At 40.2% G+C, this 576,716-nt stretch overlaps 19 protein-coding genes and 4 long non-coding RNA genes across 69 annotated transcripts in view; 10 read left to right on the top strand and 13 right to left on the bottom strand.

Annotated features, from left to right (window-relative positions):
• The window catches only part of LOC120736544 (beta-mannosyltransferase 2), a 13,834-nt gene extending 1,014 nt beyond the window's left edge, over positions 1-12,820 (bottom strand). Inside the window, exons 1-4 of the mRNA XM_040036768.1 lie at positions 12,212-12,820; positions 10,793-10,903; positions 10,599-10,667; positions 284-379 (exon numbers count right to left, since the gene is read on the bottom strand). Of these exons, the coding sequence (XP_039892702.1) occupies positions 284-379; positions 10,599-10,667; positions 10,793-10,903; positions 12,212-12,253 (318 nt within the window). The 5' untranslated portion in view covers positions 12,254-12,820. The remainder of the gene's footprint in view (positions 1-283; positions 380-10,598; positions 10,668-10,792; positions 10,904-12,211) is intronic.
• Positions 12,821-37,632: 24,812 nt separating this feature from the next.
• ntf3 (neurotrophin 3) lies at positions 37,633-78,594 on the bottom strand. Its single transcript, XM_040036767.1, has 2 exons — positions 78,414-78,594; positions 37,633-40,249 (listed from the first exon to the last, which is right to left on the bottom strand). Exons 1-2 carry the CDS (start codon positions 78,429-78,431, stop codon positions 39,386-39,388), a joined length of 882 nt encoding a protein of 293 aa, XP_039892701.1. The 5' UTR covers positions 78,432-78,594; the 3' UTR covers positions 37,633-39,385.
• A 99,138-nt stretch (positions 78,595-177,732) lies between these two features.
• pfkfb3 (6-phosphofructo-2-kinase/fructose-2,6-biphosphatase 3) lies at positions 177,733-184,572 on the bottom strand. 4 transcript variants are annotated; one of them, XM_040036802.1, is made up of 16 exons: positions 184,326-184,572; positions 182,386-182,514; positions 182,121-182,217; positions 181,956-182,022; positions 181,792-181,866; positions 181,646-181,702; positions 181,410-181,534; positions 181,091-181,298; positions 180,840-180,986; positions 180,639-180,743; positions 180,410-180,539; positions 180,171-180,298; positions 179,864-180,052; positions 179,667-179,689; positions 179,257-179,307; positions 177,733-178,696 (listed from the first exon to the last, which is right to left on the bottom strand). In XM_040036802.1, exons 1-16 carry the CDS (start codon positions 184,393-184,395, stop codon positions 178,690-178,692), a joined length of 1,608 nt encoding a protein of 535 aa, XP_039892736.1. In that variant the 5' UTR covers positions 184,396-184,572; the 3' UTR covers positions 177,733-178,689. The 4 variants fall into 4 exon arrangements, with proteins under 4 accessions (XP_039892736.1, XP_039892738.1, XP_039892740.1 ...); XM_040036804.1 differs by having other exon boundaries at positions 182,386-182,511; XM_040036806.1 differs by lacking the exon at positions 179,257-179,307.
• A 6,986-nt stretch (positions 184,573-191,558) lies between these two features.
• Positions 191,559-208,275, bottom strand: rbm17 (RNA binding motif protein 17). Of its 3 annotated transcripts, none has more exons than XM_040036545.1 (13): positions 208,167-208,275; positions 207,613-207,760; positions 205,996-206,112; positions 204,840-205,006; positions 204,484-204,596; positions 204,170-204,220; positions 202,653-202,788; positions 202,344-202,495; positions 199,901-199,945; positions 196,390-196,466; positions 196,083-196,181; positions 195,932-196,004; positions 191,559-191,849 (listed from the first exon to the last, which is right to left on the bottom strand). In XM_040036545.1, exons 2-13 carry the CDS (start codon positions 207,733-207,735, stop codon positions 191,746-191,748), a joined length of 1,257 nt encoding a protein of 418 aa, XP_039892479.1. In that variant the 5' UTR covers positions 207,736-207,760; positions 208,167-208,275; the 3' UTR covers positions 191,559-191,745. The 3 variants fall into 3 exon arrangements, with proteins under 3 accessions (XP_039892479.1, XP_039892478.1, XP_039892480.1); XM_040036544.1 differs by lacking the exon at positions 208,167-208,275 and adding an exon at positions 207,915-208,160; XM_040036546.1 differs by lacking the exons at positions 199,901-199,945; positions 208,167-208,275 and adding an exon at positions 207,915-208,160.
• Positions 208,276-208,345: 70 nt separating this feature from the next.
• Positions 208,346-221,010, top strand: il15ra (interleukin 15 receptor subunit alpha). Of its 32 annotated transcripts, none has more exons than XM_040036558.1 (8): positions 208,346-208,531; positions 209,083-209,274; positions 211,833-211,883; positions 211,973-212,023; positions 214,341-214,415; positions 219,179-219,250; positions 219,841-219,937; positions 220,040-221,010. In XM_040036558.1, the coding sequence occupies exons 1-8, from the start codon at positions 208,462-208,464 to the stop codon at positions 220,101-220,103; spliced, it is 672 nt and encodes a 223-aa protein (XP_039892492.1). In that variant the 5' UTR covers positions 208,346-208,461; the 3' UTR covers positions 220,104-221,010. The 32 variants fall into 32 exon arrangements, with proteins under 32 accessions (XP_039892492.1, XP_039892490.1, XP_039892491.1 ...); XM_040036556.1 differs by having other exon boundaries at positions 214,335-214,415; XM_040036557.1 differs by having other exon boundaries at positions 211,833-211,886.
• An 8,982-nt stretch (positions 221,011-229,992) lies between these two features.
• Positions 229,993-248,729, bottom strand: fbxo18 (F-box DNA helicase 1). The gene is made up of 21 exons (XM_040036543.1): positions 247,915-248,729; positions 247,491-247,646; positions 246,298-246,914; positions 246,072-246,208; positions 245,582-245,729; positions 245,306-245,487; positions 245,147-245,221; positions 242,284-242,375; positions 241,575-241,743; positions 241,276-241,495; positions 241,079-241,166; positions 240,893-240,988; positions 240,643-240,779; positions 238,867-238,963; positions 238,595-238,761; positions 238,356-238,452; positions 237,198-237,395; positions 234,838-234,963; positions 234,584-234,690; positions 231,033-231,167; positions 229,993-230,948 (listed from the first exon to the last, which is right to left on the bottom strand). The coding sequence occupies exons 1-21, from the start codon at positions 247,931-247,933 to the stop codon at positions 230,784-230,786; spliced, it is 3,228 nt and encodes a 1,075-aa protein (XP_039892477.1). The 5' UTR covers positions 247,934-248,729; the 3' UTR covers positions 229,993-230,783.
• A 117-nt stretch (positions 248,730-248,846) lies between these two features.
• On the bottom strand, positions 248,847-254,275 carry nudt5 (nudix (nucleoside diphosphate linked moiety X)-type motif 5). Of its 2 annotated transcripts, none has more exons than XM_040036585.1 (10): positions 254,193-254,275; positions 253,806-253,875; positions 253,508-253,575; positions 252,508-252,560; positions 252,323-252,430; positions 252,120-252,215; positions 251,868-251,969; positions 249,998-250,006; positions 249,861-249,914; positions 248,847-249,768 (listed from the first exon to the last, which is right to left on the bottom strand). In XM_040036585.1, the coding sequence occupies exons 2-10, from the start codon at positions 253,860-253,862 to the stop codon at positions 249,659-249,661; spliced, it is 657 nt and encodes a 218-aa protein (XP_039892519.1). In that variant the 5' UTR covers positions 253,863-253,875; positions 254,193-254,275; the 3' UTR covers positions 248,847-249,658. The 2 variants fall into 2 exon arrangements, with proteins under 2 accessions (XP_039892519.1, XP_039892518.1); XM_040036584.1 differs by lacking the exon at positions 254,193-254,275 and adding an exon at positions 254,037-254,174.
• Positions 254,276-254,638: 363 nt separating this feature from the next.
• On the top strand, positions 254,639-263,122 carry cdc123 (cell division cycle 123 homolog (S. cerevisiae)). Its single transcript, XM_040036547.1, has 14 exons — positions 254,639-254,657; positions 254,808-254,892; positions 255,136-255,207; positions 255,440-255,503; positions 255,733-255,765; positions 256,113-256,208; positions 257,198-257,304; positions 257,556-257,607; positions 260,217-260,292; positions 260,527-260,649; positions 260,959-260,987; positions 261,086-261,187; positions 261,273-261,410; positions 261,875-263,122. The coding sequence occupies exons 2-14, from the start codon at positions 254,819-254,821 to the stop codon at positions 261,935-261,937; spliced, it is 1,029 nt and encodes a 342-aa protein (XP_039892481.1). The 5' UTR covers positions 254,639-254,657; positions 254,808-254,818; the 3' UTR covers positions 261,938-263,122.
• Positions 263,123-266,024: 2,902 nt separating this feature from the next.
• camk1da (calcium/calmodulin-dependent protein kinase 1Da) lies at positions 266,025-340,164 on the top strand. Of its 2 annotated transcripts, none has more exons than XM_040036653.1 (11): positions 266,025-266,370; positions 301,690-301,821; positions 309,066-309,140; positions 321,998-322,136; positions 322,530-322,656; positions 325,524-325,599; positions 329,648-329,760; positions 330,334-330,412; positions 330,600-330,687; positions 331,224-331,485; positions 332,577-340,164. In XM_040036653.1, the coding sequence occupies exons 1-11, from the start codon at positions 266,270-266,272 to the stop codon at positions 332,699-332,701; spliced, it is 1,317 nt and encodes a 438-aa protein (XP_039892587.1). In that variant the 5' UTR covers positions 266,025-266,269; the 3' UTR covers positions 332,702-340,164. The 2 variants fall into 2 exon arrangements, with proteins under 2 accessions (XP_039892587.1, XP_039892588.1); XM_040036654.1 differs by having other exon boundaries at positions 266,026-268,144.
• A 5,127-nt stretch (positions 340,165-345,291) lies between these two features.
• On the top strand, positions 345,292-354,256 carry LOC120736551. Of its 2 annotated transcripts, none has more exons than XR_005696530.1 (3): positions 345,292-345,338; positions 348,898-349,278; positions 354,094-354,256. It is a non-coding gene; the product is annotated as an uncharacterized LOC120736551 (long non-coding RNA). The 2 variants fall into 2 exon arrangements; XR_005696529.1 differs by lacking the exon at positions 345,292-345,338 and adding an exon at positions 347,503-347,775.
• ccdc3a (coiled-coil domain containing 3a) lies at positions 348,953-361,881 on the bottom strand. The gene is made up of 3 exons (XM_040036772.1): positions 360,794-361,881; positions 359,894-360,071; positions 348,953-349,272 (listed from the first exon to the last, which is right to left on the bottom strand). The coding sequence occupies exons 1-3, from the start codon at positions 361,198-361,200 to the stop codon at positions 348,967-348,969; spliced, it is 891 nt and encodes a 296-aa protein (XP_039892706.1). The 5' UTR covers positions 361,201-361,881; the 3' UTR covers positions 348,953-348,966.
• A 2,372-nt stretch (positions 361,882-364,253) lies between these two features.
• Positions 364,254-376,153, top strand: optn (optineurin). Its single transcript, XM_040036771.1, has 13 exons — positions 364,254-364,386; positions 366,322-366,446; positions 367,835-368,043; positions 368,140-368,283; positions 368,410-368,594; positions 368,787-368,880; positions 369,015-369,130; positions 369,336-369,485; positions 373,293-373,377; positions 373,521-373,667; positions 373,808-373,950; positions 374,227-374,309; positions 375,214-376,153. The coding sequence occupies exons 2-13, from the start codon at positions 366,326-366,328 to the stop codon at positions 375,324-375,326; spliced, it is 1,590 nt and encodes a 529-aa protein (XP_039892705.1). The 5' UTR covers positions 364,254-364,386; positions 366,322-366,325; the 3' UTR covers positions 375,327-376,153.
• A 505-nt stretch (positions 376,154-376,658) lies between these two features.
• mcm10 (minichromosome maintenance 10 replication initiation factor) lies at positions 376,659-386,741 on the top strand. Of its 2 annotated transcripts, none has more exons than XM_040036770.1 (18): positions 376,659-376,850; positions 380,066-380,117; positions 380,201-380,473; positions 380,562-380,777; positions 380,960-381,097; positions 381,204-381,411; positions 381,523-381,688; positions 382,084-382,251; positions 382,846-382,962; positions 383,036-383,238; positions 383,591-383,685; positions 383,975-384,088; positions 384,229-384,699; positions 385,012-385,136; positions 385,884-385,997; positions 386,099-386,244; positions 386,352-386,394; positions 386,486-386,741. In XM_040036770.1, the coding sequence occupies exons 2-18, from the start codon at positions 380,111-380,113 to the stop codon at positions 386,567-386,569; spliced, it is 2,688 nt and encodes an 895-aa protein (XP_039892704.1). In that variant the 5' UTR covers positions 376,659-376,850; positions 380,066-380,110; the 3' UTR covers positions 386,570-386,741. The 2 variants fall into 2 exon arrangements, with proteins under 2 accessions (XP_039892704.1, XP_039892703.1); XM_040036769.1 differs by having other exon boundaries at positions 380,957-381,097.
• On the top strand, positions 376,860-395,855 carry LOC120736549. Its single transcript, XR_005696528.1, has 3 exons — positions 376,860-377,786; positions 391,804-391,811; positions 395,829-395,855. It is a non-coding gene; the product is annotated as an uncharacterized LOC120736549 (long non-coding RNA).
• Positions 387,219-395,857, bottom strand: ucmaa (upper zone of growth plate and cartilage matrix associated a). Its single transcript, XM_040036773.1, has 5 exons — positions 395,650-395,857; positions 393,011-393,070; positions 392,827-392,919; positions 390,394-390,492; positions 387,219-387,716 (listed from the first exon to the last, which is right to left on the bottom strand). The coding sequence occupies exons 1-5, from the start codon at positions 395,705-395,707 to the stop codon at positions 387,628-387,630; spliced, it is 399 nt and encodes a 132-aa protein (XP_039892707.1). The 5' UTR covers positions 395,708-395,857; the 3' UTR covers positions 387,219-387,627.
• Positions 395,858-405,414: 9,557 nt separating this feature from the next.
• Positions 405,415-412,387, bottom strand: phyh (phytanoyl-CoA 2-hydroxylase). The gene is made up of 9 exons (XM_040036876.1): positions 412,223-412,387; positions 411,463-411,518; positions 411,123-411,233; positions 409,467-409,635; positions 408,389-408,470; positions 407,768-407,949; positions 407,534-407,683; positions 407,256-407,390; positions 405,415-406,112 (listed from the first exon to the last, which is right to left on the bottom strand). The coding sequence occupies exons 1-9, from the start codon at positions 412,286-412,288 to the stop codon at positions 406,059-406,061; spliced, it is 1,005 nt and encodes a 334-aa protein (XP_039892810.1). The 5' UTR covers positions 412,289-412,387; the 3' UTR covers positions 405,415-406,058.
• A 961-nt stretch (positions 412,388-413,348) lies between these two features.
• cdk17 (cyclin-dependent kinase 17) lies at positions 413,349-466,781 on the top strand. The gene is made up of 17 exons (XM_040036874.1): positions 413,349-413,657; positions 439,284-439,428; positions 442,685-442,849; positions 452,003-452,136; positions 455,436-455,561; positions 456,945-457,001; positions 457,092-457,206; positions 457,528-457,622; positions 457,760-457,822; positions 458,099-458,222; positions 458,313-458,433; positions 461,296-461,393; positions 461,503-461,608; positions 461,819-461,861; positions 462,753-462,843; positions 462,963-463,040; positions 463,736-466,781. The coding sequence occupies exons 2-17, from the start codon at positions 439,302-439,304 to the stop codon at positions 463,774-463,776; spliced, it is 1,584 nt and encodes a 527-aa protein (XP_039892808.1). The 5' UTR covers positions 413,349-413,657; positions 439,284-439,301; the 3' UTR covers positions 463,777-466,781.
• Positions 418,758-435,733, bottom strand: LOC120736628. The gene is made up of 3 exons (XR_005696555.1): positions 435,384-435,733; positions 434,592-434,596; positions 418,758-418,791 (listed from the first exon to the last, which is right to left on the bottom strand). It is a non-coding gene; the product is annotated as an uncharacterized LOC120736628 (long non-coding RNA).
• A 501-nt stretch (positions 466,782-467,282) lies between the features above and the next one.
• elk3 (ETS transcription factor ELK3) lies at positions 467,283-476,789 on the bottom strand. The gene is made up of 5 exons (XM_040036875.1): positions 476,578-476,789; positions 472,630-472,877; positions 471,808-472,536; positions 470,507-470,629; positions 467,283-468,909 (listed from the first exon to the last, which is right to left on the bottom strand). The coding sequence occupies exons 2-5, from the start codon at positions 472,834-472,836 to the stop codon at positions 468,814-468,816; spliced, it is 1,155 nt and encodes a 384-aa protein (XP_039892809.1). The 5' UTR covers positions 472,837-472,877; positions 476,578-476,789; the 3' UTR covers positions 467,283-468,813.
• Positions 476,790-480,158: 3,369 nt separating this feature from the next.
• On the top strand, positions 480,159-490,150 carry hcfc2 (host cell factor C2). Of its 3 annotated transcripts, none has more exons than XM_040036873.1 (17): positions 480,159-480,408; positions 481,094-481,242; positions 481,331-481,491; positions 481,578-481,780; positions 483,182-483,266; positions 485,126-485,229; positions 485,387-485,620; positions 485,709-485,912; positions 486,144-486,178; positions 486,766-486,868; positions 487,533-487,589; positions 487,675-487,730; positions 487,812-487,955; positions 488,039-488,224; positions 488,314-488,611; positions 488,699-488,771; positions 488,858-490,150. In XM_040036873.1, the coding sequence occupies exons 1-17, from the start codon at positions 480,243-480,245 to the stop codon at positions 488,865-488,867; spliced, it is 2,268 nt and encodes a 755-aa protein (XP_039892807.1). In that variant the 5' UTR covers positions 480,159-480,242; the 3' UTR covers positions 488,868-490,150. The 3 variants fall into 3 exon arrangements, with proteins under 3 accessions (XP_039892807.1, XP_039892806.1, XP_039892805.1); XM_040036872.1 differs by having other exon boundaries at positions 486,763-486,868; XM_040036871.1 differs by having other exon boundaries at positions 480,161-480,408; positions 486,748-486,868.
• A 5,146-nt stretch (positions 490,151-495,296) lies between these two features.
• On the top strand, positions 495,297-505,432 carry cep83 (centrosomal protein 83). 3 transcript variants are annotated; one of them, XM_040036693.1, is made up of 16 exons: positions 495,297-495,422; positions 496,369-496,575; positions 496,759-496,909; positions 497,085-497,177; positions 497,984-498,115; positions 498,220-498,471; positions 498,584-498,715; positions 499,387-499,501; positions 499,744-499,888; positions 500,849-500,998; positions 501,290-501,365; positions 501,487-501,644; positions 502,088-502,217; positions 503,533-503,636; positions 504,107-504,296; positions 504,943-505,432. In XM_040036693.1, exons 2-16 carry the CDS (start codon positions 496,376-496,378, stop codon positions 505,075-505,077), a joined length of 2,163 nt encoding a protein of 720 aa, XP_039892627.1. In that variant the 5' UTR covers positions 495,297-495,422; positions 496,369-496,375; the 3' UTR covers positions 505,078-505,432. The 3 variants fall into 3 exon arrangements, with proteins under 3 accessions (XP_039892627.1, XP_039892628.1, XP_039892629.1); XM_040036694.1 differs by having other exon boundaries at positions 495,413-495,474; XM_040036695.1 differs by lacking the exon at positions 495,297-495,422 and adding an exon at positions 495,524-495,624.
• Positions 505,433-506,315: 883 nt separating this feature from the next.
• On the bottom strand, positions 506,316-550,214 carry plxnc1 (plexin C1). 3 transcript variants are annotated; one of them, XM_040036691.1, is made up of 32 exons: positions 550,137-550,214; positions 548,721-550,002; positions 538,357-538,479; positions 537,147-537,281; positions 536,972-537,072; positions 536,787-536,892; positions 536,543-536,708; positions 536,185-536,287; positions 535,934-536,009; positions 535,438-535,479; positions 535,184-535,317; positions 531,155-531,334; positions 529,882-529,990; positions 529,567-529,737; positions 529,312-529,476; positions 528,308-528,416; positions 528,093-528,191; positions 524,452-524,555; positions 524,298-524,339; positions 524,084-524,208; positions 523,421-523,619; positions 521,073-521,219; positions 518,215-518,383; positions 517,747-517,847; positions 514,032-514,107; positions 513,806-513,840; positions 513,583-513,678; positions 508,636-508,799; positions 508,405-508,552; positions 508,112-508,252; positions 507,956-508,030; positions 506,316-506,693 (listed from the first exon to the last, which is right to left on the bottom strand). In XM_040036691.1, exons 2-32 carry the CDS (start codon positions 549,780-549,782, stop codon positions 506,589-506,591), a joined length of 4,608 nt encoding a protein of 1,535 aa, XP_039892625.1. In that variant the 5' UTR covers positions 549,783-550,002; positions 550,137-550,214; the 3' UTR covers positions 506,316-506,588. The 3 variants fall into 3 exon arrangements, with proteins under 3 accessions (XP_039892625.1, XP_039892626.1, XP_039892624.1); XM_040036692.1 differs by having other exon boundaries at positions 548,721-549,843; positions 550,137-550,155; XM_040036690.1 differs by lacking the exon at positions 550,137-550,214 and having other exon boundaries at positions 548,721-550,114.
• On the bottom strand, positions 540,702-546,836 carry LOC120736509. Its single transcript, XR_005696519.1, has 4 exons — positions 543,353-546,836; positions 542,583-543,000; positions 542,082-542,241; positions 540,702-541,009 (listed from the first exon to the last, which is right to left on the bottom strand). It is a non-coding gene; the product is annotated as an uncharacterized LOC120736509 (long non-coding RNA).
• Positions 550,215-576,716: the final 26,502 nt, after the last annotated feature.

Genomic DNA, 576,716 nt, shown 5'->3' with positions numbered 1-576,716 from the left:
ACTGCTCTGTAACTTGATGACTTCGTCCATGACCGCTCAGTGTCTCATAAACTCCATGTCCTTTATAAAAAAAAAAAAAAAAAAAAAAAAAAGCTTTTCTGTGTTGCTGGAGCAGTGAAACTCTAGAAGCTTTGCGGCTGCTTAGGCTGTTGCTTTGTGGTGTTGAATCTCGTATGGTTAATGTGAATTTCAGCACAGCAACCACATCAAACAACAGCAGGTGCATGATTTTCACATCAACAGCTGGTAATGAGATCTGGATGTGTTTGCCTGTCATCCTCACCCTGAATCTGCGCAGCCTTGCCAGTCTGTCTTGCAGAGTCTTCTCCTGGCTGGAGGTCAGCTCTGCTACATGAGTGCGCCACAGCTGCTCTTTCTCCTGAAAGACCAAAATGCAGTTTTAAGATAGACTATATATAAAAGATGGACACATTTGTCTTAGCTGCTGGTTTTGTGAAATCCCTTCATTCCTTTTGAAATCGGATGTTAAGAACAGGAAGTGGTTCTTACTGGGGAAACCAAGTACATGGAATAATACGGCCCCAACAATAGAGACACTTTGGACACTAATTCCCCCACCTCTCCCCCCTCCATAGAGCCATCACCACCTTCAAACTGTTCACCTACAACACCCCCCTCCTCACCCCACACAAAAGAGGATTTCACACCACCTCCTCCCACCACAACTCTTCATATTCATGAAGCAGATGTGAGGAAGCAGTTTAAGAACCTGAATGCTCGGAAAGCTCCTGGCCCAGACGGCGTGTCTCCTGCCACCCTCAGACACTGTGCAAACGAGCTGGCCCCAGTGTTTTCTGGCATTTTCAACTCCTCACTGCAGGCATGTCATGTGCCTGCCTGCTTCAAGTCCTCTACCATAATCCCTGTCCCCAAGAAACCAAGGATCACTGGACTAAATGACTACAGACCTGTGGCTCTGACATCTGTGGTCATGAAGTCATTTGAGCGCCTAGTTCTCTCCCATCTCAAGACCCTCACGGCCCCCCTCCTGGACCCCCTGCAGTTTGCATACAGAGCCAACAGGTCTGTAGACGACGCCATCAACATGGCCCTACACTTCATCCTGCAGCATCTGGACTCCCCAGGAACCTACGCCAGGATCCTGTTTGTGGACTTCAGCTCTGCCTTCAACACCATCCTTCCAGACCATCTCCGAGGCAAGCTTTCCCAGATGAATGTGCCTGATCCCATCTGCCGGTGGATCACTGACTTCCTGACGGACAGGAAGCAGCATGTGAGGCTGGGAAAGAATGTCTCGGACTCTCGGACCATCAGCACCGGCTCCCCTCAGGGCTGTGTTCTTTCTCCTCTGCTCTTCTCCCTGTACACCAACTGCTGCACCTCCACCCACCAGTCTGTCAAGCTAATCAAGTTTGCAGATGACACCACCGTTATTGGGCTCATCTCGGACGGGGATGAGTCTGCCTACAGGAGGGAGGTTGAATGTCTGGTGTCCTGGTGCAGCCACAACAACCTGGTGCTGAATGCCCAGAAGACAGTGGAGATTATTGTGGACTTCAGGAAGCACACAGCCCCACTCCCCCCCATCATCCTGACTGACACCCCCATCACCTCTGTGGACTCATTCCGCTTCCTGGGTACCACCATCACCCAGGACCTGAAGTGGGAGCCCACCATCACCTCCGTCATCAAGAAAGCCCAGCAGAGGATGTACTTCCTGAGGCAGCTGAAGAAATTCAACCTGCCAACACGGACGATGATGCAGTTCTACACTGCAATCATCGAGTCCATCCTCACCTCCTCCATCACCGTGTGGTACGCTGGAGCCACTATCAGGGACAAACAGAGACTGCAGCGTGTTGTGCGCTCTGCTGAGAAGGTGATTGGCTGCAGACTCCCATCTTTGCAGGACCTGTACACCTCCAGGACATTGCGGCGTGCAGCTCGGATCTCAGCTGACCCTTCTCACCCTGGTCACAGTCTGTTTGACCTGCTACCCTCAGGCAGGAGGCTCCGGTCCATTCGCACCAGAACCTCTCGCCATAAGAACAGTTTCTTCCCCTCTGCTGTTGGACACATGAACAATAACCATATGACTGTCCCCGCCACTAACACATGACCCTACGCTGTGTCACTGCATCATTCCATGTCTGGCACTGATCACCACCTGCACTCATGTATATATCTATCTACGTAGCACTCTTAATTCTTATTCTCATGTATATATCTCATGTATATCTCATGCACATATCTTTCTACGTAGCACTTTTAATTCTTATTCCTACTTTTATTTTTTCATGTCTATTTAAGTGCTATTTATGACACTATGTTTGCACTGAAGCACCGCAGCAATTTCCTAATGTTGTAAACCTGCTCAACATTTGGCAATAAACCCCTTTCTGATTTCTGATTTCTGAATACTGCATGGTAACAAGTTGTCAACTTCATTTTACACTGTGGGCCACATACAAGCTGCTTTGATCTTAAGTGTAACTCTCCATTCTGTCAGTGTAAAGAATCTGAACTGTACCCTGCTTACAAGCAATATTCCATGTAGAGTAGTCCAGCAGCTGGCACTGCCTTTTTATACTCCATTTGTCTTAATCAGCCTGCCATTAGTTTCTATGTGGCTGCTGTTTATGAAAAATGAGTTTAACTACATCCGTAGTTTTCATAATTACAACAGTAACACGTCTGCTGACGGTTAATGTTTCAACCCAAAGCCCCTCTGACTGATCCTCACAATGACACCACACAATCATCAAAACTTGGCAAATTGCTCCCACAAACTTGTCAGTGGAGTTGAGACGGAAAATAATCAACTCAATTTGTCAACTTGTCAGTGATCGCCCGTCTGAGCAAATTTGCACCAAGAGTGCTACCCCATATCCCTCTCCATAATCATTCAAAGGCCTTTAAAGAAAGAATGTCTTGGTTGTTTGTCTGGAAGTGTGTGTGTGTGTGTGTGTGTGTGTGTGTGTGTGTGTGTGTGTGTGTGTGTGTGTGTGTGTGTGTTCGCATTGACTGTGTAACTGCTTTCACCTTCACTCCATATGTGTCAGCGAGTCTTCCTCTTGAAACTGACTGACATTAGAGCAAATGGCTCCCTCGCTCACATCAACTTCCTCTAAACATTACGGCTCCCCAGACCCACACACAGCATGACAGGAACGTTAATTAATGACAGACGCTGTTCATTGAGCGCAACTCGCATCGGCCTTCTCTCTCACACACATGTGTGTAAATTCTACTTAAAAATACACACAAACACACTGCAGGAAATTGGATCCAAGAGATTCAACAAGAGATTCAAATTTGAGGTCAGGAACACACCCGCCAGCAGACCCAGAACTTTTCATCACACACACACAAGCACGCCTACTTAAGGCTCTGCGGTGCAAGCCCAGCAGAATGTATGTCCTGTTATATCACTGTACCAGGGGAACTTTAGCCATCAAAATAATCCTACAGAGCCTCAAAATATTATGGAGGATTAAGTGAGAATGATTGTGTGTGTTTTCTGTTTTTCTGTCTTCTGAACTGTTTTTTCTTAGATTTATTTCCTCTCTGGATGTACTTGCTTATATGAAGAATAACAGGCGGACACGTGGATGTAACCTCCAGGTCTGTGAAGTAAAACTTCCATGGCCCTGCTGCTCACAGGCTTTACAACCTCTTACATACTTTGAGTTTAAGGTCTCAATAACTTTTAAAGTCTCATTCCAATTAAAGTGAAACTTTATAACAGAGCAGGGGTGTTAAACATAAGGGCCAGAATCAGCCTGGCAAACTCTCCAATTTGTTCCACTGGATGGATGGTTTTGGAAAATGTAAAGGCAGGTCTAGATTTTGGATGTTTAACCCTGTAACGACAACTACATCGCATTTGATACATACATAACAAAACAGGAAAAACACCGTTTTTCAGACCTCTACTAAATACATTCACCCTGAAAAAATGAAATAAATTGCAATATACATGTTTAAGCAATAAATTGCCGGCTGTGACTTTTAGTACTAGTAGTAGTAGTAGTAGTAGTAGTACTAGTTTTTAGTTGAATTAACCTTTTAAAGTCTGAACTATGAAATAATAACCAGAAAATTTAGATTTTGGTAAACTTTCTGATAATTTCTTTAATTAAAACGAATTTGCATAAATAAGTTTAAATGTGAGAGTGAGAAAATGTACCATTTTAAGAAAAATATTAGCTCATTTTGAATTAGATGGCAACAACACAGTTTGGAACAGCTTAGACGAGGCCATGTTTATCATTATGCAGCATCCCTCTTCTTTTTACAACAGTCTGTAAAACAGCGGTCCCCAACCCCCGGGCCTCGGACCGGTATTGGTCCGTGAGTCGTTTGGTACCAGGCCGCGAGAGTTGAGGCTCAGGTGTGAAATGTCTGGTTTTCAGGGTTTTTATCGGTTTTCAGCGTTATTTTGTTATCGTTTTTATCGTTAACTCGGTTTTCCTGGGTCTTTTCACGTGTGTTATGAATAAATCTTCTTTTTTTCGGTACCGGTACTAGTTTTATTTTGTTGTATTTATCCGCGACACCTTAAAGGCTGGTCCGTGAAAATATTGTCGGGCATAAACTGGCCTGTGGCGCAAAAAAGGTTGGGGACTGCTACTGTAAAACATTTGGAAACTACAGAGACCAGTTGCTGTATTTTTGAGAGCACAGTGTTGTCCCACTATTGTCTGATGTAGGATTCTAGTTGCTCAATGGTCCCCGTGCTTCATTGCTGTGTTTTCTGCTCCATGATGCGTCAGATGTTTTAAGCTGGTGAAAGGTCCGGACTGCAGACAGGCCAGTTCAGCGCCTGGACTCTACCTCAAAGCCGTGCTGTGTTAATAGCTGCAGTGTGTGGTTTAGTGTTCTCTTGCTGAAATATGAAAGGCCTTCCCTGAAAAGAAAAAAAACATCAACAGGATGGGAGCATGTGTTCTAAAAACTGTTGAACTATTGCTGTTGCTGTTCCAAATGTGCAAGCTGACAGATCTGTATGTACTAATATACCCACATACAATCAGAGATGAAGGCTTTTTAAAATGAAACTCCTCTTTCAAATTTCAAACCATCTAACTACAGAACAGTTTTCCCACTTTGCCTCTGTCCATTTTAAATGAGCTTTAACCTGCGTTTGTGGATGGTGCAGAGAACTGTGTTCACAAACAATGATTTCTGGAAGTGATCCTGGGCCCATGCTGCGATTTCTAAGACAGAAAAAATGCAGTGCTGCCTGAGAGCTTGAAGACCACAAGCATCCAAAATCAACTGTCACTGCCACTGTCTCCAAACCACATCACACCACCATCTTCTAAATTTGCCCATTTACTCTTGCTCCTTCTGTCATAGCTGTCCAGATTCTCCAAATCTTTTAATGACATCAAGTACTGGAGATGATGAAAATTTTATTTTGGGGAACATTATTCTCAAAATCGCCCATCTTTACCTCTGAGAAACCCTGCCTCTCAAAAAGACTATTTTTATACTGAGTCATGTTACTGACCTGTTGCCAATTAACTTTTATTTCCCCCAGCTTTTTTGATATGTATTATTGCGATCAGATTCAAAATTTGCTAATATCTTTTTTCAAAAATGTAATATTTTCTTAGTTTAAACATGTAATGTTTTTTCTTTTGTACTGAGAATAAAGAAATGGATCTAGATTTTCAAATCATTTCATTCTTTTTTTTAAAAAATTGTTTTTAAATTTAGTTACATTTTGTTTTACAAAATGTAACTAAATTTGACATTTTGTCAATTGAGGTCGTAGTTCCTAATTAACCTTCATCTTGGCTCTAGTTAAATGTGTCCTGAAAGCAGTCAAAGTGCAGCTAATGAACACATAGTACAAAGATGTACATAGTATGAAATTTAAAGTTGCTAACTGCAATTCAAAGGCTGGAATCAAGTTTTGATCGCTGCACAGTCCTGTCTGTTTTCTGTGTAATGTTCACTCAAGACTGAGTCACAGCAGCTTTTGTTAGTAATCACTAATAATTTGGAAAAAGTTACAGAAATATGTAAACAAATGTGCATTCTCTCTCTTTCTGTTTTTAGCAGTTTACATGCCCCCCACCCCCCCACCCCCCTTGTGCAGATGACACTAGATGACAGAAGGTCATAATTATTGTATTTCACAGGAAAGTTATATAAGCATTTTAATCTGCACTACATGTGTGAAACACGCCAAAGTTTGGACGTCAACTATAAAAGAACAAATATTTGGAGGAAGGTCACACTTGGTTAACGTTGGTCTGTCATCTCGCAGAAGACTGGAGATGCTATAAGCCATTAAAGAAACTAAATAAAAACGTACTCCCACAGGATGCTGCGGGAACTGAAAGATGAAGAAAGGTGAACTCCATCACTAACAGAACTAACGTGCAGACATTATTTGTATAAAAAACCCAAAGGAATAGCTTTCAACACATATAGGGGGAGTTAACAGTAAATATGAGCTAATAGACTGCATACAGCTATCATTAGTTAATCACTAAGTACTGAGAGTGAGACCCTCACCACACGAAAATCTCCTCTTTTCAATTGAATTCAGTTTTATTTATACAGCGCAAAATCACAACAGTCGCCTCAAGGCGCTTTATATTGTAAGGGGTAAGCTTTGTGTTCAGATAAACTTTAGGTTGACAACTTCGGCGATGAACAAAACATCACTTTTGACAAAGGCTCTCAGCAAATTCCATTGGTTCCAGGAGTTTTCAATGCGTCCTATTGCTAATTAATATTTTAGCTTCTCAATCTAAAAACTAGGAAACTCTGAAGAAGTCAGAAGTCTGTCTATCCAGTTTGCTTCAAAAAGGAAAGATGCCAGACACATGTTGACATGTCTTTGAAGATCAGCTCTGCGTTGTCCGTTAGAATTAGAGATATAAAAGGATGCTGTAGCTGACCTGTTTTTATGCTGCACCCTATGCCTTTTTTCAGGTTGTCAAAGGAATGGGGGGAAGAGGAAAAATGCACATTCCTCAATAGATGGTTCTGAAGGTCAATGTGATAATAATGTTATATAGAACTATAAAATAAGTAAGTTAAAGGGCTGAAGCCTGTTGTAGTTTATAAAACGAAATGTTTTTTCTGTGAGATTTCAGTTGCTTGTTCGGTTTGTCGGACAGCAGAATGCCTCCTAACCATTAAGGATTCTGGCTTATGAAGTGTCACCTGGTAGCAATCAGGATGGTACCTGTCCTATTTAATGTGAAGGACAAGATGTAGATGATCTCCATTTTGCCTCATCTCAGCAGAGAAAACAGCAGCTTTCCTAGGTCTGGTTAATGTACGGCATGATCTGTAACATGAAAAATATGCATGCAGCAATGAACTATGCTAAGGTTTTCAGAATTTTCACTACAGATTCATAATTTGTATGTGTGTGGTGTTTTTTAAGGACTTTTAATGCAGCGCCAAAGTTGAGCAGCACAAAAGAATCTAATGTAGCCAGTAGTACAGTACTACCACTGTAACTGCCTCCATGTCTCTGAACCAAAGGCCTTTGATTTAGGTGATGTCAGATGCTTATGTAAGACTTAAAAAATGTTGCTTGTTCTTGCAATCACTATTCAGTGAGTTTGCCTATAATAGTACATAATTTAGCAAAAACAGGCTCTAAACCAAGAACTTTTTGTCCCAACTTCAGAGAACTAATTTGGAAATGCACAATATTGAAGGCAGACAAGTATGCACTTGTCTGCCTTCACACGCATTCACCAATTTCCTTCGGGGCCAACCTTCAGGATCAATAAAGTTTATTGAATTGAATTTGAACTTGAGTGTCATCCCATTTTTAATACATAGGGTTTAATACCATGTTGGCCCACACTTTGCAGCTATAACAGCTTCAACTCTTCTGGAAAGGCTTTCCACAAGGTTTAGGACTGTGTTTATGGGGATTTTTGACCACTCTTCCAGAATCCCATTTCAGAGGTCAGACCTGGTCTGCAGTCTCTGCTCTATTTCATTCCAAAGGTCTTCTGTCTGGTTGAGGTCAGGACTTTGTGCAGGTCAGTCAAGTTCTTCTTCACCAAAGGTATAATCATCCATGGAGTTTGCTTTGTGCACCAGTGCACAGTCATGTTGGAACAGGAAGGGGCCATCAACAAAACTGCTTCCACAAAGTTGTGAGTCTGGAACTGTCTAAAATGTCTTGGTATGCTAAAGAACTAAGGGGCAGAGCCCAGCTCCTGAAGATAACCTTACACCATAATCCCTCCTTCACTAAATATTACACTTGGCACAATGCAGTCAGTAAAAGTACCGTTTTCCCTACAAGCACCAAACCCAGACTCGTTCTTTGGATTCCCAGGAAAGCATGATTCATCACTCCAGAGAAATGCTTTACACCACTACATCTGACACTTTGCATTTTTCTTGGTGATTCAAGTCCTTTTTCAAGGACTTTCAGTTGTCCGAGACCAGGCTATAAAAATCAGTAAGTCCTGGATGCATCCATCCATCCATTCGCTTCCGCTTATCCTTTTCAGGGTCGCGGGGGGGTGCTGGAGCCAATCCCAGCTGTCATAGGGCAAGAGGCGGGGTACCCCTGGACAGGTCGCCAGTCTGTCGCAGGGCTAACACACAAGGACAGACAACTGTTCATACTCACATTCACTCGCACATTCACACCTAGTGGCAATTTGGATTATCCAATTAACCTATCCCCACAAACTGCATGTCTTTGGACGGTGGGAGGAAGCCGGAGTACCCGGAGAGAACCCACGCAAACACGGGGAGAACATGCAAACTCCACACAGAAAGACCCCGGCCTGATGGTGGAATTGAACTCAGGACCTTCTTGCTGTGCGGCAACAGTGCTAACCACCGTGCCACCGTGCCATATGTCCTGGATGCAGCTGAATTAATTCCTCACGACAAGTTCAATTGTGAGGAATATACAACTGGACTTTTTGCACAGGTGGCATCCTATCACAGTACCAATTCATTTGGAATTCACTGAGCTCCTGAGCGCACCCCATTTTTTCCACAGATGTTTGTAGAAGCAGTCTGCATGCCCAGATGCTTGATTTTATCAACCTGTGGCCATGGAAGCGATTACCTGAATTCGATGACGTGGATGGGTGAGTGAACACTTTTGGCAATATAGCTTAGGTTTAAAAGACACCCATCTATTAAGTTTTTCGTTTGGTTATTTTGGTTGAATTCATTGTAATGCACTCACTTAAATCTCCATGTTGACTTGTCAACATTACAACGGTTTTCTGGTATTCATATGGCTCGATTGACACATTCCAGTGGTGAGCACGTGTGACATTTTATACAGATTAACCCTTGTTTAATGAAGACTGGAGGTCTGTTTGGGTTCAGGTTGCTTTTCTGCATTGGCTGTATGTTTCTCTGTGTTCTCTGTGCATATGTCAGAGGTCATAAGTCACTGAGTCCATGCACATTTGTGTGTACTTTTGATGTGTGGCTCTGGGTTAAGTTAGGGTTCAGCAGAAAGTACATTCCACACTGCTGTGAGAGTGACTGTCTACTCTATCAGGGTAAATGTTGTCATCAGCTTCCTGTCTTTTTATTTTTTCTGCAGAGAAGCAGAAACACTGACAGCAACAGCAAGCCCTCGTCCCCTGTTGACCTTAACACGCTCTTGTCAAAAATTGGGCAACTGCTCAAAGCGTCCACAGCTGTTTAGTGTATGCTGCATTCCAAGTCCATGAGAGTGTTCATCTGTTTTGGCAACTGTTTATGTGTTATGTTGTGTTTTGAATAAATCCGTACTATCAATGCAAAACCACTTTCTTTTGTTTCATACTGCCAAATGTCTATTTCATTCTTCTACTGCGTGTGTGTCTACATGCTCTCCCAAAGCGACTGATAAACCCTGGCAGTCTTGACAGAGGGCCAGAATTGTGTTGCCTAGACTGTTAATTCCAGGAAGTCGATCTGATTTTGCCCTGAGCAACAAAGTGAACCTCAACGGTAGATTAATGCTCATTGATTTGGCGTCACACCACGGCCCGTCTACTTGATAGTTCAGCTCTCTGTTTCCATCAGACTGATTACTACAACCTGGTCTCACGAAAACCTAAGCTTGCCGTCTTAAAATGTGAATAAATGAGTCACCTTCACAGTGTGTGTGCCTCACAAGTGAAGGAAATAAAAAACAAACAAAAAACACTGACTTCACATTTGGTATTTGCTAATAACTTAATAAGGAAGATCATTTTCACACAAAACCCTTGAAAAAGCTGTTTAAAAAGTGTTATGGAAAGCATCCTCCCAGTCAAGAACATTCAATTATTAAACTCTGAAAGGCTAAAACAGTGCCTGGTTTCCAATAAATAGTGCTGATGGCCAGCTTGATCTATCACAGCACCGGTCACATTCAGTTACTATTGCTTGGCTCCTCAGTCCAGCCTGTGTGTGTGTGTGTGTATGTGTGTGTAACAGGCATGTGGTTTCTAAGAAGAAACAAGTACAAGCTGTTGAGCCTAAGCTGCTGTCAGTTAGCGCAACCCTTCATGCTGTGCCAAAGGTTGGAAGTGAAGACTATGTTTGTTTTGCAGATGTATGGACTTGTAGAGTGTGAACCATCCAGTCATGTGTGTATGTGTGTGCACGCGTCTGCTCACCTTCTTGCTCTCCTCTATTTCTCTGAGTCGTTTTTTTTCCTGCTGCTCCTGCTCTAATCGCCTGCGGACCTAAATCACACAGACACACATACATGCACACACACACAGCACACACACACACACAAACACATGGATATACATGAAATTTGTGCACATTTGGGGTGTGATATTTGATTCGGTCACACTTGCCATACCCTCTCTTCTTTCCTGTCCCTCCAGTCGTTCCCTAAAGCCGCCGCTCCTTCTGTCCTTTCCGATGTTCTCAGAAATGCATAGTCCTCCTCTTTACACAAACCTCTCATTGACTAGAACCAGAAAAGTGGCTTTTGTGAGTGTCATGAAACAGCGTCAATGCTGGAACACAGGCAATATGGTGAAGTGGTGAAAAAGTAGTCCCTTGGTGGTGTCTGGATATTTTCAGTATTTCAGTATTCAGTATTTATTTCTTACTAGAGACTCATTGAAGTTACATTTCTATGTGGTATTCATTCTTACACACACCACACTTTATGATTCACATAAAGCTTCTGTTCATAGTTTTATGCCACATATGTTACTGTAAGTGCAACACCCATGACTAGATGCTAATTTCCAGTGATGCACGCTAACAATGCTAAATGTTTTTTGTCTAGAGAACTGGCAAGTAGGTATTTGATTTGGGTAAAATTACCAAATACAAAAATAAATGTATAAAATTTTTAGAAAATTTTTAAAATTCATTTATTTCTGTGTATTTTAATTCACTTTAAGAAGTCATCAGATTTCAGTACATAAGGGTTAACTTACTTGCCTTTGGGAAGAAGCCATAGCATTCAGAGGAAATTTAGGCACAGGGAGAACATGCAAACTACACACACAGAATTGCCATCAATGTTTCAATCCAGGAACCTTCTTGCTGTAATGCCACAGCGTTAACCACTGCCTCACTTTGCTAACATGCTGCCTGAGTCGGGATGCAGCCATTCATTGGTTTTTCTAACATGTTAATTATGACATGTTGTTTTTCTTGTCTGAGATTATTTTTTTTACTTTAACTTTTTTACACCACTACATTTTCTGGAAGGTCTGAATAGCTTGTAACTTTGTGGTGACTGGTGACTGTTTCCCCCTTGGGCATATTGACAGCAAAAGACATATAAACCTGCACTTTACCATGATGCCTGCCTTCCCTGCTTCCTTCATATTCACTGGGTTGAATCCAGGTTTTACAAATGTTCACTTATATAAACTTGAAGCAGTCAAATGTAGGACATTGTCAATATGTAGGACAGCGGGACAAGAGATAAGTGCTGCTTCATAACTAGGTCACCCTTTTACTGGGATCACCAAAAGGTCTCATGAATATAAAAATGACACTAAATGACATCTGCTATGACCTCAGCTGCCTCACAAGATCTCAACCCAAATGACAAATACACATGTGGAACAAATGCACCGAGGAAATGGAAACTGTTTATTGGATTTACTGTGTTTCTTTTCTTGGCTTTTCTCAGAATTGTTCTACTTTATGTTATCTGAGGATAATTATCTATCTGGTTGGTGAAGAATAAATATATGAAGAAACTTTCAACCCTACACCCATGAGTCTTCAATCCCAGCAGCATGTAACTTACCTTTGACATGGGAATGCCTTGAAACCTCTTCTCGTGCGTCATCTTAAACAACAGATCTGCGGCTCATGACACACAGATGTTCACATTTTATTAAGTCTCAGTGATGCTTTTATGTCACACATTTAATTTTCTTTCAAAATCTGTGAAAACTTTGTAGCATTTAGAGTTAAATAGCTAATCAGAAATTAGCTCAACTCACCTGTAGGTCAAGAAGAACTGTGTCCTCTCTTTTTACACACTCTTTCGGGTTCAGTGTGTTTTGAGATCTTTCTCACCCCGCTCTAATTGCCTCCTCTTCTGCTCAATCTTTTAGAATACCCACAGATGTGTCCTTACTCAGCTCAGAGTCCCAACAGAAAGCTGACGATCGGAGTCATGGACGTTTTTGTACAGTAACAGTGCAACACTTAAATGCTGGTCATTTCCACAGTGCCGTGATAGAATTGCCACTATCCTGCTAATAAAAAGTCAGGAAGCCAAGAAGAGCATAATAAATAGGTGACGCTTTTTAAAAATTAAAGTTCGTGGGTCACTGTATCTTAACCACGATGACACACAGTAAGAATTAAGTAAAAAAAAAATTACCCTTGTTTTTTTTTTTTTTTTTAAAAAGGTACAGGCACATTTTAGTCTGTATGCTAATCGAAACAAACCATCATTTAATTTAACTATTTAATAAAAAATATGAATCTTTGTATCCTCAGGTATAGAAAAGTACCATTTTAATATGCCCACATGGGTCAAAAATAATTGTCAGCATTGTAAATATACAGCTTCATTTGTCTTTGCAGCTGGCATTCTGCTGCTGTGTTACCCTCCCCCATCTGGGATGAGTAAAGTTCATGATACTCTGTTATTTTAATTAATAGTATTTTCAGCAGGCTGCTAAAAAGGAGCCTGACAGCCACATTAGCTGCTCCTGTGATGGATATGCAGCACTGAGGCTCTGAGTGTTTCCACTGAACACGTTCTACCACAGTGTTGTTACATTGTTGCTGTATCAATTCAGATCAGGAGATGTGACCAAGAGAAGTCAAAGCTGAGTGAAACTTTTCACAGCAGGGATCACTTCCTTTCCAATTTCTCATTCAGATTCAATGAGACATTGGATTCTGTCTATAAAACACGATAAAGGCATGAATTTCAGTGCAGATATTTTGCATGAAACAGATCGCAGTAGTTTCCTGGACTGAAGAATGAAGCCGATACTGATGCGCCAAAAACTGCATCTCCTAAAACGACCACTTGAGGCTACCTCCAAAGTCATTCTGGGATTAAAATGTTCTCATGAAAAATCTGACACAAATCATTCAACAAGTTTGTGCTTCAGTTTTAACAAGTAAAGTTCTGATATTTTATTATTCTGTTACTTAATAAAATCAAACACAATAACAACAACAAAAATAAACATGGTGTTAATGCTTAAAACTATAAAGTCCAGAAACCGTCTTTTATGTACAGTCTGTGCTGCTATATGAACTTTGAACTTTATTTGCCAGGAACTTTCCACAGATAACAAAACAGTGATATACGAATAATAAAGAACTACAAAAACTTCTTGGTAATAGTTCATTAAACCTCTTTTTAGTTTTCTTTAATAATGTCAAATATTTGAATTTCCCTCAGACAACTCAACTTTGAAATTATTTGTACAGCAGCAGAATACAGTTATAGTCTGGTGTCTATGCATCAGAGTTCATCACTCTTTGGTATATGGTATGGAATTGGGGGTTGCTGAACAAAATCCAGCCAAAGGTGGATGACGAGGTGGCGGAGGGGTTGGAATTGCAGGTAACGATGCAAGGCGACGGTGGAACTGACATGTCAGAGGTAGATATTGGTAAGTGCAGGATAAATTGACCACCAAATTGGGGGGTTACTATGTAACTCACACCAATGGACTATAGGTTTAAAAACAAAAATTTATTTCTGTGGACCACATGAACAGACTCTTTCTCATGCTCCTTTTGCTTGTTGCTTTTTCACTGCTCGTCTTTGAGCTTTCTCTTTACCTCCACTGGTAAGGCTGATGGTCATTCTCCCTAATGCTCGTTCTGCCATAGTTTATGTCCTCTGTCCTCCCCCCTATTGCTGTTTTACAAATATAACTGTAGCTATAAAAAAGCTTTAAACAAGTTGTTGACCCCAGGAACAAAGTCACAGAGAAAAATCACATGGTAAAAGACCTCTTTTTATTGTAGTATGCCTGCATGCGAGTCTGAAACCCGCACAGCCTAAATGAAAGCCATGCATGCTTTGTCCTGTTTAAAACATTTGGTTATAATCAACGATAATTGAAAGGCGATGATCCTTCAGCACTGTAACAGCCTAACAGTTACATGTTAACTGCATTAGTCCTGATCATAATATTGGATGGAATGAGTAAGAAATAACTATGATGACAATAATATCATGGTACAGCTTAGAAACAAGAAACATCTTGAAATCAAACACCAATCACGTAAGAATACAAAACCTCTGGATATTCATCAACTTTCTCCACTGAAATACAGCATAGGAAAATGTGATCCAACTTAAAGTATCAGAGGTGGTTATGCAAATGTCTTTCACACAATCACTATACAGATCATTTGCAATGATTTTTGAGTATTTTGTTTGTGCTCCATCTCATCCCAGACTCACAACAGATGCTTCTCCATACATGGATTCAGTCAGTGTCATTACTGCCCTCTTGGACTCTTTCATGCCACTGTAATCCATTTTTATTAGAACAAGTCTTCACGTTGTCTTTTATGGGCATGTGCGGAAAAACACACAGAACCAAACTTCTGTTTTAGGATTTTTCTCACTTAATAACTATAGGTTACAGAACAGAGTGGGTTACAAAGTGTACTTACTTACCATTTGCACAGGCTGGGTGTGTATATCATTTAAGGAAGAATGCTAAACTCCCACTGGGCCTCTGATTCTAGTTCCCATCCTTTTTTGACCAGTGGCATCAGGCTAACCAAGGTAGCCCAGATGTCTTTCTACTCTGTCACATCCTACAGCTTCTCCCTGAAGGCTCCCAAAATGTCTGAGAATGTCGTTTCAAGAAAAATGAGGCAGTTGTCTGGCAAATGCCTGACGAGGGGATGTTTTTAATTCCAACCGATGAGTTCACTAGTGTGAACACAGACAATGTTCTTAATGAAATGAAATATGTTCAAAATGTATACTCGCTTTCATGAAATTATTTTTATATTTGGTAAATGGCCTGCATTTGTAAAGCACTTTACTAGTCCCTTAGGACCCCAAAGTGCTTTACACAACCAGTCATCCACCCATTCACACACACATTCACACACTGGTGATGGCAAGCTACGTTGTAGCCACAGCCACCCTGGGGCGCACTGACAGAGGCGAGGCTGCCGGACACTGGCGCCACCGGGTCCTCTGACCACCACCAGTAGGCAACGGGTGAAGTGTCCTGCCCAAGGACACAACGACTGAGACTGTCCAAGCCGGGGCTCGAACCGGCAACCTTCTGATTACAAGGCAAACTCCCAACTCTTGAGCCACGATCGCTCCATTTTTTCATATTTGCCTACATGCTTTAATTTAATAACTTCTACATGATTTTAAAAAATCAGTGAGGAAATTTTCTTCACTGCCAAGTGCAAGACTAGCCAGAATTTTGACGTCAAATCTTTAGTTTTGTTGTGTTGTTATTGCTGAAAATTGAACTGAGTTGATGCTCCTTATGCTTCCTTGTTTACGTTTTTTTTCTAAAGCATTAAGTTTGAATTTTATTTTATTTATTTTTTTGTGTGAAGACCAACTATTTTATAGTACTACATGGTGTATCAGCTTTGGCTTCTTTAAACTAACTTGTAACAGGCTTGCGATATCTTAAGCAATAAAATCTAATCGAACCTCAAAACTTATATTGTCACATAAGATAAATAGTTTTCCACACTGTCTTGTAATGGTTGTTTTTTGTAAATGCACAAATTGCTCTTTGACCCTACTAATTTTTTCCAAATTTTCAAGGGCATTATCCAAAGCTCATGACTGCAGCTGAGTGTTGGAACTTAGGCAGATTGGCAGGTAAGTTGAGAGCTTAACTACCTCTTTACCACAACATTGGTATAACACCAATCTGTCAGTCTCTGTCAGCACATGTTCCCCTAGCTTTTGAACACAAACCTGAGACACTTTGACGCTCTTCAAGAAGTAATTGTAGTTTTTATCCACTTTATATTCTTAGTTTACGTCACTGGATGAGGGATGTGCTTGGAAAGAAAAATGCAATACGATGAATATGAATCGACTTTGTTCAGTAGTTCAGTTAGAACTTTCAACTTATAACCCTACAAAGGCACACAAACAAAAATAAAATAAAAATCCCCAGAGTCTAAATATGGTCACATTAGACTCCAATCCTACAACTTCCTCCAAAATTCTCACGAGATTTTAATGTCCTCTTGGTTCTTCAGTGATAGCCATCCATCCATCCACAGCTGCAGATAAATACTGATGGTAAAGTTTTATTAAGCACAGCGGTTAACTGAAATAACCTTCAAGTAATCAAGTTATCAAATTCCTTTACATTAGAAATGTCTTAATGCTTGAGTGAACTTAGATGTGAGTGTGTTGCTGAACTGGAGTGACCCTTCTTAAAAGCTCTTGTCATGAACCATCCTAACATGCTTTATGTCTTAACGCCTGATCCCTCTGTCACTAAGTCGTGCTTTGCAAGAGGCTTAACTTCCTATCTGTATACGTTTGTCCAGCATAGCTCCAGGCCCCAGTGGACTGCGTCTCACCCACAGGATAGTCATTACAGTGCAAGTGAAAGTATGTGCTTGTTTGTGTGAGCCCACAGATGGTGACCACAGGGATATGAATATCCCCTTTTTGCCTTTTTACACATGTACATCAATGTGTGGATACAAACTGACCAGTTGAAACATTGTGTGCCTCACAATGCAAGTCATAGGATGCAAGGATCTTCTTAAGTTCCTTGCATCCCATGCCAAAAGCTAAATTAATTTTGTGGCTATGTATTTGCTATGTGTGTATATTTCTGATTTCAGATCCTGTTATCTTATCCCAGGCAGCATAGTGTTTTGACTGTATGAGATTGTTGTTGGCGTGGCACTGTTTGGACAATCCCCTGACCTCAATCTCTGTCAGGGCAGGATGTGTATGTGGGTGATTTTCTTTGGATGTTGCGTTAACAGGGCTGTGTTGAACATCATCCCAATCCCAGCAGAAAAAACCTATGTTTGAAATAACCATGCATGTATTTGGGCTTATTTTTCCTGCATAAGACATCTCATTACATTCAGTCCAATGGCTCCAATATCTCTACATCATCATCTTCATCTATTTAAAGTATGCAGTTCAACACAAGACTGAGCACACCTGAACATGTTAAATTTGTTTGCCAGCTCAGTGTTTCTTCGGGTTATGATGTTTAGATGTTCAATTCATATTCTGATAGGGTTTTCTCATAAACACCTCCGGCTACAATAAACCAAGTATAATTTAGCTAAAAGGAATTTGGTTTGTGTTGCTAACATGGAGACGCTGCAGATAAATACAGCTCAGAGTTGTCAGGTTATTTGGCAAAACAGTGCTTTGGGCTAATTCATGAGCATGCTAACATACTCATACTGATGAATCTGCCGGGTCAATGATTAGCAGGTATAATATATACTATGTGCACCATTTTAATTTGCCATTTGGCATGCTAACAAGGTATGCTAACAAACAAAAAAAGATTATATTAAGGTGAGGCGATCAAATTTTTTTCAGTTTTTCCCAAGGGTCTGATTTCACTGTCTGTTGCTTAGGGCTTAAGCTTAAGTTGAAGCTTTGTAATGCGCAAACGTTTTAAAATCAAGTCAAGGCTGAGGGTTACTTTACAGGATTTACACACAGTGCAAAAACTTCTGTAGTTTGAGCAGTCACTTGGGAAAGGATCATGCCAAAAAACAATACAAAAAATCTATTTAGATTCAAGAAAAAGAATAGTTGATGCTCACAAAGCAGGAGATGGATAAATAATTTTTTTACAGCTTTTCCAATTATCATCAAGAAATTCAAAGTGAGGCACACAACACAAAACAAGCCTGGCAAAGGTAGGAAGCAAAAGATTTTAAAGCCTGGAAAGAAAACTAGTGGAAGATTTGTCTAAAGACCCCAGAACTCCTGCCAATGATTTAGCCAAGTTGGGAAATGTAGTCTCAAAGAAAGAAGACAATCACTTGAACCCTGCACAGGAATGGACTAGCAAGAAAAACTCCACTTATGCAGGAGAAACACCTTACACATACAGCACAACCTATGCTAAAGATAACTTGGAGAAACATTATGAATACCAGAAGTGCGTCCTAAGGTCAGATGAGATGAGACTAGAGCGCTTTGGCCACAGAGAGGCTACTTATGTTTGGAGACCATCGAAACGACACCATCTCCACAGTGAAACATGGTGGCGGGAGGATTATGCTGTGAGGCTGCTTCAGTGTATCTGGAACTGGGAATCTTGTCAAAGTGGAAGGAATCATAAAGAATTTGAAAGAAACCTCAAGCAGCAGCAAAATGATCTGGGTCATCATGTTGTATACCATGAAAATGGATACACAGCTGACTGGTAGCATCAGAGGAGTGGGTATACCATACATTTTGTGAAATAACTTCATCGATTACTTTTGTGTTCAAATTAAAATAATGTAAGCATCCAAAATAAGATCCAACAAGGATCCTGTTTAGCAGAATTTGGAAAATACTCTTTGAAAATTTCATTTTTACAGGGAGAATTCTCTCCTTATTTCTAACTATGGTAAGTATAATATTTCCGAAATTCAATTGCTGTCATCCTCAAGGTGGTGCCACAAGTCAACAAAGACAACCACAGTTATCCTGTGTTCTACATTTTGATCCTTTCTCCTGTGACACAATTACGCAGAGGATTTCATTATGAAATTTCAACACAATTCATCAAATAGACATTGAGAAAGTTTCAACAAACACATCGCTATTTAGAGCCAGCGTTGACTAGTTAAAACTTCAGCTGTGGCTAAAAACTGGTTGCTCTGGATGATCTATGAGTTGTTTAATAATAACAGTTTATATTTGAACTACTTTGGACCTCCAAATTTTTCCTATTGCCCCTAAAAATGACCCCAACCATCCAAACTAGAGAGTTATAGAGACCTACAGGTCAACATGTAATTAATGTATTTATGGTTTTCAGAAAAAATGTTTGATCAAAATATCAATCTTCCATTCAGTGCTGTAAGATGAATGTATATGAATATACATATTAGTCTAGTTTGTCTGGTAGCGAGACTCAGTGATTAATGACACCATCTCTGCATGAACTGCAGAAAAATGTACGATATTTTTATAGTGATCAATCTGCCCAAAGGAGTGATGTTTCCATTTTTTGTTACTAAGAAATATAAACATGAATATTTTATGACTGAAACTAGGCCAGTCAGAGAGTGAGAAAATGCTACGAGGTATCATTTAGAGTTCCTGGGTCAAGACTTTTCTCGAGCAGGAACTAAAATAACATTATGTCAGTGAGTTATGGGAACAGGAGTACTGTGGAGAAGATATCTGTCTCTTCTCTGAAGCTCAGGGTTCATGTTTCCATCACTGTCTTCCATGAGGCTTTGATGTGGCATGGGAAAAAGACTAATTCTGTAGGACTTGACACAGTGCAAAGTCTTTAAAATAACAAGTACAAAAAGTACTGATTCCACAGAGAGTAAAAAAGAAACATAAACCATTTATAACAAAAAATGAGAAAAGACCCTAATAAAAGCAATTTAGTGTATAGAATGTCATTTGAAATGTCAAAGGATTTAGTTCTATGGCCTTGGGAGATTTTATAAAAACAGGAATGATAGACCTTGAATCCGTTGGGGACATGAAGCAGCATGTGTTACGGAAGTGCCTCTTGATCTATTAGCATGCATTTAACCTCCATTACTGCTGTCAGACACTTTACCCTGTCATGTTTTTTGGAGATTTTTTATTTAGAAAGTTGCGTTTTTTTAATCTGGTCATTGCGTGTAGACTCCATTGCTTTACTTTTCTATTTACAGAGATCAGCCAAAGAACCCGCACTCTTAACAACTGGGAATAAAAGAATCGGTAATGGAGACAACTGCCTGACAACTTTTTTATTTTATTTCATTTATATAAATTCTTATTTGTGAATGAAATGCGGACATTTAAAAGACTTCATCCCTTCTGTGGAGCTTTAATCAGTGATTTTCAAAAGCTCTTGTAGATCTACACATACTTGATCAGACATGGAGGATTTTATATTTTCAAATGCAGCTTCAACCACTTCATATCACAAGCTGTATAAACTTGAGCTCCCAACCAGAGGAAAATAAAAGAGCATAATCTGTATTCTCGGTGGATTTCCAACCAAAATATTCATGCAATAACACATACAAAGATTTCGATGGGTGTGAATCATCCACCAGTGGAAAACAGAAACACACATGGGTTAGGTTTGCTTAACAAAAGACACCACACAGGCAAAAATCCTGTGGGATTAATTTCCTTCTCTGAAAAATGTATAGGCTCATGAGAGGAAAGAGTGGGTGGAGGAGGGGAGACCACATTTTTTAAAATTAATTTCTTTTCTTATCTTAAAGAGTTAAGATAAGAAAAGAAATTTATCTTTAGAAAGATGTTTTGCCACAAGGACTGTAGACATTAATTTCTCACACTGGAGTCAGCTTGGGTGGTGCGACTAATCACTGGTTTTTAGGAGCAAGAGGGTTTTGAATTAGAGTTGCATTAAAAACTGTAACTGTGATGCAAGTATCCTGCTTTAACTTCCAGTCTAAATTTACAGAGAGAAACGATAAAAAGGAAGAATCAGTTTGTTTTTTTAACTGGGGTTAATGCTAGACGAAGGGTTGAGCTGTGTTCAGCTTACCGCATCTTATATCAGTTGCACAAAAGTAGCTGTAAGTAATCTGGGCGCTACAGCTTTAAGCAGCTGCCCACGTTCCTGCGGACGGCAATCACTTTCTGCACGACGATCACTTTTTGGTAGAACACCTGGAGCTAAGGGGGCAAAACAATCGCATGTGTCACGGAGGAGCAGGGAGGACTCGGCGCAGACTGAAATCTCAGAAAAACAGGTTTATTTACACACTCCAGGTGCACTATATACAGGTGAAGGAGAAGGGGGCCAGGGTTCCCAGGGGTGCAGAGAGGGGTCGGGAAAAGCGTCCAGAGTCTCCAAACCAAGCACGAGAAATCTGCATACAGAGAACAAGAGTTAGCACGGAACTTTCACGGACAGAGCTCAAAACTGGCTGAGGCTAAAGTAGCACTGACGAGCGTTACTCAATAGTCCAGCGGCGAGGTGCTCTCAGTCACTGCCTTAAGTAGCGGGAGCAAACAAGGTGAGGAGCCACAGGTGATTGCCTACAGGTGGTGGAGGCCGGGAGCTCACAATGAGCTCCACCCAGGCAGCGAGCAGAGAGAGAGGAGAGAGAGAAAAGACAAAACATAACATGTAGCCACACAGCCGAGCAGGCACGGGGACCATGACAGCATGAGTGCTGCTGTTTGACTGAGGTAGTCGTGGTAAGCCAATCTCATGACCACTTCAAGATGACAAAGCAACAATGTGCCAGTTTTTAAATTGTGTTGATAGGCCACGTAAAACCAGAGTCATGATAAACAATATATACGCGGCGTTTTTTCCTCAATACATTCGGGATGAATGTATTTACTGTCTACGAACAGCGCTAGCAAGCACTCTCTGCTTATGACCAAAATTAAACAAAACAAAACAAAATAAACAAAAAACAGCCCTTTCATGTTGGTGGAAAAATGTACCATGTTAACCAATCAAAAACGATATGGCAACATGACATTTGGTTGTTTAGGAAGAGGGGGAAGTTTTAGGAGTGACACCGGGCGAGAGAGAGAGAGAGAGAAAGAAAGAAAGACAGAAGAAAAAGAGAGAGAGCGAGTTTTGAGATGTGAGAGATTTGTGACGTTTAGCGTGTTTGGAGTGTGTAGTTAATGTGTTGTGGATAGTTTTGTGTTGTGTGTCAGAACAATGAGGCGACTGCTGTCTCCAGGTAGAAACAGGAGCGATACACCTGCTGCTGTCAGACCTGCAGGTATCAGGCTGTGATGTTCTCCTTTATAGTGGACAGAAATTATTTTTTGGGGAGAGTGGCACAAATAATTTGTGTGGCATCTTATTGAATGCAGAACACTTGATTGTTATGTAAATAGTTTAAAAGGTAAATGGCTGCAAATAACTTGACTTAACTTGCAATTAAAATTGACAATTTATATTTGCATTTAAAGTTATGAAATATGATTCATTGTGGTTGTTACAGTAAAAAAATATAACTTTTTTTACTCGGATTTTATGTTTTTTGTCTGATTTTAGATCAATTGTGTTAATACAGTACATCAAAATGAAAACATAACTGTAAATTCAGACATGTGAGGTTGTGCTGAAAAGAATGATACCAAACAAGGCAAAGTAAATAGTTTTTAAAGGTAAAATGTGGAGGGAAAATCAAAAGTAGTTAAAAATGGCCAATTATACCCTGGACCCCAGAGGGTTGAACATTTTTTTAAAGTAACGTAATAGTTACTTTTCAAGTAATTAATTACTTTTAGAATCTTGTAACCCAGTTACTAACTCAGTTACTTTTTTTGAGGAAGTAACTAGTAACTATAATTAATTACTTTTTCAAAGTAACTTGCCCAGCACTGGTGATATCTTTGGAACAAAATACTGAAGCCAGTGCTTACAGTAAGTATGGCGGCCCGGAGAGTTCAATTGCACTGCAACTAAAGAAAACATCCGCAAATAGAAATGCTTCAAAGACATACTAAATGAGCAGAAGTTGAACAAGATGGCAAAATACAAATATAAAAAAAAAAATCTCTGAATGAAAGTGTTTTTGGGAAGATGGAAAAGCTGCAAACATGACAGGAACTAAAACTCAGAAGGGACTGAGACGTAAAAGAACTGGAGGCGTGTTGTGAGGGTGTGTTGGTGTGTTGTGAGGGACAAAAATATGTAAGTAATATGTGTTTTAAATGCATAATTCACATAATACTGTAGATACATGTTTGCTATTAGGTATATACCATTAGGTTTTCACTTCAGCAGCTGTTCCATCACATTATTCTGCCACCCAAAACACTTCTGTTGTGTTTTTTGTGACTTTGCAGCATTTCTGGCTGGTGTGTTCTTAAGTTGCAGTGCATTAAAACTCTCAGAGCCAAAGTACATAGGTGGCAAAAGCTTCAGTTCTAAGAATGGCAACTTGAGCCGTTCATGAAGTAGACTTTACAGATGAAATTATGTGTTTATAGCCTGGAGGAAGAATTGGTTTTAGTCTCAGTAGCAAATTTGCTGCCATCATAACACCTCAGTGTGATGTGAATTTTCTTTAAGTGAAAGTTTGTTATTGTCATGATTTCTTCAGTTACCAAATTAGCAAAGTTAGCTGCTGCTTATCGGTCAGGTCAGATTGCAGGACTGCCTGACTGTTAGTCCCAGTTTTGTGTTTCTGCTCATGTTAAGGTAGCATGCAACATGCTATTTGCAGATGTCTACAGACACCTGATGGAGCTTAAATACATAATAATGTAACAGATAGTCACTAAGTCAACACCAGTGTTGCGGAGTAACGGAATACATGTACTGCCGTTATTTATTTAAAATACAAAATATGAATAATTAATGCTTGGGTCTCAATCTCGCAGCCCATGTCACCTCTATTTGTGGCCCACATAATGACGTGAAGAAATATTTTTAAAAATTATTCAAAAAATGTTTTAATATGAAGCAATAGGCAGAGTGTTACAGGCATAGCCCTAAAGAATGTAGCCTCATGGGCAGTGTAGTCCATGCTGCAGAAAGAATGGATTGCCATACCCGTTATGTGTTTGTGTGCGCCAGGGAGGGAGAAAAAGGAAAGTCAAAAACGAGTATGAGTTGTCACCGAGCAGAAACGGGAGATGGAAGCGTGTAAACACCACTGCAGCCAAAAAGAGTGCCTGACGAGCCCAGTTGTAAGTAAGCTATTAATACTTGACTGTACACTGTGTTTGTGTTTTCCTCCGAAACAATAAGTTCCGAGAACGAGATCGCAGATACAAGCGGCGGAAATGAGCTTCCTCCGAAGGGTGGATGGCCTCTCCCTTAGAGATAGGGTGAGAAGTTCAGCCATCTGGGAGGGGCTCAGAGTAGAGCCACTGCTCCTCCACATCGAAAGGAGCCAGCTGAGGTGGTTCGGACATCTGACAAGGATGCCTCCTGGGCGCCTCCTTGGTGAGGTGTTCCGGGCATGTCCCACCGGGAGGAGGCCCCAGGGCAGACCCAGGACACGCTGGAGAGATTATATCTCTCGGCTGGCCTGAGAACACCTTGGTGTTCCCCCGGATAAGCTGGAGGAGGTGGCTGGGGAGAGGGAGGTCTGGGTTTCTCTGCTTAGGCTGCTGCCCCCACGACATGGCCCCGGACAAAGCGGAAGAAGATGGATGGACAATAAGTTCCGTTGGAGCAGCCTTTCAACGCCTCTCTCTGTCTCTCGCTAGCAAAGTTGACCCAGACAACAAAGTAAAGCTAGTTTTTGGCTACAAGCACGACCCGGAACCTGGTGTATTAGTCAGAGGTCCCTTTACTACGGTTCGGAGCCACAGACCTGTGGCGGAATAGTTTTCTTTACGAGATTGCTGCTTAAAGTGCAGCCTCACCTAATGTCCACCCTACTGTTACTCGTTTTATATTAAGATTTAAAAAGTTGGTATTGATGTGGCGAATAATCTTCAGTAATAGTAATAAATCACACAGCAATAGTAAATTCATGTAGTTGTAAAAAGCATGATAATATATTAAGTAATCCAAAGTATTCAGAATACGTTACTCTCATTGAGTAACGTAACGGAATACGTTACCAAATACATTTTGGGGCATGTATTCTGTAATCTGTAGTGGAATACATTTTAAAAGTAACCTTCCCAACACTGGTCAACACAATCATCCTTCAGCTCAAGAGTCATAATAATAAAAATCATCATATTCTCATTGGCATTCATAGAAATTACAAAATAGGAAAATCAGATGCACTTTGCTTTCTCATGCAGCAAAATACATGTGTTTGTCCACATTTCTATTAGGAAAAAAAAGTGTTCATAGTTCACTTATGTTGTTTTAGTGTCAAGCTGTTGATTGTAGCTCTAATTCGACTTGGCAGTTGAGAATTGCAACACATTGGCAGATATCATAAAGACCAAATGGATTTTATTTATGCGTGTCTGCACCTCCAACATTGTCGCTTTTCATTGCCCATTTGTTCTGTCTGCTCACACACACACACACACACACACACACACACACACACACACACACACACACACACACACACACACACACACACACACACACTCTGAACCAGTGGGTGGTCAGTTCTGCATTTAACTCCAGATGTTCACACCACAGACCAGCTACCCAATATCGCAGGAAATTTTACCTGCCAATCATCTCAGTGAACTGCGCCTTCTCATTTCCTCTCTTATCCCCTGAAGTGTATGTACACACCACTGTGCACTCACCTACTACCATGTACACAGGCCTCCCATTGTCACCCAATTAAATGCCTCCATGTGGGCTGGCTTCTATCAAACACAGCCACTTGATATTTTGTGGTCTAGAATCCTTTAAGACTTTTGATCAAGCCTTTGGCATCACTTCTGTTTTTCTTTTGGTTTCCAATGTCAAAGACTGTCAGCACCACTATCATCTTTGTGGTGTGCTAAAAAAGAGGAAAACAGATTATGGGTAAAGTACTGTCTATACTTCCACTTCATAAAATGCTTCTGTCTTTGTTCAGGGTGATGGCATCAGTTTGCAGATTTTATGATGCCTTTGTGTTCTAACCATTACTTTTTAGGTAAACAAGTCAAAGCGCTACACTTTTAACAGTATCTTTTGCAGGACCTGTGAGTGAATTGTTTGCTTTAAAATTTTGCTAAATTCACTGGATCCCTACCTACATGTTCCTATCCAAAGCTCTTAAACAATCTTAACCCAAATTCCAGCACATTGAGTGGCATATTGCACCATTAATATGCAGTTCAACAATGACTCATATTTAAATGATACTGTAGAACATTCCTATTTTGGTGATAATGTGAGTGGGCCTCCTTGAGGACCATATAAGGCCATTTGTCTTGAAATGCAAGGAGTTTAAAAAACCTAGTATTAGTAGATCCCTCAAAGCCGTTTTATGGAATGCCCCAACTAGCTTTGGGTATGATCTGCTGCTCTGAAGTGCTCTTTAATCCTGAGGTCAAATGGACTGCAACTTAATAAAACACCAGCAAATAGAAAAACCCTACAAAAGCTTATTTAAAATAAAATAAAATAAAATAATAATAATAATAATAATAATAATAATAATGACAAAAATAAAAATGCCGGCTGTTTTAATCGCATAATTCATTTAATATTATAGATAATATTAGCTTGTCACTTCTGTTCTGTCATATTACTGTTTCCATAAAAACACTTCTGTTTTGTGATATATATAATTCAGCTTTTGCTGTGTTTTTCTGATTTCCGTTGTTTTGCTCAGGTTTACAGAGTTTCTCTTGACTAGCCCAGCGACAAAAACACCAACACTGTTTGCATTTTTTTAATGACTGCCAAAAAGAAATATATAATATATTTATTGTGCACATGCTGATAATCATCAGATCTACAGGCCTCGGGCCATGCTGCAGATTCCAGCTAAACCACCTCTGAAAAAGTTCAGTTTCATTTTGTTTGTTTTAAAATGTTTGAGAAGTTGTCAACACTCAAAACTGTTCTTGGCTCTGAAGCAATTTCCTACTTTTTAGCTGTAATGTCTGAGCTCCAGTTGGACTGACAGTTACCAGATCTTGTTGCCACCTGCAAACACCTTCAGGTTCTCACCAGGTGCCAGGATTGAATGAAAACCTCGGAGTAGCTTTTCAGTGCCCAAGTTCAGAATTTTGATTTCACACACCAATCATTGTGGATAGCTTCACCTTGAACACACCTTCCTGCAAATCCTCATCGCCCAACACACACAGGAGTATCAATTCCGGACAGAGAAGAGAAAACCTCTTGTAGTTCAGTAAAAGAATCCTATTTCCTGCTATAATCCACTGCCTTTCTTGTTAGTCAAGCAAGTAAGAAGGATATAAGTTAAAACCCTTACACCCAAGCCAAGTAGGTATAATAATAATATTAATAATAATAATAATAATAATAATAATAATAATAATAAACTTTATTTATAAAGCACACTTAAAAACCAAGGGTATGCCAAGGTGCTTAACAAGTAACATAGAGAATAGAAGGAAGATAATAGAAATAGGACCAAAGCAACTACTAGGTATTCAAGCCGGTAGCTGTCACTGATACATAGGAAAGCAACAGGTACAGAGCAAAGAAGAAATTAAATGAGCATAAAAGTGCATAATATAAAATCATAAAAGAAATATTAACTAGAAGGAAAGGCAAGATTGAATAAGTGGGTTTTTAGTCGTGATTTGAACAGTGCAATGGAATCAGATGCGCGGATGTCGAGAGGAAGGTTATTCCACAGTACCGGGGCAGCCAGAGCAAACGCACGGTCACCCCGGGACTTCAGCTGAGACCTAGGTTGGGTCAGAAGTAGTTGAGTGGCAGATCTAAGTGTTCTAGCAGGAGTATGTGATTTGAGAAGTTCACTAAGATAACTTGGCGCTAATTTATTAATAGTTTTGAATGTAAGGAGTAATATTTTAAATTGAATACGTTACTTTATGGGCAGCCAATGCAAGCTAGCTAGAACAGGAGTAATAGGGCAAAATTTCCTGGTACCAGTCAAGAGGCGGGCTGCTGCATTTTGGATTGTTTGCAGTCTAAGAAGAAGAGAAGAGGGAAGACCGTAGTACAAGGAATTGCAATAATCCAACCTGGAGGTCACAAAAGCGTGAATAAGCTTTTGCTTATTCACGGAACATAATGCCTAGCGCATTTGGTGGAAGCTAGATCTCACTACAGCAGACACTTGCTTATCGAGGTTGAGCGAGCTATCCAGCAGTACACCCAAGTTACTGACATAGTCACAGGAAGAGCTAGCAAAGGAACCCAAGGCAGCACAGAGTTGGGCATCAGGGATTTTACTGGTGAACAATCTCAGTCTTCTTATCATTTAAAACAAGAGAATTACTCAGGAACCATTCTTTGACCTCCCGCATGCATTCTTGAAAGTAGTGCAGGGACACAGCAAGGTCGTCAGTAAGTTCAAAATAGATCTGTATGTCATCGGCGTAACAGTGGAAGGCGATATTGTATTTTTCAAAGATTGCACCTAGAGGGAGCAAATACAATGAGAAGAGAATAGGGCCTAAAACTGATCCTTGAGGCACACCAATTTTTAACTCCGCACAGAGTTAAAAATTTTAAATAAGGTACGGGGGTTATGGTCATTGGCCAGGATGATTTTGGACAAGAAGGACGCTTTGGCCGTTTTAGCAGCACTTTGGAATTTTAAGTCCGTAGCATGTCATGAGAAACCTGAAGTTTATCTTTTTTCCACCTTCTCTCAGCACGCCGACACACGTGATGTAAAGCGCGCGTAGTGTCATTAAGCCAACACTGAGAGTAGGTTCTAGGGCGCTTCATCTTAATGGGGGCAACAGTATCAAGGATTGAAGAAAATAGCGATAACAAGGTATTAGCACAGTCATCAACCGAGTGAAAAGAACAACAGTCGAGAGTGACAGATGCAGAATCCAAGAAAGACATAGAGAAGTTTGACACCGCTTCAACATTAATTACACGTAGCAGCGAAGGGGAGCCGCAGGATGTAGTTCATTAGTGCATAAGCCAGTATCAAATATAACTGGGAAATGATCCTAGATCCCAGCGTCACTTATATCCTTGATACAAATGTCAATCAATCAATCAATCAAGGCTTTATTCACCACGTGCAGGTTGCCCTGCAGTGAAATGAAATAGGACCCCCCCCCGACCTTACACACAAAACACAGACATCACATGGGGATACAGGTTGGAGATCGGTAGCGTTACAGAAAAATAACACTGAAATATACACTACAATGGGAAAGTACAAGAGGAAAAAAAAGAGACCTGCTGGGCTCCTGTCCTCCCAGGAGCCCAGCATGAGAACAGGAAACAAAAAAACTCCTCTGCACAAAAAAGCACATAAATGTCCACAGCACAACATTATGGAACACGTGATAAGCCACAGGGTCGGGTGGGGGGTGAGGAGTAATCCGAAGGAAACACAACACCCATCCTGCCCAGCGCTACCATTCCAGCGCGGGCTCAGACCCGCCATGTTCCCAGGAGGGAACAAGCATCGAAGGCGTTTGGAAAGGGAGGGGGGATGAGTGTGTGCATATCAGTGTATATGTATGTGTGTGCGTGTCCAGAGTTCAGCTGAGACAGAGTCGTTCGCCCAGCTAGGCTAAGTAAACAGTCTTCCAGCCAACCCAGGTGGCCTTGCATGGAATCGGAAGGAACAGACTAAACACGTTATCAGGGTGTTTTTGTTCGGCTCCAGCCTTGTGACCGCACCTGGCGCCGAAAGGGTATCCGCATGAAGTGATGGTGCTTTTTACTTTAGTGCGAACAGCTCATATGAATTTCAAAGCAGTTCTACAGTCCAACATTGGTCTCTCAATCTCCCGTTGGAGAGCTGCGAGCTTCGCCATACTTGCGCTCTGTGATGTTGTCATTCTCGTGCTCAAAGAGCCGATTCTGAGAACTCACGACAGTGTGCCTCCCCGAGATGTCATCCAATTTGCGCTCAGAGATGTTATTCGGAGCGAGCCCTTCCAAGATGTATCCAGTCTGCAGTCAGAGATCTTATTCTGAGTATTCGCGGCAGCCGTAAGCCTTTCCAAGATCTTATCCGTGCTGCACTCAGTGAGCCCATTTTGAGAAACTCACACCTCTTCCCATCGTTCCAATCCCAGCGGGCAGCCTTGTGGGGGTTTGAACAGCCGGTTCCGCTTTCTTAATTCTTCGATAAGTCAGGGCCAAGCCAGCTCCGATCAGCCAGAACCCTGTTACCATGGTTCCAAATAGGTAGATATCTTAAGCACTCACGCTCACCCAAGCCCAAACTTCTCGTTGAGAAAGGGGTGTCAATTGCATTTAGGGACCAGTTGATCAAATCCATAATTCCTCTTTTAGGTTTTAGAGAACAGACTGTGGGAGAGTGTTCCAGGGAAAAGTAATACAAAAAAACACTAGACTAGACAAGGACATAAGAAGCTAAGCAGGGAAGCTAAGGGAGAGGAGGAGAGGAGAAAAGTGTGACTGCCTTCGTCAAGAGCAAGAGCATATGTCCAGACCATATGAGAAAACCAAGTCCAAAATATGTCCTTTAACATGCGTTGGGTCATTAACCCACTGAGCCAGGTTAAACGAGTCCGTTAAAGTAAGGAAGTCTTTAGCAAATGGGTCATCCTTACAGCAAGTGTGTATGTTAAATCACCGACAATGAGAACACAACCATACTTAAAAAGAACGGAGCCTAGGAGATCAGCAACGTCCGTGATAAAATATTTGCTATATTTAGGTGGTCGATAAACCACCACGCAGAGTGTGGTCGTGGATGCAGTCATCTCCAATAATTGGACTTCAAAGCTAGAGTAGGTAGGTGAGAGTAGCTGCCGAACTGCATAAGAATTTTTAAAGACCGAGGCTACGCCGCCAGTAAGCCTTGGTGAGCTAAAAGCGACACAGTCCGATGGAAGAAGTTCGGTAAAAGGGATAAACTCACCAGGACGAATCCAGGTTTCAGTCAGGAATAAAGCATCAATCCCATTAGTGGAGAGGAAGTCATTTAAGAGAAAGGTCTTATTGACCAGCGACCTGACATTAAGCATTGCCATCCGTATCCTAGGGGCTAAGTCGCCACGGGTGGTGCGTCGTAGGACACTTAGGTTGCTTCGGCAAATGCCACGTCGGAAAGATGTTATCCAAACCCGAGCAGGAAAACATGCCACAGGAATGGCAGGGTAGACTTCGTGGTCGGCTGAGCAGATCCAACGGTGGGTGAGCAACTTAGCATCAGAGCACTCCTGGAAAGGAGGGAAAGAAGATAAAATATCCAGGCTGGCATGTGGGTAGCCTGTGGCTCTGGCTTTAAAGTAGACCCTGAGGCAAACGCGACGGCTGCTCCTTCTACCGCGTTTCCTATAGCGTTTCTTGTGTAGATTCGGAATAGGTAGGTGGAGGAAGCCGGTCGGAGGGTCCGGTCGGGGGGTCCGGTCGGGGGGTCCGGTCGGGGCATGGTGGCGTCACCCAGGTTCCAGCATGGATCAGGCCGAGAGGAATGAGAGAGTCTTAGATTTAAAAGTGTTTGCCTGTCGTATGTAATCAGTGCACAGCCATTAGATGAGCATACAACTAAAAGGATAAAAAGATACAATGCCAAGGTCCATAAAGAGCGTAGAGAGGGTAAAAAGCAGCGAAGCAGATATAGCCGAGGACAGCAAGCCACGTGCACCGGCGCCATCTTGGAATAATACTACAGTACTTGCTTTTCTCCAATAAGTGTGGCAATCGCCTGAAATGCTGGTTTTCTTTCTGTGAGAAAAATATCACCGCTTGCAGGGTGGGAAAAAATGCCTGTAAACTTTTATTTATCCTCAGTAGACACAGATGTTACGACTTGCAACAGATACTGCTGAGCGGTTCCTTAGTACTTCCAAATACGTAATCATGTTGGCTACTCTTACAGCTACCTTTGCCAAGTTCACCTACCAATACTATCCTGAGATGTGCGTTGTTGTGACATCACAGATTAGTCAAGTTGGTGATGTACTTATAGCTCTGACTCTAAGGCAAGGAACAAAAGCACCAAGGTGTTGCTGATCGGCTCTACTCTGCAGCCTGACAAGTGGTAAGCTGCTCTTAGAATAGGAGATTACAGCCTCAGATCCCAGCTCTGCATGCATGTACATCTCCTTAAGCCAGCTTTACCTCTCAGTAAAACCCAGTGTCATTAGAAGTCACACATTCTGGCGCTCCTCTTTCCACTTATTTCACCTGCTACTTATTAATAACAAATTACCGAAGGGTGATGGGTAACCGTTGGCAGTCTAACTGCTGGGACTTTTAGTGAACACTTTTGAAGAGAAATGATTTGCAGTGGATGACCTCATGACTTTATTTGGACTAGGTTCACCTGATTAATTCACCAGCGGGCGGCTGAGTGGGCGGAGTCTGCACACCATTTAAAGGTTTTTGAGCTTCTTTGACAGATGCCCCAAACGGTTCAACGGTTGTACAAACCTTCCTTGACTGTATTGCTAATGCAAGAACAACAGTGCAATACTACAGTGTTTACAAATGTAATGACTCAACAAATTGATTTGCCGGATTTTTTTTCCCTAATTTTTACAGACGGTTTTGTTTGGTTGTTTGTTTGTTTTTTAGCTCTGCCACTTTTTGGTTTGTCCACTTTTTTTAAGGATACACTTTGCTCCATGCTAAAATATACCAAGTTTTCTTTTTGTATTTTTAATATATTCAGCTAAAAAAATAGAACAAATGATATGTTTTTAACATCTCTAGTAACAGCATCTCTGTTACTAGAGATGCCCAAAGATACCATTTAAATTGCTTTTTTGTTAAGTTGTCTTTTTTTATCTATACACAACACTGGTTCATCCCTTGAGTGTGGTAATGATAAAAATAAAGACTAGACAGAAAATGAGTAAAAACACAGTCAAAGTGTCCAAATAAAAATGATCAAAAACCTGGAGGACTATTACTCAACAGCACTTTAAAAAAGTACACAAAATTCTTGCGCTTTGGAAGCAAAATACAACACAGTACTGTATTTGTGTTAAGAGTACGGTTGGGTTTAAGCAACCACACGTTTTGTTTTGATGGGGTGAAATAATGATATAGGAAGTAAATTTTCTCAATACTCTAATAACATACATTGTGTGCGGTGTGCAGTGGGCTTTACATAAGCCCACTGCACACCCAGTGTCACCAGAAGTAAACAGTCACACCACCAGTGCTGGAGTTGGCTGCAGAAAACATCTGATAATGACTCAGACAGTTTCAATTTATAACACCAGAAGCCCTTTAGAATCAAATAAAGTTGAGCTGAATGAATGATATTCAGTTGCAGACCATACATGAAATTAATGGATACCATGGCCGTCAGGACTTTCTGAATTTCTGTGCCTTTTGGGCAAAAATCAAGGTCAGTCAAGGTAATTGATAGTAGTGTTTCTTATGTTATCTGTGACTTTTAAAACCTACCAGTACATTTTCCAAGTCATTTATTTCAAATTGACCACATTATGTATAATTAGTTCAAGTAATGATATTAGCCTGTCAATTATTTTTGATGAATGTTCAGCATCAGTACAAGCTCAGTATCACCTATCAATACTTGGAACAAATATCAAATGAAGGAAAAGTTTTGTAGTTTCAGTGTGAAATTCGAAGGGCAGCATTAGTGGGTATTATGTGTATCATAATCCGTCATTTGCCAGTTATGAGAATAGTGACAGCAAGTGCAATATTAATCCACTAATATAATATATATATTTATTTCAGTTAACTTTAGAGAACACCAGAACTTGTGGGCTCCTGTCTCTCTTTTATCATTTCTTCAGCATGTTTATAGTGCTGGTCTTCATGTCTTGCTGTTTGGTTGTCTTTTGACTGTTTCCTGTTTTATTTTGATATCTGTTTTTCTCAAGTTACTTTTTTTTGGTTTTTATTTCCTGTCTTTGTCTTCACACCTAGTTGATTTTCTGCCCTGCTCTCTTTTGGAGTTTTGGAATACGCTGTGCACTATACAGTGGGGCAAAAAAGTATTTAGTCAGCCACCGATTGTGCAAGTTCCCCCACCTAAAATGATGACAGAGGTCAGTAATTTGCACCAGAGGTACACTTCAACTGTGAGAGACAGAATGTGAAAAAAAAATCCATGAATTCACATGGTAGGATTTGTAAAGAATTTATTCGTAAATCAGGGTGGAAAATAAGTATTTGGTCAATAACAAAAATACAACTCAATACTTTGTAACATAACCTTTGTTGGCAATAACAGAGGTCAAACGTTTACTATAGGTCTTTACCAGGTTTGCACACACAGTAGCTGGTATTTTGGCCCATTCCTCCATGCAGATCTTTTCGAGAGCAGTGATGTTTTGGGGCTGTCGCCGAGCAACACGGACTTTCAACTCCCGCCACAGATTTTCTATGGGGTTGAGGTCTGGAGACTGGCTAGGCCACTCCAGGACTTTCAAATGCTTCTTACGGAGCCATTCCTTTGTTGCCCGGGCGGTGTGTTTTGGATCATTGTCATGTTGGAAGACCCAGCCTCGTTTCATCTTCAAAGTTCTCACTGATGGAAGGAGGTTTTGGCTCAAAATCTCACGATACATGGCCCCATTCATTCTGTCCTTAACACGGATCAGTCGTCCTGTCCCCTTGGCAGAAAAACAGCCCCATAGCATGATGTTTCCACCCCCATGCTTCACACTAGGTATGGTGTTCTTGGGATGCAACTCAGTATTCTTCGTCCTCCAAACACGACGAGTTGAGTTTATACCAAAAAGTTCTACTTTGGTTTCATCTGACCACATGACATTCTCCCAATCCTCTGCTGTATCATCCATGTGCTCTCTGGCAAACTTCAGACGGGCCTGGACATGCACTGGCTTCAGCAGCGGAACACGTCTGGCACTGCGGGATTTGATTCCCTGCACACTTCCCTGCACACTACGCCGTGCCGTAGTGTGTTACTGATGGTGACCTTTGTTACTTTGGTCCCAGCTCTCTGCAGGTCATTCACCAGGTCCCCCCGTGTGGTTCTGGGATCTTTGCTCACCGTTCTCATGATCATTTTGACCCCACGGGATGAGATCTTGCGTGGAGCCCCAGATCGAGGGAGATTATCAGTGGTCTTGTATGTCTTCCATTTTCTGATGATTGCTCCCACAGTTGATTTTTTCATACCAAGCTGCTTGCCTATTGTAGATTCACTCTTCCCAGTCTGGTGCAGGTCTACAATACTTTTCCTGGTGTCCTTCGAAAGCTCTTTGGTCTTGGCCATGGCGGAGGTTGGAGTCTGACTGTTTGAGGCTGTGGACAGGTGTCTTTTATACAGATGATGAGTTCAAACAGGTGCCATTCATACAGGTAACGAGTGGGGGACAGAAAAGCGTCTTACAGAAGACGTTACAGGTCTGTGAGAGCCAGAGATTTTCCATGTTTGAGGTGACCAAATACTTATTTTCCACCCTAATTTACGAATAAATTCTTTACAAATCCTACCATGTGGATTCATGGATTTTTTTTTCACATTCTGTCTCTCACAGTTGAAGTGTACCTCTGGTGCAAATTACTGACCTCTGTCATCATTTTAAGTGGGGGAACTTGCACAATCGGTGGCTGACTAAATACTTTTTTGCCCCACTGTATATGCAGCATTATCAGTTACCACCCTTTTTGTTTTGTTATATGGAGTCTGCTTAATCATTTTATTCATCACAACATTAAAAGAAATGTTGCTTATCGTCTTTGTGTTTCTTTCTTTCTGCTTGTGGGCATGTTTTTGTATTGGTATCTCTTACATTTTTGTACCACTCATTTCTCTTTCCTTACCATTAAAGTGCAATTGCATCTTCAGCAAAAGGCTCTTACACTTTAATTATGTTTCAAACATCAGATTGTAATATTACATGTCCCACAGAAAAACCTTTAAAAACAAAATGTATGCAGCATCTAGTTTTTAGCCTAGCATCAACAGCTGTGACCCTTTAGCTGTTGGATTGCTTCATTACAGAATTTTTTACTCTAGAAAATGAGTCCAAGCCACAGGTAATGTACAGGATGGGCCATTTATATGGATACACCGTAATAAAATGGGAATGGTTGGTGATATTAAAGTCTTGTTTGTGGCACATTATTATATGTGAGGGGGCAAACTCCTCAAGATGGGTGGTGACCATGGTGGCCATTTAGAAGTCGGCCATCTTGGATTCAACTTTTGTTTTTTCAATAGGAAGAGGGCCATGTGACACATCAAACTTATTGGTAATGTCACAAGAAAAACAATGGTGTGCTTGGTTTCAACGTAACATAATAAATAGCCCACCCTGTACTCTCACAGTGTATGCTGCCTGAGGTGGAATCTCTTTCTTATCATCTGAATCATTATGATTTCACATTATGATACACAACATACTTTTAGCTTTAGTATACACGTTCCTGTCTGCAGTGACCGCACAAGAATTTGATAATGACTGAGTCACATTTTTGACAATCACGTCTGTTTCTGTAGCGTTGCTTGATTTGATTTTTTCATGCCCTTGTTTTGGTGCCATTCTGTCTGTACTGATCTCCTGTTTATTATTTTCAGCATCAAGGCTGCAGATTGTTTGTATCAACTGTTCCTATAATTACCCTATGTTTAGTCTAAGGAAATAATGACTTAAAATATTTTGATCTTAAGTTTTTGCCCCTTAATACAGCCTCTGCAATGACTGTTTTTCCAGCCTCTGAATACTATAGATGATATCATATGGTGATAAGTATCAGATAATTTTATCCTGCATTTGTCATATCATTACCATTTCATGCATTGGGACACTTAAGTTGATTCTTTAGATATTTGGACCTGCATCTTTTTTTGTTTCAGTTCTTTAACAAATAATTTTGACTACCTTATAAATTTTGTTCTGCAATTTGAGTAAAACGGCTTAAAGTAAACAGATACATTTTTTTAAACTTTTAATGTCCATATTGTTAAAATCTGAACATTGACCCCACCAGATGAAGCTTTGATACCTTTGTTCTCTCTCTCTGCTGCAAAGGAAATGTAAAACATGTCATTAGTGAAAGCAATAACCATTGATTAAACCTTTACTAAACCCCTTTCTTTCCCCCTCTCTCGACATTAGTCTGTCTTGTGTGCACTGATTTGTGTCTAATTACACAAAATGCATATTTTTCAGTTTGGAGGGATTGGTCAGTCATTTTGCAGTTTAGATACACAGACACCAAAATTTGTGTCATACATGTCAGATCATTTTAACATATCCTTTGTATCATTTTTAATCAAATGCTTAAAAAACAACAACAACAACAACAACAACAAAACGTTTAGGCATTACCAATAACTTGGTTAGAATCTGGCATTAAAAACAAATTCGTTGAGGTTAGTTAGGTTAGAACTAAAAAAAAAAAAGATCTGTTTTTGGATAAAATAATTGTTTTTTTGTTCTTTTTCATACAATTTAATTTAAATTTATATATTAAAATTGCTGATCGTTTTGAAATTCGAGTCATTTCAAGTTACTGTAGTAGAGTAAAATATCCATTGAACTGGAAAATTTGCAAAATAGCTCTGATATAAAGACAAGGATAGTAAAAATCTATAGGCTTGCTTTTATTAAGACAATACAAAAGCTAACCATACATGTGTTTTAGGTTCCAGTTTGTGACACTCAATAGCTAACTTAAGACAATCATCCTTAAAGTGTGTCCTAAAAATATGTTGTAATTTTTCTTTTAAAAAAAGGCTGAATAATTGTCTGTAACAGTGGTTCACCATAGTTTCAGCTGTACTCAACAATGTTACTCAATGTAACAATCTGATAAAGATCCAGGGGAGCCGTAACTGGTTTGGCGACACAGACATTTCCATTTACTGGAATCAATCCATTGTTGGTTTTGTCGTTGTAACAAAACATTTTTTTAAAATGTGAAAAATACAAATGCTCTATCTTCAATCATTAGTGAATAAACATAACAGTCTGTTTAGTCTGAACTTCAGTTTTCTGACTCTCATGTAAGTGTAAAAGATGACAAAATAAAGACTTTTGCCACGTTTTATTTCTTTTCTGGCTTCTCTTCTTAAGAGGGTGTTCTTCCTCCCCACAATCACCAAACTCATAGAGTTTCTCTTAATATTGCAGGGTTATGTTATGAGATGATTGGCATTATAAGGTGAACTGAATAACTATAACACTGAATCTTTTTATTTTTATCAAATTTTAGAGACATTACATATAATGCATAAATGCTAATAAATAAACTCAATTTCCCCCCTAAATTGAAGTAATTAAGGAAATGTTTATTTGGATAATTATAGACTCTTATTAGCTCTGTGGGTTTACAAACTAACAGTTTGGAATTGGCTGCATTTGTTGTAAAGAGGTAAATAATGGTATAAGTCAGAAAAACTGGAAGCGTTTCATATTAGCATTTAAATAATGAAAATGTTCCAACTTTAAGAAATATACATTTTTATTAAAAGGAAGAAACAAAAACAGCTCAAGATACCAGTTGAGATTAAAAATTGGTGAACAAAGCCAAGGTGGTCTGTGAATCTTGAATCTCCAGTCACTGCCAGCAGGTTCCACAAGAAGTTTTTTTTATTGGTCAAAATTGTCTCCCATATGAAAGAATGGGCTTGCTGTGCATTACATCATAAAAGTAGTGTCAATTGTGAATGCAGTGTACATGTCTATGATCACAAATGTCAAATCGGTCAGAATTTGGGCTCCATATTGGTCAGTAGGTCCCTGCTGTTCTGTCATTTTTTTAGGTTCACTCACCAAACCATTTGCAGCAAATGCTGTCTGTGAGTTACCACGTCCTATTGCTCAGCTCTGGAGCCACACTGGTCAAGGCACACATAAAGTCTTACTGTGAAGCACCTTTGCAGCCCATCTCAGTATTACAGTCTCTGAATGAGTTCCTAGATTGTTTTGTTCCTTTTTATAAACATTTTATCCTTTTGAAGAAGACTTATTTCAATAAATAACACAAATATAGTCATAGATCATATATAGATAGATAAACATGTATAAACTACATGCATTTTTTATAATTTAAATAATTTATATATACAGTTCTCTCTCACACACTTATTGCCTCCCTCCCCACACCCCCACCCATCCCCTTAAGTGAGTTCCTCAGTGCTGCACCAGCGTTTGGATTTAGAGCAGCACATTAATGTTGAAATATCATTTAAATGGACCTAAGATTCTTCAGTAGAAGCATCACTTTATAACAGATTTTTGCTGGTCACCGACATGACACATAATCCTGTGATGGGAAGCACTGTGAGCAGGAAATAAAATCCTATACAGGAAGTAGAATTCCCAACAAGTCTCTTACGTCCTGCGACGTTTCTTTGACAATGCACAGACACAGGAAGTGTTTATGCGTATCCACCTCCAGCTCACTTGATCTTGAAACTGTGTCAGTGCTCGAACATACGACTGCGCCGTCTTGCACTGTGAGTTCCAGTTCTTGTCGTCAATGCCCCTGCAGCCATCCTTGACAGGCTTGGAGGTCCGACAGTGTGTCTCATAAAAGAACTGTCTGATGTCTTTTGTGGCACTGGTTTTAAACTTGGCCAGAACAGTCACGCGCTGTCCCTTGATGTCGTATGCTAACGTTTTATTCATCACCCAGTCGCTCACACTGTCACAAACAGAATATTCCCCCCGGTAGCTCTTGTGCTCAGTGTGACGCTTCTTTCGTGTCTTGTTTCCTGCTGCCCCTAAGACCGGTACACTGCTCACAAAATTATCAGAAAGGTACAATGGTGGTGGCTGCAGTGGAGGCCGGTCGCTCAGTAGCACTCGCGGCGAGTTATAGCGCTTGTGTTGCCTAAGGATGTCCAAGTTCAACAGCATCACCGGCTGATCCATCAGAAAATCATCACTGTGACGCGTTTCTAGCCACTCCTCTGCATCTCCTTTGTCCTCCAAAGGAAAGTTTTCAATCTTGACGGGAGGCAGAGTGTCCCGCGGCTCAGTGTCTCTGCTTTTCCCCTGCTCGCTCTGGTTCCCTCTGGTCTTCCCCCTTGTTAGGTCAGCCTGAAGTAGCTGGATTATGAGAGAGTTTAAAGGGTCTGGACTTGGCTGCTGCTGCTGTTGACTGCTACCCATGTTGGTTGCCTGAATACCATAGAGGTACACGAGGACCATCACATACAGCAGGATGGACATCACTAGATTCACCTGTAAGATCTGCAATGACAGAAAAAGAAGAAGAAGATACTATAAATGAAAGTTCTGTCCTCCTAAAACTCAGGACTTGATTGATTTGAAGTTTTATTCCTTTTCAGAGTGAAAAGATAGTCAAACAAAAATATATCCCACATAGCAAAATTGGTGTGGCCCGGATCTGGCCCACACAATGTGCTTACACATGGCCCACATACCACAAAGAATGATGGCCCTTTGGTGGCCCAGATCTGGTTTGCCAGAGGTGGCCCACACATGGGCCAGCACAAAGCCAGTTGCAGACACACTGTTGGCCCTGCGCTGGCCCAGAACAGTTTCAGCTCTGGCCCCAGATGTCAGCCTAATGTGTACCTTAAACAAGCCATGTAATAACAACATAATAGTGCAAAAGTAACATGACAAAACTCTGTTCAGACAGTGAATCTCACATAGCACTTTTCTACTCTAGCAGATTACTCAAAGTGCTCTATACAGCATGCCACATTCACCCAATCACACACTTTCTTTAAACTGAGTGCTTCCTAACTACATTCATACAGAGTGGAGGAGCCAGGGATCAAACCACTAGCCTTCTGATCAGTAGGTGACCTGCTCAACCTCCTGAGCTAGAGCCACCCAGTGGTAACCACGAGTAAACCCTCACTAGGTTTTGGATAAAGTGTAAACTCACAAATCTGTCAAACCTGCATTTGAAACATTGGCTAGCATAGCAGTATAGTATTGCAAATTGGCATTTGGGTTTTCTAACTAAAATGGGAAAATAGGAACATAAATATTGCCATCATTGCCAGACCTGGCCCACATCTGGTTGACATACACCCTGCCATGACACCAGTCAGTCAGAAGTGCCAGCTTGATGCCGGATCCAGGCCAGACCTGTTTTCTATGAGCCTGGGCCACATAAATCAAACCACAATCGGGGCAGATGTGGCATGTCATCACATAAACAGTGCCACCTACGCCAGGCCTGGCCCATCTGGATGACATACCACTTACCATGCCACAAGTCAGCCAACAGTGTCAGCTTGACACCAGATCCAGGCCAGACTTGTCTGCTATAAGGGTTATCACTAATGTTTACCTGCGTTTAAAACTTGGGTTAGAAATCATAATAAAAGCTTTTCCACAAAGCTTGTCAAGTTATACCCTACAGCTAACGACAACCTCTTTCCTATTTATACAGAGCCAGTTTTGCCATGATGCCTTTTGAAAACCAATTCACACTTTGACAGGTTTAAGACCTGAATACTATGTAACACTAGCAAATTGACTGGTTCTTATATAATGCTTTTCTACTCGAGCACTCACGGTGCTTTCTACGATGTCTCATTAACCCATGCACTTTTTTCCAAATCTGAGTTCTGCTTTTTAAAATTCACATTATGGTGAACACATTGGCAATAACTAAGGTTTCAGTATGTTGTCCAAGGATACTTTGGCATGTAGATTGGAGCAGTCAAGGATTGAAGCACTGACCTTCTTAACAGATGACCTGCTCTACCTCATGAACCTCAGCCATTAAGAGAAGGACAAAATCTTTAAAAACCACTGCTGGGGGCTATTCCTAGCTCCAAATGGGCAGGGGTTATAAAAGTCTCCATGGACAACATGCACCAAGGGAAAGGGTGTGTAGTTTTCTTTGGGGGAATGTTAGGACTTCAGACTAATGTTAACTAGTTAAAAATGTTTCTGAAAACTTGAACATTTCAACAGTGTAAATAACAGCCAGTGTGCATGTATGTACGTGTCTCTGACTGAGCACATTACGGGAAATAACACGCCGCAGCATGTATAACATGTTTTTTTAGAAGACCCATAATTGTCCTTTGACATAAAAAATGCCTGTAACATTCATTTGCATAATAAAAACCTCACTCCCATACATGCATTCATGGTTGTGTCCCCAAAAAGTGTCTTTGTCCTTTATACACACATTAAACTAATGATAACGATCATGTAAAGAAAACATGAAACTATCAGTTGCTTTGCAGAAATGTAGAATAAAATCTAGTTTAGATGTTATTTGGTGGAGAGGCAGTTTTGTAATTGGATGGTTAACATTTTACCAGGAGAGAACACGCTGCTGCTTATTAAACAGTCTTGCATCACTGTCATATACTAACGAGCGATGACTAATTACAGAGATCCTTAAGGTCAAATTGTTTAGCATTATACTTAATTATGGGTTAGGCCTATGTGACAGAGGGCTTGGCTGTAAGAAACAAGTGAACTTAGTCATGATGTTGCCTTTCATTGTCAAAGTATAAAAAGACATCTCTTGAAGTCTTGAAGTCTTGAAGACTTCATCTCTTGAAGTCTTTCTTTATTAACTACGACTGTGGACTATATATTTTTAAAATTTGTGTGTAAATTTATGCATTTGCACCAAAAGCAGATTTTTCATCACCACATGACTTTCTCTACAAACAAAGCTGAAAGACCCTTACACGTATTAATAAAGTTCCTCATATGAACAGCGCTCTACTACAGCCACAGTCGTTAGCAGTTGGGCAAAATTTAAGCTAACACGTTTCAGCTTTTCATTTCCCCAGCTCTGCTTTGTAAAGTCATGGATCCATCAAACTTAAAAACAACAACAACAACAAAAAACTTTTAAAGAGAGAATTTAAAATTTAACATTTTCCGAAAAGTCATATTTTGGAATGACCATAAATACCAAAGTTGTGTGTAGTGAGTGGCTGAAGAAAGAGCAATTAAACTAACTTGCTGCATGCTCATCAGCTACAGTGTGATTGTGAGAATGCGATTAATATCTTTAAGATTAAGCAAAACTTTGAAGGACATGTCTAGATATTTCTTTATATATGCAAGTGCTGCCGAAAGGACACAAGCATGTTCACTAAGCCATCAGCTAATATTGCAATGTCTTAGAGGGAGAGGAGAAGAGGAAAAGGAAAGAATAGAGAGTAATTAACTGACAGGTGGACCCAAACAAAAAGAGTTGACATGTTCTCATCAGCAGTATTTTGCCCAGTTCATGTAGCTGTTGGAAGGTGGGGAGGAAGACGCACAGCAATGTCACCTTGTAATCACTGGCTCAGAAAAGACAAGCACGTGGACTGACACACACATTTCTTTGTTCTTACTACATCGCAGTTGTTTGCAGGCCCATTCAAAAGTATCACTGCAATGCTGCTGCAAACTCACACACAGATGACAGTCATGTGGGGACAAAGATGATCATATTTGTTTTTAACAGCAAACACTTTTTGTTAGAGCTTCATCACAATATTCCTGTGTCCCCGGAACATATCTGAAATGCTCATTAATGACTTAAGTGGAGTCTTTATTCAAAGAAACCTTTAGCTCTTGCACAGCCTTGAGCTATGGCTCCAAAATAGAACATGTATATTTCTAAGAAGCTGTTCAGCCTTTTCCCATCAGTCTCCCACTTCCTAATGCTGTAGCAAACTGAAACAGCTAAAACGACGATCATTACAAGAAAATTATTATTTCCATCTGTAGTAATTTATGTTAGTGGTATGGCTCTGTTTACAGCAGCATGAAAAGGAGAAGCTGGGGGTGATGTGGGTTGTATGGTGGCTTGCAGATCCAGAGCTTGCAAAGACCCCCCCCCCCCCCCCCCAAAAGATAACACCATTTAATAACACATCTGGATACTCTATACAGTAATATTTGCTGGCATCCTTTTTTAAAAATGAAACTGATTATACAAGTCAAAACCACAGCAATTTGGTATTTGACATCACTTCCTTAAAATGACATTCACTTAACCTTTGAGTTTTTCTTCCACTTTTCATTAGACCAAAACTCTGTGTGACTGGCCTGTAAACACTTGTGCATAAAAAAAATAAAAATGAATGTGAGAAATTAATCTTACCCCTGCTCTCATAATGACTACCATAAAAGCCCTGACTCTAGTAAATGAGGCTGCTTTAATGAGGTGCTGTCAGTGAGTGACCACTTTTGCAGCTGCTGGACTGATATGGAGACTGTGTGTCTGCTCTGTGCTCCTCTATATCTTTTTGCACAGTGTAAGAACAAATGAATATAGAAGACCGTTATGAGAAAACTTTGCCTGTCCTCACAGCTACAAGATTGTACCATTAGTTGAGTACTTGGGTTTGTGGTGAGGGTTATATGTATTGTTACATAGTGGCTCTGGTCACAGAATCTTAAGTCAGTAAATAGAACCAGGCTGACAAATGTTAATGCTCCCCGAAAATAATATCCAATAATATCTATTGGTCCGCAGCCACAGACTGTGCAGATGCAAGTCCATCTGTGACTCTGTTGACAAACTCTGATAATGAATAAAATCCTGTCTGTTATATTGTCTTTTACTCCACATATGAATTCTGAGGTCATTTGCCCTGTTTTTGGTGAAATACAGGTTTTGTGTTTGCATTGACTCAGGTTGTGTCATTTATTATATGACTCACCTTTCCGTGTTTCACTGTCAATGCGACTCACAGATTCTGAATTAATCCACCAGTGTGTTCAGGCAAGGTTAGACCCTTTAAAACCCCACACTATAGTCCATGTGTAATGGGACCTAAGTCCTGCACAAGCCACCAAAAACAGAACCAGGACTCAAACTGTGGACACAGCTGCTGCTGCTTGCTAATTCACTGCACCACCTCAAATGTAAAACAAAAATCTCACAAAGAAAACCTCATAAGACACAATAGAAGTGTTTTGGGGAAACAATAACATACCGGACAAGCTGCAGACGTGACAAGCTAACACTAAACAGTATTATATGACGCATTTGAATTTTCAGGGTAACTGTACTTTCACGTCCTCGTATAGATTACCGAAAACATTGGTGCCTGTCTGTTTTCACAGAGGACAGGAAATTGATATATGTTGGCATGTGACATAGGACCGATGTAGTGACCGGAATGATGAGCGAGTTAAGGAGTGTATGAAAAACTCAAATAGGCCATCAACTTTGGTTACTAGTTTAGAATAGCCTACGTGTGACGTGATGACGAATTGTCCCATAGAGTTTTGAGAACGGGTTAATGCCAATTTCCACTCAGTTTTTCTTTATTGTATCAAAGCACTACTGCTCATATATTGCAGTTTGACCAAACTGAAGGTTTTCTTGTGAATTAAATTTTTTGCCCGAGTTGCTAAGAAGGTGAGGAACTAGGGATGCAATCATTCAGCTGGCGGGCATAATCGCCAAACTATTGACTCACTGTGAGCTGGTTACCACCAAGTTACTGCACTGTGTACATGCTCTAAATTATTAACGAAGCATGTTAGGACAAGAAGAAATAGCTAAGCCCTCGGGGGAAGTTTCTGAGGAACCCTCACATTCATCTACATGTCACCAGAGCTTCTGTGTCACTGTGACAAAGCCATCGCTCATTACCAGTCTGTTTTAGGGTGAGACTATCATGAGGATCTTTTTGTAAACTTGCAGTTTTTCTTAGCCCAATCTTCACCCCTTAAACAAGAATCGCTTCTACGTAGCATGTTTACAAGAAATTCTCCGTGTGCCTTTGAGCACTGTACTTCACACTCAAATGGATAATTGCTCAACGAAAATACATTTTTCATGTGACATTCAGATGGTACTGTGCCCTGAATATAGTCAGAGAACTGGTTAAAACAGGAATGCAGGATTTTGGGGCCTTGTTGCCCTGCACAACCACAAAAACCCCATGTGATTCACATTAATTTAAAATGAATATTGGCTAAATGTTCTTTTGTCTGTGAACAAGGCCACTTATCCTAAATAAATATTCTAGGATAATGCTTGAGCCAAAAATCAGTCTCAGTGATAAATGGAACCATAAAATAAATTAATGTGTTTTTAAAAAACTGCTTTAGACACAAACAAAATGGAAAAACAGGATATTGCTTTTGGTGCTGGATTATTTTGTCTAAAAGTTCATGATCAAAATATATTATAAAAGGCATTAAACTTCGGTTTGCAGACAGTTTCAGAATCCAACAAACATGATACAGCTGGCTTTATTTCGATTGGTTCCTCTTTCTAAAGATGGACAAAGGAAGTGCTCATAGTTGTTAGGCCAGTCTGTGCAGTAGTTCTTTCCAAATGTCCTTTTAAAGCTTTTATAATCACAGTATGCCAAGTCAGCAGGGTCTGAATTGAGGCAGGATAAACTCATGAGGCCAATGTCACAGTTACTGAACGGATGTTGATCAAGTACGGTTTAAAATCTGAGTTTGTTCTGAGTAAATTAACAAATGATTATCAGCTTGTTTTGTATTTAGTTGTCATAACCTCTAGGCTGCGAAGTAAGAAAGGGTGTAACAAATGAGAAGAAATGAAACAAAACACAAAGTACACAGTAGACGTCTAACAGCTCGAGAATTGTTTAGTCATCATGGAGATTTGTGATTTTATACGCAGTACATACAGTATCCCTATATGCAAAAGTAGCTAGCAGACCTGACATTAACAGCAGACATGTGTAATTCAAGGTTAAAAATGAACACCACAGACAAAAAGACAACATACCAGAGAAAGTTCGCTGGTCTATAGAAGGTAAGATCTTAGATTTAAGGATTCTTACAGAAGGAATTCAAAACATTTTCTATTGACATTGTTGGAGAAAGAGTATATGTTGGACACCCTGTGAAGAACTTCGGCCTATCTTTCAGCCTGTTTAATTGCTGTCTCACCCTTTTATTTACACAGCTCATGACCATAACTGAGTGCCTGAGCAGTAAATTGTTAGATTAGCCTTAAGATCCCCTATTATACTACAGTCCCTCTTAACAGAAATGACGCCAATTTATCCATCTAAACAGGCTGGATAAAGGGGCATCATTTCAGATGCTACATCAGTTCAAGCAAATCTTGAACTCTTTCACCTGAAGAAGCAACTTACCCTTTGCATTCAGAGCGGCTCGCTCTCGTGTGAGCCAAGTACATCATCAGCATACTACAGAATACCAGTGCTTTATTCCACAAGCTTTTTATTCTGCTTCTTGCGGTCATTGACACGCAAGTCAAAGTTTTGACAGGTAAGAGCCTGATGAAGACAAATCTACAAATGTGAGCTTTAACGTCCTTTAAAGAAAAATGGGGTGGGGTTGTGGGTTTAAAGTATGTGAAATGACAGATTTTTTTTAAAAGATTTATTGATTTTGGAGAAAGCCAAAAAATGTGAGTAGTTTTTTATGTGTATCAGATAGAATGATTTATTATTCTTCCCTGACTGCCAAGTAGATATGCAGTTGATAGTGAGTTCTCTATAGGTTCTCTGTCGTATGAGGTATTAGTGTGAGTATTAGTTGCCCTCACACATACAGTATTGTACAAAAGTCAGCCACCCTTCTACTGAGAGCATTTCTGATGAGGCTTTAGTGATAGACAAGCTGAAGAGTCACATGTTCTGTGTCAGGTCGGTCCTGAATCTTTTCCTATTTCTTAAGGATGCGACTTTCAGATTCTGGTCATTTGGTGCCATTTTCCTGAAAAGCTTAAGGACAGACTGCATACCATGCTGAGACATGTACTGTGTTCTTTGGGAGCAGCTTTTATGGTGCAAAACATTATTTTATATCTGTATAACTGTATAACAAAATAAAGTTGAACTTTTGCTTTCAATGAAATTAGAATATTTTGGGACTCTTGCCCTTGTATTGCAGTGGCTATGTAGGTTGCTGGTTTGATTCTAGCCAGAGAAACAAATTCCCTGGGGTTGCATCAGGAAGGGTTTCTGATGTGAAATAAAACAGGCGGTGCTACTTTGCAACAAATGAGCTGTTAAAAGTAGCTTTTAGAGCGACTATAAGTTTAGTACCAGGATTGTGTGATTGATGTCGCTTCCTACCATGTTGTATGAGGTTTCTGTTTGCTATCTAAATACCTATGTCTTCTCTCTTTATAGCAGTGATAGAAGAATATAATGACCTGTTACACACACAGAAATCACAAGACATCATTTATATCACAAGACTTATACAAACAAATAATTCAGAAACTTTTCAAGAAAAAAACCTTAACAATTATACAAGACGTCTGTAGGGACTTCATATCCAAATCTACAGAAAATTAGAAAATTAGATTTATCTGAATAAATCTGAGTAGGTGGATTTTAACCACTTCATGGTTAAAGGAGACCTTAGCGCAAGTGGAAAACATCCTTGCATTATAAAAACAAAATAAATTAATCATAAAATGATTTAGTACATTGTGACAAAAAGAAATATGCTGCTTAGCTTGGCAATATTAAAAAGAGTAAGCATTCAAGGAAGAAAACAGCGGCAGGTGATCACAGAACTGTTTCTATGGTAAGGAAAAGGTTTTTTTAGCAAACATAGCCAAGTGACAAACATTCACTTTAGCAAGGAATTTTAGACGAGCAAGAAATATCGTAAATGATCTATACCTAATGTAAAAGTTTTGGCACTTTAAGCCCATAGATTGATGTGTCTGAAATATCTAAGCTAATCATTCCCGTAGAAAACACAGTGAGTGAAATTGCCAAGAACTTTGTTTCACCTGCTCTTCACGCTCACTGAAGCTGTTAATCTGGAACAAGCCTGTGTTGAAACAGGAAGATGCTGCACACAGAAAAACATGCTTATATGTTCATGCACAAACTTTAGAAATCTTGACAGGTACATGAGATTTTGCAAAAGATGCATGATTGCAGACAGTCTGACAGTGCAAAGGCAAAAGCCCATGGCTTTTGAAATTGTCACACCTTTGATTCAGACAGCCTCAGGCTGGCAGCATCTTAGTAAGACCACACACAGGTTTCGTGTGTTGATGTGTGACTGTGTCGCAATGGTTGTGATGGGTAATAGACTCTCATAAATATGGCGTTTTGTTGCATCAGGCAATGATAATTCTTGCCCGGTGCTTTGTATTATTGCAGATGCTTGATGAATCAGATAAGAAACTTGCCATCAGGGACGTACAGTTGCATAATTTCAGTGACACGATAAAAACCAGGCAAAACACAAATTTTTAATATTTGCCTAGATTAATGCAAAATCTTACCCTATCGTCTCCTTAATAAGTGGGCCAACCTGAACAAAACATTGCACAAACATCACACATACAGCCATTATTAACGTCTATATGTTTTATGAATCCAAATGTTTTATGTTCATTTCATCATCCCCTTGTTAATGAAATGTTACATTCTGTGTTTAGATTGTCTCACGTGTTACCTTCACCTACATGTCCTGTAACTTAATGTTCACCAACATTTTTATCTGCTACTGAATTTTGCTCAGCTCAACACTGACTGTGAATTATGGCAGCACTTCCTTTTTGGCCTGGACAAAAGTCTGAGGGCTGGAAGAATTCAGTGCACACAGAAGCGGACTGTGATTGTGCATACAAGGTGGTCTGTTCAGCTTTTGTTTTTGAGTGTGGAAACAACACACGGAGTGAAGAGCAAAGATAAAGCTCCAGTGCTACTCTCTCACTTCTAATATTGAATTTGAAGAGTTTTTATCAGCTTGTTTTCAGATTTCAGATTTCTCTTTTTTTCCATTTTGATTTTCTAATGAAAGGTTTTGCAAAACAAGTACAACAGTCAAAAAGTGTCACCAGTTATCTTAATACATGCATCTAAAGTGTCCATGCACCTCTTTGTTGCTCACTGGCCTGTGAAGCCTGTTTATGTGCACCTCCTCTATCCAAGTCTACTGTTTGCCAGTAATTGTGCCAAGTTAACCACAGACATAAATACACTGCGTGTGTGTGTACACGATCGTCCAACACAAAACTGTCAGTGTGTTTGTCTTCTCCATGGTCTCTAGTATGTGTTCATTGGTGTTTCGTGTGTGTGTGTGTGGTTACATTGAGGTTCATGAAGGACATGGACCGTGACGAACTGCAAATTTATTTAATGAAACACAAAACTTACCTCACTGCTGGAAAAGACTGAAAACTAATACTCTGTAATGAAACACAGCCTTTGAAAAGCATTTACACATATAAACCACATCCCTGAACATTTATTGTGATTATTGTGACATGAGGTCTGAAAACACTACAAACTAAATATAATACAGTTATCTTCACCTAAGCTACTGATGCTACTGTTACAGAGATCGCAATATGTCTAATTCACACAAAAAATAAAGCTAGAATTGTCCCAACAGAAGGATGAGCAAAGAGAGAGACGGAAAAATTAAAGATGCCATTTAGCTTCTTTTAGCGTGCTGTTTTGGCTTCCCAGCCCAGAAACTTCACTCTAATGTGCCTTTTCCCAACAATAGAAACCGAGCAAATACATTAAAAGCAAATAATTTAAACTAATCTAAAAATAAGAGCATCAAAATGCACCAAGATCAGTAAAATCTAACACAATCTTTAACAAATTCTGAATCAGGTTTTTAAGACAACCAGAGGACCTGTATACGAGAGGCCTTTCTTTTCATTTCCACTGCTTCACATTCATTCCTGTGAGCACAGGTCCCACCTGTGTTTTCCAGGAACTGTTTCTGACAGTTTGGTCATGAGTAGCCTGCTGGAGGTCATTTTGCAGGGCAGTGCTCCTTCTGTGGAGAAGCTACCAGGAGGAGATACTCCCCTTGTGACATCTGTTCCCAGTTTGTATTAAAATGACAGCATGTGTGATTAACAAGGGAGCAGCTACCAGTCCTGCTGATGGGATGACTTCCATGCCCAGGTAATGTCCAGTGTCCTGGTATCTCTTCAACACTCTTGAGGCTGTGCTCAGAGGCATAGTATATATTGATATGCCATGTCAGAGGAACCAATACAAACACTAGCTAAGGACACTAGCAAAAATCAATCTGAATGGATGAGGAGAGAGTGGTGGTGTGAGGTCACTACCTTTCCAGTGCACCTGTTGCCACTTTCATCAAAGCAGGAGAAACAGATTCACAGTGGTTTATGCTTCCAAATTAGACAGTCTGGGATCCCTGGAGTTTGAATTTCCATTATACTGTGATGATCACACGTTCCCTTCATTTTTTGAAATAGTGTATGTATGTGGATGTGTGCTTATGTGCCCAAAAAAGCACAAGACGAGTTGTCTACCTGTCCCATGTCCCAGGATTCCGGAAAATAGGACAGAAAAGGAAAGTAGGGCGCAAAGACTGATTTCAAAATGACAGCAAGGAGCTCAAAGGGTCATCGCATATTGTCATTTTCAATACAAACTGGGAGCGGGAGTAGCAAGGGGAGCGACTGAAAAATGATCATGGCTGAGCAGTGATAGGAGGCTAAGGCAGAGTTGTGGGAGAAGATTAAGGATTTTTGAGAAGATGTGGTGAAAAGGACACTGCACTGAGAGGCACTCCACTGTGTAACCTCCGAACTGAAGGGTGATCTGCTTAGTGATCGGCTGACACTGATGCTTAAGAAGGAATGCCTGAACTGTTTTAAAATGCTACCAGAGGACAGAAAATCATAAACCCATAAACATTTGCATATTGGGTCAAATTTAACTTCGCACACAACAAAAGACCAAAAGCATTTCACATGCATATTTTGAGGCATGACAGCAGATATTTTTCTGACAGTAATTTACTCTCTTATGGTTTTATTTTCCACTTTCAGTCAACTTTCAAGCATTTAAGACTGAAACGTTTTTTCTCCAGGCAGAATGGAATACAAGAGAAAATATCAGTCACGCACTGTACTTTCAGCCTCTTATGAAGCTTGATTTAATTGGCCGTTTGAATACTTTTGCCTGTATAGACTCGACTATCTTGCTATAGATCCATCGACTGATCCACTCAAGTGATTAAACTTGTGCTTTGGCTGACAGGCTAAAAATGTAAGGACGCCAGCTTTAAACTAATTAGTGATTAACTGCTGTTTGTGGAGAAGTAACAGGGTAGCAAAGAAAAGCTCTTTACTGAGAGTCGTAGAGTAAAATGAGGACCTGGGGAAACACCAATGTCCTGACCAGAACCTCCAATCAGGGTTTTTGCACCTATGTCACACATAAAACCAGCATGGTGTTTAGTATCCTCACACCTAATTAATGCCAAATTATATTTGATGTCCTTTCTCACTGCATTTTCAGGTGGATGCAATGCCTCTATGTGCTCAGTTGTTCTTTAGTTTCTGTTACACAACAAATGCTGTCAACAAAGCAACTAGATTACTAAAAGGACCTACAACTGTGTTATTTGTGAAGTAGAGCTATATGCATTGCACAGCGGCTCAGCCAACTTCTGCCGTTACTGTTTTTGTTGTGTGTGGTTTGTTCTTATGAATATTTTTCTTTTATTAAAATTTTATCCGTATGAAGGTGCTTACAGCCAGCTGCTTGCAACATCAAACGGCTCACAAACGGATGCATTATTTTTGCAAAATGTAGTGGAAAGTAGAATTATTTATCATGACAGTAAGTACTGGATGCTAGACATAACTGATTTGTTAAAGGTATAAATGTTCTATTAAATTCGACCTCTTCTATTTTAACACATTTTCTGTCTAAACCTTTGCTTCCCGTGAACCTTATAACCGGAATGAATAAGCAGAAGAATATGGATGGATGGATACACTTTTGCAAATATACTGTGGATGATCAAATTAAGCATATAATAAAAAAACATGAGAATGAGAACTGTATGTACCCCTCTGAGCCAAAAGTCCCATATTCAGATACTTTCTTCTTCTCTTTGCTCTGTGTAATGTCAGTGAGAATGGAGTCTGCCAATCTAAAGCACACAGCGCTGCAAGCTCAGATGTCCCACCCACTTACTGTTCAAACCTATTGTTTAGAAGTGGCAGCCAATCAAAATAAAGCTGGCTGAAAGACAAAGAACCAGGAAGGAAAAAGCAGCTTATTTGAGATAGTGGATGAACCACTGTAAGGGGAAGCACTGAAGCCCAGTATTTGTCACGGGAGTGGAACGGACTCAGGCGCAGACTGAGGTAGCACAGTTCAACGACACTTTATTAATCACACTGGTGCACTATATACACGTGAAGGGGGGGGGGGGAAACACCAGGGTCCCGGGGATCAATAGGCTGGGGAGACACACTTCTTCGCACTCGCTCTGCTCCTCGTCCAAACAGTCTCCACACAAGCAGCTCACTCTCCTACTCACGGGGTCCAAGGGTCACAAAAGGGCTGATCCAGGTAAACGAGAGTTATTCAATATTCCAGCGACGAATAGCTCAGAGCCCCAGCCTTAAGAGCCAGAGAACTGCAATTCGCTCGAGATCAGCTGCAGGTGCGTGGGCCAAGGGCAGGAGCCCAATCAGAGCTCCGCCCAGGCAGACAGGTAGGAGAGAGAGAGAGTGAGAGAAAAACAACAAACACTTGTGGCCACACTGGGCTGGCCGGGGAGGCACAGGGACCATGACAGTATTAGAGAAAGATTATTTTGAACTGTGACAATGTTACTCTATTGAAGTCCAAGAATAAAAACTACGGTGCTGGAAATGAGCGATATAGTTCATTGTATAAGTGTGTAAATCCAAAAATACAGTCAGACGGACTAAAGGAGCACAACTGTAGACATTCTAAAAATATCTTATTGAGCCACTGATAAGTTAAGGCCCTGCATGCTAGTGAGGAAAGCAAAAAGCCATTCGACCAACAGTACAAAAGCAGCAGTAGGATTTGTTGGATTTACACTTTTTCTACACAACTCAATAGGAAAACTACAGCGGCAGACCGCAGAGCTAATGAAATACAAGGAACATCATTCTTCCACTTCACACAGGTACTGAGCGAGCCAATAGTTGAGAAAGCAAGACATGAGCAGTCCCTTTGCATCACGAAGTAATTTTCTTGGTGCAGTTACACTTGATATAAACACACCTGAACTAGCTGCAGAAGTGCACGAACAAAAGTTAGTAAAATAAAACCAGAAATAAGCTTAACCTTAGGCTAACCAGTTAGTCCTGCCTACTTGTCGTCAGATCTAAGAATAGGTTCTAACAGTAATGCAAACATCACTACCTGAAGTTGTCTGAATTCAACTTTAGCTTCTTGGAACTTTGATGTAAACAGCTTCAGCTTCTTTATGCAGAAAAATGAAATGAGTCAAAAGGGATAACTATCATTTTTCCACATTAGTGCTGTATTGTCCCAAGTCCATTTTGATTATCATTGCAAACTGTTAGCTAAGATAAACCCCCTTAATGCATTTAGTAGAACTTTTTCACCTTTGGGGCTCCAATCAGAACCAGTTAGAAACCTGTAGTCACCGTGGAGACCCCAGTGAGGTCAGGGACACTTATTGATGGGACTTAGTGGAGCAGTGTGCCAAACCAGCAAATCCTCTAGAGGGATTTTCACCCAGCAATGTCTGAGCCCTAATGCTGTCCAATTGACTCCAGATGTTGCAGGACACATACACACACACACACACACACACACACACACACACACACACAGACACACACAGACACACACACACAGAGTGGCAGAGGCATCCAGTCCAGTCTGCCGCTCAACTTCCATTCAAGTGTTCATTCATCTCTGCGTTCATCAGCGTAGCGTAGTGTGGACATGGAGGGGGATGAGAAAATCCCATTCCCATTTGTTACATAGGTGCAGATATGCTATGAAAAGCTCTGTGTAATCACTGAGCTATTTATGACAAAAGGCTCAAAGAGTAATCTGGAGCTCCGAAAGCCTAAGCAAAAAAAGTTTAAATAAAACACGAATAACGTGTGGAATGTTTGGTAGAATGTTCCAACTAATACACCAGGACTTTTATTTTAAAAACTCATATTCCCTACCATCTGGCCTGCTAGCATGGCAAAAGTAAGGAAAATGCTAAACAGCCAGAGAAACAGCAAGTGGAGTAGTGATAAGAGAATACCTGAAATGTCCCACAATTTTCAAGCATTACCCGTGATACGCTAAAAGCTGTGGTTCAAGCCTGTGATGATCAAGGCTTGGGGGTTTTGTTATATTCCAAAACTGATCGCAAAACAAGATCTTGAAAAATAGATTTCCAACTCAGCCATTTGATAACAGAAAACAGAAAGACGTGTTAAGGTCGCGCCAGGATCTCTGGTGTCGACGTATCTGAGCAAAAATGTATTTCCTGAAATGTAAATATATTTAAATAGTTTCTATCTTTTTTATTTGGGCTTTTTTTAAAACTTCCTATATTGTCATAATTCTCAGTACATTCTACCTGTGCAAACAAAGCAAATTTAAGATCCCACACTCATTTATGCTGTGAGGATCTGTCTTTGCCCTTTATGTTATGCCACCTCCCACCTCGCTCTCTTTCAAGCCTCTGAGCTGTTATGGTAAGTGCAGGGAAGGGCAGAATTCCAATCATAACAGTGAATTACCCTTTGAATGTTTTGTTGCCATGAGCCAGGTGAGTCATCCGCATTCACAATGATTATCTCTTAAGAATACTAGTTTGTGCCCATGCGTGGATGCAAAAGCAAGCGACGCGGCCGCTGTAGAGTCCATGGCTCTGCTGTAGCATGTACTTGTGTGTGTTCAAGAGAGGGAAAGTGATGTCAGTGTGTGTGTGTGTGTGGTTATAAAAGCTCTGTGTGAAAGAGAGGGAGTGGAAAGCTTCAAAGCATTTTGAGGTCAAAGTGTTGTGTGTTTAGGAAAGTCTGCTGTCTGCGCACACACAGGTCGGGTGTGAATTCTAACTCAGAGTACATGTACGTACACATGTACATACCTTCAGGTAGGCATTCCTTTACCTTTCAGAGGAAAAAACAAGCTTGAACACACACCTCGAGAAAATAAACCACAGACAGGAGAAAGACGGACTATTGCTCATGATTTTCTAACCACACAGCAATGTAGTAAACTGTTTGTTGTGGATTTTGCACTTATTCATACAATAAAGGCACAAAACAGAGTAGTTTCAGTGCTTGCAGCTTGCCTTGGGGGCCAAAAATGACATGACAGCTGCTGGAGCACATGCTTTGCGAGCATGTGCTCTGGTGTTCTTTACGCTTGTTGTGCACCTTCCAATTTCGGTAACCTGCTGCAGCATGGCCAGGCTCCAGGCACAAGTGTGCGAACGGGTCAGTGTTTGCAAACATGAGATTCCCATGCGGCACTGAGGGAGGCTGCTGTTACCCTTGAAAGAGATAAGATTTTCCACAGAAAACCCCACTAGTGTTTTATTTTCATGTTATGATTTCTCGCAGTGCTGACATTTCCATTTCAGCACCGCAGTGATGTTTACATCTGAGCTAAATCACTCATTGCCTAGGAGTGCACGAATGCACCTCAACTGCCAGTGTAAATGGTTACAGGTCTGTTACAACATCACAGTCCCGACCGTCAAGCATAACCTTGACGTTAAGAGGTAGTGGCCGAGGTAGGTAGAACTGCAACATGTTTAGAAAAAATACTTTTAATTTTCTTTATATTAATTTTTAGGCTTAAAAGAGATCTTTGGGTCTTGAATAGCTTGCTTATCTTACACTAAGACTTGGTGCAACTCCTCAGTTCACTGCCTGTCTGAAACAGCACACTCTCCTCTCCTTAAGCAAACTAAAGGAGAGGAGAAAGGGCCATATGATGGATATCAGCTTTCACCGGCATACAGAGTGAAGAGTAGAAAAAAGTGATCCTGAGCTTTTCTGGGGATTACTCAGACTTACACTGAAAGTCTTATTTAAAACTTTTGTCATGTTTAATATGAGCATCCACTATTGTAACTGTGTGTTATATATAACAGAAAATAAGGGCAAACATAGTATTTCCTTTGACTTCTCCTGCTCTTTTTCCATTGTTTGGGCAGGTTTGTAAAAGAGATTGTGGTTTAGGTCAATAAATATTAACCTTATTTTTCAAAGCTTGACTTTCTGAGCGTGCCAATGAATTCGTCATAACTCAGAGGACAATCGTGCTGCATCTGTGATATATACAATTTGCATGCATGATGCATGGGAATAGATCTCAAAACAAGATCTCAACCATTTGACGCAGAAGACAGAAAGGCGGGTCAAAGTTACTGTGGGATCTCTGGTTTGGACGTATCTAAGCAAAAATGTGTTTCCTGAAATGTAAATATATCTAAACAGTTTGTGTCTTTTTCTTTTTTGTTGGCTATATTTTTTCCCACTTTCTGTTCAAAAAGTGTCAAGAAGAAAACAGCTAGAACTGTTTCTGAAATTGTCATGATTAGATGTTGATAGCAATAAAAGCCGAAAAAAGATTGGCTGTGACTCTACCAACACAGGCGACTGCATGGAGACTGTGGGGCAAGGAAACCCTACTAGTCTTTGGTCTTAGATTTTTTTCACAGCCAAGCTATAAATGTAATTTAATATGTAAATTATACTTTCATTGTTTTTTAAATTCTCTTGTTAGAACTGCTGGATGAACAGCAGACATCCTGGAAAACCCGTCATTGCTGGGCTGTCTGTCAGCAAGTCAATGCATTGGCTGAAATCTGCAATAAAGTATTCAAGCTGATGACAGATTGTTCCCCTGGATGAGCACATAAGTGCCAGAGTGACCTGGTTACAAATTAAAAAAAGGAAAATCACCCAAGAAACACCTAAAACCATTAGAGAGTACACATGAGTTTCACTGCTGTACTTAGAGAAAATGACACAAATGAAAGTGGTTGGCTGAATCTATCTGTTGTGGTGAAGCGACAGTGGAGCAGAGAAGTGAAGGTGTCAGTTTACTGGTCAATCAGCATTTCTCATCCTCACCTATGGCCACGAGGTCTGGGTAGTGACCGAAAGAATGAGGTCATGGATGGAATGACAGAAATGAGTTCCTTCAAAAGGTGGCTGGACTCGTCCTTAGAGATAGGGTGAGGAGCTCGGGCATTTAAGAGGTGCTCAGAGTAGAGCCACTGCTCCTCCACAGCAAAAGAATCCAGTTGAGGTTTTGCTTGGTGGTTGGACACCTCCTAGGTAAGGTTTTTTGGGGGGTATGGAAGGAGGCCCAGGCAGAGATCCAGGATTCACTGGAAAGATTATATATGTTGGCTGACTTGGCATCCCCCCAGATGAGCTGGAAGAGGTAGGCAGATGTGCCGGCCACAAACCAAACCCAGATAAGTGTTAGGATGTATTGAAAGTTTTAAACTTTAAAAGTGCTCCTGTGGCTACTTCTTCAGCTGCACATCTTATTTGTGATTTAGCTAGATTGTTCAGCACTGATTTATTATTGCACTTCCAGAAAGTTGCAGGGTTGTAGGACATTAATGTGAAAATGTAGGCACTTAGACGACCTGCTATTTAGTCCTAAGTGTGGCGAGATCCCACAATCCCCAAAATGCAAATCCCTGTCATCTTTTATTATGTCCATCAGGTGAACCTACAGGTCTTTTAAATCCTGTCTAGTTTGTAACAGCGAGCTTTAAATAGGTAAACCTGTAAAACTGATGATGTCCTGTTAGAGCCCTGCCAAGTGAAGCATTAAGACTGCATTAAATGTCAGATAAATGTGAGTGGAGCACTGAAACAGAATGTTACTATGCACTCCCAGAATGAGAGTTTCACCATTACACAGTGCTGTGTAACTAAAGTATGCTTCGGTTTATCAGAGCTTTCAAACTTAAAAATAAAGATTGAGAGCAGCTGTTGGAGTGTTTGGGTAGCAAAGCAAACCTGCAAACTCCTCACCCTCAGTGGTACGTTTGCCCCTCCCTACCCCATTGAATAAACGAGTGCTGCAGTGTTGACAGTTTAGTCCTTGTGTGAAAGAGAGAGGAACAAATGGAACGAGAGAGCCTCTAGCCATCTCTTTTTTTTACACAACAGGCCATGCAGACACAACAGGGATGGTCAGAGTTGGATTTCTGTGGTTTACCCAAAGAGTAAAGGAAGGAAAAATCCTCTTCTACCTTGATGTGGTTTTTCATTGTGTCTTACATCTGACAAAGTCCACTTTGGCTGGAATTACACACAGCCAAACGCACTCACGGACTGAGCAGTGTTTCTGGTCTCTTCTACACCTGACCTATTTTTTAAAAATCAATTTTCTGCTTTTTTTCCTTTTGCCTCTTGAGCACTTTGTGACACATTTGTTTGTTGAAAGGACTCCAGAGTTACATTTAAGTAGATTTCATATCCAACACTTACCTAAATCCGCAGCTTCTCCGCATGCCTGGCATCAAGCCGCAGGAGAAGAGTGAACAAAGACTGAGCACAGGAGTAGCCTGACAGCTGAGAACTGTGTGATACTGTATGTGTATGCGGTAGATTGATAGTCAGGAAACTGCAGAGTGAGAGAATAGTAAGAGAGCGAGAGCAGTAATAGTTTACCAATCCAAATCAGATGTAGAGATCAAGGGAGCTAATCCAGTGTCAAGCCTAATAGAATCACACAGGAATAGACTGAACGGCTCAACGGTGGCTTAGACCTGGCTTCTTTGTGTGCGTGAGAGTGCATGTGTCAGTGTATAATGGAAGTATTCCCTGGATTAATGGTTGGCAAGAGAGACTACCAGCAAAACAGGTTAAATGTGCAGCTATGTGCATACGGTTCCTAACAATGACAAGCGAACCGTATGAGTGGCAGATGAGTTGTTTTGTTGATCAAACCTGTGTATAAAAGACATGGCCGCTGTGACATCACCCTCAAGTTAGTGAAGTACCATCTCAGAGCTTCAAGCTGAGTATTTTGGGTGTTCCCATTATAGCTTTTTTTTTTTTAACAAACGTAACAAGCAAGAGGGCGGCTCAGACTGAGAAACCGAAGAATCAACACAATCAAGTATATAATGGGTATAATTGTCGGCAGCAACTGATGATGCGGTGATCCTGATATTTGTAAGCAAGAAAAGGGAGAAACTGAGGTCCTGAATTCTTCCAGTTGTCGCAAGAAGGCAGCAGCAGGGAGAATTTCATCCAGGAGTTGAAGCTGTATCCCAGCCAAGTGAGCCTGAGCAGCCTCTAGCTGTGTGTCCGACATAAAATACAATTATTTTACTATTTTCATATCATTATTCAGAACCAGTGTGTGTTTTGAGCTACAAGCGCAATTGTCAAACTCAGTGGTCCGATTGGTCAGATCTGTTTATTTGCATTTGCGAAAAATCTTGATCCAAAAATAAATAAAATGCTACAAAATTATGTGGTCGCTGTAAACCCCTGCATTAAGATAGATCTCTAATGCACTAAATATTTGTACGAATTTTACGAGTCTGGTGTGTAAACTAGAAACTGAAAGCTTTGTCCACTTTTCAATATACAGTTTATACCCAAACCACAAGCCATTTTTGTTAATGTTTGTTGTCATTTAGATGTAGGAGTGCACAGATTGCACAGCTGACTGCCAACAAGCTGTAATGGTTGTAAGATTATCTTGGTTAGATCAAGAAGTCTGTCTACTGGCTGCTGATTGAGACTGATGAGTTCAACCTCTCTCCTCTCCATCTCTTGTGACCCCACGGTCTGCAATTTCCTAATCTCCATCTTTTAACATCACTGTGATTTCCTGATTTCTTGCATCTTATCCGAGTCTAACTGGAAGCAAGTCTTGCCTTTTTAATGTCTCTGGGTCAGAGTAAGAACATCTATATGAAAGGTGTGGCAGAGCCACGGGTTTCATTTCACTGGTCACCAAGATGAAAAAACAACTGCATGATTTCCTTTAAAATAAGGCTTTTAAAGATTTATAGTACGGTGGCCCCTAGAGACAAAGCACGTACAAACTCCAAAACACATGCAAAATCCAAAACACTTACAAACTCCAAAACACATGCAAGCTCCAAAACACTTACAAACTCCAAAACACATGCAAAATACAAAACACGTACAAAATCCAAAACACATGCAAAATCCAAAACACGTACAAAATCCAAAACACGTGCAAAATCCAAAACACATGCAAACTCCAAAGCACTTACAAAATCCAAAACACATACAAACTCCAAAACACGTGCAAAATCCAAAACACGTACAAAATCCAAAACACGTGCAAAATCCAAAACACGTGCAAACTCCAAAACACGTACAAAATCCAAAACACATACAAAATCCAAAACACGTGCAAACTCCAAAACACTTACAAAATCCAAAACACGTGCAAAATCCAAAACACGTACAAAATCCAAAACACATGCAAAATCCAAAACACGTACAAAATACAAAACACGTGCAAAATACAAAACACGTACAAAATACAAAACACGTACAAAATACAAAACACGTGCAAAATACAAAACACGTACAAAATACAAAACACGTGCAAACCCCAAAACACGCGCAAACTCCAAAACACATGCAAATTCCAAAACACAACGGAAGTGCTCCAGGACGCTAGGGGCAGTGTTGAGCTTTTGTTACCTAGTAACTACACAAGACAGGAAGTACCAATGACCGGATTTGGGGTCTGCAGCCTTAAAGGCCGCATTTTAAGGCCGATTATGTCATAGCGACACGACGAAGACTGTCCCAATTCAAAGGCTGCTCGAAATGCGGCCCTCAAATGCGTCCTTAATTTCCCTGAATTTTAAGGATGGGTCGGTGTAGCCTTCATGGCCCAACATATCCCAGACTTCATAGCGCGGCGGTGGTGTGGATAATTTTGCCGAAAAAAAACGGCGGAAGCGGAGCGGACGAAGAGTAAACTTTCAGAAGTAAGTACTGAATATTATGTCACTTATTTATGCGCAAATGTTTTTATAATGAAGAACATTAAAACATTACTGTTGGCAACATGTCGGGAAAGTTATGTGACATTAGCGACGTTTGTACTAACTTGGTTTTAAAGCCTTTACTTCAAAATATTCGCCGTTCAATAGCTGACTTTAATCTTACAGAGAATGTGATGATTTTATGCGTAATTAAAGTCAGTCATGTCAGTCAGCTGACGGTTCACTCGTTAAGCTGAAAGAAAGATGCTTTAATCACAGGAGTCACACATGTGTCCACTGTACCATCTGGGAACTCTTCTTGTTTAGCACTCGTAATGACACAAACACTAAATCCTCCTTCTCTGGTGCTGTTTTGTAGCAGTGTGTACACCTGAGACTGTCACCTGTCTGTCTGTCCTGCACTCTCTCTCTGTTTCTTTCTCTCTGATTGTGGAATAAAAGTATGAACATGTATTTATAAGTCACACTTGTGTTTGAATCCTGCAGCTTATCACACATTTGATTTCTATGTGTGACACGTGCAAGTGTCCAGAGTGAGGACAGACTGAGGGACCCACTGCTGCACATCATCTGTGAGGCTTTGCACCCCTGATGATCCACCAGGACAATCTCAGCAGTATGTGAGGAAGAGGAGGAGGAAGAGCCAGCAGCGGCTGACAGATGGAGAGAATAGACAGACTGTTCCCTGTTTGTGAAGGACTGCTAGAAAAGTTTAAAATAACTAATTGCCTGTCCTGAATCAGTCTTATTAGGTAATGTTCAAATAATTTTTATCATTCCCGTGTTTTCAGTGTGGGAGAAAGTACTCAGGGCATTCAGGTTACACACTATGAAAGGCAGCAACAAGTTTAATGTTCAGAAACCTAAAGTATGTATCAGCAGCAGAATGGAACTAAAAATAAATGTTTGTTTCAGTTCTATGAAGCTTTGAGTATTTTGGATTAGTAGCACTGCTGTGTTTGTTGCATCATATTGCTGTAATTGTTTATATGCTTTATATATTCTGAGGTAAGTTGATCTATAGTGTTACATCATATTCTATAAGGATGTTATGTGTTTGTATACTTTCTGCCCAGTTTGACCCATTTAGCAGAAGTCAGCCTGTTTAAGGCTCTGATATCTATTCTGTATGACTTAAAGCAGTTATGACATGGTCTGATTTTCTCACCCAATAAAGGAATATTTAATACATCAGTCTACTCTTTATTTTATCAGAAACGGTTATCACAGCTTGTACATTTTCTTTTTACACATGTATGTAAGCATTGAGCCAAATTTAGTAATGCCAACATACTGAAGGAACAACATTTGTCTCTTATATATGATACACCTATATATGCACTGTCAATATACATTTTGAACCAGCTGCAGATGTCAGAGTAACAACTGACTGACCCCCACATAAAGTGCGTTACAGTAGTCTACAGGGGAAGAAATAAAAGCATGGATCACGGTTTCAAAGTGCTGCCTAGAAAGAAAAGATTTCACTCTTGCCAGTCGCCTTAAATGATAAAAATGGATTGGTCCAACTTAAAACCTTGGGCAGTAACAACAGGTTTAAAATATACCTCCAGGGGTTCCAAATGAAAAGAAGAGGACTCACAGGGGCCACTGGGTCCAAACACCAACAAATCTGTTTTCTTTTCATTCAAATTTAAAAAGTTTAGAGCCAACCAAGCTTTAATGTCATCTAGGCATGTCAAGAGAGGTTTTATTCAGATGCCATCCTTCGGCTTCAGTGGCAAATAAATTTGGCAGTCATTCCTATATACTTGTCTTTGAGTGAAGATTTAAGGTGGTAAGACATGTAAATAACTGCAACTTGAATCTGTACTGAAGCTCAGTATTTGACACAGAGTTCATGTTCACTGCTGTAATAGCTAATAATGACTAATATAATAACCATAATATTGGCCATATTATATTTACATTACCAAAGTGATATGACTTTAGTCTTATGAACAACATTAGCTAATTGTTATTTACTAGCTAATCTTAAATGACTGTTCAGTACAGAAATGAAGCCCAAAAATCATGTTTTACTGTCCTGTGGTCTCAGCCTCAGATACTTATCAAATCACACAAAGCTCTTGTAGAAACAAACAAACAAATGAAAAAAATATGTTCTCCTTCATTTCTGTCAAAAAAAGTTGTATGACACGTTTCCAGCTGTTAGTATCATGGTTGCTAGGCAACCTGGGAAGCGCGACGGAGACTAGAGCCCATGTGTTTGCAACAAACTTGCCGTTTATTTTGCAAATCGAGCTCAACACTGCCCCTAGCGTCCTGGAGCACTTCCGTTGTGATTTGGAGTTTGCATGTGTTTTGGATTTTGTACGTGTTTTGGAGTTTGCATGTGTTTTGGATTTTGCATGTGTTTTGGATTTTGTATGTGTTTTGGAGTTTGCATGTGTTTTGGATTTTGTACGTGTTTTGGAGTTTGCACGTGTTTTGTATTTTGTACGTGTTTTGTATTTTGCATGTGTTTTGTATTTTGTACGTGTTTTGGATTTTGCATGTGTTTTGAATTTTGTACGTGTTTTGGAGTTTGCACGTGTTTTGGATTTTGTACGTGTTTTGGAGTTTGCACGTGTTTTGGATTTTGTACGTGTTTTGGATTTTGTATGTGTTTTGGATTTTGTATGTGTTTTGGAGTTTGCATGTGTTTTGGATTTTGCATGTGTTTTGGATTTTGCACGTGTTTTGGATTTTGCATGTGTTTTGGATTTTGTAGATGTTTTGTATTTTGTACCTGTCTTGGTGTTTGCACGTGTTTTGTATTTTGCGTGTGTTTTGTATTTTGTACCTGTTTTGGATTTTGTACCTGTCTCGGTGTTTGCACGTGTCTTGGATTTTGTACGTGTTTTGGATTTTGTATGTGTTTTGGAGTTTGTACGTGTTTTGGAGTTTGCATGTGTTTTGGATTTTGTACGTGTTGAGGAGTTTGTGCGTGCTATTTGGAATTTGTAAGTGTTTTGGAGTTTATACATGCTTTGTCTCTAGGGGCCACCGTATTATAGCACTAAAGCTTTACTTAGAGCATAATCCAGACTACCAACACAATCAACATATTTGATTCATTCCCTCCTTTGTACTGAACAAATGTAATGATAATTCATGTCAAGAATAGAGTAATCCAAGAAAAATAGTAACCTTTGCTTCTAGTCTACCTGCTGTGAAAGTCCATTGTGGACTTCTCTCAGTGTGATTGGATTACTAGTTGTCTGTTCGGCCAACCGTGTCTTCAGTGGCCTTCATGTCTCTGCCTTTTTTATATGTCTGCAATTGTATCTGAAAAGCTGTCTCGTGTGTCAAGCACTTTGGCTGATATCACGTCATCTTGGAATTCCTCAAACAAAAGGACTTGTCCTGATCTGCAAAAGTGCAAGTTTTGTGATGCCTCTATGGTTTTTCTTCAGTTCGTGTAAGATGGGCAATTGGAGTTTTGGCATCGTTGCACTACAGGATGTCTCAGCCTGCTCAAGCACGCAGACTCATCTGATATGCCAGTTTGAACCCTAATCGAAAGCAGACGTGTCCTCTTCTTTGCCCTAAATTGGTCTGGGACTTGCCCTGGAACAAGCAGCAGTTACAGGTGTAATTGGCACTTTTGTGTTAGTTTGTGATTTATAGCCTGCTAGACACTGAAGATGATGGCAAGTTATCATTATTGTTATTTAGGGCCCTCCAACAGACAATATTTGGGCCAAGGCTTCCTGTTCAATTTTGGATGATCGTTAAGTGTTTTGAGATGCCAAATGCAAGTGCATTCCCTCTTTTGCTCCTTAATCTATGTCTACTGTTTTCTTATTTTTACATATGGCTGTCGATTGAGCTTGATGCCTTCAACCTCTCTCTGTTCTGTCTCTTCTGGTCATACTGTGATTTTCTAATTCCCATCTTTTTGTCCGCTTGTTTCAAAGACGTAAAAGGCACAACTATCAGTCTTTAACTTTAAGTGACATCACAGTTTTAAAATCATCTCCTTTTTTCCTCCTTTTCACCATGTGAGTCGGATTAGTGTTGTCAAGTCAGATTATGATTTGCATCTATACTTCTCTCCCTTTTGTGTAATTATCATTAAGTAGCTCTCAAACCATGATAAATTGGACAGACGACAATCAGATAAGTCATTAAGGCAGTGTGTCACATTCGGCGCACATGATCAGCCTTCCTCTTGGTGAGCTGTTCTAAATTTCTTCAAGCATGCCAGCAAAATCAACAACAAACTGACAAAAGCCATGGTGAGTTTAGTCACAATAGAACCTGCTTTGCTGTTTTGTTCTCGCAGGCACTATTTGTCATCTGACTTGAGATCCAAATAGGAGTGTTTTGCTGGCTGTGTGTCCCGTGGTTAAAGGAAAATTGGCAGGAGTTAAAGCCAGACTGATAACTAAATTGATAACTGTGTTTCACAGTCATTAGTTTTTGCCCTATTTCTTTGAAAGACCAATGCAGGCTTGTGTGAATGCGTTTATTGATTTGTTAGACGTGATCCAAGGCTATGTAACTTCTGAGCAAATAAATGCCACAGATGACACATCTCTCTCAGACTCACTAGTTTTGTGTACAGATTACAGAGTTCTGATTAAACTTTGGTAAATGTAAAGTTAAGGGTTTGAATGCTGTCATTAGAGGTCATCGTAAGTATAGTCATTCATCATGTGTTTGTTCCACCCTGGGTGCTGGTGCTTATTCTGCTGTCAGGCACTTTGAACACAAGCATTCCTAAACCCCTTTACAAAAAACAGAAAAAATCATTTTATTTGTATTCCAAGAGGTTACAGTTTCCAACAAAGTAATATTGGCTCAAAGGATTTGAAATGTTAAAGACACATGCCTAACTATTCTTGCCTAAATAAGACTGCCGTTGTTCTTGGACAGCAGAAACCACCACATACTGAATTATTAACTATTAACCTCCTGTCAGTATTTTGGCTGTGGATTTGGTGTGGTTTGGCAAACTAACCGGACTGTAGAATTTCTAATTGCTCATCGCGTTATTTTCTTTCTTTATTTTTGAATTCTTTCATTCTGCCAAAAAAAATTGTGCTGAATGAAAAGTGCTGATGAGCTGAAACCTGACACACAACCTGAACACCACTAAGAATGGGAAAGCAGTTGCTTAAATGTGGTTTAGGGAAAAAAAAGTCACATTTACATGCAATGTAAACGTATTCTGCAAACCATGTGGTTTTTGGTGAATGTGAAAAAAATTCTAACCTTGGTCTCCTCAACCTGTTTGTATTCCCAAGTCACCACATATGGATGCTTCTTCAGGACTCCTGAGTGTCACATTGCAACACACTTTGTAACCCGTTAGGATAATTTTTCAATATAGCGGTATTCTGATAGCACCAATAGGAGTAGATAAACATTTGAAACAGATGCCTTGAGCAGTCAAAAGTACTCTCTTGGTGCCATTACCGCTTCGGGACTGTTATCAGTGCTTACTGAGGATGTGTAAGTGAAATGTATTTTTACATAAATCAAACCACATAATTTAATTCAGAAACCTAACTAAGAGCAACAGAAAAGATGAAGTAAAGCAAAACAGAAAAATGAATGTTTAAAAAACAAACTTCTGACAGTGACTTTGCTGTGAATGTTTCTTTAAAACAGAATCATTATCCGTTGGTGTCCAATTACGATATGACCAGAACACCAAACAACACCTTGTGCCAATGGCATTTGATAAAATGATAGTGTTTGATGCTCTGGATATATAACACACACTCACACTACCCACTGAAATATTCAGCTCGGTAGGAAAATTCATTGACAACAACAGTAATAACTTATTTTTAGAAATGTTACAGTGGAAAATTTCATCATTTGCTTGTTCCAGTTAATTGTTTTAACACAAAACATTTCAAACACTATATATATATATATATATATATATTTTATTTTTTTTTTTTTAAAACTATCAGATTTATGTAAAATAAGAGTAAGCCTTACTCATTTTTCTCTTCTCTCTTGGTCTGAGCTGATTGAATTTTGCATGCTGCCAAATCTAACACATTCTACCTTGTGGTTCTGTCACATTAGTTATCACATTCCAAATGCAAATAACTGAGATAAACTATTTTTGTAAGCACAATGGTAATACTGTACCAGGGGGAAAACACTGCTGCTGCCAACTGATTTTTGGTGTGATTCTTGCAAGAGGAAACCACTGGGGCAGAAAGATGAAGCCAGTGTAGAAGTGCCAAAAAGACAAACAAGCTGCATTTCCTTCAGAGATTACGGGAACCTGGTTTCAAAAGTGAGTTACTCACCATTTATTTGCATTAATTCTCAGCTTAGCAGTGTTAGAAAGCACGTTTACCGCATGGTCTTTGTGTGTGTGTGCGTGCATTTCACCCATGATGTTTATGGATGGAGCTTGCAAAAACCAGGCTTGGCTCATGTTAATCAGTGCTGGGATCATTGTTCAAAAAAAGTACTGTATTACACATTAGTAATGAGGCACATTAGTTAATTACTCTCCAGAGAAAATAATTTGTTACACTACTGGTTACACTGTTTTCTTGTTGTTCTGTACATTGGCCCAAAACGCAGTATCTCATAATAACCAGTTAACAATATAACCCTGGGGCTACAATCCCACAAACCAACACGAATCCCTATCCTAATAAGGACACACATATGATCTTTCTTTTAGTTTTTACATATGAACAAGAACTTGATGACACAAGGCAAAGATGAAAACCAGCCCAAACAGAGTCTGCAAGCCTGACCACTGATCACTGCCTTTGTTACCTCTTCAGTTTAAGACTCACGCTTGTCTTTGGGCTAGATTAGCATTAGCATCCTGTCTGTACAGGTCTCAGCAAAGAGTTGAAGTTGCGTTAGCGGTATAATGACGCTGTTTCTGTCCTGGACACACTTTGCATTTGCCATCTGCTCTTAACCTAATGTGTAATAAAAAATAAATGCAATGTCTATATCTCATCTCTAGATGTGTTACTTTGTAACGTGTTACACCCAACAGTGGTGTTTAAATGACAACTCCTGTCAAATATGGTCACATGCAAAAAGCATAGTGCCACTAATTGTACATGTTACTGACATTAAGAAAAATAGTTTGAGAGTCATATAAAGACCTTTACACTCAGGGAAAACACTATGACAAATGACTGTTTTTTATCATTTGAAAGATTTGAGTCATTTGAATATCCCATGAAGCTTTAATTTGCCTTCACACATCTATTGACTGTTGGGTTGCAGCACACCACATCACTTGCAACATGTTTCTCGAGGAAGTTAGGCATTGCCTAACCTCTGTTTTATCATTAGTTTTGCAATGCTTATTAGATGCAGGCAAATTAACCACTATTGTCCTTCCACATGCTTGCAGCAAGAAGTCATGATATTAGATACCAAATGATATACGGTATATCAGCTGAGCTGTCTTTCCCTTTGGTTTTACTAAACCCAAAAACTGAAATGAGTAAGTGCAACGCCTTTAATGTGTTTATCTTTCATTATCCAGACATAACTCAGACTGTTCATGTTTAAATGTGAAAAAAGGAATAGTATTGCAGAATCAGTTCAGGTCATGTTGTGTTTCAGATCTTAAACTGAAACAAGTGAAAAGTGAAGTAGCTTGTAAAATCACTAAATGGTCTCGGAATAGAAATACAAGTGAGATTAAAGGCCTCAAATACTTGCAGCAGATATAGTGCAGATTACAGATTAAGCATCCAGTCAGTCTTGAAAAGGAACACAGGACCAGTGTTGGGAAGGTTACTTTTAAAATGTATTCCACTGCTGATTACAGAATACATGACCCAAAATGTATTTTGTAACGTATTCCGTTACTTTACTCAATGAGAGTAACGTATTTTGAATACTTTGGATTACTTAATATATTATCATGCTTTTTACAACTACATGAATGTACTATTGCTGTGTGATTTATTACTATTACTAAAGGTTACTTGCCATACCAACACCAACTAGATGTTTAAATTTTAATATAAATGAGTAACAGTAGTGTGGACATTAGGTAAGGCTTCACTTTTTGCAGCGATCTCCTATAGAAAACTATCCCGCACATATATAAAGGGACCTCTGGCTAATACGTCGGGTTCGTGTCGGGCTCATAGCCGAAAACTAGCTTTACTTTGTTGTCTGGGTCAACTTTTCTAGTGAGAGACAGAGACAGGGATTGAAAGGCTGCTTCAACGGAACTTTTTGTTTCGGAGGAAAACACAAACACAGTGTACAGTCGAGTCTTAATAGCTCACTTACAACTGGGCTCATCAGGCACTCTTTTTGGCTGCAGTGGTTATTATTATATTTACATGCTTCCACCTCCTGTTTCTGTTACATGTATTCTGTTACTCCCCAACACTGCACAGGACTCTCAGGAAATAAACTTACTGTCAGGCAAACCACCAGGCAAAGCACAGACGAAGAGTAAGTCACCTTTATAGCATGCAAAGCCTGTGCAACTAGTACTAGAATTATGACTACATTGGACCATAAGAGGCCAGCCATCAGTGGAAGTAATACGGTGGAAGACAAGGGTATGGAAGCTGGTTTCATTCTGATTTAATACACACTGCACCATGGTTCCAAGCTCCGTATATTTCATAAATATGTAATGCAGATTTTTGAAGAATAGTCCAATTGTAGCATCCTTGTCTAGTGATAGTGTTAGCGTGCATTGCTCTCATGTTTCCAACTGCCACATAAACACATCATTCAAACAGCCTTTCCAGTGCATTACCACCCCACATTTATACAAGCCTCCTTTCACTTAAAGTGTTCTTTGATTATTGTTACTTCACTCAGATGTTTGAATGATGGATTTAATGCTACACAAATATGAACCTACTGACCAGTTATACTGGGGAGTCAAACATAATATGTGTGGTAAACCCAAGTCATAAATCCAAGCTTCTTCTTCTCGCTCATTCATCATAACTCAGTCAAATCTTGACACACAGACAGGAAACACATCGCATTCAGTGTGAGTTATAGTTTGCATCAAAAATGCACTTCACTTGGAAATCACAGAAACAAAACATAGTTCAGTACTTGGCTGAGAATGATTATGCTTTTGTTTTTTCTTCCCTATCAAGTAATCAAATCATAGTTGCCTGTACATTCAGGAGTACCCTGTAAACAGGAACTTGAATTGCTAATTTAGCATACAGTCAGAAATGTATCCACAGGGTGTGTTTGCCCCCAATGTCACTAATGCAACAGAGAGATCAGTAAAATCAGTCCTTTATTCCTGAGTGATAAAAGCATGGATAGGCCAACAATGGAATCCAGGGACGGCTGAAGAATGCTGAAAAATGAAGCCACTGTGGAAGTGGTAAAAACTCCAGTTCCTCTTGAGCCACTTGAGACAGTATTCATTTTCAGCCTCTATGAACAGCTTCACTTTAAATCTGAGGAAGTTGGATGTTTTTAAGTCATCCACCTAGATTACTGAGTTAGAGGTGTGGCCAAACTGATTATGGGAGTCCTGTCACAGGCAGCTGGAAGCCAGGCCAACGTCTGCTAGGCCTCAGATATTGAATTAGACCTCTTCACTAATTGTACGTAGTGTTGATACCTTCAGGAGCATTTTAATGGGTTATTTGACTAACATTATGGCTTACTGTTTTGGTATAGACCACCCCAGAATTCTGTGCATAAATTTTGCTGACTTAATTTCTACCTTTTTGTTAGTCTGTTACTTAGTTTTAGCTTAAATGTGACAAAACCCATATTATGTCATACACTAATGATGGCTACCTAGAATTTAAAAAAAAAGAAAGAAAGATGGCAAAGTTGGGATTAGTATTATGTTTGGTTTAGAATTAAACCATATGAGGGGACATGTATAGGGAACTGAGTTTGTGTACAATGACTATGAGTCTGTGTTAAAAACACCAGGCAGCAGGTTTCTCCCCGAGGCCACCTGAACAACTGCCAGCTCAAATATCAAAGGTGGCCACATCAGTCCTCACAGACGTCACCTATAGGCATTTCATTCTATACGGAGAAAAAGAAGATTGCGCATCATCTTAGACACATTGGACATGTGTGCTTTTTTTTTTTTCATTTTTTCAATGAAACATTAAAGTTGAGTGGGATCCCACTGCTGCTAAAAAGTAGAGAAAAACACAAAACTCTTCCTCCAAGGGAGTCATTTTTCATGGAAGTGATGTTAAGAAATGAAAGACAACATAATCTGTAGTAAAAGCAGCACCTCCATGTCATGTCTTGGCAAATCAAATAATGACTGTTAATTTAGCAGATGTGAGAAGCACCATAGATTACGCATGGGCCACTTGGGTGCTATAAATCTCTGCTGAAACTGACAGATTGGAAGAGAATGTGACCTGACTTTGCCTGCAGTTTTATAGTTTTAGCGGGGAAACCATAATCATCTTAATGGTGAAAGACCCCAGATCTTAATCTGATATAACAACTAAATGAAATCAGGTTGCAAATTGGATTAGTGTGACCAAAAATAATGAAAACGTGTACATGATCTTTTTAGACACCATCTGACCGTCAGACTCCTTTTGACGAAGGGAATAGTCGAGTAGCTAAATACAAAAGATTTGGAATATAGCATAGAATTGTTATTTTTAGTTTAGTTCATTTTTTTAGTCTTATTTATTTATTTTGACCCTGTGAGATAAACAACACAGACAAATGGTTTCATAAAACAATCTGGCATTTAAAAAAAGTCACTGGTTAACTAATGGTTGTGTTTTGTAGCCAGGCTTGTCTGTGTTTGCCCCTCAATCCGACCCCTGCATCCCCTATTGAGTACTTTTACTACAGATGCCGATATATCTGTGCTCCTGGTAAATCTAAGATATTCAGCAGAGCATATCTCCACATGATATGAATTTTTACTTGAAAAGCTCATAATCTTTTCTGTTTAATAAGGAACACTAAAAGTTAAACAAAAATTTAAAAAATATGGATGCAAATGTTACCTCTCAGTGCTGACTAAGGTGACCTGATGTCCCTCTTTATGTGGGACTATACGGCCTTTTGCCCCTGTCCCACAAACTGAGTCGATGTCCCACATTTTGACTGGCTCTGTGTGATGTGCGTCTGCACAGTTTAGTTCTATTTTTATTTCTAAGTCAGATAAGAAAATTTCAGACTACCTCCCAGCATTAGTAACAGGCCCCACATTGTTCCACAGAAACAGTTTTTGGCCCACATTTGTTTTTTGGGGATCTAGTCACCCTGGTGCTGGCATTGACCTCCAGAGAGGAGCTAAGCTATATTAGCTAAGATTGTGTATCAGATTTATGTCTCAAATTTGCATAGCCAGAAATAAATAAACAAGTTAAATAATTCGCCTTGCAAGTCCAACGGGAAGCAGTCGTTGTGATTAGTTACCTACTTCCCATAAATGTTCTGTGTGCAAGGTCAGATTAGGAGCGTTAGGAGATGTTTGAAAGGATTTCATTTAGTGCTTTCAGTCAGCCACAGTCTCTAAATTTAGTGACAAAAAACTGAGGTATTTAGGTACTTCTGCTACTGTTTTAACTCCATTAAATAGATATTAATTTGTTCTGGAAAAACTGACATTTTGAAAGGTCATAAGACAGCAAAGCCGAATACTGGCTCTCTTATGTTTAGCCAGGCAGGTTTTATGTATATACATAAATAACCACTTAAAAAGCTTTTTATGGGAATTCATCACAGAGTTTCCCTCTTAATTTGGAATAGTGTGAGTGGAAAGAAAAATGTCTGGGAAGGAGACGTAAAGAGTGAAGAATGAAGGACATAACGATCTAGACAGTGGAGGTGAGGGAGATAAAGAAAATTGTTGAGACAGGGAGGAAGATTACCGTCTCAAAACTAACAGAAAGAAGACAGCTGGACTGTCATATGACTGCACTGCAAGGAAGGCCAAGCCTCACCTTGAAACCTCATGATCTCTATCTACTCTGACTCTCTGGGAATTGTGGGAATTACCGTTAAAGAAAATGAAGGAAAAAAATAGACAAGCAAACAGAACTGTGCTAATGAGGATTTCCATTTAGAGCCTTTTATATCACAGCAAGACTCAAGGTTACAGGTCAAAGTAATGAACGTCTTAAATGAATTGTGGAGGATGTATACGTGCATGCGTCTGCAACTCCCCTGCTTTGTGTCGTTTCTGTTCTACAGAGCAGAGCTGCCTAATCCCCATCCTTACAGTATGTTTTGCTCTAACTAGTCATAAAAATGTGCAGCGTAAACACTCTGCTAAATGTGTAAACCATGTCAGAGCAGGCGAGGCTGAGAATCTGTGACCATAGGATGAAAGAATCAGCTTGGTCCACACCAAAGACCAAGGGAAGACAGGAGGGAAATTAAAGATCGTGGTAAACCCACTAATACTTTGCTTTCCTCACCCTTTTGGTATTAAGACTGCTCTTGATTCATTTGCTTGACATTTAGGCTTTAACTGCATGTTGATGGGTCTTCGCTGACCAGAAATCTTTTAAGAAAAGTGCTTGAAGTCTCGAGTACTTGACTTTAATTACAAAACACTCAAAAAGCATCTCAAACCCAGAAACATAGTCGAGGGCTTTTGGGGATGTCGGCATTATAGATGGACCTCTGGGACCAGAAAAGTTACTACTGGTCCTTGTGAAGGTGACATTTCTTCACTTTCACTTCTCCAAGTATTTTATGGAATAGTAATGCTAGATTGAACATGTTCTGCCAACTTTCTGTTTAATCCAAGTCCATAATACTGCATTAAAGTTTCAATGGTTGACCAAAAATGTAGAAAAGATGATTACAGAACACGATGTAATGAAAATAAATGAGAAATTAAATTCATAATTTCTGAATATTTTTCATTTGTTTTAATTTGCAGATTCTTGTTGCATCTTTTTTTATTTTGAAAGTTTAATTTACAAACAGTAACAGGCTCAAACAGACCAAACAGAACCTTTTCAGGTGTTTTTTTTTAGTACAGAACTGGAAACTGGAAAAAACGGTCAGAAACCTGAGCAAGGACTTTGCATGATTTTTTGTGACTTTATTTGTTGTTTCAACTATCGGATTTAGGGGTCTGCCTTATTTGGAATTTATCTCAATTAATAATTAACTTGTAAAATGCAGTTGCTGAACAGCTCCATAAGGTGGTGCCATTTTCCTATTTGCTGCCCAAACAAGAGTTTTTAGTTGTACACAGACACTGACGTAGCGTGTCGTAATGGCCTCCTATTGTGTGGTAGAAGTTGAGTACTGGAGAACAAAGCGCTAGTGTAGAAATCTCCGTTTCCATAATCCCAATAAGTTCTAAGATAGTCAGCTGTCCCATGCTAGATAAGCTAGCCGACTTTTGCTAGTTTTTCCACAGGCACCATCGCATATTACAGGCTTTGTACCCTCATGATTTAATTGTTTAATTGTTTTTCCTCCTCAGTGTGGGAGGTTGTGCTGCACACATAAATGCCTTTGTGAATATATTGGTAATTAGCACATTTTCCAATGCTAGATATCAGAAAAGTGGCGTATCCGAGTACAGAAGCAGATACCTGTTGATATTCCTTTTTGGTCATCTATGTCCCACTAGTGGGACCCACAGTTTAAAAACCACTGCTTTAAACTAACTAACTTCAGAACAAGAATATTTGAACATCAAGGCATTTTGGCTTCTGTGCTCTCAGCCAGAGCACTCAGCTCACATGTGAACGTACTGAAGAGAAACATGATGAATATAATGATTTTTTTTTCCTGCTGCCCATCACCCTTTGTGGATTTTGCATGGACCTTAAGCTGAGTATGAGCAGTAGGCCTATCCTGAAAGAATACCCTCATCACTGTTAGTTAATAATAACTGAATTAAAACAAGTTTATTTCAGGAAAATATACCAAATGAGCACACCATACATGTTTTTAAATAATTTGTTTTTTAGCCAAAGTATGTTAATAGCACAGGACTTGTCGGTAGTGATTTCTGCATAACTCTAAATGAATTTGAAATTTGTTACAGCCACAAAAAGCTGAGATTGGGATCCAAGATTGATTCTCTGGGTTTGTCCCACTAAAAATATCCCAACACTGATTCTGTAAAAGCCTGCTTGCATTTAAAAGATAATGTACTACTTTCATTTCCATGGTAAAAGTTGTTAACCCTCTCAAGGCAGGCGTTGTCGATTTGCAAGAGTTAAAAACTAACAACCCCACATACATATTTTATGAGTTTTTTTTACTCAGAAGTACCACTGCAGGACTTGGTTGTGCATTAGCAACAAAAAGTTTAATTTGAGCCTGAGAGGGTTGCATTTTTTGATATATACATTTTCGCTTTATCCTTCCCTCATACATCTGTTGGATTTTTTGTTTTCTGTGATCTAATAAAACTAATTTGCCATTTTTGGAAAGATTTAATTGTACAGTTTCTGGATATGTGGAAAAATTGTCAGTTGTAAAGTGAATTATACATAATGCTGCAGCACGAGGAGAGGTGAAAAAACATCACATGTTGAGGGGAATAGATTTCCAGAAGAGGAAGGGGGTTCGGGGACACTACAGCTTCTGGTCAGTCCATCTGGAAATGTCACAAAACATCTGTGATGGGATAACACTGGTGACCCACCCAGACTGCCTTTTCCTGGCTGATGCTCCAATCCAACTCCATTGGTCAACAAGAGACCAGTTAAACAGAACGAGTGATTGCATCTGTTTCTTTATTTAAGTTATCTGGTGAGGAAAAATGTACTAAGCACACTTTTTGGTGTTGTATAGTTACAGTCGCACATTTTTACACCTCCAAACTTCTTGGCACGATCTCTGCCATTTTCACTCTGCACATTCGTTAAAGTTGATTTTATGCCTCATTACGTTTGTTTCTGTTGAAATAAGCTCGCTCTGATTTTGATCTTTGGTTGTTGTGTTTTTGGCGGCAGTCCTTTGATAGCTGCGCATTCATAATTCCCCGACATTTTTCTCAAGCTACTCTTGGAATTTAAACCAAGGTAATTTAAAAGAAAAACTGCCACAAGAAATGAAAGTAGAACAAAAACTATACAAACAAGTTATGAGATGAGATGCATAAACAAGAGAAAAAAGTTAAACTGTCCACAATAAAATTATAGTGTTTTTAACCATATCTACTGTACTTCATGTTCTTACACTGAGCACCGCCCCTACGCTGTTCACAACCCTAACTCCTTATTTTTTCTCCATTCTTCCTGCAGTAAAGCACAAAATGAACGCTGTTAAACTGCAGCTGCATGGCATGCCCGCACGCAACAGCTCACAGCTGGAGCAGCAGCTTCTCTCAGGATTCCTGGGAGGCCATCATTGACTCAAGTGCCCATAAAGTTACGGAATTGAGCCGGTGTCTCCCTCTCTCGCCTCCTTCCATGTGTCCTAATTTCCCCGTCCTGCAGTGTGTCTGGATGTCAGGAAAGGCTCAAATCCGCCACCGCAACAGCTGCTCCGGCGGCCTCTTGGCGTGCATACACACTTCGACGCACGCACGTACTCAGAAAAGTGTAGGAGAAGCAGCAGCAGGGACTCATCCACCAAAAAGGCTGAATACGCCCACAGATGCGCGCCATTACACAAAGCTGCCCAGACCACAGATCCTACAATACACACGCCTCATCGGGCCATCGTGTTAGTCCACGCACCCGCTAACAGCATCAGTATTTCTGGGAGGATTATGCGACTCATTTAACACCTGCCAACAGTGAAATCTGAAGTCTGAGGTGGTTTGATGGAAGGGAACAAGGTTATACAATGTACCCACGTGCACCTATTCCAACCCCAATTCAAATATTTTAAGTATGTTTTCACATTCATTTTAAACGAGTTGGGAATGTTTCTTGCATGCGCATTTTTAACAAAATACTAATTTACAGTACTCAAGTTTAGTACGTAAGAAGATTCTGGAGAGGGTATCTTTGCGCCCGGAGAGCTCTCACTTTTTCTTTTCTTTTTTTTTCTTCTTAGGTCTAACAGGTTTTAGTCTGCATGCGTATACAAACAACGGGCACGCACACACACGGAAAGAGCAACAAGCAAAGAGGGAGAGCAGTGCGCACAGGCCACCTTTATTGTAGGAGTCATCCGTGACACATCAACTTTCACAGCCACTAACCGCGATCTGAGGAGCAATTAGCGCGTGGGTAATCCAGAGGCACATCGTTCTCGTGCGCATTCGGCCAGATCCGCTGGTAAAACGCCCGCGTGTGACTAAACAACAGGAGTTCCAAACATTTGTATGCGTAAACCAACTTTGTAAATAGCCAACCTTCAAGTCTACCTGTTCCAAACTCCGAGGAAAACGTGCAACATACGTTACTTTGTCCATTCTGGGTAGTTTCCCTTTTTACTTGGTTTTACTGACCAAAGCTTAAAGTTAGAAGATGAAATAGTCGGTGAACACAAAATAACACAGTTTTTTTTTTTTAAACTAAATACGAAATCTTCAGCACATATTTAGACGCGATTCTCTACCAAATTCAGGATTTCTGAAACTTTTTAAAGCCATTTGTACAAGTTGTAAACCCAGCAGCTCTAGAGCCGTTTACCCAATCCACTTCATAAGAAATCATCTGAGTCTGTTACCATCGTTTAAATAATGTTGAGCAAGTCGCACACTTTGGCTTATACCTGGTGTCAAAGAACCAAAGAGTTTTGCAGCGACAAAAATACTCCACTAAGTTCCCAGTTAAATGAAATCAGTTGTTCCTACCGTAATAAAGGTAACCATAGCATCGGCGGGTTAGTATCCAACAGAGTCGACATGAAGGTGATTAATTTTTACACTGAATCCTTCGGCGAAAACTTCCCACTTTGTGAGGGCTGCCGCTTGTCTGTGCGCCACACTAGTTCTGTGTGGACAAGATCAGGGTGTGCGTAATGCTCTCTCTCTCTCTCTCACACACACACACACACACACACTCGCTCTCGCTCTCTCTCTCTCTCTCTCTCTCTCTCTCTCTCGACAACATAATCTACGCCGCTCTTTCTGTTACAGGACAGATGGCTCTTGGCGCATGCAGCAGGAAAGAGCAAAGACCTGCATGCATGCATGCGGCCACTGTCTGTCAGCGAAGCAAGCCTACTGACATGAATTAGGACACAGAATTAGGAGCGTGTGAGTGTGTGCGTGCCGCGCGTGTGATTAATGCTCTCTTTCAGTTTGTCTGTATGTAGTTCTGGCTTTTATTGGTCAAATTCTTCAAAGCCTAAAACTAAGATTAAACTGCAGTCTGAGTAACAGTACAAGTTTTAGACAGAAAATTTCATTCAGATTGTTTTATAGTCTATACAAACTGGTAAATCATTGTAATTTGGGCAACATTAGTGTGTCAAACTTTTATTTGCAAGTTCCTAAAAAATCTGACTCAGCTTCTTGTAAGAGTCAGTTTCAAGCACTTTATTTAATTCTAAAACACATCAGACTTTGCCAAAGAGGACAAAGTCCTGTTAGTCCTCACAGGAGAATTATTGTTGGCTGCCTGTCCAAGGTGTACCCCGCTTTTCATCCTGTGGCAGCTGGGATAGGCTTCTGACACCATGGATAACGATATCAGGACACAATGCTTAATCTTGAAATTCAGGTGTTTTCAGTACCACTGCCACAGATTTATGAAATAAATCACCAGAGCTGCCAGTTTAGCTTACTGGCTTAGCATCACTCATATGTCCTGTGGCTAAAATGCAGTTTGAAGTTGACCTGTGGGCCTTCGCTGTGTGTTCTCCTGCTCTTTCTCCCCCTCTTTTCTCCACTGCTGACCTATCAAATAAAGGCAACAAGCCTATAAGTAAATCTAAAAAAAGAAATCACCAAACATCTAGCCATGCAGTCTGCCTTTACAAACATTTCTAAAGAAACAAATGGGCCATTCTACAGAGCTCACTGAATTTGAGCGTGGTACAGCATTAGCATGCCAGCTCTATAACAAGTCAGTTTACAAAATTTCTTCCCTCGTAGATATAGAATGATCAACTGTAAGTGCTATTATTTCAAAGTGGAACCTTTTGGAACCACGGGTGCTCACCCATGAAGTGGCGGACCACTAACTTTAATTGTTATGTTGTACAGCACTTTGGTCAACGCCCTATTGTTATTAAATGTGCTTTATAAATGAATAAAATGAAATGAAATACCAAGTTACAGAGTGCTGTAGCACACACACCAAACCGCCAAACATCAATTCAAAAACTGTGTGCCAGGAGCTTCATTGATGGCACTGCTGAACAGCTGCTGTAGGTGTGATGTGTTGGTGGCCCAGTAGTTTTGTTCATAAACTGCACATATTATTGTTATATCATTGTCATGTTTACCTTGAGTGAACACGGTATAATATTATCAGTATAATATGATAACTTTCAGCATTTTTGCTATGCATTTGTAGAGATCAGCATAATGTAAATAAAAAATAATTCTTAAATGAGGAATATAATAAAACTCAGAGTTGGATTAGGCCTTGGCTATCTCCTAGCTTCAGTGTCTGTAGGATAAGGCATTCTACTTAAAGGCTTGTTGTAGTTTCTGTGTCCACCAGTCTACTACAAAGTTACTCAAACTTGCACCTGCATAGATTCAACCTCATTCGACAAGATGCTACCCTGCATTGCCAGCAATGACACCAAAGGATCTCAGTGGATGTTTGACTGTAACCAAATAGGCTGTAGACTACACTATTACTTTGTAATTTAATTCAACCAACCATTGACAATGCCCTGCCCCACCCAGTAACCGGTGCTATACCTGTTTTGCTCTCCATTTTGGCAAAGAAGGATAATATCGCTCAAGATTATTTTAACCCCAGAACAGATAAATTATCTTCAGCTTTAGCCAGCAAGCTAACTAAGCGTAATTTTGTCTTCAAGGAGTTTGTGTACATCATCCTCATCCTAAGGGACCAGACCAATAACATCGGGTTGTTTAGGAAATAATAATAACACATTAAAAAAAACTAGGAGATGAATAGAAATGAATAAATAGAGATACATTACAGCATATTTAGTTATGGCGGCATCGCCACGTCACAGCAAAAAGGTCCATGGTTTTCAATCCAGTCTGAGGCCTTTCTGTAGCTTACAGGTTCTCTCCGGGTACTCCAACTTTATTCCACCACACTGTTAAAAAAAAACATCTTAAAAAAACGGTAATATTCCAGCAGCTGGGGCGCCAAAATACGACCGTAAAATAACAGAAAATAACTGTCCCATAAAAATACGGTTATTTTCAGTAATGACAATAGAGTTTGTTGCGCTAATTTGACATGGCATTCTGCCTTTTCCAAGTGCTTTTAGACATTAAATTAGGAACATTTTAACGTGATCAAACAATGAAATTACCTATAAACAAGGTCAATGAATGTGGCAATATGAATCATAATACGTATATGTACAGAAATATACAGTTAACAGTTGGTTTAAATAATAATGGATTACATGCCCTGGGACAGACTGACAGAGGTGAGGCTGCCATATCGCACCATCGGCCCCTCTGGCCATCACCAGTAGGCGGTAGGTGAAGAGTCTTAACCACGGACACAATACCAAGAGTGTCCGAGCCGGGGCTCGAACCAGCAACCTTCTGATCACAAGGGGAACTGCCAACTCTTGAGCCACGAACGCCCTAAATAGCAGTGATAATAATACTTATGTGATGTAACACAAGCTTATAGGAATCATGTTATATACTTTTCCATAGCATTACATTTGAATTCAACAGTTCAATCTTTCAAATAACGGACAGATATTTGTGAAATCATGATACATTTGTGAATGTATTTTAACAATCTAAATATGCATATGTACAGATTTAATAATCATGAAAATTATTTTATTACATTACAGTGATTTAACGTTAATCACAGTCTGTTTACGTAACTTTAATGATATTCTAGAAGAACAGAACAAAACTGTAAAATGCAGAGTAGAATATTTTTATATTAGGATTTTCCTACAGTACAGCCATACTCGCTACCTTGTGGTTGTTAGTTCACAATCATTGGCCGATGCTTAGCGTCATGTTATTATGTGTCCCAACATCCAATGGCATGTCACATTGTTTTCATGGCCACACCCTCACCCCAGGTGCAGAGGCCTATTTCTGTTCAGGAATGTTGTGAATACTTTGAGATTTATATTAATTGCAATTCCTACCTCTACATTTATTTTTTAAAATATATAATTAGCACAGCGTGGCCGTGCAATGTTTTATATGTTTTTTTTTTAGTTTTCATTCCTATTAATTATATTTTCACTTGTTACCTCTGAATTATTGAATCAGACCTAGATGACATGAAATTTTCAGCAAAATTATGATTCAAATACTCCTTTAATTATTGATTATTCTCATTAATTTTCGATCATTTTATATATTTTTCCATAGTGTTACATTTGAATTTAACAGATCATTCTCTCACATAACAGACAAATATTTGTGAAATTATGATACATTTCTGAATGTATTTTTCAATCTAAATATGCATATGTACAAAAAAATATATTTAAAAACAAGTAAATTGTGTTTTACTATATTTACAGTGATGTTATGTTACCTTTGACATGTAAAATCACAGTCTACTTATATAAATTTATTGATATTCTAGAAAGACAGTACAAAACTGTAAAATATACAGTAAGATACTTTGACATTACTATTTTTTGGAACAGTGCATCCAAAGACATGGATTGGGTTAGGATAATTGGTGTAAGTGTGTGTTTTAGTGGTTATCTTTGTGTTAGCCCTGCTGAGCTGTACAGAGAGTGCATAGAGCATCTCTTGACTTGCGACAGCTGGGATAAGTTTCAGCCTACCTGTGACCCTGATCAACAAAACACTTCCAACTTCCACTCATTGAATATTTTCTCTTTTTTGGACTATGTGTAAACTCTAGAGTTGGTTGGTGAGTGTACATCCAAGTTATTTTTTAGATATTTACATCAAAATGTTCAAAAGGCACCATTGCACTTTGTTGTCTGCTGTCTGATAACAAAAAAAAAGTCTTCCTTAGATAGTTAGATAGTTTGTTTTTTGTTTTTTTGTTTTTTGTTTTTTTTGTTAATTTATGTTGTAATTTATGTTAGGTCAGTCTGTCTTGTCTCTGCTAGCCAGCTAACTAGGCCTCTTAGCTAGTTTAGTGTTTTCTGTTAATTTATGTTGTAAATTTATGTTGCATGTAGCACCTTGGTTCCTGGAGGAACGTTGTTTCGTCTCACTGTGTACTGTTAAACTGTATATGGTTGAAGTGACAATAAAGCCAACTTGACTTGACTTGACTTGATTGATTGAGAGGTCCAGTTCCAGGAAACAGCTAGCATATCCACCTGTCACTCAAAGCAGCAGTAGGTCTATTGTTAAGACTTAAGAATGACTGAGTTACATCAAAATGTGTACAGTTGTTTTGCTGAGAAAAAACAGAAATGATAAATAGCAAAGCCATTTTTGTACCGCTTCATAAACCTGTTTATTTTCCTATAAATTGGGGTGTTTTAACATAAGATTTGGGGGGAATTAAGTCATTTGTGGAGTTAGCCTCTAGTGTCCACCTAAGGAAATGCACATTTTCAGACTTACACTTAAACTTCATTTTTCAGCCCTGGAGTTTGACCCTTGATTGATGTTTTATGTCACACAACAACATTTTTGTTGACGATATTAGGGAAAAATAGGTCTCTACTTATTTTAAGTTAAAACAATTACATGTCAGCAAAATTAAAGATTTTATAACACAATTGAGAGCTGTAGCAAAATTATGACTATACTGTGTGTGTGTGAGTTTTTCCTTTGTATGACTAAGCACTAGTCATACATCACAAGAAGTCCCTTTTGTTCAGCATCATCACTGTAAAGCAGTCTGTAAATTTTTAATCAGAACGGTGGCAACACACATCTCCTGCAGGTCCCACAGGCCCCCCACGTGACATGAAAACTGTGTAATAATTATCCTGGACGGCAGTGAAATCATCAAATATGCACAAAGTTGGGTGATTTGGAAGAGTGACATGGATGGAGAGGCAGAGAAGTAGAAAAGGAGTCAGTAGAGAAAAGAGAGGCTGATGAAAAAGAGGAAAAGCACGAGTGAGAACAGGAGGTGAGATGAAGAAAGGGTTGAGTGAAAGTAGAATCTATTGAAGAGGAATTATGTGAAAGTGGAGGAGAAGTAGATGAGGCACAGAGTGAAAAGTAACCTTGAGATATTTTCAGAAATGTCTCTCAGACATTTTTCTGTGATGTCGTAAAAGATCTTCATCTGACCTGCTCGAATTATCCACTATTGCAGCAGGAGAGGAAGTTTCCATCCTCTCCTCTGTGTTAATGTTAGTTCACATTTGCTCATTATTATTATTATTATTAATGTTGTAATATTATTTCGTTATTGCTCCAACAACAATTCAATTTATTTATTTCAATTCAATTTTATTTATCACAAATCACAACAACAGTAGCTTCAAGGGACTTTATATTGTAAGGTAGACACTTTATGAAGGGAGCACTCTTTAATCAAAGCATCAATTAAACTTGGGGGTCAATTAAGCAGCAGTATCAGTTTCAAGTTCCAAGGAGAAGAAACAACACAGTTTTCATCCAGGTCATGGAACACTGGACCAGCTCTTTACCTCTTTGTGGACTTGGAGAAGGCAGTAGACCTTGTCCCTTGGAGTATCTATGAGAGGTACTTCAAGGTGTCTGGTTCTTATGCAACCATTGCAAGAGCTTGCTTCGCATTGCCAACAATAACTCGGACTTGTTCCAGTGAGTTTTGGATTCGGCCATGGCTGCCCTTTCTCACCAATTCTGACCATAATTTTTATGGACAGAATTTTTAGGCATATCAATTTGGCACAAATCTTCCACTTGGGTGGTCTCAGAATTGCGTCTCTGTTTTTCACAGATGATGTGGTTCTGTTGGCTTCACTAGGTGATAGCCTCCAGCTTGCACTGGAATATTTCATAGCCAAATTTCAAGCAGTGGGAATGAGAATCAGCATCTCAGCCAGGAAAGGGTGGCATGCAATACATTGTCTTTTATATTTTTTTTTTGTTATTTTTGGGAGAACAGCTGTTACAAGTCACTCCCTAGCTTTGTTGTTTCATCATGGATAGTTTCCAGAACAGTTTTCTATTTGTGGATGTGAATGTAGTACTGGTGGTGAGAAACGAGTGGGACAGTTTGTAAAAATTCTTAAATTTGTAGTTGAAAAAAAAAACAGACATGCTAGTCGTTCACCCAGTGGGCATCCTCCAAGCTTGGAAAATATCCCCTTTCAACAGAAAACTGCTATAAACTGCTGCATAATAAACCGCAATGATGATGCTTCACAAAAAAGTCTAGCTGGTGTGACACAATTCAATTCAATTTTATTTATATAGCACCAAATCACAACAGTCGCCTCAAGGCGCTTTATATTGTACAGTAGATCGTACAATAATACATACAGAGAAAACCCAACAATCATATGACCCCCTATGAGCAGCACTTTGGCGACAGTGGGAAGGAAAAACTCCCTTTTAACAGAAAGAAACCTCCGGCAGAACCAGGCTCAGGGAGGGGCGGGGCCATCTGCTGTGACCGGTTGGGGTCAGAGAAGGAAAATAGGATGAAAGACATGCTGTGGAAGAGAGACAGAGATTAATAACAGGTAGGATTCAACGCAGAGAGGTCTATTAACACATGTTGAGTGAGAAAGGTGACTGACCAGGAAAAACTCAATGCATCATGGGAATCCCCCGGCAGCCTACATTTATTGCAGCATAACTAAGGGAGGATTCAGGGTCACCTGGTCCAGCCCTAACTATATGCTTTAGCAAAAAGGAAAGTTTCAGCCTAATCTTAAAAGTAGAGATAGTGTCTCCTGAATCCAAACTGGAAGCTGGTTCCATAATGTGCAAAACAGAGTGAGTGAAGTGAAGGTAAGCAACGTTTTTCCGATGTCTTGTCAATGAGAAAGCTACATTAAGGTTACCAAATCCCTCTGAGAGAGGTGAACCGTAGTGATAAGTGACTGAAAAATGACCTCTTCCCAATGAGAACCTACCACTAGCCACATAGTGGCTATACATTGCTGCATCGGTTTCTGTCAGTGTTTGTATGGATAGCATATAGGCATATATGGGAATGATATTTGGGGATTCTAAACATCATGTTACTTTGGACCCCTGACTTCACTTTTACAATTCACATCTGCCAATTCAGTTTAATTCAGTTTTATTTATATGGCTCCAAATCGCCAACACTGGTTGCCTCAAGGTGCTTTTTATTGTGAGGTAAAGACCCTAGAATAATACAAAGAAAAAGATTATGTTAAATACATTAAAATGGGATTGAACAGAGCAAATAACAAAAACTTGCAGTTTGCAATTTGTTTTACAGCCTTACAAAAGAAAACAAAATTAATGTATATAAAATACAATACTGTTCTATTAAAAGTAAACACTACCCCAGAGTGAGCGGCCTTGTGTAAGGTTTGCACTCTTGGAGTGCTTCTTGTTTATAATGGAGCAACAAGCTATGCCAGAGGCTGCGGTTTGGGGAAGGCCTCATTGAGGATTGGCAATAGCTCCTGGGCCTGGTAGATCCCCCTGAAGCCTTTGAGAGAGGTTGGATACGGTCCAAGAGGACCTCCTGTGTCCCAATCCTAACCTCTTTTCCTTGACCACAAGAACATAATCCATACTCATGTAAGTTAATTTCTACAGTGAAATTCCTTCAGGGAGCATACATTTACAGTACTTCCGGTGGAAATTAGAGTCTGGGTGCTTTTCTTGCTGTCCCTGCTTTGCTTTTGTTTTGTCTGTCCTTAAGATTGTTTGAAACTCCCCATACATAAATATGACTTGTATTAACCTGACTGGAATCCAGATATTAGTTGTGAAGCTGCTACATGGAGGGTGAAACACAATCCTGTTTTGGGATCCCCGTCAGTCTTATCTGACAGGCTTATTCCGGACACAATCATGAGCAATGTCCTAAATTACATGATCTTGATTAGTTTTTTTGCACAGTTAATTCTCCAAGAAAGCCTGTGCGTTTGTTTTTGTTTGGAGTGTGCTAGGGCATCAGCGAACAGTCCTGATCACCAATAGCAAACACTTCTCCTGTTGAAAAATATCAACAACAGGTAATTGATGGGACAGTGGTTTCATCACAGCCTTCTGGGTAACATGCCACCCTTTGCTTCATGGAAAATTAAACAGCAGTGCTGATGAATGCATTTATGGAAAGGGATGAATTCAGCACATGCAAGCTTATTTAAACAAAATAGGATGACAAACACGCACATAATTAACACAGACAGATGTCTGCAGGCGGACAGGGAAAACACAACATGAAAACGCATGAGGATGGAGAGCTGAAAGTAGTGTAAGGAGCGAGTTTGGGATAGGATGGAGGAAGAAAGCTAAATGACAGAAAGGAGGCAGTAAGGAAATTGAGCACAGAATGGAGAGAAGAGGTAAGGTGGAAAGGGAGCGAGGGCACTGAAGAGAAGGTGAAGAGAGTTACTGTAATACTGAGTTCTACAGCTTCCCAGACATGTAGACAAATAAAACAGCAGAAGAAGACAGTGATGGCTTTAGGTTACCGTCACAAAATGTGTGTGTATACTAATCTTCATAAAACCTGTGGCTTTGACAAAGTGGAACACTTTGAACACAGACTCCACACTGAGTGTATTTGTGTTGACATAATGTCTCTGCTGATTGTGGTCTTGAGAGACAAGTGAAAAGAATGCATGTTTAGTGTGTAAGGTTGTGCAGTTTACAAAGAGCATACCTCCATTATTTCCTGTAAAATACATGCTATTAAGGACTATAAAAAGTAATATGTGTATGTGTTCATGGAAAATAACAGCAGAGAATCAAATTTGACCCAGCTCTGGCTTTAATGTTTGTCTTTATGAAGACAGGTTATAGATGGCTAGATAGTGAAGGCACACAACAACCTGTGCTTGTTTTGGTTTGGGGGTTTTTTGTTTGTTTTTTTGATTGAGTGCCATTTAGACTGTACAGGTCAGCGCGGACCTCAATGGATATGCCTCTTCAAACCATAACTGAGCCAACAATTAAACCTGTCATGCTAAACAAGGCAGCACAACGTTCTCCACTGCTTCTGCAGACCCTTTCACGTCTGTCACGTGGGCTCAGAGGGAACCTGGCAATTTTGATATTCTATGGCAAATGCCAAACAGGCTCCATGGTGCAAGGCAGTAAGCACAAGGCCCACCAGAGGATGTTGGTCTTTTTTGGTCACAGACATTCACACCAGTGACCTGCTGGAGGTAATTTTGTACCTCTGGCAGTGCTCATGCTGTTTTCTCCTCGCACAAAACAGCAGGTACCAGTCCTGCTGATGAGTTAAGGACCTTCTACAGCCCCGTCAAGCTCTGCTAGAGTAACTGCATGTCTCCTGGAGTCTAATCCATGCTCTTGAGACTGTGCTGGGAGACACAGCAAACCTACCAGTATTGACACTGACCTTAGCAGAATGCAACACTTGTGAGAAAACACTCAGAAAAGATGATGAGGGGAAAAAAGTCAGCATCCTCCACCTGTAAAACCATTCCTGTTTTGGGGGTTGTCTCTGCTGCTTCTCCTACTGCACCTGTTGTTAATTTGATTTACACCACAGCAGCAGAAACTGATTAAAATCCTCCCCTGATACATAACTGACCAGATCAATATGCTAAAATGATAAATGATTTGATGCTATACTCTGATTAAACAGTTTCTCTGTAATTTATATGAGCATACCATAAAAATCTTGAACATTGCAAGGTTGGGGGTGTCAGTGAATCAATTTCAATGCATTTTTTGTGTGACAGAACAGCGATTAGTACTATTCAGTATACACTACACTCACTGTGGTGCCATTTGGTTTGGAGGTTCCGTGTCTCGTTATGGCTCTAAGGACAAGTCCAGCTGTTGAAAAAGAGAGTACAGATGACTAGATCTGGGTCAGAAATGTCAGATGGCACACATCAAAGTGACTTTGCGCGGTCCTCAGTACCCGATCTGCAGTAGTTTCACCTGCAGGGGCTATGCAAACAGCAGTTTTGATTGCTCATACCCTTCTTCTACACCTTTCCAAAGTAGAGTGTGTGAGGCTCAACAAGCCTCTTGTTAATACTTGACATAGATTATGGAATTAACTGTCTTAGGTAAATTTTATACTGTTGGAGCTTTAGATAGCATAAATTATGAGTAATTGTAAAGTGTCACAATGAATATCAATGTACTGATCACATGACTATGAGTGCCGGTGTATATTCGTTGTATTTGATTCCTCTTCATTACTACTCTTCATTACAGGGTGGGCCATTTATATGGATACACCGTAATAAAATGGGAATGGTTGGTGATATTAAAGTCCTGTTTGTGGCACATTAGTATATGTGAGGGAGCAAACTCCTCAAGATGGGTGGTGACCATTTAGAAGTCGGCCATCTTGGATACAACTTTTATTTTTTCAACAGGAAGAGGGCCATGTGACACATCAAACTTATTGGTAATGTCACAAGAAAAACAATGGTGTGCTTGGTTTCAACATAACTTTATTCTTTCATGAGTTATTTTCTCTTTGTTCACAGCCATTGACATGTCGAAGAGGTTAACACGTGAGGAGCGGATCAAAATTGTGTTGATATCTGGTGAACGCAGTAACCGGGTCACTGCAGCAGATTTCAATGCAAGACACCCTACGAGACCACCCATCTCCCATGCTACAGTTAGCAAACTGCTTGCTAAGTTTTGTGAAAATGGTTCAGTGTTGAATTTGCCAAAATGTGGACGCAAGAAAACTGTCACTAATGAAGAAACATCAGTGGCTGTCCTGTTCATTCAGCAAGAGCCCACAGCGCAGCACTCGCCGCATGTCACTGGAGACTGGCATTAGTCCAACATCCCTTCGGCGGTATTTGCTACTCACAAATGGCACCCTTACAAACTCCAGCTTCTGCACCATCTCAACGAAAACTAAAATTGGAACAGGACCCTCAGTTCACGCAGAAGATTTTGTTCAGTGATGAGGCAAACTTTTATGTGAATGGTGAAGTTAACAAACAAAACCACCACTATTGGTCTGACACTAGCCCACATTGGATGGATCCCTCCAAGACTGTTGGAACAACAAAAGTGATGGTTTGGTGTGGTATATGGGGTACAACGATAGTGGGTCCATTCTTCATCAATGGAAATCTCAAGGCCACTGGATATTTGAAATTACTACATGATGATGTGTTTCCCTCTTTATGCACTGAAGCTGGCACATTCCCAGCAAGATGGTGCACCACCACATTATGGGTGCGAGATGTGCAGCACCTGAAACTACGGATACTGGATGCCTGTGCTGGCCTTTCTCTTGCTGTGTTGCTATCAGCAGACGCGTTACTGTAATCCGATTACTTTTTTCAAGTAACGAGTAAAGTAAGGGATTACTATTGCAAAAACGGTAATTATATTACCGTTACTTTCCCTTAGGAACGCTGCATTATTTTTATTTTTTTAACCGTGATTTTTTTGCGAGAATGTCTCATAACACAACAGTGACGTAAGCAAGTGCGCCGTTTGTGACAACAGCTGTCTGCAGATCAACAGTGGATAATATATCGAGTGCGGGAGAGAGTATGAGCGTACAGCGTTTAAAGCGTGGAAGTACTGACCTTATTTTGAGTTTGATTCCATAAAAAGTGACAAAAACATTAGCGTCCATTGTGCGTGGGAAGAAAACTTCTTTTTACAGCGAAACCCCCCCCCCCCCTAAACTTCCAAGCAAGCACCGAGTGCGCAATGACATAATGGAAAATTCACAGAGAAACTCGCGGATTCGTCCACTGACCGCTGCGGCACACCTGCACCAGGGTAAACCTCCGCCTACCCTACTCCTGCTTTACAGGTGAAAATAGAGCAACAGGACCGCTAGTCTTTGATTTTATTTATTTTCTGCTGTGTTTTACTTGCATCTATTTGAAAGAGTGAGTGTAAACACACACACAAAAAAAATTATGTGCTGGAATGTGCAGAAAATAGGTTTAAATAAATTTCTTCCAGTCAGAGAATGTTGCATATAATTAAATTTTTGCTTGATGCATAAAGTTAAAAGATTAAAACTAATAAAACAAGTTTTAAAAAGGGACCTTTCCATTTGATTACATTTTGTATGATGGATTATGTAGAAAAAGTAGAATTGGGCTGAAAGATCTATCGCTTTATCACCTACTCAGGTTGTAAATCGTGTTTTTAAAACGTAACTAAGTAACTAAGTAATTAATTACTTTTGAAAATAAGTAATCAGTAAAGTAACGGGATTACTTTTTTGGGGAAGTAATCAGTAATTAGTTACTGATTACTTTTTTCAAGTAACTTGACCAACACTGGCTATCAGTGTGTGAAGAGTGGGAGAAGAGGGTTGCATTGACAGTCCAACACAATGGGCAGCACATTGAACACATTTTTATAAGTGGTCAGAAACTTGTAAATAACTCATGAAAGAATAAAGTTACGTTGAAACCAAGCACATCATTGTTTTTCTTGTGACATTACCAATAAGTTTGATGTGTCACATGGCCCTCTTCCTATTGAAAAAACAAAAGTTGTATCCAAGATGGCCGACTTCTAAATGGCCACCATGGTCACCACCCATCTTGAGGAGTTTGCCCCCTCACATATACTAATGTGCCACAAACAAGACTTTAATATCACCAACCATTCCCATTTTATTACGGTGGATCTATATAAATGGCCCACCCTGTACTTATTATGGCAGATGGCAGGGATTCTTTATGAAGGTTACTGTAAAATGCATTACTGTCCTCTCTTCTCAGATTGTTGCACAACTGTGCAGAGATAGAAGAAAGCTTTACCTTTAAAGCTTGCTGCACCCTCCTTCTTGGTTCAGCTTCATGTTTTAGTTTCATTTTTAAAGTTGCTATGGTGCTGTTTACTGACTGTGATGTCAGTGAGTAAGCGGTTTGAATTTGCCACCCTTTATGTCAATACATCAGAAGTCTTTGGTGTGGTAAAGGAAATATGGACAAGAAAATATTTATTTAACTTTATTTTTTTCACACCATTCTAAACACAATAATTTCAATTTTTTAAATTAACAATTATGGGAAGGGCAGGCTATGACTGGAGTGTGGCCTCGCACGTCACCAAATGAGTCAAGATGGGTGAAAACCTCTTTGGTCTGAACAGTAGTGTTCATAGCACATGAATGATGTACTCCATAAGGAAAAAGTCAAAGACTGGGAAGTCTAAGGGTTTAAAATAAAGACAGTAGGTACTTTGGAGCTTAAAGAGGAAGCAGCAAAATAACTGAGCAAGACATGTTTGCTTAGCCAAACCAAGATGAGTGGAAGTGAAGGCTTCCTTGATAAGGAATGTATTTAAAGGTTTAGAGCAGATAAGATGTTAAAGGTTTCAGTCCCTTTGCAGACCGTTTGTACAACAAGGAAATACTACTCTGTCAAGCTAAAAGTAAGGACCAGTAGCACTGTTCTTTGGGATAGTGTTGATTTCAAGTCCAAGCTCATTAACGCTGTAGAATTACACAGTTTTTGGAGGGGTTTAGAGCTTCAGGCAGAGAAGATGAGGTAAGCGACTTGCAGTTGGCGTGTACTGCACTTTGCTCACAAGCAAACTGCAATTAAAAGTTATTGGTGAGATTCCAATTTGTCATGCCTGCAGGGGTTAGCTGAGGAATTCAGGGTATACAATTAAGTTGTGTTTTTTGTTGTCAGAATATTGAACTGTGGATTTTGGTTTGCTGCGTTCACACTGAAAGATTGAAAGATATCTGTTGCATTTATTAACTTGTATGATCACCAAATGACACACGGCTGCAAGCCAAATGGGAAATTCAGGAAGGCTGTACAAGGTTCCCCAATGAGTAGAATAAGCACAACAAGCATAACTGGCAGCATGCTCAGCCAGAAGGTTCCACACATGGAAAGCACATGCTAACTATGTTTGTCCTGCTGTGCTACCCAAAGATATCAGCAAATGAACCACTTCTTAAATTCTTCTGGGAAGATTACTAAACCTTTGGGAATCAAGAGCACTGGGAGGTAGAAGCGATTGGATGGCACTGAATACCACCTGATGAAGTTAGCCAATAGAACAGAAAGCAGGGCATGGAGCTAAGGACCTGCCTTTTGTTCACTCATGCCATTTCCACCTTAATCCAAATACAAGACAGAGGCACTGAAATTTAGTTTGAGATGCTCACAGCATTTAAAGATATTCATTTGTTTTTACAGAAATATAAAAAGAAAATCTTGGGAAATACACTTGCACCATAAAAGCACACATAAAAAATACTTATATAACAATAAATAAGTATATAAGAATCTAAATATATGTACCACAAATTTACCTTTCATATTAATTCACCTTTACATCATCATGGTCTGCCGTTTTTTTTTTCCATCTTTAGTAATTGTAGACTTAACAACTTGAAAATCCAAACTTATAAAGCTTTAGTTTTTTAGTTCTTAAAGAAATACCATGATGATGATAATACGAGCAGAACACAACATCTTGCTCTGAGAGAGACAGAAGCAGGCAAAGTAAAGTGAATGAGGAATGTGAACACCAAGGAAGAAGAAGGAATTGTCAGGGGTTCCAGACGACAGAGGCAGAAGGTGAGACAAAAACTAAAGTAAATAAAGCTGAGAAGAAAACAACAGTGATAATAGAGTTTAATGCTTAATGTCGCAATATAAAGTTCCTAATGCTCCTGTTACCACTGGGAATACCTTGGACTTTACCTCCCACATCAGCTTCAATTGTTCCTTCAGCTCCTGGCACTTCTCAGTTTTGTCTTGCTCCCTTTTCCAGATGTTTCTGTCTACTGGGATTGCCACATCTGTCAGAACTGTGGTCTTCTGCCCCTTGTCAGCCACCACAGTGTCTTGTTAGTTTGCCTGCACCTGCTTGTCTGTTTGGAACTTGAGGTCCCACAGGACCTTACCCCTGTCTTCTCAACCACCATTGGCGGTGGTTGAAAAGCCACTCCCATATAGAGTTGGGAACTTCAAATCCATATGTGGCACACATGTTCCTGTACACTATTAAAGCCACTTAGATGGGCCCAGTGTTGCCAACTTAGCGACTTTGTCGCTATATTTAGCGAGTTTTCAGACCCCCTTAGCGACTTTTTTTCTAAAAAGCGACTAGCGACAAATCTGGCAACTTTTCTGGTGTTATTGGAGACTTATTTATGACGATTTTTTGACGTGAAAGCGCGTATCGCTTTTACTCTCAACAAGCAGCGGTGCTGCCGTGGGCACCTCGCCCATTCCAAAGTGCTCACGGGCGGAGGATAGTCCTCTTTCATATTTGATAAAATAATCAGCGTTGCTGCTTTACCAGGTGCAAAAATTAAGTTTAACATCCAGGCAACCATGAAAACAGAATTTATTACATTTAACAGAGTTAGAAGTTAGCAGGAAGTTAGCTTGCTAGTTTCCACCTAAACATGATAGACCATGTTCTGACAGAGATATTTCTGAAAAAAATTAAAAAGTCTGCTATCACTTCCAACATAAAGGAAAACAGAAAACTAAACAGTAGTGATATTTGTAGGGTTGCTGAAGTTGGACTAGCTGGTATATAATGATGTGCTACGTGATCGCTAGCGGCACAGCTATGTTAGCATAACAAATACAGTGAAGCTGGAGGATTAATGCTAACTTGTTTCCACTCGATAAAAGTTAACGTGAGGGTTCCCAATGCTTGTAAACGGACCAAACTTTAGTCAGGAGAACAACTGAGATAATCCATCCACAATACGAGGTTAGTCATTAATATACTGCAACAACATGGGAATAGAGCAGCTGTGAGAGAATTTAACATTAATGAATCAATGGTACGTAAGTGGAGGAAGCAAGAAGAATGAGTTGAATAAAGTCTGACTTATCTGAGTGTTTTGTTTCACTTAATGCGCCTTATAATCCGGTGCACATTATGGTCCAAAAAATACGGTAGGTGGTGGAAACTAGGCGGAATCTGTGCATTGGCCAAAACCTCTATTTTTTTTTTTTTTGTTAACAACTATATACAGCTATATAGCGGTACAGTTGGACATTTTAACATGGGAGTCTATGGGAATCTAGTCTATTTAGTATTGGCCACTGACCTCAAATGGCCTCAAATTAAGGAGTATTTAAAATGTTTCTAGGTTTCAGCTCATGCCAGCTTTCAAATGACAGATGATTGTGAAAATACTTAAATAATCCCGTTGGTTTATTATGCTTCCTAGGCCCTACCTTAGATTTGCATATAAGGACAGCTGGTTTGTACCGCTTGAGTCACTAACAGCTGTTAGACTGTAATGACTGTAATGACAGTTGAAATGAAATCCAAAGAATGTCATAAGGAAGGAATGTTAAAGGTAGAGGAGTAATGTGAGGAAACAATGTCATATACAATGGAGCCAATAAATATTAAACAAAAGCAGCAGGGTCTTTTACATATTTTAAGTGAATCTGAAAGTAATTAATACAGATTTTTTTAGTCAGATTTTAGTCTGAATAGTCAGATTTTTTTCTGGAATTAAAAGTTTGACTGGAGTTTAGTAAGATCCCCAGTAGCTGCAGTAATGCAGCAGCTATTTGTCCTGGGGTCATAAATGTTATTGTTATGAGTGTGTAAATAGAAATAAAAATGAGTATGTTTAGAAATGTTGAAAATCCCAAGGATCATTTTGACAGAAACGTTATATTTTATCAGAGGGCTAATAATTTTGTCCTCATCTGTGTATATTATATTTCTCCTAAAATATTTTTTTAAACAGTTATAACATAAAACATTAGGACAGATCCTCTGTTGTGCAATGCCGTTATTAAAGTCTCCATCAATAATAAATAATTGTATTGTCCAAAGTTTAGTTTTATGTAGTAACAGATGTTGTTGTAGAAATAGCTGCTTAAGTAGCTAAGCTAAGATATCTAAAAGAAATGTAACTTCAATGCAATGCAAATGTAGTGCAAAACTTAAACCACTCTTTGGTAAAAAAAATATATATATAATGCTATAATGCAGTGAGCATGTGGTATGTAATTTGAATAAACTTTGAACAAACAAACAAATAACTTTTTTTTAGCCCACTTGTTATGCAAAAGTGGGATATGCTAACAAACACTCTACAAAGAAGCCCAGTTATGCAAGGTTAGCTGTTAACCTTTTATCTAGAACTGCTCATTGACTACAGCCCCACCATCGCCACAGATTCATCAAGCTTTTTTAGAAATGTGTAAGAATCTGACTGTGCTTTTAGCTGGTTTAATCAGGCCTTTCATAACTGGGAAATGAACAACTTATAATATTTATTTATGTTTGAAATACACTGTGACTGTATGAATACAAAAAAAAACCTCTGCAAATGAACAAGGCACTATAAATGTTTCATAGAAGTTTCTCCAGTTATATAGAATTATGTCACACTAGTCATCCTGTATGTGCAAATGTAAAACAGGGCATTGCTAAAAGGCATCGGTGCTGAACAAACCTTCCCTGAGTAAATACAGGTTAATTTAATGCAATATAGATATGCAAATACACACACGCACATATAGAGTACACAAAGAGTGAACCAGAAAGCAAAGGAAAGGCTACTTTTGTCCTGAAAACCTCTATAAACGACAAAATGCAACTGTATATATATTGTGGTGGGCTGGGTGGGCTGGGTGGGTGTGCACGTCTGCGTATTGGTAATCAGGTGAAACTGAATACAAGCATTTGACATACTTGATTCTTATTAAGCATGGCCTTCTGCAAACTGAAATCCTGCCAAAGGTGTTCCCCTGCCTTTCACCTATAGTTCATACTGGGAGAGGCTCCAACAGGAATAACCAGAGACTAAATGAGTGAGCAAGCAGTTCCAATGTATTTGAATTTGAGTTTGAATTTCTGCCAGTAACTCTATCAATCTGATCAAAAGTTTTAAAGTGAATTTTTTCACAGTTATATGAGAACATATCTCCACAGTTGTTAAAAATAAAAATTAAATGATCCGTTTAACACGTTATTGACATTAAAAAAAAATCTTAAAAAATTAAAATCTAAATAGGCTGCAAAGTTCAAATACATATGTTTTATTATATCCCACTGAAACACCTCATATCCCGAAGAATGCCTGTAACTGTGAATAAAAAATAAAAATTCAACATACCCTCAAACACAAATTCATAAATTCTTAGTATGTGAGGTGGAAAAAGCTGAGTTCAAAGTCATTTTTTCAAACCCTCATGTTACTTTGCAATTATGCAAATAAACAAGATGATCCAGACCAGTGTCAGAGGAGTGTTTTTTTCCCTTGTACAATAGGAAAAGACATGTTCAGTGCTGAAGCTAATCTGCAATTCAGAAGCAACAAAAGATGAACAAAAAGGGAAGATCATTCTCCTTGCTCCGCCTCTCTTTTTGTCCAGTCAGACAAGTTTGTTTAAGACACTCTTTGCAAAGGAAAAAAACAAAACTTTGCTTCTTAGTAAGATCTGTTTATCAACCTCAAAATAGTTTTTGGTGTGCACAGACACCTTGAAACCCAGGAAGAACCATTAACCACAGGAATTTTTTCCTTGGATAAATTTTACCTTCTAGTCACAGAAGAGACCTGGTAGAGTTCACAAAAGATGTTTCAAAAAGGCTGGACCAGGGACAACAAGACGAAAATGTGCTCCAAAACATCTCCCAACAAATACTTATGTTTTTGTTGTTGTTGTTGTTTTTGTTAGCCAATTAATTTCAGAGTAACAGAGTCCAGGCCTTCTAGTCCCGAACAGCCACCAGCTGTTCATATTTATGTTTGTCATATTATGAGGAGGCCCTGGGTCCAGAGGCGGGATACTGGTCGCCGATCTGTCACAGGCTCCACTGGAATAAATAAAAGGTTTTGGTAGCACTTTATAAAATGTTACGCTATTAAGCAGTGTAAGGTATTAGCAAGTGCATAATTAATAATGTACATAGCTTCACTCCTTTTTAATATGTCATTTATAAATACTGATATGTTTATCTACCCGTTACTGTTATACCATGTAGAGCTATCACTGCTACTACTGCTACTGGCAAGTAACAATCATAATCATAATTACAGTAATAATCATAGTCACAATAGCATATATGTATTTATAAATGGCATACAAAGGAGGAGTAACGCTATATAAATGATGAATTAAGTACTTGCTAATACCTTATTAATACCTTAACAATGCTTAATAGTGTGGTGTTATTATAAAATGCTACCAAGTTGTCTGACTACAATGAGAAAATAAACCAAATTTCATAATGATATTAAAAGTAACTCAGTTCAGTCTGAGAGGAAGTAGCTGGACAATATTTACATCTTCATTTACCTTTTCCTTTTTTTGTAGAACTGGATGTCATCAGTGGTTGTTGATGTTAACATGTTTATTGAATCATGCTGCATTGCAGAAAATGTAAAGATCATACCTCTGACAGTTGATATACGTTCCTCTTTTACCCCATGAGAAAGGGAAAAAATACAAATTGTTTAGTCCAATAAACACTCAGTAAGCAATCGCAAAGATGGTGCGAGGGTGAATGACATAATAAATTCTATTCGTTTAGTGACGGAATCGTCCAGTTGTTGTGAATTTCATCCAGATTAACTCTTGTCAAACATTTCTTCTGTATGTAATTACGGGCTGGATGTTTGGGTCACATAGGCCCAGATGTTTGTGTGTTTGTGTGTTTATACTGTAACAGCCAAGAACAGAGTTTTGTGCTCTGCACAACCTGATTTTTCAAGTTTGTGTAGGTGTTTTGCTTCCTGTGCTGTGGAAAACATCTTGCACTTACAGACATACAGTAGATGTTCTGTGTCAGTCAGCATCTGTAACCAGTTAACAAGCTAAAACAGACCATTTTTGATGGATAGACTGAGCCTGTTGGATTGTTGTGGAATTGGATGGTGGTGGATGGAAAAGAGCTACGATGAGATGAAGCCACTGAGTGTGTGTTAGTTAAAATGTTGTTCGAGTTCACACTCGTGCCTCATGGGACAAATGCATGATCAACACCACTTAAAAAGGTAATAAAAGCCCACTTAGTCTACAATTAAGTGTTAGAGACAGTCTGCTAGCAACTTGTAATAGTAGTATTACTTAGAACAACTACTGAAAGCCATTTAGCCAACATTCAAAGCTAAACTTATCAGCTGGTTTCAGTAGCATGCTGTCTGGGTGAACTTTGAACAACCAGTTCTGTGACTTACCTCACACGCTGTATTGTGTGTCTTTCCAAACAATAAGCACAGAAATAGTAGCAAGAAACAGCCACGATTTCCACCGAGGGAAGAAATTGCTTGCTTTTTTCCCCCCTTTTTTTGTAGCAGTTTACAGATTATTTGCCCCCAGCCCTCTTCTCCTGTTACTGCATTCTTCTGTGTGCATGTATGTGACAGTGATCCTTAGCCTGGAGCTGAATGGGACAGGAGGAGTTGACGTGCAGGAGAGAATAAAGAAGATAACAGGAAGAAGCTGGTTAGAGAACCTTGGATTAAGCAAGTAGGGAAAACAGAATAAGAGATGGGAGGCGGGGGGGTTCAAAATGTCATGTAACGCAAAAAGAAAAGATTATCATTAAAAGAGGAAAGGAACAAAAAACAGGTGAGAAAAGGAAAGAGTGGAGGATAATGAATTTTAGTGGTGCGTGGGTCAGATTTCTGCTAGTTTCAAGGGTCATTGCTTACGTGTGTGTTCACATGAAACAAGCAGACAAAACAGTCAGCTATAAATAAGAAACTGAGGAAACCAGCCACGCAAATGTCTAACAAGCCAAACTGGGCAGAAAGGAACAAGATGAAGAACAATTAAGATGAAGACTTAAAAGGACCTTCGGGTTTATGGTTTGAATTTATAAACACATTCATCTAATTAGAGGCAGAAAAAGAGATTAATAAAAGAAAAAAGTACAATAATGAAATGCATATATAATGTGACCCAGCTGCTCTGTTTTACGTTTTCCCAGTGAGAAGGTTGTGACTTTTCCCCGGGGGCCTCTCAATTCCTTGGCTCACTAGTTGGCTCAGTCTCATGTTTACACTCTTCAAACACACTCTGCCTTTATCTCTCTATCTCAGCCTTTCTTTTTTTACTTAACTACACATACTCTCCCTTACATGAGCAACATTTACTCTGTGACTAAAAACACTAGCTTGCTAACACTTGGGATCTCATCAAAGGCTGAGAATGTATTCATTTGCTCTTGTTTGCATGTCTATCATGTAGCGACCTTATACAGGAAGGTGCACACAAAGCCAGAACTGGAACACAGTGTTCAAGCACACAGTGGCACTCTTTAATTTTTTTTTTTTTTTTTAACTGTATAGCTTTTTGTTTCAAGCTACATACAAAAGCATCAATGGGCACCTACTCATATGACCCTCTCACAGGGATCTTCCTTTCCCATGGGGGTTTTGTGGCTTTCAGATCAGCATATTTGTACAGAGCACTCTCTCTTGGGCATTGTGCACACTCATCATCAAAACTTCTGGTTCAAAAAATGTAAACCTACATTATGAAATGATTCCTGAACTTCCTAGAAGTACGTAATCGCTGTGGTCATGTGTTACAGTTAGACATTATACAAACTATAACCACTTTTATTGGGTTTTTTAAATATATTTTTTGGTCCTTTAAATTTTTTTAATCCTTGGCTTTATTGGATATAAACAGCAATGATCAACAGGAAAGCAGAGGGAAAGCCACAGGCTGGCCACTTTCAGCCATGCGACATATTGCCTGTTAATCCGACTGAGCTAAATCGGCACCTGACTTTTATTGTTTTTATGTGCTATTTTGGACCCTACATTTATGTGAAGGAAACGTACAGTAGTACATCATTTCTCCTTTAGTGGGAAACACAAAGGGCTGCACTTTGAGAACACTGAATGGAAATCACAAACTGATTTCCAAAGAGCGTTTAGCTGAAACCTTGGCATATCTTGGCATAATGTGCAATGTGTCCTTTAAAAATGAAGGAAACTGGACAAGTAAAGGACAAAAAAAGACATGGCCAACCTAAAACACTATTAACAGGAGATTAACAGTTCCTGAAAGACACATTTGGAAAAACAGACTTTAAATATCACTTGACAGATGCATCTGGTCCTTCAGTTTGATCCATCTACTGTTTGCTGAAGTCTAATTTCTGATGAGAAAATTTTGTCACAAATCAATTCTTAAAGAAGAGAAATGGGGAGAAAAGACAGAGGTATGCCAAATTACACAAGAACTGGACTAAGAATCACTGGCAACAGGGCTTATTGAGTGAGGAACCAATATTTAGCATAAGGAACCAAAAGAAGATTTTCAAAGTTGTCAGGATAGGCGTGGAGGCTCTGTCAGAGTTTGGGGCTGCATAGTTTGGGGTTGGGGATCTTGTTAAAACTAAAATGGAGTTCTGAATTAAGAAAATGGAAAATGTCTTATTAGATTTTTAAGCATGGCAGTGACCTCAAACACACTGCCAGGGCATTAAAAGGATACCTGGATAGAAGAACACACAATGCCTCCCCAGAGCTTGGACCTCAAAATTACTGAAGCAGTGCAGGATCATCTTACAGAGAACAGGACAAAAGACCAACATCCAAAGAAGAACTATCCAGCATCCCACAAGAACCCTGGAGAACTATTCCTGAAGACTGCTTAAAGAAATAACAAGAAACACTGTTCAGAGGTCTGTACTAAAAAGCAACATACAAAGGATATCTCTCCGTTATCTTGTTTCACTTACTGTAACACTGGCAATCAGAACAAGCGGTTACACAAAGCTGGTGAGCAAATTAACCAAGGGTTTCTCCTGGTCGTTCACTAAGGGGTGACATTGGCCAATCACAATTATGGATATGATTATTGGCAGCAGAGAAGCTGATTTTGAAACTTAAAAATAACCATAAAATAAAAGATACAAAAGTAATTCTCACAAATGAGTCCATTGTTAAAGTCTTTGCACTGGCTTCTGGTTAGGTTTAGATATCAGTTTAAAATCATGACTCTTACTTTTACGGCCTTACACATCTGTTTAAAGACACATTTGGATAATGTTTTTGTGTATTATGATGTTTCTGTGTGAGGTATTTTTAATATCCTTGTAAAACACTTTGTGACAGATTCTCGTCTTAAAAAGTGCTATTTATAAAGTGCTGTATAGTCATTTTTACTTACTTACTACTTGCTTACAATCTCTCTCCTTTCACTTCAGACTGCGATATCATAAAACGCCTCACCTGTCAATTATTATGTGCACGTATCCTTTACATTATTCCCATCTTGTGGCCACAGTCAGCTATTGTCGCTGAAAGCTGCGCTTATTTCATCTCATAGAAAACAGTAGTCGTTTCTGCTTCTGAGGCCGTGTCCATCTCCACTTAACAATGACAAGAGTGGCAAGCTGCCACTGGCCGGCTTTCCCTGTTCTGAGATCAGTTACTAGCCACGCTTTGTATGGACACATAGCTAGCATTAGCAAGTAAATGAGCTTCAGTGATTTAGCACCACAGCACAAGTGTTTTGGTGTTTGTTGTTTTGTTTTGTTTGTTTAGAGAAGATGGAGCGTGAAAAAGTTATTAATAACTCCTTCAGTACATTAGCAAGACTTTTCTATAGTGGAGAGGGGACGGCAGTCAAATAAAACAGGCTAACTGAGCAATTATAGGCTCACAGCTAGTGTTGGTGTGTTGAGTGGGGCCAGTGGAGGTGCCAGAGTGGTTATGTCAGTGGTGGGATCCGGGGTTGCTCTGTGAATTTCACATTCCTGTTTTTAAAGTAAAATATATTGCTGTAGAAAGAAGTTTTCTTCCCATACAGAGTGTACAACGCACGCTAATGTTTTTGTCACTTTTTATGGAATCAAACTCACAGTAATGTCAACACTTCCAGGACGGAACCCCAGCTGTGAAACGGATTAGAGCAGGACCACCCGGAGCCTAGAAGCTGGTGGTGGAGATGATGGTGGCTCGAATGGAGCTTGTGTGATGAGAGGTGGAGATGGGTTGCACAAAGGCACCTGCGAAGGAGAAAGACAGAAACACAGTGAGATTTATAGTACGCGGCATGAATGCTGATTGGCCTGGAGAAGGCAGGAAGAAGGTGATTGGACTAGACCAGTGATGTCACAAACAGCCTGACAGCATGGGAAAGTGGAAGTGATAAAGCTCAGATTTAGCCAGCAGCACCTGGGAGTGGACAGATGTGAGACCTTTCTTACTGAACTTACACATAAGCTTCATTAATGAGGTTTAGCCAATTTGGAGCCTGGAAAGAAAAAAACCAGCAAGAGTGCATACCGTGTAGGTAACAGACTTATCAATATTACAGTTCTATCATTAAGACGCGGGAGAATCTGATAGATTATACTCAATTATTTGATACGATGCATGTTTAAGTGACAGTTTTATTTAGCTCAGCTTATTAAGATCAAAGTGGGCTGTATCTGGCCCACAGTACAAAATGAGTTTGACATCCCTGCTTCAGACCATCCTGCTATCTGCACACAGAGGTCTGAGGGATCCTTCAGTAATGGTGACACTACGAAACTAACTTGTTCCAGATGTGAGCCTAACTTGGAGGTTAGGTTCAAAGTGTAAGAGACCATGCTGCTGTACTGTAAGATGTGTGCCACCTCTATAGTACAGAAAACCCAGGGCTAATCTGAAATTACCTGGATAAAATAAATGAATAATAAATGAATAATAAATATTGACTTTCAAGCTTGAGATAGCAATAAATTACCACACCTATTTCCCATTATCCTAGCAACTCAATAACAGTTGTTCCAATTATTGCTATAGCGATGTTAAATTTCCGTAGAGGTCTACGTCAGGCTGTGGCTTGGGTCACTTTTATCAGCACAGAGTGGGCTATAGCACAGGCTTATCAATCAGGCACCAGCCATAGCTGGTTCCCTTAAGACTGACACTATAATCCATAGTTTTCAGTTATGAGAGGTGTGTTCACATGCTGTTGCCATACTCTATACCAACTGGCAGCTGTAAATAAACCTTGATAAATAGCACAGTAACTATCTGGTTAAACTTGAAGACATTCAATAGATTGCTGGTGGTCAAAGGACCATAGCACTTTTTTTGTCCTCTGGGCAGGCATGTCCCAGTAGCTCTGATGTTATGTGAAAGTAATAAATTGCAGTGAATAAAAAGTAACAGTAACTGTATTTCCACAGTCAAATCAACCCATAAAACCTTCACCCCCTAGAAGTAGCTCTGAGTATTGCACCTTATGAATGGTGGCTATCTTGATCCAATAGTTCTCTTTTTGTTCCTTTTATTAAACTTTTATTTTCTTATAAAGTAGTACGCTTAAGTTTAAGCTATACCAGTAGAGCAGCTTGCTAACATTTATGTGTGGGACCTGTAGCCAAATAGAAAAGAAGACAGTTGGAGGAAGGGAGAAGGAAGAGGGCACAGTAAAAAGAGGAGTAATTCAAAGCCACAGGTTTAGTTTACCAGTCATGGCAGCCAGACGGCAGGAAAGCTGCTGCATTAGATCACTCTGCCAGATAGGAGACGGAGAGAGTTTTTTCTTTTTTTTTTTAATTATTCGTGTGTGTGTGTGTGTGTGTGTGTGTGTGTGTGTGTGTGTGTGTGTGTGTGTGTGTGTGTGTGTGTGTGTGTGAGAGAGAGAGAGAGAGTGTGTGTGAGAGTGTACAAGAGTGCTACAGAGTTGTTGGGTTAGATTGCCCAGTCAGATAAGTTTGCAGTTCCCATATGGGAGTAGGGAGGTAACAGGTAACACTAGAATAAGTGGTCCTCCTGGAATAAATAAAGGCCTCTCTTCAATAAAAAGGGAAGGGAAAATGGGAAGGCAATTGAAACATTTACAGAGCCAAGGTGATCTGATGTGGGAGCTTGTATCAGCTGTAAACATGAGAAAAAACAATCTTAGACATAGAGCCACAATCAATATTTGTGTTCTGTTTTGCCAGGTCATAGCTGACATGAGTAATTTAAGTTTCCAGGTAGTCTGAGCAGGGACAAAGTGATCACACATACTGCCCATCATAGAAAAAGAAGCAGTGTGTGAGATGAGGCTCTGGAGTTTGAGAGTTTAGAAGGATGTTTTAGTCAACACAGACATACAAAATGATTTCCTCAAACTTTGCCCTGTTGATTTACATAATTATTATTTGCTAGAAGTGTATTCATTATTAAACTAGCTCTATCTCCTTTCTTCATTAATTTAGTTTCAACTATTGTGAAGGAGAAAATTTGGTAGGGCTCCATTCCAAGAAGCAACTCCAAGCATAAAATAAGACTGAGTTCATTAACCCTAAGATCAGCAACTGAGTTTTAGGTTCCACAACAGTTGATCACCTCCAATGCCGTTACTCACCATGGCAATGGGTAAATAAAGAGCAGTCTCCATTTTAATCCAGTGGACCTAACACCTAACATGATATTTACCTTAAAGAAAGAGGGAAGAGTCATTTTAATCACTTTGGGCCATTCTGTCATCATCATACACTGAACAGAAATGTAAACGCAACACTTTTGTTTTTGCTCCCATTTTTCATGAGCTGAACACAAAGATCTGAAACATTTTCTACATGCACAAAGAACCCATTACTCTCAAATACTCTTCACAAATCTGTCTAAATCTATGTTAGTAAACACTTCTCCTTTGCCGAGATAATCCATCCCACCTCACAGGTGTGGCATGTCAAGGTGCTGATTAGACAGCATGAATATTGCACAGGTGTGCCTTAGACTGCCCACAATAAAAGGCCACTCTCAAATGTGCAGTTTGATCACACAGCACAATGCTACAGATGTCCGCTACCATAAGCCGTCTCCAAAGGCGATTCAGAGAATTTAGCAGTACATTCAATCGGCCTCACAATCACAGACCACATGTAACAACACCAGCCCAGGACCTGGTGTGGTCAGTCATCATAACCTACTTGAGTAGTCAAATGCTCAAATTTGATGGCGTCTGGCACGTTGGAGACGCAGACATCGTGTGGGTGAGCGGTTTGCTGACGTCAGCGTTGTGGATCGAGTGGCCCATGGTGGCGGTGGGGTTCTGGTATGGGCAGGCGTATGTTATGGACAATGAACACAGATGGATTTTATTCGTGGCATTTTTGAATGCACAGAGATACCGTGACAAGATCCTGAGGCCCATTGTTGTGCCATTCATCCACAACCGTCACCTCATGTTGCAGCATGATAATGCATATTGCAAGGATCTGTATACAGTTCCTGGAAGCTGAAAACATCCCAGTTCTTGCATGGCCAGCATACTCACCGGACATGTCACCCATTGAGCATGTCTGGGATGCTCTGGTTTAGCGTATATGACAGTGTGTTCCAGTTCCTGCCAATATTCAGCAACTTCGCACAGCTATTGAACAGGAGTGGACCAACATTCCCCCACAATCAACAACCTGATCAACTCTATGTGACGAAGACGCGTTGCACTGCATTAGGCAAATGGTGACCATACCATACTGACGCCCCCTCCCCAAACAGCAATATTTATGCAGTCTAATCAGCACGTTGACATGCCACACCTGTGAGGTGGGATTATCTCAGCAAAGGAGAAGTGTGTTTACTAACACAGATTTAGACAGATTTGTGAACAATATTTGAGAGTAATGGGTCCTGTAGAAAATGTTTCAGATCTTTGAGTTCAGCTCATGAAAAATGGGAGCAAAAACAAGAGTGCTGCATTGACATACAGATTATTTATATATTCTTCATATCTGTGGTCATCATTCACCGAACTTGAATTTTCATTAAATAAAGCTGGAATCCTCATTTTGCATTTGATTTTCTTTGATAGCAACTTTATGAATGAGCAAATGGAAATGGAGTGTCAGTAAGCTCGTTCAGATGCAGCAGGAGAGGAGTCTCTAACCCCGGTGACTGAATCAGAGTTTAAGTTAACTCTGCAACAGAATTTCCCCCTCTTCTTAGGGTTAACAAACTCAGCGATGCTGCTTCCTGTTACAGCGCCCAGGACAGTGCTGGCGACAATCAGCAAGACTGGAGGCTCTCTAATGACTTTACACCACACGTTTTTGAAAAAATGTCAGAGCAGCCTTAAAACCACTTGAGAGGGGCTGAAAGCATTCTTTGGCAAATCTGTGTACAAGGTATGTCTCCAGGATCCAGGTCTACTGGGTGGCACAGATAAGGGTGCTAGTTATAGCTAATTCAATGTGTCAAGACAGCTTCTTTGAGACTAAGCAATCCATCAAAGTAACAAACAATCGGGATATCTGTGATGAGCAGAAAAAGAATGATACCCTCTGGAAGGTGAGACCTCTACCTTAAACAGATTGCAACAAGGCTCCCTCAATGTGGCAAGACTGTATGCCTGTGTAGATGAGGAAATGATTCCCAGTACATGCCACTCTCCTGTACAGCAGGGTGTGCCAGGGAAACCAAATCTTGCTCGCTAGTCCCAATGATTTACAAGGACTAGATTCACTGACCACCAGCTGGGAAATTGAGGAAATTCAGTTGCTCGGATGTCACAGTCTTTTCCAAGAGGAACCTGGAATACTGGATATGCTTTAAACAAAAGGTCTCCTGGGAAAAGGGACCAGTATAAAAAACAGAATCCCTCTATTGTGCGATACACCAAGATGGCAGATGATGTCAAATTGCAAAAACAAGAAGCTTTCAGCAGGTTTTAGTATTTTGACACTAAGCTAAAAAATACTCCCCAGCTAAAGGGTGGTCGAGGTCAACAAGGTGACCAGTAATTTTGAAGTGATGCGCACAGAGTACACTGAAAAACAGAGCCCAATGATGATGTCAAAAAATATGGGGCACTTCATTTGTCATACGATCATGGAGACAACACACATCGCAGTGAATGAGAGCTTATGACATGTCAAAGACACACAAAATGCTTCCTGCCATACAATGCATGATCAATAGTTAATGTCATGTGTAACTACAAATGAAGCTTCAGGTGTCCTGTAGGTGTGCAGAATGCAGTTTAATCAAAAAGCTCCCCTAAGAGATCTTATTTGTTAAGTATTACTTTGATGCTAAGCTTTAGTTCCTCTTGCTGTATGCCTAGGATGATATATAGCACTCTCTTCCCTCCTATTCTTGCCAGACCATTTGTTTATGTTCTGTGTTTGTTCCGCATGTTTCCCTAGCTGCCAGTGGTTAGTGGTTTTGATTCCTGTTTATGTGAAATTTACCTCAGTCAATAAATAACTTACCCCCTCTTTTTAAACATTGTCTGCTTCCATGTCCGGCATTTCAGCCTTCTCTCCACCACATATTAACTTATAAGCAATCAAAGGATGCGTGACATTATTAAAGAGCACAATTAGATTGAAATTTAGATTAACTGTTAGTGGGAAAGAGAAATGATGTACTAATTGACTACTCGAGTTCATGCAGGTGACACAAAGTGAACAAGGAAAATCAGACCCTAAAAAGTTAACATGGTGCAGATGTCACCTCTATTCCGTTGAGGCATTTCACCGATTTGTCCCACACAGGGCGGCACTTCAGTTAACATATGGATCACAGCTTGTGTAACATTGCAAACACATTGTTGACTGGAAGAAGAAAGTAACAACAACTGAGAAAAAGCTATGGAGATCAAAGCTGGTCATTTTTATTAGACACACATAAAATTCATGTTTAATTTTTTTATTAATATAAAAGTTTTTACATTTAAAAACAAATGAAAAAATGAAGTTCTAATGTTCTCATGTATGGAAACAGTTTCCCTGTTTATGATGGTTATGTTGGAAAATAATGTACTGCACCTGCAAACTGTCACTTGGTTTCAGTTTACTGAACTATCAAATTTAATACTTCAGAACAAAGTCACAGGTTTGTTCAGGTGACTGTTTGACAGGCTGATGTTAGGCTGATAACAGAAAGCAAAACCCTGATCTGTTGCTTCATACAACATGCAGAAACTGCACCAACACTGACAGGCAAGAAAGGTATGCCTTCGTAACCAATACATTAGTCAGACAGCACTATGACTTTTGTTTTTCTGAGATGTGAGCCAAGCCGCAACTTGAGTTCTAAATACTTTTTCCTTATGAGGTTATGCAATGAAAGTTCATAAGAGAGGCCCGAGTAAATATGTAAATGGTAAATGGCCTGCATTTGTATAGCGCTTTTCTAGTCCCTTAGGACCCCAAAGCGCTTCACACTACATTCAGTCTTTCACACACACATTCACACACTGGTGATGGCAGCTACACTGTAGCCACAGCTGCCCTGGGGCGCACTGACAGAGGCGAGGCTGCCGGACACTGGCGCCACCGGGCCCTCTGTCATGTAACTAATAAAATTATTAATTTTGGACTCTGTGACTTTGTGCTTAGCAGCCATGACAATTTCTGGATAACCATCAGTACATAAAGAAAACTGCCATAAAGAGTGATTCTTACTGCATGGCTTTTCAGTCCAGACTGAAATACACCAGCGTTGGCTTTCCAACACAAATCTGTGATGCATTCATGGTCCTCAAATGTTGGAAGCTCATTTCATAAGGATGACATTGTGGCTTTGGGTAAATTATCTCAACAACTATTGGATGGATTTCCAAGGAATCTACTGTGAACACAAGTTTCATTGGTTTAATTAGATTTCGTGATAAGTTGGAGCACTTGTTTCGTGAGGGGGTGACTCCCACTATACTAATGACAGCATAATGTAGTCCTAAAGAAAAACTGTAGAGATTGTGTTCTCTGGAAATACATCAAAGAAGAAAAGTAGTCTTGTTTCTACAAAGAGATCACTATTGAATTTCCTGTAATTTTATATTGCTTAGACACAGACTAAATTCCAGTCACCTTTACTATATTGTGAAAGTTGAGAGTCATATCTCAAATTACTGTTACTGACAGAAAAGAATTTCCAAAATACAATAGTCAAAATTCACTAGCAGTGTATTATATTTGTTGTTAATGTTGTTGGTGGTTTCAAGAACAGGCATGTCTTTTCAACAAAGCATCGCCAGTGTCTACTGCAACTAAAATTGCAGTATTCAGAATTATATGTATACACAGAGTGTTTAATCCTGTTTTTCACAGTTAATTCAGTTTTATTTATATATGCCAAATCATAACGACAGTTGTTCAAGGTGATTTAAATTGTAAAGGCCCTACAATAATAAAGAGAAAATTTCAAAAATCAGATGACCCCGTATGAGCGAGTACTTGGTGAAAGTGGGAACAAAAAACTCCCTTTAAACAGAACGAAACCTCCAGCAGGACCAGGCTTAGGTTAGGGGTGAGGGGAGTAAGACAGGACACTCTGTGGAAGAGAGCCAGAGATTAATAATAATTAATGACTGAATGCAGAGTACAGATCTGTAGAGAGCGAGAAGAGGTGAGGGATGAAGACAAATGCAGTCCATCATGGGAAGCATAGGCCGATTGTAATGTAACTAAGGGAGGATTCAGGGTCACCTGATCCAACCATAACTGTAAGATTTATCAAAAAGTGTATTTGTACAGCTGTCTGTTCCATCAGTGTAGTGGCTGTCATCTCATACTTAATATAAATGCAGAGCTGCAACCTGAAAAATATGTTTTGGTTTACTTTTGCCAGTTTTGCATTGGACTCCTAACACTCGCATAACGCGAGTGACAAACACTCAACACAGTAGCTGACAGTAGCTTCAGTGCTGACCATTTAATACACGCACAAACACAGATTCATTTTGATTGTGTCATAGAAGAACAGGTCTGTCTTACATGCAGGCAGTAGGCTCTGTTGGATTGTTTTGTTGTTTTAAAAATAATTATTAATGCTGTATTTTTCATTTTAACATTAGTAGCATTTTTTTAAAGCAGCTGTAGCTGGGTTGATAGGGCTGCGTGATTCAAGCAGAGTCCTGCTTGCAACTAAAAGGAAGAGAACTATAAAATTGTTCCGTTGGTCTGTAACGGCATTAACTGCATAAGGCATACTTTCACACAAAGGGTCAGATTAAGCAACAGGCTATAAAGCACTTGCTGAGAACAGGAGAAATATACAATAGAAAGGAAAAGGGTGTAGTCTGTGGAGAATTAAATGGGAATTTAGAGTGACAAAACAGTAGGCAATCAACAGCAGAGGTAAATGCAGACAGGAAGGGTGTAATGTACAAGGTTAAATTATGTTGTGTAGCCATGGCCCTTGAGGACAGACAGGAAGGGATATATTAAAATTTCCTCTCCCAACAACCTGAGAAAATGTTTCATTTCTTTGAGTAGTAAACAGTAAAGTTTAAGGAATAATTTGAAAAATCTCAATATCACCAATTTGTTCTGGCCATGTCAACAAAAACTGGCCTTGTGGTCTTCATCAGAATATGAGACAAAAAAGAGCTAATGTCATTTATATAAAGCAGGTGATTGGCTTAAAGAGTCACATAGTGATTCACAGTAATTCACCTCCTAATCTCATGGAAAAACACATTCCCCTTCTTTCGTGCTTCATCTGAAGATAAGCAAAACACTTAAAGTGACAGCAATCCCAAATCCATCCCTGCACAAGCTGATTCTTGTGCCAGTTAAGCAATCCAGCTATCACTAGCTATCTGGGATCTGTTGCATTACCCTCAGCAGAGGTGTGTTAGTGGGATGAATGGTGTTAGAAAAGGCCAATTACATGGAAAGCCAGCATTAGACTTTAGAACTACAATTGGCCCTATTACACATCTTGGAAACAAAGGGCAACCACAATGGAAATATGGCACCAGTAACAACAACAGTGAGCTTTTAAGTCACAGACATGTTTGAACCTGGGCTCATTTTGATCTGTCCTACACGCATAACATTTAATTTATATTTCAATCATTTGATTGACAAAATCATACATGTCAAAAAATGGTCCTAGAAAACAGAAAAAAGGGAAAAATAAAGAACCGCCAACACTGACCTCAAGGAAAAAGGATGAAAGTAATGAGCTCATGTCAGCTTAATAACTATGTCATTTCCACCTTCTACACGTTCACAGGAGTAGCAGGCTTCCTCTGGGGGTATAGGAGGGTCACAAGTCGGAGCCAGCACCTAGAGTGTGTTAGCATTGAGACCATGTACATGATACAAAGTATCAACATGTGGCACCAGGAACGTTCTTTAGGTATACTTTGAATTTGAAATGGCCAATCATGGTCAGTAGGTTTTGTTTGATACATAATACATCAATACATCAAATGGATGACTAGCTAGCTAAAGAGCCACTTCAGCTAGACATATACATGTGTGGATTATATTAGAATTAACTTTATTATGGATTTCCACTTTGATATGCTCAGGGTACATGCAGGAATTATGGGGAGCTGTAGCTCACAGGTGTACACACGGGGACTCACACACACAAACTACACCCTTTTTGGCTCCTACCTCAAAGCACACTGTGCGCTGTCGATCTTACGTGCTGCACAACTTTCTAACAACGTTTATAAGCGCTACAGTGACTCAGTATCGCATCTTTTGGAACAAAGTGCCATTAACAGGCTCGCACTACCTGGTTTACCTACTAATGCTAAAAGATATTTCTATAACCTAATTATTAAGTGATATGAAATGTAAGAAATAAATCTCGGTTTGCATGTATGCTTAGCTCTTGTTTTATTTGCTTAGTTTGGCAGGATGCCATGCAGGTCTTACTTGGAATCAATGAGATTTATCGCTGCATGTCATTACCCTGGCCCGTACCAAAGAAAAATGAAAGTGCAAGTTGCTTAAACAACAGCATTCGTTTAGTTGCATGAATCTCTCCTTTGTTATTTTATAGGAGCTCTAGAATCGGCTTTTGAGTAATGCCATCCACACACAGTCAAAGAGTTGTTTTCCAACTTTGTAGAGTTCTTCAGAGGGTCTGAACTTTTAATTTCATCTGACAATGTTGGTACTGTTGTTTGGTTTCTTCAAGGCTTAACAAGCATTTAACCACCTGGTTGACTCGTGTCCTTAACCACTCTGTACTTATGTAATGAAGTGAGAAAAACAGGAAATGGAAGTGAAAAAATTACATCTAGTGGAAACGAGCAAAAATGTATAAGTTTAGAGTGGAAGCTAGTTAGCACACCATCTACTTTTGGTCCTTTATCTCAGGTTTGTTTAAATAACATAAACAATGGGTCCTTTTTTCCCTCCAAGCATCCCACATAGCCATAGCTGTTCTTGCATACAAATCTGTAATAAAGATTACAACCAGCAAGAAGTTAATGCAGGTTAATGCAAGTCAAGTTAATTGCCTTTGTTTGCATACTACATTTTCAATTTTTAGGACTTCTGTTGAACTATAAGAACCATGAAGATAAATGGCTGCTAAAAAACTTATTCTAAACCAGGATGTCATTTGATCACTACAGAGATAGAGGGTGCAATTATTTCGAGTCAGACCTTAAGAGATCTAAAACAAAAAGACGCTGTCTTACATGCTGATGTTGCCCAAAAGGGCAGTGAGGATCAGGCCTTTAATTCAGTCTATTAATCTGTTGAAATTAAAATTAAAGACAGAAGAAGAAGAAAACAAGGCAGTCATTGACACCAGCACATTAGGTCATAGAAGTTAATAGAGGACACTTTGAATTTCAAGATCCAGTTCTTTTATCGGCCACATGAATCGAAAAGCTAAATTTGAAATTTTTTTAAAAATCAAGGGGGTTCTGGAGTATAAAGAGATGCAATAAAAATAACTTTTATTAGAGAGCTAAAATGTGGGAAAACACATGGAGAAATGGAGTTATGGTCTGAGCACGTGTAGTGGCCTGTAGAACTGTTTTACTCCTCCTTGCTGATGAACAGATGATAGTTGCTGCTGAAGGCCTATAGGTTTTTGGACAATGGCATATTTTTCTGTATTTGACCTCCATACGCATCTACATTGAATTTTAAATCAAACATCCAGACTTTCAGGTGTAATTCAAGGGCTTTTACAGAAGTACAGCATTAAGTATTCCTTTTCAAACTCCTTAAAATGAAGCTGAAAGCCTACACCTCATTCATATCTTGGTTCACATCCACTATGAATGTGTATCATATTTTTCTTTCACTAGTAAATTTTCATTAAAGCAAAATTGAATATGCAGCTATTTCATTTCTGTGCACAAATTGGTGAATGAAGCCCAGTGGACCAAAATACAAAGAAACCCTTGTAACAAATGTTAACATAAGGGAGCTGCTTTAAGGGTCTCGAGAAGCATTTGCTACACAATATCAAACATTTAGTTATGTCAGTAAGCCACTGACCTGAGGTGTTATTATGTAACAGGGCTAAGCAATTAGGTATTAATATTCTGTATATTAATATTCTGTTAATTTTGGACATTTGAAGAATAAAATAACACTCCCAAACAGTAGAAATAAAGTAAAAGGCTTCAGTAATGTGTGTGTGTGTGGATGTGTATGCGCCAGCCTGTCTGCACCTGTCAACCTGTTTAGCAAGTTCTAGCAAAAGATTCAAATAAGACTAATTGCACATTTGACATCTTAATAAAGTTACATCCTGTTCTCTGGATCCAGGGTGGTTTACTGCTTCTGCTATTGTTAACAATGCCAAGAACAGTCACTTAAACACTTTAAACATGAAAGGCGACGGTTTTATAGCTTTTAAAGATTTTCAGAATTATGTGACATTTTTGTGTTGTACATTATTGTTACTTACATTGTAAGTTTTTGAATAAATTCTCATTTATACATTATACATATACAATTATTCAATTATTCAATTCATTTCATAGACTGTGTCCAGTAATTCAACAAAACCTATCCAAGTTTTGTTCCAGCACCGTACTGTAGTAGTAGCAGTTGTGGCAGTGGAGTACACCCAAGGTCATATTTTAATTGTCGATTAAGTGCGTGAGCGTGTGTGTGTGTGTGTGTGTGTGTGTGTGTGTGTGAGAGAGAGAGAGAGAGAGAGAGAGAGAGAGAGAGAGAGAGAGAGGAATTCCTTTAGTACACAATGCACCTGGTGACTAAGCTAAAAAGCATTTTTGCTATGCTTTCATCAAGCCAGCATGTTTTCTTTATGGATCATTATCTGTCATTTAGTTTTTTCTGCAGTGACTTTGCTACTGATAATATCTAGTCCTCTCCTGAGTTTATTTTCTTTGCACTTACTGTCTCTAGTTGCCTTTGATGACACAAGAAGTTGCTCCCCCCTCCCCCTTTTCCATAATTATCTTCATATTCTGCACTGTTGTCCTTGCCTGTGTCGAGTGTTTTTGTGTCAGATACATTTTCAAGTTTTATTTACTCTGAGAAAGTTTTCCACCACCGCCCAGTTTCTCACGCAGAGTTACCCCCACAACACCAAACACGACAGTCTAACCTGGGCGTGAGCAACACGTAAGCAAAGCGTATTAACGTCTTATGTAAAAAACACAATCCGCAACCGTCCATACAGGTTAAATTTTCAAAATGTGCATTCAAGAGAATCATGCAAATAGAAATGCAAAGATTTTATGGAGCATCTTCCAGAGGTTTAGCAGTTATATGCAGGAAATTATCCATGTACTGTAAATTTAGTTAAGACTATGGTTTGCTTTACATTAGAGTCAGCCTCAAGTCAGCCTCTTACTTAAGGCTGTAGGACAGGAGTCAACGTTATTATTTATCACAACTTCATCATTTTAATAATCCTCTGAGGTCTCAGTTTTCATAGTTGATAAACCTAAACTTTATATATTGGAAAAAGGCAACACAGACAACTTTTGGGGTTTTTTTTATTTTTGGGGGGGAAAATACTAAGACTTTGGAAAAGTGAATACAAACAAAATTTACACATTCTGATTACGCAGGGTTACGGTTCGGGCTACTACTAACTTAAATTTTAGAGGGTTCATCATAGCAGTAAAAAGTCAATGAAGAAAAATCCTCTAATGGCAAAATAGAAATTGATTTATTTACATAACTGGTATTGGTAAGCAAATGATAAAGAACAATAACTCTTTATTGCCCCTGAACAGTCATACCTAGTACAGCAGTAAAATGAAATGAGAGGGGCAGTAAACCCGCTGCGTCTGTGTGCGCCGCCAACTTAAAGCTGATGTGAATAAATGATGGTAAAGTGGATGTCCTGTTGTCTTTTTTTCTGTTCTATCACCTCTCATTGCTCATTGATTACAACCTCCTGACCACAGCAACTATATGTCAAATGCCAAGAATCCAATCAGTCAGCATCATATCACAGGCTATGATTCATGTAACACAGGATGGAGATTTCACGAAATTAAAGCAGTTTGCACTGGGTGAACTTCAGGCCAAATTCCCTGCAATGTAAACTATAAGAAGGAATATGCAGGAATATAGTGTTGGTAAGGTCTTGGCTGACATGATTACTGGGATGTGCAGCCAAGCTTGACGACATATGGCAATAGGGCTTGACGGAGTACTCTAAACAAAGGACAGAAAATGCATTTGTATCTTGTATTTTATAGATTTATATATAATAGACGACCCCTGTATTTGAAATGCAAACAATGCAATGTACACAAGACTTTTACATACTTCTACAAACATGACCTTTGCTCATAGAAAGCGTCGAATTGTTGAGGTTTGTTGTAACATAAAGCACATTAAAGCGAATGCTGTTGTAATTTGGTGCTATTTAAATAGAACTGAAGTAGAATTCATTTAATTCTGCTTCACTGAATTTACATGCAGATTTTTTCCCTGGTTGAGCTTTTAAGACATCCAATTAAAATCACTCCATTGCCTACTGACTAACTGCCCTTGAATAAAAACACAACATGGGAATGGAATGACATCATCCTCATGGGATTTAGACAGGGAAAGCAATTTTCTTTTATTTTGTTTGGAATTGGAGCTGGACAGCAGTTTTTTGCCATCCTTTAATTTATAATTGTCTTCTTGAATCGCAGCTTCAAATACAGCTTTATCCTTAAACATCCCATTTTGTCATTGCTATCAGTATGTAACAATAAAATATCCTTGGCCTTAACTCTTGACTGGAGATGAACTCTATTTTAAATTACTGATAGATTTGCTGAAAAATTCCATTAACTGATACACATCTGAATGTCAGCTATTTACTGATTGGCAAAGTGAATGGAGCTTGAGGTGATGGGAGGGATGCTGAGATAGAGATGCAGGTTCAAGAAGCAGAAAGAGATCATCATTGAGTCATTGACCTTGGGCCCCACCAACCCACATGTTCACACACCCATTCACAGCTGCAACGCTGGTCCTTATTGGTGGACAAGGATGAGGTATCATGCATTGTTTCCTTCTTGTTGATAAAATAAGAATCATTTATTTCCGATAGCTTTAGCCAAGGAATTGGCTAGGAAAGTTAAATTTAATGTAGCAGGCTCACAATATTACAGCCTCATTTGTGAAAATACAACATTATGGAGCAAAAGTTTATTATGTTAATGTATTTCCCCACATGACTGATTTGTATCGAACCATTACACATGAACTCTCCAAAGAGACACAATGAAAATACACACATGCAGCATGTCTATTCATACATCCCCACAGGTATAGAAAAACGTCAGCTGCCTTACAAAACTATTGGGCCACATTCCTGCCAAAATGCATTTTTCCTAATCTGTGTTACTTTATTTGTCAGAAGTCTGTATTTTCTTGTTCTTTATTGCAATTTAATGACCAAAAATTGCATTATATACCTGGATAAACCCAAAGTAGCACAGCTGCTTAAACTAAACTTAAACTGCATCATTAACGTGGTGAATTTCCTTTGGCTCTGGCTAAAACCAAAAATACCTCTTTGCAGGAAAATCCTATAAAACAATCAGACCAAACCTTGCCACCCATGTATGCATACATCCACAAAAATGTGTTTCTCTGGCTCATTGAGAACTATACGCTGTGGCTCAGTTTGGTTATTGTTATCTTGTCATTTCAATCTATAAACCAGAAGGAGCAGAGTGTTTCTTTGGTGCAGCTGAACGCTTTGTCAACTGCTGATGAGGCAGAAACACTTAAAAAAACACATGTGAGCAGCTTACTTCCCAGACATATGTAGTTAATGGCCAAAAACTCGAAGGGTAAGTTGAGAAATAAAGTCACCCTGTTGCAGCCGCCTACGAACAGACATATGCGAAGACTTAATCTGCTACATAAACATCAAACTGAATTAGCCATAGCTAATTCTTCTTACTGGAAAACATTTCTCCGTGGGAAGGGATATGCACGCACATTTGTATTTGGAGAGCGATCAGAAAACGACATGACTAAGTCTTATGTGTCACATACATTTTCTTAGGTCACAACAGCTTTCAAATGTTCAGTTTCCACTTGGAAATCATTACATTTCAACTGAATCCCTGTGAACCCAAACTAGTAAAACATGCATATTCTTTAATTTGGGCTTTTTTAAATATTAGCAGAAAATCTTGAAGCTGCTGACACTTGCAGGATCAGCCAATGGCCAAAACCTTATTAGCTACTGAATAACCAGGTTGTTCATTATTACTGTATAGTAGAAATCCTACAGCCTTATTTTAGGAATTTCTCTTTCAAACATTTTTCACTGCATGAGAAGGAAGCATATGTTTTCTTAGTCACGGACTGGCTTCAGTAAAATACTAAGATTGGGTTTTTGCTGATGCATTTGCACCTGCAGGAAGTTAATTTCCCAGGCAAAGACAGCTGACAACAAGCGTATAACCAAAAAGGAAAAAAAGAGAAAGGAAATATTAACCACATTTCCAAAGGGAGCTATATTTGCTCTGTATTCGTCAGACTTCATCATTTCAGATGAGTACTGAATATCCTCACTGGGATTTGTGCTTACATTCCAGTGGTGGAACTGCAACACTTATTTCTAGCCAGACACTTTTCTCTTGAACTAAACTTGAGCAATAAAATCTTCAATCTACCACATTTAATATCAGATTTTATTGCTCTCAAGTTTTGGCAACACTGTGCTATTTGTCAGCTGTTTTCTTGGGTCAGTGCTGTTTGTAGATGCAGCCTTTGTAGATAAATGTATGTTCACCTTCTGCCCATAATAAGCAGTAGCATTTTTGGTTTGTCTCCAGAAAAGAAATGGTTTTGGACGTTGCACTAAATGGTTTGATAATTGGCTGTTTCTGCGCCATAATGAAACGGTTTGGCTCATGATGTTCAGTAAAGCTCGCCTGCCATCATAAAGTGGGAATTGATGGGGCCTACACTGAAGATTTTATTGTGTTTCATTACATTCAGCAAAAAGAGGGACAGACAACAACTGAGAAGTTAAAAGTGATGCGTCCTGGCAGAGAAACCAATAAGAAAAGTACATTTTAAATATGCTTCACCAGCAGCAACATCAGTCAGTAAATGATCATTTGAAGGGAGATCGTAAAAGTTAAAACCAGCCAATGAAAATGAAAGAAACAGTACCCTAAGGTAAACCTGTAGATCATAAAACTTGGGTCTGTTTTATATTAGTTTGCTTTTTATAAGCAGCAGCTACTGTGTATCCACAGTCTTTATTTTTAAGAGCATAAAAGCTGTTCTTGGCACTTAAAAATGGCACACTCAGCAGAAAGAGGAGTATGGAAGAACTGATGTGTGATTATTGATATTAGACCAAGACTGTGGTCTTCAATTCCCTGTACAGCCAAAATCCACCAATAAAGAAACCTCTAAATAAGCATTAGGTGTGTAGCTACAGCCTGATGTAGCTGACAAAAGCAAAAAAACACACCATGAAGTGGCAGCAAAGTCTTTTCTATTATTGTAAGGTTACTGTATAACATAGAGAGAGATTTGGCTCGATATAAATAAAAGTGAATTGAATTTAACTGAACTTTTTCATAGACAAGAAAACTGAAATAGGCCTCCAGCACTTCAATAAAGACTAAACTATTACAGTTTTGTACAATCCAAGATTGTTTAGCTGAGTAAGAATTGTGTAGAACTTACTTTCTTAAACATTTTAATGTTCAATCCATTTTACAGATCACATATGAGACCAAACTGGACATGCTGGTCTGTAATATAAAAAATACTACTTCAAACGCTCAGTTTTTCACAGTAATGTATAGATACTTGTGAAAATGTTATTTTTCATGACTGCATGTGTTCAGAACAGATAACAGGCATGATAACATCAACTAAAGTATTGATATTTTACTGTTTTGGTTGATAAAATTCATTTATTCATTTTAGGACCATATGCCTAATACTCCATGAAGTGATTTTTGATCATTGAACATCAGTGCACCTGTGTATGTCTTTAGAGCAATTATTGTATTGTTATCTGTATAACTGCAAAAATCATCAACTTACCGTAAATTATTAATTTTGAAATGAAACGCCATTCCCCATAACTAAAGATGTTGTCAGGTGATCAAATATCTATTTAAGTTGTCATTACTACAGTGTTTCTCATAGCTTTCATCTCTTTTGCTTGTACAGCATAATCCTGTGTCTGTGCCTTTTGTTTGTTAGGCTTAATAACCGCTCCATTAACTTTTAAAAGCATCTGCAAGGGCTATAAAAATAAAGACTTTATTATAATTTAGTCCGGAAAGTGGAACCACTCCCAAGGGCAAAAGTTCGACGTCTTAGACTTAGACAGCTGCTGAATAAAGACGAGGGAGTGGTGCTAAATGGACCAAAGTAATCCATCTTCTTGCTGCACTTGACCAAACAATACTATCTGACTTACATTAAGTATTAATAAACAAGTAACCACATTGTTTCCTTTTTCAGATGACCAGGTTGGCTGCTGTTCCACCTGGCAACAATAGCAATTGAGTAATCTCTGTCCAACAAACATACATGCACACACATAACAGCAAACACACACACGTGCGCGCACACGCACACAAACACACACATATACACACAAAACAAATAATAAAGGGTGAATATGGGGTCAGTCCACCTCATAATGTGTCTGCCTCCTGTAACACTGTTCTTTTTATTACCCAGAAATCAGATTATACCTAATAATCTGTGCTAGGATGTTCACAGCTGGAAGTATTTCTAAATGTTGTCCAGAATGCAAAAAAACAAAAACCAGGCGATGCAGAGTAACACATTGGCAGCTGGGAAAGCAGTGTGACACAAGCAGACACAAACGGACTATCAAATAAAACAGGATGCAACCAAAACACAAGATGAAGCACAGAGACGAATACAACAGAACAATGACAAAGCTAAACTGAAACAAGTAATCCCACGCTGTAAACTGTAACTAAAACTAGTACTAACAATCAAAATGATATAAATGAATTAAAATTACTTAGAAAACAAATGCAGAACTGTAAAAACTCAGCACCACAGTTTACTTCACCTGAGGCCTGTAGTGTCAGGCAAGTTCAACGTACAGGACAAGTGCTCACATGAAGCTGGTTATCATGTCTGTAGCACATTTTACGATGGCTTTTACTGTAACATAATCCCTTTTTAATTCAAATGCAGAGGAATGTTTCCTTTTAAAAACTGTTTGTCAATCATCATTTATTTATTTGGATTTATTTTATGCAACTTATTTTTATGAAATCATACATTTTATAAGTCAGACAACTCTGAAATTAGTGGCCCCAGTGTGTCTCTTTCACCCTCATCCTGCACTACACATACACGGGCTCTCAGTGAGGGAGGCCCGTTATTAGAATCACTGTTATTCTATTTTCTGATTTATTATACTGGTAAACTTAAACATATTTATTTTTATTTATTTTATTCATATTCAAAACACCAGTATTGGGAAACCCTAACCATAACACTAGGGGAACCAAGAGGGAAACAAGGGGGAAACACCAAGAAAACAACTTCACCAAGTCACATACCTACACACACACACACACTTAGCCACTCCCACACCACTTGCTGACCCGACTACTTACCTCCTCTCTAGCTAGTCATCGTGACACATTGACCCACTGAACCAGGGTCTCACTGACTAGGGTCCATCTGACTCAGACTCACACTACACCAAACAAAACACACAGCAGGCACGTTGTCCAGGGAGGACCATCCGACCGTGACACCGGGTCACTCGACACCAGTTACAGTTATTGAAAACTGTATTAACAGTAGAGCAGCTGATTTTACAACAGAAGATCAAATATGGACACAGGAGTGTGTGTAAGAGGAAAAGCACTGTAGCATTAAAAGCGTGTTCTTTAAGCACTTTGGTCAATAAGACTTGAAAAATTCACTATGTTAATAAAGCTGAGTATATCTGAAGGCACGAAGGAAAAGTACCAAACAGCTGCTGATTGTGTGAGTTATAAACTTATCAATAGCACAACTCTATCATTTAAACACAGAAGAATTTGATGGATTAGTATTGAGTATTACATTGATTGACTGATTCATTGTTTGAAAGTCAATTTTTGTTTTTATTCTCTACTCTTCTACAGCATTGGTTTAACCTCTGTGCAATAACCTATGAATTGATATGAAACAAGAGCGGGATGAACTACTATTTCATTGACGTTATTGTTTTTACTGTAGACAAATGTGCTGCTGTAAAGTTGGATATTTACAGCATAAGAAACTACAGGGACTGACTACACTTTTATAGCCAGCCTTAAGTGGCTATACAAACTACTGTAGTTTTGGAATTTGCACGTTAGTCCCAGAGGTATTTAATTTATCCAGATCCATTTTCATTAAACAAATACTAATAATCCTAATATAATATTTTACTGTATTTTGACCTCAATTTTTTTGTATAATATTACATTTTTTGCACCCATAAAAAGGGGAGATCAGAATAGTACATTGCAATACTTTCAATAGAGCTAGTTGTGTGATGTAAGTTTGCATCAGCCTAGTCACTGATGTCAATTCTCAGCTCATCTCAGTGGGATTTTGGAGCTGATGGTTTGACCGGGTGCTGCTTTCTGCTGACATTTTACCCCTCAGTCCAGGAGGACAAAAATCGGATCCAGGCCAACGTTAGAGCTGGAATGATGAAAAGCAGACGTTTCTCAGATCTGGGGTTTAGCTATCCAAAAGCATCTCAGACTTTTTCCACCATATGTCTGCTCTTCTGCTGTTATCTTAAATCCCATTTGAACATTGTGCATAATTTATGCACCCATACAAGGAACTGAATGAATGCTCAAAGAATTTTTGTCCCAAGTAAAACAGCCACCATTTAAAAATTACTGACTATAAAACATCAGCATTAAAAACATTCAAACAAATTAAGGCATTAGTTCATGAAAAGGAATGGATTTTATATTCAGCTGCAAAAATAATGAATGTCTTTATTTATAAGGGTGCTCTGATTAGCAGAAAGAAGAAAAATAACGATGTTTTCAGCCTCACAAAGATCATAGTGACATCACTAAGCTGAGGCAGTGAACTGCCAGAAAAGACCATGTGCTTGTTGTTTAACTTACGTTATGCATGTGAATGTGAAGACTAAACAGTACTTTTCATTTCTGACCACCATGCTTGCTTCTGCCGTCTTTCAAGATTTGTTTTTTTTTTTGTTTGTTTTTTCACTCACACACACAAATGTTAGGCAATACCAAAAACAGATTTTGGGGTCAGTAAATTAAAAGCAGAATATTAGTCATTTAATCTCCATTGTCATCGCCCCTTTCTTTTGTCCCTTTCTTTTGCTTTTTGGTTATTTTGATATGCAGTTGCTCGCACAAACTATAAATGTTCAAGGGTGACCTGAGCAAAATTTGTAAAGTTGCTACATAAAATGATCTCAGTAAAGTTATGTGTACAAGGGAAAGAGTTTGAACATCATCTTCACCCAGTTTGTGCCCTGCAGGTAAACCACACCTTTGCGAACTCTATCCCCTAGCATGAATGCTAACCCTTCCTGGCCCTCTGAGCGTGCAAACAAACTTGCCTCAAATCCCTCAGACTTTTACAGAAGCGCAAGCAGAAATGATAAACCCCCTCTTACTCTGCTATTTAACCATTTACAGTTTCATAACTATGTGCTGCCAGTTTTTTTTTCTTTGCTATATGCAGGATGTCTTTATTTATTTGTTTGTTTATTTATTTATTTATTTTTAAGTCATTTGGACGTGGCTCTGCTGGTGTATTTTGGATTATTGACCTGCTGCATAACTTGAGCTTGAGCTTCAATGCATGAACTGATGGCTAGACATTCTTCTTCATCATTTTCTGGTAGAAAAGAAACATGGCTCCATCAATTAGAGCAAGTTGTCCAGGTCCTGAAAGCAGTAAGGCAACCCCAGAACACCACACTACCACCACCATGTTGCTCTCTTCCTCAGTATGTCTTTTTTCCTGTCTTCTTCCCTTCTCCCCTGCCCTGAGCCTAGTTCTGCTGGAGGTTTCTTCCTGTTAAAAGACTGTTTTTCCTTACCATTGTCACCAAAGCAGTCGCTCATAGGGGATCATATGATTGTTGGTGTTTTCCTTAGTTTTCTTTGTATTGCTGTAGAGTCTTTACCTTAAAGTGCCTTGAAGCAACTGTTATTGTGATTGGTTATTGCACTATAGGCCAACTTTTTGTTCCAGTCCTGCCCTGCTGTCATGCTACCCATATTTCCAGAATCATTATAATTCACACAACTTTTGCAACTCCACTCTGCTCTCTGCTTCTCTCTGTCTTGTTTGCACTTGTCTGTAGTTTTAACATTAAATCTTTCACCCAAGTATCTTCCATAGCAGAAACCTCTCTCATTCTCTGTGCAATTTCCTCCTCTACCTCTTTATGTTCCCAGGCGGTGACCCTTCCTCCTCTTCCACATCCCTGATTCAGAACAAGAAGGGCTGTAACCCCAGTCATACACACACACACACACACAGTGTAACTTCAGTGCAGCCACTCAGGATCAATTACTGAATTAGCATCTCAGACTGGAGGAGCAGGAACAGAATGGAAGAGAGTTTTTTGTGATTCTTAATTCTTTCCCTTCCACTATCATTTCCCTCATGACTTCCTTTTCATTGTCTATTTTATTCTTTAATGTATAGTGTCACATGCTATAGAAGCTGTGTTGTGCTCTGTGTGTGTTGGGTGTGTGTGTGGGTGTGTGTGTGGGGGGGGGGTGCTCAGGCACAATGGATTGTAGGAAAAAAGGTAAGGAGAACGCAGCACTGAAAATCTTAGAAATATGGTATCTAACCAGATTCTTACTCTGGATGGCATTACCTTGGCCTCCAGTAACACTGTGAGGAACCTTAGAGTCATTTTTTACCAGGACATGTCCTTCAACGCACATATTAAACAAGTATGTAGGACTGTTTTTTTCCACTTGCGCAACATCTCTAAAAGTAGAAATATCCTGTCTCAGAGTGACGCTGAAAAACTAATTCCTGCATTTATTACTTCCAGGCTGGACTACTGTAATTCATTATTATCAGGATGTCCTAAAAACTCCCTGAAAAGCCTTCAGCTAATCCAAAATGCTGCAGCAAGAGTGCTGACAGGGACTAGAAAGAGAGAGCATATTTCTCCTGTTTTGGCTTACCTTCATTGGCTTCCTGTTAAATCCAGAATTGAATTCAAAATCCTGCTCCTCACATACAAGGTCTTAAATAATCAGGCCCCATCTTATCTTAATGACCTTGTAGTACCATATCACCCTATTAGAGCACTTCGCTCTCGCACTGCAGGCCTACTTGTTGTTCCTAGAGTATTTAAAAGTAGAATGGGAGGCAGAGCCTTCAGTTTTCAGGCCCCTCTTCTGTGGAACCAGCTTCCAGTTTGGATTCAGGAGACAGACACTATCTCTACTTTTAAGATTAGGCTTAAAACTTTCCTTTTTGCTAAAGCATGTATTTAGGGCTGGATCAGGTGACCCTGGATCAGTTATGCTGCAATAGGTGTAGGCTACTGGGGGATTCCAATGATGCATTGAGTATTTCCTTGTCAGTCACCTTTCTCACTCAACATGTGTTAATAGACCTCTCTGCATTGAATCATACCTGTTATTAACCTCTCTGCATTGAATCACATCATGTCTTTATCCTGTTTTCCTTCTCTGACCCCAACCAGTCACACCAGATGGCCCCGCCCCTCCCTGAGCCTGGTTCTGCCGGAGGTTTCTTCCTGTTAAAAGGGAGTTTTTCCTTCCCACTGTCGCCAAAGTGCTTGCTCATAGGGGGTCATATGATTGTTGGGTTTTTCTCTGAATGTATTATTGTAGGGTCTACCTTACAATATAAAGCGCCTTGAGGCGACTGTTGTTGTGATTTGGTGCTATATAAATAAAATTGAACGGAATTGAATTGAATTGAATTGAATTGAATTGAATTGAATTGAATTGAATTGAATTGAAAGCAAGTTACGGTTCAGTATCTTTACACATTTAGGGTGTAGACCCATTAGGTGATCGTTGTGTGTAAAATTTGAATAATAGCGTAGGAGGAGTAGAAATGTAAAGTAGTAGAATGGACAAACAAGAGAAGCCTCACGATTGCATAACCTCATCGATCCTTCAGCTGGATGATAATAATGATTGTTTTACTGAGTTCATTAAAGAGTTTAAAGGCTTGAAGGTGCTTCACTGAATGTCTTCAAATATATACACACATAATCACACAAGTTCTGGTTCAGCTATCGGGATTTGAGAATGTGTGTTATCTATTTAAAACATCAGAGTAAGGCTATCTTTCAACTATCTTTCAACAAAAATGCAGTGACTATCATGGGGAGATTTCACTGCATCTTTTATGACTGCTTTGAGTTATCTGTCTGATGTGTAGATCATGTGCTGTATATCTGTTTTTGAGTTCTGAGTATGTGTTTATCTTCTTTTTTCTACTTAAGAATGCACTGACTTGCAGGAAAACTAGAAACCATAAATTGAGTATTGCATTTGGGATAGCAGGAGGTGTTGATTCCTAGCATGCAGAGACACATACACTTATACCCCACTCTGAATACGCGTAAGCAGCATGCTAAAAGGAGTTGGCAAAGCAGCAAAGAGGCCAGGTTTTGACAAGTCTCTCACAGTCCCTCACACGATCTTTTCTTCCTACCTCTTACACTCTACCCATCCATCTCTCCCTCTGTCATCCCCTCCTCTATTTTCAGACGTCTTTCTCCTCCCATCTCCTTTCGTCCTAGACATGTCGGCAGCATTTTTTTTCCTTCCCAAGGACGAGGACACACAACATGAATTATTTCCATGGCCCTGTCCTGTATGGAGAGGCATGAGGGAAAGATTTAGGACAGCAGAGTCACTCCACATTCTCCATCTCACAGCAGGAAATGTGTCTTTTCGGTTAGCAGCTGATGGAATTAAAAAAGGTCTTAACGCATAATGCATATTCTCAGCTCACATGCCTCGCAGCTTAAAGGACGCTATTGTGATAATGGTTTTCAAATTGCTTTTTAAAGACAACTGATTTTCAGTTGACCACAGATGGAGGCAGACACATCACAATCTCATTTTTTTATTCATGTAACCTTCTCTTTCAGCATTGTCAATTAAAAGAAAGAGAAAAATACTCAATAGAGTTGCAATGTAAAAGCTGTCAACTTTACTGTCATGGTCAGTGACCTCTAGGGGCTCTCTTCATGTGTAGATAGAGCTCTTTCTCCTCCATTGTTTCAGGTTTTCCTTATTCCCGCAGCTGAGATGTGTTGCAGCTCATCAGCCATCTGAACATGTCATGCCTTTTGTTCTCTGGGCCTTGATCTGCATTGATCCTGCCTGTGACTGTACAACCTTGTGCAGCTTGGTATGACTTCTAAGTGGCTAAATGTGTACATTTACAAAGGCAAGTGTATCGGGTCACAGTGGAAGCTGGTGGGGGTTCCCTGTCATTTTTGTTCCAGCACTTTTTCTAATATTTTGTGGTTAGACAGACCGCTCAACAATTCTACTGTTTTTCTTGTAGCTAGCACTCCTTTTAAGCTAGAAGGGGATATTTTATTTGTTTTGGCCTTGGAGAGCCCAAAGCTTAAAGCTTCCCTGTGTTTATTTTTGTCTTGCAATTGGTTGGTTTTCCTCAATGGTAAAATAAATACTACTTCTACTGACATTAACTATCTGGTGGTAAATAGTTTTTTTTCTTTGCTACACCCAGTGCCAGATAACGTCTTTGCTGCTTAGGGGGTTATAACACTTGCATATCTGTTTTTTCCCAAAGAAATCTTGGAAGAAATCTCCATCTGTTTTCATTGGTTTTCAAGAATCTCCTCCTAAGACAGCTGAGGAATAACTTTTTATGGCTGATTAACATTTTTAGGTATTTTTCTACTTCCTTAGGTTAGGGAAATGCTATTGGCATCATAATGTTTCCTAAACTCTTAACATTGTCTAACATTCACTCTCTTTTTAGCTTTGGTGTTGTCTTACACAAGCCAGAAACTGAGACTTTTCACCCTAAAAATAAAAGCTGATCCTTTTGACAATTGTTGGTTTAAGTTACTTTAAGTTTCATAACTACTGAGTGGTTACTGAGCCAGTGTTTTGCTTGCAAACTGCATGCACATTGCTAGCAACCAAAAAAATTTGTGCCACACCCTCATTGTGTATGATTTCACCTAGCCATAACCAGAAGCATCCACCTCCAAATTGATCAGTTAATATTTTTCGCTAGTGACCAGATACTGCCAGAGTGTTGCCAAGTAAGCCACAATATTAGTCGGATAACATTCCCCCAAGAGTGCACACAGCCCTTTTCCTCTAGTTCCAGCTCGGCTGAACTCTGGTTTTCAAGTTTTCCATTAGGTGGGGTTCCAAGCAATGTTCCCTCTAATTTTTCATGTGTCTGAGCGAACACACAAACTCCCTGAGCGGACACTTGGACCACTGTGAGCAACATTAGACATGTGCACTGTGGTCACGCCAGCATCGAATCCATCCAGGTTACATGGTTTATTAAAATAATCAAATTACAGCATTTATGTTAGACTACTTTTAATTAACTGCTTTAGCCCACTTACAATGAAAAAATATTGTTCATGACCTGTGTAGTATATTAACACTATTGGAAGTAAAATTAACTTGAACTCCAATTTTGAAAACACAACTTTCTTTTTTTTTTATAAAGTTGACTTGTATTATGAGTATGAGTCTGTGGTCTGGGAGAGAGTCTGTAACTCTCTGTCTGCAAAATACCGTATATAATGACTAATGTATCGCTGCTGTAACACCTGTAACATTCAGCAGTCGCCTCATTGTTCTGGCACACACAACAAAACTATTGACTACACTACACACTAACTACACAAGATTTGCGCTAAACGTCGCAAATCTCTCACATCTCAAAACACTCCTAAAACTTCCCCCTTCCTAAACAACTGTTGTCATATCATTTTTTGATTGGTCGACATGGTACATTTTTCCACCAATAGGAAAGGGTGGGGTTTTTTGGCGTTGTTTTTGCTCACAGGCTTTCGAGCGCTTTCCTTATAAAACGCAGTTTTTACCGTTTCTTCCCACAGTAAATATAAACAACGATAGTATTCAGGAAGAAAACCAAACATTGCATATATTTTTATCATAACTCTGGTTTTACGTGGCCTATCAACACAATTTAAAAACTGGTATAAAGTCCACACTTTTCCCGTCAATTGTTCCGTCTGTCCTGCTCACATCTCCAATGGTTGTACACGTTGTCATTAACGTGGCTTCACTCCACATCAGCCACGCCGCTTTGCTAGCTAAAACAGCGGTGTCTGCACATAAGGACGCTGTCATAGCCTGTCAACCACGTTGATTAGCTGCATATATATGAATGTGAATCGCATCATTGGCTGGACTATGGGATAAGGTGGCATTGTTCTAATCCCATATGGGAGCAGCCAGTCACTTACTGACTAACAGTGCAAAACAGAATTGTTAAAGTATTAATTTTAATTTCAATTCAGGTTAGATTTTTTTTGTGCGCAACGCAGATCTTCTGTGCACAGAGACCGTGCCAGCAGTGCGCAATTGCGCACGCGCGCAGCTTAGAGGTTCCAAGTGATCTGAAAATGTGACATCAATAGACTGCATGCCACTGAGTGGTGTCACTCGACAAGTCAGAGCATCTTGTTCATGAAAATCAAAACCACCATTTTTGAAAGCTGGCAATGAGGTAAATGGCTGGACCAAAAAAAAAAAAAAAAAAGCAAATGGTAAATCAACAGATTCTTTAAAAGTGCTTTGTACAACATTACTCATTCATACAAGAGCTTTTTCAATGCAGAACTACTTTCTATCTACCATTTAGACAAATTCATACTCTGGTCGATGCATCAGAGAGCAGCTTGGGCTTAGTAGCTGCCCAAGGATATTAGGCATCCAGACTGGAGCAGCCAGGGATGAACCACCAACCTTGTGATTAGCAGATGACCTGGACTTCTTGCCACATTGCTATAAGAACCCCATGCACATTATGTGGTACTTGACTGTAATGGAAAACATCCAAAACTAAGTTGAGCCAAGCTGAGTAGATACTAGTGGAAAAGGGCTAATAGTGAAGAACAGTCCATTCCAAAAATGTATCTGTCATTATGATTCATTTTGATGATGAATACAGAAATGCACATTCTACATACTACAGTTTAAAAGTCCCCTGAGTGGACCATCAAGACTGAAGAGTGAACGAAGCGGGGGAAGAAAGGGAAGTGACAGCATGTGAGGGCAGGGACATAATGAAGGAAGAGGAAGATGATGGAGAGGCGTTGAGGCAGCTGGCAGACAGCAATGTCAAAACTCTGTCTGATGGAGAAATGATGAATAGAGAGAGAGAACTACAGTGATTATGGCTCCCACTTCGTAGAATTGGAGGGTTTTTTTTATATACATTAAGTTTTACACGTTCATCTTTCAACTCTTTCTCAATCAGCTGTGTGAAAGTGGCTACATTTCTCTGTTTCAAGTCCCATGAGTTTTTGGTTTCACTAAAAATATCTGCTTCTCCTGGTGTGAGCAGTTAAGCTTTCATGATTAAATAAATCTGCTTGTTTTTCATCATCAAACCAAGTGCTTTTGCACGCCACATGATGACAGAGAGACAATTTGATTTGAAGACAAATGCCAAAACATAATTTTCCTTTACGGTAAGAATATGGCAACAAGAAAAACTTTTTGCGACAGACAGACTCTTGATTGGGCCATCAAGGGGACTGCACAAAAGTTCTGCTCTTTGACATGATTTCAGATAGGTATTAGGTTTTTGACCTTTCAGGGCAGAACAAACATTAGCTTAGATCCCTGAAGGAATTGTTATTGCTGCTGTGTGTTTTTTGTTTCTTCAAAGTAAAAAGAAGGGCTGGAACTAAATATTGGCTGATCCTTTCCAACATCACTATCATAAAATCTTACTTTTATTATAAAGTGTGTTAAAAGTCGGGGAACAATCCAGCTTTGTTTAAGGTAAAAAATAGAGTAAGGCCACCCTAGCATAAAACAGTCAGCTAAAGATGATGGAGGCTGTTTAAAAAGGGAGGAGGGAAATGAGTTTACACACACTGAATATGACCATAATTCTAAAAACTGGGCTGATCGATAAAGAATTTCAATGAGTCAGATAAGGATCAGGAAGTTCACATTAATGTCTGAAAGCCACAAGAACACTAACTTGACATGTTACGATCCCTCCACTGCTTCCCATCCAGAAACTTCCAGCACTTTCAACACTATTACCACTCGTGTTAGCAGCCAAACATTGTTGGGGCTACTGTGGTCCAGAACTGGAACCTGATCCTTTTTGCGGTAGCTGCTGAGAATTTTGCTCTCATGTGTAACCTATAAATCTGCCGTTTCTTTTAATAGTCATCTAGTGGTCTGTGGCAGTACTTTTAATTAATCAAAACTATTGAATGAATTGTTTCATTTACATTAATCTCTAGAATGCACACATAATATTCACTTCAACTTGCACATAATAATATTCTGTAAAGCATACATAAGACAGAAGGCTCCAAGGGAAAAGCTTTATTGGAGAAAATGGCAAACTCACTCCCAGGAGAGGCATACTACATTTAGGAATAAGTTATGTCACCAACAGCTAAAATTAGTCTTCTCACTGTTGAAGAAAATCATTTGGAATCCACAAAAACATGACTTTGATACAAAAAGTATATATATATATATATATATATATATATATATATATATATATATATATATATATATATATATATATATATATGCTAAAAAATTGTAGTATACACACATACAGTTTTTTTTCTTTCCAAGTCAAATCTTGAAGCTCTGTCAGTTTATTTGGATGCGGTCACCCTGCCCCTGCCAGTTGTGAGTATCAAAACTTTGACACATGGGAAAATCAATGATGTGCCTGGGAATAGCTCTTAAATTCTTTCCCATGTAGATGGGATGGAGTTCTTCTGCAGTTTCTAAGCAAATGCCAATGGAGCACTGATTTCTGTGTGCAACAGTGCCAAGCTTGCTGCTGTTGTGCTATCAGTGAAATACAAAGATTCGGACCACTTTTTTCATTTGAAAAGAAAAATTAAGTTGCTGCCAGCTTGGTTTCAGTTTTGTGCCCAGTTTGTTTTTGGTTTTTTTGGATTGTCAGTAAGGGCTGTTTTTGTTTTTTGTCTTGCCTGCCTTCTTTATCTCACACTTTGCTTTGGTTTTCACATTCAAAACAGTACATCATTTCCATAGTGAACTCAGCAGAGAGAGATGAAGAAGGGCTACATAATTAATCAAATTTTAATCTTGATTACGATTTTGGCTTCCCATAATTATAGATCGTGATCAAGCACTCACTAATCTCCATGGGCCAGTCACACCTGTTCCCTGCACTGCACAGCTTTAACAAGTAACACTAAATTATAAGACAGATCCATCCATCCATCCATCTTCATCCGCTTTATCCGGGGCCGGGTCGCGGGGGCAGCAGCCTAAGCAAAGAGGCCCAGACCTCCCTCTCCCCAGCCACCTCCTCCAGCTTATCCGGGGGAATACCAAGGCGTTCCCAGGCCAGCCGAGAGATATAATCTCTCCAGCGACAGACAGACAGATATACAACCAAATTCAAATGTTTGGCACATCAGAAAGTAAACAGTAAAAGTGACTTTAACCAAGAAGAAATCATATTTAAAGAGTGTTGCAAAGTTGTATCTGCACCGCAAAGCAACTTAACTTTTTCAAACACCTGAAAACACACCGAAAATTGTGTTCCTGTGCCTGAGCTGGAACCCAGATGTTAAGGTGTACCCAAGTTTTTAAGCCACAGAAGCCTTAGGAAATTAGGAAAACAGCTGCCACATTCGCTGCATGTAACCCTGGCCCAGCCAGCACAACCATCCTTGGCCATGCTTGGACTGCTTGACTGGTATTTCTCATTTGCTTTACTTTTTCTCTGTGACTCTCTTGATTACCGTCACCTGTGTATTACCCCAGCTGTGTCCTGTCTGTTCTTCGACTTTGGTTTTTACTGCCAGTAAAGGCTCTATTAGGTTTTTTACCTCACCTGCTTCTGGGTGAACAATTAAGTTTACTCCTCATGTTTACAGCTTCTTTTTTGGGGGGGGGGGGGGGGGGATTTTCCAGCTGTTTGGTTAATTATACATGTCAGAATACCACAATATAATACCTTAGTAACTGTATTTCTACATATAATATATAATAATATAATATTTCTAAAATACATGCAACATATTGTTACCCTCTGTGTATTTGTGATACAGTGTTTAAGTCGTACATTATCTAAACTTGCTCCCAATTTTGTAAGGAAAATACTTATTTTTCCATTTTTTGTACTTTGTCCAATAATAATAGAAGACTAAATCATTACAGAGGCAACATGCATTTCCATCAGGCCTCACAAAACTTTTTGGTTTGTTTTATTTTTGTATTTTTCCTTTTTTTGGAAAACAATGTACAATATATATATATATATATATATATATATACACAGTGTATCAGCATGGTTGCACAAGTTTTTTTAAAGTTTTTTGAAAGTGAAAGTAGAAAGCATTCTTTCATCACCTCATGCTAAACTGATGCATCACATTTAGCATGAATATTAGCAGTAAAATATTTGAAGCTAACTTTTTATTAGCCTTTTTTTTTCATTATAATATCCAAAGGCAGCACAAGGGTTGGGCCTATTTTCTCATTCCAGCTCTCCAGAACCACACTTTACATTTGGCACTGTCATTAAAACACAATTACAAAATGAAGCCAAATTTAGACACCATATTTGAGAGAGGAGTAATATAATCTTACAGTAAGATCTTTCTCCAAAATCAGTTTTCTTTATTTAGATAGAGGGAAAGAGAGACAAACTAGTGATATCACAACTGGAACTCAGTCCCTGGCCAGTGGGAGAAAATGTGTGTCTCAGTCCACATGGTTGGATACTGGATGCTTTTCGACCAAACTCCAAATCCATGTTACAGTAATAGTCTAACCTCAGATCTTTAAGTTCTTGCCTGTTTTCCTTACTCTTCCGAGCACGAAGAACAAAGACCTTCACAACCACTATTACAACGGTATCATTATACAAACTCACAAAAGTAAACTCTCTAAATTCCCCTAAATACCAGCACATACAATATTCAGTTTGTCACGATAGAAGATCCGGTGACTTCAAGCTTCCTAAAATTGCATGCAAACCACTTAACAGCACTTCTGAGGAGTTTTTGTGAAGCTCTTTTGTGTTGTGTCAAAATTAGTTTGGTCTTAAATTGCTGATACCAAATGTCTCATTGTTCTTTGACATCTTAGCAATAAAAGAAGCCTAAGATTTTATTTTTCAGAGCCTCTAGCTAGTCCAGTTCCTGTTATGTAATCAAAACTTCAATAGTGAATCTCTTTCATGCACGCGTATAGAGCGAAGCAGTGTGCTTAACTGAATCAGAATGAAATGTCTTTCCCTGCAGAGGTGCTCTAAGGTTCACTTCATAACTGCACAACATTCAAAATTTGCTATTTCTTATGATTACATTTTTTAAGTTGGAATGTTGTTTAAAATGGAAATAAAACTAAAATTTAATGTCTTATAAACCTCATAAACCCATATGTTATTCATAGTACAACATAAAAAACACATCAAATATTAGTTCATTTTGAATTTAATGGCAACAGCATGTCTCAAAGTTAAGATGGGAACAACCAAAAGCTGAAAAAGGAAGTGGTACTAAAACAAAACAGCTGAGGGAATATTTTGCAGCTAATTTGCTTAATTGGAATAAAAGATGATCATTTGATTGGTTATAAAAAGACCATTTTAGAGAGACAGAGTTTCTCAAAAGTAAACACGGCTCTGCTCAGATTCAATTTGCAAAAATGCCACAAAAAAAAAACATAAAACCAAAGAATCCAAATGGTGGAACAATTTAAGAAAAATGTTCTCCATCATAATATTGTGAAGACTTTTAACATCTCATTATCTACATTACATTAGACCATCAAATGATTCGGAGAACTGGCAAAATCTCTGTGCACACGGGACAAAGTCAAAAATCATTATTGGATCCCCATGATCCTGAGTAAGAGATGACTGCATTAAAATCAGGCATTATTCTGCATCACTGCCTGTAGATTTGGCAAATTGCAGTTGTGTAAAGACAGCATCAATGTTTAATGGTATATATAGACTTTAGAGCAGCATATGCTCCCATGCAGATTGTCTTTTTCATGGAAGGCCTGAAATAGCAACCTGGCTGTGTGTTAAAAGCATCCGGGTGCTGAACCTCCAGAATTTCATCAACTGAAATCATTTGGTTATGAGATGAAAAATATGAAAAAGAAGTCCCAGGACCGTTGACTACCCTATTTCAGACCAGAATGGACCCACAATCTCCCCCAAAATCAATTCCTAGACGTGTACAGACTGTTGTTAAAAGTAATGTTGACATCAAATTCTATGTTACCCCTGTTTCCTCTTTTACCTCTTTATTTCATGACAAATTATGTTCATAAATGCTTTGGAGATTATTCCGAATGCTGAACATGCATTTGGTATACCATGTATGTGGAAATGTACAGTCTGGTACATTTCTAAAAATGAATGAATGCAGTAGTCAGTTTAGCAACGCTATTAGTTCCTAATGGTTAAAGAAAACAGCTTCACCAAGATAAGAACACTAGAGTGTCGTTTTCTACAACCAGGAGACATCTTTACAGCAGGATGCAAACTACTGGTCACGTTCAAGAACAAGAAGGCCAGCTTAGCTATTAAACATCTAAAAGAGCCTGCCCATATCTGGAAGAAATTGTTTGGAAAGATGAAACTCTGCTCAGATTCAGTAAAATGCTGCAAAACTGATCAGACAGTGCTTCACACTTAAAATGGATAATGAACCAAAGCATACCGCAAAAGCAACCCTAGAGCTTGTCAAGGCGATGAAGTAGGATGTACTTCAGTGGTCAGGTCCAACCCAAAAGAGCATGCTTACTGAAAGCAAATCTGAGCACAGAAAGGCCCACAAACAAGCAGCAACTGAAGGTAGCAAAGTAAAGTAATAAAGCAGTAGAGGCCTGGCTGAGCATCTCAAGGGGTGAAATGTACCATTTGGTAAAGGCCATGGGTTTTAGACTTCAAGCAGTAATTGAATGCAAAAATGTTCATCTAAGTACTAAAATGAATACTTACATTTAAAATCGGGTTAGCTTGCTCAGGTACCTCAGCGTCTGAAATTTAGAGATTATGTGTAAAAATGCATTTATGTTGTTCCTGCATCATCATAATAATGTTGGCTCAGGATCAACATTGCAACTGGCCAGTCATGTTGTGATATCATAGCCATAGTCAGTTGTCAGGACCACTGATCAGCAACCACATCAAAGATCACTGATCAAAGACCATGTGTACCATTCACAGAGAGTTGGGGAATGGCTGCAATCGCAGCAATTTAGTTATTGTGCAAGTTTACTGTTTATAAGTTTGGGGAAACCTGCAGTCAGCTGAGACTGAAGAAGTCACTTGGATGAGTGACAAAATGTTTCGCCCACTGGAAACGTTACGTCCAGATGAACAAAATCCACCTTTTGGAATTGATCCAGTATAACAAATATATTATCAAGTCAGGCTTGTTGCTAGCCAAATTTAGGTTACTCGTGTTAGTTTGTTAGTGGTAGTTTTTAATATCATTCACTAACTTCTTGGCTAATGCCAACTGAATAATCATTCATGATTGGTCAGTTTCGGTGTTGATCCTGTTTGGCAAGCAAATATTGGCCCAGCATTTTTATAATGATGTAGGAATAACACAGAAACATCAGATCATGCTTTATAAATGGTTTGTCCAATACTTTTACTGAACCTCTTGAACAAAAGCTGAAAGTCTGCACTCCAATCACATATTGATTAGATGATTTTAAAATCCAATATGGTGGTGTACAGAGGCAAAATTACGTGAAGTATCATTGTTGAAATACTTATTGACCTAACTGTACATAAAAGCTTAACTGTGTTCAAAGATGGATATAAACAACAGACAAGTATACTGTTGATCTGCTACAATAAGACTCTGTTTTTGACCATTAGTGAACCTCGTGAGGAGCAACCCGGTTTGACCGCAGGTGTCAAAACAGAATTTCATAACAGTCACAACTGAACTGTAGTCTAAGAAGCAACAGTGTTTGTAGACATCACACGAGGCCTTTAAGTCTGTGGCATAATGGATTAAAAAAAGACTACTGTAATGTTATGTAATCTCGATCACCTTCTTCAAAGAAGGCATATACAGTAGTTTAGTTTAAAAAACAGACACCCCTTAGTCAGTGAGATCATCAGAAAATTAAGTGACCTGCGTTCACTTCTTGTGTTCAGGCCTCGCTTTGTCTTTTTCAGCTGAATGCTACACATTGTCAAACCCTAAAAACTGATTAATGCTCAAAAGCTAAACATCCATCTAAGTATCACATGAACACAAAAGTGTTGTTTCATGTGTCGTATCTGTGCTTCATGAACTAACGTAAATTATATTGATGTATGTGGAAGGTTTGCCTGGCTATAATGCACCAAGTGTTACACAATCAAAGTTGCAATTAGAAGTGTCTTTCAGAAACACGCGAAGGCCATAGCACTGTCCTTAGGCTGCGGACACACCAAAAGCCCATTTACATTACCTTGGCATTAAAAATCAGTCATAAAAATAAAGAAAAAACATTAAAACAGAGACCAGAAAAAATTCTGGTCTGGAAATACCAGTGCAATCAAATTATTTGACATGAGGCTTGGCAGAGAATCTTTTTGGTGAGTGAAGGGAAACACTAAAAGAAAGATTCATGTATGTTCTCATTCATATAGGGATTTCTATCAGTGTGTGGGACTGTAGCCTAAGTTCACAATGGAAGCAACTTGCAACAAGGTGGCAACCAGAGACCACAGGAAGTCAGAAACTCAGGCAAAATCACCGCTGTCAGCACGAGGTAGCAGTTTCCCGACATCAACTTTTCTCAACCTTGCGGTGAGAAAATGAAGTGACTATCAGCCACTGATGGTCACTTGACTATCAGTGGCATAGGATTCCACTGTTAGACATATGACCTGCAAGTAAATACACCATTACCAAGACAACTGAAGCATGAAATCTATGCAAGCCACCAATCAGCTTCAAAGCAGTGCATCATGTGTGAATCACTTCCACTGTGCAGCTTAAGGGCAGATAGAATGGACAGTGATAATTCTACCACAGTGTACTTGAACTCATGTCATGGAGTAACGCAAAAGTAATGTGATGAGTAGTACAATGCATTACTTTCTCTGGAAAGCAAATTATTAAAAGTAATAAGTAATAAAAGACATTACTTTTGTTTAAGTAACAAAACCCAACATCGTCTCATCCAAAGATGTTCACGTTTGGCTCTAATAACCAACATATCAGGAACTTAAAAGTGATTTTACTGTGGATATCTTTATTTACAGTCTATAATCCTTATCACATACAAAACCAAACGAAGGAAAGAAAGAAAATGTACTAATAGCATTGATTATCTTTATTTCAGAGTAAAATCTGGAATGCCCTGAAATTGCAAGCAGCTGCCAGGAAGAACTCATACTACGTCTTAAAGTTGTTGCTTTTGACCTGTTTCCCTGATATCTGTGTAATCTCTGTAGCAAAGATGATCCTCCATTCCCCTCACGTGACTGTGTTTTACAGCAAGCAGGTGTTTTCACTGAATGTCAGAATGTTTTCGTTATTTTTTAACAAGACCTAAGTACACTCAACTCTTCCAGTTCATCTCTTCATTTATGATAGCTAGGAGCAGATGCAGTTCTGGATGAAGATCCGTCATAGCAGATACCAAACAGGCCTCCGGTCCAAACACCAAAAGTCATTTAACATGATTTTTTGTCTGATGTCATTTACTGGGGGTTGTCTATGTAATCCTTTGTGGTGACAATGACATAAAAGCTCGAATAATCTGGGAAATATGCTTTATGTTTCAAAAAATGTCTAATCTAAGGAGATCTTGCCATCTGTCATTACCTGTCAAATCTTTTGCCCACAAGGCTTTCATTGTATTATCTTTGCCGGCATCTGACAAGCATAAAATTAAAATTTCATGGACTGTCTCACCACCAGAGGAAAACAAATCCAGTGCCAGTGATAGCAACTTTAGTACAAAACAGAGCTAAGATTATGAAGTAATGATGGTTTTTTTCTTTCATTGTAAGAATCGTGATTTTTACACTGAAAGAAATGTCTTAACATTTTGGGAGAAAGAAACAGAGACTGCGAGGGAGACACTGTCCCATAATGGCTCTCATCATCCCACTCTTAACATGCATGACGTATATGCATGACGCTTACACACTAATCCACCAGAGACTGTTGCTCTAACAACATGGACAGATTATACACACAGATGCAGACACACATGTGCTCACTTCACAAACACACACAAACACGCTATCAGTCAAAGGTTTGGACACACCTTCTAATTTAATGTTTTTTTCTTTATTTCTTTGCAGCTTTTTACATTGTAAATTCTCACTGAAGGCATCAAAACTATGAATGAACACATAGAATTATGTAGTAAACAGAAAAGTGTGAAATAACTCAAAACATGTTTTATATTTTAGAGTCTTCAAAATAGCCCTTTGATTACTGCTTTGCACACTCTTGGCATTCTCTCGATGACCTCGATGATCATGAGGTCATCACCTGAAATGGTTTTGCAACACTCTTGAAAGAGTTCCCAGAGTTGCTGAGCACTTGTTGGCCCTTTTGCCTTCACTCTGTGGTCCATCTCATCCCAAACCACCTCGACTGGGTTTAGGTCAGGTGACTGTGGAGGCCAGGCCATCTGGTACAGAACTCCATCACTCTCCTTCTTGGTCAAATAACCCTTATACAGCCTGGAGGTGTGTTTTGGGGTCATTGTCCTGTTGGAAAATAAATGATGGTCCAACTAAACTCAAGCCGGATGAGATGGCACATCGCTGCAGGATCCTGTGGAAGCCATGCTTGTTCAGTGTGCCTTCAATTTTGAATAAATCCCCAGCAGTGTCACCAGCAAACCATCCCCACACTCCATGCTTCACAGTGGGAACCATGCATGTAGAGACCATCCGTTCACCACACAAAGACAATGGCAGGTGGAACCAAAGATCTCAAATTTGAACTCATCAGACCAAAGAACCAATTTCCACCAGTCTAAACAAATCTCTTCTGCTTGTTGCTTTTCCTTAGTTGTGGTTTCTTAGCAGCTATTTGACCATAAAGGCATGATTTGTGCTGTCTCCTCTGAACAGTTGATGTAGAGATGTGTCTGCTACTGGAACCCTTATTTCTGAGGCGGAGTCATCAGCTGTGTACCAACCTGACTTCTGCGCAACACAGCCCCATTAAAAAGACAAGAAATTCTCCAAATGAACCCTGTCAACAAAGCAAAGGGTTGCTACTTTGAGGAATCTAAAATATCAGACATATTTTTGAGTTTTTTAACATTTTTTCTTTGCTACATAATTCCCATAATTCCATATATCTTGCTTTATATATTTGATGTCTTCAATATGTATCTACAATGTAGAAAGTGGCAAAAATAAAGAAAAACATTAAATGAGAGTGTGCGTTCAAACTTTTGACTGGTAAAGGAACTGTTCTCACAGCTAGAGATTGACAAGATACAACACAAATGCTACAGCAAAGGGGAACCAGAACGACAGGTGGGGGGGGGGATATCATCATCACTTCATCCAAGATTGTCCTTTAGTACCCAGTGGCCTGAGGATAGAGGCTCCTATTCAGCCTCTCTGTTTTTGCCCGGATGGTGTGGAACCTTCTGCCTGATTGCAGAAGTTGGAACAGTTAATTGCTGGGGTGGGACGGGTCCTTCAGTATCTGAGCTGCTCTGGACCAAAATTTCCTGGTGTAGATGTCCTGTAGGGAGGGAAGGTTTGTGGTCAGATCCATAAATGCAGTTGCCTTGTTGCTGTGGCTGCAAAACAAGCCCAAATCGTCACCCCTGCACCCCCATACTTGACAGTTAGAATGAGTTGTGCTGCGATGCACTATGGCCAGACATCTCTACACTAGTCTTGTCTGTCCATAGGACGTGGTTTTAGAAGTCGAGTGGTTCATTCAGACCCAACTTTGCAAAATTTGTTCTGCTGCCATGACTTTCTCTTAGCAACTCTTAAAAACAAGCTGTACTTGTTCAGTCTTTTCCTACATATGCGCTCATGAATTTCAGCTTTTAATATAGTTACAGAGGGCTTTAGAGTCTGAGATGCAGCTCCTGGGGTTTTTTGCAATTTTTTGGAGCATTGCCTGACGTTGAGGTGATTGTGCTGTTCAGGCAAGAAGATTGGGAACTGTCTTCCACCTGTGACTAATCTTTCTCACTGTACAATGATGGACTTCAAACTATTTGTCAATGGCCATATAATCCTTCCTTTGATGGGCAGAGACAAATACTTCTCTTAGACAACTGCTGAATTCTTTCCTCCTTGGCATTGTGTTAACCTGATTGGTTTAGACCACAAACTGACACGAGTCCTTTTTCATGTTTATAAGGCCAGTCATGTCTCAATTTCACAAGAGCCTTGTGAAACATGCATAACTTCTTAGTATTATTATTTGCATGTTCTGCCAGTGTTACATGCAAATGCAACACAATTTAAATGCTGACTTGGAAATTCTGAATATCCCAAACAAGATATGTATAAATAAAACTTTCTCTTAACTGACATGACAGTCATACATTACAGTCTAGTTTTCATTCAACTGTGTCACATGGGGTTGAAGTGATATCTGTTTTTTCTCCCCTCTGGGTAAATAGAGACATAATCCAAAGGTTATAATCTAGCAGAGAGGTGGCACAGCAGGCCAGTAATCCTCCTATAGCATCATCAGGGAAGCCCCAGCCATCAGCGTCACCACACACAGCCCCCTCTTATCCCTAATTGGAGTAACAGGGGCTCTCACTACTCTGAAGTAAAATTTAAAAAACTGGGAAGGGGAAAACTATTACAAGACAAAACAGGGGAGGTTAAGTGGGTGTGGGTGGGTTTCACATCAGATCTCTTTGAAAATTGACATGCAGAGTATGAGGCCTTTTCATCCACTGAACAACGGACGTCCATTCATAAAGTGGTCTGCACGTCACAGCAATATCCTCTAGCATTTGTCTTAGTGGAAGCCTCCCGAGGATGACGTCAAAGCGTCTGGACCATAAGGACTGTTGTTCCCTATGATTAAAATAATGATAGATGGTGATACAAAAGGAGTTTGTAGTATTAAATATGAACTATAAAGAAATTAGAATGCACAAAAGTCTCACCAACAATATATGAAACAGCAAAAGTAGTTGCTGAAGTTTTTAAGTCACCAGTCTTTATAATTAACCATAACCCATTTTGGGCAATTATTTTACATTTTGCCTGAAAAGGGGTACATTCTCAATGCTTCTCCTTTTCACAAGGTCTATTAGCGGAGAAAAGTCCACCAAATTCCGCTTGATAAACTCCCCATCAGAGAGTTTACTGGGTTTTTTAAATGTAAATGTGACAAATCATAAAGCTGCTCTTGATCGCTCCATGGATGGATGTGTAACCCTAAATAAAAAGCCTGCGCTGCTTTTTGCAGCTTTGCTAGCAAAGGTTGAGTTCTTGTATTTCTCTACATGTTCAGTCTTACAATGGCAATTTGAATTGTAATACTTAAACACAGTAATCTGCTCCCTAGCACATGGCTTAACCTCTGATTCCAGTAAAAAAGAAGCTTAGACATCCACTTCTTGCTATTTTCATTGGCATTCAGTGTGTGCTGAAAATTTGGGGCTAGCAAATTCACATCTCATGAACATCATTGAAAGTGAAGCTGCATTCTAAAATAAAATTTAAAAAATACTAAAAAAAAAATAGCTTATAGTTAATTACAATCGGTAAGCTTAACCCCACTACCATAGTCCTTGTAACCCTACACCTAACCACTATCACATTCTAACTCCCAACCCTAACCCTGACACTAACTCCCCCTTTTTTAATTTATTTCCTGCAGGACATCAACATGTTTTTTATTTTTTGTATGTTTTTTATTGTTGTTTTGGTGTGTTTTGGTTTGTTTGGGGGTTTTTTCACATTGCAAAATTATGACATCATAAAAATGTGATTGGTCCCTTGCAGTGTTAAACCTGGACCGACATTAGTTGATCCAGGACAATCATCCAGATCTGGCATAACCTTACCATGTAGCAAAAAGGAGTGGTTGAACTAAAATCCATTTTCACAATATCCTTTTGATCATTTTGTACAGTACTACAACAACAATAAGATCTATGTCCCATGCTTTCCTGGATTTGAAACCTGATTTAACATGGAATTTACGCCTATGGTTGTTATTAGAAATCAAGAAAAAGTTCATTCACTTTTCATACCAGTAGATAAATGCTGGTATTGTGTGAAATTTATAATCTGTTGTATTTGTTTCAGTTTTGGCAACCCAGTTGTAGATCAACAACAGTCATTCACAGATTTTGTTTGATCAATGGGCACACACCTGATACCTTGTGCAAAGAGTAAGCAAGGTAAGATAGCATAAATTACTGCTGTTCTGTTATGTTCTATATATACTTTGTACAACACAATGTGGAAAGGAGTCCAGATAAAATGAAATCATAGTTAAAAAAAATGTCCTGCCAAAAGTAGCCTCTTCTGGCGTTATTTGGAGGAAAGCAACTGATTAAGTCAGACACTTTTGATTCACAGGCCATGTGACAGGCTAATTAGATGTTTTTGGATACAAGACATTTCACTGTGAACCTGGGCAGCAGCATTAACATCCACGACTGAAGAACTGGCACTATAGACTAGAGATGGCATGATACCACTTTTTTATGTCCGATACCGATACCGATATCATAAATTTGGATATCTGCCGATACCGATATGAATCCTATATAGTGTGTTTTTTAAATCAATAAAACGTTTTTTTAATATCTTGCTGCATTTTGTATAAGTTTATACTCAAGTTTAAATAAATAACAACACTAAAGCTATTCTGTTATACCTGTATGTAAAAAATACACTGCACCCAAAATATTTCATAGTTCAGCAACACTGATCAATCTAATAAACTTAAACCTACTCCATCCTCCCTATTCTGGTATTTTAAAGAGTACTTAGCAGAAATATAAAGCAACCTAACTAATAGGGTTGCAAAATCCCAGCAAAACAAAATAGGGAACCACCCTCCACCTCATGATGCTTAATCGATGTAATCAAATTTAATTTGATGCAGGGGGGAAAATGCACAGAAATAAATTATTTTTCAAGAATAATTAAATAGATTCAACATCTTTCTTCAACAGAATTGCAGAATTCACAGATGGTACTTTCCCAAAGGAAAAAGTACTACAGCTTACTAGGGTATATTAGACTTAACAGTTACTATATACAGTAATGGACTTCTATACATTTTACATCAGATTAAAACTTTGGGTGTAAGAGTCAGATAATTAATTATTAAAAGCTAGACATTTTAAATGAGACTAAGAAAGAAAAGTATGTCTTTGTGCCCCTTTTTCCCTGTTAATGCCCTATCGGCCCCCCTGGCTAAACTTTGCTAGATCCGCCCCTGCACAGTTACCAGCTGTCAGCTACGTAGAAAAAGATCCTGGTGTAGAAAGTAATATTAAATAAATTCTAACAACAGCTTATCAAGCTTAAACGTGCTGCTGTTGTTCAGCCACTGGTTTCCTCTTTCTGGAGCGAAGTGGGCCAAAAACAAACAAGAGAGACCTCACAACAGAAAAGCCGATCAGCTGATCATTAAGCAGTTTCACGATTGAAGTAGCAGCAGGAGAGGGAGAGAGAGAGGCAGTCGCTCCATATATCTGTTGTTAAGCTTAACATGGGAACGCTTTATAAACATTCAGAGATGAACTTACACACTTGCTTTACTTCTGTCTGGGATAACTTCCTCGGAGATGAAATGCTGGTGAGGCTACAAATACACACAGCCGCTCTATCACGTGATGCATACTGCTGCAAAGTGCTACGGTTATGAGCCGAGTTACGCAGTGTAGCAAGTTTTGTGAGGTGCTTTTTTGATATTTAATGGATCGGATTACATTTTTTATTTCTCACCGATATCCGATCCAGTAATTTGGGTCAGTATCAGACCGATACCGATACGTAATATCGGATCGGTACATCTCTAATATAGACAGCATAGAAGATTGGTCTGAAAAGTCAACCTGACACAAAAACTGTGAACACTTTCGTAATGACTTTTTAGGGTCAATCTCCCATATCAGGTCATACTCAATAGACAATATAGCCAACTGGTCATAATATGTTTCAAAAAGGAGTTCAGGGTTTGCTCACTGAGCATGGCCTTTTACAGTTCACACCTGGCGCTCTCTTGGCACATTGTATTTCACCAAGATAGTGAACAGTGACGCAGGAACCAGTGGGTGACATTGTAGCATGTCACTACATCCATCTTTTGACTGCCAAACAGCTTACTCTCTATTAAAAAAGGAAAAAATGGACTAATTACTATGACAAATGGTAAATGGTAAATGGCCTGTATTTGTATAGCGCTTTACTAGTCCCTAAGGACCCCAAAGCACTTTACACAACCAGTCATCCACCCATTCACACACACATTCACACACTGTTAATTAATTACTATGACAAGTCATATTATTATTTGCTTTGATGTTTTATAGATATACCTTGACTTTATCAGTGTAACTTAACTGTGGTAACTCTGGAAATAAAGATGATTCCTAGGTATGCAACGCTTCCACATAAATATTAATACATGCTGGTACAGCCATAAATACAAAACCGATTCTGTTATGTAACTCATCTGTTCTGGACTGCCCCTGCTTCGGGATATGATGCCTGAATTAGTGTGAAAATGATGACAGCTAAAACTGGTCCAGACTAGATGTTTTGCTTGACGTCCAGGCAGGCGCCGTGGTTATATGCAGAGGTTTGTACAAAACTAAATTTGTTACATAACAAAGGTTGTCTTTCTCTTTCTTTTTCCAAAGCTTCTTTGTAATTCAGATTGAAACTTGGTGGTTATATCGGCTGATCAGCAAGTCTCATTTATTTATTTATTCATGGCAGGACTCTCCAAACTGCTTTTAGGTATAGTGAATATTACAACGATACCCTTTGGGAAATGGGGACAAGTTGGCAAAAGAAGGTTCCCTTTGTTCGAGGGGATTTCCAAGTTACTGTAATCCTTTCACTGATAAGCTAACACAAGTGAAATATGAGTAAACTTCAGTTATATAGAACTTTATGCATATAAAACTTTATATCCTTATTAAAAGGGGATTCTTTGAGAACATTTCAAATCTTAAATGTGAACTATATGTCATGAGGTTGCGACACCCTGAGCAAAGGCATCCCCGGGTTAAATGATTGAATCTCTGGCCGCACCAGCAAACTACCAGGTCTTTGACAATCCTGTCTCCTTTCCTGAGTTCTGATGCTGTTGTTCATTCTTCTGTTGATCCACACCAAGATCACTTTAAGTTGCAATATTATGCACTGGAAATACCTGTGGCACCTGGTTCTCGCTGCAGGAGGCAGTCCTATTAAAAATTAAAGGATCACTGGGAAAATTCCACAACCAGCAAATAATTTCATTCAAATGGAAGGAAACTGTGACCGCAGTCTGAATTGCTTTTTGAGAGATGTCAGTGAGCATGTTAGTAGCGCTCCTGTTGTTTCACTTTTGCACTTTCATCATTTTAGTGACGCAACTTTTTTTTCATTTTTAGGATACATGGACATTGCAACAACACATGTCCCTATGACAGTGCTCATGTTGGTCACTTTATTTAACTCAAGGTCACTTTAAATCACTCGTGCTGTAAACTGTAAAGCTGCTACATTGGCCATTTTAAACCACTTCAAGGTCACTTTATATCTCAATTGTAAATTGTACATGTTAGACTGTTATTAACCCTTTTCTGTGTATATTTACTCCCCTTACCTTAGTCTCAAATTGTGTCACGGGTTGCCGGGGCAAACCATGTGAATTTAACAAAGGACCCAAGATGCGGATATGCAGTGAAGTGAGAGGGCTTTATTGACACAAAACTCGAGTGATAAAAAACAAAAGGAGAGTGTGGCGAGAAACCGAACTTAGACATAAACTACACTGGGAAAACTAAAACCTAAACACCAAACCTGAACACGAGAGAAAGCGGGCAGCCTTGTGGGGGTTTGAACTAGAGATGGACCGATCCGATATTACGTATCGGTATCGGTCCGATACTGACCTAAATTACTGGATCGGATATCGGAGAAAAATAAAAAATGTAATCCGATCCATTAAATATCACGAAAGCACCTCACAAAACTTGCAACACGCCGTAACTCACCTCAGAACGTTAGCACGTCGGAGCAGTATGCATCACGTGATAGAGCGGCTGTGGCATGCGGGACCTGTTGGTGGTCTGGATAGCATTTGGAGCTTCGCTAGCAACCCGGCATTTCATCTCCGACAAAGTTATCCCAAGAGAAGTAAAGCAAGTGTGTAAGTCCATCTCTGAATGTTTGTAAAGCATTCCTGCGTTAAGCTTAACAAGCGATATATGGAGCGACTGCCTCTTCTTGCTGCTACTTCAATCATGAAACTGCTTAATGATCAGCTGATCGGCTTTTCTGTCGCGAGTCCGTCTCTCTTGTTTGCTTTTGGCCCACTTTGCACCAGAAAGAGGAAACCAGCGGCTAAACAACAGCAGCACGTTTAAGCTTGATCAGCTGTTGTTAGAATTTAATTAATATTACTTTCTACTCGAGGATCTTTTTCTACGCAGCTGACAGCTGGTAACTGTGCAGGGGCGGATCTAGCAAAGTTTAGCCAGGGGGGCCGATAGGGCATGAACAGGGAAAGAGGGCACAAAGACATACTTTTCTTTCTTATTCTCATTTAAAATGTCTAGCTTTTAATAAATAATTATCTGACACCCAAAATTTTAATTTGATGTAAAATGAATAGAAGTCAATTACTGTATATAGTAACTATTAAGTCTAATATACCCTAGTAAGCTATAGTACTTTTTCCTTTGGGAAGGTACCATCTGTGCAGTCTGCAATTTTGTTGAAGAAAGATGTTGAATCTATTTAATATTTCTTGAAAAATAATTGATTTCTGTGCATTTTTTTTCACACTGCATCAAATTAAGGTTGATTACGTCGATTAAGCATCATGAGGTGGAGCGTGAGGGGTGGTTCCCTATTTTTTATTTATTTATTTTTGTTATTGCTGGGAGTTGGAACCCTATTAGTTAGGTTGCTTAATATTTATGCTAAGTACTCTTTAAAATACCAGAATAGGGAGGATGGTGTAGGTTTAAGTTTATTAGATTGATCAGTATTGCTGAACTATGAAATATTTTTTTTTGCATACAGGTATAACAGAATAGCTTTAGTGTAGTTGTTGTTTTAAACTTGAGTATGAACTTATACAAAATGCAGCAAGATATTTAAAAAAACAGTTTTGTTGATTAAGAAACACTATATCGGATTCATATCGGTATCGGCAGATATCCAAATTTATGATATCGGTATCGGTATCGGACATAAAAAAGTGGTATCGTGCCATCTCTAGTTTGAACAGTCGGTTCCGCTTTCTTAATTCTTCGATAAGTCAGGGCCAAGCCAGCTCCGATCAGCAAGAACCCTGTTACCATGGTTCCGAATAGGTAGATATCTTCAGCACTCAGGCTCACCCAAGCCCAAACTTCTCGTTGAGAAAGGGGTGTCAATTGCATTTAGGGACCAGTTGATCCAACCCATAATTCCTCTTTTAGGTTTTAGAGAATAGACTGTGAGAGAATGTTCCAGGGAAAAGTAATACAAAAAACAAGAGACTAGACAAGGACATAAGAGGCTAAGCAGGGAAGCTAAGGGAGAGGAGGAGAGGAGAAAAGTGCGACCGCCTTCGTCAAGATCAAGAGCAGAATGTTCTGGTCAAGCTCTTGAATTAAGGCTTAAGTCTACACTTGGGTGGTTTTATTTTCAAATCTATGCTGGTGGCATACGTATTAAAAAAGTCAAAGTGAAATTTGGGTATTGAAATTGTAATTGTTGCTGGAGAAAACCCAAGATTTACATCTTACAATCTACAGGGCTCAGTTAACATGTTACAAATCAAAGTTTGCAAGAGCATATTTAGGAAAATATTCAATAAGTATGACTTGTTTGGAAGGGAACTTACAAACCTGCACCTGAGCAAAATGCAAGACTTCTAGAATAATGTTCTTTGGGCATACAAGACCAATGGAGATGTTTGCCACAATGCACGGCACAACATTTGCCGAAACATGGTGCACACCATATCAGCACAAACACCCCATGACAAATTGTCAAGCATGCAGTCATTGAGTCGTCCATGAACTCATCTGTGTAGCAAAGTGATCTACAGTCAAATACAAAACCATCTGTTCAATAGCTTAAGTTTAGCCCAAATTAAGTCATGCAACAGGAAAATGATTCCAAGCACAACTGCAAATGTACAAGAGAATGGTTGAAAAGAGTCAAGACATTGCAATGGCCCAGTTCAGACTTCAACCCGCTTAAAATGAATTGATTGAAATGCTATGGTAGGTCCTTAAGAGTACTGTTCATATACAAAAGATTATAGCTTCAAGTTATTGCTGCTAAAGGTGGTTTTACAAGCTAATCATAGCTAAAGAAGAAAGGAATCAAGATATTTTAATGTTCCAGCCAAACTCCGTACCTCAACCTCAGTCCCATCACAGGACCTTAAGAGAGCTTTGTATACAACCTTGGCTACAAACCTCAATGAACTGAAGCAACTTTGTAAGTGTAATTGTTTGTTACAATAATTACACTTAACTTTTGCAACAGCAGTGTTTGTATTAAGCATTTGATACAGAATTTAATCCCGAAACACATTAATTAATCCCTAAAATGCAACGGAAAGATTTCTAGTACTGATAATGACATTTATTTTGACATATTAAAGGATAGAGCCATGTGGCAAGGCCAGTATGCTTTCTGTTGCCTGTAGTGCACAATGCCAGTGTCTTTTTTCCCATAAGAATCATCTGATGTGGACCCACTGAAGCTGAAGCTTCGTGATCTAAACAGTAATTTGTCCCAGTTTGTATATCATGTGAACACAACAGCCTTCGACCTCTCTGATGCAAGTCACATAAACTAACCAGAAAGGTGGCGACCTTCTTTGACCCTTTGTCCATTTATGGAGTTATTTCTTTATTTAAATTCTGCCATGTTCATATTTCACAATGTTGATATTTCTGACAAGCTGTATTTAGTGCTGCACAATGCTTAAGGCCTATGTTTTTAATGGAAAATCTCTCTTCTTTTTTTTTTTGGTTCAGTTGTACACACATAAAAGAAATTCAAAGGATATAGATACATTTTCCCCAATTTTTTGTTTTACTCCCTGTCCTTGAAACTGATGTAAATGGAAGGGTTTGGAGCTACTCCTCCAGCTATTTCTGCTGGAAGTTGTTCAACTATTTCTGAGTGATTACTACCAAACGGCAACATAGTAGGAAGCTGCAGGCTCGGAGCCAAAGGCAATACATCTGTCATAAGCTCATTCTACCACTTTTTCCTTATGTACAGCAGTACATGAGGAAAAGTACTCTCCCAGGTCATGCTGCATTTTACTTTAGTAGGCCTCACACCAACTAGGAGTTTTCCCTTCTAGTATTTGGGAGAAGGGAAAGGAAATTACAAAGTCATCATCATTAGAATATTTTCAAATCCCTCTGGGTCAAACCAAGTTTATTTTGGGTTGTTAAATACTGTGACACATTGCAAGATTAAACTGTGCCTAGAAAAGTCGTGTTGAGTAAAAAACATGCAAGTAATACTATTTTACTGTCATGTGGTGTTTTAATCAACCACAGCACCAAAACTGGTGACATTATAAAACATACTTTTAAAGTCATGTAGCAAAGAAAATGTTTCGTAAAGAAAATGTATTTTGTCTATCTCTTTTCAGGCTAAACTTAGTTTGAGTCAGATAAACGAAAAGGTTACACAATGCAGGCTCAGAATATAATGTTCCATAAATCAGAATATTACAAAGACAACATATCAAATGTTTCTGATGCTTGTCTTTTACTTTTCATTCTTTCACTTCAATTCAGTTTTATTTATACAGCACAAAATCACAAAAACAGTCACCTCAAGGCACTTTCTTTTGTAAGGTAGACCCTACAATCATACATACAGAGAAAAAAACAACAATCATATGACTCCTGTGTGAAAGCATTTTGGCTACAGTGGGAAAGAAAAACTCCCTTTTAACAAGAAGAACCCTTTGGCAGAACCAGGCTCAGGGAGGCGCGGCCATCTGCCGCGACCGGTTGTATTGAGAGAAGGAAGACAGCCCTGTAAAGCATTTCAGAAGTAGAGGAGACAACTTCATATAACTTTGTAAACTATATCTTTTTCCTTTCCTGTTTATGGATTTCACTCGTGCAAAAGTTCATTAACAATATAAATGTTTTCAGTGGATGGCACATCTGAAATTCTGTAGGCTAGATTAGCACCAAGGGAGTCTTCCTCTTGCAAATAAGCAAGTTGTTTCCAGAGTCTTGGGTGGGGATGGTGGAGATGAGTGTTGGGGTGGTTTAAGGGGAGGTTTACACAATGTAGTGACACCGTTATGATGTATGGTTTGGAGAAGGTGCCGCCTACAAAAAAACAGAAATGGAAAATGGCAGCGCTGAAGATAAAGAAAAAGTTTTGGTTGGGAGTGACCAGGAGGGAGAGGACTGTCTCCACACCAGCTCAACCTGAGCCCTCCCTTTGATATACTTATCTTTTTAAAGTGGCAAGCATGAGATTGTTTGGACCTGTACAAAAGAGGGATAATGCATATAGTGGGCAAAGGATGTTAAAGATGGAGCTGCCAGGCTTGAGGAAAAGAAGACCTCGGAGGATGCTCATGGATGTAGAGATGAAGGACATTCAGTGGGTTGGTGTGACAGAGGAGGATGTAGGCAGATGATCCATTGTGGAAACCCCTAAAGGCAGCAGACAGAATATAAATGGGACCTTCGTGGCAAGTTACTCATGCCACATAACTTAAGATACCCCAATACCATCACAGTGAAATGGGGTACCATTTTAAGATTCTATATTAATGATGATAATGGCTAGGGCTTTTATTTGAGATTGGGTCTTCCACTTCCAAAGTTGGCAGACGTTTTGTGTGGGTTCACAAAAAGAAATGTCTTTTTTGAGAATAGGATGTAGAGCAAGGAAATTATCAAATGGCAAGGAAATCCATTTGATAATAATCAAAGAAATTACAGAAACTTTGTTGAAGGTATTACCACTGATGGACTTCTGTGGTCGGAAGGACAGAAAAACCTCAGAGGAAAGCATTTCTCTACAATTTACACAAGCTAAAGGAATGAGTACACAAATAAGCTGGTGATGAAAAGCATCAGTCATACAACCTTCACAGGCAAACACCAGATATCCGTTCTTTATACTGAAGAACGGATATCTGGTGTTTGGTTAGCATGCTTCGGCTTGCCAGGCTCTCTCAGAAGGTAACAAAATCCACCTCTCAGCACCTCGAAAGCTCACGGATTAAAATGTCACATGCGATTTCTGAAATCAACTAAAAACCTTATTGTGAAAATGACAATTCATGGTATCACAAAACTGTAACTGGGACTATTTCTTGGCAAGGTGCAGCATCTTACCAGGATCTGCTGCCTTTGGAAAGAATCGTGCAGAGCCAGTATATATACTAAGCTAAGCTGAGCAATCTCTAGCTGTAATTTAAATTATTAATAGTGTTGTGGTTTGCACATTTGTCTAACAAGGAAAAGCTTCCCAGTCCTGTCCTGGTAGGAAACACAAATCTCTTGAGGGTTTGCATCAAGAAAGGCATCGACCATAAAAATCTTCCAAATCCAGCATGCAGAGCTGTAGAGACCCCTTGTGAATAAGGGAGCAGTTGGACGTAGCTTTTAATAATAATTAAAAAACTGAAATAAAATGAAAACACAAGACATTTCTGTGTGCAGTGATAGGTTGATGGCCATCCATAAAGCAGCGCTAGAAACCTCAATGGATCCTGACATGAAAGTCCACCATAACAGTAACATTTGCAATCAGATTTTACTGATGCGTTTGGTATAGTATATGAGCATGAACTCTGTTAAAAGGCCATCCACTATGCCAAGTAGAAGTCAGAAATCTAGAAAGAAGAAGGATGTATTAGGTTCATTTGGGGAAGGACGTGGCTCCTTAAAAACTTAAAAATAGTTTAATCATTAAAGCACTGATGTCACTGCTGGGAGAGGAAGCCAGCCCTTTTACAAGGCGTGTCAGTTAAGTAAGCTGTTTGTAGAGTGCACCGTATGGTGTAATTTAAGCACTCCTAATAATATTCCAAGTAAGCTTGTGACAGAGGTCAGTCCAACTTGAGTCTAACTTTATTATATGAAATGCACAAGCACACAGATACGGTACATATAACTACTTCAGAGCATATTTTAATTTAAGGTGCAATCAAAGATCACTTTGTCTTCAGCTGGATTCATATTAAGAAATTCTAACTTTAAAAACAAAGCAGTGTGATCAAAACGTTGCGTTCTGACTCAGTGAAGTTCCTTCTTGAACCATATTTGGGAATGAAAAGTGAAATTCCATGTTTCTAAAGCAAGATTTATCGGACCGCCAGGATCTCAATCTCTGACCACTGCCTGATTCACAAAGCAGAGAACTTATCTATCCCCTCCTGTGAACGGTGGGCACACGAGAGGGTGTTGGCTTTCCTTTCAAAGCAAAATATATTTGCACACATCTCCTTTTACTAATGATCTTTGGTGTTTTAACCTGTTTACTGTTGCTTGCTGATAGTATTTATTTCAACACACTGTAAACAACAAACTTATTGCTCTGGCATTAGCAGACTTACAGTTTGTGGAGTTTAAATAGCCACAACATAACTAAGTTTACAACAGTATTTTACAGTTTTGAGTTTTTGAACTTGATTGTAACATTGTCAGCTGCAGTCTTAGGATTGCTTAATGAATCACCGTTATATTCAAATGTATTTTTTATCATTTTTATATGTTATATATTACCATACCATGTTATTTTGCAAACCAGGCTGAGAGACACTTCTGTGTATGGACTGCAATTGCTGCCTAGCATAAAAACGAATGTAACTAGATGTTTTTCAGCTGTCTATTTGTTGTATTACTCAAACATGCATTTTCAAATGTATAAACATCTGTACCTCTTATATTTTCAACATTAAGTTAGTAACATTTCTGAATTACTAAACGAATTCAGTTGTTTGCCTTACATTTTTGTGTTTTTCTGCAGCATATTTTTCCTTACTTAAATCTATTTTACATATATTATACACACTGAGTTGCTCACATGGTAGCAACTCCGTGCATTAAGGCACACAGACGCAGTCAAGATGACCTGCTAAACTTTAAAGTGAGCAAATAAAATAGTAAATAGTAAAAAAAAAATAGTAAATAGTAAAAATAGTCGTTGACGCCCAATGGGCTGGTCCGAGTATTTCAGAGACTGCTGATCTATTGGGATTTTCCAACTCAGCCATCTCTAAGGTTTATAGAGAATAGTCTAAAAAGGAACACATCCAGTAAGTAGCAGTTCTCTGGGTGAAAGGCAAAAGTAAGTCAAATAACCAAAGAATTTGGCATAAACAAGATGGAAGCATGGATTCATCCTCCTTTATATATAATAAAACACCTAAATAAAAATGTTATTTTTATTTACATCTTTTTCCATTTAATTTCCAAACTTAGTCCAAACTACAGCTGCTGAAATGGTGCAAAGCCAAATTATACATATATGGCTGGATATTTTCATAACATTTTTGGTATGCTATGGCAGGCTACATAAATGTTTAGGGTAAACCATACATGAGATCTCATTGCTTACCCTTGGCTGAAATGCTAAAAAGTGAGGTTAGTGGTATTACTTGCTTACCTTCCTGCTCCTCACATACAAGGTCTTAAATAATCAGGCCCCATCTTATCTTAATGACCTTGTAGTACCATATCACCCTATTAGAGCGCTTCGCTCTCGCACTGCAGGCCTACTTGTTGTTCCTAGAGTATTTAAAAGTAGAATGGGAGGCAGAGCCTTCAGTTTTCAGGCCCCTCTTCTGTGGAACCAGCTTCCAGTTTGGATTCGGGAGACAGACACTATCTCTACTTTTAAGATTAGGCTTAAAACTTTCCTTTTTGCTAAAGCATATAGTTAGGGCTGGACCAGGTGACCCTGAATCCTCCCTTAGTTATGCTGCAATAGACGTAGGCTGCCGGGGGATTCCCATGATGCATTGAGTTTTTCCTTTCCAGTCACCTTTCTCACTCACTATGTATTAATAGACCTCTCTGCATTGAATCATATCTGTTATTAACCTCTGTCTCTCTTCCACAGCATGTCTTTATCCTGTCTTCCTTCTCTCACCCCAACCGGTCGCAGCAGATGGCCGCCCCTCCCTGAGCCTGGTTCTGCCGGAGGTTTCTTCCTGTTAAAAGGGAGTTTTTCCTTCCCACTGTCGCCAAAGTGCTTGCTCATAGGGGGTCATATGATTGTTGGGTTTTTCTCTGTATCTATGAAGCGCCTTGAGGCAACTTTTGTTGTGATTTGGCGCTATATAAATAAAATTGAATTGAATTGAATTGAATTACCTTCTGCTCATCCAGCAGGTGGCATGCTTGCAGAGTTAGCTAAGTTCAGTTCACATGAAACCTAAGGACATTCATAGTGTATTTGACTTATTTGAATGCAGTTTCCATGAAAGTGTTATGTATGTATGTGTGTATATGTATGTATGTGTGTATATATGTATACACACACACACACACACACACACATATATATATATACACACACACACACCTACACACACATATGTGTGTAGGTGTGTGTGTGTGTTTAATAATTAATAATTAGTCATTAGTAGGTCAGAACTGTAGTAGTTCAGGCTTTGTGTAATTTGCATGTTCTCCTTCTACATGGGTTTCTTCTTTGTACTCTGGCCTCCTCCAACAGTACAAAGACATGCATGCTAGGTCAGCTGGGGATTCAAAACTGCCTGTAGGTGGAAATGGAAGTGTGTGAATATCACTTCATTATATTCTGGAACATGCATGCACCTATATAAGCTAAATCACAGTCACTGTGGAGGTAATTCTAGCTGCTTTCTCTTAGTTTACATGTAGCTTTACCTAATTTGTCCAGCAGGAGGCAGAGCTGTGACCAACTTAATTATGTTATAGTGTAGTTTTTCTCCAGTAATATTAAGAATATTCGCTTTAACAACCGCGGGCAATGTCTTTATGGAAGAATAATGTGATTTTTATTTTTTTATTTTTTTGGGGGGGGGGGGGGGGATTATTTTATGTATTTATTTTTTGCATTAGCTTATAAACAGTCGGGATCACAATAATTTTTACTCTTTTTGAATTTTCTATTTACAGGTAATATTGACTGAACTTGTGTTTAAATGAATCATTATAATAACTTCCATGTAGATGACACAGAAATAACTGTAGTTTAAAAAAAATAGCTAAAATGCTAAAAAAAAAAATAATAATAATAATAATAATAATAATAATAATAATAATAAAAATTTTAAAAAGCATCTGTCTAAACATACAGATAAGGAAATCACTGTTTAGGGGAATTAAAGCATTAAAACCTAGCCTTTTATTTCAGATTACCTGTAAATAATTTTACTTATTGCTTTTGACTTTTTGAACAATCTAATTCTATCAAAAACATCTGCACAATGGTGCCATAGAAGCTAATCAGTTTAGTTATTGTTGTTTTTCATTTCCTTTGACTCACGACTTGAGTCAAAGCTTCCTTGGAACACTTGCAGGATGCTCTGGTTACGTCTAAACTCTGAGCTCAGAAAACTGTGTGTTAATCCACTGACAAGTAACAATCATTACTCATATCCTCAGTCCTTTTCTTTGTCCACTTCTAAGCTCAGGTTCTCTTCCACTTCTCTTAACTTATGGTGTACCACAAGGTTCTTTATTAGGGCCTATATTGGTTTGGATATTTCTGTTATATATGTTTAAAACCTCAGTTTTTTTCTTGCTTTTATCATTTAAGAAATATGGTCAAGTTGAGTTCCATAGTGTCAAGATCTGAATTAAAATGATTGTAATTCATTGTTCATTTGTCCCAACAAAGCTTCCTTGGAACATTTGCTGAGGAACACTGACTAAGCTTTGTATGTACTCACTCACTGTTACTAATTCAGTTGCAGTGAAGAGTGCCCATGAACTTCAGAGTCCATTTAAAGATTCTGGTTTTGACTTTTATACCTCTGCGTGGATAAACTAATGTATACATGAGTGAATTTATACATCCATACATTGCCAACAGGTCGCTGGTGTCATGTGATCAGAACCTGTTCAGCATACAAGGCTGGAAACTAAAGGAGACATCTGTGGATGTGTTATTACTTGAAATAGTGTTATCTTGTAATAGTCAAGTAGGAGATAAAAGTGATCTTGTTGTCACTCTTTATGGACAGCACCCAGGGGATATTTGATCCCCTGGGTGCACAGTTCAACAGCAAAAACTGTAGATGACACAGAAATAACTGTAGTTTAAAAAAAATAGCTAAAATACAAAAAATAATAATAATAATAATAATAATAATAATGTAAAAAAGCATCTGTCTTTACATACAATATATTATGCTTTGACCAAAAAAAATGTCCCAAACAAGGAAACGATTTACCTACAGTCCTCAAACCTAAAGTGAAAGAGCCAGGGTTCCTGTTTCACTGTAATTAATTAACCACTCACAATCACATTGCACAGCTTAATGCAGTCCTCTAATGCAGCGAACCAATAATCCTATTAGTCAGCACATTTCCTGTCCGACTTTTTATAATTCTGTCTGCTGCCAGTCACCTTGTTGCCAAGCTCTTGTGCAGCCACAGGAAATGCAGCATTGCCAGGATGTTTCCTCATTTCCAGATGAGGCCACAGTCATAAAACCTGTCTCCTTACACAAACATAATTCTAAGACTCTTTCACTTTTCATATTTGATGCGGATTACTACAAGTTCTGAATCTAATTCTCATTTTCAGCTGTTAATTTAGATATTAATTTTAAAAATAATGGGCTCCAGTGAACTTTCTCAGCTTGTAACGTCCAATCTAATAGCAGAGAAAAACAGAACCAGAAAAACTGCTCTTGGAAACCAGTTTGTTTAATTTGCTAAAATCAAAAACTCAGAACAAAATGTAAGTAGCATCGTGCTCTGATTGTACTTAATCTACTTAGAATCAGTACAATCGTAAAAGATTTAAGTATCAGAAGCGCTATAATACATTATTTGCAGTAAAGCTTTCGGGAGCGGCCTCCATTGGCTCATTTTACAGTGATTCTGCAGTTTTTCCTCTAGAGGGCGCGCTTTCCCTTCATATGAATAGTATTTTACTGGGAAATTCAAGAGAAACACTTGATTTCCCTTCCTGTCACAAGACTGCCTATCTCACTCATTTGTGTGGTCAGTGAAAGTGAGTCATGATGGGAATCATTCCAAAACGTGTGTGTGTGTGTGTGTGTGTGTGTGTGTGTGTGTGTGTGTGTGTGTGTGTGTGTGTGTGTGTGTGTGTTATTTGATTTTAATCCACCACCAGCATGAGTTCAAAGCGATTGTGAGTTCAGATTAGATGGCATTATGAATTTAAGAGGACACACTGATCTCGACACAGACAGACTACAAGACAGTCAGACATACAGATTAACCGTGACCGCACACACACACACATAAATGACTGGGGACACAGATAGTATGTGCTACTTAAATTACCATGTAGTTTAATCTACTCATACAGTGTAGTGTTTTTTGTTTGATGCCTATCCTATATTTCAGTCCATCTTCATTTCAATATACTTTAATAAGGATTTCTATATTTATCGAGAAGCATAGATTTATATTTAACAATATCATCTAGCCCAAATTATACCTACAAAATATAGACCTGCAAGAAGTTAAAGGAAGAACCTAGACCTCTGACCAGATCAGGTAGATGGTTGAGATCTGTAATGAGGGGCATTTTGCTGGCATGTTTTGGATCCAGATGTCTCCTTATAAAAATAGTCATTTGTTAATCTTTATCTTATTAGCAAATATTTGTATTATGATGGAAACGATATCTTCCAAGGTGCCACCGACTGCCCTGAGGGCAGGCAGAGAAGGGATTAGCTACTGAATGGTTTGGATATGATACAATGTTAAATGCTATGGCGTGCACAGTCGTCAGACTTTTACCCAGAAATGACAGTGATGGGAGATTATGGCCAACATGTTAGACAGCCCTCTTCACGTGCTTAGTCAAACCACTAAATCAGGGGATGGAAAAATCAACCTTTCCAGAAACATGAAGCTGTTTGGGCTGCACGTGCTTGCCCAACACATTATTAGTAACCTGTAATTTGCTTTGTTTTTTAACTGTGTAAACTCTTTATACTGCAGCATAACACTTTTTGTTAACAGTTAAGATTTAAGACATTTTCACTCTCTTGCCAAAAGTTAGAAGAAACCTATACCACAATAATAATTATTATTATAATAATACAATAATGTTTATACCTTTAAGTGTGCAGCTAGAGCTAGCGTCCAATTGCGAAGCATTTCAAATGTCATTTATGGAGTTTGGCATAAAGGTCAGGTCTATTTTATTTACATTATGCATGTCATAAGTATATCATGCAACACCTGAACTTTGTTTAGGGGTTAAAAAACTGTTAAAGCTACTTTAAAAACTATAAAACAAGCCAGGAGCCAGTTAGCCAGGTTAGCTATCTCTCGTGTAAGCATTAGTCATAAGCTAAGAGGAGCCACTGGCTGTAACTAAATATTTAGGCTACTATGTTCATATATATGTAATAAGCAATTTACTTTTTCAAAGAATTACTCCTGTTACAGCTCAAATCCTCACTGTATAACCAACAGGTCTCAATTAGCATGTCTAGCTTAGCTAACAAAATATAGTTAGGAAAGCATTTACATTGTGGTAGGAGCATCGTATTCAACATTTTGAATTTGTGGTGTGAAAAGACAAGAACAACATGTCAGAGAAACAGAAGTGTGCCCAGGTGATGTGTGTCAGTCAGCAACCATGATGACACATAAAACACGATGACAGCAGTGTTACAGGTGCATCACAGCAAGGCTAGCATTTAGGTCAGCTGCTCTGAGGGAAATTCACAAGCCTTTTGCTCATCATGTGGTTATGATTCTATCACTATGCAACTGGAAAATATCAATACATTCAGATACAGAGGCAACAAATATATACACTTGCACTTGCTGCTAATTTTTTATAGGTAAAAGTACTCCAATAATTTACCTTGATTTACCAAACTGAAATAGAAATGATTGCTGGTTATATTCACATTAGACATAAACACTGGTCAGCAAGCATGTGTATGAACCCGTTTGCTGGTCATTCAACACACCAGCTGTGCAATCACTTCATATTTCACACTGACTATAATGGACCAAATTATAAAGAGAAATAGCACAGGTTTAGAGTAAATGACAGCTTCCAAGACTTGTTTTATCTTCATAATTCATACTTGTGTAATTCTGAAAACAGCAAAAAAAAAGTGAAGTAAAACCATTGCGGTGCATTATCCAGTCAACCATGTGACACCAAGCAAAGCAGATGATACACTGAAATTACCAAATTGACCATCATTATTATCATTATTATTATTTAGAATTATGTGTACATTTCCATTAGCCTTAGATTGCATTCTCCTTGGTGATGTTTTGGGTTGTCAAGAGCATTTCATGCATCTGTTGTCTGCAATTTGAGGCTTTTTCATCTTATGTAACATAACATCGAAGTCGACTTTGTGTTCATTTGAGACACTGTAGTACAGCCTGCTAATACCTGACCTTCAGCAGCTCTGATATTAAGAATTACATCAGTTTTACATTTTATCACAATTGACTATTGTTACTATTTCTAACTACTGGATTGAAGTCTCGGGACAGAAACTGTCTTTCTGGCAAAACTTCAAATAATGCTGTGTCGTTGACCGCACCTCAGCCAGTTATGTAGGAAATCAAGGTGTTGCCTTTGACAAGTGACATTCAGAAACCTTGCACATGTCATCATGTTTATCCCAGGTATGTACCTGTGGGCAGAGAAGAAACTGGATCTTTGAGATGCAGTATCACCATCGATATTCTCAGACTGCACAAAGAACAATTGAGTTCAAGAGCAGATCATATATGTTAATACAGTATTCTTCTTAGAATTTTGCAATGCTTGCAACAAAAAAAACTTACTTTTTTAGTTTTAAGTCAGTGTACTAATTTTTAACTTTGTTAAGTAGATCAAGACTTGAAACCAAATGTTTAGTTTACATGTTGGTCTGTGCTATGTTTGATGTACTTAATTCCCCATATAGGGATCAAGGTTATCTTAGTGGACCATGTAACCTGACTGTTAAGAGGATATTCAGCAGCTAAGAGCGTATACTGTCATGATATGTTCCTTAATAGAGATGCTCTTGTTTCTCCAAGAATTATGCACGTCTTGTCAATTAAAGGATGAAAAAACACTTGAAACATGAGACACAACGAAAAAGTTTGCTTTTCTCTAAAATATCAGGTCAGGGTTACCAGCCATGATGACTTTGAGCCCACAGGGTTAACTGAATAGAGGATAAATCAGAAGATAGATTTGTAAAGAAATGGATGTGTTTGTATCATTAAAGACAATTAGAACTGTCCTCCAGGTGAGGACAGAGGATCAGGGAGTTTTAGTTTCCTGGACTTAATCCACCTGCTATGACGCTGAGGGAGTCGGGCATCTACCCACAGCTTAACAAATGTTGCAGCTCCTGTTAGCATTAGGTCATTTGGTTGTTGGCCAGTCTTTTGAATTGATTTTAACAATTTAATTTGTTTTTTACTTTTATCTATAGACCCATTGTAGGTAACTGAAGAAAGTGACAGTGGACCTTTGACCACCCTGAGGTTATATTGCTACTACTACTAAAATCAACATCATTGGTGATGACCCCTAACCAGACCCTAACAATAATACTGGGCAATCACAATATGTAACTTCTGTTTTTAATAAAAATTGGTTTCCATAATCTTGGAAATGACAGAAGAATGACTAAAAGTATTAAGGTCAGGGGTAAGGTTAGGGTGACCAGCAATGATTGCTTGGCCTTCGGAGGGTTAAAACATGCGTACAAAGGATGTGAGCGTTATACATTAGCATGTGCTTATAGGATATGTTTTTAGAGTTTTGACATTATCAAAAGCACTTGAACACATAGATAGGCTGGACAATGGGAAAAATGTTTTACCTTTCATACATGATTGCAAAATCAATTGAACTCAACTCGAAACCACTCATATCTGACACCTCATATTTCCTCAACAAGAAAAGCGATAACTGGCTGTACACACTACGAGGTTACTGAGGGTGAGCCGAAATTTCTATAGCCTTTACGTTTGTGGAAGGGAATTGTTCAACACTGGAAACAATGAAACTAAAAATATCCAAACCGGTTGCAAAACGTACTGCACAGTGACAATCATCACTTATTTCAGCATCATCAAAGGAACTTGATTCCTCAATACAGCACAGCATTCCTGTGAATGCCTCCTCAAATATAACAATATATCGTTCCCAAGCACAATGCAATTTTGCAATGAATCTGACTAATTTGAAGATTTTTAGTGCTCTGACGCAAAGAGCCTAGCAAACTGGAGGTCAGGTTAGGTATCACGTATTGTGGTGTCAAGTATGAGCGATGAAACTGAACAAATCATGGAGTGTTTGAGACACACAGTTCTCACAGTAATGCCTTCCTGACCTTGATGCTCAGACTCAGACGTTTCCCATTATCAGACTTTATTCTAAATGCTTTCTAAATATCATGCGCACACACACACACCAGTGGATGCATCAGGGACTATTTGGGGTTTCCTATTTTACCCAAGGACACTTCAAACAAGTGACCTTCCATCTGCTACACAGTCTCCTACGTTCTGAGCCACAGCCAGCCTAGATGCAAACATTTAGAATACAGTTCTTGTAAATTTAGGGAGTAATCTAATTTCTTTTCAAAATAACCTATGTTTGTTTCTACTTCCTTTAAAACTGCCATCCATTACTTCCTTTTTCTACTGTATCCTATTATGTACCATTAAGAGCTGGTATATATTTTTAGATACTAAAACTGACTCCCTAAGTTTAGGCGAATTAGATGGTAAATGTAGGGAAACTGCATAAGTCACAGGCTGAATTATGAAGTGCTACTGTGTTTCGAAACTGTTGAAACTCTGGCAAACGCTTAAGAATCACCTTATCTCATATTAGCTTTTTACACTAGTTCTCCTCAGTGATTAGTCAATGTGTGCAAAAAGGACATGAAAGGTAACCGAAAAAGTCTGTGTTTTTTTGCTTTTACTTTCTATATTGTTGTAAACTATTTATGCAATCCCAGTTCTATGAATTACAGAAGACAAGTTTCTGGCATGCAAGGATGCGTAACTTGTATTTTCTTTATAAGAAAAGGAGACTTTCAAGTTGGTTCCATTTTTAGTAGGTGCTATAGTAAATTGTGAAAGTGGCATATTTCTAATTTTGAAATATTTCCTTTGACCTGTTCTTAACCAGGAAATAGCTGAAGAAATGGCTGTAAAATCTTTGCACAAGAACTTGACCTGTATGAAGGCTATCCTTTTTTTCTAAAAAAAAAAAAAAAAAAAACAAAGCTATCTAGTTTTTTAAAAAGTACTGTAAGTGCTTGGAAACTTTATTTATTTATTCGGTATCAAACCTGTAGCGGTTTTGGGCTCTAAAAATTTTTATTTTAATTATTCAGGTTTATTTATTTGCTTGTCATTCTGGAGTAGGAGTACCTCTGATGCCCTTGTCACTCAATAAGCCTGAAGAAATGGTATTTCAACAACTTTCCAAAAAAATATACATGTATTACACTCAAGACCATAAGAGTTAAAGGTACCTTTTGTTATTACCTGGTATAAATCTTAATAAACCTTCACCATTAGAGGGCAGTGTTTTAACAGAAAATTTTAATGAATTTGTAAGAACATCCCAGGTCCGCATCTCCTTGTCACCTGGGACAGTTTTGTGTGGATACTGCATGTCCTCCCACAGTCAATGCTCTGAGACCCCCTCAGTTTAGCTGTATCATGGTAATCACATGCTGTGTTTATATTTTTTCTGAAACACATCCCAACAAAATGCTAACTCAGTATTTTAACTGTCAGAGGTATCAGATATTTAAGACTTTTGATTCAAGGCTAACACTGCAGCTTACTTAACAATTAATTTTACGAGTCTACAAAAAGCATTGTAAATCCAGCTTTATGCTTATCGTCCACTCCCCACAAGCCACCTCAAGTTATGAAAACCTACTCCGATGTTCACTCTTGGTTTGTTCCTGTTTTTATCTGCTCCTGTTTTACTTTCCTTTGGGTTTTTTTGTAACTGTGTATCTACAGATGCTACTCCCGTTGTTACCTGTCCTATTTATTACTGACTCACCCTACCAAGATAATGTCAGTGTTTCTTCTTATTCACTATCGTTCTTATTTTTCACTCAAACTGGCAGACTATTGGTGTGTTTCACATTAAGTCAGAAGACGGAATTTCCCAGTTGGAATTTTGATCCATTTTCACTGTTAAGTAGGATTTCCTACTCAGAAAGTTGGAGCAGCTCCACCAACCCCGGGTTAGCAATCCAAGATGGCAGCAATGAATGTGATAAAACTGTAAAACGTTTAATCTGTCCTGCTACTGTTGAATATTTGTGACTCTCCAAAGAAGCCATACGCAGAGCATTTACATGCAAGAAAGTGTAAAAAGAATTGCACTGGGAATGGCTCGGGCTTCCCTGTCTTATACTTATGTGTCGCAGCAGTGTTAGTGAAGTAACCCCTCAACTTAAGATACTCTCAGCATAAACATCCTCCGCACTTACATAAGGTCATTAACTAAAATCCTGAAGTGTAAACAGCGTGTTGCTGTTGGTACACAAAACAAGCAGGTGGCACAATTGGCTCCCTGACCATGGGACTTGTGACATAAGGCATCTCACTGCTCTCATTGTGTTCACTTTCCTCTGTTATTTGTTTGTATATGTAATGCAGTTTCGTTTGTTGTTGAACCCATTATGCTTTGAAAATGTGACCTAAACACAGTTCATAATCATAACAGTTGTTCTCACTTCCACTGTAATTTTCCTACACTATCTGGTTCGTCATGTAATTCGTGGACTTGGCCTGACTCTGTGCTTTGTTACAAGTTTGTCCACATATACACAGACCCAAACATGAACACAATAGCTGTGGGCCGAGCAGAATGAATGAGCTCTTAGTGTACTGAGGATACGTCACCTTGTCCGGCTGGGTCATAGAGGCAAATCCAATTCATTCCAGTACTTTTCCTCTCACTAAGTACACAGTGAGTCCTGTCTAAACATAAGCTGCTGCCCAGTTTATTCTACATACTCAAGCTGGACAATCTGAGGGTCCTTAGTGATGAAATGGTACTTTTCTGTGTTTCTTGAAATAATTACATCACCACCATTTATGACCAATGTCAACTGCAATATCTTTGTTTTGCCCTAAGAGATAGTATCATTGCACACACACATTCACTGTTTGTGCGGACATATTTTATAATGATAATAAAGTAAAATAAAGATTGTGAAAAGGTTATCAAAGGTCATATTTTTTTTTTTTTTTTTTTTTAAAAACCTTGTTTAAATATTCACTGGCACACACTGGAATGTTTGCCATTGTGATATCAACTGTACTTTTAGCTATGCAAACATTTTCTAGACACCAAAATAATCTCACACCTCACTGAATGCTTTGACCAAACTATGCCCAAGCAGCTGTGGATTTCTCGCTCTAAGCCCAAGTACTGAACTACTTGATTCTGCTCCAATATTAGTTTAAAAACAGCTGACTTGGCTTACAGGAGCCAAGTGTCCATGCCATATGTCTATATATCCAAACAGATTAAATTAAAAAAATATATATATTTTTTTTTTAAATATGTTGTCATTTTGCGCAGAGGTTTCCATAAAAAGAGGAAGGATATGTCATCCTTTTTCACCAGAATCTGAACTGTCACTTTTCTGCATTAAAATTTAAAAAAGAAAATTGAAATCATGTTTGTTTTTTTATCATTTTAGTCACTTGGAACTGGTGACATATCTCCATTTAAACTATGTGTATGACTATTGGACAGTCAGATAGAGCAGCGGTTCCCAACCCCGGGGTCACAGTCCGTGAGTCGTTTGGTACTGGGCCACGAGAGGCTCAGGTGTGAAATTTATGGTTTTCATTGTTTTTATCATTAGCTCAGTTTCCCTGGGGTTTTTCCCATGTTGTAGTTGTGTGTCTTATTTTGAAAGAAATATTTACCATAGTAACCAGAGAGCATTAAGGGGCAGAGAGGAGGATGTTACTCTCAATGCTGTTTCAGGAGGATTCTGCTAATAAAGTTACACAATTACACAATGAATTCGCGTTTATTTGTGTTTATTATTATATTTACAAAATACCACAGTTTTTGTCTGGGTCGTATCATTTTATTTTGTATTTTCAGACCGGTCCGTGATAATATTGTCTGACATTAAACCAGTCAGTGAAAAAAAAAAGGTTGCGATACAGAACAGAAGGAAGACCTGAATGAGCGCTTAGCGTTAGAGATACAACGTAACAAAGTTGTTGTTAAGCACTTTGTGATCTTTATCTAGAAAGGTGCTATATTTTAAAAAAAAGATTTACTTTTAGATTAATACAGAGATTGAAGGAATTCTGAAGAAATTAGCAGTGCTATAAAATAGCGATGAATGTGCTTAGTCAGTGCTTCTTTACATTACTGCCAAACCACAAAACATGTTCACACATGCATGCCTCTTTGTATTGAGCTGGTCTCAGCAGTCTAATTAAAATTATTTTTGTTCATGCAGCTTCGCAAATTATATTAGTAGTCTTGTTATTCACAGCTGAGTTTTGCAACCGGAGTGTTTGCAAAGCTTTTGCAAGCACTTGAACTGAGAAACAAGTAGCAGGTTCCCAACCTAAAGTCCAGCGTTTTATTAACCAGTCCATTCACCCCAACCTCCTTTCTATGCTCTGTGAATAAATGCCCCCAACTTTTTACAAATTTGTGTTGTAATAATAAAACAATCATTATATTTCTAATGGGTTTGTTTTGTTTTAATGTTGAGTTTACAGCTAGTTCCTCTGTTATCAGTACTGCTTTAAACAGATTTACTGTATAATATCTATCGGATTCCACAACAGTCGGGATCTTGATCAATTGTAAATAAAAACAGAATGCAATGATTTGGAATTATCATAAAACTGTATGTGGTGTAAAATTAACATAGAAACTATAATGAATGTTTAAACTGTGAAAACATACCATTTTGAGAAAAATATAAGCTTATTTTAAATTTCTTGACAGCAACACATCCCAAAGGGTTTGCGTCCAGGTCATGTTTACCACTGTGTAAGCATCCCCTCTTCTTTTAGCAACATTATGTACATGTCTGGGAACAGAGGACACCAGCTGTTGGGAAAGGAATGTTGTCCTGTTCTTGTCTGATACAGGAATCTAGCTGTTTAACAGCAGGCCATTTCAGCATTTCTACAATTAAACTTTGTTGTTTTAATAGCTTAGTAGTAAAAATATTTATAAATAGTTTACCAAATTTTAGAATTGTCTTGTTGAAATATGCAAGACGTTCCCTAAAAATATATTGTCTGGATGGGAGCAGACAAGTTGCTCTAAAACCTGTGTATACCTTTCAGCACTGATGATGTCATTCCAAATGTGCATTAAAACATCCCCACACCATGACAGAGGCAAGTTTTTGAGCTGAGTGCTTTACACCTTGACTCAACTTTTCAGGAATGAGTCAGTATAAAGGTCCTCTGCAGGTTTAACGTAGCACATTTGTTCCTTTTTCCCCTCGGCATCCAAATGATAATCATGACTGGGAGACTCTAATTATTATGAACGCTTATATATTTGTATACACCTAATAACATATAAATACAAGAAAAATAAATATTTACGGTTCTCTTTGGAGAAAGAACATCAGCATAATTAAATTTAATGGATTAAGGACCATGGAAATTTTTAGATAACATTTAAAATTAACATAATGACAGAATATACTAATTCCATGTTTTGGCGGTATATGTGTAAACACATCCACAGACTGTTCACGGTGTGTAAGTATTTTGTGGACTGATTTGGGAGGAGTATGATTAAATTCTGAATAAATTCTGAATACTTCTGAATATGACTAAAACCAGATGTGTGGTGGAAGAGTACAAGTACCTGGGTATCTGCATCAACAAGAGGCTGAACATGAAGACCAACACAGAGGCTGTATACAGTAAGTGGATGAGCAGACTCTGTTACTTAAGGATGTAGAGATTCTTCAATATTTATTATTATTAGTAGTAGTAGTAGTAGTAGTAGCATGGGATAGATTAATCAATGCATAAATAAAGTATTTCTCATTGGTAGTTTACACATTTGTCTAACAAGTGAAAGCTCCCCTATTTGATCTCAGGAGGAGATTTTAATGCATTTAGGTCATGAAGGGCATGCAGCATAAACTTCTGCCAACTCAAACATGTGGAGCTACTCACAGCGGTGAGACTTTATAATCATCAGGCTTAACTTTTATTACATTTTTGAAGCTGTTGTTTTTTGGTTTTTTGCTATTTTCACTGCCTTTGGCATTGTAAACCTAATAAACATAATCCTCTGTGTTTACGTGTGATTTCTTTACAATTTTCACACTTAGAATTACTGCCAACAAAAACGTTTCTGAATGACCTCACAATACTTTGCTAGGAAATGGACAGTATTGTTTCTAGGCATCGGGCTGTTCTCACTGTGTCACTGTTTGACTGGAGCTCCAGCATTAGTTTGTAATTTGAAAACTTAGGGTGAAGGCACAGTAATGCATACATAGCCAGACAAAGTGTCTACAGTGATCAGTCGGACTAATGAACTCAAGATGTCTCAACCTCAGAATCTTGGCAATGTTACATCAGCAGCTCCACCCTGTGATATTAAAATAAGCCAGTTAGTTTATTTCTGCTGCTAAGCAATGACTATGAGAATGTGCATGTTGGCGCTTTCTTTTCTTCCTCTCCTTGACCAAATAAGTGGTTTGGTCAACCTGTTGGTGTCGAACTATGTAATGCTCAAGTGCTGCTTTGACTTCCCATAAGTGACATTACCCCGCCTTGCTTTTCTCTCTCTCTTTCCTGAGACTACGTGAGCCTCAGCACATCACTCTCTAGCATCCAATATTAATGTAGAGTGGAAAGGAGAAAGAGGTGGGGGAGGATGCGGAGATAAACTCAGATGAATGTGACCTCGTTTACCTCACCAAGTACTCATCCTTAAAACTTTTCCCCTGATTGCTTTTTTCCTTCACACCTTGCCCCTCCTCCTTTTCACACCATCTTTTCTCTCCTCTGTTTTCCCCTTTGTTTGCTTTTTCTCTCCATTTCAGGCTTCACCATCTGGGTTCTCCTAACTCTTTCCCTCTGCTTTTTCTGATAGTTTTCTTTATCACTCATCCCACTTTCTACTGTCTATCCTAATGCTGTCATGTCTGCACACCTGGATGATCCTTTTACTCATCAAATTGCGAGCCATTAACTTAGATGACATTTACATAGATCCGGTACACTGATATGAGGAAGTAATCTTCTGTTGTCTAATAATGTCAGAAGAACTCTTGGGTGATAAAGCCTGTTCAGTATCACTTCCTTATTCCGGCTTTCTTTTTCATTAAAGCAACTCAAGTGTTTGCATTCAGAGTGTACTGTAAATACTTTTTGATCAGGTTTAGTTCAATTTAGTTTTATTTATATAGTATTAAATCCCAACAGCAGTCGCCTCAAGGTGCTTGAAGTTAAATACTCCAAAAATAATACAGAGAATATCCAAACAATCAGATAACTTCCCATGAGCAGTCATTTGTTGGCAGTGGGAAGTAGAAACTCCCTTTTAACAGGAAGAAACCTCCAGCAGAACAAAGCTCACAAATCAGTAATCAGTATGTAAAGATGAAATCGGAACTCAGTTGTGTGCTTTTTGGTTTCATATGTAGCTATTTTTGACTTAGTTTGTTTAAAAAATGTACATTTTCATTTTCTGTTATAATCAGTCAGACGTCAACTTCTCTATATTTAAATCCCTGTTTGCACAATTATGCTCTTCATTCTGTGAAAACAACATCCTGATTTCGTTTCCAGTCAGGTATGCTTGCTGCATCCCACCACTCTCACTGTACTTCCTGTTGTTGATGTACACTAGTTAATATAGGCATTATGACAGAAACAAAAACAACTTCCTAATGTGTATTTCTGACTAGTGTATCCTTCTGCAGAACCTTCACTATATTGTTACATTATAAGTCATCAATTCAAAGAAACCTCAAAAAACACAAGTCAAGCCAAGTCAATTTATTTAAAAAAAAAAAAAAACAGCAGGTGATGGCCAAAGTCCTGCATAATTAAACAAAGAAATCAGCAATTAAAAAATAAAAACATCAATGTGTTTAAATGTCAAGGAATAAAACAGAGTTTTCAAACAGGTCTTGAAGATGTTTAGTGTTAGTGAGGTCCTAACTGTCCGGAGCAAGCTGTTCCAAAGTTTAGGGGCAACTAAACTAAAGGCCTCTGTGACCTCCTTAATGGAATAATCTGCTCAATTCTCAGTTCAGTTCAGTTTAATTCAATTGTATTTATATGGTTCCAAAAAGACCAAAAATACAGTCGTAGAAATGTTTGTATTTAAACCTACCTAATAAATATTACCCTCTCATTTTTTACCTTTTTTTTCTAAAAGTAGAGATCAACTTACAGTGGTGTACCGGTCATGACCACCATCAACATACTGATTTTCTATTACTGTTTGCCTTACTGGGAGCTCCCACTAAACAATGTCTCGTCAGGGCCTGCTTTTCTTTACATTCATTGACATAATTCCATCTTTACCCAATTTAATCATCCCAGCTCAGGGTCTAACTTAAACCATATCTCTGACCTTATGGTTATGGTTTTCTAATCAAAGCGTGGTCATTGAGGTATATAATAGAATAAAAGATACATGAAATTTTTGAAAACCAAAATAATAATCCTGAGACCCTTAGTAGTTTGGAGATCAAATTCACCTTCTTGTTCAGAAAGAAACACAAATAATGAAATAATGCAACATAGAGAATAGAGTGTCATCCACATTTACTGGAAACAAAAGTAAATTGAGGATGTGCAGTGTAGGGTAAGTCTTACATTAAAGATTGTCTTACACTGTGTGACAAAAGTGTGACAAAACAACTTTTTTTTAAAAACTGGTGACTTAAAACAAAACCAAAATTCATTTTTGCCATGTTTTATGTTACTGGAAATGAAAAGAGAACATTTGTTGAGTAATAGAAGTTAGCGTAAGTATTCTAAAAGCATTGAATATGGTTGGGGGGGAAAGGTGCTGCTTTTGTGTCACATTGTATCTACCAGTGCCATGTGACACAGACGAAACATTAGGATGACTCACTACAGTAAAAAAAATATTTTGTGAGGCCGATGCAACTTTGCAGAGCAGCACGTAAAAGGACTATTATTCCACCATCAGTGTAATCAGGGATAACACATGCTCTATTTAATCTACTCAGCTCCATTCAAGGCCTGCTGAAAGACTTATCCTCTCCATTCAGTGCAAAATCTCCCTGTCAATGGCTTCTCCACAAAGAGAGAGGGATGAGTTTTCACTCCCCTGCACAAATAATGCAGGTAATGCATTCTTTACTGGACAGAAACAGAAAACACAAATTCAACTTTAGCCTGAGGGTGAGTGTGTATGATAAAATACTGGCTAATTCTTACCATTAAACAGATATCTGTGTTAATACACATCAAACTATCAACTAATAAAACGTGATTTAGACCTCTGTGGGAAATCTTACGTCGTAAGTGGAAACTGAACCCTACACCACAAGCTTCCACGCCATTCAAGCCATTGTGGGCTGCATTGACCTGACATATAGTTACATTTCTCAGGAGGTCCACATCAGGTTACATAGAAGGTTACAGCGTAGGGTTAAAAGAGTTTCCATTTACGAGATAAGTTAAGCTGAAGCATAATTCACGCTTAAGCATCCCTGTACCTTTCTGCAAGGACTTTTATATAATAATGGATTGCATTTATCCATTTATCCAACCCCCTGAACCACGGTCGACCAACGTCTTCTGTTCTTCATAAAAAGTGGTGTGTTTATTTGTTTGTTGAAGCCTTAGTATTCTAAAAACTTAGTTTGGCCCATTTAGAGGTAAAGAGTGGCAGGGTCTGTGGAGCACAGGGCCAGAGTTTGTTGTAAGATGCATTTTGCTGGTAGAGCCGGTAAACTTCCACTCTCAAGCCCAACCAAATCCCAAATGCTGATGTACCCCCACAAGAATTTGATTGCTGATGACCAGCAGTCATAAAAGCATAAAAGTGTATTTACTGACAGTGTTGCAATGCACGCACAAAGGTATGTGTCTGCGCTGTCAAATGACAGAAGAAATTTTTCCACCTCTTAAACATCAGTGCTGTAATCTTATTTTAAAAAGGTTCTGGTTTGATCTCAAATATGTTTATGAGAGGAGCAGCAAGAGGAGATACGGCTAAGGTCCAATAGTCAAGTAGTCAGTCTATGTAGTAGTCCAGTAATAATATACAGTACTATGAGAAAGATTTGAACCACTTTTTGCTTTTTTGCCTCCAAGAGGCAAAGAGACTTTGTTGTGTCTGTTAAACTGAAGGACTTCCAGAAACTCTTGAGAACTATTCCAGAAGGCTACTTGCAAAAATGGCTTGTCCTAGAGAAAACAGACTGTGTTTAAGAATCAAGGTGGCCATAACACAGACTGACATTTAAGCTGATTAGAGCTTAAACTGTTTTGTCTTATATACTTTTTTTCCATGTATGTTTAACATATTTCATTTACATTTACATTCTTTGCGAAATATAAAGAAACAAAGGATGATTTTTCACTGTATTGAATATAACAGTACATTAAACCAGGAAATATTGAACATATGAGAATACAAAAAGGTTATTCATGTCTCACTTTTTTTAATTAGTTGGTTTTAATTGGTTGTCCAATAGTTGCAAACAGACAGCCATGCAATATTTAGTGTTTACACCATTTATGTAAATCTACATGGAAATTTTATTCCTGTGGTATCATTTGCTTCATCAAGAGCTTATTTGCCTCTGGACGTCACAGTGCATAATCGCCCCTCTGTCTTTCCAGTGTAAAGAGTGAAGTCCATTACTTCAGAAGTATGAGCTTAGTTTTTAGAAAATCTGCAGGGTGTGAGTATGATCCCAGATTAATATGTGCAAAATAGCAAACAAAAACCTCCACCGGGTAATAAAAAACAACATTGAAGGGACGTCTTGAAGAGATGTTTGCAGAGAATCACCTATCATGTCTTAAATGTCTTAATTTAATTAAGAGAATCGTATTTCCCCATAAATAATAATGAAGTGTGTTTGCACTGTTTCTGCCATTAAACATTTTAGGAAAGCTTGCTTGCACTCGGGGCATGTTCAACAATTTTAAACACTTTCAGATTACTTTTAGTGACCTAGCTTAGACTTTTGAATCACAGTCATTACTTCACACCATTAAAAACCTTTTTTTTCCCCATAACTTTCAGCTATTCACTAGTCAACTACACAAAATCTTTCCATATACTTGGCTGCAGAAGCAGAAGCAACCCCTGGCTGTAAATCACTGCACTTTTGAGTCTACCTTGGTCATCGAGTTCATACAATGTGTGTGTCTCTGTGATTCTGCATGCACACTCTGTATGAAACAAGATTACTTTGGGCTCAAGTGGGACAGGGACACATGAGTAAGAACTAAGCAGGACAAGCTGCTGAGTCATGGGTAAGACAGAGTGAGACATGATGCCCGGTCACCTGATGATGATGAATCAGTCTGTAACAGAGAGTGTTAAAAAATGTCACCTGTCCTCTTTTTATGCTAATCTCAACTGTCCACATTCAAGTAAGATAATGAGTTTTGAGTAGATTGCTCAGCCTTGATCAACTAGGCCAGTCGGTATTACTGCCTTTGTAACCTGGCTGATTGGGATCACACACAATCCTTCGTCAGCGCAGCATTAGACGGCTATTTGTGGAGCTGCTAGCTTAGTTCAGACTGTTAATAACAAGTCCACATACCATTCAGATGCCTGACACAGCAACTCCTCTCTCCCACAGAGATTACAGACAACACACATGTAAACACACACACTGGGCTAACCATGACTACCAGTGGCAAGCCACATGCAAGTTTGCTTCAGTCTGTGCTTGCCAAACGCAACACATAGTTAGACTCCAGAGCCTTGTCATTAAATTCACATCTCAGTCAAGCACGAGGCAATAACATGGGGAGGGGGGGGGGGGTCAATTAATATAATAAAATGTGAGCAAACGGGATGCAAAATGCTGATTAGTACTAAGGAGAAAACTTGAATAGGTAAAGTGTACCAATGTGAGCGACAACAACATGCAAAGATACAATGCAAAGTAGGTTTTAGAGTTTCACTGCCTGTGAGTGCTGAGGAAGCCGGTCAGTGTGTGTGTGTGTTTGAGAGGGAGGCGGAGCACCAAGTGGTGTACCTGACAGCAGTCACATAGCCACTCTGCCCACAGGATGACCAAACAGAGCCAAAACACTTGGTCTGCCCATGATTCAGACATGGGGAAATACCACATCCAGCTGGCAAATATAGTGTGTGCGACACAGTGGCAGGAGAGAGGCAAATATAGGAAGGGAGAAGCATCTAGTATGACAAATGTTTAGCTCATATTAAAGTGAATTTTAGTAACTTATCAAGCGCATCAAGGCTAAAACAATAATCCAAACTACTGACATGTGTTTCTGATTTTAAGCTGTTGGTAACTCATCAAGTCTCATGAGCTCATAAGTGGTAAACAGAAAATGTGGAAATTTGCAATATACTGTGGTGATTTTTGCACATTTTGCACACATTTTGAATGAAGTCCTTTTTCAACTGTATGCCTTTGCTTAGCAGCAGCTAAGCCAGAATTTTCCATCCGCCAGGAGCACATTTAGATATCAGGAGGCAATAAAACTCTCGAGTCATTTACTTATGGAAACTAGTTGGAAAAGACGGACCTCAAACCAACTCCTACTTTGCGTATCTCAATGGAGATATTGTGTCATCTGCACAAATAAATATTTTTGTACATAAACCCAACTTATTAACTGAATAATAAGGATCTATGGTGATGATGCAAAGGTAGTGATCGAAGAATAATTTCCAGAAAACATCCGTGCAGTTCTAATATCCCTGCGGCCATAAAAATTAAAATCATTTTAAACAATGCTTCACAATAGTGATGGCTAAGAAATGCTCTGAAGGACTCTGGTAACAGCCTAATTAAGCTTTTTGACGACTGGCCCTTAAACTGAGGTGAATCATTAGCATACAGGCTTAGATCAAAGGTCACAGATCCATTCATGTGCTGAACAAGTAGCACTTCTAACGAAGGGTGTCTACTGCAGATGGTTATTTACCATTCTAACCAGCAGTCTGACGACTGTCTTGTCATAGAAAATAAAATGAACAATTTGTACTTCACTTTATAAAAAAATGCTCTAATGTATGAGGTCTCATTTATGCCAATAAAATACTTCTATTCTATTGTCTACTGTCTACTTCGCTTGGGACAAAACTATGTCAACAACCAATGTTTTGTCAGTTGTCCTGACAAAAAATTTGTCTGTGCAAATTCAGCTTTTAGCTTCAGTCATTGTTGAGCTGTTTCCTGTCGTCGGCCTGAGCCTTTCTGTGTCCTCATGTGTCGTTTTTCTGTATTGTTATGAATGCTGTCCCCAGGGGCCCTTTGTGCTCTTCTTTAGGGCGTTCTGATGAGTGGTTTAAATGTGTTGCTGTCTTCTTCCTTTGGTTTGGCTGGCGTTGTTAAGCAAGTAGTTGGATTTGAATTTTGCTTGACTGTTTCCTTACAGAATAAGTCTTCAAGGAACCCAGAATAGCTGCATAAAGATCAAGTGAAATCAGCCAATAGTTTCAGCATGCATTATATTGAACAACAATGTAATTTATATTAAATAAATTATATTTATTTCTAATCAACTTAGTTATATCCTGTTTTAAAATGTATTGTATGACTGTGTGTATAATCAGTTATAACTAATGCCCAATTGTCCAAATGTAAACTACTATACAAAAAATTAAACTTGTTTATGGTTAAAGCAACACAGAATGCAAAAAGGTGGTACAAATAGAGCTCAAAGTTGAATGAATAAAAGCATGTTTAGCTAAAAGTTTCAATAACAGAAACAACATGCACAACATGAGTGCACATAATTTTGGTACATGTGAACCTCCATATATCAACATGTTGATGTTTAGCAGTGTAATATGATGACTACTGTGAAGCTGTGGTGTTGTCCATTATGGATAATCCTGACCACCCTCTGCACCATTTACTCCACAGGCAGTGGAGAACCTTCTCTAACAGACCGATCCAGCTCTGCTGACACAAGGACAGTTACTCTGTACAAATGCAACATTTACCATGATAACAGTTCATCACAACACTTTACACACAGCAAGGAAGTTTTGTTGTGCTGCATTGACCACCTAATGTCAGTGAATACTTATTCTGATCTTCACTCAAGTCATCTTAATTCCTGTTTTTGCCTTGCCTATATTGATACATTACTTAGTATGTGTATTTAATTTTCAGATTTACTTTGTTGCTTTTGTTTAATCCAGATATTTTTCTCGTATTGTGCTATATGGCACTCTAGTTAGTTATGTCAAGTATACATTTACCTCATCTGTGCTATAGTGTAGCTTTCAGCATGCCAACTCTTGCAGCAAAGCCATTACGCTGGCAGAAATAACTCACGTCATGCTAGCACTGCACTCTGCATTTGTACCATGCCTTCTGTAATTTGTGGCTATAATGTAGCTTGCCATCACCAGTGTATGAGTGTGTGTGGATGACAGGTTGTGTAAAGCGCTTTGGGGTCCTTAGGGACTAGAAAAGCACTATACAAATACAGGCCATTTACCATTTGTCAAGCAACAAGATTTGCACTATTAACTCAACCTTCTTTTAAAAAGAGAAAAAGTGTCAGGCTTATCAGTGCTAGTCATAGCTACTTCCTGAGTCCATTTTAGGCTGATAAGCAGCTTGTAACTCTGTGCAACTCCGTGACTCATGTGAATAGGTGAGACAGCCAGAACATGCAATGTCATGTGCACATTAGCTCCATAAAAGGAACCAGAGTAGCCTGAGTATTATTGGATATGGGCCAATGAAAACAAACAGGGTTTTTCCCCCATGAAGTGAATTTAATGGTTCAACAAAAGGGAGAAAAAAAAAAGAAAAAAAAAAAGAAAAGAAAAAATGCACAAAATCTAATAATGTACAGTTTTATCAAAACAGAGTGTCTTTCCCTCTGAATACTTATTCACAACTACTTAAAAATAAATAATATAACAAAACACTTACAAAAAGAAAACATTTCAAGTATCTCAAGCAAGCCTGATACAGCAGTTTTCTGCACAGGCGTCACACTTTCCATTCAGTCACAACACAGTATTACAAAGAGTTACACACATTTTCATCAAGTCTCCCCACAAGGGTTCCAAGTCATCTCCCATACAATGTCACTTACACCATATGTATATGCAAGTACCATATGTACACTAAGATTTACAGAGCTATTATTAACAGCACGCATTTTAACAAAAATATAGGTGCTTAACTTTGTGCGTAGCAGACAATGAGAGCAAAAAGAAAATAAACTTGAAGTAACGTTTCCCATCAGAGACATCTCTAATGATCAGCGTGCACTGTGGCACTGAAACTAAATGGAGAAATTAAATATTGAGATGACATGTAGAGTTCATGGGTGAAATGTGGCGCCTCTCAAGTAACGAGTCTGGAGAAAAATGGCGAGAAGCAGCATTAGGCTTGCAAAACAAGCACTACAGGCACTCTACGGCAAAGATCACCTCCATCATTACTGTGCAGTAACATGAAAAACAAACTGACGAACAGAAGCAAAATGTTTCGCCACTGTGCAAAATATTGCTCATTGTGTAGTGTCAACATACAAACCAATCAATTACATAACTTTAAAAAAAAGAAAAACATGAGTACGTGAAAATACAGTGTACAACTACTACAAAGTTGACAATGTAAACTAAAGACAAAAAAAAAAAAAAAAAAAAAAAAAAAAGTTCTCTGCATAACAGTCTTTGGTCTCTCCAAAGCAATAAACCACAATAAATTGGTTTCCATCAGAGATGCAAAAGTTCTATAAAATATTTTTCAAAAAACAGATTCAATCACAGAAAAAAGGAAAAAAATTGAGACATCAATTAAATACAATAACTGTGTTTTGAACAGTAAGACGTGCAGCAACTTGTGTCCTGGGCTTTAAGGAGGAGAAAAGAAGTCGATTTTGGAGGAGAACAATTTTACTTTGATGATGTTGCACCGACTCTTCAATGATCCACATGTCGGTAATGTTTCACTGGCAGGGCTGCAGGATGTCATGGCAACCAGGTGAGCTCATCAAGTTCTGCAAACAAAACAGAAGTTTAGATTCACTTTGTACTGCGGCAGCTGTGCACTACATAGCTACTATACAGATCCATAACAACACAAAAGGCAGTAGTCTTACGCAAAGAGTGGCCTAAGATAGTGTAATGTCTTAACCACACGTTACGTCATGCATGTTTTCTCAGCCCTAATCTGCTCTTTGATATTTTTAGGTGCTGTGAAAACTTGCGTCGAGTTTGCCACTGTGCAAATAGGTGGCTGTGGCTGCATCGCTTTAATCCTTGGGTGATTATGACAACATGCACACAAATGCACACACCCTGCACCGTCATTCATGCTTTTCCACTGCACCAGCAAATCCTATCCTCATGCCACCAGTGAAGTGTACTGCTGTTGCATACTCAATTATACAATTAAGTTTGTTTACAGATGATTTCGAACATGGCTCCGCTCAGCAAATAAAAACACAGAATTTAAGCCAACTCATCCTACTTTGCTGTGGTTGGCAGATTTAAGTAATGCACTGATGTGGCTGCTAGAAGAACTGAAGAAACTGCATAGCCTTTAAAGTGTGTTTACCTTTGAAAGACTAAGAGCGAAACCACCTTTAGATAGTGGAGGATGGTGCACCTTTAAGCAGCACAAGACAGGCCGAGAATAGACCAAAACACACAAAGACAAGAACAGGACAGTCAGCATGAGGATCAGGAGTGTAGTAGTGATGAAAACAGATTGGAATGACAGGAATGCTAAACAAAAACGTGGGAGTTCCCCATGAACTAAGAACTTTCCTTTTCCCGTTGCTTCCACAGGCAGGATTTTGTAATGAATCGTCATTTCCCATTACTCAAGTTTAGATTAGAGTTATTATTAATACATTGTTTTTCCTGTAAAACAGTCGAGTACTGTGGAAGTCCGGAAAAAGAAATGTCATTGAATACGACACAGCACACAGTAGAAGAGGCTGACAGAATATCCTGAATACTTACAGGCAAACTTTGCCCAGCCAGTGCTGAAAGGTGTGGAAAAGGAGGAGAGGGCAGAGGAAAAAAAGAAAAAGGACGAGAAGTAGTGTGAGTGAACGCATGCAGAAAGCTGTCAGGAAGGAAACTCATCTGACTCGTCACTTCCTGAATACTGTTCAGCTGGATATCCAGTATCATTTTAAAGGTTTTGATAATCCCACCTGTCCAGGGAGAGTGAGGGGTATGTGTGATGGGCTGCAGAGGGCCAGCGCAGAAACAGAGGGGGGCAACTCCTGGATTGGGGCCTCGTCCAGGTCGTCGATGCGAGGTTTCTTAATGTTGGACTCTGGGCTGGTAAGGGGAGTCACGCTGTTCCTCCTGATCAAGGTGCCAGGACCTCTCTTAACCTCCTGCAGGGAACCAAAACAAACACATGCGTGGAGTTTCATGAATAAGGACAATGAACAGCAGCTGCTCAGACACAGGAAGTGACAATGACTCCAGCTCTCAGAAATGAGCTCCCATTACCTCTGGTCGCTCCCTGTGGGTGTTTACTGCCTCCACATTCAGGGAGATTGACTCCACTTTGCATCCATAAGCAACTGGGGTGAGTTTGAGCACCGTGTGGAGGGGACACTTCAGGTAGGGCATTTCATCTGGAATAACAAATGGCAAGGAAAATATAAATAAAGATTAAAAACGCATGCGAGGACACATTTGGATTTGACCTTGAACCCAGGCGGGTTTGTGGGATTTGGAGTACCCACCTGCACTCTTATCCAAGAAGTAGGCCAGCAAGCAGCGCATGACGGCCTGGTGGCAAATAACCAACACGTTCTCTTGCCTCTCCAGCTCCATGATGACTGGCTCGACCCGCTGCACAAGGTCCTGGTAGGACTGCAGAGGTAGAAGGGGAAGGAGGGGGGGGGTTAAAAAACAATTTGCTTTATATTTTATGAGGTAAAGTGTCAATGCACCAAACGGCTGCTCGTGTACCTCTCCAGCAGGGTAGCGGTAATAATATTTATCTTCATCTCTCAGTGCAAACTCCTCAGGGAATTTCTCCTTCACTTCATCGTACGTCATCTCCTCACAGACTCCCTAAAAGAACACACCGCGCACGTAGTCAGCTTAGACATGATGTGCAATTAGCAATGTGTAATACAACCTAAAAATACATCTTTGAGTGACACTCACTGCATCAATCTCATTAAGAGCCTTCCACTGCTCGTACGGGACTCCGAGGTGCTCGGCAGTCTGGATGCTGCGACACAGCTGGCTCGTCCAGACCTTCAGGTCCTTCAGCTGCTGCTCCTCCACAAATCGAGCCAGGGCGGATGAAAACTACAGCAGGCAAAGCAGTAGTCATATTATCACCTGGTGTTCATTATGCAAGGTTTAAAAAGTATCAGCTGATCAACTGGAAGCTCTTATGCTCTCTTTTGTACCTGTTTGCCATGAGGAGAGAGGCCAGCGTCACCCCCCACCCTTCCCTTCAGATTGTCTGTGCTCTCCCCGTGCCGACACAAGTAGATGGTTCGGGGCTGGACGTGGATGTTCATCAAGTAGTAAACGATCTTGCTCTGAATGTGATCCTGGATGCGGTTGACGAGAAAACGGCGACCCACATCGATTACCTTGATGAAGGAGAGATCCCTGGGAGAAGACAGGATGCAAATGATTCATCTGAAGGTTTGCAATGACGCGACATAACCAGCAAGAAAAATCTAAGCTGAGAATCAAATTTTAATTTTTTTTTTTTTTTACCTGTCGTATTGATCTGGGTCCAGAGGCTGGTAGCTCTTTTTGTAGCATTCAATCCTTTTCTGGAAATCCAGCATGGCTTCAGTCTTGTTACAGTCCCGGTAGTCCGGGCAGGACACCTTCACTTCCTGCGTAGGAAGGAAAACTGTCAGACAGCGAACAACATGCCTGATGCCAGAGATTTGTGAGCATTGTGTAAAAACAGCACAGTAATGTCTGAGGTTATATTTGTGACTCACCATGATGTTCGACGCAATGACGCTGGGATCATCGCACACAGACTCGATGAAGAAGATCTAAACAGAAAAGTGAGACTTTGTTTAGAAAGGTGCTCCACATCACTGATTCAGTACTTTGGTACTCTGATAACGTTAGCAGCATGTACCTTAAAATCATTCTCTTCCCCAAACTTGAGGATCATGTCTCGCCTTTCTCTTGTTGTGTTGGTAGCGTCAAAGACCTACAAAAAAAGAGAAAGGTTTAAGAAAAGCTTCACCACAGGATAAGATTGTTACAGAAACAAGTTATTTGAGAAAATGGAAAACTCACCGCTACTTGGCCACCTTCGTCCTTCAAATAGGACCTGACATCTCTCAAGGCTGCTAAGGCACACTGCCTGAAAAGCAATGATAAGAAACGTTTGTCTTCTTTTTTTTTAAATAAACAAAATATGTTTTTATTTGGGGTGTTTGTGTAACATGAGGGGAGACTTACTGCCTGATTTTCACGGCACACTCATTGTCAGGCTTGAAGAAATCATAAGAGCTGTAGTTCTTGACTGCTTCTCTGCGGTACTCGCCTACATTGAAGACTGCAACACACACACGAGGAAGACAAACAAGTGTGAACACAATGTCCTGGAATTGGAAACACGAGCTGATGCCGTTTACTTCCAGGACCACAGTGTTACTGTGAAACTGATAAGCTACTGAACAAATAGGAACTGTGTACAAATGTGTGTTGCCGTCTGTAAGCATACCTTTGGTGGGCATGCCGATCCAGTTGAGGTAGCGGGTGAGTTTCCTGGACATGTACGTCTTGCCCCTAGCCGGCAGACCCACCATGACAATGACGGTGGGTGGGTTGGCGAAGTGGGGAGCACCACCTGCTGTAGAGACATTGTGAGATATCACAATTGCGCTTGTTTGCAAAATGTAAAACATGTTTTGTGTGTTTAACTTCAATTATTCTAGGGGTCTTTTTGGTCCTCTGGGTCCCATCTCTTTAAGGCAAGCCTCTCTTTAAGCCAACAATATGCTGATTGGCTGCTCATCGTAAACAACATTTGATGAACAAGTGGCTGGGGCTTCTGTGGTCACAGATGACCATAACAGACATATACCCTTATGTGACATTAGGCAGAGCCAAGACTTTTTTTAAGTCAGTTTTTTGCTCCAGTGATTAGCTGAACATATACCAATCTCATTATTTGAAACTTCGACAGTATGCAATGCTTTTAATTACAGGTCCATTATTTTGACTAGCATCAATGAAACACTGACTTTAATTGACTGCTGTGCAAACTAAGGTTTGTATCCAGTTGCATAAATAACGGGTTTTGAATTATTCTTTCAAGTCACCAACCTATAATCTCCATTTCCCGCTGGCGGGCTCACGTTCAGCTTCAACCTCACTGCACATCTGACCCACTTCTGTTAGCCTTCACGAGCCAGGACAATTCGTGTTCACATGACCAGATATACAGTAAGCCCCCCACCCCCAGAGGCTTACGGGAGATTTTACAGGGCTTGCTTCGTGTCACGCCTGCTCCCTCTCTGTCCGTGCAGCATCAGCCATTCATCTTCAAATAGGCCCATGCATCCCCACAGCACTGCTACTCTTGTTTCCACAACACAAGTGCTTAAACGGAAAGACGGATCAAATTTTAAGGAGATGCTCAGACATCAGAGTCAGCCTTCCCTGTGTTGAACCTCCATCTTTCACAACTGATCACCAATAGTTTTAGGTCTTATGACAAAAAGGTTCAGTTGGATAAATTTGCAGGTTTATCTCTGGATCAGACTTAAAACAAAGCTTAAGCCAAACTCCCAGCACTGACAGACAATTGGTGAACCATGTGCAAAATCCTATCAATAATCAGTCAGAAGCAGAATGAAGTAACCAGTGCATTCATGTGTATTGGAAGTGGGGTAAAAATACTGTTATGTTGATTTTTTCTAAACTTACTAATAAGAAATGCGCAAATAATTGTGACAGCACACAAAATATTAAAAACACAAAAAAAAAAAAAAAAAAAAAACCCCCACCACACACACACCACACACACACCACACACACACACACCACATTCGCTTTACTTCTATCAAATAGGTCATTTCCTTTAGCATTTAATTCCGTTTTAAATGATCCAGAAGCAAGAAAGCAACGGTTTCGAGTCACCGCCCCATTCACGGGCATTTGCCGATTGACCAACCAGAAAACTGAACCAGCATCGTTCGCAGGTTGCGCGGGGGAGGGGAACGCACTATTAACCATGGCAACAGGAGATTTGTCAGGCCGGAGAGAGGTCGTGACGTGTTGCACGTGCTGCGCGAGACCACCAATCAATGAATGAATGATGCCGGTTTTTCGACTTGGCGATTTAGAAGACCGGCGTACGCGGCAGGTGCAGTGCATCACCCAAAGACTCAAGAATATTCGACCAAAACTGCAATTCAGTCACAAAAGTAACACTACGGGGTTGTTTTACAGCAATGCAGCGACCTGGTGACGTGATAAGCACTCATACGGCAATACCCACCCAGCACCACACTCACATGTCGTCAGAAAAAAACAGAAAGAACTAGCTTGATTAGCGTACGTTAATACGCGAAAATACATTGAAAATACCAGTTATCGTTACATTTAAGTAACTACTGAGGTACCCACGAGCAAAGAATAATATCTGCAGTGTTTTACCTCTCCGCCTGTCATCCTTTGTGGGAACCCAGATCTTTTGGATCCTGTTCTGGGTGAGCTCTCTGGGCATTCCTTTGGGCCTTATGAACTGCACAGCACACAGGAGAACTAAGACGCTTAAATCCCGTCGATAAAAAGACTTCGAAGAGCCGGAGGCGATGTAAAACTAGAGCGTAGTTCTTCCGTTCAGTGTGTTCAGCGTACTGACCGGTGCAGAGCCGGGTTTAATCTACCGGCCTGTGCCACACATCCGCTATTTAACTCCGCCCGCGCGGCCGGCAGACAACGTGACTTGGGACGCGCGCGCGCAAGCACATACGTTCACACATATTACACGCGCACACAAGCTGCGCCACAGCGCCACTCTGTGTTGTTCCTTAGAATAGCACTTAATACGTAACCCTTTTTTCATTATCGACATTGTGTGCAATAGTTCTTAAACCGACTGCAATCCACGGTATATTACTCATTTCATTCTATTTTTAGCAGCGGCGCCAGCGGCGGGTATAACTGATATCTGATATATTTTAATTAAAGCTCCATGTGGTTCTCTAAGACTGATTTTCAAATATTCCTGAAGCTTTCTGCTGTAGGTTTATTTTTAAAATATTTTTTACCATTTCAAAATGCAGCATTGCCATTAATTTCCATTTTGTCTAGGTCTAACGTGTAGTATGAATGTATAACATTAACAATTTTTCTGTGTATTTCTGTGTATTCATAATATTTTCGAATATTATTGTTTTTAGATTTTTTTTAGGATAATTCTGATAAAGTTTTTATAAAAGGGGGCTATTTATGCGTTTTATTTTATTTATTTATTTTTATTTTATCAAAGAACGATTCGAAATTGATACGATTTCATGTATGAAACCTCCACGTCCGCGGTCTTTGTGGTCAAGATGATTTGCACCCCCCCCCCCACGTTCTCCACGTCCACTCGCAACCCCCAACAAAATCTAAGCTACTTTGTTCAGTCTAAAGATGTGTGAAACCAACCCCAGAAGAGACGTGCAGAGCCTCACATCACCTCTCTCCCCTTCCTCGTTCTGGGCCGTCCCACTGAGTCACAATGGGTATCATTAGACATACACTGGTGTGGATTTAACTTTTTCAAAAATGCCCGCATTAGCCAAGCACGCTTTCATCTTATAGCGCAATAAAGACATTCGAAGGGAAATGACGTGGAAAGGCAGAAATGACAGACAAATGATACTGAAAGAAGCTCAGGTTTGGTTAACAGCTGAAGAACCTGGAGAGGTTTAATGACATATATACAATGACATACATACATACATATATATATATATATATATATATATATATATGTATGTATGTATGTATTATTTGAAAGGTTTTAAACACTTGCTCTAAAAATGTCACTTTGTTAATTTTAAACGTTTAAACGTGTTTTTTTTTACATTCAGTTATCCTTTCCCAACAGACTGAGCAAATACAACTGACTTTGTTTTGCAGTTGGCTTTGTAACTTAAGCCTGAGCACTATAACAACAGTCTGCAAAAGGGAGAGCTCAGAAAAGCTGAGCAGACAGACAAACTAATACATTACTCTCCAACTATAAAATATCAACAGGCATTCTATGAGCCCATTACTGACTTTATAATGGCTTTTTAAAAATGTATTGACGTGTGTGAGATCTTTCTAAAGAAAAAAAAAAGTGCCACATAGTAACATCAAAAAAATATGGGACAATCTGAAACTTCTTCATTGCCTAAGTTGGGACTCCTTCTGACCTCCTTTCAACCTTTTTCCCAAACCAACCATGATTCTCTACATCGTGTCCTGTTTACCGAATGAATCAGAGTGACAAACTCTTTCCTCTTGGACAAACAGTGGACACAATAGTTGTGGAATTTACATCCATTGTAAATATTCATACCACGCACACTTCCCCCCCTCCAACATCGAAGCGGATTAAGAGTTAAACAAGGTCAGGTTGTGAACTTTACCTGGAGGGTTGAGATATGTTCGGAGTCTGCAGTGAAAGGGTTCAGCTGAAATGACTGTGAAAAAAAAACATATTTTCCCCAGAAAAAGAAATCAGGACACATATAAATGTTTGTAGACACAGTTCTGGAATTTTAGATAATAATATTATCACACTCCTTCCACCAACTGTAACACTGGAGGGTTTTTGTTTTCTTTTTCTTTTTTTTGGTCACAGCCACATTAGTCCTAATTAAAGGGGCTGACTGTGCTTTTTCTTATTTTATGTCTTATTAAATATGTATACTGTTCTAACTATGGTCTGATTAGTGCTGATCTCATTTCTAAATAATAAGTAATTAAGTAAGGGATTACTTAAGTAGTTAAGTAATCCCTGTGATCTAAACAATATAAATGCTCCATATCTACAACCCATATTCTGAAAACATAGGGATGATGTAAAATGTGAATAAAAATGGAATACAATGATTTGCAAATCCCATAAACCTTCAAATTTTATTCACAACAGAACATAAATAAAGTTATTCGATTAAACTGTAAAGGTCCACAATTTTAAGAAAAATATTGTTGCACTTTGAACTGGTTTATATTTTCAATTTCATGATGCACCAAATAGTTTCAATAGGTGGAAGGTGTGGACTTCAGACGGGCCAGTTCAACACCCAGTCTTCTACTACGAAGTCATGCTGTTGTAACAGCCGTAGGGTGCAGTTTAGCATTGTGTGCAAATATGCAAAGCCTTTTCTGAAAAATATGCCATCTGTATGGTAGCATATGTTGCTCTAAAACCTGCATATACCTTTCAGCATTGATGGTTCCTTTCCAGTTACGCAAGCTGCCAGTTGGTCAGGCAATGATGCATTGCCATACCTTCAAGAGAAGCAGGTTTTTGTACTGAGCACCAATAACAAGCCATTGTTATTGGTGTACTGAGCACCAATAACAATGCCTCCTCTCTGGCATCCATGTTTTCCAAAAGTAAATTAAACCAAACCAGAGAAGAGTTTTACACTTTCCTCAGTCCATTTTAAATTAGCTTCATCCAAGAGAATATGCTGGCATCTGGATCGTATTTACATATGGGTTCTTCTTTGCATGATAGAGCATTAACCTGAATTCATGGATGGAACAGAAAATCTATGTTCACAGACACTGATTTCTGTAAGTGAGGGCCCAAAGTTCACAAACATCCTCTATTAATTTGTTCCTTCATTCGTCCCTTGTGCACAGATTTCTCCAGATTCTCAGAATCTTTTTATATTATATACTGTAGGTACTGAGATAATCAGTCTTCACATTTTTACATTGAGAATTATTACTCTGATTATTGTTTCACAATTTTCTTTTCTCTAAGGTGTTACAATAAAGTTTAACTTCCAAGGATTTCTAAATAAAGCATTTATAAAGTTTAGCAGTTAGATGTTAGCAGGAAATTAGCTAGTTAGTTCCCACCTAAAGATGACACACTATGTTCCGATTGAAGAATTTCTAAAAGTTGTAAAATGCACAGCTCTGCTATAACTTTCTATCATATCATCATAAAGCAGAACTAAACCTCCAGCCAGGAAAGCATCTGACATAATCCATCCACATCACAAGGTTAGTCGTTAATATGTTGCCGCATGATTTTGATTACTTGATATGAAAAAGTCCTGATCCTAAGTAAGATCCTGAAATCTTCTGAAGTGCCCATGGGCTGCAGTGTACACTGTGAGATTTTAAAGATTTCCTAATTTGCTGGTGTGCAAATAAAACACTGAAGAGACCAAGAATGAGGCTGGTTTCTATCCAATTAAACAAGACACAAACATCCTAAAAAGATGACAACCTCAATTACTGCAATAGAAGCTTGGACCTGGAAACTGGGCTGATATGTCATCACCTAACAAGTGGATAAGCATAGAAGCCCCACCCACCTGCTGTTTATTAAATGTTTTGTTTGCATGAGCTAGCCAATCGGACGAAAGCTAGCTTAAAACATGAATTAAGGGGCGAATTAGAAGGGGAATAGCATATGGTAAAAATGGTCAGCAATAAAGAGTTGGAAATGAGCAAAAAAGTGTTGAGATAAGAAAACTGCTGATGACTGAGCAAAACCCTAAATATATATATTTAAGACTGCTGTTGCTTCATATAATATGCAGGAACAGTGACAGTGATGCAGACTGTATTTTGTCTCAGGAGAGTAAACTGCTTGTCTGTCTTGGAATGAGCTCCCATAAAAATAGCTGTTAATCCAAATGGGGCCAAGGCTGTATAGGCATCTGGTAATTAAAGCATTATTTTGAAGGGAAACTCTTGATTAAGTCTTTTATTTGACTGACATCTTTCTACACACAAAGGGATTTCTGCTTTGTTATCAAGTTTTACACGGAGGACTAATCTGATCTTGAACTGATGAACAGAAGGACAAAGTGATTACAGTTAAACGTTTAAGAAAATAATCACAGTCTCGAAAGTAAACATGTAGTGTTGAGCTTTTTGAGGTGTCATACTGATAAAATTTACAGACATGTATTTAAAAGTAATTACTGGATCATTTGCAGTACTTCGCTTTGTGTATTCAATTTGCCCCTAAGTAAGCACTCAGTTGGGAGGAAAAAACTCCCTCTTTAATGTGAAGAACACACAGACAGAAAGGTGAGAGAGGACCAGGGAGACAAAGGAAATGAGCAACAATATAACGATAAACACTTAGCTTGTTGATGTGTGTGTGTGTGTGTGTGTGTGCGTGCGTGCGTGCGTGCGTGCGTGCGTGCATGGGTGTGTGTCTGTGTGGGTGGGAATGCATGGAATGAAGGGGAGGAGAGGTGATCAGTCCATCATTTGAGGTCACGGGAGCCTAACTAAGGGACATGTCTGTGAAGGTTCTCAGTCATCCAGGTCATCGTAGTCAAAGCAGCTTGCAAAGAAAAGCGTCTGGACTTCTTTAAGTTGCTTGAAGACGTTTCACCTCTCATCAGAGAAGCTTCTTCAGTTCTAAGGTCAAATGATGGGGAGTCCCAGATTTAAACCCAGTGGGAGTATCACTATCACCCACAGAGGGACAAAAGGACCCCCTGATGATCCTCTAATCGCCTGAGCCAAGGTGTGAAAATGGGTGCGGGTCCCAATCAGCCAGAGTTTCGGGTGAGCTCATTGTGAAACCTGGCCCCACCTTATGAATTCACATGATAAGGTGGGGCCAGGTTTCACAATTGTGAACTGCGATTGTACTCTTTTTGTTGTATGTACAGTTTCGCATTTTCCTTGCAACATATAAAGAAACGAGGGTTGGCTCAATATCTTTGGACAGTACTAACCTTTCTTTAATATTCCGAAATACAACTTGTGTGGGAAAAATGTAACAGCCACCTCACTAGGACATCATCACTACATCACTACAGGCTAAATGTATTACATTTCTGGATTATGACATCAAACTGTGCCCCCTAACACACAGTGTAAGGTCAGGATTGTAATGACCTCTCTGCGGGCTATTTTGTAAAGCTATGGAAGTCACCTGGAACCAGTCTTCAATGAACAAACAATTTATTATGACATGATTTAGTTTAGTTTAAAAACTATTCAGAAACCTTGCTTAACTGTCTCTAATGTGAAAGACACATACCGGATTTTAACCAACAGCCAACATGTAAATAGTAATGTACTCGGGGTAACTTCCTGACAAGTGCTGCACAACACTGTTGAAGATCAGCCTGAGAATGCTGCAGGAGGCGACCTGATGTTGGGGAGCATACCACACATGGGATATGATTCACATGCAAGGCGCTTTACGTCATTTACACTGGAGTGGCTGACAGGAAAGAGACAACTTACAGCAAGTGGCCTATGGTGGAATCAAACTGAGGCCAGTGCAATAAATATTCAAGCTCAGTACATGGTGTGCGAGTGTGCGCTCCACTACAGGAACTACTGTGAGCAAACACCGTGGCCACCCCCCCTCAAGTTGCACTGTTGACACATTCGTTAGTTTCATAGACCAAACAGCACTCTGCTGTGCATGCTCAGGACACGCGCTCAACATCAAGCCCTGCTCCTGGTTTGCACTCTGACACAAACACACTGCACACACTCAGTAAAACACTGAATAATCAACTTAACATTTTGTTGTTTAATTTAATGCTCTCTTAGCTGGGCTTATTTCATAATCAAAATGATCAACAAGAGCAGTCGATCAAACATTTGATTTTATTCCTCAGCTTTTACCCATTAACTCCCATCACTTCAACCTTTGACCACTGCAACCCTAAATGAATGGAATTATTAAATCTTTTAAATGGGTCTCGCTTCTTGTTTCTGTTTCTCTGTCCAACCTGTTTCCCTGATCTGATTTAAACCTTCTCCAGTGGGATCCTTCCTGACGTTTTTCACGGGAACCTCCAGGGCCCTTCTGGCGCACTTACATAAGTTCTGAATGAGGCTGGGGTTGCGTTCACTGTCCCAGTCCCCTTCCTATAATCTGGCAAGGCTAAATCAAGACAGTCTCTGCCTGGGGATGTGTTAACACTAGCGAGGAACCTGCGTTATGTCAGACAAACTTCAGACAGGGAAAGTAGGCTTCCTGGAGATACAACATATGATTGGAGTGGGTTTCTAGAGTTTAACCTCTCGTTATATTAGTGTTCATATTTTGACACTTAAGAACACAACGACAGTCAACATGAAGAATGAGCTTTGTTGTCTTAACTAATGAAGATCTAAAACCAGAAACAGAAAACTTTCTATGTAAAAATGACAAAACCATCAACTGGACCAAGGCCAGGAAGATCGTGAAGGACCTCAGCCATCCCAACAACAGACTGTTCTCTCTGTTGAGGTCAGGAAAGCGATTCCGCTCCCTGAAGACCAACACAGAGAGACTGAGGAGGAGCTTCTTCCCGCAGGCGATACGGTCTCTCAATCACACCACCACACAGTACTGACCCACACATACAGTTCTTACACACACACTGGACTTTCTGGACTTTGTTTTTGCACAACACTGGTCACTATATTCTTCATTTCCGGTTAATACTTGTACAGCTGCTGTTATTGTGTATATATTTATTTAGATTTAGATTTCTTCATACATTCTTATATAGTTCTATATTGTGTATTGTGTATTTTGTTGTACAGTTATTTTATTTTCAACTTTAATTTATATATTTTATCTTATTCTTCCCAGTTAAATTTACCCTTCATTCTAATTTGTGTTGTACAGTTATTTCATTTTTAACCTTAATTTATATTTTATTCCTTCCTAGTTAAATTTACCCTTATGTGTTATATCCTTTATTCTTTTTACATAAAAGGTTTTTTGTTTTTAAACACAGGACAAACAAGCCAATATACTACAGACATGTATCACTACACAGACTGCTGTTCAGGAAATATAAAAAAGGTTTATGTACATGTGGGGAGATGATGTGAGCTCCTTGTGTGGTGGTTCTTGTAGTTTCCCAGGGTGAATTCAAACCTGCTCGCCGAGGTCCAAAACCCGAAACTTGTCTAGATTGTAGAAGCAGGCCTTGACAACTCGCCCACCGAAATATCGTCCGTTCAGATCCACAACAGCTGCAAAAGAGAGGAACAATTAATGTCAGAACCTGGGAAAACAAAGTAGAGTCATATGCAAAAAGAACAAAATCCACCACATTTTGGGACATTATGTTTCAGTCCACCTGACACTGGCAGGTTGCACCTTGCATCATCCAGGAACTTATTGATGCTTCCGAGCTAGGAGGAAATCCCCCAAGGACACCCATGATCTCATTAGGAGCATGTTGTGATATCAGTAATGCATACATGCATGTGGGGCTTACCGAGTACCATTTTGAGTTGCTGCAATGAAATTTCAGCCCAATGGACCAACCTCCTTCATTTTCACATACAAATGTTGATCTTTTTCCATCTCCATGAAACAAACGTGGCATCTTTTCACTCCTAACATTTTACCCAGTCCACATCAGTATAGATACCCAACAACTCAGCTGCATGCTGATTTTTTTTTTAACAATATGGCTGTTAAAAAGTTGTACAGTTGAGGCTGCACCCTATTCTGATATTTACTGGGTAAGCATGTGGCCTTCAATTAAAAACACTGATCAAAACAGGCCCATCAAAGACATCAGAACACAGATGCTGTGGAGCATCTGGCACAAATCTGGAAACCTTGTGTTTCTTTGAAGCAGATCCCTACTAACATGAGAATGTTGTATCACTTACGCACAGGAAGAACAAAACACAACAAACTAAAACAAAGTCACTATTGTCTCAATATGTTTTATGGTAGATTTATTCTCTGTGACCTCCAAAGATCAGTTCATCTCTCTTTTTTAAAAAATAAATTATTACACTGTTTATGAAAAACAGCCGGCTCATGCTGGTAGTTCCCAGCAAACAACACTCAAGAAGAGGAAAAAAAAAGAAAACTTTTTTTGCCTCTCGTACGTCTGCATTCTAGGAAAATAGGAAATTTTATGTCAGGGTTATTTCCCAGGACCGTCTCCTAAAGATGAACCACTGAGGTAATGATCCTTTAAAAAGGACGCGTCTTATCTGACTGTGTGAGAGAGGACAGGATTCAGCATTAGTCACTGAGGCATGTGTGTCCCAAGCATGATAATGGATCTTGAAGGACGCCGGAGATCACTTCAGTTGGTAGACAGCCATAAAGCGTGTGCATATGCACAAAACAACGTGTGTTATGACTACAGCAGCTAAGGGGAACATCTTGATTTGTATGGAAACAGATGGTTAGTGTACAATTGTGCATCTTTTCAAAGATGAATTTAGACCATTTTTTAAACGTGCTTTCTTCACAAGGGTTAGAGAGCAATTATTTGATGTTATGGGTGCGGTTAGGTTTGCGGATGATTTACAAAAGTTGTGCTGTTTTCTAAACGCAGGCGCACTCTGTTCATTTCAATGTGACACGCACAATCTGCCAAGAGCTGTGGGTAATTTACTAACAGGACAAGCATATCAATATAAATCAGTTGTACATGTAGGCCTACAGTGGCAGTCATGAGCTGGTTAGAATGGAAACAGGCTTTAGTAATTGCTTCGATGTTGACAGTACCACCATAACGGTTCTACGCTGAGAAAGAGACAGAAAAACACCTATTGCCAAAGTGCATGCAGCTGAATTTGTGTAACCCATGACAAAAAAAAAAAAAAAAAAAAAAACCCAGTCATGTGTTAGAGGATCACGAGATCATGGTGAAAACCTTTTATGACCCTGAAATCAAAATGCTTTAATTTCAGTGTAATAAAACTTAAAAAAAAATTAAAAGACACATTTTTTCCTTAATAAAGATTTATTAACATAAATGCATCAGACCAACATCCATATCCAAGGCCTGAATATACTAAGGACAGGGTCCAAATTCAACATAGTCATTCTCCCTGTTCTTGCCATTCGTCAGCTGTTTCGCTTTGACCCTCCGTGCAGGCTGTGAAATAGCCACAGAAGCCGCAGTTTACAGGAACCAGAAACCGAGAATTGAAGAATTGCAATAAGTTTTGCTGCCGCTGGCACTGCGTGACTCTTTTAGTTTCCAGGTCATTTCGGAGTTCACTAAACAAATTTAGAATTAGGTGGCTTTGTAATCCATCCATTTTTAACCACATCCTCATCTGGAATTCCACATAAATTAATAAGCGCACTTCTAGCGCACCCTTAACTTACTGCGATGTCTCCTCTACACAGCAATAACCGATGTGCAAAAAACTGTTATTAGATATACATCTTATGCATAGCAAAACTTAAATATTCCCCTCACTAAATTTTGTGCCCTGAGAAAGGAACTCCGAGAAACGCCTATGCAACAGGGCCAATTGCAAAAATCTGAGTTTCCACCTCTCATGTGCAATACTGTCACTGTGCTCTTTCTGTAAATGCCAAGCAGAAAGTGCTAAATGTCCAACAACAGATCTAAATTCATCATTATAAATCTTTACAACTTCTCAGAAAAATGACAAACTGTTCCTTTAACTATTGTCATTTACTATCTGTAATCTAATGAAGGTAATGAACAACTTTCTGTTTGAGGACAATGTGCAATCGCCAGGCTCTGTAACCTTTCCATCACCTCATACTCACGTCAGCAGTGAAGACAACCGACAGGATTATTTAGCTGGTTTCTATGTAGCCATTAAACCTTTCAAAGAATAGCCGGGAAAATTTAACCTCAAACTTTATCTTCTTGGGTAGTATTGCATTCCTTCAAGCGTGAACACTGCTGTGATGTACTGTTGTGTTGCCACTGCTTAAAAAACAAAACACAAAAAAAACCTAACAACAACAACTCTGCATGTCTGATTAGTAGTGTTCTAGCAGAATACAGTACGTTTCAGTATTTGAGAGGCTTTAGCCGACAGTCTGACCTTGGAATCCTGTCACCCAAAACTGCTTCTTACTACTTTTGAGTCACTGTCACGCTCACCCTGTCTCAACACTGAAGACAGCATCGATCGCTTTAACGGGGAAGTTGGCGTTTGCTTTTTGTGCACATTCAAGATGAGCGATAAAAATCACAGCGAGCGGTCAAGATCAGAACAGGGCTTAAAGGGAGCCATCAAAGGGTGTTTCACAACCGCACTGTTTGGTCTGTTTAAATCAAATGTAGACAGATTGCAGTCAGATTGGCAACATGCTTGATGTCTCAATTGGTGGATTCAAGTCTTAGTTGCACATGATGACCAGAGGTGCACAAAGATGCAACCTTGGAGGGGAGATAAAAATGTGGATGTTATGGGCAGACTGGTATATCTTAACTGCACTTTGAACAACTCCAGCCATATCCAAAGCAACTACAAATGGAATTCATGAGCAAAAACAAGCTAAATCACCTCTACTAGAAGAAACTAACTTAAATGAACCAGGTGCTAGATGCTACACTCGCAGTTCTCTTCCCTGTAGGGGAATCATAACTAACATGAGGATAAACATGACCCATTTTCACACAGTGACAGAAGAAAATCAGGTTTAACTGGGTTCCAGCATATTATTTACAGCTACCGTGACGGACACTAAATACAACAATCATCTCCGGCCTATGAGTGCGAGAACATGCCCTCAGACTTCACTTTCCGGATGCTTCGTCATCACCTCCAGAAACAGATCACTTAGTGTGAGACTTTTAATTTGATTCTTTATGACAGGTTTTAGTGTCGTTCTTTGAGAACCTGCCCTGCTTTCTGAGAGCTGTGATATAAGCGCGGTTCTGCCGGTGCCACAGGGAGACGCCTGGGTTGCTGGGTCACAAATGATGTAACACCGCAGGGAATGGGAGTCTCACCTTGTTTCTGATCTGGGCCAACTCATTTAGAATGGGACACATTTTCACCCACATTATTAGAGCAGTTATGCAATGATTCCTCCCCCCCCCCCCAAAAAAAAGAGAAAGAAAAAGGAAAAGTGCGATGCTGTTACATGAAGTAATTTAGGAAACAGTCGCCTACATATGCAGACTGAAAACCATTGTTTAAATGAAAATGGAAATGTCTGAGGCAATCACTTTCATTATGAACAAGTGCACAGCGAGGAAGTTCCTCAAGTTCCTGTGACGCTTGAAGGCAACATGGTCTGATGCAAATATCTCATGAGTTGAGGCCTATTCCAGGGATGGCACTTAAAAGAAGTGAATACTGACCTTTGATGGCCGACTCCACCCTCTCAAACTCCAGAAATATTCTGACGGCTTCATCATCTGGCACCTCTGCAATCTGACAGTGGAAAGAATCTTCACGCTTCTGTTTTGATGACTTTACGTAAATCGAGTTTTATAAATCACTTCATCTCACCTCAAAAATGACACATTTAACTACTTTGCCGTATTTTTCGCATTCCTCTTTCGTCTCTCCCTCCAAGTCCTCGTCCACCTCTCCTCGCCCCACCATGTTCTACGAAGGGAAACGACACATGTAACCAAGCTGCACGGGACATCAGACTAGTCATAATCTCATATTAAAACTGCAGTCTTTCCATCACCCCAGTGTTCTGTGTTGAAATAATAACATGTGCCACTTATAACCCACTGATCATGTTTCTAATGCTATAGTAGCCAAACCTAGAAAGGGGGAATTTAACAGCACACAGGGATACACGTACCCTCAGCAGGACCACCTTGGTCGGGTTTTTCAGGATCTCAGTGAGCGGGTTCGCGTCAGACTTCTTGGAGGAGTCAGCTGATTGGAAGAAAACAGAGGTGATCATAATTTTTTCCTTATCAGAATATTTACAGGCAGCAGGTATGCTGGATGGAGCAACAGAAGGTGTCGGACGATAAGTGGATTTGTGCGGGTTTGTTCAAAACTTGGGAGCTTGATTCAACACAGATGATAAATGAAACAATTCAGCAGTTTGTTTTGCGTCAGCTGGTCTGATATCTGCTTCATCTGACATCCAGTTGGCTTTTACTGTGCTGCTGAGAAACCACTCTGGGTCATTCAAGTAATAAAACTGTTAAGATTTCTGGAAAGTGACCAAGTTGCCAGTCTCACTCAAATACTGAAATGTATAAAACAAAACAGAGCTGAAGTTTTCCTGCTCATCTTTATATTTTTCCGTTTAGATATTAAGTTAAACAACTAAAAAAAAAAAATGCAATTTCCACAATATTTTTTCCACATTTCGGAAATCTAAATGACGATCTGACAAAAGTATTGATATTAATAATAATAATAATAATAATAATAATAATAATAATAATAAGGGGTTAAAAGGTGCGTTTAAGCTGCTAGCACATTTGAGAATATAAGAGACTATCAGAGTAGCTATGTTCTTATTTGACACTCATTTAACTGGACAATAAACAACACTGATAACAGAGCTCAAGTTATTCAACAGGCAAAGGTATTTCAATTCAACAGAAAAGGTAAACATGGATGGAGCGATATCCAATTGTGCCCTCTAGTGGTTAAACAGAAACACTGACATGTTTAATGACAGGGAGGAGTCGGCCTCTTATTACAAATCGGCTATTTCATTTTTAATCTATGCTTGCTATATATGGCTATAAGCAATAAATTGCAAAAAAACCCAAAAAACAAAAAAAACAAAAACCCTCATGTATACGAATTGATGTTAATTGTTTTTTTTTTTTTTTGTTTTTTTTTAATTTGTCTGAATTTTCCATAAATGCTCCAATTTTTAAAAAAAGAAAAAAATAGGCGGGGATTTTAAGGCAATTATGTGAATGCGCAGGCTTTACTGAGTTAAGTCATAATGGAATACACTGCAGATTTGACTTGTCATAAATGATTGTCCAGGGGTTAGGAGAACAGGTCAAAGAGTGAAAACTGCACAGAAGCCAAACATTTGATGAAAAGCTGTTGAGAGGGGAAAATAAGGGAGACTTGAAGCTTGTTCGCGTTGGCAGCAAAGAACATGCTGTACAGGCAAAACTCTGCACCCTGCTACATGCTGTACAGGCAAAACTCTGCACCCTGCTATATATAAGAAGCACAGACCAAATTCAAAGCAGGAAAGACTTAACCTCCTAAGACCTGAACCCTTCCACAGCAAGCATTTTTAATTTCTCTTTGATATTTGGGCTGATTGGGGCCCGATGAACGTAAAAACAAAGAATTACCACATTTTTTTTACCAGATTTTTGTCTTTAAGAAAAATAAGAGCCACATATGAGGATATTCGTTTAAAATTTTGATAGAACAGTAGCAGTACAATGTCCTTGTAAGTGGATATCAGGCCCTTGTAGAGCAAAATTGAGTATTTTGGTCTAAATAACCCAAAATGTGATGTCCACATATGTGGACGCCAGGTCCTAGGAGGTTAAAATAAATTTTCAAATTGAGGCCAGGTTGCAGCTTCAGCCTGGGCAGCATCACAGCATTATAGCACAGCAGAGCATGTGTGTTGCAGATTGCAGTACATACCAAGACTACAGTATTGTTTGGTCGAATCGCATTTACAAAAGTTACAAAAAGGTGATCGAGGCCAAATTGATAAATAGAAGATAATTAGGGGACTCATAGTACGTTTATAAACAGCATAATGTATTGCCATGCATATATGATTTTTAAGTCAACCAGCTGTGGAATCTACTACAACACTTAGTATCCAGACAGTGTCTACCGCAGATTACGTGAATAATGAAAAACTGGTATGGAAGACGATATAGTAAAAGAGGATTTTATAACTTAATTTTTTATGACATTGGCTTATTTACATTAGCCTTATGGTTTACCTACAGTAGCACCTGGCAAAAATAACAAGCTGGAAAGAAAGTGCTTTAGTAGGCTGGAGGAATTCACATGGCTTGAAAGCCCTTAGCATAAAAGTTCAATTATACAGTTATTTATCCAGCATTAAAGTTTTGATATAGACCCTAAATACAGTAAACTTGACTTCAGATGTACATGGAAATATGAATATTCAAGATATGATAAATTAGATACTAATGTCATTAAATTAAAATAATAAGATCATTTTGAAGGTGTTACAGGTGCACAAACTCAATCACTTTTTGCCCACTGGTAGGTGGCTGCCAGGCAACATAATAATATTCCCATTATCTGATACAGACAAGAAGCTTCAGGGGACTAAGATATGAGCCAAGTTTGGGTTACTCAACTCCTGATTATCAGATCGAGTTTGTAAGCAAACAAGCAGACAGAGATTTGGTGTTATATACTGTTGATGCTGTATCGAGGTTGTCATATTATAGTGCACTGCATAATGACGCCACCAGAGGGCAGTCTCTACATGTGAAACACTGAGTGGAGCTAAGTGAGCTGTGAACAGGGTCATAGACAGAGTGCAAACAAAACTCCTGCTGATAAAAGTGACCCAGACAAAATGGATACAGCTGTGTGCAGTAGGGCTGCACGATTTTGCTCTCGGTTGTTTTTTCCCTGCCAGCTGGCTTCTGTATCACGTGGTATAAGGCTCCGCCCTTGTCATTTGTTTTCATGCAGATTATGTCCCGGATCAAAATGCGGTACAATCGTCATCTTTTTTTTTTCTTTTTTTAAATCGTTGTCATTTGGAAATGAGATCGCACATATGTATGAATTGAGATCGCGATTTTCTAACGATTAATTGTGCAGCCCTAGTGTGCAGTATTACCCTTGAGAACAGATACACACTTTATCTCCATTTAGCGCACTTTTAGCTACTGCCTGGTATCAAATGTGGCAACAAACTCACATCAATAAGCTATGGAAGAATGTAGGTGTCCCAAAGTGCAAATGTCCAGCAGTGGAAGCACTAGCAGCCTTCTTTCTTTGTAGGTCAAAGTCCACACGTCTATATTAAATGTGGTTATGCAAGGTTCCAATAAAGTAAGTTAGCTTTGAAATAATCCTCATCTACTTTACAAGCTTATAATACCCCCAGATACCATATGTGATAAGTCAGGAAGATACGAAGGTATCAATAACTGGATGTGTCCAAGCTGACAGCTGTTTTAACACAAATATGCTGCGTAGAGAACATGGATGCAGAGATTCATGCTAATACAATGAATCTGTGACACGCGCATAGAGTAACTGTGTGACAGTATGCATGTATATAAAAGTCATGCAAACACAAACTTTAAAGATGATCCGTGTGGCACATTCTGCAATATGAAAGGGAGAAAATGGGAGTGGAGGCCAACCTGCAGAGCCTGAAGTCTCAGTGGCACCTGATTGGCTGGAGCCTGCTGCTCACGCACACACACACACACACACACACACACACACAGAAACACACACACGCACACAAAAAATGAAAAGACATGCATGTAAAGGTCACTGTAAAACATCTAACTGATATTGAAATGGAATCTTGCTGTGGTCACACCCAAAACAAAAGTATGTGAAAACAGTGGACGGCTAAATAATCCACATGCTCACACAGACCAGGACAGGCTTGAGACAATACAGGCAAAAGCAGCTTTTGATGCAGCTGACAGATACAGAAAATCACGTTAAAGCAGACAGGGTGAAAAGGAACACAGAAAGGTGGGGTGGGGCAGAAACATCAGAACACGAGCGGTAGGGCTGGGCGATGTGGATCTTGAGAGGTAGGCTGAGAGTAGCGTGCTACTGGAGCACAATGTGAAGAAATAAAAAAAATTAAATAAAAAAAAAAAAAAAAAAAAAAAAAATTTAAAATCCAGTTGAGCTAATCTAGTTTAAAAGGGTCATAAAAGAGTATTTTATGAACAGAAGCCAATAAACCAAAACCAAAACTGTAAAATTGATGGAGACCTATATATTTATTTATTTATATTAAATTATATGGCGCCAAATCACATCAACAGTCACTTCAAGCAGCTTGATATTGTAAGGCAGTGATACTCAAGGTTTGGCTGGGGACCCTGAGTGGGCTATGAAGGTACTGCAGGTGGCCCACAGCAATCACAGAAATTCAGTTTGAAGTTATAAACATTTACAGTTACATATTTATATAAAATGATTCATTTCTATAAAAAAGGGAATTAAAACTGGTAATAGGAAGTGATTAGTTTGTGATATTACTCACTACTCTGACTATTTAGGGCAGAATAGTGAGTAATGTTGCTCTTGCACTGGAACTTGGGGCCCAGTGGTAGGTGGGTCACACAGTGGCTCAGCACTTAGCATATGACTGCAATACGTTTTAGCCATTTAGAGCAAAAAAAGCCTGTGTTGCTTATGTTTTTGTTTGGGGTTTTTTAAACAGAATTTTTAGGAAATGAATTGCTTTCTCTTGTAACTTGACTTTTCTTTTAAGATTTGGCCCATGGCATTTTCTGGTATTTAAGTGGGCCGCAACCCTCTTGAATTAAATGACTTTTGTAAGGAAAAGACCCGACAATAACACAGAGAAAACCCAACAATCAGACGACCCCCTATTAGTAAGCACTTGGTGACAATGGGAAGGAAAAATTCCCCTTTAACAGGAAGAAACCTCTGGCATAACCAGGCTCAGGGTGGGGCAGCCATCTGCCATGACCCCACAGCCACACCAGGCACACATGTGCCTGTCGTAAATGCTGTTAGGAGTCTTACAAGCACCTAACTGGCACGGTTGGATGGCACAAAGCTACAAGCACGAAGCCAAAGCTTTGGGTCCGACCTCTGGCTTTTCACTCCTGCATGTTTAGGGTTGAGACCCACACGCTGCATGCTTCAGGTAACACTGTCATTATAATAAACAGAGGTACAGTGAACTTAACATTGAGTAATGGAGGGAGAAGAATCCTTACTAGACACGTAAGGATGATTATTACAAGCAGCAGAAATCATTTTACAGTGAGCTGATGGGTTTGCAGTATTTCAGGGTTTTAGTTCTGTTTTTACTCAGAGATTGGTCCATCATGGGAACATTAACACACACACACACACACACACACAAAACCCAACTAAACTGTAATGTGCCTATTTACACAAGTGGCACAGAAACTTTATTAACACAGATACAGTCATGACCTGACTGCAAATGATGATTTGTGTTTTCCTACAAGGTCTTTTTGTACGTGCCAATTTTACCCACACTTAGTAAGTTCAAGTGTAAACTGACTCACTAAGTCAACTCTTGAAGCATCATGAAAGAAAACATTAGCTTATTGCTTTGCTTTCTAACCAGAGTCTCACTGGTAGGAAATGCTTCATTTCTTAACGAGGCTTTTAGAGTGAAACATTTGCAGGAATTTGTATAAAAACCTAAACTGACAGTCTGACACATGATTACAAATTAATATACATTTCTTAATTTGTATATTTAGTTAAGACGTAATGCCGTTTTTAACAAATGGCAGTCTTATGTTTAAAATAATGACAGTAGTTCAGCTAAGTGCAGTTTAGTTTTGGTTTTCACTGTGAGAGTGAGCATAGAATTCAAAGAAATGAGAGAGTGGGGGGGGCAGGGGAGAGAGCCGTAAACATCTATATGACTGCACAAACATTTATGTGACACAAGGATCAAATTATAACTCGATCAACCAACTTCTCTGATCTAACCTGCTAATGTACCGTTTAAAAACAAAACAAATACAAAAGGCATCGCCCAGCCCTAAGCTAAAGATGGAAAGGACAAAAAAAAAAAAAAAAAAAAAGCACAAAGGTCGCTCTTACGTTTTTCTGCTGCGTCACCTATGATGATCTTTCCACCTCTCTTACTGGTCTTTTCCACGGACAGCGCCGTGCTGAGGCCTTGCTCGTGCTTCCCGAGGCCCTGGCCTTCTTTGAAGCCATATTTCTGCATAATCTTATGGGCCACTGTGCCTCTGCAGGTGAAGGAGAATTAATGAAACATGAAACATACAGTACATATAAACATGATATACAACTGATTAACTGTAGTACTTAACTTGAAGTACTTTTTATTCAAGCAGAAATAAATGAACTATATAAATCTACTTGTTGTGTAATATAAGCACCCACCCCATGTTAGCAAGGAAGGAGCTGGTCGGTCCGGGTGGTGAGCGGGGCCGGTCTGAGTCTTCATACATAGGTGGAGGGATGGCCGCCTTTGAGCCTCTGGCAGGACGGCCCTCATCTTCATAGGAAAATGAAGAGCCTGAGATCACACACACAAACAGAAAATGGCTGATGATTTATAATGCAGTAACAAAGGGCTCAACTGCAATGTCAACATGCATTCAAAGTAAACTTTAGGTATATAAAGGTGACCTATTATGGTCATTTGAAGCGCCACATCTTTATTTGGAGCTGCATGATTCACAGTTAGATGGGGGTTGGTAAATACAGCTATATTCATCCTGTCTGAAACCATGTTTTAGTTCCTCTTCCTTTAACTTGTAACACCACCATCATTCCATTTCCTCGACAGGCCGCCCTGTAGTAACCTGAGACAAACATACACGATATTGCCAAAGGCATTCACTTAACAACCGCTGACCCCGCTCTCTGACTTTACATGACCTGCTGCTTCATGTCTGAGTTGTTGTCATTTTCAATCGTTTCTACTTTGTTATAATACTACTAACAGATGACTGTGGAAGATTTAGCAGTGAAGAAATTTCATGACTAGACTTGTTGCTATCCTATCACAGTACCACACTGGAATTCACTAAGCTCCTGAGAGCAATCCACTCATCCACAAACATTTGTAGAAGCAGTCTGAATGCCTACATGCTTGATTTTATCCACTTTGGCCGTGAGTGAGTGGGTGAGGAAGCACTTTCGGAAATACAGTATATATGATATCCACTTTTCCACTATGGTGCTAGGAGCAGAAAGAAATGAGCATTCAGAAGTCTGAAAAGCTAAATTTTTAGCTTGAAATGAGCATTCAGAAGTCTGAAAAGCTAAATTTTTAGCTTGAAATGAGCATTCAGAAGTCTGAAAGCTAAATTTTTGTACTGTGTTAAAGTTAAAAAAAACTTAAAATGCAGTGTGGCAGTACACACTGGCTGCCTTGTGTCCCGTTCTCTGTCGAGATGATCCCACACTGCTTCAATAAGGTTGAGGTTTAGGCTTTGAGGAGGCCAATTCATGAGTGATGGTGTTCCAGCATATCCAGGTGTGCCTTTATCTATCCAGTAAAAACATACCTTTATCTACCAATGCGTGTAAACACACTATTAATGTGTGCTATCATGCTGAAAAACAAAGCCACTCCCAATCAGATACTTCTCAGATGGTATTGCACAGTGGAGCAAAGCTCAAACCTGACAATCCTGACTTTACCAGCCCATCGGTTTTCACAAGATCCCAAAATCTGTGTGTCACGTTCTGTGTCCATGACACAGAAAGAAAATTCAGATATATTTTAAATGAAATTCTACTAAAAATATTCAAGCTCATAAGCCCCATTTTCCCTAAAAATCCTAACCCTGCAGGAGAAAATAACCCTACAGTTTCTCTTCATTATTCTGCAGTGAGCCAGTTGTATGCTGCTACTAAGATAAATATCCCCTCAGACTTATCAGACTTACCATCTCTGTCCACAAGGGAAGATGGAGGGGCAATGGCTGCTCCACCCATGCCTGAAACAGAGACAAAAACAGATCAAACAATCAGGCAAGTGGGTTTTACTTTTTGTTTTACTTTCAAAATAACTTCAGCGATCAATTTATGATAAGAAAACAAAGACAAGTAATCTCTGGGAGGGGCACAAACCATCTAGGGTGTCAACTGATTTGAAATCACGAGACGCTAAATGTCCAAACAATGTGGATAAGGATCAGATCACAGATTATTTTACTTGCAAATCAGAGTCAAAACATCATTCGGTGTTTCAAGAACTCACTCCTTTTCCTCCTCTCCTTTTCGTACTCCTCCTCCTCATCCGAGTCTTCCTCTGCTGCCGGGAAACGAGAGAAACCACTGGGAGCTCCACTTTCGTGTCTGTCTTTCCTTTTCCTGCAGACACAACGCCCACATTCAGGATTTAGTTGTCTGCTTCATTCAGTTCATTTCTAAATCAAAGTAAAGATCCTCCAAATTCCTGAAAACTAATAAATAAAAATCTATTTTAATCATTTTAAATGTGGAAGAATAGAAAGCTTCAAGTATTTTATTTCATCTAGTTTGTCAATCTTTAGCTTGTATAATACATCGCCTACTGAGGAGAATTTAAAACAAAAGAAAAGAAAACAGCCATACTTTTCCCTCTCTTCAATTTCCTTCTGCCGCTCCTGCTCCCTCTGTCGCTGCCGTTCTTCTCTGTGTCGCTTCACCACCTTCTCGTAGTCATTGGGGAACATGGGGTCATACTCGTCTGCTAAGGGGATCAGCACATCACTAGCAGAGAAGGCACTGGGGACTGCATCCTAAAGCAAGAACCAGCAACATATGAGTGAGATAAATGAGTTCCTTTACAATTTTTACACTGGACACTGTTATATTCTCCCTCTGCATCTTTGGCAAAGATCCAACTGAATTAAATTTTTAAAAAAAATTAAAAACAGCAAAATACAGACAACATTAAAGAACTGGTTGACAACATTACGCTATAGAATACTATATGTAATACTAAAGATAAAGCTGGATTTATGGCACACGAGGGGTGGATGAAAGCAGGGGAAATGTGGTTTTTATACATGTTTACGCATATTAGACTGGTGATGTGATTCTTCAATTATCTTTATACCTGCAAAGCAAAGAGCAGTTGTTTTTAACTAAAGAAATAAAACTTATTTCATTCCACCTTGCTCATCTCTACTGCAGCGCTGCCTCACTGTCACCCAGAAAGGGGCGACTGCAGCGCCACATACACTCATCACCGAACCATGACGACAGCCGTGTAAATCTGTTTCTTCCTGTCTCATGTAGAAACTGAGAATAAGCTTGAATTTAGTATCTGACCAGTGTCCAATAAAGAAGCAGTGGCTGCTGCTTATCAAACAAACCAGCAGATTTATTTTAAAAACAACATTCAGTCTCGACTTGATTTGGAAACAGTTTTATTTGTAGTTCAGCAAATCTCATCATATCCGAGGAAGCATTGACTAAAAGAATCCTTGTAAAGCTTTCCAAAGGTTGCTGGTGTTACTCTACTAATATGCAACCTGTCTCAAAGCGAGCCTTTGCTTTTAACATTCAGCCTGCAAGCCACGATCAGAGAGAATGTGAACACATAGCAGCATCAGACACGATCACCACCAGCTTTGTCGTTATAAAAGACCGGGTCTAACAGATATTTAAGACTCAAGTAATGCTGCACAAACAGCATAATTTGTCCAGGTGTTTTTCAATATTTCCATACTGACCAACCCACTGGTCTTGAGTACCCATCCATAACAAACACTGTGAGCCGTACCTTGAGGCCAGCCGCAACATGTGGAGGAGCGTCTGTGATCTGTCGCTCATCACTGGAACTTCCTCTCTTAAGATCAATGACAGGCGCCAAGACGGTGGTCTGCTTCATCCGCTGGGTCTACAGAAAAGAGAAAAAAAAAAAAAAAAAAAAGCATAAACAAAACAACCAATTAACCTTGTTCTTCTTCTGATCAGTGACTGTAGAAATACATCAAACAGAAAACCATTTGCTCCACACTGGCATGACAGACAGTTGCTGCGGATATGTTGGCTGCACATCCCAAACATGCTCTACTGAATTGTAATCTGGTGACTGCAGAGACCATTCGAGCACAGGGATCTCATTATCACATTCAAGACACCAGTCTGGGATTATCTGAGCTTTGTGACATGGGATGCTATCTGCAGGAAGCAGCCATCAGAACATGGGCACACAGTGGTCATGATTGGATGGACATGGTCAGCAACAATACTCAGAAAGGAAGTAGCATTAAAAAGAAAAAAACCTCAGTTTGTATAAACAAGCCCAAATTATGGCAAGAAAACTGCTGTATATAGACAAGTTCATTCAGAGATGCTTTTTGGCATACTCATTTGTGGTTTACTCATAGTGGTTATTTGAGTTAATGTCGCCCAGGGCTGCAATGATTCATCAAGTAAATCAAATATTTCAATTTAAAAAAAGTTTTTAAACACAAATTTTTTGCTTTGATGCTTCGTTTAACATACGACTCTGTAGCGTGCCATTATCACCATGGAAATGCAAGCATTTCACCCACATTTACATGTAAAAACAAACCTACAATAGAAACTTATTTAGGAGCAGCATGTAAATAATAGGTTTGACCAAATTAAGTCCACACAGCCGCCAGTTTTCAACAAAAGCACTGATAACACAACGGCAGCAGTGATGATGACGCTGGTTTAAGATTGAGCCATATTCTTTTTACACATACACAGATTGCAAAGAGCAAAAAGGCAGAGCCGTTACCGAGACGGTAAGCTCAGGCTGAGTGAAAGAAAACTTGTTTCAGGTGTCCAAAACATCAGCGTGCTTCCTGTGATCAACATTAAAACCTTTACTGGGAAAAAGTGAGTGGGAGTCCTTCATCAAAGCACCTGATCAACAAACTCCAAAGTGATGAAAAGTGAGCTTTGTAGCTGCTCCATCCACGGCCATTTGTTTATTTAAAAAAAAAAAGTCCTGTAAAGCTGCAGAAGTTTTATTAAAATCTGCAGAACTATTAACTTAGTCTGATACTGTGTTTAAATCATACAGCTTAATGAAGGCTGACGGCAACCGCTCAGTTTTACATAGAAGGGAAGAATGAGGCAAACACCGGTGAGTCTAGACTGGGATGTACTAGACCAGATTTAATTCAAAACATTCATAACATTTTTCAGACCAAATGTAAAATAATATAAAATATTTTGTTAATTAAATTACATTAATATTTAACAATATAAAAAAAGAGCTTTTTTCACAAGCTAATAAAATGTACACATGTACACACATAAGCACTAGTATCATCATTTCTGACCATCTTATAAACAAAAGTGTACGTTAAGCTTGATTGAATGACAGCCCACTATAATACATGTGTAGTACTGCACGCACCTTGGCCTGTGTCAGAGCCGCCTTCTTCACCTTCAGCTGGGACTGTAGCAGCTTGAAGTTCTTGGACCAGCCTTCGGTCTTAGTGTCACTGGCACCCACACCGAGGTCATCATAGAGCGACATTGCTGTCCGTCAGTGCTCCTGTTGCCTTCGGACACACAAACACGTTTCACTTCTCAATATTTATCGAGCCTACGGTATCATCATTCAGTCCTTCACTGCTTGGAAAAGCAAAAAATTAAAAAAAAAAAATTAAATCGGTTATAACGTGCAACAGCTAAATCACAAATCTCCGCTATAACCTTTTGTGATTCCGTCGTTTGATACTGAAGCAAATTTCCCAGGAGAAACTGGGAAACGTTAGCTAGCTAACGAAAGCTAAGGCTAGTGTTGCTAATGTCTGCTCCTTATGAAATGTGTCAAGAAAAGACCCAACATTCGTTCCACTGTCTCTATACCTACCACTATTAAATAGAATTTAAAATTAATTACAAGTCAGTTCATATTAATCTACTTTTTTTCTTTAAAAAGGCTAACCAGCACATTTGATATACCTCCTCACTGCTCGTAACGGAAGCCGGAGCGCAAAAACAAAAACCAAGAGCCAACATTTGCCGGGATTTTACGGTCTTGCGCCATCTGGCGCCCGGATGACTCATTTGAAACCAGCGATTTCTGCAGAAATATGCCCTGTTGTTAAAATGGGCGGATCACACACAGCACAAGGGGAGTGTCATGATATAAAGCGAAAGTGTGAACGAAAAGAAATACCGCGGCGACAGCGACGATGGTCTTTACCGGCCTGGTTTTATTTAGTGAACATGTTTTAAGTCACTACCGAGGTGTCCGATGGCTCTGGTTTCACTGGCTTTCCCCGTCTGCGTTATGATAGTATGTTGGTCTCAATTATCCAGCAGCGGTAAGTGCAAACAAATTTCAACTCGACCGAGTACGCTCCAGAAAGTGCTTTAAACTGCGCATGCCGCAATTTGTTTTGTTTATAGTTTATCGCTTATTTAATCAGTGGTTAAATTTGATCACCTTCAAAGACAAGTCGTTCAAATAGAAGGCATAAACTCGCACACGTCAGCGTTTTACGGTGAGATATGTCGGAGGGGGATAATTGCTTATTGAAGACATACCTGCGGCTTGATTTGTGTTTTGTTTGTTATTTTTGGTAAATCATTGTTTCTCGCCGTCTCCGTATCGTAAATCTTCATAGTGAAACCTAAATGCTGAAAGTCGCAAGTCGTTATGAATCCTGCTACGTTTTTGACTTAGAAGCGGGGTTGACCTGATGTGTATGTGATGGTGTAAAAGTTTTTATTGACGACATCAGGTTACCATTAGTACATTGCTAGAAGTTAGAATTATGGAACTTACGTACACCATTCGCCAAAAAAAATACTGGTTATTTATTTTTAATCGTATAGTTTTATTTAAAAAAAATTATCATTATTATTTTTACAGATAACAGCTGTCCATGTCCAGAAATTCCAAAGTTGAATTTAACAAACCTCCCACAACAAGGCTGCTACAAAATAGATGACCATTTTCGCTACAAATGTATGGATGGTTACCTGAGAAAAGCGGGAACCTCAAATTTAATCAAATGCGAAAATCCTGGAGCACAGTGGAGCAAACCATCGCTGGTGTGTATACGTAAGTATTATTTGCTGGTACATTTCTTAACACCAAAGATGAAAACATCTCTCTATCTACACACATGTAAACCGGTACATTGTTACGAGGTCCCAAACACAGCTGAATGGTTCAAAGAGGCTTCTCTTCTCTTGAAGTTCCAAGCTGAGGTCATTTGGAAACAGCGGTACTGCGGCTTGTTGCTTTTCTTTTTCCCTTTTAGTTTAAAAAGTTCCACTTGGTTAACTTTCAAGTATTCACATTAGATTTGGCCTGGGGGGGAGGATGATTACAAATCCAGTATCCATGAACCCATATTTGTTATAACTCTAGATTCTTGGATTACAGCTAATGGTTGCTAATAGTGCTGACAGTCTGAATTTTGAGTGCTCAGAAGTAGTAGTACTGGTATTATCATAACATGAATCCATTATCACTTTGAAAAATGGGAGCTGTTATGTTCAGTCATTACCCCAGGGGATGACTGAATTGCTAGGTAACCCTGAAAGTCTTCTCTGGATGAATGGGTGGAGAGGGTTTATAGAAGGCCAGCCCCTACATGCGTTCCCTGGAGGAACTTAAAATATTAATACAGAGCATAGGCTGGTGCCTGGTATCTGTGGCACAACCGAAGGATGTCTGATTATCGGTGGATTATTTAGTCTCTGGCTGAATAAAAGTCACACTAGCCTCTGTTTACTGATAAAACCTCAACAGTACTGACAGCCCCGTGTGTCAAGATGGTTCGGTTCAAACCAGCCGACTAAACCATCCCACGCTCTGTAGTACACTGGCACGCCCTCCCTTCCGATTTATCAAATGTAGAGTCATACTAGAACTGTTGACGTCAGGTGTCTGGCTGGAAGTCTGAAATTTACAAGAGATAAGAGAATGCAATGGTTCCTTTTCGGGTGCAGTGGAAAGCCACCCACATGTGGTTTGTTTTTGTGTTGTCACAGCTGATAACTGTGAGCAGTTTCCTTTTTAGACTCTAGCTTGGCGCAAAGGTGACATTATCTACTGTAAAAGGAAATGAGTGAATATTTCGCATGCACCTGTTTCTACACACCACAAACATTTATTCACCTGCTAGGAAACAGATTTGATGAAAGATTGTCTATAGACTCAAAACATTGGATGGAAGGAGCACTTTTAAGGTTTCATGAAAGAAGGACATGAGAAAGGGAGAGCAGAGGAAGGACATTTAGTAATTTAGGGGATCCAGAGGATTAGTAAGGAGGAAGTGAGTGCAGTGGACTTTTTGAGACACTGTGTAACACAATTAGACAATGCTTAAGGAATGAAGAAGTGCACTGGTGCTGATATCTATTTTTACAAGAACGGCAGTGATGTGCAGTTATAGTGGGGATAAAATGTCACTTTCCCTGGGTCTTGTACCCAGACTTATGTTTTATGGGTTTGATTTTTTTTATTTTTATTTTTATTTTTTTATTAATTCTGTTTATCATGCATGTGGAGATGAGTATCTGATGCTTTTCAGTCTCTATTTTTGCCTTTAGTTCTTTATTCTGTTTCTCCAGTTTTGTCTCATGGTCATCCTTCTGCAAGTATGCATGGCTGAGTCTTTGTCATTTCCAGTTTTTACTCTGGTGGTCTGTCTCTTGTGCTTTGTATTTTTGACTTTCCTAGTTGCCTTCTTGCTGATTATACTCACAATGTGTACCACTCTTAGCCTCATTAGCTGTCCACGTTTCCTGCTGTCATCCCACAAGGCTTTGTAGAAAGAGCACTATAGATACACTGTTTTCTTGGAGAGTGCTGATGAAGTATATAAAAAGTCAAAAGAAGTTGTACTGTCTCTAATCTAATGAAAGCATAAGGTTGGTGCTTCATGAGGAAGTCAGGAGTGGCAGAGGGAAAATCTGAGGGTGATGCAGCAACAAATGAGGTCATTGTGGAGATGGGGTTACATCAGGGACCAGCTCTTGGGTGCTTCTTGTTTGCTGTGATGATGACGAGTGAGGTCAGACATGAGTCTGTGTGGACTAGAATGTTCACATCGCGATCTTTAGTGGGAGCAGGAAGCAGGTTTAAGAGAGCCTGGAGAAGTAAAGGAAGGAAAGTCAGTAGAACCAAGACACGGTACATGTATGTAAATGAGAGGGAGATTGTTGGAAAGCTGAGTATGCAAAGAGGGAATGTAGATGCCTTTTTAAATGTCTATTGTCAACCATCCAAAACAACGAACATTGCGCAAGAGAGGAGAAGAAAATGCAGGCAAAGTGGAACAGACGGAGACCAGTATCGGGGTGATTTGTGACAGACGGGAGATGTGCAGAGCAGTGCATCATGGGAATGCAGTGAAGTGAAGAACTTTAATGCAAAGTAAAAGGGATTTGACTGTCTACCTGTAGAACACCCTGAACATGGGGAATAGTTGGATCTTAGTCAAGTCTACGATACTTTCAGCCAGAATGCAGTGATAATAGATTTATAATCTATAATAGATCTCTGATCCATACAGTACTTTCTTTTTTTTTTTTTAAGCTTTCCCACTTTAATTTTTTTTTTTTTTTTTTTTTTAAATGCATCTCTTGTATTTCTTTGTCATGTTTCAGCTGACCCAAGGATAACCACAACACAACCACCAAAAGCAACAAGTACAACAACAACAACAACAACAGGTAAGCGTCCGTCTAAGGAAAATGGTGTTTGCCATACTTTGCTGACATGTGTGCTTAATGATGGTTTGGTTTTGCAGAGAGTCACACTGATATTTCCTCTTACTCCGTCAGTACTTCCGCTATCAGTAAGTTCTCTATTTGCATGATTGTGACGATCAAAAACCGTGACCTATAACCACTACTAATAAACTAAAAGGAAACTAAATGTCTCAACGGTGTGACAGTAATACTAATATTAGAGCCATGTATAGTGTCTGTGTATATATTACACTCATTTTACTTTTATCACCCATTTTACAACTTCTTATGGAACAAAAACAAACCCCAGTACCTGCAGCCATCAGGCTTCTTAATTCTCATACAAATGGCAGATGAACTCAGACACATGAATTTCCTTTTAGTTTAACCCTCTCGAGGCAGGCGTTGCCGATTTGCAACAGTTAAAACTAACAACCTGATTACCCCACATACATATTTTATGAGAGTGTGTGTTTTTTTTTTTTTTTTTTTTTTTTTTTGTTTTTTTTTACTCAGAAGTACCACTGCAGGACTTGGTTGTGCATTAGCAACAAAAAGTTTAATTTGAGCCTGAGAGGGTTAAGTTATTATTCTTATTGATATATTGCAGTGTTAGAGGTTGGAATGTTCAAACTAGTAGATGTAACATGGGCTATTTAAGTGTACAGTGAGCAAATGGTCCTAAAAGACTACATTTGAACTGGGTAATTTGGGTGAAATTACTCTCAAAGTAATCCAGGAGGTGTTGCAGTGCAGCTACTATTAAAGGAAATGGTTCACTGTAGTGAAACCTCAAGTCCTACAGCAACACACAAAGATTTGATCTGTAGCAAATCTACTTTGAATGACATCAAGAAATTTAGTTTTATTTCTTCATTTATGATTTTTAGCATCATGGAAATGAAGAGCATCTGTTCTTGTCAAATCAAAATGTATCCAGTAACAGAAACTTCTGGTAGTGTTCCCATGTTTAGTTCCTTTAATCATTATAGTTCAACACAGCTCACCTAAGCAACCAGACAATCTTGATATCATAATCACCGCTTCAAGAACTAACTTTTGAAAATTATGGGACTTGGTTTGGGCCCTTACTAACAGTAAAGTAAAAACGCCCCAGCTCCTATGAGTCATTCATTTCACAGCAGTTGTCATGCTCAGATTAACTGTAAATGATCAGTGGGGCAGTTTACATTTCTGCTGTGTACATCTGTGGCTGTGAACCCCCACCCCTCCCCTTATTTGTTATTTGCATATTTGTCATGCTTGCATGTTTCAGATCATCACACTAAGTGTTAGACAAACTTAACCCTGGAAAGCCAGTTTTGTTTGTTTTTTTTGTTTTTTTCCCCCTTGATTTCTTAAAAATCATTGTCAGAGTGCACTTGAGCTTCATGGCATGAAATTCCTGGACATTCTCCTACAGGAGTTTCTGACTGAGAGAAGAATTGTTTCAGTCAATTATGGCAAGTTGTTCAAATTCTGAAGGAGCAAAGTAGACAGGGATCATTGCACTACCATTTGACTGTTGGTATGATGTTCTTTTCATGAAGTGCTTTGTTAGCTGTATTCCAGATGTAATGAAATCCAAACCTCAACCCTTTGTGTCATCAGTCCATTGACTATTTACTCAAACAAAAAACTTACTTTTTTTTTTTTCGTTGTTGGTACTGAATCATGAACACTGACATTAACGGAGGCAAGTGTGGCCTGCATTTTCTTTCTTTTTTTTCTTTCTTTTTTTTTTGGTAAATGTTGGGGCTTTTTGTAGTTTTGTCTCCTGGATGAGCAGCCAGTGGGCTCTTGGGGGTAATTTTGGTAGGCTCACCACTCCATGATGGTTTCTTTAGGGTTGGCATGATGTGTTGCTTTTTGACATGTACTTCACTTTGTCAGACAGGATCTGCTTGAGTGATTTCTTTAACAGATATGACCGTAATCATGCCCAGGTGTGTTTAGTGAAATTTAACTCAAGCTTTCCAAAAACTGTGGTTAGTCATAGGTAACTTGTTTAGTCATTCATGACTAAGTGATAGTCATGAATGAGTGAAGACAAGAAGCTACTTGTAATGTGACAAGTGTAAATGTACACAGCTCACTCCTTTTGTGCTTGGGCTGCTGCCCCTGCAACCTGGCCCTGGATAAGTGGAAGAAAATGGACTGATAGATAACATTAAATCCTGCATGTATTTTTCAGCTATTGTAATATACGTGGCATGTTGAAGCTAACTAATGTAAAATCAAACTCAGTATAACACTCCATGCATGCTTGAAGATAGTTATGGGGTTTTAGTTTGGGATAATGGAACAAATGCATGTTTCATAATAAAGAGATAATTCGTGCTACAACTAATCTTAGCAGTGTGAGATGTGGTCAGGGTTTTTATAGTATTAATAGAGGTGGGGTTTTTTTCTTCTCAGCAACAGCTTCTACTGCCCAGATGATGCAGAATTCAAGCACAGTGCTTGAACAAGGAACCAGTACACAGACAACCACCCACGGTAAAGAACTTAAATTCATACGTACTTTCTCAGTTAGCTTCTGCTGAGCTGTTGCTTTCAAGTGTGCCAGGTGAAATGTTGCTACCGACGCCCAAAGTCATGACTAACCTCATCCCCCAGACTGCTTATAGGGACTCTTGTGTTCAGTGGCTCTGTCTCATACTTGCTGTCAAACATGGTGGTACAGAGAGGTGATGATTTGGGCTTGTTTCCTAGTGATTTATTTGACCATGAGCCCCACTATATACTAAAGTATTCTACAGTCAAATATGAGGCCATTTGTCTCACAGCTAAAGCTCTGTTCAAATGGAGTCAGGGCAGTGATCCCAGGCATAGCTGCTGAGGTCTGTAATGACCCAGACCTCAGCCTGACTGAAAGGCTGTGGCACAACTTGAGAATACTATGAATAAACAAATGGTGGCAAACCCGAATGAAATAAAGCAACATTGTAAAGAAGAGTGGGGCAAACTTCCTCAAGGATGCGAGTCTGATTGTTTCAAGTTATTGCTGCTAAAGATGGTTCTACAAGCTACTAAATTATGGGGTTTATTTGGTCTTTCCCCACTGTACTCTCCTTCAAGCCTTTTGACACCTTTATCACTAAAATGGGCACCCTCTACAATATAAATATATTTTTGTCATTTAATCGGCTCTGCTTGAGACCAAGAGGGACATGAGAAGGGACCGTTCAGATATGAGATGCTTTTCTAGCACCTAATGGCTCACCAGACGTTGAATGTAAAACAAACTGCTTCTGAGCCAGAAGTAGCCCTTCAGAATCTAATCTGCTTTGTTTTATCTGTGACCACATGATGTCAAAGTAAGATGGTTACGCCAAGGAACTGTACTGGTTCTTGAACTCATAGTGTGTGTGTGTGTGTGTGTGTGTGTGTGTGTGTGTGTGTGTGTGTGTGTGTGTGTGTGGTCATTCTAAATTGCCCATATATGTGAACCTGTGTGCGAATGGTTGTTTGCCTCTGTGCCTAAGCGGAAGAGAATGGATAGGCTTCAAATTACACTTACTTAGTGCAATTATTCTAACCTGTCAGTGCCTGCAGTGCTTAATTTAAAGACTTCTGAGGGAATGTGCTTTTCTTTAACTGCTTCAGTGTTTTGTTTTGTTTTTTTTTTTTATAAGACTGAAGGAAATTCAAAAAGATTAATTTGTAATCCAACCTTAGAGATTTCCCTCAGCGGTGGAACGTTGTGTTGAATGAATAATTCTGTGGAGTGTGCACCACACATCATATTACAAGACCGCCAGTGTCCATGGAAGGTCTGGCACGAGGAATTTCATTCAAAGTTGTCATAACAATGAGGTGTGTGTGTGTGTGTGTGTGTGTGTGTCAAACTGTGCACACTTATAGGACCGTCATCATATATAAACATCCTGTAGTCTTCACTGCCTAAACCCTCAATTTGCAAGTATGAATAATACAGGCCAGTAATCAAACACAAACGTTGTGTGATCTTGAAGATACAAACTGGACGCTTTAGTAATCCATGCAGTGTGGACATGTTTCGTTAGAACTACTGAAAGCTAACGAAATCTGTCTGACTCAAAGTGTCAATGTGGTTAAAAAAAATGTGGTAAAATAATCTGGCGTCTTCAATGCTACGCTTGCCACATTGATGCTAAAATTTCAATAGAAACTGTTGACAAATTTCTTTGAAACTACTTTTAGTAATTCAATCACCTATGGAAATAAATCAGCTGTTCCAAGTCCAGATCATGTAAATGGACTGGTTCTTATATAGTGCTTTTCTACTAATCTGAGCACTCAATGCGCTTTACACAACTTGTGCATTCACACAAGCACATTTTTCTAAGTGCTTTATAGCTCTCTCTCACACACACACACACACACACACACACACACACACACACACACACACACACACACACACACTCCGATGGATGCATCGGAGAGCAATTTGGGGTTAGTATCTTGCCCAAGGATAGGTGAAAGCAGATGGGTTTAGGCACTCACAGCTATGCAAGGAATTGGTTAAAATCTCAAATTTAAAAAAAAAAAAAAAAAAAAATTGCCTTGTAGCAGAAACTATTTTCTACATTAGTGACATAAGGGACGTCTAGGGATGGGCACTTAATGGAATGTGTACTGTAAATATGATGTGAAAAGGGAACTGAAGTAGTTTTTGAGGTTTTACATCAACATCTTTAAGAGAATCTACAATGTTGTGATACACAATCATTAGCATTAACAGCACACGTTTGTTTTTATGGTTGGGTGTTGAATAGCACAGTGCTGTTCAAAAGGTTGTTAGCCTTTAGAACTTTGGGTCTTCCTTCCCTGTCATGCTAAAGCCAGGACACGGCACACAAAGTCTGAAACCCAGATTTGTTTCATAACAAACAGCAGCTATATACAGGTCAAACCTCAAAAGCAGTTCCAGTTAAACCTTAACCACAAATGGTGACAGGTGAAAGAGAGCTGTACACTGGAAAGAGTAACTGGTTAAATGGGTGCAGGCCGTGTAACTAAACTCTAAGCAAACAGCAGGTCGGGGGAGACAAAGATTGTGCATCTCTAGTTGCTGTACTTCCAAAGGAAAGGTTTTATGAAAATAATTTAGGAGGAACTGAAACCGAAACTGGGCAGGTACCATCTAAGGTTTTAATACCAAGGTCAAAGTCTTAGGCAGAGGTGAATAAGCCTTTCTCTGCACTCGAAACTGGATTTTAAAAAGTGAATCGTACAATACCTGGGCTGCAGGACTTTGATGCCCTCAGCATATAAAATCATGTAATGGATGATATTTTTGCTAATGCTGGTTCACAGGATATTATCAAAGTGCTTGAGAAATAAGTCTGGGCTTCTGAAGCCATCTTTGAAACTTCTCTGGGCTATACAAAGACGATATCTAAATGAATTTACTTCAATAATTTTTTGTGATCACAGGCTCAAGTTTCAAAACTAGGGCTTCATTAACATAAAATGTAAAAAAATATCATACTTTGACATAAATGTGTGTGGGGTTTTTTTTTTTTTTAAAAAGCAGTACAGAATTAGATTTCAACTTTATTGTCATTGCACAGGTACAGGGCAACGAAATGCAGTTTGCATCCATCCAGAAGTGCTTTAGTGATATAGATATATTACAATATATATTAGCAATAATATAGATATGTGAGTATATTACAGAAATGGGTCTATTATGATTGTCAGGGACCAAGCAGTAAAGCATAAAGGACACAGGTGGTTTTAATTCAAAGGGGTTTTATTGACCCAAAAATATGAAAACCTATTTAACAAAGCCAAAACTTAAACAGGCAGACCAATAAGAGGTCAACTCAATAGACTAAACTCAAGATAATAATTAAAACCTCAAACAAACATATGGTAAACTGACCTGCTGAAATGACACACAGGGGGACTTAAATACTGGTTTAGCTAAACCAAATGACACACACGGGGGAAAACAAGATGGCTGCCATATAACCAACTAATACAAAACATTTAAACAAACATGAAACACCCCCCAGGCAATGAAGCATGTGGTGCAATCCAATTAGGCTGTCAGTAGTACTTCAGGTCTCCCAGCCCTTTGCCACACCTCTTGCCAGACAGGAGGAGACACCAACCCCCAGGTAACTCAAACAAAGAAAGATGTATTAATATAACATAAAACAGAACTTTGACCTTGCAAGGTTAACATGTGTGCACGCCATATAAACATTGGAAGGTGTGATGGAAAAATGAATACATTTAATAAAGAAACGATATTGAACAATAAATAGAATATTTTAAAGTAGTGACTGTAAATTAAACTAAAGTGAATCAACGGGTGGTGAGGTGTGGAGCTTACCATGTGTGGCATGCCATCACAATGATACAGATGATACAGATATATTACCAAAACAACAGCTGAAGCTGCTAATGTGCCGTCTCTTCCATTGAGTCCAGACAGCTGTCATTGCAGTATTTATATAAGCAGTTATTTAAAGGGGACCTATACTATTCTTTATCATAAATGCTGTAACACTAGTTAATTATCATATTAAACACAGTAATTTCTGAGAGCTAATAGTCCGATTGCTGTTCAAGTACTAAGACTCTTTGCAAAAAGCCAAACAAAAATGACAACAAAAATCATTTGACTTTGAAATGGTGACACAGCCATTTCCATGTAACCATTTACTCTGTTAAAAATGTATGAAGAAATACTAGTGTTAAGTGAGGCTTTCCAAAGGGAAAAACACTGTTGCATTGGGAGCTCCCCCTGCTGGGCAGATGCAGTAACTGTCCACACCTGAATCTGCAGATTACCAAAAGAATGAAACTCAGGAGAATCAATTGTGATGAACCAAGGATTGTTTGTTTGAGAAATGTCAGCAGACTTTCAAAGAGTTATCAAAGTAAAGACATATATTGAACTGGTTAGCTGTTACAGAAGGATGTGTATGTTTGGATTTCAGCTGATAAGCCTGTGAAATAAAGCATAGGTTATATAAGCCATAAATGCAATAGGGTTTGTGTGGTTTGCGTGTTTAAATTTATTTAAACACAAGCACTGCCACCCAACCTTACCCCACCTTGTGGTAATTTACTAAGTGGTACATAAAGCATAACCTTTTGATATCTGCTTTTCCCCCAGCATTTCACAAAGCCGCATGTACATGCATAAGAAACTTTTTTTTTTTTTTTTTTTCTTTCCCCAGGCATGACACTGATTACGTCTTTTTACCTTTACAATTGCACTAATTTGTATAAATTGTATTTATTTTGTACTGGAAAAGCAGAACCTGTGATGGAGACAACAGGACAGACTGACGCAATGAAGAACGCCACTCATTCTGCGCTTGAAATTGGTAAGCTTCAACGGCGTTATCATTTCTTATCTGAGATGATCTCATTTAATACACTGATCAGCCATAACATATTTTAGAACCACTAGCAGGTGGTGTGAATAACACTGATTATCTCTTCATCACTGCACTTGTTATGTGGCATATATTAGTGAGCAAGTAGGAACATCAAGCATCTGTGGGATGTGTGGATCAAACTTTAATCCACGCAGGCCCCACTGTGATACATCCAAAGGAAGTCTAGTAAAGTAAGGACTGCTTTGGTAGCAAAAGGAAGCAGGTGGTCATAATGGTCTGCGAGTGTCTGTGTATTATTTGTAAGTCAGTGATGCAACTTCTCGATGGACAAGCAGGGAGTCCCTTGAGGCTAAACGCTGTTTGTGAAGCAAGACGTTTTAGAAATGCTGAAGGCCACAGAGCAGACTCGCAGTGTAGATTCCCTCATTGATGTTTAGGACGGTACATTCTCTGAGATTGTTTGAAAACACTTAACTCACAAAGCAGACTTGGAATTGTTGTATTTAATGAGATGCAGTCATGTTATACCTCTTTTCAGTGAAGAAACTGAATCAGAGCACATTAAACATTTGCAGATGCTGCAGCAGACGCTGCAACAACCACAGCAGCAACGGTCATCACTGTTTTACTGGTGATTCTCTGTACTGCAGGGATAGTCTTACTGTATCAAAGGTAAAAACAAAATGACTTTTTGGATTGTCTTTCTATATACTCATTGTTTTGCAGTTGGCTGGTTATAATCCATTTCAATCCTGATTGTCCTTTTTGTCTCAGGAGGCGAAGGGAGCACACCCCAGTGAACCAAGACCCAGAGGAGCTGTGCACACTGAATGCATGAGTCCTGGCCCACCTGCAGTGGACCAGTAAAAGACACTGACTTTGTTGCGGTTGCAGAGAGCTGCAGCAGTGTTTTACCAAAAGCAACATCCCACTACAGTGAAGAATAGACTCTTACCTCCACGTAGGACTGGTTGTCATCAGTGCCTGATAACCCATTTGAACTTCTGTGGACGTCATCCCAAAGAATCACAGCCATGTTAATATGGCAGTGCAAGAGGCTCAATCTGTAACTTTCATCTTAACAGCTTTCTAGCTTCACATTACCAAAAAACAACTCTGTAGGAACTTTATCGTTCACATCCCTCTGGGTCAACCATTGCTCTGGTGCTATGGTGGGAAGTGTTTGATTTCTATTTCTTTTATTTATTATTCAGATCTCATGAAAATACTAAAACTGATAATGAGTTACTCAGACTAAATGTTGTCTCTAGCCAGGCATTGATGCAATGTATTGCTTTGTCACAGAGATTAACTCTTGTACAAAAACAATAATTATATAATACTTTCCTATCTTCAGTATCAATCAGGCTAGATGGACACAAGCAGACCAAATTATTTGTTCAATTTTCTGCAGAGTATTATTTCGGCCAGTAACAACATGTCTTTTGGAGCTGCTACGCTTTCTGCTCAAACACTCAGTAATTTGTGTGGGTCCTTATTTATACCTGGCAAATGGCTTTTAGCCCCTTAGCTAACAAAGTGGCCAGTGATCGTTTCTCTATGCCTGTTAAGTCAGGCAAGTCTGATTTGTCTGACTTGAGTACATCAAGTTTTACTTGGGTATGGAGATTGATCTTAAAGGAGAAGCTAAATTATTTATTACATGTTACTGTGAATGGAAAAAGGAAATGCAGTAAGATATGAACTACAGTAGGGAGATCACATTTTGCCACTTTTTTTTTTTTTTTTTTTTTTTTTAAATATATGTGTATATATACACTCTGGTTTTTAAATTCTGCATTGATGAATCATGTAATCAAGGCTTTTAATTGTTTAATAAAGTATTTATTGATGGATTAGTAGTTGTATTCTCTGGTAACATATCAAATATTTTATCAACATAGAAGTAATTATAAAGTCATTAGAAAGTGATTTACAGCTTTATTTCATGGACTGACTTTCCTGGTCTTCCATATACTGTGCTTACCCTCCTTGTGAAGGGCGTTCATGAGCATCATGTGGTAGTCAATGCAGTCTTCCCTTGTGTAGATAAGCTACACAAGGGAAGACTGCAGTGCCCACTGGACCTTGTTGACCAGTGGTTGCTTGTACTTGAAGTATAATCCTCGGACTAGTTAGTGTTAAAGTAATTTACATACTGCAATATTCTAATATTTCAAGTATTTTATTTTCTGGGCTGTTTTTGGTTTGTTTTTGTTTGGGTTTTTTTGTGTGCACAGACGCCACTGTGCACACACTGCTGCAGTTGGCATATTATCATATCATGCATAAAAAGCGCAAGGTCACAAATGTAAGACTTTGCATCAGCATTAAAACAAACTGTGTGAACTGACACAAAATCCTCTCAAGTTTTGATCAAATGTATGCATTCTAGAACTAAATATATGACCAAAGTGCATGAGATATTCTTCTGTGCCAGACAATCACTGATGAAGGCAACAAGCCGAAATGCGTTAGTCAATTATTAAAGTTGTTAATCTTCCCTTAAGTGTTGCTGGAGTTCCTGCATTGTGAATTCTTTCATCCTCTCCATGCACCTTGGAAGTAGGTGAAGTTGTGCCAGAAATTTTTGCAATCATTGTCTATTTCCCAGAATGCTCCAAACTGCAATACCGCATTCTTTCAAGAGCAGTAATTTTCTGCTTCGCTGTTGCTGACCGCTTATTTTTACCTGCTCAGTTGGCGTTACAGCCAAAATTAATGACTAACCGCATCCTTTCCAACATGCTTATGAACTCACCTCTTCGTCCTCTTCAAGACCAAGAGAAGAGAACTGGAACATTCATCATCAGATGACCTTTCAGAGCTGAACAACCATATCGAGGACAGATAAACATGGGTAGTTAAGGAAGTCATCAAAGCAGTTTAACAAAACGCTGACAATTAACAGTTAGTAGCATCCAGAAATAATTCATCTTTCTGCCTTAAAAGCACCACAGATGAAACACAAACACCTATAAAAGGAATTTCAAGGGCATCCCATAGACCAAATATGCCCTGCTAATGAGTCTAAGCTATGAATGGTGTGTATTCTTTAGAAAAGCAGTGTGAAGTCAAAGTGAAGCCTCACCTTGAGCTAGCTAGCTGAGCTATATCTTGTTTTTAGATTTTAGCTCTTAAGTCTCTAAAGAAAGGCATGTATCTGAGGTTTCACATGTTTATCTAACACACTGCTCTAATAACAGAGTTAACACTGCCACAGAGCCTTGCTGCTAATTTGTGGTCATTTACTGACACCATAGACTGTGGGGGATTTTCCGGCAGAAAACGAGATAGTGAGAAGAACATCTGTGCACTCCAGTGTGATCTAAATGGTCAAAGTCTTTCTTGTAACTCAATCTTGGCCACAGTGCTTTACCAAAGGTAAAGACAAACTTATTTTCACTTTGATCTTAATCTCTTCATCATTATTGTTTATTCTTGTTTGCCACATTTCTAAGTATCGTGAGTTTTAGTTCCTCGTTTCCTTGTATCAGTTTACGGTTATTTTCATGAATATTCTGCGTTAAGCTTATTTTGTATAGTCTGTTGTTGTTGTTTTCTTATTCTTTCCATTAGTTTTCTCTGTGACAGGTTTGCATGTTTCAGTCTGTCATCCCTGATTTGTTCACATTGTGTTCCCCAGCCTCATCACATTTTGTATTTATTTTCTCTCTCTCTCCCTTGTCCTTTGTTGAGTTGCCCAACATACTTGTGTGCCTTCATAGTGTTTCCGCTCCTTGAGTTAGCTGTATATGTATTACTTGTGGCTTCTGGTTATTTGTTTCCCCTAGCGTTCCTTCCTGCTTTCGGACCATGTAAGCCTTTGCACTATTTAGCATTAAATACCCCCCCTCCCAGATTTTTTTTAGACTAGGACACGCTGCAGGCACAGCACAGAATCCCACTGAGTTTCATTATAGTCTTTGATGTTTACGCTGAAGCACTTGAAAGATTCACAAAGCCATCATGTCTGATAAAATGCCATATTATATGTATTATTTTCTGTGGAGAAAATGAGAATGAGAAGAGTACGTGGGTAGAAATTGATGTTCAGTATTTTCTCTTATTAGCAGGACCTTCTAAAGCAGCAACGCTGGCATCCATCTCTGTCATTGTTTTACTGGTGATTCTCTGCTCTTTGGGCATCATCGCCTTAATGTATCAAAGGTATAAGAAAATGTTTGGATAACAGCAAGCTTGCATGAATTTTGTCATGCACCCATCACGTTACAGTTAATTGTTTTTTAATCAATCTCATTGCCATTTCTCCCTTTTGTAACTCAGGAAGTCAAAAAAGCACATCCCAGTGCAGACGCCAGATGAAGTAAAACCCATGAATCCTGGCCCATCTGAATTGGACTTGTAGATACTGTAGTACCCTGTGGCTTTCCCACTGACTCTTACCCTCACATAGAACTGGACTCTGGTCAGATGGTGTTTGTCACAGCCTAATAACTTCCAACAACACCATTCCCAAATCATCAGGGCTATCTTGCTATTATTTTAGTTGTTTATATAGCCTAAGAAGCTTAATAAAAAATAAATAAATAAATAAAGACTACTCAGTTGTTTCTGTCCTAGCAGCAGTTTGCTTCTTTTATGTAATAAAAATAAACATAATTAACTCTGTTAAGGCATAATTTTTGTTTTTTTCTTCTTCTTCTGTTTCAACTTATAGTGAAGTTGTTTTACTTAATTCAGCCGCTAAATTGGAGCATTCTTACTTGAGAATGATTAAGTGGTATTTTAGTGTTTTATCTTCACTACCACCTTGTTAAAGGTACTTCATTCAATTGTTTTTACAAACTAAACTTTCCTGTATCAGATTAAAAGCCCAGAGTTTTAGTAAACAGCATCACTTCAGTTGTTATTGTAGTGTGTATTGTGATACATGGAATTAGTAAAGGAGAGAAAGAGTATGAAGATCTTCATCCTGGCAGAGATGAAGACAATCAGATATTCAAGAAAAGGAGATCTGCTAGAAGGACAGCTGTATGGGTATACAGAGGTGTTAAACCACCAAGAGAGAACTGAAAAAGGATTTTTGAAATCAGTGACGTTTTGACAGTAATGAATTCAAAAGCATGGGCCTTCTTCACAGTGTGTATGCACAAAACTATGCAAGAAGGAAATTGTCAGTATTTAATTACCTGGGTTTGTTTATGCTCTGCAAACAGACTTGGAATGGGGCCAGAATCCTCTCACTCATGATGAAATAAAGTAAAAACTGTTTTGTTTTCGAAAACCATTGTTTTCGTGCCTTATGCACAGAAATTCTCCCTTTTTGTTTGTTTGTTTTAGCCGTTAATGCTGCTGTCTTAAAACATTGTTCTCCACAATACACCTCGAGCTAAATATATTTCTGTTTCCACCCATTTAACCGGCACGCCCAATGCTTTAGAGCATAGGTGGGGAAACTCCAGGCCTCAAGGGCTGGTATCCTGTAGGTTTTAGATGTGTCCTTGATCCAGCACAGCTGATTTAAATGGCTAAATGACCTCCTCAACATGTCTTGAAGTTCTCCAGAGGCCTGGTAATCAACTAATCATGTGATTGAGGTGTGTTGACCCAGGGTGATATCTAAGACCTGCAGGACACCGGCCCTCAAAGCCTGGAGTTGCCCAGCCCTGCTTAAGAATAATTCTGAATGAACAATGAACCGTGGTAAGAAATTGTCCGATGCGCACGTTGCAATATGTAATTCTGCCTGTGAACCCAGCTGATACCTTAGTTCAATCCAGCTTACGTTTTATGTCAACCTTTCGCTTTACATGAATAGGCTACAAGCCCCTTTATCTTTACATCTTTATCTTTACAAGCCCCTTTATATTTATCTTCTGTCCCGTGTAGAGGACACTAGGTCTTCCTTGATAACAGAATGATGTGATATGATTATGCTGTTTTGATTTTTGTGTGGATTTCTTTTTAAATGTATTTTCATTTCATGAGCACTACAACAGTTAGATGAACACATTTGAATGCTGAAACGTTTTTTAAGCAAATAACTTCCCATAGTGAAGCCTTTTGATTCAAAAAAGAAGTTGAGAGCTCAGAGGGAGACATCCTAGCGTCAGAGTAGCCTGGGGGAAAGTGGCTGAAGTGTATTATGGATAGTAAGAATTATTTAAGCTGGAATTTGAAGTTGTGGGAACAAAAACATCAGGTCAGACTTCTCCAAAGGCAGCTGTCCATCCCCTGAATTTCCTCAAAGCAGTTTAAATGGGGATCCAAAAGACGCTTGCTTCCAAACTGGGAGCGCTTTTAGCCTCACGTGTATAGAAGATAATGCGAGGAGAGCAGGGATCTCAAGTCTCAGATGCAAGGAAAGTAAAGGCGGTCCAAAATGGACCAAGTACCTGCTCCAGTGTATACATAAGCCTTATTTATTTATATAGTCACAAGATCAAAAATATCCTGATTCTGGTTAGCAAGAAAAACGACCTTAACGACTATGAACGAACATATTTCCACACTATTTATTCTCAAGCTAGTTAAACACTAGATGGGCCTTGGATTTATAACCCTTGATTTATAAGTAGCCCAGGAGAGGTGCTATGGCATCTATTAGAGAAAATATTTTTGTCCCCTCCAAATAATTAATATGTATCAACATTACCAAAACTAAAACTTAAATGAAAATGTATCTAACCACAGTCTGTGGTTAGATACAAAAAAGTTTGTTTAAAGAGACCATAGAAGATGGTAGATGCACATTTATTAAACAGTAGCTATATCACAGTTCACACGTCTTTGTCTATGGGAATAACTAATAGCCATGAATAGAATAGGTAATAGTCATATTGGGGGACCCTCCAATGAAGTCTGTGTTTATATAGACTGAGATCCACTAGCTTAAGCTTTAATTGTTACAGATTTGGCAGCAGTATTTGTACATGTAGAAGTGCTGGTACCGGAGCAGTAGAAACACTAAATTTATTAAAGAAAGAGTTCATAGCAGTTGTATTAAACAGTGTAAAATAATGCAAAATATCTCATGTACTTTCAGCTTTTATCACATTAATTCTAAATGTGCAGCAAAGTGCATGAAAGTCTTTTATACCCCACCACCGCTGTCCATGTAAGAGTGCAGAATCAATATCCCAGTATGCTCCAAACCACAGAGACAACCAGGCTTGGAGCGATATTAACACACTTCCATCTGTTATGTGATGCAGAGCAGAAGCATTTTACCATCACAGAGTCAACAACGCCTGGTAAAGCGTTGAGGTAGTAAACATTCATAATGAGTGAAGTTTTCAGAGTAAAACAAGCACACCTGGGCTGAGACATTAGTTTAACCAAACTTGAGGTTTAATCTGAAGTTCTGTTAAGTTTCAATACCAAAATAAGCTAAATTTGTCCCCCTGCTCAGTAAAACTGAGATTAGTCATTTTTTAAATTTGTTCTTTCATATTTCCTTTGCCTGTCTGTGTGTGGAGCGCTCCTTCTATTTTGTGATTTGTTTATATCTTGATGCTTCTTACAGATAGAAACGCTCCATGTCCAGAAATTCCTCAAAGGAATTTCATTAAACCACAAATAGATTGATTCAAAATCGCTAGCAATTACAAGGGATTCCACAAGAAAGTGTGGGAGTTCAAAGTTCAGTAAATGCATGCAAATTGAAGGTGTTCAGCAGTGTAACAGGTATAGGTTCGAGTGTAGGCCTATAGGGGAGACCGGGGATAGTTGTAACGTGGGTCAGTTCTAACACTTCCAATTTCTCCAATCAGGGCTAAGTTTCAAATGATGTGACTCATCCTGTGCATGCCCAATTCAGTTCTGCTATCACATGTGAAAAATCAGCACATTTTGTCAAACACAGACAATTTAACATGAAAAAAAGTAATTTGTATGCCAAAAAGTAAGTTTTTCTACTTTATTTCAATTTCTAATAGCATTATTTGCTTTTCAGTTAAACTCATCAAACTTAAATGATGGTATTTGTATGTCTATGGGGATATATTCTGTGTAGGTCTTTAGTGCTAATGTTTTAGCCGTTGGCTGTAATGTTAGCTAGTTCATGGCTATAGGAGTCTGGGTCAGTTGTAACAATAACGCAGATGTTACAACTTACCACACTATTACTTTAACTTATATTAAACAAGTTGGGGCAACGACATCAGCAGAGAGAGGTTCACTGGTCGCTTTTGTATATGCGGTTAATGCCATTGACAACACAATTCCTCCACTGTTTGTGTTCCCACACATACATTATGCAGACCACTGTGTCAGAGATGAACCAGTAGGAAGTACTGGTAGTGGAAATAAATCAGGATGGGTGCAAGAAACAGATTTCCTCATCTTTCTGAAGCACTTTGCAAACCACACCAAGGTAAGCCATGATAAAAAGTAATGGAATTGCGATGCTGGTGAACAACTACATTTTTTCAGCTTCATTGTTATGTTCAAAATTGGTGCAAGAATTGTAGGTTACAATGCCCACTGAGCCAATGAGGCCAAACTCAAGGAAGACCAACCAAAATTAATGAAATATTCAGTTGCAGAAAATTCCATAATTTGTCTTTTTTGGGGGGTTGGAATATGTTCAAAAGCTAGATTTCTGCATTCTGTCACACACACACACACACACACACACACACACACACACACACACACACAGAGAGAGAGAGAGAGAGAGCTACATAAATGGATGTAAGTGCATTCATGTGTTGAATAAACAAAGATTACATGTTAATGTTTTGTTAGTACCCTTATTTCATTGTGTTACATTTTACCCCAGGATATGTTACAACTAACCCAGACTATGGGGTTAATTGTAACATTTCACTCTTCGTGTTTGAGACCATACCATGCAATGGGTAATTGTGCTGCAGAGAAAATAGCTGCACTATTTAATAGCAGAGACATGTAAATACTTTGCATTACATTTTGAATCCACTACCTCAAAAGAGCTTCAATTTACAGACAGAAATGTCAAAAATGTTACAACTATCCCCGGTCTCCCCAACGTAATCCTTGGGACGAGATCGAAGTGATGTCTCTCTCTTCAGCTAGCATAATGCAACATGAGCATGACATCCAAATACCTACTAATGAGGTGATGAGATAAGAACAGCTTGTACATCATGTAGTCAAGCTTTTATCATTGGCAGCCTCTGTGAAAGCAATGGTCTCCAGATCCAAATCAGATTGGCTTGATATTAATCAATTGCACATCTGAAGACACTGAAAATGGAAGTTTTGTCTTGACAGATCTCAAGAATTGCGCAAAGGAAGTTTAACCAAGTTTAATGATGACATTCCTTTGGGTCAAGCATGCCTCTGGTGCTGTAGCATCTGCCCTTTTACAAACTGGGATGAACTTGGTTACACTTTTTTTTCACATATACGAGGAGCAGAGCTGTTACTTCCGCTATTAGCAGACACGGGGCTGTTACCGTGACGGTACCGAAACCAGATCAAACTGGTATGTTGCCTCTGGGCAAACTCTGGCTTGTGCATAAACATATCTGTGAGTTACACTGATGAAGTCATCAAGCGATGGAATTTCATCCTGCTGAGCTGCATATCTTTAAGAAACATTTGTTCAAACAGCCAGCAGTTGGTTTCTTTATTGAACCAGCCAAATATGTTTATCCCCACTGATACCCAGTCAAGAAACAGAACGGCATCCTTTGATTTATTTAGCACATAATTAATCTGAAATGTACCAGACTTTTACATCTAGTAAGTGTCTGGGCTTCTCAAGGTTTTCTTGTCTTTTGTTCTTGCCTTCTCTCACTTCCCTTTTTCCCTTGCTCTAAGGTGGAGGTGATCAGCCTACACTCCTGTTCCTCATCATGTCATGACCTAAAAGCATTTAGGGACAGCTTGTTTAAATTGAGGCTCTCTGATGATAGCTGAAATCTGTGGTGTGTTAAAGTCCTTCTCCTTAGAAAATTCTTCTCGTCAGCTGAAGAGCTCTCTCCTTGTGGATATTATAGGTCATCAGCTAATCAGTAGGTTGGTGGTTTGATCCCTGTGGTCCAGTCTGCATGCCAATCCGTGATTCTGCATAATGAGGCCCTATAAGTGCATTTGAAGCAAAACTTTTTGTAGCCTTAGGATGTTAATTATATTTTTTTAATGTACTTTTGCTTCTTATATCTGCTATATTTTTTCAGCCAACTATAGGTGTTTCTTTGCATGCAATATGTCTGCAAGGGTACTGATTTCCTGTGTTAAAACCACCAAGATAGATTATAGATTATAGAGATAATTTCAGTTTGCTCAGCGGCACGCCAAAGTTTTCTGTATAAAGGTAAAAAAAAAAAACAAGGCAAAACATGTTTGTGGCACCACCTGCTCTTCTTCCTGAGAAAATCTAAAGATCGAAATTGAAAGTCTCCTCTTTGTGTGTGTGTGTGTGTGTATATATATATATATATATATATATATATATCTTTAGTATCACGGAAAATGTTAATATTACAGCAGGTGTTTCCATTTGTAACTGTGACCTTTATATGATGGCAACTAAAAAAGTTGTTTGTGCGGTGCTTCAGGTTGATATCCAAATCATGACTAAATATGTACCATTACTTTGGGCGTAAGTACTAGATGTTTAAATGAGGGCTGTCCGACTAAACCAGGGTCATTTAAGTGTCATGTTTTGTCATTTAAATGTTTATGTAGGACTTATTTTGGTGCAATATGAATGGATCCTGAGGTCTTTGTCAGTACGTAAAAGCCGTGCAAGTCCAAAATCTATGCCTTCCTTCCTTCACATTTTCCAAAGCTTTCCAGTGGGCCATGTTGGGAGTCTTTGGCGGGCTGAATCTGGCCCCCAAAGCCTCATGTTTGACAAGTTGTGTTAAATGTATTGAGTGTGAGCTTACAGCTTTCTTTTTCTGCAAATAAGATCACTGCAGTCTCGTATCTCACAACAAACTTCAGACTGTGGCAGCAGGAAGTGGACACTGATAACACCACTTCCACAGTAACTTCACTTGAAATATGTCAACATTTTGCCGTCATTAAGTAACATTTGCTCTTCCTGTCTGTCTTGTTGTTTTCCATAACTCAAGGAACTTGTACAGCTTTTCAGTTAAGACTAGTGGATGCAAACACATTTGTTCTGTCACCCCACCAGCCATCTGGAAGTTGTTTAACTTCAAAGTTTAAAAAGTAAACTTGATGAAGCAATACAGACACTGAAGTTTCCTGTTATAATTATCGGTCATTGCTTTTGAACACAAACCAGATGGGCTTGTAAAGCAAAACAAAATGAGATTACAAACAAGGACCATTCTTACAAACTGCAAAAAGTTACAAATTATTCTGTAGTATAACTTTTTTTAATAGTCACACAAGGTTGGAGGCTCTACTCTCCAATTCAAAAATCACACAAATTATACAAAAAGTATAAAAATAATCACAACAGACAAAATACTTTTTCAGTAGTCGGTCTGTTTAACTAAACATTAACCCCAGTTGTCTGTGTCCTGCTTTGAGCGTTTCGATCTATTTTCCCGACCGGACCGTATCACTGTAGCTCCTTAAAGACGAGCAGTTAGAAAAAAAGCTCCAGGAAAAATGCATGATGGACCGGCAGGTCGAGTCTTTGTGGGATTTCGGCCATTGAGAGCACGTCTTCGGTCATGAGGAAGGCGATGGGCCCGACGCGGGTCCACACACACTTCTCACACAGCGGCCCGCCTTGAGACAACCCATCGGTCTGCAGGAGGGCAAAAGTAGAAACAAGAATTAAATAATATTCTTATATTATAATATTATCCTTTACATCAAAGAAGGGTCTTACACATCGCATCTGCTGTCGGCACATGATGAAGGCTGAGCCTGGGGTGATGCAGTTGGGACAGTTTGCGATGGAGCATGGGAGAGGCTGGTCGCTCTTCAGTAGGGAACTGGGCATCTCTGACCTAAAAAAGTACTCCTAGAGATAACAGTGAGAAATGGCAGACAGTTTCATTTATATGGATAAAACCGCCTGGAATACAAGGAGCAGGACATTTGATAGACAGTCTGGGAGCGCACACGCTAAAAACCAAACCCATGAGCCAAATCCAGCCCACCCGTGTCACCCAGCTGTTGCTGTGATGTGCACTGACACTCGTAAAGCATAAACCATGTCAAACTACATGTGGCACAACTTTTAGCTTTTGAGTTTCACAAGGCTGAACATGAAAAGAATCGTCTATGTACAAGAACAAAACGAATAGATGCCCATAGTAACAGTAGCTGGTCTTAGTGACTCAGCTATAAGGTGGCTGTTCTGAATAGTTTTACATTTGGCTGGAGTCAGCGTCACTGCTGGCAGCATGATATGATACCTAGAACCTACAGAGGTTGCACAAGTAGTCTCACATCATTATCTTTCATTGCCAAAAGGTTTGCAGTGTCTCCCAGCACAGTCTAAGAGAATGGAGAAGATTCCAGCAGACAGGCAGTTACTTCAGTCTCAGACCAATCTAAAACAGACTTTGTGAGGGTGGCCTAAGGACCCAACATCCTTTACTGGGCCCTGCATTCACTGCCTGGCATTGGTATTTGTCATATGATATCAGAATTGGCAGTTCTACCACTGATGCCCTGTGTGATAACAACAGGTTCACCCTGAGCACATGTAACGGACGTGAAAGGGTCTGGAGAAGCCATGGAGAGCATTATGCTGCCTGTAACATTGTTCAGTATGACCAGTTTGGTAGTGGATCAGTGATGGTCTGGGAAGCATATCCATCGAGGGACACACAGACCTCTACAGGTTAGGCAAAAGCACCCCGACTCCCATTAGGTATCGAGATGAAGTTCTTGGTGAGACCCTACGGTGGTGCAGTGGGTGCAGTTCGTCCTCCAGATGAACACTGAAATTACCATGGTAACAACACTCCATGAAAAAGAAACAATACAGGGCTCATAAGTTTTGGTAATAATTTATAGACAGAGAAGTGAAAGCCACTTGAGAAAACACAGGAAGTATAAAAGCAGAGCAAACATGATCAGCTATTTTTGTTTCTTCTTGCTTCAGGGAGATTCCTTCACTGTTTAAAGCTGCTATCGTATCAAAATCTGTTTCCTTAACCATCACACGTATATATAAAATCCTTAAACCATCTAGGAGGAGACAGAGGGTAAATTGTAAACGTAAACTGCACTTGCGATGGCAGCATTAACTTCATTGCTGTTGTGTTACCAAAGTTTCAAACTCTGTGTGCACTTTTTGTTTTTTCAAAAGAAAAAAAAAAAAAAACTGAGGTGAAGGTGTCATTACCACATACCCGTCTCCAAACAGAATCCAACAACCACCCAAGAAGCAAAAAGAAAAGAGAACAACAGCAGACTATTATGGCCATGCAATTTGCCCACCACTCCTTTTAGAGTGTGCGTTCTAGACTGTTTGGCTTTCTGCAAAAACTGATCTCACTGACTCGGCTCCCAACATCTGTACACTGACTGGGCTGCATTTACAATGGGAAAACTTTATCGTGGAGTTCAGGCAACAGTCTATGTTTACAAAAGATAATCAAAGCTTGATAAAACCTCCCTAAACAGAAAACGTTTTAGTTTAGCTGTACTGGAAATATAAGGGGCTGAAAATCAAAGTCCTTTGAGTCACTGGAAATGCTAATTAACAAATACAGTGCTTTCAAAATACATCAGATCAATGAGAAAAAAAAAATCATACTGGATATCTATACTGACATGGGAACAAAATAACAAAAGGATGTCACATCATTTGATGGAAATGAAAATGATCATCCCACAGAGGGATGAATTTAAAGACACCCTGAAAATCAAAGTGAAGAAAATGATGCTGCAGGCTGTTTCAATTTGCACCACCAAACCAGCCACGTTTGATGATGAAGCACAGTGTTCTCCATGGCTTCTCCACACCCTTTCACGCTTGTAACAACCCTCCTAGAAATCTCCTCCATGCTCTTCAGACTGTGCTGGGAGACACAGCAAACCTTCTGGCAAAGACATGCATTGATGTCCCATCTGAAAGAGTTGGACTACCTGTGCAACCTCTGTAGGGCCCAGGTACCTCCTCATGCTGACCCTAGCTTAGCTAAATGCTAAACTAGTGGAGAAACAGTCAGAAAAAAAAGATGAGGAAAAACTTTCAGTGTCCAGCAAGTCATGTCTTTTTTTCCTCTGACAAAAGGGAAACACTGAGCACCTTATATTATATTTTGTATTGAGGAAAGGGTGATTAGTGTTTGTATATACTGTCAAACAGTGATCACTGTCAAGAAGTGGTATTAAAAAAAGATTTTTTTTTTTTTAATTGTTGGCACAGCTGCCTGTTATAGCAGTCGCTGTTCTACTTCATTGCTTTTTTTTTGCTTTTTCCTTCTTTTTTTTATTTTCACACTGAAAGTTCTGCTGCCTGGAATAAATCCTGTAATCAGCTTGGGTCGTCTTCCAGATCCTGAAAGGAGTGACCCATCCGAATATCTTGTACTTACGTACAGATTTTAAGAAATCGCTCAGAAAGACATGACCAAATTTTGTAAATCTACAATTCTCCATTTAATTTTCCCAATTCTTGTTTTTGGAAGTCATTAAAAATATCTGCTGTGTAATCATTCCACCTTGGAAAAAGAATAGTTCAAAGAAATCCCCCCAAAAAGACCCACATAATTATGACAGTCATGCCCATGATGAGTGTATGGAAACTTCCAGCACAACTGTATTTGTTTCATGGAGCTGGAGCTGCATTTAAACTTCCCCAACCACATTCTGTACCTGGCTTTGGGGTTTTTCAGTCCGGAAGGCAGCAGAGGGATTGATACATTTTTGGACTGAAAGTCATGCAAACCTGGTCATGTTACTGCAAAGAAATACTTCTTTATCCTGAATACTGCCACGTGTAAAATGTGCTGAAAAGTAATTTTTGGAGGAAATTCTGTCTTTGAATCATAATGGAAAACACATGGATCCAAACCACCCTCAGTGCCACTTACTGGAAATTACAGGACACACAGTAAGGGAGAAGCAGCATTGCAGTAATCTGAAACTAGGAAGTCAACGACACTGTGTGGCTTCAAGCGTCAATAGGCGAAAGGATTGACAACGTGAAGCTGGGCGGGTCCCGAGTTGAGAGCAAGGGGCAGCTTTTTTTCGTTCTTTAGATTTTCTCATTTCTTCATTCTTTTAAATGTGCTCCAGGTTGTGTTTAATGCTGTAACTGCTGTGACAGTCATTTCTCAAGGTTTGGTTTAAATGAAGTGCATCTATTCTCATGACCGTGTTGTTTTGATGCCATTATGAGGTTTACATGTGAAGGCGTTACTGAAACTGCACAGCAATAGGATAAGAAGTGAGATGCACAGTGTGAGAGTTTCGTACCCCAGCCATTGTGATGATGCGCCGGATGTTTTTTGTGATGATGAGAGTCGTTTTGGCACGAGTGACAGCCACGTACAGCAGGTTCCACTCATCGTCAGGAATTTTAGCTGTGTGTCGGGGGGAGAAACAACAACAGTTAAACAACATTCCCGCTTTCAGGTAGAAATTATCCTCCTTACTAGACGTGCTTCATGCCACTCATGATAAAAAAGGTCCAAGAAAAAAAAAACAACAAGCCAAAAAACATAACATACCAAATGAGAATTCAGGACTGTGGCGCAGGTTGTGCTTAGAACAGGGAACCTTGACAAAGTCATCAGTGACCATCACAGTGTCAAACTCCAGACCTTTAGACTTATGGACAGTTCCAACTATGAAGTCTGGAAGGAGAGCCAGAACACAGAGTGGAAAAACAACACTCATTAAAAGAAAGACTCCATCCTCCAGACAATTAAAGTCATCTATCTAATCCTGAAAGAAAAAAGAGAGACAAAAGAAAAGATGTTCCAGCTCATGTGAACATCTCCATAACAATAAAATAAATAGTCTATAGTTGCTGATGGTGAGGTTTGAGAGACAAAGACTGTCACTGAGTAAGAAGACGACGAGTCCCCTGCTTTTTTTCCCTCTTGCTTCACTTCCTGGTGCTTGTTTCAATTTCAACAAATCAGCATCAAATTAAATAAAAAATTATTAAACACATAGAAAATTATTGAGTGTCGGCAGTGGTTATAGTGATGGCTGTCATCCACGTCATTTAAGCCCCTGGCATGACGCATGAAGTCATCACGAGAAGATTTATAGACATCACTATAAGGTTAATGTGAATGAGTCAGCAAAGGGATTTGGAATCATCTTCAAATTATTTAGAACAAATCCACTGTATTTTACTGTGATGGAGTCTGTACTGACCACCCCAACACAACAAACCAGGGTAGAAGAAGATTTTATTGGATGCAGATTCATATTTCAGGAGCTTTCACATGTACATGTAGTTAAAGAAAGGAACTGTGCAGAACTGACCCAAATCAAAGGTGCAGCAGGACAAAATAAGAGCCGGGAGTCAGTTTGCCAGTTTAAAAAAAAAAAAAGAAAAAGAAAAAGAAAAACATGAAAGGATCCATCCTGCCTTCTGTCAACCATTCAGGCTGTGTCTTGATTCATGCTCAGTCATCCAGATAAGTAAATCCCAAAGAAGATTCTGTTCTTCTGGACGTAGCGCTCTCAGTGCGAGAAACGTTTCTTCACTCATCCAAGTGACTGCAACTGTACTTTTTATAAGATTGGGGAAACCCGCAGTGAGCTGAGACTGAAGAAGTCACTTGGATGAGTGACAAAACGTTTCTCGCACTGAAAACGCTACGTCCAGATGAATAGAAGAAACTTTTGTGCATTGAGGCTGTGGGTACTGGTAGTGTAGTGATATAGCGAGGATTTTCTTGACACACCTTGGGGTCCATTATTAACAACTGAGCATTGTTTAAACATGACAACCACACGAAAGAAGTCCCAATGTACCCATGAGAAAACGGGTACATTGTGTCCTCCAAATCTGAGGTCATAGTCCTCAGCCGGAAAAGGGTGCAGCGCCCACTCCAGGTTAGGGACGAGTTTCTGCCCCAAGTGGAGGAGTTTAAATATCTCAGGGTCTTGTTCACGAATGATGGAAGAAGAGAGCGGGAGTTCGACAGACGGATTGGTGCTGCAGCTGCAGTGATGCTGTACCGGTCCATCATGGTGAAGAAAGAGCTGAGTGTAAAAGCGAAGCTCTCAATTTACTGGTCGATCTACGTCACTAACAGGAGATTCACATCATGTATGTGCAGCTGACAAATCTGAAGCAAGTCTGTGATTATGTTATGTCATCATGAACCACAAACTGAAGTGGAACTGGAAGCAGAGCTTTCAAATGGACAACAAACACAAGCAAATTCAAGAATAGCTAAAAATGAAGTAATGGATGTTTATGCTCCACCAAAGTAAAAAAAAAAAAAAAAAAAAAAAAAAAAAAAAAAAAAAAAAAAAAAAAGTTTGAATTCCCCAGAAATGCTGTACAAACATTTGAATCTGGCTGCATGCAAAAATCTGAAGGGGATTTTTATCAGTGTGGTTAAAATAGCACCATGTAGAAAGCAGAAGTTGTCTTTTTTCCTCCCACGACACGATATTCCTCACTATTGTACAGTTACATCGTATCCTACTACGTTCTAAACGGAAATACAAAATCCAGTTTTTGAGTGAATGTAAAACCTAAAGAAACAAGCAAGAATCAGGAAAAAAACTGAGCTGCCGTTTCTTCATTTTTCAGCAAACACAAAATTATTTTAACTTCTAAAATCAATCCCGCTTTTGATACCCAAAAAGAAATTTTCCATCCTTATTTGAGGAAAGGAATAAGTGTTTCTATCTTGGCCAGGTCTCCCTTGAAAAAGAGTTTTTAATCTCAATGAGATCTTCCTGGTTAAATAAAGGTTAAAAAAAATAAATAAATTAAATTCTTTTTAGTAACTGAAGTCACTTTATTAAGTTATTATTTTTCCAGGCTTCTTTGTGGATAATGCTGTGTGTGTGTGTGTGTGTGTGTGTGTGTGTGTGTGTGTGTGTGTGTGTGTACCTGCATTGCATAAATCGTTTTCAGAACAGGCCTTCAGTCTTGACACCAGCTCGGGGATTCGTTTCCGATACTTTTCCACGATGGTCACCTTTGCTTGAAGTTCATTATCTTCTGTTTGTTCAACATAATTTTTGAAAGCAAAGAAGGGATTCTCACTTCGACGAGAGGCGAACGAGCGGATCAGGGGGTCCCTGATGTCTGAAAGCAGAGAAAGTTCAACATTAGTGTCCGAAGTTTGAGTTCTTTGAAACGCTGCTTTTCTTTTTTTTTTTACTTCATTTGTAAAACTAGAGCAATAACACAGCACAGAACAACGGAAATAAAGAGATTATTAAATATGTCCTGATCGTGGTTAAAAGAAGGAGTATGAATAAGGTTGATTATCACTGCAGGGTTATGGACTTGAGGACTTCGTGGACATCTTTAATATTTGGATCATGATCAGAGGAAAGATGTTACCTCATGGATCTTTGAATACCTGAACTTCCAAAACACATTTGGGAACTTTTCAAGAGTTTTTTAAACAAACAGTAAATGAAAGTGCTTGAGAACCGGACTCCCCACCAAATCTTTTGAACTGAACAAAACTTCTCAGATGAGAAGTGAAACGTCTTTGGAAACCTAAAAAATGAATCCCATTACCTTCAAGTTAAGCGCCTGACCTGGATGACTGAACCTACACAAACAAAGCTGTTGAAAGCACTAAAAGCCTAATATAAACCTTTTACCTAAAGGAAATAAATTATAATTACAGAATAAAAACTTTCTTTTCATGGGCCAGAGATACACTTTGTTATTTACTTTTTTTTTTCTTCCCCTAAACAAAGCAACAATATGATTATTAGGATTTTGAAAGTTGCTGCTAAACAGCCACCTTCAGTCCCCACAATCTAACAGTGGCTGGTAAGATATGTTCGGCTCTGGTATCAATGGCAAGCTATAGAGCCACTCCAATCAGAAGATGGAGCAGATGGTGTAAAAAGTGCAGAACAGGGAGCATCATTGCTCAATGCAGTTTGAAAGAGAGCAGATGGATTAAAACATGCATACAATTTATTTATTTGGCAAAGCAAATATACCACAAATATACTCCTGTCACAATATTCTCATGCTATGGGAAATACTATATTCCATTGCTGTGTATCATTTTATTCTTACAGTGAGGTCTTCGTTCTCCTTCTTGGAGCTGCTGCCCTGTTTGCTGCAGCAGGTGCCATACATCCATGATACGGTCCAGCCCGATGTTCTTTATATCCTGAGGGAAAATATCAATATCACATACTGATTTCTAAACGTTACATACATTGATAACAAACAATAAAGTCTTCATTTTTGATCAAATTTAACCCGCAACGTAACTCATCCCTTCGTATAATTATATGTGGATACACACTCACGCCGATGAAGTGGAGCCTGCAGCTGGGATTTGCATCTGTAAGTCGAACGGCTTCACTAAACACGCCGAAATTGCACCTAGATAAGATAGCTGTCTTCCCTCGGCTTTGGCATGCACCTGCCCCCACAGCCTCAACGACTCTGTCTGCAGCATTGTCACACACCCCGCCTACAGAATAAATAAAACAGTCAAAATCAATTATGCTCAAGTCTTTAAAAAACTGAAACTGGTTCTGAAAAACCACATATTTTTTCATTTTTAGGAAGAGTTTACCCTTCTGGTTTCCTCCGACAAGAATTTTCTGAACTCCCTTGCAAACTTTGAGGATGGTGGCACCCACATAGGCGATCTCAGCACCAAATCGAAAGCTCTGGACAACATAAATGGCATGAAGGTTTAATAATAGGAGCAAAAAGATTATACATGCTTGATCCTTTTTTTTTTTTTTATAAAGACATTTAGAATTTACAGTTGAATAGCAGGGGAAAGTATAACTGCAAACTTTATAACATGCTTCAATACAATTTTATTTATACAGCACCAAATCACAACAACAGTCACCATTTGAAGGTAAAGACCCTACAATAACACAGAGAAAACCCCAATAATCATACGACATGAGCAAGTACTTGGCGACAGTGGGAAGGAAAAACTCCCTTTTAACAAGAAGAAACCTCTGGCAGAACCAGGCTCGGGGAGGGGCGGCCATCTGCTGTGACCGATTTATTTAGGGTGAGAGGAGGAAAAGATGCACACGAGGCAGTTGTCTTCCTGCTTGCAGGCGTCAGTCAGCTACTTGACACACGCCAACATAAGCAGGTTAAGTGAAGATAACATGCTACTTGAAACTGATAGCAGTTTTTCCTAGTGACATCATAACTCCTGCAGGAATATTTGGAAGAATCAGCCAAAGTGAAGCTGCAATCTCCCACGTTTAAGCTGAATGAGTGAGATGGTCACATGTCCTTTAATCTTCTTCAACTGCAACCTGATGTGCATTGTAACTGCTGATGTGCATGACTATGAGCTACTAGCTAATATTAGCTACTACTAGATTTAAGGTTTTAACTTTTCCTTGGAACTCCAAACTGACTGACAACATGCCAAAGGAAACTGCCGGTGTGGTCGCACTGTGCTAAAATGGAAAACGGATGGCCAAAAAGCTGAGTTTAAGCTTTGTTTACATGTCACCAGACTGTATCTGATGTCTCCTCTTTCATATAAACAGATGCCAAATGCAACAGTTCAACTCTTCTGGGACAGCTTTCTACAAGATGTAGGAGTGTGTTTATGGGAACAAAAACATTCTTTTTGATGATTATTCCAAAAGCACATTTGAGGTCCAGACTGTTCCTGCAAAGTTGGGAGCATGAAGTTGTGCAACATGTTTTGGTATGCTGAAGCGTTAAGGGTACCTTTCAGTAGAACTAAGGGGCCAATGCAGTGGTGGTGCTCTACACCACCACTGCATCCAACGCTTTGCATTCCGCTTGATGATGCAAGGCTTGCATGCAGCTGCTCAGGCATGAAGCTCTATACCCACCGCTCTTGAGCTAATCTGAAGCTTACATGAACTTTGGACGTCTGCGGCGATTGATTTTTCAGAAAGCCTCTGCACACTATGGGCCTCGGCACCTGCTGACCTCGTTCTGTGATTTTATGCGGCCTACAATCTCATGGCTGTGTCGCTGTCATTCTCAATCGTTTCCCCTTTGTTATAATATCACTAACATCTGACTGTGGAATATTTAGTAGCGAGGAGCATGTGGCATCTATCACGGTACCACACTGGAATTCACTGAGCTCTTGAGAGCGATTCTATCACCAATGTTTATAGAAGCAGTCTGCATGCCTGGGTGATTTTATCCACCTGTGGTCATGGAAGTGACTGGAACACCTGAATTCAATGATGTAGATGGGTGAGTGAATACTTTTGGCAGTATAGTGTATCTTTCTTCTTTTGCTGTATTTGTCAACTTTGACACATGTGATGCTAAATAACATTTTCTGTCCACGTTTACCTCGGTGTGTTTGGGTAGTTGTGTGTACCTGGGTGAGGTAATAGATGTGGGTGTGTTCAACAACATTCAAGGCATTAACAGCTCCTCTGAAGGTGTAGATCTGCTGATGAGGATCGCCAACCAGGATTTTCCCACAGCTCTGAGACAGCAGCACATCCATGATGGCTGAAACAAAACAAACAACAGTCAGTGGACAACATGAAAGCATAAAAGCTGAGCTAAATCATCAAGGATTTGCTTTTCTGCAAACATGTGAGCCTGTGGGAGTATTTCAGTACCGGGAGTGCAGTCCTGGGCTTCATCAATGAAAAGAGCATTGTATGCACCCGACAAGCAAGGCTTTGGGTCTTGGAGCTGCCATAACTTTAGGTAACCTGGGAATGAAATGTTCCAGTGATCCTCCATCATTTCTTTACACAACGTAGTAAACATAATTATATTTCTTCATTTCACAGTTGGCGTACCATCGTGGGTCATGTAATAGGCATCTTTTGACTTCTCATTCAGATCCTTCATTTTTTTCCAGATTCTCTGTGCATCACGAACGACCAACTGAAACAAGGATTTCATGATAACACAAAACACACTTTAGATGTAGTTTCATAATAATTTACTTCATAGGTACAGCGCCGATCTTTTATATACTTTAAAACGTTTATACCAGTTTTTCATCATGATCTATATCCTTGCGGAAGTTGTTTTTAGTCACACGAGAGTTGGGAACATGTCTTATAGTGATGGTTTCATCTGTAGAAGCCATAAAGGCATTGAGGGTTGTCATAACCACTTTGGCCTTGGTGAAGCCACCGCGGCCTTTGGGCAGAACAGAACTGATGGCGAAAGCCTTCATGTTAAAGGTCAGCTTGTCACGGAATTTGTATCTGAAAGGGAGAGAAGAGAGCACGATAGTATTAAAACGAAGGCCTGCCATCACGAGCATCTGAGAACTCCGATTCTCACCTCTTCCCTACGTCATTATAGGCCAACGAGTGGACGGTCTTGCAGTCCACGTTCCTGGGGAAGCGGCGGCGTGCCTCCGAAGCCACAGAATTGTTGAAGGCCACATAAAGGAAGCGAAGGTCCGGCCGCTGCTCAGCGTACTTCACTAGTGTGGTAGTCTTCCCAGTACCTGTGTCACACAGCACTGACCTTTAATGAAGCTACGACACAAAGACCCGTCATCTGCAAATGTAGCCTACATCACACAAGCTGCACTGATGACAAAAGATTCATATTTTACATCTATGTTCCCTACGGGCTGACTGCATCTTTATACCACTGTCTGCTGCAGAACCTTAAAGAGAACGGAGGTAAAATGGCTCATTTCAGGCTAAAAGGCTTCATGTAATCATGTAACGCTCCTCCAGGGCAATCCCACAGCTATAACATAAAGAAATGAGCGTATAAAAATGAGCATATTAGACCCATTTTACCAAGGTGTTATAAAGGAGAAAGAGCGCCCCCTGGTGATGTATCAAATCCTATAGCATTAAACTTATTTAGTGCAGAGGGTACATGCAATGGGAACGAATGGGAAAAGTTAATAAAAATGGACATTGCAGTGTTGTTCTTCCATAAACATTCAATCCACTGGCCAGTGACACATACTCTGGCTGGCCTAAAAGATTCATGTAAGGGCACTGTCTCCAATTCCACTTCTTTACTGTACCTGCAAATGCTATTATCTTAACCACGTGGTCATCCTGGATATTGTGGCTGAGGATCTGCTGCTGTTCTTGCGTGAGGTGGATCTGGGGCCGCCTAGCAGAGACACCAGAAACAAACAAAAAAAAAGTGCTAAAACTCCTCAAGCATCAGTCCAGCTCTAATTATTTAAATGTCTGCTGAATATTACATATACAAGTTCAGAAAAAAAGAAAATCACACTGGCTGTTAGTTTATTATGTGAATAAGCAAAAATCAATCCGAAAAAAATGGTCTCCAGTGAATTAGTTTGGCCTGCAGTTTGAATCCCTCTTAAGACAGTTAAACAAACATCATGAGCTGAAACATGATTAGATCCAGAAAAAAAAGGACTGAACCTCCATCAAGGAAGGTTTAAGCAACTTGCAAGTAATTATGACGGTATAAGGGGAGGAGGACTCGCTCTTTATGTAAACAACCGCTGGTGTTCCTCTAGTCACGTTAAGGTGAGGACAGCTGTGCGTAATAAACACACTGAACTGTTAGCAATCGGTCTTCGACCGTATTATCTACCGTGAGAGTTTTCCCTCGTCATAATTATCATTGTTTACTCCCCTGGGCAGGGCTGATCACAACCTTGTCCACCTCCAGCCCTTTTACAAACCTATCATCCCGAGGCAACCTGCAGTCACAAAAATTGTTATAAGATGGACAAGGAAGACAGAAGAGACTCTGCAGGGCTGCTTTGAGGCAACGGACTGGGATGTTCTCTGTAATGCTCATGGGGACAATTTTGACAATCTGACTGGCTGTGTTACAGACTATAGCAACTTCTGTGCGGAAAATGCGGTTCCCAAAAAAAACATTCATTGCTTCCCCAACAATAAACCTTGTTACCCAAGGTAACATCAAAGCTACGCTAAACAAGAAAAAGAGATTTTTCAGAAACTGTGACAAAGAACAGTTGAAATGTGTGCAGAAGGAGCTTAAAGCCAAGACTGCTGAGGGAAACAAGTCCCTCAGAAGAAAGCTGGAAAGCAAACTCCAAGAAAACAATACCAGGGAGGTGTGGAAGGGAATGTGGGCCATTACTGGCCTGAGACAAAAGAGGTGTGTGGATGGATGGGGATGTTGAATGTGCAATCAACCTAAATCTGCACTTCAATAGGTTTGACTGCCCTGCATCTCCTGTCCCCACACCCAGCTCTTCCCATCTTCTTCATTTTCCTCCCCCCCCCTCCTGCTCCCTCAGCCTGTCTCTCTTTGTCCCTCTCAGCAGATGACATCAAAAGGGAACTGTGCATACTCCACTCCAGCAAATCTGCTGGCCTTGATAGTGTCTGTTCCAGGGCCCTCAGGTGCTGTGCTGCTCAGCTGTCTAGAGCTCTACATCAGATCTTTAACATGAGTCTGAAACTGCAGAGGGTCCCATCACTCTGGAAGACATCCTGCCTGGTTCCTGTCCCCAAAAAGATCAACCCGTCGATCCCCAGTGACTACAAGCCAGTGGCTCTGACCTCACACGTCATGAAGACGCTGGAGACTCACCTGCATCTGCTGGTGGAGCCTTGGCTGAACTCCTTAAAGTTTGCTTATCAACCCCGTATCGCCATGGAGGACGCCATCACCTACCTGCTGGACCAGGCTTATTCTCATCTGGACATTGTTGAGAGCATTGTGAGGGTCATGTTCTTCGAATGCTTTTAACATGATCAGTCCATCAATGCTGGGCAATAAGCTCAAGAAAATGCAGGTGGATGCATCAACGGTAGCTTGGATTACGGACTATTTAACAAATTGACCACAGCATGTCTGGCTGAAGAGCTGCCACTCGGATAACATCCTAAGCAGCATGCTCCTCCTCCCACCCCTGTAACCATCAGAGGGGCTGTTGTGGAGGTAGTTGAGGACTACCGGTACCTGGGGGTACACACTGACTGTAAACTGGACGGTCCAAGAACACAGAAGCTGTCTTCAAGAAAGGCCAGAGCTGGCTTTTCCTACTGATGCAGCTTAGGTCCTTTAATGTTTGTAGGAAAATATTTACCAAGTTCTATCACTCTGTGGTAGAGAATGTTGTGTTCTTTGCAGCTTTGTGCTGCGGCAGTGGGGTGAAGACAGCTGATGGCAACAGGCTGAACAACCTGGTTAAAAAGGCTGGTTCTGTCCTGGGTGTCAGACTGGAGAACCCGATGGACGTGTCTGAGAGGAGAATGCTAGAAAAGTGTCTCAGTATCATGGACAACCCTTCTACGCCTCCATGATGGGCCATCGGAGCACACGTAGAAAAAAACTCATCGCCTCTGAATGCAGAACTGACCACCACAGGAAATCCTTCCTGCCGGTGGCAATAAGACTGTACAACTCTTCTTTCATCGGTAGATGATTTTCTAGGATTAATATGATTGTATTTTGTTCTCACTCAGATTGTGCAATATTATTCATCTCTATGTTACTGAATGTTTGTTTCATCCCCCCATCATATGCTGCTACTCTCTTTTTATTCATTGCACTAACATTATGTCACTTGTTATAATTACTTGTATCGATAGTTATGTTATTTTATTTTATCTGCACTCATTTTTTCTCTTGTAGCATTGAGCATGTTTGCGACAAAAGAATTTCCCTCGGGATAAACAAAATTCTTCTTATCTTAATCGGTTAATGGGCTTCACCTAATGAGAGTTTACCAGAGCTGACTGAAACTGCTGAGAATTATAGGATCAGTTGGAATAAATTCTTGCAACAACAAGAGAAACGCTTCAAATCACATACAGAAAGAAAGCTTGCTGAGCCGCTCTTATTCAGTCTTCTCAAAGTATTGAATAAAATATCGATATTTAGCGTCCCTGTATCGGTATTACAGAACTAACATATTTTGACCTCACCTGCTCTGTGGAGAGCTGACAGGGAAGGGGCCATTCTCCATCAGGTGGAGGACATAGTAAATGTTGTAATGCAACCTGAGCAGGCAGAAAAAAGAAAAACAAACAGTGTGACGAATGATGAGAACAGAAATCCGGATTGCTACTCGTTATTCATCTTACCTGTTACTGACAGTGACTTTGTTCCTTTCTAAAGCGAGCAGCATCATGGCCATGTGGCAGAGGTACTCTGTGATGGCCGAGTGTGACATGCAGCCCGTGAGCAGAGACACCAAGGCCTGCACATCACCAACACCCTCACTCAGGATCAGTATGACAGCCATGGCTGCATACGGGTTAGGACCCTGGAAATCAGATCCATTGTGGACACACTTTAAAACTCAGATTGTCTCTATATGATCACATGGCATTTTTTATGTATTAATGAGTGAGTCATACAGTAATTCCAAGGTTAAAGTGCTTCTGAACATCAGAAATACGCAGTCTGATGGAGGCCTCAGCTTGAGGGAAAAGGCGATGTTTCTTTACACGCTCCAGAACGTCATCTGGCCTCAAGCGCTCTCCAACCTTATGCTGAGCCATTAAACTGATAATAAAGACAACACACACAAACACACAGAGTGACATTTTAAAAATGAGAAATTGATATCAAATTCCAGTCACACACACAATGTGAGATCAGCTTATTTACACTTTTTTTTTTTTTTTACACAGCGAGGGTGGCCACAGCAACTCGTATACAGGAGAGACTTGCATCACTTCCCAAACCAACCTTCCCAGTCAGATCAGAAACAGTCATATTGGAATCATATTAACCAGAAATACATGAATAATTTTCTGCAGTTCTAGGCGAGACTTCATGTGGTGGACATTTTACAAGAACTTCAACTGTTTTGTAAGTTTTCTTATTAAAGAAAGAGTAACTTACACAACTAGCTTTCGTATGCTGTGCTCTGAAGGTGCTGGCCCTGTTATACCGCTGTTCCTCAGAATGGAGCAGATCTCCATCTCTGTATGCCTCTCTCGCATCATGTAGCGATAGTATTGTTTCTTGAAAGGCACAAACTGTGAAGAGAAGCACATCCAACATGACTTTGACATTTCGCTCCACGTGCTCATTTTCATTTTGCGATTGTTGTTTGGTGTCATCTTACCGTGCTGTCCTGGACGATGTTCCTCCAGCGATGGCAAACGAGCCTGACATTGAGGTACAGGTCCTGGGCAGGTAGGAGGCACAGCACCTCTCTCAGCACCTCCTCTGGAAGGTCGTCCATGCAGCCCTGGGGTTTCAGCAAGCCGCTTCTGCTGCCCAGGAGCCCAAAGTGGGCATCGGGAAGGGCCTCCACCTCCTCTTCTTCATTATCAATGTCACACTGGTCAAATTCATCATCATTCCCAAACATCTCAGCCGTCATTCCCTCCAGATAATCCACCTGCTGCTCTTCCTTCACCTTAGACTGCGGCATCATCTCAACAGCCAACAGGCTGGCATCGTCAATCTCCTCCTCCTCCTCGCCTGCCCCAGGCTCTGGCATCATCACAGCAGCTAAAAGACTGTCATCGATCTCCTCCTCTGTTACCCTGAGCTGTGGTGCCAAAGGTACAGCCAACAGGCTGATATCGTCATCCTCCTCTTCTTCTGCAGCTCTTGGCTCTTCCTTGGAGGTGGAAGGCAGGGAGGATTTGTGCGGACTGGAGCTGAGGACTCTCGCCACAGAAAAAAATTCATTGATACCCTTTTGTCTCCCAGAAGGACTTCCTGTGGCAGGTGCTAAGAGAAAAAGGACAAAGATTTATAATCTGATTCCTTCGACTTTTTGTCAAAAGGCAAAAAATACATCCATAAATCATTGGTTTAGTTTAGTAAGGTTGTCTGTTGTGTTCTTTCATTTGTCACTGAGCTGCTAAGTGTTGATTTATCAAATTCTAAGGTCTTTGCCGATCTCTGATAGTTTTATTGGTGGTTTTCAGCCTTACTTGCTCCAACATATCTTTGGGTCTCATATTTAAAATTGCATTAAATTTACAGTTAAATGTAGTGCACTTCAATCACAGCTTGACTGCTTGGTTTACAGTCCACTACAAAAACTGTGTCTTCCTCCTAAAGACATGACACAAAGAAGCTGGGGTGTCTGTAGCTCACGTGGTAGAGCAGGTCATCTGTTAAGCAGTCAGCACTTAACAGTTATTGATTGGGTGAATTAATTAGTTGTATAAAGTACTTTGAGTGCTCATATAGAGTTGAAAAGTGCTATATAAGAACCAGTCCATTTAACATTTACCAAGTCACATGCTCAGTGTTCCTTTTCTCACACCACACTGTAATAAAAGCTTTACACCACATTACCAAACTTTGGCCGCTTAGTGGGTGTCCTGGGGTAAAGCCCCCGGTTCGGATCACGGTTGCCCATCCTCTGGTTAAAGGTGTGAGGCCGGGTGAGGACTGCTCTTTGTCCCAGTCCATCACAGTCTTCTGCATTCAGGTGCCTCCTCTTGGCCTTTCCTAGGAAACCACACAACATCCAGACGTGGCAGAACAATTCAAATCACAGTACTGGGATTATCCTGCATGCAGGGTAAGCCTTTCCTTAGATTTCAGCCTACAATTGTTTGCTAACTAGTTTACCATTAAAGATTATATTCAGTTTTGTGGGATAAAACAAGGCAACAAGTCTAAAAAATCTCGTTAAAACTTTATTTTTCGTATACGTGCATTTCAAAAGTAGTACATGAGTACATACAGTGTACTTAGCTTTAAATCCTGAACTTACCTTTAACAGACACCTCCATTTTCTGCTGCTACACCTACAATCTTTCAGTAACAAAGCCCCATAATTTCACGTAAAGAAGTCTTTACACACGAACAGCCTCCGAAAATACACCCGAACCGTCCAAGCTAACGTCCACAAACGATCACTGCTAGCCCGTGTGTGCCTGCTAACATTAGCAGTACTTCTCCCAGAAGTACTGCTAATGCAAAAACTACTTTAAAAACGCGACTGCTCCTAAATGTAAGCGGACTAATTTAACGTTAACAGGGATTCATTGGAGAAAACGTGCATGTATGTTTTTGTTTTCGAGGAAAGCTTCTGAAGTTGCAGGTCTGGTGTAATTGGTCGGTTTGTTCTTCTTTGAATCTCAAACCAACTTGAAAGGCGCATCATCGCCACCTACTGGAAAGCTGAAATTCGCATTTTGCGACATCGAGCGAAGTTCCAGTTTTTCAATGGCTTGATCCAGATGCCACAAAGTTTTTGCAAAAGTGAGCAAGAACGATTAATGTAATCAATTTAAAAACTGATTAAATAAAATATAAAAGATTATCCTCTTATTTAAATGACAAACTAATTTGATTAGTAGACCCTTAACATAACAGACAGAACTCTGTTTGGCTTACAGGGTTCATTTACACATTCCCTGATCTTATTTGAAATGGCAGCCATGTTTCTTATGAGCATTTAACAACTGTAACAGCAAAAAAATTAAAAAAAATAATAATTAAAAAAAATGCATCATAATAGTTCGATGTTGATTAAAGTGAGCACTCTAAGCATTTGCCTTCAAATCATTTGTTCCACAAATTTCTTCACCAAAGCATTAAAAAGTAAATTTTAAAAAACCAAACAAACAACCATGTAGTTTCCATATCTTTGTTTGTTAAAGTGTAAAATTTAAAACAGAAGCACATATTCCAGAACAAGTGGGGGGAATATGTTTATTCATGGGTCAGTAATTTCTAAGTGCTAGGGTAAATACAGTACCAATCTCCAGGTAATTGCACCGCATCAATGTTTGAGGCACAGCAGTCACTGAAATCAATAGAGTTCATTTGCTGTACATTACAGAGACGTTACGCTCTTAAAATGTTAATATATCTGCTAATTATGTTACCGTTATCACTTTGTGACAGTTTTTGTGACCATTGGCTCCTTTCCATTCTGAAATGACCAAAGGAGACATGAGCTGGAATTATTCAACTTAGTGAAGTCTGTTTTTTCCCCACAAAGCGCAAACAGCCAGCTTTTAAACGGGTAATTAGTTTGAGGTGGATTTTTCTCTCATTAAGTCAAACAGTATGTAAGCACATGTAAAGGAATGTTTTCAAATCAGTAAATACAACCTACAAGAACCTGTGTTAAGTCAAGCTATCTTATAAAAACTTGGAAACTACTATTTGTCAGGCTTAAAGCCCAACCATGAGTTATGGTGGAATCTTCACACCAAGAGCAAAAACTGGTCAAGCACATGTAGTGTAAACAGGGCTTCTTCATAGGTTTGCTTTCTCACAGCTTTGAATTCCTCCTCTGACTTCAAGTTTTCAGTTTTGAGTATGATTTTAAACACATAGCTCTATTAGTCCCAAAAGCACAAATATTTTGATTTCACAATTTGAAATAAAAAAAAAATCCTAATTTTTAAAAACACACGTCCAAATTTTGTGCTCTATGCAGAAGCCCCGTGTAACAAAAAAGAGACTATTTCTTCCTGTCAATCCTCATCTTCAGCAGGTTGCCTTCACTGCTTCAGCACAGGCAGCTCTCTTGGCTTAAAGAAGGCCTGAGCCATCCCCATGGCGAAGATGTACACCCTAGCATCCACCATTATTTTTTCCTTCTGCAACAAATCTGTGGGGTAAAATGAGGGAAGCTCATATTAGGCTTTAATTCTTACAGTCTGAATGCTTGCACAAACTTTAGTGTGTGAAAAAAAGTCGCACCGTCTATTTTGGTCTGGAACTCGTCAAGCGGTAAAAGAATAACTTCGACAAATTCTGGAAGGAGAAGACCAATGAAATGGTCACATGGGCCTTTATGTCTGAGGGCTACTTAAAAAGGAAACTGAAACATGACTCACCTCCATCATCTGTTGGGTGGGGGGGGGGGGGGGGGGGAACAACACAAGAGAACAAGATTAACATAATCATATTGGTTTTTTAAGAAGCATAAAAAAAGGGAAGACTGAGTTTCTCTTCATGTTTTAGGAGGTTTAACACGTGAACGCTGCATAACAGTGGGACAATCTGATAGGGACAGTTCATGTTTGAGTACAGATGTTTATGACAAAGGTAAAACTCACAGGAGACAGCAGATGCAATTAGTCTTGGTATTGTATCGGATCAATAGCACGACAGGATTGATACTTTGTTTCTAAATTGCCAATTGAACTGCAGAGGATGTCAAAACCAACTGAGACTTTCGAGCCATTACACTAACCCAGACTGCTGCAGTAGGCTTCAGCATTAGATCAGCTGCTCAAGCAGGTGAGCTACAGTGACATGAAGTCACGAAGGTATTGTTAATTTTTAACAGAAAGATCACAAAAACTTCAATTTACAGATTGGAAAAATGATGAACCAACTACTCATTTTGGCCTAACTTTAATTAACACAACCAAAACCTCTAAATTACCATTTCATCCATTTGTGAATGAATTGTTAAGAAAAAAGAAAAAGGGGCACAGGCTTGTTAAGGCAGATACTTTGTGTGTGCTTCAATAAACTACACTACCATAACCTCTTGTTACTCCCAGCAATGTAAAAGCCTGCATGAGAAAAGTGAAGATCCAACTACCAAATGAATTCTAGAAGCTGTCCAAGGAGCTCATTACAGTAACGCATTTAAGCACCAAAACTAATTAAGAGTAAGCTAATATTCTCCTACTCTGACAGAAATCATGTTACAGGAGCAATAGTACAAATAAAAACTTCTTTGTCCCACACACCGTCAAACTGTTTAACTCTTCTCTGGAGGGGAGGGGAAAGGGAAGGACAAAGGAGGGTGGGGAAAACCAAACTAGTGTTTGCAAACAATCACTGAAGAAGAACTAATCACTGTGCAATAGACTGGCAATAGTTGAAATGTGCAATAGACATTTGGCTGCTACATCTCATAAATGAGTATATTTCATTGCCTATTTATATATGTTGTATTTATATTTGTATATATGCTAATATTATATTCTCTCATTCACCTTTACTTTATATTATATTCTATTTCTTTACTATGCAAATTTCTGTTGGCGTTCTGCTACTGGAAACTGAATTTCCTGGAGGAACCTACCCAAGGGATTAATAAAGTTCTATCCAGGTAAATCATAACATTTTGGTACAGATTAGGAGGCCTATTTCTTTTTTTGTTAACAGTACTACACAGTACTGTGTAGTTTCATCTACAACAACTTGAAGTCTCATGACATCTATGTTTTATCATCTGAGGAAAGAAACAATGTGACTAACACAAGAAAAACGAGCAAACATACTTATTAATTCCTGACAGTCTTGTAGTTCGGAGTTCAGCAACGTTACATCCTCTTCAAGACAGTTTCAGAAACGCTGACTAACAGCTTCAAAAACAGCAGCGTTTACTGACAGAAAACTTCAACATATCCTCAAATTTTCACCTCACTACAGCTGCCTGACAGAAGTGAGCTTCACCGACTCATGACCTGTATCAGACTCCTTTCACAAAGTTTTACATCCTCCTCCAGAGTAAATAGATGTGGAAGCTCTTCACGCAGCATATAAACAGCTAAGGTGAACAGTGGACTGCTGGCCTATACAGACAGCAATAGCACCGGCTTCAGATTACTGCACAGGAATTCTGCTTGTAAGTGAATCTAAGAAAAGTGATGAAGGCAACATGGCCAACTGAATTATGTCCTAAACAAGTTAGAGTAAAAATGAATGATGATGGTGAAAAAACTGAGTTGTGAAATGTTTTCTCACCCAGCTTCTGTGTTGGGTTGATATTCTCCACATCGTCACCATTGATGTTGACCAGGATAGTCTGAATGGTGCAGTTAGACAGACCAGGGTCCAGACAGGTTGCTGCAAGCACAGCAATAATGTTAGCCAAAACAAACTTATCAGTCTACTTAAAAACCTTATCGCTCTTATTGGAATTTTCAAAGATAAAATGTGTATGGAAACTTCATCCTGCCGATCCCTGAATTTCTGCAGTATGGTGTGTAATAGTACCTGGAGTGACTCCTACTACTTCTCCTGTGTAACCAGTTTCCTCCTTCAGTTCCCTCAGTGCAGCCGCCTCAGCAGTTTCCCCCTCATCGATCAATCCTAAACAACAGAAAAATAACAAAGTGCCAACTTGGAGATGATTAAGCACTTTTCATTACCCTGGAACATACTCCATCATCGAGCACATCATGAGTGAAAAAACTGACCTGCAGGAAACTCCAGAGTGCAGCATCCCAGAGGAGGGCGGAACTGCTTCACCATCACTACGCAGTCCTTATGCAGCGTCCGTTTCAGCAGAGCGATTATTCCCACACCTGGAGGAAATATGTGTTAGCCTTCAATAACTCTGGCAAAAGCTGAACAACCAGAAAATGAAAGAAGATACGCTCACCATCTGCTTCGGTGTTGGCCCGCCTCGTTGTCCGTTTCACAGTCTCCCAGGTTCTGGAGGTTTAAAACAGGTAATCAAAGTAGTTTAAGGGTGGACCTGTTGTGCTGTTCTACCATCCTTCCTTCCTCTTCCAGTTAAGCTAACTTTCTTCTGCCCATCAAAATCAACATTTTTGAACAGTTGGTGGGTGGGGCTCCTGAGAGGAAACATCCACATAACCATCTACTGACATCGTATAGAGACGAGCAGAAAAAAACCTCTCTGAAACTGAGTGTTTCAGACAGGTTTGTACGTCGCTAAGAGTAAAAATGAATGATGATGGTGAAAAAAAAAACTGAATTATGTGTCTACGTCGCTGGGTAGCAGTCTAAGCAGAGATGCTCAGACTTCCTTCTTCCTAGCCACCTCTTCCAAGTCTTCCATTGGAAAGAGTTTTTCCCCAATCCATCTGAGAGACATAACCTCCGCAGCAAATCCTAGGTCTACCCTGGGGTCTCCTCCAAGTAAGACATACCTTGCCTAGAAGGGACCCAGGCACTATCTTAGATGCTCAAACCACTTCAGACGACTCCTTTGTGGAGAGGCAGCGGTTCTACCCCGAGCCCCTTCTCGCCCTCAGCTCAGCCACCACTCGGAGGATGCTTATTTCCAGAGTGTGGATTCGCGATCTCATTCTTTCCATTGCTACCCATAGATCATGACCATTGGTGGGGGCTTTCACATTTGGCTCTCTCTTCACCTCAACAGACCAGCAATGTGTTCTGTGTTATTCTTTCAAGCTACTCCATTTTATTTAAGCTATTATATTACACATTAAATTTATTGTTTTGTCTGGATAAACACCAAAATTTCCCAAATTTCTAAATTAAATAAAGATCTTTTTGTCACTGCACATACACTCATTATTTTAAACTCAGGCTATGTTTTATATTACTATCCACTATTTATCAGTGTTAATTAATCTCACTGAGAATATGGAAACCCACAGACAGGACAATACCTGGTGTTTCCAGCGGGGTCCACATATGTAGTCTTTTCCAGCTTCACCCATTTCCCTGCCGCAATAAGCTAGAAAACAAACAAACACATACACACAGCTCATCACATGCCTACTGTTCAGTAAACTAACATGGAAGCTCCACATTGAAACTTTATTACTTTAAACTGTATAACACAATTTTTATATTACACAAGTGAAGCCAATTTATAGCCAATGCACTATTATAGCAATTTTATACTGCTAGCGTCGACGTTTTTTTTCTGAACGCCCTCATTCACAAACATTTAAACACACACACCTCTTCTTTCACAATGTGAGGAGCTGCAGTGTCTTTGGGTTCTTCGTGGTTGCTCATTGTTACTGTCCGACTGAAAATGAAAGAAAGACGAGTCAGAAAGCCTGACCTGGGCAGGAAAATACAGCAGTTGTATCGACCCGTGCTTAAACGCTGAAGAGACGTTTCAGATCATGAGCTACTCAATTAGCTGCCAGAGCCAGGCAACTGCAAGACCGTTCAATTTCCCCCTACCTTTCCGCATTTAGCTTTCCTTCCCTGTGTTTCTTTGTTTATTTAACGGCGGGTATCTGCTTTACCCTTCACAGTACTACAAACTGCCAGAGCTCGAGTATTTCAAACTTTTAACAATCCGGTAAATTTGTAAAGAAAACACTCAAATTAACTCACGTGAACTCCCTTTCGTGTGTGACTAGTTGTAGAGAGTAGAGAAACGATGATGAGTCACTCTGCTGCCACTTCCTGATACAACAAACGTCACAATAATGGGAAGAACCGAGAAACTTAAATCTATTTCAATAAACAGTTTCAATGTTAACATTTTTAATGAAATGTTTACAATACAAATCCAGCAATTACTTAATTCTAGTTTTAATGATCGGCTTTGTTTGCAGTAAAAAAAAAAGACATTTCACGGAAAATACACCTATATATGAATCCGGTTAATTCTTTGAAATAAATAACTTTTTTTTTTTTTTTACGTTTACAATTGTAGTTTAAGGCATCCACAGTGAGGTCTTCTTTTTAATAAACGATCTCCGTCAGCACACTGCACGCCTACATGTGCACCATGAAAATGATTCCCTGAGCGAAAACTTATGGCACGATTTTTAATTGTACCAACAGCTAACTAATGTATTTATTTTCACCGTTTTCTGAGTAAAATTAAAATCATTAAAATCGATTCATAACTGTGAAGCTTTTGTGTAATTTCAAGCCAGAATTTTAATGTGTTTCTAAAAGAGATTCGGAAGTTATTTACTGATGGACTCGTTTCCTTTACAGGATATTGCAGCATGAAGAAGGAGCAAGTTGTCAACTGTCAGTTTTCGGTTTGGTATCCGATATTTAAGAAACATACGATTAAAAGGTAAACTGCTAACGTTTGTAGAGCAAGTCCACTGAACGTTTTTATAATTGTTGCTGTAAAATAAAGGGCAGCTAGCCGGCTGCTAACGTTAGCCGACAGACAAAAAGCAGACAGCTGCCCTTTCTGTCTTCGTGAGTGTAAATAGTAAACAGTGCACCCTTCTTCTACTTCTGTGCTTTTATTTCATATATTTTGTTGTTTTCTGTGTATTGTATACGTGATGTGGTTCGTCTTTTTTTCCAGTCTGATTCTTCCACTGCCTCAGAATGTAATAGACTATTTACTGGACGATGGGACACTGGTAGTCTCTGGAAGGTATCAGACTACGCACACACACACACACACACACACACACACACACACACACACACACACACACACACACACACACACACACAGACGGTTATGTTTCCTATGTGAAATTTCACAAACGTGTTCTGTCGTGGAAATCATGATTTAAACGTAATTGGGCGTTCTGACAGTTGCTCACAGATCACATGCTGTCTCTTCTGATTTTACACTTTTCCTCATTCTCTCTTCCCTCAAGTGACCACAACACACAGCAGACACAAACTAACAACAGCGACTCAGATGCAGAGGAAGACATTCAGGTAAGCTGGAGCCTTTTTTCAAGGTTGGAAGAACGTCACAGAGATCATAAATGGATCGCACTGTCACTATCGCACTGAATATGACCTAAATAAGTGTGAAACAAATTTAAAACCTTAAATGGGACATATTAAGCTTTTACGTCTTTGGTGTCACATATGTGCTGTTACAGTGGTGGATGCTCATGTGAAGCATGGCCGATCATGTTTCTAACTCTCTCCTCCCTTCTAGTGGTCAGACGATGAAACAACTACAACAGTCACTGTAAGTGTCCTTAATGGGTCCAAGTGCGCCTCATTTATTTGTTATGTATTCATTATTATATATTTACAGTTAAACCAAAGACAGTCAATTCGGATGATTACGTAAAACCATTTTGCTAAAAAATAGCCGAGTATCAGTTTGTAGTTTACATTACTTCCATGTATATGTTTCTTCATATGTGTGCTGTTATGTTAATGTAGATATAAGCATTTAAGCTAAAGAGGTGAACTCATTCTTCTTTAAATCAGGTTGCATCTATGTAATAAATGTGCATGACCTCACCTTTAAGCTTGTACTATCATTTTGCTTGGTGGGAATAACAGCCTGAAATGTCATGTTTCTGCCAGGCTCCTGAGTTTCCAGAGTTCACCTCTAAAGTGCTGGAGGCCATAAACAGCCTGGGTGGGCGTGTATTCCCTAAACTCAATTGGAGCGCACCACGGGTAAAAACACTGCTTTCCTCTGCTTCAGATTGAAGAGTGTTAGCATGACCAACATCTGTTTGTCACTAAATGCCTCATGAATTATTCATTAAGGATGAGGGCATATAGTCCTGCCAGGTTTTTCTGATGTTAGTGTGACGAAACCATAATAAGTCATGTTTCCCACCTTTGATGTGACCTATAACCTTTACAGTTCAAGTGCAAACCAAATAAATCCAAGTGCAACAAGCTAGTTGCATAAGTGGGCACACCCTTAAGCTAATACTAGTGAAGCACTTTTTGATATAATCAAAACATTCAGTCTATCAGCATGGCAAAACTTGACTTTGCAACATTTTTCCACCATTCCTTGCAAAACCTCTCCAGATCTGTCAGATTGTAAGGCCGTCTCCTTTGCACAATCCTCTTAACATCTCCCCTCAGATTTTCTGTTTTGATTTGATTTTTCTGTTTGATCTGAAATCCAGCTTTGCCATTCGAATTTACATTTTATTTGAATTTACGTTTAGGCTCTCTGTCATGTCATACTGAAGGTTTTAGGCTAAAAGTGACTGGTATTTGGGAATGTTCACAATTCCCTTCACCTTGACTAATGCAAAGCAACCTCAAATCATGATTATGCCACCACCATGCTTTACCTTGGTTTTGCACCAAACATGCCTTTGGAATTGTGTGTGTAGTCTTATCATACTGTAACACATTTTCCCACATGCTTTTGGGAGACATGATGTATTTTTTGCAAACTGTAACCTGGCTTGGATGTTTTTCTTTCTAAGAAAAGGCTTTTTTATTGCCATCCTACCTCATAGTCGAGACACATGGAGAATCTGGGAGATTGTAACATGTAGGACTCTTGGCAGCCTCATTTTCAAATGATTTATTGTGGTCTCATTTTTTAACAGCACAGCATGTTGTCATTTTAACAGCTGAATGCACACGTTTTATATCCAGTGTAACTTAACGTGTGTGTTTGTTTCCCCTCCCTACAGGATGCGAACTGGATTGCTCTGAACAGCTCCCTGCAGTGTCGCAGCCTCAGTGATATATTTCTGCTCTTCAAAAGTTCCGACTTCATCACGCATGACCTCACGCAGCCGTAAGTCCCGTTGCCTAACAACAACATCACAATCGTAAACAACTGGGCTCGTTTAAAGAAAGAAAAAAGGAAAAACACCTGGTGTGGTGTGCGCAGGCCCATTTGAACTGGCAGTGTTGGCTGGAAAATTTGCTGGGCTGTAGATTTACCTCTCGCTGCTTCACACTCCATGACAAACATTCAGTGCGGGGAAAGTGAAAAGTAAATTTTTAAGGTTTTTATTATTACTTTTTTGTCATTTCTATGTTCAGATTCCTTCAATGCAGCGACCAGGACTCCCCAGACCCAGTCATCAACTATGAGGTATATACTTTCTTTTTCCCACCATAAAGAAGAATAGTCTTCAAATGTGTTTTTGTGTCATTACCCTGAGGCTTAATTTACTCTTGCTTTACACATGTTCACAAAATATAATACAACATAAATCTGGAACAACAAAAAAGTAGATCAGATTAGACTCTCTGGCAGCAACAACCATTCAAAGTCTTTTTAATCACCTTACTTAGTTTGAATATCAACAGGCCACCTTGTCTATGTCTACATGCCTAAATGTATTTCTGTCATGTGATTGGCTGATTAGATCATTCTTTTAATGAGCAGCTGAACAGATGCAAATATTGAAGGTGCTGTTGAGTGTTTAGCTTCTTGTTTAAAAGGACTGATAGAACAAAAAACCCCTCTGGCTTCTGCTGGTTGCCAACCCCGCGTCGTTATGGAAATAACTGAAATTACTCGAGCACTTAAATCAGCTCACAGTGGCTCTCATCGCTGTTAAAAGATTGCCAAAGTATGGCCCGAGGGTCAGTGGCAGCTGTTAGTAGCATATGGTGAGGATGATGGGTGAAACAGTGTAATACTGCTGTCCCACTGTAATACAGAGCTCAGAGCAAGACCAAGAGAGCGTTTCTGTTCAGTTGTAGCTCTTCTATTTGAGCCGTCACAGCAGAGTAAATCCCTCTGACAATAACAAATATAGCTGGAGTCAAGAAATGCCACCTCTCTTTATGATTAAGAAGAATAAAACCTAGAAAAAACTAAAAGTAAAACCCTTTTCTGAGCTGTCACTTTATGAACACAAACTACAAATGTGTCTTTTTATGGCGCCTCAGTCACTCGCTGGCTCCCAAAGTTGGCATTTTCAGAACCCAACAGAAAAATGCAAAGATTAAAATTTAAGACTTATTCAAAAAACTGGAGACAAACAGTTTCACAAAAAACTTCACCATTTACACTCCTCAACATTTTCAGAAAAAGAAATCATGTTTGATTAGTCTCTTTGCATTGTGACAGCACCTGTTATTATAACCCCGAGCTTATTTTGGTTTTGCAGATTATGAGGGAGCGCTGGCTCTGACTAAAAAGCCTGAGGACTTTCCAGACTCATACAGCAGCCACTTCTAAAACATACCCTGATCTCTATGATCTGTTTGACTCCAAATACAACAATAATTTCTTAAAAACAAACATTGTATTCAGTAACTAGCTGAGACTGAAAACTCACCAGAAAAGCGATGACTGGGTCATAAGTCAAGAGAGGTCATTTTCTTACAGGCTTGTTTTTCGTGACCTGGTGAGTCATCCTGTGTTGGCCATTAGGCTGTTTGCATATGAAATAAGATTAGTTAATAATTGTCAGCCAACCGCTACATCAAAAAACAGACACCCACAAACATGAGAGCAACAAGTGGCGACCTTTTCTGACTTCCCCTAATAAGTTTTGACACCTCAGTTTATATCAATAAAGATGAAGTTTGTCAACTATTAGATTGGGTATTAGGTTTTTCCCGAGGGTAGTCCAGATAAGCTATACAGGCAAAGATCACCAGTCACATCCAGTCATTTAGTTCTGGAAGGAGACCTGAAATACAACAGAAACATGTCAGTTCAAAAGAGAGAAACAAGGTTTATCCTTAATACGTGACTAAGGAGGGAAAGAGTTGAAGTAAACAACAGATAAAGAGTCAATTTAAGAAAAAAAAGAAAAAAGAATTGCCTTAAATTCTTTCTGTTCTGCATGAGCTGTTTTATTTATCAGTTTAACTGACAGAGGAGAAAAATGAGTGTTTATAGCTGGTGTGCTTACACAAAGGGAGCCTGTACTTCCTACCAGCATTTATTAGCACAAACTTGGAGTTCAGTCATGTGAAGGATTGGTTAAAATCCTGCCAGCCAGCAAAAATACAAAAGTGTCGGGGAGGTCGATCCCATGATTTTTCCTGCCATTCAACTAAAACTTAAAAACTTGACTACTACAGGTGTTAGAGGTGGACTCTATAGAAGCACGCTGGGGAAAAAGAAAAAAAAAGACATTGCAGCAGAACCGAAATCCTGGAGTCTCCAAGGAAACGGAGATGCTGATTGATTGCTTTACAATCACGGCCACATTTATGAGCCAAGTAAACGCACTTTCAGTGTGTTTGTACAAAGTAACCTGTGTAATGTCATTGCTGTGTACAGTAATATTCACATCCCTTTGTTGTTTATATGCATTGCTCAATGGAATTGCATGCACATAACAGGACTGGGTAAAAAAATACTGTAGTGCAACTAAATAAGATCAAATAAAACAGGTAGAGAGGTTTGATCTGCAAAGGATCCTGCACCTACCATCGTTTCTTCAGTTTTTTGTTTGTTTTTTTTGAATGACACCATTTCACAAGCCTGTCCAGTCCTGGTTTAAAATGTCAGACTTGCATGTGAGTAAGCTAAGAATAATGGTGTCATCTGAAAACTTCATTACATATTGATTCAGTTGGGAGTAATTTGCATGCAGAGCACTAACACATTCTTTGGGTTTCCTTGTATTATCAACAAATCTGCTGCCGTATTTAAGTATTTCTATTGGCTTACTAGCGCCAGTGTCTCCTCTTTAATGGTTGTCTCACACTCTAACACTTGTCTTCTTTCTTCAGCTGGTACTGAGGAAGTGGAGTGAGCTGATTCCTGGCGGAGAGTTTCGCTGCTTTGTCAAAGAAAACAAACTGATCGGTAAAAACTGTCCCTCCTCTTCTTTTACACGAGTGTTGCCCATAAATATCTGCACTGCGTTTGATCACGTTAGCCACCGAGTGGCTACAAATGGACATAAAGAGAGTACGCTTCATGCGTGAGACGGGAATTATTTTTAAAAATTCTCTGTACAGTTATTCAGGAGGCTAATTTAGAACCAATTATAAAATGTAATCTAAAGTGTGCTGACGATGTGTCTGTGCGATCTCCCAGCTATCTCCCCGAGAGACTACACGCAGTATTACCAGCACATCCTGAAGCAGGAGGAGCAGATAAGCCAGGCCATTCAGGACTTCTTCAGCCAGCACATCCAGTACAACTTCCTGGATGAAGACTGTGAGCATCAGCCTGCTTTTATTTTTCCCTGTACATGTAAATTTTAATGCAATATTTTCAGTTTTGTAAGTTCTCCTCAGACAGAAACAGACTTTTTGTGGAGTAATGAAAGTCATTAAATATGTACTGTTAAAAATGGGGTCATTTAGGCAGGACGGAAATGAAAGCGAAGACTGATGACATTTCACTTAATTGTGATTTTAATGTTTAATGTGAGGTGGTAATAAAAGTTTGCTTTTTGAAGTTGTGCGAGACAGTAGTGTGAATGTTAAATGATTACTCATTCAGATGTTTTTTTCTGCTTTACAGTTGTGTTTGATGTTTACAGAGACAGCCAGGTAACTCGATACTGAATGTTTTTCTTGATAAATCAAAAAAAACCCAACACACACTTTGTGAGCTGCATTTACTGTATGTGTCTTCGTGTGTGTCGCAGGGGAGGGTGTGGCTCATCGACCTGAACCCATTCGGAGAGGTGACTGACTCGCTGCTGTTCACCTGGGGCGAGCTGACGTCTGGAGAGGTCGCAGAGCAGCAGGTCAGTCATTGTATACTGTATGTCCCGTATTGCAACACACTCTGGAGTTTTAATGAATGCTCAGTGTGTCTGTGGACCTGTGCAGGAAGGCCCGGCGTTCCGCTACACCACCAGCGAGGTGACGGTGCAACCCAGCCCCTGTCTGAGCTACAGAATTCCACGGGACTTTGTCGACCTCTCCACAGGAGAGGATGCATACAAACTTATCGACTTCCTCAAGCTGGTAGGTCCTGGAAAGTTGTGTTCATGCATGACGACGTGTTCGTCATGCATGAACACAAACGTTGTTTGCCATTCAGGCGTTGAAACAAAAGACATAGTGAGTGCATTTTCAGCTGCAGCTGCAGCAGAAAAAACTCAACTTCTTGCACCAGCATGTAGCCCAGGTTCTCTAAAGTTTGACCACTGACTGACCACCATTGTACTAGCAGCTGCGACCTTTAGAGAGCATCCCATCAGTAACCACTGGACATGCTGAGCTCATCTGGTGCTGACTCCGTTACTGCGATCTTCCCCTAAACGTAATCATATGATGTGGAGAGTTTTTGATTAGCATTACCATAAAAAACGTACAAGAAAAGTACTAATTTCTAATGTTATACTCAACTCAAATACTACACTAGTGTAAAATGACAGGTGACTGCAGTGAAGGGTTAAACTCTCCTCTCCTTCTTCTCCTGTTCGCAGAAGAAAAGCCAACAGGAAGAGTCTGAGGAGGAGGAGGAAGAGCAGGAGAACGCGCCACAGTGACATCAGCGTCATCGGCTCTCCATATAAAATCTGCATGAAGTGACTCTTCACCCTCTCTTCTGTTTCAGCACCAATTCCTTCTACTTTTTTCTTCTTTTTTTTTTAAATCTCAGAATGGTACGCGGTGTACCCGGGATTTCCTAAATAGCTCCTTCACATTACTCGAATGGAGCATGTTAAATTAGCAGATCGTGTTACCCGTTCCTTGGGGACTCATTTCCTTCGACACTGCCTAGCGCCTTATTGCCGATCTTAATAGAGGCCTCTGCCGTGTCCAGGGGTTGGTTATTTCACTTTTTGTGGGGGACTGTGTTACTGTAAAATGATGTATTCATTAACAATGTAAAGAATGTTTGCTTTTATACTTTGAGCCTGTGGAGTACTCTGTGTATCTGTATCACATCTCAAAAACAGTCTCTCTTGGTTTGAAATCAATTTGATACACACACACACACAGTGTCAGTTTGTTTCTTTACCTATGGGGCTGACAGACTTCTCTATTTAACACTAAAGCCCTTCATCACTGAGTCACCTTTAATTTTCTTGCCAGAAATCCCAGCTCCTCCATCTTTCCCTGCCAATTTCCTCTGAGCAGTTTTGACACAGTCATTGCTCCCAGCGCTCATTTGGACTCCTGTTATTTCTTTTTTTTCTCTCCCCTCATCACGCATCAATGTAGACTGTTGCTCCAAAGAACACCATTAAACTTCTTTGTCGTGTATTGACTCGGCTGTCAGTCTGGTGGGTGCTGTAAACCAGCACATTAGAAATTGATTGCACTGTTACGCAACAGCTCTCATTACCCCGAGAGCTAAATGAGCTGCGCATGCACGACACAGGGCAGTACTTTTGTTTCTTTTCCTTTTTTCCCCCTTTTCCTCTTCACTGGATTGATGGAGCAATTATGGGGAGATGAAAGAGTGGGTGTCAGAGGTACAGCTCGCCAGGTAAACCGCTGTGGACGAGCAGCAACAGTGTGCATGACACAAATATTGTGAATACGCCTCACCACTTGTCATCATTATGAAACTGAAACGTGTATGTAAACATCCAGTTTGACCTGCAAATAAGGACGAGCTTGTCTGCTGAAATGTGACAAAGGGTATTTGCTGCTGGGGGGAGGGGGCAAATCACAAAATCTGATCGTGATCATAAAGACTAAATAAAGGGTAAATACAAAGCTTAGCTAATGATGAACTCCAGTCTGTGATTAAAAATATAGATGTACACACACACACACACACACACACAATCGCACTGATGCCAGTTCATTAAGTGCATCAAGCTAAAAAAAATACAGATACGATAGGCCTGCAGTTACACTCTCTGTTCACATTATTAGGTACACTTGTTCAACTGTTTAAAGTATATGTCTATGAGCCAATCATATGGCAGTAATAAGGGCTGATAAGAAGGCAACAATAGCTCAATTAACCACTTGTATGCAAGGTATGCAGAAGAGTGTCTCTGAGTATACAACACACTGAACCTTGAAGCAGCAGAAGACCACACCAGGTGTCACTCTTGTCAGCTAAGAACAGGAAGCTGAGGCTACAGTTCATACAGGCTAAGTAATACTCGTCAGCAGAAGATTGGAAAATGTTGCCTGGTCTGATGAATCTCTATTTCTGCTGGGTGTGATCGCCTCGGTTGCTACCTTTATTCTGCCGTCAATTTTGATCCTCAGCATCTCTCCTTGCAAGTGGTTGGGCATCATGTGCTTCAGTTAGACTGATGTCCTTTACCAGGGCTGCCTCATCATATCCATGCTGCTCATGCTAAATGCTGTGCAGTAACCTCTGGAGCTCCAGCTTCAGTCATATCTGTGTTCTATTTGTGTTATAGCACTGAGCTGCCAAGTGCTTCTCAGTCATTGTGGATGTTTGTTTTCTGCTATTCTATAGTTCCCATGTGTTGCATATATATCCGCTGTCATTGAGTCAGCTGCCAGTTCATTGAGTCCATGTATGCCTTGTTTCAGACATCTTTTCAGTTTGTCGTTGTTCCTCAACAGCTGACTTCCAGGCTAGTATAGTGTTTTGTGGATACTCTTACGGAATGCATTCCCTGACCAGGATTGAAACCCTGACCTATTGTTCCAAAGACAGTAATGTTTAGTACCGCAAAATCCAGCTTCTTTGGTTGGCACCTAAGCAAATGTGTCAACCCCAGCTCCTTAATATGGTAGATCGTGACTGCATTTCAGTATAACATCAGCTGCTAAAGAAATCCTTTCATCCATCCACACATTACATCAAGTCAGATGTCAGGTAGGATGGAAGCTGTACTGAGGGTGTGGGCTGGGAGTGGATCGTTTAATACAAGCCATTTCAGAGTGTGAAATCGTTGGAGGGTTTGACATTAGAGGAAATATGTATATCAGCATCTCAGCCAGGCAAATGATTTCTGTACGTGCGCACATGTCTGCATTTAAAATGTCAGTGTTCAAGCTGCAGGCAGTAAGTGGGCCCCATTCGTCTTCCTTGACCTTCATCTTCTTTTTTAACCATGGCTCTAACACCCACCTCGGATCCTCCCTCCCTTTGCAGCCGGGTAATCATCTTTCACCGGGGGAGGTCAGATTTGCTGACTCAGAGAAAAAGACTAGGATGAGGGGGGAGAAGCGTGGGGGAGAGGAGTTTTCCTCGGATGCTGCTGAGGAAGAGCTGCAGTAGTTTGCAGCCGGAATACTCATGAGCAGCTGAAGCTGCAACACATTGTCCTCCACCCCCCTCTTTCTCTATCTCTCTCTGTCTCCTTATAGTGCAAACATAACCTAGTGTGTGTGCGCGCGTGTATGTGCGCGTGTGTTGTGGGCAGTAACGCGGCCTGAGCTGACCTCAGCCCCTGCAGCTGTCAGAGCCCGGGGATCACCGCTCTTTCCGTCTGCAATCCAGGTGTTATGAGGACCACTGTAACTTACGTGAGCACGCTGCTGCAGCTGGGCTCCCCGCTGATCCCTGGGCGCCCCGCTGAGCCACATGGACGCCTTTAGGGATCCCACATGGTGATGAATACATGATAGCTGTTGTCATAATGCTGGCGCATTGCGAATTTGCTGCTCAAAAGAAGTAGCAGGATGCAAGGAGCAGCATTCCACCGGCTCTCTTTAATGTCATAACACTCACTGCCAGAGTATGACTTGGACGCAGTTGTTAAATAAACAATCACAATCATAGAAGCAAAGAGGTGGATTTGAACACACTAGATATTTTGTGCAACAGTGGGAACCCCCCTCCTGGTCCCCCGACATGTTTTGATTAGGGGGGGGGGGGGGGGGGGTGTCACCAATTAAAGGCGTTTATTAAAGACGTTTATCGAATTGCAGGTGGAAGCAGATTAGCCGCCAAGTTAGAGATGCTTGACAAACGCGATGCCGGAAGTTGTGAGGTTCTGTCTTCAAAATAAAACAATTTTTTTGGGGGAAAAAAATTGAGTGGCGTGAAATAAATCACTCCAGATAGCATATATGTGAAACTGTTTGATAAAACATCTATCAAGAGTGAGACGTGAATAACCAGTTTGGTGAAAGTGAAGTATGAGTTTCCATTTTATTTGACTTTAAACCCAGAAAATAGGTTATTTAAATTATTGGTTAATTTCTTATCCAGTGAATGAAAAAAAAACAAAAACAAAACGTCATTGGATAAGAAAATAAAAAATCTGGAAGAGTGTTTTTTTAGACTAATTAATTTATTTACTACTTCCCGCCCCCATTGGTGAAAGTCCAGAAAATTAGTCTACTCGATTTATTTTATTGTGTTTTACAGGGTTTTTTTTCACCTTTTTTTTCTTTGTACATACCATAAGCTAATGAAGTCTGATAGCGTCAGCAAATGATTTCCCCCGTTCTTAGATCCTATGCTTTGAGTTTACTGTTAGCCTAGGGATTCTGGGGCTGATTGAAGACTGTATAATAGCTGTGGCAGTTGCAAGGAAAAATATTATTAATAATATTATTCCAGCTAAATTTTGGCTTGTCAAGTAACATGCTCTTATTTTGAAAGACCGTGGCGGAGGCTCTTTTGTCTTTCGTCTACGTTTACGCAGCCACTATCCAGACGGGAGGAGGAGGCAGGAGGGGAGCGGGTAAAGGGAGAGAGAGTGAGAGAGAGAAAGAGGAGGAGGAAGCGGGGACACGGTAACCTGCAGGAGGACTCACATGGTCCTGCAGCAGCGGATCCCAGACCATCAGGACTCTCAAACCCCTAACACTCTAGCCCACGTCTTCTTCCCCAACACCACCCCTCCTCCTGTAGTCTTATTTTATTTTCGCATCCTTGCTCCCGCAGCCCAGTGTTGGGGTCGGACTTGGGCCGGCAAAGCAGCGCCATGGCTCGGGAGAACGGAGACACCACCGGCAGAGGGGAAACGTGGAAAAAACAAGTCGACGACATTAAGAAGATTTTTGATTTTAAAGAAGTCCTCGGCACGTGAGTACACACGGTTTTTGTCTGAGTTCACCTCGTTGGTCTGAGTGATAGTCCAGTAATATCCATTCGGGCTTGTGTCTGTCTACAAACGGGGCTGCTGGGAGAGTTTACGGTGACCTTACTGCGCTCGGGGGCAGCGTTCAAATGGACTTGAAATGTGCATGAGTGCTGACTCTTGGACCGCTTTCTACATTCTTCTTCTGTGTTGCTATTACTGTAGTATTCTTGCGGATGCTTGTCGGAGCTCTGTGGTTGCTCAGCGGGGGGCTTTAATCACGTCAGTGGATTTCGTGCTGTGGCATCGCTGTGTAATAAAGCACCGAGTACTATTAATAATGACTTTATAGCAGCTGAATATTCCGCTTACACAAGATGTTCAGCTGTTTCAGTTTGTTGGGGATTACTTTTAGCTAGCGTGATAACTGTTTACACCAAATATTGAGAACTTTTAGCTAGCTTCACAATTCACAAATGTTATCTTTTCAGTCGTTTATATACCCACTTCGGCCTCTCGTCGTTAGTTCTGCCTGTCGACATATATTTTTAATCAGTGACATTACACACATAAATGATTGTAGTGGTTTTAAATCAGGGCTTTGTGTTATCAGCACATCAAGTGTAGTATTTTCGTAATGTTTTGAAAGAGGCTTGCAGGGCTTTTGAGAGCTTTTTGAGTAGCTGTAATCAATGTTGTTGCGCTCATCTTTGGCATCACATTGTCAGATTCCCATGGAAATGACTGTACACGTATTTCATTTATTCCATAACAAAACATGCAGAGACTTGAGGATTGTGTTAGAGCTGACAAAATCATTTGTAAAAAGGGTGTTTTTTATGCTATGGGTGGCTTTTTACTGGTATGGCATGGGTGCACTTGTCATTTTAAATATTATTAATATTGGCTGATGTTGGCCCTGTCTGTTGATTTATCTGCTAAATACCTATACAGTCATCAGCCACTTTCTTAAGTACACATCTCTAATAATGAACGGGTAGAACCCCTGCTTCGCCTTCAGAACTACCTTAATTCTTAGTGGCAGAGATTCAACAAGGTGTTGGAAACATTCCTTACAGATTTTTGTCCATATTGACTTGACAGCATCAGACAGTAGACAACCTTTAGCAACATCCAGGAACAGGATCCAGGATCCAGGAACAACACCAATATGGGGATGTCAGATACACCTGATGAGTCATGTTCAAGAAACCAGTTTGAGAGGATTTGTGCTTTATGACATGGCACATTACCCACTAGTAGATTGGTTTAACGTGATCATAAAGGGGTGGACATGGTCAACGGCAATACTCGGACAGGCTGTGGCATATAAACAATGCTCACTTCCTACTGAGGTTCCCAAGAAAATATCCCCTACACCATTACACCACCGCCAGCAGGCTGAACTGTTGATAGACTCATCAGAGCAGGCCATGTTTTCCATACTCGTGTCAACCAGTCTTGGTGAGCCTGTGTGAACTGTAGCCTGACTTTCCCGTTCCTAGTTGTCAGGACAGGTACTTGGCAGGGTCTTTGTGTTGTGCATTGAGAGATACTTATTTGAGTTACCGTTGTCTTCCTATCAGCTCAAAGCAGCCTGGACATTGTCCTCTAACCTCAGGCATCAACCAGGGATTTCCATCCTGAGAACGCCCGCTCACCACATCTTTTTTCTCTTTTTCAGTCCATTCTCTGTAAACCTTAGAGTGCGTTGTGTGGGAAAATCCCAGAAAATCAGCAGTTTCTGGAATACTCAAGACTAGCCCGTCTGGTTTGGCAGTAAGTGGTGGCTACTCGCCTTACTAAGGCACTTTGTGTTGGTTTTTCCTTGAATTTTGTGCATACAGATGTCTCTGATTTCCCTGCAAAGTAAGTACAGTAGTTATTGCTGTTGAATGGATTTACATTCGTTTAGTGTCTCCTTCTCTATTCTTGTTTGTTTTCCTGGTGGCTTTTCTGTTGTATGGGATGTTTACATAGGGGCTTCTACAGTGACTTAGGATTGCTGCGTTGTTTAAAGGTGACCTTAAGCTGTAGCCGTGAAGGGGATTTTCTTGTGGATGACAGCGAGGCTTTAACAGACTGCAGGAATTTCATTCCCCTGGCAGCTGCAGCAACAGCAGTATCACCAATGCACTCGCAAGCTTTTTTCTACTTCAAATTAGACTCCTTCACACTTCCTCTCCTTGCTCCCTCTCCTCCTCATTTAAACAGCAACAGAAACACAGGTCCACGCCTCCCAAATCTCTTGACAGCCAGTCCCTGCGAGCATCTGTCTGCCCTCTCTGGTTTCCTGCTGCGAGCAGTGAGCTGCGCCTGTTTGGACGGCAGCCTGGAGGGAGACAAACAGGGCGGACACAGATTGGGATTAACAGCAGACAGATTAGAAGAACTTCCCCTGAATAGGAAGGAAGTTCCGTCACATTGTGTAATGATGCTAGACCGCTAGCTTGTCTGGTCTGCTTCTGCGCCACAACAGCCACAAATTTTGGACCCGACATTAAACACAGAGACAGACACACACAGAAACGCACAAACTCAGGATGCAGGCTGGTACAGGATTCAGTGATCCGAGTCGGCCATGTTGCAGCCACACATTAACCAGGGCTGCTGCTGACGGATCTTTGAACCTGATGCATCAGCAGAAAGGGGAATACAAATGTGTCTGTGTGTGTGGGATGAGGGAGTAATTTGTTAGGAGAGAAGGAAGAAGAAGAGGAAGATGAGAGGTGACTGGATGTGAAACAGATCCGTTTTGAGTGATGAAGCTGGGAGATCAGGGAAGAAAGCAGCAGACTGGAACAGCTCACAAAAAAATTCCTGTATTCCTGAGTGTGTTTGCTCATTGAGTTTCCAGGGTAACTTTTTTCTTCGGTACCAGCACTGTGTTCGGGTGTAGCAGCACGTTTATTTATTTAGTTATTTTTTGAGGAGGGCAGTTGAAAAAGGACTAGTCAGACTGTTGCTGCAGTGTTGAATGTGCTCTGCGTCAGCGTTTTGGAGCTGCATCTGCACCGACAGGATTTGATGTCACAGACCTGACACCGTCTCCTCATGCTGGATCATCCTTGATTCTTTTTGGGATAGTGTGTTTGTGTGCACTTAAACACCTCTTCTGTTCTGGGTCTTAATACCAATGTGTGACATATATTTGTGTCCCCTAACACTGGATAAACCTCAGAAGGATTAGCTTACGCTGGCAGCTGTGTGTGCGTTCGTGTTTATGTGTGTGTTTTGAGTCATGTACATAAAGCTCTCCTTGGTGTCTTATTACCCTCTCCTGGTGTGCATGCTCTGTGCATCCCTGTCGCTCTCTGCTCAATAATTCAGCACTAACAGCAGTGTGTTCTTTGTGTGTACACGTGTGTGAGAGCCTCAGGTAGGCTGCAGCTCTCAGCAGGAGGGATGATGATGAAGACGAACGGGACAAACTTTAAGCATCCGGGGTCTGTGGTCATATCCAGAGTTCCAAATATAATCTTCCCCACCCTGCGCCCTGAACCGTTTTTCCATTTCATAAATAAATGCGATAATGACACAATTGAGAGCGACAAATGCGAACTGAGTAGAAAACGCTAAGGCTTGCAAACCAACAAACAGGAAAACTAGCTGTGATTTTATTGCTATATCGATCTAGTGCTTTGATATCTTTAATATAAATGTTAGTGTAGGGATGGCTTGTGAGCCAGAAGTACCTGAGGTTGGTAATATGCATAAACTGTAGGTTCCAGATCTGAAAAGTAAGGCTACATGCAGGTTAAAGTGCCTTAAACCAGTCTTCTTTTTTATGGTTTGCAGGGTACTACTCCAATGGTTTCAAAAGTACCTCTAGTTCTATATAAGTCTATGGGAAGACATCATTAGGCCCCCATTCTTCTTCTTTTGCTCCCTTTAGGGGTCACTGGGACTCACCTTATCTCTTACCTCAGAAAAGACTCACCATGCAATTCCGGATCTCTCCAGCACCTCAACTGGCTCCCTCCTCCCTTGGAGGAGGAGTCTGTCCTAGTCCTCCTTCTGTCCTCCCAGAAGGAGGACTAGGACAGATCCAGGATATGTTTAGAGATTCCACCTCTCATCTGGCTTGGAAGCACCTAGGTGTCCTGCTGCCAGAGGCAAAGGAGATGGCTGGGAAGAGAGAGGTCTTCTTTGATTAGACATCTATCCACACAACCCAGACGTACATGAATAAATGGAGGAGATTAGAAGAGAATGATTTACTAAGTTGAGTTTTCAGTGATGCAGCTGGACAGATCGATGCAGAGAGCCAGACAACCATTCACGCTCACATTCACACCTAAGGTCAATTTAGAATCCCTGTTTAACCCAACTCCACTAACTGCATGTCTTTGGACTGTGGGAGGAAGCCGGAGTACCTGAAGAGAACAGGACGTGTTTGCGTGCAAACTTGCTGTGAGTCAACAGCGCTTACCACCACATCACTGTGCCTTAGGCATACTCACAAACTAAAACAATAAAACAAACAGTGATTAACTTGGCCAAAAAGCCAATATATTCATCCAATCCTCCAGCATTTGTAAGGCAGTCAAATCTGAATACTGCTGCCCTCAACAACAGCATGTGCTTACCTGTGATGCTACTCTGCTACATGTGCTGCAGAGTGCAATCTACAAACAGTGAAGCTGCTCTGACTTAGAGACTGTGACAGCATCATCCATAAGCATTTTTCAGTAATGTGTTCAGTTAAAAAAGAAAAGTTCATATCTGCACATGTTGAACAACAAATACATGAAGATAGTCTAACAATACATTTTGTTGAGGTCTGCAAAAGTGTCACTGAGTACAGTGTATGCCAAACCTTTCATTAGCGCTGTGCTTTGTGTGTGTGTAAAACAGAGACTGAAAGTAAAGTGGTGGCCGTGATGGTGATGCATTGTGGGAACTTGACTGTCCCATCTAGGGCACGCTGCCCTTAATTGATGCTCTACTTCCCTGCGGTTGGCACCGTTCTCTACACTGTTTCTGGGACTTCACAATCCACCCTCCCTTCATCTCTCCAACCTTTGAGATCTCTCTATAGCTCCTCTTTATGTCTGCAGCTCTACTTTGCTTATCTCGATTGTGTAGCTTTGCTGTGCCAACATACACGATGTCGATTTGAAAGTTTCTTTTCTTCTTGTTATAAATAGCAGCTTAAAAATAGAACAAAAGATGATTGTTTGCTATGTGACAACTTCATTAGTGGACTGCAAGCCCACGCTTTTAACAGTGCGTGTATGCAAACATGCTTTTGTGTGTGTTTGTGTGTATGTGTGTGGGGGGTGTAGGTAGGTAACTTTGTACATATGTACGTGCACGTTGATTTTTTTTTTTCACAATCAGTTTGAGGCTTGAAAACTCACAGTGTGTCACCAGGCTTATCTGTGCATCTGTTCCATTTTCTTTATTTCTGCCGTTGAGTCATTTTCTCAGGCTGGTAAACTGTGATTGGTTGTTAGTTGTTTATAATCCTGTAGTGTTTTGTTTAGTGTTTTGTTTAGTTTTTTGTTGTATGGGATCCATGTGTTTTCCAGACCAGACCCAGCTGTGCGTCTGTTAGGGTTGCAGAGATGCTCAGACCTCCTTCTCCTTGGACATGATTTGTCCAGGTGTACCGGAGGGACATCAATATAGATAGTAGAGCAGGGCGATATGACCAAAAGTATTTATCAAGATATACATTTGAATATTTGCGATAACGATATAACTGACGATATAATTGACACTAGACAAAATACTTTACTACTCCACAACTTTATTAGTGCAAAAAACCCCATCAATGTATTTTCATTTAAACGACAAGGCAGCTGTTTTTTTTATGTGCATTAAAGTTATTAAATATTTAACAGTGCAAATGCAAATTCCTCCGCTGACAGTTTAACCAAAACGGCAATTTCCAGTGGAAACTGGCCGACATATCCTCAGCATAACCATGTATAATAGTCCACAAACTTTAAAAAGAGGTTATACACACACAATATGGTACATTATGTTGAAGCACAGTACGTATCACTCCGCGAGGCTCCTGCCTACGATAGCCGTAATGCTCCGACAACTCCATCAAGCGGTGCGGCTTCGTAGCTTAGCAAAGTCGTACTAATAACAATCTGACAGATTTTGAGTGCCGTGCACATAACAATCGTTTCGAGGTCAGTAACACAACCAGGAGTTTCATACATAAGGCACACGGGTTTTATAAGGGGCTCTGTCGATTTTCAGAAAAATTCAAAGGATTGATTTTAAGTGTGCCGTATTTTCCAAAAAAACACGGTAATAACGACGGCCCACTAGGCATGCCTCTACCAAAAATAGTGCTTTGTTGTGGATCTGATGGACGAAGAGCTAAACCAGTTCCACACCACTGAAGTTGCAGCATTTTTACAAACCAATTCTGGTTCTTTCCAGTTTCATTCAACGATCCACTTTCGCTCTTCTCTTCGTTTTACCCATATTCTATCGCGATTTCATTTTCCTATCGTTGCCCAAAATTACACCGGTATTACCGTGAACGGTATGATATAGCCCAGCCTTAGTTGGGGGGGTGATAAATACATTTTACAGGGTTTATTTATCGGATAAAATACGTTAAATGTCACTGTTATTATTTGGCCGGCCCGGAAACAGCGGGGGTGTCCAAATTCAGAGGCTGCTTCCACCTGAGGACCCGGCCTTCGTCGTCTAAAGAAAGACAGGTAGTACGTCACAGGCTCTGTCAGTGGAGTGAAACTCTGCCGTCTGCTCCTTGCTATCTAAAATATAACCGGGCACTGATGTAAACTCTCCTGTTTAATCATTTTCTGTTTGACGTTTATTCAGCTGTGTGAAAACCCCAGAGGAACCCTCCAGAGGGATTAATAAAGTTTAATTTAATCTAATCTAATAACTTTAATCTCAGCCAAACTGATTTAGTCACAAACAAATAAAACACTGAAAAAGCCAAACAATAACATTTTTAAGTTATCAAAGTGACTTATATATCATGTTTAACCCGAGTAGTGAAAGACCGCGGGGGTTTGAAGACGATGTGTTGGCTCAGATGTTTGAAGTTCACACAGCTACATTCTCACCTGAAAATATGTTAAAAGTTTTTTTGTGACCCAGAAAGAGAAATAAGAGTGATATTAAAACTAAGTAGCTGCCGCCATTGTTAGAGACTGGAATTGGCTGGGCCGCGCTATGAATTCTGTGATATGGTTTTTCAATTTTGTTGTCCGGGTGGAAAATCTGGAAAAATTCGGGAGAATTGTGGCTCCGGGAGATTTTCGGGAGGGTTGGCATGTATGGTTGTGGCAACATCACTAACCTTGTCAAACACCTCAGAGTAAATCATATCACAGAATATGACGAGCGTATGCTGAGGCGAACTGAAGAGGAGGACAGGGACAGGTGCTGCTAGGGCGAGACAGACGTCTCTCACGGAGTCCTTTAGTGCTGCAGGCAGGCAAAGTGTTCAAATAGCGCACAACTTCAGTTTTTTTATTTCTATATGATGAACCCTGCATTATTAAGTTGAAAATGTCTGATAAACAGTTTATTTTGAAAAGTCTCAACAGGATCTTGAGCTTTATTGTGAAAGGTTTATGTGGAACATAAACAAGCAGACACGCGATGGTGTTACCATCGTTGTTGCTAACCATAACGCATAAAAACAGGCGCTTGTCCGTCCGTAGTGTGGTTATATAAAATATAAGAGAAAGAGAGAACTTTAAGAAATTAATATAGCCACTACTGTGACCATCAAAACGATGAAAAAATATTGCTGTAAACAGTTTATTTTGCGACACCACGAAACAAACGATAGCGTAAAATGAAACGATAGATGTTTTTATATCGTCATCCGATATATATCGTTATATCGAACAGCCCTAACCCTGAATATTACTTGGTATGAGATCGGAAAGGAAATCAGTGGTATCGCACATCACTAGCACTCATGCGATTGTTTGGCCCCCTTGGCTCCAGGTGTTGTGCTAGACAGTGATCGTGATTACCGTCCACGGGAGCACACGTAGCTGCTTAAAGCTGTAGTGTCCAGATTACTTACGTAGTCAGCTACTTCCGTGCAACTGATATAAGATGCGGTAAGCTGAACACAGCTTCAACCGTCTGTTTGTTGAAAAATAGTAACGGACCGCATTTTCTTGTTAGTAACTGTAACGGCGTTGTAACGATAGGAATAGTAATTAGTTAGATTACTAGTTACTGAAAAAAGTAACGCCGTTACTTGTAACGCTGTTATTCCCATCACTGTTTAGCACCCCCATTATTTCAGCCCGAATACAACTTTTTATTCATTTACTTATTTGAAATGGTTGTTGCTCAGATGGGAACACTTCGGAAAGCTGCCACTTCTCTGGCTTCCTCCTCAGGTCTCAGACACAATTATTTAAGTTTCTCTAGTCGCACTTTCTCCGCCTTAGCAATGCAAGCTTTGCTCTCTGCTTCACGTCCAGGTAAGTGTGTTTCCTTATACAGATAAAAGTCTGATTCACTAAAATGTCAGTCAATCAATTTATTAATAAGCACATTTAAAAACAACACAGGTTGACCAAAGTGCTGTACATAGTAAAAAGGTAAAAAGTAGAGCAAACGCACACAAAGAACAAAACAAAAACGGAGTCACAATTAAAAGCCAGTTAGTAAAGATGTGTTTTCAGACGGATTTTAAAGATGTCGAGTGTTGGAGAGATCCTAATTTGAAGAGGTTCCAAAGTTTGGGCACAGCAATCGCAAAGGCTCGGTCTCCTCTGTGTTTCAGTCTGCTTCTAGGAACAATTAGAAGCAACTCATCAGCTGACCTGGGAGTTCTAATTGGAGTATTTTTATTGAAATTTCAGAGTGGTCTGACAGAGCTAATCCGTTTAGAGACTTAAAAACAAGCAATAAAATCTTAAAATCAATTCTATAACATACTGGAAGCCAGTGTAAACAAGCCCAGACTGGGGAAATATGGTCGTGTTTACGAGTGCCTGTCAAGAGTCAAGGCTGCAGCATTCTGAACTAGCTGAAGACGAGAGAGCAGAGCCTGGTCTAAAGACTATTACAGTAGTCAAGCCTGGATGAAATGAATGCATGAATCACTTTGTTGAAGTCAGCAGATGACAAAATGTTTTTCATTCTTGCAAGGGCCCTGAGCTGGAAGAAGCTGGCTTTTATAATTGAATTTATTTGTTTCTCAAATGAAAAACTGCAATTTTCCAGAAGGCCAAGTCACCCCTAAAAGAAAAACGAGGGTCAGAAGGTCCAAACAGTACAATCTCAGTTTTTTGAACATTCAAAAAATGTAATGCAAACCATGATTTAATGTCATCGAGGCAGTCAAGCAAAATTTTTAGGGAATCCATAGAATTCTTTTTAAGTGTAAAAGTAGATTTGAGAATTATCGGCATAACAGTGACATGAGATTCCATATTTTCTGAAAATATATCCTAATAGGAGCATGTAAAGGGAAAGAAGTAGTGAACCAAGGATAGATCCTTGAGGGACCCCACATGTAAGGGGGGGGGGGGGGGGGGGGTGGATGCGGGTGAAGATAAACTTCTGTCAGTGCAGTTCCTTCATAGCCACACAGCTCTCCAGTCTTCACAAGATAATCCCATGATCCACTCAGATCTAAAAGCACTAAAGTGGCAGAGTCAGCAATTAATAAAAGATCATTAAAAACCTTTAAGAGCAGGTTAAGAACCTTTCCACGCACATATTTGTAAACATGGCCGAACATACTCGAGTGATGTTTAATGATGTTCCGAGAGGCCAACGAAAAACAGTAACACTGCTCATGCTGCTGCAAGTCTACCGACCCCCAGCACTCCTTGTCCTCCTTGATCACGACAACAAGGGTGCTGGGGGTCATCCCCAACTGCTAATCTCATCACAACAAGCATTTGTGCCCCAGCAGGCTGTATCCCTGATTTCCCTCTCGAACAGCAGATGTTGTTGTCAGAACTCTTTAGGATTGCGCAACAGGTCTGAAACCAAATCCCCCAGTCAGGAAAAACAAAGCGAAAGATTATCGTCCAGTTCTCGACGCCACCTGCGTTAATTTTGTCCGACTGTCATCTCCGTACATCTCATGTTGAATATCATGCAGAGGGAAGGGTTTAGTTTTTTTCTTGTTGAAGAAAGTGTATTCAGTGCAGCATCTTTGAGGGCTGCCATTTAATTAATATAATATTAATTAACATTTAATTAATGAATTAATTAATAAGTAATGGGGAAACATGATTTTGTTTTCCATAAGTGGGAAAAATGGAGTCACAGTAAAATATAAAAAAAAAGTTTCTGCTGCGTAACGCCAAGCCTCAAATTTATCTGACATTTTATTTTTTAATGTACGACAAATGGTAGTGCGTGCCGTAAATGAGAGAGTAATAGAGTGAAGAAATGAAAGGTTACAATAAAGAATGGTTTTTAATGTCAAACCTTCAGCTGGTAAAGCAAAAACATGTATTACAGCACAGAAATTGGCTGTTCCTACAAATCCTCTGATGTTCCTACATGAACTTCCCCGCACTGTTCATCTATTTGAATAGGTGGCTGTATTTAGACATGAGCAGCAAGACACCAGTGTGCACACAGCTGTTCACCAGAGCAGTGTCACAACAGCACAGGGACAACAGGCTTTCAAGCTCGGGGCCATTATAAGCTGGATGCGGTTGCTGGGAGGCTTGAAATAGAGCGCTGATCCGATAATGGACTAAAGTTTATGATCATTAATACTCAGAGGTCTGAAACACGTGTCAATCTGTGCAGACAGATAGGTGTCCCCCCTCCACACCCATGCAAACATGCATACACACACATGGACACACCAGCAGTTTTGCCTCAAATGCATTTAGTGATGAGGAGTCTCGACAGCTGGCGAGCGGAAAAGCTACAAGGCTGTAGCTCAAATTTAGCAGCGCTGAGATGTCAAACTGATTTCAGCTATTCAGTGCTAATTCCTGTGGAAATGTTCAACTCATTCATAACAAACCAGAACAAACACCGGCAACATTTAGGTCAGTAATGACAGGATTCTCAAGTGCTGTGTACAAATCAACAACAAAACTGTTAACGGGACTTTAAATCCAGCGTTTTAGGCTGGGAACCCTCACAGTGACACCACCATGTTAATGCCAGGTTAATTGCTGGGATCCGGCAGAACTATTTTAAAAAAAATATATTAAAAATAAATAAATTGTAAAAATGAATCTTTCTTTCAACCCAGATTTCCTTTTGTTCTCCAGTGAGCTCCTTTGGAAGCTTTTTAAACTCAAATCTGATTTATTCATGGGGGTGGCTCAGCAGTGCAGTGTTAGCACTGTCGCCTCACAGCAAGAAGGTGGGCCAGATGGGACTTTTCTGTTTGGAGTTTACAGGTCTCCCCGAGCCTTTGTTGGCTCTCTTCAAATAATCTGCCTTCCTCCCACAAGGCAACTTCTACCTGTGATAGTTAGGATGGGAACTCGTTTTACAATTTATAGATATAAATTAGTTAGAGTTAGTTATATTCCATTTATAATAAAATAGTCTATAATCATAGCATCTTTAATGAGCCTCTTATATGGAGTTTGACTCATACATGGTGGAGACGAAGACAAAGGGAGTTCTCAAACATTTTATTTAATAATGGAAAAGGGCAAGTCTTTTCTTAATTGTAAAGACCAAGGAAAGGGTGGTTGGTTTTAAGAGGAAACCATCATCCCAGCCCACCATGACATCATGACTATGAAAGGCGGAAGAGGAAGTAGTTCCTTTGAATGTAGACAATCCGAATGTTATAGTTTCTTTCCACTGTGTTCCTGTTAATGATAAACTACAAATTTACTCTAAATTACTAAAATATCGATATTTTAATGTGAGAATCTATTCTAGAACATAAATGATTGGTATCGGAGGAATTGATATTTCAGAATCGATCCGCACATCACAAGATGAGTGCTGCTGTTTGACTGAGGAAGAATAAAGTAGTCGTGGTAAGCCAATCACATGACCACTTAAAGAGAAAGCAACAAGGTGATATATACCAGTTTGTAAATTGTGTTGATAGGCCACGTAAAACCATGATAAACAATATATACGTGGCGTTTTTTCCTCAATAGTTTCGTCACGTTTACTGTCTAAGGACAGCGCAGCGACCCCCCCCCCCGGGGGGTTGACGGATTAGGAGTGACAGCAAGAGAGAGAGAGAGACAGCAGAAAAAGAGAGAGAGAGTTTTGAGATGTGAGAGATTTGTGATGTTTAGCGTGTTTGGAGTGTGTAGTTAGTGTGTAGTGTTGTGGATAATTTTGTGTTGTGTGTCAGAACAATGAGGCGACTGCTGTCTCCAGGTAGAAACAGGAGTGATACACCTGCTGCTGTCAGACCTGCAGGTATCAGGCTGTGATGTTTCCTTTATAGTGGACAGAAATTATTTTTTTTGGAGTGGAACTAATAATTTGTGTGGCATCTTATCTTATCTTATCAACTACAATAAAAAGCAAACCTAAAATTTTGAAGAAAAAAAAACAAAACTAAATGAAATGATTTTGTAAACTTGGAAAACTAACTAAAATAAAGGAAAAAATACATAAGAGATATCCGTAGTTATAGTTTATGTTAGTTTGGTAAGTTCTTGTTACAGCTTGCTTGATGAGGCATTGATGGACGTGTTTATTATGACTCGGGATGTCTGCAAGACTGTGAGTCACTGCTTTCAACAAGTTCTGTGTTTTTATTGTAACACCTGTACTAATTTCCTAAATCTTGCCTCTGACACATTTGACACAATTTTAAGTCCAGACTCCAGATTGTCCAGCCCAGTTGGGATAATGCCACAAAAGACAAAATAATGTAAGGAATACAGGAATATGTTTAAATTAAATGGCCAACAACTTTACACTGGATGGATAGTCATTAATTTATTTCATATAAATATTTGTATTCATTCAGAACCTCAAGATTAAGCAGTAACACCTTAATATCAAAGAGGAAAAATACGCAAATATCTAATATTATATGTGTAAGACATGCTGTATATGTAACATTTAGGTACATGTTACACTGAGGTGCAGTAATTAGTCCTCTTGGGTACATTCATGTTTGTACCTGTAGGGGCCGCTGTTTCTGAGAATGTTGCTCTGGTGGTCAAATGAGAAAGATGTGTTGAATCTTAGCAGTGGCAATGAGGCTTTTAGCAAAATAATGGACTAAACATGTAATGAACAAGAATATTTTCAGTAGCTAGTTAAATAAAAACAATGTCCTTGCAGAATTGTTTCATGCTGGAGGAAATTAGACCTTCTGACCTCAGCATGTCTTTAAAACCCTTGCAGGCTGCTAGCTAAGAAGCCTACACCATGTATGAGTCAAACTGAACTAGTCTCAAAGACCTGACAGTGAAACGAAATGCCATCATTCAGATTTGAAATGCTTCTGTGATTCACTCTGTCACTGAAACACAGCAGATGCAGTTTCCTGGATAAGTCAAAATGAAGTGCCTGTCAGTAAATGTCATGGTTACTCTCAGAGGAATGCTTTGATTGCTTTGTGCTGTTTTCTCTGTTGTAGTTTCACTTCAGGCTTCCATACCTGGCCTGTGTTTCCTGTTAGTGCCACTCAGAGGTAGCTGCCGCTTCTATAGAGCTGCCAAGCGGTCCCAGTTGGCAAACCATACTATTAATTAGCTTAAGAGTCACACTGTTCCGTAGTACACGCCTGGGCTTCAGTTCAATGCTTAATTCATTTTCATCTTCTCCCATAATTCCTTGCATTGCCGCAGAAGCACGTGATGGCCGAATGCAGTGAACGCCATAGCTTTCTGTCCAGTTCCCATCACACAAAGCTGCGTGGTGCTTTTTTGAGTTGGATATCCACTAAGTAGATCACAGAGGGCCACTGAAGACTTTTATTCTTATGAAAGTGTTCCAAGCCATCCATTTTCTTAACCCCTTTTCCAGGTTAGGATTGAACCTATCCCAGATGACACTTCAGTAGTAAACGCTGATGTCTGTGATACCCACTGCTCTGACCAGGGTGGCAGCCTCTACCTGAACAGAAATCAAGTCAGAAAGCAACTTAGCATATTTCCCCTGAAGGCTTTATTGCTTCCATTAGAGCCAGGAAAAAAAAAAATGAAATGCTAGAGCGGAGGAGGAGGAGGGGAAGGAAGAAGAGATAAGAAATGAGGAAATGAGGAATTGTAATGAAAAGCAATGAGGGAGGGGAATCGAAGCAAGTAGAAGCCTAAGGGGGTGGCCTCAGGGGCTCTGAGCGTTGTCCTCTTTCACTGCCAAAGAATAAGTAAGCTGGAGGTGATTTTTTTTCCCTGTCACCCTTTCACTCCTTCTACCATCTGCCAGTACTAGGAACAGAGCTTTTGATTTGAAAGTACAGCACTTGTCTTCCTGTTTTATTTTGCACAGCGATTCAGATCGGCCTTCCAGTCCAGCTCAGTGGCTCATTATGCAGAACACAGAGTAGAAGCTAATGGAATCTTCACATTCACGATTGCCATCACAGTCTTAATTAATTAATGGTAAACTGCAGCGGCGTTAAAGGTTCGTCCCAGAAGCACCTGACAGGATGCAGTGCTTCGAATGCATAATAAAATGATCAATCAGGCTGTGTGCGCCAGTGCCTTTGTCCTCTACACAAACATAAAGATCTGTGCTTTCCCTTATCTCTGGTCTGCTGCTGTGGTAGCACTGAGCAGGAGAATAGATTGCCCTGCTAGGATTGATTTTTTTAGGGCAGGAGGAGGGAAACTCCAAAAGAGGTCTGTTTCATTCAGTTCAGTGATGCACTCATGCGTAGTAATGTGTTGGGTTTTTTTCCGACCCTGGAAATCACCAGAGGATACCTTTGAATCATATTAGCAGACGGCTATTGAAATCTTGTCTCTGGAATCAAGACTGAGCTTAATGGCAGCCATCAGTCCAATCCTAAGGAGTAGATGAAAGTACTCGTCAGCTCCACATGTCATCACAGGAGTGTAATACAAGCTTAACAGGGAAGTTGTGCACAAGATACTACTGCTTTTGCTGCTTGTTGCTTCTGTAAGGACATACACACACATCCAGGCCAACAAAAGATTAGTTGTTGTGCTGAAACAAGCCAACAATAAAAGAAGAGAACCAACAGGTCCAACAGGCAAGGCTTCAGGTTTGGTATTGTTCCACTGTAATTGTGCATAATATACCAGGATATTTATATCTTAGAGCAATTTTTGTTATAATTTGTAATATAAGGTGTAATTTAATTAGTTACTGTTCTTACTATCTTCAAACAACTTCAGAATTTTGATTTTGATGATTCTTTTCTTGCACTGAGATTTTGGCAATTTAAATTCTGACCAAGAAGCACAGTAGCACGCACAGCATTTTGTTTTGAAAGCATATTTCCACAAATGCAGGTGATACCATTAAGCTTTTTCACCAGCTGAAGCATTGCCAGTGCCTTGGAGCACTCACGAGTCCCAGACACTTTCACCCCTATTGTGCACTACTACAGAAATTGAAACGACACAGTGATATCACGAATGCAACATCCTACTGTGTTGTAAAAGGCACAATGCCAGTAAGCACAGTTGAAAATGTCTGATTTAAGCGGCTGATTAAAGTAATTGACCCTCGTTACCCACTCCCTAGACATAAACATTTCCCTCAGTTACCCCCAGCTACCCAACAGCTTCGGCTTACTTCACTATCACATCGCATTTGAGTTCAATTTGCACATATGATCCATATAGAAAAGTCGACCCATATCCATATTTTGTATACATTTGAAGGTTTCTCTAATTTTCTTTTTTAGATTAGATAAAATAAAACTTTATTAATCCCCCTGGTGGGTTCCTCCTTGGTTTTTACACAGCTGAATAAACATCAAACAGAAAACTTATTAAACAGAAGTGTGAGACGGTCGAGAATTTACGCCAGTGTCTTGTTATATTTTAGATAGCAAGGAGCAGACGGCCGAGTTTATTAAACTCCACCGAGATAGCGGTGACGCTAATCAGAAGGCTAGACCGTCCAATTTCCTCAGCCGTTTACTTCCGGCCTACCCGACCTTCTGAGGACCCGGCCCACGTAGACCGCGAAGGCCGGGTCCTCAGGAGGATGCAGCCCATGAATTTGGACACGACCATGGATTCACTTAACTGGACCTCTTAACTTTGTTTATGGTGTTCGAGTATTTTAATGCTGTTAGCTGACAAACAGCATAGCTTGTTGTGTAGTTAATTGCAGTAGCAGTCTGTGTGTTTTTGTGAGTGAAACCTTAGTGCTAGCTAGCACTAATTAGCTTGTGTTTGTGTTTCTGCTGATGGAGCTCGCTAGTGGTACTGAAAACTTTCCACCCTTTTTTTGTTTTTTTGTTTTAATACAGTCATTAAATATTAAAAAAAAACACAATATCTTAATTTTTGCAGTTCTAAAATTAGGGCTTCAGTCCAAGTCCACAAACTGTCCATCTTTCATATACAGTTAAGTGCTTTTTATTGCTTATTTCTTCCACAGCTTTCTTTGGTTTACATGTTTAACTTATATAAAAGTAATCTCTACCTGTGAACATAATACACTTGAAACTGTGCAGTTTATCCTGGAATGCTCGTATTAGCTGCTCGAAAGCATTTCATAGCAGTTAAAATACATTTATATGGGATTAATTGTAATCAATGGACGGGCCATTCTGAATTTTGTAGATAGTTTGTTTTTTCTTAACAACTTACTTGCTTCTCAACTCTTATTTCACCATAATAACCTTTCAAAACTTTATATATAGCAATTAGATGGCTCAGATTCGTTATAACATAACAAGATGTACCCAAATAATATTTGGCAGGCATGCAGTAGTGTTGCTGTGGTAACACTTAGCCGTTGCCCATCAGATTGTAAAAGATCGCTGCCATTAATGGAAGCAGCACCGCAGGAGCTTTGCTGCTGGCCAGAACACACTCTATCTTCTGGACAGGTAATTTAGGGCAGACCATAGGTGCACACACGCACGCATACACACGCACACACACACACACACAACACAAGAAAATAACACACAAAAGCACAAACACAGAAGGGGCAGACTCACTCTGATATACATGACTCAGGTCTTGAAAACACATTGTGCTAACAAAATGTCAGCATATCACACACACCAAATTTTAATCCTGTGGAATTTCTGTGGAAAACATAAAACATACCAAAACTAATACGCATACCCACACACACACATATTTAAATATTATTAAATGACTCACATACACATTGTGTTTTGGTAAGCGTTACACTTTACAGTGACACACACATACAGTACACACACACAGTCATCTTCACCTTGGAGGCTTTTTCTGTATTATAGCAGACCTATTTTCAGTCCCACTACTGTACGCAGATAAATGTGTGTGTGTGTGTGCATATGTGTGTGTATCTGTGGCCGTTTATCTTGCTCGACTTGGGCCAGTTGCATTCATGTCGTCCTTGAGCAGAACACAATGTTGAATCTTGAAGTCTTAAAATGTCTCAAACTTCGAGAGAGAGAGAGAGATGTTGTGCAACAGCTGAGGCAAGCACAAGCCTTTATAGGTTTGAGTCCTTTATCTGAAAGCCACTTTGGGCCTGGGCTTACATGTACATTAAATGCAGTCAGCCCTCTTAAACCGATGCGTGCTTTAAAAACCCACTGGGATGCAAACAGTATCGCAAGTGATGCCCACAGCAGTTCAAACTAATCAAAGAAAATATTTGGATATTACCCCAATCAGTCTGGGAAAATGCTGTTTGTCTCTCACATTAGAGTGCTGTGAATGCAGATCTGTATTCTCATCATCTCGATGTAAACTAGACCAAAGGGGAGTGTTCAGATGCTTAAATATGTATGAATGAATCAGTGTGTTAACGTGCAGTTGAAGCTTCAGTAAGTCCGAATTTGAAAAGAGATCGCCCTTCTCCCACAGCTCTTCCCCGACTCTTCCCACCGGACGAACAACCAATGCAGAAATGTCAAAAGCTTCTCAAAGTGGCTACTTGACTTCCAGTTAAAATCCCTAACTTGGATTAAGAAGAATGTTCACAGTTATGGAACTCATCCGCTGGGATACTGGGCTGTGGGATGTGGCCACTTTAATTGACAGGTGCGCCAAAACAGGAAGCAAGGATTGTAAAAAAAATGTTATATTTAAAAAAAACACCCACACACCTTAACTTACTCCAATTCTTTATAACATCAACCATCTTTCTGTAACTCCTACTGTTAATGAATAAAAATTCTCAGTGTAAAGCTGAAGATATAAAAAGAGATGGTGCTAAAAATATTCGACATAAGTTTTAATTTATTAAAACAGCATCATTTGTGTTCAGCTGATAATATTATGGTTTGTTATATTTTTAAGTCACTGTATTGCCTGCTAGCTAGTAATCTGATTTACTGATTAGCTTACAAAACACGCATTTAACTTACTGGGAAAATTGTAATACACCTCTGCTGGTTGTGGAACTGGGCCTACAAATTGAGAATATAGGGTATATATACACACAAATATACATACATACATTATGATCATTATAATTGAAGAACTCAGGATCGTGCTCAGCAAACCTGCTGTCCTATAAAAACAAATGTTTTCTTTCTTCTATGCACAGTCTATCTTGCATATGCATTAAAAAAGATTCTTTACTCAGCATTTGAATTCGGAGTAAAGCAACTACCACATCTACTTAAGTAGATTTGCACTTTATACTACTTAACACAGCACCACTTAGTCTCGTTGGCTCAGTGTATCATAATCCTGGGGCAGGAATTGTCCATGAAAATTCACTTAAAGGTGCCCATTTTTGTTAACAAATAGGTTAAAGCACTAGGTTAAAATCTGGTTTCTGCACTGACCTGTTTTAATCATTATGGAAACTCTTTTTTTCCATTGTGAATTGGCAATGGAAGTAACGCAAGCTACGTCCCTGCTGTAAAACATCCATTTCTCGGTCATGTCCTCTACACTAAGCATGCTTCTAATCGGCTTTCACATAGACATAATGCCATTCCCCTCTTCCCCCCATGTTTCCTGTCTGTTTGTCAGCGACATCCTCCAATTAAGGCTAAATGAGAGGATTAATACCACTCAGCCTGCCGTTGTTAGCTTCATTTATTACAGAGACTGGAAAGGTACCAAAGGTAACCGATTCAACCTGGCAGCACCTTAAAACCAAACAGATGTCTCCTGCTTCACTCATCGAGCCTGCATCATTCTGGGCTGACATCATTTTTAGGTTGCATCATCCGGGAAGACTTCAGGCCTAATAAAGGGCCGGCATTTCATGCATTTCACTGATGTGACAGTTCATTCCACTGACTGCAACCCGGAGGCCACCCTGAGCAACCCTCTGCTACTGATTACACTCTTCTTGTTGTGCTCGTGTGGGTAACTTGGGCGTTTGTAAAGTTAGCAGTGATTTACAATCTGTCGAACAGAGCCAGAATAAAGTTCACACAGTAACTGTTATGCTGGAGCGCAATCATGTTGACACCTGTTCTGCAGCGTGTGACTGTGTCTGGGTGTGACGGCAGTATAGTTTGTGTGCTTGTAATATAATACGGCAGAGCTGCTCAAGAAGTGAATACATAGTTTATTCAGATTGAAAAAAACAAGTATGAGCATGTGCGTGTTAGTAATGGCAACTGTGCTGCCTATTATTGTTGACATAAAAGGAGCACCTTTAAATATTTACGGTAGGCTTGTTGATAGTGATGCCATCATTAAATATCACACAAACGTAGGTAACCATTGGTGACAAAGACTGACTTGTTAATGACTGTGTTACATTTCTATAAAACTAGACAGCCACTGAGAAGGCATTGTTTCCTTTTTGTAATAACATTTTCATTCATAGTCTCCTTTACTATAAATGCACTTTTTAAGCTTTTTATTCAGGTAAAGCTCACTTTTACACTTCCAAATGCCACAATGTTGTCTGCAGAGGTTCCATTGTTTCATGATACAATGTACACAATGTATAATATGTGCACATATTAGAGACCTGTCCATTTGTTTAGAACTGTTGCGTTAATTAAGAAATCGTTTAGAGCGTAGTTAGATTAGATAACATAAGTCTAGGCGGTGACAGAGAGACTCCTGGGAGAACTAATCCTCCTCTATTAAACTCAAACAAGGTACATTCAGTGAATTGTCAGGCCGTGATGTACACCTGTCTGAACATGGTTGGATATCACTAGCCACCCACACACTTGGTAAATCATGTAATCACAATGAACTGTGACTGAAAGAGTGACTTCAGCTTAGGATAAATGAGATATAATAATAGTGTAGCATCTATACAGTGATGTTTCCTCACAGTGTGTAATAGATCAACTCTAACCCTAAGCATAGTCTGTATAGAAAAGATTTAACCATGTTGATGCCACCCGGTGGTTTGCCCGTTCTTGGTGTTTTGCTGGAGCCAGAAGTGAACGTGTTTTTTTAGGGTGGAGTTATCAGCTTGCACTTGGTTAGCAAGTAACGTATACGTAGGGCTAAGGGAGCAATTTGAGAAGATTTAGTGTTGTATTCACTGATTGTGGTGCTATCCTCCCACTATTACGAAGAAGCACACACAAAACAGCAGATCTGAGAAAGGGAGGCGGTACAGAGGAGAGAAAGACAGAGACTCTGGGGAATACATTTTCATTTCCAACATGAAGACATAGTACATGTACTGAATATATACCAGCTGGAGCGCTCCTCATCATGACCTCATTTACCCTACTTTAATTAGTGGACATAAGCAGACATCGGCTGCACAGTTAAAATGGTTTTATATCATAATATGTTCTTGTTGTTGGTGCTTGGTTCATTTTTAATTGCTGCAAGGAAAACTGCTTTTATATGGTTAAAAATGGATAATGAAACTGGTAGGCTAGATACATTACCAAGCTTATGGTTGTGTGATAAAACAATAAAATACATATCTGGACCAGGGAGTCCATAAATAGCTTCTCAGTCTTATTATTCATCATATACCTCGGTGAGGTAATGCCTGGCAGCTACAGACCTGTTTTCTGTAGCCACCTGTCACTCAAATCAGCCGCACCCTTAATCTCACATAACTTAAGTCCTTAATACAGTTAAATCAGTGATGAGTCATATTGAAATTTTTGGGGTTGTCACGAAAGGGACAACTGAAAATGTCCTTTTCTCTGATGCAGTGAGCATCAAAACTGTTTATTCTACCAGGTTTTAAACATGATGTTCTAAAGCTGGACACCTATACAGCAATATAAAATCAATTGTCTTTTGCTGATAAAAAAAAACAAAACATTAAAATGTAGGTCTTGTCTTTGTACTCATATCCCAGTCTATGGACTGGGTTAAAGTTGGGACATTTTTACAAAATGTAAGGTTGTATTAGTATGCACTCAGATACAAATGTTGGTGTGAATTACTTATGCTCCAATATGACCATTAAGGTGTGATTATATATATGTGAACACAGTATGCTTTGTAGTTTTGTATTTATAGTGTGCTGTGCTTTATGCAGTTGTGCATTGTGGACAATAATACAACACGCTGTATTGTACTGGATTGATGTCAAACTGTCCCTTTTACATAAATCAATAAATAAAAAAATGCCCATTTTTTATCTTTAGCCCTTCCTGGCGTTGCAATTTTTTCAATGTCCTCTCTCTCTGTCTCTCGCTCTCTCTGTCCCTCCATATGTCTCGCGCTCAGCATGCACTGACTGCGAGGCTCTGCTGTTCTGCTAGCAGTGTTTGTGTTGCCGTCACTGCAGTCAGCCTTGTACCTTTTTTTTTTGCCACATGGACGCTTTTGTGGGCATTTTATTTTTGATTTGCATGTTTTTATCAAAGACTGTCAAGTAATTCTGAAATGTTATCTTTAGGAATGATCACATTATAGGCAACAATAAAAACCAAAGCCACGGTCTTACATGTTTACAATATACCAGTAATTGCCGATAGTCCTTGCATCCAACCGTTAACACCATGACACACCCGACACACAACTACGCCCAGCATTATAAAGTTGATATGAAAACATAACAGAAGCTGAACAGAGGACTGTCCCTCTCATCTACTTGTAAACTTGTTCCTTGTAGCGAACATAAACAGGGTATTCCACTTCCACATGTCTTATTGGATTATCTAAAGTCCGCACACTTCCTCGCGCACGAGTCTCAAAGCTGTTTCCATGGTGATTAATGTAAACATAATGGGAGTGTCCTGACATCCCAGTAGTGGTCCAGGCTGTTTCCATGGTAAATCCATGTCTCAGTAGCTGAGTTAGAGAGCGCTTGTTCATTACTGTTTGTCTGTGTCTCTTTCCTGTGCAGTCCTTCCACATTTCCACTGAATTACACACATACACATCTTATACTAGTGTGTTGGTCTCTTCAATAAATTCATTTAATTAAGTTTTGTATCATGGATGTCATAATCAAACACTAACAGAATCAGCTTGTTAATAATATTCATGGATGTTATTCTGTTCATATTGGGGGGTGGGGGGTCATTAAGCAATAAAAGTTACTATAAAGTACATGTAGAATAGATTAACCGATGAACCGCTGTGAGCACTGACAGCATGTTGCATGGTGATGACTGTGATACTCATCTTCTTTGATCTCTGTGCAGGCTTGTAAAGTCTTGCATGTCAGAGGGGGTGACATGGATCTGATTAAAATCTTGGCCCCGTACTGTGTCAGATTATACTCTTTCACATTTTAGATCCGTTTTGTTCAAAGTGTAAAAGAAAGAAACATGAAAGCAGAGACATATCAGCAGCTCATCTGGTTCTAAGCAGAAACCAGGGGTAAAAAAGCAGTTTCATGTACATGTTTCTGAATGCAATGAGGGAAAGTGATATTATTTTTGCTGTAGTTTGGTGGAAATCTTCATTGTTTTGCAGCAGATAGTTTCATTTCACATCACGTATTCCTTTGTCCAAATCAGCAAACATCAATTTAATTTGTTGGCTGAGCGCTTGTGCTAGCAGTTTGATACAACTGTATAGACAAAGAGCATCCCAGGGACATATATTTAAACTAAATACAGTTGCCAAGTTGGCCAACACTCAAGTCTTCAGCTTCATCTCAGCAGCGTGCACATTTCCTGAGGGCAAGATGATTCAGATAAGTGCTTTTTATGCCTGGTAACCTTACCAGCTGCACATTTTGTAGTTAAAGTACCGCTAGCTTTCAAAACTAAAATGTACCACACCAAGTAGACCTCTTCCAAATGGAGAGTTTTGTTGTGTTATGCTAAATATTATTGAATTCAGGTGAGTAACGCTGGACTGGGTAGACTGATTTATTTGGTATTATGGCATTTAACAGCAGTTTCTCAGTTAAACTCCCAGCAGTCCAATGAGAGCCACAGGCGGACCGACAATTAGCCAATTAGAAAATGTGTGGACCTACTAATGTTGTGAGTTAATGTTGAGCATTGTTACACTGCGCTCTGCAACAGGGTAGTTTAAACGACTTGTTTGTTTGTTTTTGGCACACTCATGACATGGCTACTACACAGCAAATGGAGAAACACAATGAATATTTTGTATTTCACTTTGCTCCATTCTTAAGACCCAGAGATTCATACAAATAACATAGGAAAGCCGAATTACCACTCAGCAGGAGCAGAAATCTCCATTTTGGCTTCCAGTTAATCCTGCTCTGGAGATATCAATGATGCCATAAACCGGCTGAACCAGTGAGAAAAACGGGCTAGAGCAAAACTGGCCGGAGAGTGGCAAGACTCCAGACTCCACCCCACACGGTTAGAGAAGATCTGCTCAACCCATCCTGGCTCAGAGGCTCAGAAAAACACAAAGCAGTGGTGTGCTATGACAACTGATCTGTTTTCATTAGCTGCTTGCTATAGATGCTGAGCTGAAGTAACCTCACAGGGTTCGTGTGTTCCTGTGAATGTTGTCCTAATGTTTGTCCTACAGAGTGTTGGATGCATGATCCATCTGTTGGTGGTGGAGTAGAGTGAATTATTCACACCCAAATTGACAGTGGGTTGGATTTACCCTGTCGGGGCAACTTCTTGTATCTAAGGATGGATTTTGGTCTTAATTGCGCAGAAGACTGTACAGGCATTTTCTTTCAGTGCGCTCTCTGTCTCTTGTCTTCATCTTCTTCTGTCAGAGCCACAGTGAGAATACAGACTATAATTGGCACTTAATTGCTGCCGTGGCAACAGTGCTATTTAAGCCTACGTGCTCTGCAACAAAGCCATATAGCGCGCACACACAAAACACAGGGAGGAAGACACATGGAAGGAGGTTCCTCAGCTCTCTTTCACTCCGAGTGTTTATGTCTTTAACATATGGTGACTAGCTAGGCTAGAGAAGTTTTGCTGAAAAAGCAAAAACAGGGGGTCTGTTGTATCCACCTGACTTGTTTTTCTGCTCCATTTCATTTAGACAACAGTCATAATAAAATCCTCATCTATCACACACTACCTCCCGTTGCCATAGTGACTCAGATCAGCAGCCTTCTGCCTGTGGGTCAGAACCCCACACAAGGTCTTCTGATAAATTTGGTGGGATATTGCATGATGAAATGTTTGCACACTGTAATGCTGAAGTTACAGTTCTTTGTCTCGTTTGAATTTAAAACATAAAATAACTGATCAGCTAAGTTATATTGTGTAACTGTTAACGTCCAGTTTTTTTCCCTTTTGTATTGTTTATTGTATTTTTTATGCTCTCCTGTCTATAGTAATGGCACAAGCATATCAAAAATTAAAATATTGTTTCTGTTAGGCCAGAGGAGCAAAGCAGAAAAAATGTGTCCACGTCTTTTGGGAAATTTCTGGTTGAAACTGCTTCAGGCTTCGTGAGGTCTTTTTATTCCATTATTCATGCTGAGACCTGATAGTCTGAGACAGAAGGTACACCATTACCAGTAAATGACAAATTGAACAGAGGACAACAGCAATATTAAAAAACTAAATAAATGAATAATCATCTGTGATGTAATTCCTTTGTCAATATTGTTGTAAAAAGAGTGATTTTAAATGTTCACATAAACTATCAATAGAAAAAAGTTAAATGTTGAATTAATTTCTGTTAAATTTCAAAACATATTGGGACATAGATGGTAAATGTACTGATTATTATATAGCACGTTTCTACTCTCCTAGAGTACTCAAAGCGCTGTATACAACATGCCATAGTCACACCCGTTCTCACAAGCACTGACTCTAAACTGAGTGCTTTTCTAACTACATTCAAAGACATTCACTGATGCATCTGATGGATGCATCGGAGAGCAACTTGGGGTTAGATTCTTGCCCAAGGATACTTGGCATGCAGACTGGAGGAGCCAGGGATCAAACCACCAACCTTCCGACCTGCTCTACCTCCTGAGCTACAACATATACGTATACAGCATAAAAACAGTTTAATCTGTTCTTAAAGCTATGGATAATATTCTAATGACAGTTTCCACCTAAGATGCTTCCAATTAATTAAATAGACAGTTACATTAGTTTAACATGACAAACCCTTGATCAGGAGACATAACTTACTGGAGGGTTATGTCTGGAAAGGCATCTGTTGTTGAGAACCCTGTGAAGAAGAAAAGAAAGATAAAAGCAGATGAAAGATGTTCTGAAATTGTCAAGTAAAGAACTACATTCCACAGTTTAATTCAGTTCTGTTTGATTTTCATAGCACCAAATCACCTCGGCCACCTCGAGTTGACAATTAGTCAACTCGAGGTGTAAAGTGTAAGTTAAAGACTGTACAATAATACAGAGAAAAGCCCAGCAATCAGGTGGTCCTCTATGAACAAGCACTTGGCGACAGTGGGAAGGAAAAACTCCCTTTTAAGAGAAAGAAACCTCCGGCAGAACCAAACTCAGGTTGGGACATCCATCTGGCACCAGCAGTCGAGGATGAGGCCGATACAAAGGAAGTGTCTCACTTTACGCTGACAGACACTTTACTTTTATACTTTTCAAGCTACTGTAGCAGATATAGCAGCTGTTTAAAAAGCAAGTAGTTGGGGCCTTTGTTGTTACATGTTGTTAGGGTGTTGTTAGGCACATCATCAAATTCATCTCTGAGGTGATTTCTCCAGATTCCGGATAAAGACTTTGCTCAGTGTGGAGCCCCCGGCTGCATTCACAGCCAGCATGTTTTTGTCTGAGCACTGCAGATGCTATCTGAACTAGCTGTGAATGCAACTAAAAGCAACGCCAAGATTCTAAGAAGCAACAGAAAATAACAGAACGAGATTATTTTTGATGCTACAACCATTGCCAAAATGAACATCCGCCAAATATCTGCTAACCCTGCTGAACGTCTCTTCTACCTTCCGGAATGGTTTGACTGTGTCAGAGTTTGACACATAACAAAACCTTTCACAGCAGACATATTTGGCGTTAAATAAATTTTATGCTGAAGACTTGCATTTGCATTAAGGCTTGCATGGTTTTTTGCTCCTAGGGCTGAAGGGCCAATAAGTTTAGTCTATGGTGAGTCATTACACTACTCCACCTAGAATATTAGTCAGAATTTACTACACAAAATGAACACGTAATGAGTCTTCACTCAAGTTGTGCTCAAGCTCAAAGACAAGTAATACCTTATTGCTAATCAATGCAGTTCTGAAACAAAAGGCATTATATTCATTTGGATCAGCAAAGTATCCAGCTAGACCTGCTATATTTATTGACCTGCCAGTCCCTTTGAGCGGTGAGCCAAAATACAGTGATATACAAACTTTCCCTTCCTTTGGATTGAAGTACTTCTGCCTAAATTAATGAAATACGACAAAACAAAGCCAACTGTCACTGTGTCAAACCCAAAGTGAGATCACATCCTGTTGTTGCCCCTTCCCCATCCTCTTTCTCCTGGTTCATTGAACCTGCATAAACAGTGACAAAATCATGAGGTGGAATCCCAGTGAGCCAAAGCGACTTTGCCGGCTGGCCAGCAGTGAATTTTACTTCAGGTGAAATATTTGTCCTGAACAGACAAATGGCTTCTTTCCCAAACTCCACCAGTCCAGACGTCCTATGTGCCAACCACATTTTATCGACCAGTTTCTCCTATTGTCTAATCTTTTTTATCCACTCTGGGTTTCCTTCTTTTTCTCATTTGCATGTCATGAGCTTCCTCTATGTGGTAATCTTTTTTTTTTCTTTTTTTTTTGAATGGCCACCAAGACAGTGAGACATAATTCAAGCAGATTACTTTGTATTCAAACCACATGCAAATAATGGTGCATGCGTTTGTGCTCTGCCGGTGATGACGTTAGTTTCGTGCCGTATAATTGTCCTTGTCCATGCTCTGTCATTATCAGGCCTTCTGTTATGTGTGTGTGTATTAGTCAATTCAGAGGCAACCACTTCTGCTTTGATTAAACTGCTAATTATTGATCGGGCAAGCACCGACCTCCAGAGCTGACATTATCCTGCTCTGTGTGTGTGTGTGTGTGTGTGTGTGTGTGTGTGTGTGTGTGTGTGTGTGTGTGAGAGAGAGAGAGAGAGAGAGAGAGAGAGAGACACACACACACACACACAGACACAGTAAGAGAGTATGAATGAGAGCTTACAGCTTCTTTCCCAGCTGCTTTTTGTTGTAACACTTCCTCTCATTCAGCTCCACTTGTAATTTCTTGGATAAATGTTTATTGAGCCTGTGGGTTTCATTTTGACAAACAGGACTGCTCATATTCAGGAGCATTTCGACTTCAGATAGAAGAAGAATAAAATCTGTAAAACTGAGATTGTATTCCAGAGATACAGCATTGGTATAATAATATAATGAGGGAAGAGAAGCTTTGGAGCGATGAGGACTTGAGATGAGTGCAGGCAGAGGAGATATTGTCATGAGAAGAAGTTTGTGTTTTCCCCTAATCTCCGAGGGATGTGTTGACAGTTTTCACAAATGAATTCATTGTCATTAATTATCATTAGTGACATCTTAGATTGTCAGAGTTGTTGCAAGTCTGCTGTACCTTACCTTGTTGAGAATCATGCCAAATGAACCACAAAAAAAGCTGAGCTGTGTTTATTTTATCAAATGCGGAGTTTATAACCACAATTCCAAGAAGTTAAAATGGTTTGTGAAATGTAAATAAAAAAGCATCCCAACTTTTTTGGATTTGGTGTTGTAGTTTTTTTTGGCTGGGGGGACAAAAACCCATTGGGTTGCAAAGTCTGGTTTTTGGAGCTTTGACTTTTTGATACTTGACCAGACTAGTAAGGATGAGATCCGACTTAAAGCCCACAAATGCTGACTAATATTTGCACACCCGACTTTAACCAATTTACAAAAGGGACACCATGTTGTATTCAGTAAGTCTTGAAACTTGAGACCATAAACTCATCAGTGTGGGGCAGCTGGGGGCCATTTTATGTCTTTTTGGAGCCACAAAAGTCACCCCCTACTGGTGATTAGAAAGAATGCAGGTCCAAGGAATTTGCACATTGGATTTGCTTTTCAACCTCTGTAGCTACACCCATTTTTATACCTTCTGAGTAAAGAGCAGACAGTTAGTTAGAACATGGGAAATGTTAAATGACTGAAGTTAGCAAAAACAACCTCCAGTCCCTCTGTGACCTGTAGTGATTCTACAGGGTAACTGAAAAGAATTTGGTTAACTTAGCCTTTTGCTTTGATCATGTCATCCATTTGTTTCACTGTCCCCTCCCTATCTGTGTAAATGTCATACGTTTTCAGTGGAGCTGGGTCAGCTCACTTTCCCAGACTGACTTTCTGTGTCTATAAGTGACCAATATGGCATTACACCCATAAACACACCAGTACAGCAAACTTTTGCAGTGGACGTGGAAGGATTTCCTCAACAAAACATTGGAAACACAATCTAGGACATCCAATTGGTTCACAAGCTATAATGAGCCAACCATTCTTCTGAACATGCTGAACATTATACCTGTAAAGCAGCTACAATGATGAGCATCACCATTATCAGCACATTCTCTGTTTCACTCAAACCCCAACCTGGTGTTGCTGGTTCATTGGAATCTGATCAGGTTTCTCTTGTAATAATAGTTTTCTTTCTATGTGCATTATTGTTTTCATAATAGCTGAGAGAACAGCCTTAAAGAGACTGAAACCCAGACCTAATGTTTGCCAGTGCTGTTTCAGACATTTGAAACCATCGAAATTTTCCAACCCCGCTGCGGGACCTGGAAATAGTGTCCCCAACACCAAAAAGAAAGACACCAGTGGAAATCTGAGATCTGTTTATAGCAGTTTTACTAGGTGCTTTTAGCAAAACATGGATGAATGTGATGACTGAACAACTTTAGATCAGTGTATTTTCAGCCTGACACTGACAAACACTGATGGCTCCTGTCAGTTTAAATGAGACACTCTTTCACCTTGTCAGCTTGTCCTAGCAGCCCCCCCCCCCCACACACACACACACACACGCACACATCTATCATACACTCTGTGTGTGTGGGTTGAGGTGCACATGTGTGCACGTGAGACAGACTGTTTCCCTGTTGGATATGTGATCTAGTGGAGAAACATACCCATGCACACACCATTGCTGCCAATACATTTCCCGCTCAGTGCACTGAAGGAAGCAGGGGAGCTCGACTGACACAATTACACAAGTTCCTGCAGGAGGAAATGCAATCATTGTTGCCGCAGGTAACAGCAAACTGGGGACTACCTGCTAGTCAAGCCCTGGGATAAACAGATGTACAAACACAGCCCATCGTGTGAGCTCAGCTGCCAGATGTTAGACAGGTTCCCCTTCCTCCAGTCAATGAACCCCACATATCCCTTAGTGTGTGTTTGAATGAATTTAGAGTTGACGAAATGTGAAGTGGACCATGCTGATTTCCTGCGGTTGTTGGTAGTGGTGTGTGTGGAACTGCATGGAACTACAGTGATGAGGTCCATTCTGCCTCCAGTCACATTTTCAGCTCTCTCTTCTGACCTTTCTCCTGCAGTTCAGCTTAATTTTGATTTTGCAAAATAATCATCAAGAACAAATACAGCATGCACATGTGTTTCTGCCTGTAAAAACAAAATGTGATCATTCAACTGTTCACGTTAGTGTAGTAGGTTATCGGTTGCCATGAAAGTATTGATGGGTTATCAGTTTGGTTGATCTAGAAAGTGAGAGGCATAGTAGGAATAAAGATTAGGCTTTTCTGGCTTAGCTAGAAAAGTTTGATTTAGAGAACAAATTTGCCACGGAGTGATAATAAAATGACATAGTCTGTATATGAAAGAAGGCCACAGTGTTACCCATTGTTCATGAACTACCATTTTAAAACCTTAAATTTAGGAGTCTTGTTTCTTCAACCAAGACATGACCAGATTTGGATCACAGAGTAGGAGTTGTTAGCTAGCTAAACAACCATGCTGGATGATTTACTATTATATAAAACGGGATCCTTACTCAAATGTATCAAATGGTTTGCATTCTCAAGAAATATGGCCGGGTTGTGATAAGGTTTATTTTTTATAATAATTTTATTTCATGATCATTTCAGTGTTTAATGTAATAAATACATAAATAAAGTTATAGAACTGTAGACTACAAAACTAAAACAATGAGAAAAGAGCAGTTTTGGGTGGTAGATCTCTGTTTCCATGACATATACAGTGGGGCAAAAAAGTATTTAGTCAGCCACCGATTGTGCAAGTTCCCCCACCTAAAATGATGACAGAGGTCAGTAATTTGCACCAGAGGTACACTTCAACTGTGAGAGACAGAATGTGAAAAAAAAATCCATGAATCCACATGGTAGGATTTGTAAAGAATTTATTCGTAAATCAGGGTGGAAAATAAATATTTGGTCAATAACAAAAATACAACTCAATACTTTGTAACATAACCTTTGTTGGCAATAACAGAGGTCAAACGTTTACTATAGGTCTTTACCAGGTTTGCACACACAGTAGCTGGTATTTTGGCCCATTCCTCCATGCAGATCTTCTCGAGAGCAGTGATGTTTTGGGGCTGTCGCCGAGCAACACGGACTTTCAACTCCCGCCACAGATTTTCTATGGGGTTGAGGTCTGGAGACTGGCTAGGCCACTCCAGGACTTTCAAATGCTTCTTACGGAGCCACTCCTTTGTTGCCCGGGCGGTGTGTTTTGGATCATTGTCATGTTGGAAGACCCAGCCTCGTTTCATCTTCAAAGTTCTCACTGATGGAAGGAGGTTTTGGCTCAAAATCTCACGATACATGGCCCCATTCATTCTGTCCTTAACATGGATCAGTCGTCATGTCCCCTTGGCAGAAAAACAGCCCCATAGCATGATGTTTCCACCCCCATGCTTCACAGTAGGTATGGTGTTCTTGGGATGCAACTCAGTATTCTTCTTCCTCCAAACACGACGAGTTAAGTTTATACCAAAAAGTTCTACTTTGGTTTCATCTGACCACATGACATTCTCCCAATCCTCTGCTGTATCATCCATGTGCTCTCTGGCAAACTTCAGACGGGCCTGGACATGCACTGGCTTCAGCAGCGGAACACGTCTGGCACTGCGGGATTTGATTCCCTGCCGTTGTAGTGTGTTACTGATGGTGACCTTTGTTACTTTGGTCCCAGCTCTCTGCAGGTCATTCACCAGGTCCCCCCGTGTGGTTCTGGGATCTTTGCTCACCGTTCTCATGATCATTTTGACCCCACGGGATGAGATCTTGCGTGGAGCCCCAGATCGAGGGAGATTATCAGTGGTCTTGTATGTCTTCCATTTTCTGATGATTGCTCCCACAGTTGATTTTTTCACACCAAGCTGCTTGCCTATTGTAGATTCACTCTTCCCAGTCTGGTGCAGGTCTACAATACTTTTCCTGGTGTCCTTCGAAAGCTCTTTGGTCTTGGCCATGGCGGCGTTTGGAGTCTGACTGTTTGAGGCTGTGGACAGGTGTCTTTTATACAGATGATGAGTTCAAACAGGTGCCATTCATACAGGTAACGAGTGGGGGAGAGAAAAGCTTCTTACAGAAGACGTTACAGGTCTGTGAGAGCCAGAGATTTTCCTTGTTTGAGGTGACCAAATATTTATTTTCCACCCTAATTTACGAATAAATTCTTTACAAATCCTACCATGTGAATTCATGGATTTTTTTTTCACATTCTGTCTCTCACAGTTGAAGTGTACCTCTGGTGCAAATTACTGACCTCTGTCATCATTTTAAGTGGGGGAACTTGCACAATCGGTGGCTGACTAAATACTTTTTTGCCCCACTGTAAGTGTCCCCTTAATGACACAATCCTCTGATTCATTGTTACTATAAAAATGTTGAATACACAAGCTTTAATGGTTGGTAGCATTAGAAAGATTATCAGTGTGAGAGAAAATTAAAGCCAACAATTATCATAGAATGGGAGCACCTGGCTTGTTTAGTTGAAAGTCCCGTATCATTTTACAACCTATAGTCTTGATGCGGCTAATGCGCTCTTGTTTATTTGTGATTTTGATATTAGCCATTATTATGGGATTATAACAAAGGAATGTTAAGTGCAGGTTAAGGCTCTTACTCAAACAAGCCTGGCAGTGCGTGAGAGTGGCCTTAACAGTGTATATATACGTGTCTCTTTGTGGTTTTATGCTGCACTGGATGTTCATTCATGTATAGCTCTCTTTGAGGGTTGTGGATGAAAGGCTCTAAGCACTTCTGACTGAATGAAGCAACAATACAAACATCACGGCCTGCTTGTTTTTGTCTGGCTTTGACGTCACCGAAACCCACAATCGCCATTATCAGTGCAAGCAGGTCTCTCTTTTGTTCACATAGTCAACTGAGAATCGGTAGTCAGACAGATCATCATTTTTTATCACTGGGGCAACCAGAGGCATGATCAGTTGTTGCAGTAAAATATGTTCGAAGCATGAGATGACAGACAGAAAGGATGAGATAAGGGAGAGAGAGGAGGAGGAAGTACAAGTGAGAAGAAACATGATTCCCACTGAGAGGCATGAGAAAAAAACACCAAGCCCCAGCGACTGCAGGAAAGATGGTGACAAACCGTTTTTCTCTGCACTCAAGTTTGTGGCTGATGGACAGCTTGTTGAATGCGCTTCGGGGAGCCCAAGGGATTTCTGTATGTTGCCACAAACATATTGATGCAGAAGGAAGTCCGTTCACAACATCCTCTTGCACTCTCAGTGATGCTTAAAACCCAGAAATACTCAGCAAAATACATATGGATTAAAAAACGGGGATGCTGTAATAACGGTTTAATGTGGTGTTTGACGGTATGAAAACAAACCCAAGGTGGAAGTAATTTTTTAGCCATTGTAAAGATGAAGAAAAAAATGCTTTTATTGTGAAAAGCCTCTTGAAAGCGCTGAGTTTTGATCCATGTAAACTTAAAAGCCCTTTAACATCAGCAAATTTGTGTAAATATTTTGTTCATTAATGCAGCCGTTTACATATTTAGTTTAGAATGGGTCCTTTATTGAATTCCACACGTCTGCTGCCGCAGCCGTGACACTTGCTCAGATTTGGAGTTTAATTTTTCGCTGTAGAAAGAAGTTTCAGTGTACAGTGGACGCTAACGTTTTTGTCACTTTTTAAGGAATCAAACTCAAAGTAATGTCAGCACTTCCAAGCTTTTATCGCTGCATGGCCGTACTCTGTCCCGCACTCCATATTAGCCATTGTTGATCAACACACATTTGTTGCTGCCACGGACGTCGCACACTCGTACGTCAGTGTCATGAGACACTCTCACAAACAAAATCACGGTTTAGTAACGCAGCACGCTTACGGGAAAGTAACAGTAATCTAATTACTTTTTTTGCAGTAGTAATCTCTTACTTTACTCATTACTTGAAAAAAGTAATCAGATTACAGTAAAGCATTACTTGTAACGCGTTACTGCCCATCTCTGATCATATTTACAAACAGAACGAGATCAGTCAGATTGCAACTCCCTGAGTAGGGCAAATGATATATGATATATTACTCGATAGGATTTCTTGAAGAATTTTTTCAAGGTAAACTGTAAAACTGTGATTGCTCACCTGTCCAAGTTTGAGAAAAATACACATTGCAATCTACTCTTTCATTACTTTGTCATGAGTGCTCCTTCCTCAGTGTCAGGGCTAATTAGTAGTTAGGAATAAGTAATGAAGTCATGTTGTAAACTGCAGCAAAATAACTCAATAACAGCTTCTTTTGATACTTTGTCAAGGGCGCGAAAGGCTACACAGGGTCCTTTTTTTCATCAAGGAGGGGCTTTGAGGGGCCTTGCAGGGTTTCCGAAGCTTCATCTTACTTGGCACCTGATTTTTTTGGGCAGCATGAAAGCATTAGATGGAACGTCGCCAACAAGCCAATGTTATATAAATTTAGGGCCTTGGATGCAAAGTTTTGCTAAGGATTCGATTTCGGAAGGGTAAAAGAAGTTGTGACTAGGGACATGTGGAATTAAAAGTTCAGATAAATAGCACGGATCATAAAGTGCCTTAAGAGAGCTTATCCTCCTAAATTCAATACAGCTGCGCTTTTAGAAGACTTCATAAAGTTCGGATTTGTGTCAGCTGCAGGTAGTCAGAATGTTGGACAGTAAGAGGAGGAGGTTAGAGATGAGATAAAGACATGCATTCTTATCTCTTCTCTCCCCTTGTTTACTCTAATGCGCCGGTGAAGCTGAGGGCAGATTGACTCAGGAGTCAACACCCGGTTCAGGCAGATTAACTCGCAATAAGCTCATCTTCATTCATCACGCTGCTCGTCTTCGTGACGCACGCACACATGCACAAATGCCCACTTACACACACACACACACACTCGTTCAAGGACTGGAAGATGGATCTGGATTGAATCCTCCAATTGGCTAATTCCAGTTTCATGACTATTACTGAGGATCGTCTGTGTGTATGAAATGAGACACAAAACTTTGAAATTATTTTTCGTTCGCTCTGAGCTAATAAAAAAATAAAATGCCAGTGCTCTCACGTTACACTTGGCAGATCCAATCTCATTGTAATTTTCCGCCTGTTAATATCAGACTTTACCTGCTGCACATGGAATCTTAAAGGAAAACTAGCTGAATTCACTTATTTTTTAATCTTTTTTGCTTTTTTGTAAAGTACTGTTTTTATTGGATGGACACACAGTTTGCTCATTATTATATAAAATAAAGCAGACAGAAGATTCCAAAATTGATTTCAAGCGGAAGTGCTAACTGGAGTATATTTTTGATAAACATTAAAACTTTGTACTCAAATACGTAATCTATGTTTTTTCATGCTTGTCTTTGTAAGAGATACATAAAAAATATTCAGATACATTTTGTCTGACACTGAAATTATTGAGCTTTTTTTCAGTCTTTTATATATATTTAAATGTACAAGTCTGCTCGTGACTCACATGAGTTTGCATGTGTTCACAGAGGGGCGTTTTCAGAGGTGGTCTTGGCCCAGGAGAAGCTGACCAGCCGTATGTTTGCAGTGAAATGCATCCCTAAGAAGGCTCTGAAGGGGAAGGAGAGCAGCATCGAGAATGAGATTGCCGTGCTGAGGAAGTGAGTGCTGTGACACGAGAACACAAACATAAGTCTACTAATTCCTGGTTACCGGGGCAACTGTGCATCTCTGATGCATCATACCCCATCAAGCCCCCCCCCCAGGTCACGATCCACAGCCTGCCTACCCTAATACAAACAATATTCAGGACTGAAAATTCTGTCAGTGTAGCAGCTGCAAAACATTAACATCAAGAGTTAGGCTAAGAACACTGTTTGTTATACGGCGTTTCTTGTTGGTGTTTAAAGTACATGTTAGATTCAACTTTACTCTGTTACACAAGAGCCGAACAAACACTTTTGTGCTTAAGTAACAGAATTTAGAATTTTGCTTAAAGGTCTGAATGGACAGCAAAGTCATTTAAGTAGCAAGTCTCTGCAGTCAGCAGGAACATTGTCTCTGCACAGATACTTGAGCAGTTATTTTGAAGTCATCAAATTGGTTTAAAATCACTTGAAATCTTTGCTGACTTTGCCCCAAAATAAGGTTTCAGTATTTTTATATTTTTCCCCCATGCCAGTTATACAAATACACACAAAATGACGTGATAATGACGTTTTCAATCACTGATACAATATTATCACAATACTTCACTCACAAAATTATATTATTATGAATTTTGCATTATACTTAGTATTGCGGTAACATATATTAAATAAAGTTATTTCTACCAACCCGTTACTAAAAGACGCCATAAATGTTGACATAAGGCAAAGTCAGTCTGCAATTGAGTGGGGTCAAGTTGCCAATTGCATCCAGTCTGTTTCTGATATGACAGCAATTAATTAAAATAAATTGTTGAAAAACATATGTGTATGTGCATGGACAGAAATTTTCATTTTACTATTACCTTGCACTCAGCAGCCTTCCTGTTCTATCATCATCATCATCATCATCATCATCATCATCATCATTTATTTATATAGCACTTTAAAAACACACCTGGTAGACCAAAGTGCTGTACAATATAAATATAATAATAGATAGCAGAAACCAGACATAGCAATAAAATTAATAAAAATGTCAGTTACCCACAGAGTTAAAAGCCAGGGAATAAAAATAGGTTTTTAATAAGGACTTAAAAACTGGCACTGATGAAGCCTGTCTAATATGGAGAGGAAGGTTATTCCAAAGCATCGGCGCTGCAACAGAGAACGCTCGGTCTCCTCTAAGTTTCAGTCGTGACTTTGGGACTGAAAGCAACAACTGCTCAGCTGACTGAAGAGAATGAATGGGGACATGGGGCTTCAACAAGTCAGACAAATAAACAGGTGCCAGACCATTTAGAGATTTAAAAACCAATAAAAGGACTTTAAAACGGATCCTAAATTCAATTGGAAGCCAATGTAGAGAGGCCAAAATCGGAGTGATGTGGTCAAATTTCCTTCTGCCAGTTAAAAATCGTGCCGCAGCATTTTGCACTAGCTGCAAGCGTGACAAAGTGCCTTGCCCAACCCCTGTTAAAAGAGAATTGCAATAATCTAAACGTGAAGTAATAAAGGCACGAATAACACTTTCCAAGTCACTCTTGAAAAGAAAGGGCTTAACCTTTGTTAAACGTCTGAGGTGATAGAATGCTGATTTTACCACCCCGTTTACGTGGTCATCAAAGGTAAGTGAAGATGACCAGCTGTATGTTTGCGATCGAACTCTTTAGTTGGGAAGTCAAAGCTGCAAGATCAACATCTGGAGCGTGAGAAAAACGATTTGGGCCAAATAAGATCGCTTCTGTGTTCCAATCATTAGAATTTAAAAAGTTTTTTGCCATCTATGCTTTAACATCACTAAGGCAGTCAAGCAGAGGTTGACTTGGGAGACTATCAGAATGACTAAAAGGTAAATAAAGCTGGCAGTCATCTGCATATAGATGGAATGACACTTTATGTTTTCGGAAAATCGCGCCAAGAGGCAAAAGGTACAGTGAAAACAATAATGGCCCAAGATGTCTGTGAAGGTTCTCAGTCATCCCCTATGTAGCCGGTGTATCAGAGAAACTCAGGAGAGTTTAAAGGATAAAGTTCACTCTTTCGAGGATGCCAACGTTCACATTTTGGACAGAGAGGACAGATTTACGTCCACTGTGAGCGACCATCTTTGAACAGAGGCGGTGGTTTACAACACCAACTGTCTGCCATCTATAATCCAGTTTTGAGATCCCTTCCCAGACGCCTTAACGCCCACTCACATCCTGGGCCATCTGACTTCAGGAAATCACATGATAAGGTGGGGCCAGGTTTCACAAGGAGCTCACCCTGGTTGATTGTGACCCACACCCGCTTTCACACCTTGGCTCATGTGATTAGGTAGAGGATCATCAGGGGGTCCTTTGTCCCTCTTTGGGGGGAAACTCCCACTGGGTTTAAATCTGGGGTCTCTCAGTGACTCTCCACCATTTGACCCTTAGAACTGAAGAAGCTGCTCGGATGAGAGGTGAAACGTCTTCAAGCAACTCAAAGAAATCCAGATGCTTTTCTTTACAAGCTCCTTAGACCAATAATGGCCCGAGAATAGGTCCCTGTGGCACACCCCAGAGCAGAGGGGCCACAGAGGATGAAGCCCAACTTAACACAAAAGGTCCTATTTGAAAGATAGGACTTTAACCACAAAAGTGCCGAACCAGAAATTCCCACACAGTGCTGTAAGCGGGAGATCAGCAAATCGTGATCCACTGTTTCGAATGCAGCGGTCATGTCCAACAGGACCAGCACTGCATATTTACCACGGTCTGTCGCTATCAGAATGTCATTCATAACTTTTACGAGGGCTGTCTCCGTACCGTGAAATGGCTTATAGCTGGACTGAAAGATTTCTGACAATTGAGAGTCATTCAAATAGTCCATCAACTGAGTATAAACATTCCTTTCCAGAATCTTACTAAGAAAGGGAAGCTTAGAGATGGGTCTAAAATTTGATATGACTGAACTGTCTAAGCCTGGTTTCTTAAGTAAATGTATGACTGCATGCTTAAACTCCTTAGGTACTTGACCAGACAAAAGACTAGTATTAATAATAGTTCTATAGGAATATACCCAGAATACAACCAGTTGGCAGCCGTGGCCCTTTGAGCTCTGTTCATTGAAGACTTATTCAGACTCATTGCAGCTTGTTAGAGTATAGAAGTGCTTTATAAGAACCAGTCCATTTACTGTTGGAGTATAAAAGTGCTATAAAACAACCAGACCATTTATTATTAGAGTAAAAAGCACTATATAAAAACCAATCCATTTACCATTTATGGGAATTAGTTATACATGCACTGACCTCAGTGTTTAAAACTTACTGAGCATTCACTACAACAGTATATGTCAGAAAATGAGGAAAAGCTCAAAAAGAAATTTGTGCTTCCCATTGCAAACTGTCAAAATAATCATTTCAAATGACATGGTTCTTTCAGCTGCTCACTTATTTCCCTAAGGGGTTGCTACAGAAGATGGATCCACATGTTGATTTAATACAGATCTTATAACGGATCCCCTTCCTAAAGCAACCCTCCTCGTCTGGGCTTGACACCAACACTAAGAGCATGCTGGTTTGTGACCGCCTTCGGCTGGCTTTGTTTCACCGCCTGGTCTCAAATCACAGATCTTACACATTAAAGGTGAATGTTTTTAAGCACTACATCACAGAGACACCAAAGTTATCATTTCAAATAATCAAGAAAGAGAAGTCTTCGTCTGTTTCACCCTACAGACAAACAAGTGATCTCACAGTTACACAGAAAAATCAAAGTGCTGCAGCAATTATTATGCCATTAAATGCAATAACTTTGGTAATTTGGTTTCACTGTTAACATTAGAGAAAATGCAAATTGGATCCACGAGGGAGAGAGCAGACATCCATTTAGACAAATGAGTGTAATTTCAGTGCATGTTAGAGAGCATCAGTGAGCAGATTCTGTCTCAAGCAGTCTTGTGCAGGGCAGAGACACCAATTTAGCTTTGGAGGGAAATCTGCTGGATCAGGTTATGGCAAGTTTCAGAGATTTTGGTGGCAGCAGACAGTGGAAAGAACTGTAAATCTGACCCCAAGCGCTAACAAAAGCATCATCTTGTTTCGTCAAATACTTATCTTCAGTAGCACAACTTTTCTTGCAAGCACCTCAGCGCATGCTGAAACACTTCTGTGTTCTGGGTGAGCTTAGGCAAAATATGTCATTCACAGCAGCTTCTTTGAGTCCCACCTCTGATTTTTTCCAGAGAAAACCACATGCACCATTTTACCTGCCATCAGACAGCTCTTGTCAACAAGAAGTGAAGTCGTCACGTTCCACCAGACTTCTTACTGTAGATCAACTGGTAAATGAACAGCTTTGCATATGCATCACAGACGACACACCAATCCATCTGTCATATTCGTGTCTCACATTTCAGTCTCCCCTAATTCATGAAAAAGACACTGAGCTACCTAAAGTCTTCCACTTGTGACAGCAGCTTATTGCTGCCATAGAGTTGGCACTCCACCCTTTTCCAGCTGAGAACTATGGTCTCGGACTCGGAAGGTGCCAATTCTCATTCTCTCGCTTCACACACTTTGGCGAGCAGCCACAGTACGAGCTGTATGTCTGATGAAGCGAACAGAATCACATCATCTACAAACAGCAAAGATGAGATCCTGAGACCACACTTGGCTATATCTAGAAATTCTGCCCATTGAAAGTTGTGAACATGAACAGAATCAATAACAAGCACCAGCAGAGTCCACCACCCACAGGGGAGGGGATCCATCAATATGAACCAAGCTCTCACTGGACCACATAGCCCATAGCAATGAGCCACGTACCCCATACTCCTGCTCAACAAGATCCCGTGAAGGATGTAGTCAAATGCCTTCTCCAAGCCCGTGCTGATCTGGACAAAAAGCACAGATGCAATTATCTACTTAATTTTGTTTTAATCTTGTTTTTAAAAATATATTGATATATTTTAAAATATGTACAGATCTCACATCTGAAGGTGTCTTTTAACATCTGAATGAGCAATCTGGTCACCTGTCTCACTATCTTACTAACTCTGTTTTATAATCTGCTGTAAGATTCCTATATTTGCCTCTGATGCACGTCGTGCTTTTTGCAGAAGAGAGATCAATTTCTTAGTGTCTATGTGCTAGGGGTAGGGCACAATGCTTTGAAACTCACACTGCAGCAAACACAAAGACACAAGCATGCAAACCTTGCTGTTCGTGACATTGCCAGAGAAAAATTAATTAATTAACGATCAAATGTTGAGTCTTTTGCACGTGTGGCAAACGTGGCTCTCACATCACCGTTGCGGGGATGTCGGCATGAAGGCGTGAGGAAGTGTTAATGTCGAAGAGGCCTGTGTATGAATGACACAATCCCGTTATTTACCCAGTCTATGTGCAGCAGTAACAGGAGATACATGCAGGAGAAATCCATGAATGAGAACAACTAACTGCCACACCAGGCATTTAATGCAAAAAGAGGGTTTTTCTGAATGCACTCCGGATCTGCTCTGCCATTACACTCAGGCTTTTCCTGTCAGCCGTTCATTATCCTTGACAGGGCACACACACACACACACACACACGCTCACACACACATTACCCCTTTTCAACCAGTACTTGTATGAGCATGAGTATGAGTCACGTCTCAGCTCTGTGATTCATACCTGCTGCCGCTGCGATCATACGCTCTTTAATAGGTGTTAGATGTTTACCTGCACACCTGCTGTGTGTGCCTCTGTGTGTATATGCCTGAGTTAGGCCAGGGGGGATTACCTCTGTTTACTGTGCAAAAGATGATTAACCTGCAACCACGCACACAAAATTAGTCGTGTTTCCACTAGGCACGGCATATTAGGATAACAAACAGACAGCTACACACTGACAAACACACACACACAAACACGCACACACACACACGGAAGAAGGGAAACACCCCATCATGCTGCTGTAACCATGGAGAAATCAGCAGAGAAGCAAAAAAAATGAGCAGAAATTGTGATGGGAAAGTGTGAAGAGGTTTTGGTTGAAATAGATTGTTGGTTCGATTTCTGTGAAAAGTTTGTGCTGGCATCAGAGTAAAATAACTTTTTCTTGATTTTTGCAATTACAAAAGGATCTAAATTCAAGGTACAATTGCTATTTATTTTTCTGGAGTTGTGTACACCACAGTCTTCACTGGTTGCTGTGAGTATGGATGAGGCAGAGAAAACATGGTAGCTGCCTTGGATTAGTTAGGATTGTGATAAACATGCACACTGTATAAAGTTAAATATAAATTGTTTAATGCCCTATAATTCAGTGTGATTCTTGTTGGTTTAATACCTTTTCAGTAAATCTCTTCAGTAAGGTCCAACCAAACCCCCTTTGCCTTCAGCTGTATTTTTTTCTGTACCTTAGTTAGTTAGTTAGTGGCAAATCGCTACTCAAGGCACCTCAAGGCACTTTATTTTGTAAGGTAAAGACCTTAAAGTAATACAAACAAAACCCCAACAATTTGACAACCTCCTGTGAGAAGGCACTTGGCAACAGTGGGAAGGAAAAACTCCCTTTTAACAGGAAAAAGCAGCCACCTGCTGTAGCCGGTTGTGGATGAGGGGAGGGAGACAGGGCAAGCAACGAAATGAAGTAATTCCAGTTTTTAATACTTACAGCCAACTACATTTCAGAAGAAGACAAGAAAACACTTCGTGTTGAATGACTACAGGCCTTTGTTGGGATTGTAATATATAGAATTATGGCAGTACAAAGGGTAAAAGTGGGTCTAACCCTGTACTATTAAGATGTAACTAATGGTTACCAGCATGTGTATGTTCATATTCTTTACAAATTACACAACATATATACACAATATATATTATTTATTATAGTATTTTGCAAGGATGTCCAAAATCATATTAATATATGAAAAATAAGTTTCAACAAGTGTTTAACATGACTAAAAACTGAAATTTCTATAATCAGTACTGAGAAATCAGGAACTTTACTGTCATTTAACTGCCTGTCTATGACTTTATTACTTTGCGATAGTATAGATGGGCATGTGGGAGGCTCATTAAAACTCATTGTTTAATTCAATCAGTAGCTTCAGAGCAGCTAAGAAATGGATCGTGAGGTGACACTTTTTTGTTGGTTGAGACATAAAGTGTTAACAATGTACAAGAATATTAAGGTGTACAAAAGACAGTTGGAGCATTAGTCTGGACTGTGACTGTGGCAGAAACTTTAAAAAAACAGATTTAAAAAACAAATCTTTACTGATTGCTTTGTCTTTGTTTTGCAGGATCAAGCATGAGAACATTGTGGCACTGGAAGACATCTACGAGAGCCCCGACCACCTCTACTTGATTATGCAGCTGTGAGTCAATGTTCTTTTTCTTCTTCTGTTGTCGTCATTGTGTTTAGGACATTGTGTTCGACAATGTGACTGATGGGAACAGAGACCCCCAAATCACCCACATCTCCCTGGAAGACCATTTCATTTAGTGACTGCAAGCTCTGCTCTGTCACATAATGGGACTCGTCAGCCTGTAAAAGCTGTTGTGTAATATATTTGTGGGTGTGTTTGTGGGGACGGGGTTGGGGTTTGTTATTTAATATTGTATTAGTAGGGTAGAAATTAAAAAAAGAAGACATATTATTTCTTTAAGACAAAGCTGGTGCTACAAAAGTAATATCAAATTATAGAGGGCATAAGCCGTCCTATTGTGAAATTTTAGCCTACAAATGAGTACATTTTAAATATTAGTTATAGTTTATATGTTAAATCTTTCTCGAGTGGGTCAGATTTTATTCTGGCAGATATTTTGGTTTTCTTATAGCGAGGGACAAGAATACAAATTCTTTGTTGTTCTGTTTTTGATTTTTATTAATAATAATTTAATGTTTCAGATGTCGGAGTGCGTATTTCTTATTTGCTTCTGACTTACATTGTTGCTAATTTACAGAGTGTTTTCAAATTCTCACACTTTACCTCTCGTTCTTCTGTCCACCCACCCATCACATAGACACACAAAAAACACACAAAGCCCACCAGTCCTCCCACATGCACGCACACACAGACACACGTACTCAAAGCCCACCACACCGCTACGAGGCTTCTATTACATCATCTGATGTACATCTCTGCTTTGATGGTCAGCACTAGAGGAAAGGGTTCACCCACAGGTGTCCCACTAACCTCCTCTTCAAGGTTAGAGCTGCTTACATAAGGAGTTGGTCTGGAAGTTTGGCATTCGAGCTGGAAACAAATCAGTCAAGTTCAGGTGGAAGTCAGAGCCGTGGTTTACACAACAGTGGCGTGTTTATTGCCGATGCCAGTGGATTATCTGCTCCCCTACCGCATGTGTTTGGGTGGTTGTGTTTCTGTGCCAACTCGCGGCAATACAGGAAACGATTTTGAGGTCTTTAACTTATGAATAAGCTCATAAGTTAAAGCTAATATTTAACCTACCTATGACAGCTGGCAGATAATCCACTCACTTATTTGGTGGTAAGCCATTGTGTTTATGACATTTTGCACCCTGTTGGAATTCTTGGATAAAAAAGGCTCTCAAGGTGTTGATCCAGCCCGTTCTCACTCCCGAGGCGTAATATACTGACGATTTCTCAAGTCCCGAGGCGTTTCTAAGGAATGCAAAAGGTGACCTTCCACGCTCTTATGCTACGCGCTGGGTGATGGATGACATCCAGTAGAATGACACTCCCACGGTAATACACGTTCCAGCCATGTATTCCAGCCCTAACCATAACCTTATCCCCAGCCTTAACCACCACTTTAATGACGTTAGATAGTGTTTTTCAAAGCGATTTAAGTAAAACGAACTTACATGTGTAGATTCATTCCAAATGGTTCTCATGTTTCCTCATTTGTGATGGTTCTCACGTGTTGGGAACCCGGAAGCGCAATATACCGACAATTTGTCACCTAGTGTAAAATGTTATGCTTTGGGAGTGAGACCATGTTGGTTGATCACAGTTGTTAGAAGATGCAAATGTACCTCTATCAGCTTTCTCACAGTCAAAAAAAGTATTTTTTTCAGTTAAACTTTAAAGATTTGAGCATGAATGAGGTTATTTTGGCTGGACGATAAGCCTGGTTTTAAAAGAAAGAAACGTTAATATGTAGATTAAAGAAGAATTTGCATTCAATTCTGTCAAAGCCTCGTAGTATACTACAGATCCTATTACTGTGGACGACTGATAAATTGTCAGCAGTTTTACCAACTCTTTAATATGGGGCTAGGTGAACTTGGTGAGGTTACTGTGACATAGTTAAGTCAGACCTGATCTAGTAATGGAAGTTTGAACTGACATCAACGATATTTAATGGTATTTATGTTCAGCAGCAGGCAGAGTTGTATATACAACCTTGGCATTTTCCATCCAGGTCAAAAGCATTTGTATGAGAATAATCCTGCACAGCAGCTATAGACGCTCATTATTAACCATCACATCCACATACTTTACTGCATATAACTCACTGTGTCATAGCAACTTGGGATGCAATTATTAATGCTAAGGGAGTAGTATGATATTTATTTATTACCCTGTACTGCTCTTGTTACCCTTAAACAGACTAATTCTAATACAGGTTCATTTTAAGAGCTGTCCCTTTTTAAAATAGCCTCGACTTACTAAGCTGCTTACAAATGGAATAAGCTCCAAAAAGTATGAAACTACCAGCCCTTTTTAAAGTAAAACAGTTTTAGGTTTGCAGATCCTTCATTTGCAGATCATTTATCTGTCAAGTTTGTCCCAAACCTTTTCTCCTTGAAAAAAGATCTCAATCTTAATGGCTTTTTGCAATCTTATTTAAAAAAAAATGTTTTAAGAAATGCAATATTACATGTCTAAAAACAGATGTTAGAGACGTTGAAATGCAATATTGATATTATCATTACTAGCAAAACGCTGCCCTGGGGAACAAAATTCCTTTGTGGATACAAATTTTGGTGACTGCTACACACACACACACACACACACACGCAAACATCCATCCATTCGCTTCCGCTTATCCTTTTCAGGGTCGCGGGGGGCGCTGGAGCCTATCCCAGGTGTCATAGGGCGAGAGGCGGGGTACGCTCTGGACAGGTCGCCAGTCTGTCACAGAGCCAACACACAGGGACAGACAACCATTCGCACTCACATTCATTCACATTCACACGCAAACATATAGATTGTTAAATAGTTCCATGCAATCATTATAGTTAGATTAATATTACCAGTAGTAGTAATAATAATTGTGCCAGCTAAAGCATTAAATCGCCATAAAGTCAGCACTCACTTAGTAATATTAGATTATGAAGTGTTTCAAATTAGCTAAATTAAGCTAGTCTACGAGCTAAAAAATGTAGAAGCAGAAACTTTACTTGTAGTGTACTAAGCAAAGATTCCTGTCAACATTGCTGTAAAATTTGTAAATTTGTTATCTACATTTGCTTAGTTACTTTTCCAAGGTTGTACCTAATCTCTAGGTCCTAGCTAGCTAAGATGCCAATGTGTTGATGGCAAGATAAATGGATGACTTTCCAGACATAACAAACACAGATTAACTACGTCTGGGCAGCGCTTTTTTTCTCCTCACTCCATTCTGATGACAAATTAAGAAACACAGTTTCCTTAAGCTTTTACGTCACTTAAAATCCTTCTGTTGGCCAGACTCCAGTCAAAGGTCTTAACTGTGGTTAAGCTGTTAACCTACAATCTTAACATTTTGATTAAATCTCCTGTTGTCATGGATAAACCAGTTAACAGAGCTGACTGCTGTTTGGTAAAGAAGCAAGTTATTATCGCTGAGTGCTCTCACTTGATCTAGCAGTGACTGTGGTTAAAGTTAAGGTTAAGAATCAAAGGCAAGATTTTTTTTCTACTTTGACTAACATAGGTTTCAAAATTCAGTAGTTCATTAACCAAAAGACGTTGGCTGTACCTGCTGTTTTATTTCTTTGAGAAAAAGAACAGTAACAAGAAAGACCGGTCTCTGATATCTCCCTCTAACCCTCCATCCCTTTTCCTCTCCTCTTTCACACCATCTGCCCTCTGCTTTTTTTTTTATTTCATTGCTTTCCTTCTCTTTATATCTTCCTCCTGCTCACTATTTTTCCAGGTACAATCTGCTTGAACACAGGTCAGCTTCAAACATGGTTAAATGCTTAACCCTCTTTGAATATATAACAAATTGGGCATATGGGTAACTTACATATTAATTTGCAAACAATATGCACATGTTTTATACTATTGCAAGGGGTAGCACAGTGGCATGGTGGTTCTCAGAGCTAAAATTGCCTGAGATAACCATAGTTTGGATAGAAACAAAATGTGCCCAAAGTGATAATTTGTACATGTGCTGAACTAATTATTTCAGTGTGTCAGTTGTAGTTATGATGCCCAGATGTATTATGAATTTGTCATAATATAAAAGGCAATGTGAAAGGATCAAAAGCTAGAGTAGCTCAGAATCCTTTTTGATCTAGCATCAGCATTGCACGCTGTCCTTCTCCAAGCAAAACACAGAACTGCAGCTTCATCTCTGCATCTATTTTAACCCTGTGCAGCTGTGTCCAACTGTTCTTGTAAATGGTGACTGAAAAGCTGCGTTTTCCCAGAGCACCAACTCAACAGTGCTTCTGCAAAGTGAAGCTTGGCAATAGCTGCATTTCTACTGATCATTACAGTACTAATTAACCTCATTTGTATTCAGTGGTGTGCTGGTTTTCTTATTCAGTAATCAGAAACCACATTTAAAAACAAGGATTTTTGCAGATTTCTCATGTAATTGCAGTATGGCAGATCAATGCAGTCTGACAGAATTTCCTTCATTCCTGTTCATCATAGCTTGTCTTACGTAACCTTGACCGCAGGGAGGCAATCAGACCATGCTGCTATGAAAATCGATGCAACCGAGTGCAATGTGGGCTTTGTATTGATGCTGTTTGTGCTGTGAATTGCATATCAGTAAAAAATAAATAAATAAAAGAACTGGCTTTCAATGAATCCAAACAAAGTAGCACCTGGGATTCTTAATACAGTTTTCTATATTCCTTTGGAATAGTATCATCTTTTTCAGTTTCTTCTATTGAGCTTGTGGGAAGCTTGTGATCAGCAGGACTCAACAGAAGCAGACAACTTTTTTGTCAGTATTCAAAATTTTAAGCCTTTGTTTGTTGTGGCTTGTCCACTGACAGTTGGGTTGTTGGCTGTATTTCACTTCTTCAGTTCATTTGTACAGTTTGGATGTGTTCAGATGAGACTGAAGCAACATTAGAACATGGCTCTTGGTCTTGTTACAAGATAATACACTGAGGACTGATTGGGGGGTGACAAACAGGAGAAATGAGGTAAAGACGAACGTAATTAACAGAAACCGAGAGCAATTAGGGAATCTGGAGTACTGACAGGAAGCAAAACTAACACAGCAAACAACAGAAAACTAACCTCTAATGTAAAACAGAAACAGTAACCAAAAAACCTAACAAGAAGTCAGGGAACAATGAGGGAGCAATATTTATCACTAGAATAAAGAAAATGCAGGGACCTTAGAAACCTTGCAAAGGGACTTAAAATATGTGTCTAAGCCTCAAACTACCCAAAACTAAAAATCAAAACACCACAAACCTGAAAACCAGAAAAGCCTCAAATAGAGGACTATTTAAAAAACCCCAAAATAGTACAAAGGCTGTGATACCTGTGAGTCGAAAGCTGAGGCTTCAGACAACACTAAATCCTCAGGCTTTTTTCTACTCTAAGTAAGATGTCACTGACAGAGGATATCTTTAATATAGTCATCTCAGGTTCACAGCGACTGAGGGGCAGTTACTGAGAAGAAAGTTGGATTAAAGGGAGGGGAAAGGGAACTAAAATAACTTGTTTCAGACAGAGGATTAACTCAGGGGCTGCACCAAGTCCCGGTGTGAGATAAGTAAGGATTAGTTGACCTGTGAGTCATGCAAAGCTGCTCGATTAAAGAATAAAAATCTGGAGTTGGAAAAGAGCAGAATAGCTTTCCGTTCAGTCGGGGCTCTTCCAAAAGTCTTGAAACATTGCAATTAGTCCTGAGTTGACCACCATATTGGGTTTTTTCTGGTCTTTTCTTCGGTTGTATTGTTGCGCAGAAAATGTGTTTCCAAAGTTAAATTACAAGTCAGCTATAATTAGCAATTTAAAAAGTTGATGTTAAAGACCCAACTTGATCCATTTATAGAAGCATTTGCCTGATTAGAGCTCTTCTATGTTCTACAGTATGCACCTTTAAAAGAGTGCCCTACATGATACTCTTCTCTCTCTACTTACACTTCTTATACACTAGCTTCACCTAAAGACCTAATCAGATTAGTTATTTGGGTCTTTAGGGTCTTTAAAGGATTTAATTCAGTTTTATTTACACAGCACCAAATCACAACAGTCACTTAAAGGTGCTTTACATTGTAAGGTAAAGATCCTACAATAATGCAGAAAAAAACATATACTGTTCATATATATATATATATATATATATATATATATATATATATATATATATATAAAAACCACCCAGCACGCCCCTGCGGGCGGTTTATCCTTCAAGCTCGGGTCCTCTACGGGCCCTCAAGCCTGGGAGCTTGAGGGTCCTGCAGTATCTTAGCTGTTCCCAGGACTGCGCTCTTCTGGACAGAGATCTCCGATGTTATTCCCGGGATCTGCTGGAGCCACTCGCCTAGCTTGGGAGTCACCGCACCTAGTGCTCCGATTACCACGGGGACCACCGTTACCTTCACCCTCCACATCCTCTCGAGCTCTTCTCTGAGCCCTTGGTATTTCTCCAGCTTCTCGTGTTCCTTCTTCCTGATATTGCTGTCATTCGGAACCGCTACATCGATCACTACGGCCGTCTTCTTCTGTTTGTCTACCACCACTATGTCCGGTTGGTTAGCCACCACCATTTTGTCCGTCTGTATCTGGAAGTCCCACAGGATCTTAGCTCGGTCATTCTCCACCACCCTTGGGGGCATCTCCCATTTTGACCTCGGGACTTCCAGGTTATACTCGGCACAGATGTTTCTGTACACTATGCCGGCCACTTGGTTATGGCGTTCCACGTATGCCTTGGCTGCTAGCATCTTGCACCCTGCTGTTATGTGCTGGATTGTCTCTGGGGCATCTTTACACAGCCTGCACCTGGGGTCTTGCCTGGTGTGATAGACCCCAGCCTCTATGGATCTTGTACTCAGAGCTTGTTCTTGTGCTGCCATGATTAGTGCCTCTGTGCTGTCTTTCAGTCCAGCTTTGTCCAGCCACTGGTAGGATTTCTGGATATCAGCCACCTCCTCTATCTGCCGGTGGTACATACCGTGCAGGGGCCTGTCCTTCCATGATGGTTCCTCGTCTCCCTCCTCTTTCTTGGGTTTCTGCTGCCTGAGGTATTCACTGAGCACTCGGTCAGTTGGGGCCATCAACACGTACGCCCTGCCCGTGATCAGGTACCCTGCTGGGGTAATAGGCTGGCCAAAGGAGGAGATAGAAGCCACTGACATAAAGACAAGAAAGCTCCTTACCATGCATGGAGGGTTTCACCCCAAGTCCAGCACCCTGAGGCTGTACGCTAAGCGGAAGGAAGGGGGCCGGGGACTGGTGAGTGTCAGCACCACAGTCCAGGATGAGACAACGAACATCCAAGAATAAATAAATATATATATATATATATATATATATATATATATATATATATATATATATATATATATATATATATATTCACGTGTGTGTGTGCGTGTGTGTTCTCTGAACAAGAAACAGAAACATTTTCTCCTAAAGCCTGAATAAATGCCACAATAAGACCTTATTTTTGTGCTGTTGCTTAATAGCTGTCTTGCTGTGTTAATCAGGTTGTGTTTGCACAGATATGGAGTATAATCTAATTAGGGTAATTGTTGTGTTTGCATGATATTTTAGACAATTAATCTCAGTTAAGTGTTCACGTGAAAAAACAAGCTTGAGATCAAAGAAAGCAGAGTGGAGGTGTAAATGCAGGAGTGGGGTTTTCCTCCCTACATTTCAGCTAATGAGGCAGCGGTCAGATCTCTGTCTCTCTGCTGTGACGAGCAGAAAATGAGGCTTGCCGTCGTCAGCGATGCACAGCCATCGTCCGGTGAGAGTAATAGCACTGCCTGCTTGTAAACACATCAGCTGACAGAGGAGAGATGAATGAGGCACAGTGACATGACAAGCGGGCTGACTGTTGCAACATTTACTTTTCAAAAATGTTCTTGCATCGTAAGCAAGGATGTCATGATTCCACCCTACAGCCCTACACTACATTGCAGTGCGCCAGCCCAGTGTGGCAGAGGTGTGGCTAATGCACACCAATATGAGGCTGGGTTAAAAAAAAATACATTATAGGTGACCTTGTTAAAGGTGGCTATAGTCATAGCCAGTCGTAGTCACTCCTTTTAAACACAGGGATCTCTCCATCATTACACCATGACAGCTTAGGTATCCTGTGGAGTTTTCCTCAGAAGAAACCTAATATCACCGAACAGGACGTGGCAGGCTGCCAAGAGAAGGCAATGAAGCTTCTTCCACGGAATTCAATTTTCTGCACATACTAAGGATCGTACAGTGTGTTAAATGAATTTATTTATCAAGACAGTCTTATATATTGACAGTCTTAATTTGCCCTAAAACCAGCTTTTCAGATGAAACTCACTGCTTGTTTTTTTAAAATAAAGGAATTCTATAATTTATTGTCCAGGCTATGCAAGTACATGTTAACAAAGTTAGAGCACAACTGTGACACATTGCAGACAAGGTGAGGTGAAAGCTATTTAACCTGTTTGATGCACTTGTCTGGCAAACCAGGCAGGCAAAGATATCAGTGGGGTTACATATCATTACTTGGAACTCCGAGCATCAGTCAGAACTTTAAGAATAAAATGAGAGCGAAAAACAGGATGCATTGATTTGCAGATGGGCCCGTGCATCAGCGTCCAGCATGCCTGCTCAATAATTCATTGAAACAAAACGAAGTGTGGGTTCTTTTGTTCTTTTTGTAGTCACAGCAGTGTTGCTGTGTGTAATTGTGGCTTGACATCATCAAACATCACACAGATGGATGCAGATAGATTAGATGGATGCCATCTCTAAATGGATGTGAAGACACAAAATTAAGATAAAAAGTATGTCATTTTAGATTATTTGCTGTTAAGGATTACAGAGCTCCTAGGAACCACTCGTTCAATCTTGTTATGTCTCATAATATTTTGTTTGTAATAACAGGGAAATTTGATTAGAGGGGGTTGTATAATATCAAGTAGCTATATAATTGTGTGTCTTCCCCAAATAAAGGTAAAGTACTTTTCAGCTGCTCCCTTATTTCCCAAGGGGTCATCACAGCAGATGGATCTGCATGATTTACTCCGGATGCCCTTCCTGATACAATCTTCCCATTCGTCCAGGCTTGGGACTGGCACTAGGAGTACACCAGCTTGTGGACCCCTCATGCTGGGTGTTTTGTCTCATCCCGGTCTTTACTAGCTAATAAAATGGCCAGAATATCATCATTAGATATAAACCGGACTTAGTGAGCAGACTTAGGTAACTGTGTGCACGTTTAAAAGGTGTTTTGGGTTGAATAAGATATGACACATAGGTCTATTAGAGATGAGAGAGAATGCTAATACTCATATATGGGTGGTGAGTACATAGCATAAGGTCATCTAAATTTTTTAAGATTGTCTTACCTTCTACAGAGATAAATAGGAGCTCAGCTGGGTTACCAAGGTGGGGCAGTACAGGTGAAGAGCGGGCAGGCAGGTTTTGAGCTGGTGAGTTCCTTCCTTTACAAGATTCACCGGCTCAATGCAATGGAGCGATGCTCGTGTCATCCACAGGCAAGAGTGACTTGAGCAGACAGATTTTCAAGGCAGATTCCAGGCACGAATAACTTTGAGACAAGGAATTAACCGTGGGAGTTTGTCACCGTAGCAGCGATGACTTTCTGGCGAAGAACGGTGCACTTTTTTGCCCAGATATATTCTTCGTTTGGGATGTAGTTTGGGAGGTAGAGCAGGTGATCTACTAATCAGAAGGTTGGTGGTTTGGAGGTTTCCCTGGCTGCTCCAGTCTATATTGAAAACGCCTTGGGCAAGATACTGAATGTGAATGTAAATGTCAGATAGAAAGCTCTTAGGCATAGACAAATATAACGTAAGAACCAGTCTATTTACCATTGCTTCATACCTGAAACTGACCAGTTTGGTCAGAACTCCTGCACGCTGGGCTGATGTGGTCAGCCAAGTCCAACCAGCAACTTCACCTGAGAGTGAAGAGTTAACCACCTGAGAGAAAGTTAACCAAACCCAGCCCAACCTACCAAATTATGACAATTCCACATGCATCCTTTGTACTCTTGATTAGAGAAGGCTGTCACCATACCATTGGCACCAGGATCATAGTGGACCACTGGAATGGCATCATCACATCCTCTGCTGCCCTTCTCCTCTTACTAGAGTTCTTATAAAGGCTCCAGCCAGAGATATTAGGTGCTGTCATGGTACAATTAATTTCTTTGGTCACAATGACACAAAAACCTTGTACCAAAAGAATGTTCAAAAAAATTTCCAAGCTGGTTAGGCCCCTGCAGTTTCTTTCCGTTTTCACAACACTGTGGCTTCCATATGGAGGAATCCAGACTGCTGACAGGATTAACATCTTGTCATATGTAGGTGAATACTCACAGGCAGTCAGGATTAACATTAAGCTCATTTCTAATTTTTTAAAGCTCAAATAAAACAGGAAGTTAAAAAAGCAAGCCAACAGCTAACACAGAGACAGAGACTGAGGCACGGAACATGGGGAACATATTTCTCTCCTGTCCTGGGAGAGTACTCAGCAAATGCCATGCTGATTCACATTATGGAGTAGTACTCTATGATTCTGCTTTTAGCTGCTGATCACATTTCTTTACTGTGGAATTAAAGTCATGTAAAATCATTTGTAGCTATCATCAAAGACATAAATTCTTGCCTGAAATGAAAAAACAGGGTGATACTTTGAGCGTTTTTAGACTTGGCCATTATGTGTGTGTTTAACAAGTCTTCCCCTGCTGACAGTGACGGATGTCGGGGGGCTGTGCCCTGGGTGGGGACACCTGCTTTAGTGGAGCCATGGTCACATGAGGCTGGGAGTATGATGCTTAAAGCTGATAATCAAACAGATTGTCTCTTTTTGTTGTTGTTGATTTTTTAGGTGAAATAGTGTAGGCTAAACCCATATCCAGCACAGCGTGGAGCATTGTTGACATCGGGATCTTTGATCTCCCGCATTTTGCAATGATATATCAAATGAGAAATGATGAATGCGGGTAATTTGGCAGACATTATTCTGGTGTTTGTGTGTCTTAGGATCTGTGTTGTGTCTATGATATTGCACGTGTTTGTGTTTTGATTTTGGTCTGTTTGTGCTCGCCTTTCACTGCATTTCTGCATTTCCTTTTCACTGTGTGTGCTTATATGCATGTGTGCACATGTGTGTATTGTGTATGTGTGTATATGGTCCTGCCCTTGTATCTGTACGTGTGTGACTGTGCACTTGTGTTGTGTTCTTGTGTGGGAGCTCCTGTCTGATTGCCATGGTCTTCTTACGCAAACACTTATGCAACAATGCAGCCTGGTGGCTGATCTCCGTTGTATCGTGTGTGTGTGTGTGTGTGTGTGTGTGTGTGTGTATTCAGCCCTTTTTTGTCATGCCCAGGCATTGCTCTCTCTAAAACTGAACAAGTCGCTGTCCTCTTTGAGGAGAGAAAAATTGGTTTAGTGGTTCTTTTAGATTTTTTTTTTATGTCGTCAGTGTGAACTGTATGCTCGAATCTGATCTGTGTGTGTGTGGACATGTTTGCCCTTGTGAATCCACATGTGTCCTTTCTGTCATATGTACACATTCCTGGCCATGGGTGTGTTTCTATATATGAAGGGTATATTTATTTTTGTCATTTTTATTCGTGTGTAAATCAAAGCATACTGTATAAGGTGTTCTACTTCTATCATGTTTTTGTGCTCATTCTTTATATTAATACTATTAATGTATTCTATTACTGCTAATGTTGCTGGGGCAATTAAGATGGTCCTCTCCAGCAGGGGGAGCTATGTGTCTGTTAACTAAGTGGAGGGCTGTTCTCACCCGCATAAACTGCATGTTGTGTATACCTGGACAAGTTGTTTCATGTGCTCTCGAGTCATAAAAGTTAACACTAACTGTTGAAAGAATTTGCCCGGGGTGGAGAAATTTGCCTTTTACTTCCTAAATGTTTTTCTTGGGTCACAAATGAGTTTTTTTTTCTCCGACTGCTGACAGTGTGAGCTGCATTGCAAATATTTCAGAACCTTTTGATCACTTTGATGGGAGACGGGTTTTTTTCCTCACTGAATACTTACACACTGTCTTCTGTCCTTCTCTTATAATCTTTTCTCAAAATTGAGCTGCCCTATATTCATGGAATCTGATGTGCCGCTCACATTTTGGGACAAGAAAAACAAATGAAGTGGAATTATCCTTTCTGTAAGATTGAGGCTCATCTTTAATCATCTACTACTGCAGTAATATCGCACGTCACAAACGCACAAATTCACACACATCGGTCCTTTTTGTCTCCTCTTGCTCTTACGTCTTTCCCCCCACTGCTCCACTGTGACATTTTAACTTAAGCTTTTTCTTTGGCTTCTGCTGCAGTGAAAGGAAAAGAAAGTAGGATAAAGATTAAAGAATATTCTTGAAATATTATAAAACTCTGAGAGCTGCAGTGCAATCGTGGAGAAGTTAGAAAATATTTAAGTCAGTGGTGAATGTGTATGAAGGAAGAAATGAAAGGATTCACTGTATTTAAAGGATGCTTTGCCAACTTTTAGCACATCTTCAAAAGAAATGTGTATATATTACAATTATGAAGCTGCAGGGAATATCAGTGTGTGTGTGTGTGTGTGTGTGTGTGTGTGTGTGTGTGTGTGTGTGTGTGTGTGTGTGTGTGTGTGTGTGTGTCCGTGTGTGTGTGTGTGTCCGTGTGTGTGAGCTGGCACATGGCTCACCTTTTCCACAAACTCTTGGCTGGGAAGCTGTACTGCTCATAAATTACCAAAAATATCAACCCAGCAAATCCCCCCAGCCTGCTACCAGATACTGCTGTGTGTGTGTTTGTGTGTGTAAGGTCTTCTTCTTCCCACATGCACCCTTTGTCCCGTCCTGCAGGGTGTCTGGCGGCGAGCTGTTCGACCGAATCGTGGAAAAAGGATTCTACACGGAGAAAGACGCAAGCACGCTGATCCGGCAAGTCCTGGACGCCGTTAACTACCTGCACAGGATGGGAATCGTGCACCGAGACCTGAAGGTAACACACTCAAACACACACACACATTCCCTGCTTCTTCACTGAAGTCTTACCCCACATACACACAAACACTCACTCTCCCATTCCACACTTTAAATCCACACAAGTGCTTCATTCTCACTTGACAGCCCTTGATTTACTGCTGCAATAAGGGCAGCAGCTCGACACATGCAGTGCATTGTGGGTGAGTGTAGTGTGTGTCAGCTGTTTGAAGGAATGGATTGGTCAGAGTGACCTCCATTAACTGTGTAAAATGAGCAATAAGGTTGTCTGTCTATTAACTGCCTGAGACATTAAACAAAGTGACAGTGTTTGTAATCCAAAATTCTTCCTTTCTTTCTTTCTTTCTTTCTTTCTTTCTTTCTTTCTTTCTTTCTTTCTTTCTTTCTTCAGCCAGAGAACCTGTTGTATTTTAATCCTCAAGACGAGTCCAAGATTATGATCAGTGACTTTGGTCTTTCAAAGATGGAGGGCAGCGGTGACGTCATGTCAACTGCCTGTGGCACGCCAGGATATGTGGGTAAGCCGGTCGCACCGTCACCGCCTGTCCTCAATGTTCTTATTTCTTTCCTCTTAAAATCACAGTTTATCCCCTCTGTTAGTGCTGTTACTGTTTTTGGTCGTTAAAAGACATACAAGAAAATAACCAGTGTTAGCTAACAGTAGCCAGAACCAAACAAAGAGATCTTTATTTGTTTTTGGAGATAAAAAAATCTATTGTGGTTTCGTCTGACAACTGTGAGCTAACACTAGCTTACCTGTTTACACAGATAAATTGCAACTTGTCTAAAGTCGCAAAATGCTGTAATGAGAGATGAAGGTCCGGTTCATCCAGACCTTCAAATCACTTCTGGCATTACACACTAATGACTGCACACAAAAAAGGAGAAAAACAGTTTTTCAAGAAACCCCCCCCCCAAAACTATCCGTACCCCATGATTCAGTGGCTTGTGGAAGCATCTTTAGCAGCAATAACTTGAAGTAATTGTCTTTTGTGTGACTTTTATCTGTCTCTCACATAATTGTGGAGGAATTTATGTCCCATTTTCTTTATAAAGTTGCGTCATTTCAGTGAAGTTTATAGGCATTCATTTATGCATGGCTCTATTTAGGTCCCATCACAGCATTTCAATCAGGTTGAGGTCTGGACTTTGAGCCACTGCTACACCTTGATTCTGTTCTTTTTCAGCCATTCTGTTGCAGATTTGCTGCTGTGCTTGGGATCATCGTCCTGTTTCATGACTTCATTTTTCTTGGACAGATGGCCTCACATTTGACTCATGAATCCTTTGATAAACAGAGTAGTTTATGGTCGACACAATAGCTGTCAAGGTCCTGTGGCTGCCAAACAAGCCCAAATCATTACTCATCCACCACCCTGCTTGAGAGTTGGTATGACGCGTTCGTGCCATATTTGGTTTTCTCTCAACCTGGCAATGTGTCATGTTCAAAGATCCTCACTTTGGTGTGGACATTGTTCCACAGTCTGGTTTGTTCAAATGGAACCTTACGTACCGAACATGTGCTGCCATTTTTCAAGAGAAGAGGCTGTTTCCTGACAAGTCATTCTTGTTCATTCGTTTTCTAAATGCCCTGTTAGGCCTGTAGAGTCTAAGATGTAGCTCTTTGGGTTCGTTCGACCCTCTCCGAGCATTACAAAGTTTGACCTAGTTCGACTAGTTGGACTTAGCTGTTTCTGTAATGATTCCTGTGAGCCAACAAACACGTGATAAATTAAATGAGCACATGTTGTTCCCATCTGACGCCGTTTACACTTCCTGCATCATCTCTTTTCTTCCCATTTCATCTGGAGCGATGCGTGTTTGTGCTCTTCACACACCCCAGTCATGCTTATCACTCTGAGACAGACAGTCATGCTCTGTATCATATTATATCTCATTTTTGTGTGAATCTCTGTGTGCAGTGTGCTTAATCTGCTTGTGTGTGAGCATTTCTTTGACTGCATTCTATAGAAGGTTCGGTGACACACATTTGCATGTTGCAAAAGTCGTATAAGTCGCACAAACAGATCATTTCCCACTATTCACACAGAAAGGTACATAAATGTTGAATCGTTTTTGTTGCAGGGCAGCTTTACTAAATCCAGCTGTGTGTCTGTTTAGGTTCTCAATCGTCCGTGTCATGGTGGACTAAAGTGCTTGAGTCGAAGCCACTCGCAGAACTGGAGTGGCCTTTTAGATGAGTTGGGAAATATCTTCAAGAACCTGAAAGAACTCCAGCTGTCTTTGGCTCAAGCGCTTCAAAGCACCCAGCTGTTCTTCAGGGTTTTTTTGGTGTACTATCTTTAAAGAGTCAGTTCACATTCTCACCCAGTCAGCAAAAAATTTGCATCGTTTTACTTTGAAAGGTCAGAACTTTGCATCAATTCCTCTCATCCGTGAGAGGAACTCCTGCAGTTTTTCCACTCAAGGTGCTTTGTGTGAAAATACAATCAAAGAAGGTGACAATTTACAACTGCGTCTGAATGAAAGACTCAGTTTTCGTTGTTATTTTTTCATTTTCTCATTATGATAACTTTCAACTGTCAAATTTGCTTCTTCCAGCAAAAAGAAAAGTCACGCTTGGAAATAGGACATGGCCAAAGACCCACTACGGGGTTAATTCAGTGATTGGCTATTAAGAAGTTACACATTATGATTGTACCCTGATACCGACTCTGGACTTAGTGAGCTGCAGACACGGTGATCTCAGTGGGTAAAAATGCTCCAGTTCTGCATCCAGAAAACCCAGAACAGACACACACACAATGAGTCAGATTAGACTAATAAACAAATGTAAGCACTCAGATTCAGCACAAGTGTGCAAAGTTTATATTTTGACTCAGATATGACTGGTGTTCCTTCTGTGTGTATGTGTGTGAGCATGCCAAATCTATTTCGAGAGCCTTGTGTGTGTATATGTGAGGTGATATTACGGCGACCTCGCTGTCATCAGTAATTTGCTCTGTCCAGGGCCTTCGGTAATGAGCTGCAGAGAAAGGTCAGGCCTGGAAAGCCTCCCTTACCGACACCAGCAGCAGAGAAAATGGGTCTGAAGCTAACTAGAAGAGCTAGTTGGAGCTAGTTGTACCATGTATTTCTGCACCTATGAGAATCTGTACCTCCTGCAGAATATTTCCCACCGTGCACCGAACTGGCATGTGATTTTAATTTCAACAGACATGAGGTGTCTGCATATTTTCTCTGTACTCAGTCTCATTAAACAGCCCCTTTTTCATATAAAAATCACACCGCAGTTGTTACTGGACCTCAAGCTGAAAAAGTAAAAACGCACTGTAGTTAGGTTTACCACCAAACTGAGGTAGTTTCAAAGCCGTTTTTTTCTCTAACCCCGCTGTGTCTGCTTGTTTCTCCCTCTCTCTATCAGCTCCAGAGGTTCTCGCCCAGAAGCCGTATAGTAAAGCGGTCGACTGCTGGTCCATTGGAGTGATCGCCTACATCTTGTAAGTACCAATTAAACTTCTTTATATTCCACTGTACAGGAAGCAGTTTCCATCAATCACCATGACTGACATCACCAGAAAGCACATAAGCTCCATTAGCACCGGGTCATGGTCACGGTGGGAAATCTGAATTCTTGATGCCTTATTTATCATTAAGGTTGTGATAATCGTGTTCATTGCCAGAAATGCGGCCAAGTCAATCAGCTAAATACATTCACAGGTTTGCCTTGCATTGAGTCACATGACTGCTAACCATTAGCTTGTCCGTTGTATACACGTAACGCTGTAGGGTGAATTAATTTTTTTTTTTTTGAAAAACCAATTAGGAAATTGTTAACTAAAGTCATAAAACCAGTAAGAAGTAGGGTTGTTTTCTCATAGATTTCAATACAATGAGACCAGAGAAGTTGTCGCCCCTAGAGGCCATGCAGGCTTTGAAATAACTGAAATAACCCGTGTCTAGACACAGGTATGAAGCAGTTTTAGGTTATTGTAATCGTGTTTAATTAGTGTGTTATTTACACCTTTGGTTTTCCTCCTGTGACATATTTTTACCAAATCTTCCATCAAACATTATATCAAATCTCTGAGTAGCTATTAAAGTCATTTTACAAGTTCCCTTGGATGTAATCTTTGTAATTAAATAGAATGAAGGTCTTTATAACAGCACAACAAAACAGCCATTTTCATACTAGTAGTTTTCTAATCATCAGCTGGGCTATGGAGACCTGGCTCGGCCATGTATGAATCACAAAATTGAAAACACCTTAACTGGAAAATCTGTTTGTAAACACGCATTCCATTCACATCACATTTACGCTCATTAAGCGGATCTCCATCTAGCCTTTGTCACCCTTCTCCTTCACGTAGTCATGAGTAACTGCTCTGCAGTGAATACAAAAGCCAGGCACACACAGTGACTCACTTTACCTTAGCCCCTGCACACACACAAAACCACTGTGTCAGTTGTAATGTTTTCCGACTACAAACACACAACCCTGGCTAGTTTGTGAATCTTTGTCATGTACTATCAGCTGCTCCCAGACACTGGAGATCTGCTGCATGGCCTTGTAAGGACTTGAGGCTTTGGACGAGATTTCATTTTCTTGTTTTTCACCAGTGTTGGTGAACAATGGAAACCATGTTTGTGTGCTCAGACTGCAATCTTGTTGTTGAGAACGCCACTGTTGGAGTTATTTTAAGGTGTATGTTGCCTCTGCATCTTCATTTATGTTTAACACCTGAGGAGCAATCAGAGAGCTCACAGTGGTTGAGAGGAAAGCAGGCGCAAACAAACTCACGTGACTCTCTCGCGCTGACTTTTTCTCTGTCTTTCTCACGTTTTACGCTGTACTTTGTGGTGAGTAGTGCAGTAAAAGCTTTTGCTAGTAAAAAGCATTTGGTGGATTTGACAGCACAGTAGAAATGGCTGTGCGTGTGTATGTCCGTGTGTTGCTGTGTGCGTGCAGGGTAAAAGAAAGAGCAACTCCCTGCTGGCAATTAGCACAATTAGCGTTGGGATTCAGACCTTGTTAGGTTTTAACTGCTGCTCAGGTGGAAAGATCACATCAGGTAATCAACCATGATAATCAGCCAGGATCCCGAGTGCAAGTGTATTTGTGTGTGTGTGTGTGTGTTCGATGGAGTGGAGGGTCAGCCGAGTAACATGACAAGTGAGTCTTTAAGCAAATGAGAAAGCAAAAAAAACAAAGCAGAAAGCCCTTTTCCCCTCACGGCAGGCAGAGTCCTCCTTCCTCTCTGCCCGGTGCGTTTCCCTTTTATTCTTTCTTTCCGGTGTGTATTGATGGAGAACGGCATTTTAATGAGTTTTTATGAAAATCTCCTGGTGCATCCAGAACCTCGGTAATGAGGTGTTTTGGGCTGAGCGGCAGCTCTGCTGTTGCTCCGCTTTGTGTCGTTATGGAAAATCAAACTTGGACTTAAGTTCATTTGTGCTCATCAGCACCAAGAACCAGTAATCTCATGTTAATGCGATTAAGGCGATACAGCCAACTACCACTGCTACTACGCAGTCACAGTAATACACTGCTCTGAGCTCAAGTCCAGATGTGACAACAATACTGCGACACCACCTACTATTAATTCAAGTTTGCAAGTTTAGCAGGGGTACTGGAGGGTAGCAGAGTAACTGGAGTACTTAAATCTTGACTGCAAATTGTTCTTTGTTACCAGTGTTAAAGCGACCACTGCAAGCCACAACCTGCCTTCACAGATGCATTCTGAAGTGCGGACATTCCTCCTTTTAGATAGTACCTCGGATTTCCTACAGCCAGACTCATAGTCATGACAGTCAGCAATAATCTTTTACTAAGTTTTATAGGATGTATATTTGCTATCTTCACCACATATTTGATCTTTTTCTAAACCTAACCCAGTACTTCACAAAATTGTTTTTAGCTCCAAAGCCTAAACAGGAATTTTGTTTTGATCTGATAATGTATTTCAAAAAGTGTGGTACACAACTGAGGCAAGCTATCTTGTCATTTCTTTAAGCAGCCTTCGGGAATAGTTCTCCAGGCTTCCTGAAGGACATTCAAAGCTCTTCTTTGGATGTTTACTGCCTTTTGTTCTGTTCTCTGTTGAGACGATCCCTCACTGCCTCAGTAATGTTGAGATCTGGGCTCTGGTAGGCCACTGTGTGTTTTTCTCTCCAGGTCTGCATTGGCAGTGGGTTTGGGATCATTGTCATACTAAACAATGAAGCCACTGCCAATCAGACTCTGACTTTTCTATGTTCATAATTTCATCAGTTGTCACAACAACACTGGCTGAAATTCTGCCCGGAACCACGACAGAACCGTGTTTTGCAGATGTCAGTAGACACTCACTCTTGTACATATTGATGGTGATTTAAACTTAAAATTTCAAATTCCTATTCATCAGTCCATAAGATCTGTTACCACAGATTTTTAGTCTAGTCTTGTGTAATTTGGTATACCAAAGCCTGGCTGTCAAAGGCTTATTGATAGCACCCTTCCACTGAGATTATTCCTGAAGAATCTTCAGTGAACAGCAGATGATCACCTGCTGTGGCTAGTTTTTTTAAGCCTGCCACATCTTCTATTGTCCCCCACTTTTTCAGCTCCCTTGGATTTTCTTTTAAAGAACACACTGAACATCATGCTGCGATATACCAGGTTTTCAGCTAAATAGCTGTTTGAGAATCACCTTGTTAGTGCAACAATACAGGTTTATACCTGCCGTTGTCTTTGGTATTCTTCATAGATTCATCTGGGAACAAGTGATGTGTTTGTGCAGCAGGCTGCTAGTAACAAAGTGCATTAAGATACAATTTAAAATGGGCTCTTTGCCAGTTTGTTGTCTGTGTAGAAACAACACTGGTTCATCCCTTGGGTTATGTGCTTTATTATGCTTCAGTGATTCAGAGGTCAGCATTAAGTGACTTAACAAAAAAAAAAAGAATCCTCTGAAGATCATTGGATACAACAACTGAACTGAAAATGGGTGAAAAAACAGCCAGTGTAGAAAGGAAAATTTTGATTTTTTTAAATTACAAGAAAGTCTGGTTTCTTGGAAGCAACATACAGAAAAATGAAGGGTGGGTGGATTTTTAAGTCAAATTGTGGTCTCTGCCATGAGTAGCAAAATCCTTACAGGCTATAAATCTCTAAATAAGGAGTTTTTTACCTTTTAAAAATTAAATATATTCATTTCATATTCAGGGATCCTGAAAAGAGAAAAAGAAAACCTGTCAAATTCATGTCTAGAAACACAAATCTGCCTGTGGCACTACACTGTTGCCTACATGTGAGGCATTTAGGGGACATATGTAAATTGTAGCTACAAAGATTAATCTGGGTTACAGTATTACCTTACAGACACAGATCTAGTCTGTCTCTTACATACACATGTGTTTGCATTTAACACTATGTGTCCTAAGCAAGGCAGTCATATCAAAAGGGTGACAATGAGTAAAGGGACTGTGTAGTAATCAGTGAAATCATTTATTAATGAAAATAAGTGACTGTTAAAGATTCGACCAAAAGAATAAATATCTCGTCTGCAGGTTGTGTGGTTATCCTCCATTCTACGACGAAAACGACTCCAAGCTGTTCGAGCAGATCCTGAAAGCTGACTATGAGTTTGATGCACCGTACTGGGATGACATATCAGACTCAGGTGAGGCCTCCTCTTCCTCCTCCTCCCTCCACCATCTGTCCTTCCGCCTCCTCGGTCCATCATGTGGCACATATGGCCCACACACCACCTTTCCATCATAGTCGCTGATTTAATCTGCATGGAATGAAAATATGTGAGAGTAAGTGTGCGATGTGTGGTTTCATCCATTACCAGCACAGTTACGGGCATAGACTGGAAATAAAACCAGCGTTCTATTGGCTGGAAGTCTATTTCAGTCACCAGTCTATTGTGGTAGTGGATAAAATTGCATTTATGGGCTGTCAAGAAAAGCTTTGTGTTTTCAGAAGTGTCAAGTTTCCTCAGAGCAAATAGAAATCACTCCTGCACATTGCTAGTAATATAGAATTAACTTGGCTGATACAGTAAAAACCAGATGGTACACACAGCCCACGTTCTCAGTAGAAACCAAACAGTGCAACATCTGACATCTGAAAACATCTTTCCCCGATCAAAATGTCAAAGACTTTCAGTGTCGCAAAATGTTTTGTGAGCGGGTTTTAACGTAATAAAAAACAATGTGGTGTTTATATGTTTGGTTTGTTTTTCTCCCAGCCAAGGATTTCATCAGCAGACTGATGGAAAAAGACCCAGGCAAGCGTTTCACTTGTGAACAGGCGCTCAGACACCCCTGGTGAGAAACACACATGCACACACACACACACACACACACACACACACACACACACACACACACACACACACACACACACACACACAACAGCATCACAAAAATCCATCAAATCAATATTGATATTGATGTACATTCAGAAGTATTGACTAAGAAATTGTGTTTTTGTGTCGTTATATATATATCTCAGGATCGCTGGGGATACGGCTCTCTGCAAGAACATCCATGAGTCAGTCAGCCGGCAGATCAGAAAGAACTTTGCCAAGAGCAAATGGAGGGTAAATTTTGTTTACTGCAGTTTATTCTCTGTGGTTTTGGCTCTACTGCAATAGACTACATTACCCTATTACAGCTCCACAGCCAACTGTTTTTAGAAGGTGAATCACTCAGCAATAAAAACCTGGCTTGTCTCGTGGGTAAGATAGCTGTTGAGAGGTCTCAACAGCTATTTACCCCTAAAGAAGTCAGAAGAAATAAGAACAAACTTCAGATTTCAAACAATTCCCATGTTCCACAAATGAAAATGATTTACTAGGTCATTTTAACACAATATATTTTACCATAACATTACCAGGTTATTGAACTCTGCCGTCATAATAAGGTATGGCTCAAGAGTTTATGGTCTCAGTCATTAGTTTGAACTCTGTTTAAATACGGCTAGATGTTAATTTTTTGAACAATAGTTCCCATTAGTGTACAGAAGGATGATAAAGCAGGGTATATTTTAGTGCAGACCTAAGTTGTGATGGCTCAGCGTGCATTGTCCCAAGGTTTCGTGATCAGATTTTTCCTTTTATTTCTATGCTCTTCACAGCAAGCGTTCAATGCCACTGCCGTGGTTCGGCACATGAGGCGGCTGCAGCTTGGCAGCAGCATGGGGAGCAGCATTGATGCGTCCAACCCACCGACTAGGCCGAGTCAGACGCAGAAGTCAGCCCAAAGCCAGAGCCAGGCGGGCCAGAACCAGCCGGCTCAAAGCCAAAATACCGGCCAGACGGCGCAGAGCCAGAGCACCAGCTCTGTCGCCAACAAGATCTCTTCCATCGATAACAACATAGCAGCTCCCCACAAGGATTGTGAGTATGATTCAGTGGTGTCAGTGGCATCAGAAAGTTAAGAGAACATATGTGAGCTGTTCATAGGAGTATGTAACAGTGAATGAGCAAAATTTTAGGGCACAGTGTGGGAGCGCAGTGCCTTGCAGTGTCTTCAGGATTTGGGACATTATGAATTCCAGAAAAAGTGCATTTACCTGATCATACTGAATAGGTGTTCCACTTCTTTGGTTTAACAAACTCCTGGGTTGCTTTGGCTGTATGTTTGTGTTCACTGACCTTCTGTATTATGAAACACTGCCCAATCAATTTGAGCATGAGTATGTCACTGAACACCTCAGAATTCATTCATCTACTTCTGTCCTGTGTCACATCATCAATAAACACTATTGTCTCAGTGTCACTGGTAGCCATGCACGCCCAAACCATCACAATGGTTCTGCTTTATAGATGATGTGGCATGCTTTGGATCATGAGCTGTTCCACGCCTTGTTCATACTTTTTTCTTGTCCAAATATATATGGACCTAACTGTATTTCTATAAAACACTGCTTTTCATTATAAAAGTCAAATGTGCTGTTTGAAAATATAAACAGCAAGATTTCTGGTTTTTTAGAGGGGTAGCCCTGACAATGGAGAGGAAATGATGTTAATGTAAGTACGGTACAGATTTACACTTAATACCTCATCTCAAAGATGGAGCAGTGCGGTTTATTGGTGTAGCTCTAGTTACATCTTTGAGATAGACACACCTCATGAATGGATTGGATTTTAGTGCAAGAGAAATGAACAGTGGTAAACCTTGTTCAGCGAAGATTGAGTTAGTAGACGGCAGGGCTTGTAATACAATTCTGAACAATAAAATTTACACTAAATTACATGAGCTAAGGGCCAGAACAGCGTTACATTTATTACCTACGTTATTTTGTATTTTTCCTCAACATATTTAGCTGTACAGTGCAAAAGCTGTTTCATGTCTTCACTTCTTTATCAAAGTGAAACTAATTTTATCTTAGTGATCCAGTCACTAGTGAGAAATGCAAGCCTGTGGTTTCAAGGAGGGATTTCAGTATTACAAGCAGCTGATGCAGCTTCTCATTCCCTTCTTTCAGGTGTCACTGCACCAGTCACACCCTGCAGCCTGGCATCTGCAGCCTCTTCTCCTGCCACGGGGACGGAGCTGAACCGGCCACACCCATCTGCGGTCCCCGCCCCGGTTCTCACGGAAACCAAGTGACGCCAGGTCCCGCGGGGAACCAGCTGGGAGGCCACGGCGCTGTGAAGCAGGGAGAGCGGGAAAGAAAGAGAGATCGAGGACGACCAGTGAGGAAGACGATCGCCCTCTTCTTTGTCCCTCCCTCTCTTCGCTTTACTGCCTCTCGGATAGGCCCCCCAGCCAGTACCCCGCCCTGCTCGTGGGAGAGCAGAGGACTTTACCGCCACCCCACCGATTCAAGCCACCATTGTCATACTGCACACCCACCAGGATGTCAGCGTAAAACTCGTCCTGCCACAGCCACAGCACACCCACGGTCTCACACTGGGGATGTTCACACAGTTGGCTTTGATCATTACCTGATAAAAGGGTGTCCACTGCTCCACCTGTGAGCTGCAGTTGGTGGTTCACGGTGGAGCTGCTGGTGTCATACAAGTTCAACCTTCCCATTCAATCTGATCTTTCCCGCATCAATTTATTTAGTTTTTTTTCCGACTTAGGTTTGACTGTTGGCAAACGGATTGTTTTACTTTTATTAACTGCTGTTAAATTTAAAGACGCTATGTGTAACAAACATATCATTGTCAAATTGATATTGCTACCTTGGCATAATTAGTGTAACCAAATGAGACAATACCCAAGATGAACCACATGTAGTTCCTCTTTATTAATAGCTGTTGTTGTGTTAGGATCTAAATTAGAACCCAATTCCCATCATCGCCAGATGCTTGGTCTAAAAACAGCAAATCTCACTTCCTGTTAATCAAACACATCTCCCTGCCAATCTGACCTGGTAATTGTGGAACACAGAAAACAGACGGTCATTGTTTTTTTTAAACACAAATGATGCAGATGTAGCAAATTCATGTTGACAGTGGTTTATCCGTGTAAAAATGCCACACATAGCACCTTTAAGACATTTGTGTGTCCTTATGGGCTTGGTTCTCTGTTTGTTTGTTCGTGCTTTAAGAAGTGCTTTAAAAGTACCATATGACTGTTGAGATGTGGAAACATGAGTAAGCGCTTTATCTATTTTGCACAGAAAGGATCAGACATAGATTAGCTGCCATTCACATGTGTTTATCAGAGTGAGTAGAGATTGTAAACCTTTATTGATTGGATGTCAGAGCATTATACAACTTGTTTATTGTCTGAAAGATTCTGATTTGTTTATTATTTTCTTACTTTATTAAAACTTTTATAATAATTGCCCTTTAAGGGACACACATAATGGTTATTATGAAACATGGAATAAGTTTAGGATAGAATTAGAACACATAGAGATAAGTATTTACTGGAAAACACGTCCAGGTAAAAAAGTCAGAAACTAAAGATGGATTGTCATTAGACTTCCCAAGGAGCTACAGGCAGCGCAGCATAGTTACTAAAAGAAAGGCCTGGTGGGTCCTCAGAGACACAATCCAGAATGGAGAAGCTGTAGCCTGCCGTCGTTCTTTATGTCTCTACCGAAGCCATGATCTCACCTTCTTTATTTGTCAAGCTGCACCCAGTCCAGAAGTGCTCAGGGAAAACTGCAGCTGCACTGTGCGCTGGTGAACACCAGTTTCCTGATTTAGTCTTTTTATTTTTGGGGTTTGTCACAGTCCGGCCGTTCCAGCCAGCATTGCAGTTAATGATCCAGGCTTCAGGACGTTAGCTGTGTCCTTACTGTAGTGTTGTGTTGGTGCGCGACTTCAGCATTGATAATTTAGACCTGGACTTCTATTGACCATATACATACGTGGGCTCACTGCAGGCAACAGCAGGGCATCGATGCTTACTTTTGAAGCTTTTTTTGAAGCATTTTCAAGAAACGTCACGAAATGTAATTAAAGACTGAAAGCAGCGATTCACCAACCATTTAAACTTTTTGACGCTGGCTGATACCTGCAGCACTTTTCAAAGAAGTTGGGACAGGGGCATATTTCCTAATCACCACTTATTTCAATTGTTTTGAAAAACCTGGAGGCCGATTGCTGTAGTTTTAAAAGAAAAAATGTTTATCCCACTATTCTTTGATATTGGATTTCAGCTGCTCCGCAATGTTTCTGATAGCTTTCAGAAGCATTTCTGAACACATGCAGTGATTTCCATTAAAGAAAAGCAGCAGCAGTAAGTTGCAACTAACCTGTCCTATGGTGGCAGTTGATGATCTCTATGGACGGTTTATGCTTGTCAGTGTAGCCCTAAAACATGTGCAAGTGTCCCCAGGTTAGGCTTTACCACCTTTTAAGAGATTACAGGGCTGTACTGATGTCACTGGTGATGCGTGCAACACCCAAGTCCAGGTTTTTTAGGCATTAATCTACTTTTCCAGTCGTTATTTCTGCCCCAACTCTTTCAAACTTTTTGCTGTTTTCAAATATATAATGATATATAATATTACTTCATGTTTTCTTTATGCTATTTTCAATTCAGTGCGGAGGTTAGGACATGGTAAATCAATGCATTCTCTTCGTTATTTACATTCTACATGTTGTCCCAACTTTTTTGGAAACAGGGCTCTAAATAAATGCACAGATCCATGACTCAGTCAGTATTTTTGACTACTAACCCGACTTTTGTTTTCTTCACCTAATGGAACTCTTGAACATGGCTAATGGCCTTTCCTGTCCCAGAACGCAGAGCTGTACAATGTAGGGTGCTCACTCACACATATCAGATTGTCATGTCTTTATTCGATGCAATTGTACCGATCCCTTTATTGAATTGTAGCCAAAGACTATTGCTTGGTAATGAAGACAATTTGGTTCATTCTGCAGTGCTTGACAAATTAGAACAAAACTAGCCAGATTTGAAGTTGTTCAAGATGGAAACTAAGGGCTTAATTATAGCTGCAAAATAACCTAAAGAGAACGTTTTGTGACCTTTTATCTTTTCAAAATCTGTTGCCATTTACATTATTTTTATTGCCTGAATTGTCTTGCTAAAAAACTGTGTTCATAGTGCTTGTCTCGATATGTGGCAGTATGAGGTGGGTGTGAGGCCACATTCGGATAAAATTTGGGTTAAGGTGAAAATGACAGTAAATCTACACTCACCGAAGTTTTCTCGAATTCATTTTTGGTTCACTGCACAGTTCTGTGTGTTAGACTCCATCTACCATCTAGATTATCATCCCTTTTGCCCTCACTGAAAGGATAAGGAGTAATGTTTCTAAAGTATTTCTGCATTTTTCCTATCGTCAGCTAATGACAAAGTCACACTAGGGTAAAAGTGGCTGAAGATTGCAGCATGTCCAAAATTACTGTGGCGATGTAGAACGATATTATGATCTTGCTTCCTTTGAAATGGTTGCTTCGAACACTGGGACCAGTCTGCAACCACTCGCAGTCAGCTGCCCCCTTCAAAGCAACTTTGGTGTGTCAGGAAGGCAATAAAATGGCAATAAGACCAAGTCAGTCTGCTATCAGTTTGTGATGGAATGGAAACAAGTTGGTAATTACATGCTGTCTGTTTGTGATAACACTCATTAACTTTGATAAATTGGTTAAAATTGCTAATTTGTTGCCATCTTCATACACAGAAATTCATCAGAACCTCATAGATTTGAAACAGACTCAGAAATGACTCTATAAGTAATGACTTAGTTGCTGCATGATGGCAATTTATTCCAAAAATGGCATAGGTGCTTGGCAACCTTGCTTTTATATTGGAATATAACCAGACTACAACCAGTTGAGACGAGTCCTCTTGCAGATGAGTTGCACTCACTAGCACACTGACTGAGATTGATTGCAGTGTGTTGGCAATTTGTCTGTTTTTAAAATGTGTTAATTTACACACCAATTATTTCTAAATTCTGCCATTCAGAGTCTGTGTTTGGAGACTGGTTGCTTTCGTCACTAAAAGCAGAAAACTTGAAAATGCAAGTTCCAGGTCATCATCATATTTTTCTCTAGCATAGACTAAGCCATAATCCCACAAAAAGTCCAAAACCAGCATTGTGTTTAATGTATCTTACCTAGTTTACAAAGTTCTTGCCCCATCTGAAGCTCTGACCCCAGAGTCCTTCCTTCTGTTGGTTTTTCAAAAATAAGATGTGGGTCCAAGTATGTGAGTGTGATGAAGCAAAATTTCCAGCCTAATCCAGCAGTGTGTCTGAGGTGATGTGTTTCTAATAGGTTTCGGCCAAAACATTATGCACAAAAAACGCCTGTTTTTGTAGGTGCGCTCGTTATTGGCTTTGCTTGAAGGTTGTTCAGGGGAAGAAAAATGTCATTTATAATCTTTTGAAGGATGACAACATAGAAATCCATCAGCTATAATACACAATGTAAAGTCGCAGAAAGACCATAAACTACTGATTATGTATTTTAGGTTAAAGTTCAGTTAGTCACATTATGGGATGTGGGCCCACCCCATATTGGAGAAATAAAAAGTCAGTATATGATTTAGCTTTTCATTCTGTCTGTGGCAGTGGGATATTTGACATTTTAAATACCCTTTTAATGGATAGAAGACTGCGAAAACCACTAATCATGCTGCAGTTCTTGTTTATAAAACTACAGTCTCCGCAGAATGTACTGTTTTTCAAGCTCTATAGGATAAATTGTAAAACTTGCATAATATACGGTGACACTACTGATGCATGCACTTCTCGGTGTCATGAAGACTATTCATTGGCTGAAAACACTTCTGTTACTTTATGCACAATGCTGTAGCAACCAAGCAAGTCTGAAGTTCGATGAGTATGAATATTTAAGGCAGCGTGGGTCAGGGCAGTCAAAAAAGAAACAAACTTCTAATGTTTGAACTGCTGCACACATGCCTGCGCACAGATAGTTGAGATTTCTGAAGGTTTGCATTTATTCCGACACATTTTTCTGAGAGGAAACTAATCCGACTCTGACGTCAATGTATACCGAAGGGAACTTTCTACCGTGTAAGGGCTTTATTCCAATGACCACCTTAATCTTATTCTTCACTGTTATCGCGTCTATTTACCCATTGATTGCTATGCATTTTTTAAAAACATTTGAAGTGTGTTGTCAATGTTTTTTATTTCTGGAAAGCATGATCAGGAAACAAAGGAAAACATCAGCAGCTCTATTTAAATCTATTCAAGACCATTTCACTCATTTAACTATTATTATTAAATTTGAATGAGCTACATTAGGGATTTAAGAGGTTGTTCAAAGAGGTTAATGAATTAGGAATACCGTTCATTAAATGTGAAGTCGTACACTTTAGCTTGGACGTGTGGGCTTCTGAATGTGCTGTGAGGCAGGCAGAGGGTTCAGGTTCATGCTCCTCTGTGGTTTTATGTCTGCTGTTTTTGTTTTTCCATTTTAAAGATGCTACTGTAAATAGATTGTGAATACTGATGATCATTTTCAAGGTAATATTTACGAATGTTTTGCTGTACAGGCATGTCTGAGTGAGTGAATGAATGAGTGAGTTTGCAAGGGAAGTTGATTGTATCCTCTATGGAATGTTTTAATGTAAAAAAAAAATGTAACAAAAAAAAGCAGCTTCAAGTCTCCTTTACTTCCCGAATTTGCGGTTAGCTTTCAGAAACTGTCTGGCAGCACGCGACTGCTATCAGCAGAGCTGCACAGCGCAGTTTAATGCCATCAGTGTTCCACCATCACTTCAGTGTCAGTCCAACTAAAAAGGTGAACTCATCGTTTACTGAACTCAGGCTTACGTTTTTGTTTTTTTGCCATTCTAAAGGGAGAAATCCAAAGCTGTGACCGACTCAGAAACACACTGTTACGGACGTTCGCTCTCTCCACTTTAAACTCACCATCCTTTGACTTTTCTTTCTTTCTTTTTTTATGAAGAAAAAAAACTGCACCTTCATGAAAAAACACAAGCATGTTGAAAAAAAGTGCTTCAAGATTTCAACTTTACCATGAGTGTTTGCATAATCTTATATGCCCTTGTATGATGTTCGTATCTCTGTATTATGTGAAGACGTACACAGGTTGAGATGACCGGGTCCACAAGAGCCAAGCAGAGTATTTGTTCTAACTGGCAAAATTTACCCCTGGAATTACTTACTATTATTATCACTATTATTATTTGCTGGATTAACTATGTTTATTACTATGAAAGTTGCTTTAATTCTGCTAATTAGAATGACTGTGTTGTCATGTGACTGGAAGAAAATGCATTTATATTGCCCTTTTTTCAGGTTTTTATTATGCAAATTGAAAATACACTAAATAGTGGTTGTGTCACTGAATTTATACTTAAAGCTGGTTTTAGTTGTATGGAAGTGAAATGTATTCAGAAGATGAGCAAGATGACTTAAAATCTCAAAAAGAGCCTTTCATTGCTTGAAAACTAGATTTTATGGAAGCAGTAGTTGGTCATAAGCTGAGTTTCATCTAGTTTTTTTTTTGTTTAGGTTTAAAGTTTGCAGTGCATTGTGGGGCAAGTAGTTTCTAATAGATGTCGTCAAAAGCATGCCAGCTGACCTTTTTTTAACACGCGGAAGTGTTTGGTGTGTAAGGAGTTTCTGAAAAATCAATGAAGAAAATTAATAGTAAATTTAGGAATTAGGGATTACTATTAAGCGCCGTTCAAGAAAAGTGCAAGTGAATGCATTTGCACTTATGTGCAATTGTGTTTGGGCATAGAGTTCTCATCTAAGGCATCTAAAAACTGAATCAAAAGTGCAAATATAAAGAACTTTTAGTTTTATGATTTTAAAATGTACTATGTTACCTTACCATATGTGCGTTAGCTTTTTATTTAGTTTGGCTAAGTTGATAACGTATATTGTGTAGCTAAATTCTCTGATACTTTCCTTACTTATTTGTATGTCATAAATGCAAAGGCTAGAGAGTTTAAAATATATATATAGCTACTGACTGTGTGTTGTATGTAGACTAATTAGCGGGGGTGGTTTTACCTAGCTAAAGTCTATACAATTGTTCAGTAGTAGTAGCATTATGTTGAAACTTACAAGGAACTACAAGCATGTATTTGAATTGTTACCAACTATTTCAGTGTCCTCTTAGACTGAAAAAGTTGTTAGACTTTGTTAGCATTAGTAAATGCATTAGCTAGCTTTGGTTTAGCTGATGCTAAAAACACTCCACCACCTCTAACCTGAACAGCTAACTGACCAGTTGAGAGAATCTCTCTCGCTAAGATTTCTTTGTAGGACTAAAACTCTACACATGCTGCTCTTTGGCCCCTGGTGTCTCCCTGTAGGTGTCCTTGTCCAGAGCCTGCTAATTTAGCTGGCTGTATTTACTCTCTGCATGTAACCACAACAAACTCTCATCCTGTGCACTGTCGTTACGTCGACGATGCTCTCACCTATCGGAGCGGCCACTGCCTGCCGCACGTAAATGTGGTGTGATAATGATGATTTCGATGATGATGATTTTCTGTTGATGGGGCTTGTATATCAGATGCCTTTGACAATCATGTGCACATATCAGAGTTACCATAACAACACAGGCCAGAGCGACTGATTGTGTTTTGTTTGTCTTTTCTCCTGGAATAAATCCTGAATGATCGTAAAATGACTCTCTACTCTCATTTACTCTTTTTCTCTGTCTGTTTGTGTGCATACTCGACAAAATGAGACTGACTTATTAGCACTACACAGTGTCAGAATGACAACTACATTCCTGCAAATGTAAACACTTTCGACTGTGTGTTATCTCTCAATATTTAAACACTCACATACTCAAGAATCCATGAATCTGGAACTAGAGCAAACACTCTTTACTACAGTCTGACTGCATGTAATGTATATGCTGTACAGCAGATGGCTTACACACAGAGGACAGATCTTGCAAACACTAAAGGCACACCTTGCCTTTCAACAGATGTAACTGTCCAGCATAAAAGTGAACACTCTACTTGAACACGTTCTCCTTTGATTTACACTCCAGTTATCACTACTTATTGGATGTCCTCATGTGTCATTGCAACTAAGGGTTCAATAAAAGTGCAGAAAAAACTTTGGAAATACAACATATCACTCTGTATTTTTGTAGTAGTGATAGTTTTCACTACTACGGGCAGCACGGTGGCACGGTGATTAGCACTGTTGCTGCACAGCAAGACGGTCCTGAGTTCAATTCCACCATCAGGCCAGTGTCTTTCTGTGTGGAGTTTGCATGTTCTCTGCGTGGGTTCCCTCCGGGTACTCCAGCTTCCTCCCACCGTCCAAAGACATGCAGTTTGTGGGGATAGGTTAATTGATTAATCCAAATTGCCCACAGGTGTGAGTGTGAGCGCAAATGGTTGTCTGTCTCTGTGTGTTAGCCCTGTGACAGACTGGCGATCTGTCCAGGGCGTACCCCGCCTCTCGCCCTATGACAGCTGGGATAGGCTCCAGCGCGACCCTGAAAAGGATAAGCGGAAGTTTTCAGTGACAGAAGTTTATAAACCTTTCAGCAGCCCAGCATCACAACAAATTCATTGTTAAAATGCGCTGATCAGGTTTTGGTTAAAATAAGAATTTTGTCTGAGTTAACAGCTATGGGATTGATTGTTATGAACTGCTGTACAGATATATATCATCACCAGTCAATGAATCCTGCTCATTTGTGGGAGCCTCTGACTTTTCATTTAGTCCAGTCATGTCATTTGATATGCTGTGTGTCAACTACGTGACTCTGGTGTTCAGGTGTAATTTCACTTTTTGTATTATTTAGCTGCTAAGTCTTGGTGAAGTTAACGTCATGCTTACAATGCATATCTTTTGCCTCTAGTATCATATTAAACGAACATTTTAAACATATAACATTAGTGGCAATTCTAATGCTGTTATTGTAAGCTGGAGAGCATCTACGTCCCCATTGTCCTTTATCCCTCATTAACCATCAGAGAGCAACTTGGGGTTAGTGTTTTGCCCAAGGATATTTGGGAGCGGCCAGGGATTGAAGACCAATCTGCCAATTAGTAGATGACCTGCTCCACATCCTGAGTACAGCCACCCCATCCACCCAAAAACCCTACAATAATATAGGGAAAGCACCAAGAATCAGATGACACCCCCCTGCAATTGAGCAACTTTTGCAACAGTGAGAAGGAAAAAGTCCATTTTAACAGGAAGAAAATACCAACAGAACCAGGCTCAGGGAGGAGCGGCCGTCTGCTGTGACCTGTTGAGGGTGAGGGAGAGGAAATGCTGAGTGGTGTATAAACACATAGTGAGTGAAAATAAGTAAGAAGAGAGGCAGAGAGTTCCACAGAAGAGAGCCTCCAGTTCTACTTCTAAATACCGGTTGGGGAGAGAGAAGGGAGACTGGATGAAAGACATGCTGTGGAAGAGAGCCAGAGATAATAATAACAATAATAATAATAATAACAAGTATGATTCAATGCAGAGAGGTCTATTAACAGCATGCTGTAATCTCTAATAAAATATTATGGTTAACAGTATCAACTGCTACATTGAGGAGAAGCAGGACAAGCACATAGATGAGCCCACTGTCAGAGTCCTTCTGCTGAAATGAACTCAGAAGGATCAATAGAAAAAAAGGAGTCTAAAAAAAAAGAATAGTACTAAAGGTAGCTGTAGAAAATGTTACATCTGTGAGGGTATTATTAATAATTATTTGCCTAATGGTAAAAAAAAAAAAAAAAAATTGTAAATAAATTCATGAAGTCATTACTGGTAGTTGTTTCTACCTAATGGGACAATGATCCCATTGCGGTTCATTGCAAAGTATCCATTGTTTTCAAGGTCCTATATTCCTAAGGTTCTGCCCCAATGTCCTATGTGCCCATTGTCCTGTGTTTCCAGGTTCCCATCCCTATTGTTTCTCTGTTTTTGAGGTTCTATGTACCCAATGTCCTATTCCAGAAATGTATGTTCCCAGGATCACATCCCAAGGTCCCATGGTTCTGTGTTTATAAGTTTCTATCTTCCCATTATCCGTTGTTTTAAAAGAACTTTCTCAGTGTCCCTGCTATCCTATATTACCAGGATTCTATCCCAATGTTTTATGTTTTGAGAGCCATGTCCCATGGTCTCTTGGTCCTATTCCAATTCCAACGCAATGTTGCAAAGGTCCCATGATATTCTCATCACCCTAACCCCACAACCACGAACTCTGGAAACACAGATTAAGCTACCGTTGACTTTCTTCCATGTTTAAATTTTACTCCATACTGGTTCCAAAAACAGCTTAAAAGAGATCACCAATGAAAGCTGCAGGATACTCTCAGCCTTTGTACCCATTCAGGATTACAGTTAATCAGCTAACATGAAAAAAGAAATCTCTCTTTGAAAGTTTATTTTTTCTTTTTTTTCTTATCAACTGAAGTAAGTGGTTAAGACGACGTTGACTTTACCGCACTGAGCGGCATCAGCCTGAATGTGCTCATCAAAGATAAGCTGTATTAATATTAGTTCTTTATTAGCAGAGTTTGGCCTGTTGGAGCTTCCTGTGGTTCAGGTCGTCACACTTCCTTTACTTTCCCCTCCATCTCAGTTGGAGACATTCCTCCCAACTGTCTTTGTATCATGGCTGAATACAGAGGAACGAATGTGCTAACTTATTCAAAATCAGTTTTCCGTCTGACACACAGTCCAAAGCACTGAGACGACAATTGTGAAAATCAAAGTATTTTACATCACTTTGCAGCACTTTACAACAACATATGCACATATTCATACATGGAGACATACAAATGGGAAAGCTGCCAATTGAATTTGTGCTTAATCAAAACTGCTCTTCATTTTTACACTCGCACGCTGAAGACATTTCTCGCTGAAATTGGCTGCCAAGCTAACTTGAAAAACACTTAGGGCTCTGTAAGTGTGTTTGTGCTCTGAGTCACTGATCTCTGTGCTTCTTAAACTGATTTCTCCTCATCTATAATTCAGCACTTCTCTCCCCCCTCCTCGCCACTTCTCTGTAAGGCATCCTCTTCTTCATCACATTTCTCACTGCAGGGTTTTCTCCTCTCCTCTTGGCTCGCTGCTTGTTTTGTTCTTTGCTGAGCGGCAAATCGTGCTTATTCTATAAAGCTAATGACAGGCAGATCGTCTGAAACGAAGAGATAGCACTGTCGCAGGAAATGGAGGCGGGATTGTGGCGTGTTGTGTGCAAAGATCATCTGTGTCATTTGGGTTGACAGCTCTGGATGCAAACAGCAGGGGGGGGAAGTCATATATTTTCCTTTTACTGCCCCTAACAACCAAACAAAGTTGAAAATCATATTGCACCACCATAGTTACACCAGAGATGATTCTAAAAGGTCTTTTATGATAATAGAAAAAGATTTTGGGTTTCAGTAAAGATATTTTCTAGCATTCTCTCCACATTTTTATATTGAGAAACATTATTCTCAAATAGTTCCACAAATTGTCGTTGCAAGTTTTTCCAGATTGGTGAATCTCAGCCCATCTTCATTTCTCAGAAACTCTGCCTCCCTAAGATGTTCTTTTATATCCAATCATGTTACTGACCTGTTGCCGTTTAACCTAAATTCTGTTCCTTCAGCTTTTCTTTGTAGCGTCACTCATTTTCCCAGCCTTTTGTTGGCCCGTCCCAATTTTTTGAGACATGTTGCTGCCATCAAATTCAAAATGACCTCATTTTTAAAAATCTTTGTCAGTTTAAACCAGTCAGTTTTCTAGGTTCTATCATTAATGAAATGTGTGTTATGAGATTTGATAAAGATTGCACCCTGTTTTTTATCTACATTTTACACAGCAATCCAACTTTTGTGGAATTGTGGTTGTACACAGAGAGGGGCATTTTAATTTCTTGCATGATGAGGTAGATAAGTCCCTAACTCCCACCTCAACAGCCTACTCATGATTTGACATATTGCAAAAGAGACATTGATTCCCTCTTTGAAAAAGACTCTGCAGATGAAAAAAGATATGCCATTAAAAGAAGCCTTCAAAAATAGTTTTCCCCTTCAATTCAATTCAATTCAATTCAATTTTATTTATATAGCACCAAATCACAGCAACAGTCGCCTCAAGGCGCTTTATATTGTAAGGTAGACCCTACAATAATACATACAGAGAAAAACCCAACAATCAAATGACCACCTATGAGCAGCACTTTGGCGACAGTGACAAGGAAAAACTCCCTTTTAACAGGAAGAAACCTCCGGCAGAACCAGGCCGTCTGCTGCGATCGGTTGGGGAGAGAGAAGGAAGACTGGATGAAAGACATGCTGTGGAAGAGAGACAGAGATAATAATAACAATAATAATAATAATAACAAGTATGATTCAATGCAGAGAGGTCTATTAACATATAGTGAGTGAGAAAGGTGACTGAAGAAGAAAAACTCAATGCATCATGGGAATCCCCCAGCAGCCTACTGTTAGGGTGCTGGGTCGTTGACCCAGAGTTTAGAGTTTTCATTATTATTGTACTTTGGTTTTTGCCTTTATTTATCATTTCTAGTCTTTTGGTTTCTTTGTCAGAGTTGTGCCTTCTGGTTTCTCTTCTGTTCCATAGTTGCTGAATCCCTGTGACAAGTCTGCGTCTCTGTGTTATGTTTCCTGTTTTACTTTGAAAGTCCGTGTCTCATGTTAATGCGTCTGGTTTTGCTTACTTTGTCTCGTCAGCCCTGATTTGTCCCAGCTGTGTTTCCCTCCTGTCTCTCATTCCCTGATTGCTCCTCTGTATATTTAAGCCCCGTGTTTCTTTCTGTCCATGTTGTGGGCTCCCTTATCCACCATCATATATGCTGTGTGTGCGCTGTCTGCCTGTGTAAGTTATTTGGATTCTTAGTTTTCTTCTGTGTAAGATCAGCATTTGAGTTTACGTTTGTCTACGGATTCTGCACTTTGGGTCCTTTTCCTGCCTGCACGCAGCCATTTCATAACACCTACGCCTATTGCAGCATAACTAACGGAGGATTCACCTACAAACCAGCAAAAGTTTTGCTTTTTTTTTTTTTTTTTTTTTTTTTTTTTAAACATATCAGAGAAAGCACAGGTCACGTATGTCGACAGTGACATTTAAAGGGAACAACGCCACTTTAATTCCACTCATCACAAGCCAAAATATGTGCTGTAAAACAATTTAAACATTTTTTAAAAATTTCTTCTTTTTTTTTTAATCCTGTAAAATGATTAATTGTATGCAAGTTTTGGTAGCTAAAACCTGACCACTGTTGCAAGATGTTTAAGAATAAGCAAACACCACTGTCACAATATTTCAAAGAGATTTGGATCTGGCCTTTAACAACATTATTCTGTAACCTTCTGTCCTTCCTTTTGAGCCATTTCTTCTTCGTTGTGCTTGTTCAAAAGTCCAGTCAGATGGACTTTCTCATCATTTTCAAGCACAATTTGATAAAATGTAGAATTCCTAGTTGCACTTTTGACTGCTAGAACATTTCTACCACCATTCCTTTGAGTTGGCACGAGGTTTTAATAAAATGCTCTGCTGCAAGCACATCAAGTGCCATTCTGTCAATAGAGTTGTTACCATTACAAGTCTTGGCTATCTTATCTTTTCTGGATGCTTTAGGGTTGCTGTAATGGTCTTGTTACTTGAGTCTCCTGTGAAGTTACTGGTGACTTCAGGTTTATAATCTGTGTGTGTGTGTGTGTGTGTGTGTGTGTGTGTGTGTGTGTGTGTGTGTGTTTCCATTCTGTTCCTATCATCAGTCTCATTTCTGTTGTATTTTGTGTTTCAAAGTTAGTCTTATGCTCCTGTGTAGTTGTATCTCACTTCCATTACTCCTGCTCATCCCAAACAGCTGATGGCCTCTCTTTCTAGAGCCTGGTTCTGCTTGGTTCTATTTGTCCTGTTAAAAGGGAGTTTTTCCTTCCCACTATCGCCAAGTGCTTGCACATTGTTTTTCATCTGATTTGGGGGTCTTCTCTCGCTTATTGTCGGGTCTTTACCTCACAATATACCGTTGTGATTTGGTGCTATATGATTTGAACTGAAACAATACACACAGCAGACTATGACATAGGGTTAAGGTTGACTGCATTTTGTTTACTTGTGTTGTCTTTGGCTAATATTTAAATGTGTTTGATGATATAAAACATTTAAGTGTGACAAACATACAAAATAATCGGAAATGAGGAAGGGGGCAACACTTTCACACATCACTGTATGTATTTGGATACAGCATTTCCTCTTGATACATGCTTTCTTCCTGGAGGGATACAATATTCCAGCAAAATGTTCAAATATTTTAACATTTTTCACAAACAACAGCTTTCCCATGAAATCAAACCGCGGTCACTTTAAATGGCTACTTCATCTACCTAAGAGTCTCTCGGCAGGATGTATAAAAAAGGAGCGTTTTCCTTTTCTAAGCTTGTTCCCCCCCAGGATCTCATCAATCGTTACACTGCAGGTGATAAACTCCTGCCTTATTCTTCACCTCATCATCACGAAGCTTTTCATCAAGACAGACACAGTGAATCAGTTTTTTGGTGAAAAAGATCTCCCCTGCGTCTGCATCCCATTCTGGCTTGCCCCTCAATATGTCCTGCTTTAGTGATTTGTTTTCCTTCCAGTCGGTGAGGTCTCGTGATGCGATGGCCTCCCTCCAGAGGAATATTTCAGCAAGATCCTGCTGCTCAGAACACTGCTGCCCACACAAACACATTCCAGTCACTTGATGGACCAGACACGCACACACATATACAGTGTCTCCTCTACCCTTAACCTCTCTTTACACTCTGTGTGTCACTGCAGAGCTTAACTGGCACACAGTTTGTGTGTGCTTGCTCATGCTGGGATTTGTTGTTTGTACTCTAGTGACCTAGATTTTTTTTTTTTTTTTTTTTTTTTTCTCCTCTCCTTCAAACTTCCACTCCGAAGTTCATCAAACTAAAATTTTATATACAGAAAAATCATTCATACAAAAATATTCACAAGCTAGCTGTGTATACAGACTTTAACTTGCATTAAAAATAAATGAGCCTTCTCTCAGAAATCCAAGAATTGTTTCATCATCGCATTACTGATATTGGACGAGCTGTACCTTATTGCGTCACTCAGCCGTGATCATATATTTTTGATCTTTGTGTCGGTTAGTTCATTTTTCCGGGCGTCAACTCTAATTTTTCATTTCAGTGTAATTGTTCTCATCAGCATCACTGGCAGCTGCGTGTAGAAGCAACAAGGAGCTATTTTCAAGCAGCAGCTTTGAAAATGTGCTGTATGCATACCTATGCAGGTGAAAACAGCACGCACACAAAGTTTTGGGACTCTAAGTTGTTTTTTAATGTCCGCTTTCTCTCTATAGTCTATTTGTAGTCATTGTAGTATTGATCAATGAACTTTGAGCATGCTTTGAATGCCAAAGTGCTTCTCGAAACCATCAGCTGTCATCTTATGGGGACTGACCTCAAACCCAATTGGTATCCAAATATGTAGTTCTTTACTTTTTGCTTTGTTTTTAAAATTGCTCTCCCAATTTCAAAAGTTTACCTGACTTCAAAATGATCCTAATGTTTTCATTATGATCAGAAAATATGTAAGTAACTGTTACCACATTTAGAGAATATATTATTGCCCTCCATGAATCGGCTGAAGCCTATCTCAGCTACCATAGCTGAGCCTGGACAGGATGTCAGTGTAATGCAGGGCTTTCATTAATTGATTGGTTGATCAAATGGTAAAGAACTTGTATTTGACTATTAATTTACATGCATCCTTTTATATGTACTATTCAGTATTTGGCATTTGCAAATGCAGATCTTATAACCGAGAAACTGTGAGGCCAAAATCCTTGTTATAGACTTTATTGTAAAGCTGACACCTCCTATAGCTTGTGAAACTTTGCCTATCTGGAATTCTGGCATGAAACTTAAAAGCAACTGAACTCTATCCCTTAATGGTTCCCTGGTGCAGGTTTTTTCCACTGAGGTAAAAGTGGTGCCTTGTGAAAATCATAACTGTGTTTTAATTAACAGCTGAAAAGCAAAGAGAACTAATTGTCCTTCACATCTCAATAAGCTCCCACTGTGGCTGTTACTATTGCTCACAGCTTCTCTTAGTGTCAGAGCAGAGCAAGACAACATCTTGAGATGAGCACAGCTCTGCCACTTAATCCACTCATGAAGGCAGCAGAGCTGAACAACCAAAGAAGGAATCAGTGGGAAAAGAAAAATGTTTGATTCTCATTCAGAAAACTGTTTATTTTTATCAGATAAGTGGGAATCACGCTTATCCACAGTTTATTAGAGGAGTTCCAGGTAGAAAGAAAAGGGATAGCAGTTTATTTACAAGACAACTGTGAAGAGTATTGCTTTTAAAGTGTTTTTACTCATAAGTGACACTTCTCCGTCCCTTGCAGAGAGACCGCCCAGCAGTCTCTCCAGATCTATAACCACTCTGCAGTCCAGGTGAGTGGCACTTATACGATTTAAAGTTGCATCCTGTGACGTATCGCTGCACTTGTGTAACCCCCGAGTGGAGGCTCCTTCTGTGTTATAGTGTTGAGGTGATGTCCCGCCATTCTCTCTGGGGCTTTTAGCCTCTGTTGCAGCTCCTGTGCCTGCTGCTCAGCCTTGCGTGCAGCTTTGCGGGCGTTCCTCAAGGAACGCTTCACCTTGCGAACTCGCTCCTTCAGCTGCCGGTTCCTCCTTTCCGCTGCAGCCAACCGCTCCTGCAACTTCCGGCCTCGTTCCTCCTCCTCAAACAGTGCAGCCTGCACCGAGGAGCACAGCAGCTGGGGGTAAGGAGGAAAGAGAGTGATGTTAGTTAGCATACGTGAAGGCTTGTTGTCTTAAGTGTCTGACAAACTGTTGTAGACTTCCAGCTGCTATCTCGTCAGTTAGATGTGTAGAGTGGGAGCTCTACATGTCGTGTGTGTGTGTGTGTGTGTGTGTGTGTGTGTGTGTGTGTGTGTGTGTGTGTGTGTGTGTGTGTGTGTGTGTGTGTGTGTGTGTGTGTGTGTGTGTGTGTGTGTTTTCTCTCCTGTGCATGTTGTTTATCCTGTAACAAGCCTAACATGGTAAGCAGGAAGTCTTATTTACTTTTCTATAGGCTTCTACTCCCATTTCAAAAACGCATGTGTGTTTGGGTACCTGTGTAATATAAATGTACTATTGACCTCTCATCCCTATGCAAGGGTCACATGTTTTGATGTTTCTGGGACCCTAATGTTGCACGTTCTTGATGGAAGAGAGCTGACCTGAACCGACAGGGTTCACAAAGGTGACAGCTGTTGACGTCCCAGTGGGAATGTATGGTTTGGTTTCCTCTGTTTATGGGCGCACTTTATCACAAGTAACATATACAAACTCAAAAATATTGTGAACTAAAGGGTATGTACTGTACATTCACTATTTGTCTCACTCTGCATACATACTCAGATGACCACAGTAGAGGTTAAGGCCAAGCCCCTGTTCTTTTAGCTTGCTGTTTTGTACTGTGGTACCAAGGATCGCAAAAATGGACACTCGTATGGTTTTGGCATATAATGCAGTTTGTTTTAGTGCCATTTGTTTTGGAAAACAATTGCTGAAAAATTGTCTTAAACTATGTTAAAGAAATACTGAGAAGACATTACTGTTGTGTCTGTTAGCTAAAACTGGAGGGACTTTAGCTTAGTGCTTAGCTTAGACTAAAGACTACAAACTGAAGAAGCCTCTTAGTGTAAGCCTCCTCAGAAATGGTATTAGTGGGAGGGTGGTCATGTTTACCAAGGTGTAGCATTCCCTCTTCTTTTAACAATGGTCCATAAAAGTCTGGGAACAGAGAAGACCAGTTATTGGACCTTTGGGTCTATTTGTATTTACATTTTATATGGCATACTACCTTTCTTGGAATTAGTTTTGCAATACAATACACCCAAATAAAACAAAAAAAAAACCCTTTACATTAAACTTCATTTTAAAGTTTAAATAGTTCATACTGAGACTGATGAAGATAATCTCACGAGGATAATGTTACCCGGCCATATGGTGATACTGCACTGTATGCACAGACTACAAGATCATGTTGTTTGTAGTACAAGCAAGCAATAAAATTCTATTTACCTTTTTATCAGCTTAAAGGTAGAAACCCATGTAAATAAAACCAAATCCCTCTGCATGGATACAATCTACTAGGGAGAGAAAATATTTCATGCATTTGTTCCTATTCAGTAAGACTGAAGTCAAATTCATATTTTTTTTTTTTTTTTTTTTTTTTTAACAGTTTGAAGCCTTGCCTTTTCAGTTCTCTTAGGAAATTTCACAGTGGGATGCATCAAGCACACACGGACACACAAACGCACACCAACTGTCAAAACATCCGGGTCACACCTGCCTGCTGTTTAGCATCATCTGTATAAACAGTATTTAGAGGACATGTGACGACAACTGAATGCACAAAGGTCCACAGTGAAGAAAGACAGAACACAGAAACATTCAGGTTCTTCAGTATCCAAAAGTCAGTAAAGGGAGGCAAGAAACTATGGGGATGTCGTCTTAGTTTGTTCAAAACTCTATTTATTTAACAATTAACATTTACAGCAACTGTGGTCTAAAATGACTACAATGACTGATCGCCCTATGTTGCAGTTTCCTTCAGGTCGGGTCACATGTGACCCTTCAGGTCCTTGAAACCTTTCAGTCTGTTCTGATTCAGTCAGACATTTTGGCTCATCGGTGCAGGTACCACATCTTAACAGTGATGTCATAATGAAACATTGCCTGACTGGAAATAACATGAAGTCAGAGATTTCTTAACATGGTGGATATATTTTGGTAGTTCGGTTTATAATTATCTTATGTGTCGTTATTAGAACGCATCCATGCAAGCTTTTGTAAACTTCAATGAACAGATCAGAAGATTTTTTTTTTTTTTAAATCTGTGTGAGAGCTTACTTGACTGAAGGACACACTGGTGTTTGTCATTAGATTCTGATCGATCCCGTCTCGGTGTTAGAGATCTTTTGTCATGAGTAATTAGTGCTGCCGGGCTGCAAAACACTAATGGACTTACCCTGCTTCTGTCTGATGCTGAAGGTATGCAATAAACTCTGAAGAAAGACTTCTGCAAATAGCTGAAAGCAACAAAGTAGTTCTTACTCTGATCACAGTCATCACTGAAAAGTCTGACCTGTCAGTGACTCTGTCTTCATCGCAATAATGAGATAGATAGATAGATAGATATATATATATATATATAAATATAATATATATATAATAAAAATTTTTTTTTTTTTTTTTTTGTGAAGCTGCGTTTGCTGAACATTCTGTCTGTAACATATTTGCAACAGTGAAGCAGGTGAAGGTGTTTGGTAACTCTGGATAAAGAATTTGAAAAAAATGTGGTGCTCAGACTTTGTCCTGTGTTTAACATGTATAGCTGTAGGTTTTGGGGGTTTATAACTCATAACTGCTGCAAATGTAGGAAGGTCAGAGAAATTAAATCAGCCATGCAAACCTCATGACAGCAAGTTTAATGTCACTGCAATACTTTGCACTGTGACACCACAGGCCATCCAGTCCAGTTCTATCAATACTAAACTTGCTTTTAGAACATTTTACTCTGGAGCAAACTTGAGGAATTTATGTAAATTGATTTTTTTTTTTTTTTTTTTTTTTTTTTCTTTTTTTTTACTCATTTGTTTGAGTAAAAGAAAAAGACACAATGTCAAATATGGAAGAAAAAGAAGCAAAAGTGGAAAAGAAAACACAAAAAACCCCAAAGGCTATAATCATGTTTGAAAGAATTTAGAGGTGTTTTTGTTTGCGCCCAGCTTGACCTGACTCCTCATTCATTTCTGCAGACTTTTTGATTTCTCTCCCTAACTTTATGTAGAATCTCAGCAGGAGTCCACACAATTACACAGACAACACACATGGCCAGACACCTTTACACACAGTTGGTGGCTTTAGAGCTCCACTGCTGGCGTTAAAGAGCCAAGCCAGGGTTTCTCCTCTCCTTGTGCAGATTTTATATTGTCTGTGCGTGCGTGGGAAGGGAAGGCTAGAAAATGGAAAGAAAAAGTGATGAAGAGACAAAAGGAACAAAGAAGAGACGGAGAGCAGAAAAGAAATAAAGGTGGAGAAGAGGTGCTCCATAGGGTGGCATTTCTCCTCTGTTTCTGCACTTTTCTCCTTTATTTCTGAAAAACACAGTCTGATAATGTATTTTTTATGAGCTTTAGTGTCTAACTCTTGAGTGAAACAGGCACTCCCTTTTACCCCTCTGTAAGCACGTACATAAAATGTTAATGAGAGTCAGGAAACTTGTTAAAGGGGTTTGCATGAAGGTTCAAAATTCTGCCTTCCCTTACCGTGGGTACAATCAACCAGTTCTGTATGCATACACAGTAAAAATGTGCTGTATATGGAAGTGATTAGGAAGTGTTCGAGCCATCTGCCTGCCTTCTTGTGACCTATCAAAGAACTCATATGATATGTATGTATTATATCTGTATTAGACCCACAGGAGTGTCTGACCTTGCTTGTGGTAAAAGCAGCTCTGAGCACTACTGATAAGATGAGCCTTTGAACAAAAGCTAATTGAAGGTTTTGGCAGGAAAAGTGCAGTGAAGGAAGTCTCCTGTCTATCCTTCTGGCGGAGCATCTGGTTCTCACAAAGCTGAAATCAGAAGCAAACCTCCTCCCAGCTCTGATTTTAGGGATTTTTTTTTTTTTTTGTCTTTAAATGCAGCTGAAGGATGAAAGCACTGAGTGATGCAAGAAGGGAAGCTAACTTTAGTTAATAAAAGTATTAATAGGCTCTGTCCTTGGCTGTTAGATTAAAGAAGGATAAAAAGAGAAAGAAGAGAGATTTCTTTCCCCATTTTTTACGTCTCCATATACATTCCCAAACAAAACACCTGTTTTGTCCTGCCTTGCCTAAAGGTTATTGTAGAGGAGCACGTGAATCCTCCTCTACAATAACAGCACCTTTAATCCCTTTTTGCCTGAACTATGACCCCTTAATTCAGAGGCTAGATCCTGTAGTTTAAACCAGAACAGAAACAGAAAAGAAGGCACTACAACACCACACTTTGCAGCCCTTTAACAGTTAAATTCTTGCTCTTAAATAATGCTGTGGCTAAATTAGCTGTGAGATTATTTAAAGCTGAAGAGGTAAATCGGCTGTGAATGCTGCAGGCAGTAGAGAAAAAGTCAGCCAGGAATAAGGCACAACATCCTTCAGAGTGTTAAGATGATGATAACGAGTGCAATAAATGGATACAAGTGTATGAAAAAGATCCACGCAATGCTCCACGGTCCACCAGATGTATTAAATGATTCTAATAGAGACACTGTCTGTAAATCGCACTGACTTTAAAGGGGATCTATTGTGCTTATTTTCATCTCCATTATTTCCAAATCATGCAAGGAAAACAAAACCCACACCCAAAACACTGAGACAGGAAAAAAAATCAGTTATGATATGAATGAAGACTTGAAGCGAATGAGCACATCAAGTGCATATCAGTGTTACCTTTGCCAAAGAGTGAAGTGTCACCATAAATTGTGTTTTAATTGATCATCTTTATCCCTTCAAGAAGCATCCTGAAGGATGTTTTTTCTTCCAGGGTGTGATGTTGCCTTCATCCACAGGGCACCAGGTTTGCTGTGCTCTTCATCATCATTAAAACACCAAAGTGAGGGCCTCTTCTTTGGTGTGTCACAAAAACTATTCAGCAACCACTCAGCTGTACCTTTTCAAAATAAAAGCAAAGACGTGTCGTAAATTTGTCTCCAGCTGCCGTGTCCTGTCTTGTTTGAGGTGCGAGCTTGAATCAGTCAGAGCAGATGTGATAATGAATGTCTGAATCCCAGCAGCAAAGCTCCCATCACAAGCTTCAGCCTATCTCTGGTCCGAGGTCAGCGTGATATGTTGCTTTATGCTGATACAGATCAAAGCTGCAGACTGACACGCTTTCAAGCTGGTGGTGTCAAAGTCGTGGATCTCTGCTATTTGATCTTTGACCCCAGGGTGCACGGACAGTACCCGATATGCCTGAGGTGCAACCTGGAAGGACCTCGACTCATCAGTTTGCTTTGATCTACAACAGGTTGGGACGTGATTACGTCGGGCCAATCACATATTAAAACTTTATTAACAGTACAATTGATTCTTTTGTGTTGGTGCATGTGGGCATTTTTGTTATCCTTCTGAGAACCAATCCATTTTGTGTGGGTATTTGTGTGTTCAGCTCTGCGCAGTGCCAGAGGGTAGTTTGACTGATCTTTCTTTCCCACATTCCTGTCAACGGACTCACAACTCAGCTCATTATTAGGTGTCCACACACACAAACCAAGACCTCCCTCTGCTCGTACACATAGTTCAGCTACAGCGGTTGATTCATTGCCAGTTTCTGACTCAAACATTACCGAAACTACAACACCCTAATATTGTTAGTTGCTCCACTTCCAGTTCCAGTTCCCTGCACACTGCTGTTTGTCTGGACCCTTAATCTGTTATCACCATGGTAACAACATGGTTTTGAGTTTATTTACATTTTCTGCAAACCCCCACAAAAAGTTGGCCTATTTGAAACAGGGGACTGACTAGGCTCATTCTTCTAAGAAGCTCTTTTTTTAAATAGCTCCTTTCATTTTAAGGTCAACAGCTCTTTAAGCAAACTTGCTTCTGATTGGCTGCCCCTTGTAAATAGAAGAATCGTGTGAGTGGTGCTCCTGTGTTTGCGTCCAATCAAAGTTGACTATATGTACTCTCAATGACATCATGCATAGCCAAGTCTAGAAAAAAAACTGTTGGGAATGGAGCCCTTAGAGCCATCTGAGGCCTGTGATTTTGGGAATTAGCTACTATTTATACAGTGACATAATTTTCAAACCTTTAGCTATGTTCAAAACAAGCATTCAAAATATCAAACAAAAACACATGACATAAAAGTTGCAACATTTGAGTTACATGTCAGTGAGTTAAATAAGTATTTAATCCTTAGATAACCATGACTTACTACTTGGTGGAGAAGCCCTTGCTGGCAAGCACAGCAGTAAGATGTTTCCTGTAGCTAGTCAGGTCAGGTTTGCACACATCTCAGGAGGTATCTTGGACCACTCCTCTTTACAGAAACTCTCCAACCCTTTAGATTTCTTGGCAGTTGCTTAGTAACTCGAAGCTTCAAGTCCTTCCACAGATTTTTTTAGAGGACTGAGGTCTGGAGACTGGCTAGGCTACTTCATGACCTTAGTGTGCGAAGATGCACATTAAGGTCTTGAAGTGGCCTAGCCAGTTTAGCCACTCCTTTGTAGCTTTGTCAGTATGTTTCGGGTCATTTTAATGCCTGAAGACCCATCCATGACCCATTTTCAGTGTTCTGTCTGAGCGAAGGAGATTTCTCATCCAAGATTTTGGTACATGGTCCTGTCCATTTTCCCTTAATATATGTTAAGCCATCATGTACCGTTAGCAGAAAAACAGCACCAATGCATGATTTCCGCTTCCATGCATGACTGTGGGGATGGTGTTTTTGGGTGATAATCAGCATTTTTTCTACAAACATGGCAGGTGAAGCAAGAGAGCTTGAGTTTGGTTTCAATGACATCTTCTCACAGCTCTTTGCTCTTGCTTACAGTGGTGGAGAGGTTGGAATGGAAGAAAGTGATTCTTTGGACAGGTGTACTTTATACAAATAACAAGCTGATATCGGTGTCATTAATTGGTTGTTTGAAATCCCACCCATGGGAGTCAGATGTCTAGCTGGGTTGCTGGGGATCAAATACTTATTTCACTGTGACTCATATTCAATGTGTGTGTGTGTGTGGGGGGGGTTGTTTTGTTTTTAATTCTACGTTTTGGCAAATTGATATCTTTATAAGAACAAACATTACGCCTGGCATGGCCTATAGTACGGTTTGGGAAAGCTTAAAAGCATTCTTACGGGGCCATATTATATCATACTGTTCATATACTAGAAAACAGAAACAGAAACGTCTTTCTGAATTGATACACCTTATTTCGCAATTGGATGAGCAACACTCTACAACCCCCTCTCCAGATTTGTATAAACAAAGACTAACGTTACAGACTGAATTTAATTTAATCTCAACCCAGCAGTCAGAGTCTATGATTCTTAAATCTAGAGGAAGATGGTATGAGCACGGAGAAAAAGCATCTAAAATTTTAGCACATCAGCTTCGTAAATCAGAAGCAACTCGTATAATCCCTGAAATTAGGACTGAATCTGGACATGTCACCACTACACCACAAAAAATACATGAGAGTTTCAAAATATTCTATTCCAGTCTCTATGATTCTGAATCTTTAAACACGCCTGGACTGTTTGAGGCTTTTTTTGATGGAATGACAGTTCCGACTTTAACCTCGGCATTCAGGGACCAATTGGAGGAGCAAATTACGGTGGAAGAAATTAAATTGGCGATTAGCTCAATGCAGAATGGCAAATCCCTGGGTCCGGATGGGTATCCGGTTGAATTTTACAAGACCTTTAAAGACAGTTTATCACCTTTATTACGAGACATGTTCATTGAGTCATTGGTTTCAAAATGTCTTCCCCTAACGCTTCGACAAGCGACCATCTCACTCCTATTGAAGCCAAATAAGGATCCATTAGAGTGTTCATCATATCGTCCTATATCACTCTTAAATGTAGATTTAAAAATACTGTCAAAAACACTTGCTCTCAGGCTAGAGCAATACCTACCATTGTTAATTTCTCCAGATCAGACAGGTTTCGTGAAGGGTAGGCATGGTTTTTTCAACCTGCGCAGGTTTTTAAACATATTACACACCAAGTCAACTACAACCCCTGAAATTGCCTTATTACTCGATGCTGAGAAGGCATTTGACCGGGTGGAGTGGGATTATCTGTTTTATACTCTGCATAAATTTGGATTTGGCCCTAATTTCATTTCATGGATTCAGTTACTTTACTCCTCACCTATGGCACGTGTTAGCACAAATTCGTTATTCTCTTCTTATTTCCCACTTCTCCGCGGTACGAGACAAGGTTGTCCCTTATCCCCTCTACTTTTTGCATTATCAATTGAACCACTGGCGATTAAACTGCGAGCTGACAGTTGCATTAAGGGCATCTTCAGAGGTGACCAGGAGCACAAAATATCCTTATATGCTGACGACCTCCTGCTGTATATGTCAGAGCCTTTATGCTCTCTTCCCCGTGCTCTTGCCATTTTTGAATGTTTTGGTAATATTTCAGGTTACAAGTTGAACCTGCATAAAAGTGAACTTCTCTGTGTCAACTCTCTAGCCAGAAAGATTTCATTTTCAGATTTTCAATTTAACGTTAAATCAGGGTATGTAACCTATCTGGGGGTTAAGGTTACCCACTCATACAAAGATCTTTATGAAAGAAACTTTGTCCCGCTGCTTAAAAATACTGAGACAGATCTTCAGAGATGGAACAATTTACCACTGTCATTAATTGGCCGCATCAATTCTATCAAAATGAACATACTACCCAAGTTCCTTTATTTATTTCAATGTATCCCATGCTACTTACCCAATAAGTATTTTATAACACTGAATAAGCATATCTCTGCATTTATTTGGAATGGCAAAAGTCCACGAATTCGTAAAGATTTCATGCAGAGGACTAGGCCAATGGGTGGATTAGCCTTGCCAAACTTTCAGTCTTATTATTGGGCAGCAAATATTCGTAATATGCTGTACTGGATGAGTAATGTTACTACAGAGACTCCAGCTTGGCTCCAAATTGAGTCATCCAATTGTGGCAAAATTTGCCTATCAGCTTTGTTGAGTTCAGCTCTCCCATTAGAACTATACACCTATAAACGTAACCCTTTGTTGTATGACTCGCTCAGAATCTGGGTGCAATGTAGGAAAAGGTTGGGGTTACACTTAATGTCAATTAATGCACCTATCTGCTCAAATCATATGTTCCCACCCTCCATGATGGACTCTGCCTTTAAAATATGGGAAAGTAATGGCCTTAGAAATATCAAAGACCTTTTTGTAGATGGGATTTTTGCCTCATTCACGCAGCTCCTGAAGCAGTTTAATGTTCCTCGGCAACATTTTTTCCGCTATTTACAAATTCGTCACTTTGTAAAGAGTCGATTTCCTTCATTTCCGGAACTACCTGAGGAAACTTCTTTGGATAAAATTATTAATATAAACGTTCATAAGAGAGGGGCGATTAAAGAAATCTATGCTATACTATTAGATCTTCAATCTCTCTTCATCCTTAAAGCACAGTGGGAGAAAGACCTTGGGATGACTATAACAGATGAGCTCTGGCAATCTTTTCTCCAGAGGGTACACTCTTCTTCGATATGTGCCAGGCATGGGCTCCTTCAATTTAAGGTCCTACACCGATTACATATCTCCAAGGAAAAGTTAGCCAAGTTCTATCCAGGAGCTGACCCTCTGTGTAACAGATGTAAAGCAGAAACAGGTTCGCTCCTTCATACCTTTTGGACATGCCCCAATCTTCATACCTATTGGGTGTCTATATTTAACACTCTGTCAGAGATGTATAATGTTAAATATGATCCTTCTGCTCTAACGGCTATCTTTGGGGTGATACCTCAAGACATCACTTTGCCAAAATGCTATTCGAATTCTATTGCCTTTGCTTCACTTATCGCAAGGCGCCTTATACTTTTAAGATGGAAGCAGGAAGCTCCTCCCACACATGAACAGTGGCTTGCGGAGCTCATGAGGTTTTTATATTTAGAAAAGATGAGATATACACTGGCAGGTTCAACCACCAAATTTCTTAAGGCATGGCAGCCATTCCTGATGTACATGGAAACATTTAAAATGACCACCTTATCATGACCGGATGCCATATCTCTATATCACTATCATAGTTAACTGTACGCTGAATGTCCCTTATACATTTTATTTTTATATTTGTTTGTTGTTGTTTGTTTGTTTTTTGTTGTTTTGTAGGGGTTTCTTTGGTTGGTTTGTTTGTTTTTTCCTTCTCTATTTCTGTTATCTTTTGGGGTATTGTAAATACTGAACAGCAAACTACTGTATGTTCAATGTTTTGTTGTTAACATGCTGCTGTGACTGAAAATAAAATTTATAAAAAAAAAAATTCTACGTTTTGGTTTGGTTTGGTTTTTGTTTGTTTGTTTTTTGTGGGGGGGGGATATATAAAAGGCAATAAAAATACAAATTCAATAAAACACATTTGCTCCCTGATGATCCCATGGATTATTTGTTATCTCTGTGACAACAAGATAGTTTTGTGTTTGTTTGCAGTGTCAGCAAAACCCCACCAACATTTCTAAGAAGATAATGAAGCTTTTTATTATAGATTGCAATGGTCAGTTTAATCATAGACATTTGGTTTCTCTTCTTCATGTACAACACTTTAACAGGCTAACTATGACTAAGTGATGCCTTACCCTGCTGTCTTCCTGCATGTCCCACTCGGGGCTGAAAGTCTGAAATGGTTGGCTCCCCTGAGTGCAGTTGGAGAACTGAAACAGACTGGAAAACGTGCGTCTGTTCTCAATCGTGTCAGCAAAGATGGCATCTTGGAAGTTGACCCCATGAGGTCGGATACTGTAGTTCTCATCCATCCTACAGAGGAGATGAAGGGGACAACTGTAAGCAGCACATTTGAATCTGCATTTAAAAAGAATGCACTCTGCTCCTTTCCAGTATATTTTTGTTCTTGGATTGTACCGGAGAAGCTTTGCATGATTCACAAATTAAAATAATGAGTATTTATGTTAGAAATGTATTAGAAATAGCATTCTGAACCCTGGCTATTTGGTTCTGAGGAATTATTTGCAAATCTACTGATCTTGTTATTTTAAACTTTGGCCATTTTCAATATGAACATCCACCAATGTATTGTATACTATAAGAAAATAACTAGTAGGTCTGCTTTAACAGCCAGAATAGAGAACAGAAATACATCATGATGTCATAATCTGTTTGGCTGATAAACTGATCATTTGCTAATAACTCCAATTTATAGCTGATAGGTGTACAGTAATAAAAAGTCTTGATGAAGGCCAAAGCCAAAAGTGGCAGTCCTGCAAAGTGGTATTTACTCATTTGTTTTACTACTTTGATTATTTACATACAAACAGTGTTAATTTAAAGGTGCTCTTTCATTTATGTGGCAACAATAATAGATTTGACAAATTCAGGTAAAGCTGAAATAGTTTTTAATTATGGGTTATTTTTTGGTTTGGTTTGGTTTCATTTTTTTTGCAAAAAAAAAAAAAATAGAACCAAAAAAATATATCAAATTAATTTTCTGAAATAAAAAGTGACCGTTTTTTCTACCTCACCTGAGGAAAAAGAAATAGGAGTAGTTCTCCATCACGGTGTGGGACTGACAGGACAGGTAACCAAGCCCGGTCAGGTTGAGCCTGGATCCAGAGGGTACCTCCAGCATGCTGCCCCAGGCTTGGTCACACAGCAACTCCACCTCTGCAGAGTACAGCAGCCCTTCCTCTGCGCCCTCGTACCCGTATCCGAACCCGAAGGGCAAGGAGTTGTACAGACTGCCCACTCCAACGCCCACCGGCTCCCGGTGGATTGCCAGGACCCGGGCATACAAGATGATCTCCGCAAGTTCCGCCCGGCAGCCCTCGCTCAGCGGCCGCCATTCCGAGGGGAGCTGGCAGCCACGCGTAAAGGTGTCCAGATGCGCAAAAACGCAGAGCGTTGCGAGGAGGATAGTCGTGGGAAACATCCCGAAAAGCCTACAAAATCTTATCTGGCACCTCCTAAAGTCTGCGTTGATGAGTCTTTCCTTTTTCCTAAGTGTTTCCAGGAGACTCAGCCAAGTGGCCGAAAGTAAACAAATCTGGTTGATTTTGCAAAAGTTATGCACATGTGTTTACCTCAACCACTTGATGATGCTAAATCACAATGAAAATAATTTTTCAGACAGAGTTTTTGAGCATTAACACAAACTCAAGCTAACTTCAATCGTCTGAAGACTTTTGGAAAGAATAACGTCGGATTAATATGAATGTGCAAAGACTAACCGCTCCAACCTGCAGCTCTGTCCGTTCTCCTCCTTGGAGGAGGCGAGGTTTAAACAGAGCGATGGTGATGCCTTCAAGGACTCGTGCGCTGCTTTGATATTTAGAGTTTCAATGAGGGGTGGTCGATGCGTTGAAGTGGTATTTTGCCTGATGAAAAGGTGATGAACCTGAGGTTTTGAACCTGTTGACCTCAGACATAATATTATAACCCACATGATGTATAAAACTCTTTCGATCAAAAAGATTATTAATTCAAATATACTCCAGGTTCTTCACAAAACGCGTCGCTTTATGAAACGAATACTTCCTTGAGGAATCGACTTCTTCTGTTCGGCATGTGAAGGCGTTAAACGTGATTATAAAGGGACAATCACTGTGGTGGGAGATGGTATCACAGGAGCCAGGTTTTGGCTGGAGGAAGTTCCATGGGAGATAAATCAAAGCATCTGAGAAGAATTTGAATGGGTCCAAAGGGGGGTGCTGCTGAAGTTTCCACTGGGTTCCAGGGTACCTCGAATTTGTTTTACAACACACTGGGGGTACAGTGGGTCTTTTTGGTTATTCAAGCGCTATTCTGGGAACTTAGTGTGTCATGTTGTGTGAGTCCCAACATTCTTTCTGATAGACCTTTAATACAAATCTTTGATTTTGGCTACCTATTGTGGGTCAGTGGGGTCCAGTGGCTCCTGGACAAGGATCACTGGGAGTTTTGAAGCACTTAAGGGAAATCCCGAGGGAGACAATATTTCTGTGGTGAAAATCCTCCAGGGATTCTCTCTCTCTTTTTTCTTCTTCTTCTTCTTTTTTTTTTTTACCTGAGATAAGGGATGCACCAGGACTCTATAATGTGATTACATTTCACAATACCTAAAATATTTTATTAAGGATAGCCCACATAAGATCATAGTAAAGATTAATAATCACTTTCAGTTCCTCAACTATAACCACTTTAACAGTCTTCCATACAGTTCTAAGCTCAACCTCCAGTAAGTACAGTGACCATCTCTGATTGCTTTAAACCAGGGGTAGGCAACTCCAGGCCTCAAGTGCAGGTTTTAGACATCACCCTGTGTCAACACACCTAAATCAAATCATTAGTTCATTCCCAGGCCTCTGGAGAACTTCAAGACATGTTGAGGAGGTAATTTAGCCATTTGAATCAGCTGTGTTGGATCAAGGACACTCGAAAACCTGCAGGACACCGGCACTCGAGGTCTGGAGTTGCCTACCCCTGCTTTAAACTAACCTGAACATAAACATCAGTAGATTGCTCTTGAATAAGACTGCCATCTAGTGGAAAGTAAGTATAACTGTATATATAAACGTATAGCTGTAGCTGCACAAACAAGAGCAGAAATGGTGTTTCTCGGACATTCCATTGTATTTTACTACAGTAGCCTCTGAGTGTTCTATGCTACAGTATTGACAGATATCCCATCGGAATCAGTTACACTGTCGTCGCCATTTATCATTCAAAGCTGACATCAGAGGGAATCTCCAGTCCTTCCTTTCCTGTTTGCAAGTGTAAGGTGACTCCTGAGGGGGAATTCCCGCTAACAGCTGATGGTCTAGCCCCGCCCCCACACATGTCAGCCTCTTGCCGATGTGTAAAAAATGCGGACCCGTGCCGCGCAGGCGCTGCTTACGCGCAGGCGCTCTTTGTTCTCAGATCGGTCCTCTGCCCCGTGACGTCACTACGAGGAAATGAAAACCGTCCGTAAACTCCGCACAAGTGAACTCGGTGTCGAGTTGTCGAAAATTAGACCGACTTAGACCGACTGTGGCTTTCAAAATAAAAGCAAAGCGTTCTTGAAGAATGAATTAAGATTGCCCTAAAAACAAATATCAAAAGCTAAGGACTTCAGAAAGAACAAATAATCACTGTAGTCTTTTAATATGATAAATAGAAGTGAAAATAGCTACACACAATACAGTTTAATGAATATAGTAATGAAATTAAATAAGGCTAATGAAATAAGCCTTATTAAATTCCAGTGCAAGATGATGGTTTTCTTCTGATGAATTTAATTTTATAAAGACATTATTTATTTTTAGGTGGAGGAATTTCAATTTCAGCAGATGTTGCAGTGCTTGTAGCAATTGCGGATTTGTTTGTTTTGTTTGTTGTTTTGTTTCTTTGATTTTGTCTTGCGGTTTAGCGGATTCATCTACTGCTTATTAAAATAAACTTCAGATGAATTGTTGAATTAAGTCTTTACTGTTTGAAACCCCCATTAGTGGAAAATGTTATTTTTATATTATTTTAAACTGATAACTACACTGTCACTATAATTGCTCTATAGTTGTTATTTGTCACAAATCAAAACAAAGCTCTTGATCAAAAGAGTCACTGCATATGCACACAAAGTCAATTTCCAGTCAAAATCCTGGCCTTTCAATGATTTATTTTTGCAAGAAAGCAAACCAAGAACTAGGCATATATGCATGCTGGTACCAATTTACTGAGATAATCATAGATTCTAAAAAAAAAATTTAATCCATAAAAATAACCAATAAATTAGTTAAAAATACCTAAAAACAAAATAAACTAAATAGCAAGCATAATAATTCAACAAAACGTAATAATAATAATAATAACAATGAGCTCTTACACGATTATCACTGATAACGCAAAACGCAGAAAGTTAATTTATTCGATATAAATCAACAAACATAAAAATGCATTGTTTATCAGTACTGCGCCAGTTAATGAGTTTACTTTGAAAGGAACAACCGGAAGCAAAGATCGTTTTTTCTGTATCGTCACTCAACGCCCCTGCTAACTAGAAGAGCAATATTACTCGACATACACAGCCACCTTTGCGATACTGCCTATGTATTGTCAGCGCGAACAGGCAGGCTGTGTTTAGTTCTCGAGTTGCCAGCAGGTGAGTTAAAACCTTTAAACTCGGTTGACGTTTGGTGTGACGCAGTTTGGTTGAGGTTAAAGCTCGTCCGTGTTCGTTTTAAGTTACTGGTAACTTTTTATTGTTTACCAAAAGTCGCACTTAGGATAGGCCTATTCCAAGAAAGTGAAAGTAAAACAATACTGAAAGAAGGCCAAAACAAATATAACTATTTTTGGCCGAACTTAGTGTCCTCCAAGCTAGTATTACACGATTATTTTGAACTAGCATGTGAGATTTCCGACTCGTACTTGTAAATTGGCGATCGACGGTGATATCCGCTGTTAAGAGCTTCTAAATGTGATATTACATCTTATTTAGGCCATTATGTAGTATACCATAGCGTTAGGGCGAAAGGACAACACAGTGTCTCTGTTATTGAAATCAAATTGCCATATCATGTGACTCTTGATGGGATAATTCCACTCGGCATGCTCCTTCTCGGCTCCCGAAGCACTGAGTCACTTAGTGATGTCAGCAGACATTTTTTTTAAACATGTCTTACTGGCAACAACAAGCCAAATGAAATTAAACACAAACGTATTCGCAGTTAAAAATGCCGCATTTTTTCATTTTTTATTTTTGGTAAACATTAAAATTAGCTGTTAAATTTACAAAAAAAAAAAAAAAAAAGATCAACGTTAGTATTTAAGTCAATTTCTTCTTGTGATTGTGATTATTTGAAACCATAAATCCCGAATGTATTAATTATTTTTAAATTAACTTATAGTGCGTAATATATAACATGGGATCATTTTGATTTTATATTATCTGATAAATGTTCCACGAATGCAGCATTAAAGCCACTATATGTAGAACTGGAAGTGTGAGCTTCAGTGCCCCCTAGTGGGAACAGCAAACACCAACACTTACCATACAGTCATCTTATTTTTAAAAAAGTGCACCCTTTTTAATTTTATACATCTAAACATTATATCAGAACATAACAAAGAAAATCATCAGGTCCTCATCAGGTTCTAAAATGATTTAAATACAGCCTCATATGAAAAACAGTGTGTGATGTATTACACTGTGTTTAGAGTTATTAATTTAGCTTTAGTTATTCACCTAAAATTAAACCAAAATACCAAAAAAGTTTGTGAAGAATCACTTTGTTGCAGAAGAATTTTGACCCAGTCACCTTTACAATGTTGCTGCAGTTCTTTGACATTTGCAGGTATTTATTCATACGCATCTCTCTGAAAGAACCTCTGCACCATTTCAACAAGGTTAAGGTCTGGACTTTGAGTATAACTATATATATATTATTATCAGTATAACTAATTCTTTACTTTTTAAGTCGTTCTGTTGTAGATGTGCTTCTGTGCTTGGGATCATTGTCCTGTTTCATGACCAGAGTTTTAGCCACGCTTTAGCTGTCAGACAGACAGCCTCACATTTGACTCTACAATATTTTGGCATATAGAGAGAACCCAAATCATCACCCATCCACCACCGTGCTTGATAGTTGCTTTTAGGTGTGTGTGCTGATATGCTGGTGTTTCGGTCACACCAAATTTAGTGTTGTACATTATGGCCAGACATCTTCACTTTGGTCTTGTCTATCCAAAGACAATATACCAGCTAGTAACTGCTGGATAAGGGAAGTACGTGCGCCCCGGAGTAAACCTTTCTCATGTTCCAAGTGAGCAAAGCGACTACCAGTGAGGGTAAAGAATAATATTTATTGACGTATGACCTGGTAGTTTATGCTACTCAGGCAACCAGAGCCAGGAATGTCAGGAAGCAACCACCCTCCAAAGCAATGTGTATAGTGACTGTGCTTTCTTTTTCACATGACTGTAACTGTTTGGCTTTGTTCTCAACCTTCTCTTGATGACTTATTTGTTGCCAGTGTTTCCGATTGTTTAATATACAAATAATATACAAAACATGACAAAACGTCCTTCCTCTCAGCATCATGGCGTCTGGAGGCCCCGTGATGAACGGCGACATCTCTCGCTCTGCCAATCAGCCCGGCACACTGGAGGAAACCCTGCAGCAGATGAACATCCTCATTCAGGAGAACAGAGACCTGAAAGGTGAGAGCAGGGATGACCAAGGATAGAGCAGTTAGGGAGAGGACAAATAGTGAAAAATTGGTGATAGTTGGAATAGGGCTGCTCGATTATGGCAAAAATGATAATCATGATTATTTTCACTGAAATTGAGATCTCGATTATTTGACGATATTTATTTAACCCTTTAAGACCTACCATAGAACCAAGTCCACCAGAGCTTATATTATTTTTTTACATGTTGTAGTGCCATTTGTGGGAGCATTTCAAGTTGCTATACAACTGTTATAGCCCATATTTTAATAATATGTATGCATTAAGTCCATAGTAACTACATTAATTGCAAAAAAGTGCAATAAACTACAAGAAAATTGAAAATCGTTTTTGTTTTTTTACATATATTTCTACTTGGAGAAATTTAAGAGGTTTATCCCTCAAAACTTTAAATACAAAAAAGTTGCAAAAATAGTTTACAACAACAGGAAATTTATTTTGAGTGTCTTCATAGTTTTATTTTGGAGATACAGCAATTTTTATATACACTGCAGGAAAAACAAAAAAACAATCCTATGATGCAAATTTGCAAAGAAAACAGCATGTGCATCAAAATAAACTATTTCCAGCAGTGCAATTTGAATTCTAAGCATCCCAGAAACTATTCAGAAAAGTCAAACATGACCAGTATAGGTTTTTAAGGCCTACAAGTAAAAAACTACATTTCCGCGAAAATGACATCACTTCCGGTTTCGGCCAGGAAATGGCGGACATGTGATAGTTCGCGCTGACGACTTTTTCAATGTGGGAAGTGTTATGAACAGCTGATCAGATCGGCAAAGCGTGTTTCTGGAATATTATGTTTTTGTTCCTGCAAGCGCTTTTTATGCAATTTTTGCAAAGCTATATGTGGAAGGAAACCGTGACCGAGGACAAGCTGATGGCATAAGATGTAAGTACAACTCCTCCGGTTTCATATGCAAAACAAATTATTGCGCTAGCTTACTCGGTTCAGGTTCTACAGGGATTTAAAAATAGTTACACAAAATGACTTTAAAAAATAATATAAAATAGTGTACAACACCACTGAAGTTTTTTTTACCTCTTTTCAACCAACGGCAGTCACTCTCCTCTTCAAATAACTTCTGCTTAGCTTTCTGAGCTTCCCTCGGGTCCTCTTAATCAGCGGTTGCCAACCTTTTTTGCGCCACGGACCGGTTTATGCCCGACAATATTTTCACGGACCGGCCTTTAAGGTGTCGCGGATAAATGAGGGAGGGGCTAATAATCGGCTCAGTCATTTTTAATGATCGTTGAAAGCCTAGATCGTAATCGTGATTAAAATTCGATTAATTGAGCAGCCCTAAGTTGGAATGAGTGAGTTTGTAACACGCGCATTTATTTTAATTCTCTCTCAGAGGCTCTCCGTCAGACCAACCTGACGATGAAAGAGCGCTTTGAAGGTTTGTCTGCGTGGCGGGAAAAACAGAAGGAAGAGCGGGACTTCCTGGAGAGCCGGCTCGAGGAGGCCCGTGGCCGCATGGAAGCACTTACCCTCCAAAACCAGGAGCTGAGCAGGAGGCTGGAGGACACCGGGAAGACCGGAGGAGCTGTGGGAGGAATGCAGGTGAAGCTGATAATATTGCGCATATATTGCACTGCAGATTTATGGACACTTTAGTCATTTCTGCATTTATGCTATGTAATGTCATCGTCCAATCAGATTGCAGAGCTGGAGGCCCTGCGTGCTCAGGTTGCTCGGCTGCAGGCAGAGAAGAATGACCTGGTGGCCTTGAACTCTGAGCTACAGCTCAAGGCAGAGCACGATTCTCAGGATGATTCGTTTATTGAGATCATCAAAGTGTCGGTGAGGACGGATGAATAGCACAGATCATCATCAAACACTCGTTTTTTTTTTAATATTCAGCCTGATTTTGGTGAAATGACAAACAGGAGGAGAAGCTTGGTGTCTTAGTATTGTTTTTCCTCCCAGGATGGAGGTATCGATGGCGTGAACGAGGCATTGGGAGCAGAGTGCAGCAGACGCCAGGATGCGAGCATGACAGCGTCACGCATGGACAATGAGGAGGTGACGGTTAGCCAGCTGCTGCAGTCCCTGAGGAATGAGGCGGAGAAAAGCGAGAGGCTGCAAGGCGAGCTGCAGGCCTGCACGGCCAGGTACGAGACAGCAACAAACGTTTCTCAGCTGTGAAAGTGCTTTAAATGTTTTTATTCTGAAAATGAAGCAACAGATTTGTAGCAGTCTGCTTATGTCTTTGCTCTATTAAAAAAAATCCCAGTCACGTTTCTGTTTCCAGAATATGTTATGGATAATCCATTTATTATTTAGTTTCACCTATTATCCAACAGAATTCGAAAGCTAGAAGAAAAAAAGTCCAGTGTAGAGGAATTCACCCAGACACCTGAGCCAGAGACCAAAGAGGATTCTGCGAAAAAAGATAAGGTTTGTTCCTTTTTTCATTTTTTTTATATATCACAGTAGATCTGTCGTGCTGAAAGCTGCATTATTGGTTAAATCCTTTCCCTTCCTGCGTCGAGTTTGTGACTTTTCGTGTGCGACTGTTGCAAATATTTCAGGCGGCCTCTGAGGTGGAGAATCTGAAGGCTCAGATGATGACACTCTACAAAGAGCTGCAGCAGGCTCAGAGCAAACTGGATGAAGCAGAAGGCATGAAGAAGAACCTGCAGGACAGGTTTGGGCCACACAAACACACTTGCAAATGATTATTTTAACCCTGGAGAACCCATGGGGTCAAATTTGACCCCATGGGTTCTCCAGGGTTAAACTTAAAAACAGAAAAGTGCAGAAAGATAACACCACCTAAACTAAATGCTATACCTCGTTTAACTGATGTTCTGTGTTATTTGATTTCTGTCTTATTTTTTTGGGGGTTGAAGATGTCGGGAGGTGGAGCAGGATGTGGCAACCCTGAAGGCCCAATTGCTGGAGAAACAGGCCGTTCAAACGGAGAATGACCGACTGAAGCTCCAGCTGAACAGCATGCAGGCCCAGAGCCTGATGGAGCAGAGGAAGACTGCAGAAGAGAAGTCAGAGAAAACACAAGCATACATACACATTAACTGATTGTGTGAGAGTGCAGAATCAGAATCAGAATCAGAATACTTTATTGATCCCTGGGGGAAATTATTTTTTGTTACAGTGCTCCATTATAAACCAACATTAAGACAAGACAGACAATACACTAACTAAGAATAGTACAATATATACATATATATACATACTAGGGGTGCAACGATATTCGTATCGATATTGAACCGTTCGATACAGTGCTTTCGGTTCGGTACGCATATGTATCGAACAATACAACATTTGTAATTTATTTTATCAACTTTCCTTCTGACGATGCTGTCTGTGTTGAGCGCTCAGTGAATCTGCGTTCGACTACTCCGCCTAGGCTGCACTGTCGAGCGCAGATCCACTGAGCGCTCAACACAGACAGCATAGTCAGAAGGAAGAGCGCAGGGCAAGCTAGCAAGACAGAAGTTAAGCTCTCCTTGCAAGATGGACCTCCCCCACTCTCATTCAGATCTGGCGTTTGGAATTATTTTGGTTTTCATGTGACGTATGACCCTGAAGGTAAGCGAGTCATGGACTAAAGTAAAACAGTATGTTGGATGTGCCATGCAATGCTCAATTACATGGGTGGGAACTAGTGTGTTAGCGCAGTTAGCTCGTTAACGTGTTGGCTGTCTAGCCCCATGCATGGGGCGATCGGCGGTAGCTCGTTAACGGAGATTTGCCGTGTTGTGGCGTTAAGGTCATTTCAACGAGATTAACCTGAAAGCACTAGTGGGAACACAACGAATATGACTGCACATTTACGCCGACATCATCCTAGTGCAAAGACAAAAACAACAAGCATGCTACTAACTTTAGCCGAGTCATTTAGACAGCTGTTAGCACATGATTCTCCTTATGCTGCTGAGAATATAGCCCAGAAGAAGCGGATAGTATAGCTTTTATTTTGGAAAGAGACATTTCTCTGTAATAAACTCTCTTTTCCAAAGATGAGTGATTCCTCAATCAGATACAGGGCTCGCAATATCGCTAGCCCGACGTCCTGGAGCTAGCGATTTTTTCAGTCGGGCTACCAAAATCTATCTCTTCCCTGCCCATCGGGCTATTGTAGGAAGGAAAAATATATGTCAATGCTTTTGCATTCTTTCAGAAATGTAGCTGGGTAATTATGTCATTGGCATCGGTGAGCCACTGTCAATATGTGACATATTGAAATCGCGTTTGAATTTGCGCTTGTTTTTTTGCTTTCACTTTGCAATCGTGCGAACTGTGTATAGAGAGTGACAGCACTGATCTGTGAGTGATGATAATTTGTGCACCAATTCCTCTGACATCGTCTTATTAATCGTTAGCTTACTATGCAAACATGACAAGTGAAATCTCCCGCAGCAAGCTTAAACATGTGAGAGGTTGATCGCGCAGAGAATCGCTGAGCTTATGTGAGTGTGTGTGTAAAACCAGCAGCATATATATTTTAGTTCTGCTGAGCCAAATAAGACAGGTCAGGGTGAAGAAGTGACAGCCAAAGAAAAGCTTACCACAAAACGGAGAAGTTATGACAAATCAGACTATAAGGCAAAAAGAAAGTGCAGCTTTATGGTTTCATGGACAAAAGAATTTCTGTGGCTGCAATATGACGAGCTAAATAACCAGGGCTGCACATAAGTGGTCCGCAGGTGCGCATTCGCTGTCAAAATAAAAAACACGCACAAGGGTTAGGGTTAAATTTAAAAACTGTACCTTTGAGTTAAAATATATATTTATAATTTTAATAAATGACAAATTAAAAAGGCATGAACATTTTTTTTGTATCGAAAAAATATCGAACCGTGACACCAAAGTATCGAACCGAACCGAACCGTGAATTTTGTGTATTGTTGCACCCCTAATACATACATACATACTAGGGCTGCCACAAACGATTATTTTGATAGTCGACTAGTCACCGATTATTTATGCGATTAGTCGACTAATCAGATCATCATCCACTGGACGTAAAACTACAGCTTATTGCACCAGCAGCATCTGCTCTTATATAACTATCATTAGCTTACAGCTTTAAGCTTTTAAGGTGCTAACTAAAAATAAAGACAAGATGATAGTTTATTCAATTTTAATGAAACTTGCAGATTGTTTCGGTAAAGTTTAATAAACTCCTTGCTATCTAAAATATAACAGGACACCGGAGTATATTCTCCAGCATCTCACACTTCTGATAATCAGCTGTCTGCTTTACGTTTATTCAGCTGTGTAAAAACTATAACTTTAATCTCAGCCAAACCGATTTACTCAGGAACAAATAAAATACTAAAAAAAAAAAAAAAAAAAAAAAAAAAAAAAGCCAAACAACAACATTTTTAATTTATCTAAGTGACTCATATATATTTAACCTGAGTCGCGAAAGACGGCGGTGGGTTTGAAAACAATTTTCCGGGAGTCCGGTGTTCTCACGGCGCTAGTTACCTAGCCCCCGGCTAGCTATCGAGCTAGTGGGTAACAGACGTCTCCGAAAACGTCGAAGCGCTTTTGAAAATATGTGGTGTCCTGATAAACTGAGCCGATATTTGAGGTTTACACAGCTACATTCTCGCCTGAAAATATGTTAAACGTTTATTTTGTGACCCAGAAAGAATAATAAGAGTAATATTAAAACTAACTAGCTACCGCCATTGTTGGAAACTAAGCTGGGCCGCGCTATGAATTCTGGGACACAGCTGCTTCTTCTTCTTCGGGGTTTAACGGCAGCTGGCATCCTTGTACATGCAGTGCTGCCATCTTCTGTTTCAGTCCGTTATTACACTCTTAAATCCTGCTACTTCTGCGTCTTTTGCGATCTTACAAAGCTTCAAACGACACGTCGACTATTAAATCAGTCGTCGACGATTTTGATAGTCGACGTAATCGTGACTAGTCGACAAATCGTGGCAGCCCTAATACATACATAAGTCACTCATAAATAAATAGCTGAAAAAGAAACATGTGTAGTTATAGCAGCAAACAGTGTGTTAAGTGGATGCGTTGTACAGGGAGATGGCCACAGGCAGGAAAGATTTCCTGTGTCGTTCAGTGGTGCTTTTCGGTAATCTCAGTCTCTCACTGAACGAGCTCCTGTGACTGACCAGTATGTCATGGAGTGGGTGGGAGGTATTATCCAACATTGTCTTTATCTTGGACAGCATCCGCCTCTCCGACACCACCTTGAGGGAGTCCAGCTCCATCCCCACAACATTACTGGCCTTACGGATTAGTTTATTAAGTCTGTTGGCATCTGCGACCCTCAGCCTGCTCCCCCAGCATGCAACAGCATAGAGGATCACACTGGCCACAACAGACTCATAGAAAATCCTCAGCATTTTCCGGCATATGTTGAAGGACCTCAGTCGCCTCAAAAAATAGAGACGACTCTGGCCCTTCCTGTAGAGTGCTGTGGTGTTTTTAGCCCAGTCCAGTTTATTGTCAATGTGTACTCCAAGGTATTTATAGTCCTCCACAATGTCAACACTGACCCCCTGGATTGAAACAGGGGTCAAGTGTTTCCTGGTCTTCCTGAAGTCCACAATCAGTTCCTTGGTCTTTGCCACGTTGAGCTGCAGATGATTCTGCTCACACCACGTGACAAAGGAGTCAACCACAGCCCGGTACTCTGTCTCATCATCCCTGCTGATGCATCCAACCATCGCAGAGTCATTGGATGAAACGGCATATTGTGACACTGATTTTTATCGGGTTGTGTTACTGTACTTTGACTACATAGAGCTTTGTAAAGCGATCGGGTCACGTCACACAAATCGCTAAACACAATTTATTAAACACAGGAACAACCTGGCGCAGCTGAAGGACGCCTACACCAAACTGTTTGAGGACTACACTGAGCTCAAAGACGAGAAACAGAGAAAAGAGGTAACTTTATGTTGTGTTGTGTGTATCGTACTGATTTTCACAAACGTGATGCAGTAAAAAATAAATAAATATTGATGGTATTTAAAAAAAAAAAAAAAAATCAGAGATAACTGGCACCTTTACCATCCTGTTTGGTTCTGCAGTCTCATCTGGCGGAGGAGCTGCTGCAGCAGCGGCTGACAGCAGCTGAAGAAGCTCTCGCTATTAAGCAGAAAAAGATCGATGAGATGAAGCAGGACATGTTCCAAAAGGAGAAGGAGCTGGAGACCATATCTGTTTTCCAGGCTCAGGTCAGTGGTTCTTTACTTGTGAGTACTTGAAATATATAATCTAGCATTAAACCCAACAATCAGAAGGCCTCAGCACAACAGGATTGCCTCCACTTTTAATGGTAGTCATCGTGTTTTTGTTTTTTCTGTACTTTCTGCAGGCAGAGATCTACTCCTCCGACTTCCACGCAGAAAGAGCAGCGAGGGAGAAACTCCACGAAGAAAAGGAGCGTCTGGCTGCTCAGCTGGAGTATGTGAAGAAGCAGAACACCCAGCTGCAAGACGAGATGGACTCAATGGGCAGGTGTGCATTCAGAGAGAGGACTGACCTGGTCACGATTTGAGCTTCTTCAGACTAAATGTGTTAATTTCTATTCTTCTTGTGGAGAAAAACTCCTCGTGATTTAATAAAGGATTGAAATTTAAAAGTGGAGTCTGCAGCTCGACTAACTTACAAATTAACAAAGGTTTTGCTGTATAATTCTGCCAAACCCATTTCTATTTGCATGACATGACCACAGAAACAAACTGAGTATAATGTCGTGATTCGGCTCATCTGAAGCTTTTTCTTTGTGTGCAGGCGCTCACTGAACGAGATGCAGAGGAGACATTTGTCACAAGGTGGAAACCCACATGGAGGTGGACCATCTTTAGTTGGAAGAGGTACAGTATGTTATAATTTAACCTCTCACACAAACCTTATTCCTGGCTTTCTCTTATATAGCTTATACCGGACTCCCCTCTGACATTTTGATTATTTGGATGTTATTACTGGCTAGAAATACAATTACTCTAATTTACCATCTATCTCTTTTATACCAAAAAGATATAGATGGTCTTTTGAATCACATGCCACTATATTTGGATGGAAATATGAGGTGATTAGCCAGCTTGGTTTTTACGGTGATGTTGTGTGATGTTATTTGAATGGTGTTTTTGGCTAGTGCAAAAGCAGTTTAATATAAAATGTAGGCTACTTGCCAAAAATGAAGAAAAAAACCAAAACAAAAGTCAAATTCTTTGGGTGTCTTTCATTACAACTGTTCGCCAGACAAGGGAATCCCAGAGTAGCCAGACCCTAATACATTCCCTGCTTAATCTTCTTATAAGTTATATAATGAGCATTACATAATTAGGTGCAACTAAGACTTGAATCTACCAAACGAGACAATGAAGTCATTAAGAAAATATACAATCAGACCTGGTTTTTTTTTTTTTTTAACCATAGCTGCCCTTTACTGGATGTTACAGGGAATACACCGACTTTTCATTAATTTTTATTTCCATTGTTTTTGCCTCAGCTCTTGTTTCTTTTTTTTTTTGGGGTACTTTTACTGCTGACAGGAACTGCACAAGATTTTTCTCCGCACAAGTAATGACTTTGCGATTAAGGAACGTTACCTGACCTTTTGCAAAATGATAGTTAGATGCAGCAAAAATCATTCAGTATAGCCAAGACATTTGACTGAATGACCTTTGTGGTGTAATCAGTCTGTCAGAAAATACAAGTGGAACTGGAACAGCCATCCAGCAGGCTAGAGTTGTGATCGGTGTCTCTCACTTTCAGGTACTGACTGGCAGCATCAGGGGAATATCCCTGAGCACGCGTGTCCCAAGTGTAATGAGATCCTTCCAGACCTGGACTCCCTGCAGATCCACATCATGGACTGCATCAACTAGACGTGCGTCACAGCATATAAGCATTCACGGCAACAGCGGCTGCATCATCACCTAATCGGAGTCTTCCTCTGCTTTGTCCTGTACCTCTTCACTCCAAGAGATCCCATATGGGATTAATAAAATTTATTCTCGGGTGGGAACACTTTGCTTTTGGAAGAAGCCAAACTGTGATGTTTGGAAAGGCATGTAAAAAGAGTATGTTGACTGTATTTTGTTGTACATTTAAAAGTTGCTCACAAACACTCAGAACAGTATAGAAAACATTCTACAGAACACCACCTATCATGCGGTATGCTGTCCGTCACATTGTTGGATTTTTTTTTTTTTGTAGCTGTGTTGTCTGAAGCAAGCTGAAAATTTTCAGGGGCAAAACAAGTTCAGAGCAAACAAAACAGAAGCTGCATAGACCTTTTGGTAAGATTTTAGTTAAGCACTGACCACTGGTCATAAATATATTAATAAATCAACCAAAGTTGAGCCTTTAAAAGCTGCATCTGTTTACAAGTATTTGGTTGCTGAAGGCTTTCTATATTTTTGAAGGATTCTTTTTCAAATTAAAATGAAATTGCTTCTATATTTTTCCTCACTAAGGATATTTTAGTTCATAATTTGGTGTTTGGTGGTAAAAGCAGCATTCACCATGTAGGCACTTTATGAAAGATATATATTTTATTTTGACTTTGCATATTGTACCTGATAATCAGAATATAATGTATTTAACCTGATCAATTTGTCACTAAAGTGCAGGTAGAATCTGTACTCTGTAGACTGTAAAGACCTTCCTGATTCAAGTTCGGTGAAAGAAAATAAAAGCGTTTGCAAATGTGTTTGCTTTTACTCATCCCTGATGTCACTCTTCATATATTATAAAAATGAAACAAACATTTTAGTTAAATACGATGAAATAAGCCAGAGCTAATGCTGTTATACAAGCACTTCGCATATTACATTACCTTCCTGTTTAAAGATACCCTTTAGGGCTTTTCACATCTTAATCACAGTCGACTGTAAGTATTAAAAATGTTTCAATATTGACATGACTTCATATGTTTTAAAGTCCCGTGAAATTACATTTTAGGCGACTGGGGTTTCCCTGTATAAATAATACAACAAAATCTACTTCAGTAGTAGCTTATGTTGTTTTTGTGTTTTTTACTTCTAGCTCATATTAATATCTAATCAAAGAAATTACTATCTGAGCAACCACCCATTATTCTCTTTTTGTTTTTTTCTTTTTTTAAATCAGGCAAGATTTTGGGCACCTACCAGCACTCCGACAACACAACGGGGTCCTTCGTTTAGCGCCAGTTTGGATTTTCTCCCTCGCCCGGCCTGTGTGTTGTGAATTACAATGAGGTTTATTGTGTCGTTTTTATTAAATATAACCGAATGACTTGTACATCGCCACGAAAGGCTTTACTTAGGACAGTAGGCATTATTTTCGAGAGGTTGAATGTGGTCGTAACATCCGGTAAGGTGGTTTTCGGGGTGCTTGAGTGAAGGAAGACGCAAAGTTGCAAAAAGGTAAACTGTTTGTCTCATTATCTTTGACTTGGTCATAAATGAATGGAAGCTGTTTGTTTGTGTATATATACATATGCAGAATTATAGTTTTATATTCACTTGGGAAAGCGGCTGTCCATATCTTCAAACATTTATGCTCTTAGTTACTTTTTACCGGTGCAACCACTTAGTCGTTTCATTTTACATTGTAACTTATCTCCACTTTAGGCTGAACCTAGATTTTAATACTTTGGACATCTTTTCGTTTTCACATAGAATCAGTGTTAAAGCTGTTAGCGTCTTTAAAAAAACTGGGACAGGATTTTAATTGTGCTCAGTAGCTCACAGTGTTGCATTGTTCTATACTGTGCAGTAAAGTGTAATACACAATTAATTGATTTAATGTATGTAGAGGGTTAGTTACTGTTAAGTTACTGCTGCTAAAAGTGATTCTACAAGCTATTAAATTGTGCTTTGTGCTTAGTTTTTGCACAGCACTGCATAGAGTCCTGTGAAAACTGTTTTTCATATCACTGTAGTTTCAATTATTACTTGCATCGTGAAGAGATTGCTCCAACCTCTGCCGGAAAATCTGGAATTCTTTTTTATGCTAATGTGTCCCCAGCAAGGAGGTAACAGGGTGATATCTCATCAGTGCAGGAAATTGTGTTGGATGTAAAATTATCTTGCCAAGAGCTGGACAAGCTGTGCATCTACACTAGCAGTCAAAGGTTTGGACACACCGTCTCGTTTAAGGTTTTTTCTTTATTTTCGTGACTATATACATTGTAGATTCTTGCTGAAGGCATCAAAACTATGAATGAACACATGGAATTATGTAGTAAACAAAAATGTGTGAAATAATTGTGACAGACTGGCGACCTGTCCAGGTTGTATACCGCCTCTTGCCCTATGACAGCTGGAATAGGCCCCAGCGCCCCCTGCGACCTTGAAAAGGTGTGAAATAACTCAAAACATGTTTTATATTTTAGATTCTTCAAAATACCTGCCCTTTGCTTTGATTACTGATTTGCACACTCTTGGCATTCTCTTGATTAGCTTCATTTTTGAAATGGTTTTCCATTTCGGGTGATTACCTGAAATGGAAAACTCTTGAAGGACTTCCCAGAGATGCTTAGCACTTGTTGGCCCTTTTGCCTTCACTCTGTGGTCCATCTCATCCCAAACCACATTGACTGGGTTTAGGTCAGGTGACTGTGGAGGCCAGGCCATCTGGTACAGAACTCCATCACTCTCCTTCTTGGTCAAATAGCCCTTATACAGCCTGGAGGTGTGTTTGGGGTCATTGTGCTGTTGAAAAATAAATGATGGTCCAACTAAACCCAAGCCAGATGGGATGGCATGTTGCTGCAGGATCCTGTGGTAGCCATGCTTGTTCAGTGTGCCTTCAGTTTTGAATAAATCCCCAGCAATGTCACCAGTAGGGATGGGTATCGTTTAGGTTTTATCCGATACCGGTGCCAAATCGGTACTTTTGAAACGGTGCCGGTGCTTAAACGGTGCTCAAACCGGTGCTTAAAGAATGGAGAACACAAAATTGGTCCAAAAACCTCTCATGTTCAGCTGGTTTTTTGTAAAAAGATAACAATGTTAGCCTTTTCTGCAGCTATGGGGCATATATGGTATCACTCTTGGCTGGAAGCAGTGCTTAATCAATGGAAAAAACACAAACTTTGTCCAAAACCTCTCATGTTTAACTGTTTTCCACTTTTTCTTTGGTCATTTTAGCCTTTTTGGCCAGGGTGAAGGGAGTATCTGCCATCAAACAAGAAGACAGCCGCATGTAGCTATGATGATGTTTGCTAGTTCACCTTACATGCATTAATGTAATAACGTGGTTAGCCTACTCAACGTAAATTACACACGAACAACATTAAGCTACTCATGCAGAGAAGAACGGCTGCTGCCGTCATCATTTCTGCTACACTGGCAGGGCTAGGGGCCAGGACTCTCCTCTTCGGGGTTTTTGGGGGATATTGCTAACTCCGGGTCCGATAACAGGCAACCCACGCACAGTAGATGTGCTCGTTGTGAGGTCTCGCAGCAAGCTATCATACGGCGCATTTCTGGGCTTTTAAAAAAAACGCTATGCGTCGCCAGGTGTTTCATCGGATTTGAGGTGTTACCTCCTTTGACAGTATCACAGTATCAGCTTAAAGCACTTGTTGCAGGCTGCTGAGTTTGCATCTTTTGCTGTGAAGTACAGCCAGACTTTTGACCGCTTCGCCTTGGGCATTTTTAATCTGTAGCTCTGCTCTAAAAGAACGTACGTACCTGCACCCGCCTACTATCCTCAGAAACGTAAAATGATTGGCTAGAAGTGTATCACAGCTCAGGAAAAAAAAGCACCGAAATAAAGCACCGAAATGTGCGCTGCTTTTCGGTCTGGTTACTACCGTTTATGTCAGAACCGGTGCCACACCGGTACCCATCCCTAGTCACCAGCAAACTCTTCCCACACCATCACACCTCCTCCTTCATGCTTCATGGTGGGAACCATGCATGTAGAGACCATTTACCTTTTCTGTGTCACACAAAGACACGGCAGGTGGAACCAAAGTTCTCAAATTTGAACTCCTCAGACCAAAGCACAGATTTCCACCGATCTAAACAAATCTCTTCTGCTTGTTGCTTTTCCTTAGTTGTGGTTTCTTAGCAGCTATTTATATTTGATGTCTTCAGTTTAAATCTACAATGTAGAAAGTAGTAAAAATAAAGAAAAACCATTAAATGAGAAGCTGTTTTCAAAGTTTTGAGAGAGATAATATATTGGGATAAGCTCACAAAGCCTCTTGTTAAGTCTAAATTCTATATTACTGTATACATAACACAAGCATTATGAAAGATGCAGCATTCGGTTAACTTTAGAAGTTTGTAACCTTGAGAAAGAGGGTCGAAGACAGCATCTAACTTGGAGCATGACACGGCTTGTTTAACTTTGTCTTGTAAAGTCTGTAATCTCTCAGGTGGTCAGCTGGACACCTTGGATACATGAGAAACACGGCTGCTGGAGTGTGTTATCACACTTTCCTGTGTGCTGCTGTGTGGTCTGAACAGTTTCACAATTCAGTCAACCATTTAAAGAATGTGTTTTCTTGAATGTTTTTTTTCTTTGTGGAAATTACAGCCCACATCTGGGTTTTTACTGTTTTTGTTTTCTGCGGTTCTTTCTTGAGGTTCTGCCAAAGTAATTCCACATATTTGCCTTTCTGTAGGTGACCAGGTGATTTGACATCAACGACACAGTGTAATTCCTTAAAATGGAGAGTAAGTGTCTGATTTAAAGCTCACGAGAATACTGCTTTATCAGTGGGTTAAGACACAAATGAGTGCATGTGCATTTCACTCAGGTGAGGATGATCTGGATATTCTGACTGCGCTGCTGGCTGAGAGCGAGGGTATTGGCGAAGAACAAGAAAGCCAGGAGCAGGCGGACGATCTGGACGGGCTGTTTGATGAGGAAAATGACGAGGAGTACAAAGAGGGCGTCGAGGAGGAAGAGCACAATGTGGACGAGATGTTGGAGCTCTTTGGAGATGTGGATGACATCAAACAAGAGGAGAAGGACAAAGAATCAGAGGGTGACCGTGAGAACCTGAACAAGTCGAAAGAGGATTTACAAGGTTTGTTGATGTACAGTGGAGTTTAGTGGAGCTACATGCTGAGCCTGTGTTGTCAGCTTAATTTTGTTATGCATTTTTTCTTCTTCAGAGGAGTTGAGGCGGATGAAGGAGCAGATGGAGAGGTTGCAGCAGCAGCTGGAGGCCAGCCAGAAAGTCTCAGTCCCGTCAGCCTCTTCTGCCAAGACTTCAGGAAAAAACTCACCAAGTGTCACACCAGTGAGACCCAAACCTGCACCTACCCAGCAACCGACCTCCAAACTGAGCCAGGCCAGACCAGCCACTAACACACAGAAGACACCAGTAGGTAAAGAAAACAGTGATGCCAACTCCCTCTGTACTGCTCAAGCACATTGTACTGTGTCTAACCTTCTCTCTGTGCGACTGCAGTAAAGCAGTTTTTCTTGTGTATAGTTTTGTTATAGCTATAACCCACCTCATGTTTCATGAATGCTTTCTTCTTCTTTTTTTCTTCCATCCTTCCAGCAGCGTCTTCATCCACTCCAGCAAGAGCAGGAAGCCTCAAGCTCCAGGAGTCCTCTGAGTTTTCTTCTCAGCTCAGCTTTGCTGACTCATTTAAAAGCAAACCCAGAGTGGCTCACCAACCTAAACCCAGCACATCACCGGGTAAAACTCCAGTTTTTCCTTAAACAAAGTGATTGTGTCGTCACACACATTAGAGTGATGCACGTATGTTCTGTGTCTGAGTTTTTCTTGGCTGTGCTCCCCTCAGAAAGCAGAGGACCACTGGTAGAGATAAAAATCGGCAGCTCCTTCAAGCCCGTAGAGAGCATCAGCACAGCCCCTGATGCTCTGCGCTCACCTTCAGCGTCCCATAGCAGACCTGCAGCAGCTGCGTCAGCAGTGCAGCCTAAAGCTCCTTCTTATCCATCTCTTCCCAAAGACGTGGCTCTTGAGAAATATTCAGGACTGCGGCTCAGGTCAGAGCACTGAAGTGATGACAAGTTGTCAGTTGAATTAGGTTTTCTTGTTTTGTTGTTTCCCATTCCTGTGTTTTTAAGTCTTTGGCTCGGTTCTGTTTGTCTCCTCAGAAAACCACGTGTTTCTTCTAGCGAGATGGACCGTAAGATGGCTGACCGCCGTCTGATTCGACTGTCACAGTTACCGGAGCGTATGGCTCGGGAGAAGCTGGAAGACAGCGACTGGGTGACGTTTGCTGTGCTGGTCAATAAAGCCACGCCTCAAAGCAACAGCAGTGTAAGTCAGACCTTGTGGACTTTGTTTGTGCAGCATCAGTGACAGTTTCATAGAAAAATATACAAAAGAAATGAATAAAAACTCTTTGTAAAAGAGTAGTTAAGGATGAGTTTTTCTGGTTTTAATCCAGCCTTTAGGGATGACTTTGAACAGAAGTAGGATTGTTCTGCATGTACAGGAGGCAAAGAATTTTTGGTGTTTAATATATTTAAGTTGGAGTTAATTAAACCAAACTATTTCAGTATTGCTTGCATGATGCTAGGATTTGTTTTATTTATTTATTTTTCCCTGTGGGAGTCAAAAACCTTCGTGGTAGCACTAAGAAGATATTTCTATGCGGATGATAAATACATTTATCCTGTAATATTCCTGATTGAGCACTTTCTTCTCTGCAGGGCAAAACCTTTAGCATCTGGAAACTCAATGACCTCCATAACCTGGAAGTGTTTGTGTCTCTGTTTCTGTTTGGTGAAGTTCACAAAGAGCACTGGAAGACTGAGACGGGCACAGTAGTCGGACTCCTCAACCCAAACCCCATGAAGCAGAAAGAAGGATATGACGGGGTGAGCAGAAAGTCTGAAATGAATCTAATGTCGAGTCTGAGGAAAAATTATTTTCTCATTCTCAGTGATTTTGTACTTTAAAATCAGCTTCCAGTAGGAAAGACAGTCTGATATGTTGAATATTGGACACACTTGAGGCCTCCACTTAAATGTTTCTTGAGGGTCTGAGGCTCAAACCTTTTTCTTGCCTTTATGCCTTTAAATTAACATTTACACCTAATGATAAACAGATCCTCAGTCCATCTATTAATGGCACTGTGATATAAAGGTTTGACAATGTTACATTTTACTGCAAAATGTAACTCATATGTCTAAACTTTATCTCATTGGATAAAACAGATACGGGCAAAGTCTAACTTTGAGGATACAATTTGCAATTGAAAAAAGGTGACAAAAGGCAATAATGCACAATAGTCTGCACATTGCATTATTAAAGTATCGTGATTGAAATGATGGTATCGTATCATGGGCTGTCTGGTGAGTCCCACCTCCAGTAGCTAACACCCATCACGTACGTCTGTAGTGTCTGTAGTTTTTTGTACTGTAAGCTGATTTCCTTCCCAGAATATAAAACCTTGTGTGGAATGTGTGCAGGTGAGCCTGACGGTGGATCACCCACAGAAGGTGCTGCTGATGGGTGAAGCTCAGGACTACGGTATCTGCAAGGGTGTGAAGAGGAACGGAGAGCCATGCTCGCAGATAGTTAACATGGTTAGTCTGTTCTAGCGTGTTTTCTGTACCTAAATGATTATCCTGTTGCCTTAAACTTCCACCTCCTCCACAGTATGAGTGCCCATACTGCCAGTATCATGTCAAGGCCCAGTATAAGAAGATGAGCTCAAAAAGGGCCGAGCTGCAGTCGTCGTTTTCCGGAAGGGCGCCCAGTAAAGTCATGGGGAAGGGGAAGGCAGGTGGCCTGAGAGAGCGGATTTGTCAGGACGGTTTCTACTACGGCGGCGTGTCCTCTGCTGCCTGTGCCGCCTCACTGTGAGTGTGTTTTTTCCTATTGCTAAAGTTCAGGTCAGTCAGACTGTAAGAGGAAGCTCTTTCTACTTTCCCTTTACATCTACAATATAGCAAATGAAGAACAATGCAGTAAAATCAATAAAAACTTGACTCAGCTGTTTCTGTTAGTATCCTCTGCAGCAGTTAGTCATGCAGGCTGTGGTCATAGCCCTGTCCAACACAGATTCTGGCTTTAACTGGATTTTCAAATCAATAGTGTGTGCTGAAGTCAGTTTGCACAAGTTAACTGCCACCCTTACAAAACCAGGAACACAGTGTGGGACTGAAAGCATCCAAGCTGCTGCATTTTCAGTAACAAGCCTGTGTGTTGCAGGACCGCGTCCAAACCAAACAAACCCACCCAGAAAACTCTGGACAAACTGTTTGTGAGAGGCTCGGCTCAGCTCGTCAGTCAAGCCAAGAGGCTCGGTAAGGACTGCTAGATTCTCTCACACTCACAGATTTGAATCATTCCTCATGGAAGTTGATGTTTACAAGCCTGATGTCGTAGGTGACAGATATATAGAATTGCATAGGAGTATTTTTTGCTTCAAACCCTTTTTTCCTTACCCTGACTTTCAGATCTAAAAATTGTTTTGTCCTTTGATTAAAATACTGATGTAGTTTTCAATCCTGTCGGTAATTTTAGGAGAGATCGATGAACAAAGGCAGAAGGGAGTTCCCTATTTCAACTGTTTTTGCTTGTGTGTGTTTGTAGCCATGCAGTCTGGTGAAGTTGCAGGTTGCTCAGATGAATTTAAGAGCCTGATGTCAGTGCCAACACCTGGAGCTTTGCAGCTGAAGAAGCATCTCACGCAGGGCAGCCAGTCAGGTACACAACCTGCAAATCTTTTGCACTTTTTGGCAAGCTAGGTTATATTAAAGACGCGTTTGATTACAGTGTTGTGAACTCAGTCATCTGTCTCACACACACACACACACCAACGAAAAAATCTTATTTGGCATCCTCAGTTTCCAAAGAAACATCGGGAGCTCCTCTTCAGTCCATCTCGGCCTCAGACCTGCTGAAGCAGCAGAAACGGAAGCAGCGGGAGCTCCTGGAGAGCCGGCGGAAAAGGGTGGAAGAAGTTCAGAGAAGGTCGCTGCAGAACTCGGGCGGTGCGACAGGCCAAGATTGTTTAATGTCACCAAAAGCTGCTTCTGAAGTCCCCACGGCCTCCCAAAGCCCGGCGGCGCCCCACACTCCGACCCTGGGCCGAGGCTTCTCCAAGGGAGATGATATCCTCTTCTTTGATACCAGCCCCCCTCCAGTTCCTTCTCCCAGCACCCTCAACCTATCAGCTGCCAAGCTGGCTGCTCTGAAGAAGCTAAGGGCTAAAGACACAGGGCTGGTGAAGGAAGACCCCAACGCTGTGAAGAGGAAGAGGAGTGACAGCAGTGAAATCAATGCCCGAGTAGAGCGGAATCGCACCTCACCCAGTGGTACGCATTTCAGTTTTTTCCAATGTAATTCATACATCTAGATAGCTATCCTCTTTTTTTTTTTTTCTTTTTTTTTAACTTGCTTGTAAAGTTTTAAATTAAAGATAACAATAAATTGTTATTTTAGCAGTACGGTACCTCACAGGATGGCAGGATATTGTTGCCTCTGTACCTTGACTGCATAATGTTATCTTTTTGTTGTTTTTGTTGTTTGTTGTGCTGCCACAGATTCTTGGGAACACAGGTCTTTATCTTTTTATGCTGAAGTAAACTTACTGTTGCCTGTTTTATGGTTCTTTTCTTTGTCTGAAGCCTCAGCTAATGAGGAGGAGGAGCCGGTGCAGAAAAAGAAGCGAGAACAACTCGACTATGTCCAGTCAGAGGAGTTTCAGAAGATCCTGAAAGCCAAATCTCGCCACGGGATTATACTTCAAGCGGTATGACCAGTGACATTTGATGATGCATAGATGCATATGAAAAACCAAATTTAGTGCAAATTTATAAGTTTGCTGACTTACAAAGAATTGAACTTCCTCTAATTTTTATGGTAGTTTCATTTTAATGGGAAGAATCAGAACCAAAATGCCAGAAAAAAACATGTTAGTTATAGTTATAAGGTCATGGAGTGGCCTCAGCCAGTCTCCAGACTGCAGTCCTGTAGAAAACCTGTGGAGGGAGCTGAAGCTTTGAGAGTTTCTGTAAAGAGGAGTGGGCTAAAATCCCTCCTGAGATGTGTGCAAACCTGGTGACCAAGTACGACAAATGTCTTACTGGTGTAAGAGTCATGTTTTGCTTGGGGATTAAATTCATATTTCTCTTAATGACTAAGGCATAAATATGTATGTGATATGGTTGGTTGATAGTGTCTCTCTTCATTAAAATTAATCAAATATAATTCGATTCACTTTTGTTTATACAGTGCCAAATCACAGCAACAATCACCTCAAGACACTTTATATTGTAAGGTAGACCCTACAGTAATACATATAGAGAACAACACCCCCCCCCCCCCCCCCATCCCCCATCCCCCCCCATCCCCCATCCCCCATGAGCGTGCGGCCAGTTAAAAATTAGAAGGTTAATTTCTTTGGAAATGAGCAAGCTTACAAATTCAGCATGGTATCCAATAACCTTTTTTTGCCCCATTGTATATTTCTTAATGAATAGCTCTCTTTCTCTTTCAGGCGGAGTACCAGCTACAAGAGCGCTACTTCAATGTTCTGGTGAAGAAGGAGCAGATGGAGGAGAAGATGAGGAACATCAGAGAGATGAAGTGTCGGGCTGTCACCTGTAAAAAGGTACTGAGCCAGAAGTTGAATTCACCGCTGACCCAGGTGTGGTGTGGTTGTCTATCAGAAGTCACTGAAGTAAACCGTTGTTACTCTTCTGCTGGTTCCAGTGTAGTTACACCTACTTCAAGCCGGCGGATCGTTGTGTAGAGGAGAACCATGATCTGCGGTGGCACGAGGCAATGAAACGCTTCTTTAAATGTCCTTGTGGACAGAGAGCCATTGCTCTGGACAGACTGCCACACAAACACTGCAGGTAAGACAGTGGCTTTCCGACAAGGCCTGGCAGAAACACTGAAATGATGTGTACACTGTAGTGGGACTGTGGGACTCGCCAACTCATTAGTCATTTTGCCTTTTCAGCAACTGCGGTCTGTTTAAATGGGAACGAGATGGGATGTTGAAGGTAAGCTGTCACAGATTACCAATTTAAAAGTTTAAAGCACCATTTGATTGAAACAAAGTAGACTGATCACACACTTGACGTTTCGTTGCAGGAGAAAACTGGCCCCAAGCTTGGTGGAGAGCTCCTCCTGCCTCGAGGAGAGGAGCATGCCAAATTCCTCAACAGCATGAAGTGATTTATTATTGAGGGAGCAACCTATAGACTTTTATGTTTGTAATTTAAGGTTTTACCAGGCTTTCATTAGTATCAGGTCTGTTTTTAAATTTTGACATTATGTAGCTCTTGAGTGTCTGTGGTGATACCAGATGTGCTGCAAATTGGCTGATTAAAGCTGATTAAAGATTTTATATGTACAGACTGTTTTTCCCTACAAGAGAAGAATTTTGGGGGGATTTATGTGCTCACCTATATTGGCACAGAAACACCCTCTAACACGCTCCATATGTTGGTGCCAGGCGGAGCCAGGTGGCACTTACTCAATTCTTTGAGCCAATCCACATGGCTTTAAAGGTCTGAGGTGGAATCACAGTATAGAGATAAAATAAGCTTTTCTGGGGTTGAAGCTGTGTGATTAGCAAGTGCAGAGTGCCATGCCACATCATTGTGAGGCTTTTATTTTTGCTCGCTATCCCGTCGCTGCTTGTTCCCCCCCCCCCTTCTTTCTCTTCACTGAGCACTTTGTGTCTAATATTTCCACTCTGGAATGTGGGCTCCATTTCAGGCTGATGATTTCTGCAGCTCACCTCATCTTTTATTCCAAACCGCCTACCTCCCTTTAAGTAAAACTCAAAATACCAGACAGTGGAAGTGTGAGGAAAAGCACATCATTGGAAATTCATCTTTATTTGTCATTATGACTTGGATATGAAGGACAGTTTGTTGGAAAAATTAAGCTACAACTCTTATCTGGCAAAACCATTTGTGTATAAAAGGTTGGTTCCTTGCCGCTAATACAGCACATCAGGCTGAAACGACATTATATAGCTTCAATGTACAAAAGCATGCAAAATTTCTGCCCAACAATACAAAAGTTGATCTTTACAGTTTAACAATGAAGACATATATTGCACTCTTTAAGTTGTATACAGAAATAAGGTTGAGAAAAAGGTGTAGATTAAAGTGGGACAAATACAGAAACGACTTGCACTCAGAGTCGGGCTGTCACCTTCAGTACGGGGTAAAGGTTGTGGCAGTGAGAGCTGCTGTTGCCCAGCTCTCTGTGATTGAGGATGCTTAGTGGAACCAGTAGTAGCGAGGAGAGAGACCATCGTAATGAAACTCACGCAACTGCTCATTTGTCTCTCTTGACCTCTCATTAACCTCTGTAGATGGAAAAAGAAAGAAAATCATAATTAAGGCAATGCAAAGAGGCAAGCATATAACAAACTATATGTAAAATATGTTGAAAGCCACTGTGACAGCACAGTATTCATAATCACGTTGTATTCCTGCTCTACTGTAGTTTATAAAATCAAAAATGATGCTAAGTTTGAAACTAGTGATTGACACCATAAAACAATAGGGAACATTGTAGCCTGGCATGGGTGTTGTGGAAGGAAAAGACTGATGAAAGGAATACACAACCACTGGAGCAAGAAAATCAGATGCAACAGGTCTGTAGAATTTAGACTGCAAACTGTTGCGGAACATGGATCTCCTCTCTGAGTCCCAACTCTGACGGAGGGTTCTTCCTATATCATGCTATATAAATGAAACCAAATTGGATTGTTGTCAGGAGAGATATGTAACAGTCATTTGTAAAAGACGATGGCGGCAGAGTCATGGTTTGTGGCTGCATTTTACATGGGGGAACACAATCAATCATAACTGGCCTTCCCAAAGCTCAGACCTTGATAATGAAGCAGTGTGGGATAATCTTGACAGCAAATGGAACAAGAGGCAGCCAACATCCAAAAAACAGAGCTTTGGAAGATCTTTTAAGATGCCTGGAGAACTATTTCCGAAGACTACTATAAGATGTTACAGGAAAGCTGGCAAAGAGAGTTCAGGCTAAACTAAAGAATAAAGGTGGTCACATTAAATATTGATTTTTAAGCCTGTTAGAATTGTTAGACAAACTGTTTTTACCTTCTATAAAGCGCATTTCCTTTTACATGTTCAATAATTTGTTACACCTGTTTCCTATTTTGTGAGGTGGCTCAAGACTTATCAGAGTACTGTACAAACTTTTTCCAACATACAATTTTAATGCTGTACTTTAATCCTCACTCTTACTCCTCATTTTATTTTTGTACTGGCGGGAAGCAGTTCATCAAACAAAACAGATGAGTAGATGCTATCAGGTGGAGGTGACTGTAGTGGGTCATATAAAGAGGTTCTTTCAATCTATCCACTGTCTATTAGCATATACAAAAAGAACTGAAATATTCCATACATAGCCTGAAACGTGACTCTAAAGTATAATGCTTTTCATTATTAGCAGTGCCTTAAATTCTTAGCTAGCTAGGCTAGTGTTAGCAAAGCTGAGTTTTTACAGACCCTATTTACAATGAGGACAAATACTGGTGACTGCTATGCCTTAGCCTCCTAGTAGATGCGCCTATGGTATGAATTTTAAAATTCCTACATTGCTTTTTTTCCCAGTTACCACATTCCCAAGATTTTCAGAAAACCTGACCTCTTAAACTCAGCTGAGATTTTTAGTATGCTAGGTGCACCTATGGTATCAATTTGAAGCTCCGATGATGGCTTGCTCTCAAGTTATTGCATTAACAAATTTGGGAGTAGACACTGCCCACCCACGATGACTACAACAATACGCTATCAGCTTAATATGGGTGAGGGGTAAAAAACATTTATGCTACCTCTAAGTTGCATTCCTGAGTTAGGCAATTGATTCTTCTTAACTATAATCTCAACTACTTTCAGAAGCTAACAATAAATCTATCAAAAAGTGAAATTTTATGAAACCCTTGCCGCGAAAAGTAAATCACACTAACTTGATAATAATAACATAATTAACTATAGCTCATCTTTTGCACAGTATAGAGAATTTGTTGGCCCCATAGCAAAGCAATGTATGTGCTCACTTCAGAGTAATTCAGGTATTATTCAAAGTTTGGTATCGCAATATTTCTTCCATTCTTTATGGTTCACCAACTTGATTTTAAATGCAGCATAAAGTGATAAAAATGGACCGAGACATGAAAATACGAATTCTGTGTTGGCATTTGGTTGAGACCTTGTTTATCTTTAGAACTTGTTGACCCAAACCATGCAAACACCGTCTCTCACAAATAAAACCCAGTCCCATCTTTATGGTTAGCAGTTCTTAGTTTAGAAACTGTGAATGCAGTTATATCACAAGTGACAGACGACCACAGGGAAGATTGTCAGCTTGGGATCAACCACAAATAGACACTTTGATTTGGTGTGGAGTCTCAGGCACTGTGCTGTGGTTCAACGGCTCGTGGGTGCCAGAAGATCCAAACTTAATCTTTGTCCCTCAGTGTGGTCTCGACTGAGGCCTCTCATGGTGACTAACATTCAAGTAATTGTCAGTTTCCTGTAAGAGTGAGCTCAAGTTGGCTGTTGCAATATCGCCTATCTTTTCTGTTATAGTGCTTCATTAGGGGTCTCAAAGCAGATTGATGTTTCCATTACTATTTCTGTTAAATCAGTGACAATGATTCATGATTATTTGTTCTTGCATTTTTTTTACTTGAGGTGTTTTGATGATTTCACCTTCAGCACACAGAAACAATGACTTTAAGTAAGCATTTGGTATTTAATTGAAAATTCCTTTCCTGTTTTCATTAGCGCTATAAACAGGATAATAGGAAAATGTTTTCCCCTGCTGTGTATTTCCTAATTTGATGTGTTGTTGTGCAATCTCAGCAAAATGTAGACTTGAGGGAACATATCTAATAGTAGGAGTCATAGAATCACCAGATGCCGTAACGTAATTTTTGTTTCATGGTGTTAAATCGGAGCGCACAGGAACCTGCTTTAAAGAAACCAGGAGAATTCAGGTCTTACCGTCTCGGTCCTCCTCAACATAGTTCTCATATTCGTTCCTTTGTTCCTCATTGTACTCCCTCCTGCGCTCATCGGCTGCCATTTTCACCCTCTGCTCAGCTGTTGGTGATGGAAAGAGTTATTTGCTCACAAAATAGTCAAAATAGAAGGTTGTATTTTTTCACATGTTCAAAACTGTTTTAGTAGTTTTTACTTCCATGGTCTGATTCTACTGTAACCTTTCTTTTTTATTCATTTTTGATTAATCATTTTATTCCATTATTTACCTTCTAATTGGGATAAACATCTAAAATATTGTGTGAACATTATCCCAGGTACAGGTACAGCGTAGGCTCTTTATGGATTAGATAAGACTTCTAATCCATACATAGTGCCTGCAGGTCAACCGTAGCTGCAGTGTGGGAAATAATTATATTTGATGCCTTGCTGAATTTGTATTTGAAGTTTTCTCACTTAAGAAGAAATGAAGAGACTTTTTTAGTAGTTCCATTTTAATGGAGAGACACCGATAGGCTGCTGCTTGCCCATTTGCCAAATAGACCACAATCAGTCAATCAATTACACCTGTCCACAGAATCAATTCCTTCTCCACCAACATGTGCAAGACCAAAAAGTTGTTAAGGGACATGGACCTGCAAAAGGCTGCAATGGGCTACAAGACCATCAGCAAAAAGCTTGATGAAAAGGTGACAACTGTTTGTGCGATTATTTGGAGATGGATGAAATATAAATGGCCATCAGTCACTCTTGGTCTGGAGCTCCATGCAAAATCCTACATTGGGTGAAGATGATCATTAGAAAGTTTGTGGATCAGCGTAAAACTATATGGGGGAGCTTCCAAAAGATCTGAAGGCAGTTGGGACCAGTCACAAAAAACACCATTGGTAACACACTACACCATAATGGACTGAAATCTTGCAGTGCGCCCAGCTCAAGAAGGTACAGATAAAGGCCTTTGTTAAGTTTGCCAGTGAACATCTAAATTTTTCAGAGAAAGTTTTGGGAAAAGTGCTGTGGTCAGATGAAACCAAAATCGAGCTCTTTGGCATTAGCTCCACCTGCCATATCTGTGAGAGGGAAAATGCTGAGTATGACCTAAAGTCAAGCACGGAGGTGGATTATTATGCTTTGGGGGTTTTCTGCTAAGACTACATGACACTGCATTGAGGTGCCAATGGATGGGGCCATGTACAGTAAAATCTTGGATAAGAGTCTTCTTCCCTCAGCCAGAAAAATGAACATGGGTCATGGCTGGATATTCCAGCATAATAAACATAAAAAACATATCGCTAAGACAACAAAGTCTAATGTCCTCTTGTATTCTCTAACAGATTTAAAAATGGAAAAACAAAAATGGGGAAAGGGAAAAGAATAGTAGAATGCTACAGACAGCTGCTCTGGTCATAGTAGGTTAAGCAGTCATCCGACATCTGTTGGAAATATTATACGTAAAACAATCAATTTTTGCCTTTTAAGTAATTTTGAGCACAGAGACTTCTTCCTTTCAATAAAATCTGTCCTCTGTAATTGGTTGTTGTGCATCCACCTTTACTTTTCTCTCCAAAGAAAAGTCCTTTACACACACACACATAGCTGATTAGGGTTCAAATTGACTAACCTGGCAAGTAACAATATCAACCTTTTTTCCAAGAAAAGGTTGTTTGTCTGTTACTGCTACGATGGGTGGGAAAAAGTGTCATGAAAAACAGCCTGTCTCTGGAGGTCTGCCCAGAGACATGCATACTTCTCTGATAGTTTTTTCCAGTATAAAACATATAAATCAACAAAGAAAAACTTCTGGGTTGGACTGATGGTTTCAGAGCTTTTGTGCAAGTGAATGTGTTTCTGTTTAGTTAGTTTTAAGGTGTGTGAATGATGTTTATTGTACTAATTCTCAGAATGAAAGAATGGGCTTACTGTACCAAGAAACTTAGAGAATGAGCCTGCTCCAGAGTACCCTGTGACTCCTTCTGCAGCCTCCAGTTTGTGTGTGTGTCTGTGAGAGACCTAGATTTGAAAGATGCTTCTGCATGGAACACCTGCCTGAGTTTGTATCACTCTCTTTAAGTGTCCCAGCTTGCAGCCAAAACAAACTGTGTCATCTCCGATCCCAACCACAAACGAATAAGCCAACAGTCACACAAAGAATATCTATGGAACGCGCCATAATTGAGTGTGGCCACATCAGCGACTCAAGCAGGGCCAAGGAGAACTAAACCACATGTAGCACTGAATATAAATCAACACACTCCCCACTCCCAGACCACACCAGCCAAACAGCGCAAAGGCAGTCAATTCTTCAGCTTTTCAGAAATAGCCATTCTTCCTCCAAAATGACTACAAAACAACATGCAGACAGCCCTAAACAATTTCCTCTTGGTGGCTAGCCTTTGTTTTAAAGTGGATGTGTAAAATATATGGTGTGCAGCATACCTAGGAACTCGTAGTATCGGACTGAGCGCCGATTGCGGCGTTTGAAAAAGTTGGAGGCGTCTGACTCGGGCATAAAAACCTGCTGTGCAGCACCTAAAGGTCAGAGGTCATAAGTTCACAGCTGCATGAGCAGAAATGTAAAGAATAATTTACTGGAAGTAGCTTGAAGGATAAAAAGTCATACCTTTAGCATCTGATGCTTTTGAGTCATCCCGTACTGCTGCACCTTCCACCAGGCTGAAAACTAAAGGTGAGGGGAAAATATTTTATCTCATATATATATATATATATATATATATTAGGGGTGCAACGATATTCGTATTGATATTGAACCGTTCGATACAGTGCTTTCGGTTCGGTACGCATATGTATCGAACAATACAACATTTGTAATTTATTTTATCAACTTTCCTTCTGACGATGCTGTCTGTGTTGAGCGCTCAGTGAATCTGTGTTCGACTACTCCGCCTAGGCTGCACTGTCGAGCGCAGATCCACTGAGCGCTCAACACAGACAGCATAGTCAGAAGGAAGAGCGCAGGGCAAGCTAGCGAGACAGAAGTTAAGCTCTCCTTGCAAGATGGACCTCCCCCACTCTCATTCAGATCTGGCGTTTGGAATTATTTTGGTTTTCATGTGACGTATGACTCTGAAGGTAAGCGAGTCATGGACTAAAGTAAAACAGTATGTTGGATGTGCCATGCAATGCTCAATTACATTGGTGTGAACTAGTGTGTTAGCGCAGTTAGCTCGTTAACGTGTTTGCCGTCTAGCCCCATGCACGGAGCGATCGGCGGTAGCTCGTTAACGGAGATTTGCCGTGTTGTGGGGTTAAGGTCATTTCAACGAGATTAACCTGAAAGCACTAGTGGGAACACAACGAATATGACTGCACATTTACGCCGACATCATCCTAGTGCAAAGACAAGTGGAAGCAGACAAAAAAAAGCAAGCATGCTACTAACTTTAGCCGAGTCATTTAGACAGCTGTTAGCACATGATTCTCCTTATGCTGCTGAGAATATAGCCCAGAAGAAGCGGATAGTATAGCTTTTATTTTGGAAAGAGACATTTCTCTGTAATAAACTCTCTTTTCCAAAGATGAGTGATTCCTCAATCAGATACAGGGCTTGCAATATCGCTAGCCCGACGTCCCGGAGCTAGCGATTTTTTTCAGTCGGGCTACCAAAATCTATCTCTTCCCTGCCCGTCGGGCTATTGTAGGAAAAATATATGTCAATGCTTTTGCATTCTTTCAGAAATGTAGCTGGGTAATTATGTCATTGGCATCGGTGAGCCACTGTCAATATGTGACATATTGAAGTCGCGTTTGAATTTGCGCTTGTTTTTTTGCTTTCACTTTGCAATCGTGCGAACTGTGTATAGAGAGCAACAGCACTGATCTGTGAGTGATGATAATTTGTGCACCAATTCCTCTGACATCGTCTTATTAATCGTTAGCTTACTATGCAAACATGACAAGTGAAATCTCCCCCAGCAAGCTTAAACATGTGAGAGGTTGATCGCGCAGAGAATCGCTGAGCTTATGTGAGTGAGCGTGTAAAAGCATTTCAGTTCTGCTGAGCCAAATAAGACAGGTCAGGGTGAAGAAGTGACAGCCAAAGAAAAGCTTACCACAAAACGGAGAAGTTATGACAAATCAGACTATAAGGCAAAAAGAAAGTGCAGCTTTATGGTTTCATGGACAAAAGAATTTCTGTGGCTGCAATATGATGAGCTAAATAACCAGGGCTGCACATAAGTGGTCCGCAGGTGCGCATTCGCTGTCAAAATAAAAAACACGCACAAGGGTTAGGGTTAAATTTAAAAACTGTACTTTTGAGTTAAAATATATATTTATAATTTTAATAAATGACAAATTAAAAAGGCATGAACATTTTTTTTGTATCGAAAAAATATCGAACCGTGACACCAAAGTATCGAACCGAACCGAACCGTGAATTTTGTGTATCGTTGCACCCCTAATATATATATATATATATATATATATGCTTTACACATATATATGCTTTACACACACACACACACATACATATATATATATATATATATATATATATATATATATATATATATATATATATATATATATATTCACTTCATGTGGAAGAGCTTTTCATTCTCTAAGTCTTTAACTGCAAATCTTTAAATACAGCTTCAAATACAGCCCCTCCACTGTGAGTATTCCTTGAACAAAAGCTTACTGGTGGATAGCCGTGGGCACAAAACTAACGACGGATCTGACATGTAAAAAATACAGATGTTTCCATGAGGCAGTTTTGTGCAGCACTGAGTGTAAAAAAAACAAACTATGTAGATTTTGAATCAAAATTCCATTTCACAAATTTGTCATGTCTTCCTCTGTGCTGTAGTTTAGTGTAGCTTGCTTCAGATTAGATCAGTTTCTTATTATACGCATCTAAGCCACACCACATTTTTCAGTGATTGGTCTCATAAAAATCATGCCTCACTGTGTCCTCAGCTATCACAAAGGGGCCAAATGGAAGAAAACTCTTTTTTTTTTTTTTTACCTTGGGTGCCAAACCTAAGCATTTAACCATACATACTTGCCTGTCCCAACTGAGAAAATATTAAAAAATAAAAAATAAATAGAAATAAAAATACATTAAAAATATATATTTTTAATATTTTAAAATTGTTCCCCAGTCAACCCAACACAATGCATCAGTGCTTTGTACCCTCAAAGCTACTCTTGTTTTTTCTACCCTGAAGATGTTGAATCCAAAAGTTACTCTTCCACTCCCCCCACTCTTTTCCCCACCTACCAAGACAAGGTACTCACAGGTAATGACAAAGAGGGTGGTGAGAACAGACAAGACAAAGACTCGAGCCCAGGACATCTTGAAGGTAAAAGGCAGAAGCTCCACTGGACTTCACAGCACACCTAACAGAGTTCAAGTGAGTGAGGATAGAAGGATGAAGCAGGGAATGGTGGAAGATGAGAGAGAGGTGTGGAGGGAGGAAGCGAGTGGGAGGAGAAAGGAGGAGGTGAAGCTTTACAGAGGGAGGGAAGATGCTGGAATTTCAGTTCCCCAGGGGAGGAGATGACGGAGAAAGCAAGGAGGGAAAGAGGAGAGATAAACTAAAAAGAAGAGAACAGCTAAATAGAAATCAAGATTAAAAAATACTTTTAATACAAAATTAAAATTAAAATCATAATCCTTTTTTGATGTGACCATCCTTTGCATTTAAAACTGAACTAAACTCCTCATACCATTTTCAAAGGTTTTTTTAATGTAGTTGGCAGGCAGTGTTGTTGTCATTTTTGCACATTAAAGTACAGATCTGCTGCAGGAGGCAACTTTCCCCTCACTGAAGACAGTTATTTAAGACACGTCAGCCTGCTGGAACCAATCACAAGCCTTCCTGATGGACAACAGTGCAAGTTTCTGAAGTGCCTGAAAGTTTTTTGCCCTGCACATAATGCATATTCAGTCCTTGCATTTTGTGGGTAAATCCGTCCATGAAGCCAGATAACACACACCAATTAGTTAAACTGCAGGAATGTCTTAAAGACATAAAGACCTGGATGGCCGCTAACTTTCTGCTTCTTAATTCAGATAAAACTGAGGTTATTGCACTCGGCCCTGAAAATCTTAGAAATATGGTATCTAACCAGATTCTTACCCTGGATGACATTATCTTGGCCTCCAGTAACGCTGTGAGGAACCTTGGAGTCATTTTTGACCAGGACATGTCCTTCAACGCACATATTAAACAAATATGTAAGACTGCTTTCTTCCATTTGCGCAACATCTCTAAAATTAGAAATATCCTGTCTCAGAGTGACGCTGAAAAACTAGTTCATGCATTTATTACTTCCAGGCTGGACGACTGTAATTCATTATTATCAGGATGTCCAAAAAACTCACTGAAAAGCCTTCAGCTAATCCAAAATGCTGCAGCAAGAGTCCTGACAGGGACTAGAAAGAGAGAGCATATTTCTCCTGTTTTGGCTTCCCTTCATTGGCTTCCTGTTAAATCCAGAATTGAATTCAAAATCCTGCTCCTCACATACAAGGTCTTAAATAATCAGGCCCCATCTTATCTTAATGACCTTGTAGTACCATATCACCCTATTAGAGCGCTTCGCTCTCGCTCTGCAGGCCTACTTGTTGTTCCTAGAGTATTTAAAAGTAGAATGGGAGGCAGAGCCTTCAGTTTTCAGGCCCCTCTTCTGTGGAACCAGCTTCCAGTTTGGATTCAGGAGACAGACACTATCTCTACTTTCAAGATTAGGCTTAAAACTTTCCTTTTTGCTAAAGCATATAGTTAGGGCTGGACCAGGTGACCCTGAATCCTCCCTTAGTTATGCTGCAATAGACGTAGGCTGCCGGGGGATTCCCATGATGCATTGAGTTTTTCCTTTCCAGTCACCTTTCTCACTCACTATGTATTAATAGACCTCTCTGCATTGAATCATATCTGTTATTAACCTCTGTCTCTCTTCCACAGCATGTCTTTCATCCTGTTTTCCTTCTCTCACCCCAACCAGTCGCAGCAGATGGCCCCGCCCCTCCCTGAGCCTGGTTCTGCCGGAGGTTTCTTCCTGTTAAAAGGGAGTTTTTCCTTCCCACTGTCGCCAAAGTGCTTGATCATAGGGGGTCATATGATTGTTGGCTTTTTCTCTGTATCTATGAAGCGCCTTGAGGCGACGTTTGTTGTGATTTGGCGCTATATAAATAAAATTGAATTGAATTGAATCTCTGAATTAAATTATGAAACCTACTTCTGTTTTGCCCACTTTGCGTTGTTTGCAGCACATACTGATTTTCCGATCTCACAAAGGAGCTAGTAACTGCTAACTTTGTGGCTAACTTTGGGCTTTTAATTTCTGCAGCTAACTGCCTGCTGTGGTTAGAAACAAGGTTGATGGCAGCAGGAAGGCTAAACTGCCCCAGAGCTGCAGAAATCAAAAAGATGCTAAACTGTTGCATACATCAGTAGAACCTCTGGTGTTGGTGATCAATGTGTGTAGATTTGGCAAACAACTACTTTCACATTAGGAAAAAAAACAATCATCTGACTCAGTGTAAATCTAATACCACTGATTAAAGTGTGTGAATGGAATCCTCATCACTTCACAGTTTTCAAAGAGGGAGTTGGGATGGAACATAACCCGAGGAAAAGCCAGAGAAAACCAGCTACTTTTGTGACTGCTGGAAGATGTTAAATAATAAAACTGGGAGCCAGAAACACAAGCTTTGTTCCATAGGAATATCCCTTACCTTAAACAGCTTCATGCTTTGAGCCACAACTGAGCCCAATCAAGGCCTTATTTTAGATTCATTGGAGCCCTAACATTCGTGAACGTGGGAATCAAAACTCTTCCTGCAAGTCAGTTGCCCTTTGTTTCTCTAGGTGGATGAGTTCATACAGCCTCTGCTTTTCCTACAGATAACTGTGTTTGTAGTTTAAGGAGCTTGTAGCAAAAGGTAAATACTGAAATTTTCTATAAATCATATGAAATAAAGCATAATAGACTTTTTTAAAATGGCACTTTTATAACTGTTGTCTTAACAAACCACCCACTGCACATTTTTCTCTTTCTATGTACTGCAGAGGAATGGTTTATTTCAGGAGCTTCATTCAGGTTTCAGAATGCATCACAGTACAGAAACAGCCTTAGTGAAGGTTACAAATGATCTTCTTATAGCCTTTGATAGTCGAGTCATCTCTGTGCTTGTCCTGCTAGGGCCAATACTGCTGACCATAATGTTTTATTACAGTGATTAGAGCATGCTGTAGGTATGTGCTGCAGTGGTTTGAATCATATACAGTGGGGCAAAAAAGTATTTAGTCAGCCACTGATTGTGCAAGTTCCCCCACTTAAAATGATGACAGAGGTCAGTAATTTGCACCAGAGGTACACTTCAACTGTGAGAGACAGAATGTGAAAAAAAATATCCATGAATTCACATGGTAGGATTTGTAAAGAATTTATTCGTAAATCAGGGTGGAAAATAAGTATTTGGTCACCTCAAACAAGGAAAATCTCTGGCTCTCACAGACCTGTAACGTCTTCTGTAAGAAGCTTTTCTGTCCCCCACTCGTTACCTGTATGAATGGCACCTGTTTGAACTCATCATCTGTATAAAAGACACCTGTCCACAGCCTCAAACAGTCAGACTCCAAACTCCGCCATGGCCAAGACCAAAGAGCTTTCGAAGGACACCAGGAAAAGTATTGTAGACCTGCACCAGACTGGGAAGAGTGAATCTACAATAGGCAAGCAGCTTGGTGTGAAAAAATCAACTGTGGGAGCAATCATCAGAAAATGGAAGACATACAAGACCACTGGTAATCTCCCTCGATCTGGGGCTCCATGCAAGATCTCATCCCGTGGGGTCAAAATGATCATGAGAACGGTGAGCAAAGATCCCAGAACCACACGGGGGGACCTGGTGAATGACCTGCAGAGAGCTGGGACCAAAGTAACAAAGGTCACCATCAGTAACACACTACAACGGCAGGGAATCAAATCCCGCAGTGCCAGACGTGTTCCGCTGCTGAAGCCAGTGCATGTCCAGGCCCGTCTGAAGTTTGCCAGAGAGCACATGGATGATACAGCAGAGGATTGGGAGAATGTCATGTGGTCAGATGAAACCAAAGTAGAACTTTTTGGTATAAACTCAACTCGTCGTGTTTGGAGGAAGAAGAATACTTAGTTGCATCCCAAGAACACCATACCTACTGTGAAGCATGGGGGTGGAAACATCATGCTATGGGGCTGTTTTTCTGCCAAGGGGGCAAGACGACTGATCCGTGTTAAGGACAGAATGAATGGGGCCATGTATCGTGAGATTTTGAGCCAAAACCTCCTTCCATCAGTGAGAACTTTGAAGATGAAACGAGGCTGGGTCTTCCAACATGACAATGATCCAAAACACACCGCCCGGGCAACAAAGGAGTGGCTCCATAAGAAGCATTTGAAAGTCCTGGAGTGGCCTAGCCAGTCTCCAGACCTCAACCCCATAGAAAATCTGTGGCGGGAGTTGAAAGTCCGTGTTGCTCGGCGACAGCCCCAGAACATCACTGCTCTCGAGAAGATCTGCATGGAGGAATGGGCCAAAATACCAGCTACTGTGTGTGCAAACCTGGTAAAGACCTATAGTAAACGTTTGACCTCTGTTATTGCCAACAAAGGTTATGTTACAAAGTATTGAGTTGTATTTTTGTTATTGACCAAATACTTATTTTCCACCCTGATTTACGAATAAATTCTTTACAAATCCTACCATGTGGATTCATGGATTTTTTTTTTTCACATTCTGTCTCTCACAGTTGAAGTGTACCTCTGGTGCAAATTACTGACCTCTGTCATCATTTTAAGTGGGGGAACTTGCACAATCGGTGGCTGACTAAATACTTTTTTGCCCCACTGTATATCTAATAGACTCCAATTTGTTCATGTAAATGGACACACTAAGGTTAATTATGGAGTTCCACAGGGTTCAGTGCTAGAACCAATTCTGTTTACATTATACATGCTTCCCTTAGACAGTATCATCAGAAGGTATAGCATACATTTTCACTGCTATGCAGATGACACCCAACTTTATCTTTCCATGAAGCCAGATAACACACACCAATTAGTTAAACTGCAGAAATGTCTTAAAGACATAAAGACCTGGAAAATTTGGTTCTCTAGTAACACTGTGAGGAATCTTTGAGTTGTTTTTGACCAGAAGGTCTTAAATAATCATGCCCCATCTTATCTTACAGACCTCATAGTACCGTATCACCCAAATAGAGCACTTTGCTCTCATACTGCTGGCTTACTTGTAGTAAGCCGGGCTACTGAAGCTACTGAAAAGTAGAATGAGAGGCAGAATCTTTCAGTCCCCTCTTCTGTGGAACCAGCTCTTAGTTTAGATTCAGGAGACAGACAGCCTCTTTACTTTAAAACTGTGGTAAAAACTTATCGTTAGAGCTGGATCAGGTGACCCTGAATCCCCTCTTAGTTATGCTGCAAAAGGCTTAACCACTGTTTCCCTCCCCACTCTCACCAAGTAATAACCAAGGGGGTTATCTGATTGCTAAGGTTTTCTCTATATTATTGTAGGTCCTTTACGTTACAATATAAAGCTGATTGAAGTGACTGCTGTTGTGATTTGGCGCTATATAAACAGAAACAGAAACTCTGCCTCTATAAAATGTTCCTTTTATACCCATCATGACTATCCCATTTTAAATATTTGTTTTTTGTGTACTACTGTGAATAAAATATGGGTTTATGAGATCCACAAGTCATTGCATTCTGTTTTTACATCTCATCCCAACTTTTTTGGAATTGTGGTTATATAAAACATGGCCAAATAAAAAAGCTCAGGGTTCACCCTGCTTAATGCTCCTTTTTCCTATTTTTTTTGGCTCTGTATGATGTCAACAAAAACAAATATCTCTAATATGCTCGCCTCAGGTACATGAATCTGGCGGCAAAACATGTGAGCGTACTGCAACAGGGTCAAAGAATGAACATGTGGAGATAGAAATGAGAATAATAGTTCCTCTTTAAATTTTGAGTTGCAATTTAAATTTGTCTCTGCAGATTTTACCCTGGAGTGTTTGTGATCTGAAATTTCCTTTGAAGGAAACTCAACAGTCCTACTCAGAAAACATTAAACAGAAAATGAGCCAGAAGTCAGAACCTGTTTGCAAGACACACATAGTTACAGATGCATACGCAGCATGTGTGTGCATGTGTAAATATGGGTTATATATATGCATATGCATATACCAGTGATGGGATTTCCAGCTCTTTTTAGAGAACCGGCTCTTTTGGCTCGGCTCACTAAAAAGAGCCGGCTCTTTCGGCTCCCAACCGGCTCTTCAGGTTGTTTTGTTGCTTTAATTAATATATTATTAACAACAATAAAAAAAATTATGCACAAAAGGAATTACTAATGTAAAAAAACTCGTGGTTTTATTTATATATGTTTATATATAAATATATACGGTGGCCCCAAGAGACAAAGGAAGTACAAACTCCAAAACACATTTCTAGTGTTAACTGAACTTCCTTAACAGAGCTACCTAGATCACTTAAATTACATAATTGAAAGCATATGTGTATTGTTTGTGTATTTATACACAAGCACTCATATATATTCAAATAATAAAAAAAATGTTCATTTACCTGTTACTACCACACACCAAATCCGGTCGTTGGTACTTCCTGGCTTGTGTAACCACTAGGTAACAAAAGCTCAACACTGCGCCTAGCATCCTGGAGCACTTCTGTTGTGTTTTGTATGTGTTTTGGAGTTTTTACGTGTTTTGGAGTTTGTACGTTCTTTGTTGCTAGGGGCCACCGTAAATATACTTTTATTTATTCACTCCACATAAAATGTAATAAATAAATCATATAATACAAAAACCAACTATTTACATTTCAACTTTTAACTATTTAAATTTTCAGCTTTTTCCTTTTAAACAAATTTAAAGTGAAACAACACAAAACACTGCAAACCACAACACAATTAAATATAAATTAAAATATGAAAACAAAAAGAAGATGCACATTCTCTGTCACATGGACCTGCATGAATAAACTTTCTGAATCCTTTATCATCTGTAACTGAAAATAGTTGTGGATGATAACTATACCTTTCTAATGTGACGTTGTTGTCCCTGGCTCTCTTTCTCTCTCTCTTTCCCTTCTGCTCTGTTCTTGTGCTACTGGGAGTGTAACTACCGCCCCTCCCCCCTCATCCCAGCGTAAAGCACAAGGCTCGCGTGCGGAGTGAAAAAGTGCGAGAGAGAGGGTGAGAGAAAGGGGGAAAGAAAAAACCGGATGCAATGATTGCAAAGTGCTTATGCTGGTATGGTTTAAGTGTCCTCTTTTGCATTTTCCTCCGCATGACAACATGTACTTATGTAACATATATATTTTTCTAGGCTTGCTTTTAGTGACCATGACGGTCTCAAAGTTCAGCTCGACTTTCATGCTTTTGAACAAAGGCTTTGTTGAAATGTAACCACTTCGACTCACTCTTAGCAGTGCTGCTTTTAAAAACAACTAATTAATTTTTCCAGTCATATGACTGCCACTATCATCAAGTGCCAGCCACTTTGACTTTAATTCAATGTTAAACAGAGAAGTTCATCAGTGTTTTACAACTCTGTTTCCTCCCATTTTCACAGTTCCTCCCATTTTCACAGTTCCTCCCATTTTCAAAGTTATAACTTTCAGATCTGGCCTCACAAAACCTTTTTCTTTCTTCCAGTGGAGGGCAAGCAGTTACTAATTATCTTGCACTGCTTTTCATCCAACTATATCAGGTTCAAATGCTGATGCTCACATTTGTGGTGTGCTGCCTAACTCCACAACAGATAGGCCTCAACAACAAAGTGACATAGTTCTTGAGCAGCTTGTTTACCAGACCTGTTTGGCTATACGTAACTCTTCATGTTAAATCTTCAAAGCAAATCACACTCTCCTAGGTACAACCAGAAGGTTGCAGGTAAGAATCTGGTGACCGTGATATATTTTTCCTTGATGCCTTGTGTTTTGGAGCCATTCTGTTTTCAGGTATCAGTGTCATTGCTTGACCTCCACATTTCACACAGGATCTCCAAAAGCTAGTACGACTTGGAGCCTCTCACTATGTGGAGACTTTACTAAAGCCATGTCACTGTCTTTCGCTGCTTATGAATATTGTGTAACTAGAAGGTCATACAGATTCAGGCAAATTAGTCTGAATTAGCCTCACCGCTGGACAAAACAGCAACTGCGATAACAGGAACATAAAAAGAAGCACTTATCTAATTCAGGGTGGGTTGGAGCCTATCACAGTTATCATAGGGCAAAGGGTGGGATACGCCCTAGACAGGTCGCCAGTATAAGTGCACAGACACTAGGGTTGCCAACCGTCCCTTAAAAAACGGAATCGTCCCGTATTTAGAAACAAAAGCACACGTCCCGTATTGAGCTAATAAGGGACGCACTTAATACAGTGAGAATCAAAAGTAGTCTATAAATGTTAATGGAATTAACGCTTTGTTGGAAAACATAATTCCCAGCCCCTCTCCTGCTTTGTGACCAATGAGCTGACAGCACACTTATGACAATTCGAGTATGACAATTCAGATTACCGCTCATCTCATTGGTCGAGGAAAGGTCGCTTACGGAGAAAATACCGGAAGACAACAGATGACCACAACAAGAAGCATGGCCAACAGGGAAACAAACGCCGACACTGCGGTGCAAGTCTCGGATGACAGTACACCTAAAGCTGGGCAGACACTGTGCGATTTTTTTCAGTCACGTTATTCAGCTCCTGCTCAAACTGCACGATTGACTCGCAGGGGTTAGAAGTTGCAGGTCACGATGCAGGGTCTCACACTATACCGCCCGATGCTCTGATGCGACCTGAGTGCTCACACTGTGCCTCCATAAAATGAAGGTTATAACAGAAAATCTGTCGCTCCCTCTCTCTCTCTGTCTTTCACTCATGGGAACAAGTGGGTTTACAAACAGGAGCAGCTGATTAGCATTAGAAAAGCTGAAATAATACCTCAACTGAAGCCAATTGTACTAAATGCACTATATGTGCACTGTTACAAGAATGTTTTTCGTTCTATTGCTTTCTATTAATTTATATAATTTTAAGTTAAGCAGGACAGAGTTCTTTTAAAGAAAGATTTACTTATATTCTCAAAAGTTAAGCATGACAGGCTTCTGTTTAAGAAAGAGACCTGTTTTACTGTGTTAATGTTGTCATTTTGACCTAAAAATAAATGGCTAAATGATCATTTGTTTCCCATATGGTCATATCACAAAGAATATGCATCTGCTTAAATCAAATTCAAGTCAAATGGTTAAAAAATAATTTCACACACAAAAAAAAGAGCTACAAAATTCACCACACTGGGAAGGGTGAACTGAGTTGCCCGGCCCTGGCCACGAGGTGTCCCTTATTTATTTTTCAGGGAGTTGGCAACCCTAACAGACACAATAACACCCACAGAAATTTAAAATCAATTAACCTAACAAGCATTTATCTGGACTGTGAGAGGAAGCCAGAGTACCAGGAGACAACACACACAGGAACAGGGAGAACTTGCAAGCTCCACACAGACAGGCCTCAGTCAGCCTGATCTGCAGTCAAATCCAGGACCTTCTTGCTGTGAGGGGACTCTACCAGCCACTGCACCACCAGAGCGTTGGCACCACTGTGCTGCTCTGGGAATGTTGTATTCAAATAAATTATATTCGTTCTTCAGATGCAAAATGCCTCTCAGCAATAGAAACATGTCTCACATTGTGCCACGCCAACACACCCTCTGTGCCACATTTAGGTTTGCTGGATCTGGTCACCTTGCTCGGAGCAAACAAGTTAGGGACTATCAGATAAAAACAAACCACCTCAAATGACTCTCCTCTTGAATTCGAGTTAAGTTTCTTGTGCGCTCAACAGAGAAAGTTCTATTTTGTAGGAGTGAGTGGATGATTACCGTCTGGTTTAATCCAGTCACTGGAACTTAAATTATTACAAACCCCAAACTTTCTGTGTATGAAACTCAAAACCACAGTCTGTTTATATAGCAGTCAATTCTGAGTTTTATTGCTAATATTAGCAAAATACACTACATTTGTGCACAGACACAATAACACCCACATGAAGATCAAAAACTCCTGTTGAAAGATTAAAAATTCCATTAAAGATGCAAAAATAAACATTCTCATTAATTTACAAGGCAGAATGCCGCAAGATTAAGGCCTCTGTTAGTGTCAATTCACAAGTGCAACATCACTTAAACACTTTCATTAATCTTTCTTTCCACTTAATCCCTTTTTGAACTTCACACTCTGTCACTCGTAACACACTCGGTTTTCTTTATGCAAAAATCAATTATTATTTAGAATCCTCATTTGTGTAATTAATGTCTTCTTTTTTTCCCACTTGGCTAAACAACTTTACAGATGGATTTTAGAAGGATCTCTGTGCAGTAAAACACTGTTAAATGTTGAATTATATGCAGACTAATCCAGTGCATTTAGGTGAAAGAAAATCAGTGACTGTTTTCGCATAAATTAGATAAGAGTGGTTTGAAGCCCTTGCAGAGCCCTCGGCAGAAAAACCCAAAAACTTTGCTGCAGTGATCCAAAGCCTGTTGCTTCTCATTCAGCCGCTGTGCTGAGATGGCGAAGTTTGAGCTCAGTTTCATCACCCCGCAGCAGCGTCTTCACATCGAAATCCTCTCTCCCTGCACCAGACGACCCCGAATTGCCCAGGTGTCCTGTGAGAGAGACGGATTTGAAGGAGAGGTTAGCCACAAAAACAAACCCCTTTTATTTTCCTCTGTTTTAATGTTATTCTAATAGCAAATTTTGGAGTTTACAGGAACAGAAATTCCTTTAGCTTTTCATCAGACATCAGCTGCTCATTATGAACCAGCTCATAATAATAGCAATCTTATTTAAGCCGTGTTTGAAAGGTTTAGCAGATGGTGGTTACATGTAAGCCAGGTTTGATGTTTTTTATCTTTGTGTTTACATACAGTAAAACCAATGTGTTGTATTCTGTCTGACTCTGTTGCCAACTTCCTGAAATGTCTGTCAGGTGTTTTGTTCATATAATGGGAAGAATGTGACTTTAATTCAATTTCAGCAGGAAAGTTTCTACACAGTCTTTATTCTCAGGTTGTTTTCTCGTTTAGGGCAATTACATCCACTAAGCCACACTTCATTCTAAAGATGCATTAAGTGAGTATCATGCTGCGCTCAGTTTCTGTTTTATATATATATAATGACACGTCAGGTTGCACGCTTTCCTGGCACACATGCTAAGCAGAGGCTGACCTCGAGGTAAATGTAGCCCATAACAGGATCTTATAACGGGGGCTTGTAAACGATAACGAGACAGACCAGGGATGTTGTTACCTAACGATGCCACTGTAATTTTAACTTTTTTATAAATAGATTAAAATCATTAAGTTAAGACGTTTGAATAAAGCTCAGGCGATCATTACGTGCATATGTACAAACATTGATGATATGTGGCAGACTACAAAAAGGCTGATTACAAATATGAAATGTTGATTTCAAAAGATTTTGTTTTGAAGGAGCCTTGCATGGACTACATGACCACAGCACCTGCTTCCTGCCCTGGGCATCACATGTAATTGACAACCTGTGTCTGACTTTGTTTCCAGTTCCTTGTTATGGTTTAACTTTGTTATTACTCCCTCTTTCATTGCCCAGAGCTTTAACGTGGACACTTTCTGGGATTGTGAGCTATCAGTGCTTAAAGCTAGTGATAAATCAATTGTAAACGTATTTATGTGATTAAAAATATAAGGAAAAGCATAAGAGGCTCCTTTTAATCAAAAAGTAATAATGGAAAGAATAAGATAAATGAAGCTTGGATGTACGTGTCTGACCTTGAAAGTGAGTTCATCACCAACAGCGTGCCTCCTCACTATGATCTCCTTCACCTCTTTCTCTATGTTTTCCTGTGTGGTTCCTTTCACGTCAATGTAATAGCAATCACCGCTGGCATAGTGGCAGGAGATGGCCTGTGAAAACACACACACACACAGATATCACACCTCATTACTCGTATGCAAAAAGAAATACCACAAATAATCATGTGGTTGTATGGAGCTAATTTGCATTAGAAAATATCAGGATCTCAGGTGGACTCTGGGTAATGCAGTACCTTGCGGAAGCCCTGTGTCTGGTTCATGCCAGATCCGTGGATGAGCAGTGGGTGGAAGAAGACTGTGTCACCCTTTTCCATTTCTAGGTGCACCCTGGGGTGCTCCGGGTCATAGTCTCGGACTCCATGGTACATCTTGTTCACCCCGCCCTGAGGACACATGCAATTATTTAAACACTCTGTGTGTGTACATCCCAGCAGGCATGACTGTAGCTGTTACAGTGTTGTGTGTACCTCCCACTCAGGATAGTCATGTTCCTGCAGCGTGCCCTTGTGTGATCCTGGCAGGACGACCAGGCAGCCGTTCTGTCTGTTCACAGTCTCCATAGCTGTCCACGCACAGACGATCCGATCGACTGGTCGAAAGGGAAAGTAATGCAGATCCTGATGCATCGGGTGACGGGACGTCTTCTTACCTGGAATGACAGAAGACACGTTAGACATTACGATACCAAAGTCGTTTTCATTTTATTTTCTTCACACAAATCACACCTTAAAGATACTCTATGTTATGTTTGAGCTTAAGAATTGTATTTGATGCTTCAGATAGATAAAGAACTGGCCATTCAGAGGGAAGATTACTAACACAGTCTAAAAAGAAAAGCTAATAACAATCAAGCACACATCAAGAGTGTTGATGTAATTATGATCACTGCCACAAGAGGGAGCCAAAACTAAGGGACACGTCCAGTTATTACATTGGTTATTATTTATCTGCACAATACTTGTCATAAAAAGAGTCAGGTACCTAAAAATACTGAATTTAAGAGTAAACCCAAGAAGTATGCAGCATCCAAATAAGTATTAAGTATTTGTGACTTTGTGGGCCAAACATTTTAGTGAGAATTGAAATACCTGCATCAGGAGGTTTGTTGATCAGCATTGTGTGCATTGCCATGATGTTCGGTCCAATGAAACACTCAACATACTTCAGGATCTGATAAAGAAAAGTAAAAATTTTTGTTCTGATAGTCTTCAGGCTTGACTTATTTCATTGTTTATCAAAAGAAACAAATTCAATGCCTATTCATTTTTTGTTTGTGAAAAACATTTAGACATTCCAGATTAATGATTGAAGTCCATGTAATGTTTTCTGCCTTATCACCTGTGTGATTACTGATAGCACCTCTGTGAGGCACCAAACCCTTTTTATCAGAATTAATTTGGCAATTAACACAGAAAAAACAACCATCCTTTGACAAAACAGTCAGATAAGTCAAACTTTATCCAACTTCTTGCTTCCCCCACTTCCGTACCATTGATTCATTAATGTTGAACTCTCTGGCAGCTGCTCTATTCCCATGTTGTTGCAGTATATTAATGACTAATCTCGTATTGTGGATGGATTATCTCAGTTGTTTTCCTGACTGAAGTTTGGTCCATTTAGAGCATCCTGCCATGCGATTACATTTGTCCCTAACCATCAGGAACCTTCACGTTAACTTTTATCGAGTGGAAAAAAACTTAGCGTCCATCCTCCAGTTTCACTGGTTATGTTATGCTAACATAGCTGTGTCACTACAAATGTCACTGCTGTTTAGTTTTCTGTCTTCATTTATGTTGGAAGTGATAGCAGAGCTGTACGTTTAAATTTTTTCAGAAATCTCTCAGTCAGAACATGCTATATCATGTTTAGGTAACTAGCGAAACTAGCGAGCTAACTTCCGCTAAATTCTAACTCTGTTAAATTCAATAAATTCTGCTTTCATGGATGCCTCATTCTCCGTTGCCGCCATGCTTTTTCGGCCATGTGCATATGAAAACAAAAGCACTGCGCATGCGCGTTTTACCCATATTCTATCGCAATATTTTATTTTCTTATTGTTGCATAACATTGTACCAGTATTACTGTAAACGGTATAATATGGCCCAGCCCTACGAAAAACCCTACTGCTGTGTGTATTGTCTTTGTTTGTATGTGGCGTTCCAGTACCTTTGGTAGAGAGCAGTACCGGAACAGCTCAGGATCCTCCTGAAAGTCCTGCACTTTTGAGATAGCTCTCTGATCTGGGACAAACTCGGACTTTGCTATAGCCACGTCCCTCATCACCACCAGACCGGGAACCTTTATTTCCTGTCGACAGATCCGTTCAAACTCCCTCCTGAAGGAGGCACCAAAACACACACACACAACAGTCAGGACGGAAACATGTCTCACAGATGTTCTATTGGGTTTAGGTAAGGTGAGTATGGGGGTCAGTCAATGGCATCAACTACTACATCCTCCAGGAACTGACTGTGCACTCTCACCACATGAAGCTGTGCACTGTCATTCACCAGGACAAACCCAGGACTTGCTGCACCAATGTAGGGTCTGAGACTGAGTCCAAGGATTTCAAGGATGCTGTTGCCAAGCTTGTAGGTCTGTGTCCCTTCATGGATTTGCCTCCAAAGACTATTACTGACTCACCACCAAACCGGTCATGCTAAACAATGTTACAGGCAGCGTAATGTTCTTCACGGATTCGCCAGAGCCTTTCACGTCTGTCACATGTGCTCAGAGTGAACCTGCTCTCCTCTGTGAAAAAAAAGGGTGCCAGTGGTGGACCTGACAATTCTGGTATCTTATGACAAATGCCAAGCAGTGAGCAGTGAGTGCAGGGCCCACTAGAGGACATTGGTCCGCCCTCATAAAGTCACATTTCTGATGCTTTAGTCAGAGACATTCACACCAGTAAACAGCTGGAGGTCATTTTGTGGCTCTGGGAGTGCTCAACCTGTTCTTCCTTGCAGACAATGAGCAGATACTGGTCCTGCTGATGGGTTAAGGACCTTCTACAGCCCTGTCCAGCTCTCCTAGAGTAACTGTCTGTCTGTTGAAATCTCTACCATGATCTTGAGACTGTACTGGACTGCAAAACTTCAGGCAATGGCATGTATTGATGTTCCATCTTGGAGGAGTTAAACTACCTATGCAAGATCTGTAGGGTCTCCCCTCATGCTACCAGTAGTGACACTGACCCTAGCCAAATGCAAAACTAGTGTAATAAAAACAGTCAGATGAGCAGGTAAAATGTCACTGACCTCCAGCTGTAAAACTGTGCCTGTTTTGGGGGTTGTCTCACTGTTGCTCCTCTAGTACACCTGTTGTTAATTTCATTAACACCAAAACAGCTGAAATGGAATAACAACCCCTCTGCTAATTAAATGACCAGATCAATATCCCATAAGTTTAACTGACTTGATTCTACACTCTGATTAAAGTGTTCCTTAAACAGTCACTGTAAAATTGGTAGATTTTCCTATGGCCAAACTTTCACATACTGAGTACAGTGCATGTATGAATAATCTCTAAGAGATAAAACGATCAGCCTTTGAACCGCTGTAAATATTTAGTTTTCCTGCTTATGAAAGATCAGATATCCTTGTCTACCTTCTGTGCGAGGGCCAGCCAAGAAGAAAGCTAGCTCAAAGGGGATGAAAGCTAAAACTGATTGAAATGATGGGGGATCTGCCAAAGGCTGGCATAAAATAAATAATCAATATTTTGAACTGTAACCTATTCAAGTAAAATAATTATTTTATGTGTTTGTGCTTTTTAAAAAGTACTTATTTCATTTATTATTTATTGCCAAGTGTCTGATGTTACCTGAACCTGTCGATGTCCTGCTTGGACACCAGATTTCTGATGAGAAGGAAGCCATTTTCCTCATAGAAGAGCCGCTGTTCCGGGGTCAGCAGGTCATTATCCAAAGTATACCTGCCAAATTGAAAAAAATTAAAAAAAATTAAAAATAAAAAAGCTTGCCTTGCCTTTTGAGCCAATGGCACTGTAGTTACCACTTGCTATTACACATGGAGAGCAGAAAAGTGGGACACTGTGGACCTGATCAATAGAAGAAACTGTGGGAAAGGTGAACGATAAACATGAATGATTGCTGAGTGCATAAAAACCTTTAGCCCGAGGCGGAGCTTAGGTGTGTCCTTACCTCAGTCTCTGTGGGTGACCGTAGCTGACGGTTTGAGCAGACGTGGGTGCAGCTCTCTTCAGCAAATCAGTCAAGGATAACAAAAACAAAAAGAAAAAAACAAACCAAACAAACCAAAAACACGGGGGAAATGTCTGCTATACAGCAGCGAGAGATTATGATTTATAGATTTCAGATCATTTCCAAGATTTTACAGTGAAACATTCTGCCTTTCTGCCAAAATATGTGAAAATGTCTTTTATGTGAAAATCTGCATTTCTGCTGCATATTAAAACCAGGGAAACCGACAACACTTTTTAAAAAAAACAAATCACATGTATAAATTTGTAACTAGCTTATCTTTAAGTTGACCTATCTACAGATAGACCTAACAGATTACACCTATTATTTAACAGGTTGATATAGAAAATAATCCAATAACAGTAGTTTCCGAGCCCTAAGTAACAGTTTATAAATGTCTCCAGCTAGCTAGCATTAAAAACGTTTATTGCAAATGATATGCAGTCCAAACAAACACACTTGTAGAGAAACAACGGCGAACACGAAAATAACGAAAATAACTAGCGGTGTTAACAGCGCAAGAATAGTTACAGGCATTCAGCTCCTGTCCTGTCCTTATGTCAGTATTCTCCGGGAGGCCTGCAGTCCACAGCGGGTTCCCAGTAGCGGAGTATCAGTGTTATCGGGCGCTCACTGCTTCGCTATAAGCTAAGAGCCTCCAACGAGCCGATTTATCGCAAATACGAATTAAAAAAGATACAATCCCCGCAGGATGTCTGTCAAGATGGTTGATAATGACTCGGAGTCTCTCCAGAGGACGAGACATTTTCTGTCAAGTAGCAGTGCTTCGTGTCCTCTGTAAAAGTAGTGGAGAAGTGGGTTGTTGTACTTTACGTAACTCCGCTGACTGGGGCAAAGGCTAGCATGATGACACGCTCTGTGAATGTGCTGTTATGCAAAACACCTACAGTCGTTTATGAATCCGTTAAAACACAGCCCAGTCATTATCACAACGCCGTAACAAGTTTAATAGAATCAAAAATACTTCAATGATTTGTAAGGGAAATTATATTTCCCCTCCTGTGACTAGATGAACGGATCCTTTAAAAATAACAGGAATATCGCAAAAATGCTAATGGTGTAAACGGGTAAAGAAAAATGAAAACTCTATTGTAGAGTTCAAGCATTTTTATCCCTTTAGCAAACCTTTTCAGCTGTTAGTGAACGTTATTTATTGCAAACAACGGGATTTCATAAGGATTATTTCCAGCATCACTAGTAATTAAAGTTTTATCCAGCAGGGGGCGCCACACAACAATAATTATTCCCATCAGCTTTATAATTTATGCTAATTTCGAAGCTGTTGAAACCCTGAGCGCTATTTAACCATTCCATCATTGTTGGCATCTTCAACAAACACAGACTATTTTGTAATAGAAGTTGAATCGATGAAATAATCGATCTACTCGTTTAAAGACTGAAATGGACAGTGTTGCATTGTTATAGTGATGAGTTACAAATGAAAAGGAACGGTATACTAACAAAACCTGCAGCTGTTTCTTATTTTATCTATTTCCCAACTTTGACAAACTATACTGTACTTAACTTCTAGTTTTACCTACGAGCTAACAAACAAAAAGGCACACAAAATAGCACTTAGAATGTATAATATGCAGTATGTACGTATGTATAGTTTTTGGTGTATGCGTCTATCTAGACGTTTTTCTTTATGTTTTTCAAGTCTATGATGTGGAAGATGTCTGTACAAAAAAAACAGCTTTTAGTTTGCACACTGACCAGATAGACGTCACAGTGGCTTTTATTTTGGAAATTGCAATAGAACAGACCTTTGTTTTGAAATGTCAGCGGAAGTGCCATTATCGTAATCTACCTTACATGCTCGCACCCCTCCCGTCTCCCCACTCGATATCCTCCAGCCTCTTTAAACTGTCTCCGCTGCCGAAACAGACGACTTTTTCGGGTTTCGGTCTGTGTCTGTTCGCCCGCACACTCGCACACCTTTCTGCTTGTTTCGGAGGATATTTCTTTCTCTGGCGGAGCGTGTGGAGCACAAACCGAGCACAGACGGAGCTGTGTTTCAGGCTACTTCAGTGGGCGGGTAAAGCGGAGGAGGGCATCCGGGCCTGGCAGCTCCGGAGGGTCGGCTTGAAAACGACGGAATTCACCATTTTCAGGTAAATTCGTTGATGGGTCACTTTCAGGTAACGCTTAATGAACAAGCAGGAGGCTAGGCTTCGCCCGGCGACAAAAGACGAAGTCTGAATGGTGGCCATTGGAAATGGCAAAACAGAGGAAACGGCAGCTGGAGAATAATACAGCCAGACTCTTACTGTAATTCATATATTACTGTTTACCCAGCGCCTTTATCCAGCACGGTTATACGTGTTGTTTTTGCGCCTCAAACACTGTCCAAGCGTAAAATATCTTATTTCACGGTATGTTTGTTTACATAACGTGGCTCAGGCATCGGCAGCCAGAATGTCACCAGCGATAGAAAGCGAACTGTAGATTAAAGGATGAAATAATGCATCCTCGAAATCGCCCTAAATCCCAATGAAAACAGTATGGATCATTGCAGGTATAATGCAAGACCTGTTCACAACATATTCATGTCACCCCAAACCTGCTCACAATACACTGTAGCTATACAATGAGGCTTCCCTTTAAAGGAGTAGAGGTGCATTTACCATCAACCGGCCTTTGACTTCATATAAGTGTGAAAGAAATGGCTTCTCTGCTACAGTCAGCGCCTTTACTTCAGCTTGTGCCACGTTTTTGCTGATGTGAAAGCACTGTGGAGCAAAGTTGGAATACAAACATTATGAAACTGAGTTAAATCCCTTACAATAACCTCCAAAGAACTCTTGACTTTTACCAAACTGTGGTTGTTCCTGTCAAGTTATTTGAATACAGTTGAGACACGTTGCTGAAAGTGGAAGATAAGAGACATGCCCTTGAAAATAAGTATTATGGACTGACTGTGTTTAAGCAGACACAAGCTCAAGGGTATTTTAATCTAATGCACCAGGAACACACTGCCCTGCTGTTACCCTGAAAACAGTGACCTGATCTTAGGTACACTATTGTCCTAGAGTTTTGCCTTTTTTCTTCTTCTCCCAAATCGAATACAAAAGCATAAAAAACAAGCAATTACACAACTAGAAATCCAGCATAAATCATTTCAGTTATTATCACCATTTAATAATATTAGAGCTCTGCCTATATGAAAGTTTAAAATTTCTGATTATGAAATTAGAAAGAAAGTTTGCATTGTTGAAAGGGAAATAGCTCTGCAGTATTGAGCGCTTCTCACCCATCTTTGCCGGGAAATGCCTGTGATGCTTTTAGGCTCTTTTCTATTTCCCGTTTGACCTGCATTCAATTCCAGTGTCCTTCATCTGGAACAACTAGCTGTTCAATTATGTGTATTTGCGAATCTGCATGTGTGCGTTTTGACCCACATTCAGATCTGGGCTGCTGGCTGTGGGAACGATACACCCTGAGAGAACGACATTAATTACCCCGACAGCTCCCACTCCATGCCTGTAGGCCCGTATAGCAGTGCACATATCGATCAGTCTCTGCATTGTGCCACGATTGTGGGAGGTGTGTGTGTATGTGTGTGCACACCCACTCTATGTTTCTCTCTTTTGCTCCTGGGACTGACACATGAGGATGTATATTATAATGATCTGTCTTCTAGAAGAATGTGGGATGTGTCAGTGGCTTCGGTCTGAGAAATCAAAGTGTCTTGTGAAGGACTTGTGAAGCAGGTGTCAGCGATTAGTTTGGAACTTCCTGTCAGAGCGAGTAAGTGACGAATTGGATCTGAGTACTAACTTTGGTGTAGAAGCAAGTATGAGATTGTTAGAACAAAAGGTTTTTGTTTTGTTTTTTTTCTTTTACCATTCAGAGTGACACTGGGCTGTGATTTTAATTTTTCTGTGTCATATTAAAATCAGACAATGTGACTTTGCAGGTGGTTTCCCACATCTCAGAAAAAAATCCTAATGAGATCATCGGGGGATATCCAGTCTTAGCTTAGACAAAAAACTGAAAGGACCGAAAAAGACATGTTTGTGTCATTGAAAACATTACCTTAGTATGGGGTAAACAGCTGTCTCCCTGGTGAACAGCTGTACAGCTATCTGTATCTGCTATCTGCAATTTTAACTTGAATCAGTTAGTTTTTGCCTGCATCACTGCCTTAAGGTGGCTTATGTTATGGAGCTCTATATTTTTATTCCACCAGGGTAGCTTTGAGTGATTTACAGGTCAGGACAGTCCTTACTTTTTTTATACTGTGCCTTGATGCAGCACTTAGGATACATCCTTTCTGAACCAAAACATTTTTTTTAAATTCTCCATTGCGTTAAGCCAGCTTTTTTTTTCTGATTGGCTGCCACATTTAAACAGAAGGTTTGAACAGTAGGTGAGTGGGGCTTCTGTCCTTACGGCTAGATGTGACCATATTAGGGACCTGCTGACCATTAACATAGAGCAGGGGTCCCCAATCCCAGTCCATGAGGGCCGGTGTCTCTGCAGGTTTTAGATCTCACCCTGGGTCAACACACCTGAATCACATGATTATTTCATTACCAGGCCTCTGGAGATCTTCAAAACACGTTGAGAAGGTAATTTATCCATTTAAATCAGCTGTGATGGATCAAGGACACATCTAAAACCTGCAGGGACACCGGCCCTCGTGGACTGGGATTGGGGACCCCTGACATAGAGTTAAAAATCTGAATGTCTGAAACACAGCAGTGGGAGCAGTCTGTAGCCGTACAGGGATAAATTATACATACACTGACCTTAATATTTTAGATTTCTGAAATCTGTAATCTGAGCAGGAACTGCTGTAAGAGTATAAACATAACAGGAAATAAGGAAAAGGTCAGTAGATCCACTGTAACTGCCACAAAGTATTTAGGAAAATATGTTATATTCCATCACATTTTAACTTAGCTGCTGCAGTGATGTAGATGATAATGGCAAGAAAATCATCAGAAAAGTGTTTTGTTTGTTTTTTTTTCTTCTTTTTACTCGTTGGTTTTTCACAAAACACCTAAATGTTTTGTAGGAAGAAGTGAATTAGCGAATGGTGGCTTATAATAATGGTGGCAATATCCCAACATGCTTTGTAGCCAAGCAGACTGCACTTCCAAAACACTGTTGCTATTGACAACCAGTCGAATAGCTTTCTCTCTCCCTCGTCAAAGGAGCTTGTAAAGAAAAGCGTCTGGACTTCTTTAAGTTGCTTGAAGACGTTTCACCTCTCATCCGAGAAGCTTCTTCAGTTCTAAGGTCAAATGGCAGTGAGTCCCAGATTTAAACCCAGTGGGGGTATCCCCCCCAAAGAGGGACAAAAGGACCCCCTGATGATCCTCTAATCACCTGAGCAAAGGTGTGAAAGCGGGTGTGGGTCCCAATCAGCCAGAGTTTCGGGTGAGCTCATTGTGAAACCTGGCCCCACCTTATCATGTGATTTCCTGTGGTCAGATGGCCCAGGATGTGTGTGGGCGTTAAGGCGTCTGGGGAGGGAACTCAAAACTGGATTATAGATGGCAGAGAGTTGGTGTCGTAAACCACCGCCTCTGTTCAAAGATGGTCGCTCACAGTGGACATAGATGGCTTCTTTCACTCCTCTTTCAAACCATCTGTCCTCTCTGTCCAAAATGTGAACATTGGCATCCTCGAAAGAGTGACCTGTGTCCTTTAGATGCAGATGGACTGCTGAGTCTTGTCCTGTGGAGGTGGCTCTTCTGTGTTGTGCCATGCGCTTGTGAAGTGGCTATTTGGTCTCTCCGATGTAGAGGTCTGGGCATTCCTCGCTGCACTGTACCGCATACACCACGTTGTTAAGTCTGTGTTTTGGCGTTTTGTCTTTCGAGTGAACCAGTTTTTGTCTGAGCGTGTTGCTGGGTCTGAAGTACACCGGGATGTCGTGCTTGGAGAAAACTCTGAGTTTTTCTGATACACCGGCTACATAGGGGATGACAATGCTGTTGTGTCTGTCTTTCTTATCCTCCCTCGCTGGTGTCTGATCTTCTTTTCTGTGCATCTTTGCTAACTTTATAAACGCCCAATTAGGATAACCGCACATTTTGAGTGCTTCCTTTACATGTGTGTGTTCCTTCTTTTTCCCCTCACGCTTAGAGGGAACATGTTCTGCCCGGTGGTGTAGGGTCCTAATTACTCCAAGTTTGTGTTCCAGAGGGTGATGGGAGTCAAAGAGGAAGTACTGGTCCGTGTGTGTGGGCTTCCGGTAAACTTCGATGTTGAGGTTGCCGTTCTCTTCAATGTGCACCGCGCAGGTGATTAGAGGATCATCAGGGGGTCCTTTTGTCCCTCTTTGGGGGGATACCCCCACTGGTTTTAAATCTGGGACTCTCTGCCATTTGACCTTAGAACTGAAGAAGCTTCTCGGATGAGAGGTGAAACGTCTTCAAGCAACTTAAAGAAGTCCAGACGCTTTTCTTTGCAAGCTCCTTTGACTACGATGACCTGGATGACTGAGAACCTTCACAGACATCTTCTCTCTCCCTCCTTCTACCTCTTGTTTATATAACTCCAACTTGTGCCATATTTTCCAATCAGATAGGTGTTTTTGTGTGTGTGTGTTTCTGTTTCCACACCTCTTTCTTGACTCTTTGTGCTTTTTAGAATGTTTCTCCCTTCATCTTTGAAAAATGTTTGGTGTGTGTGTGTGTGTGTGTGTGTGTGTACGCGTGCGCGTGCATGCTGTTTCTGTTTAATTCATGATTTTTCAACTCTGGTGTTTGCTTGTGCTTTTTCATCCTTGTTCTGTGTGTGTGCTGAATTTATTAACCCAATAAGCTTTTCTTCCAGCACTGCGTAGCTTATTGTTGTGCAGAATTTGACAAAAACTAAGAGGTGGACTAGCTAACAACCAGGGGGAATGAAAGGGAGGCTGTTACTGTGCTGCTACAGGGTGGGCATGATGTAGGTGAAGTGGTAATTTCTGGGTTCTTTGGGGGACTGACAAAATTGTAGGGCTTTCAAATGAATACAGTTAGTGTGGGCTGGGTGCAGCGCAACTACACACACACACACACACACACACACACACACACACACACACACACACACACACACACACTCTCTCATTCACGCACTCACTCGTAGCCACATGAAGACACACAGATGAGAAAGTTATGTGAGCCATGCAAGGAATGTGAATTGGGAGTTGACTGTCTCTTTTACACACACACACACACACACACACACACACACACACACACACACACACACACACACACACACACACACACACACACACAGCTTCTTTCAAGCTTCAAAAAGTGAAAAATTAGGTCATATCATCAAGCATTTCTGTCAGCCCTACTGCTGTGTGTGGGTGTGTGCGCTGTCATCTTGTATGAATTTATTTGGCTGTTAGAGGTCTTGTAGGATGTATGTGTGTTGGTGTTAAATGGATTGAGCAGGTGTGTTACTTCTCTTTATTCTCTTCTGAATAACAATTTTCATACATTGTCTTTTCACATAAACAAATTTAGTCTTCTATTATTGCTGTATTCTGTAGCATTATGGAGCCCTGTCCAGTTTTCCCCCATGGAAGTCTTTTAATTACACTTCTCTGTGCGATTGCTTGTGTACCCAGGGTTGAGTTGAGTGAAATTGACTCATAATCTGGAGTTTAAGCATTGTTAGAACCACAGCATCCCCCCAGCGAGCTAGAGATCAGTCAGTGCAGCTGTTTGATTTGTCGCTTCCCTACCGAAATGGTGTCCAGGCTAGCAGTTGACATCTGCTATTTTGAGCTGTAAGCTTGATTTAGACTTCTGCGGGACATTTACATCCTACCTTATGCAGTAACCAGAAACTCCTTTTCGGTTCAAATGGGGGTCCGGTAGAGCAGGGCGATATGACCAAAAATATTTATCACGATATACATTTGAAAATTTGCGATAACAATATAACTGATGATATAATTGACACTAGACAAAATACTTTACAACTCCACAACTTTATTAATACAAAAAAAATCAATGTATTTTCACTTAAACAAGCAGCTGTTTTTATGTGCATTAAAGTAGAGCTGGGCGATATAAGATTTTTTCATATCACGATATGTTTTTTTCATTTCAGGCGATAACAATATATATCACGATATCAGCCAAATAACTATATTTGTAAGATTTAAATGTGCCGTTGCTCACAAGTAAAATGTGAAATAATCAGCAGCTTGTTTTTATTTAAATATTTATTTCCCATAATAAGTTCAACAGGGTAGATGTACTTAAGGAACATGAGACTTTTTCAGATAAATAAAGGCAAATATTGCAAACTACACAAAAGGCAGCCGCTAAAGCGTTTAAATTTCAAAATAGAACAAACGAAACAGACTAAACTGTCGATTCCACTTAGAAACAAAATATTAATTCTAAAAATAAATCTTAGTTTGTTTTACAGAAGAACAGACAAAACTGACTAACTTTTGTCAATATCAAATAAACTGAGAACTAAAAGGAAATTCTCAATCTCTCCTTGTTGTATAGCTTAGCTTTTCAAACAGTTACTTTAGTCTGACAAAAGCCGAATGACGAATTAGCGCTTCCAGTCAGAGACTGAGGCTACGTCCACACGTACACGGGTATTTTTGAAAACTGAGATTTTCCGTTTTCGTTTTAAAAAATAATCCCGTCCACACATAAAGGCAGAAATGAAGGAAAACGCTGCTATGAACATGCCAAAGCAGCAGGTGGCGCTAGATTCCTAACAGTGCAGAAATGTTGGCCAATCAGAAGTCTAGAAGCCTCGGTGGGAAAAAGTAAACAAAGCTGAAGCAGAACAGAGTCGTATGTGTGGACGGACAGTAACTGTGTGTATATGTAAGCATTTAAACACTGCAGAGTACAATTAACAGTAACAGTCTTGTAGAAATTCATTTCACCGAAACAATAACGTGACGCATGCACCAGTTTATTGTATTTCCAGACTTACTTTCGGCACAATTTACAGTGCACGCTACTCTGTTTTTTGTCAGACTTGAAATAGCCGAAATACCTTCACACTACGGAACTTCTATGGCTCTTCCGTTCGACAATCTCTCCGGCATTGGAACCATCATCTGTTTTCTCTTCGGTCACGCTCGGTTGATTTTTCTAGTCGGCGCACTCATTTCCTCCATTACGCGCTGGCTGCTTCCCAAACAAACACACGTGCGGCTTGGCACTTGTGCTGTATGTAACAAGTCACGCGACGTGACGCTGCGGCTGTGATTGGTTCGGCTCTGCGGTACTTAATTTGGATTGGCTGACCTTTTTTTTTTTTTTGTAAGAGGACAAGAGCGGCGAGGTCTATCGCGATAGCTTAATTTCTCTATCGAGTAAAAGTTATATCGCGATACATATCGTTATCATTCTATCGCCCAGCTCTACATTAAAGTTATATAAAAATTTAACCGTGCAAATTCCTTGCCGACAGTTTAAATGGCATTTCCAGTGGAAATTGGCCGACATATCCTCAGCATAACCATGTATAATATCCACAAAACGTAAAAAGAGGTTATATACACACAATACGGTAATATTATGTTGAAGCACAGTACGTATCACTCCGCGAGGCTCCTCCCTACGATAGCCGTAATGCGGGATTATAAGGGACTCTGTCGATTTTCAGAAAAATCAAAGGATTGATTTTAAGTGTGCCGTATTTTCCAAAAAACACGGCAATAATGACGGCCCGCTAGCATGCACTACCAAAAATAGTGCTTTGTTGTGTATCTGATGGACGAAAGCTAAACCAGTTCCACACCACTGAAGTCGCAGCATTTTTAAAAACCAATTCTGGTTCATCCGTTTCATTCAACGATCCGCTTTCGCCCTTCTCATTCTCCGCCATGCTTTTTCCGCCATGTGCGTATGAAAACGAAGGCGATGCGCATGTGCGTTTTACCCATATTCTATCGCGATATTTCATTTTCTTATCGTTGCCCAACATTATACCGGTATTACCGTGAACGGTATGAATGGCCCAGCCCTAGGGTCCGGTTATGGCGTAAGTTACGGCATAGATCTGAAGCACAAGTATAATTTACATGTTACGCCTTACCTGACAATCCTTTGTCCCCCACTAACTCTTTTTCTCGTTGATTGTTTTTTTTTCATTGGAATTATAATGTCATCTAAAAGATCTCTATCCATCCATTTTCCATTTTCACTGCTTCGTCACAGGGACAGGCACCCTTGGATATGTTGACCAAAATAAACGTGGTTAGGATTTCTGCTGTAATCGAGCAGGCTCACTGCTTCGTCACAGGGACAGGCCCCAGAGCACTGCACTCAGGTGATGATCTAAAAAGGCTACAAGATGAAGAGGTGGGATTCAGACTACTTCCAACATCTCCCAGTTGCTCTCTGTTGATATAATGGCGCTGTAGCTCAGTAGTCATATTGTATACCATCAGTAAAGCAGATGGATTTGTGTTTCTAGGTTGAAACATAAAGACATTTAGCTGTTCCGCTTGTCAAGATTTTTGGAATGCAACGTTGTACGAGTAGCTGATTTGTGCCCAGAGAAAAGTGGCACAGTGTTGATGCCAATTAGTCAGCTGGAGTTGATGTTCTGCTGTTTAGTTCATCCCGTCCTACACAACTCTCACCATCTGCCTACTTTTCACAAACAATTCTCCCAACATTTCACATAATCACAACAATGACACGACAGTCGACATTAATCACCATCGGTAACGATTCTCCTTCTTGAGCATCAAACCCGTGAGCTCTTTGAATTTCAAGGTTGTGTAACTGTGTTCTCATTGCCCTCTTTTTAGCCGGCTGCCTACTTTAACTTTAAATTCCACTCTCATTCTAAAATTGAGTTTCCCTTTTAATCGTGAGCAGGAATCTCTAATTATCCCGCTTTCTTCCCGTCGGGTTAATCATTGCCTCCCAGATAGGCGTTATCTGCAATCAATGCCAGCAAAGTGCACCGAAAGTTCACAGGAAACAGACACAGAAATTGGACCATAGTTGCTTATGAAACCTAGAGCGTAAATACTCAGGCCATGATGCTTTTTAATTTAGCCACTTTTAACGATTCTTCTGTGACATGTTGCTGAAAGGAGTCAAGTTTCGCCGTACTCCTCTTCCTATTTCTGGAGCTGTTCTCTGCATTAGCATGAGCAAGTGTCCCCTTCATCTTTATTTGAGAGGTCAGATGGCTGTGGATGCTGATAATCTTATGTAATCACACTAAAGAAACACTCCACGATGAGTAGTAAAACACAGAAGCTTTTACTGACAGCAGTGGTGTGTACTACAAAAGAAGTTTGACATAGCTTGGCTTTCTTTGTATTATCTAGCCTGAAGAAACCTAAAATCCCAGTCTGAGATAACGGATACAACTTTCCACAATCAGGCTGTGCGTGGGCTCAATAAAAGGGGCTGTTTTAATGCGTCATTAGATGTACTTCTCTGTAGAAAATGGACCATCTGCAGAATAACTACTGAAATGTGGCACTTAAGGGCAATTCACACTCTGACACTGAAAACTGGTTTTAGGCTCAACAAACCCATTGATCTTGCTTTGCAGTGCAACCTTCAGGTCTCAGAGAAGTACATCACAGCTGTGAGCACCGGGTATTAAGGGCACAAGATAAAGTCAGAAAACAGACATCCACCATGAATTTGGCAGAGTTGCATCGAGGCAAGAAATAGAAAATTTGTTCCATCATGTTTCCTGATTGCTGGCAGCAGGGAAAGAAAATGAGGAGTAGCAGGTCTTTGGTCTTCAACATTATGTGTTAGGGTAGAAGACATGCAGAGTTATTTTCTGAAAACTGAAGCAGTTATTAGGTACAGAGGGGTGGCAGAAAGAAACGAAAAGCGGATCTGGTTTCTGCAAATGAGTGCATGTCCAAATCTAATCACTGCAGTAGACTCGGATGTGGAGTCTGAAATCTTTAGGAAACGCCGCCATAAATTAGTTTCCTTACCATCTCTAGGTACAGTAAATACTGAGCTATCTCCTGCATATAATGTTGGTAAGAGGCTATAGGGGCTTTACAGCAAGGCACAGTAACATGCTTGACTCTTATAACAGAGTGCCACAGAACCTGTGGGAAACCACAGTGTTGTTTTTACAGTTCTTATATGTTAGCTTTTGGCAGAGATGTATGTACCATCCAGCTGTAACATATGACAAGTTTCTAAAAATGTCAGGATCTAGGCATTAAAGATATTGCATATGAAAGTCACACACAAAAAAGATGATTTAATGATGTATTGTCTAGTTTTGATCTCCAGCAACCACAAATTTCAACCATGCTTGGGGCACTGCTGCGACAGAAGTTGACATAAAAAATTCTTTAGCCTGCAAATGTGCATTTTAATCAATTTATGGAGAATTTTGCATCTCTGGCTGCCTGGTGAATTTTGTAAGTAACATGCACCTCAGGCAGGGAACACCTGTTTCCAAAGGCCTTGGGGTAATGAACGTGGTTCTAGAAACTGTGTGTGGGGGGGGGATGCGTGACAGAAACCCATACAAAAGACAGAGGAGGAAGAGGAGGAGCAGATGGAAGTAGGGAGGATTAGAGTTCTGTTTTACACATATGAAACGCAACCTCAAAGCTGTCAGCAGTTAAGCAGTGTTTTTGTATTTTGTCATCAGATGTGGGTCACTCTAGCTGCTGTTGCATTTATGCAACTGTGAAATGAATTTAAAAGCTTTAAAATGTGGCTATATTTTGCTTGTTTTTAAACTCTGTGGGACACTGACTGACAGTGCCCAACACTGGTCTGTGACTCATTGGTCAGATAAAGCACTGTTGTTGCATTATCATTACTATGTGCAAATATATAGCACATATATTTATTTTTGTGGCAGAATAAATCATCATTGGGAAGAATTTTTTTTTGTGTGTTTGTGTGTTGTTGTATTTTTATTTTTTTTTTTTGTATTTCTTTAGTTCTGTTTTTGTTTTGTGTGAGTGCTTGCATGTAATCTTAACATCGTATAATTCCCTGTCTTTTCTCTGCTGGAATGTGCCATCTGTTTGGACCAACCAAACATCCACACGGGAAAATACACATTCTTGAGTGTTGCGTTCATCCAGCTGTGTGTGTGCGTGCATGCATGCATGCATGCCAGTTAGACCGGAAGCTTCTTGTTAACCCTGGTTAATCTGGTGAACGTTAAGACGGATGAGCATCACATAGCAGGAGGAATAACAGTAGGACCAAGAAGAAGGAAGGTGTTGTTTTAAAACACATTGTTATTGTGTAGTTTGAAGTGTCAGCGTAGTAGCCGGAGGAGCAAATTGAAAAAGAGAATTGACAGCAGGTGGTTAGTGTCTTTTTAGTTTTTGGAAATACAAACTGATACTTTTTTTTTTTTTTTTTTTGCTGCCTTAAAAAGATCTCCAAGAGTTGAGAGTGAAAGACATGGGGCAAAGCAGGACTGACTCAAACCCGGACCAGCCGCGTCCGGGTTTGAGTCCGTCCAGGTCACCTGCTCATTGAGCTAAACCAGTTTTCTCAACAGTACATCAATACATAAGTGAGCTTAAAATGTCTGTTTATGGCTTCCTGTTGTACTGTGTAGCAGGCCATAGAAAGCAGAATTTAAACAAAATTTAAAGCTGTGGTTGGCTTTGGAGCACACTTCTACAAGTCAGTAGTAACAAGTAGAGCAGGGCGATATGACCAAAAATATTTATCACGATATACATTTGAAAATTTGCGATAACAATATAACTGACGATATAATTGACACTAGACAAAATACTTTACAACTCCACAACTTTGATGGGGTTTTTTGCACTAATAATGTATTTTCACTTAAACAAGCAGCTGTTTTTTTTATGTGCATTAAAGTTATATAAAAATGTAACAGTGCAAATGCAAATTCCTTGTTGACAGTTTAACCAAAAGACATTTCCAGTGGAAACTGGCCGACATATCCTCAGTATAACCATGTATAATATCCACAAAACTTAAAAAGAGGTTATACACACAATACGGTCGTACTAAAGTCGTACTAAAACATTTGACAGATTTTCAAGTGCTGTGTACATAAAATCGTTTCGAGGTCAGTAAACACAACCAGAATTCATACATAAGGCACATGGGATTATAAGAGGCACTGTAGATTTTCAGAATTGGATTGATTTGAAGTGTGCCGTATTTTCCAAAAAACACGGCAATAACGACGGTCCGCTAGCATGCTCTACCAAAAATAGTGCTTTGTTGTGTATCTGACGGACAAAAGCTAAACCAGTTCCACACCAGTGAAGTTGCAGCAATTTTACAAACTAATTCTGGTTTATCCGTTTCATTCAACAATCCACTTTCGCTCTTCTCATTCTGCGTCACCGCCATGTGCGTATGTAAACAAAGGCACTGCGCATGCGCGTTTACCCATATTCTATCGCGATATTTCATTTTCCTATTGTTGCCCAAAATTACACCGGTATTACCGTGAACGGTATGATATAGCCCAGCCCTAGCAACAAGTCACCTATTTATGCAAGTACATGCAACAATGAGCTAAACGAGGCCACACAAACATCATTCATGGGAAATAAAACTACTAGTTGCAGATTGCACTAGATGACAATCACGCTCACTACACAAACAAAACAGAGATTGTGTGTGTGAGTGGAAGAGGACACAGAGAGCAGCAACACTTACTGAGACAGCACCAGGTGCCTGTTTGTTTGTTTTTTGTGAACTCAGGAGCAATGTGGGAAACCAGTAGCTGTATTAGGCACCAGCTAATTCTCTGTCATGTAAAGTCGTGTAATAACAGTTGAAAAAATGTGGGTTGCTAGTCATAGAATCTACCCATGAGACGAATGTTTTTTTTTGGGAATCCTTACATTTTGGTTGATTGTCCATGAAGATAATGAAAATACAGATTGCATTTGTGGTGGAAGCGGGGCTACAGGGGAGTTTGCATCTGACTTTATTTTGCTTTGCTATTTGAAGAAGTGCCACCCAAACTTCTGAAACCCGTAGTGATCTCTGGCTTTTCATAATTCTTCTGTTTGTACATTCCCGCTGATCTCAGGATTTCTCACACATTTGTCTGTATGATACTGTAAGGCAGCATCAGAAAATAGCTTCTAGGTGCAAGGCACTATACACACTACAAAAAAAAAAATCACAAAACTGACATACAGTTTTCGTGACCTTCTTTATGCAAGGCTGTAAACATTTTTAATGCCCTTTTGTTGGACATTTTAACATCTAAGTGCACACTGACAAATTCTTTGGAGTCAGCCTCCCTGTGAAAAACAGTTGTTTAATACAGTAACAAAAAGAGCTGAGTGATTAAATTCATGTTCATTACTATGATGTACATCATCATAGTACATCTGGTAATTGCATTCCTTTTATATGAAAACATTGATGAGTCCAACTTTAAACAAAAAAAAAATACTCTAGAAAATGTGGTTCATTTTCAAGCCATGCTCCACTCTGCTTACGTCAGTGTTCGTGTTTGTGTTGAATTGTATACAGTTACCTAGATTGCACTAGAGCAGTCTACGTGCTGCTGATGGCTCTGCCGCCTACCGAGAGAGAGAGTATGTGTGTGTGTTTGTGGACTGATTACAGTGCTGGTGTGAACAACTGATAAGAGGATAATCTATCCTGCACGCGATCGCCGCTTTGTAATTGGAAGACGGATAAGGTGTATTGCCTTTGGTGTGACCTCAGGCTTACCGGCCTCCCTGCACAGACGTACATACACATGCAGTGTGTTTGTTTCTTTGAAGCTCACCCTCCTCTTGTTGCAAACAGATGACACTGGAGTGTCTGGGCGTGCAGTCAAATCGTGAGTGTGTGCGTCTGTGCATGGATGTGTGTGTCTCTGTCAGCTGAGTTCCTTGTATGTTTTGTGGCCTGTGGGCTTTGTGTTTTTTGTTTTTTTTTGTGTGTCATGTGGCAAAAAGAGCTATGGGGTAATGGTGCTCTATGTGCTGTGTTAACATATGTTTGTTTGTGTGTGTATTCAGCTGACAGACCCTGCGGCATTTTTTTTTTCTTCACCTAAAATTAACTCCAACGCACTCTTCCTCTCAATCTTTATCTTCATTCTTTCCATCTCCCCCATTATGCCTCAAGATCTGCGTTCTTCTTCTTCCTCTCTTCCTTGTTCTTTCTCTCTCCTTTCAGGATCACATTTTGTTTATGTCTCTCTGTCATAGATTATCACTTAGTTGTTTCCATTAATGGAAGCAATTAAGCGTGGACTGTTTTGATACAGTAGGTAGACACTAGAAGCATAAACCAAACTGAGATATTTGTCAGGTACACTTTCACATCCATTTAACTGATATGATCACATTTGATCATTTTATATGAACTGATTTACTCTTCTTGGGCGAAAAAACAATACAGTATTTTTTTTTTTTTGTTTCTACACTTAAAATTTTAAATTTGTTAATGTAAATCTTAGTGGCCTACATGTAACTCTTTCTCGAGGATAGCCCATGCCAGAAGGGATATGTAATCACACCTGTTAGTAGGATTGTCATGATGTTAGAATTTCAAACTTGATACCGATACCCAGGAAAATACTTTATCACTGTTGATACCGTGGGAAAAATTTTGACCCCATCAAAGTTCATCGTCTTGTCTACATCTCCCAACAGCCTCTCTTACTCTCTCATCCAATCCTCACACTGCTCCGCCTTAGTCTGCAGCTCTTCAGCCTTGAAATCAATCTAATTCTGCTGCCCTGCTCCAGATTTCACTCTTTATATGCTCAGATTAGTTCTCCACACTCTGGACTCTCTGCTCTGTTCAGGTTAGACTGTAGCTGAAGGTCATAATGAAGATCACTTAGTAAATTGAAGCTTCATCTTCGGGCTTAATCCTGTCTCACTTGGATTACTGATGATGTCAAAGCTATGTGAATGCCATGCTTCATCCTACGCTGCACTATACACAAGACCTTGATAACCACAGTGTTTAAATTGAGGGCTGGGCAGTGGGGAACAGAAATTATAGCTCAGTATTTTTAGATTGAATGGCCTTACACAATACAAAAATGACATGTGAGATATGAAAATCACTTTGTTTAAGCATGCTGGTCAAAAGCAGTTGGTGTCTCAGTCAGGAGCAGCTGCACTGTCAGGAAAATTTGTAAAAACCATCTGATGTTTAAAATAAGCATATCCTGTTTTTGCTCATTTTGGGGCAGTTTTATATCTTTGCAGTACGATTCTGAGCGGTAAGTTACTTACAGTACAGGGCTGCAGGTAAGACCCCAAGCAGACAGGAGCAAAATAGATTAGAGCCACCTAAAAGAATCAATGCTGGTTTAAGTGTACACTATATTTAGAACATCTTTATCACTTTATGTAGCGTCAGACAGCTTTTTCCAACAAAGAAGTAAAGCTGTTAGATACCTCCAGACCCCAGTGACAAAAAAGTCACTTTATCTCATAAAACACAGCAGTTTTCTGCTACTGCTTCCTCTGTTATTAGTTAGGTGGTGTTATTGTGTGGCTTTGGTATTTTAATTGGTTAGTTGACTTAACCAAAGCCACACAACTGTGCAAAAGTGAAAACCTACAATTTCTTCAAGGTCTCCTATTTTTTTATTAACAACGTCTGGTGGATTTGAAAAGAGCAACACTTAGAATTTTAACATTAATTTAGCTTCTAACTCCAAACTTTGAGCTGTTCCTCATTGTTGCCCCAGAGCTGCGTCTCCCAGGTTGCTGCAGGAAATCTTTGAAAGAAAATTTAAGTTTAAGGAAAATGTTGATCTGTCTGTGCCAAAACATGTGAAGACTTTATTGCAACATCAAACTTCCGTTTATATGTGCAAACTTTTCTAATTATCAGTTGAGAAACTGTGCTAAGGTGGACCTGAGAGGTCAAATACACTGCAACTTAAGAAAACATCTGCACATAGAAAAAGTGTTGCAAAAGCACCCAAAAAGTTGAATACAACAAAATGGAAGTAGGGAAAAAAAAGCAAATCTCAAAACACAAATAAGGTTTTATTGGGGAGACGATAACATGTTCGTGTTCAGGTTAGTTTAAAGCAGGGGTAGGCAACTCCAGGCCTCAACTGCCGGTATCCTGGGATTTTAGATGTGTCCTTGACACAACGCAGCTGATTTAAATTGCTAAATGACCTCCTCAACATGTCTTGAAGTTCTCCAGAGGCCTGGTAAAGAACTAATCATTTGATTCAGGTGTGTTGACACAGGGAGATATCTAAAACCTGCAGAACACCAGAACTCGAGGCCCAGAGTTGCCTACCCCTGCTATAGATACATATTCACTGTTAGCACTTTACTGTTAGCTTCACACATTTTTTTTGTTTTTGTTTTGTTCTATTGAGAAAACCCCTTATGAGCAAGCACTTGGTGACAGTGGGAAGAAAAAACTCCTTTTTAACAGGAAGAAACCTTTGACAGAACTTGACTCAAAGAGGAGCAGCCATCTGCCCCAACCTCATTTGTGAAGGTTGGGGCTGAACTGAAATTGTGCTGAACTGAAATTGTACACAGCATCCTCTTAGCATATACATTTTGCGACTGAGAGCCTGTGGACATGCTTCTGTTCCTCTGTATATTATTTTAGAGATGGAAGCAGAAACATGGTTATAGACTCTCGTTACATCACATTTTATCTAAATTGGAGCATTTTCAGTCACAATGTATAGTACAACTCACTTAACACGTGGCACAACAGATTACAGATCGCTTCGATTTGCTGCTGCAAGAAGTTCTTTCTTCTTTTTCCGATCATACTACATTCTTCCTGTTACTCAGCACTCTGAAGTGCTGTGATGGTGCATTAACATTAGCATTGCAAATGACCATGTGGGTGATTCTGGTGTCAACTAGAAAAGCTAACTTCAATCTCACTTCACTTTTTATCCCCACCGAAACCGTTCTCACTTGTTCCTGTTTTCCTCCTACATCTCTTCATCACCCAAAGGCATGCTTTCACTCATGCTCATTGGTCATTTCCCATTCATTAACATTGCAAGCTTTTGTGCACTTGCAGACACACACATACAGGGTTATTTCAGCTCAGCCCTCTGGGTCAGTCATGCTGAAGCTCCTTTTTTCAGTTTTTAGACAAACAAAACAAAGGGTCTTTCAGTGAAAAGCGCCCACTGCACTGGGCAATAGCACTGATGCTCTGTGTGTGTGTGTGTGTGTGTGTGTGTGTGTGTGTGTGTGTGTGTGTGTGTGTGTTTTCTTATAGGCTCACAAACACATACTTGTGACGGTACTCAGTAGGCTTTAGATAAAATGCGTGCTTGAAAGCTGATGACAGTGCTAATAGTTTTGCAGTGACACTATGCTTGCAGATCAGAATAATTTTTCTTTAAGTAATTTTCTTTGGTGTTTAAAAGCCTCCAAAACAAAGATTGGCAGATTTCAAAGTGGTTTTAGTGAGATGTAGGGATTCATCCACCCTGTTGGCTTTAGGGAAGGGACATCCTTTCATCTGTTTGAAGTCTTTGTCCTCGTGCACATCGTGTAAGACAGATGGTGGTACTTTGATTGTAACGTATACCAGCAGTGTGAGGGGAAACTCCCTGGTGTCTGTGTGCGCCCTGCTGTGATCTGATGATATGAGTGGTGTAAGGAAGCTCGAGGCAGACATACGCATCTTTTATCCTAAGTGGTAAATGAAGGAAAATGAAAAGTCAGCACCTGCGCGAGGTTGGATTTCGCCTTCGAGCTTTGTTTTGGGCGATTTGTATTTTGTTTTCCATATAAACTTGTCCGACTATGGCGCTTGTCACCATCTCATTCAAAGAGCTGTGACTTCCACCATCTGTAGGCAGCGAGCAGCCTGCAAATGTGGGAGGAATGGAGCAGAGAGCCAGATAGATGTCACTCGACAATTGAATTATTACACAATCTGCAAATAAAGGAAATGTTGTGAAACAGATGCGGTGTTAGATAATGTGAACGGTTTGGATGACGGCAACGTTAAACTTACGTGTCACATCAAAGATTACAGGCCACTTTGATCAACGCTATACATAAAAGGAGAAAAGCAAAGACTGACTAAATGTGTAATACTTGGGCTTCTCTATGTTCCTAGCTTTAAAACCTAAGCTACAAGACACTTTTTTTTTACATGTAGAAAACTAAAGAAATCTTCCACAATTGATATGTACTGTATTTTCTATCAAATGTCATTCACTGTGAGCACAAAGCTTTGTGGTGCCTTGCCTGTGCCTGCTTTTGGCAACGACTCTAAGCCTGTTTTCTGTGGAAATGCAGGAAACTGGTTCTAATTTAGGCACCAGCATCGACACCACAGTAGTGGAGGTAAAAGAGGAGTATTTGTATTTGTTAGGGATCATTTTTAGTAAGTGTGTACACCAAAAAAATTCAGGCTACATATTTGACCTTCAAAAGCTCTTAAGTAGCTATAATTATTATTGTAACAGCTAAAGTTCATATAAAGCTAAATTAAACAGAAACATGTATAATTATCCAGCCAGCCAAATTTTAGTGGTTAACATAATCCCAAATTTTTACAAATATTTAAAAATAAACATCCCGTCCTCTAAAATGTCCCAAATAGATGGCATCATCTGGACAATGGATTAAATATGAATAGTTTGCTTACTGACTGCTTTGTCTGGTTCTGTCTAGCAAGTGTAGGAATGTTTAATCATTTAGTTTATTCACCATATGCATTTCTAATTTTGAACACATGCATTTTTGGGATTTAAAAAACAAAAATAAAAGGTAAAATCTGAACGTTTTGGTTTTGTAATGGGAGATTTTGCTGTTTTAGACCATTTACATCAGTACCAAGTTATTACTGTGTCCCATTGAGACTTTCTGTTTTGTAAGAATGGCCTAGTCAAAAGGCAGTTCGTCACACAAACCCAAAAGCTCACACAATGACTCGATAATCCTTGAGGGATGAACCACAAATAAAACTTAATCATTAATAAGCAGATCAGTGTGGCATGTAACATCACTTTCCCGTTTGGGTCCCGTTCAGTCCTGGCTCCTTTATGCCCGCTCTCCAAAAAGAAACTGATGATTTTATCTATTTTAAAAGCAGTTGTGATTCTCATATGAGAGGCTCTATTTTGAGAAACTGCTTTAACAATATTAGCTGTTGTTTTTCCCTTTGAGAAGAAGCGGTGCTGGTGACTATTTAACCTTCTGTTCCACTCTCCCTCTGTTCATTGTTCCTGCTCCGATTCTGTCACGTCTGTAAACATTTATAGAACGGAGAGGAGTATTAAAGGACAGCTCGTTTTTGACATAAGCTGATAAGAATAGCATCTGATGGTGTTTGTACAACAGCTTAGGCTCTGAAGCGTATGCACAGACTTCAAAAAATTGACATAAGTATAGTTAATGTTTTTAGTAGGATCAGAATTCACTTTGACAGTAAATGATAAGCTGAAACTAAATAATTCCTCTTAAATAATGGCTTTGAGAACAGGGCTTCAGTTTGGGGAAATGCAGTCAGTGACTGCGTGAATTAGGGAACAAACGATATTAATAACAGGAACGGCAATGTCACTGAATAAATCCTGTTTAAATCCTCCATTTGGTTGTGCTGTAAATATTCTACACACCAGCTGTTAGTCTGTTGTGCTTGATGTGTTATCTGCCCACAGTGGTTGATCCACACATTACCAAGTGGGACTGGAAGCAAATGGACTGAGTGAACTTGAAAATGTATGTGTCTGATTTAGAGCAGATAGCAAGAAAACAGTGGTCCATTCTAGGGTACTGAGGGAGGATTCACACAGATGGCTTTCAGCTTTCAGTGCTCTCGCTTCTCATTCACTTTGAATGGAGTGACATCATGTGTTGCCAAACTGAATGTTGGATCCCATGCTTTGTTTTGCTCCCTCTGATTGAAATTCAACATAAACAAATGCTCCAGCATGGCAAGTAGCCAGTAAGATCACATCATACAGACATCATTTTTTTCTGCTGTTAATTGCATTAGAAAGTTTGATTGCTGGATAGCGCTACACGGTGACCTTTTCTTGATGTGTTGAGCTTATATGCAGACATGTAGGAAATGTCTTCTGTATTAGTTAGCCGAATTTTATTTTAAAAAACTAATTTTCAAGGTTTTTTTTATACTTATAGAGAGAGCTGCAAAATTATCACATAATTAAACTGGAGGGGCGGCAAGATGCATACGATTTTAAGTATAATAGTTGGGATTGTGCTGCAGTTGCCTGTTATTGGACTTGGAGCAAAAGGGAAATGGACTGATTCTTATATAGTGCTTTTCTCCTCTCCCAGAGGACTCAAAGCGCTCTATACAACATGCCACATTCACCTATTCACACGTGGACTGTTTCGAGTGCTTTCTAACTACCATTAACACTCCGATGGAGAGATGCATTGGAGAGCAACTTTTATATCCTTGGGTTTAATATCTTTCCCAAGGATATTTGGCATGCAGACTAGGGAGAGCCAGGGATCGAACCACCAACCTTCCGATCAGTAGATGACCTGTTCTACCTTCTGAGCTACAGACACCTCAGTTATACTTTTCCTTATTTCCTTATTGTGAAACACATGTAGAATTACTCAGCGGGTTAAAAGTAGCTTATATTAAACATGGCCAGAGTTTTAAATATTCAGGTGACCACATGTAGAAGGAATTCCCTGTGCAGCAAAAACTGAAGGCTCAGCTTCAGAAAGTATTTTCTAGTCTTACTGTGATGACCACCGACTGTTAAAACCTTTTATTTGCGAGTGGCAGTCAATCAGAAGGAAGGTGGAGCTAAAACAGCTTGAAGGCCCTTGATAGGATTGTTTTATACTTTGAACCATGCAACAGTGTTGTAATAGAATTAACAATAAACATATAGGCTATGTAAAATCCCCCCTTTAGTATTGCAGGACACCCTAGTATGCCATAAAATCACAGTTAAAAGGAAAAACATACACTCATCATGTAAGCTTAACTGGGTAGGCTCTAAAGAGCACTTGTTTTTAGTGAATAAATATTGTGTAATTACAATGAGAACATGGACTAGCAGAATTTGGGAATCGCACTTCAGTGGTCACCGGGAGTGCTAGCAGTTTCAATTCCCAAGCCTGTGATATGCTAAATTGTAGCTACTGAAACCAAACCTAATTTCAGGCTGGACACCCCCACCCCGACCAGCGAATCTTTCTCGACAGTACTGTACACGCTTGCAGTCACTTGGGTGATTTCATGGCTCTTAACCAAACACAAAGGCTCCATTATGGCTCTGCTCACTGAAATAAACTCACTTTCTCTCCCCTATTCCTTCTCGCCTATTTTGTCCTCTTCCATCTCCTCCCACTCTTCCGCCTCCTCTTTAAATTCACACTTTCACCCACTTCTCTCTGAAATCAAATCTAAAGCCACATTTTCCATTTTGTTACCTCATTCTCGTGTGGAAGTGGGGGAAGACGGAAAGAAGGGGAAATAAGGCAAGGAAGACGAGGAATCGAGGAGAGTGAGAGTATAATAATTAGCCCAGTAATTAGGTCTCGTCCCTAGTTCCCCCTCCCACCTTCCTGTCCTTTGAAGTTCCCTCCTCCAGACTACCTTGGATGCACTTGGGAGGCATCCAAGAGGAATGGGGGATCACAGGTGTGTGTGTGTGTGTGTGTGTGTGTGTGTGTGTGTGTGTGTGTGTGTGTGTGTGAGAGAGAGAGAGAGAGAAAGAGTGGGGGGTTTTTTTGCAATGCTGATGATGAAAAAGAGAGAAAGTTGTGGTGCACTCCCTCAGTGTCTTTCTGTCATTGGCAGATTGCTTGTTTTTTATGTTGAAACCCCCCACCCCCGTCTCTCTCACACACACACACACACACACACACACACACACACACACACACACACACACACACACACACACCACTCATATGTGCCAGATGCTGTATTTTCAACACACACACACGTCACATGAGGTTCTTTGTTTTGGTTTGCTGCAGAGATAAAACCCGGCTCTGTTACACTTCTCTGTAAGGGAGACAAAGAGCGCTTATCTCATAACACTGAATGTGTGTGTCTGAGGGAGAGAATGCGTTTGTGTGAGTGTTTTCCAATGCAGTCATTTTATTTATGCATTGAAAAAATATTTTTTCTTTAACTAGCTGGATTTTCAGTGTACTTAAGTCTGTTTTTTTTGTTTTGTTTTGTTTTGTGGGGGGGTTTTCCCTTGTGGATCTGTGTCTGTAGTCATGAGATCTACATGCTGATTTAGCCACCAGGGCTAGCATGACACACTTCCTCTTGAAAAGGAGGCTAATCACACGTTAAAAGATTTAAGTTTAAAGTTCAACACAAACACACTATAGACGGATTGGATGGGAAATTATTCTAAAAAATGCTAAAGCAATAAATAAAAGAAGTTGCCAAAATAAAACTCTTAATATCTCTGTGAGCAGTACCTTAGCATGTTTGCAATAGCTCAACTATTTTTTAGTTCTAATACAGCCAGAGCTGGGTGGCAACAGTGGGGGTGGCAAAAACTGTCCAATAGTAGGAACAAATGCTAAAAAATAGAAAATATACTTTGGTGACTCACATGAGTAAAGTCTTTTTAAGAAACAACATCCATGCACGCACCAATCAGTCCATCCTTTTTATCTGTTTATCTGAGCCTGGGTCACAGGGAGCAGCAGCCTAAGCAGAGAAGAGGGGACGTCCCTCTCCTCAGCCACCTTATCACCTCCAGCTTATCCAGGGGAATGCCGAGGCATCCCCAGTCCAGCCGAGAGATGTAACCTCAACCTGCTCCTTTCTGTGTGGAGTAGCGGTTCTACTTTGAGGACCTCTCAATTAGAGCAGGGCAATATGACCAAAAATATTTATACTTTATTATATTATAATTTTATACATTTGAAAGTTTGCGATAACGATATAACTGACGATATAATTGAAACTAGACAAAATACTTTACAACTCCACAACTTTATTAGTGCAAAAAAACCCCAAAAAAACATCAATGTATTTTCACTGTTTTTATGTGCATTAAAGTTATATAAAAATTTAACAGTGCAAATGCAAAATCCTTGCTGACAGTTTAACCAAAAGGCATTTCCAGTGGAAATTAGCCAACATATCCTCAGCATAACCATGTATAATATCCGCAAAACTTAAAATCAGGTTATACACACACAATACAGTAATATTATGATGAAGCACAGTACGTATCATTCCGCGAGGCTCCTGCCTACGATAGCCGTAATGCTCAAACAATCCATCAAGCTGTGCAGGTTCGTAGCTTAGCAAAGTCGTACTAAAACATTTGACAGATTTTCGAGCGCCGTGTACGACATAAAATCATTTCAAGGTCAGTAAACACAACCAGAATTCATACATAAGGCACACAGGATTATAAGGGACTCTGTCGATTTTCAGAAAAATCAAAGGATTGATTTTAAGTGTGCCGTATTTTCCAAAAAACACGGTAATAACGACGGCCTGCTAGCATGCGCTACCAAAAATAGTGCTTTGTTGTGTATCTGACAGACGAAAGCTAAACCAGTTCCACACCACTGAAGTTGCAGCATTTTTACAAACCAATTCTGGTTCATCCGTTTCATTCAACGATCCGCTTTTGTCCTTCTCATGCTCCGTCGCCGCCATGCTTTTTTTTCCCCGCCATGTGCGTATGAAACCAAAGGCACTGCGCATGTGCGTTTTACCCATATTCTATCGCGATATTTCATTTTCTTATTGTTGCCCAACATTATACCGGTATTACCGTGAACGATATGATATGGCCCAGCCCTACTCTGAACTGCACTCTTTACTGTCTCTGAGTAAGAGGCCGGCCGCCTTTCAGATAAAGCTCATTTTCACTGTTTGTATCTACAATCTCGTTCTTTTGGCGACTACCTAAAGCTTGCGACCATAGGTTACGGTTGTAGCTCGACTGGTAGATTGACGGCTTTGCTTTTGTACTCAGCTCTCTCTTCAACACGAGGGGCCGGCGGAGCGTCTTCATCACTGCAGCTGATGGCCCAATCCGCCTGCCTGTGAAACTATAATATATACATTTACTGATTTTGTAAATAGTAATGTAATAAGTAAAATAATTAGTGGCAAATCTCCTTTAGCCCCACACACAAGGCTCAACGCGTAAACGAGGAAACCGCGCTAACGCGTTGATGCTGTGCGGCCCCAAGCACGGGTGATCTGCAGTAACTCGCTAACGGAGATTTGTCGCGTTAATGCGGTTATGGCAGTAACGTCATTTTAACAAGATTAATGCTGACAGCACTAAAAATAACACATAACACAATGAGTGAACAAAAGAAAAGTTATGCAAAATTTTGGCACTTATTTAGTTTCACTTCAGTGTTTTTTACTGACATTCATGGTCGTGATAGTTTCTGCTTCCTGCCTTTTCATTTTTAGTCTTTGCATCTTGTTAGCCAAACTGTATGGAGTAAACAAAAACATTGTTTTTTGTTGGAGGAAAGCATGTATTGTAACTGAGAACACTTGAGAGCTTGATAGGTGTAACGTTTTTACCTGCTGCTTACCTGATAGACCCACAGTGAACTAAGTGTTCCTAAAATTATTTTGCATAAATTATTTTTAAAAATATTTTATTTTTGTATTATTTTGCATAATTATATTGTCAGTAATATTGTAATTTGACACAGACAGTGGTACTCCAGTCAGACCTTCAACAGCCTTTAACCTGCTCTGTTTTGTAGCAAAACGTCTGTGTGATGTTGATGTGCGAACGGCATCGCTAAATGTTGGTTAGCGTTTACTGATAGCAAAGGGGGCGAGATCAGTGTTATAGCCAAGATTAAATAGTTTTTAATCTTCAGCATTTATTGATCACACATCACTGCAGTCTGGGATGATGCTGCAATATATATTTTTCTCAGGCCTAGTTAACGCACAAAACAAACATTATGGTTTTGTGTTGGTGAGGTTACAGTCACATGTGCTGATATTGACTGAAGCCATTTTCGCTGTGCGGTGTCATGGATAATGTATTAGTGAAGGTGTGTGTGTGTGTGTGTGTGTGTGTGCGCGCGTGTGTGCGTGTGCGCGCGTGTGTGCGTGTGCGCGCGTGTGTGTGTGAGCGGACAGGCAGATGGGGTCTCCTGAGTATGAAGGGAGCTAACGACCTTGAGAGAGAAATGAAAAGAGAGGCATGGTGACGGCAGGGGTTAGCGTGTTTTGTGCCGAGGGTCAGGCAGCATGGGCAGGGCATTTCTGCTGCCGCTGCTTCCTCACTGCATTTCCTCCACTCAGCCTGCCTCATAAGTGCACGCATACATACTCACACTCATGCACACGCACACATTGACGAGGCGATACCGCAGCGACACAATGAACAAGGTCTGGCTTCAGGCAGATTGAGCAAGGTGTTTCCTGTGACCTGAACAACTGCTGTGTCAACAGAAATACATTCGTCTGGAACAACACTGGCAGGCGCTCGCAGCCATGCACAGCGTGTACGTGTGTCTCGGCAAACTGATTTGACTCTGTCAATTAGTGCTCATTAATTTCTCCTCGTTTGAATGCGTGAGCGTGTGTGTAAGTGAAAACAGCTGTGTTCAAGTGCGTGATGGTCATCCTTTATTCATGCTTCGTTCATGGTTTATTCATGTACTGTTGAAGCATTTGCAAAGTGAATGAATATTGGATTAAAAGGAGCTTTGAGTTATTCATGAGCGGAGATATTTTGGACTGTACGGGTGCTCACAAAATCTTCAACATCGCACAAGAATGCACAAAATAACAGCACAGATGAAAGCAGTCTTCTAAATGTTGCATTCTTTTGTAGCCGACTCTGTGTTTTTGTGTGTCCTGCAGGCCGCACATTGCCCTGTTATGGAAAAGATGAAGAGGATTAAGAAGCGTCTGTCATTAACACTCCGCCCCAGTCAGACCATCGACGAGTCTCTGTCAGAACTGGCTGAGCAAATGACCATTGAAGATGGTGGCACCAAGGACAACGGTATTCACCTTTTCTTTTTACAAATCCTTTTCTAAAAAAGATATGAACGTATAGAAATGTTGAAATACAAAAGAACAAAATGGGTAAAAACATATTTTAGTTGCAGTGAATAAAATGAGGATGATTCATTTTAAAAGGGTTACAATTCCATTAAAAAAATCTCTGATTTGAGTCCCTGCCTGATCTGCACCAGCGTAGAAAATTCTACCAGTCTGATTTTTCTAAGTGTTTTCTTGTGCATGCCCTTCAGCTGATATGTAAAAGCTAGAAGGACACGGGGGTTTTGTATCTCGACATCTCTCAGGGACTTCTAAATTATAAATCTCTGAAGCTGATGAAGACAAAGTTCAGCATGTGTGTCAGTAACAGTTGTAAAGGCCTTCCTCCAAGTACCTCTCTACCGAGTTATGTAAGAGGAGTAAGAGCAGAGCACTTAAAGACACACACACACACTGAGAGCTTCTCAGACGATCAGAAAGTAGTCCATAGTGAATGATCATTCACAGACATCCAATCTTTTTCTGCTTTTCCCTCATATGTGCTACACCACGTCTCCAGTGAACCTTTGGGTTGATAGACACATGACCATAAGTGGCTGCTGCTTTTGATTGACAGCTGTCAGGATAAATGAACATTAATCACTTCATTAATGTGTACTTAGTTTGTAACTTTTTTTGGTGTGACAGCATCATGATTGAAACGTTAGCAAAATCCATCCGCTCACAGTTGAAAATGGATGGAGGATGCACTAAAGGACTTTGTTGGATCTTTCTGTTCCCATCAATCTAATCAAGTGCAGAACGAAACCGTGTCTGATGTTTTTGTATGTATGTTAAAGGTCCATATGGGAAAAAGTGTTTTGTAATGTTTTCTTAGAGGAAAGGGAACTTAATTGTTGTGAGAGAGCCCCACATTATGCTTTCAAATATTTGTATACTTGGCCATTTTTCCCTCAGTATTACAATCCTTTTTTTTCCGGTTTGCTGTTGTTTCTTTTTTTTAAATTATGTCCACTTAGGTCTGTGAAGGTTCTCAGTCATCCAGGTCATCGTAGTCAAAGGAGCTTGCAAAGAAAAGCGTCTGGACTTCTTTAAGTTACTTGAAGACGTTTCACCTCTCATCCGAGAAGCTTGTTCAGTTCTAAGGTCAAATGGTGGAGAAATGATGATGATCACAGGAATTCGCATGATAAGGTGGGGCCAGGTTTCACAATGAACTCACCCGAAACTCTGGCTGATTGGGACCCACACCCAGTTTCACACCTTGGCTCAGGCGATTAGAGGATCATCAGGGGGTCCTTTTGTCCCTCTGTGGGGGGAAACTCCCACTAGGTTTATATCTGGGACTCGCCACCATTTGACCTTAGAACTGAAGAAGCTTCTCGGATGAGAGGTGAAACGTCTTCAAGTAACTTAAAGAAGTCCAGACGCTTTTCTTTGCAAGCTCCTTTGACTATGTCCACTTAGAAAATTATTTTAGATGCCTTTTTTTTCTAATTTTGGGGTTAGAGAAAGTCTATTCTCGTGGTTGCAGAGGCATTCCCAGAGAGTAATTCCCAAAGGGAATAGTTGGACATTGAGCAGAAAACTTAAAAACAAAAACAAAACTGCTTTTACTTTGTTTGTATTTTGACTTCGCTGTTTTATTCTAATTGCTATTCAAGCAATGAAAGGTGAATCATTTCTCAGTACTGACATCTATCATTTAGGAGTAGACTGCAAACCTCCACAGACTTCTTTTTTATCTTATTTTGAAAGCCTCTAGCCCTTCCCTTCTCTTGTTTCCCCACTGGCTGACTCACCAGTCATGTTCTTATCATGGCGATTGTCGTTATCATTCAGTTGCTTTCCCAGAGGCAATCTAGTCCCGTCCTGCAGTGGGGCATACTCTTGACTCCTCCATTTTTGACAGCAGCAGAAAGGGTACACTGCAAATACAGTTCACAGCCAAGCTTTCTTTGCATTAGCTGGCTTGACAAAGCCTAAAAACCCAGTAAAGCACAACAGTTTTGTAAATAAGACAAAAGATGAGTGCTGCAGAAAACAGTTAATCTCACACAGAGCGCTAAAATAAATGTTTTAATTCCAGTTGAATTGCTGCTGTTGAATTGTAAGGTGACAGCTGGACATTAGATTTCTAAAACTTTAAACTGGATTCATTTAGACATTATTACTGTCCCACAGCCTAATAAAGGCCATGTGGAAATCCCTTTATTATGTCAGCAGATCAAGTTGAAATCAAACTCACTGATTGAACATCTATTCTTGTGTGTTTTTATCTGTTTTAGTTGCTACAATTCCAGCAATGTAAAAGAGACTTTTACAGCAGATTAGAGTTCAACAACATATAGATATTCCTGTGTCAATGTGGTGCCTCATTCAGGTTTCAGCAAGGAGCAGCTTGACATCTTGCACATATAAGACTTATTGGCCCAAAACATAATCTATATGACACTTAGAACATGCTGTAAAGATGTGGCGCTTTCAGCTGAATTTAAACCACAAGAGCCACTTTCATGACACAGAAAACTCTGACTTTAAGCTCAACATAGCCCGCTAAGCCTTTAACTAGCTGTGTAGCACACCTCTCTGAACAAGAAGTACCCTCGCAACTGCAGTCTTAAGACCTAGTTGGATTAGAAGTAATAAGCAAGCTAATTATGTCAGTTGATCACTTCATTTCTTAAGAAGGACCAAAATGCTCATAGAGCGTTCGCTCTCTATATCAACCTTTGTAGTCAAGGTTTGCACAGTGTGTAGGTAGGACTTCTGTGAGCATGAGGGGATCATGTTAGGTATCCCTTTGACATCATACAGAACCAAGAGCACAAAAATCTGTATAAAACAACCTGAAGTCTCAGTCTTTGACTCACGGAGTATTTGTGTGTGTGTTTATTTGTGGTATTATTCTCCTCTTAGCATAGGTTTGTCACTCTGGGCATTACATAACTCTGGAGAATATTTGATGTCGTCTCATGTTTATTTCTACCCATCTCCCTGTAATTGAGGCTGAAGGTTGGTATTTTTTTAACATTTCTGGATCTCAACTTAAATGTTAAATAAAATTCTGTTGGTTCAAACAAACCTCTGCTGCACAGTATGCATGTCACATAACCAACACATTTCAAAGGTTGAAGGAGATGGGACGTGATATTCTTTGGTGCTCCGTGCGTGTACCCGAGGATTTGTGATTCCACTGTGGAGCATCTGGGTGTCATGAAATCAGACATCCTGACACTAGCTTTGTTGTGTTTCAGAGCCCTTCATGAGGAATGGCCGCCCACCCACCTCCCACAGCATGCACTCCTTTCTGCACCAGTACACCGGTTCCTTCAAGAAGCCGCCCCTGCGCCGGCCGCACAGCGTCATCGGAGGCACTCTGGGGTCTTTCATGGTGATGCCGCGCCATGGCAGCCGCCTGGGTGAGAACACAACACACACACACACGGATGGAAGGGAGCGATAGAGAAGCAGATGCCATCCAAGAGCAAACAGGAAACGTCTCACGATCCTGAGATTTCACATTTGCAGACAGATTCTGGGCATTAATCCCATGAACCCTTAGCAGGCCTGCTTTTTACCCAAGAGGCTGCTGGATGGGGGAACTCAGTCAAACGTTACGCAGTTTCCTGCGAGAACTGACTCATCACAGTCAAGCCTAGTGACGAGTCTCATCCTGACTGGTGGAAGTGAGATGATGTCCAGATGATTCAGAGCAGTAGCAGATTTCAAGGTTGGGGTTGAACAACCCATATGGTGGCAAAATGATTCACAGGATGTAGAAACATGGTCTGAGACGCTAATTCTAAATGTCGGTGAATACATCTTGATATTCAGTTCAAGTTCAAATAAAAGTGATGCTAAAATGTGGTATACATCATGGGACTTCCACACAGGACGTGCTGGGTTCAATGGGAGTTCAGTTGAGCCACATCAACTGCGCTTTTGTCAAACTTTGTCCTCATAATCTACCAGAGCTCCCAATTTCTGTGCTTTCCTTGGTGCATCACTGTATGACACCATCCACTGAGAATAGAATAAAACAGAATAACTGGTTTCAGAGCGATGTGCTATGTGATAGCACCTTTAGACCAATTTTGTGACTAAACCGTTTTTATATTCATGCTTGTAGGAAGTCAGAAGACCAGCTTTATGTTCTGTAGCTGGCAATCATTGAAGTTGTAATGTGTTCTCTCCTTTTGTTGTGAGTCTGTTTGTAGCATGTTGAATGAGCTGCTGATTGTTGGGCTTAAAAGATGACTGAGGACCACTAAAAACATTACCAGTTAACATTAGGATTCTACATGTTTACATGAGCATTTAGCTTAAAGCCTGTCAGAGTGGTCACAACCTGTTAATTGTATTATATTCGTCAGTTTCAAATTTTTCAGATGGTGCCATAAACATTAAGCAAACTTTAAAATATTTTTCTTTTCAAAGTGACCCAACAGCAATAACCAGCATCTGTGCAAACCATGTGTTCCACACAATGTTAGACATTTTACAGCTCAGGCTTTTTGCTGGTGCTTTTTCTCAGCCAGTGGAACACCAAAGGACCTGTTGAGCCTCACACTGGACCCTGGCCTAGATAGAAGGACTTGGATCTAAAAGCAGGCCAGTTAAGTAGGACATTGATGTACTGCATATTGCTGCTATACTCTGTTTGCCTTTTGGCAAAGCTGCTAATGACCACAGAGAGAAGGAAGACAAGTAGTGAGAGAGAGAGAAATGTGGCGATGTGTCAAAAGCTCTGTAGAGACAGGGAAATAAAAGAAGGATCAGTGAAAATGTTCAGCAAAGAAAGCTCAATTATGGGTGGAGAACGAAATCATTCAAGGTTTTTGAGAAAGAAAGAGGTGAAGCAAGACAACCTAAAGGAAAACAATGTGGGAGGAAGATAAGAAATCAGCATAGGGGGATTTGTAAGAAAAAAAGACTGGGTTTGATTTGGTTTAATGAGAGAAAGTCAAAATATTATTGAGAGAGGAAAAAAATGTGAGAGTTCTTGGAGAGGATGAGGGAAGACATAAAATAGCAGGAGATGATGCAGAGGTATGTGAAAGTGAAAGGAGGTTAACGGGAAAAGAAAGTAGGACAGATTAGATCATTTGAAAGCTTTGGAGAAGAAGAGGCACAACAAGGGCAGGTGGGGGGGATTCTGCTGAAGCAGTAGAGGGAATCAAATGAGCTAAACCCTTTAAAAACTTCACACACAACAGAAAATAAGCCGGAAGAGTGAGAAATGCATAGAATAAAAGCACATGAAAGGCAGAAGTGGTAGCTGAAAAATGCTGAAGTTTCTGAGAAAGAAATAAGTGTGCAAGTCAGAGGATCTGAAAAAGGGGAAAGTGGAATATTTGCAAGTTTTTCGAAGAGAAGGTGAGTTGAAAATTGGGACAAAGATGAGTGTTTGTGGAAAGACAGTAAGTAGGTTAGGTTGAGATGAGTACGAGCATTACAGGCATGAAAAATGGAGTGAAAGCTTTCTGGAATAAAGAAATTAGACAGTTTTTATCTGTAGGCACTCATTTATGAAAACATAGGAACATTCTGAGCATTTACAAAGGTATAACCCATAAAAAAAAATATATATATATATATATATATATATATATATATATATATATATATATATATATATATATATATATATATATATATATATATATATATATATATATTGTAATATATCTATATCACTAAAGCACTTCTGGACTCAACTCTGTATATTTTATTTTATTTTGTATATTTTATTTATTGTTTACTCTATTTAATTTGTAAAATATGTGTACACACACACACACACACACACACACACACACACACACACACACACACACACACACGTAGAAAAATATTTAGTATACACATCCAGAAATGCATATACTATTATATATTGTACATATATTTATTAGTTTCAGATGTAGCCATTCTTGTATTTTGCTTGTTTACATTATTGTATTTTGCACAACTCTGTTGCTTGTGAAGCTCGCACACAAGAATTTCACTCACATGTGCTGTACCAATGTACCTGCACATGTGATGTGACGATAAAAGTGATTTGATTTGATTTGATTTGGATGGATGCAAACTGCATTTCGTTGCCCTGTGCATGTGCAATGACAATAAAGTTGAATTCTATTCTATTCTATTCTATTCTATTACACAGAAATGGCTCTTTCCAAAATAAAAGCTATACTATACGCTTCTTCTGGGCTATATTCTCAGCAGCATATTAAACATATCAGGTCCCCATAAGGAGGATCATGTGCTAACGGCTGTCTAAATGACTCGGGTAAAGTTTGTAGCATGCGTGCTTGTTGTTTTTGTCTGCTTACACTTGTCTTTGCACTAGGATGATGTCGGCGTAAATGTGCAGTCATATTCGTTGTGTTCCCACTAGTGCTGTCAGCGTTGATCTGAAATGACGTTAACGCCACAACACGGCAAATCTCCGTTAACGAGCTACAGCGGATCGCCCCGTGAGTGAGGCTGGACAGCGTCAACATGTTAACGAGCAAACTGCACTAACGCAGTAGTTCCCACCATGTAATTGAGCATTGCGTGGCACATCCAACATACTGTTTTACTTTTGTCCATGACGTGCTTACCTTCAGGGTCATACTTCACATGAAGACCAAAATAGTTCCAAATGAGGGTGGGGGAGGTTCAGTTTGCCATGTTGCAAGGAGAGCTTAACTTCTGTCTTGCTAGCTTGCCCTGCGCTCAGTGAATCTGCGCTCGACAGTGCAGCCTAGGCGGAGTAGTCGAGCGCAGATCCACTGAGCTCTCAACACAGACGGCATCGTCAGATGAAAAGTTGATAAAATAAATTAAAAATTTTGTATTGTTCGATACATATGCGTACCAAACCGAAAGCACTGTATCGAACGGTTCAATATTGATACGAGTATCGTTGCACCCCTAAAAAAAAAAAAATATATATATATATATATATATATATATATATAAAATCTCTCATATGTCATCAACTTAAAACAGAAGCTTCTCCTTCTAAGTAAAAGTAACTACCCATGACAGTTGATAATAGAATTCAAATAATTTGATTCATGGTTGGCCTGGCAAAACTTTAGGTTACTGTTTGAAACAAGCGTACTTTGATACTTCGTGTAATTCTGGGAGCCTCTGCTTTAAAAACAAGAGTGACTTATGCACTGTTTACAGCACAGCCAAACAAGGTCATAAAGCAGGAGTCGTTTACTTTGTGGAGTTTGCAGTCCACAGTCCCATCACTTGCAGATCTTTATTTAACTACTCATCATGCCTGTCCCTGATCAATGTTTGATCAATAAATCCAGAAGTGCAGTTAGTATTAACGTATGTGACCAATTCTTTTCATTTTTCCATAATTTCTTCACAGTAAAAATCACTTTATTTCCCATTATAATGCTTTTTTGTGAAACAGCAGCAGTACACTTTAGAAGAGAGAGTGTGACTAGTTCAAGCTGAAATTCATGCAGTGTGAACCAACTTGAGAATTCTGGTCATGTGACAAAACGGCTTAACAAGCAGACTTGGACCCATTAAAAATCCAGATAATTTCAACTGCAGTGGTATATAATTGCATGTCTACGCTAAAGAAATCGTTTTCTCAATTATGCCCATGTTGTTGACAGAGGTTTGAGTTTTTCTGTCTGTAATTTAGACCTTACTTTACCTGCTGACAGATTTGTAGATACACGCCATCCTCAAAAGTCAGTGATGAATGGATAAATACATCTATGTACATAATTAGTCAGTGAGACTTGGAAGAACTTTGGTTGTTAAAGCACATGAAAGAGCTGATTAACAAGTGTAATGTTTGAAATATGCAAAGTTAAATCTTCTTAAGAGAAACCTTGCAGTGATTTCTTTTTTTCTTTTTTTTCACCCTCCTGTTTCTCCGCGCTGTGCCATTTGATGATAGTCTGCATGGTTGCAGGTGCTAACACATTGATGACAGAGAACTACTCAAAACTGTGGCTACTCATTAACTCGGTGAGCGTTTTTGTGTATGCGGAGGAGAGGGTGGGCATGTGGTTTGAACTTGAGTGTGTTTGCCTCTTTTGTGTTAGTGGTAGTTTTATTGTGGAGAAGGTAGCAATGTTGTGGCGTGGCATTTTGGGCCTCTGGGGTTATAAGGGTCTGAGAGGAGATGAATGAGAGAAGGTGGGCTCTGTGAAATAAAGCTGTACATTTTTGCTTTCATTAAGTTAAGTCTAAAGATTTTTCTGCATTGACTGACTCTTTTAATCTTACTCAATGGGTAAATGAACCTACTCATGTTAAGGGTCACACCCTTGATCTGGTTTTTTCATTTAATGTGGATATATGCATTAAGGAAATTAGTAATACTGGACTTTCTGATCATTCCCCGGTCATCTTTGACGTTGACCTGGGTATCACTGACCCTTACTTGGAGGTTCCTCTCCATCCTACTCGGACTATTAACGCCGATACTGTGGTCAACTTCTCTACATCTTTTGTTAATTCTTCATTTAATATGTCGGACTGTTTTATCCCACACACACTTGAGAATTTTACCAATACTTTTTTAACTACATGTTCCTCGATTCTCAACACTGTTGCACCTATCAAACACAAACGCCCCAGAACCTACTCGCAATGCTGGTTAAACGACTCTGTCCGTGTTCTACGGCGTTTGTGCAGGCGCGATGAGAGGAGGTGGAGGAATGACAGACTCCAGTCATCATATGACATTTTACGTATTAGCCGCTTGAAGTTCCAATCTGCTGCCAGAATGGCTAAAGCAGCCTTCTTCGCTAAGATTATTACTTCTAATGGTGACAATCCTCGCATCCTATTTAAAAATTTTAACTCAGTGGTGAATCCTCGTCCCTCTATGCCACTTTCGTGCTCCCCAGGTCTCTGTGAAAAATTTTCAAACTACTTTCTAGATAAAGTTTTATCTCTTAGATCTACGCTTCCTTTGGTGGCTGACAGTATGTCTAATCCTGACTGTTCTGCTGCCTTACATCAATTTGAATTAATCTCACTTCCCACTCTGAAGTGTATAACTGAGAAATTAAACAATACTAATTGTGTACATGATGTTCTTCCATCTCGTATAGTCAAGGATTGTTTTAATGTAATTGGACCCTGTCTATTGTCTATATTGAACCTGTCCTTGCTTTCTGGTTATGTACCTTCAGTTCTTAAACATGCTTTTATTCAACCCGTTTTAAAGAAGAATAACCTGGATCATAGTGATTTTGCCAACTATAGACCGATTTCCAAGCTTCCTTTCTTGGCTAAAATCCTTGAGAAGGTGGTTCTACTTCAACTGCAGACCTACCTGGACGAGAATAATATAAATGATAAATTCCAATCAGCCTTTAAACAACATCATAGCACTGAATCAGCGCTGCTTCGTGTTTTTAATGATCTTTTACTTATGGCTGATAATGGTCGTCCTTCTGTTTTAGTTCTATTGGATCTTTCATCTGCATTTGATATGGTTGACCATAACATCCTAGTCGCAAGATTAGAGCACTCTGTTGGCATTAAGGGCACTGCCTTGGACTGGTTCAAATCTTACCTCTCCAATCGGCTCTCTTCGGTACATCTGGCCTCATCTTCCTCTCCCCCTGTACCTGTTTGCTGTGGTGTCCCCCAGGGTTCTGTGTTAGGCCCGACCCTTTTCTCACTGTATATGCTTCCTTTAAGTGCTATCTTTGAGAAATACCACATTGCTTTTCACTATTATGCGGATGACATCCAGATTTATTTTGAGTTAAATGATGATCTCGCTTTATCTTTAAATAACTTTCGTGAGTGCATGAGTGAGGTCAAGAAATGGCTGTTGGCAAATACTCTTATTCTCAATGAAAAAAAGACTGAAATCATGATTTTTGGCAGTAATGCCCTTCGCGCCAAACTTCAAGATGCCTTTGGCTTTCTTACTAGTTCTTTCTCTGATACTGTCAGGAATCTGGGTGTCTTGTTTGACAGCTCCTTTAAACTTGATAAACAGGTGTCTGCTGTTGTCAGATCTAGTTTTTATCAGCTTCGTCTTATCTCCAGGGCCAGACACTATATCCCGTATAATGACTTAGAAAAGCTCATTCATGCTTTTGTAACGTCAAGACTAGATTACTGTAACTCACTCTATTCTGGTCTCCATGGTACCCTTCTACACAGATTACAGACAGTTCAGAATGCTGCGGCACGTATTCTAACTAAAACCAAGAAGTTTGACCATATTACTCCTGTTCTTGCTGAGCTGCATTGGCTGCCTATCAAATATCGCATTCAATTTAAAATTTTGCTGTTTACTTTTAAAATGATCAATAATACTGCACCAACCTGTCTTAAGGAACTTTTAAACCCTTATGTCCCTGCCAGGGCTTTAAGGTCATCCTCGCAGTTATTGTTAGTTCAGCCCAGATCTCGGTTGAAATCTAGAGGTGATCGATCGTTTGCCTTTGCTGCACCTGAGTTATGGAACAGCCTCCCGATTGGCATCCGGGAGTCTGATTCTATTTTTTCTTTTAAAGCACGCCTTAAAACTTATCTTTTTGAACTTGCCTTCTCTACCCGTTAAATGCTGACTTGTTAACTGCGACCTATTGCATTAACTTTTTACTACTCCTTCATTCTTGGTGTTCTCTATCATGCGGCACTGGGTCTGCTATAATCTATGTGCTGCAGTCTATTTTATCAGTGGCTTTTTACTGTGAACATTGTCTGCTGTTCTTATTATATTGACATTAATTGCTCTTAACTGTATTATTTTATTGTTTTTTTGTAAAGCACTTTGGTATGCCTAAGGCTTTTAATGTGCTCTATAAATAAAGGTTGTTGTTGTTGTTGTAAGTTTGCTTTGGAGACAGACTAGTGATGATCCCCAGGCTTTACTATTTAATCATCACCCTGTGGTCACTGATGGATAGTGTTTCTGTCATATATTCTTTCTGTAAGTTTCTTGTCATCTCTTACTTTTTGTAAGACACTCGATTGATCAAACTTAAGCAAACTAAATGTTTAATGGGGTGCTTGTAGCTCAGGAAGTACAGAATGGATCCGCTAAAGGGAACGCTTGGTTTATCAATCGCTGGCTGCTCCACTCTGCAAGCCAAAGTAAGTGGGGGCAAGATACTGAGCCCCAATTTGCTCTCCAATGCATCTATTGGAGTGTGCATATATGTGAATGTTACTTAGATAGAAAAAGCATAGAAAAAAGTGCTTGTAGATCTGCACGGTGCTGGAATGGGCTGCAAGATTATGAGCATGAACCTTTGTAATAAGGTGATCATCAATCGCCCTTGATCTGGAGCTCCGTGAAAATCATGGGGTGAATGATTATCACAAAAAAGGTGGTGGATATTCCCAAAACTACATGGGAGAAGCTTGTTACACAGGGGACCACAGTCACAAAGAACATCATTTATAACATACAATGCTGTAATGGATTGAAATCTTGCAGCGCCTTAACCTGCTCAAGAAGGCACACGTACAGGCCAATCACAAGTTTGTCAGTGAACATCCAAGTCAGGGGTCCCCAATCCCAGTCCACGAGGGCTGGTGTCCCTGCAGGTTTTAGATCTCACCCTGGGTCAGCACACCTGAATCACATGATTAGTTCTTTACCAGGCCTCTGGAGAACTTCAAGACATGTTGAGAAGGTAATTTATCCATTTAAATCAGCTGTGATGGATCAAGGACACATCTAAAACCTGCAGGGACACCGGCCCTCGTGGACTGGGATTGGGGACCCCTGATCTAAGTGTTTCAGAGAAGGCTTGGGAGAAAGTGCTGTGGTCAGATGAAACCTGTGTTGTGGATGAGCTTCACTTTTTCACCTGCCTGAACTAACTCTATTTTTGGGTAATAATGTGATAGCACTGCCAGCTGTTGTTGTTCTTTTTGTTCTTCTTCTTTTCCTTCTTTTTCTTCTCCTGCTTCATTTTCGTCTTGCTTCATTTTCTTGCTCACCCAACACAAGATCAGTTCACAAGTACATTTCTCACTGATTATTGTACTTGAGATGGCCAAAAATCTCATCAGCTGCATTATGTTTAGCAGATGTGTTTATGGTGATTTATCAAATGTCACGATTTAAAAGTCTGAACAAGATTATCCCATCGCCCACCAGGCAACGCTTTGAATATTTGCTGTTGGTTACTTCTGAATGAAGCTACAGAGCCATAAAAAATAAATGTCTAAAATATGGTAATATGTGCTTCTAAATGACATATCTTATGCATGAACACAAAGCAACTGGAACATACTACCTCAGGCTTTATAAGATAGATTTGCAACTCAACTTTTTATCCCTTCTTACTTATAGTAGAAACTGCGCTCTTTTTAGTTTATTGACTTATCCTTTAAGAAATTTAGCTTTGGGTGTTTTCTTCTTTGTTTTTCCCTTTTTTTTTTTTTAAGCAACAGATAAACAGATAATCAAAGTTATTGATTCTTGTAAGTTTAGGTCTGTTCTACAAACAGCATTAATCATTAGCCGGTCTGGATCACTCCTAAACCGTCTTAATCTGGCAGTTCCAGTGTGATTTTTATCCAAAGCCCTCTTGTGCCCTATCCTTGATTTTTTTCAGATATTGTCCACGAAAATCTGAAGATGGGATCTGACGGGGAGAGCGATCAGGCATCAGGAACGTCTTCAGACGAGGTCCAGTCTCCGACGGGCGTCTGTCTGAGGAACAGGGTCCACCGGCGAATCTCCATGGAGGTGAGACGTGCAGAATCCCGACACACATGCACACACTGTAAATCATGTAAAAACGGCTTACGCTGCAAGTCCACATACCACGCTTCACCTCCTCTCATCTCCTTCTGCTCGTCTTCTCCACTGCCTCAAGTGATTCGGGAGGGGGTTGGGACAGATTGTTTCTCGGCTAATGGGTTCTAAGAGTCGGGGCGTCATGATACTGATAGCAGCCCTGCTCCCTGAGGACAAAAGAAGAGGCTGGTAAAGAGACGAGATAATCTGTGCTGGTTACCACAGTGATTTTCTTCATGTCAGCTGTCTCCACTTGAGAGCATGCTCCCCTTTATTCTTCTTGTAAAGAAGAATACAATTATGTTGTGCTATTTTAAACAACTGTGTGACATGTATAAGCGAGAAGTACTTGTAGCATTTCAAATACAGGGGTGAATTATAATACAATATAAAATGTATTAAAAACAAGCATTAGGCCAATTTTGTTGCATAATCATTTTAAATGACTCCTGTTAGTAATCTCCTTATTTTCTCATTCATATTTTCAGCTTTTGCCACTTTTTGTTTTTCTTAATACCCCAAAGAAAGTTATTTATACATGGAAAAACTGGCATTGGTGTCACCCAGGATAGATTAGAATCAGTCCCTTACACAAGCTCAGATAAGAAAAAAAACAGAAAAGAGGGAGAGAGCTGAATTGAAACAGATCTCATGATTATCAGGGGATTTTTATGCCTTCTAGTTGTTTAATTTTTCAGTGGTTTTGTAATCATTTGAACCCTTTTACTGCACCTGTTATGGTGTTACTCACTAGTAAGTTACAGAAAATCTCTTCTCTCCTAATAGAATTAAAGCAAATGCTGACTTTACCATAGATTATGTGCACTATAAAACCTATTTGATATGTTTACTTGTTTGGCTTTTTTTAATCTGGGGGAAGATTGATTTTGAAAGGAAGACTGAATTCACCTGGAGACCCCCTGCCCCCTGCTGGTCAATGGTAAAATATGCCAGAACCCGCCATATCACCTTCCCTGATGTATGCTACCTCTCACAGAGATACACATGCACACTGACCTGCTTTTCACCCCTTTTAAATGTTAGTTTCATTTGTGCATGAAATAAGTGGAAATCGAGGATGTGGTCAAAGACAGCAGATACGCGTTACATGAGGGTAAGCGCACTGCTCTTCTTGTGGTTCTTTGCTGGCGGAGGTTTTCATAAAGTTGTCTCAGCAAAGAGGTTAAGAGCACAGCGAACGCTCGGTCACCTGGTCTTAGTAAAAGATAAACAGGCTTTTGGTTTCTCACTTGTGAGCCAGCTCTATGCCTGGGTAAAATCTGTTTCCTATATTATAAAAGCAGTATGGGTATTTTCTTAACCCATTAAACTGTTGCTTCAGAAGTCTACAAAGTCTTTGTGTTGATTCATTCTTAAAGAAGATGCACAGTGTAGTTTAAATAGGAAGCTACCTAAAAATCGCACTAGCCAATGAGATATCTCGCAGTTTGAAAATGAGTGTTGTAGATCTCAGAATGAATGAGTTGGTTCTGTCCCTTTGTCCACACTCCACCGCCTCTCCACCAAGTTTCATTAAGTTTGACCTGATCAATTTTGTATAACTCTGCTGACAAACAAATGGTTAGAATATTGGCTTTTGGAGAGTGCAGTCCTCCCCCAGGGTCAGTGCCCTATCTTACACTCATTAAGAAAGCAATTCACATCTTCACCACAGTTTAATAGGGTCTTCCTTGGCTAGGCTGCCAAGCTTCAAGCAATTGGCTCACAGTGTTGCTGAGAAAGTTACATGTTTACCACTTCCATAAGAGTGTAGGTAGCAGGCAGGTGCTGCCAATTAGGTCAACTAAAAAAAAAAAAAAGATCATTTTCAATTGTGAGCACCTCTGGAGACATTTTGGTAGTTTGTCCCTTTGTGTTCATACCACCAGTCTTCCCATTGTAGTTGTATGGTTAGACAGATCTTGTGAATCGAAATGTGAGGCCATCTTTCTGACAGCTAAACCTCGGCCCACGTGAAATCACGCAGCAGAACGATGATTCTGAGCATGACAGCAAATCTACAACAGACTGAAAAAGTAAAGAATCGAGGCGCTGTGATGTATCACACCCAGACTTCAACCTGATTGAAATGCTGTGGTGGGATTTGTGTGAACAAATGCCCACATAACTCAGTTCACTGAAGCAGCGTTGTAAATGAGTGGACCGAAATTCCTCCACAGGGATGTGAGAGACTGATAAAGTCATACAGATAACCATTTGAGGGTCGGCGGGTAAGATGGCGCCGCCATTGCGTGCAATAGGTCGGCAGCCTTAACATGAAATTTCCCCTTGTGGGACTAATAAAGATATCTTATCTTATCTTATCGCTCCTAAAGATGGTTCTAAAAGCTACTGTATTATAGTGTGTACCTATTTTTTTCACAGAACTGCAGTCCTGTAAAAAACTTTTTTTCATGACTCTATCATATATTGACACCATCTTGATGGAGGACAAATTTTCCTTTTACAAGATGCATATGTTGACTATGATCAGACTTTTGTGGGAACTCATAATTCTAACTTATTCTCCGAGCAGTCTCAGAAGACAAAAAGCTGTTGTCATGAGAGGGAATAATTTATTTGCGGTGAGGCCAAACTTTAAAGATAAGTACAGAGATGGGAGGTTTATGCACGCTGTATTTTTAATCCACTAAATGGTTTTTTTTCTTCCTTTTTTTCCCCATTACATCCATCAGCATTATGTAAGCTCGTCAGTGTCAGATGTGGTGTTCTTGACTTTGATCCTGGAATAGATATGATCTGACATCCAGAACACTTTAGATGTGAGTTGTGCAGTATGAGTGCGGATTGGCTGTACGAGCTTAACGCAGGTACAGTTTTATAATCATGTTGTAATCATGGTGTTGTTTTTTTTTACCAGCAGTCACACTTCAACAGGCCGCCTCTTATTTTCACCTTCCATAAGATGGTGATCGACCTGTTTTTTTGTCGTCTCTGGGAGTAGGAGGAGAAGAGGACGAGTTATTTTAGAAGCAGCAGGGATGTGGGTGGATTCTGCAGGGTACATTGTCTTGTGCTGCTCACTGCTGAAACATGCCCTACACAACATACAGACGACATGTAACAAGTGTCAGCAGCACATGTGTGATCTTGTTACACAGGCTAACTTTACGGTTTCTTTAGGAACGTTAGATAAAGACTTCTTTGTGTGTGTGTGTGTGTGTGTGTGTGTGTGTGTGTGTGTGTGTGTGTGTGTGTGTGTGTGTGTGTGTGTGTGTGTGTTTTAGGACCTCAACAAGCGCCTGTCTCTGCCTGCTGACATCCGAATCCCTGACGGCTACCTGGAGAAGTTGCAGCTTAGCAGCCCACCCTTCGACCAACCACTCAGCCGACGTTCGCGCCGAGCCTCGCTGGTCAGTGTGTGCGCGTGCGTGTCTGTTTGTCTCTGTTCTTTTACTGCTTTGTGGCACAAGCAGTCCTGTTACCAGACACCCTCTGTGCCGGGTTTCCATGGTGATTTTCCTGGTACAAGCCCAAGATGGATTAATCTGTAGTCACATGCGCTCACCTCACACTTGTAGCCTATAAAATTAGATCGTAATGCTCTGCTGCGGTGTGGTTATCATCACTGACAGGGAGATTCGTGGTCATCGTGAGTTTGCCTTTGAAAGTTGTTTGAAAGATTAAATGTAAATAAAAAGGTTTAAAGACGGTAAACACTCATAATTAATCGCCTTTCATTCTTCTTGATATCGATTCTTCTTGTTTTTTGGGGGGTTTTTGGTCAATCCCTGAAGACATGCTGTCAGAAACCAGATATGATAGAAAATGTTTGATTCATGCTGCTCTGTGGGCACACATACATGAAATATTCATATGTATCATTATTCATTCTTAGTTTCTTAGGGGATTATCTTGTTCTTGTGCTTTGGAACTACACTTGTTGGTGAGACTGGGTGTATGATTTTGCTACTGAGTTTGTGAGAGATCTGTGGGCTGCTTTGATTTATTTCTTCTGAAGGTCCTGTAATATTAAATATCAGTCCAATTTTTGAGAAAAAGATTTGACTCTATTTTTTTTCTGTTGCACCAGTCAAGTGTAAGGGTCTTTACTAAATATATAAATATTACTGAATATTTATATGTAATACGGACAGATTTCTTATTTTTAGCGAGTGATCAATGTGAGCTCTTTACTTCAGGCTTGAGGCTCCAGGTGTTTTTTTCCTCTCTTCTGGGCTCTTTTGTTTAGAAGTTATATACCTAATATGGTCATGTTCAAACATGTTGTTGTCTTAAAGTGATAGGAGCTAAAACAGCCCATTTCAGACTGGATGAACTGCATCAGTATAAGATAAATACAGTATTTTTAACTGCGCTTCATGCACTGGTACTCTGTAAGGGTCTAGAATAAAACTGGAATAGGACGTAATCCTAATGGGCCCTTAATTGCTTGACAGTTTGAAAACCTTTGATCTAAATCATATCCTGCACATGTGAACTTTGGGTCTTTCCCTCTGAAAGAAAAAGTATGATGTGGGTTTTGTTGCAACATTATTAAAAAAAACTTGCTACAAATAACTAAAGTTTGAGTGTACATGATGGGTTATGTAAAGATTTGAGACACCTTCGGTTTTCTGAAGGGTGCGGGGACACAGTAAGATGGTGCAGCAGGAAAACACCTGCAAAGCCTGCTCAAATGTGAATGGTCAACAGAACGCAGACTGCATTTGTTTGCAAGTGTCTGTTTGCAGAAATGAGTGCAATTAATATGCTTAAATTCTTCTCTTCCTTAGTCAGAGATTGGTTTTGGAAAGTTGGAGACGTACATTAAACTGGACAAGCTGGGAGAGGTGAGGAAGGCTCAAGTTTCCACATGCACTTCACAGTGTAACTTTGCTATACAGTATTACCATTAAATTAATGCTATGTGTTGCTTTCAGGGAACTTACGCCACAGTGTTTAAAGGACGCAGTAAACTGACTGACAACCTGGTGGCGCTGAAGGAGATCCGGCTGGAGCATGAGGAAGGAGCCCCGTGCACAGCCATCAGAGAAGGTTAGCAGGTTTTATGTCCTTTGATACATCAAAGTTCTGGTGTTTCATCTGGAGTCTTGTGTTGAATCCAAGTGGGGGTTTTTTCAAGTAGCAGTTTAGCTCAGCCATAGTTGACTACAACAAGACGTGACACCCTGAGAGAGAGAGCTCGAATGTGTGAATGTTACATTTTAAACCTTCTTATCTCTAAAATAAATTCTGATTTAAAATCCTTTGTTTTATGAACTGTCCTTTTAATTGGTGTTTCATTTTCCTGAGTCGGGTTTTGTTATATAAATGTTAAATGTTTCTGTCTTTGTAAACATCTTTGTGCATCTGTAGTGTCATTATTGAAGGACCTGAAACACGCCAACATTGTGACGCTACATGACATCGTTCACACTGACAAGAGCCTCACACTCGTCTTTGAGTACCTGGTAAGACTCAGAGTGGATTTGTTGAATGACAGAGAAACAAAAAAGAAAAACTGGGTGAAATCTGTGTGAATGGTCTATCCGTTTATAGACTTTTTGTACATGTACGTCCTGTCTAATGGTGCCACCTCTTCTTGAAGGACAAAGACCTGAAGCAGTACATGGACGACTGTGGAAACATAATGAGTATGCATAATGTGAAGGTGAGAAGGATGTTTTTTCCCCATGCTATGTAAAGTAAACTCTTTTTTTTCAACCCTTCCAGCTTTGTTATATTTTCTGTGTGTCTAACAGATTAAACTGTTGTGTCAATTTTTCCATATAAATTCTCCTAAGAGTCTAAAAGCATCTTTTGGTCTTTTCTTCTGTTTGTATTTCCATCACATCAGGCAAATTAGATCAGAAAAGCATAAACATAAGTAATGAAAACATGAGCTGACTTATTAATAACATCAAGCCATTTAAAAATACCTTTCCAGATCTTCCTGTTCCAGATATTGCGAGGGCTGTCATACTGTCACAAAAGGAAAGTTCTCCACAGGGACCTGAAGCCACAGAACCTCCTCATCAATGAGAGAGGAGAACTTAAACTGGCTGATTTTGGTAAGAGGAAGACCAGCAGGAGAGGATCTTCACAGACATAATGCTGATTTGTTGTGTAAAAATCCTTATGAGTCTGTGGTGGCTTTGCAGGTTTGGCCAGGGCCAAGTCTGTTCCAACTAAAACCTATTCCAACGAGGTGGTGACTCTTTGGTACCGACCTCCTGATGTTCTGCTGGGATCCTCTGAGTACTCAACCCAGATCGATATGTGGTATGTAGCTTACAATAACTACAAATAATCCTTTTTATGGTTTTAAACTGCTATCATCACTAATTAAATGCTGAATCAAATGGCTGCTGGTAATGCAACACGTGTCCCTTGTAGTTACAAACCCACAGGGAATTATGACCTAACTAAACAGCACTCTCTACTGTACTGCACTTCTTATTTCATTCTTTTTACTGCAGCTGCTAATGATAACAGCTTTTCATTTGCTTTGGCTTGTGTATGAATAAATAAATAATGTATGTCTGAAGCCAGAAATAAGTTTTTATCAACTTCTGATTTGAAAAACTAAATTTTAAAGGAGAAGCACGGTTATACAGGCAAGGTGCCATAAGTAGGAAGAAGGTGAATACTGTAGGCTCCGACGTTACAGTAACTACTAGTTATTCTTTCAATTTCATGGTGCAAAAAAAAAACAAAAAAACTTTAAGAAGGTAAATGACAGTCAACAAAACACCAGTCCAGGTGTCAGGTATGAATTGAGGATGATAATGTGGTTCACAGTTGGTGCCTTAAACTAGTTATTTAGTTAGTTGTAGATCTCTTGTTGTAGTTGTGTGGTTGTATTTTCAGTTAGCTGTGGACTTACAGGGAGCGCAGAATTATTAGGCAAATGAGTATTTTGTCCACATCATCCTCTTCATGCATGTTGTCTTACTCCAAGCTGTATAGGCAGAAAGCCTACTACCAATTAAGCATATTAGGTGATGTGCATCTCTGTAATGAGAAGGGGTGTGGTCTAATGACATCAACACCCTATATCAGGTGTGCATAATTATTAGGCAACGTCCTTTCCTTTGGCAAAATGGGTCAAAAGAAGGACTTCACAGGCTCAGAAAAGTCAAAAATAGTGAGATATCTTGCAGAGGGATGCAGCAGTCTCAAAATTGCAAAGCTTCTGAAGCGTGATCATCGAACAATCAAGCGTTTCATTCAAAATAGTCAACAGGGTCGCAAGAAGCGTGTGGAAAAACCAAGGCGCAAAATAACTGCCCATGAACTGAGAAAAGTCAAGCGTGCAGCTGCCAAGATGCCACTTGCCACCAGTTTGGCCATATTTCAGAGCTGCAACATCACTGGAGTGCCCAAAAGCACAAGGTGTGCAATACTCAGAGACATGGCCAAGGTAAGAAAGGCTGAAAGACGACCACCACTGAACAAGACACACAAGCTGAAACGTCAAGACTGGGCCAAGAAATATCTCAAGACTGGTTTTTCTAAGGTTTTATGGACTGATGAAATGAGAGTGAGTCTTGATGGGCCAGATGGATGGGCCCGTGGCTGGATTGGTAAAGGGCAGAGAGCTCCAGTCCGACTCAGACGCCAGCAAGGTGGAGGTGGAGTACTGGTTTGGGCTGGTATCATCAAAGATGAGCTTGTGGGGCCTTTTCGGGTTGAGGATGGAGTCAAGCTCAACTCCCAGTCCTACTGCCAGTTTCTGGAAGACACCTTCTTCAAGCAGTGGTACAGGAAGAAGTCCGCATCCTTCAAGAAAAACATGATTTCCATGCAGGACAATGCTCCATCACACGCGTCCAAGTACTCCACAGCGTGGCTGGCAAGAAAGGGTATAAAAGAAGAAAAACTAATGACATGGCCTCCTTGTTCACCTGATCTGAACCCCATTGAGAACCTGTGGTCCATCATCAAATGTGAGATTTACAAGGAGGGAAAACAGTACACCTCTCTGAACAGTGTCTGGGAGGCTGTGGTTGCTGCTGCACGCAATGTTGATGGTGAACAGATCAAAACACTGACAGAATCCATGGATGGCAGGCTTTTGAGTGTCCTTGCAAAGAAAGGTGGCTATATTGGTCGCTGATTTGTTTTTGTTTTGTTTTTGAATGTCAGAGATGTATATTTGTGAATGTGGAGATGTTAATTTATTTTCACTGGTAAAAATAAATAATTGAAATGGGTATATATTTGTTTTTTGTTAAGTTGCCTAATAATTATGCACAGTAATAGTCACCTGCACACACAGATATCCCCCTAAAATAGCTAAAACTAAACACAAACTAAAAACTACTTCCAAAAACATTCAGCTTTGATATTAATGAGTTTTTTGGGTTCATTGAGAACATGGTTGTTGTTCAATAATAAAATTATTCCTCAAAAATACAACTTGCCTAATAATTCTGCACTCCCTGTATAAAGTGAGGGAATGAAATGAAGCTAATGTCCCATTTACACAGGCCTAGACACCAGTTAGTCATGAATTACTCTGGTTGCTAGGGAAAAACGTGTATTCTGCAACTGGTTGGCTTGTAGTTGCTAGGTGAAATTGGTCCCAAAGAGGCATGTTACTGCAACACCTATCCCCCTGCAAAGGCTTTGATCGTTAGCAGATCGCTGTGGTCACCCATACTTGATAAAACGATGACTCGTCTGCAGACACTTGTCAACTACTTGCTAAGCAGCAGTAAATCTGTGAAAAGTGCGAGAGAAATCGGAAATGAACACCTGGGCACCTTTTAGAATAAAAGATTTTAAAGGAAACTGTACAGGTTTTGCTTGCGGTTTTTGTTGCACTCTTACAGTTTCACTACTTCTTTGCAACCCTCAGATCTTGGCTAACAAACCAGTAGTATGCCTACAGTTAGCCAAAGTCATGAAGTGATCTCTGTTTTCCATGATCACCACATACTGCTCTTTGGTCTGTTTAAATGAATGCGTGAAGAGGTAATGCTTAACTTTAATAACATTTTTGTGTCATATAAAACTGTTCGCCTCATCATGAGACCTCTTCAGCATTTTTAATTCATATTATTCTCAGCTTGAAAACTGTTAACCCCACCTCCCACTCACTCATTTATTGTGTGAAATTGCATGTTTGTGTGTCTCCAGGGGTGTTGGATGTATATTCTATGAGATGGCTGCAGGTCGGCCTCTGTTCCCCGGCTCCACCGTTGAAGACGAGCTCCACCTCATCTTCAGGCTACTGGGTGAGCATTTTCTGCAAGATCTGATCTCTTTAACAACTCAGACATTTCACCACATGTTATTACCTGCTTAATTGAACATGGCAACCTACATGTGACTGTGTGACTTCAGGAACACCTACAGAGGAGAACTGGCCAGGAATCTCTTCTATCGAAGAGTTTAAATCCTACAGCTTCCCCAAATACAAACCCCAGCCAATCATCAATCATGCCCCCAGGTACCGCTCGCACGTGGGATCTGTTTTTCCTTATCGATATTGATATATATTCTTGAGCGTGTGTGTGTGCATGCTTGTGTCTGTGTGTGTATGCCTGCTGCAGGCAGGAAATCCTGTAAAACATTTACAGAGGTCTGTCCACTTCCTTCCTCCCATGAGCGCCTAGGTTCCCATCAGCCCAAACTGTTCTCTTCTTTTTGTCTTCTTTAGGTTAGACAGTGAAGGCATCGAGCTGCTGCTGTCATTCCTCAGAGTGAGTCTTTACTGTCACAGTAATCACAATACTGTATAAGTAGTTGTGTATATATATTGCACTGATATTCCTAGTTTTCTTTGTCTTATGCAAGCCTTTGGTTAAATAGTAACAGCTGGTCAAAACTGAGTTCTGTTAAATGCTCCTATTAAACCATTCACACCCAGCTTTTTAAAAACTGATTTAGTTACTCAAAAAATAGTGAGATGTACATGAATATCATCAGTGGTTTGGTGTAACTTAAGCCCCAGTCACACAGAGCGACACCCCACCCCAACACCCAGCAACCACAAGTTGCCAGGTAAAAAAAAAAAAAGAAAAGAAAAGAAGTGTATTGCTCAATGGGTTAGTGAATGGCTACTAGTGGTTGCAGAGAGTCCCAGGGTATTGTTGCAAATAGGTGTACGGGGCTGCATTAAATGCCTCTGTTTGCTATGGGTGCTGGCAGGTTTCTCATAGGTTGCATGGAAGAACCAGCTTGCCTGTATATGTTTGACTTTTAGTCTGGTAGTAGTTTTCAGAGTCTAAGTCTACTAGCAAACAAAGGACTTTAAACTAATGAAAAATAATCTAACTACCGGTAGTTTAAGGCACCAACCGTGAACCACAGTATCACCAGTTCATATCTGACTTCCAGTTTGTTGACTGTCATTTCTCTTCTCATCTGCTGGATATGAAAAAAGGCTGATGTGTTTACGTTTGTGTGTTTCTGTAATGGCAAAGCTTCAGCTTTGCATCACTAGTCACTAGATTTATTTTAGTAATGAATTCCTTTATGATGACAGCAGGAGGCACAGTAACGAACTTCTTGTGAATTCCCTGATTGCTGCACTGATGCGTTTTTTGATAAAGTCACAGGATCCTTATCGTTTCCTGTTTCTGTCTCCGCAGTACGAATCCAAGAAGAGAATTTCAGCTGATGAGGCAATGAAGCATTCCTATTTCAGGCAGCTTGGGATGAGAGTCCACACACTGCCTGAGAGTGAGCATACACACCTTTGATAATAAAGCTGCTGTCTGTCTTTCACAGGCTTTGGTTCTCGATTCTTTTATCTTTTCTGTTACTCGTTGGAGTAACTGAACCTCTCCCCTGTGTTTCAGGTGTATCGATATTCACATTGAAAGAAGTGCAGCTGCAGAGAGACCCAGGCTACAGGAACTCCTCGTATCCAGAGTCAGGTAGGTGGAGAATCCAAATGTTTAACCAACTCGGCTTTTTTAGATCATTTAACAAAGAAATGAAATCATGGTCTCAATTACATTTTCAAGTGCTTTTTAATTAACATGATGCTGATTTATTTATTTATTTTAATTATGGTCCATGAATTCTAAAGAACTCATCCTCTGTTCAGCATGCAGTTGTACCAACAGCCACTCTAAAGAGTCAACCACCTTTGTCCTTACATTTTGTCCTGTCCAAAAATAGCTAAATAATATATCGAAGATCAAATGCACCAAGAGCTAAGCTGATCAGCTCCACTCTCTCTCAAACATGTTCGAATCTGGTTTCAAAAGACGAAGAAGGCATCAGCATTGATCTCAACCTCGAGACTTCAGAAAAGTAGTTCATAAACTGTTCGGTGACCTCACTGTGGAGTCAACCATCCTTAAAATTTAAATGTGAACTTTAAAATGCTTTATTACTATCATTTATTTATGATGAAAATGCATCTGTTAACTAAGACGGTTCTAGCATCCTAGAATTGCCTAAATGCATGCGTGCACACGCGCGCGCACACACACACACACACACACACACACACACACACACACAGAAAGTGCAGTTCTGAATGAGGAACACCTGCGGTCTATGGTGTAAACCAAAGGCATTATGGGTGATGTATTTTACATGTTGTATTTTTTTTCTTTTTTAGGTAACAGCAAGATCAACAGGAGGCAAAGCATGCTGTTCTAGTGTTTCATGAAGAAGACGCCCCACTTCATCTACACCTCCCAGCAGCCTCTTGCATGAGCCCACCACCCCTCGGAGTGACACCCACACCACCCATTTAACTACACACACGCGCACGCAAACACTCAATCTGAGCGAGTGACTCTGAGTTGAATCTATTTGGTGACTGTTTATTTATTGGGGGCGGGGGGGATGGGTGAGGTTGAACTTTTTTTTGCTGCTAAACTACTACTGTCTGTATTTAACACAGTGTGTGTCTGCGCGAAGGCGTGTGTGTGTGTGTGTGTGTGTTTGCACAATGTGAACTCGGGATGCCATGCACAGTTGAGCAGTCAGTAAGGTTACTATTGTTCTCCTGACAACGATCCTCCGGCTTCTCATGAGTCAACTGATGTTGATGTCGATGCTGTGGCCCAAGTTGTTGTTCTTGTTGTCGTCGTCCTTGGAGATCGAAAGCTTCTTTTTTAAAATATGTATATCTCTATATACATATATATTTGGAGATTATGTTTTGTTTTTCTTCGAGCTTCCGTGACTGAACTCTACAACATTTCCAGAAACACTAGATGGTGTTGGTTGTCATTTCTCCAAAAACATTTAGGATGGACTTGCAGAAGACCCGCTGCCCTCTGGGGTTAAACTGAAAGTCAGAGAGTGTGACTATGAGTGGACTGACAGCTGGGGGGGTGAAAGAAGCACATGCAGAGCTACATGGTCTACATGAGAACATCCACCCCTTGCTTCTTTTTGACCACTGTTGCTCACCAACGGGACCAAAACTGAGGTGTGACGGGAGGGGAGGCAAGCAGATGAAAGAAGAGGAATACTGGAGCTGAAAAGGAAGTCATGTGACTCCCACAGGAAGCCAGCAAGCCTTCCTTAAAACCTCTCACAGAGCTGCCAGGATTTCAATGCTTTGTTTCCTTTGTTTTCTTTTGTGTGTGTTTTTTTTTTTTTTTTAAGATAAATGCAAACTACACTTTCTTGCTTTGTGTACATTCGGAGATGTCACTGCAGTAATTCTTTGTGTTTAACTTGCACTTCATGTGTGTGCGTGTATTTTGTTTTTGGTCTGTTTCAGTTTGTTATTTTGTTTTATTTTTTTCTTTTGGAATCAGGGACAGGAGCCTCGCTTGGCCAAGTTTACCCAACAGTATTAGGATGTGTTCTCTGTGTCTGTGACCTCTCCTTGTGAAACAGCAGTGTCAGTGTGGCATGTTCTCAGAGCTGGGGGGTGGGATAGTGGGGGTGGGGAGGGCTGTTCAAAGGCAATGAGGGTTGCCTTTGAACAACCACTGCTCTTTCAGTATTTGTACAAAAAAAAAAGACATTTCAAATTGAGATTTTTACATTTGCCCGCTATGTTGTTTGCAACCAACAGTGATGCTACAAATGATAAAGCCTGTTGAGAAGTCTTGCTTTTGATTATATGTTTACTGAAACAAAGGGAAGACCTCCTCAAATCACCCTCTTATAAATGTTCACTGGTGTGCTTTGCATCCCTGGCTTATTTTAGTTGTATATGCACTTTTCTTTTTGCCATGGACCAGTGTAGGTGTAATCACTCGTGGTCCAGACTTTGGCTGATCTTCATTGGAAATGGTTACATGAGAAGATTGATGTCATGCTAAATGTGAAGCTTTAGCTTTGGTTGGGTTACCAAAAGACTGAAAAGAGTTTGAAATGACAAGCTTAACTCTGTAACATTTGTCCACACCTACAAAGCTGACAAATCAACGCATTCTTCTTTATTTCACCGTTTAAGTGAAAAACATGATCACCTGTAAAAACCAAAATGTTTTTTTACAGGTGTTGGGGAATTTTAGCTCAGTGTGCAAGCCCAAGAGTGGTGTCAGCTTTGTCATCTTACTTGGGGCACATAAGCATGTTTCTCGAAATGTCAAACCATTTCCTTAAAGGATTAATAGAAAACATTACATTTTTGTGGCAGCAAAAAAGTCACACGCAGAACAATTACGTAAAATGTCAGCGAACACCTGCACTCACAGTAGCAAAACAGACCTGACTGCAGTGGTTAATCTTATGCAACTAAATACCAGGGTGCTTTGAACATCACATGTAAGATGATCTGATGGAGGTTTTCCTGTTACTGCAGTTCTTTTGGTCGACATCTTAATGAAAGTTTTGTATTTACGCTCTTTTTTTTTTTTTTCTTTTTTTTTTCTTTTTTAAATGTCTACAGTAGAGATTTCTCTTTCAGATACTGATTGGGTAGAAAAATGCTATAGAAGTGCTCGAGGCACAACTAATTCTTGATAAATTAATATATGAAAGCATTAATGGAGTAAACTAAACTAACACAGTTTGCAGCTAACAGTTTAATAATCCTGTAGATAACTCTTAGGAGGCTTTCCTTATAAGGGGGACATTATCATGTTCAAGAGCTCAACACAAACTGTGACAACACAAATACTGTAAAGAAAATATACTGTAACCAGTTTATATTTAGAATAATGTATAAATTATTGTGTTCCCAGGAAAATGTCATTATATTAATGGTAGATTTCCTGTATTACATCGACCCAAAACATGTCTCTTTAAAATAAAGTAGCTTTCTTATACTGCATGCTTGGATGCTTCACTAGAATAGTTTTTGTTTTTCAGAAGTTATTGATTTCCATTTTACTTCGATCAGACCGAAAGATGCAGGATTATTTCTCCGTGAACTGCAAACTGTTCCTGTTAATAGGACATTTGTGTGCACGAACAGCAGTAACATGCACAAAAGGAGATTTTGATAACAGCTAAAATATTTATCATTGTAAAACTGTACTTTTTCAAAATGTGTGACTGATGTATTTTTCCGTGAACACGTCTGAACGTGTGTGTGTGTGTATGTGAGCCTGATGCATGGAAGGCCTGCTGTGTTGTGAACTCGACCTCTCTGAAACACTGAGCTGCCGGTGAACAGTTGGTGTGTGACTCTTTTTACTGGAACTATTTATTTCTCATAACCATGGAAAGTAAATTTAAACAGTTTCCTAAAAGCTCTGCGTAGCAGTCATTCTTTGTTTTTCATCCATCCCAGGACCACCTTGTTGCTACAGCGCTAATCACCGCACCACCACGCTACCCGATAGTTAATTGTGACTTTTAAAAAAAGTACTATAATAATTCTATTTCAAAAAAATGTAACATTTATTTAAAGAATGCAGAAAACAAGCAAATCACTGAGAATACACTTCTATTCATTTCTCTAAAACAAAAAAACAAACCATTAAAACAAAAAAACAAATTCTTTGTGCAATTTTGACTTTGAATGTCAAACTTAAGCTAAACACATTTACATAAATCTTACATATTGAGAAAGGCACAGCTGGTAGAAGGTTAAAAAATTACAGTGCATTTGAAAAAATACAAGATATTATACAGGAAATAATGACTTCCACAGCGTTGTAGCACTCTGGCTAGCAGGAGTTCTGCTAGGAGTCAGGGAAGGTCCCTTGTCATGTGGTCACATGTCCGGCTCAAAGACTTTTTTTATTGTGTTTAATAAAAAAAAAAAAATCCTGAGACCTGCAACATCCAAAAAATGTGAACATTTGGAGATTTGGTATATTAAAAGGAAGGTTTAGCAGGAAAGGAAAGGGGGGGGAAAAAGCTGTATCATCCTCATTCACGACTTGCTCGCTGTTGTAGCAAGTTTTCTTTACTGGCCTATGTAGCCTGTAGTGTCAAATTCTTGAGTTATGGTCCCCTTTTGATCTAATTTTGATGAATTCAAAGACTGATCCTTTCATATATGTGCAGTAAACATTAAGCTAGAACAGTTCATTGACTGTTTCAAAGGTTACAAAATCCATTACTAAAGCTTACTAGTGATTAAATCACTAAGTTTTTAATCCACACACACAAAAAGTGTTTTGAAGCTTTAAGTTGTGATTTTAGGGTTTAGGCTGTGACTCTTCTCTTGGTATTAATGAGATTTTGCCTGAAGGTGCTTTATGTTGTAAGGTAGAGACCCTACAATAATACAAATCTGTCCACAATTCACAAGGATCGCTACTCCTCCTGGAGTATTGGTCAGAGCTGACTCGAACCTGCACACAATATTCACCCAAACTGTGCTCAAGGTCAAGACTATGTTTGAGATTTCATGGATGCCTTGTCCAATTTTCAGAAGAACCACTCCTCCTAGAACACTGGTCAGATTTTAATCTATTGGGATTCATTAACAATTAACATGATAGGACTGTAAACGTCCTTGACTTTTTAGTGAATTTCAGTTCTTGTTTACACAGTTCAGCCAAGTAAGTACTTACTTTGCATACTTATCACAATTCACAGGTTATTTTAATGTGTAGAATCATAAGCCAGATGAGCTTTTATGTCAGTGATTTTCTGGGTTACAGGTCAGTTTATTTACAGATAAATCTTTCATGAATGAGCTTTCAAGTACTTGGATTTTATTACCTTGTGAATAAGCAGATCTAAACATTTAACTGTCTGGCTCTAGCTTCATTTTCTGCACACATACGTGGGAGTGCCAACAATCCTGGCATGTAACACTAACCCTCAATAGGAAAGTATATTTCTGTGCTTTCTTTAAGCTGCTGGTATGACTAGCCTCTGACACTGTGGTGTACGCTAATTAGGAATGTGGATACTGAGTTTAGTTAATGCAAGGGGGGAAAGCAGTATTATGTTTCAGCTGGTCTGCATCACTGAAGCTTAGACAAAGTGGAATGAGACTGATTTTAAAAAAATGACATGAGAAATGTGATGAGGTCTGGCCTTCACTCAGATTCTTTGCTTGAAAAAAGTTCAAAGATTTCTGTCCTGAAGGAATGAAAACGCCAAACACATGTTAAAGCAAGTAAACATGAAAAAGGGGCCAATGCAGATGCTCTTCTCAGAGAGCAAAGTTTCAGATAAGCTCCTGTTTCTTCTATAATCAATACAAAGCAACAGGTGTTGGATTTAAAGTGTAACAGAGCGAGTCCAAATCCTCGGTGTTTAATGGGCGCCGGTTCAGTGTTAATGTGGTCCGGCCCATTTCCCTGTTATCTTAGGCTGGCATCAAGACTTGTGGGAGCTGGAGGACAGCAGCAGAGGAGAGGTGGTGTCCATGGCAGGCAAAGGCACAGGGATGGGTCCGTTCAGCAGTGTGGGGAACTGCAGAAGGAGAAGAAAAAACTGGATTTTTGTATTTGTTGTGTTGTTTGTGTGAATGACAAAATAGTCTCCTGACCCAACGGGCCCTTCAGTGTTTTCCATGGATATAAATTAAGATAAAAACACATACTTTATTAACAGTCACTAAAAGTGAAGAAGAAAGATAAACTCGATAGTTTTAGAGTCATTTGTTACTTTTTCTTCAGTCATTTCTTTTTGTTCTTCTGCATGCTTTTATGAGCAAATCACAAAAAAATCAAATCACCTTTAAAGCATGTCGTTTTTATTTGTGGCTTTACGCTGACTCATACATTAGTCTTTTATATACTAACATTACTATGTAAGTATATAACAGACTAATGTATAAGTCAGTGTAAAAATTGTTTCATGCCAATGTCTAAACAATCTGCTGGAGGAAGTGCTTCAGGTTTCGAGACATTGTGAGGACGACACTGGGACCAAATCCTGTTCTGAGGACTAAAACTGTGTATTTGATGCTCGGTTTAAAAGTTTATTTGTTGTAGTGTGTGTGAGAGCTGACTCGGATGGGAGAGACTCCTGACCAACCAACACTCTCTTTTCCCCCTAGACAACAGGAAGTTGCCCTCTTTTCTTGTCCACACCAAAACGGAAACATCTGCAGCTTATTTTGAAACCCTTGGCATAAAGTGAATCACACACACACCTCACACACATTAATGTGAGAAAACAACTGCAACTGCTTGTCTCAATGCCATTTGAAATGACTATAAAGAGCAGTTTGTGTAAACTGAGATAGTTTATGGGCACATCACTACACTTAAAGATGAAAACATTTTATCTTTTCATGTCCTCATCAAGTAGAAACTGCCAAAATTTTTCTATGTTGGTTTTAGGTGAAGACATAGACTGTATATAAAAGATGAGTTCATCATGGTTAGAAGTCCCATCTTGAAGCCTCCAGCTGAGCATTTTAACAGGTCTCAACATGATGAGTGAGGCAACCTGAGGAATTGTGCAGTGTCATTTAATTTCACACTTTGTGGCCATACAGTCATAACCTGCTTTGTGTCTGTTTGACCACAATTTACAAAATGAACATCATTCTGTAACAATCATTATCTTGATATCTTCTGCAGGGATAAATACTTGTTTTTCTAGCCAATGCAGTCCCCCTGGGAAGTACATCCGTCGTAGTCTATGTAGAAAGAGTGTAGTTTTTGCTGAATAACCATCAGTGACAAAACCAATGTAATCAATGTAAGTGTAAGAATGCAGCAGACATGCTCTCCCTCCTTGGTTCTGCTGGCAACCACTTCCTCTTGGAGGTGGGTTCTTTATCCCCACTGTTGCCAAATGTTGCTCATAGAAGATCATTTGGGGTTCTCTGTCTAATATTTTGATCTTTGCTTTCCAATACCTTGAGTTGTTTTGTAACCTGGTGCTAAACAAAACTGAATCCAGTTAAAATCAAATCAACTTTTAACAATGTAGCTCGAGCCTGTGGTCCGTTCCTGAAGTTAAGATATTTTTAGATTTAACAGAGGCTTGGCAAATATCTGCAGCCGCTGAAGACAGCCCATGAACATGCATGGAAATAAAAATAAATGACTGTTACCTGGAAGAGGGGCGCGTGGCTCTGCAGTTGGGCAGGGCTCAGGGGTCCCACTGGACTGAGGCTGGACCAGAATTGGATATTGGAGAGCAGAGGGCTGGGAGTGAGCAGCAGACCAGACGGAGTCTACATAGACAAAACCCCAAATGAAATGTCAGGGAATAAATACACTAAGAAATAGATGATGGTGTTTATTCTGGCAGCACATCAGCGGCGAGGCTGTCGTGTCACTCAGTCTCACCCAGAGCTCAAAGCCAAGTGTGCCCTCTAGTGATCTCAAACCGACTTGGCAGACTGTCTCCATGCAGACCAGGAAGCCCCACTCATGCAAAATTCATGACATCTACTTTCTGTCTCGGCTTTCTGAGATATATAAAAGCAGTTTGGTTTTCTTTTCTTCAACAGTCTATAAAAGGTAAAGGAATGCTTTTGTGTTCCCACTGTCAGTACAGTTATACTTTCAGCAATGCTAGACTGCAGACGGCTGTATACTTATGGTTTTTAGCTGATGACCTTTACTTGATTGCCTGCCATTGATCTGTCTGGTAATTCCAGGACCTCAAATGTCTTTTGTTTTACCACTCAAAGCTGTCTTATGAACCTTGTTATAAACCATTTATTGATGTCCGGTCCACTGAACTAGATTAAGATTGTTTGTGGCGCAGGATTTAATGGATTTTTGCTTCTTTACCAACCACAAGCTACGAAATTTGAAAGAAAAAGAAAAAAAAAAGCAAACACCATAAACTTGTTTCTCACAGTTCTATTCTGGTTGTGATCCAGGAAGTGAAAAAGGGGGGGAACAAGGTCTTTAAAAAGTTCCAGACTTTTTATTAAAATTCCCATGTGTTCCCGTGGGTGAAAGTGGGTTATACATACTAATATTAAATAAGTGTGCACATGAACGAAACTCAACTTTTGAAATAATGAGTGAACAGGTCAGCCTATACTTTTATTTTCCATCAGTGATGTATGCACAGCAGTGTATGATTAGTCAGTCTGGATAAGAGCGTTCGCCGAATGTCTGAATGTAGTCAGACTGTCCTGGTTTGGTCAGTGTGTTGTTGCCAGTGAATCGGAAGCTGCATGAACATATGGCTTCACTTATGAACCTCCTCCCTCCCTCCCTTCCTCCTTTTCTTTCCGCTCACCTCTTTCCATCTCCTCCCTGTCTGACTTTCCTCATCCAAAAATCTCTTCTTTCGCTCGTCTGACCCTCATCTCCTCATTCCTCACCTATTACCTACTGCATTTCTGGAAGCATGAATGTGTGTATAACAAGTGTGTAATGTGTCACGTTGTACCTGTGCTGTGAAGAAGGCTGAGGTCAGAGACCCAGATGGCAGAGCTGGGCTGTTGAGGGCAAGTGAGACAAGGTCACTTCCTGTCAAGAGATGTGAAGGGGCGGAGATTTCCAAGCCTTTCGGTTTTCTTCCTTTTAGAGGCGTACTATTGGCCAGTCCCCTCCTTTCTGGTGTTGTCCTGCTCTGTAACCTCTCCCTGTCTCTCTGACCAGATGACAGGTTTAGAGGTTGTGCGCTGGGCTCCAATTCATCTGCATCTGTGCTCTGGACTCCCACTCTCACTAGCATATGGGTGGGGCTTTGCGGAGGGGAGGAGGATGAGGAGGAGGAAGAGCAGGCCAGCTGAGGAGACGGCCTGGAGGAATGGGAGTTCTCGGTTGAGGATGGGGGTGGGGTGGAGGGGAGCGAGGAGTGGCCACGGTGGGTCATGAATCGGATGACAGAGGAGCCGTCATCCGGACGATCGGATCTGGGCTCTGTCTTGATTGGCCGGTGCTGCTCTAAGGAGTGGTGCAGGGAACTGATCTTGAAGGAGGAATACAGGCCGGAGTGGAGGTACTGGTTCCTCTCACCCCCATCCTCATCTTCAGCCTCGGGTTCTGATGCGGTGCCCCCGCTTTCCTCACTGCTGCGACCCGACTCCACCAATGCAGGGTCCATCTTCAGAATCTCAGGGAACGACACAAACTTGTAGACAAACTTCTGACCGATCACCTTCTTGATGATGTTCTGCAGGAGAATCACGATGAGATGTGCAGTTCATTACAACTGAGGAGACAAACCACTTCAGTGTTGTGTAGCTTAGATATATAAGTTGTGTACCTTGTCATAGTAGTAGCGCAGTGCTCTGCTCAGCTTGTCATAGTTCATGTTGGTCTTGTTCTTGCGCAGGCCCCACAGCTTGGCCACTTCCTCTGACTTGAGCAGCTTGAACTCGCCATCATTGGATGTCCAGCAGATAAGATGTTTGTGGCTTTGGTCGAGCAGCAGCTGCAGCAAGAACTGCCAGAGTGTGATGGAGCTCTCCATGATGATGGGGAGGGAACGGGGACACCAAAGACACAGGTGATCTGCAGTAAAAAAATCAGATCAGGAGAAACAGTCAATCTGGAATGGCCTATATTCCTTTGCAGGGGTTGCTTCTGTATCTCTTTGTACATCTGTAGAGTGACAATAAATTCTTTACTGCACAAAGAGTGCAGTAAGGAAGAGCGCATCTCTTCTATAGTTGAATCTGTACCAGAACATTCACATGTCAACTGTTGGACGAGTAAAATCATGTCACATATGAATCTCTGGAAGTTATGATGCTGATAGGAAGTGTTCTCCTTGCTGGTGCATTACAAGTCTACAACTTACAGCGGCTTCTGTTATAATAGCTAACAACTCTATGTTCTTTTACTCCATGAATTCACAGTTAAACTTAAGATCTGATATGACTTGGGCCCAAGTCTTGTCATCTTCATCTCCCCCTTTCTTGTCTCTCTTGCCTCATTCTGGGCCTGTTTTTTCTTTTATGTTTTTTTACTGGATGAGTTGGTTCTTTATTGTAGTTTTTAATAATACCGATTACATGTTTATGTTTGTCTAAAGACAATAAACATTTGATAACAAAAAAAGCCCATCTAGCTCTTAGTCCCTTTAGAATGAAATATCTAGTTCTTTAGCTTCAACATGCTACGATGAGCGAAACCAAAACAATGAGCTCAAACTATGATGGCCCTGAGAGCACTGCAACTCAAGAAATAAACTCACAAACAAAAAACAATAAAAAAAAAAATTACTGCAGGATTTTTCTATTTGCTGGTGTTTCCTAAAGTTGCACTGCATTTGACTTCCAGGGCTTCCATATAAAAGACATTAAAAGGTCTTCTTATAAACTGCACAGTTGGCTGATAGAATTTGTGACACTCTGTGCATTACAAATATTAATTTTATATTAATAATGTTAACTTGGTGTCATAAAAATATTGATTAATGCAGCTTTAAAGCTCACTTTTATTAGAAATACAATACACCATTCCCAGTGAACTTAAATAAATGAGAACCTTGAACTTGGAAAAACAATCTAATTGAAGAATGGGATGCTGTGTAAAATGTAAATAAAAATATTTGCAAGTCAGCTGATCCCTTTTACAGATAAATGTTGCTGTGCTTCAAAGATATATCTGGACATTGTTGATGGCATCACATTCAAAGTTCGCATTTGCATTTCACGCAGCGGGTTAACTTTTGTGGAAAACCATACTTAAAGTACATCACAATACATGCAAGTCATCCAGTGTCCTTAAAAGGTTATAGATTTTAATCTTTCCAAGACTCAATTGTGAAAGAGGACATCATAAAAAGAAAGGAAAAGGGTAGTTGGTGGGTGGAGAAGCGAAAGACTGTTGGCATCAAAACTAAAGTGTATGCTGATCCTTCTTCTGGTTCAAACATGTTTAACACATGTTCAAATAACTCAACCTTTGAATAACAGAGTAATAAAAGAGCTTTTAGAACAGACATGCAACGGTCATCTGTGAATATGGATGTTTATCAAGGCATACGGGTAACTTTCAAGGGGAACACGTCATATTCCTCCCCCATGCGTTGGTCCTCCTCAAAAAGCAAAATAACATACTTGGGGAAACTGTCAGTGTATGTTGAATTATTACCCGGTGCTTTGCATTATAAAAATAAAACATTTCCATTCTATATTGATGCACAAAAGCTGGCGCTCACCCATGCATTTCCATTTGAAATGAAAATCAGCCCATTATTTGGTTATTTATGCTTTAATGACACACCCAGAAGATTTATACACGGGGTATGAAAAATGATTTGCTGCATTAAAGGTCATTTTCTTGCCAAAATCTTCCATTATTGTGAATCTTAAACGATCAGAAAGCCAACAGTTGTTAGCTCTGTTCGTATTTACTTGGACTACTTTTGCTTACAGTTGATTAGTGTGAGATATGTAAACCATGTGTCTGTGGGTACTGGTTTGTGTTCTTTGCTACTTCCTCCCGCTACTTGTGTGTGTGTTACAGTACATGTTGGGGTGGATCACTAGTGTTACAATTTCTGAAAAGAGCTCTTTGATCATTTTTCAGTTTTGTTTTAAGATGCAAAACAATTTCCAAAAACAAACAAAAATAAAATCTCTCTGGGATTTCCTCAAACTCCGACACTGCTCTTTGTGCTTCTTGTTATTTCGCATGTGTGCATGAGCTCTAGTATCACGTGTGTGACACAGAGAGAACGAGAGAGAGAGGTTCATACATTTGGTTGGTTGGTTTTTGGATGTTCCCATGGTGATAAAACAGGATGTGGTCAGTGATCTTCTGCCAAGGCAAGCCTGGGTTTTTAACTGACATGTTTACCTGTGGGTGTCTGCCTGTCGCTCCCTGCCTCCTTTGTCAAATAAATTAAATTACAGTGCCTGAGCTGCACACTGCGAAACGAAAAATAACAAACAACCGCTAATATTCAGAATAATCAACTACTGATTCGATCTAAAAATACAGCGTACACCTTTCCCTTTGTGTCTTTCTGAAAGGAAACCAACCAGCAAAAGGGGGGTAGGGGTGAAAGTGCATTTCGTGCAAACAATGACCCATCATCGTGAACACACACACACAAGCAAGTGTGTTCTCACTTCCTATTTCCTGAATGTGTGTGTGTGAAGTGATGGAAGAACTGTACTGATGTCCGTCTGTCTAAACGAGGACTTCCTGTCATTCAGTTTCAGGGGCGTCATTCCCGGTGAGAGACCTTTCCTATCCAGGACTTCCTGTCACAGAGACCCACTGGGAACGAACACACACACACAAACACACACACACACACACACACACACGGTCTATACTTCTATATAAATCTGTTATATGGGGTATACCTGTATGCCCCGGTGTCAAACTTTCTGATCTATACTCTGCAAGTCTGTTGAGGAGATGAACAAACCCACAAAAACTGCTGATTTATTTGGAATTTCAGAATAAAAGCAGTCTGGAGCACTGGTCCGCTGTTTCAGTGCTTAAAATTTGCTTGTCCATAAACTCCCTCTTCTTGTGCAAGCTCACAAGTCATGGAAGATCTGTACATAAAAAAATTCTCCTACTGCAAATGTTTATCCATTGGATTTTCTGCCAGTGTCTTCTGGGGGCTCTTCAGTCCAGCAGAAACAAATCAAAAGCCACATATGAGTCTATCCATTTTCTTTAGGCTGTGTATTTCTTATTTTTGGAAGTATGTCTGTGTGTGAGAGTGTATGTCTGTGGAAAGAGAGCAGGGGTTTCTGCTGGAACTCAAACGGTTCTTTGTTTTTGCACCAGTGACTCATTTTCAAGATGTTGTCTGCTGCCAGCTTCTATCCGGAAGCGCATGGCAATTAGTCTGCGAGGTCCAGACAAACCAGAAATTCTACTACTAGATTTTTAAAGGAGCCACGGCTGATTTTTTTCCACAGCAGCCACCATTCTAACCTCTTTTAATCCCTTTCTTTACCCCCAAATGTAGCTCCCATCAGCGGGGTCAGTTTTGATTCCAAAGCAGAGTGCTAAAACCGCAGCTTTAACACATTTTTACGCACAGCTTTACCTCGTTACGCACAACTTTACGCGCGACTTTAGTCGGATTTCAAGTTGACAGTGACTGCCTGACCGTTACAGGACTTCAGCAGATACACCAACAGCTAACGCGAGCTCGTTTCTGTCTTTCTATTACGCCCAAATGTGCTCAGACACATAACTTCAGAAAGTTGCCCATAGCAGGAAATATGGCACCTACCTAGCTGTGGCTGCTCCTCTGTCCGTGTGCGATGTGTGGGTTTGTGTCTTTAAAGCGGTGTGTGCGAGGTGTGTTGGGGCTACATGCTGCTGCTGTTGCTGCCCCGCTGTCTGAAAGCGGATCCGCAGCTTTTCTCTCTCCTGCTCAGAGCAGGAAGTCGGGACGCGTAGACGGAGAACGGGCGCACTTCCTCTGGCGCAGTATTCCAGTCTGTGTAAACACATACACACAGGCGCGTGCACACGTTCACACAAAATTTCTACTTCCCATAAACACACCTCCTCTTTTAGAATACTCTCTCTCTGTGTGTCAGACACACACACACACACACAGAAATATTGTAATCCTGACTACCCTCAGCGCTGAGCCAAGTGACAACTGACGTCACCTTCTTCCTGCTCACCGGGAGGGGTTCCTGTTTTTACACACACACACACACACACACACACACACACACACACACACACACACACACACACACACACACACACAGTACGGCCTTTGGGTAACTTTATTGTCCAAACTTTAGTTTCCTTATGCAAAAATCATCACCTTCTGGAGGTGGGTACAATGCATACACTTACAAAGCAAAAACTTTATTACGTTTAATGAATAAATATATATGTAATATTTAAACGATTTAATATAAAACCTTTAATGCTCTCGACTTAAATACTTAGTATGGGGGCTGAGGACTTTGTTAGATGACGCATCAGCTGAAACCCTTGAAAGGTGCCTTTCAATCTGGAGAGGTCAACCGCAGACTGTTGGAAGAGAAAGGGAAAGATCGTTTATGTCTGCAAAGATGAACCACGCCTCAGCATAAGCGCAGCCCACTCTCTGCTCTCCCTGAAATTTCCATTTCCAAACCCACACCAGAGAGCAACATCAAACGACCTCACACACTCTAGTCACATACTGGTCAACAGACAGAATTTAGCATAAAATATTAATCAGATTTTGCTTTTTTAATCACTGAGAAACCTGTTGTGTCTAAGTCAGACAGTGCTATATGGTTCAATTCTACATTAAACATTTTTTAGTGAGTGTATGTGTGTCACGGTGGCCTCCAATGCCATGCCAACAGCTGTTGCATCATTTATATCATGCAGCCTTCATGACATAATTCTGCAATCGTTTATTATTGCAACTGCATGCCGATAGGGGTCGCATGTGAGACAGTTTAGAGTCCTCAAGCACTCAGAAGCTAATTTAACCCAACAGGAAAAACACAATGTAATGGGCAGTCACTGGCAGGCAATGCTTACCCAACAGCTGGTGGAGCTGGATTGTCTGTGCACCATGTCAGGTTACTTTCCATAACGCAACACAGATCAATTTGAAATTGTTATGTAAATGTCCCTGGGTGGAGGTTTGAATGCTGGGTTTCCTATGAAATTCCTCTTGTGATAAAGTTACGTTCAGATGCCGTCTGACTGTGTGAGGCAAACGCATGAGAAAACATTTTGTTGTCTTTTCTGCTTTGACCTGTGCTTCATTTGTGTGCGAAATAATAGCAAACTATTGTGCAGGTCTTTTCTCACCTGATAAAAGATTAGTCTGTGTAAGTGCAACTTTACATGTGTCATCTTATTGCACTTCCTCTCATTTGACTGTGTGGTTTTGCATGTCGTCCTTATGTCATTTGACTGTTTAGCTTGTGACATGCAGTGCAATCGAGCAACATTCTACACTACGTGCAGCACACACTGCTGCGCTTTTTTGAATACCTGTCTTTTAAAGTAGTTGATAACATTAGAAAAAAACTAAGACTACCAAGAGAATTCGGAGGACTGAATTTAACAAGGCAAGTTATTTTTGGTGGCCTACAAAGTAGTGATGGGATTTCCAGCTCTTTTTAGAGAACCAGCTCTTTCGGCTCGGCTCACTAAAAAGAGTCGGCTCTTTCGGCTCCCAACCAGCTCTTCAGGTTGTTTTGTTGCTTTAATTAATTTATTATTAACAATAATATAAAATTATGCACAAAAGGAATTACTAATGTAAAAAAAAGTGATTTTATTTATACATGTTTATATATAAATATATGCGGTGGCCCCTAGAAACAAAGCATGCACAAAGTCCAAAGCACATTTCTAGCGTTAACTGAACTTCCTTAACAGAGCTACCTAGATCACTTAAATTACACAATTGAAAGCATATGTGTATTGGTTGTGTATTTATACACAAGCACTCATAGATATTCAAATAATTAAAAAAAAAAAGTTAATTTACCTGTTATTACCACACACCAAATCCGGTTGTTGGTACTTGCTGTCTTGTGTAGCCACTAGGTAACAAAAGCTCAACACTGCCCCTAGCATCCTGGAGCACTTCTGTCATCTTTTGTATGTGTTTTGAGTTTTTATGTGTTTTGGAGTTTGTACCTGCTTTGTCTCCGTACGTTTGCCACCGTAAATATACTTTTATTTATTCACTCCACATAAAATGTAATAAATAATTCATATAATACTAAAACCAACTATTCACATTTCAACTTTTAACTATTTAAATTTTCAGCTTTTTCCTTTTAAACAAATTTTAAGTGAAACAACAAAAAACACTGCAAACCACAACACAATTAAATATAAATTAAAATATGAAAACAAAAAGAAGATGCACATTCTCTGTCATATGGGCCTGCATGAATAAGCTTTCTGAATCTTTTAACATCCACAACTGAAAATAGTTGTGGATGATTATTAAACCTTTCTAATGTGACGTTGTTGTCCCCACAAGGCTCACGTGCGGAGTGAAGCGGAAAAAGGGGCGAGAGAGAGGGTGAGAAAAAGGAAAAGAAAACCCAACGGCTCGCGATAATGAGCCGGCTTGCATCATTCACGTCAAAGATCCGGCTCTAAGAGCCATTTCGTTGGAGACCGACACATCACTACTACAAAGACGTAAAAGGCTCTTGGCGAGATGGTGGGTATGGCTACATCAAAAATGAAAGCGCAGCTATGCACATTTGAAACCATTTTAAGACACTCACTTGCCAAACACTGCCCACTGGTGGTGAAAGTTTTATTTACTTCTTGCCTAGGGTAATTACAAAATACACCTTTAAATGTTAAGTCAGTAAGAAAATCATAACAATTCAGCCATATAGCATGCATCAGGACATGCAAAACAGCACAGACAAATGAGAGAAAGGATGACAGAGGCCAAGTTGCACTGACGGACAATTAATCTGTCTGGTAACCAATCAACACACACAATCTGATCAATAACAAGTTAAAACAAATGCTTTATGATGTATTTACTCCACACAGACTGTGCACATGTGAACATATTTTGGCGCAAATGGAAATCAAAACTTTGTGTTTTTCCCCTTCCACCCAAAAAATAAAAATAAACAATGAGAAATATTTTTTCAGATGAAAAGACTACAAATAGACAGATATGCATGTGTAAAATCAATTGTCACAGGCATCAAGAATATGTGCTTCCACCGAATAGTTCTCCATCTCTTTACGTTAATCTAACGAACTGCTCTGCAGCTCCTAAAAACTCATACCGGTATACAGAAAAATTAAGCCAAACCAAAGATCAGAGTGAGACTTCCTATTTGTTTGTTCCTCTTTGGTTGAAGTTCCTGATACCCTCTCCGGTCCGCCCCCATCTTTAAAACGTCCACAGCGCCAAACTTTGGGCTCCCCAACGGGAAAATGACGAGCAGCGAAGAGGAGCCGCAGTGGAGGAAAGTGCATTCCGTTACAGGAGTGATACCTCGGTCCAGGCATGGACACCGTGCAGTCGCAATCCGGGAGCTCATCGTCGTTTTCGGTGGTGGAAACGAAGGGATAGCGGAGGATCTCCATGTTTACAACACTGGTGAGCTACCGTTAGCATTCACGCTAACTAGCAGGTTAGCGGCTAATGTTTTTAGCATGCTCGAGAGGGAAACGACCCCTTAAGCTAACGAGCCCTCCACCACGGGCTTTTGTATACTGTATATGTGTTACATATATCTTTATAAAACAACCGCAAAATTATGAAATTGCGTGTGTACGATATTATTTGGTTGGGTTCTTTTTCATGTTTGTAAACTATCCACTTACTTGACCAGGAGAGTTTTATAGTTCCGAAATGTAGTGAACTGTAAAGTGAATTTGAGAAAGAGCCAAAAAAAGTAAGAACGTCACATCCTTTGTTTAATTAGCGATAGCAGTTAGCTTGAAAACATAAAGTTTCACAAAGAAGCATGGCAAAAATTAAACAAAGCTTACTGTGTGCGGCAAAGTGCCAGCGGAACTCGAGACTACTCCGGTACCGAGTGTTTGAACGTGACTCATAACGGACTTTTGTGTAATAGTGAAAACATGCACAAAGAAAGCACTGAACTATATAGCATATTAAATATATGAAGTTCTTGTTACTTAAGGTGCAGTTTGGGTTATGTATGTAAAAATATATTTAACGTGAATGCGTGAATTGTCTCCAGGCCAGCTTTGGCCAGTGCATTAAACATTATTAAGACATGTATAATACATTGGCTAACAGCTACCCTTTTTCCCAGTCTCAAAGCAGTGGTTTCTACCTGCGGTTAGGGGTGACATCCCTCCTGGCTGTGCAGCCCATGGCTTTGTTTGTGAAGGTACTCGAATACTGGTCTTTGGTGGAATGGTTGAGTTTGGAAAATACACCAACAGCCTCTATGAACTCCAGGTAACACTGTCTCTTTTTTCCACTGCAGCTTCTTCTAACTCTGCTGCTGTTATGGGGAAGATGTTAAAAGATATTTTTTGTTTCTCAGGCGAGTCGCTGGCTGTGGAAGAAGCTGAAGCCAAGGGCACCCAGAAATGGCTCACTGCCGTGCCCTCGGATCGGACACAGCTTCACTCTTGTGGGTAATAAATGCTACCTGTTTGGAGGGCTGGCCAATGATAGTGAGGATCCCAATGGCAACGTGCCAAGGTACTGTGCAGACACATCTTTACTCTCAAGAATGGTGTAAAAACCTGTAAGTGCTCTGTGGTTTATTGGGTTTTTCCCCATTTTAGGTATTTGGGAGACTTGTATGAATTGGAGCTCCAGTCAGTTTCAGGGGCCAGAGGCTGGAACATTCCAGACACAAAGGGCCGTGGTCCCTCTGCACGGGAGTCCCATACATCAGTTGCCTACACTGGCCTTGGTTCCCCGAAGCTCTACATCTTTGGAGGGATGCAAGGAAGTCGGCTAGATGACCTCTGGCAGCTTGATCTTGGTAGGAGTGATCTTGGTTTTATATATCATATTGACTAGCTGCAGAAAGAAAGCTTTATTTTGATGTTCACTTGGATTAAAATTTAAATTGCATTAGTGATACTTATGCTTGTGATTGTTGCCAACTGTCATTCTCTCATCCTGCCCAATAAATTGCAAGCCAAAAAAGAACAATAGTATAACAACAACAAAAAAAAAACAACCTAAATGCAAGTGTGGAGTCGATGGAAGACCAGAGTCGTGGAGGATTTGGGACAGAAGGATAGCAGCAAGAGTGTAACAGGATTAGAAATGAGTATATCATAGGGACAGCTCAGGTTAAATGGTTTGGAGGCAACGCTAGGCAGCAGTGAGATAGTTTGCATATTTACAGAGGAGGGATCGTGGCTGTATCGTACAAAGAATCATGAAGATTGCAGCTGCCAGGCAGGAGGAAAAGAGGAAGACCACAGAATGCGATTCATGGATGTAGTGGAGAAGGACATGCACAGGGTTGGTGTGATAGAGGAGGATTCTAGGTATAGTGTGAGATGGAGGCAATCCCTAAACGGACCAGCCAGAAGAAGAAGGACAAAAAAAAAGGTTTAAGCATGAATTTTTAATAAAACTGCCTTAATGATTAATGTAAGAGTAAGATTGGTTGATATTAACTCTACACAGGATTTGCAGTGTGTGTGTGTGTGTGTGTGTATATCTATCTATCTATCTATCTATCTATCTATCTATCTATCTATCTATCTATTAGTTTTATTAAAAATTCATGTGTTTGTATATTTGTGCAACATGGCAGTAAGTATAAAATGAAAACTGTAATGGTGAAAATACCTTTGGTTGTGCCAGAAGTTGGTGAAGTAACATATGATCAAAATTTTCAGTGTTCCGTCTTCTTTCAAAGTTGGCAACCCTGAGAAAATAAACCAGTGTTATGAATTTAAACCTTTGTTTGCATTGCTCCTCAGTTAGGTGTCAGCTGTGTCATTCCCTGCAGGCTTCATTTTGTTATTTTGACCTTTTAAGCTAATTTGGCAATCATTCATCACAGAAAGGTAACGTTATATAACTTTGCTCAGCCATGTCTCTAACACATGTGAGTCCACTGAGATCCTCATAATTAGAAAACGGTCATCCCCAATTAGATGTGAGATTTTCTTTTTTAATGTGCATAAGCATATTAAGTTCAAGGGTTGATGATTTAACTGAAATAACATAAGAAATTAATTCTGGAAAAACTCAAATTGCTAAATAGAAAATCATCAGAATGCAAGAAGTGACATGTTTAACACCCTGATTTTTCTCTTTGACGTTTTAAGCCCTGTTTGCATGTCTCCATTTCTAATTGGTAATGAGGAACAGGAGTTTGGAATATTTAAACACACCTATATCTTTTCTTTGTCGTCGTTAGACACAATGGTTTGGTCAATGCCGGAAACAAAAGGTTCCACACCATTTCCCAGAAGTCTTCATTCGGCCAGTGTCATCGGAAACAAGTAAGCTTCTTATGTATTAACACCAGAGAGCTTTTTGTGTTCCTCTCTGGCAACAAAAAGCTACTTTATATTAGGGCTGCCACAATTAGTCGACTAGTCACGATTACGTCGACGATTTATTTAATAGTAGACGCGTCCTTTAAAGCTTTGTAAGATCCCGAAAGACACAGGAATAAGCATTAGGGTTTAAGAGTGTAATAACGGGCTGAAACAGAAGGTGGCAGCACTGCTTGTACAAGGATGCCAGCTGCCGTTAAACCCCAAAGAAGAAGAAGCAGTGTCCAGCATCGTAGCTGTGTCCAAATTCAGGGACAGCATCCTTCGGAAGCCGCATTTGTAGGCCTATTACGTTACAGCGACGCGACGAAGGCTATCCAAATTCAAAGACTCCGACAGATGTGTCCTTCAGTTTTTATATTACTCTTATTACTCTTTCTGGGTCACAAAATAAACTTTTAACATATTTTCAGGCGAGAATGTAGCTGTGTAACCTTCAAATATCTGCTCAGTTTATCAAGACATCACATATTTGCAAAAGTGCTCTGACGTTTTCGGAGACGTCTGTTACCCACTAGCTCGACAGCTAGCCGGGGTTCAAGGCTCACTAGAGCCGGCGAGAGCAGCAGACTCCCGGAACATCGTTTTCAGATCCCCGCTGTCTTTCGCTACTCGGGTTAAACACGATATATAAGTCACTTAGATAGTTTAAAAATGTTATTGTTTGGCTTTTTTCTGTGTTTTATTTGTTCCTGAGTAAATCAGTTTGGCTGAGATTAAAGTTATAGTTTTCACAAACTGAATAATCAGTTTTCTGTTTATTCAGAAAACTGAATAAACAGAAGTGTGAGATGGTCGAGAATTTACTCCAATTTACTGCTGTTATATTTTAGATAGCAAGGAGCAGATGGCTGAGTTTATTAAACTCCACTGAGACCATCTGCAAATTTCATTAAAAGTTTAATAAACTATCATCTTGTCTTTATTTTTAGTTAGCACATATTCAAGCTGTAAACTAATGATAGTTATATAAGAGCAGATGCATGCTGTTAAAATAAGCTGTACGCTTTACCTCCAATAGATGCATGATGTGATTAGTCGACTGATCACAAAAATAATCAATCAGTCGACTATCAAAATAATCGTTTGTGGCAGCCCTACTTTATACTCTGCCATGTGGCTAAATCTGATAATGCAGCTTAACTTTATAAATGATTATCTACGTTGATAAAACATCATATTTCAGTTCGTCCTGAGCATAATGCTACACTATACTGCCAAACGTATTCACCCATCCAAGTCATTGAGTTCAGGTGTTTCAGGCTCTTCCATGGCCACAGGTGGATCAAATAAAGCTCCTAGGCATTCAGACTGCTTCTACAAACATTTGTGAAAGAATTAGTTGCTCTCAGGAGCTCGGTGAATTCCAGTGTGGTACTGTGATAGGATGGCAGCTGTGCAACAAGTCTAGTCATGAAATTTCTTCACTAATAAATATTCCACAGTCAGCTGTTAGTGGTATTATAACAATGTGAAAGCCACTGGGGATGACAGCAACTCCAACATACATGAAGTGGTAGGCGATGTAAAATTACAAAGCAGGGTCATCTACTGTTGATGCACATAATGTGCAGAGGTCACCAACTTTTGGCAGATTCAGTTGCTCCAGACCTCCAAACTTAGTTTGGCCTTGAGCTAATTGGTCAAGAACAGTGCATAGAGAGCTGTAATGGGTTTCCATGGATGAGCAGCTGCATCCAAGTCTTACATCACCCAATGTTTGTGTGTTATTGTTTTATAGTTCTTGTGTATATATGAAACCAGAATGTCCTTCGACATAGTCTGGTGTGTTCTGTCTGCAGGATGTATGTTTTTGGCGGCTGGATTCCTGCTCCAGAGTCAGAGATGCACATTGCTTTAGGAACTGAATGGATCTGCACTAATTCCCTGAGCGTTCTCAACTTAGGTGAGTTCTTCTCATTATAACCCCTTAAAATAACTTATGAGTGGTTTTGTAAATGAGATCTGGAGCCTGTGAGTCTTTTGTTTAATCTCATCCATGGAATTCCTACATCCTTCATGGAGGCCAGCAAGCTCACTGTTACCTGGTTTTCCTATCACAGACACTATGACTTGGCAGAACCTTGGCCCAGAGCAGCACGATGATGATATAGAGTACCAGCTGCAGAGCCAGGGACCACAGACCGATGATCCATATGCCTGCAGACCAAGAGCCAGGGCTGGCCACTGCGCCGCTAGCGTTGGCTCCAGGCTTTACGTTTGGAGCGGCCGTGATGGATACCGCAAGAGCTGGAACTACCAAGTGTGCTGCAAGGACCTGTGGTACCTGGAAACAGGTGAGAAACGGGGGAGCGAGTTAGGGCAATGGGGTCGGTGCTGGGGGGGCAAAAAGCACAAATCTGTTTAAAAATCCTTTGGTCTCAGATCGACCAGCGACCCCAGAGGCAGTGCTGCTCATCAAATCTACTGTCAGCATGCTCCATGTGGCATGGCGCCCCCTGGCTGCGGCAGACTGCTATATCCTCCAGATCCAGCCGGCAAGTTCCCCCAGGACTACAGTGAGTGGTCCCAAACCAGCAGATCCAACAGGAATAGATGGTCAGAATGGAAAGGAAAAACAATCTGCTGGTAAGGAAAGCACAGCCTTCAGTGACTTCATCAGTTTATATTAAAATCTTTATTGGATTTAGATGGAAAGGTTTCTGTGTAGAGCTAATGGTCACTGCAAACAGAATACAATAAGCAGCAAAAAGGGAACAATTTCAATGCTTTCAGACTCATAAAATACACTATTGACACTATCAGTCTTTCTTTACTTTCTTTGTAAAATGGTTTGATCCCATCATTGTCAAAATGAAGAAACTGCAAACCGAGAAGAGAAAGGAGCAGCACAGGTAAGTGTCTTTCTTATATCAATAATAAAGGCTGGGCAATATGGGGGAAGAACAGTGATCAATGTCAATCAAATCACTTCTTGTGGGCGTTGTGTTGTCAGTGGGAGAAACATTTCATCGTCCAAGTGACTTCAGTCTTTGAAGAAGTCACTTTTTCCCCTTTGTTTTCTCTCTTGTTATTGTTCCTGATTTAATCGTGTACAAAGCTTCAGTCGCCCAAATATCATGTGTGCTATTGCCGGCTGCCAGTCCTACACGGTGCTTCAGTTTAAAATTATGTGGCTATAGCTCAGATCCAGCCACATCATTAGTTCAGTTCAGTACTAATCTTATTAGCTTTTTGGGTTATCTGTCAAAATGTGAATGGAATGAGCTCTACTGGCTTTATCTTAACACTGAGGAAAAGTTATTTCACAATAACTGTATTTATCATTTTATCACCCAGAACTATCTATAAATAAGATTTAATACACAAACACTAACATACAGCCACACTAACACGCCAGCAGTCCAGACGTAGTGCTTAAATTTTCTCCCTGATGTTGTGTTTTTTTCTTTTTCTTTCTCAGGGTGCTTTGCTGCAGCAGGATGCTTCAGCAAAATCTTCAAATGGCTCAGCAGACAGTCAAGCACAGGGTGGGAGGATCGATGGGAGAGACTTGAAAGAGGATTCTAACCTGAAACTCTGCAGTAAGTCTCTTATCAGGTGGTTCTTGCTTAAATGCTGTTTTATACAGTTCATTTCAGTTTTGTTTATATAACCTCAAATCACCACAACAGTCACCAAGCCACTTTTATATTGTAAGATAAAGACTCTACAGTAATACAGAAATAAACCCCAACAATCAGATGTCCTCCTATAAGCAAGCGATTTACAACAGTGGGAAGGAAAAACTCCCTTTTAATAGGAAGAAGCCTCCAGCTGACGCAAGGTCAGGGAGGGGAAGCTATCTGCTGTTACCAATGTGTGTTTAAGAATTTAAGCTCCTGCACAGTAATAGTCAGATATGTTTGCAGAAACATGGCTGCACAAATAAACACTTACTCCAGTTTATGATTTCTAATCTTAGACTCAACTTGAAAAAAAATACAAAAGCAGTGCATTCTTTGACGTGGCTAGAGTAGCTTTGTACGAGTCACAGTTCAAATTATCCTTATTTATCATATACTCAGCCTTGGTGCAGGCACAGCACTGTTTATGACAGAATGTAAATGCTTCAAAATTTGCAGGCCACATCAGATTGTGTTACTGAACCAGATGTGACCTATAATGTAATTTAATTTTTCTCCAAAGCAGGATTTTGTTATTATGACATTTTTAGATTGTTTGTGTTTCTGTGTGTTCTGTTTGTAGCTGCTGGGCAGGAGACGGCAGCAGCAGATCTCAGCAGCTCAGCTCAGCTCCAGTCAGGTAATGGTGGCTCTTACGCTCTAACATCAGTGATATTTGACTGGTGAGGATTTTAAAACGTGTTGATTGTTTTACCTTTTTACAGGCAAAAAGCCGGTTTCTGCAGACAAGACAGCAGATTTTTATACCCACACAGATCAGGTCAGATTTTCTTCTGATAGTGAATTTTTAACTCTGCCTCTCAGCTTGGTTCATACTAACACCACAAACCATCACCTTCAGGTTCGGCAGAATCCAGACAACGCTGTGTGGTTTGATGTCGGCGTGTTCAAAGCACTATTCTCTGAGGTCAGCCACTACTACCTACCTGCTGATGGTGACCAGGTGACGTCTGCCATCAACAGTCGGGCAACGAACACTAAAGAGGTAAAAACCAGAAGTGAATGGTGTTTATGAAGAAACCACTTATGGATTACATCTTACCCTCACATGCTCACTCTCTCCTTCAGAAGAAGCTGCCAGGGCCTCAGGACTACCAGGGCAGAGAGAAGCAGGAGCTGGCTACCGGTCAGACATACAGGTTCAGAGTTGCAGGCATCAACTACTTTGGCCAGGGAGATTTCAGCCCGGTGAGCGAGTTCAAAACCTGCCAGCCTGGCTTCCCTGGAGCACCCTCTGCTGTTAAGATTACCAAGGTGACACACAGTATCAAGAAATATTGGTGCAAAGATCAGGAAAACTGGAAAATGTATTTGATGTGCTTTTCGGTATCGTTTGCATGTAGGCCACTGATTCAGTCCACATCACTTGGGAGGCTCCTTCATCTCCATCGGGCCGGATCCTGGAGTATTCCATGTACATGGCAGTGAGGAAGAGCCGCTCATCCACTTCGGATCGGCCGGGTCAGATGGCGTTCATCCGGATATACCGTGGCACCAAGACCTCCTGCTCGGTCAGTTCCAGCCACCTGGACAACGCGCACATCGACAGCTCTGCCTCCAACCGACCAGCAGTCGTCTTCCGGATCGCTGCAAAGAATGAGCAAGGCTACGGCCCAGCCACGCAGATCCGCTGGATTCAAGGTGGAGCAGCTTCAGATATTATTTATTTAAACTTCCTCTCACATTAAAATGATGGATTTACCAACCTCCTCTTTCTGTGTTTTATAGATCCCAGTACACTGCGAACATCACTATCCAAAGCTGACAGCAGTGCCGAGGCTGACAACGACGCTGCTGACAGGTGATCAGAGTTTTTAACTTTTCTGCTTTGTTTATTTTTCAAAGTGGACACTTGTAATTGGTTCTTTATTTTCTTTCTTCTTGCAGCTCCAGCTGAAAATGTTTTAGGGAAAGGACTTTTCACTCAAGATGCTGGCAAATCTATTTCCCAATAGTTTTGTTAATTTATTTTTAATCTATTTAATTTTTACTTTGTAAATAGATTTACATTTTCACAGGCTGTTTGGCCACTGGTCTGTTTTAGTTAGTGTTTTGTTAAGTAATTATTATAGTATTATAAGATGTAGAAAACACTGCAAGTATTGTTTGAAATGCATTCTGGAAGACGTGAAGACACCTCAGTGTTTACTGGACAAGCCACTGACGGGCTATGAGAAGGAAACACGAGTGGTCCTTTTACAGGCCCCACCAGTCCCACGAGGTTATGAAATATCAGCAATGTTACTCATGTTTTTGTGTCTTACTCAGCCACATGTTACTGCAAACATGTTTCCGTTATACGTCTATATAATTTCAGTTTGATCTTTCTTTGTCTTTACATTTATCTCACTGTAATGTATGTGTAATACATCACAGTGCTTTTATTAGCAAGTTCAAAAGCCATGTACTCTTAACCTATTTCTGACATAAAATTTCATTTCAATATACTCATAGCCACAGAAAACAGTCATGTACTGGGTGAAAGGTATTACAGCTTTGCCATCTTCTTCATCGTGTTACCGTCTTTACCAGGTGCAGTAAAGATGCCACACTTTTTACCCGTTTCATTTTCCTCTTATAAAAGACTCGCACTCATCCATATATAGTGTCATCAGTTAGCCACTGGAATTTACACTGAGTAAATTGTTGTTTTTATAATTCAGATTATATCAATCTGGACCTGTTTTCTTGAAGATTTATAAATATAAATGTCATGATGGTATCAGCAAACATCAGCCCGTAATTGTCCTATTGAGGACACTCGCAGCTTTACATGGACCTCAATAATGTACAGACCACAGGCAGTTGTTACAGAGGCTGGGTGAAATACTGTTGCAATATAATGGAAAACAAAAAATGGGGTGAATTTACATTTTTCACTTTTAAAGCAGTGACCAGAGAGTGCACAAAGTTTCTAATGACAATCATTAGTGGCACTGTATAGGATTTAAAAGAAAGGTGCTCAAGATATGACTACCTGCTGGATGCTGGTGTAACACCTGTGTGTGGGCTGGTGGAGATGTGCTTCAGCATCTTTGGTCGGTTTGTTGCTCTGGATCAGCAGCAGCTTCTTCTGGTATCTAATTGCAGATGTGTGCAAGCTGCTCAGGTCTCACAGGTGATGAAGTCTAATGTGTGTGTATAACTAATCAATGTGACCTGCAATAATAATAATAATAATAAAAAAAACATCCATCCATTCATCAGTTTTCTTCCACTTATCTGGGGCCGGGTCACTCGGGTAGCAGCCCAAGCAAAGAAGCCCAGACTTCCCTCTCCCCAGCCACCACCTCCAGCTTGTCTGGGGGAACACCAAGGCGTTCCCAGGCCAGCCGAGAGATATAATCTCTCCAGGGTGTCCTGGGTCTGCCCTGGGGTCTCCTCTCTGTGGGACATGCCCAGAAAACCTTGCTCAGGAGGCGCCCATCCTTGTCAGATACCTGAACCACCTCAACTGACTCCTTTCGATGTGGAGGAGCAGCGGCTCTACTCTGAGCCCCTCCCGAATAGCTGAACTTCTCACCCTATCTCTAAGGGTGGAGAGAGTGGACAGCTTCAAATACCTCGGAGTTCACATCACGAGGGACCTGTCATGGTCCTGTCACATCAACACCGTGGTGAAAAAGGCCCGTCAGCGTCTCTACCACCTCAGACGCTTGAGAGACTTCCAACTGCCCTCCAAGGTGCTCAGGAACTTTTACTCCTGCACCATAGAGAGCATCCTGACGGGAAACATCTTAACCTGGTTCGGGAACAGCACCATGCAGGACAGACGAGCTCTACAGAGGGTTGTGCGGTCAGCTGAGCGCACCATCCGCTCCGAGCTCCCTGACCTGCACTCAATCTACAGCAGGCGGTGCTGGACCAAGGCCAGGAAGATCGTGAAGGACCTCAGCCATCCCAACAACAGACTGTTCTCTCTGCTGAGGTCAGGAAAGCTATTCCGCTCCCTGAAGACCAACACAGAGAGACTGAGGAGGAGCTTCTTCCCGCAGGCGATACGGTCTCTCAATCACACCACCACACAGTACTGACCCACACATACAGTTCTTACACACACACTGGACTTTCTGGACATTGTTTTCACTTCATTACTTAAATCACGCTGCTGTTATTGTGTATATATTTATTTATATTTCTTCATACATTCTTATATAGTTCTATATTGTGTATTTTGTTGTACAGTTATTTTATTTTCAACTTTAATTTATATATTTTATCTTATTCTCCCAGTTAAATTTACCCTTCATTCTAATTTGTGTTGTACAGTTATTTCATTTTTAACCTTAATTTATATTTTATTCCTTCCTAGTTAAATTTACCCTTTTTAATTTTTCATATTTATTTCCTATCTTATTCATAGCCTTTTCCTTTTTTGTTTTCTTTAGGTCACGAGCAGTTGTCCAAGCATTTCACTACATATCGTACTGTGTATGACTGTGTACGTGACAAATAAAATTTGAATTTGAATTTGAAAGGGCGAGGCCAGCCACCCTTTTCCGCCGCTTGTATTCGCAATCTCGTTCTTTCTGTCACTACCACAGCTCGTGACCATAGCATTTCAGTTAAAATATGAAGAGTCGCTGCAACATATTTTGTTGAATGTGGTAAATGTGTGTGAAACAGCTGTGGTAATGTATGGGTTAGTATGAACTATAATGTGGAAATACCAGACTATATATGAAGATTTGATACAGTAGCAAATATAATTATTACTGTAACAGATATAGCACATGCTTACAGGATGAACACTTTTTAGTAAAAATGTCAGTAATTTTTCGCCCTACAACCTGTTTATTTGCTCATTAAAAATTATCTAATCAATAATAAGACAGCAGGCATGTAGACATGAACGAGATGACCTGCCGCAGTTTAAACTGAGCATCAGAATGGGAGAAAATGGATGATTTATTTGACTCCGGGCATGTCATGGTTGTTGGTGCTAGATGAGCTGGTGCAGCTTCCTTTTCCCTGAAAAGTAAACTTTATTCAGATTGGCTGTCCCTCAAAAACAAAATCACACCAAAAAAGTCAATGTTAAACACTGAGATCACAGGCTGATCCGGCTCGTATCATAATGTGGCTCAGGAGAGGTTCTTAATTTATTTCATGTCTAGGGAATGTGAAGGCCAATCATCAGCGTCAGTGCCTTCCTCATTTATGAGTTGCCTTCACACTCTGACCACATGAATGACCTTCACAAGGAACCAGAAGTAAGCCTCATAGTAAGGTCTGAAGGGTTCAATAACAGGAGTCAGTACTGTTGGTCTGTGTGGTGCTCCTTGGATAACCATTGACAAACTATCACTAACTTACTGCCAAACCAGCAATACTGGAAGATGTTATGCAGGTAGCATAACATCTGTCGTGTTCTTTCCACATTTTTTCCACATCTGTCACATGTACTCAGTGTAAACCTGCTCTTATCTGAAAAAGAATGAGGTGCCAATGGTGGACCTACCATTACCATACCCACCATGGTGTTCCCATAGAACAGCGCCATGTAGACTGATTGGTGTTCAATGAACACAGGTCCTTTCAGGCCCTCATGTCATGCTCATGGAGACTTCTTGACCATTTGTTTAGAAAAATGCACATGAGCACCCTGATAGAGGTTATCTTGTGGGGCTCTTGCAGTGCTCCTCCTGTTCTTCCTAAATCAGTGGAGCAGATGCCAGTCCTACTGATAGATTGACCGCCCAGCCCAGGTCTCCTCATGTAATGGCCCATCTCCTGGTAGCTCCTCCACACTCTTGAAACTACTGGTAGACACAGCGAACCCTCTTGCAATAGCACACATAGATCTTCTAGAAATTGAACTACCTGATTAATCTGAATGGGCTTCAGGTCATGCTGCAAGTAATGACACTTGCAAAAAAAGCTAAATTAGAAACAAAATAGCCAAGGGGCTTAAGGAAAAAGCAGTGGTCTTCAGACCAATGTTCTTTCTAGGAAACGCTGACACTTGAATATTGGTGTTGACCATTCTGGAGGTGGTCAAAGTGGCCAGAAGACAGGAAAATGCCCCAGGGAAGCTGGCAGGGAGTGAATGTCCCCTGCGTGGGTAAATGCGCACGGTTCGCTTCGGTGACTATCACGGATCCTGCTGTATAATAACCTCAGCTGGAAGAAGCGACAAACCAAACATAGGAGAATGCTTTAAATATGGGTTTGGGGCTGTTTACGTGTGAATAGGGAAAGGCACTATCCCGTGAACCAAAGTGCATAAGCTCAGGAGGACGTAATGGACATTACAATCGGCGATTGTAATTTAAAACTTAGCACCTGAACACTCAACACTGATATAGAATAAAACGACTCAGCTGAATAAGTTTCTAAGATCTTCATTAAGGAGTCTTTATTCTCCAAATTTACTTAGACGTAATTACATATTAAAAGATTTCCAAAGGGAAGAAATTGAAAAAATAAGAACTGATTATATCACCTTCCCTATCCCTCCTAAAGGGATAGAAGTCCAATTTAAAATTTTGAATAAAATTTACCTGACAAATAGACTCCTTGGTGATAGATTCAAAATAGAAACTGGTAATTGTGTATTTTGTGAAACAGAAGGGGAGGATTTGGACCATCTATTCTTTTTGTGCAATTTTATACAAATATTTTGGTTGGATTTTCATACCTGGCTTTATTCCAGTGGGATTCAAATTACCCAATTTACCTTAAATATGATAATGTTTTGGAGTGTTTTTGAAAGAAAAGAAAGCTAATTATGTTGTTAATGTGTTATTAATTTTGTGCAAGCAATTTATACATAAATGTCGTTTTTTTTTAAGACCAAACCAACATAGGCTTACTGGAAAAACGACTTAAACCTGTTGGTTGAATCTTTGACCTTAGTTAGAAAGAAAAAGGCTGCTTTTTTTGTTTCCTTTGTGGAAGATTTTGATTTAGAGTTAATAATCTGTTAAATTATGTGACCCCATCTTTATATTATCTTTTTCCTATGCATGAAAGTTGCTAATATGTAAGGAATGGTTATTCTCTGAATGTGTGCATTTTGTTTGCATGTTAATATTACTAATAAAAAACAACAACAACAACAACAAAAACAAAACAAACGTGTGTTAAATTTGAAAAAACAAAAACAAAAAAACGACTCAACTACACAATCCTTGGTTACGGTCGCATAAAGGGGAAGGTAGTGGAGAAAGGTGGTCTCGAACCCCGGAATACCGGTTGATAGCCCTTCGACCTAAGTGCTATGCCACTGCCACCCCACAACAACCGCGGAGCAGTCCTTTACTTAAAGGTCCGCAGAGAGAGGCGTGGAGAAGGGCGGAAATAAGGAACAACGATGGGGACGTGACGCCTTGAAATTCGAGTTTTTCTCTGAAAGGGTCAGGGATAAAGATTTAGACAAAGACGCTGAAGGATCCGAGCAATGCTGTTTGTTGGAAGAACTGAAGTATCACCCACTGTACCAGTTTAACCGGGGAAGGTTGAAATCCATTTTCCAGCCATTTTGTCCCTGATTTTGGAGTCAGATATACAGTTTTCGCAACGGCAGACGTGCGTGTGAAATCAGACAAGTTTATTTAGTTGATCTTTTAAATATAAGTACAACAGCGCGTCGCAGTGATTGACCGCGCCCAGATTGACCGAGGGATTTTGAAGCCACTTAGAAAGTACAATAAACGTTCACTGCCAATACAGACATAAAACCACTAAATAAAACATACAAATGAAAATTAAAATAATTTACTATTAAACGATTTGGGAACTAGACTTAAAAAACTATGCCGCAAACAGAGCTAAATAAATAGTTGTCATTATATACATTTGGCAATATAGGGAGAATAAAAAGCACACAAAAGGTAGATGTTTTTCAATAATTAAATAATGAAAGTTTATTAATATATTTGCAACTATTTATAACTGTTTACAACAAAAAGCTATAGTTCCTTCTGATCTCTTGCTAGTTTCTCGTCCCGTTCCTTTGTCTGCTGGACAGGAAAAGAACGCTTGTTTCAAAGCTTTTGCACTAAACTGTGACAAATGCTTAAACAAGGACGCAACAAGCCATCACTGTGAAGTAACATAATGAACTCATAATGAACCTGAAGCTGCTGGTTTCTGCTGACGAGTTGTATCCCGTCTGCTTCTCCTTTATCACCAGCTTTGTTTCTAAATCTAAAATTAAAATACAGATATATATTGGTGCCTCTGAATGTATATAAAAGACGGATACATTAAAAGGCAGAGATTTCCGATGCTATGTTTAATATGTTTGCTTATGTCGGTAAATAGACGGTAGGGAACATGATTAATGATAATTCCTTTAGAAAGAAGTATCGCGCAAGTTGGACTCAATCTCGCGAGAAATACGTTGAAAAACACTACCCATGACCCCACAGTTTGTAGTTTACAGATTAGCTAGCTAGCAAAACAAATAGCTAATAAGGAAGTAAGAAAAAAGTCTCAAACTTGGGAGGTAAGTGCTGTTCGGCAACCACCTTCTCACATCTGGGGAAAATACTGTAACGGTACTTTATGGGTTTCTATTCCGTCGCTAGAACTAAAAATGTGCAAGAACGTCTACTTAATATTACCCATGTTAATAAGTTAGAGCTAGCATTGTCCATTGGTACATGGCCGACCAAAGATAGCTTGTAGACAACAGCTTAAAGAACCACGTAAGATTGATTTCAGTGACGCCTGTTTTCGTTAGAAATGTAGCTAGAATGCCAGTGTTAATCATGGGCAATGAAGTACAGTATTTTCCACAGAAGATAAAAAGAAAACGGCGGAAGTAGTGAGCGTCCGATAACGGACCCACTGGAGCGGCTAGGCGGCTAGTTAGCATGTTTTGCGGCGCGATATTTAAAATAAACGCAGGACAATGTCAGGGGGACATGTTTTGAAATATAATTCAATAATAGAATTTGTAATATTAGCTGTAGCTGTTTTGTACAGAGCTAATTTCGAAGACCTTTCACCAACTACCAGAGTTCATGGTTCTGCTATTTTCATTTCTTTAATTTCTGACCAACTGGCAATAGTCTGAAATTATTTTAGGATTAGTCGGGGTGCTTGAGGCTGAAGTGATGTAGCAGTGGCAATCACGGCCCCCTGGTATCCGCAGCAGAGCCAGCAGCCAGCTAATCACTTGAGACAGATGCAGAGCTTTCAATGCTAAGAGGCTGTGATTTTAATAAGTAGCTGGGGAGGTTCTTCTTAAAGCCACCATGGTTACTAACTGACAACAAAGCCACCAAGTCATCGCTGGCTTTACTACACTGCAGGCAGTTTTATTACCATTACAAAGGAAGAGATTTTTTGAAAACCTCTGTTCCTTTGCTTGGTTTACCCAGCCTTTTTAAAAATGTATTTATTTATTTAATTTTTTGTCTCTTCTTGTTTTGGGATCTTTCCTGTAGAGGTGAGATGACCTCCTCCACCCTTGGTCAGTCGGCTCCTCATCTGCCAAACTTGGAACCGGGGATGGGGAAGCCCGCAGCCATGCTGGGGTTGTCAACTGGATTGGGGGGAGCAGAGATGGAGCTGCAGAAGATGCTGATCGACGAGAGGATGAAGAGTGAGAACCACAGGAAAAATTACCAGACATTAAAGGCGGAACATACCAGGTGAAAACAAATTTTATTTGATACTTAATGACACTATATGTCTGTGTAGGGATCACTTGGAAACAAAAATGCTATCTTCTTACCAACACTGCTAAAAATGGGGAAACTTTAGAGAGGACAGAAGATTGTAATAAATGTGTCAGGGGCAAATTTTAGTTATTCTCTTCTTTGTCCGTTGTGCAGCCTGCAGGATGAGTACACACGGGCACAGGCTGAGCTGAAGCGCCTGCTGAGTGACAAACAGTCTGAGCAGGAGAAACTGCAACTGCTGTTGGCCGAGCTGCGTGGAGAGCTGCTGGACAAAGCCAGGGAGCTGGAAGAGCTTCGTCTGCAGGTACCCCACCCCCAAGATCAGGGGAAGTCTTAGATAGTGAAGATTAACGTTCTTGCTTTTGTTCCCTGTAAGATTTGCACATTCCTAAATATTAAAGACACCCAAATAAAGTGACATTTATTTCTCATCGTAATCTTTCTGGATGAAAACGTGTGTGTGCTTATGTGTTTAAAAGGTGATGACCCCTCAGCGGCTGGAGTTGCTCAGAGCTCAGGTGCAGCAGGAGATGGAGGCTCCAGTCAGAGACAGATTCAACAAGCTGGAGGAGGTCAGGCACTCTGATTAGTTTTTTGCAAATGAAAGAGAAACAACTTTGCAAAATCCCCAGATGTTCAGAAGAGAAAACAAGAAAGACATAAAAATATATTTATTTTATAGCTTGAAAAATGTCATTCAAAGGTCTCAGCTGCCATTATTATAATTAATATATCTGTTAAGGCACTCAAAAGCGTCACGTTAGTAAAAAATGAATAAATGATCCAAGCTAAACTGAAAGTAACAGCCATTTCATTTCCAGTCCAGCATCTGCAATAAAGTCATAATCATACACTGGGGTTGGATTTATATACAGCATGCATGAAGCAAGACATTAAAACTGCACAAGGCAGTATGTCTCTGCTTTTAGTCCATATTCAGGATGTTGTAGTTTAACAACAGCATCCAGTGTTGCTTTAAGCGGCCCGGTGTAAATGCATTGGGATTTTCTTTTCCTAAGTCCTGATGATGAAATTATCACATTTTTGTTTTATTTCACAATGTCCACCCACAACCCTGAATACTAATGTATTTCTTCACTTGGGAGATTTTGCATTCGGGGGGGAATCAGTATAATTGGAAGTACTGGAACAAGATGCTATTTCATGTGAACTGTTACATCATTTTTCTTAGTTTGTTGATGATAATGCACGTGACTAAATGGCCATAAATGGGTTATAGTGAAAAATGAAATTGCTGGGCTATTTAACACTTCTACTGAATCTGTGCATATAAAGTCCATAGCAACAAGAGTTTTAAAGGTCCTTTTAAAGCCCTAGTAAAGGAAAGAGCAGCTAATTTCCATGTTCTTTCTTCTAGGAGACGGAGAAGTACAGGTCTGAGTACAACAAGCTGCGGTATGAGTACACATTTCTCAAGTCCCAGTTTGACCATCAGAGAGAGGAACACGCTCGTGTGCTGGAGGAAAGGAAGATCCGCTATGAGGCGGAGGTGGGCTGGTTTGTGTGCAGTAAGCGGTGGCATGATTTTAATTTGTTGTGACTCACCCACGTCTAAATAAATAAGTTCTTAAACTTGTACTATTGTACTATCAGGTCTCCCGTCTGGAGAAGGACAGAGAGGAGCTGGTGGCTCAGTATCAAGGTTCAGATGCGCTGCGTGATGGGAAACGAGTAGAGGCCCTTCTGAGAGAGAAAGCTCAGCTCCACCTACGGCTGAAGGGGTTGGAGGCAGAGGTGGCCGAGCTTAGAGCCCAGAAGGAAAATTCGGGTCAGCAGGCTGAGAATGTCCAGCGCATCCAGATCAGACAGCTGACAGAGTCTCAGGCTGCACTGAAGTCACTGGAGGTGGCTCATTTCATGTCATTATAATAAACATAGCTGCAGAGTGATCAGATTTCCTTTTTTGGGAGTATTTGTGTTCATCATAACTGATGGATCTGATTGGTTGATGTGACAGGCGGAGCGCCAGTCGTTGCGTCTGCAGCTGGAGCGCATGGAGAGCGAGCTTCACCAGAGCCATGAGCAGAACAGCCAGCTCACCGGGAGACTGCACAAAGCTGAGAGAGAGGTCAGCTCTCTCACCTCTCAGGTACACTGTTCTTTGATCTCTGACCCTGAACTCTGACAATGGACAGTGTTGGGGAGCAACAGAATACATGTAGCGTCGTTACGTATTTAAAATACAAAATATGAGTAACTGTATCCTGTTACAATTACTTTATTACTGTTTAAAGGGGTGGTATTCAGAATACAGTTACTTTATTTTAAAAAAATGGATTACATGGTGGTCTTTTCCTGTTTTATATATTAGGCTATGCCCTCTCTATTTTTGGTAATTCCACGCCGGTGGAAACCCAAACAAAACACGCATTAAGAGGCTCTAATGCCTGTGTCTCAATCTCGCGGCCCATGTCATCCCTACTTACGGCCCGCATAATGACCTGAAGAAATATTTTAAAAAATTATTCGAAAAATTATTTAATTTGAAGGCAATAGGCAGAGTGTTACAGGCATAGCCCTAAAGAATGTAGCCTCATGGGCAGTGTAGTCCGTGCTGCAGGGAGAAAAAGGAGAGTTGAAAAGTACGAGTTGTCACCGAGCAGAAACAAGAGATGGAAGCATGTAAATATAATAATAACCACTGCAGCCAAAAAGAGTGCCTGATGAGCCCAGTTGTAATATCTCGCTATTTACATTTGTGTTAAGAAGTTTTTTTGGGGGGAAAATAAAGGGCTATCTGACATGTTTTTTGTGCATCAGATTGAAAGCCTGAGGCATTCGCATAAGCTGGAAATAGCCAGCGTCAAACTGGAGTGTTCACGTTCTAAAGGGGAGGTGGAGAGAGAGAGAGACACCCTGCAGGGACAGATTGATGGTATGGGTCTCTTCTCTTTTCACATTCATCCAGCTCTCTCATGTAAAAGAGCATGCCAGAAATATGCAAGAAAACTGTCTTCATACCCCACTTTAGCCTGACTTTGTATTGTAAATGTCTGAAAACCATATGGATAGTTTCTTTTTCCTGAGATAAAGAAGAGCTCTGATGGAAAATAAATCTACTCATTCTCTAAGACTGGAAAGCCTTTATCACCCTCAAACCCAGTAACTCTGTCTCAGGTCTGCAGGCAGACGTGGAGGTGCTAAATGCAGCGGTTGAACGACACAAGGAAGTCCTGGTGGAAAAGGAGAGGGAGATGGTCAGAAGGGTGCAGTCTGCTCGAGAGGAAGAGTTCCGTAAGATGGCAGCCCTGCATGAGGAAAAGTGAGAGTCGCCTTCATATGTCCGATGTGTGATTTGGATGTATTCTTGCAGTTTGAAACCACCTGTTAACAATGTTACACCATCAGTTATTGAAGCTTCCTTGTTTGTTGATCTCTGTGCACGAGAAAATGCTAACTTCCTGTTTTAAGGCCGGATGTTGGGTTGTACATTTATTTTGCTTTATTTTGCCGTCAATTGCTACTGGGAAGACGGACTCCAAAATCATGTCCAAAACACGAAAACGGAAAGATTACGTTAAGTTACAAAGAGCAGAAGGTGGGAACACTCACCATTGCTGTGTCATAAAAAAAATCAAATGATCAATTTTGATGTTTGAAGAGCGTAGATTGATTGGTTGTTTACATCACTCAACACAAGCAGAACTGCATTACAAACTCAGAAGACACATTGTTCACATACAGAAGCACATCTCTGTGTAGTGACAGTTCTTATGATTTAAACAAGCAAATGCTCAGCATTCAAACTACAGGTGAACAATAGTCAAAGGTTTCCCCCGTTATATATATATATCAGCTAGTCAAGTACAGACCTACACAGCATGTCAACAAACTGTGAAAAAAAGCCACAGAAAAAAATAAATGAATGATTGCTGGTTAACAAAGGTTATGTTGTGACTTACCTTCAAAATTGCAAGTAAACAAATACTGAGAAATATAACCTTTTAATCTTTTCTCTCTTTTCCTCTGAGGCGCGGGGGGAAAATATCAACAAGTCGATGTACATCATCTACAGATATATTCAGTAAATGCCCAAGACATGTTGTGAAATGTAAATCGCTGCTTGATTCATCCATTTGGTTGACTTGTTTTGGAAAACCAAACAAGGAGCGAATATCACACTGGAAACAAGGCGCTATACAGGAGTTTCCCCAACGAAAGTAGCATATGCTAAGGTGCACAGAGTCTATCTCACCCCTTTTCTTCAATTTGATGTTGCTAGGTTAGAGTTGGAGAACCGTCTTGCAGCACTAGAACAGCAGAGGGCGCTGCATGATGCCTCAGATCAAGCCCAGAAGGAGGAGTGGGAGGAGCGACTCCGCAGCACCCAGCAGGGTGAAGAGACAGCACGCAGAGAGCTGCAAAACCTGAGGTCAGGTTTGTGCTGCAAAACAACCACAGTTACATTAGTAAGAGGGCAAAACTGGGGCATGAGGAGTAGCTGTATGATATCTGAAACTTGCATAAAAGTAGAACTGGGGTTGTGACATGTTGAACTTTCTATGATTGATCTTGATTTTCTTTTTATCATCTTTCACTTTCTGTTCCTATTTTGTGGTCAGCTACTAAAATATGTGTCAGATGTAGAACCTGGAGACTTTTTTCTTGCTTTTTTTTTTTAAATGTTGTTTTTGTCTGATACCTTTTTTATTTTATCTCATAGGACTAAGGTACAGCAGCAGAGCTCACAGCTTGAGGAGCTGGAGAGGCAGAAAGCAGAAATTGCTGATCTGCATCAAGTAAGACACAACCAACCAACCATAAAGTCTTATTTGGACACTAAACAAACAAAAAAAACAAAAACAAACAATGGTAGTTTTTATGCCTGCAGTAATAATTACTGTTTGTTTGACACAACAGCAAAACCAGGAACTTGGTGTGCAGATGGAGGCGCTGTCTCACTCTGAAAGTGACATGATGGAGATGAACCGACGACTGAGAGAAACACTGGACAGAGTGAGGGAGGAGCTGAGGACAGCCCGGGCACAGGCAGAGAGGAGCCAGCATGAGGCAGAGAGGTACACCCGCACAGTTGCCCAGTCTAACACAGGGATGTCAAGCTCATTTTACATGGTAGGCCACATATAGCCCACTTTGAAGAGGACCGACCAGTGAAACACCCCGTTCTGTCAGTGTAAAGAATTCTTTACTACACATTTGATCCCTGAGGTAGTTTGTTATAATGTATGCAACAATACATTTCAGTTTTTCTGCACGATAAAGAAAAGTCTTACAGCGCGACTATCTGCTCTCAAATTGTAAGAAAGAACTAAGACGACTAATGGGAGTCTTTGGCGGGCTTAGTGTGGCTCCCAGACCTTATGTTTGACAACCCTTGTTTAACATGTACTCACTCTCATATGGCACTTTTCAAGTCTGAGTGACCACTCAAAACATTTTAACATGAATTTAGTGGCTTTTTGCTCCTTTCACATCCTCCTTCTGTCTGTTCCTTCCGCAGCTTGGTGGAGGAGCGTCGTATCGAGTGGTTGGAGGAGAAACACAAGCTGCAGGAGCGAGAGGCTGAGCTGCAGCAGAAATATTCTCAGGTCAAAGACAAACTGCAGAGGGCAGCGGTGGCTCAAAAGAAGGTACCGCTTCTTCATTCCCTGCCTTTTATGGCACACCCTGGTAAAAACAGTAAAATCACCACATGTGGATTATAATCATTCAAGTTTTTTCCTAATCTTGAGACTCACAACACATCACAGATATGACACATTTTTTTTGTTTATCAGCTGAAAATTCTGGCTTTATAAAGCCTTATTCAAAAAGTTAAAAAAAAATTCATTTATGCTCCATTTTTTCTCCCCCCCGATCAAGTGAAGCACAAATTGATGTAATTGTCCTTTAATTTTCAGTACTAAAACTGAATAAGCAACACAGTCTACAGTTAACAGAGTTTGCGGTTTTTAACAGGCTTCTGCACCTGGCTGTGTTAAAGGAAGCATGGGCCGAGCTAGAAAACTGTCTCTCGTAACATGAAAAATGCTCATATAGTTCCTGCAAGAAGGTAATCGGTTGGCTGTTCAGTCTGCTGTGTCTGAAATTTCGAGCATGTGTCAGCAAAACTATAAGGAAGGAAAACTTTTAGTTAACTGGTAGATGTCAAAGCATCAGAACAGAAAAGTGAAAGAAGTGTGCCTTTTGGAAACAGAAAATATGCAACAAAAGAAGTGAAAAACAAATGTGAAAAAAAAAGGAATTGATGTTTGTGACAGAACTGATTAAAAAAGAAAAAAAGCTGAATTACGTGATGTAATTCATGGATTACTGGACGAAAGCAGTGAATCTGTGTTAGCCAAGGAGGTGAGGCTGATGAAACTTTTTTTTTTTCCGGTGTTATTCAGATGAAACTTGTAAACCACATTTCCCCACTCATGTGCTATATAAGTGAACATGTGGGTGTCATTACCTCAGCAGTAAATGTACTGCTGAGGGTTTTTCTCATTTAACAGATAGGAAGTAGGTTTTCTGCACAAGTTGTATTGATGCATGAACAGTTGTAAAGCTTCTGTTGATGCAGGCAGACCAACTTAATCCAATAGAAAAATTATGCCTGAAGTTAGGAAAGAAAAAAAATCATTATTCCATTTTTTTTGTATCTGTGTTCTTTAAAACAAAAGGAAAAACACAAAAATCTGTCATTAATGCACATGCAACCCCTGGTGATTTCCAGGGGTTGCATGTGCATAGGTCCATATGCTTTTAACTGTTTTTTTTTTTTTTAGACATTTCTTTGTGCTGTTTTTCAGTCATAAATAAACATTTTTAACACACATGTTCACAAGAAGACTTGAGGACCTTTTAATGTTTGTTTGCACTTTAACATTGTTAGGAGTTTTAACAGAGAAAGCAGCTAATCTATCTGTGTCTGTCTGTGTCTGTGTGTCTTTGTGTGTTTAGAGAAAAATGCTGACAGAGAACAAAGAGAAGAGACTGCAGGATAAAATCCAGTTGCTGGAGGCCAAGATTGAGGAGCTGGAACTGGAAGCTGCTGCAGTTAAAAAGTAAATGTGATCGCCTTTTTTAAAAACTGTGCAGCCTGGAGAGTGTACCTCGGGTTGCTTTGATTTTATTTTTGACAAGATGATTTCTGTAACAGTGGCCCTATTAGATTGTAGTTTTATTGAACACTGCTCCTCCAAACACAAAAAGCCAGTGTATAACACCAGAGGAGTCACTTGACAACTTAGCTTTTAGCCGAAACCGCATTTGCTCAGTTCGCCAGCAATGCATCTGCCGAGTTTGAAGTCGGATGGCTCAGTGTTTGCCAATTTGGAGAAGAACACGGAATCATTTCAGATTTAATAGTGCAAGATGATGTGTTCAAATCGACTTTTGAGACACCGCACTCTACTGTTTCATTAGGAAATGGCTCACAATATGGATTTTTTTTTTACTTTTTGGCCTTGAATGATGAAGCCACACTGACTTTACGGGGGCTCGATGTCAATATGCTCTTTTCTCTCGTGTCCAGGCGTTCATTGTTCTCACAGGAGCAAGCTCAAGTGAACAAACGGCTGAAGGAGCTGCAGAGGCGTCACAATGAGTTTCGGCGCCTCCTGCTTGGCGGTCAGGGCCCCTTCAGTGCAGGCCCTGCGTTCCTGACCTCTTCACAGGCCCCCTTCGTCTTCCTCGGGTCTGAGGGACAGTTTGGTAACAACCCAGTAAGCGTCTTGTACACTTCATCTCTTTGGTTAGATTCCTTTTTTTGCTTGAATGATTCAAAGGTCAGTATTAAACGGCTTAACCAACATTTCTTTGAAAGTTTGAAAGAGCTTCAGAAAGCCTGTGGAACTGTTGCTGTGGCTTCAGACTGTTGCCCAGTACTACCAATTATTATAATGGCCTGTTTATCCGCTCTTTCTGAGGCAGCTGTGGCTCGGGAGGTTGTCCGTGTCCACTATAGGTATATAAGGGTTGATGAACATATATGAAAAGTGCTATGAGTGGTCAGAGTAGTAAAGCACTATGTCAATTTACACTGACAGGCCATAGAGAGTGCACTGGCAGGCTACTAACACATTGTGATGAGAACGCTCATATTAACTCGACTTTATGCTTTTCTGGCTCATGGTGGATTTTAGGATTCACTTTAAAACTGCAGACAGAGCACCTAATGAAGAGTCTAGTGCTTGTTCTCCTGAAACACACTGCTGCTTGCACTCTGCGAACACACAGGATTGGAATTGTTGGCGCTTCAGCTGTGTTCAGTTGACTCTATGTTGCAGAGTTCATTTAGCAGTCTCTATAATGTTATAACTTCTCCTTGCATCTCTTTCTTTGCCTCCCCGCATCCTTTTCTCCTCTCAGGAGGATCATGGTTCTCAATTCTCTCTGTTGCATCAGAGGCTGGAGAATCTGGAAAGTGCCCAGCAGCAGCAGTTGGAGGAACTGGGCTCTCTGGTACAAAGAGATCGGAGCACCACACCCCAGCCTGAACTCTGACACTGTTTCTACTTCCCATGGGGCTTCAAGTACGAGCACAGTTTGAGATGACATCCTGCTTTCAAATCAAGCGGACTGTGTTTTTATAAAAATAAAACATTTATTGGAAGAATTCCACATTTTATATGTCTAAAATGTGATACCTTGGCACTTTTTCACATGATATCCTCAGGGCTGGATTTTGTAATAAGAAACTTGTTTACATTTGTTATAAAGCCATTGTGTTGGGGGAAAAAATACAGAGGAGTCATACAGATGACACTACGGACTACGTTGCACAATAATGATACAGACTTGAACTGTATTAAAATATTTGTACATTAACCTTGTGTCTGACATGTCTTCAGTGTTGGGGAGTAACGGAATACATGTACCGCCGTTACGTATTTAAAATACAAAATATGAGTAACTGTATTCCGTTACAGTTACCGTTTAAAAAGGTGGTATTCAGAATACAGTTACTTTGTTGAAATAAATGGATTACACTGCGGTATTTTCCTGTTTCATTTTGTCGCGGGTCAGGACTGTTTGGGTTTTGTTTGACAGCTACGTTCTGTTGTTCCAGGCGGCAGCGTTACGGTTGCCATGGTTACAGGGCGACGCTCTCTCTCTCTCTCTGCGACTGTGTGTTTCCTGGGTGAGAGAGCGCCTTTTCGTTGTTGTTGTTGTTGTGCTAAGCTAACAGGCAGAATGCTACAAGCATAGCTCTAAAGAATGTAGCATCATGGGCAGTGTAGTCCGTGTTGCAGGGAGAATGGACTACCATACACGTTATGTGTCTGTGAGCGCCAGGAGGGAGAAAAAGGGGAGTGGAAAGGTACGAGTTGTCATTGAGCAGAAACGGGAGCTGGAAGCATGTAAATATAATAATAACCACTGCAGCCAAGAAGAGTGCCTGACTAGCCCAGTTGTAAGTAAGCTATTAAGACTCGACTGTACACTGTGTTCGTGTTTTCCTCCGAAAACAATAAGTTCCGTTGGAGCAGTCTTTCAACGCCTCTCTCTGTCTCTCGCCAGCAAAGTTGACCCACACAGCAAAGTAAAGCTATTTTTACGGCTACGAGCCGACAGGGACCCCGCCATATTAGTCAGAGGTCCCTTTACTACGGTTCGGAGTCGCGGACCTTCAGTAATAGTAATAAATCACACAGCAATAGTACATTCACGTTGTTGTAAAAAGCATGATAATATATTAAGTAATCCAAAGTATTCAGAATACGTTACTGTCATTGAGTAACGTAACGGAATACGTTACAGAATACATTTTGGGGCATGTATTCTGTATTCTGTAATGGAATACATTTTAAAAGTAACCTTCCCAACACTGCATGTCTTTGGCTGGAATCATTGTGCATTTGGGTTCATGAGTTTTAACAACAATTACTCCGCTGGTGAAGAAAGTGAAAGTCCATCAGATACAAAAAGCTTTCGGTAAACGAAACATCCTCTGTGAGGTTCACTCCCTTGCTTGATATTCACGGCTTATTCCTATTAGAGAAAAGACAGATGGTTCAACTCCAGGAGCAGCTTTTCAGTCCATCAAATGATTGCTTTACATGTTGTAGCTGCTCCTTCAGCTCAGCAGGGACTCCGTTCTCGTCCAGTTTCTGCTTGATCTGTAAAAAAGCCAGACGAAAGGGGACAAAGACACCTTAGAAAATGCAGTGTTTAAAGTGTCATTTAAACCTCAGTATAAAAAGCTGGTGTACAAAAAACTTGTCTTAATAAGCCTTTAACTGTAAAATATTTCAGGGCACAAAATTAGGAACAATTTAGCTTGTTAGTCCCGTGTCTCTGGAATGTTTTTTCAAGAAGGCTTTGAGGTCTCTTAAAATGGCCTGAAGCTTTAACAGTAAACAAAATCTGTTTTTAAAAAGTGCTGCTCTGCACCCGAGAACAGGAAATAACCCGATAAAGTCAGAAGGTCTGAACACATTTCCTCTGCAGGTGCAGCCTCGTGTGTCACAAGGTTTCACAAGTGAAGTCACTAATGTCAACATCTTAGTCCAAGGGAAAGCAAATAAGATGTGAGTTATGGAGAACCGGTTCTGTTATTTCTAACATTTTGCAGTGATCAGAGTATTTTGATAACATTTTGCCATTTATCCCCCCCCCCCCCCCTTTTTTTTTTTTTTTTAATTTAAGCCGTGACCAATTTTTGTTGCAACCACTGTTTTCTGTAGTGTGACCCTAGCCTTAGTGGGAACTGTGCTCCCATCTAGCTCTGTGCAGTTTGATTGACATTTGCCAGAGAACACCAGAACGGCCACTGGTTCCCCTCTGACTGATGGGGCAAATGGCAAACCTGAATGGGCTGCAGGTACGCTACCAATAGTGACACAAGCAAAAAGCAGAACTAGAGAAAAATCAGTCAGGAGGGATAAGAAGAGAGAAACGGTCTGAGGCCACCACCTAGAAAACTCTTCCTTTTTAGAGGTTGTTGGGTTGCATCACAAGTACACCTCACTTTCATTTACACGAAAGCTGGTAAAATAGATATACAGTTGTTTATATTGCTGGAGTTTAACTAACTGTGTTATATAGTGATAACCGAGTGTTCCCTTCATTTTTCTGACCAATGAATATCATAATCTCCTCTCCTCCTTCTATTCTTTATAAATGTGAGAAGAGTTTGGGTTTTCTCATCTGTCTCTATGTACCACTGATTTGTTGACTCTGGTCTAGTGATTTGTATCCACCGAGCACTCATCTGGGTTGTGTTTCCTCGAAATTAAGTGTGGTTCATGTCTGTTGTTTTCTTTTTGAAGGACATAGACTTCTCAACCAAGGCCAAACTGAAATGTGTTACTCTTAATCTGTTCACCTCATAAAACTGGCAGTTGAAGCTGTTTTAGAGATGGAAAAGAAAAGAACTGACCTCTGTGAAGTATCGCTCTATGAATTTGTAGAGTTCTTTGAGCGCTGCTGCTTCATTGAATTCATTTTCGTGTTTCTGAAAAGAAAACAGCTTTTAGTTCACTGCTGGGATTTCCAAAACCCTTGATTTTCCTGCATCAGCGCTAAATGGATTCACCTTTGACTCTTCGTGCAGGAAATCCTTGAATTCTGCGGGCGTGACTGGTGACTGGTCTCTTATCTGTTTGTAGTACATCTTCACTTCCTGTTTAAACTTGGGAATGTCTTTGGCATAGAGGAGCTTGTTGGTAGGCGCGTACTGAAATGGAACAAAAATCAAGCATTATATGTGGCAAGATGCAAAACTCAAATAATAAACTGCAGATGTGTGACTGCTTTCTCCATAACGAAATGAAACCCACCCTTTTGTTTAGCAATAGTAATTAGGGATAAGATCGGCGCTGTACTTACCTTCCCCAGCTGCATCTCACTCAGAGAAAAGGAGTCCATGAAGGCCTGAGCAATGACGGACAGGCAGCCGTCCATATGTGGCGTCTTCTCCATGTCAAAAACAAACTGAGGGTTTTTCAGAATGTTGATCCAGAAGCGCAGCGGCAAACTGGTGATAAGGACATGAGAACATGAAACATCTTAAGACATTTGCTTATGGCCAGTGCTCTTTGATGTTTATATTTCGTGTACCTGTTGGTCTTCCAGATGTGCAGGACATCTGGGTCAGTGATCTTCATGTTTTCCGCCTGAGTGTCCAAGAAGTCAAAGAAGTACTTGACAGCGAAAGGAGATCTGCTGAGTGTCAGGCCCCAGATGGACCTGAAGAGTTTCTCCACAAATGAATGCACTGCCACCTAAGAGAGAGAATGTAGTGTCATTCTCAGCTTCTTCACAAGCAGCATGCAATGAGCTGGTTTCTGTTAATTCATCTCAGTTAGTTTTACTACATTTTAAGATAGAAAACCAATTTGATAAAGTTCCTCCTAGAGTCAGGAGACCTGTGTCCGAGGGTATAATGACAAGAAGAGGCGATTCTGCTCTCTGTTAGAAAGACTGCATATTTACTATGAGATGACAGGTATTTGGCTGCAGCCAGTAATCAACCCGCTGAACACATTTTAAAATCATATCATTCAGGTCTTATCTGGGAATTTTCAGAGAGAGTAAATAACCTTTATCAGTATTAATCTCGTTTTTTTTTTGTTGTTTTTTATTTTTTGTTTTTTGGGGTATGGTTCCCAAATACACTGCTTGAAAAAAAAACCAAAGGTACACTTTTTAAAACAGTGTACTCTCTGACCACTGGCATGTCCCCCATTTCATCTTTCCTAGTTTTTTCACTAGTTTTGGCTAGTGTCACTGTTACTACTGGCACCATGAAGCGATACCTGGACCCTACAGAGGTTGCACAGGTAGTCCAGCTCCTCCAGGATGGAACATCAATACGTGCCATTGCCTGAAAGTTTGCAGTGTCTCCCAGCTCCCAGCACAGTTTCAAGAAAGTAGAGGAGATTCCTTTTTTTTTTTGTTTTTTTGTTTTTGCCTGTCCCATTTGGCTCTTTTGCCATCAGAATTATTGTCTAAAGGCGAAGAAAGATGCCCAACGGATTTACTTTACCAAATAGACCATCCCAGCCTTGCCGTAATGGTATATTTGATTCACCTTTTATTGTTTATTTTGTTTTATTTTCACTTGCGAAATACGGGACAGATTTGACTGGGGAAAAGAAAGGGGAGAAAGAAAGAGGGAAAGAAAAACTGCAGGGAAGAGGGATGGGGATAAAGGGCAAAAAACAAAAACCAACAAAATAAGCAGACAAAAAATACATATATCAATCATCTGGGTCACCTGTTAAAAAAGAAAAAAGAGAAAACAAGCAGAGGAAAAAAAAAGAGCAACATAATAAACAACATCACGATGATCTATGGGAATATAACAGTAAATACTAAATATTAAACATTATTGTGCAGCACGTAATATCGACAGTGCACAGTGTGCTTTGAGGTAGGAGCCAAAAAGGGTGTAGTTTGTGGGTGTGATCACCCGTGTGTACAGCTGTGAGCATGAACGCGCTTGTATTAAAAGGTTCCTTCATGTAATGATCTGCTAGAGGGTGTGGGGAGCCACAGCCCCGTCCTCCAGGGCATGAAGCAGGTATGGAGGAGATCAAAACTCCAGACATCCAGAGGCCATCAGAACACAAGAGACCAAGGAAGACCAACAGAGGGGCAGCCGCGCCACTATCCCAGAAAGAGCTGATGAGAGCCCCAGATGAGGGCTCACTCAGCAGCCGCGGAGCAGAAGCCAGGGGAGTTGCAGTGACGCGCCCGTGAGCTCCGCCAGCAGCCAGCTGTGCCAGAGTGACCGAGCCCCAGGCTGAGAGGCTGAGGGAACCCCACCCCCGAAGTGGCCCGAGCGAGCCCCAGGCTCCAGGCCCCGACAAGCAGCCACCAAGGAGTGAGCCGGTGTGTACCTGGACGCCCATCCCCAGACACAAAGAACCACCAATGCACCGATGTCTGAGGGCGTCTGCCAATGGCAGGGGAAGTGGTGGTGGAGATAGACCTCCATACCTTGGAGGGCCTGAGATGTCCCTAGAGAGGTGGCATCTGATACCCAACCTGACATATAGACACAGACTTAGAGGCATCCATTCCCACCCTCATGCTCTCATATGCAATTACTCAACACTCACAGGGCTCTAGAGTGCGACCAATTTGGTCGCAAATGCGACCAAATTTTTCAGTGGTGCGACTAAAAAAAAATATTTGGTTGCACCTGTGCGACCAAATGTTCAGGTGGCAAAAAAAAAAAAAATCTGCAACCTTCCCTGTGGTCAACAACAGACACACATTTTGCCCCTATCGTGGACTAAACCAATCAGAGATAGTCAGGGGCGGGACCTCTCTGATTGGCCGTGGTCCAGTTGAAAGTGCAGGTGGAAGTGGGAGGTGAGTAGCTTGAATAAAGCGATATCAATTCATTAAATCCTGAATCGACTTTTAAATATAACTGTGTTTTGCCAGAAACGCCAGATTCTCAGATTAAAGCTCACAAAACCATTTCAACAACAACCAAACAGCAAATGAGAGCAGGTACACGGATTCCACACAAAGACGTAAACACAGAACGGAACCGACGCATCAGAATCAACTTTGTCTTTCTCGGCTTTCTCACCCGACGGCCGTAGACGGACACGCTGTCGGAGCTTAGCGATTCTGATGCGTCCGGTCCGCGCTGTGTTTACGTCTTTTTGCGCTGATTCTGAGCTGCAGGTTTTGTCTCTCTCCAGCCAAAATTCACCGAGCCAGCAGCAAAAGAAGCAGCAAACTGCGCTTCACATTTGATCGATGTCGTCATGAATTTTGCTGTTTTGCTTCCACGACTATTAAAATCACACTCCATGCACAGCTAGCTCTCTCTCTATCTCTCTCTATACTTCAAGAACAGTTTCCCGTCTCCAATCTCTGTTTTCTGTATTATTCATTCGCTTATTACCCACCAGTCTACCGTTGTTTACAGCGCTGTCGGCTGCTGTCTTTTTCTTTTCTTTTTTTCACTTAAATGACCTCGGACAAGAAAGCCTATTTTTTCTGTTGTTCAATACTGATGAAATTTAAACTTTATATGCAGAACATTGTAGAATATTTTTAAGGTTATCTGCTATAAAAAGCCAGACCAGGAAAATCTCCTTCATGTTTTTCTGTGTTTTATTCTCAGTTACTTTCACACAAAGGCATCTGCTGTGATGTTCACAATTCTGATGAAGTCAGTACTGATAAATGATCAGAATTATAATATTTCTGACTGTCTGAGGCTAAGTTGAATCGAATCGGGACTTTGAAAACTGGAATTGAATGGATTATAGAAATCAGTGATGATACCCAGCCCTAGTGAGCAGCCTAGGCACGACAGAAGTGGATGTAGCTGTAATAGGAAAAGAACTATTGCTAACTTTTCTGTTAAGTTAAGGCCTGATCCTTCTGAAATTCATAGCCAGTGCTCTGACACGGTGTCATCAATCTTTGAATGCTGAAAAAGCACAGTGTATCCAGAAAAACACATTATATTATATAAATTATTAGAAAATTTGTGTGCGCCTAACTTTTGTGCCGGTACGCCTAACTTTAAAAAGTTAGGCGTACCGGTACGCCCATGGCAAAAAGTTAGTCTAGAGCCCTGACTCACCCAATGTGGAGACAGACACAAAGAGACACTGTACACACAATCACACTCCCCAAGCGTACTCTAAGCCCCAGGTCTAGCTAGAGGAGATTCCTGGAGACGGACAGTTACTCTAGGAGAGCTGGACAGGGCCATAGAAGGTTCTAATCAAACAGACTTCAGGGCCTAATATCCTCTAGTCGGCCCTGTGCTCACTGCTCCTCACCCTAGTGCCCGAGTGCCATTTGCTAAAGAGTACCACCACTGGCACCCTGTGCTTATCACAGATGAGAGCAGGTTCACTCTGAACACATTTGACAGACATGAGAGAATCTGGAGAAACCGTGAAGAACGTTATGCTGCCTGTAACATTGTTCAGTATGACCAGTTTGGTTGTGGGTCATTGATGGCCTGGGGTGGTATTTCCATAAGGGACATGGAGACCTCTACAGGTTATCCAGCAGGACCCTGACTGCCATTAGGTACTGAGAAGAAATCCTTGGAGTCACTGTCAACCAATGCTGGTGAAGTGGGTCCTGGGTTCCTCCTGGTACAAGACAATGCCTGGCCTGTGGGGAGAGTATGTCGGTAGTTCCTAGAGCAGGGGTGTCCAACCCCAGGCGTCAAAGGCCAGTGTCATGCAGGTTTTAGATCTCACCCTGGGTCAGCACACCTGAATCAAATGATTAGTTCATTACCAGGCCTCTGGAGAACTTCAACACATGTTCAGAAGGTAATTTAGCCATTTAAATCAGCTGTGTTGAATCAAGGACACATCTAAAACCTGCAGGGATTTAGGCCTTTGAGTCCTGGAGTTGAACACCCCTGTCCTAGAGGAAGAAGGAATTGATACCATTGACTACCTCCCCATGCTCATTTGACCTAAACCCAATAGTTTACCACCAGGTTGCACCTCAGACCTCAGGAGATCCCACAGGACACCACTGATCATCTAATCGGGAGCATGTTGTCAGTCATGCATGTGGGGGCTGTGCAAACTACAGAGTACCATTTAGAGTTGCTCCAAGTAAATTCTGTGTTTGGGCTTTTGAACATCCAAATGAAAAGTCCACAAACATGACTGTCAGATCTCCCAGAAGAAATAAGTAGGTGAGAAAACAACCCTCCTTTGAAGAAAGGTTGTTTTTTTTGTTTTGTTTTTTTCCAGGCTTTTTAAATGAGTTCTTCAAATCTGCACATCTCATGGTAGTTAGAGACTTTGGACGTTTGGTTTTGGCACAAGCAAGTTTTGCTAGTCTCCTGTTTAGTTTGTGTTTCATTTGTGTACCTTCTCTCATCAGAACCATTTTTCCTGACAGTTAAAAGGGAAGGTTACTAAAAGTAGCCAGGTTAACCATGTAACCATGTCTCACATGGTTATGAGTAACCTTGTGAGAGAGATTCTGGTATCAGTTCTGTATTAGTGGCTGTTTGTGTAAGCATACTGTAGCGCTGTAACTAGTTTCTCTTGCCTTGGTAGAGAGCAGCTTGGTGAGGTGTACTTCCTTTAGCTTTAACTTCTTCCTCTCTGGGTTCTTTGTTTGATCTTCATCTACATCAGGATCGATCTGGATGAAGACACCAGCCGACAGATTAGACAACATGTGTTCTATAATCTGAATCCAAGCATTAGTGATCCAAATTATTATTTTTTATGAATCAGTATTGCAAAAAATAACACAAGTTGTCTCTTACCAAATGGAAGTATTTTCCCGAGAAATTCTCGTCATCTAGATGAAAAAATATAAATATCAGAGAGCGATCAACAGCAATTATTTAGTCATTTTATTTAGTCATATATGTGTGTATATATACATATATGACTAATACATACAAATTTTATGGATTTAATTAAATGCTCTTGTTTGAAATATGAAGACATATGTGGAATTCTTAGTTTGATGCATTCAGTATTTCTTACCTTTCACACTTCCTTGTGGGCTCAGAGGAGGATGAGTTTTCTTAGAGAGCACTTTGATTGTCCCACCATCATTAGCCTACAGGAAGACAAACTGGTTCATTTTTATACAGTATTTTTTCTAAAATTTAAATGGAACAACTGCTATGGAATAAGAAGCCTTGCATTTTGTATATTTTGGGGTCTTTACCCCACAATATAAATGATCTTTACAAGATTGTTTTGCATTATATAAACAAAATGGAATTTCTAAAACTGCCCTGCAGAGGTCATAGAATCTATGTGTTTAATGTGTTTTCAGTTTTTATTTTCTTCATTACCTGCGTGCAAAACCACAACCACCCACCAGATATCTGGGTCTGTACTGGTTGCTTGTTACCCCACACTTGAAAATTCTTTCTTTCTTTCTTTCTTTCTTTCTTTCTTTCTTTCTTTCTTTCTTCATTATATGTGTGAGAGAGTTATTTAAGTTGTATTATTGCTTTGTAAATTGTCCAGCACCAGACTCCAAATCCAGCTTCTGCATCAATCTCTCTTTCCACACAGTGATGGTACTGATAATTGATAGAGACGTCACACAAACAGACTCCATGATCCATTAAAAACATTATGAAGCCATCAAAAACCACTCTTCCTCTGCTAGACTTCTTCCCTTTATGTTAAAAAAACCCCCTCTACTGATCTTATTAGCTGTAATGAGAAAGTGAATTAGAATTTCCCATTTTCGTTGTTTCTCTGACTCTCTTGGCTCAAATTAAGCTCGTCTTTTCTGGTGTTGTCAAAATAAAAGTCCAACTTAACAGCAAATGTGAATGGAAGGTTAGTAAATTTGGGATAAAGCCTCAAAACAAGAGAGTGCCAGGTTTCAGCACAGAAGCAGTGGCACTGAAATCTGTCATCTAACCCCCCCCCCCCCAAAAAAAACAAACAAACAAAAAAACTGCACCTGTGATGAGTTTTCAGTACCAGTGTGTGCAGCTCTATAGCCACTTCCTGGATGATGTTAAAAATTATGTCCATATATGAAATATGAAATATATTGCAATGATAGTTATAATTGTATAATATGACATTATATTATTATTATTTTTATATTATAATAATTATTCAAATTATAGTTATATAATAGACATCGACATCATGTGCAGACTCTCAGCTTTGATTTGAGGGTCCACTTTCAAATTGGATGAAGAGTTTAGGAGTTTCAGCTAATTAACACGCGCCACCCTATTTTTAAAAGGATCAAAAGTAATTGGACAAATGATTCAAAGTAGGACTGCTCGATTATGGCAAAAATGATAATCACGATTATTTTCACTGAAATTGAGATCTCGATTATTTGACGATATTTATTTAACAATAACAATGTGTTGAATAATGACTTTAAAGATTGTCAAAAATAATATAAAATAGTGTGCAAATACTGATAACAGTGCAAATGTTTGCATTATAAAAAATAAATGAAAAATGTAAACATCTATGTTTAGTGAACTTTGCAGTGTTGCTCTGTGGTGCAGCTACGACACTGTAGCAAAGTTTACACACTGTGTCTACTTGATCCACGTCTGACTCCACGAACCCATAATGTTTCCACACCACTGAAGTTTTTTTTTACCTCTCTTTTCAACCAACGGCAGTCACTCTCCTCTCCAAATAACTTCTGCTTAGTTTTCCGAGCTTCCCTCGGGCCCTCTTAATCAGCGGTCCCCAACCCCCGGGCCTCGGACCGGTACCGGTCCGTGAGTCGTTTGGTACCGGGCCACGAGAGTTGAGGCTCGGGTGTGAAATGTATAGTTTTCAGGGTTTTTATCGGTTTTCAGCGTTATTTTGTTATCATTTTTATCGTTTACTCGGTTTTCCTGGGTCTTTTCACGTGCGTTATGAATAAATTTTCTTTTTTTCGGTACCGGTACTAGTTTTATTTTGTTGTATTTATCCGCGACACCTTAAAGGCCGGTCCATGAAAATATTGTCGGGCATAAACCGGTCCGTGGCGCAAAAAAGGTTGGGGACCACTGCTCTTAATTGTTGTGACACGTGTTCGAAATGCAGAGAGGTGCGCTCGATTTGCCACACGGAGCAGCACGAGAGTAAAGCATGAGGGAGGGGCTAATAATCGGCTCAGTCATTTTTAATGATCGTTGAAAGCCCAGATCGTAATCGAGATTAAAATTCGATTAATTGAGCAGCCCTAATTCAAAGCCTGTTTCGTGGGCAGATGTGGGCAATTCCTTCATCGTGTCATTATAAATTAAGCAGATAAAAGGCCTGGAGTTGATTTGAGGAGTGGTGTTTGCATTTGGAAGATTTTGTTGTGAACAGACAACATGCGGTCAAAGGAGCTCTAGATGCAGGTGACACAAGCCATCTTTAAAATGAAAGTAAATACAGATGGTTCACTGCAAGGTGCAAGGCACTCATAAGCCTCAAGAAGAGAAAGAATAAATTGGACTTTGCTAAAAAAAACAACAAAAAACAAACAAACATCTAAAAAAGCCAGCACAGGTCTGGAAAAACATTCTTTAGACAGATGAAACCAAGATCAACCTCAACCAGAATCATAGCAAGAAAATGTATGGAGAAGGCGTGGAACAGCTCATGATTCAAGCATACCACATCATCTGTAAAACATGGCGGAGGCAGTGGGATGGTTTGACTGTGCAACGATACACAAACTGATACACAAAATTCACGGTTCGGTTCGATACTTTGGTGTCACGGTTCGATTTTTTTTGATATAAAAAATGTTCATGCCTTTTTAATTTATCATTTATTAAAATTATAAATATATATTTTAACTCAAAAGTATAGTTTTTAAATGTAATGTTGCTGAAACAACAAAATAAAAAAATAAATCTATCTGATCGAGAAATCACTCATCTTTGGAAAAGAGAGTTTTTTTTACAGAGAAATGTCTCTTTCCAAAATAAAAGCTATACTATACGCTTCTTCTGGGCTATATTCTCAGCATCATATTAAACATATCAGGTCCCCCATAAGGAGAATCATGTGCTAACGGCTGTCTAAATGACTCGGGTAAAGTTTGTAGCATTGATGCTTGTTGTTTTTGTCTGCTTCCACTTGTCTTTGCACTAGGATGATGTCGGCGTAAATGTGCTGTCATATTCGTTGTGTTCCCACTAGTGCTGTCAGCGTTAATCTCGTTAAAATGACATTAACGCCATAACACGGCAAATCTCCGTTAAGAAGTTACCGCACTAGTTCCCACAAATTGAGCATTGCGTGGCACATCTGACATACTGTTTTACTTTTGTCCATGACGCGCTTACCATCAGGGTCATGCTTCACATGAAAACCAAGATGGTTCCAAACGCCAGATCTGAATGAGGGTGGTGGAGGTTCAATTTCGGGTAGCGTTGAGGCAGTTGCCATGTTGCAACGAGCTTAGCTTCTGTCTTGCTAGCTTGCGCTGCGCTCAGTGGATCTGCACTCGACAGTGCAGCCTAGGCGGAGTAGTCGAACGCAGATCCACTGAGCGCTCAACACAGACAGCATCGTCAGAAGAAAAGTTGATAAAATAAATAAAAAATGTTGTATTGTTTGATACATATGCATACCGAACCGAAAGCACTGTATTGAACGGTTCAATATCGATACGAGTATCGTTGCACCCCTAATAAATATAGATAGATATCTATCTATCTATCTATAGATCGATCGATCTAGATATAGATATAGATCCATAATATTTCCTCACCTTGTAGTGTTTGAGTGTGTTGAGCATTGTCACCTCCCCAATAACCACTGAGCTTGCATCAACTTCCTCAAGAGGAAGGAATAATCCATTCTTCTCATACTCTGGTGGGAATAATAACAGAAGGTGTTGATAGTTTGTAAAACAAGGAACAGTGACAACATAAGCAGTAAATATTATAATCTAACTGTTCATTTTGATGCAACAGCATAAAAACAAAAGGTCAAACCATCTCCACTTTGTCTGCAGCTCTTAAGCCCTAAATTTGGATATAATATGCAGATTTTTAATGTACGTTACAAATATACAGGGCAAGTTAAAAAGATTCAGTAAATAAAGGAATCTCTGTATGTGTATCTGTTCCTTGCCTCTTTATACCACTTCAAACCTGGTTGGTGGATGCAAATCACTTATCACTTAAGACGTGCTAAAGACATGCTATTATCACTTCTTGCAGGATCTGATGCCTACCTATGCAGACATCCCTCAGGGGAATGTTGTAGGGGAAACCAAACTTGGCCTTGAAGCTGGACAGAATTTTCTCTTTGACCTGCTCCACTGTATCACAGTCGAGGGCGTTGACCTCCAGAGGCTCACTCACCTCCCCGTCAGTGCCCACAGCAAACAGCACTTTGAGCTTCTGTAAGCAGAAAAAATAGTAATCGTTAGCATTTCTGTATTGCAAAATTACCAGCAATATTTCACCATTTAATAAATGGAAAGGTGGGAATTTAACAGGAAAGTGAGACAGGCAAAGGGCAAACACACAGTAAAGGGCCCTAGGTTCGACTAGAACCCATTGAACTTTGTATAGTTGCCATTTCAAACCAATGAGCTAAACTGGTGCCCATATGGAGTTGATTCTAAGTGTTGCAACTGATAGCTATTCAGTCAAACCTCTATATGATTTCCAAAGAGATGTTGATACAAAGTGGGCTAACTTTGAAACATCTAAGCAAGTCAACAATCAAGAGATGCTCTCATGAATGGAAATACAGAGGGTTTACAGCAAGGTGCAAATCACTGGTTACACTCAAGGACAACCTCAAGCCAAAGCACACCACATCTGTCAAAAATGGTGGAGGTATGTTGTGAGCATGTATGGCTGCCAGTGGAACCATATGACCAGTGTTTATCAATAATGTGACTGCTGACAGAAGAAACAGGATGCTACAAAATGGATAATCACCCGAAGAATTCAGCAAACGCAACCCAAGAGTTTCTCAAGGCAAAAAAAAAAGAAGTAATGAAATATTCTTTAGTGGCCACAATCTTAACACAACAGATAAACTTACTCTGAGCACAAAACCAAAACTAGATAAACTCACAAATAAGCAACATTTGGAAGTAATGCCACCAGCATGCACACAACTGAATTCATGCTCATCAACAAACCACAAAAAAATTCCTATTGTGCAAAATTTTGGTAACTGGTTAAGAGTTAAAAAAAAAAAGATGTTTCAAAGAAAGAAAAGCTGCAATATTTTTAACAGCATCTTTGATTCTTTGCAGAGATAATGAGGAAGGGCTTTTACCTTTATTCTGATTTCCTTTAAACTGGTGGCTAATGTATGTGTCATCTAATATACAGAAATAAGCTCTAAAGTGAGAAAGTGGTTTGTCAGATTAGATTAAAGTCTAAGAGTCTGAAGAATGATCCAGCTCTATTATAATGCACTGTCAATAGACTGCAAAATGTACAGAAAATTATCATCCATCAGAATCTCGTCAAAGTAAAAACGTGTGAAGCTACTGCAGTTACTTTCGAACATGGGATTAAAAACAAGACAGCTGGCAGGTTGTGCTCATGCTAACCATTAAAACATTAAAGCCCCTGAAACTTTAAAAAAGATTTGTCACCAAATAACAACCAAAGCTGAGGTTAGGAAAATGCCATCCTTGGGTTTCATTCACTAAATGACTGTATGAAACCACAGCTTCACGAAATCTGGCTCATTCCAAGACTGTGGGTGCAACTTCAGATTTGACTCAGATGCAACTTTCTTCAGTACTTCAAGCTAAACAACAGAAACAACAATTCAGTACTGTTCATCTAGAAAAAGTTTACATTGTTTAAGTACAGTTAAGGGCAAACATTCTTATTACGTTTTATGTTATTGCCAAATCAGGCACTGACTCCCTTACATTTAAAATGGTACATGGTAGTACTTAAAAAGTTCCTAAGATGCCGAGTAATTAATCTCAGATGCATGAATCGGGGCGATTAGGTTTTCAGCACCTTGCACAAGGTTATTATAACATGCATACAAGGGGAGCTGTGGTTCTAACCACCAACCAATCAATTAGTAGGCGATGTGCTCTACTGAATGAACCACATGTATTATTTACCTGTCCAGGTTTCCTTTTATAGTCATTATTTTATGCTATGTTAATTTTAAAAACTGAAACATACCTGGTATTTTAATCTGGGTGTTAAACCAGGTCTGAGTTCATTTTACTGCCCATAACAACCAAATTTAAAAAATTAGGTCCAACCAAGCAAGTACTGGTGTCTTCTCTACATTATCAGGTAGGGTGTGTCCCACAAAGCATGTTGTACCAGAATGCGGGTTTATTGGTGTGTTTGATCTATGTTTCGCAGAGATCTTCCACTTCCTAGAATTCAATGTTTTAATCAGAAGTGTAAGTGCATGCTTCCTTAAACGGCACCTCGAGTGTGTTGTTTGGCAATGTGCAACGTCTCATTTGTTAGAGTTGCAGGTTGGGCCTACATTCAGTGGGGCGCTCGTCAAGGGATTATATCTAGTTTCTTGTCACCATAGCAAACATATCACACTTGCGTGCATGCTGAAAGGGTGCTGTTTTTCAGTTTCATGTGGTTTACAAGTTCACAAGCCTTAAAGAAAATAAAAAAACAAAAGCAGTAGATTTATTAGTGTGATTGACTCGCCCTGTTTTAAGAGTTGTCTCTTGCACAACACCCAAGAAATTTAGAAAGATACCCTGAAAACAAAGTAAAGACATGACAGTGTCCCACGCCATATTAGAAAAGGACACTTGGGGTGTTGATCTAGAACTGCTGTGTGCTGTTGTGCTTTTATTTGCCATCACTGTCCCCAACACATGCACAAGAGAATATTTAAATGACTTCTGGGTTACCGTATGTCAGCAACAAGTTAAAGCAAGGTTTGAACTTACCAAACTAAGGGAGCAAAAACAGAACTAATATAAGGAAGTATTAAATATTGCTTCCACATGCACAACTGCCAAACTTGTGAAGGGCTGTCAGACGATTGCTTTCATGCACGGTGTGACTCAGTTGTGCATGCACTTTGTTATGCAGAACGTATGAGTGTGTGTTTGTGTACCAGCGAGCTGAAGTCCTGAGCCTGCCAGAGCAGCCAGTCCTCGTTGAGCGTGTACAGCGCTTTCTCTGTGACACAATCCACTGGGCCTTTTGCAATCTGCTGCGTGAGGGCGCTAACCATCAGGAACAGGTGCTGGCCAACAGTTTCCTGTGGAAAATCAGAAACAGGAACTCAGTCTGTCAAGAGAGAAGCTGAGGCAACGTTATAAAGAAACTTTTGTTGGTCAGTGCAGAGAAGTTTAGCTAGAAGCATTGGTGGCTCCTTATGGCTCACTCTGATTAGTTGATGTAACTAAACGTGTATCACATATTGTCACAGAGAAATAAAACATACTCAGCAGTTATAATTTTTTTTTTTTTACAAAACTGACAGAATAATGCAGATCTAATGTCTGTAACCACCAGTGTTGGGGAGTAACGGAATACATGTACCGCCGTTACGTATTTAAAGTACAAAATATGAGTAACTGTATTCCGTTACAGTTAGTTTGAAAAGGTGGTATTGAGAATACAGTTACTTTGTTGAAATAAATGGATTACACTGCGGTATTTTCCTGTTTCATTTTGTCGCGGGTCAGGACTGTTTGGGTTTTGTTTGACAGCTACGTTCTGTTGTTCCAGGCGGCAGCGTTACGGTTGCCGTGGTTACAGGGTGACACTCTCTCACTTTGCCTGTGTGTTTCCTGGGTGAGAGAGCGCCTTTTTGTTGTTGTGCTAAGCTAATAGGCAGAATGATACCGGCATCGCCCTAAAGAATGTAACCTCATGGTCAGTGTAGTCCGTGCTGCAGGGAGAATGGACTGCCATACACGTTATGTGTCTGTGAGCGCGAGGAACGAGAAAAAGGAGACTCGAAAAGTACGAGCTGTCATCGAGCAAAAACGGTAGCTGGAAGCATGTAAATATAATAATAACCACTGCAGCCAAGAAGAGTGCCTGACGAGCCCAGTTGTAAGTACGCTATTAAGACTCGACTGTACACTGTGTTCGTGTTTTCCTCCCAAACAATAAGTTCCGTTGGAGCAGCCTTTCAACGCCTCTCTCTGTCTCTCGCAAGCAAACTTGACCCACACAATAAAGTAAAGCTAGTTTTCGGCTACGAGCCGACAGGGAACCCGACGTATTAGCCAGAGGTCCCTTTACTACGGTTCGGAGCCGCGGACCTTCAGTAACAGTAATAAATAACGTAGCAATAGTACATTCACGTAGTTGTAAAAAGCATGATAATATATTAAGTAATCCAAAGAATTCAGAATACATTACTCTCATTGAGTAGCGTAACGGAATACGTTACAAAATACATTTTGGGGCATGTATTCTGTAATCTGTAGTGGAATACATTTTAAAAGTAACCTTCCCAACACTGGTAACCACGGCGATGTTTCCTTTAGCGATGGCTAAAGTAAGTGAACGGAGGATGTGGAAACTGAACATGATGTTTGAAGTGTTGCTTCAGACCTATACATAGCATGAATGTCACTTTGCAGCCCATAAGATTTACTTTCATTGTTTCAATGCTCTAATATTTTACATAATAGCTATAGAGTTTTTCTGTAGTTTGTATTGTAGCCAAAAAAGTTTCAAAAAATATTTGAATGAGAAAAAATGTGAATCAAAAGTAAGAAGAACTGAAACAATGAAGCTGTTCTTTAAGATAAACGCTATTGTTAGCATGCGAACAATCATACAGCCACATGCTGACGCAAGCATTAATGTTACAGGCATTAGCTCTTCTTCTTCTTCTTCTTCTTCTTTCTCTTCTTTGAGTGTCTTCTTCAGTTTTCACAGTACAGTTTGGATAACTGAACAAAGTGCTGCTTTGCTATGTTGACCTGTAGTGCACGTCTTAATTTAGTAAACAACATTAAATGATACAACTTACTGGAGATAATTTAACTGTTTTTCTGGAACCAGACCACACCCTAAACACTTCCCTTGCAGCCTTTGGTCATACCACTATAAATAACTACTTGCACCACTTGTGCTGATCTCCTCAGTTTGTCAGCCTCTCTCAAAATGATCACGGGGATCTGCCAGGCCCGGGGTCAGTCACGGGTCACCAATTCTTAATGCAGCCTTCCCAAAACTAGCCTGTTGCGTCTTTATTACTAAATGTTTGTCATTTGCATGCAGGTTGGGGTCTGTGGCTGTAGCACATCCATAATAACAACTACAATAATTTCTTGGAGTGTTTAGGCAGCAGCAGCTAATGCAGCAACAGGCTCACACATAATATACACTAATTGACAAAAGTAAGACAATAAGGGCATTAAAAAACATGATAAGTCAGAAGCTGAATTTTCAATTTAGGCAAAACAGCAAAGACATAAAACACTGAGAGCAACAAACCCGAAGGAAGCCGTAGAGGCAGATGGACATCCAGTTGGTGAGCAGTTTCTCCACTATAGACTCAGTGCGTCGGAGTAACAGCTTGGGCTGAGCGTTGCTGCTCTTCTGCATCAGATCCTTGAGCAGAACCTCCATCACCTCCGTCAGGTATGACAAATTGCTGTGGAGCGCTACAGTGAGCAGAGATGCTACTGCACATCTGAAACAAAAAATTAAAAAGGAACAAGTTAGAGATGAATAATTGACAGAGCTTCACATCATGAGTTTGAGCTGTTTCTTTTCCAGCCATCTTGGTTAACCAAGATTATCCTAGATTCATTTAGGTAATCTTGGTTAAAACTGTGCAGGCTCCTTTACGTGTTTTCTGGTCTAATCTGTGTGTAACCAGTGGTTTGCACCATTTGTATTTCCATCAAAAAAGGCACCTCTTCATTTTACACTTTGACAACGGTAAACTTTTCTCTTTGAGGGAGCTCTTTACATGGCTACATGTTTTGAATAATGTTGTCTTAATCTTGGAAAGAATTAACGCTGCTATCATCCACTTTGGTTGTTTTCTGTAGTCTTGAGTTCTACATCATCAGTGCGACCCCCCCCCATCAAAACAAAACAAAATATATCGCCGATTAGACAGTTACATAAAATACAGAGTGCCAAACTGACTTGTCTTTGATGGTGAAACTCTTCTCTTCCTCGAGAGCATGCACCATGGAGGTGAGGAAGAGCTGGTCCTGGATCAACCTGGACAAGCCCTGGCAACACTCATCAAGCTGAATCTTCACCACATCCTGATCATAACATAACATAACATAACATAACGACAGATGGAATGAAACCATGAAAACAACTGCAAACAACAGATGATGTCAAAACTTACCTGACTGATGTCTTTGATACAGGATTCCATCAAAGATTCATTCTGAAAAACAACAACACAGCTCTACTAAACTGACACCAATTGGTAATTTTTCACAGTTCACAGAATAAGCTTGTCACGTATCAGCATTTGGTTTCTTTTGAGCTTCGTTCACCTCAGGAAAAAAGATTCTGGAGGCAAAGTGCTTGAAATCCAGGAAAGGAATTGTTCCAACATTTTCCAGTAGATCAGCGTTTTCTGTCTGCAACTCCACAAAACCTGTGGAAGACACTCCAGTGAAGCTGACTTGATAAACCGCAGGCTACGTGCACAAAGTACAAAGCATGAATGTCTATGTTATCAGGTGAAAAGTGAACTTGTGAAGCAGGCAAGTTCTTGCAGGTCACAGAAAAGAGGTAGTGAAAATGTCTAAGTCAGCGCAGTGTTGCAATTCACTGATTAATACAAAAATGGCCACATATTACTGCATCCTATAATGTCATTCTGTTTTACCATCAGCCTTATTAGTGTTATATGACAAAAACCATAAACAGGAACTCTATGTATGCGACACTAAGCAACCTGAAGATAGTGAAGCTGTAAAATACAGGCCAATATGTGATAAAGTTGAGGCACTTATCACATACGATGAAACGCAGTTCCGATAATTTGGAACTTGCAGAGAACAAGATGCAAATGTGTCCTGGAAGATAACGTTGAAAGATCACAATAGGAAAACTTTAGAGTATAAAACTAAAAATAAATAATGCAAACTTTTTAACAGCTGCTACTTAATTTCTTAGAAGTATTTTAAATGCCAATACTGACAGGTAAAGCATAAATCCCTATTGCATTATGGACTGCAGGGCAGATGAATACCGAAGCAACCAGGTATACATTTTAAGATTACATGCAAAGGAATTGTAAAAATCATGAAAACGTTGGTGGTGTATGTGGTATAGTGAGCTCATGGGGTGGTACTGGATGTCAGAGGGGACACATGATTATGATGGGACTAATGACTCCGTCTCCTTTTATAGTGACAGAGGAGACTGGCGGGAAGGGAGCATGTAGTGGAGGAAGCCATGAAGAGAGTTGGTTCCGGGCTACAAGACTGTGCCGGAAATAGAAAGAGTGCTTTTGGTTAAAAATAAAGCTGAAACCATGAGAACTGTACACTGTGTGGGTAGGGTCATTTCACAGCTTGCAAACTACAAACGCATATCCAAAATAAAAACCTGTTTAAAATGTAAATAAAAACAGAATGCAATTATATGCATATTTCAGATGCCCACATTTTATTCAACAGAAAAGATGCACAGTTTGTTAGAGAAATATTAGCTAATTTTTCCCTTTTTTCCGAGTTGACATCAATAATTACTTCCTCCAAACTGTCAGTGTGTCTATTAGATCCCATGTCTAGAAGTCCTAACAATAAATTAACATTTTGATCTTAGATATAATCAATCAATCCAAAAAGAGGAATGGTTTATTTTTTTAGTCTGAATTCTGAACTCACAGGACAGAAACAACATTAATGAAGATTACAAATGATCTTGTTGTCGAGTCATATCTATGTTTGTCCGGCTAGACCTCAGTGGAGTGTTTAATATTCTTGATCACAATATTTTGTAACAGCGTTTAGACCATGTTGTAGGCATTAAATGTGCTGCGCTGCAGTGGTTTGAATCATATCTAATCTAGGAATTTTCTTCACACACTAAGGTTAATTAAGGAGTTCCACAGGGTTCTGTGTTAGGACCAGTTCTACTAGTCAGTATTATTAGAAGGCATAGCATACATTTTTATTGCTATGCAGATGATAACCAGCTTTATTTGTCTGTGATGTCAGACAGATACCAATTAGTTAAACCACATAAAGAGCTAAAGACATAAACACCTGCAAGACCTCTAATTTCCTGCTTTTAAATTTAGATATACTAAGGACCTTCTTGCTGTTAGACTATGCCATCATGCTGACCATTGACATTTTTAAAACTACAGTAGTACTGAAGTTGTTGTACTCTAACCAGATACTGGTTACCTTCAGTAACACAGTAATCTTAGACTCCGTTTTATTTATTTATTTATTTATTTATTTATTTTTGTGTCCCGTTTGGATCTTTAGCCATCAGAATTGTTGTCTTAAGGCCAAGAAAGATTCCAAGCGGATTTATTTTACCAATTGGATTATCATGGCCTTGCCATATTGGTCCATTTGATTGACCTTTATTATAATTATGAATTTATTTTATTTTCAGTTGCTACAAACGGGACAGACATGACTGGGGGATAGGACAGGGAGAAAGAATGAAAGAAAGAGAGGGAGAGAAAGAAAACCAAAGGGGAGAAGAGACGGTGAGAAGGGGGGGAAGAAAGAAAAAACAAACAAACAAAAAAAACAAAACACCTGGGTCACCTGTATGGAGAAAAAAAACAGAAGAGAAAGCAAACAACAAAGAGCAACATAATAAAAAAAACAGCACCATCACAATAAACTAGCTAGCAGTAGATATCAGTAGATACTAAATAATAAACGATATTGTGCAGCACGCAAGATTGACAGCGCACAATGTGCTTTGAGGCAGCAGCCAAGAAAGCTGTAGTCCGCGTCTGTGAATACCCGTGTGTACACCTGTGTGCATACCTGTGTGGATCAGCATGCTTGCATTCCAAAGGTTTCTCCATGTAACGATCTGCTAGGGAGTGTGGGGACTAAAAACTACAGTAGTACTGAAGTTGTTGTACTCTAACCAGATACTGGTTACCTTCAGTAACACAGTAATCTTAGACTCCGTTTTAACCAGGATATATCTTTCAGTGCAAATATTATATAATGTAAGACCTTCTCAATTTGCACAACATCTCTAAAATTAGAAACATCATGTTTCATGCTTGCAGTTCATACATTTATTACTTCTAGGCTGGACTACTGTAATTCATGATTATGTCAGGTAAGGCCTTCCCTGAACATTTCAACAAGACAATGCTAAACTGCATACTGGGTCTATAACAACAGCACGACTTCAGGTTATAAAAATTCACTTTAGTTGATGAATTGGCCCGCCTGCAGTCCAGACCTTTTACAATCATTCATCTATTGATACAGAACCTCAAACTGACATATTTAAATTAATTATATTTCATCTGTCCACGGCGGTTATTTCTAAAACTGCCCCAAGTAGTTTGAATGTGGTTTTGCAAATGTAACTTTTCTGGTAACTTTGTTTTTGTGATGACTCTTCACATAGACCTCACTTCCTTTTAATGTTGCACAACTGTGGAAAATTTATTTCCTCTGTCAGATAAACCTTTCTGAAGCGGACAGTGCAAAATATTTCTTATGTGCTTGTGAGGCACATCCACAGAGGGGCACACAGACCTCTACCAGCTAGGTAATGACACCCTGACTAACATTTGGTACTAGGAAGAAATCATTGGACTCATTGTCAACCTGTGCTGGGGCAGTGGGTCCTAGGTTCCTCGTGGTACATGACAATGTCTGGCCTCATGTGCCCAGGGTAAGCAGGCAGCTCACAGAGGATGAAGGAATTGATACCATTGACTAACCCCTATACACGCCTGCCCGAAATCCAACAGAACACCTCTGGGACATTATGTTTCAGTCGATCAAACAATGGGGAATACGAATATTTGCATACATTCATAATACTGTACATCATCCAGTCCATATCATTATAGATATCCAGCATGATTTTTTTTCCTTGCACTGACATGCATTTTAAAAGCTTTTCTTTAATTTTCGAGCAGTATAAATTGTACATCAAAGTGATGCTGTGAGATTTTGTGACTGACCTTGTCTGATGTCATTCCTGATGTTGAGCTCAAGGTCTTCCACAAACTTGTTCATCTTATCAGCGAGCCTCTGCTGTTGTCTTTGGTAGAATAACGCCACTGCAACAAGATTATAGCGCAATGCAAAAGAATGGTATGGTTGTTAAAGAGTTGACCTGCACATCCTTTTTTAGGCTGGTTAGGGACTAAAATTCACTTCTAAATTGTGTTCTTACCAGTAATAATGGCTGGTATCAGCAGCAGGACAAGGATCAGCATCAGAAAATAAGAAACTTCAGATTTATCTTTATTTTCCAGTTCGACAGATTTGTCTCCGTATTTTATCTATGAAAAAACCCAAAACAAACAAACAAAAAAACAAAAACAATTCACATACAGCATACTATACTGGGAAAAAAGCCTTGCATGTTTACATACTGGATTTTTCTTTGTTTTTTGCCACACTGTTCATTGCATTAGTTATAGTTTGCAAGTTCCATATCAGGTTCCAGTTTGTTGTCAGAACTATATGCAATAAAAAAAATCATGTAAACAAGGTGCTGGAAACATTCCCCACAGAGTCAATATTGAGCTGATATTATCACCCAGTTGCTGCAAATTCCACCATAATAGTCTGTGCAAACTGTTGCCTCAGTTTCCTGTTCTTAGCTGATAGGAGTGGGGTGCTCTGCTGCTGTACCCCAACTGCTTCAAGGTTCAACATATTGCGCATTCAGAGATGCTCGTCATCATACTTCATTGTAATGAGTGTTTTATTGAGCTACTGTTGTCTTCCTAACAACACTCTGGCCATTCCCCTCTGATCTCTAACATCAACATGGCATTTTCCACCAAGCAACCTTCAGCTCACTGCATATTTTCTCTTTGCCAGTCCATTTTCTCTAAACCCTAAAAGTGATGTTGGAAAATCCTATTAGATCAGCAGTTTATGAAATACTCAGACCAGCCTGTCTAGCCTGAACAACCATGTCACATTCAGAGTTACACTGAGCTTGAATTTCAGCTGTTCAGCTTTACCATGATATTATTGGTAGGAGGGTTGCATTTATGAGCAGGTTAACAAGTATACCTAATGAATTCTATGTGAAAACATTCTCAGTACAATTTTAATTCCTATTTTACTGTACTAAAATACTGAAATGTTTCTACTGCCAGAATGAAACTGACATTACATCTCCACACAACTATTTGGTTTGGTTAACATGAAAGAAATATTTACCAATAATTGTTGAAATTCAGGGTTGGTTGAGCTTTTAATCTCACAGGTGAAAGAGTCAATGTTGTCACTGGTTTCTTTGGCTTCCATGGTGCAATTTTTTGGCTTGTCTTGAACGCCCCACACTGATAACTCATCCATCGTCATCTCCAGCTTGTCTGTTTTTTTCTAAATGAAGAAAAACAAAGGCTACATTTCATTGAACTGATGCCACATTTTTGCATATGTATGATTAAAAAAAAGTATATTTAAAAATACCTGAATGGTGATGCGCACATCTTTCCCTGTCCTTGTGGCTGTGAAGCTGGTAAACTCAGGGTCTGGATAGTACGAGAGTTTTCTGGAGCAGTTCAAGGTTTCATTGGCTACTTTCAAATACACAGTACTGCTAGAAATGCTCAGAGCTGCAGGTGAATCATAGGTGAGATTCTGCAATGAAATTAAATGTACACAAAAGACAACACGACGTGACCAAAACAGCACGCAACATCACATATTCAGACACACTGTAATTTATAATTTTTGATATAACATGGCTGGTTAACTTAAACAGTAATAGAAGGTGTAATGTACCTGAGAGCTGATGTATCTGGGAAGTCTGACCTCCTGCATTGTGGGGCTGTGCATGACCCCTTCAACAAAGTTAAGATGGGACCCAGTGAGTGTGATCTTCCTCTTCCCACTGCAGGACACAGAGCACCAGAGAACATTTAAAATGTCTGTGTTTGTCTTTAACTGTATCAATCTTAAAAAAATCTCTCAGTTTTAGTTGATTTATGTTGGCATAAAGCTGAATACATACCATTAAGAAACCAATGCCTAGGTAAAGATTGGTGCTTTAAACAAACTCTTAAATAAAATGGGGTTCCTTTTTAAGGTGAAAAAAGAAACTGAGATGACAGAATTTCCTTTTTCAGTTGCAACTAAAAGTGGAAGTAGCCTTATAGCAAAAGACATTTTTTTGGGAAGTGGCTCTCTTTCCCCATCAGATGACCCAGAACGGTTTCTCTGCTGCTTCCTAGAATAAATCTCAAAAATACGATTTAAGTTACTGTCAAAGCAGCGGGGCTTGACTCAAAAATAGTTCTGCTGAAATTTTGTCACGATTCACTACTGTTGCTTTAGCTAATTTATTGTTGACAACACATTACATGTGTCACTTTAACTGTGTTGTAGCATCAGTGGAGTACTCAGTACCTCTGTACCTCTGAGCTGCATCGACAAACGCTTGTAAAGGAGAAGGCTAAAATGCTAAACAGATAGAAAGCTTTCTTCATCACTGTGTCATGTTTATTTAATGGTACCTTTGGTTCATTGGTGGATTTGGAGACAGTGTGACATCAGCCAAAGTCTTAGTATTTAAAAATAAAGCCTATGTTCAATAAGGAAGATCTGTAATTACTCACGTGCCTGCTTTCCTGGCTGCTCTGCTGTGAGTCGATTTCTTTACATTGCCTTCACTTTCACATGCTGTTATTTTCTTGCCTACCTGCTCCGAGCCATTCAGCCTCCCCCTCTCTATCATTTCAGCCTTATAGGTTCTTATTTGTGGATCCTGCCACCTCCTCATCTCCACCTCATTGTGTACAATCAGAGCCCCATCTAAACCACCAATTTCATCTTCACCACCACTAACACCTGGACTCCAGAGAGTCCTGTCCTAACTCGTAACTGGGATTCTCTTCTACCATGATGGGTATTAGAGTTCCAATTATATCTCAATATATCATGTTCAGTTTCACATCTCTGCTTATTGAACATTATAAGTTGCTTTAAAGTGTATATCTAAAAGAGATCCGTCATAACTTTAATGTGTTATTTGGAGGTTTCAGTAGAAAAAATGCACCTGATCCAGCTGCTGCTTGGAGTAATATTGGTGCATGATGGTAATGAGCTGTAGGTGATTTTAGCTTTGCCATGGCAACGACCATCTGGGAGGAGAAGACATACGTTGACCACACCTTTGATATTTGAACTGGGAATGTGGAACGTCAGATTGAAACCAGTGTTGCCCCAAACAGAAGATCTGACCAGAACACACACAGACACAGAAAAAAAATCACTGACATTATCATGATACTCATAAACTGAAAACAGACAAAAGCTGAGTATCAAAATTTTCCACAACATAACTAACCCATACGGAAAAGAAATAGTAAAAACTTATATGTGATTACTCATGAAAGTGGCCACTTTCATGAGTAAATCATATAAGGCTTACATGATTTACTCATGAAAGTGGCCACTTTCGCATTACTTTCATACATTGTTTTAGTACCGTATTTTCACGACCATAAGGCGCACTTAAAAGTCTTAGATTTTCTTCAAAAAGTGCGGCGCGCCCTATAGCGCGGTGCGCCCTATGTGTTGTAAGGAGGACGTAGTAGAGAACACCATGAGAACGTTAAAGGGTGAAGTGTGGGCGTTGATCGTATATACCGGGACAATCGCACATACCTGTATAAAAGAACAGGTATGTGCATTATGCAGGACATCGTTGTTTTAACAACCCTGAAAATGGCAAAGAGACACGCTTACGAAGCACAGTTTAAACTGAAGGCCATCAGCTACGCGGAGGAACATGGAAATCGAGCAGCGGCGAGAGAATTTAAGATTAACGAATCGATGGTTCGCAAATGGAGGAAGCTGGAAAACAAGCTCCGGCAGGTCAAGAAAACGCAGCTGAGTTTCCGCGGACATAAGGCGAGGTGGCTCGAGTTGGAGGAAAGACTCGAGCGGTGGATCATCGAGCAAAGAGCGAGCGGGAGAAGCGTTTCGACGGTCACCATTCGGCTAAAAGCAGTTTCACTAGCTGAAGAGATGAACATTGAACATTTCCAAGGAGGTCCGTCTTGGTGCTTTCGTTTTATGAAACAGTGCCATTTTTCCATCCGGACCAGGACTACGGTAGCGCAGCAACTTCCAGCGGATTATAAGGAAAAGCTGGCCATCTTCCGCTCCTACTGCAGCAAACACATCGGCGACAAAAACATCCAGCCCAGCCACATCACAAACATGGACGAGGTCCCGCTCACTTTTGACATTCCGGTGAGTCACACTGTGGAGAAGAAGGGGACCAGCACGGTAGCGATACGCACAACGGGGTATGAAAAGTCTTCTTTTACTGTTGTGCTTGGCTGCCATGCTAATGGACAGAAACTGCCAGCCTATGGTGATTTTTAAGCGAAAGACTTTGCCTAAAGAGAAGTTTCCAGCAGAAATCATCATTAAGGCAAATGAAAAGGGCTGGATGGATGAGGAAATGATGAAAGAGTGGCTGAGGGAGGTGTATGTAAGGAGACCAGGTGGTTTTTTCCACGCATCACCATCGCTGTTGATCTGTGACTCTATGCGTGCCCTTCTCACAGCCGATGTGAAAAAACTTGTGAAGCAAATGAACTGTGAGCTTGCTGTCATTCTGGGAGGCCTGACAAAGGAACTCCAACCGCTGGACATCGGTGTGAACCGCCCGTTCAAAGTAAGGCTGCGAGCGGCCTGGGAGCGATGGATGACCGGTGGAGACCACAGTTTCACTAAGAGTGGAAGGCAGCGCCGGGCGAGTTACGCCACAATTTGCCAATGGATTGTAGATGCTTGGGCTAACATGTCTGCTGGCACTGTTGTTCGAGCTTTCGCAAAAGCCGGCATCGTTTCCGAGGAGCCGCACGGCACGGAAAGTGACTCTGACGGTGAAGACAGTGAACCTGGCATGTTTGATGGAGATTTAGCGCAGCTGTTCAATTCAGACACAGAGGATGAGGACTTCGATGGGTTTGATTGATGATAAAAATGTGAGTACCAAACTTTGTTTTGCTCCTGCTTTATTTTTAAATACGCACACTTGTATGCTTGTGTGTTGTTGATGATGACGATTATTGGTAATAAAAATGTGAGTACCAAACTCAGTTTTGTTCCTGCTTTATTTTTAAATATGCACACTTGTATGCTTGTGTGTTGTTGATGATGACGATTACCGGCAATAGAAATGTGAGTAAGGTACCGAATTCAGGTTTGCTCCCGCTTTATTTTTAAATACGCATACGGTACTTGTATGCGCCCTATGGTCCAGTGCGCCTTATGTGTGTGTTAAATACAGTAAGGGCACACATAACTGAGACTGCGCCTTTTAGCACAGTGCGCCTTATGGTCGTGAAAATACGGTAAGTATCCAAAACATACAAGTTTCATTATATAATTTTTCAAGGGATCTTATATCTGTTTTCACACTTATATGCTTTTCATACAAGTTTCACACAAGACAGATACAAACTTTATAAGATTTATATATATCTTTTCCATATGGGAAATGACAGTCTAAACTACCAAAGTATGTGTTTTGTAGTTTTTTCAAAGTTACTTTTATTGTGATAAAAGAAAAAACCCTCAAAAGCCCGAAGAAGAAGATCATTAATTAAAACAGAAGAAACCCCAAAACAAAACAGTGAAAATAATTTACGTTAAATTCCTTAAATCCTAAAATAGGACAGTGAGCTTTAGTTTCAGGGTTTACTCTCAGTTGGTCTGTCTGAGAACAATGCTGAGAAAACATTTGTGCTGTTTTTACTTCAAACATTTAATCTATATTTCAGTATGAGTGGTGTTTCCCTGGAATAATCTCTAGATTTTACTGTGTGCTTTGTATCCAAAGCACAAACTATCAGTTGTGCATTAGTTGTGTGTAAAGTAGTGATGGGATTTCCGGCTCTTTTTAGAGAACTGGCTCTTTTGGCTCGGCTCACTAAAAAGAGCCGGCTCTTTCGGCTCCGAACCAGCTCTTCAGGTTGTTTTGTTGCTTTAATTTATTTATTATTAACAATAATATAAAATTATGCACAAAAGGAATTACTAATGTAAAAAAAAAAAGTGGCTTTATTTATATATGTTTATATATAAATATATGTGGTGGCCCCTAGAGACAAAGCACGTACAAACTCCAAAACACATTTCTAGCGTTAACTGAACTTCCAAAACAGAGCTACCTAGATCACTTATATTACACAATTGAAAGCATGAAAGCATATGTGTATTGTTTGTGTATTTATACACAAGCACTCATATATATTCAAATAATTAAAAAAAAAAAAGTTCATTTGCCTGTTACTACCACACACCAAATCCGGTCGTTGCTAATTGCTGGCTTGTGTAGCCTCTAGGTAACAAAAGCTCAACACTGCGCCTAGCATCCTGGAGCACTTCTGTTGTCTTTTGTTTTGGAGTTTTTACGTGTTTTGGAGTTTGTATGTGCTTTGTCTCTGGGGGCCACCGTAAATATACTTTTATTTATTCACTCCACATAAAATGTAATAAATAAAATGTAATACAAAAATCAACTAGTCACAGTACAACTTTTAACTATTTAAATTTTCAGCTTTTTCCTTTTAAACAAATTTAAAATGAAACAACACAAAACACTGCAAACCACAACACAATTAAATATAAATTAAAATATGAAAATAAAAAGAAGATGCACATTCTCTGTCATATGGGCCTACATGAATAAACTTTCTGAATCCTTTAACATCCACAACTGAAAATAGTTGTGGATGATTACTATACCTTTCTAATGTGATGTTGTTGTCCCTGGCTCTCTTTCTCTCTTTCCCTCCCGCTCTGTTCCTGCGCTACTGCGAGTGTAACTACCACCCCTCCCCCCTCATCCCAGCGGAAAGCACAAGGCTCGCGTGCGGAGTGAAGCGGAAAAAAAGTGCGAGAGAGAGAGAGAGAAATGGTGTGAGAGAGAGAGAGGGTGAGAGAAGGGAAAAACAAAAAAACACGGCTTGCAATAAGGAGCCGGCTCGCGTCGTTCACGTCAAAGATCCGGCTCTAAGAGCCATTTTGTTCGCGACTGACACATCACTAGTGTAAAGTGACTCACTCTTTTGGAGTGCAGTCAGTATCGGCCTGCATCCTCACTGCAGTCACATTAGCGAGGTTACGACCTGACAGCACTGCGTGGTTTCTACCGTAGAAAGACACCACACTGGGAGTGATGAAGGAGATCTCTGGGATCTGACAGTAAGACAAAAAATGATCAGCTTTAATCCATGGCCATCAGCTGATGTTGGAAGCTTTGAACACGAATAAGGTGTCAGAGGAACAATGAGTTTGAGGACTGAGGTTCAGACTCACAGAGAAGTTCTTCCCAGACTGCACATTTTGGCAAACGCTGTCCTGCAGGAGGAAGCAGAGGGAATCAATATGGCAGGTTTACTGTCATTGTCTAAAGAAACTATGTAGGACTGATGAGAATGGAAGTTCTGTCTTATTTACAAGGAAAAAATTTAATCACGATTTTTGTCAAGCAACTGAATTGGTATTTGTGAGTTGTCATAATCACTTAACATATTATTGCATATAATATTGCTGCTTTTGAGAAGCAATAGATATTTGAACATTAGACCAACCCACCCTTAATAATGATTGAAAAATCTCAAAAGTAATATAAACTTAAAGTGGAAGACTTAATTATATGATAAGATAAACTTTCTTATTCCCAAAAGTAGATTTAAAAAAGATACATCAAAATAGCCTACATATGTAGAATGGTATCAGCGAAATAAAATTTAAACAAATATGTTAATGAGGAAAAACCTGAACTAGGTAAACTAAAGGCATGAATTATTACATTGATCTCTGTTTGATCGGCCCAGGAACATCTGTTTGTGTTCCATCCACAACCAGCTTTGATGCACTGCTGACACCTGAAGAGAAACAATCACATATTAGTGTTGAAATCATCAAGAAAAAGATAATGTCCAAAAATACAACATAAAACAAAGAGACTCCTCAGTAGTAATACATTTTACTTGGTGATGACACATAATGTTGTGTTATTAGTGATCCATCTTCATAATCTTTATAATTGATTGGACTTACAAGACTGAACTTGGTGGTCCACTGATGTCAGAGCAGTTAGTCAACCTCAGCTGTTCTGACAGTTGTGTTGAACCAAGTCTAAATTTCACTGTGACATGCAGACCTGTTAAATAAAAAAAAAATAACACGATCAGTGTCATAGCCTTCAATTGCTAATTTTTAGACATATATGTTTAATGAGTTGCAACAGTTTGTAATAACGAACAGCTTAGATTTGTCAACTAGTAAAGAATATTTCATCTGTCAGAGTCAGCTCTGTAATGTTTCTATTTTGCTTTTTGGGAAGTGTTGCAGATCAGTAAGCAGGTCTGACTGCAAAGTATTTCATTCGTTGGATTATTTATGAAAACTCACTGACCATCAGCAGGAAGTGTACGATCAGAAAGGTTGCAGGTGCATTGTGGGAACTGTGGAGGAGGGTTATTCAAAGCACAAATCGAGCTGGACCTTGCAGTGAACTGACAGGTAAAGTTGGACGACACTTCCTGGCCCACAGTCAAGTGTGTGTGGATTTTTAGTAAAATCTGAAAATGAAGAACATGTGTGAGAAATACCTGAAAGCCACAAATGACCACAGTCCCGAGTGTGTTTGTAAGCTGTACCTGTCCGTTTGTGTCCTTTTCAACTTTGTGGGAAATCATTTTGTGTTGGGACTCATCAGGAATGGACAGCCAGTCTGAATCTGTGCAGTCATCTTCAAATGTGCAGCTAGGAGAAGAAGAAGGAGAAATGATCACCAAGTTCAGAATAGTTTGGAGACATCAGCTGCAGATGTTGTTTCTCTCACCTGCTTTTAGAGCCACACCAACCACAGTATGGATCCTGTGCAGACCAACACTCCTGCACATTTGTGTACGTGCTGCACTTTGACACAGGAACTCGCCTTATCTAGAACAACAAACACTTTAAAATGCAGCACAGGTACATGTGACATTAAGATAATCAGTAAATAATTTAAGTACCTGGTTTCTAAATGGCACATACACATGTTTATGACCCACTGGATCCAGATGTAATTTGGGAAACACTTTGCGATCATCACTTGTCCTGTAGAGCACTGTGGGACAGGCAGCGTGATAGTTCCTGTCCACAGACAGCTGACAACAAGAATTTGTGAAAATAAGAATTCATGTTTTTATGTTTAATGAACATTTCAATTGCTTATTTTTCTCTGACCACTATCTTCCAAATGAAAGGCTGTTTATTTTAAGTTTTCCCTCGTTCATAAGAAGCTCTTATGTGTTTGTGCTGCTTGGATTCAGTGTCATGCTGATATCTGCTGTATATGTTGTGAAACAGTCGGTATTTCTTATCTGTAAAACCAACTTTCCGACTTAATCACAAACTGTGATCAAAGAGTCGATATGACCGAAAAACTCAAACCATGACAACATCCCTCTCAGCTTGTTTCTCTATCTCTTGCTCTCGTCATCCATCCATCCATTCACTTCCGCTTATCCTTTTCAGGGTCGCGGGGGGCGCTGGAGCCTATCCCAGCTGTCATAGGGCGAGAGGCCAGGTACACCCTGGACAGGTTGCAGGGCCAACACACAGGGACAGACAACCATTCGCACTCACTTTCATTCGCACATTCACACCTAGTGACAATTTGGATTATCCAATTAACCTATCCCCACAAGCTGCATGTCTTTGGACGGTGGGAGGAAGCCGGAGTACCCGGAGGGAACCCACGCAAACACGGGGAGAACATGCAACCTTGCTCTCGTCATATTCAATAAAATACTTGTTGAAGCTTTTTGAGCTTTCAGGGTCACAGCTCTCATCTCTCCACTCCACAAACAAAACCTTGCAGTGTGTGAACAGATGAACTCACAGTGAGACTGAGAGCACACAAAGAAGCTACAGGGACCACAAGTGACTGCAGTTTGCAGCAGACTTCAACAATGAAATAAAATGAGACTAGTTCAAATAAGCAAGCTAAAAAATCATGAATAATTTGCCTCTTAAAAAGTTTTGGTTTTTATTTAGCTTGGGTCAATGGTTGTTCGTGATTTTATGAATAGATGCTAATTCAACAAATATATTTTGGTGACAGAACTATTTTTCATGTTTGTTTCATGTGAGGAAGCCAGTGCATTTCAGGATGATGAAATGGCATCTTAAAATCAGGCTGGTAAACTAAGTACTTTAGATGTTTCATTTCATACACACCTTAATGAGCTGGCCGTCTCCAGTCCCAATGAAGAAAACCATCCAGCCTCTCTGCCTCACTGCCAGCACAGAGGTCATGTAGCTGTGCCTGAAGAGGACTGCCTTAGGTTTTAGGATCTTTGGCTGAGAAACAAACACACTGATCATCAAATCTGATATTGTAGATATGTTAAGATTAGAACTTTTTCTGATGATGATCAGAAAAAGGTCCCACATATGTTTAGGCCCCAGAGTTCAGTGCTACACCCCTGCTCTCAACTACATATTCAAATAGTGATGAAGTCAAACATCATTCAGTGAAACTCAGTTTGTTTGACACATGCACCAGCAGACATACCAGCAGCTTAAATAATTCAGACTCCTTTTTCTTGTGTCTTCAGTAAAACTTTTGAATTTCTTTGATTTTGTGTATATATATATGTATATATATATATATATATATATACAGTGTTGGGGAGTAACGGAATACATGTACCACCGTTACGTATTTAAAATACAAAATATGAGTAACTGTATTCCGTTACAGTTACCGTTTAAAAAGGTGGTATTCAGAATAGTTACTTTGTTGAAATAAATGGATTACACTGCGGTACTTTCCTGTTTCATTTTGTCGCGGGTCAGGACTGTTTGGGTTTTGTTTGACAGCTACGTTCTGTTGTTCCAGGCGGCAGCGTTACGGTTGCCATGGTTACAGGGCGACGCTCTCTCTCTCTCTCTCTCTGCGACTGTGTGTTTCCTGGGTGAGAGAGCGCCTTTTCGTTGTTGTTGTTGTTGTTGTGCTAAGCTAACAGGCAGAATGCTACAAGCATAGCTCTAAAGAATGTAGCATCATGGGCAGTGTAGTCCGTGTTGCAGGGAGAATGGACTGCCATACACGTTATGTGTCTGTGAGCGCGAGGAGGGAGAAAAAGGGGAGTGGAAAGGTACGAGTTGTCATCGAGGAAAAACGGCAGCTGGAAGCATGTAAATATAATAATAACCACTTCAGCCAAGAAGAGTGCCTGACGAGCCCAGTTGTAAGTAAGCTATTAAGACTCGACTATACACTGTGTTCGTGTTTTCCTCCGAAAACAATAAGTTCCGTTGGAGCAGCCTTTCAACGCCTCTCTCTGTCTCTCGCTAGCAAAGTTGACCCACACAGCAAAGTAAAGCTATTTTTACGGCTACGAGCCGACAGGGAACCCGCCATATTAGTCAGAGGTCCCTTTACTACAGTTCGGAGTCGCGGACCTTCAGTAATAGTAATAAATCACACAGCAATAGTACATTCACGTTGTTGTAAAAAGCATGATAATATATTAAGTAATCCAAAGTATTCAGAATACGTTACTGTCATTGAGTAACGTAACGGAATACGTTACAAAATACATTTTGGGGCATGTATTCTGTATTCTGTAATGGAATACATTTTAAAAGTAACCTTCCCAACACTGTAAATATATATATATATATATATATATATATATATATATATATATGTGTGTGTATATATGGGAACGCTCGTTCGACTACTCCGCCTAGGCTGCACTGTCGAGCGCAGATCCACTGAGTGCTCAACACAGACAGCATAGTCAGAAGGAAGAGCGCAGGGCAAGCTAGCAAGACAGAAGTTAAGCTCTCCTTGCAACATGGACCTCCCCCACTCTCATTCAGATCTGGCGTTTGGAATTATTTTGGTTTTCATGTGACGTATGACCCTGAAGGTAAGCGAGTCATGGACTAAAGTAAAACAGTATGTTGGATGTCCCAGTCAACACACATATGTGGGGCCCAAATAGGGAGCAGCAGGGCTAATATTTGGGGCCCACTTGGGAAACCCAACTGGGGTCCAGCTAATTTTGTCCTCAGTTTCCATGGTGGCCCCAAATGTGTTTTCCTAGATGGGTTTATGCTGGGTCCCAGATAAGCCCCAAATCAGGCCCAGTCAAAAAAAATATATGGGGCCCATATGGGTAGAAGCAGATCTGATATTTGGGGACCACTTGGGTTACCCACGTGGGACCCAGCTAATTTTGTCCTCAGTTTCCATGGTGGTCCCAAATGTGTTTGCCCAGATGGATTAATGATGGGACCCGGATGGGCCCCAAATCAGGCCCAGCCAACAAATGAGTATGGGGCCCAGATGGGTAGAAGCGGGTCTGATGGTTGGGGCCCACTTGGGTTACCCACCTGGCACCCAGCTACTTTTGTCCTCAGTTTCCATGATGGCCCCAAATGTGTTTTCCCAGATGGGTTAATGATGGGTCCCAAATCAGCCCCAGACAACAAATGAGTATGGGGCCCAGATGGATAGAAGCAGGTCTGATACTTGGGGCCCACTTGGGTTACCAACCTGGGACCCCAGCTATTTTTGTCCTCAGTTTCCATGGTGGCCCCAAGTGTGTTTGCCCAGATGGAATTTTGGATAATGTAAGTAAACTATAATTTAAATCACCTGTACAACAAAGCCAGTTTATCTTTTTTATTAATACTGATTACTATGAAATTTTAAAACAGTATGCTTTTTTATATAATGCATTTTTTTGTTGGGAGAACATGTTGACAAAAATGTCCACAGTATACACAAAACAATAACAAATAAATGTTATACAGTTTAAAGGAAAAACAAATGCAGCAAACCACAGCTTCTCACTCATTCACCAATCCATTGGTCCTGAAAGAAATAAAATAAAATAAAAAATTAGTGCATTTTCACAAACAAAATCAGATTTGCAATAGTACTGGAGTTGTTTTGGAGGTTGTGCTGTTCAAGTTGTTTGACCTCCTACATTGAACTCTTTGAAGACCATGAGTATTCATGGAAACAGAAAAGCTATTTACAAAATGATTTACCAAGTAGGCACTCAAAAATTAAATTAATGTGAAATATTTTACCTTATACCATCTGAATTGAAGACAAATGTTTAAAAGACGTCTACATAGTTACAATAATAACTGGTGTTGTGGGCTGTCTCAGTGATCGGCACAGAGCTTAGAACAGGCAAGTGGTTAACCAGTTTTTTGCATGGTGCAGCACCTCATAATGAACACAAAACAAAATTGTAAAATGTAACAAGGGCTACATCTACCAAGGAGAAACCAGATTCCACTTCTTGAGGTGTGTGCCAGGCGGGCGCCAATGATTTTCATGTAAATCAAAAATAGGGCCATCAGATAAATCAGTGTGTTACCCATTACACTGGTAAAAATACAGGCTGGCTCTGGAGTTCCTGGAGCTTATTCACATTCTGTGAGCAACCAAAAAACTGTTTAGTGAGAAACTTCTTCAAGTATGCTGCAAGCCAGAAAGAAACGTGGTCATTCCTGCCAGCAGCCACCAACCTCCAGAACAACATGAGCTGATGGTTTCATCTCCACAATTTGTACAGTCTATCTAAACCACATGTGTCAAAGTCAAGGCCCGCGGGCCACATCCGGCCCGGCGTACATTTATATCCGGCCCGCAAGATAATTTTATATAGATGTACTATTATTGTTATACATGGCCCGGCGATATGAGGCGCTAATAATATACAAACTACAAATCCCATAATGCAGCGCTGCAGCCTCCTTGCTGACCGCTAGGCTAACTGGGAACATTCCCGCGTCAATCAAGTCAAACTTCTGTTATTGCGAAGCCAGCCGCTCACAATGGTGGAGAGAAAAGTTGATTCTGAATGACTGCAGCTGTAGTGAGCATCCGTTATTCAAACATCAACAAAATATCTTACAACTAATGAACTTACCATATAGCACTTCAAAAACTTTAAGCCCTCGAAATTCCCGCTTTCCATGGCGCCCAACGAAGTTATATTGCCTGGAAAGAGCATTGTCCATAATGAAGGCCATCATTCTTCTGGTGGCTTCATCAACAGTGCTCCCTCCGATCTCTGCCACAACAGCAACCTTAGGACACGCAAGGACAATAATTTTACTGACAGTAGTACCATCAGTCACACCAAGTCAAACACTGTCTGATGCGAATGCAAAGAGCTAAATGATTCACCAAAAGTAATTTCTTAAGTTTTGGGTTTGGCATTGTACAACTTATAACTAGGTAATGTTTGTTATTTAAGTTATTTTATTAACAAAAATAGCAACTTTTGTTCAGCTCTCCTCCCACTCGTTCATTGCACTGACCATGTTCGAACAAACAGCAACTCTCCTTGATCATAACTGCTAGTATGAAACACAGACTGATTGAGGCATTAATCATTGAATATTGTTATTACATCATTATTATTTACCACTTCTTTTAGGAAGACAGGGTCTGCCAGTTTTTGCTCCAGTGCTGCCACATCTGCTACTGTCCGGATGGGAAATACAGCACCCTCGGGTAATGCTGCAGCAACTGGTCCATCACGTTGTGTAAGGAGAGACTGTAGCATTCGACTGTGGACCCTCTGAGTGTCCTTAATGTCTTCCAGGAGGGTTAGAACACGTACAAACATGCTTGTATTGGTGGCTTGTAGAAGTTATCTTGGAACTGGTTGTGAAACCACAGGTGAAGGAGTTGAGGGTTGTAGTGGCTGAACAAATAGATGAGTGATGTTCAGGAAGGGAGTTTGACTTGAATGTCTATTCTCCATTGCTGATGGTGGTGAGGTCTCTGGCTGTTCCGCAGTGTTGTCCCAATCCTCATCGGAGCTCGACGGGATCACTGGCCTTAAAAAAACAAACAAACAAACAAACACAAAATACAACAAACAAACACACACACACACACACACACACACACACACACACACACACACACACACACACAAATAAATAATAATCCAAACACATAATTTAGGGTACTGGTTAGTCCTACAAACTAAAAACATTAATGTATATAATGGCATCAAAAAAAAGTCTAAAACAGATTTTTAAGTCAACAAGTTATAAAGTGCCATTTTGAAATCATATCTGAACCTGATGAGGAACAAGGGTCTGCTAAAGAAACTGTCAGTTTGTTTTTGTTTCTTATAATCTCAATAATAAATTTTTGCTTTTAAGGTGTTTTTAACATAATTACCTCCTTTTCCGCTTCCCTTTTCCCAATCTGCTTCCAGAATCCAAATAAATTCCACCCAGGAAGGTTTCTAATGGGAAGCAGGAAATGCTGTCTAAAGGGCCAAACTTCCGTACATCTTGAGCTAGGTGTATTAGAGAATGTATATTATAACCAACAAAGTCAAGACCATAAATCAAAGCAAAATCTTTCACAAACTGCTTCAAAACATCCTCTGCATAATCACAGTCAGTTATCAATATACAAATCAGGACTTAGAAGAATTCTTATAGATACAGATAACAGTATAAAGTATCTATACATTTGGCTTGGTATATTATTCAGTAGAACAACTGGGCTTGTGTAAAGCAAAACTTGTCTCAATTCAGTTGCTTTCCACGTGCTAATTTCAATGAGAGACCTTGGTTTCCTTGCAAAACTTTAAGGCAAATATTGCCTGACAGAAACCATGAATGCTGAAATCAGTTAGAATTTGCATAGACTGTCTGCATTTTCGGGGACCTTTTAACCAAAGATAAATAAGCTTGCGCATTACCCCCATATCCTACACCCAGCTCGTTCAAAGTGACACCCCAACCTGGTGCTCTTTGTTGGCCATAGCACAAAGTTTCATCAGTTCTTTAATCAACAGAAATTTCATGAAAACATAATCTTTAGCATGTTCATCGTAATCATAGTGCTCTTCCTCAAGTGTTTTATTCTCAAAAGAATCAGAGTACAAAATTAAGTCCTGATGATGCTCTGACTCATTTTCCTGTGAAACGAGACTAAAATGTTCAACAACTTTCTGAGCTATTTTCCTCTGAGCTCTTTGTCCTCTCAAATTGCTCCATTGCTTTCTGAAAGACAGCTCACAGATTCTGAAGCTCCAGGTTTCATCACTCTCCAACCAAAATTAACTGAACCAGCAGCAAAAGAAGATCCAAACTACGCTTCACATTTGATAAATACTGTCATTAATTCCCTCTTGCTGTCTTGTTTCCACCACGATTGGGGGAAAAAAAAAAAAAAATCACACTTCCTGCACAGCTCTCTCGTAGTGTACTTCAAGAAAAGTTTCCCTCATCTGAAATATGTTTTCCACATTATTCCCTTGCTTATTATACATCAGTGTACGGTAGTGCTTAGCGCTGTTGTCAGTTGTTTTTTTTTTTTTGTGCCAAATTATGCCAAATTGCAAAAAACTCAGCTTGTTCTCTAATAAAACCTCTAAAAAAACCTCTGTAACCTTGCTCTGCTTTACTTCAGCAGTATCAGGTAATGTTCATATATTGATTCATGGTTTTCTTCCGTTTTTGTTCAACTGCAGAATATTTCTAAGGCTATCTGATTTAAAAAGCCACTCCAGGAAAATCTCCTCTTTTTCTGTGTTATAAAGACATCTGCTGTGATGCTTACACCAGCCTTAAAAGCTGTTGTATTACAATAAAAGACCCTGACATCGCTTTATAAAGTAACAATTCTAATTGTTACAAACTCAAAAAAAGATTCCTACTAGTATATTTCTGGCATGCATCAAATTTTAAATAGAAATGAATTTTGAAATATACACTGCTTCTTATGTCAAAGTCTGTAAAAATAAAGAAAGAAAGAAATCACACATAACCCTTGCTACTATTCACTCCACTGTCCAACAGCAAAATCAAACCAATATACAGATATTAATAACATATTAATGTAATAGTGTGACTATGCAATTTATAAGTAGCCATAGTCATAATCAAACAACAAACATCTCACGTTTTGAGATAATTGCAAACCCTCCTGGCCAATAACCACACAAGCTGTTCATGCAGGAAGGTTGATAAAGGAGCATGCACAAAATTAAAACAAATTTAAGCCATAATGAAACAAATTAAAATAACAGTGCGCATGCACAAATCAGGCATCAGACAAACACTTAAAGATCACAGATCTTTAGAACCACATCCAAAGAGCAATTGCTTTTCTTTTTTATAAATAAATAAATGTGTAGATTCTAGCTAAATACTCATTACAAAAAGGAAAAAAGGAGGGCCACAGCAATCATAGTAAAAGGAGTTGGCACTGTGGCCCTAACAAGACCGATCAGTTCTGCTTAAATAATCAGTTTCCCTCATGTACAGAGCTTGCACAACAGTAAGAGGCAGATTCTAGAGTCAGTACAGTATTTCTGATGAAGTTCTCACTAAAAAAACTACACATATAAAGTTGCATGCTAAAGTGTGTATAAAAAAAACCCCAAACAAATCAAGAACAGCTATATATATATATTTTTTTTGCTTTTTCTGGAAAAATGAGAACAATGGCAAGAAAAATGATGATTATGTCTTCTACAGAAATAGAGTGCTCACTGATCTGCCTCTCTGACTGCTGTGCATGCTCCTGACACAAGGGCAAAAGCTGGGGACTAGTTGCTCATGGCCATGGCCTACCCCTCCTCACTTAGCTGTGAGGAATGAAGCTAATAAAGACAACACCAAAGTAAATTTGGTTGCTCTGATAGTGAAAATACCCTCCCATATTCCTCCTAAAAAATTAGAACTTCGTTAAATTGGTCTAATACAGTCCTTTATTAATACTAATCATAGAGAAAAACCAAGATAATGTTTAAGTACAACTTGATGTTAAGTACACGCAGTCATTAATTTTGGTGCTAGTTAAGCAGTATACAGGACACCAGACAGTGCTTTCAAACTGTGAAAATTGGCTAAATCCAACATTACTTAAACATTTCAACTAGCTTAGCCTTGCTTGAGTGCTAGGAAAAATTTCGCCAGCACTTGTGCCATACATTACTTTGCAGCATCATAACTTTGTAAACATTTCATTTATACTTAGGGATTCAAATTAAGTCAAAAAGTTCTTACCCTTAGTGCAGAAAATAAGTCCATAGCTCAAAGATGCACTTAATCCAAAAATTGCCAGCTTAACTGTCAGCTTTGTCCAAGGGCGCGAAATGAAGAATCTTCCAGAATGGGGATACGGGTTTGAGAAAACCTCGTGATATTTCATGAAATAACGCGAGATTTCGAAAAGCACTCCTACATGGAGTGAAATTTTTTTCCCACTCAAATGTAGAACCATTTATTTTATTTTCTTAAGCGTCTTACAATTTTAAGTCACATCTGTTCTTTGTATTTCACTTATATTAATATATTTTATATGCATATTTTGTTATTAATTAAATATACATATGCTGCCTCTGGCATAATTTATTATCAGTTATTTCATCTTAATTCATGTTTATACTTACACATGACTAATGATTATACTTAACTAAAGTCATTAAATTCAGTTGCCTGTTCATGCAACTTCCTATATGTTACCCATATGGTGCCCATAGAACATAGCCCATCTGGGCTGGCTCAGGTGGGTCCTACTTGGCTAACCCAGGTGGGTCCCAGATTGGATGCCCATTGTAAGCCCATCCCCACTTGGAACCCCCATAGCCCATGTGGGGCCCACATACTGGTGTTTACTGGGGTGCCATGCAATGCTCAATTACATTGGTGTGAACTAGTGTGTTAGCGCAGTTAGCTCGTTAACGTGTTGGCCGTCTAGCCCCATGCACGGGGCGATCGGCGGTAGCTCGTTAACGGAGATTTGCCGTGTTGTGGCGTTAAGGTCATTTCAACGAGATTAACCTGAAAGCACTAGTGGGAACACAACGAATATGACTGCACATTTACGCCGCCATCATCCTAGTGCAAAGACAAAAACAACAAGCATGCTACTAACTTTAGCCGAGTCATTTAGACAGCTGTTAGCACATGATTCTCCTTATGCTGCTGAGAATATAGCCCAGAAGAAGCGGATAGTATAGCTTTTATTTTGGAAAGAGACATTTCTCTGTAATAAACTCTCTTTTCCAAAGATGAGTGATTCCTCAATCAGATACAGGGCTTGCAATATCGCTAGCCCGACGTCCCGGAGCTAGCGATTTTTTCAGTCGGGCTACCAAAATCTATCTCTTCCCTGCCCGTCGGGCTATTGTAGGAAGGAAAAATATATGTCAATGCTTTTGCATTCTTTCAGAAATGTAGCTGGGTAATTATGTCATTGGCATCGGTGAGCCACTGTCAATATGTGACATATTGAAATCGCGTTTGAATTTGCGCTTGTTTTTTGCTTTCACTTTGCAATCGTGCGAACTGTGTATAGAGAGCGACAGCACTGATCTGTGAGTGATGATAATTTGTGCACCAATTCCTCTGACATCGTCTTATTAATCGTTAGCTTACTATGCAAACATGACAAGTGAAATCTCCCGCAGCAAGCTTAAACATGTGAGAGGTTGATCGCGCAGAGAATCGCTGAGCTTATGTGAGTGCGTGTGTAAAACCAGCAGCATATATATTTTAGTTCTGCTGAGCCAAATAAGACAGGTCAGGGTGAAGAAGTGACAGCCAAAGAAAAGCTTACCACAAAACGGAGAAGTTATGACAAATCAGACTATAAGGCAAAAAGAAAGTGCAGCTTTATGGTTTCATGGACAAAATAATTTCTGTGGCTGCAATATGAGGAGCTAAATAACCAGGGCTGCACATAAGTGGTCCGCAGGTGCGCATTCGCTGTCAAAATAAAAAACACGCACAAGGGTTAGGGTTAAATTTAAAAACTGTACTTTTGAGTTAAAATATATATTTATAATTTTAATAAATGACAAATTAAAAAGGCATGAACATTTTTTTTGTATCGAAAAAATATCGAACCGTGACACCAAAGTATCGAACCGAACCGAACCGTGAATTTTGTGTATCGTTGCACCCCTAATATGTATATATATGTGTATATATATATACATATATATCGGTGGTTCGATCCCAGACTGCCTCCTGGCTGCATGCCAAATATCCTTGGGCAAGATACTAACCCCATGTTTGCCTACTGGTGGTGGTCAGAGGGCCCGGTGGCGCCAGTGTCCGGCAGCCTCGCCTCTGTCAGTGCGCCCCAGGGCAGCTGTGGCTACAATGTAGCTTGCCATCGCCAGTGTGTGAATGTGTGTGTGAATGGGTGAATGACTGAATGTAGTGTGAAGCGCTTTGGGGTCCTTAGGGACTAGAAAAGCGCTATACAAATGCAGGCCATTTACCATATATGTATATATATATATGTATGTGTGTGTGTGTGTGTATATGTGTATATATATATATATATATATATATATAAGTGTTTTTTATGGGAAAGTTTGAGCCTAACATTAACTGTTTATGTGAAGTAGCAGACTGAGTCTGAATCGATTGATGTTTCTAGTTTTGTGACCACACTGTGTGATAAAGTAATCTGCCTCTCTGTGAACATTTTGCTTTCATGATTGTCCACATGAAAATGTGGAGGCACAGGTGGAAACTACATTCAGAACATGTTTAGAAGTTATACAGCGACCCACCGTCACTTTTGATGGCACAGAGGTGTAGAAGTCTGGATAGCTGTCGGTGTTCCTGCTGTAATCAGGACTGATGTCAAACACCATCAGCTTGGTGTCGGTATCTCCTCCATCCACACTGAACACGCCGCTCCAAAGCACCGGCTGCTCCCCCGGGATGACCGAGGAGGCCACAAGTCTGCTGCTGTCACCGTCAGAGACACTGAGAGTCGCGCCCCGCAGAGACTTGAGTGTATCAGTTTTGCTTTTTTTGCCTTCGAGCCGAATGAGATGGACTCTGTTTGTTTGAGCTGAGAGCGCGTTGGAGAACAGATAGATGATTGAATTAAGCTGAAACCCGTCAACAAACTCCACATCACCTTTACTTTTGATCCCAGGTGTGTCTGAAGCTCCATCAGTTATAGAAAATATACCTCCACCCTGTTTGTTATCTGTATTATGAAGGTTGATAGTCTTCTGATTGATACCACACTTGTTGTTTTCAGGCTTTTCTCTGTTTTGTTGGATTGCGGTCAGAATGTAAGTGTCAGTCTGAGTTTTCTTCTTCACATCCACCAGAAAGCTGACTGACCTGCTGCTGCTTTTCAGAGGTCCCACCTGGATCTGTTCTCTGTACAGAAGCTTGGAGATGTTCTTCAGGTCCAGAACCTCGCAGTAACTGCAGTTATCGTCAGTCACACCGCAGCTGATCAGAGAGTCATTGCTTGTAAAAGGCAACAACACGTTGATGCTGAAAGTTGCGTTCCCCTCAGCTGTGTCAGAAACCCGGTAAAACTGCACATCATCCTGCTGGTTTCCGGTCTTTATTATTCCCCTCTGGGTCAGACTGTTGATCAGAGTCAGGTCGTGGCTCAGCTGGTAGAGCCTCTCCTCTGTGGCGATGTAAACCGTGTTGGAGGTCATGGCGAATTGGCGGATGTTTCCATCAAAGGTAAAGCCTCCATCCTCCTCCTGGCACAGACCCAGTTTTCCCCAGAGAACAGAAAGCAGAGCGAGCAGCAGGATCATCTTGTAGCAGCAGTGATACTTGTGCCTGAGACACCGCCATGCACTGAAGGTCTGCATGGCACTCTGCTCTGTGACACAGTGTCTCTAAACTCGTGCGTAAAAGCGCAGTGCGCCTCCGCTGAAAAGAGAAGTGTTGAAAGTGGAAGGAAGCACGCCCAGTTAATAGAAAAATCAGATTTTAATTTTAGGATTTAACATCATTAATATTTTCCCTCAGCTGTTTTCTTCACTTTCTGCCATCTTCTCAAGTCTGTACAGTTTAGTGTGACAGCAGAACCTGAACAAAATCAAAACAGTGACAGCACTCAGCGAACGAGAAAGCATTTGTTTAACCTTCAGTAAGTTGTTACACACTGAAGGACGACAATGTTCATCCAGGTGCACACTGAGGTTTATTAATCTGAAACATACCTGAATAATAGTTCTGCGTTACTGTCGACTTCCATTACCACGACAGACCTGTGTTACTTTTGTAAGGGATGACTTTGCCAGTCTTTTATTTGTGTGATCTGCCACCTACTGGAGAAACTCAATATCGCCTTAGAGCCACATCAGGTGAGAGCAAATGAGCTTTTTCATCTGTACTATGATGTCAAAGGATACACACTGTATGACTTTAATAAAGACAGAATATTTTAATTCGATGTGTTTCTATCTAATTTGAACTTTGCATCAGCTGAGCACAGGTCCACTGATCCCTGCAAAACACACACAACTTCCTACAAGTCCTAATGACAGAACAACAAAGGCGACATCTAGTGTCAGCTCTGGGAAGTTACTTTCTCATGTTTCTGGCATCCGTTAAATTATCACCCACCAAAATATGAAAATACGACTTCTTCTACTCTAACAAAAACCACCAGATTGTTATATAATAACAAAAATTTGATTGATTCTTATTTCTGATGCTAGTCTGAACAAAGTGATGGTCATAATACAACTGTGAAAATGTCCCACTCTGTGCTACCACTGTGGAAACAATATGAGTTTAATGTTGACAGTGTTGCTGTAAGACAGGTCTATTCTATAGTACTTTGGATAAGTTGGAGAGATCTTCTCAAATTTGAGCTCTAATCACTAGACCACAATCACATGTTTCCAAATGTGTTAACAGAAACTCCAAACTACCACATCACTCTGAGTCTGAGATACGAGAGCAGCTTTAATGTACGGAACAAACAGAATGTAAGAACTATTAAGACTTTTAATTTGTTCATAGTTCATAGTGTAAATGATTCAAAGAGTCAAAGAAAGACTCTGCAAACAAAGATTAACAGTAGTGATCCAGTTTGAAATATTGACCCACAATAAACATATTCAACTGTCTTTCCTAACCCCAACCCTCACTCTGAGCATCATCTAGCTCAGCTCACTGCTCAAGACAATAATTTAAATTGTTGACTACTTGTAGTATCAGGGATTTCCCAGACAGCGGTGATGAAAGCAACACATCTGGCATTATGAAAAGGGAAAATTAAATGCAGGCAGTAATGACACCCGGTTACGCCAATCGGAGATCACTAAAATCAATATTGAATCTGTGTGGAACTTTGCCAAAACAGTGTCAGACTCTGTAGTTTTCTCTGGTCCCCTCCCCAATCAGACCAGGAGTGACATGTTTAGCCACATGCTCTCCTTAAATTGTTGGCTTTCTGAGTGGTGAAGAAACTGTGAGCCAGGAGGGAGGGGGTGAGTGAGTGAGTGAGTGAGTGAGTCCTGAGAAATTTTTTTGTTAAGATACTGGATGTTGTTTTCTCCACAATTTTAATTATAAGCTAGATACATTGCTGCTAACAGCAACAGGGATGAGTCAGTGAGTCGGTTGGGCTTGTGAATCATGATTCATGAGTCAGTAATGTGATTCTCGAGTATTGAACGATTCGTTCATGATTCGCGTATCACTAGCTAGGACCAATTCTGTTTGCATTATACATGCTTCCCCCAGGCAGTATCATTAGAAGACATAGCATACATTTTCACTGCTATGCAGATGACACCCAGCTCTATCTATCCATGAAGCCAGATAATACACACCAATTAGTTAAACTGCAGGAATGTCTTAAAGACATAAAGACCTTGATGGCCGCTAACTTTCTGCTTCTTAATTCAGATCAAACTGAGGTTATTGTACTCGGCCCTGAAAATCTTAGAAATATGGTATCTAACCAGATTCTTACTCTGGATGGCATTACCTTGGCCTCCAGTAACACTGTGAGGAACCTTGGAGTCATTTTTGACCAGGACATGTCCTTCAACGCACATATTAAACAAATATGTAAGACTGCTTTCTTCCATTTGTGCAACATCTCTAAAGTTAGAAATATCCTGTCTCAGAGTGATGCTGAAAAACTAGTTCATGCATTTATTACTTCCAGGCTGGACGACTGCAATTCATTATTATCAGGATGTCCAAAAAACCCGCTGAAAAGCCTTCAGCTAATGCAAAATGCTGCAGCAAGAATGCTGACAGGGACTAGAAAGAGAGAGCATATTTCTCCTGTTTTGGCTTCCCTTCATTGGCTTCCTGTTAAATCCAGAATTGAATTCAAAATCTTGCTCCTCAGATACAAGGTCTTAAATAATCAGGCCCCATCTTATCTTAATGACCTTGTAGTACCATATCACCCTATTAGAGCACTTTGCTCTTGCACTGCAGGCCTACTTGTTGTTCCTAGAGTATTTAAAAGTAGAATGGGAGGCAGAGCCTTCAGTTTTCAGGCCCCTCTTCTGTGGAACCAGCTTCCAGTTTGGATTCGGGAGACAGACACTATCTCTACTTTCAAGATTAGGCTTAAAACTTTCCTTTTTGCTAAAGCATATAGTTAGGGCTGGACCAGGTGACCCTGAATCCTCCCTTAGTTATGCTGCAAAAGATGTAGGCTGCCGCGGATTCCCATGATGCATTGAGTTTTTCCTTTCCAGTCACCTTTCTCACTCACTATGTGTTAACAGACCTCTCTGCATTGAATCATATCTGTTATTAATCTCTGTCTCTCTTCCACAGCATGTCTTTCATCCTGTTTTCCTTCTCTCATCCCAACCGGTGGCAGCAGATGGCCCCTTCCCTCCCTGAGCCTGGTTCTGCCAGAGGTTTCTTCCTGTCAAAAGGGAGTTTTTCCTTGCTCACAGGGGTCATATGATTGTTGGGTTTTTCTCTGTATGTACTGTACAATATAAAGCGCCTTGATGTCACTTTTGTTGTGATTTGGCACTATATAAATAGAATTGAATAAAATTGAATTGAATTGATGCAACAGCATTAATGGTCATCTCTGCCTAGCAATGTGAGCCATTCATATTCAGGTATCATCTTCGCAATGACTCTTAAGTGAATTATGATAATGTGTAGTAAGAGGGGTCCAGGCTGACAACTACACTAATTTAAAGAGTAGAACAAGAGCTGACGGAGGCCACTGAAAGATGGAACCAATAGAATATGTTTTGCAGGTAAGCATGTAAAAGCAGTGACATTTTTTTCTTTCTTTATTGCCAGAAATGTTTGTGGTGATGTGGTGATGTACTGATATACCAATAGCCGATCCAAGGACAAGACTGTGCACCTGCCCATCCAGGGCTACACAGCTGTTATAACTGAACTGTGTGACTGTCATGGTCCTGGGTCATTTTGACCCAGCTTTTTTTGTTTCCTTTTGGTTTCACCTTGTGTTTTGTGTTAATTCTGATTTTGGTATTAGTTCTTAGGGTTTGGTTCTTGTGTTTAGTGCTTGAGTGTTTTTATCAGCCCTACCCGTGTCTGTCCTCTGTGCTCTGTTTGTATCCCCGAGTTTGTGTTGTAAAACAGTCTGTGAGTTTCCTGTTTTACTTTGTAGGTTTGTGTCTCGTTATGCCCATTAGTTCCACCCCTCCTGTGTGCCATTTCCTGATTACCTGGTGTGTGTATTTATAGTGTGTGTCTGCCTGTGGTCTGTGTTCATTCACTATGTTTCTCTGTCCAGCCTTTCTCATCGGCCATCTCTGAGTTTCTCCCGCTGACCTTATGTTCCAGGTTTGTTTGTTAGTTTACCCAGTTTAGGGTTATGTTCAGTTCTGCCCTCACCTCTGTTATTTTCACTGTAAATAAACCTCCACTCGCATCTCCATCACCGTCTGCATCTTGGGTCCTCATTTATTCTACTACACGACTGCTGCCCCAGCCGTGACAGTGACTCTCAATGAAGCACAAGGTTGCTAGATCAAAACTGGCAACCTTAAAATGGAGATCCTGGAAACCTTCTTTACCTGGATGGACTTGCATCAAGACTGAAAAAGGAGAGCAGGTATGAGCTACTAGGCAATTTGTTTTCTCATGTTTACATGATTAGGGGACTTTACATTTCCTTTTTTTTTTTATTTTTTATCATAGATCTAAGAATAGATAGTTTTTCTATTATCAGAGCTATAGAGGTTACACTATAGATTTAAGATTAACCGGTCAGAGTGGGCACGCTCCGTTTTGCGCAACTACTTCTAAATCCTTGTAGAACTGCAACCACGTAAGCTAGCACAATAATTTTTTTTTTGCATATGAAACCGGAGGAGTTGCACTTACATCTTATGCCATCAGCTTTTCCTAGGTCACGGTTTCCTTCCACATAAAGCTATACAAAAACTGCATAAAAAGCGCTTGCAGCAACAAAAACATAATATTCCAGAAACACGCTTTGCCGATCCGATCAGCTGTTCATAACACATCCTAGCAGGCACGTGCAGAGGGGGGGGCTAGAGGGGCTTGAGCACCCGCCCCTTTCCTGATGGGTGCCCAAAGTGCCCTTTTGTTGAGGCAACTTTTTAAAAAAAAAAATTATTATTATTATTTTTTTAATGTGTGTGTGCGTGCGGAGTCCTGTCTGTGCCCCTCAACAATAATATTTAACTATTAATCACAGTTTTGCTAAATAAAAGGATCTGGCTTGCATCAGTCACATGATTACATTTAACCAATGATCGCCCTTGACGGCAGAACGCGCTGGTTACGAGCCGGGAACGAGCTCACAAAGAGCATGCGCATTTGTTGCGGTCCAGAGCTGTAGGAGAAACACAAGTTAACTCAGAGACACAGACTGATGCGACAAAACCAGTAAGTAGGTGTACAGCGTACACTGTAGTGTATAGCACCCAGGAGTATTAGCTTATTACGTACACGTTGGTAAGTTGTCTTGTTGCAACTGACGAACTGAAACAAACGAGCGTGCTGTGTGTGCAACAGCGCGACAAACATTACCTGTCCTTTTATTAACTGCACATGTAGTGCTGGTCATAGCTGCTGGCTACCTGTGTAAGGCTGTCATGGGTCTGTAGCTCTGTCACCGTTTTAGGGAACATATTTAGTTTTAAAGTATTTAGAAACATATTTAGTTTTAAAGGAAGTTTCCAGGCTTTTCCTGCCTTTCTGGAGGGATTATATTTCACTAAAAAACGATCTAATATGCATGTCCACATAATTATGCATTATTATAATATTTTAAAAAACACACGCTGTATTTTAAAGAACATACATTAAGAAGCAGATTATATTAGATTTATATTTTAAATAAGACAAAATTTGGATTTTACAGCAGTAAAATGATTGTATCTCTACAGTTTAAAAATGTAATAAGCTTTGCCCCTGCACAGAGTGGATAGTGAAACAAATGGAATCATAATGACATTATTTCATATTTATTACTTCCCCCTCCTCATTGCTTTATTATTGTAGCTCTAGTAATAAATAATAATGTAAGGATTCTGGATCAGCACCGTGATGCCCATAGTATATACAGTATTCTGAAGAAGGTCTAAAATGTCACAGTGTGTGCGTGCATGTGTGTGTTTTATTTAGATGGATTTTTAAAAAAAATATTACTCATGATATAACATTGTCCAGACATGCCTGGTAAGGACATGAGGAGGAAACAGTAGAGCTGTGTGAGGCTACTAAAGGCAGTGCTATAACATTTTTCTGTCATCATTTAGATTAAGTGCTGGAGTTGTTAGGTGTGGATAATTAGATTATAGTTTATTGCAATAGCAAGTTGTGCCTTGTTGTCAGAAAGACAGCAAGTGGAGAGTGATATATGAAATGATGGGATGGAAGGAAGAAGAGAAGCAAAGAGTGATTCACAGGCAGAGCCTAAATTATTTCTCACAGTTTTTTGTGTCCTTATGGTTCCAAGCGCTGTCACCAATCTTTGCATTTTGTTATTATCTCATGATACTTGTTTAATCAGCTACCATCTCTCCTATGGACTTTTTAATGTCTACAGTCTCAGATCAACACAGCCCTGCCCTCCAGCACTATCAGCAGCAGGAGCAGCAGAAACCCCTCAACAGCAACATTGTACTGTGGCTGTAGCTCAGGTGGCAGAGCAGGTCAGCCACTAATCAGAAGGTCGGTGGTTTGATCCCAGGCTGCCTCCTGGCTGCATGCCAAATATCCTTGGGCAAGATACCAACCCCATGTTTGCCTACTGGTGGTGGTCAGAGGGCCCGGTGGCACCAGTGTCCGGCAGCCTCGCCTCTGTCAGTGCGCCCCAGGGTGGCTGTGGCTACAATGTAGCTTGCTATCACCTGTGTGTGAATGGGTGAATGACTGAATGTAGTGTAAAGCGCTTTGGGGTCCTTAAGGACTAGAAAAGCGCTATACAAATGCAGGCCATTTACCATGTACCCATCAGGTAAAACATCGGCGACGTTTGCTTTGCCTTGTTGCCCATATTAGATTCTTGATGAATGTGTGTTGTTGTTAATGTGCCCCTTTTTAACTTTGAGCACCCGCCCCTTTAAACCTCTCTGCATGGCCCTGCATCCTAGGTTAGAATAGACGTCAGCGTGAACTTTTGCATGTCCGCCATTACTTGCCCGAAACCGAAAGTGACGTCATTTTCACGGAAATCTAGTTTCCTTTTTTTTTGGTGTTTTTAAAAGTTATGTTTGACTTTATGACTTTCTGTGTCGTTTCTGAGATGCTTAGAACTAAAATTGCACTGCTGGAAATAGTTTATTTTGATGCATATGCTGCGTTTTTGCGAATTTGCATTATAATATTTATTTTCGTTCTTCCTGCAGTATATAAAAATTGGTGTTGTTACGGATTCAAATATTGGGGATGGATACAAGAGGAAAAACCACAATAACAACACTGGTCCGGCCGGGTTGAGTCAAACGATGATTTTAATGATCACACGCGTGGGAGATGGACACTGATGCAGACAGCCTCAGATCTCAAAATGGTGGAGCATTGATCAAACTCTTATAGCCTCTAGTGGCCCCCACCTTATCATAAAAGCCTAAACATTCACATGCTTTCTCTCACACAGCGCCTAAGCTACGACCTTGGCTCCCTGTTTATCTGCTCCTGCTGAAATGGGGCAGAAAACTCCAGTATGTTCTGTTCTCTTCTAATCAGACAAATAAGGCGATGACTTTCTGCGAACAGTATTTCTTATAACTCAGCAGTATAATGCATCATAAAACAATATCATTCATTCACAATAAATCAGCAGTCTAATATAATGCAAATCAGTTTAACAAATGCAATAGTTATCACCTTCTAATTCAGGAGAATAATGCAAACTAAAACTACATAATAATTCACAATCTTTAATTAGGGGTCTAACATGGCATAAAATAATATTATAATCCCACAGTGTATTTCAAAAATAAAACTATGAAGACACTCAAAATTTCCTGTGATGGGAAACTATTTTGTGCAACTTTTTTGTATTTACAGTTGAGGGATAAGCCTCTTAAATTTCTCTAACTAGAAATATGTTAAAAAAACAAAAATGATTTTCAATTTTTTGTAGTTTCTTGCACTTTCTTGCACTTTATGTAATTTCTATGCACTTAATGCATACATATTATTAAAATGTAGGCTCTAATGGTTGTACTGATGTATAGCAACTTGAAATGCTCCCAAAAATGGCACTAACACATGTAAAAATATAATATAAGCTCTGGCGGACTTGGTTCTATGGTAGGTCTTAAAGGGCAACTTAAACTGTAATTTCAGGATTTGCTATTGAATAATGTTTCAGTGATCACCAATTTATGTAAGAGTACAAAGTGTGACAACCAACCATGGTCGACCTCAGGGCTGGACATCCAAACAGCCCAGTATGATGACTAGTTGGATCGCTGGACAAGAAATGAACCACTGGCCTGCTGCCAATGTTTGTATGGCCATTGCCCACTGCCTCCCCATCTCCAGCTGCCTCCCAATGCACTGTTGTAGCATTTCTCGGCTGGGATGTAGGAGCAATATCTTTTCTTTAATGATAAAACAGGTGTGAGTCATGTCGTATGTCTACTTCTTTTTAGTTTGTACGCATGTTATGTGAGGGGTATTTCAATTAATGGGTAGGAAATATATTCACCCGGTCACTTGTATGGCCTTTTCAAGCATTGTAACTTTACCTACACTCTTCATCTCTCTTGTACACTGTTCATTGCTTTGGATGGTTGACCCCAGGTATTTACAGTAAACTCATCTGCATTCACTACCTCCCTACATATCACATAGTCACCTGTGAACATCGTAGTCCATGGAGACTTCTGCCTGACCTCATCTGTAAAAACTATCCATCACTATTGTAAATAAGAAGGGGCTCAGCACTAATGCTTGATGTAATCCCACCCCAACTTTGTACCCATCTGTCACTCCTACTGCACACCTCACCACTGTCTTACTGTCCTCAGTGTATCAACATCACATACTTCTGTCACTCCTGACTTCAACAGCATTAACAGATTTAGAATAGAATAGAATAGAATAGAATTCAACTTTATTGTCATTGCACATGCACAGGTACAGGGCAACGAAATGCAGTTTGCATCCATCCAGAAGTGCTTTAGTGATATAGATATATTACAATATATATTAGCAATAATATAGATATGTGAGTATATTACAGAAATGGGTCTATTATGGTATGTTATAATGTACACGGTATGAAGTATGTTGTGAATATTCTATAACTATAAGTATGTACAGGCTATGAACAGGATATAAATATGAAAAACTATACAGAATATGAAATAAATAACTTTACAGAATCTGAGATATACAGCTATACAGAAATGGGAACTATGCAAGTTGTAAACAGTTGTAGGATTAAAGATTATCGAATGTACAGAATGATTATTTACACAGAGCTATACAGTAGTGCAGTTAAGATAAGTGAGGGTGTAGATAGTTTCTACAGAGGCTATATAAAGTGCTAGTGGTTGTGAGTGGTGGTTCAGTCCATGTTATTATTGTGTGTTTGAGGGTACAGTTGTCCATTGTGGGTGTGTGTATGTTCAGTCCGTGTGTTAACGTGGGTCAGATGTCAGGAGGCAGAGTTCAGGAGTCTGACAGCTGTGGGGAAGAAGCTGTTCCGGTACCTGGTGGTCTTAGTCCGGAGGCTCCTGTGGCGCCTCCCAGAGGGCAGGAGGGTGAAGAGTCCATGTGATGGGTGACTGGGGTCTTTGATGATTTTCCCAGCCCTTTTCAGACACCGCTTCCTGTAGATGTCTTTTATGGCAGGAAGTGGTGCTCCGGCGATGCGCTGGGCAGTTTTCACGACCCTCTGCAACGCCTTCTGGTCCGAGGCAGAGCAGTTCCCATACCAGACTGTTATACAGTTGGTCAGGATGCTCTCGATGGTGCAACGATAGAAGTTCACCAGGATGTCTGAGGACAGGTGGTTCTTCCTCAGAGTCCTCAAGAAGAAGAGGCGCTGGTGAGCCTTCTTGACCAGCTTGGAGCAGTTGGTCGTCCAGGTGAGATCCTCGGAGATGTGGACTCCCAGGAACTTGAAGCTGCTCACACGCTCCACAGCCGTCCCCTTAATGTGGATGGGTGGATGTGGGTCAGCATTCCTCCTGTAGTCCACGATGAGCTCCTTGGTCTTCTCGGTGTTAAGCAGCAGGTTGTTTCTGTCACACCACTCAGCCAGACGATCCACCTCCTCCCTGTAGGCGGCCTCATCGTTGTCACTGATGAGGCCAATCACCGTGGTGTCATCTGCAAACTTAATGATGGTGTTGGAACCATCAGCAGGTCTGCAGTCGTGGGTGAAGAGGGAGTAGAGGAAAGGGCTCATCACACAGCCTTGTGGTACCCCGGTGTTCATTGTGATTGTAGATGAGCAGCGGTTATCCAGCTGGACATGTTGGGGGCGGTTGGTCAGGAAGTCCAGTAACCATTTGCAGATGAGGGAACTGATGCCCAGGTCTGTCAGTTTCCTGATGAGTTGTGAGGGGTGGATTGTATTGAACGCTGAACTGAAGTCTATAAACAGCATTCTGGCGTAGGTGTTGTTGTTGTCCAGGTGTGAGAGGACAGAGTGCAGTGCGATGGAGACTGCATCCTCTGTGCTCCTGTTCTGGCGGTATGCGAATTGGTGGGGGTCCAGGGTGGGGGGGGAAACAGGATTTGAAGTGTGCTAGGACCAGCTGCTCTAAGCACTTAACTCTTGGTAGTTATCACAGCTCTGCACATAACCCTTGTTCTTTAAATTTGGCACCAGGACACTTCTTCTTCACTTCTCCACTCTTCTTCTACCCTCACTTCCTCCTTACTAATCCTCTGCACTTTGAAACTCATTAACTGCCCTCCATCTGTCCTCCTCTTTCTCATTTTCTACATTTATGAAGCCTCAAAGTGCTCCTTCTATCTTAGCAACATAGAAGAAAGCATTGCAATGGTTTTGGTGATTTCTTTTTGGACAGTGTACTGTTTTTGTAATGTTTTGAAAATTATGTAAGGACACCACTATCTACTAGATTAGATATATCATTCATCTGCCTTACCTTCATTGTAATCTAAAATCACTTCACAGTTTAGTGCTCTCCCGCTTATAATAATGCAAACATAGGTTTGAAAGAAAAGAGTTTATGTGATTTTTAAATTATGGTGATTATTTTATTACCTCAAATCCTGTGAGGCGAAAAACCTCCAAATTCATTTTAGCCACCAGGGATCACCTCAATACAACATTTAGCGTGAAATAAAAGTTTATTTTGCCCGTTTATGAAGAAGAACCAAAGCATCTGAAAATGGAAACTACAAAGAAAAATAGTTTCAGTTCCTAAAAAGCTTTGTAATAATTTTGCTTAACTTCATGAACTGAACAAACAAACAGTAAACTTCCCAAGAACACTCAGGCCGATCAGTGGTCAGAGCTTATTCATCTCAACAGTGAGTCTCTTCTGCCAGAAATAGATGATCATCAACACTGAAAGACAAACAGTAACTCATTTAAACTGAAATATCATCCATAAAGTGGAGAAGAAAAATGTTTAATTATTTCTGCTGAAATCAAAGTGGAAAGTGGTGTAAAACAATCATTTTGCCCAAGATTATCTAAGAAACCATAAATGTAGAAAAGAAACATTTCTGTCGCTTACCTGCAATAACAGGGTATCAGCATGAAACGTAATATCTGAAGGGCTTCGTGTAACTGGGACTGAAGCCCAAGACTTACTGTCCTGTCACCATACTTGATCTACAAAATAAAGAGAAACATTTTGCAGAGGGAGGTCTCATCTGAGCAATGGGTCAAAATCTTTATTGTATGCATAAATATTATTTTGAAGTTTGAAAGGCTATTGTCTTTTAGCAATACAGACGAAAAAGTCTGTTTGGCCTCACGATACATGGTTATCTCAGTTTCAGGTTTCTCCTCTAGAAAACCTCAAACTGAGAACTTTGATGTTGTCATCTCCACAAAGAAAGGAAGTTTTCTAAAGAACACGTCACCATACAACAAGTTTGGTTTGGTTTTTTTTTTTTCTCTGTTACTTCTCTAGTGATGGGATTTCCGGCTCTTTTTAGAGAACCGGCTCTTTCGACTCGGCTCACTAAAAAGAGCTTTCAGCTCCGAACTGGCTCTTTAGGTTGTTTTGTTGCTTTAGTTAATTTATTATTAACAACAATATAAAATTATGCACAAAAGGAATTACTAATATAGAAAAAAGTGGTTTTATTTATATATGTTTATATATCTTCTCTTCTGGCTCTTGGCGAAGGCGGTCGCACTTTTTCTCCTCTCCTCCTTCCCCTTATCTTCCCTGCTTAGCCTCTTGTGTCCTTGTCTTGTCTCGTGTGTATTACTTTACCTCGAACAGTCTCTCACTGTCGTTCTCTAAAACCTAAAACAGAATTATGGATTTGATCAACTGGTCTCTGAATGCTATTGACACCCTTTTCTCAACAAGAAGTCTGGGCTCGGGAGAGCCTGAGTGCCCTGGAGGGACTTTCCCTGCCGGATACACGATGGACGGGTGGCAGAACTGGAGGGTCATGTCGATCGAGGACGCTGAAGATATCTACCTATTCGGAACCATGATAACAGGGTTCTTGCTGATCGGAGCTGGCTTGGCCCTGACTTATCGGAGAAATAAGAGAGCGGAACCAGCTGTTCAAACCCCCCCAAGGCTGCCCGCTGGAATCGAAGCGATGGGACGAGGCGCGACCTCTCACAACGAACGCAGCATGGTTAACACTTTGGAGACGCTTACAGCTGCCGTGAAGACTCAAAATAACAACATTGAGCGTATGATGGGATACATCAGAGAGAGGCCTGCTCAAAATGAGACCCTTGAGCGAAAGTTAGATCACATCACAGAACGGCTCACTGCAGTTGTGGGGTCTCAGAAGCAAAAGAATGACAACGCCACCGAACAGAAGTTTGATACCATCATGGGGAGGCTCGCGGCTCTCCAACGGGAGATCGAGAGACCAGTGTCGGAGTGTTAAAGAACAGCTTGAAATTCGGAGCTGCTCGCATAACAGAAAAATCAACAATATTCAACATGTAGACACCACGGCGCCAGCTGCTCAGGCCCAAGGCTGGGGCCGAACAACAACTCCCTGATAACGACTGTGTGATGACTATTCTTCCCATCCCATGCAAGGCCACCTGGGTTGGCTGGCAGACTGTTTACTTAGCCTGATTGAGCGAAGGACACTGTCTCAGCTGAACTCTGGACACGCACACACGTACACTTACACTGATAAGCACGCACTCATCCCCCTCCCTTTCCAAACGCCTTCGATGCTTGTTTCCTGTGGGGGAAGACGGCGGGTCTGTGTGCCGCGCTGGAATGGTAGCGCTGTGTAGGACGACTGCTGTGTTCCTTCAGATTACTACTCACCCCCTACCCAACCCCTGTGGCTTGTCATGTGCTCCAATGTTGTAATGTGGACATTTATGTGCGCTCTGTGCAGAGGAGTTTTTTTTTGTTTCCTGTTCTCATGCTGTCCTCCCATAGGTGCCCAGCGTGAGAAGAGGTCTCTTTTTTTCCTCTTGTACTTTTCCCATTGTTGTGTACTTTTTCAGTGTTTTTTTTTTTCTGTAACGCTGCTGATCTCCGACTGTATTCCCATGTGATGTCTTTGTTGTGTGTGCAAGTCGGGGGGGGGGGGGGGGGGGGGTCCTATTCCTCTGCGGGGCAACCTGCATATGGCCAATAAAGCATTCATTCAATTCAATTCAATATAAATATATGCGGTGGCGCCTAGAGACAAAGCACGTACAAACTCCAAAACACATTTCTAGCATTAACTGAACTTCCTTAACAGAGCTACCTAGATCACTCAAATTACACATTGAAAGCATACGTGTATTGTTTGTGTATTTATACACAAGCACTCATATATATTCAAATAATTTAAAAAAAAATGCACATTTACCTGTTACTACCACACACCAAATCCGGTCGTTGGTACTTGCTGGCTTGTGTAGCCACTAGGTAACAAAAGCTCAACACTGCCCCTAGCATCCTAGATAGGGATGGGTATCGTTTAGGTTTTATCTGATACCGGTGCCAAACCGGTACTTTTGAAACTGTGCCGGTGCTTAAACTGTGCTCAAACCGGTACTTAAAGAATGGAGAACACAAAATTGGTCCAAAAACCTCTCATGTTCAGCTGTTTTTTTTGGGGGTTTTTTTGTAAAAAGATAACAATGTTAGCCTTTTCTGCAGCTATAGGGGATTTATGGCATCACTCTTGGCTGGAAGCAGTGCTTAAACAATGGAAAAAAACACAAACTTTGTCCAACAACCTCTTATGTTTAACTGTTTTCCACTTTTTCTTTGGTCATTTTAGCCTTTTTGGACCTTACATGCATTATTGTAATAACGTGGTTAGCCTACTCAACGTAAATTACACACGAATATTAAGCTACTCACACAGAGAAGAACGGCTGCTGCTGCCATCATCATCCTTCATCATTTCTGCTACACTGGCAGGGCTAGGGGCCAGGACTCTCCTCTTCGGGTTTTTGGGGGATGTTGCTAACTCCGGGTCCGATAACAGGCACCACACCTGCAGTAGATGTGCTCGGTGTGAGGCCCCAGGGCTCTCCTCAGCTCTTTCTGGGTTAGTGGCGCGGCTGCCCCTCTGTTGGTCTTCCTTGGTCTCTTGTGTTCTGAGGGCCTCTGGATGTCTGGAGTCTTGATCTCCTCCATACCTGCTTCAAGCCCTGGAGGACGAGGCTATGGCTCCCCACACCCTCTAGCAGATCATTACATGAAGGAACCTTTTAAATAAAAGCGCGCTCATGGTCACAGGTGTACACACTAGAGATGGACGATCCGATATTACGTATTGGTCTGATACTGACGTAAATTACTGGATCGGATATTGGAGGGAAATAAAAAAATGTAATCCGATCCATTGAATATCAAAAAAGCACCTCACAAAACTTGCGACATGGTGTAACTCTGCTCATAACCGTAGCACGTTGGAGCAATATGCATCACGTGATAGAGCGGCTGTGGCATGCGGGACCTGTCGGTGGTCTGGATAGCATTTGGAGCTTCGCTAGCAACCCGGCATTTCATCTCCGACAAAGTTATCCCCGAGAGAAGTAAAGCAAGTGTGTAAGTCCATCTCTGAATGTAAAGCATTCCTGCGTTAAGCTTAACAAGCGACTGCCTCTTCTTGCTGCTACTTCAAGCATGAAACTGCTTAATGATCAGCTGATCGGCTTTTCTGTCGCGAGTCCGTCTCTCTTGTTTGTTTTTGGCCCACTTTGCACCAGAAAGAGGAAACCAGCGGCTGAACAACAGCAGCACGTTTAAGCTTGATAAGCTGTTGTTAGAATTTATTTAATATTACTTTCTACTCGAGGATCTTTTTCTACGTAGCTGACACTGGTAACTGTGCAGGGGCGGATCTAGCAAAGTTTAGCCAGGGGGGCCGATAGGGCATGAACAGGGAAAAGGGGGCACAAAGACATACTTTTCTTTCTTATTCTCATTTAAACTGTCTAGCTTTTAATAAATAATTATCTGACACCCAAAGTTTTAATTTGATGTAAAATGAATAGAAGTCAATTACTGTATATAGTGACTATTAAGTCTAATATACCCTAGTAAGCTATAGTACTTTTTCCTTTGGGAAGGTACCATCTGTGCAGTCTGCAATTTTGTTGAAGAAAGATGTTGAATCTATTTAATATTTCTTGAAAAATAATTGATTTCTGTGCATTTTTTTTCACACTGCATCAAATTAAGGTTGATTACGTCGATTAAGCATCATGAGGTGGAGCGTGAGGGGTAGTTCCCTATTTTTTTATTTTTTTATTTTTGTTGCTGGGAGTTGGAACCCTATTAGTTAGGTTGCTTAATATTTACGCTAAGTACTCTTTAAAATAGCAGAATAGGGAGGATGGTGTAGGTTTAAGTTTATTAGATTGATCAGTATTGCTGAACTATGAAACATCTTTTTTTGCATACAGGTATAACAGAATAGCTTTAGTGTAGTTGTTGTTTTAAACTTGAGTATGAACTTATACAAAATGCAGCAAGATATTTAAAAAAAACAGTTTTGTTGATTAAGAAACACTATATCGGATTCATATCGGTATCGGCAGATATCCAAATTTATGATATCGGTATCGGACATAAAAAAGTGGTATCGTGCCATCTCTAGTAATCACTGGAGTCACACATGTGTCCACTGTACCATCTGGGAACTCTTCTTGTTTAGCACTCGTAATAACACAAACACTAAATCCTCCTTCTCTTGTGCTGTTTTGTAGCAGTGTGTACACCTGAGACTGTCACCTGTCTGTCTGTCCTGCACTCTCTCTCTGTTTCTTTCTCTCTGATTGTGGAATAAAAGTATGAACATATATTTATAAGTTACACTTGTGTTTGAATCCTGCAGCCTATCACACATTTGATTTCCATGTGTGACAACTGCAAGTGTCCAGAACGAGGACAGAAAGAGGGACCCACTGCTGCACATCATCTGTGAGGCTTTGCAGCCCTGATGATCCACCAGGACAAACTCAGCAGTGTGTGAGGAAGAGGAGGAGGAAGAGCCACCAGCAGCTGACAGATGGAGAGAATAGACAGACTGTTCCCTGTTTGTGAAGGACTGCTAGAAAAGTTTAAAATAACTAATTGTCTGTCCTGAATCAGTCTTATTAGGTAATGTTCAAATAATTGTATCATTCCAGTGGGAGAAAGTGTGGGAGAAAGTACTCAGGGCCTTCAAGTTACACACTAAGGCAGCAACAAGTTTAATATTCAGAAACCTAAAGTATGTATCAGCAGCAGAATGGAGCTAAAAATAAATGTTTGTTTCAGTTCTGTGAAGCTTTGAGTATTTTGGATTAGTAGCACTGCTGTGTTTGTTGCATCATAGTGCTGTAATTGTTTATATGCTTTATATATTCTGAGGTAAGTTGATCTATAGTGTTACAACATATTCAATAAGCAGTGTTGGGAAGGTTACTTTTAAAATGTATTCCATTACAGAATGCAGAATACATGCCCCAAAATGTATTTTGTAATGTATTCCGTTACGTTACTCAATGACAGTAACGTATTCTGAATACTTTGGATTACTTAATATATTATCATGCTTTTTACAACAACGTGAATGTACTATTGCTGTGTGATTTATTACTATTACTGAAGGTCAGCGACTCCGAACTGTAGTAAAGGGACCTCTGACTAATATGGCAGGTTCCCTGTCGGCTCGTAGCCGTAAAAATAGCTTTACTTTGCTGTGTGGGTCAACTTTGCTCGCGAGAGACAGAGAGAGGCGTTGAAAGACTGCTCCAACGGAACTTATTGTTTTTGGAGGAAAACACGAACACAGTGTACAGTCGAGTCTTAATAGCTTACTTACAACTGGGCTCGTCAGGCACTCTTCTTGGCTGAAGTGGTTATTATTATATTTACATGCTTCCAGCTGCCGTTTTTCCTCGATGACAACTCGTACCTTTCCACTCCCCTTTTTCTCCCTCCTCGCGCTCACAGACCCATAACGTGTATGGCAGTCCATTCTCCCTGCAACACAGACTACACTGCCCATGATGCTACATTCTTTAGAGCTATGCTTGTAGCATTCTGCCTGTTAGCTTAGCACAACAACAACAACAACAACAACGAAAAGGCGCTCTCTCACCCAGGAAACACACAGTCGCAGAGAGAGAGAGAGAGCGTCGCCCTGTAACCATGGCAACCGTAACGCTGCCGCCTGGAACAACAGAACGTAGCTGTCAAACAAAACCCAAACAGTCCTGACCCGTGACAAAATGAAACAGGAAAGTACCGCAGTGTAATCCATTTATTTCAACAAAGTAACTGTATTCTGAATACCACCTTTTTAAACGGTAACTGTAACGGAATACAGTTACTCATATTTTGTATTTTAAATACGTAACGGCGGTACATGTATTCTGTTACTCCCCAACACTGTCAATAAGGATGTTATGTGTTTGGATACCTTCTGCCCAGTTTGACCCATTTAGCAGAAGTCAGCCTGTTTAAGGCTCTGATATCTATTCTGTATGACTTAAAGCAGTTATGACATGGTCTGATTTTCTCACCCAATAAAGGAATATTTAATATACAGTATCGGTCTACTCTTCATTTTATCAGAAACAGTTATCACAGCTCGTACACTTTCTTTTTACACATATATGTAAGCATTGAGCCAAATTTAGTAATGCCAGCATACTGAAGGAATAACATTTGTCTCTTATATATAATACATCTATATATACACTGTCAAAGATACTTGAGTGTCTTTGAATGAAGATTTAAGGTGATAGGACATATAAATAAATGCAACTTGAATCTTTACTGAAGCTCAGTATTTGACACAGAGTTCACTCACATGAATTTCACTCACATGTGCTGTACCAGTGTACCTGCACATGTGATGTGACAATAGAAGTGATTTGATTTGAGAGTTCAAACTCACTGCTGTAATAACTAATAATGATTAATATAATAACTATAATATTGGCCATATCGTATTTACACTCATGTAACAGTCTCATGAACAACACTAACTATTTGTTATTTACAAGCTAATCTTATATGACTGTTTAGTACAGATATGAAGCCCAACAATCATGTTTTACAGTCCTGTGGTTTCAGCCTCAGATACTTATTAAATCACACAAAGCTCATGTAGAAACAAACAAACGAACAAAATATGTTCTCCTTCATTTCTGTCAACCACACGTTTCCAGCTATCATGGTTGCTAGGCAACCTGGGCAGCGCAACGGAGGCTAGACTGTCCCATTTCACAAGCCTCACACTTCCAGCCTTAGCGGTCTTTGAGTACGCGGCCCTTGAGGACCATTGAGGCTGCGTACTTTAAGGCTGCAGACCCTGAATTGGGATACAGCCAAAGACTTCGGGAATGGACATGTGATTGCATCTGCTTATTTGAACAACATTCACTCATGGCCACTGATTAGATTGGAAGATGGAAAAGCTCTTCAGGCAAGGGCGTAGATTTGGTTTTGGCATTGGTGGGGACGGATGATTCAACCACCGAACCCTGCCCTGTTTCTTTTTTTTTTCCTTTTTGTCTTTGCTTCTTGATAAAAAAGGAGAAATATACTTGCCTACATATGCTATTCTACATGCTTTTAAACCATTTAAAATTACAATTCATAGTTTTACATTTGAATTATATAATGTTGAATTACTGGCTTTGGCCCACATCAGTCTAAAACTGTATGTAACCACGAATAACGTGTTTTGGAAACTAACTGCACAACATGCAGCACTATTAGTTATCTCAGTCTCCCACAGTAGCATTTCTAATTTTGATTGAAACTGTCAGAGAAAACGGCAGCCTCGAGCAAACCAGGATATTAGTTTACAGAGGCTGTTAAAATTATATGTCTAACATTAAATGTTGGTGACACAATAATTTCATCCTAATGGTACTGACATATTCATAGGGTTAATTTTTGAGACAAAATATCACGAGGTAGTCATGATTTTGCAAATATTCCAATCAACACAAAGCTCAGACAGTAATGGTGATACAAGATCACAGGTGAAATTGGATGATGACTTGATGGTTCATGACTGTATTTGAAGCACATATGTGACTGCATGTATCTGGAATGTCTCATTGTTATTTATCAGGTGACAGAGGCAGCTCTGCCATGTTGTAGCTCAGACAGAGGTGAAGAGGCGAGGTCACAAGTGACTGACTGATGATTTGGTGCTATAGATTAACTAGTATCCTAGCATAGCCTGTAACGTTATTATGACGGACACATTTTACGAGTGAACTTGGCTTTAAGTGACTTACAGGTTTCTTTGAAAAATACTTTCTTATATCCAGGTTCTTCCTTTTTGCTGCCATCCTCCTCTCCTCCTCGCAGCGCGGGCTTGCCGCTGCTAAAACTAAACAGAGCTCCCTGAAAGGCACAGCCAATCACATTGGCCATATTTGTCACATGACGTAGGACTCCAGTAGAGAACGTAATTTAACTCTTTCTGCACCACTAGGTGAATGAGACGTCTACAGATGTTTTTTTTCTTTCTATCGGGTTAGTTTTTCTTTACTCGAAGAGATCAAATTATTGGTGGGGACAATTCAATAATCGCTGGATATTGGTGGGGACATGTCCCTTCCGTCCATGCCAAATCTACGCCCTTGTCTTCAGGCATATTGTTTGTTCCTATGTGGATGCTGCAGTGCAATGGAAGAGATTACTGATCTCTTTGAATACCTGCCATGTCCTCCCTCTACTGCATGACTTTTTAATTTTGGGGGAAAAAAATATTTCTCCCTATTTTGGGGGAGCTTTAGGGTCCCTAATAATATATCAATCATAAAATTTGACACCCTGCCCCCCCCACCCCCAAACAGATATTGGTTTGTTGCTTCAAGGCAACACTGTGCAACAAGGGTAGTAAAATGCCAAGTTATTCTATAATAAGTTGTATTAGTACAACAAGGATGAACAAATAAATAAACAACAAATAAACAATGTAAACATTTTACAAAACAATAAAACACCAAAATACATCCAACATTTGACCCTAACCCCATGCACGTGCGCGCGCACACACACACACGCACACACACGTTGTGTTTCCATTACTTTTGGGGACATTACATTAACTTACATTAATTTCCTGGAGACTTATCCTGACTCTACCCATCACAAGTCCCTGCCTGAACCTTACCCTAACCCTGACTCAAGCCTTCACCCTAATATTGAATTATTTACCTTGCAATTTGTTCCCATAAAGTAGGCGAGACCTCACAATATGAGTGTGTAAACAAATTTGTGTCCCCACAACAATAAGTAATACATGACCACACACACTGACACCCACACAGCAATATTGGTATGGCAGGGATCAGGCCCACACAATGTGCTTACACATGGCCCACATACCGCAAAGAATGACGGCCCTTTGGTGGCCCAGACCTGGTTTGCCAGAGGTGGCCCACACATGGGCCAGCACAAGGCCAGTTTCAGACACCCTGGTCGTCCTGTGCTGGTCCATGTGTGGATTACCTCTGGCAAACCTGATCTGGGCCACCAAAGGGCCATTATTCATTGCGGTATGTGGGCCATCTGTAGGTGGTGTGCAGCCACGGGCCAGTTGTAGACACACTGCTGGCCCTGTGCTGGCCCAGAATGGTTTCAGCTCTGGCCCCAGATGTCAACATAATGTGTACCTTAATCAAGCCATGCAATAACAACATGTGCCGGAACATGCAAAACAGTACAAAAATAACATGCCGAAACTGTGTTCAGACAGTGAATGGACTGATTTTTATGTAGCGCTTTTCTACTCTCCCAGATTACTCAAAGTGCCGGCTTGATACCAGATCCTGGCCAGACCTGCTTGCTATGTGGGCACTAACACACACACAGACACAGTTACTTTACCAACCGACCCCTGACCCCTGAGCTCCTAAGTGTCCCTCAAACCTCATTCAGGGATCCACTCCTCTACTTCACTGTCACTCCCTGAAAGCTCACTGTCCTCACTTTCTGAGGACAGAAAGTGCACATTCCCTTGGTTTCCTTGCATAAAAAGGTTTTTACATCCATGTCCTGTAATTATGAGTAGATTGTAAAGTAAAACACATTGACTATGATCATATAAATGCACACAAACACATCTCTACACACATATCCAAATGCATTATATTGCCTGAAAAAAATTGGGCTAACTGCGCAGTGTTGCCTTGAGGCAACGAATGAAAATGAACAGTTTTACAGTATAAATAAATTTTAAAAAGTAGAACAAACAATCAAATATGCTTCTTAACATATTCATGCACATACAAGTATTTTTTAATATACATTTATTTCACTATAAACATGTAAAATAGTGATCTTTATCTTGCCTCCTAATGGAGATGTCTCTCATGTAGTGCAGCTTGCAGAAAGGGCCCCCCCCCCCAAATCAAAGTCACACCACCTTCAACTCATCATTTTATTGGAAAGAGATTTGCCTGGTAGCATTGTTTGAAAAAAAAAAGTTGTTTTTTTTGAAGGGCCACCGTAAGGCATGAAAATGTGGTTTGTTGCCTCAGGGCAACGCTATGCAGTGGAGGGTTAAGACCCAAGGGGGTTTCTGAGCTGCTCGAAACTGTAATGCCCAAATCTAATTGATTATTTCTCTGCAATTACAAACTCTGTCCTTACAATCTTGGTATCAAAATAAAGCTAACATTTGTGAAATTGCAGCTGAGGTGTAAATATTGAAGCAGATGTTACTGTGTCAAAGTTACTGAAACTGGAACACAGAAAAAGTGAGTCGATTTTATCCTCAGCCTATTTTTTTTTTTTTTTTTTTTTTTTTTTTAGCATATGACCCTTTTCCATGCACACGGCCCTTTTCTGCCGTGGGCATGGAGCATTTAATTGGCCTGTGGGCCTTTAAACTCTGAGGGGCTGTAACTTTGGTTTCTTTTGGTCAATTTGCATGATTGACACCTCTTTTTAATCGGTTGAGCCAATAGAATCACAGTAATGATGCCACGTTCACGTCACTTCAACCAATCAGACGTTGCAATGAAAAAACCCCAAGTGGGCCAAAATTTACTGCATGTAGCATCAGTCCAGTAACGTGTATGTAGGTGGGTATAAAATGGAGGTTGTTGACGGAAAAAGGTTGCCTACCCCTGATATACACAAATCACAGGGGTTTTATATAGACAAGTTGAATCATGCTGGGAGGAAGACAAAGATTCTCCTACGCACCATGGGACAGGAGAAAGTGGTGGACAGTTTCATTGTACCTGAACTTGAAGTTGCTGGATTGGACAGTGACATGTACTGTGATATGCCTAACCTCTTCACTCAACATAAAATGCCTGTAGATATTGGTAACATCCCAAATCAACAGGACCTGGATGACTGGCCACAATTGAAGCATGTTCATTTGCCAGAAATTAAGGCCAGTGTGGAGCCTGTGATTGGCATGAATATGCCCAGAGCTCTAAAACCTTTGGAGGTCATCTGGAGTGTAGGTGATGGACCTTTTTGCCATTAGGACTGTGCTTGGCTAGACAGTGAATGGGCCACTTAATCGAGAATGCTGTGGAAGGCCAGGATGTTTGGCAACAGTTACTGCCAACGGAGTTTCTGCTGTCACACTGGACAAGCTATGGAAACAGCGGTTCAAGATGGACTTTCCTGAGAGCAGCAATGATGAACAGATGGGGCTGTCAACCTGACTTAACAAACGGTTTGGTTGGCGTACTGACGAGGTTCAGAAAAGAGCCTATTGTTTTGATGTTTGACATCCAGGCTATGTTTCACCAGGTGCATGTGCCAGAAGAAGATGCTGACCTTTTGAGGTTTCTTTGGTGGCCCGATGAGGAAAGAGCAAATAAAGTTAAGGACCTAGACCTGGATTGTGACCTTTTACCTGTTGAGCTGGCATTGGGAGTGAGGTGGTGCCTACAGTCAGATGCATTTAAGTTCTTCATACCCATCCCAAACAGGCCATTGACTCGGAGAGGGATCCTATCCACAGTAAGCTCCTTCTATGACCCTCTGGGGTTCCTTGCTCCTGTTATCTTCACAGACAAGAGGATCCTTCAAGATCTGTGCCAGAGGGGGATAGGATGGGATGATGCTGTACCATCAGCAGTTGCTCAAGAGTGGGAAAGCTGGGTAGAAGAATTGCATCTGTTGAACAACATCAGCATCAGGCGATGCTCTAAACCTCCTGATTTTGGAGAGACGACCACTGCTCAGTTGCACCACTTTGCAGATGCAAGTGAGAAGGGCTATGGCGCTGTTACCTACTTGTTGCTGCACAACAGTCACTCACAGACTCACAGTTCCTTCATAATGGGAAAATCCAGGGTGTGACCTTTAAATCTAGTCACATTCCCTCGCATGGAATTGACGGCAGCAGTGGTAGCAGTCCGCATGGATAGAATGTGGAAGAGGGAATTGAGACTACCTCTCCTAAACTCTGTGTTTTGGAGGGACAGCACCACAGTGTTGAAATATATAAACAATGAGACTTCCAGGTTCCATGTTTTTGTGGCAAACGGAGTGTCAGAAATCCTCAAGGCTTCAAGTGCCTCCCAATGGAGGTATGAAGGCAGAGACCTTTTTACGTGACACTGACTGGATATCTGGTCCTGCATTTCTTACACAGCCAGAGAACAATTGGCCTGTGAACCCAGAAAACTTGCAAGAACTTCCACATGAAGATCCTGAAGTTAAGGTGTCTGCTGCCATCGACGTCTTCACATTTCTAATCTCATTCTACAGCATATTCATAAAGAGGTAGGTCATGGTGGAAGGAACCACATACTCTCGAAGCTGCATCAAAAACACTGGATTCCTGGTGTTGGTACTTTGATTCGAAACATTATGTCGAGGGGGGTGATCTGTAGACGGTTTAATGGAGCTGCAGGCCAGCAGCAGATGGCTGAGCTGCCTGAAAGCAAAGTGACCCCTGAGAAACCCCCTTTTAGCTTTGTTGGAGTGGACTATTTTGGTCCATTTGAAGTGAAGCATGTGGGAAGTCTTGTATGGTGTTATTTTTACTTGTTTGGCGATTAGAGCCGTACATATTGAGATTGCCTAATCTTTTGACACGGACTCATTCATTAACGCCTTACGATGTTTCATTGCAAGACGAGGTCAGGTACAAGAACTGCGCTCTGACAGTGGGACCAACTTTGTGGGCTGAGACAAGCTATGGTAGAGTGGAATCAGGAAAAGATCTCTGATGCTCTGTCTTTGAAGGGAGTGAAATGGATCTTTAGTCCTCCACCTGGATCGCATCATGGCGGCGCATGGGAGAGGTTGATTCGTTCTGTCAGAAAGGTCCTTAATTCCACTCTGCACACACACCATTTGGATGAAGAAGGGCTCCACTGTTTTTTGTGAAGTGGAGTCAATCCTCAACAGTAGACCCATTACTGTGGAATCGACCGATCCAAATGATTTAGAAGCCTTAACACTAAACCATCTCCTCCTTCTCAAGTCCAACCCGTGTTTACCACCTGGCCTGTTCCAAAGAGATGATCGCTACACACGTAAACAATGGAGACAAGTCCAATATATATATCTGACCTGTTTTGGAAAAGATGGACTAAAGAATACTTACCACAACTTCAGCAGCGCCAGAAATGGGGAAGGATTAAACGCAACTTTGTTCCTGGAGATGTGGTTCTCATAGTGGATGACTCTGCACCTCGTGGTTCCTGGATCATTGGCAGAGTCACAGCAGCTGTGCCTGACAAAAGGGGCCTTGTACGTCATGTCTGGATTAAGACCCCAACCAGCCATGTGTGCAGACCTGTCACAAAGATATGCCTTCTTCAGGAGGCCTCTGACCCATGACGATGACAATTTGGCACAGCTGAACGTTGCTCTGTGGTCCCGCCGTGCCTTATTCACGCCACATTGGTGCCGAAACCCAGGAGGCAGCATGGCAGGTACCTACCAGAGCCAGGAAAGGGAAGAGCTGGCCGAGATGGTGGCCGAAATAGCGGCCATCCAGCGGAAGCAGGCGGCGGAGGTGCGTCGCCAACAGGAAGAGCTGCGGAAGGAGGGCGAACGCCACCTGGGGAAGATGGCAGAGCTGGCAGTGCTGCTCCAGGCCTGGGCGACCTCGACGCCGCCACCCCCACCGGGGTATACTGACGGTGGGAAAGTGGTGGAGGAGCTGTGTGGGGCACCTCGGCAGCTGGAGGTGGTGGACGAGTCACGCGGGGGTCCGAGCCTGCCGGAGGAGGAGGAACAGCCGGGTGAAGGGCTGCTCCTGCCGGGAGCGGTGGAGGAGCCGCTCCAATCGGAGGCGGAGGACGAGGCGGGCGAGGGTCTACACCTGCCGGAGGAAGAGGAGTCGCTCCACCCAGAGGTGGACGAGGGGCGAGAGGGGCTGTGCCGGCTGGAGGCGGAGGCGCAGCGCGGGGAGCCGCTCCAAACGGGAGTGGCGGAGGCAGTGGTGGAGCAGCTGTGCGAGGAGACGGAGGTCCCTGGTCCAGGGCAGCCTGCGCAGCCGGAGTTGGAGGCAGAGGAGCGGGACAGCCCCGCTAAGCCGGGTCGGCGGGCTGGCCAGTCCAGCCTCGCTGCCACCAGTCGATTCTGCGCGCCTGACGTCTGCCCAGCCGCCTGTGTGCAGGAGCTCACGGCCATGCCTGTGGGGCCGTGTCCGCTTGCTACGTGACCGACCTCCGGACCAGCTTCGCCGTCGCCGCTGGATGCGCGGGCGGCCACCAGAATGGACGCTCCCCCGTTGCTTGGCCAGGGGCTGGGGGCGCCGATGTTTTGGGCCGAGTCTCGCTCCAGTTCGCTGGGGGGGAGTAGGTTTGGCCAGATTGCTCCCCGGCCTCAATCGGGCGATGGGGATATGTAGTGGGGCGTGGTCTGCGGTGCCGTGCGGACGCACCTGCACGGCATCCGCAATCACGCCCGCCGTGTTAAAACACGGGGACTCAGGGGTTGGTGTGGTTGTGGTGTGACGTGAATTAAATAAAGATGGCTCTAAACGTTGCTCCGTGGTCCCGCCGTGCCTTATTCACGCCACAAGTGTGTTTCTGACTATTACATGCATTTGAATGGAGTTCTCGCACGAAACAAAGTATAGGTTTTCATTTTGTGAATAAGTTGAAAATCTTAGCTCAAACAACTGCAAAACCTGTTTGCTCAACACGGGGATATTGAATTCTATAAGATAAAGCCATAAATACGTATATCTGAGCCTTTTATCAAAAGTTACAGCTAACTTCATGAAGTTGTACAAAAAGGCTTCATTTCGCCGAGACAGTGCGTTTCTGACTATTACATGCATTTGAATGGAGTTCTCGCCCGAAACAAAGTATAGGTTTTCATTATGTGAATAACTTGTAAATCTTAGCTCAAACAGCTGCAAAACCTGTTTGCCCAGCACGGGGATATTGAATTTACAGCTGTCTTTAAGAAGACCATGAAAAACGCTTTATTTGTAGATAAAGCCATAAATATGTAGGATCAGTTTGTAACTTCCTCCCTCTTCCTTGGAATGCATAAAGGAGTAGGAGCACCACTTCTGTGGCAGCACTGACATGACTGAACTGCAATGTTTGTTGTGTGCTGGCGCAGTAATAAATAGCATGATCACAGCTCTTTCTGTGTTGCAGACTTTATTTAAAAAATTCCAAGACCCAGACAGCGTTTTCTATCTCCCAGCTGGAGTTTTTTGTTTGTCTGTGACTGGAGAGTCAGATTTTTGTTGAGCTTCACACTTGCAGAGGTAAGTCAGTTTGC

Source organism: Simochromis diagramma, unplaced genomic scaffold (assembly GCF_900408965.1).
Source record: "Simochromis diagramma unplaced genomic scaffold, fSimDia1.1 OVJJ01000371.1, whole genome shotgun sequence".
Lineage (NCBI taxonomy): Eukaryota > Metazoa > Chordata > Actinopteri > Cichliformes > Cichlidae > Simochromis > Simochromis diagramma.
This window is presented reverse-complemented; position numbering and strand designations above follow the sequence as displayed.

What these genes read in the sequence shown, in the direction of transcription:
- pfkfb3 (XM_040036802.1), bottom strand. Translation starts at nt 184,395, where the DNA reads ATGCCCAGAGAGCTCACCCAGAACAGGATCCAAAAGATCTGGGTTCCC. An exon ending in GATCGGCATGCCCACCAAAG is followed by an intron (nt 182,218 to 182,385) that starts GTATGCTTACAG and finishes TGTGTGTTGCAG; the next exon opens with TCTTCAATGTAGGCGAGTAC. An exon ending in ACGAAGGTGGCCAAGTAGCG is followed by an intron (nt 181,867 to 181,955) that starts GTGAGTTTTCCA and finishes CTTTTTTTGTAG; the next exon opens with GTCTTTGACGCTACCAACAC.
- rbm17 (XM_040036545.1), bottom strand. Translation starts at nt 207,735, where the DNA reads ATGTCGCTCTATGATGACCTCGGTGTGGGTGCCAGTGACACTAAGACC. An exon ending in TCCTTCCTTGCTAACATGGG is followed by an intron (nt 202,496 to 202,652) that starts GTGGGTGCTTAT and finishes CTTCACCTGCAG; the next exon opens with AGGCACAGTGGCCCATAAGA. An exon ending in GGTGGAGTCGGCCATCAAAG is followed by an intron (nt 191,850 to 195,931) that starts GTCAGTATTCAC and finishes TCTCTTTTGCAG; the next exon opens with CTGTTGTGGATCTGAACGGA.
- il15ra (XM_040036548.1), top strand. Translation starts at nt 208,462, where the DNA reads ATGGCTCTGGTTTCACTGGCTTTCCCCGTCTGCGTTATGATAGTATGT. An exon ending in GTCTCAATTATCCAGCAGCG is followed by an intron (nt 208,532 to 209,082) that starts GTAAGTGCAAAC and finishes TTATTTTTACAG; the next exon opens with ATAACAGCTGTCCATGTCCA. An exon ending in TCATTCTGCGCTTGAAATTG is followed by an intron (nt 219,251 to 219,840) that starts GTAAGCTTCAAC and finishes AAACATTTGCAG; the next exon opens with ATGCTGCAGCAGACGCTGCA.
- fbxo18 (XM_040036543.1), bottom strand. An exon ending in TAGATCATGATGAAAAACTG is followed by an intron (nt 241,167 to 241,275) that starts GTATAAACGTTT and finishes TCCTTGTTTCAG; the next exon opens with TTGGTCGTTCGTGATGCACA. An exon ending in ACATCTATTACCTCACCCAG is followed by an intron (nt 238,964 to 240,642) that starts GTACACACAACT and finishes TATGTTGTCCAG; the next exon opens with AGCTTTCGATTTGGTGCTGA.
- nudt5 (XM_040036585.1), bottom strand. Translation starts at nt 253,862, where the DNA reads ATGAGCAACCACGAAGAACCCAAAGACACTGCAGCTCCTCACATTGTG. An exon ending in GACCCCGCTGGAAACACCAG is followed by an intron (nt 252,561 to 253,507) that starts GTATTGTCCTGT and finishes TTAAACCTCCAG; the next exon opens with AACCTGGGAGACTGTGAAAC. An exon ending in CACTCTGGAGTTTCCTGCAG is followed by an intron (nt 252,216 to 252,322) that starts GTCAGTTTTTTC and finishes TCTGTTGTTTAG; the next exon opens with GATTGATCGATGAGGGGGAA.
- cdc123 (XM_040036547.1), top strand. Translation starts at nt 254,819, where the DNA reads ATGAAGAAGGAGCAAGTTGTCAACTGTCAGTTTTCGGTTTGGTATCCG. An exon ending in ATGCAGAGGAAGACATTCAG is followed by an intron (nt 255,504 to 255,732) that starts GTAAGCTGGAGC and finishes CCTCCCTTCTAG; the next exon opens with TGGTCAGACGATGAAACAAC. An exon ending in GAGAGGTCGCAGAGCAGCAG is followed by an intron (nt 261,188 to 261,272) that starts GTCAGTCATTGT and finishes GGACCTGTGCAG; the next exon opens with GAAGGCCCGGCGTTCCGCTA.
- camk1da (XM_040036653.1), top strand. Translation starts at nt 266,270, where the DNA reads ATGGCTCGGGAGAACGGAGACACCACCGGCAGAGGGGAAACGTGGAAA. An exon ending in TGGCACGCCAGGATATGTGG is followed by an intron (nt 322,657 to 325,523) that starts GTAAGCCGGTCG and finishes TCTCTCTATCAG; the next exon opens with CTCCAGAGGTTCTCGCCCAG. An exon ending in AGCAGCTCCCCACAAGGATT is followed by an intron (nt 331,486 to 332,576) that starts GTGAGTATGATT and finishes CCCTTCTTTCAG; the next exon opens with GTGTCACTGCACCAGTCACA.
- ccdc3a (XM_040036772.1), bottom strand. Translation starts at nt 361,200, where the DNA reads ATGTTTCCCACGACTATCCTCCTCGCAACGCTCTGCGTTTTTGCGCAT. An exon ending in TCCTATTTCTTTTTCCTCAG is followed by an intron (nt 360,072 to 360,793) that starts GTGAGGTAGAAA and finishes TCTCCTCTGTAG; the next exon opens with GATGGATGAGAACTACAGTA. An exon ending in ACATGCAGGAAGACAGCAGG is followed by an intron (nt 349,273 to 359,893) that starts GTAAGGCATCAC and finishes CCTTACCCCCAG; the next exon opens with CTGCTGTGCTCCTCGGTGCA.
- optn (XM_040036771.1), top strand. Translation starts at nt 366,326, where the DNA reads ATGGCGTCTGGAGGCCCCGTGATGAACGGCGACATCTCTCGCTCTGCC. An exon ending in GAGCTGTGGGAGGAATGCAG is followed by an intron (nt 368,044 to 368,139) that starts GTGAAGCTGATA and finishes TCGTCCAATCAG; the next exon opens with ATTGCAGAGCTGGAGGCCCT. An exon ending in AGGAAGACTGCAGAAGAGAA is followed by an intron (nt 369,486 to 373,292) that starts GTCAGAGAAAAC and finishes TATTAAACACAG; the next exon opens with GAACAACCTGGCGCAGCTGA.
- mcm10 (XM_040036769.1), top strand. An exon ending in CGCCTCAAAGCAACAGCAGT is followed by an intron (nt 381,689 to 382,083) that starts GTAAGTCAGACC and finishes TCTTCTCTGCAG; the next exon opens with GGCAAAACCTTTAGCATCTG. An exon ending in GCTCGCAGATAGTTAACATG is followed by an intron (nt 382,963 to 383,035) that starts GTTAGTCTGTTC and finishes CCTCCTCCACAG; the next exon opens with TATGAGTGCCCATACTGCCA.
- ucmaa (XM_040036773.1), bottom strand. Translation starts at nt 395,707, where the DNA reads ATGTCCTGGGCTCGAGTCTTTGTCTTGTCTGTTCTCACCACCCTCTTT. An exon ending in CACCCTCTTTGTCATTACCT is followed by an intron (nt 393,071 to 395,649) that starts GTGAGTACCTTG and finishes CCTCACCTTTAG; the next exon opens with TTTTCAGCCTGGTGGAAGGT. An exon ending in CCGATACTACGAGTTCCTAG is followed by an intron (nt 390,493 to 392,826) that starts GTATGCTGCACA and finishes CATCACCAACAG; the next exon opens with CTGAGCAGAGGGTGAAAATG.
- phyh (XM_040036876.1), bottom strand. Translation starts at nt 412,288, where the DNA reads ATGTCTCGTCCTCTGGAGAGACTCCGAGTCATTATCAACCATCTTGAC. An exon ending in ACAGACATCCTGCGGGGATT is followed by an intron (nt 411,519 to 412,222) that starts GTATCTTTTTTA and finishes GATTTGCTGAAG; the next exon opens with AGAGCTGCACCCACGTCTGC. An exon ending in GGTACTGCTCTCTACCAAAG is followed by an intron (nt 408,471 to 409,466) that starts GTACTGGAACGC and finishes TTTCTTTATCAG; the next exon opens with ATCCTGAAGTATGTTGAGTG.
- cdk17 (XM_040036874.1), top strand. Translation starts at nt 439,302, where the DNA reads ATGGAAAAGATGAAGAGGATTAAGAAGCGTCTGTCATTAACACTCCGC. An exon ending in ACTTAAACTGGCTGATTTTG is followed by an intron (nt 458,223 to 458,312) that starts GTAAGAGGAAGA and finishes GTGGCTTTGCAG; the next exon opens with GTTTGGCCAGGGCCAAGTCT. An exon ending in ATCATCAATCATGCCCCCAG is followed by an intron (nt 461,609 to 461,818) that starts GTACCGCTCGCA and finishes TGTCTTCTTTAG; the next exon opens with GTTAGACAGTGAAGGCATCG.
- elk3 (XM_040036875.1), bottom strand. Translation starts at nt 472,836, where the DNA reads ATGGAGAGCTCCATCACACTCTGGCAGTTCTTGCTGCAGCTGCTGCTC. An exon ending in TGCGCTACTACTATGACAAG is followed by an intron (nt 472,537 to 472,629) that starts GTACACAACTTA and finishes ATTCTCCTGCAG; the next exon opens with AACATCATCAAGAAGGTGAT. An exon ending in GCCACGCGCCCCTCTTCCAG is followed by an intron (nt 468,910 to 470,506) that starts GTAACAGTCATT and finishes CTCCTTCTGCAG; the next exon opens with TTCCCCACACTGCTGAACGG.
- hcfc2 (XM_040036871.1), top strand. Translation starts at nt 480,243, where the DNA reads ATGACGAGCAGCGAAGAGGAGCCGCAGTGGAGGAAAGTGCATTCCGTT. An exon ending in CCCAATGGCAACGTGCCAAG is followed by an intron (nt 481,492 to 481,577) that starts GTACTGTGCAGA and finishes TCCCCATTTTAG; the next exon opens with GTATTTGGGAGACTTGTATG. An exon ending in CCTGTGGTACCTGGAAACAG is followed by an intron (nt 485,621 to 485,708) that starts GTGAGAAACGGG and finishes CTTTGGTCTCAG; the next exon opens with ATCGACCAGCGACCCCAGAG.
- cep83 (XM_040036693.1), top strand. Translation starts at nt 496,376, where the DNA reads ATGACCTCCTCCACCCTTGGTCAGTCGGCTCCTCATCTGCCAAACTTG. An exon ending in TGGAAGAGCTTCGTCTGCAG is followed by an intron (nt 496,910 to 497,084) that starts GTACCCCACCCC and finishes TGTGTTTAAAAG; the next exon opens with GTGATGACCCCTCAGCGGCT. An exon ending in TCAGCTCTCTCACCTCTCAG is followed by an intron (nt 498,716 to 499,386) that starts GTACACTGTTCT and finishes TTTGTGCATCAG; the next exon opens with ATTGAAAGCCTGAGGCATTC.
- plxnc1 (XM_040036691.1), bottom strand. Translation starts at nt 549,782, where the DNA reads ATGCAGACCTTCAGTGCATGGCGGTGTCTCAGGCACAAGTATCACTGC. An exon ending in AGTTTCACCATCAAAGACAA is followed by an intron (nt 523,620 to 524,083) that starts GTCAGTTTGGCA and finishes TTTTTGTTTCAG; the next exon opens with ATGTGCAGTAGCATCTCTGC. An exon ending in CCCACAAGGAAGTGTGAAAG is followed by an intron (nt 513,841 to 514,031) that starts GTAAGAAATACT and finishes TTTTTCATCTAG; the next exon opens with ATGACGAGAATTTCTCGGGA.